This window comes from Phyllobates terribilis, unplaced genomic scaffold (assembly GCF_046119375.1).
Source record: "Phyllobates terribilis strain yellow unplaced genomic scaffold, ASM4611937v1 Scaffold_136__1_contigs__length_4911898, whole genome shotgun sequence".
Taxonomy (NCBI): domain Eukaryota; kingdom Metazoa; phylum Chordata; class Amphibia; order Anura; family Dendrobatidae; genus Phyllobates; species Phyllobates terribilis.
In genome coordinates, this window is record NW_027362896.1 from 2,086,206 (window position 1) to 2,662,921 (window position 576,716).

The 576,716-nt window shown below is 44.8% G+C and overlaps 9 protein-coding genes and 1 long non-coding RNA gene across 11 annotated transcripts in view; 5 read left to right on the forward strand and 5 right to left on the reverse strand.

The window, feature by feature from the left end:
* Window positions 1–389: 389 nt before the first annotated feature.
* On the forward strand, window positions 390–33,664 carry LOC141204961 (uncharacterized). The gene is made up of 8 exons (XM_073663997.1): window positions 390–537; window positions 853–998; window positions 24,771–24,920; window positions 25,050–25,229; window positions 25,312–25,435; window positions 25,519–25,616; window positions 25,815–25,905; window positions 28,902–33,664. The coding sequence occupies exons 1-8, from the start codon at window positions 405–407 to the stop codon at window positions 30,842–30,844; spliced, it is 2,865 nt and encodes a 954-aa protein (XP_073520098.1). The 5' UTR covers window positions 390–404; the 3' UTR covers window positions 30,845–33,664.
* A 54,006-nt stretch (window positions 33,665–87,670) lies between these two features.
* LOC141204965 (uncharacterized) lies at window positions 87,671–93,872 on the reverse strand. Of its 2 annotated transcripts, XM_073664002.1 has the most exons (6): window positions 93,727–93,872; window positions 93,418–93,597; window positions 93,213–93,336; window positions 93,032–93,129; window positions 92,750–92,840; window positions 87,671–90,218 (listed from the first exon to the last, which is right to left on the reverse strand). In XM_073664002.1, exons 1-6 carry the CDS (start codon window positions 93,802–93,804, stop codon window positions 88,363–88,365), a joined length of 2,427 nt encoding a protein of 808 aa, XP_073520103.1. In that variant the 5' UTR covers window positions 93,805–93,872; the 3' UTR covers window positions 87,671–88,362. The 2 variants fall into 2 exon arrangements, with proteins under 2 accessions (XP_073520103.1, XP_073520104.1); XM_073664003.1 differs by lacking the exon at window positions 93,727–93,872 and having other exon boundaries at window positions 87,671–90,221; window positions 93,418–93,676.
* A 77,543-nt stretch (window positions 93,873–171,415) lies between these two features.
* LOC141204966 (uncharacterized) lies at window positions 171,416–192,547 on the reverse strand. Its single transcript, XM_073664005.1, has 8 exons — window positions 192,443–192,547; window positions 188,222–188,507; window positions 186,327–186,475; window positions 186,018–186,197; window positions 185,811–185,934; window positions 185,630–185,727; window positions 185,350–185,440; window positions 171,416–174,349 (listed from the first exon to the last, which is right to left on the reverse strand). Exons 1-8 carry the CDS (start codon window positions 192,536–192,538, stop codon window positions 172,992–172,994), a joined length of 2,382 nt encoding a protein of 793 aa, XP_073520106.1. The 5' UTR covers window positions 192,539–192,547; the 3' UTR covers window positions 171,416–172,991.
* Window positions 192,548–224,722: 32,175 nt separating this feature from the next.
* Window positions 224,723–455,274, forward strand: LOC141204972 (uncharacterized). Its single transcript, XM_073664013.1, has 7 exons — window positions 224,723–224,783; window positions 442,454–442,603; window positions 442,733–442,912; window positions 442,990–443,113; window positions 443,197–443,294; window positions 443,441–443,531; window positions 452,822–455,274. Exons 2-7 carry the CDS (start codon window positions 442,511–442,513, stop codon window positions 454,264–454,266), a joined length of 2,031 nt encoding a protein of 676 aa, XP_073520114.1. The 5' UTR covers window positions 224,723–224,783; window positions 442,454–442,510; the 3' UTR covers window positions 454,267–455,274.
* LOC141204969 (uncharacterized) lies at window positions 233,184–266,050 on the forward strand. The gene is made up of 7 exons (XM_073664009.1): window positions 233,184–233,269; window positions 258,485–258,633; window positions 258,763–258,942; window positions 259,042–259,165; window positions 259,250–259,347; window positions 259,546–259,636; window positions 264,289–266,050. The coding sequence occupies exons 2-7, from the start codon at window positions 258,556–258,558 to the stop codon at window positions 265,812–265,814; spliced, it is 2,097 nt and encodes a 698-aa protein (XP_073520110.1). The 5' UTR covers window positions 233,184–233,269; window positions 258,485–258,555; the 3' UTR covers window positions 265,815–266,050.
* Window positions 311,685–336,994, reverse strand: LOC141204959 (uncharacterized). The gene is made up of 7 exons (XM_073663993.1): window positions 336,941–336,994; window positions 330,702–330,836; window positions 330,393–330,572; window positions 330,187–330,310; window positions 330,006–330,103; window positions 329,719–329,809; window positions 311,685–317,844 (listed from the first exon to the last, which is right to left on the reverse strand). The coding sequence occupies exons 2-7, from the start codon at window positions 330,777–330,779 to the stop codon at window positions 316,400–316,402; spliced, it is 2,016 nt and encodes a 671-aa protein (XP_073520094.1). The 5' UTR covers window positions 330,780–330,836; window positions 336,941–336,994; the 3' UTR covers window positions 311,685–316,399.
* Window positions 354,116–378,128, forward strand: LOC141204964 (uncharacterized). Its single transcript, XM_073664001.1, has 7 exons — window positions 354,116–354,174; window positions 359,278–359,427; window positions 359,557–359,736; window positions 359,820–359,943; window positions 360,027–360,124; window positions 360,323–360,413; window positions 370,934–378,128. Exons 2-7 carry the CDS (start codon window positions 359,335–359,337, stop codon window positions 372,955–372,957), a joined length of 2,610 nt encoding a protein of 869 aa, XP_073520102.1. The 5' UTR covers window positions 354,116–354,174; window positions 359,278–359,334; the 3' UTR covers window positions 372,958–378,128.
* Window positions 455,275–479,281: 24,007 nt separating the features above from the next.
* Window positions 479,282–528,183, reverse strand: LOC141204977 (uncharacterized). Its single transcript, XM_073664019.1, has 9 exons — window positions 528,112–528,183; window positions 517,925–518,341; window positions 517,759–517,829; window positions 517,012–517,161; window positions 516,778–516,882; window positions 516,571–516,694; window positions 516,390–516,487; window positions 516,102–516,192; window positions 479,282–483,035 (listed from the first exon to the last, which is right to left on the reverse strand). Exons 4-9 carry the CDS (start codon window positions 517,087–517,089, stop codon window positions 481,597–481,599), a joined length of 1,935 nt encoding a protein of 644 aa, XP_073520120.1. The 5' UTR covers window positions 517,090–517,161; window positions 517,759–517,829; window positions 517,925–518,341; window positions 528,112–528,183; the 3' UTR covers window positions 479,282–481,596.
* LOC141204999 (uncharacterized) lies at window positions 497,500–499,214 on the reverse strand. Its single transcript, XR_012275786.1, has 3 exons — window positions 499,069–499,214; window positions 498,881–498,949; window positions 497,500–497,576 (listed from the first exon to the last, which is right to left on the reverse strand). It is a non-coding gene; the product is annotated as an uncharacterized lncRNA (long non-coding RNA).
* Window positions 528,184–575,356: 47,173 nt separating the features above from the next.
* The window catches only part of LOC141204973 (uncharacterized), a 7,485-nt gene continuing 6,125 nt past the window's right edge, over window positions 575,357–576,716 (forward strand). Inside the window, exons 1-5 of the mRNA XM_073664014.1 lie at window positions 575,357–575,523; window positions 575,653–575,832; window positions 575,916–576,039; window positions 576,123–576,220; window positions 576,419–576,509. Coding sequence (XP_073520115.1) covers window positions 575,446–575,523; window positions 575,653–575,832; window positions 575,916–576,039; window positions 576,123–576,220; window positions 576,419–576,509 — 571 coding nt within the window. The 5' untranslated portion in view covers window positions 575,357–575,445. The remainder of the gene's footprint in view (window positions 575,524–575,652; window positions 575,833–575,915; window positions 576,040–576,122; window positions 576,221–576,418; window positions 576,510–576,716) is intronic.

The following is a 576,716-nucleotide window of genomic DNA, read 5'->3' on the forward strand; positions in this document are numbered from 1 at the left end:
CCTCTTCCGGCTTACTGGAGAGGTGAGAGATTCTGATGACGTCACATTACATCATTCTTATCTATGGGAATAACAGATGGACAGAACTGGAGAGGTGAGGACTCTGGAAATGTCTGGAGGGAGATTTATTAATGTGTCTCTCCATAACCAGGATTACACAGTAGTGAAGAAGACCTCTAGTGAGCGCTGTCAGGACCCTGTGTCTGAGGGATGGGGAAGACCCCTGAGCCCAATCACGGGGCCTCCACCTCATCCCCTGATACATGAGGACATCAATGACCAGAAGATCCTAGAACTCACCTACAAGATGATTGAGCTGCTGACTGGAGAGGTGACACTGCTGGGAATGCTGGGACATTATACAGTAACGCTATGGAGGGATCGGGGGATGACGGTATCATTGTATGTGTCAGGTTCCTATAAGGTGTCGGGATATCGCCGTCTATTTCTCCATGGAGGAGTGGGAGTATTTAAAAGGACAGAAAGATCTGTACAAGGACGTCATGATGGAGGTTCCCCAGCCCCTCACATCACCAGGTAATGGACAGGACTAAATACACACGGCCTATAATTATCTGTATGTAAAGAATGAATTTTTTTTATTATTGATTTAGTTTGAATGGGGCGAAAGGGGGATGTTGGAGAGTGAAAATTGCAAATAGACCATTTTATTGCCCAACAGTTGGCTCATGGTAGGAGATTTTCTATTAGGCTGTGAACTGTCATTGTCTTGGAGAATAATTTAATGTTTTTACATAACTTGCCATTTCTACAATCACGTTAAGTTGAAATGTTCAAAAATATAAAATTCAAGGATATTTTATTCAAAATATAATATTTTCTTCTTGGCAGATGACTGTACCAGGAGATCAGAGGGACAGCTGACATCTGCAATTTTTAAATCAGATGATCTTGAGATCCCACAGGATACAACTGAAGTGAATGCCATTACTCCAGATATACCATCAATCCTTCACAGCAAAGATCCTTTGAAACAGGTCCTGTCTTTTCATTCATTACTGACTAATAAGGAAAATCAAAGTCCCAAAATAAGCATTAAAAAACGAACTGCTCCTAAAGCAAAAAAATTGTTTGGACGTGTTCCATCCCAAGGTCCGACTGTGTCCAAGATTCCACTATATTAACCCAGTGTGCCATCAGCGAGATGTACCGTCCCTGCCCAGAAGCACTTGTCCACGTGTCCGTGGTTAGGTGGACTTTCCCAGTAACTACATTGTTGTGGGACACATGCTTGCGTAATGCTTGGACGGCACATGGGGAGAAATAGTGGCTGCTGGGGACCGAGTACCGAGGAACGGCTGCCTTCATCAGGTTGCAGAAAGCTTCCGTCTCCACGAGCCTAAAGGGCAACATTTCGAGCGCAAGCCGTCGCAAAATGTGTGAATTTAGTAGTGTGGCCTGTGAGACGTTGGCTGCGTATTTGCGCTTGCTTTCCAAGGACTGGGGTAGGGACAACTGAACACTACGCTGGGACAAGGACGTGGACATGCTTGCTGATGGTGCTAGTTGAGAGTGTGCAACGACCGGTGTAAGGCAGGAGGCATCTTCGCATGCGCCATGGACAGGGGATTGGCTTGCACGCACAACAGCGGAAGAAGCAGTGATGCCACCCGCAGACACTGTTCCTGGACCCTTGGGTTCGGGCCACTTAGTCAGGTGCTTTGCTGCCATCTGCCTGATCATGCTGGTGGTGGTCAGGCTGCTAGTTTTGCTACCCCTGCTGATGCTGGCCTGGCAGGTGGTGCAAATGGCCTTTTTGGGGTTATCGGCCGAGTCTTTAAAAAACAACCAGACTCGGGAAGACCCAACAGTTATACTGGCAACATCCGTCTTGTTGATGTTACGGGGAACGGTTGCCCGCCTTCTGTCTGCGGCCACCACACTGTTTCTTCCTGCCTGTTGTGGTGCTACGCCTCCCTCCCCCGTGTGCTGCTGTCCTCTCTCTGTATGTTCCCTTGCCAGGTTGGGTCAGTTACTATATCATCCACCACCTCGTCTTCCAATTCCGCACCCTGGTCCTCCTGCTGACTTTCTGACAATTGTGTCTCATCATCGTCCACCTCTTGTGACAGTTTCCCACCGTCGCCTTCTTGTGACCATGGCTGCTCAAATATTTGGGCATTGTTACATGCGATCTCCTCTTGCCCCGTTTCAAGTGGACCGGGCGAGAGGCCCGAATCTATAAATGGAATAGTGAACATCTCTTCAGACTGTCCAAGTGTGGGATCAGTTGTCTCCAGGCACTCGGAATGGTGGGAGGAAGGAGGATCAGGGTGAGGAATATACGGTCCAGACTCACGGTCACTGAGACTTGACCGTGTGGAAGACAGGGTGGTGGTGGCTAAGTGACTGGAAGCATGGAATCTGCTATCCAACCAATAACCTTTTCACACTGTTCTTTGTTCGATAGTGCTGTTCTGCGGTCCTCTATTAATTTGGACAGGAAGGTCGAGCGAGAAGATGTGGGTGTTGTGGCACAATTTCAGCTAGCCCACGGCCTCGGCCTTGTCCTCGTCTTTGTCCTCGTCCTCTGCATGCACCATCGTCACCATCACGTCCACTTTCCCGTCCCTTGCCACGCGCCTTGCCCATTTTAAATGGAGGACAATATTTTCCACGTTCAGTACAAATGGCTGGATTTGAACCGCAGTGATATGTGATACGTGTGACGGAAAACCACAGTTTTAAATAGCTGGCCTGTAGGTAACCATTTTTAATTAGTTACCTACTGGAGAGAGTAAGGAGAGCATTATAGAAGATGACCCCGGGGGATGATGTTGAGGCGTTCCTGACTGTTTTTGAGAGGGTGGCGGAATGGGAGAGATTGCCACTGGAGCAGTGGGCGGAGGTTTTGGCGCCATATTTGACCGAGGAGCCGCAGAAGGCTTATTATGATCTGACTTTACAAGACGCAAAGGAATACGCCAAATTGAAAACCGAGATATTGGTGCGCTCAGGAGTGACTGTCTGTCAAAGCGCAAAGGGTCCACCACTGGGCGTATGCTGGCGACAAACCTCCACGCTCACAGATGTTTGACTTGCTACATCTAGTCCAGATGTGGTTGCAGCCACAGTCTTCCTCTCCTGCCCAGATGGTTGAGCGTGTGGTGATGAACAGGTTCATCCATTCCCTACCCAGGCCGGTGCAGACCTGGGTTGCCCAGGGCAACCCTCGGAACACCGACGACCTTGTGGGTCTGGTAGAGAGGTACCAAATGGTCGAAAAATCCCTCCCTGTTCTGGAGTGCCCAAAAGGGGGTGGGTTTACTACGGAAGGGGTTCAGAGCCACAACTGGGGGGCGCCCCACTTCCACTGAAGGTGCCGCAAGGACTGTTAAGGATGTAATCTGTTGGCCGTGTCACAATCCAGGACACGTAGCCGCCCAGTGTCATACATCTGTTGAGTCAATGGACTGCAGCCTAGGCAGACAAGGTTCATATTATGCTTACCCAGCCTGCAGTGTGGACTGTCAACCCAGCGAGGGGCTGCAGGCGTGTGCCATTTCTGTTAATGGGGTGATGGTCCTGGGGTTGTTGGACTATGGGAGTCTGGATCCCTACCAAATCTGTGGGCGTCTGCTGCATACATGGGGACGCCAAGAACTACCCGGTGGCCAGAGTGACAGTTGGAACAGACTGTGGCGCCCAATCCCACGAGGTCGGGGTGGTCAAGGACCTGATACATCCCGTCATATTGGAGCGTGATTTTCTCTTGTTCTGGGACTTGTGGGGGAAGGGATCGAGACTGAGTTACGTGGACAAAAGCCAGGACCCGAGAGAAATACCCCGGTCGACATCGGAAGTGGATGAGTTCCCACTGTGTCTCCTTGCCGGCGACGAGGACCAGACTGTGACCAAGGTGGCCGACCTCTCTGAATTGGAGGTGCCCGGAGAGAACTTTGGGTCAGCTCAAGTTCGGGAAGTGACCTTGAAAGGGGCGTGAAACAATTTTACTGTTTGTAATGGTGTTGCTCAAGTGCCGGGGGCGGACACCAGGTACCCACACTTTCCAGTTCAGGGGGAGCTTTTATACTGGGTGACTAACTAAATGGTGAAGAGGTAGTGGAACAGCTGTTAGTTCCAGGGTCATACCGTCGGAGGGTATTAGACATGGCCAACTCACATATCCTGGCGGGACAGCAACAGTTGAGAAAACCCAGGAGAGAATAATGAGGAGGTTCTATTGGCCAGAATGTTACTGGGAAATCTTAAACTATTTGTAGGTCCTGCCCCACCTGCCAGATAACCGTGCCAACCTCCCTCTTCCGCAGTCCCTTAGTTCTACTACCTATGATAGAGGTCCCATTTGAGAGGATTGCCATGGACCTCGTGGGTCCCTTAGTTAAATTGGCCTAGGGCCACCAATATATCCTGGTGGTCATGGACTATGCGACCCGGTACCCCTAAGGAACTCATCCAGTAAAAGTATAGACCAAGAGCTGGTCCATATTTTTGCTCGGACAGGTCTGCCAAAAGAGATTTTGACAGACCTGCTCCGATTTCTACTTTTCTCCATCATATAAGTTCCTCAAGCCTCCACTGGCTTCTCTCCAGTTGAGCTCCTGTATGGACGGCATCCAGGAGGTCTCCTTGACATTGCCAAGGAAACCTGGGAGGCCGAGGTCACACCCCACCGGAGAATCATTGAACATGTAGTCCAGTTACAGGGGAGAATGGCGAAGATGATGCCCATCGGGAAGGAACATCTCCTTCAGGAGCAGGAAGCCCACGCGAGGGTCTTTAACTGGTCGGCAAGACTGAGACAGTTCCAGTCTCTGGATCGCGTTTTGGTTCTCATTCCCACCGTTGAAAGTAAGCTCCTGGCCAAGTGGCAAGGACCTTATGAGGTGGTGGAGAAACTCAGTGAAGTGAACTACAGAGTCCATCAGCCTGGCTGAAGAAAACCACACCAGGTGTACCATGTAAACCTGCTCAAGTCGTGGCGGCATTGGGAATCCGTTAGAACTCCTTGCCTGGGACCACTCCCGAAGGTCCGGTCGAAGATGTCACGATAGCGAAGACCCTTTTGCCAGCCCAGAAGCAAAGTGTCGAGAACTTCTCCAGCAGAATCGGGACCTGTTCTCTGACTTGCTGGGGTATACCCAGGTGGTAGAACATAATGTGTTAAATGAGCCGCATGTAATGGTGAACCTGAAGCCGTAAAGGATTCCTGAAGCACGCCAGGAGGTGATTTCGGCCAAGGTGAAGAGGATGTTAGACCTCGGAGTGATAGAGGAGTCAAAGTGGATGGTTGAGCCCCATCGTCCTTGTGCCAAAACCCAACGGAGAGTGGAGGTTTTGTGACGACTACCACCGGCTGAATGAGGTGTCCAAGTGTGATGCCCCACGTCGACGAGCTCATCGAGAGGCTGGGACCAGCGAGGTATATTACCACCCTCAACCAAACAAAGTGCTATTGGAAGATCCTTATGTCCCAGACGGCCAAGGAGAGGACAGCTTTCTCGACACCTCATGGGTGCTTTCAATACACTCGTATGCCGTTTGGACTACAGGGGGCCCCAGACACCTTCCAGAGGGCTATGGATCAGATCATAGCCCCACATAAGGAGTATGCCGCAGTCTACCTTGATGACACTGTAGTCTTTAGCCCAGACTGGGCTAGTCATTTACCTAAACTACAGGCCATTCTGGATGCTCTGAGGAAGGCGGGATTTACTAAAATCCGAGCAAATGTGCCATTGGAAAAGAGGAAGCCAAGTACTTGAGCTATGTCATCTAGAGAGGCGAAATAAACCCACAAGTCAATAAAGTGGAGGCAATCCAGACCTGTCAGCAACCGCTCTCCAAGAATCAAGTGAGATTGTTCCTGGGAATGGTGGGATATTACCGGCGGTTTATCCCAAGCTTTGCCATGATGGCCGCGCCACTTACATACCTCTTAAAAGGCACCAAATCAACCATGGTGAAGTGGACGGAGGAAACAGAGATCGCGTTTCAACAGTTGAAGCTAGCACTGTGTAAGCAGCCGGTCCTGGTCGCACCAGACTTTAAGAAAGAATTTGTGGCCCAGACAGACGCTTCAGAGGTTGGTCTAGGAGCCGTACTCTCTCAAGAGATAAATGGAGAAGAACATCCCATTCTCTATCTGAGCCAGAAGCTCTTGTCCTGCGAGAACAACTACGCAATAGTAGAAAAAGAGTGTTTAGCCATAAAATTGGCCTTAGATACACTGTGATATTACCTACTAGGCCAGAAGTTTAAATTAGTGTCAGACCATGCCCCTTTGAGATGGTTGAGGGAAAAGAGGGGTAAAAATGCTAGGGTAACTAGATGGTTCTTAGGTCTTCCAGACTTTAATTTTCATGTGGAGCATAGGCCTGGTAAGTTGCATGGGAACGATGATGCCCTGTCTAGAATTCCCTGTCTGGTGTCTGAAGGTGCCCAAACCCCCAGCTTTGGGCAGAGGGGGCGAACATGTGACACAGTCACTGGTGTTATATGCGAGGGGAGGTTGTCACTTCGGCTGCTAACCTGTGTGAACTGAAACCTGCAAACTTTCCTCCAGCATGTTATATGTTGGGGGTTAACTCCCCTAAAGGGTGTGGTTTTATGTGAATGGCAAAGAGGGTGAGAAGTCATTCACCCTACCTCCCCTCAGGGTGTTGCTGATCAAGCTTAAATGCTCAGTCACTATTTTTTTTTCTGTTGTTGAGTTTGGAGAGGCAAGGTCTCCAGACTGAAATGCCATAGCTCAGGAAGGAGCTAAAGGCTGGGCTACAACCTGTGTGGGCGAACCTGTCCTATCATTTATCTTTTGTTTTGTAGCTTTGCCAGTAAGGCTGTGTTTCTTTTGCTGGAGCTGTAGGGCTTTATGCCATACAATAAAGCCTGCAGAGAAAAATCTGTTCCCCAGTCTACTTCCGAAAGTGGCCGAGTGAATCGTCTTACCACAACTTATATCCATGTACTCTAGATTTGAGTTACTGCAAATTATGTCCTTTTCCTTGGCTAAAAATAATCCTCAAAATTTGTAAGAGGAGCATTTTTACTGCTCTGTATAATATGTAATATGACCTCTGCCAGGTTCTGTCCAATGGAACAGCGACACCAGCAGTTAGACCCTCAGCGAAAAGCAAATTATGCCTCTTTACAAAAAGAAAATCTGTCAAAAAAAAGTTTTTGCGCCAACTATGACCTGGACGACTAATCAGGCTGTATGGGCAACATGGTAAGCGAGTATCATGTTGTTTTTTAAAGGTTGCTCTGAAGACCTGAAATAAATTGTCGACAAAAGAGCGCAAGTATATGCCCGGCCACTAGAGGGCATTCCATATTATGACCCAGAGATATACCTGGGTGTAGTGCCGGCGTCCCTGCCCTCTGCTAGGCAGGGACGCTGCTCCTCTCACCGCTCTGCTCCGTGCCCGGCATCCTCCCCCCGCTCTGCTGTCAGCGCGCGCTCCGTCCCGGCGTCCTCCTCCTGCTCTGCTCTCAGCGCGCGCTCCTTCCCGGCCCCTGTGCTTAGGGCGCGCGCGCGCGCGCTCCCCTCCTCTTAAAGGGGCCGCGCGCGCCGCCCTAAAGAGTCCCCGGCCAATGGCCGGAGGACTTCATCATATATAGGCACCTCCTCCAAAATGGAGGTGCCCGAGCAATGTTGTTTGCACCTGTGTCTCACCTGTGCTTCAGCCCTCAGGTCCCGTTGCCAGTTACCTGCCAGTTACCTGCCAGTTTCCTGCCAGTTTCCTGCTAGTTACCTGCCTGATTCCTGCCTGAATACTTGTTACCTGCCTGCCTGCCTGAGGTCCGACGGTCTGCCTTACAACTCCGGTCAGTCTGTCTAAGGACCAACTTGTCCGCTCACCTGGGAGCGCACATCAGCTACCTGCCTGCTTGCCTGAGGTCCGACGGTCTGCCTTACAACTCCGGTCAGTCTGTCTATGGACCAGCTTGCCCGCTCACCTGGGAGCGCTTCTCCGCTACCTGCCTGCTTGCCAGTCCGGAGGCTCCGTTGTCACGTGCTGTGACCACCAGCTATCTCAGAGACTCTTGCCCGCTCACCTGGGAGCACACATCTACCATCTGCCTGCTAGCCTACCCGGAGGCTCTGCCATCACAGGTCGTACCTACCCCTTACCCAGAGACTGCCCTGATCACTTGCCGTAACTCCCTGTCCGTTCACCCAGAGACTGCCACCCGCTCCCTTACAAGGGCCGCCCCCTTGTATAGTAGCTCAGAGGTTCCGCCTCCCGGACCCGTTACAGTTTGCTCGGGCCATGGAACCCGGTGGCACCCAAGCTCCCTCGCTCTCGGACCTCTGTCTTGAACTGTCCCGTCAGAGGTCCCAACAGGAGGCCATCCTGGGTCACCTGCGGAATGTTAATACTCGCCTGAACACTCTGTCTGATCCACCAACAACCTCCGCCAGTGCCATATCTTGCAATCCGGCAGCTCCGCTGCCCACTAATACTATGGTATCCTACCCCGGACCCCGGCTCTCTGCACCTCCTCGCTTCGGAGGCGACCCCGTCCAGGCTCGGGGCTTCATAAATCAGTGCACCCTGCACTTTGAACTTTTGTCCCATCAGTTTAATTCCGACCGGGCCAAAATTGCCTTTATCATGTCCCATCTCACCGGGGAGGCCCTGGCCTGGCTAAATCCTCTATGGGAGAGAGGAGACCCCCTGGTGTCCAACTTGCCTGCTTTTCTCTCGGCTTTCCGGAAAGTCTTCGACGAACCCGGACGGAAGACCTCATCCGCATCCTCTCTGCTACGCCTCCGTCAGGAGGGTCTCACCGTGGGCCAATATGCCATACGGTTCCGCACCCTTGCCTCGGAGCTGGCCTGGGATAACGACGCTCTGGTATCCGTCTTCTGGGAGGGTCTGTCCGGTCGTATTAAAGATGAACTTGCTGGTCGGGACATTCCTACCTCTCTCGATGATCTAATAACCCTTGCCACCCGGATTGACCTACGGTTCCAAGAGCGTGCCAAAGAGGTCACCCGTGAGAGAAGGATTCCACGTTTAGCTCCTACTTTCCAGAAACCCGTCATTCCCTCCGTCTCTCCCCAGGTACACTCTCCTGAGCCTATGCAGGTCGACCAGACCAAGATGGTCAAAACCCGTCAGGACTCACGCCGTGCCGAGGGGAGCTGCTTCTACTGTGGCAGTAAGGAGCACCGGATCCGTGCCTGCCCGGAGAGGTCGGGAAACGCCTGTGTCTAGGTTCGCTCAGAGAGGTCCACCTAGACAAGAATAAATCCTCTCCATCCCTGCTGTTGTCTGTTTCGATCATCTACGGGGAGAACCGTTATTTCGAACTAGCCCAACTTGACTCTGGAGCAGCCGGGAACCTTATTTCACAGTCCCTGGTTGAGAAATACCGCATCCCCACCAAACCTCTGGCTGTACCCTTGTCTGTCGCTGCCGTGGATGGGGGCCTCTTACCTCGCCCCATTCAACTCATCACCGAATCCATTACCCTGCAGGTGGGAATGCTGCATTCTGAAAGTATCTCCTTTCATGTTCTGCCGGGACTCTCTCACGCCCTCTTGCTAGGTCTGCCCTGGCTCCAGAGACATGCACCCGTGCTAGACTGGCAAACCGGAGAGGTCCTTCGCTGGGGACAAGACTGTCATAAAACCTGCCTGGTTCCCGTCCATCCCGTCCGTCCTTCTCCTACCCCAGCTAATCTACCTGGACTTCCGATTCCTTATTGGTCTTATGCAGATGTCTTTAATAAAAAGGAGGCAGAGACATTACCACCACATAGACCATACGACTGTCCCATCGATCTGCTACCCGGTACTTCTCCTCCCCGTGGGCGTATCTATCCTTTATCCGCTGCTGAGACCCGGTCAATGTCCGAATATATTGAGGAGAATCTGGCCAGAGGATTCATCCGGAAATCTACCTCCCCGGCGGGAGCAGGCTTCTTTTTCGTCAAAAAGAAGGACGGCTCTCTCCGTCCCTGTATAGACTATAGAGGCCTAAACCTGATCACGGTGAAGAATAAGTACCCCCTTCCGCTCATTCCAGAATTATTTGATCGTCTGAGGGGGGCTAGGATCTTCACCAAACTGGACCTTCGTGGGGCGTACAACCTGGTTCGTATTCGTCAGGGGGATGAATGGAAGACGGCATTCAACACCCGGGACGGCCACTATGAATACCTGGTAATGCCCTTTGGTCTCTGTAACGCTCCTGCCGTCTTTCAAGAGTTGGTCAATGACATCTTCCGGGACCTTCTCTACTCCTGCGTAGTGGTGTACCTGGACGACATCTTGGTCTTCTCTCCGGATCTCCAGACTCACCGGAGGGACGTTCGTCAGGTCCTGCTCAGGCTAAGGCAGAACCATCTCTACGCTAAATTTGAGAAGTGCCTCTTTGAGCAGACCTCGCTTCCGTTTCTGGGCTACATTATCTCTCAGACCGGCCTACAAATGGATCCTGAGAAACTGTCTGCCATCGAGAAATGGCCCCGACCGGAGGGGTTGAAGGCCATTCAGCGATTCCTGGGCTTCGCCAACTACTACCGCCTCTTCATACCACACTTCTCTTCCCGGACGGCCCCAATTTCTGCGCTCACCCGTAAAGGTACTAATCCCAAAGAGTGGCCACCCGAAGCAGAGGAGGCCTTTCTTTCCCTTAAACAGGCCTTCTCTTCCGCCCCGGTGCTGCATCGCCCAGATGGCAACAAGCAGTTCTTCCTGGAAGTTGACGCCTCCTCCTCTGGAGCCGGAGCAGTACTTACTCAAAAATCATCTTCCGGGAGGATGGTAACTTGTGGCTTCTTCTCAAAACTCTTCTCCTCCTCAGAGCGCAATTATTCCATAGGAGACCGAGAGTTATTGGCCATCAAACTGGCATTGGAGGAGTGGCGTTACCTGCTCGAGGGGGCTCTTCACCCGGTAATAATTTACACTGACCACAAGAACTTGGCTTACCTCCAGCATGCCCAGAGACTTAACCCGCGCCAAGCCCGGTGGTCCTTGTTTTTTGCTCGTTTTGATTTTGTCCTTCATTTTCGCCCGGCTGACAAAAACGTCAAGGCGGACGCCTTGTCTCGATCCTTTCTGGTGTCTGATCTCGAGGAGGATCCGAAACACATCATCGATCCCGCCAGAGTAATGCAGGTGGCTCCCGTGAGTCTAAATCGTCTTCCTCCTGGTAAGACGTTCGTACCAGTACCTGATCGGGAGAAGATCCTACACTGGGGTCATTCGTCTAAACTAGCTGGCCACGCCGGTCAGAAAAAGACCCTCCAGCTTATTACCCGGCACTACTGGTGGCCTAACCTGCACAAGGATGTAATTGACTTTGTTTCTGCCTGTGTGTCCTGCGCCCGCAACAAAGTTCCGAGACACCTGCCGGCCGGCCGCCTCCTACCTCTGCCAGTACCTGCTGCCCCCTGGCAGCATATAGCGATGGACTTCATAACTGATCTGCCCGTCTCTGCCGGTTGTACGGTCATTTGGGTGGTCGCTGACCGCTTTTCCAAGATGGCTCACTTCATTCCACTGCCAGGTCTTCCGTCTGCACCCGAGCTGGCTAAAGACTTTATCCGCCACATCTTCCGTCTTCATGGCCTGCCCCGTCACATCGTGTCGGATCGAGGAGTACAGTTCACTTCCCGTTTCTGGAGAGCCACTTGTAAATTGCTGGACGTCACCCTGGACTTCTCCTCCGCTTACCACCCACAGTCTAATGGTCAAGTGGAGCGGATCAATCAGAACCTGACCAGTTACCTTCGGCACTTCGTTAATGCCCACCATTCTGACTGGGTGGATCTCCTGCCATGGGCCGAATTCTCGTACAACAATCACGAGAGCGAGTCTTCCTCCAAATCCCCGTTTTTTGTAGTCTACGGTCAGCATCCTCGGATCCCGTTTCCCGTCTCCACCTCGGTGGACAATCCGGCTGCGGAATCTCTTGTTAACAAATTTTCCTCCATATGGGAGAGTACCCGGTCCGCACTCCTTCTGTCATCCGAGCGTATGAAAAGACACGCTGACAAAAAACGTCTGGACCCTCCTCAATTCCGCCCTGGGGATAAAGTCTGGCTCTCGTCCAAATATGTCCGGCTCAAGATCCCTTCCTATAAGTTAGGGCCTCGGTTCATCGGCCCACTGGAGGTCATCAGTCAGATCAACCCGGTGGCCTATAAATTGAAACTCCCGGCCAACTTACGGATCCCTAACTCCTTCCATGTGTCTCTCCTCAAACCTGTGGTGCTTAACTCTTTTTCCAAGTCTACAGGTACGCCTCCTGCTCCGGTTTCTGCTGAGGACGAGTTTGAGGTAGAGAACATTCTTGCCACCAAAAGGGTAAGAGGAAAGACCTTTTTTCTGGTAGATTGGAAGGGGTTTGGTCCTGAGGAGAGAACGTGGGAGCCCCGGGAGAACATCCATGCCCCTCTCATCCTAGCTAAATTTCTGTCTGGCCTAAAAAAGGGGGGGCCTAAAGGGGGGGGTACTGTAGTGCCGGCGTCCCTGCCCTCTGCTAGGCAGGGACGCTGCTCCTCTCACCGCTCTGCTCCGTGCCCGGCATCCTCCCCCCGCTCTGCTGTCAGCGCGCGCTCCGTCCCGGCGTCCTCCTCCTGCTCTGCTCTCAGCGCGCGCTCCTTCCCGGCCCCTGTGCTTAGGGCGCGCGCGCGCGCGCTCCCCTCCTCTTAAAGGGGCCGCGCGCGCCGCCCTAAAGAGTCCCCGGCCAATGGCCGGAGGACTTCATCATATATAGGCACCTCCTCCAAAATGGAGGTGCCCGAGCAATGTTGTTTGCACCTGTGTCTCACCTGTGCTTCAGCCCTCAGGTCCCGTTGCCAGTTACCTGCCAGTTACCTGCCAGTTTCCTGCCAGTTTCCTGCTAGTTACCTGCCTGATTCCTGCCTGAATACTTGTTACCTGCCTGCCTGCCTGAGGTCCGACGGTCTGCCTTACAACTCCGGTCAGTCTGTCTAAGGACCAACTTGTCCGCTCACCTGGGAGCGCACATCAGCTACCTGCCTGCTTGCCTGAGGTCCGACGGTCTGCCTTACAACTCCGGTCAGTCTGTCTATGGACCAGCTTGCCCGCTCACCTGGGAGCGCTTCTCCGCTACCTGCCTGCTTGCCAGTCCGGAGGCTCCGTTGTCACGTGCTGTGACCACCAGCTATCTCAGAGACTCTTGCCCGCTCACCTGGGAGCACACATCTACCATCTGCCTGCTAGCCTACCCGGAGGCTCTGCCATCACAGGTCGTACCTACCCCTTACCCAGAGACTGCCCTGATCACTTGCCGTAACTCCCTGTCCGTTCACCCAGAGACTGCCACCCGCTCCCTTACAAGGGCCGCCCCCTTGTATAGTAGCTCAGAGGTTCCGCCTCCCGGACCCGTTACACTGGGTCAGAGAGTCGATGTCCACATGAGCCATCCAGATCTCCCTGAAGGGAGAGATATCCCCCCAATCTGAAAAGGTGAAATGACCACAGGAGGCTGCCTGCGGGGTTCCCAGCAAGATGTGAAACCATGCGGTGTCCCCAAATGGCAGTGGTGACAGAAGGCACCTGGGTCTTCTGTCTAAATAAATATTTTATACACTGCCGATTTTGCAAGTTTTCCCACCTACAAAGAATTGAGAGGTCTGCAATTTTTAGCGTAGGTACACTTCAACTGTGAGACAGAATCTAAAAAAAAAAAATCCAGAAAATCACATTATGATTTTTACATAGTTAATTTGCATTTTATTGCATGCAATACGGATTTAATACAATAGAAAAACAGAACTTAATATTTGGCACAGAAACCTTTGTTTGCAATTAGAGGTCAGACGTTTCCTGTAGTTCTTGACCAAGTTTGCACACACTGCAGCAGGGATTTTGGCCCCCTCCTCCATACAGATCTTCTCCAGATCTTTCAGGTTTCGGGGCTGTCGCTTGGTAACATGAAGTTTCAGCTCCCTCCAAAGATTTTCTATTGGATTCAGGTCTGGAGACTGGCTAGAACACTCCAGGACCTTGAAATGCGTACAGAGCCACTTCTTAGTTTCCTTAGCTGTGTGCTTCGACTCATTGTCATGCTGGAAGACCCAGCCACGACCCGTCATCAATTCTCTTACTGAGGGAAGGAAGTTGTTGGCCAAAATCTCTCGATATATGATCCTGTCCACCCTCCCTTCTATATGGTGCCGTCGTCCTGTACCCTTTGCAGAAAAAGCACCCTAAAAGTATGATGTTTCTCTCACCCTGCTTCACAGTTGGGTTGGTGTTCTTGGAGTTGTAGTCATCCTTCAACTTCCTCCAAACACTGCGAGTGTAGTTTATACCAAAAAGTTCTATTTTGGTCTCATCTGACCACCTGACCTCCCATGCCTCCTCTGATTCATGCAGATGGTCATTGACAAACTTCAAACTGGCCTGGACATGTGCTGGCGTGAGCAGGAGGACCTTGCGTGCCCTGCAGGGTTTTAATCTATGATGACATAGTGTGTTACTAACAGTAATGTTTGTGGTCCCAGCTCTATTCAGGTCAATGACCAGGTCCTCCCATGTAGTTATGAGATGATTCCTGACCTTTCTCAAAATCGTCCTTACCCCATGAGGCGAGATCTTGCATGGAGCCCCAGACCGAGGAAGATTGACAGCCATCTTGTGTTTATTCCATTTTCTAATAATTGTGCCAACAGTTGTTGCCTTCTCACTAGGCTGTTTGCCTATTGTCCAGTAGACCATCCCAGCCTTGGGCAGGTCTACAATTTTGTCCCTTAGCTCTTTGGTCTTGACCATGTTGGAGAGGTTGGAGTGTGATTGATTGCTTATGTAGACATTTGTCTTTTATACAGGTAACGAGTTCAAACAGGTGCAATTAATACAGGTAATGAGTGCAGAGCAGGAGGGCTTCTTAACCACTTTACAGCCTGGGACATATTAGTATGCACCAGGCTGTCACCCCCTGTTCAGCGCGGGCTCCGGCGCTGAGCCCGCACTGAACTGGGCACATGTCAGCTGATTCTTACACCCGTGGCTGTTAACTAGTTAAATGCCGCTGTCAATCTCTGACAGCGGCATTTAACATTGCCTCGCCGGAAGCGCTTCACTTACCCCGCCCATCGGTGACCCCATCACGTGATCGCGGGTCACCGATGCGTGGGCATGACAACCCTGGGTCTGCAGCAGACAGTGGTTGTCATGTGCTGATCGCTATGAGCGCCACCTAGTGGTCGGCGCTCATAGCACAGGACCATTTCTGCTACATGGAGGTGATCTGTTCATCACCTCTATGTAGCAGAGGCGATCAGACAGTTGCTGCTTCTAGTCTCCTATGGAGACTATAGACGCAAGCAAAAAGTGAAAAAAAATGTTTTTAAAAAAAATATAAAAGTTTAAATCACCCCCCTTTCGCCCCATTCAAAATAAAATAATTAAAAAAAAACCCACATACACATATTTGGTATCTCCGCGTTCAGAATCGCCCGATCTATCAATATAAAATAAGAATTAATCCGAACGGTAAACGGCGTAGCGAGAAAAAAAAATCTAAACGCCAGTATTATGTTTTTTGGTCTCCTCAACATTGCAATAAAATGCAATAATGGGCGATCAAAACATCAGATTTACTCCAAAATGGTATCAATAAAAGCTTCAGCTCAGCGCGCAAAAAGTAAGCCCTGACCCGGCCCCAGATCTCGAAAAATGGAGGCGTCTTGGAATATGGCGCCATTTTTTGAAAAAATTTTTTTAGCAAACTTTGGAATTTTTTTGCACCACTTAAATAAAAAAGAACCTATACATGTTTGGTGTCTACGAACTTGTAATGACCTGAAGAATAAGAATGGCCGGTCAGTTTTTGCATTCAGTGAACGTGGTAAAAAAAATTAAAAAAAAAAACCAAACATCTGTGGTATTGCACTTTTTTTGCAATGTCACCCCACTTGGAAATTTTTTCCTGTTTTCCCGTACACGATATGGTAAAACCAGTGATGTCGTTCAAAAGTACAACTCATACCACAAAAAATAAGCTCTCACACGACCATATTGACCAAACAATTAAAATGCTATACCTCTGGGAACAAGGAGAGCAAAAAAACGAAAATGGAAAATCCCAGGGTCCTTAAGGGGTTAAAGAAAAACTAACAGGTCTGTGAGAGTCCGAATTCTTGGTGGTTGGTAGGTGATCGGATACTTATTTCATGCAATAAAATGCAATTTAAAAATTATACAATGGGATTTTCTGGTTTTTATTTTTAGATTCTGTCTCTTACAGTTGAAGTGTAGCTATGATAAAAATTACAGACCTCTCCATTCTTTGTAGGTGGGAAAACTTGTAAAATCGGCAGTGTATCGAATACTTATTTTCCCCACGGTACAAGTGCTTCTTACTAAATTAAAATACCATCAAAAAGTCATTATCTCAGTAAATTAGAATACTTTATAACACCAGCTTGAAAAATGATTTTAAAATCCGAAATATTGGCCTCCTGAAATGTATGTTCAGTAAATGCCCTCAATACTTGGTCGGGCTCCTTTTGCATCAATTACTGCATCAATGCGGCGTGGCATGGAGGCGATCAGCCTGTGGCACTGCTGAGGTGTTATGGAAGCCCAGGTGGCTTTGATAGCAGCCTTCAGCTCGACAGCATTGTTGGGTCTGGTGTCTCATCTTCCTCTTGACAATACTCCATAGATTCTCTATGGGGTTAAGGTCAGGCAAGTTTGATGGCCAATCAAGCACAGTGATACTGTTGTGTGTAAACCAGGTATTGGTACTTTTGGCCGTGTGGACAGGGGCCAAGTCCTGCTGGAGAGTGAAATTTCCATCTCCAAAAAGCTTGTCAGCAGAGGGAAGCGTGAAGTGCTCTAAAATTTCCTGGTAGACGGCTGCGCTGACTTTGGTCTTGATAAAACACAGTGGACCTCCACCAGCAGATGACATGGCTCCCCAAACCATCACTGATTGTGGAAACTTCACACTAGTCCTCAAGCAGCTTGGATTGTGGCCTCTCCACTCTTCCTCCAGACTCGGGGACCTTGATTTCCAAATGAAATGCAAAATTTACTTTCATCTGAAAACAACACCTCGGACCACTGAGTAACAGTCCAGGTCTTTTTCTCCTTGGCCCAGGTAAGACGCTTCTGGCGTTGTCTATTGGAAATGAGTGTCTTGACACAAGGAATGCGACACTTGTAGCCCATGTCCTGGATACATCTGTATGTGGTGGCTCTTGAAGCAAAGACTCCAGCAGCAGTCCACTCCTTGTGAATCTCTCCCAAATTTTTGAATGGCCTTTTATCAACAATCCTTTCAAGGCTGCGGTTATCCCGGTCGCTTGTGCACCTTTTTAGACCACACTCTTTCCTTCAACTCAACTTTCCATTAATATGCTTGGATACAGCACTCTGTGAACAGCCAGCTTCTTTAGGAATGACCTGTTCTTTTGTGGCTTACCCTACTTGTGGAGTGTGTCAATGTCTGCCTTCTGGACATCTGTCACGTCAGCAGTCTTGCCCATGATTGTGGGGCCTAATGAAATAGACTAAGGGACCTTTTTAAACACTTAGGAAGCCTTTGCAGGTGTTTTTTGTTAATTATTTTAATTTACTGAGATAATGACTTTTGTGTTTTCGTTGGCTGTAATCCATAATCAGCAACATTAACAGAAATAAACACTTGAAATAGATCACTCCGTTTGTAATAACTCTATATAATATACAGTGGGTACGGAAAGTATTCAGACCCCTTTAAATTTTTCACTCTTTGTTTCATTGCAGCTATTTGGTAAATTCTAAAAAGTTCATTTTTTTTCTCATTAAAGTACACTCTGCACCCCATCTTGACTGAAAAAAAAAACAAATGTAGAATTTTTTGCAAATTTATTAAAAAAGAAAAACTGAAATATCACATGGTCATAAGTATTCAGACCCTTTGCTCAGTATTGAGTAGAAGCACTCTTTTAAGCTAGTACAGCCATGAGTCTTCTTGGGAATGATGCAACAAGTTTTTCACACCTGGATTTGGGGATCCTCTGCCATTCTTCCTTGCAGATCCTCTCCAGTTCCGTCAGGTTGGATGGTGAACATTGGTGGACAGCCATTTTCAGGTCTCTCCAGAGATGCTCAATTGGGTTTAGGTCAGGGCTCTGGCTGGGCCAGTCAAAATGTTCTTAGGCCACTCCTTTGTTATTTTAGCTGTGTGCTTAGGGTCATTGTCTTGTTGGAAGGTGAACCTTCGGCCAAGTCTGAGGTCCAGAGCACTCTGGAAGAGGTTTTCATCCAAGATATTTCTGTACTTGGCCGCATTCATGTTTCCTTCAATTGCAACCAGTCGTCCTGTCCCTGCAGCTGAAAAATATCCCCATAGCATGATGCTGCCACCACCATGTTTCATTGTTGGGATTGTATTGGGCAGGTGATGAGCAGTGTCTGGTTTTCTCCACACATACCGCTTAGAATTATCACCAAAAAGTTCTATCTTTGTCTTATCAGACCAGAGAATCTTATTTCTCATAGTCTGGGAGTCCTTCATATGTTTTTGAGCAAACTCTATAAGGGCTTTCATGTGTCTTGCACTGAGGAGAGGCTTCCATTGGGCCACTCTGCCATAAAGCCCTTACTGGTGGAGGGCTGCAGTGATAGTTAACTTTGTGGAACTTTCTCCCATCTCCCTACTGCATCTCTGGAGCTCAGCCACAGTGATCTTGGGGTTCTTCTTTACCTCTCTCACCAAGGCTCTTCTCCCACGATTGCTCAGTTTGGCTGGACGGCCAGGTCTAGGAAGACTTCTGGTGGTCCCAAACTTCTTCCATTTAAGGATTACAGAGGCCACTGTGCTCTTAGGAACCTTGAGTAATGCAGAAATTCTTTTGTAACCTTGGCCAGATCTGTGCCTTGTCACAATTCTGTCTCTGAGCTCCTTGGACAGTTCCTTTTGAGCTCATGATTCTCATTTGGTCTAACATGCACTGTTAGCTGTGGGGTCTTATATAGACAGGTGTGCGCCTTTCCAAATCAAGTCCTATCAGTTTAATTAAACACAGCTTGACTCCAGTGAAGGAGTAGAACCATCTGAAGGAGGATCACAAGGAAATGGACAGCATGTGGCTTAAATATGAGTGTCTGAGCAAAGGGTCTGAATAGTTATGACCATGTAATATTTCAGTTTTTCTTTTTTAATAAATTTGTAAAAATTTCTACATTTCTGTTTTTTTTCAGTCAAGATGGGGTGCAGAGTGTACTTTAATGAGAAAAAAAATGAAGTTTTAGAATTTACCAAATGGCTGCAATGAAACGAAGAGTGAAAAATTTAAAGGGGTCTAAATACTTTCCGTACCCACTGTATGAGTTTCACTTTTTGTATTGAAAAACTGAATTAAATTAACTTTTTGATGATATTCTAATTTAGTGAGAAGCACGTGTATATACCATGAGGCATATCTGGTCCTATTTAATGTATCCGTGTATTTTTATACATATATATCAGGGTTAACTAGGGCTTTCGAGGGACAGCCACCAGTAAGTGGAAGTATATACTTAACAAAAAAGTCTGAAACAACTGAAAATATATCTTATATTCTATGTTCTTCAAAGTAGCCCCTTTTGCTTTGATGACTGCTTTTGGCATTCTCTTGATGAGCTTCAAGAGGTAGTCACCGGAAATGGTCTTCCAACAATCTTGAAGGAGTTCCCAGAGATGCTTAGCACTTGTTCGCCCTTTTGCCTTCACTCTGCGGTCCATCTCACCCCAAACCATCTCGATTGGGTTCAGGTCTGGTGACTGTGGAGGCCAGGTCATCTGGCATAGCACCCCATCACTCTCCTTCTTGGTCAAATAGCCCTTACACAGCCTGGAGGTGTGTTTGGGGTCATTGTCCTGTTGAAAAATAAATGATGGTCCAACTAAACGCAAACCGGATGGAATAGCATGCTGCTGCAAGATGCTGTGGTAGCCATGCTGGTTCAGTATGCCTTCAATTTTGAATAAATCCCCAACAGTGTCACCAGCAAAGCACCATCACACCTCCTCCATGCTTCACAGTGGGAACCAGGCATGTAGAGTCCATCCGTTCACCTTTTCTGCATCTCACAAAGACACAGTGGTTGGAACCAAAGATCTCAAATTTGGACTCATCAGACCAAAGCACAGATTTCCACTGGTCTACTGTCCATTCCTTGTGTTCTTTAGCCCAAACAAGTCTCTTCTGCTTGTTGCCTGTCCTTAGCAGTGGTTTCCCAGCAGCTATTTTACCATCAAGGCCTGCTGCACAAAGTCTCCTCTTAGCAGTTGTTGAAGAGATGTGTCTGCTGCTAGAACTCTGTGTGGCATTGACCTGGTCTCTAATCTGAGCTGCTGTTAACCTGCGATTTCTGAGGCTGGTGACTCGGATAAACTTATCCTCAGAAGCAGAGGTGACTCTTGGTCTTCCTTTCCTGGGGCGGTCCTCATGTGAGCCAGTTTCTTTGAAGTGCTTGATGGTTTTTGCAACTGCATTTGGGGACACTTTCAAAGTTTGCCCAATTTTTCGCACTGACTGACCTTAATTTCTTAAAGTAATGATGGCCACTTGTTTTTCTTTACTTAGCTGCTTTTTTCTTGCTATAATACAAATTCTAACAGTCTATTCAGTAGGACTATCAGCTGTGTATCCACCAGACTTCTGCACAACACAACTGATGGTCCCAACCTCATTTATAAGGCAAGAAATCCCACTTATTAAACCTGACAGGGCTCACCTGTGAAGTGAAAACCATTTCCGGTGACTACCTCTTGAAGCTCATCAAGAGAATGCCAAGAGTGTGCAAAGCAGTCATCAAAGCAAAAGGTGGCTACTTTGAAGAACCTAGAATATAAGACATATTTTAAGTTGTTTCACACTTTTTTGTTAAGTATATAATTCCACATGTGTTAATTCATAGTTTTGATGCCTTCAGTGTGAATGTCCAATTTTTATGGTCATGAAAATACAGAAAAATCTTTAAATGAGTGTGGTTGTGTGTATGTGTGTGTGTGTGTGTGTATATATATATATATATATATATATATATATATATATATATATATATATATATATATATATATATATATATATATATATATATACTTTTTTTTTTCCTTTTCAGATTGATGGGCCCAATTACAGCTATTGCTGTGGAACCTGTGATTTCTACCTATGCCACTGTGTATAGGGTAATAAAGTGGTTAAGGACGTGACTTAACTGACATTGTGCAGTGAGTCTGTTTTCCTCATAGTGACTGATATTTCTTGTTGCAAAAACAATGATATTATTTTTCATGTTAAACCTTTCTTTAAACTTTTTGAAACAATTTTTATTAGTGCGATCATACAACATACAAGCCTCTGATTGTTCAGGTGATGCACTGTACTACTGTAGTGCCGTGTATTATCACTGCCTGTCAGTGTAATACTAACAGCCCCATACACATGATAAGTGTTGGCTGAACGGTCATTTGGCAGACGGTTATCTCTTCCGACTCCCCCATACACACAATTATTCCAGCTTTCCTGCGGTCTATATGAGAGTGCCACCTCCAGACTCTTCTAGCAGAGGATTATCTACAGGAATAACAAACAGATTAGCCTCTGAAATTCAGGATGCCAGATTCTTCTCTGCCCTGACATCATCTGTCGGGAGGCCCCCAAATACATTATCAAGTCGACCAAACCCCCGAAATCAGTGCTTTCATGCAACTTTAATCTAATTATTATCTATTATTATAGCACCATTTATTCCATGGCGCTTTGCATGTGAAAAGGGGTATACATAGCAAATACACTTAAAATAATCTTGAACAAAGCGAATCAGCGACTGGTACAGGAGGAGAGCGAACCCTGCCTGCGAGGGCTCACAATCTACAAGGGAGGGGTGGGGGTAGAGCTGGTCGTGCAGCGGTATGGTGGAGCGTTGGTTACTGCAGATTGTATGCTTGTCGGAAGAGGTGGGTCGTCAGGTTCCTTTTGAAGGTTTCCACGGTAGGCGAGAGTCTGATATGTTGGGGTAGAGAGTTCCATAGTAGGTGGGATGCACGGGAGAAATCATGTATATGATTGTGGGAGGAGGAGATAAGAGGGGAGTAGAGAAGGAGATCTTGTGAGGATCAGAGGTTTCGCACAGGTAAGTACCGGGAGACTAGGTCACAGATGTATGGGCAGTCATTAACTTTGATGGATAGGTCAGATGGGGCGTTGAGTGAGGTGGGGGAAAGATGATGAATTCAGTTTTTCCATGTTAAGCTTTAGAAATCTGGCGGAGAAGAAGGATGAAATAGCGGACAGACATTGTGGGATTCTGGTTAGTAAGGAGGAGGTATCGGGTCCAGAGAGGTAGATCTGTGTGTCATCAGCATAGAGGTGATACTGAAAGCTGTGAGACTCTATGAGCTGTCCCAGGCCAAAGGTGTAGATGGAGAAGAGCAGGGGTCCTAGAACTGAACCTTGGGGGACACCGACAGATAGAGGGTGAGATGAGGAGGTGGTGTGTGAGTGGGAGACGTTGAATGTCCTGTCTGTTAGGTATGAAGAGATCCAGGATAGGGCCAAGTCTGTGATGCCAAGAGAAGAGAGAGTCTATAGTAAGAGGTAATGGTCTTTTAACATCCCCATAATGTGTATGGGGATGTTAAAAGGTAATTTGTTGGATGTTTCCTCTGGCCTGGCCTAATAGACTTTCGTACATTGCAGGCCCAGACACCATTATTAGGCATTTAAGTATCAGAATAACTAGGCAGCCCCATAATATCAAGTATTTCGGGGAAATGGGGCATTCAGCCGAACTCTATCAAACCTTCTGAGATGCCATGTTTGCTTTTGACGGCAACAAGTGGTTAAACTGGCAGGGTTTTTCTTGTTGCAGCCGCACCTGTGCCATCCCTGCCGTGTCATCTATGTTCTGTGCCCAATTTCTCTTAAAACAAATGTTTAAAATTGTTTTAAAAATAAGAAAATGTGTCTTATGCTTTTTTTTCTTTTTGCAATTATTTTAGTGCCAGTTTTCTTTTGAAACATCTTAATTTCTTCTTTTTTTCTGGTGTTTTTCTTCTAAGGCCATAAATAAACCCTATAAAACAATGTAAATGGATACTTTGGGGTCAAATAATTTCTGCCTGTGGTGTTTGTGCAAACAAAAAAGCTTTTATAAAAGCCTCAAACTTCTTTGTGTGAATCAGACCTGAGCTCTAACTTGATAGAAGATTACAGTCTGGGGAAGACGGGAAACATTCATATAGACGACCGGTGGTGATGTAGTCAGTGACGGACTCTGGCCAAATATGTTTCTAGAACCAAAGTTAACCCCTTCGCAACCCTGGGATTTTCCATTTTTGCATTTTCCTTTTTTGCTCCCCTTGTTCCCAGAGCCATAGCGTTTTTACTTTTTGGTCAATATGGCTGTGTGAGGGCTTATTTTTTGTGGGACGAGTTGTACTTTTGAACGACATTACTGGTTTTACCATATCGTGTACGGGAAAACGGGAAAAAAATTGTGCAGTGAAATTGCAAATTGTGAAAAGTGCAATACCACAGATTTTTTTTTTTTGTTGTTTTTTTTTACCACGTTCACTGAATGCTAAAACGGACCGGCCATTCTTATTCTCCAGGTCATTACGAGTTCGTTGACATCAAACATATATAGGTTCTTTTTTATTTAAGTCGTGAAAAAAATTCCAAAGTTTGCTAAAAAAAAAAAAAAAAATGGTGCCATATTCTAAGACCTGTAGCATATCCATTTTTTGGGATCTGGGGCCGGGTGAGGGCTTATTTTTGCGTGCCGAGCTGAAGTTTTTATTGATACCATTTTGGGGTAGATCCGATGTTTTGATCGTCCGTTATTGCATTTTATTGCAATGTTGCGGCAACCAAAAAACTTAATTCTGGCGTTTTGAAATTTTTTCTCGTTATGCCGTTTACCGATCGGATTAATTCTTTTTTTATATTGATAGATCGGGTGATTGTGAACGTGGTGATACCAAATATGTGTATGTGTTTTTTTTTATTATTATTTTATTTTGAATGGGGCGAAAGGGGGGTGATTTAAACTCTATTTTTTTTTCTTTTTCACTTTTTGCTTCCTTCTATAGTCTCCATAGGAGACTAGAAGCAGCGCTTGTCTGATCGCCTCTGCTACACAGAGGTGATGAACAGATCACCTCTATGTAACAGAAATGGTCCTGTGCTATGAGCGCCGACCACTAAGTGGCGCTCATAGCGATCAGCATATGACAACCACTGGGGTCTGCTGCAGACCCAGGGTTGTCATGCCCACGCATCGGTGACCCGCGATCACGTGACGGGGTCACCGATGGGCGGGGTAAGTGATGTGCTTCCGGCGCGGTGATGTTAAATGCCGCTGTCAGAGATTGACAGCGGCATTTAACATGTTAACAGCCGCGGGTGGATCGCGATTCCACCCGCGGCTGTTGCAGGCACAGGTCAGCTGAACAGGGGGTGACAGCCTGGTGCATACTAATACGTCACAGGCTGTAAAGGGGTTAAAGATGTCGTCCTCATCATGAAGTAGTTATTTCTCAAGTCATGTGTAATGAATATCTCCTGCAGTATTGCTAATGCCGATTATAGTGGATACCAGTGTAATGGAAGACGAGTCTATGAGAAACGTGTTCAGCTACAGACTCCAAGGAAGAAACTGCTTGTTGTCTGTGGCCTAAAATATATAGGTTTTATTACTAGATGTAAAGCAGAAAACTAAATAATGTAAAATAATATATCTCCTCATTGTCTCCAGTAATTGTATTATTACACAGGATTTTTATGACGTTACATCTGCTCATCTTCTTCTCATTCAGATCTCTACAATATCGGATTCTCTCAGTGAAGATCTTCTGGATAAAAGAATTTTCCTGATTTACCCATCAACTATGGATATGGACAGAGACAAGATGGCGGAGAGGATATTCCACCTCACCCTAGAGATCCTCTTCCGGCTTACTGGAGAGGTGAGAGATTCTGATGACGTCACATTACATCATTCTTATCTATGGGAATAACAGATGGACAGAACTGGAGAGGTGAGGACTCTGGAAATGTCTGTAGTGAGATTTATTAACGTGTCTCTCCATAACCAGGATTACACAGTAGTGAAGAAGACCTCTAGTGAGCGCTGTCAGGACCCTGTGTCTGAGGGATGGGGAAGACCCCTGAGCCCAATCACGGGGCCGCCACCTCACCCCCTGATACATGAGGACATCAATGACCAGAAGATCCTAGAACTCACCTACAAGATGATTGAGCTGCTGACTGGAGAGGTGACACTGCTGGGAATGCTGGGACATTATACAGTAACGCTATGGAGGGATCGGGGGATGACGGTATCATTGTATGTGTCAGGTTCCTATAAGGTGTCAGGATGTCACCGTCTATTTCTCCATGGAGGAGTGGGAGTATTTAGAAGGACACAAAGATCTGTACAAGGACGTCATGATGGAGGTTCCCCAGCCCCTCACATCACCAGGTAATAGACAGGACTAAATACACACGGCCTATAATTATCTGTATGTAAAGAATGAATTCAGTCCCTGTATGTGTTTCCTCCAGATCTATCCAGTAAGAGGACAACACCAGAGAGATGTCCCCGTACTCTTCTTCCACAGGACTGTAAACAAGAAGATCCCAATGTTCCTCAGGATCATCAGGTAGATGGAGAGAAGGTGTCATGAGATCTCCCCTATGATGTGTAGATGCCTGTGAAGGTCTTGCGCTCAGTCTTGTTTTATCAATCAGTATTATATGGTTTATACTTGTGTAATGAGAACGGTGGAGATGGCAGGATTAGAGCTGATCATAGATGGGACTTCTCCATCTGTCTGTGACTTTTACAATATTTGTTTCAGGGTGAAGATCTGACCCTTATTAATACTACAGAGACATATGTGAGGGGTGAGGAGCGGTGTAAAGACGAGATTCCTACATATGACCACCCAGGTGAGTAGTAACCACTAAATGCAGAGAAGTCACCGATTATTCTCAGTCACCGGCTGTGGCTGCTTTATCGGTGGTGTAGTCCGGCCGTATCACAATCGTCTGTTCACCATTTTACCTCTGGACCACAACATTCTCTTCCACCCAAAAATTTTCAAATGACTTTTGGTATTGAAAGCCCTTTTCTATAGAACTTACAACCTGGAAGATCCACCTGCACTCTGGGATCAGAAGACACTGACCGTTACCCGCCCAGATCTGTAATTTACAAAGCCAAATGACAGCGTATGTAGAATGTGCTGACAAAAGTTAGAAAATCACTTGAAGAAAAATTATGATGGGCTTTTCAGAGAAAGTGAAGGGTAATGATGCTGTTGGCTTTCTAGAATCCTGATATCTTATAGGATGAATCTACCTTCTCTCCCTTCTGTGCTGCTGAATGTCCTCATATGGCCCCTACAAGACCAGGTCCAGTCTTTCCGTGAGGGCCAAGTGTGAATTTCTGTATAATAACAACAGAGTTTCCCTTTATCCTGAGTTTTCAATTTCTTTTAAATCCAACTAACTTCAAACAGGATCACGATTAACTATGCAAAAAACATTACACCTGTGCCATGATATATCTCTAAGCTAAATTTAAGACGCCTCAGCTCTGCACTATTATAAAAAGTTCTCTTTAAATGTCTAATATTTCTTCTTGAAACTCATCTGATAGAATATTGTCCCTTATGATAGTTTAGATTACCAAGTTCCACCGAGCCCTCTACTCTTTCCAGAGAGGTTTCACCACTAATTACTTATTTTTTACCGATGAAGACTAGTGATGAGCGAGCATATTCGCAAGTACTCAGTACTCGCCCGAGCATCTCAGTACTCGAGATGCTCAGAGCTCGCCGAGTACTTGCGAGATGCTCGGGCGGATGCTTGGGTCCCCTCCCTGCATGTTTGGTGCTCTTTAGAGCGCGAAACAACATGCAGGCATTGCCTGCCACTCACTGTAATGCCGCAGCCATGTTGGTTGTGGCATTACACTGATTAGCTGGCTGCACGGCGTCATCAGGTCTATATCAGACCTGGCGCCGCTGTGCTAGTCAGTCTACTCCGCAATCAGGCAGTGTAGGGAGAGGTGCTGCTAAGCTAGGGAGAGATTTGGTTGTGTATTAGGTAGTGTAGGGAGAAAAAAAGTACATTACACATATCCATCTTAACAAACAGTCCTTCTGAGGACTAATCCATCTGCAGAGATATCAGGCAGGCAGTGTATATAGCAGACTGCAGTGCTTATAGCACAAGAGGCTCCATTCCAGTTCTGACTTCTGCTGCTATTAGATATTTCTAGAAATAGACCCAGGTCTCAGGGGCCAGGAATAATTTTTTGGGGGGGATCTTAATCCATTTTTCTGCGCCGTTTGCTTGTTGGCACTGCAGAATACAGCCAAATCCTTTCCATATTACAGTGCTAAAAATCCAGCTATTTAAAACTGTGGTTTGTCTGTGACACGGATCACATATAATTGCGCTGAAAATACTGCCATTTTTGGCCTCCATTCAAATTTTTTTTCAGTGTGTCAGCAAAGTTTTTGACACCGGTTTGCTCTTCAAAATAGTTACCTACAGGCCAGGTATTTAAAACTGTGTTTTCTCTGTCACACGGATTACATATAACTTCGCTCCAAATTCAGCCATATGTAGTGAGCGTGGAAGATATTGTCCTCCATTTAAAATGGACAAGGCGCGTGGCAAGGGACGGGGAACTGGACGTAAGGGTGATGGTGCATGCAGAGGCCAAGGCCGTGGGCAAGCTGAAATTGTGCCACAACAAACACCCACATCTTGTTACCAGACCTTCCTGTCCCAATTCCTAGGGGACCGCAGCACACCACTATTGAACCCAGAGCAGTGTCAAAAGGTTGTTGGTTGGATAGCGGATAATGCTTCCAGTCACTTAGCCACCACCACCACGCTGTCTTCTACATGGTCAAGACTCAGTAGCCGTGAGTCTGGACCGCATATTCCTCACACTGATCCTCCTTCCTCCCACCATGCCGAGTGCCCGGAGACAACTGATCTCACATTTGGACACTCCGAAGAGCGGTTCACTTTTCCATTTATAGATTCGGGCCTCTCGCCCGGTCCACTTGAAGCGGGGCAAGTGGAGATTGCAGGTAGCGATGCCCAAATATTTGAAGTATTTTTGTTTTTGGTTATTTATCTTGCTTTATATACAAGTCATTACCCTGGAAAGGATGTTCCTTAACATATTTCCCAGGAAAATCCATTTTGTTTTTGTATGTTTTATTGTGAGTCTGTAAAAGTGGCTTAATACCTCTGACAACGTTGTTGACAGAAGTAACCTGGGAGTCAGAAATGCTTCCAGGGGTCTTCCCCATGCTGTTCCCATGTCATTTGAGCACTTTTCCCATCGATTTGAGCAATTCTTAGGCCCTCTTTTGACAGTCGGGGGAGCCGCCTGAAAAATGCTCGAGTTTCCCATAGACTTACATTGGACTCATCGCTCGAGTCGAGCATCCGAGTATTCCAATGTGCTCAACCCGAGCAACCGAGCATTTTAGTGCTTGCCCATCACTAATGAAGACTGTTGAGTTTGATCATTTCAGTAAATGTGTTATTGTCTATAGTCACAGTTTTTGACTGCCAGACGTAGTAGTAGTTCTAGTAGTAGTAGTTGTAGTTCTAGTAGTTCTAGTAGTAGTAGTAGTAGTAGTTCTAGTAGTAGTTCTATGTGTTTATTGTCCGTTTGGTGGTTCAATAAAGTATTGCCACACTGTTTACTCTCACCCTGCGTTCTCTGAGTAGTATTATGCCCGGGTCTTCACAGTTTCTTATTAGACAGTGAACTGTCATTGTCTTGGTGAATAATTCCATATTTTTACATAACTTGCTATTTTTTACAGCGAGTTTAAGTAGAAATGTTCAAAAAATATAAAATTCAAGGATATATTTTGTTCAAAAATAATAATTCGTTTTATTCTTGGCAGATGACTGTACCAGGAGATCAGAGGGACAGCTGGTATCTTCAATTTTTCAATCAGATGTTTTTGAGATCCCACAGGATACAATTGAAGTGAATGCCATTACTCCAGATATACCATCATCCCCTCACAGCAAAGATCTGTCATCTGGTCCTTTGAAACGGGTCCTATCTTCTGATTCATTACCAACTACTAAGGAAAATCAAAGTCACAAAAAAGGCATTAAAAATCAAATTGCTCGTAAAGCAAAGAAGCCATTTTCACATTCAGAACATGGGAATAATTTTCCCCTGGAAAAGTGTTTTCTTAAACATCAAAAAATTCATAAAGCAAAAAAAGGATTTTCTTGCTGCAAATGTGGGAAATGTTTTAAACAGATATCAGATCTAATTAGGCATGAGAGTATTCACACAGGTGAGAAGCCTTATTCATGTTCAGAATGTGGGAAGTGTTTTAGCCACAAATCAAATTTTGTTAAGCACCAAATAACTCACACAGGGCAGCAGCCTTTTTCCTGTTCAGAATGTGGGAAATGTTTTAGCCAGAAATCAAATCTTTTTAGGCATGAGAGTATTCACACAGGTGAGAAGCCTTATTCATGTTCAGAATGTGAAAAATGTTTTAGCCAGAAATCAGATTTTGTTAATCACCAGCGTACTCACACAGGGGAGAAGCCTTATTCATGTTCAGAATGTGGGAAATGTTTTAGCCAGAAATCAAATCTTGTTAGGCATGAGAGTATTCACACAGGTGAGAAGCCTTATTCATGTTCAGAATGTGGGAAACGTTTTAACGATAAAGCATATTTTGTTAAGCACCAGCAAACTCACACAGGGCAGAAGCCTTTTTCATGTTCAGAATGTGGGAAATGTTTTAACCGCAAATCAGATTTTGCTAAGCACCTGAGAACTCACACAGGGGAGAAGCCTTTTTTCTGTTCAGAATGTGGGAAATGTTTTAACGATAAATCATATTTTGTTAAGCACCAGCGAACTCACACAGGGCAGAAGCCTTTTTCATGTTCAGAATGTGGGAAATGTTTTTACGATAAATCATATTTTGTTAAGCACCAGCGAACTCACACAGGGCAGAAGCCTTTTCCATGTTCAGAATGTGAGAAATGTTTTTACGATCATTCAGGTCTTGTTAAGCACCAGCGAACTCACACAGGGGAGAAGCCTTTTTCGTGTTCAGAATGTGGAAAATGTTTTAACCAGAAATCAGATTTGGTTAAGCACCAGAGAACTCACACAGGGGAGAAGCCTTTTTCCTGTTCAGAATGTGGAAAATGTTTTAGCCAGAAATCAATTTTGTTTAAGCACCAGAGAACTCACACAGAGAAGCCCTTTTCCTGTTCAGAATGTGGAAAATGTTTTAGCCAGAAATCAGATTTGGTTAAGCACCAGAAAACTCACACAGAGGAGAAGCTTTTTTCCTGTTCAGAATGTGGAAAATGTTTTAGCCAGAAATCAGATTTGGTTAAGCACCAGAGAACTCACACAGGGGAGAAGCCTTTTTCCTGTTCAGAATGTGGGAAACGTTTTAACGATAAATCATATTTTCTTAGGCACCAGCGAACTCACACAGGGCAGCAGCCTTTTTCCTGTTCAGAATGTGGGAAATGTTTTAACGGTAAATCTGATTTTGTTAAGCATCAGCGAACTCACACAGGGGAGAAGCCTTATTCATGTTTAGAATGTGGGAAATGTTTTAGCCAGAAATCAAATTTTGTAATTCACCAGAGAACCCACACAGGAGAGAAGCCTTTTTTCTGTTCAGAATGTGGGAAATGTTTTAGCCACAAATCAGATTTGGTTAAGCACCATAGAACTCACACAGGGGTGAGGCCTTTTTCCTGTTCAGAATGTGGAAAATGTTTTTTGAAGAAATCATCTCTTTTTAATCACCAAAGAATTCACACAGGGGAGAAGCCTTTTTCATGTTCTTAAGGTGTGAAATGTTTTACACAGAAATCAACTCATAATAAACATCAGAGAAGTCACACAGGGGTGAAGCCCCTTTCATGTTCAGAATGTTGGAATTGTTTTAACTGAAAATTGTATCTTAAAGGAGTTGTCCATTACTAGGACAGTCTCTCGTCATTCCTCATGTTTGACCTCGTTAAAATAAAAACACTCATAATAACTTTCCATGTCAGCACCATTCTAGTAGTGTTGAGATTCGCATTCCCGGGGCTCATGTGAGGTCGTTAAATCACACAAGCCCTGCCTTCAATCAGCTTCACTGTCGCCGCTTTCGGATTTGTTGAACACCAACAGGAAGCCAGGGCTGCAGCTGCTCTCCGACTTCCTCTTAATGTTCAATTTGTTCGAAGGTGGGGACAGTTACACCAGCACTGATTGGGTGCAAGGCTCTCAACAACCTCACTTGAGCCTCGGAAATGCAAATGCTGACAGCGCTGGATTGGGAAGTTTGTGTAATTTGTTTTTATTTTAGCAGGATCAAACATTAGGAATGAGAATGGGTTGTGAAAGTAGTGGAGAACCCATTTAAACATCAAAAAATCCCACATAGAGATTAGTCATTATCATACCTAGAGTGTGAAAAGTGATTTTCTGGAAAATCCTATTTTGTTGACCATCCAAAACAACTCCGATGGGAGAGAAACTATATATGTTATTGACAAACTGTACAAAAACAGATAGCAGACAGTTGTATATTTAAAACTGACTGTATTTTTGGACTATAAGACACACACTTTTAGCAAGAAAATAATCTTGCTAATAAGTGAGTGCGTCTTGTAGACTGGAGTCAGATTCCTGTGACAGAGGAGAATAATATGACAGTGTCCTTCCTGATCACTGAAAGAACTGCTCTCTCTCCTGCAGCTCCACACTTTTCTAACTGATTGGTGCTGAGCAGGAAAGGAAGCCACCGGGACCTGCACAGAGGCTGCACGTTCTGTGTGAGCAGCTGAAGAACCTTCCACCCGAATAGCTCAAAGACCTTTCAGATCATGGAATCAATCACATGACCTTGAAGGAACTACAAAATGGGGTCATGTATATACAGTGTATGTGTATGCAAATGTGCATATTTAGTAAAGCTGTATATATATGTGTTCATACAGTGGCATGTAAAAGTTTGGGCACCCCTGGTCAAAATTACTGTCATTGAGAACAGTTAAGCGAGTTGAAGAGTAAATGATCTCTGAAATGCCTAAAGTTAAATATGACACATTTCCTTTGTATTTTAGACAAAAGAAAAAAAAAATATTGTCATTTTTTACATTTTAAAAATTACAAAAAGGAAAATGGGACGGTGCAAAAGTTTTTAGGCATCCTTTGAGATTTGTGTGCTTAGATAACTTTGACCAAGGTTTCAGACCTTAACCCCTTAACAACATATGACGTACTAATACGCGTCTGTGCCCTGGGACTTAAGAGCCAGACCCGTATTAGTACGTCATGGCGATCGCGCGCGCACACAGGCTGTTCGGGCGCGATCGCCGCCGGGTGTCAGCTGATTGTCACAGCTGACACCCGATACTATGTGCAGGGAGCGATCCTGCACCGCTCCCAGCACATTAACCCCCGCGATGCTGCAATCGAAGTCGATCGCAGCATTGCGGGGGCAAGGGGAGGTGATCGCAGATACTCACCTCCTCTTCCGGCCTCCAGCGCTGTCTGACGCGGCTTCCCGGGTGTTGCCATGATGAACCGATGTCGTCATGACAACATCCGGGTCACCAGACAAGCAGGAAGATTGTTTGGACATGCGCAGTGCATCTCCAAACAATCTTCTCCCTGTCCAGCGCTGACAGCCTGCATGGCACAGGGATGGTGCTGCATTCCTGTGCCATGCAGGCGATCAGAGAAAAAAAGTGAAAGTCCCATAGTGGGACAAAGTAATAAAGTATATAAACTTTCAGAAAGTGAAAAAAAAAAAAAAAAAAATTGCAAAAAAAATAAAAAATAATCCACCAAAAATAAAAATATAATGTACCCATCAATAAATATTATTATAAAAAAAAACAATAAAAGTACACATATTTGGTATCGCCGCGTCCGGAACAACCTGACCTACTAGTCCCACTAGTTAACCCCTTCAGTGAACACGGTAAATTTTTTTTTAAAAAAACGAAGCAAAAAACAATGCTTTATCACCATACCGCCAAACAAAAAATGGAATAACACGCGATCAAAAAGACAACTATAAATAAAAATAGTACTGCTGAAAACGTCATCTCGTCCCGCAAAAAACAAACCGACATACAGCTCCATCAGCCGAAAAATAAAAAAAGTTATAGCTCTCAGAATAAAGCTATGCTAAAAAATAATTTTTTCTATAAAAATGCTTTTATTATGTAAAAGTGCAAAACATAGAAAAACGATATAAATGTGGTACCGCTGTAAACGTACTGACCCGAAGAATAAAGCTGCCTTATCAATTTTACCACACGCAGAACAGAATTAAAAAAAAAAAAAAAAAAAAACAATTCCTGAATTGTTGGTTTTTGTTTATTCTGCCTCCCAAAAATCGGAATAGAAAGCGATCAAAAAATGTCATGTGCCTGAAAATGGCACCAATAACAATGTCAACTCATCCCGCAAAAAACGAGCCATCACATGACTGTCTGCCAAAATCAGGAATAATTATAGCTCTCAAAATATGGCGATGCAAAAACTAAATTTTACAAAAAATGCGTCTTTTAGTGTGTGACAGCTGTCGGTCATAAAAACCCCATAAGATTCTGGTATTGCTGTAATCACACCGACCCGAAGAATAAAGTCGTCTAATCACTTATACCGCACGAGGAACGGCGTCAAAAATAAACTCTCGGGTTAGGGTTGGGCTAGGGTTAGGGCTGGGTTTGGGGTTAGGGTTGTGATGGGGTTGGGATTTTTTTCAAAAGTAAGAAAAAAAAGATGACGATATGGCGACTAGTGTTGAGCGCAAGTGCTCGCTACTTGAGTTTGCATCGGGTGCTCTAGTATGCATTGAGTATCGTGGGTATTTGAGTGACATGCTCGAGTCTCCGCCCCATATGCTCTGAGGCCAAAAAAACTTTACGGGGATTGCCTGCCATGCACGAGCGATCCCCGCATGTTTTTTTTTGGGTGTCTAATAACCGTGAAACATGCGGAGCAGGGACTCTAGCATGTCACTCGAGCACACGCTGTACATGGTGCATACCTGAGTACCCGATGCAAACTCAAGTAGCGAGCACTTGCGCTCAAGACTAATGACAACTTATTCAATATGATGACCTAATGTTATCAAATTCTGTGTCGTACCTCTGGGTTCAAAATGTTCACTATACACCTTAATAAAATCCTTGAGGGGTATAGTTTCCAAAATGGGGTCACTTGTGGGGGAGCTGCACTGTTTAGGCACATCACGGGCTCTCCAAACGCGACACAAATTGATTCATAAAAATGAAAAAGTGTTTTTTTTTTTCACTTTTTCATTTTTACGAATCAATTTGTGAAGCACCTGGGGGTTCCAAGTGCTCACTATGCATCTAGATAGGTGCCTTAGGGGGTCTAGTTTCCAAAATGGGGTCACTTGTGGGGGAGCTCCAATGTTTGGGCACACAGGGGCTCTCCAAACGCAACATGGTGTCCGCTAACAATTTGAGCCGACAATTTGTTAGCGGATACCATGTTGCATTTGGAGAGTCCCTGTGTGCCCAAACGTTGGAGCTCCCCCACAAGTGACCCCATTTTGGAAACTAGAGCCCCCAAGGCACCTATCTAGATGCATAGTGAGCACTTGGAACCCCTAGGTGCTTCACAAATTGATTGGTAAAAATAAAAAAAAAAACACTTTTTCATTTTTGCGAATCAATTTGTGAAGCACCTAGGGGTTCCAAGTGCTCACTATGCATCTAGATAGGTGCCTTGGGGGGTCTAGTTTCAAAAATGGGGTCACTTGTGGGGGAGCTCCAATTTTTGGGAACACAGGGGCTCTCCAAATGCAACATGGTGTCCGCTAACAATTTGAGCCGACAATTTGTTAGCGGATACCATGTTGCATTTGGAGAGTCCCCGTGTGCCCAAACATTGGAGCCCCCCCACAAGTGACCCCATTTTGGAAACTAGACCCCCCAAGGCACCTATTTGTGGGGGAGCTCCAATGTTTGGGCACACAGGGGCTCTCCAAACGCAACATGGCGTCCGCTAATTATTCAAGCAAATTTTACAATCAAAAAGTCAAATGGCGCTCCTTCCCTTCTGAGCCCTGCTGTGCGCCCAAACAGTGTTTTTTCCCCACATATTGGGTATCTGCGTGCCCAGGGGAAATTGCACAACAAATTTTGGGGTCCATTTTTTCTTGTTACCCCTGTGAAAATAAAAAAAATTGGGTCTAAAGTAACATTTTTGTGAAAAAAGTTAAATGTTCATTTTTTTCTTCCACATTCCAAAAATTCCTGTGAAGCACTTGAAGGGTTAATAAAGTTCTTGAATGTGGTTTTGAGCAGCTTGAGGGGTGCAGTTTTTAGAATGGTGTCACTTTTGGGTATTTTCTGTCATAAAGACCTCTCAAAGTGACTTCAAATGTGATGTGGTCCCTAAAAAAATGGTTTTGTAAATTTTGTTGGAAAAATGAGAAATCGCTGGTCAACTTTTAACCCTTATAGCTCCCTAACAAAAAAAAAATTTGGGTTCCAAAATTGTGCTGATATAAAGTAGACATGTGGGAAATGTTATTTATTAACTCTTTTGTGTGACATATCTCTCTGATTTAAGGGCATAAAAATTCAAATTTTGAAAATTGCAAAATTTTCAAAATTTTCACCAAATTTCCATTTTTTTCACAAATAAACGCAAGTGATATTGAAGAAATTTTACCACAATCATGAAGTACAATATGTCACGAAAAAACAATCTCAGAATCTGGGGGATCCGTTGAAGCGTCCCAGAGTAATTACCTCATAAAGTGACAGTGGTCAGAATTGTAAAAATTTGCCTGGTCATTAACGTGCAAACCACCCTCGGGGGTCAATGGGTTAATTAGCCTTTTAGCGTTATGGTTTGCTCACCATCATTGTTCAGAAAGGCCATCTGATGCAAATTTCTCAGCTTTATAAAAACTCTGCCTCCTCTAACCTTGTGCCACAAAACAGCAGCCATGGATTCTTCTAAACCGCTGCCTAGCACTCTGAAAATGACACTGTGATACTTGGAAAAAGGGGTGCAACTAGGTGCTGACCATGCAGGGTGCCCAAAATTTAGCATCGGAGCATTTTTGTTTTTGTAATTTTTAAAGTGTAAAAAATGACAATATTTTTTTTTGCCTAAAATACAAAGGAAATGCGTCATCCTTAATTTGATTCTTTTTAGCTATTTCATCTTCAAATTGATTAACTGTCCTCACTAACAGTAATTTTGACCAGTGTGCCCAAACTTTTACATGCTACTGTATGTAGCAGAGTTGTATATGTGTGTGTATATGTAAATATGCATATGTAGCAAAGCTATGTGTGTATGTATATGTGCGTATGTAGCAGAGCTGTGTGTGTATCTAAATGTGCATATGTCGCAGAGCTTAGTTTGAATGCACTGTCCATGCAGCAGTTTTGTGTGTGTATATACAGTACAGACCAAAAGTTTGGACACACCTTCTCATTTAAAGATTTTTCTATATTTTCATGACTATGAAAATTGTACATTCACACTGAAGGCATCAAAACTATGAATTAACACATGTGGAATTATATACTTAACAAAAAAGTGTGAAACAACTGAAAATATGTCTTATATTCTAGGTTCTTCAAAGTAGCCACCTTTTGCTTTGATGACTGCTTTCCACAATCTTGGTATTCTTTTGATGAGCTTCAAGAGGTAGTCACCGGAAATGGTTTTCACTTCACAGGTGTGCCCTATCAGGTTTAATAAGTGGGATTTCTTGCCTTATAAATGGGTTTGGGACCATCAGTTGTGTTGTGCAGAAGTCTGGTGGATACACAGCTGATAGTCCTACTGAATAGACTGTTAGAATTTGTATTATGGCAAGAAAAAAGCAGCTAAGTAAAGAAAAACGAATGGCCATTATTACTTTAAGAAATGAAGGTCAGTCAGTCTGAAAAATTGGGAAAACTTTGAAAGTGTCCCCAAGTGCAGTTGCAAAAACCATCAAGCGCTACAAAGAAACTGGGTCACATGAGGACCGCCCCAGGAAAGGAAGACCAAGAGTCACCTCTGCTTCTGAGGATAAGTTTATCCAAGTCACCAGCCTCAGAAATCGCAGGTTAACAGCAGCTCAGATCAGAGACCAGGTCAATGCCACACAGAGTTCTAGCAACAGACACATCTCTTCAACAACTCTTAAGAGGAAATTTTGTGCAGCAGTCCTTCATGGTAAAATAGCTGCTAGGAAACCACTGCTAAGGACAGGCAACAAGCAAAAGAGACTTGTTTGGGCTTAAGAACACAAGGAATGGACATTAGACCAGTGGAAATCTGTGCTTTGGTCTGATGAGTCCAAATTTGAGATCATTGGTTCCAACTATCGTGTCTTTGTGCGATGCAGAAAAGATGAACGGATGGTCTCTACATGCCTGGTTCCCACCGTGAAGCATGGAGGAGGAGGTGTTGTGGTGTGGGGGTGCTTTGCTGGTGACACTGTTGGGGATTTATTCAAAATTGAAGGCATACTGAACCAGCATGGCTACCACAGCATCTTGCAGCGGCATGCTATTCCATCCGGTTTGCGTTTAGTTGGACCATCATTTATTTTTCAACAGGACAATGACCCCAAACACACCTCCAGGCTGTGTAAGGGCTATTTGACCAAGAAGGAGAGTGATGGGGGGCTACGCCAGATGACCTGGCCTCCACAGTCACCAGACCTGATCCCAATTGAGATGGTTTGGGGTGAGCTGGACCGCAGAGTGAAGGCAAAAGGGCCAACAAGTGCTAAGCATCTCTGGGAACTCCTTCAAGATTGTTGGAAGACCATTTCCGGTGACTACCTCTTGAAGCTCATCAAGAGAATGCCAAGAGTGTGCAAAGCAGTCATCAAAGCAAAAGGTGGCTACTTTGAAGAACCTAGAATATAAGACATATTTTCAGTGGTTTCACACTTTTTTGTTAAGTATATAATTCCACATGTGTTGATTCATAGTTTTGATGCCTTCAGTGTGAATGTACAATTTTCATTGTCATGAAAATACAGAAAAATCTTTAAATGACAAGGTGTGTCCAAACTTTTGGTCTGTACTGTATGTGTGCTATAAATATTCTTGCTATGAAGCTATATGTGAATAAAACACATGGTGCAGAGAAACACTAACAAAAGATTTATTACTTTGCTATTCTACAATACTTTATTGGAGTCACGAGAGTCATTGGGTGCTTTCATCCGCTGGCCTGGATTTCTTTTTGAAAGACTACACAGGCCGGAACTCATCCCACTGTACTCCTTCCCCATGGGCAGAACACTACTCAGACAACACAGGGTAGGGGTATCACTCTCCGATAAGACTTTATTGGGTCACCAACATTTAACAACATATATTACATAGTAATAGTGGAAGTGACAGTCTTTCCCTTTGACTGGCTTGCCGTGGATTTGAACCTCCATGACTTCGGGGCAACCAGGGCCAACTGCTACAACCAGCAGCACCCCTCTTTTGGCAGACACCCACAGAGAGGAGGTAGCGGCAAGCTTAGGAAACTGACCAAGCTAGGAGACCTAATTGTCCCAAACTGGGTCATCTAAACTAATTCATGAGGTCAGTATTGGGCAGTGGAGCAGTTTTGTAATCCACCAACTGGAAAGATGGTCCCCAGGCTGAAGTCCTGTAGAATCACACCGGTGACAGGAGTAAGCCCCTTTTTATAACCCTCAGACCCATTTCAGGGCATTGTCTTGTATGATTGTTGGGAGATAGTCATGGCTGTTCTCTCATTGTTCAATTGTTTAATTAGACTGCTTAATCATCCTCTCAAATGATGCAGACTAGTTCACCTCCGGGGACTGATACAATTTGTAATCAGCAGACCTTTCACAAATTAGCATACAAATAGGGGCATTGGACAGTCTCACATGAAACAATTGTGGTTCCAGGCAAAATGTGTTTGATCTGCGCTGCTGATGAAGATTCCAGGACGCAAATGTGTTCTTAATGAAATGTATAGGTTAAAAGTCAACGCGTTTCGAAGTCATACACATCTTCTTCCTCAGGACATAACCTAATAGGTACCATGTGTAACTTGAGCAGTTTTATATGCGGTCTTTTTGGAAAAAAAAAAACACCAAACAGGAGCACATGATGTGTCAATTTCATATGTGAGTCCATGAAAAAGAGGTTGGTTGAAGTATTAAAGACAGAAAAATATTGAATATATTAATTGCATTAAAACATAATATCATATATTAATAAAAATAACTGAAAAAGAAATGCTCATACCATTTGAGTAAAAAAAAAAAAAAAAAATTGTGTATGTGTGTATTCCTAAATGAGGTGCGAACTGGTGCTCAATTGATTTATTGGAGTATGAATGTGGTTTAACAGTGCTGTATGCCACCCAAGAGTTTGATGAGAATTGAGCTGCAAAATTAGTTCCTTATGAAAGGAAAAAAATGGGGGAATGATATCCCAATATATCCCAATGGTTTATAGTTAGTATCCAACAATATTTGCCACAATTCTATGTGATATTAGAAAATTAATTATTAAAAAAGAGAATATAATGTTAACCAGTAGGTGGGGAGAAATAATGAGTGTGTGCTTAGTGGTTTTCGAACGCGGTTTTTCTGGTGCTCCAAATAGAGCTCGTGATGATTACCAAAGGAGAGCTTCTAGTGTGGGAGCTGAATGGCATATCCGACAAAAGGAAACGTCAGATATGCCTGATGATTAGATGAGTGAGGGGGAGAAGGTGGACTCTAACGTAAGTTGATACACACCTCGGTTTAAATCAGATGAATAGTATAGGACAGAGGAACGTCGGCTGATCTTCCAAGCCGCACGAGAGGATTCCGGTCGACAAGCGCTCCGAGTCAGAGGCAAGTAGCAGTACAAAGAAGGTTGTCAGGTAAAACAGGATGGTGGATGTGAGAAAACAAGAAGAAATGAAGGGAAAATGAGTGAGCGGCGTCATATAATAAGATGCATTAAATGAAGGAGTATGGATCGAATGCTTACAATGTGTATTGGAAAGCATTTCATGTGTACTGAGCTGTTAGGAATAAATAGATTATTGTCACATCTTTGCGACAAACTATACTAAGTGAAGGGCTAAGAGCTAATCTTTAATCTATAATTAAAATATATCCAATGATACCAGAAAATTGTGTTGTATATGCAGCCAATCGAATATGAGCTTTTTGTATATATGAGTTGTGAAAAACGCGCTGAATATCTAAAAAATGAATGAATAACTGCTCATTGCAAAAACTATTTTAAAATGAAATAATTGATTAAACGAGATCAGCTGTCATTCGTTGATCCTGGAATATTATTAATCATGTTAAAATCTCGATGAATGAGTTCATAAATATAGATAAAAGAGGGGGAGGAGTTGATCAAAGGATTAATTAAAAACTTAAGTGGAAATAATTATTAAAAGAATATAATCTGTGATTTCAATGTAAAAAGTTAGAGATGTGCTAAGAAGTGAATCCAAAACTGAAAAATATAGAAATAATTGCGGTAGTTCATATGAATGTAAACCAATTAGAATATATAGGTAAAGGTTCCAAAAACAGTGTTTCCTACCTTTTGTTATCTTCTGCCACTAATGATCTGTGCCATGTGAAAATTCCTATGGATATATCCGCATGATGATCCTTTTGTTTGTTCCAAATGAACTGTCCTACAGAGCGTTGCACTATGCTCAATCAAGATCCTGGCAGAATGCCAAAAAAAAGTCTGTCCCGTTGTGACGGGTACTGGATTGTTTGTCCCAATCTTGAGTGCACTCGTGGAGTGTATGTGTCTACAATCCATGTGGTGGAGAAGGAGCTGAGCAATATGGATGCGGTGCCGGGAAGTCACCATATATCGTGCAGTGATTCCAACAGTCTGCCGCCTTTACAGGTAAGTGATATCCAGAAAATTAATTGTCTCTTTACTAATAGTCTATGTAAAATTTAGATTAAAATAATTTTTATTTAAATTATTTAAAAATAATGTCTAAGAATCTTGATCCCCTGTCCAATTAAAATAAACATAATCTATAAATCATTTCCATAGGACCAGATTCGCACCCAGCTCCCCCTGGGGCTGGAGTTTGAGCTCCTCCCACCACTTCACATACAGATTAGCAAAGCTTGGTGCGAATCTGGTCCCCATCGCAGTTCCCCCCCCGTCTGTAAGTAAAATTGTTCATCATACATACAGATGTGCTCAAAAGTTTACATACCCCGGCAGAATTTTTGCTTTTTTGGCCTTGTTTCAAAGTATATGAATGTTAACAAAAAAACTTTTCCAGGACGTCCCTCCTGACAGCACCATCAGGAGGTCGTCCTTCATATCCTTGATAGGGTCAGGAAACACACAAGAGGTTAAAAGGCCCCTCCCTCCACCCCTACTCCAGTGTTTTTTCCTGTACCTATCAGGGACGGGCACAGAAGAGGATTACGTATCGGGGGCAGGAGGATCGGGCCAGGGTCCTCACACTCCTCCCCATCCTCCTGCCAGGGTCCGGAGGCTGACACCCCACTAAAACCAGGGGTCCCTCAGCCTTTTTTCCGGTGGGAGTGGAACAGTCTCCCCCGCAAAGGGGGCTCTTGGTTCCGGCAGCTGCAGCCCTGCATACTCCAGCGGGCGCAAGATGGCGGAGACAGCACTTCCGGTTACAGAGGGAGCGATACGCGAACCTCTAGTAACCGGCGTGCGTTCCACAGTGGAACGCACTTCCTGAAAATTTGAAAAAAATTGTACCAAACTGAAAATTAAAGGAGAAACGCCTTTTTTTCTGAGGATTCAGATGGAAGACAGATGAGAAAGGTCTATTTAAGGGGGGATGGGACTAAGGTTATCAGTCAACCAGCACACCAGTAATGGCAGATCTAACCACTGGTCGTTCTGACACTCCGACTGAACCTCCAGTCCAAGTAAGTTTACTGGGTACTTCCCCTCTTCTCACCTCATTCCCATTTGTATACGGTAGTAAAAGTCTTGTGCTCCTTGTCATTTTAGGACAAGGAGACACCTAAAAAAGACTCGATGACATCAGCTCCTAAGAAAAGGAGATGCGCCATCTGTAACAAGAAACTACCGGACACATACGGGAAACAGTTATGCTCTACCTGTATTGCAAAAATTGTCAAAGAAGAACATTCCTCCTTCATGTCAGACTTAAGTGCCATAGTAAGAGAGGAGGTACAAAGTACTGTTACAGATTTAGTCACTCCACAGGCTCCTCAGGGTGCGCCCCGTCTCAAGAGGCCACGTCAGGAGCTGGAGTCCAGTTCTGGGGAAGAAGAGTTGTCAGATTTTTCTGCCCCCGATCAGGACAGGGAAGACTCTATCATTAACCCCCAGAAGAGAAGAAAAAATATCTCTTCTCCTGGGAAGATACCGATACACTGTTAACTGCAGTAAGAAACACTATGCAGATAGAAGACACTTACCAACCATCATCAGTGCAGGATGAGATGTTTGGGGGGTTGAGAACCCGCAGGAATAAGGTTTTTCCCGTGAATAATCACATTAAGGCAATGATCCTGAAAGAGTGGGAGGACGCAGCGAAGAAGCTAGTAATTCCCAGAAGCTTCAGAACTCGACTACCATTTGAAACCAGAAGATATAAAATTATGGGACGAAACCCCAAAAATTGATATCCCGATTGCCAGGTTAGCGAAAAACATCCATCCCGTTTGAGGATTCATCATCCCTAAAGGACGCAATGGATAGGAAGGCAGACAGCCTCCTTAAAAAGTGATGTAATTCCTCACTGGAGCAGATTTATGTGATGCTTGTATTTCTCGGATGAACTCAAAGATTTTTTATCTTGGACTCAATAAATTACTATGTTTTAACTTTATCCTACGCTGGAGATTTTCCTCTTTTGTCTTCATTGCACCGACCCGAGCCAGGGCGACTCCCTGCGAGGATCTCTGGGCAGAGGATTTGCAGACTCCATTCCGGTGAGGTGACTCTCCCTTTCTTTCCCTCCCTGTTTCCATGCATTTACATTTGGAGAGAGGTCAACAAGGCCTATGATGAAAGGAACACCATTCCTACTGTAAAGCATAGAGGTGGATAGCTGATGTTTTGCAGATGTGTGAACTACAAAGGCACAGGAAACTTGGTAAAAGTTGAAGGAAAGTTGAATGCAGCACATAATCAGCAAATACTGGAGGAAAATTTGCACTCATCAGCCAGGAAGCTGCGCATGGGACGTTCTTGGACTTTCCAACAGGACAATGATCCAAAACACAATACCAAGTCGACCTGTCATTGGCTACAGCAGAACAAAGTGAAGGTTCTGGAGTGGCCATCTCAGTCTCCTGACCTCAATATCATTGAGCCACTCTAGGGAGATCTCAAGTGTGTTGTTCATGCTAGACAGCTCAGGAATTTACAGGAACTGGAGGCTTTTTGCCAAGAAGAATGGGCAGCTTTACCATCTGAGAAAATAAAGAACCTCATTCACAACTACGACAAAAGACTTCAAGCTGTCATTGATGTTAGAGGGGGCAATACACAGTATTAAGAACTGGGGTTTGTGAACTTTTGATCAGGGTCATTTGGATGTTTTTGGTTGTCATTAAAATTTAAAAAGAGAAAACACAGTAATTTGACAATAAATGGCTTCACCCAACCAATAACCATGAGTGGAGAAAAAGTTTCATTCATATACTCTGAAACAAGGCCAAGAAAGCAAAAATTCTGTCGGGGTATGTAAACTTTTGAGCACAACTGTAAAATAATTATGAGACAAAACAAATCTGACAGCTTCTCTAATGAAATTAATTTGATTTTCAGGCACTATTAAATCTCCTATGCTCCTCTTTAAATATAACTCAACCGCTTTACATCCTTTTTCATTATCTATTACAGTATATTATGAAGATATATCCAGTGTGCCCATGATATAGTGGGGTTCCCACTGGATAGTTTTTGTCATTTGCAAAATATGTTTAGTATCTTTAATATGAGTGGGTAATGTAGGAACATATGATCAAGGTATTCTGACAAATTAGCGGTAAGGCAGTAGATGCCCGATATTATGGGTCTTCCCGGGGGATTATTTATATCCTGTTGGATCTTGGGCACATGATAAAACATTGCCAGAGCTGGATTTTGAATATTAATATATTTATATTCTTGAGTAGATAAAATATTCATATTTTTTCCTTTGTTGATTAAAATTTTGAGTTCTCTATAAAATCTCATAGTAGGATCCAACTCAAGTTTTTTGTAGGATAAAAAACTATCTAAGTTTTCCAGAGATGAAATTCCTTATAAAGACAAACCAAACATTTACAATAGGAAACAAAATAAAAAAGGAAGAAGATCATGGGAAAATTTATACAATACAATAGATGAAATCCATACTGATGCAGGGGAAGAATCCCTATTAGATATCACTATACACAGTACGGGTTCACAAAATTCCATTAACCATACAGGACAAGAAAAAGTAGTCATGGATCCCATAGATACTAATACAAAGAACAAGGAAAGGGAGCCTCGTCAAAAACAACAAAAAATGGAGCTATATCGGACCTCCCACGGACACCTATTCAAGCAGATCCAATAAACATACAAAATAGATTTGAAGCATTAACAAATCTCAATGTGGAAGATACACCATGGGAAACAATAGAAAAAAATAATTCCCCAATAGAAACACTGTCTAAAGGAACTACAAATAGAGAAAAAATACATTCTAAAAGGATTGCAGTAAACAAGAATTTATTTTCCAAACCCGCCCCCCCCAAAAAACAAAAGGGAATGTTGGCGGGGGGGGGGGATCTATCAAGAAAAAGATCGCTGAAAAAAAGAAAGAGGAACAAGTGAAAGGGAAAGTAATCGCTATGGGGCAAAAAAATTACAATCTGAGCAACCATGAAATAACCAGCACAGAATACAATTTATTACAGAGGGGTTTAAAATTTGCCCCTACCAATTACTTCAACAAATTTGATGCATTCATAGGCATAAAGAAATTTATGCGGAATCTAGTACTAAACAACTACTATTGGAAAAAAAGATAGTTAATTTATTACAAACAAAATAAATAATTATACTGAGAAGATCCATCTATACATACAGAACTAAAGTGCAAATCAACGTACAATCCGATACAGGAATACACCGAGGCCTTTCACACCTTTCAAACCTTGGTCATTAGATATATACACAAAACCAAGAGAAAAGAACAACATAATAATCTAACCAGGGAAGAAGAAAGGAATATAAAAGAATTACAGGAAAATAAAAATAAAGTAACACACCCACCCGATAAGGGCGGAGCAATTATTATTTTATATAAAGAAGAATATCACATGGAGTCGATGTGCGGTTTGTTAGCTAAGCATATTGGCTTCAGCACAGCCTGTTACCGCTTGGCCGAGGCAGTGCTGCAGTGCTTCCAGCTTGCAACTGGTGTTTTAATTTTGGAGACGGAGGCTGAAGAGGAGGAGGAGGTACAGGAGCTGTAAAATGTGGGGGCAACCCTGATTGACCCAGGACCCACAACCCTCGGCGACAGGAGGACGTGTTCTATCCCGGGGTCCGACTGAGTCCCGGTTTCCACAATATTAACCCAGTGTGCCGTCAGTGAGACGTACCGTCCCTGGCCACAAGCATTTGTCCACGTGTCCATGGTTTAATGGACCTTCCCAGTAACTGCATTGGTGAGAGCATAGCTAATGTTCTGGTACATGTGCTTGTGAGGGACGGCCGCCGCCATAAGGCTGTGGAAAACTTTCTCTTCCACAAACCTTAAAGGCAATATTTCCAGTGCAAGCAGTCGAGAAATGTGGCAGATTAGTACTGTGGACTGTGGGTGGTTGGCTGTGTATTTGCGCTTGCGTTCAAAGGACTGGGGTAGGGAAAACTGAATGCTGTGCTGGGACAAGGACGTGGTTGCTGATAATGATGGTTTCAAGTGTGCAACAACAGGTGCAGGGTGGGAGGCATCTTCACCTGCACCATGGAGAGGGGATTGGCGTGCACACACAACAGCAGGACAGGCAGTGGTGTCACCCACAGACACTGTTTCTGGACCCTTGTGTTGGGCCCAACTAGTCAGGTGCTTTACTGTCATGAGCCTGAGCATGCTGGTGGTGGTCAGGCTGGTAGTTTTGCTGGCATGGCAGATGTTGCAAATGGCCTTTTTGGGATTAACTGGACAGTCTTTAAAAAAAGAGCCAGATTCTGGAAGACCTAACAGTTGGACTGGCAACTTCCCTCATATTGGTGTTCTCGGGAACAGTTGCCCACCTTGTGTCTATGGCCACCTCACTGCTTGTTCCTGCCTGTTTGGTGCTATGGTTCCACCCCCCTCTGCACTGCTGTCCTTGCTATTCATATCACCTTGCCAGGTTGGGTCAGTGACTTCATCGTCCACCACCTCGTCATCCATGTACACACCCTGCGCCTCCTCCTGACTTGCTGGCAATTGTGTTTCATCATCATCCACCTCTTGGAACAGTAAATGCACTTTCCCACCATTGCCTTCATGTGACCGTGGCTTCTCAAATATTTGGGCATCGCTACACGAGATCTCCTCATGTCCTGCTTCAAGCGGGCAGGGAGAGAGGCCCGAATCTTTAAATGGAAAAGTTAAATGCTCTTCGGAGAGTCCAAGTGTGTGATCACTTGTCTCCGGGCACTCAGCATGGTGGGAGGAAGGAGGATCAGGGTGAGGAATATGTGGTCCAGACTCACAGTAACTGGGACTGGACCGTGTGGAAGACAGGATGGTGGTGGTGGTGGTGGCAAACTGACTGGAAGCATTATCTGTTATCCAACCAACAACCTTTTAACACTGGTTTGGCTTCAAGAGTAGTGTTCCCTGTAACCATACAAAGTGGGACAGGAAGTTAGGGCGACATGATGTGGGTGCATGTTGTGCTCCCTCAGCAGGCACAATTTCATTTTGCCCATGAACTCGGCCTCAACATGCACCATCACGTCCACTTCCCCGTCCCTTTTCCCGCACCTTGCCCATTTTAAATGGAGTATAATATTTTTCACGTTTACAAAAATGTGAGGGTTATTACCGCAGTAATATAGGATCACGTCTGATGACCATGGTTTTAGGCAGTGGTATTGGTCAGCGACCAAGTGTGAGTAGGATTGAACACACAACTGGCAGACTTTAAATGGAGTGTAATATTTGTCACGCTCCCAAAAATGTCAGGATTACTACTACAGTAATATAGGATCACGTCTGATGATGGACAGGTTTCTCTGCTTCCCCAATACAGCAATGCTATTAAAATCAGCCAAATCTGTCAGTATGCTGCTAACAAGCAAATGGAGCAGTAAAAATTGTGTATTATATTGCTTTTCGACAAAATAATGAGGATTGAGAGCAAAAAGATTATTAGCCCTGATATATAGGGCTATGGATATGAGTAGTAGCAGCAGAAAGAACGTGCAATGGACCCTCTTCTGTTGTATATGCTCTCCACAAACTCGGCCTGCCTAACTCCTGCTATCACCAGGATTAATGTGCATCACAATTATTCCTTAGAAGGACTGTTAGTGTAGATTTGTAATGCAGTTGAATACCTCCCTGTCAGGAAAATATTAATATCAGGAAAATGTTCTTCCATATCTGCCTGATACAGATGTTCACACCCCTCCCTTATTCCCCTTCTGCTCAGCTCAAAAACCCCAATTAGCACACGCCTGAGAAATAGCTAATGCAAAGAGGGCCAGCCAAGGAGTGTTATAACTTCGTTAGGAAGCAAGCATCTTGTCTCTGAAAGACGCAGGAGGTAATTAAAATGCTAGCTTGCACTAATTTGCGTGTACCCGTGAGGCTACTTCCCGAGCCTCAAAGGTAAATTTGTAGACTCACTGACTCCAATATGAAATATGAAATCTTGTGAGTTCCATAGGTCCGACAGTAACGGGACCCATAGGTGTAGTGACCAAATGAGCCCAGGAATGTATAGGTAGTTTTCCAGGCTGTAACCAAAATCAGGGAGCTGTAGCGCAAAAACACCAGAATGGCAGAATGCAGCTATGTGATGTGTGATATCTAAATAGAGATAAAATCATAAGAGAAAAAATGGCGTAGTTTGCAAGCTTCTGCGATCAACGAGCGGTGAGTTATCGCAGAAGTTAGCGTTTTTAATAAAAATGTACAGGCTGGAGACCGGCCCACATGATGTCACCACAAGGGGAGTGTGGCCAGATCTCCCCTTAGGCATAAGAGAATCTATGGAGAAGACAGGAGCACTCATTGCCAGGGGGGGATAAGAATTATAAGCAACGAGTCCTGTTCAATAACAGCATATTCAATTTGGGGAGCCCCTCCTCCACCTATATTGAATCGTCTCCACGATCGTATAGAGTAAGTTGTCTTCTTTATACCCTGTTTATTTTATGTATCTGCATATGTATTTTAATGTCTCCTTTGTAACATCCTTGTATATATTTTTCCTAAACACTGCCTCCCTTTTGGATTAAATATAAAATTTAATAGTTCTGTTTCTTTTGTTCTGTAATCGTTCCCTTCCCCGAAGCCATATACGCTACCAAAACGCAGGCGTCCGGCCAGGCTTGTATGATATTTCAAACTCGGCCGGTGGTGGCAGAGAGTATTAATAATTGGGCTATCATAAAGCTGACAGTGACCGTACGGAGGGCGTTAAACACGGATTCAAGGCTGTGGAACACAGGGTGTTGCGCCATACTCTCACTGGTAGCTTACCGATACCTACGTAGAGAGTAGTTTGGATCGCGTGCTCACAACTCCGGACAAAATACAGACAGCGTGACGGCACGGTGAGATATGGTGTCATCCCTCTGTGTGTGTGTGTGGGAATCCCTGACACCCTCTAAAACAACCACCAATTCTCTACCTCACTTAGCTGCAGCTCTCCCTACTCTGCCTGCTTGATCGGTAGATTGTGACGAGCATAGGGTCCCAGGTCTTATAATGATGCTATGCAGCCAGCCAATCACTGTAACTTGGCTTTGGCATTACAGTGACTGGCAGGCAATCCCCGCATGTTAATTTGTTGTCTAAACAGTGCCAAACATGCGGGGCGGGGACTCGAGCTCCCGCCCGAGCATTTTAAAAATCCTCACCGAGCATCTCAAGCACAGAGTTTCTCTGGCGAGTACCGAATAGTGGTGAGCATGCTCGTTCATCACTAACAGAGGCAAGATGGCGGAGAAGATATTAAACCTCTCTAGATGGAGGTTCCCCAGCCCCTCACATCACCACGTAATAGACAGGACTAAATACACACGGCCTATAATTACGTGTATGTAAAGAATGAATTCAGTCCCTGTATGTGTTTCCTCCAGATCTATCCAGTAAGAGGACAACAAAGAGATGTCCCCGTACTCTTCTTCCAGAGGAATGTAAACAAGAAGATCCCAATATTCCTCAGGATCATCAGATAGATGGATAGAAGGTGTCATGAGATCTCCCCTATGATGTATGGACAGCTATGAAGGTCTTGTGCTCAGTCTTGTTTTATCCACCAGTATTATGTGTGACGACACAGCTTATAATCTTAATCAGCCAAATGATTAGATTTGTTAAGCCAAAAGAAATACCCTATTTTTTGTTTTGTCTTATAAATGTATGAGTATTTCTGTAGCTGGTCAAGAAGGACAGACCAATATTTGTATAACCTTGAATGTTGTCTACTATTGGTCTGTGAACAATGATGTTTGTTACTAAGCTAATTGCATATTATACTAAGCCAGCTAAATGTTGATTTAAAGAGCCCCCTGCTATACCAACTATGTAAATTGATTAAATGCACAAACAATGAGACCTGAGCCCTGTGGAATAATATCATCCCTAACCCTTGACTTTTGGATATGTACTTAAAATGACATACGCTTCTGTAGCAGTCAGACTTGAAACAGAGAATTGAAAGAGACTTTACAAGGAGAATCCAAGTTCAGACTCTCTCAGACCATTAGCTTAGAGGCATGGCTTTAACCAAAGAGACACAGATTTGGATTCTACATGATTCCAGCCTAATGGTATATGGCCCTGACTCGAAAGATACAGATCTGCTCCACTGACAATCAGAGAGACTATGGATACATTTGGGAAGACCAGGTTAGCACGATGAAGTCACCTGGCCCCATGGAAATGTTGTTTGGGGTTTCCAGGTGGGACCCTCCAGTCGCCTGGAACCCATGAAGGCATTCGGAAAAGCCATATTGGGACCAGTCGGTCATCTGGCCCCATGGAAACTCTCTGAAAGGCCAGGGTGGGACCCTCGATGGACTGCTAGCTTAGTCATGCCAACCCATTGGTGACCCGCGATCATGTGATGGGGTGCCAATGGGCGAGGCCAATGACGTGCTTTCTGGAAGCATGAGTTAAATGCCGCTGTCAGGTATTTTACGGTACATGGCTCCATCCATTCTCCCATTGAAGCGGTGAAGTAGTCCTGTGTCCTTAGCAGAGAAACACCCCCAAAACATAATGTTTCCACCTCCATGCTGTATGATCAGCTGACATGTGCCTGGTTCAGTGTGGGCTCAGCGCCGGAGCCCGCGCTGAACCGGTGGAGATGGCCTGGGGAGTACTAATACGCCCCAGGCTTTAAAGGTGTTAAAAATGGGGGCCTTTATCAGACGGGGATATGCAGTAGAGATACTGGCCCTAGTTTCGGCTTAATGGTTACCCTACCTTGCCGCGGAGGTTGGCACCCTAAGGAAGGATGTGTGACCTTGATTGCCCCTGCAAAGAAGTAGCACCACTGTAAATTATTGAATAACAAAAGACAAGTAAACGTGACAAAAAAGTGAACCAAGAAAAGTTTTAGAACAGTAAAATAGAGATAGCTGTGTCCAAGACCCTAATCCTGTCCCATCGATAATTCAGGATGTAATTCACATGTACCTCATTACAAAAACAGTGAAAGATCTGGATGCTATTTAACAAAATTAGGGAAAAATAGTCTGACTTTTTTTCACATAGGGTAGCTCAAAAATATGGAGAATTGGGATACTGACCCTAACTTTGGCCTGATGGTTTCCCTGCCTTGCTGCGGAGGTTGGAACCCTACAAAATAATATGGTGCCCCGCTCCGTGTCTGCTCACCCTCAAGGGCCCTGTTAAACCCTGCAATCCACAAAGAAAGACCGTCGAGTTATTTCTTTGCATCTCTGCTCATCAGACACTGACCTTTGGACCTGAGGGCTGTGAGGTGCCGCTCTATGAGCGTAATGTTCCAGCCTGGCTGCAGCTTCTCCTCCTACATCACTCTGTCTCCAACTAAAGGACTCATGGGCGACATGTTGGATTTCTGATGAACCCACAGCATCCTCTCTGCCTTTCCTCCTGCTCCCCGTCATGTCTCCTCTGCAGCCCAGAAACAATCCCACAGCCTCCTGATCTCTTCAGACACTGGGTATGTGCATTTTCTCAGTCCAAATGCGCCTGATGATGGGTTAATTACGATGTGTACAGCGGGAGCTTTCTGGAATCACGTCCTCACCACATGCACGCTAGGCCAAGCCTCACTTGATTTTTCTCTTAGTTTGGAAAGCTTTCATCTGGTGGATTCCTCCCCAGCCACGAGGCAGCAGCAGCTGGTCATTTGAACCTTTACAGTGCTTGTGTCTGTACATGACCTCCCCGAATGAGCCAAACCTATCGTATAATCTATCTCCTATATTAGGGATTTACACTATTGTGCGCTTCTCCCGCCACAGTTGTTGTCTCTCCAAGTTCCCAGGATTGGCATTGCCTTACAAGCATATTAGATATTTTATTGTTAGGGAAATTATTGAATTTTGACAAGAGGAAGAAAACATTTCATGAGTCTCAAGTCCAGAACAATCCCCAGGAATAACTGACGCTGAAGTGGAATCAGAAAGAATTTTTGGAAATTATCCAACCTGGGTGAGTCATGATCTCCACTACTTGCTCTACTTTGACCCAACTTTTCTCTTGTCCCTGAGCCTTCTCTTCTGTTGGAGCTACAATCAACAAATGGTCAAAGTAGGCAATGAAGAGAATATCCTTTTCTCAGATGTGAGCTGCCACCTCTGCCATGATCTTGATGATGATCCAAGGGGTAGAGAAATTCTAAATGGTGGGTCCTGATACTGATGGTGAGATATTTTCCCTTGAATAATGTTACTGCCTCAAGGAATCTTTGATATTCTTGTAAGTTAGTTCTTGTTAATATGCATCGTTTATGTCTGATACCAACATGAAACAGTCCTGAAAAAGAAGGTGTACTGTGGATTTTAAATTTTTTTCCATTATTAATTTCTTACAAATCAGGAGGTGACTGTTTAGACTTTTGAGGTTTATGATACATTCTGAACTTCCCATTTTGCTTTTCGAAGAGAGACTCAATTTGTCTTTCCAAGGTAGCCGCATTATGACCTGGTAATTTAGACTCCAGAAATCTTTGCGAGGGCAGGGATTTGAGCTCCATCTTTAACCTGCCCCTTTGGCATTATTATGTTGTGCAGCAGCAACCTCTCCCCAAGAGTATTTACCTGCACTGGAGCTCTCGGAGAAGCGGACAGCTTTTGGAGAAGCATCTGACCACCCTTAAACAATCTTCCTCAATGTGATGAACACATCTAGAAATGAAGCATTTAGAGAACCACTCCCATTAAGGTTTATGTTCATTAAATGTACGTGCATGTACTGTAGTGTGAGTGTATCAATATACTCTCCTATCACTGCTCTCTGGTGTCCAATGCTGTTCTTCTGCTCTTCTGAATGATGTCACCGTTCTTCAGACTCTCTGGATTATGCTGCACTCTGCATAACCCAGAAGTTACTTCTACAGTATAAGTCTATGGGGAGTCAGAACAAGGATAAATAAACTTACATTGTAAAAGAGACTTCCGGCTCACACATTGAGTATAGCAAGAGCCGGAAAGTGTCAACAGTGGTGACGTCACTTAGGAGAGGAACAGAACGGCCCTGGACACCAAAGCAGTGGTAGGTCAGTATAGTAATACTTTCACACCAGGTGTGGAAAGATTTAGTGAAGCACAGAGGGAAAGGGAGCCCAGACTCTATGGAAAAGGGGAAGTGGAGACCCTGGTCTAGTGTCACCCTGTCTCAATTAACGTCCCTATATTGGCTCCTCACCAATCGCTGACGCGTGCCTCGTCCTGACTTTCCCTGGCATATGGTTAAGTCTACAGATGGAAGGAGATGAGCACTAGTCGATCTCCACTAAACTCTATAGACAACAAGGGTAGACAAACGGGGGAATTGCTTAGCTTTAGACGACTCCAAATGAGCACACGGCCTCAAGCTCTTGAGAGGACAACGCACTGCTCTTGCTAAAGACACAAGCAGTAATGAGTATAGCCAACACCTCCCTCTCAGACACACCAGGTATTTATATACCCAGGCCAGAGAGCTAATTAGCCAGAGGGAGGTAGCCGCTAGGTCCTAGACACAGCCTCTTATTTAAGATGATGTCTGTCATGCCAAACGTAGAGATCTCCTTCAACCACCTGCAGGTCGACTGTCACCTCTGATACACCCATGACAGTACGACGCACCTCTGACGCTGAAACCCACATCCTCTCCTCTGGACTATAGCCTTTCCAGTGCACCAAGTATTGTAGAGACGAGAATCTACAATCCTCAAAATCTGGAACTCCAGATTACCATCAACCATTACTGGGGGAGGTGGTAGAGGTGAGGACTCAAGAGGTTCTAAATACTTTTTGAGTAGGGACCTGTGGAACATATAGTGGACCTTAAGGGCCTAGGGAAGTTCAAGACAAAACGCTGCTGGGTTAATGACTGTGGTTATTTTATAGGGACCAATAAACCTAGGTCCCAGCTTCCAAGAAGGAACATTCAATCTTATATTCCTGGTAGACAACCACACAAGGTCATTCACATTCAGGTCCGGACCTGGCAAGCGTTTTCTGTCAGCCCTACGTTTATACCTGTCTCACATGATCTTTAAATTACTCAGAACACCCTGCCAAACCGAGGAGAGCGATGAAGCAAACCATTCATCCTCAGGAACTCCTGAAGCTTCACACCCACTAAAAGGTACCAAACTGTGGATGATAACCTATGCACCGAAAAACGGTGACCTGCCAGTGGATTCTTGCCGATGATTATTAATGACAAATTCTGCCAGCGGTAAGGAGGTTGCCCAATCCTCCTGATTTTCAGAGATGAAACACCCAAGGTAGGCCTCATGTTCTGATTAACACGCTCGGTCTGACCATACGACTGAGGGTGGAAGGCAGATGAAATGGACAGCTGCACTCCCAGTTGAGAATAGAATGCCTTCCAGAACTTGGAAACAAACTGGGTCCCCTGATCAGACACCACATTGGAGAGAACCCCGTGAAGCTTCACAATCTCATTTATGAACACCTGAGCCAGTGTCTTGGCATTTGGAAGTGCAGGTAATGCGACGAAGTGAACCATTTTACTGAATCTATCTACTACCACCAAATCCACCTTTTGCCTGCAGAAACCGGTAGATCAGTAATAAAATCCATGGACAAGTGTGTCCATGGCCTACTAGGGGTAGCAGAAGAAGAGTACCAGACGGACGGGTATGCGAAACCTTGGAACGAATGCAAATACTACGAGCAGTTACGTGTTCAATCACATCCCGATGCAACCCCGGCCACCAAAAATGACAAGAGAGGAGGGCCGCGGTTGCCTTACCACCTGGATGCGCAGCAAGCAGAGAGTTATCATGTTCCTTAATTACTTTGCGGCACAGATCAGGTGGTACAAATAACTTTCCTGAAGGGCAGGAGGCATGGGCGTCCCCCTGTGCCTCCAACACCTCACCCTCCAGTTCAGGATAAAGTGCCGAAATGACTACCCATTTCTGTAATATCGGGACAGGGTTCTCATGGTCACCACCAGGGAAGCTCCCGGACAAAGTATCAGCCTTGACATTTTTGACTCCTGGACAAAAAGTGACAACAAAATTAAACCTAGTAAAAAACAGGGACCATCTGGCTTGCCTAGGGTTGAGACGTTTAGCTGACTGGAGATATGACAGGTTCTTATGGTCAGTAATAATAGTAATAAGATGGACAGCCCCCTCCAACCAATGTTGCCAATTTGATCACCAAAAGTTCCCTATTCCCCACGTCATAGTTTCTCTCAGCCGAAGGCAATTTTGTAGAAAAGAAGGCGCATGGATGTCATTTACCAGGGACGAACCCTGAGACAACACAGCCCCAACCCCGACATCCGATGCATCAAGCTCCATAATAAAGGGTTGAGAAACATTGGGTTGGCTGAGTATAGGTGCAGTGGCAAAATGATTCTTTAAAGAAGAAAAAGCCTGGAGGGAAGCATCCGACCATTTGGAAAAATCAGACCCCTTCTCAGTCATGTCAGTAAGGGGTTTCACAATAATAGAGTAATTTTAGATGAATTTCTGGTAAAAATTAGTAAAGCCCAGAAAACGTTGTAGAGCCTTCAGGTTCTCGGGACACTCTCAGTCAAGGACTGCACAGATCTTCTCTGGATCCATCCGAAAACCCGAAGATGACAAGTACTCCAAAAACTGCACCTGCTGAACAGCAAAAAAGCATTTTTCTAGTTTGGCATAAAGTTTGTTATCCCTTAATTTCTGGAGTACCTGCTTAACATGCCTTCTATGAGTCTCAAAATCAGGTGAGTAAACCAAAATGATTGACCACTACAAACCTTCCCACCAAATGATGGAAAATATAATTTATGAAATGCTGGAATCAAATCAAAAGGCATAACCAGACTTGAAATGTCCTTCCAGGGTATTGAACGCTGTTTTCCATTCATCCCCTTCTCTGATTCTAACCAGGTTGCAGACTCCCCTTAAATCCAACTTGGAGAATATCTTAGCTCCCACAACCTGGCTGAACAAATCAGGAATCAGAGGAAGAGGGTAAGGATCACGGATGGTAATTTGATTTAATTCCTAGAAATCTAAACAGGGACGTAGACCGCCATCTTTTTTCTTTACAAAGAAGAACCCTGCCGCAATGGGCGAAGATGAGGGTCTGATATGTCCCTTCTCCAGGTTTTCCACATTGAAATCCTTCATGGCTTGTTTCTCAGGGCCAGAAAGATTATACAGTTTGTATTTCAGTAGTTTAGCTACGGGGGTCAGGTTAATAGGACAGTCATAAGCACAATGAAGAGGCAAATCTTGACACCCCCTCTCAGAAAAAAACGTCCTCAAAACCAGACAGAAAAGCAGGTAATATTTCCGTAGAGACAACAGCAAGGGAAATATCTAAACAGTTCTCATGGCAATAATCTCCCCATTTAATAATCTCCCTGGCTTGCCAATCCACCAGCGAATTATGTTTAACAAGCCAAAGTATACCCAAGATAATCGATGTGGGAAGATTGTCCAGGACATAGCACGGGATTATTTCACCATGAACTGACCCCACCCTCAGTTTTACATTATGTACAATCTGATTAAATGCTTTCTGTGCAAGTGGCGCAGAGTCGATGGCGAAAATGGAAATAGGTTTATCTAAAGTACAGCAAGCAAGAACATGAGTTTTCACAAACTCAGCATCCACCATGCTGACTCTGGCTCCACTGTCAACAAACACAGAATTTTTTTTGGTTTTGCTCTCTGGCACCACCTCTGCTGTCAGGACAAAGCGGGAACTGCAGTTTGGCCACATATGCACCCGATGTTTAACCAACTCCAGACTACCAAGAGTTAATCGAGTCTCATTTTGTTTAGGAATTGAAGGACAGGTCCCGACAAAATGTCCCTTTTTCCCACAAAAAAAAACATACGCCTTTTTTTTTTTTTTTGCGAATCTCCAGGGAGATGTATGATGTAGAGAAACCCCTTAACTGCATGGGTTCCTTCACCTCCCCCTGTACTGGTTCACCCCCAGACCGCTCCCCTGGCAGAGGTACACAGCCCCGACAAGAAGGCCCCGGAGAAGGTGGTCTCACCCGTCTATCCCGAAGTCGTTTATCAAGACGTATGGCCAAAGACATGGCAGCCTCCAAGGACTGAGGGGTTTCATATACTGCCAAGGCATCTTTCAACCTTTCAGTAAGCCCCTCACAAAATTGACTTCTAAGGGCTGAGTCATTCCATTTGGAATCCGTCGCCCATTTATGGAATTCCGAACTGTACGTTTCCACTGACCGTTTCCACTGACCGATTCCCCTGCTGAAGGCGACATAGCCTAGACTCAGCCAAGGCGACTCGGTCAGGGTCATCATAGATGAGGGCCAGAGCTCTGAAAAACCCATCCACTGACTGGAGACAAACCAAATCCTGCGGTAACGAAAACGCCCATGACTGAGGATCTCCCTGCAATAGAGAGATCACAATAGCTCCTCATTACCGGAGATGTAAGGATGAAGTTTGAAATACAATTTGCATGCCTCCTTAAATACAAAAAACCTGTCCCTACCTCCTGAAAACCTGTCTGGGAGGGCAACCTTGGGTTCAGGCTGGACAGGCCTACCTGCAGAGACCCCGTCCCACATTTTGGCGACCTGTAACCGCTGATGACGCTGCTGAACCTCACAGCGGAGCTCATTCACTTCCATGGACACACAGCGGAACTGCTCTGCGAGCTCTGCAATTGAACCCATACCAAGGGAGAAAGGGGAAAAAAAGTTCACGCCCAAAAACGCACAGAGAAATAAACAAACAAATTGTCAGTTGTTTTTTTTCCTTTTCAAAACGTGCTCGGCCGGCTATAGTGTCATGCCAGGTGTGGGAAGACTTAGTGCAACAAAGCGGGAAGAGGGAAAGGGAGCCCAGACTCTAGGGAAATGGGGAAGTGGAGACCTCCTAGTCTGGTCTAGTGTCACCCTGTCTCAACTACCATCCCTATATAGGCTCCTCGCCAATCGCCGACGAATGCCACGTCCTGACTTTTCCTGGTGTACGGCTAAGGTTAGGGATGGAAGGAGATGAGCACTATTCGATCTCCACTAAACTCTATAGACAACAAGGGTAGACAAACAGGGGAGAATTGCTTAGCGTTAGACGACTCCAAATGTGCACACGGCCTCAAGTTCTGGAGAGGACAACGCACTGCTCTTGCTAAAGCCACAAGCAGTAATGAATATAGCCGGCGACTCCCTCTCAGACACACCAGGTATTTATACACCCAGGCCAGAAAGCTAATTAGCCAGAAGGAGGTAGCCGCTAGGTCCTAGAGACAGCCTTTTATCTGAGAAGATGTCTGTAATGCCAAACATAGAGATCTCCTGCAACCAACTGCAGGGCGACTGTCTGTCACCTCTGACACACCAGTGACAAATACACTCACACTACATTACATGCACATACACACATTTAATGAATATAAAACTTAATGGCCGTGCTACTCTAATACAGGCGAAATGTGGACCCTCAAATCCACTTATAAAATGACTTGTTCTCCAAAGAAGAAAGATCGATGATGGATATTTGCTACTAAACCAAGAAACCTTCTAATGTCCTAAAAAATAAAAGGATATTCAAAAATATAATGCCGCTATATATTAGAAACAGCACACACTGAGTATAGCAACATATATAGATGATTTTAGAGAGATCCAATGGTCGATACAAACCTATGGAATAATGTATGTTAGCTATATGGACATGTAAATGGCAGACCATTCGGATGAGAACACAACTGACAGAGAGAATCATCGAATGTTGGGTCCAACAATCAAAAAGACAATTAATGGGAAGCATAAAAAACCTTTACAGGACAAATGGTGATAGTGGCACTACATGCACAAGAGTGTCCGCGCTAAAATATTGTAAATTATCGAACAAAGTGTCAGCAACAACATGTACGGTACTTGGAATATATCATACAGTGTTAGATGCATATCACCACGTACAAACAGTATATCTCAAAGATAAGTAATACATATAGTGTATATTAGTATGAATCAAAGTCTTATACAATGTTGTATGCAATCCCAAGAGACCAGAGATGTACTGTCACCGGATTGAGTCAATTATAAGTATATTACCTATGATAGTATCCAGGTGCCACCCTAATGTGCTGATGACAGTATCTAGTACCCTCACAGTGAAAGGGAAGGGGGAGCAGGAAAAGCTGTAAACCATTTGAAATATGCAGAAATTCACCATTGAATATAGGAGAAATGAGATCTGCATGGGATAAAGGAGTGGTTACATGGTATGATATATCAGAGGGCATATGAACAAAGGGGAGGCAAGAAGTATAAACAAATTACGTGAGCAGAGCGGTCCTACAAATAGATAGTGCAGCACAGCACCGACGCGCGATTTGGACAAGAGTCCTTCATCAGGAGTTAGCGTCCATTAAGAACCAGAAGGTTAAAAAGGATGGTGTGGCCAATCAGGAGGGACCAGGGAGGATGACACCGCCCGTGCTGCCAAAGCGAAACTGGAAGCTCCAGCCATGGACCGGAAGTGGCGGGTGCACAGCGTCATGTGACTGATGACACTAAAGAAATATTGATGGCCGATGTGGAGAGACCACACGTGGTGACGCATGCGCCGCCAGGGGGACCGGAAGTCGAGGGTGCCCGCGTCATGTGACCGGGGACAAATCATGTGACCCGGCTCACCAGACACATACAGGGGCCAGCAATCAACCAGAGCACAGGCAACGCATGCATATGTGACTGGTCATAACCCATGGGCAGTGTAGGGCATGCAGGCAAAAGGGGTGTGACCATGTATGGCATAAATAGAGGTGTATGTTGACGAATGACGGCATGGTTGGTAAATGTATAAGCAGAAAATTAGGAAGTGGGGAATGAAGTCTAAGCGACAGATGTACATAAAAAAGAGAGGAGGAAAAACGTGAATACTATAGATGTGAGAAATAAAATGAATAAATAAGATGGAATAAATGCAAATTATACGGACATGATATGGATTTATCAATATACTACGCATGTAGTCCCACAATGAAATACCCGTGTGTATATTTTAATAATTACATTAAAGGGAAGTGGATGCTAAGATAATAAAGTAGGATACGGTGAAAAGAAAAGTGTAATCAAGAAAGGGGAGAAGGACGCAGATAAGGAACCACGTCAGTGGATGTATCATGATCGAGAATACAGATAAGTAACTCATAAATGAGTGTATCATGATCAGTAAGGCAGAAATCAGTGAGTGCAAAATATTTGCTAAAAGATGTTTAGCAATGTACAGTACAGACCAAAAGTTTGGACACACCTTCTCATTTAAAGATTTTTCTGTATTTTCATGACTATGAAAATTGTACATTCACACTGAAGGCATCAAAACTATGAATTACCACATGTGGAATTATGTACTTAACAAAAAAGTGTGAAACAACTGAAAATATGTCTTATATTCTAGGTTCTTCAAAGTAGCCACCTTTTGCTTTGATGACTGCTTTGCACACTCTTGGCATTCTCTTGATGAGCCAACTACCAATTAAGTAAATCTGGTGATGTGCATCTCTGTAATGAGGAGGGGTGTTGACTAATGATATCAACACCCTATATAAGGTGTGCTTAATTATTAGGCAACTTCCTTTCCTTTGGCAAAATGGGTCAGAAGAGAGATTTGACGGGCTCTGAAAAGTCCAAAACTGTGAGATGTCTTGCAGAGGGATGCACCAGTTTTGAAATTTCCAAACTTTTGAAACGTGATCACCGAACAATCAAGCGTTTCATGGCAAATAGACAACAGGGTCGCAAGAAGCGTGTTGGCCAAAAAAGGCGCAAAATAACTGCCCATGAATTGAGGAAAATCAAGCTTGAAGCTGCCAAGATGCCATTCGCCACCAGTTTTTGCCATATTTCAGAGCTGCAACGTTACTGGAGTATCAAAAAGCACAAGGTGTGCGATATTCAGGGACATGGCCAAGGTAAGGAAGGCTGAAAAACGACCACCTTTGAACAAGAAACATAAGATAAAACGTCAAGAATGGGCCAAGAAATATCTTAAGACTGATTTTTCAAAGGTTTTATGGACTGATGAAATGAGTGACTCTTGATGGGCCAGATGGATGGGCCAGAGGCTGGATCTGTAAAGGGCAGAGTGCTCCACTCCGACGCCAGCAAGGTGGAGGTGGGGTACTGGTATGGGCTGGTATCATCAAAGATGAACTTGTGGGACCTTTTCTGGTTGAGGATGGAGTGAAGCTCAACTCCCAGACCTACTGCCAGTTTCTGGAAGACAACTCCTTCAAGCACTGGTACAGGAAGAAGTCGGTATCGTTCAAGAAAAACATGATTTTCATGCAGGACAATGGTCCATTACATGCATCGAACTACTCCACAGCGTGGCTGGCCAGTAAAGGTCTAAAATAAGAAAAAATAATGACATGGCCCCCTTATTCACCGGATCTGAATCCCACAGAGAACCTGTGGTCCATCATAAAATGTGAGATCTACAGGGAGGGAAAACAGTACACCTCTCGGAACAGTGTCTGGGAGGCTGTGGTGGCTGCTGCACGCAATGTTAATTGAAAACAGATCAAGCAACTGACAGAATCTATGGATGGAAGGCTGTTGAGTGTCATCATAAAGAAAGGTGGCCATATTGATGACTAATTTTTTTGTTTTTGCATGTCAGAAATGTTTATTTCTAATATTTGTGCACTGATATTGGTTTACCTGGTGAAAATTAACAAGTGAGATGGGATTATATTTGGTTTTTATTAAGTTGCCTAATAATTCTGCACAGTAATAGTTACCTGCACAAACAGATATCCTCCTAACATAGCCATAGGTTGATTGAGAAAATAGTTGTTGATCAATAATAAAAATAATCCTCTAAAATACAACTTGCCTAATAATTCTGCACACAGTGTATATACATTGATGGAGACTCAAATTTATGCTTTTCTCATATTGAACAAACTTTTTTTCCCCAATGGCCACTCTTGTTTGGCGCCAGTTTTTTTCCACATTTTTTACTTTTTGACTTGTATATATGTATGTCCACACCTTGTTATACCTGGTATAAACTATGCACTTGATAAAGTGAACAGGATATCCACGAAACGCGTCTGATTTTAGCTTCAATAAATGGACTCATAACTAAGCACTGGATATTGCATCCTTTTTTGGACCCGGAGGAGCGCGGATTTTCTGGCACTTTCTGGCATCCACCACATTTGGGAAGAAGTTGACATTTACTGTTAAAAGATAGATGGGTCTATAGGATGCCGGCAAGCTGGGGTCCTTGCCTTGTTTAGGTAACACCGTAAATATGGCTTCCTGCATGGATGTGGGCAATGATCCCCCTCCAAAACATGTATTATATACCTCCAATAACACTGGTAGTAATACTTCCTCATTAGTGATGAGCGAGCACTAAAATGCTCGGGTACTTGTTGCTCAAGTAGAGTAAATTGGAATGCTCGAGTGCTCGGTGTGAGTAACAAGCCCAATGTAAGTCTATGGGAAACTCAAGCATTTTTCAGGCATTTATGGGCCTAAAAATTGCCGAAATAGATGGGAACAGTGCTCAAATTACATGGGAACAGCATGGGGAAGACCACTGGAAGCATCTCGGACTCCCAGGTAACTGCTGTGAACAATGTTGTCAGAGTATTACGCCACTTTTACGGGCTCACAATAAAAGATACAAAAACGAAACCAAAATGGAATTTCCTGGGAAATATGTTAAGGAACATCCTTTCCAGGGTAATGACTTGTATATAAGACAAAATAAATAACCAAAAACAACAATACTCCTCAACACCTTGGGCTATGTTCACAAATAGCGTTTTTGCACTTTAGCATTGCTTTCAAAGGTGAAAAATACATTCACCAGTAAATGTCATTTTCACATTTTAATACGTTATCTGGCCATGTGGTATGTGAGACTTGATCAGACACATCCATACAGTGCTGAAAAGACATGGGAACAGCATGGGGAAGACCCCTGGAAGCATTTCTGACTCCCAGGTCACTGCTGTGAACAATGTTGTCAGAGTATTACGCCACTTTTACGGGCTCACAATAAAAGATACAAAAACAAAACCAAAATGGATTTTCCTGGGAAATATGTTAAGGAACATCCTTTCCAGGGTAATGACTTGTATATAAGGGAAAAAAAAATAACCAAAAACAAAAATACTCCTCCACACCTTGGGCTATGTTCACACGTAGCGTTTTTGCGTCCCATGCGCAGCTTCCGGGCTGCTGAGTGCAAATTTGCCTCCAGTATTTGCTGATAACGTTCTGCATTAATCTTTCCTTCAACTTTTACCAAATTTCCTGTGCCTTTGTAGCTCACACATCCCCAAAACATCAGCAATCCACCTCCGTGCTTTACAGTAGAAATGGTGTTCCTTTCATCATAGGCCTTGTTGATCTCTCTCCAAATGTAACATTTATGGTTGTGGCCAAAAAGTTCAGTTTTGGTCTCATCACTCCAAATTACCTTGTTCCAGACATTTTGAGGCTTGTCTTTGTGCTGTTTGGCGTATTGTAGGCGAGATACTTTGTGGCATTTGCGCAGTAATGGCTTTCTTCTGGCAACTCGACCATGCAGCCCATTTTTCTTCAACTGCCTCCTTATTGTGCATTTTGAAACAACCACATCACTAGTTTTCTGAGAGTCCTGAATTTCAGCTGATGTTATTTGTGGGTTTTTCTTTGAATCCCGAACAATTTTCCTGGAAGTTGTGGACGAAATTTTTGTTGGTCTACCTGACCGTGGTTTGGTTTTTACAGAGCCCCTGATTTTCCATTTGTTAATCACAGTTTGAACGCTGCTGACTGGCATTATCAATTCCTTGGATATCTTTTTGTATCTCTTTCCTGTGTTATATAGTTCAACTACCTTTTCCCGTAGGTCCGTTGACAATGCTTTTGCTTTCCCCATGACTCACAATCCAGAAACATCAGTGGCTGGATGAAACATGCAAGAGTCTGTCTGGATCCCAGAAACTCACTCAGCTTTAATGCACACACACTGATTACAAGCAAACAGGTCACAGGTGAGGATGTTACCTTTAGTAGCCATTCAAACCCATTTGTGTCAAATTCTGTGCATGTTATCAGGCCAAAATCACCAGGGTATGTGAACTTTTGATCAGGGTCATTTGGATGTTTTTGGTTGTCATTAAGATTTAATAAGAGAAAACACAGTAGTTTGACAATAAATGGCTTCACCCACCAATAACCATGAGTGGAGAAAAAGTTTTTCTTGTTATAATTCATATTCTCTGAAACAGAGCCAAGAAAGCAAAAATTCTGCCGGGGTATGTAAACTTTTGAGCACAACTGTATTTATTTAGCGAAAACTTAGCAACAATTAAAATAACTAAAACCTGTCTAAAAACTATTGCAAATTTATAGTTACAGAAACTGCACTATAAAAGTTGGTCCTCATTCAGTGACAACTGTTTTTTGCTTGTTTCTTGTACTTCTTCATCGGATCATCTCTTAAAATTATGCAGCAGTCTGCAAGCATTGATGGATTCCATTTAGGTTGATACTTTTCTCCATATCTGCAATATCTTGGTCACATCTCTCACCATCCTCGTCTCTCCTGACTCCGCAGTTTGTCGGAAGAAAAGTCTAGAATGTAAGAAATTAATCGTTAAGGACATGTTACAGCCAAGATCCTTATATGTTTTGAGGAGAAATAACACCAACTCTTCATAGTTACTGTATCTGTTCTTGAGTTTCCCAGAAAGTTAGTTATCGCAAATGCAAATGTAAACCATACAGCCTTTTCCTTACCCTGCAACAAACGAAGAAACTCCTCGTCTTGAAGAAGCTTATGAATCTGAGGTCCAATAAAGACTCCTCCTTTTATATTTCCTTTACTTAACCATGGAAAGTTATCAATGAGATGCTTGAATGCTTTCACATTTTTATCCATTGCCTTTACAAGCTCTTAATTAGGCCCAACTTCATAAGATTTTGTTACCACCATTGTCTAGGTGGGTTCTCAACTTCTGGATGCAGGACAGTTTACTCCCTTGCTGAAGTGAATGTGGGAAAGGCCAGTCCCTTTTATTGGGCAGCACGGTGACTCTAGTTTGCACTGCCACATAACAGCACTGGGGTCCTGTTTTCAAATCCCACCAAGGACAACATCTGCAAGGAGTTTATATGTTCTCCCCGTGTTTGTGTGGGTTTCCTCCCACCCTCGAAAATACATACTGATAGGGAATTCAGATTGTGAGCCCCAATGGGGACAACGATGATAATGTATGTATAGCGCTGTGGAATATGTTAGCGCTATATAAAAATAAAGATTATTATTATTATTGTAGCAATATTCTCTTGCACGACTATCCCACATAGAAAGCAGCAGTACTTTTGTGTATCCACCCTGGCAACCAAATAAGGTGGCAACAACCATAACGACATGTGTGAACAAGCAGATGTAGGAGCTCCGGCTGAGCATCTAGCTATTTATCCGATATAGGACCTGACGACCATCCTGAAAATCATCATACATCTACCAAATAACTTTCTGAGTGTGGTACTTTGCGCCAGGGGGAAAAAATGACCAGGAAAAGCCATAGAAAGACTGCGAGAGAAGCAGGCTCTCAGCTCCAAGATGACACAGTTGTCACACTGGAGACAGATTGAGCAGGGTAGACGAGGAGAAGGTAAGTGGTGGCCAGGTTGGAGCAATTTGCCTGCACAGAAACGCAGGTCTCAGCAGGTAACAGTGGCCTTCTTATAGCAGCTACCCCACACCTGTGCACGGGCTCCAGAGTGGAGGAGTTGGGTGAGCAGGAGATGGGAGAGGCAGCCGCGTTGAAGGGGATGAAAAGACCACAAAATTGCATGTGGCTCAATACTCACTGCCCCACGCCCTAATCTGCACCAATGGGACATACAGGTACCTGAGAAACCTACTTTAAAATATGTTTTCATTGCAGTGGTACATTGTAAATTCTCACTTTGCTCTGAATGTACATTTTGGTGGTCTTAAAGATGAGATAGCAGGTATACCACACAAACTGCAGAAAATAGAGCAGGGGCAGTGGAAGGCTAAGTCAGCACCATTGAGGACCAGATAGCCGATAAAAGCAATGAGAACAGGCTTGCAGCACAGCAAATATCAGCACTGCTGGAAGAAATAGATGATCTTGAAAATAGGTCAAGGCTCAATGATATACCACTTATTGGTGTGCCTAGAATAGATAGAAGGCTCCTTTCCTATTGAATTCTTTGAAAATTGGCTGAAATTAATTAGAAGGCTTGAAACCTTAACCCCCCCCCTATAAGCTGTAGAACGAGCTCATAGGGTGCCGACCCATCCTCTTCCTCCTGGGCTTCCACAAAGACCTGTGCTGGCTAAAGTTTTACACTACCGGGACAGAGATATTATCCTGCGATGGGCACCCAGATGTAACAATCAATGGGTCCAAAATATCGATCTTTCCAGATTATTCTTTAGAAGTGCAGAAACAAAGAACCAAATTCATAGATATCAAAAAAACATCTGAAAGATTTGCACATTCCATATTCAATTATTTTATTTAATAAACCTTTCTGAATTGACGTCTTCAATAAACCAACAGCCCGGGAAGTATCCACAAATTTCTCCAGATCCTGATATTCATCGGTTTTGACAAATCCATGGATCCACAGCAGCGGAACATCAAACTTAAAACGCCAAAGAAAAGAATACAGCACAATCTGATACAAATACTCTTAAATATTTGTTGGGTAAGACCCTATTTGCGCTACCTTTTCCCTAGGATCAAAAGTTCACATACCCCAGTTTTTAATACCGTATTTTGCCCCCTCTAACATCAATGACAGCTTGAAGTCTTTAGTGGTAGTTGTGGATGAGGCTCTTTATTTTCTCAGATGGTAAAGCTGCCCATTCTTCTTGGCAAAAAGTCTCCAGTTCCTGTAAATTCCTGGGCTGTCTAGTATGAAACTGCATGCTTGAGATCTCCCCATAGTGTCTCAATGATATTGAGGTCAGGACACTGAGATGGCCACTCCAGAACCTTCACTTTGTTCTGCTGTAGCCAATGACAGATTGACTTGGCCTGTGTTTTGGATCGTTGTCATGTTGGAATGTCCAAGTACGTCCCATGCGCAGCTTCTGGGCTGATGAGTGCAAATTTGCCCCCCGTATTTGCTGATAACTCGCTCAGTACGCGCCTGAGCATCACTGTGGTCGACGAGTATTTCCGGGTTGCTCAGGCGGGAACTCTGGTCCCCTCCCTCCATGTTTGGCGCTCTTTAAAGAGCCAATAAACATGCAGGGATTGCCTGTCACGCACTGTAATGCCGTAGGCATGTTGGTCGTGGGCATTACATTGTTTGGCTGGCCGCACAGCGTCATCAGGTCTATGATAATGTATGTAAAGCGCTGCGGAATATGTTAGCGCTATATAAAAATAAAGATTATTATTATTATATAAGACCTGGCATTGCTATGCTCATCACTGTCTACCCCGGAACGAGGCAGAGTAGGAAGAGTTGCTTTTGTGTGAGGGAGAGATTTGCTTGTTTATAGTTAGTAAAAGTTTTCCACAAGATATATATATATACACAGTTGTGCTCAAAAGTTTATATACCCCGGCCGAATTTTTCCTTTCTTGGCCTTGTTTCAGAGAATATGAAGGATAACAAAAAAACTTTTTCTTCACTCATGGTTATTGGTTGAGTGAAGCCATTTATTGTCAAACTACTGTGTTTTCTCTTTTTAAATCTTAATGACAACCAAAAACATCCAAATGACCCTGATCAAAAGTTCACATACCCTGGTGATTGTGGCCTGATAACATGCACAGAATTTGACACAAATGGGTTTGAATTGCTACTAAAGGTAACATCCTCCCCTGTGACCTGTGTGCTTGTAATCAGTGTGTTTCCATAAAAGCTGCGGAGTTTCTGGGATCTAGACAGACTCTTGCATCTTTCATCCAGCCACTGACGTTTCTTGATTGTGAGTCATGGGGAAAGCAAAAGAATTATCAACGGATCTACGGGAAAAGGTAGTTGAACTGTATAACACAGGAAAGGGATACAAAACAATATCCAAGGAATTGATGATGCCAGTCTGCAGTGTTCAAATTGTGATTAACAAATGGAAAATCAGGGGCTCTGTAAAAACCAAACCACAGTCAGGTAGACCAACAAAAAATTTGGCCACAATGCCAGCAAAATTGTTCGGGATGCAAATAAAAACCCACAAATAACATCAGCTGAAATTTAGGACTCTCTGAAAACTAGCGGTGTGGCTTTTGATGCACAATAAGGAGGCATTTGAAGAAAAATGGGTTGCATGGTCGAGTCGCCAGAAGAAAGCCATTACTGCACGAATGCCACAAAGAATCTCATCTACAGTACGCCAAACAGCACCGAGACCAGCCTCAAAACTTCTGGAACAAGGTAATTTGGAGTGATGAGACCAAAATTGAACTTTTTGGCCACAACCATAAATGTTACATTTGGAGAGAGGTCAACAAGGCCTATGATGAAAGGAACACCATTCCCACTGTAAAGCACGGAGGTGGATCACTGATGTTTTGGGGATGTGTGAGCTACAAAGGTGCAGGAAACTTGGTAAAAGGTGAAGGAAAGATGAATTCAGCACGTTATCAGCAAATACTGGAGGCAAATTTGCACTCATCAGCCCAGAAGCTGCGCATGGGAAGTACTTGGACGTTCCAACATGAGAACGATCTAAAACACAAGGCCAAGTCGACCTGTCATTGGCTACAGCAGAACAAAGTGAAGGTTCTGAAGTAGCCATCTCAGTCTCCTGACCTCAATATCATTGAGACACTCTGAGGAGATCTCAAGCGCGCAGTTCATGCTAAACAGCCCAGGAATTTACAGGAACTGGAGGCTTTTTGCCAAGAAGAATGGGCAGCTTTACCATCTGAAAAAATAGAGAACCTCATCCACAACTACCACAAAAGACTTCAAGCTGTCATTGATGTTAGAGGGGGCAATACATGGTATTAAGAACTGGGGTATGTGAACTTTTGATCAGGGTCATTTGGATGTTTTCGGTTGTCATTAAGATTTAAAAAGAGAAAACACAGTAGTTTGACAATAAATGGCTTCACCAAACCAATAACCATGAGTGGAGAAAAAGGTTTTTTGTTATCATTTATATTCTCTGAAACAAGGCCAAGAAAGGAAAAATTCTGCTGGGGTATGTAAACTTTTGAGCACAACTGTTTCTATCTGAACTAACAGTCCTTCTGAGGACTAATCCAGCTGCATATAATTAGTAGTGTTGAGCCACCCCCGTAGTGTTCGAGTTCGGTTCGGTTCGAACACCCGTGTGTTCGCCGAACTGTTCGTCGAACACCTTCGAACACCGTTAAAACCAATGGCAGGCAAACAAAAACACATAGAAACACATAGAAAACACCTTCAAAGGTGTCCAAAAGCTGACAAACTGCTCAGAAGACACAACTAACACATGGAAAAGTGACAAGTACATATAGTCATGCGAAAAGAAAAGAGGTGGAGGAGTAAAAGGAGGGGGAGACACAGATATAGGCATGTCATGCCCTTCTAAAATCCAAAAAGTGAGAAGCCGACACGTTCAGTCCGCTCCTGCCCGTGCCACCTCCGTGTCGCCGGGTTTGTGCCAGAGCCGCTGTGAACCCTGACGGCCAGCCCCCCTCTCCCAATACTGGTGCCTGTCCGCTGGTGGGTCGAGCGAGCCCCCCTGTGGTGGAGGCAGCTCTAAGCTTTTTAATTTAAATTGTCTCTCTAATTTGAATGAATACACTTTAAATCCATTTACAGTTATATGAAAAAGTTTGGGCACCCCTATTAATCTTAAGCTTAATGTTTTATAAAAATTGGTGTTTTTGCAACAGCTATTTCAGTTTGATCTATGTAATAACTGTTGGACACAGGAATGTTTCTGCCTTGAAATGAGGTTTATTGTACTAACAGAAAATGTGCAATCTGCCTTCAAACAACATTTGACAGGTGCATAAGTATGGGCACCTCACCAGAAAAGTGACATTAATATTTAGTAGATCCTCCTTTTGCAAAAATAACAGCCTCTAGTCGTTTCCTGTAGCTTTTAATGAGTTCCTGGATCCTGGATGAAGGTATTTTTGACCATTCCTCTTTACAAAACAATTCCAGTTCAGTTAAGTTTGATGGTCGCCGAGCATGGACAGCCCTCTTCAAATGATCCCACAGATGTTCAATGATATTCAGGTCTGGGGACTGGGATGGCCATTCCAGAACATTGTAATTGTTCCTCTGCATGAATGCCTGAGTAGATTTGGAGCGGTGTTTTGGATCATTGTCTTGCTGAAAGATCCATCCCCTGCGTAACTTCAACTTTATCACTGATCTTGAACATTATTGTCAAGAATCTGCTGATACTGTGTGGAATCCATGCGTCCTTCAACTTAAACAAGATTCCCGGTGCCAGCATTGGCCACACAGCCCCAAAGCATGATGGAACCTCCACCAAATTTTTCTGTGGGTAGCAAGTGTTTTTCTTGGAATGCTGTGGTTTTTTGCCGCCATGCATAACGCCTTTTTGCATGACCAAACAACTCAATCTTGGTTTCATCAGTCTGCAGGACCTTCTTCCACAAAGAAATTGGCTTCTCCAAATGTGCTTTTGCATACCTCGGCCGACTCTGTTTGTGGCGTGCTTGCAGAAACGGCTTCTTTCGCATCACTCTCCCATACAGCTTCTCCTTGTGCAAAGTGCGTTGTATAGTTGACCGATGCACAGTGACACCATCTGCAGCAAGTTGATGCTGCAGCTTTCTGGAGGTGGTCTGAGGATTGTCCTTGACTGATCTCACCATTCTTCTTCTCTGCCTTTCTGATGTTTTTCTTGGCCTGCCACTTCTGGCCTTAACAAGAACTGTCCCTGTGTTCTTCCATTTCCTTACTATGTTCCTCACAGTGGAAACTGACAGGTTTAATCTCTGAGACAGCTTTTTGTATCCATCCCCTGAACAACTATGTTGAATAATCATTGTTTTCAGATCATTTGACAGTTGTTTTGAGGAGCCCATGATGCCACTCTTCAGAGGAGATTCAAACAGGAGAACAACTTGCAAGTGGCCACTTTAAGTAGCTTTTCTCATGATTGCATACACCTGGCTATGAAGTTCAAAGCTCAATAAGGTTACAAAACCAAAAAAAGTGCTTTAGTAAGTCAGTAAAAAGTAGGTAGGAGTATTTAAAACAAGAAAATGATAAGGGTGCCCATACTTATGCACCTGACAAATTTTGTTTGAATCCAGATTGCACATTTTCTGTTAGTACAATAAACCTCATTTCAAGGCAGAAACATTACTGTGTCCAACAGTTATTACATGTATCAAACTGAAATAGCTGTTGCAAAAACACCAATTTTTATAAAACATTAAGCTTAAGATTAATAGGGGTGCCCAAACTTTTTCATATAACTGTACAAGGATCTATTGGAGGGCAAGTCTCATGCCAGCAGCCACGTAATTCCAGCTCCAGTAGCGTCCACTAAAGCTGCTGCAGTTAAAAAGCTTTTATAAGGATCGAGCTCGGCTGTCCACCGCAAGGCATCCTACTGCCAGTCCCAGCCCCTATGCCTTGGGGTGCCTCCTGATGCTCTTCACTGAGTATCCCGTGGTCCCGAAGCATTTCTTTTGAAAAAATTAAGTGTCCAAACTACAGGTGGTGTAGCTTGCTTAACAGCCGGGATAATCCGCTGACTAGCAGACACTGCTACTAGGCACAAAGTATTTCCTGGGCTAGATGAAGTTAAAAATTTGTAATTAGATACTCTCGTTGGATGCTGAGAAAGCATTCCATAGAGTCTCCTGGCACCCCATATATGATTCTCTTAAAAAGCTTGGGGTAGGGGTCTAGGGGACCCTTTTATAGCCAAAATCACGGCCCTGTATCGCAATACGTCACCTAGGCTGAAGATAAATGGAACTGTAGCACCCTGAGGGCTCGGTTGCTACAGAGGTATTGCACCTCACCCAGAGTTGTGATATCTCACTCTCAGGTAAGGATGGAGTGTGGATCAGGACCCGACACCTGCATGAATTACACCACATTGCCTTGGGGCAGGGCGACCAATATGCCCCTGAGATGGGCACGACAGTCCCTGTCCCTGGCTGGAGTGGGGGGAGGGAACACTGAGGAAGGGGAACCCTGTAGTGCAGGAGCAGGGAGGAAGCAGTTCCTGGGTGCATTGAGAAGGGAGTATAAAAGGTGGGCACCATCTTAGTTCAGTGCAGAGAAGTCTGAGCAGAAGTGGCAGGGAGCAGGGGCTCTGCATGAGCTCTGCTCCGGAGGCGGGCCTAGTAACAGAGGCCCAGGCCTGGAAGAGGGAGAAGGAAGGAAGAGGAGCGGAGAAGGCTCCAGGAACGAAGGGATCCCAGGGGTGCGGACGGGCGAGTCGCCACCACACGCCCGAATCCACCTGCATGGAGGGGTCAGGCCAAAGGGGGAGACCGGTCCCCGAAACTAGTGGAGGCAGGAAACGACCCTCAGCTAGAAACCGGAGGCTGTGACATTTTATGTGGCGCAGCCCCTCGCTACACCCGCTAGGAGGGCAGCACATAGGGTCAGGGAAACTGGCGCCAAGTTTACCAAGAGGAGGCCTGAGGCAGCCGGACAGAAGGGTTGGTAAGAAAGGCCAGACAAAGGACACACAAAGGGGGTCCTGTGAAGCGCTCCAAAATTATCTGGGAGTTGTCTGAGCCCCTCACCTGGTGAGCACAGTACGACGTGGGCAGCCGTTACCTGCAGACGTGGTCTGGATAATAAGAACTGTGAGTAAAGGCCCTGGACTGCATCACTGACTCCGTGTCGTTACTGCTGCTGCCCTGCACCATCACCCCCATCCTCCGCATACACTGCCCTGAGGCTATACTCCTCCCGTGGGGAGTTATGCTAAGCTCTGCTGCACCCACAACACCAGCCTCAGCGGTCTGCCCTGCAGCGGCGGTTCACTCTGACCGCAATCCATGGGTGGCGTAGTCGGACATTTAAACATCAAAACCACATAAATAGTTCCGCCACTGGTTTGACCACCCTGAGCCACGGAACCGGGTCGCCGCCACGAAGACTACAACCACCACATCCACCAAAAAGGGTCCGGCTCCGGGTGTCCCAAGGCCCAGGGGGTGCATCAGAACATTTTCATCATCTTTCACAATCACCAATGGGACAAGGCAGGGATGTCCTCTGTCCCCTCTCTTATACATCCTAGTGACGGAGCACCTGCTCTCATCAATTCGCCATAACCCAAATATTAGGTGGATTGAGGTGGGAGGCACCGAGTACAAGTGCTCTCTATTTGCTGATGATGTACTAGTATATATTACTCAATCACATATATCCATCCATGCTGTTATGGCTGAAATAGATCACTTTGTTACATGGTCAAATTTTAAAATCAATGCAGCGAAGTCTGAGGCCCTCGATGTCTCCCTTCCCAAATCCATATAGGATTCCATCCAGTCCAACTTTCCCTTTGCCTGGCCCTCACAGGGTATCAAATACTTAGGAATTCCTATTCATAGAGACCTCTCCCATCTATGTTATCTTAATTTTGGGCCCTTTATTGAACAACTCCATACAGACCACGGTTGGCAAGTTAGAACTGTAAGATTCACTACGTGAACCACTGGTGTTTTGTGGAAAAGCACATGTACACTGTGTTCCAAATTATTATGCAAAAAGTGTTTAGGAGTGATAAGGGAAGAATTTGTTTGTTTGTCAGTTAAACTCATTGATGGTGATGTGTGTCAGGGCTCTTTATATCACTGTAAGCAATTGCAGACACCTGTGCTAATTAATTTGGCAGGTGTGTCCAATGAAAGGCAAGACTACTTAAGAAGGCTGTCTCACATTATTAAGCAGCCTACATTTTCTGCCAAAATGGGAAAGAAAAAGGATGTGTCGGCTGCTGAGAAGCAACAAATTGTGGAGTGTTTAGGTCAAGGCATGACTACAATCAACATTGTGCGATGATCAGGATGAAGTGTCTTGGCAATCAAGAAGTATGTAGCTGATTCACAGTACACACGTGTGCGTGCTGATAAGGGCAAATTGAGGACTCTTTCCTACAGGCAATTACGTCAGGTTAAAAGAGCAGCGGCAAAAAAGCCTTGTCATAGCAGCAGACAAGTTTTTGAAGCTGCTGGTGCCTCCAACGTCCCCCGAACAACAAGATGCAGGGTCCTTCAGAGGTTTGCAGCTGTGCATATGCCATCCTGTCGACCTCCTCTATCCACTTCACACAAGCAGAAACGGCTCCAGTGGGCCAAACATTACATGAAGACTGATTTCAAAACTGTTTTGTTCACGGATGAGTGCCGTGCAGCGCTCAATAGTCCAGATGGATGGAGTGGAGCATGGCTGGTTGATGGACACCCCACGCAAACACAGCTACAGCGCCAACAAGGAGGAGGTGGAGTAATGTTTTGGGCTGGAATCATGGGGAGAGAGATTGTCGGCCCCTTTAGGATCCCTGAAGGCGCTAAAGATGAACTCCATAATGTATGTGGATTTTCTCAAACAGCACTTCCTGCCATGGTTCAAGAAGAAGAACCGTGTATTTCACAGCAAGATCATTTTTCTGCATGATAATGCACCATCTCATGCTGCACATAAAACATCTGCATCTCTGGCTGATATGGGCATAAAAGGGGACAAACTTATGGTGTGACCCCCATGCTCCCCTGACCTCTACCCCATTCAGAACCTCTGGAGCATCATCAAAAGGAGTGTCTATGATGGCGAGACGCAGTTCACATCTAAGCAACAGCTCTGGGAGGGTATTCTGTCCTCATGCAAAACAACTGAAGCAGAAACCATCCAAAACCTGACAAATTCAATGGACGAGAGAGTTCAGAAGCTCCTTTCGAACAAGGGGTCCTATGTGAAAATGTAACATCACCTAGAATAAAGTTTTGAGTTGAAAACTGTTTGATTGCAGTTTCTAATAACCTGCTAATGCTTATAATTTCAAAAATGACCATTTTTTTGGTCTTTATTAAAAGGAAAAGGTTGATCGAAAAGTTTGGGGGATCTAAGAGTGTGGCAACCCAGTAGTCATGATTACTTCGAATTCTGACAATATGAGGGTCATGTTGCAGGTAGTGCAGCAAGAAGGCACTTATGTGTCTTGCGCATCTCGGAGCCCCAAAATTATTTTCCGGGCTAGATGCAGCTACAAATTATTATTAATTTTAAATCTGGTGGAGCTTAGTATAGATGGGCTAATAGGATCAGTGCTGCACAATGCTACAAAGCCCAAATTATTTTCCAGTCAAGATACAGATAAACATGATTAGTAATTTGAAAGCTTAAAACGGTTGGTAGGGTGATTTTAACCAATCATCAAGCTTTTACTCTCCCCAGGATGACACAGGGGTAGAAAAGTCGTTTCGGATCCATGATTTGTTCATCTTTATGAACGCGAGTCTGTCTACATTATCAGTGGAGAGCCGCGTGCGCTTATCTGTCAGCACACCACCAGCAGCGCTGAACACACGTTCAGACAGAACGCTGGCTGCGGGGCATGACAAGATCTCCAAGGCGTAAGTGGCTGGCTCCGGCCATTTATCCAGATTGGAAGCCCAAAAAGAGCAAGGGTCCAGTGACACAGTCGTGGCTTCAATGTTTACTTGGAGATACTCCTGTACCATCGTCTCTAGGCGTTGACTATGTGTCAGACTTCTTGTCTCCTGTGGCCTTGCAAAGGATGGGCTAAAAAAGTGGCGAAATGATTCCGCAAAATTGATGTTACCAGCAGATACTGTGGTTCTGTTACGGTTTGAGTGCTGAACACTTGACGGTCCCACGGTTGGCAAGTTGGAACTGTGAGATTCACTACGTGCACCACTGGTATTTTGTGGAAAAGCACATGTAAGATTCTGCAACAGTCTCTGCTGATACTCCTGCATGCGTGCATCCCTTTCTATGGCAGGAATAATTTCTGCAAATTTACTTTTGTACCGGGGATCTAACAGTGTGGCAACCCAGTAGTCAGGATTATTTCTAATTCTCACAATTCGAGGGTCATGTTGCAGGTAGTGCAGCAAGAAGGCACTCATGTGTGTTGCGCATCCAGGAGCACCAAGTCCCTGTTGTGTTGGTGGCGAGGTAACAATCATGCTTCCTTCCTCTGTCCTCTCCCCCCAACCTCGCACAACAGAAATGTGATCAAGGTCTCCCTCATCTGATGAGTCTTCCATCAGTTCGTCCTCCACTTCTTCCTGGGCTCCTGCACCTTCCTCACTAGTTTGGCTGCTACCATGTGCCCTGGTTAAACCATCTCCCCCACCCTCACATGCCTGCCGCCTTGGTGCTGCCGACCGTCTGGACCTTGCAGATGTTAGCCCTTCCGCATACAACTCCTCCTCCTCTACTTCCTCCACCTCCTCTTGTGCCACCACCCGACTCCGAATTCTGTTTAACATGTGCTCCAGCATGTAAATCACCGGAATAGTCATGCTGATAATGGCATCGTCAGCACTAAACATCTTCGTCGCCATTTCAAAACTGTGCAGAAGGGTGCATAGGTCCCTGATCTGAGACCACTCCTCCAGCGTGATTTGCCCCACCTCCGGATCTCGTTGGCCCAGGCTATACATCAGAACGTATTGCACCAGGGCTTGTCGGTGCTGCCACAGTCGCTGCAACATGTGCAGAGTTGAATTCCACCGGGTAGGCACATCGCATTTTAGCCGGTGAAGTGGCAGGCCCAACGACTTCTGTAGAGATGTAAGTCGCTGAGCTGCGGGATGCGAACGGCGGAAGTGAGCACACAGCGACCGTGCCCTCTGCAGAAGGCCATCTAGTCTGGGATAGTGGGCTAAAAATTGCTGGACAACCAGGTTCAACACGTGAGCCATACAAGGCACGTGTGTGACATTGCCCCGGCGAAGGGCCGCACCCAGGTTTGCAGCATTGTCGCACACGGCCTTCCCTGGTTTCAGGTCCAGTGGAGACAACCATTCATGAAATTGGTTCTCCAGAGCTGACCACAACTCCTCAGCTGTGTGACTCACATTTCCCAGACATTTCAAAGTAAAAACCGCCTGATGACGTTGAGCCCTACTGCCAGCATAGTAAGGAGGTGTGCAGGATCCCTTCTGCGCAGTTAGAAAGCTTGTGGCATGACCAGACAGGCTTTGGGTGCAGGTGGAAGACCGAGAGGAGGTTGAGGAGGCAGAAGCAGTGGAGGAACTTTGACATAAAGAGGATTGACGCACAACTCGTGGGGACGGCAAGACTTGGACAGCAGCCCCTTGTCCTGCTGTCACCATAGTTACCCAGTGCCCAGTCAGCGACATGTAACGCCCCTGTCCATGCCTACTCGTCCAAGTGTCTGTGGTGAAATGCACCCTGTCACACACAGAGTTTCTCAAAGAAGCGGTGATGTTGTGTGCGACATGCTGGTGGAGAGCAGGCACACTTTTCTTTGAGAAGTAGTGCCGACTGGGCATCTGGTACTGGGGCACTGCGACGGACATAAGGTCTCGAAAATCCTCTGTGTCCACCAGGCGGAAAGGCAGCATTTCTGTAGCCAAGAGCTTGCAGATGGTGAAATTCAACCTCTTAGCTGTCTCATGGCTAGGAAGAAATGGTCTTTTACTTGTCCACATCTGAGGGACCGAGGGCTGGCTATTGTGCTTAGACGGGGTTGATAAGGGTGTCCCCGGCAAACTGCCGGTCTGTGAGGAAGATGCAGGCGGACATGTTAGGTTGCCTTGATCCAAAGGTGGTGCTATCGATGTCGGACAGCGCTCAACACCAGCTGGTGTTACCACCTCCAAAGAAAATGATGACCTGCCAATCACGCTGGCTGTTGCGGGTAAAGAGGTGGCAGGTCTGCGCCCCAAAACAGGTGTCACTGCTGTCCCCCCAGTCACAGAGGATGAAGAGGCCGCGGATGCACAAGATATGGCAGACGGTGGTTGGCCCGGCCGGCTAGGCCGCATTGTAGCACACTGAGCTTCCCACTGCAACTTATGCTTCATGTCCATGTGCCGGTTCATGCATGAAGTACTCAAACTATGTATTTTTTGGCCTCTACTTAGCTTTTGCTGACAAATGTTACAGATAACACGAGTTTTGTCATCGTTATCGATCTGAAAAAATGCCCAGGCTATGCAAGGCTTAGCACCCATGCGACCTGAAGAGCCACCACGACTTGTGGTGAGAGGCAGAGTTGTGTTTGAGGATGCAGTTGTTGACGTGCTTCCAGTACTACGTCTCTGTCCAGGAAGGCGCAACCTGACCTCGTCGTCACTAGCATCTTCCTCCACCTCCTCTGCTGACCTCATCTCTTGGCTGACTGTGGGTTGACAGTAAGTGGGATCTCCAACCTCATCATCATCACCCTGTGCGTTATCACACCCGTCGTCCTCAGAGCCAACCTGTTCCTGCCCTGACAAAAAACTAAAGTTGTCGCTCCAATCAGGTATTTGAGTCTCATCATCGTCTTCCTCATTGTCTCCACCAACAGGAGTTACAGTTTGGGAATGAGGGTCTACATTATGGTCAGAACCTTCTGCGTCTGGTCCTGGAACCGACTCATAAAGATTCTGGGAATCAGTGCAGATCATTTACTCGTCTGGATTCACAGAAGCGCTGGAGTCGACCTCTGATTCCCAGGCTATAGTATGAGTAAACAGCTCTGCAGACTCAACCATCTGTTCTACCTCATACTCAGACGGGCAGCTGGAGATCTGGGAGCTGTGAGGAAGCAAGTGCGATTGGGGTGACACCTTTGAGGACTGGAGTATTTGTGATGTTGAAGTTGATGTGGAGGAGAGCCCACTTAAAGGAGCACTTGATATCCGTTGAAGCACCTGCTGTTTTTGTGCCTCATCTGGAATTTGTAGCGATTGGCGTGGCCGTAAGAAAGGGATCTTATCACATTGTCCGCTAAAAGAAGTAGACATTTTAGTTTGGCTGGAAGATGGTCTTTCTTCTGCAGATGTTACTGTTGCTTTAACATCTACCCCACGGACACTACCTTTTTTCCCCTTCCCAACACGCCTATTCCCCTTTCCACCAGCAGCAGGCCTTTTTCCACTCATTTTGGTGGTTAACTAATTCACAACTCTGGAGTTGTTTGCACAAAAAAACAATGGATGGGAACCGAGCAGAGCTGAGTAGCCAAACTGTGGTATTAGGCCAAAACTATTGGCTGGGTTAGATGCAGAAAAAAATTATATTCAATTTGCAACCTGATGGAGGTCAGTATAGATGGACTAATAGAGAAAGTCCCACACACAGCTAGAAGCCCAAATATTTTTTCAGAGGTAGATGCAGAAAAAAAATATATTCAGTTTGCAACATGATGGAGGTCAGTATAGATGGACTAATAGAACAAGTCCCACACACAGCTAGAAGCCCAAATATTTTTTCAGAGGTAGATGTAGATAAAAATTATTTTTAATTTGCAACCTGATGGAGGTCAGTATAGATGGACTAATAGAGAAAGTCCCACACACTGCTAGAAGGCCAAATATTTTTTCAGAGCTAGATGCAGACAAAAAATTATTTTCAGTTTGCAACCTGATGGAGGTCAGTATAGATGGACTAATAGAACAAGTCCCACACACAGCTAGAAGCCCAAATATTTTTTCAGAGGTAGATGCAGAAAAAAATTCTATTCAGTTTGCAATCTGATGGAGGTCTGTATAGATGGATTAATAGAACAAGTCCCACACACAGCTAGAAGCCCAATATTTTTTCAGAGGTAGATGCAGAAAAAATATATATTCAGTTTGCAACCTAATGGAGGTCAGTATAGATGGACTAATAGAGAAAGTCCCACACACTGCTAGAAGGCCAAATATTTTTTCAGAGCTAGATGCAGACAAAAAAATATTTTTAATTTGCAACCTGATGGAGGTCAGTATAGATGGACTAATAGAACAAGTCCCACACACAGCTAGAAGCCCAAATATTTTTTCAGAGGTAGATGCAGATAAAAATTATTTTTAATTTGCAACCTGATGGAGGTCAGTATAGATGGACTAATAGAGAAAGTCCCACACACTGCTAGAAGGCCAAATATTTTTTCAGAGCTAGATGCAGACAAAAAATTATTTTCAGTTTGCAACCTGATGGAAGTCTGTATAGATGGATTAATAGAACAAGTCCCACACACAGCTAGAAGCCCAATATTTTTTCAGAGGTAGATGCAGAAAAAAAATATATTCAGTTTGCAACCTGATGGAGGTCAGTATAGATGGACTAATAGAGAAAGTCCCACACACTGCTAGAAAGCCAAATATTTTTTCAGAGCTAGATGCAGACAAAAAATTATTTTTAATTTGCAACCTGATGGAGGTCAGTATAGATGGACTAATAGAGAAAGTCCCACACACTGCTAGAAGGCCAAATATTTTTTCAGAGCTAGATGCAGACAAAAAATTATTTTCAGTTTGCAACCTGATGGAGGTCAGTATAGATGGACTAATAGAACAAGTCCCACACACAGCTAGAAGCCCAAATATTTTTTCAGAGGTAGATGCAGAAAAAAATTATATTCAGTTTGCAACCTGATGGAGGTCAGTATAGAAGGACTAATAGAACAAGTCCCACACACTGCTAGAAGGCCAATATTTTTTCAGAGCTAGATGCAGAAAAAAATTATATTCAATTTGCAACCTGATGGAGGTCAGTATAGATGGACTAATAGAATGATGCTATGCCCAAAAGATTTTACTTCACTAGGTGCAGTAAAAAAATTGGTATTCTATACACAGGTGGTATATCTTGCAACACAGATAGGCTACTCCACTGACTAACACACTCTGCAATAGGCCAAAAAGGATTAGCTTTGCTAGATTCAGCCAAATGCTGTGAAAAAAACTTGCACAGCACTGGCACAGACCTGCCTGGCAAAAACTGATAGGAACTGATGTAACCTAGTCCTGAAAAGGACTGCAATTACAATTAGTCTTTACTCCCACAATCTATCTATTTAAGAGCACAGACCTGCCTGATAAAAGTCGTAGGAAATGCTGTAACCTAGTCCTTAAAAGGACTGCAATCACAACTATTCCCTACTCCCAAGCTATCTGTAGATTTGTGCGAAAATTGGCTTGAAATTAACAAGGTATAGCGCACACAGCAACAGCGGTGCCGTCTAAAACGCAGCTGCAGCAGTGAGAAAATGGTGGCGACGGGGAAAATGGCTTGGTCTTATAGGGTAAGGACATGTGACATACACTGCCAATGACACATGCCCTTGCTTGTGTGAAAAAAGCACTTCGCTCCGTGTGTGCGCTGCTGATAGGCTGACAGATTGCACCTCCCCACTGTAAATGCGGGAAAGAGAAAAAAAAATGGAGATCTTCATTATTCCTGCAGAGATCCATCCCCTGCCCCTCCCCCCACCCCGCTGTACACTCAAACTGCGTATTAACATTAATTTTCATCATTACTGAGAAAAAATCCAGTTATGATTTTGGTGCACGAACAGTTATCGAACATAACCTCGAACAGCCGAATTTTTCTCAAATCGTTCGTGTTCGCCGAACGGCTCGAACACCGCCCAAAACAACTCGAATTTGAGATTGGCGAACAGTTCGAGTAGAACAACGCTCATCTCTAATAATCAGTGCTAGGCAGGAGTTGGGCAGGCAGTGTACGTGGCAGACTGAAGTTCATATAGCACAAAAGGGTTCATTGAATGTCTTGTCTGTTGCTGCTGTAATAATTTCAAATATCTGTAGACATAGACCCAGATATCAGGGGCCAGGAAAAAAATTTTTTTATCTTAATCCTGGTTATTTGCTTTAAAAGTAATCCAGAGTACACCATTTTTGTGCTCCATTTGTTGTTAGCACTAGAGAATACAGCCAGATCTGTTCCATATTTGAGCAATAAAAATCCAGAAATTTGAACTGAACGTGGAAAATATTGGCCTCCTTTTACATTCTGTTGCAGTGTGCCAGTCAAGCTATTCACACTAGGTGTTTGTAAAGAATAGTATCAGTGAATTACAGGCCTGCTATTTAAAACCATGGTTCTCTGTCAGATATATCACCTATAAGAGAGTGTTCTAAAATCAGCCATTTCTTCCATTTTCATTTTGTTGCAGTGTGTCGGTCAAGCTATTCACACTAGGTGTCTGTGAAGAATAGTATCAGTAAATTACTGGCCTGTTATTTACAACTGTGGTTCTCTGTCACATGTATCACATATAACTGTGTTCCAAAATCAGCCATTTCTAGTGAACGTGGAAAATATTGTCCTCCATTTAAAATGGGCAAGGTGAGTGGCAAGGGACGAGGAAGTGGACATGATGGTGATGGTGCATGCAGATGCCGAGGACGTGTCCGTGGACAAGCCTGACCTTCCTGTCCCAATTACTAGGGGACCGCAGCACAACACTATTGAACCCAGAGCAGTGTCAAAAGGTTGTTGGCAGGATAGCACCACCACCCTGTCTTCCACACGGTCAAGTGTCAGTAGCCGTGAATCTGGATCGCATATTCCTCACCCTGAACCTCCTTCCTCCCACCATGCCGAGTGCCCAGAGACAACTGATCCCACACTTGGACACTCAGAAGAGCTATTCACTTTTCCATTTGTAGATTCGGGCCTCTTGCCCGGCCAGCTTTAAGTGAGTCAAGAGGAGGAAGCGTGTAGCGGTGCAAAAATATTGTAGCAGCCACGGTCACACGATGGTTGGAAAAGTGCAATTACTATTGCAGGAGGTGAATGATGATGAGACGCAATTGCCAGAATGTCAGGAGGAGGACCAGGGTGTGGAAGTGGAAGAGAAGGTGGTAGATGATATAGTAACTGACCCAACCTGGCAGGGGGACATAGAGAGCGAGGACAGCAGCATACAGGGGGAGTGAGGCGTAGCACCACAACAGGCAGGAAGAAGCAGTGTGGTGGCCGCAAACCCAAAGGCGGGAAAGTGTTCCTCGTAACGCCAACACAACGGAAGTTGCTAGTACAACTGTTAGGTCTTCCAGAGTCTGGTTATTTTTTAAAGACTCTGCAGATAACCCCAAAAAGACCATTTGCACTACCTGCCAGGACACCATCAGCAGGGGTAGCAAAAGTAGCAGCCGGACCACCACCAGCATGATCAGACACATGTCAGCAAAGCATCCGACTAAGTGGGCCGAACCACAGGGTCTAGCAAGTGTCTGCGGGTGACACCACTGCTCCTTCCGCTGTTGTGCGCGCACACCAATCCCCTGTCCATGGTGAATGCCAAGATGCCTCCCGCCCTGCACCTGTCATTGCACACTCTCAACTAGCAAGCATGTCCACGTCCTTGTCCCAGCGCAGCATTCAGTTGTCCCTACCCCAGTCCTTAGAACGCAAGCGCAAATACGCAGCCAACGCCCCACAGGCCACACTACTAAATTCTCACATTTCGCGAATGCTTGCGCTCGAAATGTTGCCTTTTAGGCTCGTGGAGACGGAAGCTTTCTGCGACCTGATGGCGGCGGCCGTCCCTCGGTACGCGGTCCCCAGCCGCCACTATTTCTCCCGGTGTGCTGTCCCTACATTACACGAGCATTACCACAACATTAGCCGTGCCCTCAACAACGCAGTTACTGGGAAAGTCCACCTAACCACGGACACGTGCTTGTGGGCAGGACGGTACATCTCGCTGACGGCACACTGGGTTAATATAGTGGAAGCCGTGACCCAGTCGGACCTTGGGACGGAACACGTCCTCCTGACGCCAAGGACTGCGGGCCCTGGGTCAATCAGGGTTGCCCCCACATTCTACAAGTCCTGCACCTCCTCAGCCTCCATCTCCGAAATGACCACATCAGTCGCAAGCTGTAAGCACTGCAGCACTGCCTCAGCCAAGCGGCAACAGGTTGTACTGAAGCTAATATACTTAGGTGACAAACCACACAATGCTGAAGAGTTGTGGACAGCTCTGAAAGAGCAAGCAGATCTGTGGCTGACACCACTGACCTTACAGCCAGGAATGGTCGTGTGTGACAATGGCCAGAACCTGGTGGCGGCTCTGAGGCTAGCTCACACATGTACCATGCCTGGCCCATGTGCTTAACGTCATGGTTCAGCGGTTTCTCAAAACCTACCCGGATCTGCTTGTCAAAGTGCACCGCATGTGTGCCCATTTTAGAAAGTCAGCTACAGCTTCCGCCGCCCTTGCCGTGCTTCAGCAGCGTTTGCAGCTTCCGGCTGACCGACTGATCTGCGATGTCCCCATGCGTTGAAACTCTACATTGGAGATGTTGGGAAGGATTTGTGAGCAGAAGAGGGAAGTTGTTGACTATCAGCATCAACAAGGCTGTCGGTATTCAGGTCAGACTCCACACATAACACCTGAGAAGTGGGCATGGATGTCAGACATCTGTACCATCCTCCAAAACTTTGAGGACTCCACCAACATGGTGAGCCGCGATGACGCCATAATTAGCATCACCATCCCGCTTCTGTCTTCTGAAACGCTCTCTGCTCACAATTAAAGAGGATGCATTGCAGGCGGAGCACGATGAGATGGAGCAAGGAACCATACAGGGTGATTCCACAGAGCCCAGTCTCATCTCATCCCAACGTGGAATGGGTGACAATGAGGAGTAACAGGAGATAGTAGTACCGTCTATAGCGCAGGAAACTGTCATATCGTCTGTAAAGCGGGGATGGCCTGAGGACAGGGATGAGGAGGAGAGCATGGTCAGTCGTCCTATTGGTGATGACAAGGAAGTCTTGCCTCTTTGCAGTCTGGTACACATGGCTGAGTTTATGTTACTCTGCCTTTCCCGTGACCCTCGTGTTGTCTAAATTTTGGGTGACAGTCATTACTGGTTGGTGACACTTCTAGACCCACGCTACAAGGAAAACTTTCTGTCTCTTATTCCCACGCTGGACAGGGCTCATAAAATGGGGCAGTACCAGAATGCCCTTGTTGCGGAATTATTAAAAAAATTCCCATCTCAAAACACTGGCGGCAGAGGTCACGGTACCTTGGACAACCAAGGAGTACAGGCAAGAGAGACATAAATGCAATGCAGTAGAGGCAGGGGAACACTGTATAAGTTCTGGGACAGTTTTCTCAGACCCTCCCATCGCACAGGCCCTGAGGCGCGGGGTACCTTTACAAGGAGGGAAAAGTTTCGGAAGATGGTGAGGGAGTACCTTGCCGACCGTACAACGTCCTCCGTGATTCCTCTGTGCCTTATAATTATTGGGTATCCAAGCTGGACACGTCGAATGAACTGGCTCTCTACGCCTTGGAGGTCCTGGTGTGCCCTGCTGCTAGCGTTTTATCAGAGCGGGTTTTTAGTGCCGCCGGTGGAATTATAACTGATAGGCGCATCCGCCTGTCAACTGAAAATGCTGACAGGCTGACTCTTATAAAAATGAACAAGGGCTGGATTGGGCCAGACTTCTCAACACCTCCGAATGATAGCAGCGTAACAAACTCAAAAACAGTGTCTTTTTTTTGGGAGGTTTAATTCTATTCCCATGCACCTCTGTCTTCACACCCAGACATTGGGTATCTCTAGGTGTCTTTAAATTGTTAGTGGGGTTTTTGCCAAATTTTGGCAGCCGTTGGACTCACGGCATACCCTATAACTGTATAGCAGACCCTCTTCTTTCTACTGGGAACATGGCATTACTGTGGCCCAGCTCTATGTGTTTTTAAATTGTTGACCTTCCCTGAGACCCTCCTCTATGTCTCTTCAAAGGGGTATAGGGTTGCGTCAAAATTTTTGGTAGCCCTTTGCTGTCACTGCATATGCAATAACAGTATAGGAGAGCAACTTGTTAATAAAGCACAGCCAGCTGATGGCTCTCTAACAATAGCGAGGAACGGCTGCTGGCCCTTTAAGAATAGTAAGGGCTGCCGGATGGCCCTATAAAAATAGGCTTTGTGACTTTGAGTCCCTCCTTCATTGTCTTCACACCCAGACATTGGGTATACGCTTCCTGATTTTGTCTATTTGCTCTTGTGTTCCTCCTTCTCCTCATCCTCCACCGCCATATCTACATCTCTTGTAAGGGGCATTGGAGTTCCACCAAATTTTTGGCAGCCGTTGCATTCACTGCATAGGCAACCAGTATGGGAGACCCACTTCCTAATAATGGGGATATTGCTTTAATGAGGCCCTCCGACCTCTACGTCTCCTGCAAGGGGCATTGGAGTTCTTCCAAATTTTTCGCAGCTGTTGTACTCACTGCATACCCTATAACTGTATAGCAGACCCTCTTCTTTGTACTGGGAACATGCTGTTACTGTGGCCCAGCTCTATATTTCTTTAAATTGTTAGTGGGGTTTTTGCCAAATTTTGGCAGCCGTTGGACTCACTGTATACCCTGTAACTGGATAGCAGACCCACTCCTTTCTAATGGGAACATGCCGTTACTGTGGCCCTGCTCTGTGTGTTTTTAAATTGTTAGTGGGGTTTTTCTCAATTTTTCACAGCCTTTGCAGTCACAGCATGGACATTTTCACTATAGGAGACCCGCTCCTTTATAATGGGAACATTTTTTGTTACTGAGACCCTCCTTTATGTCTCTTCAAGGGGGTATGGTTGCGTCAAAATTTTTGGCAGCCCTTGCAGTCACTGCATACGCAATAACAGTATAGGAGACCCTCTTGTTAATAAAGCATAGCCAGCTGATGTCTCTCCAACAATAGCGAGGAACGGCTACTGGCCCTTTAATAATAGTAAGGGGCGCCTGATGGCTCTATAAAAATAGGCTTTGTGACTTTCAGAGTACCTCCTTCATAAATGAAACAGGATGTCTGATGATGTGTCACACACCACTTGGCCAGATAAGGTTGTAAAATTTTAAAATGACATTTCACGGTGAATGTATTTGTCACTGTTGATAGCAATACAAAAGTGCAAAAACGCATCAAAAACGCTACGTATGAACATAGCTCAAGGTGTGGAGGAGCATTTTTGCTTTTGGTTATTTATTTTGCCTTATGTACAATTTCCCAGGAAATTCCATTTTGGTTTCCTTTTTGTATGTTTCATTGTGAGTCCATAAAAGTAGCGTAATACTCGGACAACACTTCCAGGGGTCTTCCCCATTATGTTCCCATGACAATTGAGCACTGCTCCCATCGATTTTGGAATTTTTTAGGACCTCTGCAGATCGCCGGGAGGGGGGGGGGGGGTGTGTGGAGGGTGGTGCCGCCAGAAAAATGCTTGAGTTTCCCATAGACTTATATTGGGCTCGTTACTCGGACCGAGCACTCAAGCATTCCAATTTGCCCGACTCGAACAACGAGTACTCGAGCATTTTAGTGCTTACTCATCACTACTGATAACGTGCTGCATTCATCTTTCTTTCAACTTTTACTAAGTTTCCAGTGCCTTTGTAGCTCAAACATCAGCAATCCACCTACGTGTTTTACAGTAGGAATGGTGTTTCTTGTATCATAGGCCTGGTTGACCTCTCTCCAAATGTAAGGTTTATGGTTGTGGCCAAAATGTTGTTGGTCTACCTGACCGTGGTTTGGTTTTTACAGAGCCCCTGATTTTTCATTTGTTAATCACAGTTTCAACGCTGCTGACTGGCATTATCAATTCCTTGGGTATCTTTTTGTATCCCTTTCTTGTGTTATACAATTCAACTACCTTTTCCCGTAGATCCATTGACAATTCTTTTGCTTTCCCCATGACTCACAATCCAGAAACAGCAGTAGCTGGATAAAAGATGCAAGAGTCAGTATGGATCCCAGAAACTCATTCAACTTTTATGCACACACACTGATTACAAGCAAACAGGTCACAGGTGAGGATGTTACCTTTAGTAGCCATTCAAACCCATTTGTGTCAAATTCTGTGCATGTTATCAGGCCAAAATCACCAGGGTATGTGAACTTTTGATCAGGGTCATTTGGATGTTTTTGGTTGTCATTATGATTTAAAAAGAGAAAACACAGTAGTTTGACAATAAATGGCTTCACCCACCAATAACCATGAGTGGAGAAAGTAAAAATTTGGCCTGGGTATGTAAACTTTTGAGCACAACTCTATCAGAAAGTTGGCATAACAAAATATTCCGCATCTGTATATTTACAAAAATAATGTTTGAAAGTACTGAAACTTTTTATTGTTAATTATATGTAGCAGTAAAAGGAAAATTCATTGTACAGTTTGAATTCAGGAGGTCAAACTCATTAAGAAATGGCTCAGTTCATAATGAAACCTGATAGATTTAAATGTTATGTAAAACAGTGTTACGTGATCTGAAAGGTCCTTGAGCTAGTCGGGTGAAAGGTTCTTCAGCAGCTCAGTCAGGACGTGCAGCCTATTTACAGGTCCCGGTACCTTCCTCTCCTGCTCTGCACCAATCCGTTAGATAAGTGTGGGGCTGGAGGAGAGAGCAGTTCTCTCACTGATCAGGAAGCACACTGTCTCCTTGTTCTCAGTCATAGGAAGCTACTTCCAGTCTATTGGACACACTCCCTTAGTAGCAAGATTTTTTCTTGCTAAAAGTGTGTATTTTCAAGTAAAACATTTTCCACATTAAGGATATAAAAAATGCTTCTCCCCTGTGTGACTTCTCTGGTGTATAACAAGATTCCATTTCCGGTTAAAACATTTCCCACATTTTGAACAGGAAAAAGGCTTCTCCCCTGTGTGAGTTCTCTGGTGACTAAGAAGATTTGATTTCTTGTTAAAACATTTCCCACATTCTGAACAGGAAAAAGGCTTCTCCCCTGTGTGAGTCCTTTGATGTGTAACAAGAGATGATTTCTGGTTAAAACATTTCCCACATTTTGAACATGAAAAAAGCTCTCCTGTGTGAGTTCTCTGGTGACTAAGAAGATTTGATTTCGTATTAAAACATTTCCCACATTCTGAACAGGAAAAAGGCTTCTCCCCTGTGTGAGTCCTTTGATGTGTAACAAGAGATGATTTCTGGTTAAAACATTTCCCACATTTTGAACATGAAAAAAGCTCTCCTGTGTGAGTTCTCTGGTGACTAAGAAGATTTGATTTCGTATTAAAACATTTCCCACATTCTGAACAGGAAAAAGCCTTCTCCCCTGTATGAGTCCTTTCATGTGTAACAAGAGATGATTTCTTGTTAAAACATTTCCCACATTCTGAACAGGAAAAAGCCTTCTCCCCTGTGTGAGTCCTTTGATGTGTAACAAGAGATGATTTCTGGTTAAAACATTTCCCACATTCTGAACAGGAAAAAGCCTTCTCCCCTGTGTGAGTCCTTTGATGTGTAACAAGAGATGATTTCTGGTTAAAACATTTCCCACATTCTGAACATGAAAAAAGCTTCTCCCCTGTGTGAGTTCTCTGGTGACTAAGAAGATTTGATTTCTGGTTAAAACATTTCCCACATTCTGAACATGAAAAAGGCATCTTCCCTGTGTGGGTTCTTTGGTGTATAACAAGATTCCATTTCCGGTTAAAACATTTCCCACATTCTGAACAGGAAAAAGCCTTCTCCCCTGTGTGAGTCCTTTGATGTGTAACAAGAGATGATTTCTGGTTAAAACATTTCCCACATTCTGAACAGGAAAAAGCCTTCTCCCCTGTGTGAGTCCTTTCATGTGTAACAAGAGATGATTTCTGGTTAAAACATTTCCCACATTCTGAACAGGAAAAAGCCTTCTCCCCTGTGTGAGTCCTTTGATGTGTAACAAGAGATGATTTCTGGTTAAAACATTTCCCACATTCTGAACATGAAAAAAGCTTCTCCCCTGTGTGAGTTCTCTGGTGACTAAGAAGATTTGATTTCTGGTTAAAAAATTTCCCACATTCTGAACATGAAAAAGGCATCTTCCCTGTGTGAGTTCTTTGGTGTATAACAAGATTCCATTTCCGGTTAAAACATTTCCCACATTCTGAACAGGAAAAAGCCTTCTCCCCTGTGTGAGTTCTTTGATGTATAACAGCAGCTGATTTCTGGTTAAAACATTTCCCACATTCTGAACATGAAAAAGGCTTATCCCCTTTGTGAGTTCTCTGGTGACTAAGAAGACTTGATTTCTTGTTAAAACAGTTCATACATTTGGAACAAGAAAATCTATTCTTTGCTGTGTCAATTTCTTGATGTTTGAGAAAAAACTTTTTGACGGGAAAACTATTTCCATCTTCTGACTGTGAAAATGACTTTTTAGCTTTAGGAGCAGTTAGTTTTTTAATGCTTATTTTGTGACTTTGATTTTCCTTAGTAGTCGGTAATGAATCAGAAGACAGGATCTGTTTCAAAGGATCAGATGACACATCTTTGCTGTGAAGGGATGATGGTATATCTGGGGTAATGGAATTTCCTTCAATTGTATCCTGTGGGATCTCAAGTTCATCTGATTTTAAAATTGAAGATGTCGGCTGTCCTTCTGATCTCCTGGTACAGTCATCTGCTAAGTAAAAAAAAATATTATATTTGAATAAAATATTCTTGAAATTTATATTTTTGAACATTTCTATTTAAACTGTTGGTACAAATGGCAAGTTATGTAAAAATATTGAATTATTCACCAAGACAATGACAGTTCACAGTCTAATAGAAAACCTCATAGCATGAACTAGTAGAGCGTGGTGTTCAACTGTTTGTTCATTCTGCCTCCCAAATATGAAATATGCAAAAATGATACCAATAAAAATTTCTACTCATCTCACAAAAAATCAAGCTCCCACTCAGCTCCACCATCTGTCAATGGAAGAACAGAGGTTTCCACATCATTAGTGGCTCAAAGGCTCTTGAAAAGAAACATGGCTTCCATAAACTAATCCAGCAAAATCCGCTCTTCCAAAGTCAAATATGCTTCCTGCTTAACTCAAATGGAAAGCACCACACCCTACTAAAGCTCATGCATAATGCCAGAAGCTGCCAGATACAGCCTTGTTCTCTGCTGGTTAAGTCCTCTGTGTTCAGCTCCCGCATTGAGTTTTTTCTTCTTAGTTTCTTCTCGTGATCCCGGTCGGTTTACTGACTACTATTGGGTCTTCTGATTTTGTATTTTCTCTGCCCTCCTGGTTCTGATCCGGCCACCTGACTATTCTTCTTGTCATCTCACACCACAGAACAGCAGGCAACACTGTAGCCCAAACCTAGGGGTCTATTTGTGCAAGAACAGATCCATGTAGAGGGGTTAAAGGGTGATGGGCAAAACTTTGACTATAGATAATAACACACCTAATGAAAAGATCAAAAAAAAAAAAAGAGAGTAACTAGTGGTGAAATCTCTCTGGGGTAATTAGAGTATGTTTCTTGGTAGCTTCTGGCAATTTAAACTATAATAAGGGTCAATATTTTCTGTCAGATGAGTTTCAAAAAAAATTATACATTTAATGAGAACTTTTTATAATAGTGCAGAGCTGAGGTGTCTTAAATTTAGATCTCGGGCATTTGGAAGAGACAATGGAGACCTTTTTTTTTTTAAAGACTACAGGGGAGTTACAAACTCACATAAATGAGGCAGGCCGAACCCACCACAATCAAACTATCATAGAATGAACCTGTAAAAAACAAGACAGAATAAAAAAAACACGTTACATCCCCAACAAGAAGATATGTTTGGTAGGAGAACTCTAACACTAAATCCGAGTTGCACTTATTTATGGTGGACCATTGGAGCTACTATGAGTCCTGACCAGAAGAGTAGATAAAGTATTAGTGCTCCCCATTTCAGGATAGATTGTATCTGAATTCTTTAGGATAGATATAGTTTATGACGTGGAGTGAATCCATGAAATCAAGGCTCACATCATGCCAACATATCGCCGGCAGACATGAAGAAATGTATATTACAGCCATCAGCCACGCACAGCTTAGAGATATATCAAGGCACAGGTGTAATGTTTTTTGTATACTTTATCGCAATTCCATTTGAAGTTATTTGGTTTAAAAAGAAATTGAAAAGTCAGGATAAAGGGAAACTGCTGTTACTGTACAGAAATTCACACTTGGCCCTCACTGCACATTTAATGTTGTCAATCATAAAAGTGAGGTTTAGTCATAAAGACTGGACCTGGTCTTGTAGGGAGCATATGAGGACATTCAGCGGCACAGAAGGGAGAGACGGTAGATTCATCTAATAAGATATCAGGGTTATAGGAAGCCAACAGCGTCATTACCCTCCGCTTTCTCTCATAGGCTCATCATGATATTTGTCTACAAGTGATTTTATAACTTGTCAGCACTTTCTACAAACGCTGTTATTTGGATTGGTAGTTTACAGATCTGGGCAGGTAAGAGTCAGGATCTTCTAATTTCAGTTGGTAGGTGGATCTTCCAGGTTTTAAGTTCTATAGAAAAGGGGTTTCAATGTCCTAAGTGATTTGAAGTTATTTGGTTTAAAAAGAAATTGAAAAGTCAGGATAAAGGGAAACTGCTGTTACTGTACAGAAATTCACACTTGGCCCTCACTGCACATTTAATGTTGTCAATCATAAAAGTGAGGTTTAGTCATAAAGACTGGACCTGGTCTTGTAGGGAGCATATGAGGACATTCAGCGGCACAGAAGGGAGAGACGGTAGATTCATCTAATAAGATATCAGGGTTATAGGAAGCCAACAGCGTCATTACCCTCCGCTTTCTCTCATAGGCTCATCATGATATTTGTCTACAAGTGATTTTATAACTTGTCAGCACTTTCTACAAACGCTGTTATTTGGATTGGTAGTTTACAGATCTGGGCAGGTAAGAGTCAGGATCTTCTAATTTCAGTTGGTAGGTGGATCTTCCAGGTTTTAAGTTCTATAGAAAAGGGGTTTCAATGTCCTAAGTGATTTGAACAGTTTTTGGTGAAGGAGAATGTTTTGGTATAGATGTAAAATGGTGATCACACGATTGTGATACAGCTGGACTACATGACCGGTAAACCAGCCACAGCCGGTGACTGAGAAGAATCTGTGACTTCTCTGCATTTAGTGGTTACTACTCACCTGGGTAGTCATATGTAGGAATCTCCTCTTTACATCGCTCATCACCCTTCACATATGTCTCTGTAGTATTAATATGGGTCAGATCTTCACCCTGAAACAAATATTGTACAGACAGATGGAGAAGTCACATATATGATCAGCTCTAATCCTGCCATCTCGACCATTCTCATTACAAAAGTATGAACCATATAATACTGGTGGATGAAGCAAGACTGAGCACAAGACCTTCACAGCCGTCTACACATCATAGGGGAGATCTCATGACACCTTCTCTCCATCTACCTGATGATCCTGAGGAACATTGGGATCTTCTTGTTTACAGTCCTGTGGAAGAAGAGGACGGGGACATCTCTCTGGTGTTGTCCTCTTACTGGATAGATCTGGAGGAAACACATACAGGGACTGAATTCATTCTTCACATAAAGATAATTATAGGCCGTGTGTATTCAGTCCTGTCTATTACCTGGTGATGTGAGGGGCTGGGGAACCTCCATCATGATGTCCTTGTACAGATCTCTGTGTCCTTCTAAATATTCCCACTCCTCCATGGAGAAATAGACGCAAACATCCTGACACCTTAGAGGAAACTGACACATACAATGATAGAGTTATCCCCCCGATCCCTTCATAGCTTTACTATAAAATGTCCCAGTTCCTAACAGTGTCACCTCTCCAGTCAGCAACTCAATCATCTTGTAGGTGAGATCTAGGATCTTCTGGTCATTGATGTCCTCATGTATCAGGTGGTGAGGTGGAAGCTCCGTGATTGGGCTCAGGGTTTTTCCCCATCCCTCAGACAAAGGGTCCTGATAGCGCTCACTAGAGGTCTTCTTCACTACTGTGTAATCCTGGTTATGGAGAGACACATTCATAAATCTCACTCCAGACATTTCCAGCGTCCTCACCTCTCCAGTTCTGTCCATCTGTTATTCCCATAGATAAGAATGATGTAATGTGACGTCACCAGAATCTCTCACCTCTCCAGTAAGCCGGAAGAGGATCTCTAGGGTGAGGTGTAATATCCTCTCCGCCATCTTGTCTCTGTCCATATCCATCTTTGATGGGTAAATCAGGAAAATTCTCTTATATAGAAGATCTTCACTGAGAGGATCCGAAATTGTAGAGACCTGAATGAGAAAATGAGCGGATGTAACGTCATAAAAATCCTGTGTAATAATAAAATTACTGGAGATAATATGGGAAACATTTGAGGAAATTTATGTTTACAGTATCTAATTTTCTTCTTTACATCTACTAATAAAACCTATATATTTAAGGCCACAGACAACAAGCAGTTTCTTCCTCGGAATCTGCAGGTGAATACCTTTCTCATAGACTCATCTTCCTTATTGCTAATTCTCATCTCATTTACCGACACTGGAATCGGTATTATCAATACTGCAGGAGATATTCATTACACGTGACATGAGGAATAGCTACTTCATGATGAGGACGAAATCTTCATCTTCTACTACGGCTCTATAAACGTATTTGGCCAGAGTCCGTCACTGACTACATCACCACCGGCCGTCTAGGTTTACCGTCTTCACCGGACTGTCATCTTCTATCACGTTAGATCTCAGGTCTGATTCACACATAGACTTTGAGGCTTTTATAAAAGCTTGTTTGTAAGAACACAAAGACAGGAGCTATTTGATACCAAAGTCTCCATGGACAGTGTTTTGTGGGGCTTATTTCTGGCCTTAGGCTTTCCTATATTACAAGAAAAACTCCATAAAAAAGCAGATATTAAAATGTTTCAAAAGAAAATTGGCACCAGCAATTCTTGTAATAAGAAAAAAAACATGCAAAAAGCACAAGACACATTTTGTTAATTTCTTTTAAAACAAATGTTTAACATGTTAAAAAGTAACTCTTTTGGGCACCAGAACATAAATGTACACCACAGTGATGGCACAGGTATGACTGCTACACCAACCCTGGCAGTCTAACCACTTGCTGCTGTCAAAAGCAAACATGGCATCTAAGAAGGTTTGACAAGAGTTCGGCTCAATGCCCCTCCTCCCCCCAAGTACTCGATAGTGTGGGGCAGCCTAGTTACTACGATACTTAAATGGCCAATAATGGTGTTTGGGCCTGCAATGTACAAAAGTCTATTAGGCTGGGCCAGAGGCAACATCCAATAAGTTAGTTTTTAATGCTCCCCATACACATTAGACTAAAGTTGCATGAAAGCACTGATTTCAGGGGGTTTGGCCGACTATATAATGTATTTGGGGGCCTCCCGACAGATGATGTCAGGGCAGAGAAGGGTCTGGCATCCTGAATTTCAGAGGCTAATCCATTTATTTTTCCTGTAGATAATCCTCCGCTAGAGGAGTCTGGTGGTGACTCGCTCATACACATCACAGGAAAGCTGGAATATTTGTGTATGGGGGAGTTGGGAGAGACAGCCATCTGCCAAATGACTGTTCAGCCAACACTTATCTCATGTGTATGGGGCCGTTAGTATTACATGACAAGCAGTGATAATACACGGCACTACAGTAGTACAGTGCATCATCTGAGCAATCAGAGGCGTGTATGTTTTATGATCGCACTAAAGAGTTGTTTAACCCCTTAGTATTGGAGCAAATTTTGACCTTAATGACCAAGCCAAATTTTACAATTCTGACCAGTGTCACTTTATGAGGCAATATCTCTGGAACACTTCAACGGATCTTACTGTTTCGAAGATTGTTTTTAGCGACATATTGTACTTCACGATAGTGGTCAAATTTATTCGATATGACTTACATTTATTTGTGGAAAAAAAATGGAAATTTGGCGAAAATTTTGCAATTTTCAAACTTTGAATTCTTATGCCCTTAAATCAGAGAGAGTTATATCACGTGCTTCACAGGAACTGAAGCAACGTGGAAGGAAAAAATAACCATTTAACTTTTTTCACAAAAATTTTACTTCAGACCCAATTTTTTTTTAGTTTTACAAGGGTAACAATAGAAAATGGACCACAAAATGTGTTGTGCAATTTCTCCTCAGCATGCCGACATCCCATATGTGGGGGAAAACCACTGTTTAGGTGCACTGCAGGGCTTGGAAGGGAAGGAGCATTGTTTGAATTTTTGAAAGCAAAAATGGCTGGAAATAAGAGCGGACACCATGTTGCGTTTGGAGAGCCTTTGATGTGCCTAAATAGTGGAAACCTCCTCCCCCATAAGTGCCCCCATTTTGGAAACTACACCCCTCAAGGAATGTATCTAGATAACAGTACAGACCAAAAGTTTGGACACACCTTCTCATTTAAAGATTTTTCTGTATTTTCATGACTATGAAAATTGTAAATTCACACTGAAGGCATCAAAACTATGAATTAACACATGTGGAATTATATACTTAACAAAAAAGTGTGAAACAACTGAAAATATGTCTTACATTCTAGGTTCTTCAAAGTAGCCACCTTTTGCTTTGATGACTGCTTTGCACACTCTTGGCATTCTCTTGATGAGCTTCAAGAGGTAGTCACCGGAAATGGTCTTCCAACAATCTTGAAGGAGTTCCCAGAGATGCTTAGCACTTGTTGGCCCTTTTGCCTTCACTCTGCGGTCCAGCCCACCTCGATTGGGTTCAGGTCTGGTGACTGTGGAGGCCAGGTCATCTGGCGTAGCACCCCATGACTCTCCTTCTTGGTCAAATAGCCATTACACTGTTTTCTAGCAGCTATTTTACCATGAAGGCCTGCTGCGCAAAGTCTCCTCTTAACAGTTGTTGTAGAGATGTGTCTGCTGCTAGAACTCTGTGTGGCATTGACCTTGTCTGTAATCTGAGCTGCTGTTAACCTGCGATTTCTGAGGCTGGTGACTCGGATAAACTTATCCTCAGAAGCAGAGGTGACTCTCGGTCTTCCTTTCCTGGGGCGGTCCTCATGTGAGCCAGTTTCTTTGTAGCGCTTGATGGTTTTTGCAACTGCACTTGGGGACACTTTCAAAGCTTGCCCAATTTTTCGGACTGACTGACCTTCATTTCTTAAAGTAATGATGGCCACTCGTTTTTCTTTACTTAGAATTTGTATTATGGCAAGAAAAAAGCAGCTAACAGTCTATTCAGTAGGACTATCAGCGGTGTGTCCACCTGACTTCTGCACAACACAACTGATGATCCCAACCCCATTTATAAGGCAAGAAATCCCACTTATTAAACCAGACAGGGCACACCTGTGAAGTGAAAACCATTTCCGGTGACTACCTCTTGAAGCTCATCAAGAGAATGCCAAGAGTGTGCAAAGCAGTCATCAAAGCAAAAGGTGGCTACTTTGAAGAACCTAGAATATAAGACATATTTTCAGTTGTTTCACACTTTTTTGTTAAGTATATAATTCCACATGTGTTAATTCATAGTTTTGATGCCTTCAGTGTGAATGTACAATTTTCAAAGTCATGAAAATACAGAAAAATCTTTAAATGAGAAGGTGTGTCCAAACTTTTGGTCTGTACTGTATGTGGTGAACACACTAAACCCCCAGGTGCTTCATAGAAGTTTAGAAAGTAGAGCAGGTAAAATAAAAAAATATATTTTTTCTACAAAAATGTAATTGTAGTCCCAAATTTTTTGTTTTCACAAAGATAACAGGAGAAATTGAAGCCCAAAATTTGTTGTTCAATCTCCCCTGAGTACGCCGATACCCCCTATATATAGAGGAAAACTATTGTTTGGGAGCATGGCAGGGCTCAGAAAGGAAGGAGTGACGTTTTGGAACGCAGACTTTAATGGAATAGTCTGCGGGTGTCATTTCGCGTTTGGAGATCCCCTGATGTGCCTAAACAGTGGAAACGCCCAACAAGTAACCCCATTTTGGAAACTACAACCCTCAAAGATTTTATCCAGGGGTATAGTGAGCATTTTGAACCCACAGGTATTACACAGAAATTGATAACATTAGGTCGTCATATAGAAAATTTTAATTTTTCTCACGAAAATATTGTTTTAGCCCCAAATCTGTAATTTTCACGATGGATAATAGGTGAAAATGGATCCCATAATTTGTTATGTAATTTATTCCGAATGCGATGATACTGCATATGTGGTCAAAAACTTCAGTTTGTGCACATGTCAGGGCTAGGAAAGGAAAGAGTGCTATTTGTCTGGAATAAATTGTGAATGCCATGTAGCATTTGGAGAACCCCTGACATGCAAAAATAGCAGAAACCCCCTGACGTGACCCCATATTTGAAACTTCACTGCCTAAGGAATTCATCTAGGGGTGTAGTGAGTATTTTGAACTCATAGGTGCCTCACAGAATTTTATAACACTGAAACATGGAAATATGAAATTTTAGTGGTAAAAATGTAATTATTGTATTTGCTACAAATTTTCAGGTACTCAAGGATTAATAGGTGAAACTGGACCCCATAATTTATTGCACAATTACTTCTGAACGCGGTGATGCCCCATATGTCATCAGAAATTACTTTTAGGCCACACGTCAAGGCTGAGAAGGAAGGAGCGCTATTTGGCTTTTGGAGCACAAATTTTGCTAGAATACCATATTTTTCAGACTATAAGACGCACCGGACCATAAGACGCACCTAGGTTTTAGAGGAGGGAAATAAAAATAAAAAATTAAGCAAAAAATGTGGTCATGATGCACTGTTATGGGGGAGGGGGGGTCTGCTGCTGATACTGGTATTGGGGTAACGTCCCCCAATTCTGTTAAGTAGTCATCTTATAGCTAGATCTCACAGGCCCTGGGGTCATCACATGATCTCAATGTACCATGGTAACCATCGGGACCCGCAATTCTCATCACGGGGGTCCGATGGTTACAAAAGGGGTCTTGTGACCCCCTTGTAACAACTTAAATACTGCTGTCACGACTGAATATTTAAGGATTAAAACTGTCTTAGGCTGATACTACAGGGTGTCAGAAGCACATACAGCTGATATCAGCGGGAATTGCCACCTCCAGGCGGCAATATTCACTTATTCCCTATTGCAGTTTTAAAACGGCCCCTTAACGACAGTCATTTTAATGAATAACGACGGTCGTTAAGGGGATAAAAAAAAAGTTTAAACGTGAAAAAAATATCAGTTTTAGCAACAAGAAATATCCATCATTATAGGGAAAACAGACTGACTGCACAATGTTAGTTAAGTCACATCCATAACAACAACTTTATTATACTATTATATTATCCTATACACATCGACGTACATAGAAATCACAGGTTCCACAGCAATAGCTCCCAGGTTCTTCAGCTCCCAACCTCAAAAGGGGAAAATTTTTATAATAATAATAATAATAATGATAATAAAATAGAACACTTAAACAACAGAATATAATGCCAAGTAAATCAAACTTCTGAGAAATCAAACTGTCCCCTTAGGAAGCAACACTGATAGACAATCAATTTCACATGCTGTTGTGGAAATGGAATAGACAATAGATGGAAATTATTGGCAATTATCAAGACCCACTCAATAAAGGAGTGGTTCTGCAGGTGGGGACCACAGACCACATCTCAGTACCAATGCTTTCTGGCTGGCTGATGTTTTGGTCACTTTTGAATGTTGGTTGTGCTTTCACACTCGTGGTAGCAGGAGATGGACTCAACAAACTCCTGATGAGGTTGCGGATGGTCTCCTGTGGGATCTCCTCCCAGACCTGGACTAAAGCACCCGCCAACTCCTGGACAGTTGTGGATGGAGCGAGACATGATGTCTCAGATGTGCTCAATCGGATTCAGGTCTGGGGAACGGGCGGGCCAGTCCATAGCGTTAATGCCTTCATTTTGCAGGAACTGCTGACACACTCCAGCCACATGAGGTCTGGCATTGTCCTGCATCAGGAGGAACCCAGGGCCAACCGCACCAGCATATGGTCTCACAAGGGGTCTGAGGATCTCATCTCGGTACCTAATGGCAGTTAGGCTACCTCTGGCGAGCACATGGAGGGCTGTGAAGCCTTCCAACGAAATGCCACCCCACACCATTACTGATCCACTGCCAAACCGGTTATGCTGAAGGATGTTGCAGGTAGCAGATCACTCTCCACGACGTCTCCAGACTCTGTCACGTCTGTCACATGTGCTCAGTGGGAACCTGCTTTCATTTGTGAGGAGCACAGGGCGCCAGTGGCGACTTTGCCAATCCTGGTGTTCTGTGGCACATGCAAAGCATCCTGCACGGTGTTGGGCTGGCTGTGAGCACAACCCCCATCTGTGGACGTCGGGCCCTCATACCACCCTCATGGAGTTGGTTTCTAACCGTTTGTGCAGACACATGCACATTTGTGGCCAGCTGGAGGTCATTTTGCAGGGCTCTGGCAGTGCTCCTCCTGTTCCTCCTTGCACAAAGGAGGTAACAGTCCTGCTGCTGGGTTGTTGCCCTCCTATGGCTCCCTCCACATCTCCTGGTATCTGCTCCATGCTCTGGACACTGTGCTGACAGACACAGCTACCCTTCTTGCCACAGCTCGCACTGATGTGCCATCCTGGATGAACTACACTACCTGAGCAACTTCTGTGGGTTGTACTGTAGACACCGCCTCATGCTACTGTATCTCTAGGGGTGAGAGCAATGGCAAAATGAAAAAGTGACCAAAACAACAGCCAAAAAGGATGAGAACAGAGAAATGGTCTGTGGTCACCACCTGCAGAACCGCTCCTTTATAGGGGGTATGTTGCTAATTGCCTATCATTTCTACCAGTTGTCTGTTCCATTTGCACAACAGCAGGAGAAATTGATTCACAATCAGTGTTGCTTCATAACTGGACAGGTAGATTTCACAGAAGTGTTATTGACTTGAAGTTACATTGTGCTGTTAAAGTGTTCCCTTTATTTTTTTGAGCAGCGTATTATGGGAAGGCCCATCATCACTTGTGGGGATCATACGGGTTGAGATGAGTCGCTAAGGTCCCTCAGACCTACTCTCAGCTCCCAGTTGATTTGTGAGGACCTCACTGGCTGAGGTGTATCGGTAAAACTCCTCACTAGTAATGTGAAAGTCCATTCGATGAGGGCCACATACTCCTTTCTAAGTCACTGAATCTTCAGTTGTCCATAGGAGAACTTGTGTCCCAGTTTGGCAACACTGTGGCTTCCGCTCTAGTATAGACAATTGTTTGCTTATGATAAGGAATCCTTCCTTAACTTAATCTCCTTTAATTAGGCCTACTGTCCACTCAGGGAAAAGTTCTATACCATCTAAGTTGGCCTCCTGACCTGAGTTAAGGACCTTATCCGGCTCTTTGTCTCCACTATGCTCCCTGCCTGAAATCCAGATACACACTGCCATTATATCTTTGCTTTCCTTTAGAACATACTATTTGAGGTCTCCCTCCTGGCACACAACACCATATCAATTCAAGTCTGCAACCAGATGGACTGAATGTCTGTATTTCTCACTTACTTATCCCTATCTGACTCATCACCAGGATATTGTTCTCCTGTGTGCTCATACAGCTCAGAATGAGGGCTCCCACACAGTATGATGCCCCCACAATTACTGATATATATATATATAAAAAAAAAACAGAAGCAACAACACACATTACTCAACCAACCCCTTTCCTGAGTTGTGCAGCTCTGGTCTGTGAAGTGTGAGTACTGAGGCTCCCTACTACAGGTGTGATGTAGTGACGCCATTGTGCCGGCAGTGCACGGAGTCTCAGACTCACAGGCGAAGGATGAATGGTGGATCGGGGAGATTTCAACTCCCTGATTTACTATTCTATTCAATAGTATCCCCATCATTGGAATGTGGATATCACTGAAATTGTGATGATGGGCAAGGAGAGCTTGCTCGGTGCTGAGCCGTCTCAATTCATGGGCACCATAGCATGCCACTATGGATGATACGACCCTGCTAACTATTGTATGGTAAATATCTCATAGGTAATGGGTTCATTAGTATCTGCACCAAGAATGGGGCTCGGTGAGTATTTATTCATTAGCCATGGGGTAGTCGGTGGGGTGGATGGTACCATGTTGTGTGTGCAGGGGGCAATACTGTGGGAAAACCCCTCTAAAATGAAATCTTAAACCTTTTTTACATATATGCTTTGAAAACTGGACTAACAAGATTATTATATACATACATACATACATACAGAGGTTGGCACCTTAAGGGATGATAATGCGCCCCCGCTCACTGCTGGCTATACCTCAGAAGCCATAGTTAACTGTGATATATATCAAAAAATACACTGATACATTAAATAGAACCAGATATATCTCAAGGTATAAAAGAAAGGGTATGGACTCATCAGAGAATGTTTCAATAATCCGCCTCAATGTGTTTCCCCACCAGCTTCATCAGGAGGCTTGATACAGGGATGATAATTCATGATGTTCAGTATAGTGTGCCTAATAGCCAGGTGTCCATGTATAAATATCCCACTTCATCCAAAACCCCTCCCCAGACTAGGAGGCCCATTCCCATTCCTGGAGGTGAATGGTCACAGAATATATAGAATGGAGTCTGTCTACAATAATGTACTGCGCTTGAGCTACTTCTCATGAGCTAGAGGTCAGATAATGTCCATCCCCTAGTGTGCATGTCCGGAAGTGACGCGCTTTACACTGAAACGCAAGATAAACTGATTACCACTGCGCCAATCGTACCCGTGACTGCGCATGCCAGTAGTTACATGCTCCACACCGGAGAGCATAATGGCCTGTGTCCGGACCATCACCCTTGTCAGTGGATAAAATAACATACGGTTAGAGGGTTTGTGCTTGTCTGTGCGATACATCCGGTCAACTGATTACAGGGGCATAATGGGGGCATTACACTGTGTGGGGGGCATCATACATCCGGCATAAGGGGCATAATGGAGGCATTACACTGTGTGGGAGCATCATACATAGTGCATAAGGGGCATAATGGGGGCATTACACTGTGGGGGCATCATACATACTGCATAAGGTGCATAATGGGGGCATTACACTGTGGGGGCATCATACATCCTGCATAAGGGGCATAATGGGGGCATTACACTGTATGGGGGCATCATACATACTGCATAAGGGGCATAATGGGGGCATTACACTGTGGGGGAGCATCATACATAGTGCATAAGGGGCATAATGGGGGCATTACACTGTGGGGGAGCATCATACATAGTGCATAAGGGGCATAATGGGGGCATTACACTGTGGGGGCATCATACATACTGCATAAGGTGCATAATGGGGGCATTACACTGTGGGGGCATCATACATCCTGCATAAGGGGCATAATGGGGGCATTACACTGTATGGGGGCATCATACATACTGCATAAGGGGCATAATGGGGGCATTACACTGTGTGGGGCATCATACATCCTGCATAAGGGGCATAATGGGGGCATTACACTGTGTGGGGGGCATCATACATACTGCATAAGGGGCAAAATGGGAGCATTACACTGTGTGGGGGGCATCATACATACTGCATAAGGGGCAAAATGGGAGCATTACACTGTGTGGGGGGCATCATACATACTGCATAAGGGGCATAATGGGGGCATTACACTGTGTGGGGGCATCATACATCCTGCATAAGGGGCATAATGGGAGCATTACACTGTGTGGGGGCATCATAAATCCTGCATAAGGGGCATAATGGGGGCATTATACTGTGTGTGGGCATCATACATACTGCATAAGGGGCATAATGGGGGCATTACACTGTGTGGAGGCATCATACATACTGCATAAGGGCCATAATGGGGGCATTACACTGTGTGGGGGCTTCATACATACGGCATAAGGGACATAATGGGGGCATTACACTGTGGGGGGCATGGGGCATCATACATCCTGCATAAGGGGCATAATTGGGGCATTACACTGTGTGTGGGCATCATACATCCTGCATAAGGGGCATAATGGGGGCATTACACTGTGTGTGGGGATCATACATACTGCATAAGGGGCATAATGGGGGCATTACACTGTGTGGGGGCATCATACATCCTGCATAAGGGGCATAATGGGGGCATTACACTGTGTGTGGGCATCATACATACTGCATAAGTGGCATAATGGGGGCATTACACTGTGTGGGGGGCATCATACATACCGCATAAGGGGCATAATGGGGGCATTACACTGTGTGGGGCATCATACATCCTGCATAAGGGGCATAATGGGAGCATTACACTGTGTGGGGGCATCATACATCCTGCATAAGGGGCATAATGGGGGCATTACACTGTGTGTGGGCATCATACATACTGCATAAGTGGCATAATGGGGGCATTACACTGTGTGGGGGGCATCATACATACCGCATAAGGGGCATAATGGGGGCATTACACTGTGTGGAGGCATCATACATACTGCATAAGGGCCATAATGGGGGCATTACACTGTGTGGGGGCTTCATACATACGGCATAAGGGACATAATGGGGGCATTACACTGTGGGGGGCATGGGGCATCATACATCCTGCATAAGGGGCATAATGGGGGCATTACACTGTGTGGGGGCATCATACATACTGCATAAGGGGCATAATGGGGGCATTACACTGTGGGGCCAGTAAAGGGGTCCTGTACTATGAGAACAATACGTTTCCTCCCTTCCTGTCTCCATAGTTGGGTCGTATGTATCTATTACAGGAAACAGAACAAAAACCTTATGATTCTTATAAAGGGGCAACACAAGACCCCAAAAGAGCCTCCGTGCTGAAGGGGTTAATGCCCCCTGCGCCCAGTAATGGGGGTCTCCACATACCTCCACCTGCAGAGCCGCCACCACATATATGGCTGCTCTGTGCACACAGGAGCTGTGATGAGGTCACAGGAGGGGAGGAGTCAGGGGTCACATGATCAGGGGCCTCAGTGGATGCAGGACTCTGCTGTGCTGGTTGTCATGGTGCTGGATGAGCTGAAGTTTATGTGTGGGGTCAGGAGGGGTTTACAGTGTGGATGTAGCAGAGCCGCGTGTGTACGAGGCGTACGGAGCGGAGCCGCGCGTGTACGAGGTGTACGGAGCGGAGCCGTGTGTGTACGAGGTGTACGGAGCAGAGCCGCGTGTGTACGGAGCGGAGCCGCGTGTGTACGAGGCGTACGGAGCAGAGCCGCGTGTGTACGGAGCGGAGCCGCGTGTGTACGAGGTGTACGGAGCAGAGCCGCGTGTGTACGAGGTGTATGGAGCAGAGCCGCGTGTGTACGAGGTGTACGGAGCAGAGCCGTGTGTGTACGAGGTGTACGGAGCAGAGCCGTGTGTGTACGAGGTGTACGGAGCAGAGCCGTGTGTGTACGAGGTGTACGGAGCGGAGCCGCGTGTGTACGAGGTGTACGGAGCAGAGCCGCGTGTGTACGAGGTGTACGGAGCAGAGCCGTGTGTGTACGAGGTGTACGGAGCAGAGCCGTGTGTGTACGGAGCGGAGCCGCGTGTGTACGAGGTGTACGGAGCAGAGCCGCGTGTGTACGAGGCGTACGGAGCAGAGCCGCGTGTGTACGGAGCGGAGCCGCGTGTGTACGAGGTGTACGGAGCGGAGCCGCGTGTGTACGAGGTGTACGGAGCAGAGCCGTGTGTGTACGAGGTGTACGGAGCAGAGCCGTGTGTGTACGGAGCGGAGCCGCGTGTGTACGAGGTGTACGGAGCAGAGCCGCGTGTGTACGAGGCGTACGGAGCAGAGCCGCGTGTGTACGGAGCGGAGCCGCGTGTGTACGAGGTGTACGGAGCAGAGCCGTGTGTGTACGAGGTGTACGGAGCAGAGCCGTGTGTGTACGAGGTGTACGGAGCGGAGCCGCGTGTGTATGAGGTGTACGGAGCGGAGCCGCGTGTGTACGAGGTGTACAGAGCAGAGCCGCGTGTGTACGGAGCAGAGCCGTGTGTGTACCAGGTGTACGGAGCGGAGCCGCGTGTGTACCAGGTGTACGGAGCGGAGCCGCGTGTGTACGAGGTGTACGGAGCAGAGCCGTGTGTGTACCAAGTGTACGGAGCGGAGCCGCGTGTGTACGAGGTGTACGGAGCAGAGCCGTGTGTGTACCAGGTGTACGGAGCGGAGCCGCGTGTGTACGAGGTGTACGGACCGGAGCCGCGTGTGTACGAGGTGTACGGAGCGGAGCCGTCTGTGTACGAGGTGTACGGAGCAGAGCCGCGCGTGTACAAGGTGTGCGGAGCAGAGCCGCGTGTGTACGAGGTGTACGGAGCAGAGCCGCGTGTGTACGAGGTGTACGGAGCGGAGCCGCGTGTGTACGAGGTGTACGGAGCAGAGCCGTGTGTACGAGGTGTACGGAGCAGAGCCGTGTGTGTACGAGGCGTATGGAGCGGAGCCGCGCATGTACGAGGTGTACGGAGCAGAGCCGCGTGTGTACGAGGTGTACGGAACAGAGCCGCGTGTGTACGAGGTGTACGGAGCGGAGCCGCGTGTGTACGAGGTGTACGGAGCGGAGCCGTGTGTGTACGAGGTGTGCGGAGCCGCGTGTGTACGAGGTGTACGGAGCGGAGCCGCGTGTGTACGAGGTGTACGGAGCAGACCCGCGTGTGTACGAGGTGTACGGAACAGAGCCGCGTGTGTGCGAGGTGTACGGAGCGGAGCCGCGTGTGTACGAGGTGTACGGAGCGGAGCTGTGTGTGTACGAGGTGTGCGGAGCCGCGTGTGTACGAGGTGTACGGAGCGGAGCCGCGTGTGTACGAGGTGTACGGAGCGGAGCAGGGTGTGTACGAGGTGTACGGAGCGGAGCCGCGTGTGTACGAGGTGTACGGAGCGGAGCCGCGTGTGTACGAGGTGTACGGAGCGGAGCCGCGTGTGTACGAGGTGTACGGAGCGGAGCCGCGTGTGTACGAGGTGTACGGAGCGGAGCCGCGTGTGTACGAGGCGTATGGAGCGGAGCAGGGTGTGTACGAGGCGTACGGAGCGGAGCCGCGTGTGTACGAGGCGTACGGAGCGGAGCCGCGTGTGTACGAGGCGTACGGAGCGGAGCCGCGTGTGTACGAGGCGTACGGAACGGAGCCGCGTGTGTACGAGGCGTACGGAGCGGAGCCGCGTGTGTACGAGGCGTACGGAGCGGAGCCGCGTGTGTACGAGGCGTACGGAGCGGAGCCGCGTGTGTACGAGGCGTACGGAGCGGAGCCGCGTGTGTACGAGGCGTACGGAGCGGAGCCGCGTGTGTACGAGGCGTACGGAACGGAGCCGCGTGTGTACGAGGCGTACGGAGCGGAGCCGCGTGTGTACGAGGCGTACGGAGCGGAGCCGCGTGTGTACGAGGCGTACGGAACGGAGCCGCGTGTGTACGAGGCGTACGGAGCGGAGCCGCGTGTGTACGAGGTGTACGGAGCGGAGCCGCGTGTGTACGAGATGTACGGAGCGGAGCAGGGTGTGTACGAGGCGTACGGAGCGGAGCCGCGTGTGTACGAGGCGTACGGAACGGAGCCGCGTGTGTACGAGGCGTACGGAACGGAGCCGCGTGTGTACGAGGTGTACGGAGCGGAGCCGCGTGTGTACGGAGCAGAGCCGCGTGTGTACGAGGTGTACGGAGCAGAGCCGCGTGTGTACGAGGTGTACGGAGCGGAGCCGCGTGTGTACGAGGTGTACGGAGCGGAGCCGCGTGTGTACGAGGTGTACGGAGCGGAGCCGCGTGTGTACGAGGCGTACGGAGCGGAGCCGCGTGTGTACGAGGCGTACGGAGCGGAGCCGCGTGTGTACGAGGCGTACGGAACGGAGCCGCGTGTGTACGAGGCGTACGGAACGGAGCCGCGTGTGTACGAGGTGTACGGAGCGGAGCCGCGTGTGTACGAGGTGTACGGAACGGAGCCGCGTGTGTACGAGGTGTACGGAGCGGAGCCGCGTGTGTACGAGGTGTACGGAGCGGAGCCGCGTGTGTACGAGATGTACGGAGCGGAGCAGGGTGTGTACGAGGCGTACGGAGCGGAGCCACGTGTGTACGAGGCGTACGGAACGGAGCCGCGTGTGTACGAGGTGTACGGAGCGGAGCCGCGTGTGTACGGAGCAGAGCCGCGTGTGTACGAGGTGTACGGAGCAGAGCCGCGTGTGTACGAGGTGTACGGAGCGGAGCCGCGTGTGTACGAGGTGTACGGAGCGGAGCCGCGTGTGTACGAGGCGTACGGAGCGGAGCCGCGCGTGTACGAGGTGTACGGAGCGTAACCGCACGTGTACGGAGCGGAGCCGTGTGTGTACGAGGTGTACGGAGCGGAGTGGACATCTGGTCCAGGTCGATATCACGACTTCTCCAGCACAAACACATCTGACTTCTCACGTTTCCAGCCCCGTCCCCATCTATTCCCAACCGGCACTAACTCCTCATCCTGCTTTCACTCCAATGCGGAGCCCCTGCTGTGTCCCTATTACTGATCCTCTTAATGCCTCACATAATAATGCCACCACTGTGCCTCTTACAAAGTAAAATGCCTCCTTTGTGCCCTTAAATGGTAAAATTGTGCCCTAGAAAACACTAATGCCCTGTGCAAATGCCGTAGAAAACAGTGCACATATTTTGCCCCTAGAAAGTAATAATGCCTCCAGTGGACCCTTTTGACAGTCACAATACCCTGAGTGCCCCTATAACAATTATGCATCTTAGGTGCCGACGTAAAATTTAATAAGGTCCCGAGTCCCCCCATATATAGATCCCCTCTACACAGCATGATAACCCCCACAGCTCCCACATACACAGCATGTTGGGCCCATAGCTTCCTATACACAGCATGATGGGCCCCACAGTAGCCCCTGCACTGTATGATTCCCTCCAGTAGGCTCCCCACTGTATAATGGTCCTCAATAGTCCCCCCACACTGTATGGATGGCCTTCAGTATTCCCCTCACACTGTGTGGATGGCCCCCAATGTTCCCCCTACACTTTGTTGATGGCTCCAAGTAGTTCCCACACTTTATGGAAGGCCCTCAGTAGTCCAGTAGCCCCCTACACTGTATGGATCATCCCTAGTCTTCCTCCGCACACCGTGTGGATGGCCCCCAGTAGTTCCATTGCACCGTGTGGATGGCCCTCAGTAGTTCCATCGCACCGTGTGGATGGCCCCCAGTAGTTCCATCGCACCGTGTGGATGGCCCCCAGTAGTTCCCGGGCACCGTGTGGATGGCCCCCAGTAGTTCCCGGGCACCGTGTGGATGGCCCCCAGTAGTTCCTGGGCACCATGTGGATGGCCCCCAGTTGTTTCCTCGCACCGTGTGGATGGCCTCCAGTAGTTCCCTCGCACCGTGTGGATGGCCCTCAGTCGTTCCCTCTCACCGTGTGGATGGCCCCCAGTAGTTCCCTCGCACCGTGTGGATGGCCCCCAGTAGTTCCCTCGCACCGTGTGATTGGCCCCCAGTAGTTCCCTCACACCATGTGGATGGCCCTCAGTGGTTCCCTCGCACCGTGTGGATGGCCCACAGTAGTTCCCACTACTACCAACCACCACCAACAGTGCATGATTCAGGATTTCCTTAGTATTACACAGGTGATGATTTAATCCACTGCAGAAATGATGATTCCAACACCTTGTGCAATGCTAAGGAAATCCTGAGAACATGCCCTGATGGTGGCCCTTAAGGACTGGAGTTGTGCATCCCTGCTATGATAAGTTGTGTCAGAACCTCACTCGCTTTAATTGGTGAGACTGGGGAGTATCCACTACAAGACCACCTATTCTGTATAAAAAGATTACAACCCTCCAATGTATATCTCACACTCATGATAATTACCCAAATCTGGCATCACTAAGGTTTGGTTCAGGAGCTAGCACTCTTCTCCCTCCTCCTCCATTTTATTCGAGGTTCTCAGAGAGAGAATAGAGCTGCCTCCATTTTATCTGCACTCGATAATGTAGGAACATTTTACAGTGTGTGGGGGCATCATACATATTATATGGGAGGCACAGTGGGGGCATCATACATATTGCATGGGAGGCACAGTGGGGGCATCATACATATTGCATGGGAGGCACAGTGGGGGCATCATACATATTATATGTTAGGCACAGTGGGGGCATCATACATATTGCATGGAAGGCACAGTGGGGACATCATACATATTACACGGGAGGCACAGTGGGAGCATCATACATATTGCATGGGAGGCACAGTGGGGGCATCAAACGTATTGCACGGGAGGCACAGTGGGGGCATCAAAAGTATTGCATGGGAGGCACAGTGGGGGCATCATACGTATTACACGGGAGGCACAGTGGGGACATCAAACGTATTGCACGGGAGGCACAGTGGGGGCATCAAACGTATTGCACGGGAGGCACAGTGGGGGCATCATACGTATTACATGGGAAGCACAGTGGGGACATCATACGTATTACATGGGAGGCACAGTGGGGGCTTCATGCGTATTACACGGGAGGCACAGTGGAGGCATCATACATATTGCATGGGAGGCACAGTGGGGGCATGCATATTACAATGGAGGCACAGTATGAACATCATACATATTACATGGGAGGCACAGTGGGGGCATCATACATATTACATGGGAGGCACAGTGGGGGTATCACACTGTGAGGACCAAGAATGGAGCACCGTACTATGACAGAAATACGTGTTTCCATGATGTTGCCTTTCATAGTTGGGTCGTATATATCTATCAGAGGAAACAATACAAATAAAATTAGAATTCTTAGAAGGTGGTAACACAAAATTACCAAAACAGTCTCAGTGCTGAAGGGGTTAATGTGGCCTGCGCCGAATAATGGGGAATCTCCACATAACTCCTCCTGCAGAGCCAGTGGAGAAACTTCTCCTTAGTCAGTGACATTTCCAGCATTATTTGCTCCTCACTACTGGCACAATTACCCCTTTTCTACAGTTTTATGTGTGGAATGTAACTTGGGATTTTCTCTGCTTGGAGACAAATAGATGACACATGAGGTGATTATTACTAGTTACCGGACTATATGGCGGCTTTATATTTTTCAATGTCCTTTTATTTTTTAGGACATTAGAAGGTTTATTGGTTCAGTAACAAATATCCAACATCGATCTTTCTTCTTTGGAGACCAAGTCATTTTATAAGTGGATTTGAGGGGCCACATTTCTCCTGTATTAGAGAAGCACGGCCATTAAGTGTTATATTCAGTAAATGTGTGTATGTGCTTGTAATGTAGTGTGAGTGTATTACTATAATGACCTACCGCCACTCTCTCCGGTGTCCAGCACCGTTCTGTTCCTCTTCGCAGTGACATTGTAAGAGAATGTGAAGTCCTAATATTCTGAACAGCCATGTTAAACCTAGCAGCCATCTTGTTCAGAAGTTTGAGAACTGAGTTTTGCAGCTAATAAGATGCATGTCCTACACATGTCCTAGTCACAATGGAGCCATAAAATGATGTCGTGCCATTAGCAAGTATGGTTAGTATACACAAAGGTTAATAGCAGCAGCCGCAGGTCAATGTGAGAGTAAATAAGTGGTGTTGTAAGGTAGTAAATAATGTTATTGTAATTGTATAGAAATTAGGACATTATAGTTGTCAATATGTCATTTCTTAAGTAAGGACATGGAGATTTATGGATTTAATGGAGTTTGGTAAAAAAATACTTATGAGCATTGTCATGTTGCATTATCACATTGTTGTTCTCCAAAAAATATGACGTTGTGGTCATGGGAGATTTCAACTATCCAGACATTTGTTGGGAATCTCTCTCAAGTAAAACTAACAGGTCAAGCAAATTCTTATCCTCTACTGCTGACAACTTTATCTTCCAAAAGGTAGGGGAGAAAACAAGGGGATCTGCTACTTTGGATCTAATCCTTATAAACAGGGAGGAAATGGTGAGGAGGTAAAAGTGTCTGGGACGCTAGGAGACAGCGATCATGCTATTATAGAATTTTGGATAACTAGAGGAGGAAGACATGTGAAGACTCAAACTTCAAGGTTAGATTTCAGAAAGGCAGATTTTAAGCAACTCAGAAAGAGAATAGGAGGGATCCAATGGCTGTATGTCCTTAAGGACAAAAATGTCCAGGAAGGATGGGAAATTTTAAAAAATGAGATTCTCAAAGCACAATCGTTAACAATCCCGAAAAGTAGGAAGAATGGGAAGCATTTAAGGAAACCAGGATGGATGAACACAGAACTTAAACACATGCTAAAAAGAAAGAAAGAAATGTTTATCAAATGGAAAGAGGGAGGCATAGAAGATTATAATGCAGTCTGCAGAACCTGTAGGGCACGTATCAGGTTAGCTAAAGCTGACAATGAATTAAGGCTTGCAAGAGATGTCAAAAGCAATAAAAAATGATTTTGGGGGTATGTCAAAAGTAAAAGAAAAGTCAAAGATGCGATAGGATTTTTACAGGATGAAAATGGTGAAATGGTAAGAAAGGATGTTGAGAAGGCTGAACTTTTTAATTCCTATTTTGCATCTGTTTTCTCTCAGAAACAAAATGTAACATCAACTGATCTTCACTATCCTATTAAAGTAATAGAATAATCCAGGTTATCTGTAAACAGAAAGATTGTGAGGGAATATTTAGCTAACATAAATGAGTTCAAGTCTCCAGGTCCAGATGAATTACACCTCAGAGTACTGAAGGAGATCATAGTAGAAATTTTAGAACCACTCTCCATAATCTTTGAAAATTCTTGGAGAACAGGAGAAGTCCCAGAAGACAGGAGAAGAACAAATGTTCCTATCTTCAAAAAGGGGAAGAAGGTGGACCCAGGGAACTATAGGCCAGTGAGTCTGACTTCTATACCAGGAAAGATCTTTGAACAAATTATTAAACAACATGTATGTAAGTACCTGGATAAGAATGAAGTGATTAACCAAAGTCAGCATGGGTTTGTAACTAACAAGTCATGTCAGACTAACTTAATTTCCTTCTATGACAGAATCACTGACTGGGTGGATCAGGGAAATGCTGTAGATATTGTATATCTTGACTTCACCAAAGCATTTGACAAAGTATCTCACACCATCCTTATTGAAAAAATGACCAAGTATGGAATGGACAAGGCAACTGTTAGGTGGATTCATAACTGGCTTAGTGATCGGACTCAAAGAGTGGTCGTAAATGGCTTCACATCCAGTTGGATGAATGTCTCAAGTGGGGTACCACAGGGCTCTGTCCTGGGTCCTGTATTGCTCAACGTCTTTATCAATGATTTAGATGAAGGAATTGAGGGTAAACTGATTCAATTTTCTGATGACGCAAAGCTAGGAGGGATAGCTAATACTAGAGAAAAGAGAGAGCGGATTCAAAAAGACCTAAATAAACTGGAGCAGTGGGCAGCAACTAACAGAATGTTTTTTAACAGGGAAAAATGCAAAGTACTACAGCTGGTCAATAAAAATGAAAAAAGCATATACAGAATAGGAGGAATAGAGCTAAGCAACAGTACATGTGAAAAAGACTTAGGTATACTAATAGATCATAGACTGAACATGAGTCAACAGTGTGATGCAGCAGCAAAAAAGGCAAATACAATTCTGGGATGTATTAACAGAAGCATACAGTCTAGATCACGTGAAGTCATTATCGCACTTTACTCCTCTTTGGTCAGACCTCATCTGGAATACTGTGTCCAGTTTTGGGCACCACATTTTAAAAAAGACATCGACAAACTGGAGCAAGTTCAGAGAAGAGCATCCAGAATGGTGACCGGTCTGCAAACCATGTCCTATGAGGAATTGTTATTTGGGAATGTTTAGCTTGCAAAAAAGAAGACTGAGAGGAGACTTAATAGCTGTCTACAAATATCTCAAGGGCTGTCACATTGTAGAAGGATCATCTTTATTCTCATTTGCACAATGAAAGACTAGAAGCAATGGGATGAAACTGAATGGGAGGAGACACAGATTAGATATTAGAAAAAACTTTTTTAAAGTTAGGGTGATCAACGAGTGGAATAGGCTGCCACGAGAGGTGGTGAGTAGAGATGAGCGTTGTTCTACTCGAACTGTTCGCCAATCTCAAATTCGAGCTGTTTTGGGCGGTGTTCGAGCCGGTCGGCGAACACGAACAATTTGAGAAAAATTCGGCTGTTCGAGGTTATGTTCGATAACTGTTCGTGCACCAAAATCATAACTGGATTTTTTCTCAGTAATGATGAAAATTAATGTTAATACGCAGTTTGAGTGTACAGCGGGGCGGGGGGAGGGGCAGGGGATGGATCTCTGCAGGAACAATGAAGATCTCCATTTTTTTTTCTCTTTCCCGCATTTGCAGTGGGGAGGTGCAATCTGTCAGCCTATCAGCAGCGCACACACGGAGCGAAGTGCTTTTTTTCACACAAGCAAGGGCATGTGTGATTGGCAGTGTATGTCACATGTCCTTGCCCTATAAGACCAAGCCATTTTCCCCGTCGCCACCATTTTCTCACTGCTGCAGCTGCGTGTTAGACGGCACCGCTGTTGCTGTGTGCGCTATACCTTGTTAATTTCAAGCCAATTTTCGCACAAATATACAGATAGCTTGGGAGTAGGGAATAGTTGTGATTGCAGTCCTTTTAAGGACTAGGTTACAGCATTTCCTACGACTTTTATCAGGCAGGTCTGTGCTCTTAAATAGATAGATTGTGGGAGTAAAGACTAATTGTAATTGGAGTCCTTTTCAGGACTAGGTTACATCAGTTCCTATCAGTTTTTGCCAGGCAGGTCTGTGCCAGTGCTGTGCAAGTTTTTTTCACAGCATTTGGCTGAATCTAGCAAAGCTAATCCTTTTTGGCCTATTGCAGAGTGTGTTAGTCAGTGGAGTAGCCTATCTGTGTTGCAAGATATACCACCTGTGTATAGAATACCAATTTTTTTACTGCACCTAGTGAAGTAAAATCTTTTGGGCATAGCATCATTCTATTAGTCCATCTATTCTGACCTCCATCAGGTTGCAAACTGAATATAATTTTTTTCTGCATCTAGCTCTGAAAAAATATTTGGGCTTCTAGCGGTGTGTGGGACTTGGTCTATTAGTCCATCTATACTGACCTCCATCAGGTTGCAAATTAAAAATAATTTTTTTCTGCATCTAGCTCTGAAAAAATATTTGGGCTTCTAGCAGTGTGTGGGACTTGGTCTATTAGTCCATCTATACTGACCTCCATCAGGTTGCAAATTAAAAATAATTTTTTTCTTCATTTAGCTCTGAAAAAATATTTGGGCTTCTAGCAGTGTGTGGGACTTGTTCTATTAGTCCTTCTATACTGACGTCCAGCAGGTTGCAAATTGAATATAATTTTTTTCTGCATCTAGCTCTGAAAAAATATTTGGGCTTCTAGCGGTGTGTGGGACTTGGTCTATTAGTCCATCTATACTGACCTCCATCAGGTTGCAAATTAAAAATAATTTTTTTCTGCATCTAGCTCTGAAAAAATATTTGGGCTTCTAGCAGTGTGTGGGACTTGGTCTATTAGTCCATCTATACTGACCTCCATCAGGTTGCAAATTAAAAATAATTTTTTTCTTCATTTAGCTCTGAAAAAATATTTGGGCTTCTAGCAGTGTGTGGGACTTGTTCTATTAGTCCTTCTATACTGACGTCCAGCAGGTTGCAAATTGAATATAATTTTTTTCTGCATCTAGCTCTGAAAAAATATTTGGGCTTCTAGCAGTGTGTGGGACTTGGTCTATTAGTCCATCTATACTGACCTCCATCAGGTTGCAAATTAAAAATAATTTTTTTCTGCATCTAGCTCTGAAAAAATATTTGGGCTTCTAGCAGTGTGTGGGACTTGGTCTATTAGTCCATCTATACTGACCTCCATCAGGTTGCAAATTAAAAATAATTTTTTTCTGCATCTAGCTCTGAAAAAATATTTGGGCTTCTAGCAGTGTGTGGGACTTGGTCTATTAGTCCATCTATACTGACCTCCATCAGGTTGCAAATTGAATAAAAAAAATTTCTGCATCTAGCTCTGAAAAAATATTTGGGCTTCTAGCGGTGTGTGGGACTTGGTCTATTAGTCCATCTATACTGACCTCCATCAGGTTGCAAATTAAAAATAATTTTTTTCTGCATCTAGCTCTGAAAAAATATTTGGGCTTCTAGCAGTGTGTGGGACTTGGTCTATTAGTCCATCTATACTGACCTCCATCAGGTTGCAAATTAAAAATAATTTTTTTCTTCATTTAGCTCTGAAAAAATATTTGGGCTTCTAGCAGTGTGTGGGACTTGTTCTATTAGTCCTTCTATACTGACGTCCAGCAGGTTGCAAATTGAATATAATTTTTTTCTGCATCTAGCTCTGAAAAAATATTTGGGCTTCTAGCGGTGTGTGGGACTTGGTCTATTAGTCCATCTATACTGACCTCCATCAGGTTGCAAATTAAAAATAATTTTTTTCTGCATCTAGCTCTGAAAAAATATTTGGGCTTCTAGCAGTGTGTGGGACTTGGTCTATTAGTCCATCTATACTGACCTCCATCAGGTTGCAAATTAAAAATAATTTTTTTCTTCATTTAGCTCTGAAAAAATATTTGGGCTTCTAGCAGTGTGTGGGACTTGTTCTATTAGTCCTTCTATACTGACGTCCAGCAGGTTGCAAATTGAATATAATTTTTTTCTGCATCTAGCTCTGAAAAAATATTTGGGCTTCTAGCGGTGTGTGGGACTTGGTCTATTAGTCCATCTATACTGACCTCCATCAGGTTGCAAATTAAAAATAATTTTTTTCTGCATCTAGCTCTGAAAAAATATTTGGGCTTCTAGCAGTGTGTGGGACTTGGTCTATTAGTCCATCTATACTGACCTCCATCAGGTTGCAAATTAAAAATAATTTTTTTCTGCATCTAGCTCTGAAAAAATATTTGGGCTTCTAGCAGTGTGTGGGACTTGGTCTATTAGTCCATCTATACTGACCTCCATCAGGTTGCAAATTGAATAAAAAAATTTTCTGCATCTAGCTCTGAAAAAATATTTGGGCTTCTAGCGGTGTGTGGGACTTGGTCTATTAGTCCATCTATACTGACCTCCATCAGGTTGCAAATTAAAAATAATTTTTTTCTGCATCTAGCTCTGAAAAAATATTTGGGCTTCTAGCAGTGTGTGGGACTTGGTCTATTAGTCCATCTATACTGACCTCCATCAGGTTGCAAATTAAAAATAATTTTTTTCTTCATTTAGCTCTGAAAAAATATTTGGGCTTCTAGCAGTGTGTGGGACTTGTTCTATTAGTCCTTCTATACTGACGTCCAGCAGGTTGCAAATTGAATATAATTTTTTTCTGCATCTAGCTCTGAAAAAATATTTGGGCTTCTAGCGGTGTGTGGGACTTGGTCTATTAGTCCATCTATACTGACCTCCATCAGGTTGCAAATTAAAAATAATTTTTTTCTGCATCTAGCTCTGAAAAAATATTTGGGCTTCTAGCAGTGTGTGGGACTTGGTCTATTAGTCCATCTATACTGACCTCCATCAGGTTGCAAATTAAAAATAATTTTTTTCTGCATCTAGCTCTGAAAAAATATTTGGGCTTCTAGCAGTGTGTGGGACTTGGTCTATTAGTCCATCTATACTGTCCTCCATCAGGTTGCAAATTAAAAATAATTTTTTTCTGCATCTAGCTCTGAAAAAATATTTGGGCTTCTAGCAGTGTGTGGGACTTGGTCTATTAGTCCATCTATACTGACCTCCATCAGGTTGCAAATTGAATAAAAAAATTTTCTGCATCTAGCTCTGAAAAAATGTTTGGGCTTCTAGCGGTGTGTGGGACTTGGTCTATTAGTCCATCTATACTGACCTCCATCAGGTTGCAAATTAAAAATAATTTTTTTCTGCATCTAACCCAGCCAATAGTTTTGGCCTAATACCACAGTTTGGCCACTCAGCTCTGCTCGGTTACCATCCATTGTTTTTTTGTGCAAACAACTCCAGAGTTGTGAATTAGTTAACCACCAAAATGAGTGGAAAAAGGCCTGCTGCTGGTGGAAAGGGGAATAGGCGTGTTGGGAAGGGGAAAAAAGGTTGTGTCCGTGGGGTAGGTGCAGAAGAAAGACCATCTTCCAGCCAAACTAAAATGTCTACTTCTTTTAGCGGACAATGTGATAAGATCCCTTTCTTACGGCCACGCCAATCGCTACAAATTCCAGATGAGGCACAAAAACAGCAGGTGCTTCAACGGATATCAAGTGCTCCTTTAAGTGGGCTCTCCTCCACATCAACTTCAACATCACAAATACTCCAGTCCTCAAAGGTGTCACCCAAATCGCACTTGCTTCCTCACAGCTCCCAAATCTCCAACTGCCCGTCTGAGTATGAGGTAGAACAGATGGTTGAGTCTGCAGAGCTGTTTACTCATACTATAGCCTGGGAATCAGAGGTCGACTCCAGCGCTTCTGTGAATCCAGACGAGGAAATGATCTGCACTGATGCCCAGAATCTTTATGAGTCGGATCCAGGACCAGACGCAGAAGGTTCTGACCATAATGTAGACCCTCATTCCCAAACTGTAACTCCTGTTGGTGGAGACAATGAGGAAGACGATGATAAGACTCAAATACCTGATTGGAGCGACAACTTTAGTTTTTTGTCAGGGCAGGAACAGGTTGGCTCTGAGGACGACGGGTGTGATAACGCACAGGGTGATGATGATGAGGTCGGAGATCCCACTTACTGTCAACCCACAGTCAGCCAAGAGATGAGGTCAGCAGAGGAGGTGGAGGAAGATGCTAGTGACGACGAGGTCAGGTTGCGCCTTCCTGGACAGAGACGTAGTACTGGAAGCACGTCAACAACTGCATCCTCAAACACAACTCTGCCTCTCACCACAAGTCGTGGTGGCTCTTCAGGTCGCATGGGTGCTAAGCCTTGCATAGCCTGGGCATTTTTTCAGATCGATAAAGATGACCCAACTCGTGTTATCTGTAACATTTGTCAGCAAAAGCTAAGTAGAGGCCAAAAAATACATAGTTTGAGTACTTCATGCATGAACCGGCACATGGACATGAAGCATAAGTTGCAGTGGGAAGCTCAGTGTGCTACAATGCGGTCTAGCCGGCCGGGCCAACCACCGTCTGCCATATCTTGTGCATCCGCGGCCTCTTCATCCTCTGTGACTGGGGGGACAGCAGTCACACCTGTTTTGGGGTGCAGACCTGCCACCTCTTTACCCGCAACAGCCAGCGTGATTGGCAGGTCATCATTTTCTTTGGAGGTGGTAACACCAGCTGGTCTTGAGCGCTGTCCGACATCGATAACACCACCTTTGGATCAAGGCAACCTAACATGTCCGCCTGCATCTTCCTCACAGACCGGCAGTTTGCCGGGGACACCCTTATCAACCCCGTCTAAGCACAATAGCCAGCCCTCGGTCCCTCAGATGTGGACAAGTAAAAGACCATTTCCTCCTAGCCATGAGAAAGCTAAGAGGTTGAATTTCACCATCTGCAAGCTCTTGGCTACAGAAATGCTGCCTTTCCGCCTGGTGGACACAGAGGATTTTCGAGACCTTATGTCCGTCGCAGTGCCCCAGTACCAGATGCCCAGTCGGCACTACTTCTCAAAGAAAGGTGTGCCTGCGCTCCACCAGCATGTCGCACACAACATCACCGCTTCTTTGAGAAACTCTGTGTGTGACAGGGTGCATTTCACCACAGACACTTGGACGAGTAGGCATGGACAGGGGCGTTACATGTCGCTGACTGGGCACTGGGTAACTATGGTGACAGCAGGACAAGGGGCTGCTGTCCAAGTCTTGCCGTCCCCACGAGTTGTGCGTCAATCCTCTTTATGTCATTTTTCCTCCACTGCTTCTGCCTCCTCAACCTCCTCTCGGTCTTCCACCTGCACCCAAAGCCTGTCTGGTCATGCCACAAGCTTTCTAACTGCGCAGAAGGGATCCTGCACACCTCCTTACTATGCTGGCAGTAGGGCTCAACGTCATCAGGCGGTTTTTACATTGAAATGTCTGGGAAATGTGAGTCACACAGCTGAGGAGTTGTGGTCAGCTCTGGAGAACCAATTTCATGAATGGTTGTCTCCACTGGACCTGAAACCAGGGAAGGCCGTGTGCGACAATGCTGCAAACCTGGGTGCGGCCCTTCGCCGGGGCAATGTCACACACGTGCCTTGTATGGCTCACGTGTTGAACCTGGTTGTCCAGCAATTTTTAGCCCACTATCCCAGACTAGATGGCCTTCTGCAGAGGGCACGGTCGCTGTGTGCTCACTTCCGCCGTTCGCATCCCGCAGCTCAGCGACTTACATCTCTACAGAAGTCGTTGGGCCTGCCACTTCACCGGCTAAAATGCGATGTGCCTACCCGGTGGAATTCAACTCTGCACATGTTGCAGCGACTATGGCAGCACCGACAAGCCCTGGTGCAATACGTTCTGACGTATAGCCTGGGCCAACGAGATTCAGAGGTGGGGCAAATCACGCTGGAGGAGTGGTCTCAGATCAGGGACCTATGCACCCTTCTGCACAGTTTTGAAATGGCGACGAAGATGTTTAGTGCTGACGATGCCATTATCAGCATGACTATTCCGGTGATTTACATGCTGGAGCACATGTTAAACAGAATTCGGAGTCAGGTGGTGGCACAAGAGGAGGTGGAGGAAGTAGAGGAGGAGGAGTTGTATGCGGAAGGGCTAACATCTGCAAGGTCCAGACGGTCGGCAGCACCAAGGCGGCAGGCATGTGAGGGTGGGGGAGATGGTTTAACCAGGGCGCATGGTAGCAGCCAAACTAGTGAGGAAGGTGCAGGAGCCCAGGAAGAAGTGGAGGACGAACTGATGGAAGACTCATCAGATGAGGGAGACCTTGATCACATTTCTGTTGTGCGAGGTTGGGGGGAGAGGACAGAGGAAGGAAGCATGATTGTTACCTCGCCACCAACACAACAGGGACTTGGTGCTCCTGGATGCGCAACACACATGAGTGCCTTCTTGCTGCACTACCTGCAACATGACCCTCGAATTGTGAGAATTAGAAATAATCCTGACTACTGGGTTGCCACACTGTTAGATCCCCGGTACAAAAGTAAATTTGCAGAAATTATTCCTGCCATAGAAAGGGATGCACGCATGCAGGAGTATCAGCAGAGACTGTTGCAGAATCTTACATGTGCTTTTCCACAAAATACCAGTGGTGCACGTAGTGAATCTCACAGTTCCAACTTGCCAACCGTGGGACCGTCAAGTGTTCAGCACTCAAACCGTAACAGAACCACAGTATCTGCTGGTAACATCAATTTTGCGGAATCATTTCACCACTTTTTTAGCCCATCCTTTGCAAGGCCACAGGAGACAAGAAGTCTGACACATAGTCAACGCCTAGAGACGATGGTACAGGAGTATCTCCAAGTAAACATTGAAGCCACGACTGTGTCACTGGACCCTTGCTCTTTTTGGGCTTCCAATCTGGATAAATGGCCGGAGCTAGCCACTTACGCCTTGGAGATCTTGTCATGCCCCACAGCCAGCGTTCTGTCTGAACGTGTGTTCAGCGCTGCTGGTGGTGTGCTGACAGATAAGCGCACGCGGCTCTCCACTGATAATGTAGACAGACTCACGTTCATAAAGATGAACAAATCATGGATCCGAACCGACTTTTCTACCCCTGTGTCATCCTGGGGAGAGTAAAAGCTTGATGATTGGTTAAAATCACCCTACCAACCGTTTTAAGCTTTCAAATTACTAATCATGTTTATCTGTATCTTGACTGGAAAATAATTTGGGCTTTGTAGCAGTGTGCAGCACTGATCCTATTAGGCCATCTATAATAAGCTTCACCAGATTTAAAATTAAAAATAATTTTTAGCTGCATCTAGCCCGGAAAATAATTTTGGGGCTCCGAGATGCGCAAGACACATAAGTGCCTTCTTGCTGCACTACCTGCAGCATGACCCTCATATTGTCAGAATTCGAAGTAATCATGACTACTGGGTTGCCACACTCTTAGATCCCCCAAACTTTTCGATCAACCTTTTCATTTTAATAAAGACCAAAAAAATGGTCATTTTTGAAATTATAAGCATTAGCAGGTTGTTAGAAACTGAAATCAAACAGTTTTCAACTCAAAACTTTATTCTAGGTGATGTTACATTTTCACATAGGACCCCTTGTTCGAAAGGAGCTTCTGAACTCTCTCGTCCATTGAATTTGTCAGGTTTTGGATGGTTTCTGCTTCAATTGTTTTGCATGAGGACAGAATACCCTCCCAGAGCTGTTGCTTAGATGTGAACTGCCTCCCGCCATCATAGACACTCCTTTTAATGATGCTCCAAAGGTTCTGAATGGGGTAGAGGTCAGGGGAGCATGGGGGTCACACCATAAGTTTGTCCCCTTTTATGCCCATATCAGCCAGAGATGCAGATGTTTTATGTGCAGCATGAGATGGTGCATTATCATGCAGAAAAATGATCTTGCTGTGAAATACACGGTTCTTCTTGAACCATGGCAGGAAGTGCTGTTTGAGAAAATCCACATACATTATGGAGTTCATCTTTAGCGCCTTCAGGGATCCTAAAGGGGCCGACAATCTCTCTCCCCATGATTCCAGCCCAAAACATTACTCCACCTCCTCCTTGTTGGCGCTGTAGCCGTGTTTGCGTGTGGTGTCCATCAACCAGCCATCCTCCACTCCATTCATCTGGACCATCGAGCGCTGCACGGCACTCATCCGTGAACAAAACAGTTTTGAAATCAGTCTTCATGTAATGTTTGGCCCACTGGAGCCGTTTCTGCTTGTGTGAAGTGGATAGAGGAGGTCGACAGGATGGCGTATGCACAGCTGCAAACCTCTGAAGGACCCTGCATCTTGTTGTTCGGGGGACGTTGGAGGCACAAGCAGCTTCAAAAACTTGTCTGCTGCTATGACAAGGCTTTTTTGCCGCTGCTCTTTTAACCTGACGTAATTGCCTGTAGGAAAGAGTCCTCAATTTGCCCTTATCAGCACGCACACGTGTGTACTGTGAATCAGCTACATACTTCTTGATTGCCAAGACACTTCATCCTGATCATCGCACAATGTTGATTGTAGTCATGCCTTGACCTAAACACTCCACAATTTGTTGCTTCTCAGCAGCCGACACATCCTTTTTCTTTCCCATTTTGGCAGAAAATGTAGGCTGCTTAATAATGTGAGAGAGCCTTCTTAAGTAGTCTTGCCTTTCATTGGACACACCTGCCAAACTAATTAGCACAGGTGTCTGCAATTGCTTACAGTGATATAAAGAGCCCTGACACACATCACCATCAATGAGTTTAACTGACAAACAAACAAATTCTTCCCTTATCACTCCTAAACACTTTTTGCATAATAATTTGGAACGCGGTGTACATGTGCTTTTCCACAAAACACCAGTGGTTCACGTAGTGAATCTTACAGTTCTAACTTGCCAACCGTGGTCTGTATGGAATTGTTCAATAAAGGGCCCAAAATTAAGATAACATAGATGGGAGAGGTCTCTATGAATAGGAATTCCTAAGTATTTGATACCCTGTGAGGGCCAGGCAAAGGGAAAGTTGGACTGGATGGAATCCTATATGGAGTTAGGGAGGGAGACATCGAGGGCCTCAGACTTCGCTGCATTGATTTTAAAATTTTACCATGTAACAAAGTGATCTATTTCAGCCATAACAGCAGGGATGGATATATGTGATTGAGTGATATATACTAGGACATCATCAGCAAATAGAGAGCACTTGTACTCGGTGCCTCCCACCTCAATCCACCTAATATTGGGGTTATGGCGAATTGATGAGAGCAGGTGCTCCGTCACTAGGATGTATAAGAGAGGGGACAGAGGACATCCCTGCCTTGTCCCATTGGTGATTGTGAAAGGTGATGAAAATGTTCTGACGCACCCCCTGGGCCTTGGGACACCCGGAGCCGGACCCTTTTTGGTGGATGCTGGTGGTTGTAGTCTTCGTGGCGGCGATCCGGTTCCGTGGCTCAGGGCGGTCAAACCAGTGGCGGAACTATTTATGTGGTTTTGATGTTTAAATGTCCGACTACGCCACCCGTGGATTGCGGTCAGAGTGAACCGCCGCTACAGGGCAGACCGCTAAGGCTGGTGTTGTGGGTGCAGCAGAGCGTAGCATAACTCCCCACGGGAGGAGTATAGCCTCAGGGCAGTGTATGCGGAGGATGGGGGTGATGGTGCAGGGCAGCAGCAGTAACGACACGGAGTCAGTGATGCAGTTCAGGGCCTTTACTCACAGTTCTTATTATCCAGACCACGTCTGCAGGTAACGACTGCCCATGTCGTACTGTGCTCACCAGGTGAGGGGCTCAGACAACTCCCAGATAACTTTGGAGCGCTTCACAGGACCCCCTTTGTGTGTCCTTTGTCTGGCCTTTCTTACCAACACTTCTGTCCGGCTGCCTCGGGCCTCCTCTTGGTAAACTTGGCGCCAGTTTCCCTGACCCTATGTGGTGCCTTCCTAGCGGGTGGAGCAAGGGGCTGCGCCACATAAAATGTCAGAGCCTCCGGTTTCTAGCTGAGGGTCGTTTCCTGCCTCCACTAGTTCGGGGACCGGTCTCCCCCTTTGGCCTGACCCCTCCACGCAGGTGGATTCGGGCGTGCGGTGGCGACTCGCCCGTCCGCACCCCTGGGATCCCTTCATTCCTCGTTCCTGGAGCCTTCTCCGCTCCTCTTCCTTCCTTCTCCCTCTTGCAGGCCTGGGCCTCTGTTACTAGGCCCGCCTCCGGAGCAAAGCTCATGCAGAGCCCCTGCTCCCTGCCACTTCTGCTCAGACTTCTCTGCACTGAACTAAGATGGTGCCCACCTTTTATACTCCCTTCTCAATGCACCCAGGAACTGCTTCCTCCCTGCTCCTGCACTGCAGGGTTCCCCTTCCTCAGTGTTCCCTCCCCCCACTCCAGCCAGGGACAGGGACTGTCGTGCCCATCTCAGGGGCATATTGGTCGCCCTGCCCCACGGCAATGTGGTGTAATGCATGCAGGTGTCGGGTCCTGATCCACACTCCATCCTTATCTGAGAGTGAGATATCACACCTCTGGGTGAGGTGCAATACGTCTGTAGCAACCGAGCCCTCGGTGCTACAGTTCCATTTATCTTCAGCCTAGGTGACGTATTGTGATACAGGGCCGTGATTTTGGCTATAAAAGGGTCCCCTAGACCCCTACCCCAAGCTTTTTAAGAGAATCATATATGGCGTGCCAGGAGACTCTATGGAATGCTTTCTCAGCATCCAACGAGAGTATCTACTTACAAATTTTTAACTGCATCTAGCCCAGGAAATACTTTGTGCCTAGTAGCAGTGTCTGCTAGTCAGCGGATTATCCCGGCTGTTAAGCAAGCTACACCACCTGTAGTTTGGACACTTAATTTTTTCAAAGGAAATGCTTCGGGACCACGGGATACTTAGTGAAGAGCATCAGGAGGCACCCCAAGGCATAGGGGCTGGGACTGGCACTAGGATGCCTTGCGGTGGACAGCCGAGCTCGATCCTTATAAAAGCTTTTTAACTGCAGCAGCTTTAGTGGACGCTACTGGAGCTGGAATTACGCGGCTGCTGGCATGAGACTTGCCCTCCAATAGATCCTTGTAAATGGATTTAAAGTGTATTCATTCAAATTAGAGGGACAATTTAAATTAAAAAGCTTAGAGCTGCCTCCACCACAGGGGGGCTCTCTCGACCCACCAGCGGACAGGCACCAGTATTGGGAGAGGGGGGCTGGCCGTCAGGGTTCACCGCGGCTCTGGCACAAACCCGGCGACACGGAGGTGGCACGGGCAGGAGCGGACTGGCCGTCTCGGCTTCTCACTTTTTGGATTTTAGAAGGGCATGACATGCCTATATCTGTGTCTCCCCCTCCTTTTACTCCTCCACCTCTTTTCTTTTCGCATGACTATATGTACTTGTCACTTTTCCATGTGTTAGTTGTGTCTTCTGAGCAGTTTGTCAGCTTTTGGACACCTTTGAAGGTGTTTTCTATGTGTTTCTATGTGTTTTTGTTTGCCTGCCATTGGTTTTAACGGTGTTCGAAGGTGTTCGACGAACAGTTCGACGAACAGTTCGGCGAACACACGGGTGTTCGACGAACCGAACCGAACTCAAACACTACGGGGGTGGCTCAACACTAGTGGTGAGTTCCCCTTCAAGGGACATCTTCAAACAGAGGCTGGACAGATATCTGTCTGGGATGATTTAGTGAATCCTGCTTTGAGCAGGGGGTTGGACCAGATGACCCAGGAGGTCCATTCCAACTCTACCATTCTATGATTCTATTCTAAAATGCATGTTTTTCCCTGCAGTATGATGTTATCATGTATACGCCTTTTGCCGCAATATGTAGTTCCTTTTAAGCTATGCATAAAATGGCTCTGATACTGTTGTTTGGGGCCATTCTATCGCCAGTCTATAGGCAGTACATCGCCAAGGCCACACCAATGCCAGACCGAAGCCAGACCATTGCCAGATATCCCAATGCTGTTTTGCTTATCTAGACACCTGTGCGTGTCAAGTGTATTTTCCCTGCCTGTGTTCTGAACTGTTCTGCCGCGTACTTCTGAATAAACTTCATTCTCTGCTTTGAAGAATTATCTACTCTGTTTTCCAGGCTCTTTCAGCTCTTAGTAAGAACTTTCTTACAATTGGCGAGCCAGCCAGGAGGAGCGGCTCAGGAGAGCTGCCTCCAGAAGAACCAAAGGAGAGGATTGTAGATGAGGAGCTAGAGACTGGAAGGGTAGAAAAGGCGTGGCGCCGCGTGTAAATCGCTCAAAGTCAGCCAGCCGGATAGAAGACCTCTCGTGGAGCGCTTCAAGCCTGCCAGAATTTATAAGAAAACTACAAAAAGCGAAGGACTATAAAAATATATGTGCAACCAAGAAGAAACCTATACGTGAGATATCTACAAAGCCGTGAAGAAGACGTTGTGAGCCCGGTAGCAAAGAGGCTTTAAAAGGCGGAGGGAGACGCCTGGCAAGCGTAGCGAGAGAGGCTGGCCACACCTCTTTTGGTCGACTCAGACCGGCAAAGGGTCTTCCAGACAGAGAGGTGTGAGTATCTAACTTTTGCTTAAATTGCACTTGTTAATACCAGAACAGAGAAAACGCATCCTTATAGTCCTCCAGTATGGAGTGGTTACAGAAAGCAGGCTGATAAGCATACTGGCACACCCTAGCTGAAGGGGGTTAATGTTAAATCCACTTGGCTAAATTGTATGCAGTGGTTAACAAAAAAAAGCAGGGAACTAGATGAGAAAAGGGCGTTAGGGAAAGATAGTAGCCAAACAGTGGCTTTGTGTAAGAGAGTTATTGCTTTCTTCAGTCCATTGATAGATTTCCTGCAAGACAGCATGTTAATGTGATCACCCAGGGAGGGGCAGTGTTCTGAGAGAGAGTAGAAAAGCTGGATGAAACTCTAAAGGAATCAGAGATAGTAGGGAAAGATGGGTATGAATACTGGGCTTTACAAATAGTCATTGATGAGATGGGAGGGGTAGTAGAGATTGACAGGAATAAGATTGAGGACAGGAGACTAAGAATAGAAAAATGGATCAGAGAACATTTGGGGAAACAGAATGTGGTGATAAGACATCTTGAAAGCGTTGAGGAACAGTTTAGAAAAGAGTTTATGTAATTTTTATAGAAAATACCCTTAAAGGGGGCTTTCAAGTCAGGAGTCTTGCAGAATGCTGAATCTATTGATGATGTTGTAGAGACTTTGTTAACCGGTGATCTCCTTATCCTGCTGTGCATGATCCTAGGCAATATCAGCAGTATAGGGGTCTTCAAATGGTTAACCCTGTTTCTCAGGAGCCTTCTGCTCTTGCTTTCTCTCCAGCAGCCCCCAGCTGTCCAGCACGAAGATCAATGTTATTCAGGGAAGAGCCACCCCTCATCTCCATGCTTCTTTAATGAAGGAGCTGCGGGATCATGAGGACCGGTTTCTTACTGAAGATCTCTTTGGGGCGGAGGTGGGAGCTGAAGGATGGAAACTTTCTTAGATGGGGATGATGGATTTTTTGGGCTTCCCACCGCAGGTAACACCGACTGATAATGTGCTTCCCCTGTTCCCCTTGCCTTCCTTGTCCCCTTTTCCCTGGGCAAAGATGGAAGACCTTATGTCAAAGGGAGAATAGAGGGACTGACCTGGGAAGACATCCTCATCGATACAGGAGCCTCAGTTTCAGCAACAGGACACAAATTGCAGTCACCCCCTGGACTGCTTGAGACTACCACTTTGGTAGGATTTGAGAGATCCTGTATTCAAGCAATAAAAAGTCATTCAGGGAACCTGAAATTTCAGGATGCAGGGGGTTCGAAGAAAAGGGGTCTTCGATGCACTTTTTGGGTAAATCCACAATTATGGTCCACTATTCTGGGTACCAAGGTTTTGGGAGTTATGGGAATTGTTGTTGATTTATGTAACAAAGTTCTGTGGCGGAACAAATAAGCAAATATTTGTTCTATAATTGTACCTGTGGAGGAGGAGTTGGAGAGTCACAAATTACCCATTGCCAGTCTAGGTTTATGAACTTACTGATGAAAATGATGAAAATGTTGATAATGATGTTCTTAAAAATGAATTGAAACAAAGGTTCCCAGAATTATGGATCTCAAAGAAAACTGGTTATGTGTTAATGCAAACTCAAGTTAAAATTGATAATGAAGAGCTACCACCTGTCCAGCATCAGCACCAAATTCCTGAGGATGCAATGCCTTACATAAGGGTTGCGGTCAGTTAATTAGAAAAACAAGGTTTTGTTGTAAAAGGTAATTCTCCATGTAACAGTCCAATTTTACTATGTAAAAAAGGAAGATGGTAGCTTTCTAATGGTTGTAGACTTGAGATTTGTAAATAAGTACATTCCCTTAGCTGCTCAACTAGTTGCATCTGTCCCTGAAGTTATGTCACAGCTGAGGAGTGATAGTAAAGTGTTTTCTTGTTTAGACATTGCAAATGGCTTTTTCTCAGTACCCCTAACACCTGAATCTGCCCTCCGCTTTGCATTCAGCTTTAAGAATATGCAGTACATAGTTTGTAAAGCCGAATAAAGACTTGCGTCCATCAAGTTCGACCTGTAAGTTCTGTAATTGCTAAAGTTGATCCAGAGGAGGGCAAAAACCCCAAATGATTTAGCCAATCTTCACCTGAGGAAAAATTCCCTCCCGACTCTGAAACCAGCAGTCAGAATAAATCCCTGTATCAACCTACTATTTTATTCTATTTTTAAGTATATGCAGAAATCTGCCTGGTATCTAGAAAAGCATCCAGTCCCCGCTTGAACTGGTGTAGTGAATCCGACATTACCGTCTCCTCACTCAGTGAATTCCATATTCTCACTGCTCTTACCGTAAAGAACCCCTTCCTATGCTGGTGCTGAAACCTTTTCTCTTCCAGTCTTAGTGAATGCCCTCTTGTTACCGTAATATCCCTCCTTTTGAACAAATCCCGGGCAAGGTCTCTATACTGTCCCCTAACATATTTGTACACATTTATTATGTCCCCCCTCAACCTTCTCTTTTCCAGGCTGAATAGTCCTAGTTTTGCCAACCTCTCTGGGTATTGCAGTCCCTCCATTCCCTTTATTAATTTTGTTGCCCTCCTTTGTACCTTTTCAAGCTCATTTATATCCTTTCTATATATTGGGGCCCATAACTGAGCACAGTATTCCAAGTGTGGTCTGACCAGTGCTTTGTACAGTGGAAGAACAATGTTCTCATCCTTTGCAGCTATACCTCTTCTGATACATCCCATTACCCTGTTTGCCCTTACAGCAGCGGCCTGACTTTGGGCACTCCAATTTAGTTTGCTATCAATCAAGATGCCCAAGTCCTTCTCCATCTCTGAATTCCCCAATGATTTCCCATTCAGTGAGTACTGGTGACTTCCATTTTTCCTTCCCATATGTATGACCTTATATTTCTCCTCGTTAAACCTCATTTGCCATTTAATGCTCCACCTACCCAGCTTATCCAAATCCCTCTGTAGGTCTGCACTATCCTCTTTTGTATTAATTGTTTTACATAACTTTGTGTCATCTGCAAATATTGATATTTTACTATTTATCCCGTTGACTATGTCGTTAATAAAGATATTAAATAACATTGGGCCTAGTACAGACCCCTGTGGTACCCCACTAGTGATGCTTACCCAATCTGAGTATATTCCATTTATAACCACCCTCTGCCTTCTATCCTTTAGCCAGTTAGCTACCCACTTGCAGACATTTTCCCCCAGCCCCATCATTCTCATTTTGTATACCAACCTATTATGTGGCACGCTATCGAACGCTTTTGAGAAGTCGAGATACACGACATCCACTGGTTCCCCCTGATCTACTCGAGAGCTAACCTCCTCGTAGAAGTCAATCAGGTTTGTTTGGCAGGAGCGATTCCTCATGAATCCATGTTGGTTCGGGGTTAATAGATTATTAGCGTCAAGATGCTCCATGATTGCCTCATTAATAAAGCCTTCAAAAATTTTGCCCACAACGGACGTCAGACTCACCGGCCGATAGTTTCCGGCGTCACTTTTTACTCCCTTTTTGAATATTGCCACTACATTCGCCTGTCGCCAATCAAGTGGTACAGACCCAGTCTCAACAGAGTCCTTAAATATAAGATATAACGGTCTGTCTATCACATTACTTAGTTCCCTTAGTACCCGTGGGTGTATGCCATCAGGTCCTGGTGATTTGTTTATTTTAATGTTACTGAGGCGTTTCTGTACCCCAGCTTGGGTTAGATTTGTCATACTTAGTGGAGGATTAAGCTTGTCACTTCTCATTTCGCCTGTTAGTTCTTTTTCCTTTGTGAAAGTTGACGAAAAAAATTTATTTAATAGATTAGCTTTATCCTCATCTTTCTCTATGGTTTTGCCTTCATCACTTTTTATCGGTCCAATATTATTCGATTTAATCCTTTTACTATTTATATACGTAAAGAACAGTTTGGGATTTGATCTACTTTCCCTAGCAATACGTCTCTCTGTTTCCTCCTTTGCTATTTTTATTTGTTTTTTGCAGGTTCTCGTTTTTTCCTTGTAACACATTAGTGCCTCCTTGCTGTTTTCCTGTTTTAATCTCTTGAATGCCTCTTTTTTGCTATTTAACGCCCCTTTTACGTTCTTATTCAACCATATTGGTTTCCTCTTATTTCTGGCCCTTTTATTCCCATACGGTATATACCTCTCGCACTGAGTATTCAGAATTATTTTGAAGGTTTCCCATTTACTATTCGTATTTCCTTGATTAAGAACTTTGTCCCAGTCTATAAGTTGAAGGTTTTCTTTCAGCTGATCAAACTTCGCCCTCCTAAAGTTTAATGTTTTAGTTGTTCCCTTATTGATAACCCTACTGAAGGGCATTTTGAAATTGATAATATTATGATCACTATTACCTAGGTGCCCCCCTATCTGTACCTCAGTTATTCTATCAGGCCTATTAGTCAATATTAAGTCCAACACGGCCTTCCCTCTCGTTGGTTCCTGCACTAGTTGGGAGAGATAATTATCCTTGTTCAGTACTTGTTCATGCGGTTGCCCATAGGATTCCACAGTTCCCCTGTGTATTTCCATCAGGCATTGGCTCAGGTCTTAGAACCCCTTGGTTACGGAGACAAAGTCTTATAATATGTTCATAATTTGTTAATTCAAACTGTTGATGAATATGAACACAAAGAGACCCTTGAAACTTGACGCGGGACTCAAAATGAGCCTGACAACGTACAATTGATGAAGTCAGAGGTTAAATTTTTTGGTGTGTCAATTTCAGCAGAAGATAAAACAAAACAATGCCTGACAGGGTTAATGCTATTGAACCTGTTCCCATACCAACTAATATTATTGAGCTTACTGTAGCCCTGCCAGGCAGAGACGTCGTCCCACTCACCTCCTCGCTCCCCGCTCTGCGCTCACCAGCGCTACTCTTCCTGCTGCCAGCGCACGCAGCTCCCCGGGCACTGTGCTTAGGGCGCGCACGCGCGCCCTCCCTCTTAAAGGGTCCGCGCGCGCCGTCCTAAGGAGTCCCCGGCCAATAGCCTAGGGTCCTCCCATATATAAGGCACCTCCTCCAAAATGGAGGTGCCTGAGCAAAAGTTGTTGCACAGTGTTTCTGACCTCTGCTTCAGCCCTCAGGTCCCGCTGCTAGCCTGACTACCAGTCTTTCCAGCCAGCCCGCTCACCTGGGAGCACTTGCCTGTTGCCTGCCTGTTACCTGCCGTGCCTGCAAGTCCGCTCACCTGGGAGCACTTGCCTGTTGCCTGCCTGTTACCTGCCGTGCCTGCCAGCTCGCTTACCTGGGAGCACTTGCCTGTGACCTGCCTGTTACCTGCTTGTTACCTGCCGTGCCTTCCCCGAGGCTCCTGCCATCACTTGCCTTGACCACCTAGAGACTCCTGCCGTCACTTGCCGTGACCACCTGCCAGCCCACCTAGAGACTCCTGCCGTTACTTGCCGTGACTACCTAGAGACTCCTGTCGTTACTTGCCGTGTCTACCTGATAGCCTACCTGGAGGCTTCTGCTCGCCAGCCTGCCTGCTGTGCCTACCTGCTATTCCGGTCAGTCCCTGCCATCTGTACTGTGGGAGTCACCTGCTCCCTTACAAGGTCAACCCAAGAGTAGCACCTGGTCCCTCGGCTCAGTCCCTCCCTGTCACGGAGTCGTTAGCCCCCGTACGACCAGGGTCGGTCCGGGTTGATGCTTAGTTACGTCCCTCTGGGTCCCTCCTTGCACCGTAACACAGAGGTTCCACCCCCCAGACCCGTAACACTTACAAAATTTGGGAGTCTTATTAATTTTTCCAGAGAATTTGACTTTCCTCATCTGGCTAAACCATTGTATGATTTCTTAAAAGAAGTTGATAACGATCACGCCCCTGTCATTGTAGAGGGAGAAGCCTTACAGGCTTTTGAAGGTATGAAGTAAGCCCTTATGGCAGCCACTGCGTTAGTCAGCCCTGAGCCTTTCCAGCCCTTTTACATTCAAGCCCACACCGGTGATATATCTATTTCCTCAGTGCTTTTACAAAAATGGCCCAAAGATAGTCCGGAAGTGTCCAGTCAGTTGTATGCCCTGGGTTACTCAAGGTTGCTGACCCCTGTGGAGAAAGGTTTTAATCCGTGCATGAAGCACTTACTGGGCGTGCACTGGACGATGAATCAAGTAAAACACATAGTGGGATTTGCTCCGTAAATTCTACAAACCCACATGTTACTCTAAAAACTCTGTTGAAAGGAAAATCCTGGGGGGTAAATTCACAGAGAATGGCTCAATGGATCATTGACTTTGAGACCAGAGACTTACAAGTTGAAGTGGGTGAAAAATATCATTTAGCCCAGATGATGCAGTACGCAGGAAAATGTCACGATTGTCAAGTTGAACAGGCTAATGTCACTCCCTCCCCCTTCCGAGCAGACTATCAGGAGGGCATCCCTTGTGGCTATATTGACGAAGCTCGATACTGGTATAATGCTGTGGATGCTATGCCACAAGTTATGCTGTATGGTTTCCTGATAAACAGTTGTTGCTGTAGTGCAGACTCCCAGGTCACTTTTCTGCCCAGAGAGCTGAATTAGAAGCAGCCCTACAAGTTATTATAGCGTTCACCGAACCTATGAACATTTTCAGTGATAGTGCCTATGTTGTTTTCTCCCTCACCTTGTATTTAAATGTTACAGCCCTGAAGAGGATGGTTGATTAACAGAGCAAGCCCTTACAACATGAAGATTCTCAGACAAATTGTGTAGCAGGGAAAGAATTCCCAAATTTATGGTCCTTTTGTAAAATCAAAGGTCACCAAAAACTAACTCATGACCCCCACATCCTTGGCAATGCATATGTAGATCACGCAGCCAAGGAAGCCACCCTTACAGGGGAGGAAAAATACCCTCATTAAGTGATCTCTGCTGTTACTAAGAAGCCTCAAGAGCCCCCGCTTGTTTTTTCTCCTTGTCAGGACCTTATAAAAGCACAGGAGAAGGATGGAGACTCATCCTTGTTTAACCACTTCGCGCCAGAGCCTGTTTTTGCCTTCGTGACCGGGCCAATTTTTTCAATTCTGACCACTGTCACTTTATGAGGTAATTACTCTGGAACGCTTCAAAAGATCCCCCTGATTCTGAGACTGTTTTTTCGTGACATATTGTACTTCATGATAGTGGTAAAATTTCTTCGATATCACTTGCGTTTATTTGTGAAAAAATCTGAAATTTGGTGAAAATTTTGAAAATTTCGCAATTTTCAAACTTTGAATTTTCATGCCCTTTAATCAGAGAGATATGTCACAAAAAATAGTTAATAAATAACATTTCCCACATGTCTACTTCACATCAGCACAATTTTGGAACCAAAATTTTTTTTTGTTAGGAAGCTATAAGGGTTAAAAGTTGACCAGCGATTTCTCATTTTTACAACAAAATTTACAAAAACATTTTTTTAGGGACCACATCTTATTTGAAGTGACTTTGAGGAGCCTTTATGACAGAAAATACCCAAAAGTGATACCATTCTAAAAACTGCACCCCTCAAGGTGCTCAAAACCACATTCAAGAAGTTTATTAACCCTTCAGGTGCTTCACAGGAATTTTTGGAATGTGGAAGAAAACAATGAACATTTAACTTTTTTTCACAAAACTGCTACTTTAACCTCAAATTTTTAATTTTCACAAGGGCAGCCAGAAAAAATGGACCCCAAAATGTATTGTGCAATTCCTCCTGAGCACGCTGATACCCCATATGTGGTGCAAAACCACTGTTTGGGCGCACGGCATGGCTCGGAAGGTAAGGAGCGCCATTTGACTTTTGGAATGGAAATTTGACTGGAATGGATAGCGGACGCCATGTTGCATTTGGAGAGCCCCTGAGGTGCCTAAACAGAGGAAACCCACAACAAGTGACCGAATTTTACAATCTACTCCTCTGTATAAATTAATCTAGTGGTGGGAAAATAAGTAGATAGGTAAATGGTCACTAAACCAATAGATGAATTCCCACAGAGGTGTCATTTCCATAATGGGGTCACTTCAGGGGGGATTATGCTGTTCTGGTACTTTTCAGAGTACCAGAGCTAAAGAATCCCCCCTGAAGTGACCCCATTTTGGAAATGACACCCCTCTGGGAATTCATCTATGGGTTTAGTGACCATTTTATCTCAATGGATGATTTCCAGAAACAAGCACGCAATGGAAGGTTTAGATTCTGGAGAACCCCCCCTGGAAATTAAGTGAGCTCTACTCGAATGTGTCATTCACTAAATGAACCAAATGTTTGAATGACAAATTGGGATACATTTTTACAGTTTAAAAACGTGGTTCTGTGTGGAAGATTTTAAAGCAGTCAGTGACGCATAAGGCTGGCAATGATGGGCATTGTGGGCAATAGTAGTGGGTATCACGCCTCATTCCTCTCTTAGTACATACACGACATCTTTTCTGGGGGTTCCTTCTTGTTTCCGTTGCTGGAATAAGTGCAATAAAATGTCGCTCAGTGAGTCTTTTCACATCCTCAGATTCTAATGGATGAGCGGGGCTAACACTTTGAAAGACAAGATTTTCAATGACCTTTTCTTGATAATCAAGAAAAGGATCTGAATTTCCTGCTTTTTTGTACAACACAAAAGAATTGTATGTGGCCACCTGAAACAAATAAATAACCAACTTTTTATACCAGGTATAGGACTTTCTTGATACCTGGTATGGCTGTAGAACCTGGTCTGCAAGGTCCACACCCCCCATGTGTTTGTTGTAGTCAATGACTGACACAGGTTTTTGCTTTGGAGTGGTGGATCCTAGATCTACAGTGGCCCTTGTGGCATCTGTGTGGATCGGGCTGAGGACAAAAATATCCCTCTTATCCCTATATTACAGGGCAAGCAGCTCTCCGTTGCGTACAGCCCCTGACTGCCCCTTTTGAAACTTTTGGTTGACCAATGGTTGTGGAAACCCCTGACGGTTTTTACGGATGGTCCCACAAGCCCCGATGTTGTGTTCAACCAGACTTTTAAATAGGGGTATACTGGTGTAATAATTGTCCACGTACAGATTGTAGCCTTTTTGAAAAAATGGACTTATCAGCTCCCAAACAATTTTTCCAGATGTCCCCAGATAAGTAGGGCATCCTGGTGGGTTTAGTTGGCTATCTTTCCCCTCATATATGCGAAAAGTGGATGTGTATCCGGTTGAACTTTCGCACATTTTATAGATCTTTATTCCAAACCTTGCCCTTTTAGATGGGATAAATTGCTTGAGGTGCAGTCTTCCTTTGAATTTTACAAGGGACTCATCTATAGAAATATTTTGTGTTGGGGTGTAGAGGCTTAAGAATTTTTCTGACAAATTTTCAATGATGGGTCTAATTTTATATAACCTGTCATGTTCTGGGGCATTTCTGGGCAGGCATTGACTATTGTTGTTAAAATGCCAAAACCGCATGAGCATTTCATAACGGGTCCTAGTCAGAACGACTGAAAACATAGGGGTGGCTTGAACAGGGTGGTTGGACCAGTAGGATCGAATGCTCGGTTTTTTAACAAGCCCCATGGCAAATGTAAGTCCTAAAAATTTTTTTATTTCTGGGACATTAGTTGGTGTCCATAAATTTGCCCTAGCATAGTAACATCGGGGATTCTGGCTTATGAATTGGGATGCGTATAAATTTGTTTGCACGACAATATGCTCTAGCAAGCTGTCTGTAAAAAACAAATAAAAAAAATGAATTGGTCCAAAATCTTCCACCTCCACATTTATACCAGGAGTGGCGTTGAAATCAGGGCTGAATGGAGCAGCCGAATCCGAAGCCTCCCATCTGGGAAATGCTAGATCATGTGGCAAAGCCCCTTGTACACTGGCGTGCGCCAATTCACTAGTAGCAAGGACAGCGCTTGTACTGGGCAGTGTTCCCTGATTTGGAGACATTTCTCCAGTAGCGCTATTTGCCCCTATTGCTGTACTGGTCCTTGGGCTTGAGGATGGACCAGAATCACTGCTCATTTCTGAGCTCTCAGTGTCGCCGCTACTAAAGCCCTCAAAATCCATATCTCCATCTGAGATTGCACTGTCATCTGTGTCAGAACATAGCAGGGCATACACCTCTTCTGCGGTATAAGTCTGACGGGCCATTTTATTTTTATATTTTTTGACTGGAGTGACTGGACTGGACTGGACTGACCGGACTGGACTGACCGGACTGGACTGACCGGACTGATCTGACAGGACTGACTGACCTGACATGACTGACTGATCTGACAGGACTGACTGATCTGACTGATCTGACAGGACTGACTGGACTGATCTGACAGGACTGACTGACTGACAGGACTGACTGATCTGACAGGACTGACTGATCTGACAGGACTGACAGATCTGACAGGACTGACTGACTGGACTGATCTGACAGGACTGACTGACTGGACTGATCTGACAGGACTGACTGACTGACAGGACTGACTGACAGGACTGACTGATCTGACAGGACTGACTGACTGACAGAACTGACTGACTGACAGATCTGACAGGACTGACAGATGTGACAGGACTGACTGACTGACAGATCTGACAGGACTGACTGACTGATCTGACAGGACTGACTGACTGATCTGACAGGACTGACTAACCCTAACTCTTACTTTCTTTTTTATTTCATTTTTTTCACTTTTACTGTGGCAAGGCTGACAGCTCTTGTCACAGTGTTTCTCCTCTGCTCTCTCACTGAGATCGGAGGAGAAACAGTGTATTTATCAGGCAGATCGCCCGGGAAAGTTTGTTGCTAAAACAAACTTCCCTAGTGATCTCTCTTATTGGCTGGTGTGACGCTGACATCATCGAGACCTGAGCCAATCAGGTCTCGATGATGTCAGAGGTCACAGCACCGGGATCCCAGCCGCTGGCAGGTATGTGGGGGGTCCCGATCGCCGACCACCGGCTGTCACTATCTTTTAAATGCCGCGATCGCTATGGATCGCGGCATCTAGAAGATAGGAACAGGTTAACATCATGGGGACCTGATCCAATCAGGTCCCCATGATGCCACATGTCAGAGCTATCGCTCTGAACCGGTACCGCAGCGCTAGCAGGACCCTGGGGGTCCTGAGTGCTGCGGGACCACCCACCGTTTTTAAACATCGGCGCTGCACAGAGCCCAGGCAGCGCCGACGTTTATGTACAGTGGGCGGTCCTGAACCGGTTAATTCCCTCGAGTCTCTGTCTATGGAAAAAGGGGAGTCTCTGTAGTACAAAAGGGTTAATAACAAGCTTGTGCCTTACATTCCCACTTGATAGCTTTGTGTCATGCGATACATGATGGATGCCTTATTTGTTTACAGAATAATCCCAAAGGAAAAGGCAAGCCCCATCTCCAGAGAAAACAAGTAGCGGAGGGTCCATGGCAGTCCATTCAGATTGATTTTATTGGTCCCTTCCCTTCAGCAAAGGGAGGTTTTAAATATGCCGTTGTGTTAGTCTACGTCTTTTCTAAATGGGTAGAGGCACTCCCAGCCACAAACAATACTGCTGTAACATCCCTGGTGGCGTGCTTGCATAGTGCACCACCTCCCACTATGCAAGACCGCAATCTTACCTGTCAGTCCAGCCTGCAAACCTTGCTCCAGTTCATGCTGTGTGCATGTCTCTTGTCTGATTGCTTAGGGCGGCGTCCCGGTTACTTCCTGATTCTTATAGCTGCTGTGGGCGCACTCCTAATGCGTCCCCAGCCTATTGCTGTGAGTCACTGGATATTTAAACCCCCTCCACCCAGAAGGAGGTGCCTGAGCAACACTAACTTTCAGTGTCCTCCTTGCCTCTGAGTTGCCAGGTCTTGCCTTGTATCTTGTCTGTTTCTGCCACCCTGGGGGCTGCATACCCAGGCCTGTTATCTTGTCTGTTTCCGCCACTCTGGGGGCTGTATACCCAGGACTGTTATCTTTGACTTCTAGTCTGTTTCCGTGACTCTGGGGGCTGTATACCCAGGCTTGTTCTTGTATCTCGTTGCAGTAGCAGTTCCTGTCTGAACTGTATCCTAGCCTGTTACCTGTTTGTCTCTATGTCCGTACCTTCCCTTTTCCTGCAGTATCTGAACCTGACCCTAACTCCAACTCGTTGTCTCTGTACTTCTGTTTTTGAGTTTTGTGTCCACTCGCTACTTCATAGTAAGTACCTTGTGTGTATCTGGTTCTGCTTGTCCCTCTTCCCATCCTCCGTATCTACCTCCTGTGTTCTAGCCATCTTCCTGCATTTTCCAGTCTGTTCCATGTGAACAGAGCCCTGTCCTCTCTGCCTGCACCTTCAGCCCTGCTCTGCTCTGCCTTGTCCACCGCACCTGCGGTTTCGCTCCGCTCTGCTTGCTCACCGCGTCAGTGGTTTCCCTCTGCTCTGTCTTGCCCACCGCTCCAGCGGTTCCTCTCTGCTCTGCCTTGTCCACCGCACCTGCGGTTTCGCTCCGCTCTGCTTGCTCACCGCGTCAGCGGTTTCCCTCTGCTCTGTCTTGCTCACCGCACCAGCGGTTCCTTTCGGCTCTGCCTTGTTCACTGCTCCAGCGGTTTCGCTCTGCTCTGCCTTGTCCACCGCACCTGCGGTTTCGCTCTGCTCTGCTTGCTCACTGCACCGGCGGTTCCTCTCTGCTCTGTCTTGTCCACCGCTCCCGCGGTTTCGCTTTGCTCTGCTTGTCTACCGCATCTGCGGCTCTGTTCCTGTCTCCCAGTCTGTACTAGACCCTATCCAGCCTACGCTCCAACCTGCTAGTACCTCCCTGTCTGCTCCCCAGCAGTGCTTGCCAGTATCTCCCTGTCTGCACTCCAGCCGTGCTTGCCAGTGCCCACCTGTGTACATACCAGCCGTGCTTGCCAGTACCCACCTGTCTGCATACCAGCCGTGCTTACCACTATCCACCTGTCTGCATACCAGCCGTGCCTGCCAATACCCACCTGTTTGTATGCCAGTCTAACCTGTCTGTTCCTGCATTTCCAGGTGTGGGTCAACAGCTGTGACCGGGGTCTGACCTGGAGTAGCACCTGGTCCCTCTGCTCGGTTCCTCCTTGGTTCACGGAGTCGACTGAGCCGCGGTGCGACCTTAGTCGGATCGGGTTGATACTTAGTTACGCCCCTCCAGGCACTCCTCGGTTCATGGTACAGTGGGATCACTAATCACGCTCACTCCAGTCAGTCCGGGCGCGAGCGTAACAGTTTGCTCAAGGCCTTGGTTCCCGTTGAGCCCCACGGCCTTTCGCTCTCAGAGACATTTTGAATCCTTGTCTGGCGAATACGTGCACCAAGAAATTTTTTTTTCTCAAGCTATGGCCCAGGTGATTTATGCACCAGCCCAAATGGATCTATCAGCACTCGCTCCTGCGGATCCACCACGGTACTATGGGGATCCAAAACAAAGCCGTGCATTTGTGGAGCAATGCATGCTGCATTTCAAGTTCTATGCTCACCATTTTCCTACCGATCGGGTTAAAGTGGCATTTATGATGTCCTACCTAGCAGGTGACGCCTTGAAATGGATCGCCCCCCTATGGGAAGCATGGGATCCTATCGTCTTTGACCTGCAGGCCTTCCTGGTGGCCTTTCTAATGGACTTCGATTACCCTAATCCTGAAGCCTCTGCTAAAGCTTACCTTCACAATATCCCGGAGCAGCCCTGATGGGTAATGTGTGTAGGTAGCCTACCAGTCCTCCAGCCCGAAGAGACTGCTGCCCACCCAGAATCCACACAGGATGACAAAGCTCCACAGAATACTTCTCTTCCCAACCTCAAGAGGCAGTCCAGACGTGCAAGGCGTAGAGGTAAACCGTCACGCCAGGTTCTGTCCTCCCAAAGACCTCCTGTTTCCCAGCCTGTAGAGGCAACTTTCCACACAGAATCCATGAAGGATGACTATGTTCTTCAGGCAAAGCAGAAGCCAGAACTCAGTCACAAAATTGGATTGCGGTCCCGCTGCGGTGGTTTGGGACCCCCTGACGGTCTTTGTCCAGCGAAGGTTGGAGAATCCCAAGACATTAGGCCTGTAGGAGAGGCTGCCCTTGGCGTTCGTGTTTCCTCTCCACAGATGACCATGACTGTCTCCGTGGCAAGTGAAGGCCTCGGATTAACCGGAAGTTTCGGGCTTAAAGCCTTGAAGAGTCGGTGTCTGATTCCTGTCCGACAACTCCAGAAGCCGGTTTGGGCATTGTCAGCAGAAGGACGAGCCCTACTCAGAAACAGCCAAAATATGTCTATACAAATTAAGCTCCAGATTGGAGCATTACACATGAAGAAGTTCACATTCCAGGTGCTGACTGGCTTACCCACAGGTCGTCCAGAGCCGAGAGATCTAGTGCCCGCTCAGGTCTGGAGATCCTGCATGGTGTATCCTGGGGGACTGCTAAGGTACAAGGGGTGTCCTGTCCCCATATCTTCAGGACAGTCAGCAGTTTCTTCTTCTTCTTCACCAGATCTGCTAGTCGCTAACTCGCTGTGGGCTTAAGTTTCCAAAGGAAGAGAAGCGGAGGCGATGTCCCCACACAGTCTCGACGATTGTACGAATGATCTGACTTCAGATACCGTCCCGCCTCGCAGACATGTCATCTCTGAAACCAGATTGAAGATGGTCCCAAAGCAAGGGCCCTCCGATAGGTCTGGTCTTACGTCCATCAAGGCGGTGTTTACCCCCGAGTCTCTGCACCCCTTCAACCAGGCAGAGGACCTCCAGTTGTTTCCTGAATCCTCCGGGGTGCTACCTGATATCAAATGGAGAGAGACTTTCCTACACCCTGTACCTGGTACTTCGCCCACTTCATCTAGTAAGCTTGGCAAAGTGTACTTCAAAGCAGTGATTACGCCCGAGTCTCTGCACCCCTCCAACCAGGCGGAGGACCTCCAGTTGTCTCCTGAATTTCCCGGGGTGCTACCTGATAAACGGAGAGAGACTTTCCTACACCTAGTACCTGGCACGCCGCCCACTTCATCCAGTAAGCTTGGCAAAGTGTACGTCAAGGCGGTGATTACTCCCGAGTCTGTGCCCCTCTCAAACCAGGCGGAGGACCTCCAGTTGTCTCCTGAATCCACCAGGGTGTTACCTGATAACAAATGGAGAGAGACTTTCCTGTGTGCTGTTCCTGGTACTTCACCCACTTCATCTGTTGCTGAGGATGGCTTGATAGGAGGAAGCATCCTAGTCACCAAGATGATGAGATCAGTTTCGTTTCCTCTAATGGACAGAAGAGGTAATTGGCCTCCAAATACTCTGCAGAAGACCCTTGCAGGCTTGAAGAAGAGGGGGCGTAAAAGAGGGGGTACTGTAACATCCCTGGCGGCGTGCTTGCATAGTGCACCACCTCCCACTATGCAAGACCGCAATCTTACCTGTCAGTCCAGCCTGCAAACCTTGCTCCAGCCGTGCTTGCCAGTGCCCACCTGTCTGCATACCAGCCGTGCTTGCCAGTACCCACCTGTCTGCATACCAGCCGTGCTTACCAGTATCCACCTGTCTGCATACCAGCCGTGCCTGCCAATACCCACCTGTCTGTATGCCAGTCTAACCTGCCTGTTCCTGCATTCCCTGGTGTGGGTCAACAGCTGTGACCGGGGTCTGACCTGGAGTAGCACCTGGTCCCTCTGCTCAGTTCCTCCTTGGTTCACGGAGTCGACTGAGCTGCCATGCGACCTTGGTCGGATCGGGTTGATACTTAGTTACGCCCCTCCAGGCACTTCTCGGTTCATGGTACAGTGGGATCACTAATCACGCTCACGCCAGTCAGTCCGGGCGCGAGCGTAACAACTGCCCTGACTACAGCTAGACTTTTGTGGAAAAATGTCTTCTCACATTGGGGTTTCCCTAAAATAACTGAAAGTGTAATTGGCCCCACAGTTTTAGGAGTGAGCAAGGTAGCAAACCAAGGAACAAAGGTGTTAAAATTCCTTCCTCAAAAAGCCCTCCCTTGACCCATCCTCTCTGACTAGCTACCGCCCCATATCACTTATCCCTTACACCTCAAAACTACTAGAACAACACATCCATTCTCAACTGTCACCCCACCTCTCCTCCTGCTCCCTCTTTGACCACCTCCAATCCGGCTTCCGACGACCAACGACCTACTAACTGCCAAATCCAAGCGACACTACTCTGTCCTCCTCCTGGACCTGTCATCTGCCTTTGACACAGTGGACCATTCCCTCTTACTACAGACTCTCTCTTCTCTTGGCATCAAAGACTTGGCCGTATCTTGGATCTCTTCATATTTAACAGACTGGACATTCAGTGTCTCCCACTCACACACCACCTCCTCATCTCGCCCCCTATCTGTCGGTTTTCCCCAAGGTTCAGTCCTAGGACCTCTGCTCTTTTCCATCTACACCTTAGCCCTGGGACAGCTCATAGACCCGATATCTCCTCCCTACTAGTGTTGAGCGAATTTGTTTGGCATTTCAAATTCGGGTATGTGCTCAGGGTTCTGGCTTGTTTACAGCAAAAAAATCTGCTCTGCCCATTAACATCCCTGATTTGCCACACCATCATGCATATGTTATATGCGTGACAGCGTGGCAAATTAGGGATGTTCACGGGCAGAGCCAATTTTTTGGCGCAAACAGGCCGGAACCCGGAACACGAACCCGAATTTGAAATGCCGAACAAATTTGCTCAACATTACTCCCTACTAACCAAAATCCCACAATGTCTGTCCGCTATCTCATCCTTCTTCTCTGACAGATTTCTAAAACTTAACATGGATAAAACAGAACTCATCATCTTTCCACCGTCTCACTCAACCTCCCCAACTGACTTATCCATCAAAGTCAATGGCTGCCCACTCTCCCGAGTCCCGCAAGCCCGCTGCCTCGGGGTAACTCTGGACTTTAACCTCTCTTTTAAACCACATATCCAAGCCCTTTCCACTTCTTGCCGACTCAAACTCAAAAATATCTCCCGGATCCGCACATTCCTAGGCCACGAATCTGCAAAAAGTGCATGCCCTCATCATCTCCCGCGTTGACTACTGCAACCTCTTGCTCTGTGGCCTCCCTTCTACCACTCTCGCTCCCCTCCAATCTATCCTAAACTATGCTGCCTGAGTAATCCACCTGTCCCCCCGCTATTCCCCGGCGTCTCCTCTCTGTCAATCCCTTCACTGGCTCCCCATTGCCCAGACACTCAAGTTCAAAACCCTAACCATGACATATAAAGCCATCCACAACATGTCTCCTCCATACATCTGTGACCTAGTCTCCCGGTACTTACCTACACGCAACCTCCGATCCTCACATGATCTCCTTCTCTACTCCCCTCTCATCTCCTCTTCCCACAATCGTATACAAGATTTCTCCCATGCATCCCCTCTACTCTGGAACTCTATACCCCAACACATCAGACTCTCGTCTACTGTGGAAACCTTCAAAAGGAACTTGAAGACCCACCTCTTCCAACAAGCCTACAACCTGCAGTAACCCTTGCTCCACCATTCGCTGCACAACCAGCTCTACCCTTACCTACTGTATCCTCACCCATCCCCCGTAGATTGTGAGCCCTCACGGGCAGGGTCCTCGCTCCTCCTGTACCAGCTGCCGACTTGCATTGTCCAAAATTTATTGTAATTGTTTGTGCTATGTATATCCTTTTCACATGTAAAGCGCCATGGAATGAATGGTGCTATAATAATAAATAATAATAATAGTGGCACTCACTGGTCCTGTAAAATCCAATGTATTTATTTAACACAATATTAAAACTGGTTGCAGAGAAGGACAGAGCACATGGAAAGGATGATGCCCATTTTGCGCTAGCCTGCGCTTCAACGGGTTCTGGATATTAAATGTTTCCTGTTACGGATCTGGGTGGTGGAACCCCTGTGCTGCGGTGGAAGGAGGGACTAGAGGGGCGTGACTAAGTATCTACTCGGCCTGACCAGGGTCGCACGGCGGCTCAGTCGACTCCGTGAACCAGGGAGGGACCAAGCAGAGGGACCAGGTGCCACTCTGGGACCGACCTTCTATGAGAGCAGGTAACTCCCACGGGTCAGAAGGCAGGAACTGACCGGTACAGGGGAAGAGCACAGCAGGCAGGCTGACGGGTGGTCCAGGTAGTCAGGCAGGCTGATTCGGCTGAAAGCCAGACAGGTGCTCCGGGTAGGCAAGCTGGCGGGCACAACAGATAACAGGCAGGTGCTTCCAGGTAAGCAGGCAGGTGGGCACAGCAGGTAACAGGCAGGTGCTTCCAGGTAAATAGGGTGGCAGGTAACAGGCAGGTGCTTCCAGGTAAGCAGGCTGGCAGGCATGGCAGGTAACAGGCAGGTGTTTCCAGATAAGCTGGCAGTCAGAGTCCATAGACAGACTGGCGGACTGGACTGAAGGCAGACTGTCGGGCTGGAAAGTAGTCAGATTGGCGGACTGGACTGATGATCAGACTGGCGGAAAAGTCTGACTTGCAGAGGACCTGAGGGCTGAAGTAAAGTAAGTATAACAGAGCAACAACCTGGCACGGGCACCTCCATATTGGAGGAGGTGCCTTTTATAGAGAAAGTCCTCCGGCCATTGGCCGGGGACTTTTTAGGACGGCGTGCGTGGCCCCTTTAAGAGGGAGGGAGCGCGCGAGCGCCCTAAGCACAGTGCTGAGGAAGCTGCGCGCACCAGCAGCAGCAGCAGGAAGGCCGGAAGACGCCGGAGCAGGACCGCGGCGGTAAAGGGGACGGCGTCTCTGCCTGACAGGGGGCAGAGATGCCGACCCTACAGTACCCCCCCTTTACGCCCCCTTTTTTTTAGGCCAGCAAGAAATTCTTTAAGAAGAAGAGGAGCATGGATGTTCTCCCTGGGTTCCCAATACCTCTCCTCTGAGCCAAACCCCTTCCAATCCACCAGAAAAAACGTTTTTCCTCTTACCCTTTTGGTGGCCAAAATGTTCTCTACCTCATAGATGTCCTCAGCGGAGACTGGAGCTGGAGTGGTACCTGGATCGTCAGAAAAATAATTAAGAACAACTGGTTTGAGGAGAGATACATGGAAGGAGTTGGGAATCCGTAAGGTGGCCGGGAATTTTAGCTTGTAAGCCACGGGATTGATTTGCTTGAGGACCTCAAATGGGCCGATGAACCGCGGACCCAACTTATATGATGGTATTTTGAGCCAAACATGTTTGGAGGAGAGCCAGACCCTGTGTCCCGGATGGAATTGAGGCGGATCCAAACTCTCTTATCGGCATGTCTCTTCATCCGCTCAGAGGACCGAAGAAGTGCGGATCTAGTGTCTTCCCAAATAGTAGAAAATTCGCTGACCAGAGACTCCGCGGCAGGATTGTCCACAGAAGCGGAGACGGGAAATGGAATCCGGGGGTGTTAACCATAGACCACAAAGAACGGAGATTTGAAAGAAGACTCACTCTCATGGTTGTTATAGGAGAACAACCCATGGTAGGAGCTAAACCCAATCATTATGGTGAGCATTGACGAAATGCCGGAGAAAGCTGGTAAGGACCTGGTTGATACGTTCCACTTGACCATTGGACTGAGGATGATAAGCAGAGGAGAAATCCAGGGTGACATCCAGCAGTTTACAAGTAGCTCTCCAGAAGCGCAAAGTAAACTGGACCCCACGATCAGACACGATGTGGAGGGGAAGGCCGTGGAGACGAAAGATGTGATGGATGGAAGTCCTTAGCCTGCACAGATGCGGAAGGGAGACCAGGCAGAGGGATGAAGTGGGCCATCTTAGAAAAGCAGTCAGCGACCACCCAAATGACAGTACAACCGTCAGAAACAGGGAGATCCATAATAAAGTCCATAGCAATGTGTTGCCACGGAGCGGAAGGTACGGGTAGAGGAAGGAGACGACCGGCGGGAAGATGCCTGAGAACTTTATTACGGGCACAGGAGGAACAAGCCGTGACGAAATCCGCAATGTCCTTGCGCAGAGAAGGCCACCAGTAATGCCGGGCGATGAGCAGGAAGGTCTTCTTCTGGCCTGCATGGCCGGCTACTTTGGACGAATGACCCCAGTGAAGAACTTTCTTACGTACCGGAACAGCTACAAAAGTCTTACTGGGTGGAAGACGAGACAGGTCAAACGGGGCTACAGTCATTATACTGGAGGGGTCGATGATATACAGAGGCTTCTGACTCGCCCCCTGGGCCGTGGGGCACGTGGAACCGGGCAATAGGGAGACGCTGGGAGTAGTAGTGGCGGCCCGGTCCCGTGGCTCAGAGTGGTCAGACCAGTGGCAGTCCCTTAGATAATGTCCGAATACGCCACCCGTGGATTGCGGTTATTAGGAACCGCCGCTGCAAGGCAGTCCGCTGGGGCTGATGATGTATGCAGCTGGGATGGTGTGACTCCCCACGGGAAGAGTGCAGCCCCAGGGCAGTGTAGTGGATGGTGGGAGTGATGGTAGTGAGAGTCCCAGTGCTGATAGTGCTGGAGGCGCGAAGGAGCAAGCGGACAACAAGTTACAGTCCAGGGTCTTTACTCACAGTTCATTTGTTCCGGGTCTCTTCTGTCAGCAGTGACCGCCCGAGCCGTGCTGCGTCCACCAGGTGAGGGGCTCGGTCAACTCCCAGGCAGTTCAGAAGTATGGCTCAGGACCCCCTTTTGTCCTTTCTCTGGCCTGCCTCACCAGTGACCCACTTTTGTCCAGCTGCCGCGGACTTGTGCGGTTAAACGTGGGCCCCGTCCTCCGCTGTCCTATATGGTGCCTTCCTAGCAGGTTTGATGAGGTGTCGCACCAATAAATGATCACGACGTCCGGTCTTTGGCTGAGGGTAGTTTCTCCTCCACCAACTTGGGATCCGGCACCCTTAATCTGCCTGACCCTTCACCCTGTATTCTCGTGGGTTCTTAGGGTCCCTTCCACCTTCTTGTTCCTGAGCCCTTCTGTTTCTCTCTCTCTTCCTTTCTTGTTCCTTCTCCTCCTGTTCCCACTTCTCCTCATTCCTCGGCCTCTTCTCTAGGCCCACTTCTCCTTCTCCTCTCAGGCTCCGGCCTCTTCTCTAGGCCTGCCTCTGGAGCAGCACTCAGCCTGAGCTGCTGCTCCCTGTCAGCTCTCCTTACAGACTGAACTTCTTCTTCCAGAACTAAGATGGTGCCCACCTTTTATACCTCCCTCTGACCATGAGCCCAGGTGACCAGCAACCAATGAGCTCCTTCCTACGCTCAGGAACCAACCCCTATCTGCCCCTACAGCACTGGGTGTTCCACCCCCCTCCCCACTCCAGTCAGGGACATAGTCGGTCGTGCCTGCACTTCTGTCTAGTGGGAGCACCGTTGAGCTGTCCCTCGGAAATGGGGTGTGTGTGCTGTATGCAGCTAACTGAGCCCTGGTCCACACTCCATCCTTACCCGGGAGTGGAATATCACACCTCTGGTCTGAGGTGCAATACCCCTGTAGCGGCCGAACCCTCGGGGCGCTACACTTCTCCTCTAACGTTCTTGTCCGCAGGGCAGTAATGTAGATGAAAGCAGAATCGGGCAAACAACAGAGACCACCGGGCCTGTCGCGGATTGAGTCTCTGGGCGTTTTGTAAATAGGCCAGGTTTTTGTGATCAGTGTAGATGATTACTGGGTGCAGAGCCCCTTCCAGCAGGTAGCGCCACTCCTCCAGCGCCAATTTGATGGCAAGCAGCTCATGATCTCCTATGGAGTAGTTTCGCTCGGATGAGGAGAAAAGCTTGGAGAAGAAGCTGCATGTTACCATTCTCCCGGACGGGGATTTCTGGGTGAGCACCGCTCCGGCTCCGGAGGAGGAAGCATCTACCTCCAGGAAGAACTGCTTGTTGCAATCTGGACAGTGCAGCACAGGGGCAGAGGAGAAAGCTTGTTTAAGGGAGATGAAGGCCTCCTCCGCTTCGGAAGTCCATTCCTTGGGATTTGCTCCCTTACGGGTGAGCGCGGAGATGGGAGCGGTCCGGGAGGAGAAATGAGGGATGAAGAGGCGGTAATAATTTGCGAAGCCCAGGAATCGCTGAATCGCCTTCAACCCCTCCGGCCGGGGCCATTTTAAGACGGCATAAACCTTCTCGGGGTCCATCCGAAGACCAGTCTCAGAGATAATATATCCCAGGAACGGAAGGGAAGTCTGCTCAAAGAGACACTTCTCAAATTTTGCGTAGAGACGATTCTGCCGGAGCCTTAGCAGAACCTGATGAACATTCCTCCGGTATATGGGCAGATCCAGAGAGAAGACCAAGATATCGTCCAGGTACACCACTACGCAAGAATACAAGAGATCACTGAAGATGTCGCTAACCAGCTCCTGGAAGATGGCTGGGGCGTTACAGAGACCAAAGGGCATCATACGGTATTCATAGTGACTGTCCCGCGTGTTGAATGCCGTCTTCCACTCGTCTCCCTGGCGGATCCGGACCAAATTGTACGTCCCCACGAAGATCAAGCTTGGTGAAGACCCTCGCGCCTTTAAGGTGGTCGAACAGCTTCGAGATTAGAGGCAGGGGGTACTTATTCTTGATGGTAATCTAGTTAAGCCCCCTGTAGTCGATACACGGCCATAGCAAGCCATCTTTCTTTTTAACGAAGAAGAATCCTGCTCCAGCAGGGGAAGTAGATTTCTGAATGAATCCCCTAGCCAGATTCTCCTCAATATACTCAGACATAGCCCAGGTGTCAGCCAGTGACAAGGGGTAGATACGCCCGCGGGGAGGAGAAGCATCGGGTACCAGGTCGATGGGGCAATCATATGGCCTATGAGGTGGTAGTGTCCACACTTCCTTCTTGTCGAAGACGTCCGCATAGGACCAGTAGGGTGCTGGCAGACCGAGTAGATTAGCTGGAGAAGACGGGGGTCGAGCTGGACGAACCAGAGCCAGGCAGGTCTCAAGGCAATCCTGCCCCCAACGGAGCACCTCACCAGATCACCAATTCATGACGTGTTCATGTCTCTGTAGCCAGGGTAGACCAAGCAAGAGGGAGTGAGAGAAACCGGACAGCACATGAAAGGAGATCCTCTCCGAGTGCAGCATTCCCACCTGAAGGGTTACAGGTTCTGTGACGAGCAGGATAGTTATCGGAAGGAGTCTCCCATCCACGGAAGCGACTGCCAATGGTTCGGCCAGACGTTTGGTAGGAATCTGATACTGCTCCACAAGGGCCTGAGAAATGAGATTCCCAGCGGCTCCGGAATCCAGGTGGGCGGTCTCAAAGAAACGGGTCTCACCACTGGAAATAGAAACAGATAGAGTCAAGGATGGAGAGGATTTACTCTTGCCTAGGACGACCTCTCCGAGCAGTCCTAGACACTGGAGTTTCCCGGCTTCACTTGGCAGGAACGGATCAGATGCTCCTTACTGCCACAGTAGAAGCAACTCCCTTTGGCTCGGCGTGTCTCCTGGCGATACCTGACCATCTTGGTTTGCATGGGTTCAGGTTAGCGTGCCCGGGGAATTGCTGGTTGGGAGGCAGGTTTCTGGAATACAGGAGCGAGACGAGGAAATCTTCTCTCCCGGGTAGTCTCCTTAACTCGTTCCATGAAACGCATGTCAATCCGGGTAGCTAGTGACACCAGGTCGTCCAGGGTGGAAGGAATGTCACGACCGGCTAGCTCATCCTTGGTTCGTCCGGAAAGACCCTCCCAGAAGGTGGATACCAGGGCCTAGTTGTTCCAGGCAAGCTCAGATGTGAGGGTACGGAACGGTATGGCATACTGACCCACGGTGAGACTCCCTTGGCGGAGACGGAGCAGTGAGGAGGCAGTAGAAGTCTTCCGTCCGGGCTCATCAAAGACCTTCCGGAAGGCAGTGAGGAAAGCCAGAAGATCGGACACCAGGGGATCCCCTCTCTCCCATAGGGGGTTTAGCCATGCCAATGCTTCCCCGGTGAGGTGAGACATGATGAACTCCACCTTGGCCCGGTCGAAGGGAAACTGATGTGCCAGGAGTTCAAAGTGCAGCGTGCACTGGTTTAGAAAACCCCGACATTAGACGGGGTCATCACCAAAACGTGGAGGCGCAGAGAGCCGGGGTCTAGAGCTGGATGCCATGGCACCAGTAGGCTGAGGTGCCACCTGAGCGGGTGCCGCTCGGCTCAAGACGGACACAGGTGGGATGGACAGCGTGTCCAGGCGGGAGTTGACAGACCGCAGGTAGTTCAGGATAGTTTCCTGTTGGGATCTCTGACGAGAAACCTCCTGATACAGGTCAGAAAGCGAAGGAGCCTGGGAGGCACCTGGTTCCTGTGCAAACTGTTATGGATCCGGGTGGTGGAACCTCTGTGCTGCGGTGCAAGGAGGGACCAAAGGGGCGTGACTAAGTATCTGTTAGAACCCTCCTGTTAGTTTTTTCTATTTTGCTGGTCACATGACTTTTTGCCTATATAATCCATCTCTGCCCTCCTGGCCTTGCTGGACTTCAGTGTTTCATTTACTCTTAAGCTATCCAGGTGCCTTGTACCTTACTCTGTAGTTTGCTTGGTCTTTTGACCACTAGTATTTCTGTTTGTTTGTTTGTCTTTGCTCTGCTACAATTTCTGCTAGAAGGTGTCCAACTATATCCCAGTCCTTAGTTCTTGTAGGGACCCCTCCCTTATATCTATAGGTCTGCGTTCAGACTAGCCGAGGACTTAGGCGGGTCTGTTCACAAGGAACAGGTCCCCCGCTGCATCGTAGGGAATCAGCTTAGTCCTATTGTAGGGACAGTTTTCCTATCTTTCCTTAGTGTTTGTAGCAGTTCATAACAGTAAGTTCTGCCTAAAAATAAAACACTCTAAGGAAAGAAATCCTGATTTCAGCATGGTGTCAGTTCAGGAGTTGGCTCAACGCCTAAAGGGACTGTCTTTGGAGGTAGCCGAGCTCCAGCAACACGTGAGTAGCTGTCCTGGAGCGCATTTTGTCGAACCGAAGGTAGGACTGCCAGATTTTTTTTATGGTAAACGGCAAGATTTTTTTTCCTTTAAAAATGCTTGTTTATTATATTTTCGTTTAAGACCCAGATCCTCGGGGAATGAATCACAGCGCATTGGGTTTATAATGTCACTTTTGCGCAAAGAACAACAGGGATGGGCCTTTTCTCTACAACCTAATGATCCGTGTTTTAGATCTGTTGAAGATTTTTTTTCTGCTATGGGGTTGTTGTATGATGATCCTGATCGAGTCTCATCTGCTGAAACTGAATTAAGACGTTTGAAGCAGGGATCAGGTGATGTGGAAAATTATTGTACATACTTCAGAAGATGGTCGGCTGAAGTGGAATGGAATGACTCAGCATTAAAATGTTTGTTTTTGATGGTCTAGGTGAAAGGGTTAAGGATCTGCTGATTGCCTTCCCAAAACCTGGAACCTTGCAGGAGGCAATGCAATTAGCCATACGTGTGGACAGGAGACTGCGTGCTAGGAGTAATGAAGAGAAATTTACTGCTATGGCAGCTACTAGTTTTCAGAGGGTCTGTTCGGAGGGTGGAGAACCGATGGAGATTGGGGCGATGTCACCCCACTCTCAGGAAAAAGACCGCAGGTTTGCTAAAGGATTGTGTTTTTATTGCGGTAAATCTGACCACTTTATTAAGAACTGTGTGCTTTGTTTGAACAAAGAAAAAAAAAAAGAGGTCAGTTACGCCTGCATAGCTTGTTTAAACTCAAAAGGAGTATTTCTTTCTGGATGCACCTCATTCCAGGAGGAGTTGATTGAATTTCGGGTATTTGTGGATTGTGGTTCTACACTCAATGTGATTGATGAGGGTTTTTTGGAAAAATTTAAATTAGAATCCAAACTCATCTCCTATTTCTGTGGTTGCTGTTGATGGCTCTCCCTTGAAAGGTATTACTCACAAGGTTTTTGAATTTCCCCTCACCATTAATGGTATCCACCAAGAGAATTTGGATTTGGCGGTATTAAATAATTTGCCTGCTCCAGTGGTTTTGGGGTTACCTTGGTTAAAATTGCACAATCCTGTACTGGACTGGTCTACCAATGAAATTAAGTCTTGGAGTCCTAAGTGTTATGATAAATGTTGCAACGGTCGCATTGCTGCTGTGGAAAGAGGGGAATTACCTGTACCTATTCAGGATTTTTGGAAGGTTTTTTCTGAGGAGGAGTCGCAAGTTTTGCCTCCTCATAGGGACTATGATTGTACTATTGAGTTTGTCCTTGGAGCAACTCTTCCCAAGAGTCGCTTATTTAATCTTACTATCCCTGAGAGAAAGGCCTTGGAGGAATACATACAGACAAGCTTGTCCGCGGGTCACATTAGACCTTCTAAGTCACCTGTGGCTGTTGGATTCTTTTTTGTAAAAAAAAGGACGGCGGTTTACGTCCATGTCTGGACTTTCGCGAAATTAATAAAATTACAGTACGCAATTCCTACCCACTGCCATTAATTCCTGACTTGTTCAACCAGTTAGTGGGGGCCAAGTGGTTCTCTAAGATTGATCTCCGGGGGGCATACAATTTGTTATGTATGAAGGAAGGTGATGAGTGGAAAACTGCTTTTAACACTCCAGTGGGTCATTTTGAGAATCTGGTTATGTCCTTTGGTCTTACCAACGCACCAGCGTTTTTTCAGAACCTTATTAATGACATCCTAAGACCGTTGATCGCTAAGAATGTGGTGGTGTATTTGGATGACATTTTGATTTTTGCGCCGGATCTGGAGTCTCATTGGCAGAGCGTACGTGAGGTATTGCAGTTGTTAAGCGACAATTCACTTTTTGCTAAGCTGGAGAAATGTGAGTTCGCTGTGCAGAGAATTAGTTTTTTGGGCTACATTATCTCCAGCGAGGGCTTTGAGATGGACCCTGTGAAGGTTCAGGCGGTTCAGGAATGGCCTAGGCCTATTGGTTTGAAACCAATACAAAGATTTTTGGGTTTCGCCAATTATTACAGAAAATTCATTAAGAATTTTTCTATAATTGTTAAGCCGCTGACCGATCTCACCAGGAAAGGTGCGAATACGGTCCAGTGGACTACTGAGGCCATTGAAGGTTTTGTGTATCTCAAGGAGAGGTTCAGTTCTGCCCCCATCCTTATGCAGCCAGATGAGACCAAGCCTTTTTTGGTCGAGGTTGATGCTTCTTCGGTGGGGGTCGGTGCTGTTTTGTCTCAGGAAAACAAGGATGGAGTACATCCCTGTGCTTGTTTTTCAAAAAAATTTTCTGAGACCGAACTTAATTACGATGTCGGTAATCGGGAATTGCTGGCGATTAAACTCGCATTTGAACATTGACATCATCTCTTGGAAGGTGCTAAATTTCCCATTCAGGTTTTTACTGATCATAAGAATCTGATCTATCTTGATGCTGCCAAGCGCTTGAATGCCCGTCAAGCTAGGTGGGCACTTTTTTTTTCGCGGTTTAATTTTTCTGTTACTTACATCCCGGGTACCAAGAATGTAAAAGCTGATGCTTTATCTCGCAGTTTTTCTCCCATGGTTGGTACCGAGGAGGAGGAGAGCATTTTACAGGAAGGTGTTGTGATAGCAGCATTGGACTCCATTTTGGAAGATGGGATTCTGAAAGCCCAGGAGGATGTCCCATCTAACACTCCCCATGGGAGGTTGTTTGTGCCTAGGAACTTTAGGAGACATTTGTTTGTGGAGTGTCATGAGTCTCGGTTGGCAGGTCATCCAGGAATTTCGGAGACTAAGAGACTTGTAGGTCGCAGTTTTTGGTGGCCTGGGTGGCAGAAGGAAGTCATTAAGTGGGTGCGTTAATGTACTGTGTGTGCTAGATCTAAGTCTTCACATGCTCCTGCTGCGGGGTTGCTTTGCCCTCTGGAGGTTCCTAGTGCTCCTTGGACGCATCTTGCTATGGATTTTATTACTGACCTTCCTGCCTCTGAGGGTTTCACTGTTATCTGGGTGGTCGTGGACCGTTTTAGCAAGATGTGTCACTTGGTTCCCTTCATCAAACTGTCCTGCGCCAAGACACTCGCTAAGGCTTTTGTTAAAGAAATTGTCAGGCTCCATGGCGTTCCCACCAACATTGTTTCCGATAGGGGACCTCACTTCGTGGCTCGTTTTTGGCGTGCCTTTTGTGACAGGTTGGGAGTCCATTTGTCATTTTCATCTGGTTATCATCCTGAGTCTAATGGACAGACAGAAAGAAAGAACCAGGTTGTTGAACAGTTTTTGCGTTATTTTGTGGCTAACAATCAAGAGGGGTGGCCTGAGTTTCTGCCACTGGCTGAATTTGCTCTTAACAACCATACATCCTCTTCTGCTGAGTGTTCTCCTTTTTTTTGTTGTACTGGGAGACATCCGTCGTTTGGGTCATTCTCCAAATTGGTATCGGCTGTGCCGGAGGAGGAGAATTTTTCCGGTGATTTGGAGAGAGTTTGGACTGATGAACGTCGTAACCTTCAAGAGGCTAACAAAAAATCCAAGAGGTACTTTGACAGGAAACGTCAAGAGGTTTTGTTTACTGTTGGTGACATGGTTTGGTTGTCCTCTAGGAATCTGCGGTTGAGGATTCCTTCTAAGAAATAGGGCCCAAAGTTTGTGGGTCCGTTTAAGGTGCTTCAGGTAGTTAACCAATCTGCTGTTAGGTTGGAGGTTCCTACCTCCTGGAAGATTAATCCGGTGTTTCATGTTTCCTTATTGAAAAAAGCTGATGTTTCTGATAGGGACGCCACTGTCTCTGTTCCTCCGGTGGAGGAAGACGGTGAATATGAAATTTCTCGCATTCTTAATTCTAGATGGCATAGAGGGAGATTGCAGTATCTCGTCGCTTGGAAAGGTTTCGGTCCCAAGGATAACTCCTGGGTAAGGGCGGATGATGTCTCTGCTCCTAGACTTGTCGGAGCATTTCACAGGAGGTTTCCTGATAGACCTGGGCCTGGAGGATCCGGAGGATCCTCATAGAAGAGGGGGTACTGTTAGAACCCTCCTGTTAGCTTTTTCTATTTTGCTGGTCACATGACTTTTTGCCTATATAATCCAGCTTCGCCCTCCTGGCCTTGCTGGACTTCAGTGTTTCATTTACTCTTAAGATAGCCAGGTGCCTTGTACCTTACTCTGTAGTTTGCTTGGTCTTTTGACCACTAGTATTTCTGTTTGTTTGTTTGTCTTAACTCTGCTACAATTTCTGCTAGGAGGTGTCCAACTATATCCCAGTCCTTAGTTCTTGTAGGGACCCCTCCCTTATATCTATAGGTCTGCGTTCAGACTAGCCGAGGACTTAGGCGGGTATGTTCACAAGGAACAGGTACCCCGCTGCATCGTAGGGAATCAGCTTAGTCCTATTGTAGGGATAGTTTTCCTATCTTTCCTTAGTGTTTGTAGCAGTTCATAACAGTATCTACTCGGCCTGACCAGGGTCGCACAGCGGCTCAGTCGACTCCGTGAACCAGGGAGGGACCGAGCAGAGGGACCAGGTGCCACTCTGGGACCGACCTTGTATGAGAGCAGGTGACTCCCACAGGTCTGAAGGCAGGAACTGACCGGTACATCGGAAGAGCACGGCAGGCAGGCTGACGGGTGGTCCAGGTAGTCAGGCAGGCTGATTCGGCTGATAGCCAGACAGGTGCTCCGGGTAGGCAAGCTGGCGGGCACAACAGATAACAGGCAGGTGCTTCCAGGTAAGCAGGCAGGTGGGCAGGGCAGGTAAAGGCAGGCAAGCGGGCACGGCAGGTAACAGGCAGGTGCTTCCAGGTAAGCAGGCTGGCAGGCACGGCAGGTAACAGGTAGGTGCTTCCAGGTAAGCAGGCTGGCAGGCACGGCAGGTAACAGGCAGGTGCTTCCAGGTAAGCTGGTGGGCAGAGTCCATAGACAGACTGGCGGACTGGACTGAAGGCAGACTGGCGGGCTGGAAAGTAGTCAGTCTGGCGGACTGGACTGAAGATCAGACTGGCGGACAAGTCTGACTTGCAGAGGACCTGAGGGCTGAAGCTAAGTAAGTATAACAGAGCAACAACCTTGCACGGGCACCTCCATATTGGAGGAGTTGCCTTTTATAGAGAAAGTCCTCCGGCCATTGGCCGGGGACTTTTTAGGACGGCGCTCGTGGCCCCTTTAAGAGGGAGGGAGCGCGCGAGTGCCCTAAGCACACTGCCGAAGAAGCTGCGCGCTCCAGCAGCAGGAAGGCCGGAAGACGCCAGAGCAGGACCGCGGTGGTAAGGGGGACGGCGTCTCTGCCTGGCAGGGGACAGAGACGCAGACGCTACATTTCCCAAGGACCCATTGAAGCGCAGACTAGCACGAAACGGCAGTCATCCTTTCCATGCGCTCTGTTCCTCTCCGCAGACAGGTTTAATATTTTGTTAAATGAAGACATTGGATTTTACAGGACCGGTGAGTGCCACTTTTTTCACATTTATGTACTTATTTATGTGAGAAACCGGTACCATCAGGCTTGATTGCTGAAGTCCAGTATTTGAATGGATATAAGAACACCAAGGTAGTTGGTGCAAGCAATTTTTTCCTCTTCCAGTACGAACATTAATGAAACAGTTTACAGTGCACATATAGACACACAACACTCCTACGTGGACAGTGCACACACACTCAGCTCTGCTACATGTACACATTTAAACATACACACACACAGCTGTGCTACATGCGCACATTTCCATACACACAGTTCATATTTAAGGGTGCTGTATATGGGATTATGACATGCTGAGAGACGGATGCCATGAATTTTTGAAACCACAAGTGATCCTACACTTCCCAAAAAGGTTACTTCTAAAAAGCCTCCTGATGAACATTGAACAGGAATGGGGAAACGTGTTGGGGTCACATTACAATGGTAGCTATGTGGGGTTTCTATATATACAGTGGTGGCCAAAAGTATTGGCACCCCTGCAATTCTGTCAGATAATATTCAGTTTCTTCCTGAAAATGATTGCAATCACAAATTCTTTGGTATTATTATCTTCATTTAATTTGTCTTCAATGAAAAAACACAAAAAGAATTGTCCTAAAGCCAAATTGGATATTATTCCACACCAAACCTAAAAAAGGGGGTGGACAAAAGTATTGGCACTGTTTGAAAAATCATGTGATGCTTCTAATTCGTGTAATTAACAGCACCTGTAACTTACCTGTGGCACCTAACAGGTGTTGGCAATAACTAAATCACACTTGCAGCCAGTTAACATGGATTAACCGCTTTGCGACGCCCCACTGTATATAAACGTCGGCGCTGCCTGGGCTCTGTGCAGCGCCGACGTTTACAAACGGTGGGTGGTCCCGCAGCGCTCAGGACCCCCAGGGTCCTGCAAGTGCTGCGGTACCGGTTCAGAGCGATAGCTCCGACATGTGGCATCATGGGGACCTGATTGGATCAGGTCCCCATGATGTTAACCTGTTCCTATCTTCTAGATGCCGCGATCCATAGCGATCGCGGCATTTAAAAGATAGTGACAGCCGGTGGTCGGCGATCGGGACCCCCCACATACCTTAGTAGTGGCGGGGATCCCGGTGCTGTGACCTCTGACATCATCGAGACCTGATTGGCTCAGGTCTCGATGTCAGCGTCACACCAGCCAATCAGAGAGATCACTAGGGAAGTTTGTTTTAGCAACTAACTTTCCCGGGCGATCTGGCTGATAAATACACTGTTTCTCCTCCGATCTCAGTGAGAGAGCAGAGGAGAAACAGTGTGACAAGAGCTGTCAGCCTTTCCACAGAAAAAGTGAAAAAAATAAAATAAAAAAGAAAGTAAGAGTTAGGGTTAGTCAGTCCTGTCAGATCAGTCAGATCTGTCAGATCAGTCAGTCAGTCCTGTCAGATCAGTCAGTCAGTCCTGTCAGATCAGTCAGTCCTGTCAGATCAGTCAGTCAGTCCTGTCAGTCCTGTCAGATCAGTCAGTCAGTCCTGTCAGATCAGTCAGTCCTGTCAGTCAGTCCTGTCAGTCAGTCCTGTCAGATCAGTCCAGTCAGATCAGTCCAGTCAGTACTGTCAGTCAGTCCTGTCAGATCAGTCCAGTCAGTCCTGTCAGATCAGTCAGTCAGTCCTGTCAGATCAGTCAGTCCTGTCAGTCAGTCCTGTCAGTCAGTCCTGTCAGTCAGTCAGTCCTGTCAGATCAGTCCAGTCAGATCAGTCCAGTCAGTCCTGTCAGATCAGTCCAGTCCGGTCAGTCCAGTCCGGTCAGTCCAGTCCGGTCAGTCCAGTCCGGTCAGTCCAGTCCAGTCCGGTCAGTCCAGTCCAGTCCCGTCCGTTCAATCCGGCCAAAAAATATAAAAATAAAATGGCCCGTCAGACTTATACCACAGAAGAGGTGTATGCCCTGCTATGTTCTGACACTGATGACAGTGCAATCTCAGATGGAGATATGGATTTTGAGGGCTTTAGTAGCGGCGACACTGAGAGCTCAGAAATGAGCAGTGATTCTGGTTCATCCTCAAGCCCAAGGACCAGTACAGCAATAGGGGCAAATAGCGCTACTGGAGAAACGTCTCCAAATCAGGGAACACTGCCCAGTACAAGCGCTGTCCGTGCTACCAGTGAATTGGCGCACGCCAGTATACAAGGGCAGGGCCGGCGTCAGCACCCGGCGCACCCGGGCAAGTGCCGGGGCCCTGAGCAGGCAGAAGGGCCCACTGGCAGTCGCGCACCCCGCTGGGCTATGGGCAGAGGAGAGCGGTGTCAGCGCCCGCCCTTCTTCCCCGCTTGCTCAGGGCCCCGGCAGCGGGATACTTACCTCTCCCCGTGCCTCCGCAGATCCGCTGTCTTCCTGCTCTGCGCTCCCTGTGACGTCTCAGGTCAGAGGGCGCGGTGACGTCTTTTCACCGCGCCGTCCCCCTGAGCCGTCACAGGGAGCGCAGAGCGGGAAGACACCGACAACGCTGGAGTCCGGACCCGAGCAGCTGCAGCAGGTGAGGAGGAGGGAGGAATTTGATTTTTTTTTTTAATGTATGGAGGCATGGGGCATTATGTGGGGGGGGGGGGTTGTGACAGCCTGCATGGGGCATTATGGAGAGAGGGGGTGACAGCCTGCATGGGGCATTATGGAGAGAGGGGGTGACAGCCTGCATGGGGCATTATGGAGAGAGGGGGTGACAGCCTGCATGGGGCATTATGGAGAGAGGGGGTGACAGCCTGCATGGGGCATTATGGAGAGAGGGGGTGACAGCTTGCATGGGGCATTATAAAGTGAGGGGGGGTGACAGCCTGCATGGGGCATTATAAAGAGAGGGGGGGTGACATCCTGCATGGGGCATTATAAAGAGAGGGGGGGATGACATCCTGCATGGGGCATTATAGAGAGAGGGGGTGACAGCCTGCATGGGGCATTATAAGGGGGGGAACAGCCTGCATGGGGCATTATAAGGGGGGGGACAGCCTGCATAGTGCATTATGTGGGGGGAACAGCCTGCATGGAGCATTATAAGTGGGGGGACAGCCTGTATGGAGCATTATGTGGCGGGTAACAGCCTGCATGCAGCATTATATGGGGACCAGTATCCTGTATGGAGCCTTATATGGGGGCCAGTATTCCGTATGGAGCCTTATATGGGGGCCAGTATTCCGTATGGAGCCTTATATGGAGGCCAGTATTCCGTATGGAGCCTTATATGGGGGCCAGTATTCCGTATGGGGCCTTATATGGGGGCCAGTATTCTGTGTGGAGCGATTCGCCCGTTTCTGAGCTTTTGTAGAATTTACAATAGATATCGCTCATGTAATGTAAGAAGTGAAATCTTTGCATTGTACTAATATATATATATATATATATATATATATATATATATATATATATATATATATATATATATATATATATTTATTTCTCTGCGGTATCTGTGCATCATGAATCGTGGTATGTATTAAAGGGGCCCACTGAGACTCTTTCGCCCGGGGCCCAGAAAAACCTGGAGCCGGCCCTGTACAAGGGGCTTTGCCACATGATCTAGCATTTCCCAGATGGGAGGCTTCGGATTCGGCTGCTCCATTCAGCCCTGATTTCAACGCCACTCCTGGTATAAATGTGGAGGTGGAAGATTTTGGACCAATTCATTTTTTTAATTTGTTTTTTACAGACAGCTTGCTAGAGAATATTGTCATGCAAACAAATTTATACGCATCCCAATTCATAAGCCAGAATCTCCGATCTTACTATGCTAGCGCAAATTTATGGACACCAACTAATGTCCCGGAAATAAAAAAATTTTTAGGACTTACATTTGCCATGGGGCTTGTTAAAAAACCGAGCATTCGATCCTACTGGTCCAACCACCCTGTTCAAGCCACCCCTATGTTTTCAGTTGTTCTTACTAGGACCCGTTATGAAATGCTCATGCGGTTTTGGCATTTTAACGACAATAGTCAATGCCTGCCCAGAAATGCCCCAGAACATGACAGGTTATATAAAATTAGACCCATCATTGAAAATTTGTCAGAAAAATTCTTAAGGCTCTACACCCCAACACAAAATATTTCTATAGATGAGTCCCTTGTAAAATTCAAAGAAAGACTGCACCTCAAGCAATTTATCCCATCTAAAAGGGCAAGGTTTGGAATAAAGATCTATAAAATGTGCGAAAGTTGAACCGGATACACATCCGCTTTCTGCATATATGAGGGGAAAGATAGCCAGCAAAACCCACCAGGATGCCCTACTTATCTGGGGACATCTGGAAAAATTGTTTGGGAGCTGATAAGTCCATTTTTTCAAAAAGGCTACAATCTGTACGTGGACAATTATTACACCAGTATACCCCTATTTAAAAGTCTGGTTGAACACAACATCGGGGCTTGTGGGACCATCCGTAAAAACCGTCAGGGGTTTCCACAACCATTGGTCAACCAAAAGTTTCAAAAGGGGCAGTCAGGGGCTGTACGCAACGGAGAGCTGCTTGCCCTGAAATATAGGGATAAGAGGGATATTTTTGTCCTCAGGTCGATCCACACAGATGCCACAAGGGCCACTGTAGAACTAGGATCCACCACTCCGAAGCAAAAACCTGTGTCAGTCATTGACTACAACAAACACATGGGGGGTCTGGACCTTGCAGACCAGGTTCTACAGCCATACCAGGTATCAAGAAAGTCCTATACCTGGTATAAAAAGTTGGTTATTTATTTGTTTCAGGTGGCCACCTACAATTCTTTTGTGTTGTACAAAAAAGCAGGAAATTCAGATCCTTTTCTTGACTATCAAGAAAAGGTAATTGAAAATCTTGTCTTTCAAAGTGTTAGCCCCGCTCATCCATTAGAATCTGAGGATGTGAAAAGACTCACTGAGCGACATTTTATTGCACTTATTCCAGCAATGGAAACAAGAAGGAACCCCCAGAAAAGATGTCGTGTATGTACTAAGAGAGGAATGAGGCGTGATACCCGCTACTATTGCCCACAATGCCCATCATTGCCAGCCTTATGCGTCACTGACTGCTTTAAAATCTTCCACACAGAACCACGTTTTTAAACTGTAAAAATGTATCCCAATTTGTCATTCAAACATTTGGTTCATTTAGTGAATGACACATTCGAGTAGAGCTCACTTAATTTCCAGGGGTGTGTGTGTGTGGGCGGGGGGGGTTTCTCCAGAATCTAAACCTTCCATTGCGTGCTTGTTTCTGGAAATCATCTCCATTGAGTTAAAATGGTCACTAAACCCATAGATGAATTCCCAGAGGGGTGTCATTTCCAAAATGGGGTCACTTCAGGGGGGATTCTTTAATTCTGGTACTTAGCGCCTCTGAAAAGTGCCAAAACAGCAGAATCCCCCCTGAAGTGACCCCATTTTGGAAATGACACCTCTCTGGGAGTTCATCTATGGGTTTAGAGACCATTTACCTATCTACTCATTTTCCCACCACTAGATTAATTTATACAGAGGAGTAGATTGTAAAATTCGGTCACTTGTTGGGGGTTTCCTCTGTTTAGGCACCCCAGGGGCTCTCCAAATGCAACATGGCATCCGCTATCGATCCCAGCCAAATTTCCATTCCAAAAGTCAAATGGCGCTCCTTACCTTCCGAGCCATGCCGTGCGCCCAAACAGTGGCTTTGCACCACATATGGGGTATCAGCGTGCTCAGGAGAAATTGCACAACACATTTTGGGGTCCATTTTTTCTGGCTGCCCTTGTAAAAGTTAAAAATTTGAGGCTAAAGTAGCAGTTTTGTGTTAAAAATGTGTTTTTTTATTTTCACACTTCAACATTATAAAATTCTGTGAAGCCCCTGGGGGTTCAATGTGCTCACCACACATCTAGATAAGTTCCTTGAGGGGTCTAGTTTCCAAAATGGGGTCACTTGTTGGGAGTTTCCTCTGTTTAGGCACCTCAGGGGCTCTCCAAATGCAACATGGCATCCGCTATCGATTCAAGTGAAATTTCCATTCCAAAAGTCAAATGGCGCTCCTTACCTTCCGAGCCATGCCGTGCGCCCAAACAGTGGCTTTGCACCACATATGGGGTATCAGCGTGCTCAGGAGAAATTGCACAACACATTTTGGGGTCCATTTTTTCTGGCTGCCCTTGTGAAAATTAAAAATTTGAGGTTAAAGTAGCAGTTTTGTGAAAAAAAGTTAAATGTTCATTGTTTTCTTCCACATTCCAAAAATTCCTGTGAAGCACCTGAAGGGTTAATAAACTTCTTGAATGTGGTTTTGAGCACCTTGAAGGGTGCAGTTTTTAGAATGGTATCACTTTTGGGTATTTTCTGTCAAAGGCCCCTCAAAGTCACTTCAAATAAGACGTGGTCCCTAAAAAAATGTTTTTGTAAATTTTGTTGTAAAAATTAGAAATCGCTGGTCAACTTTTAACCCTTATAGCTCCCTAACAAAAAAAAATTTGGGTTCCAAAATTGTGCTGATGTGAAGTAGACATGTGGGAAATGTTATTTATTAACTATTTTGTGTGATATATCGCTCTGATTTAAGGGCATGAAAATTCAAAGTTTGAAAATTTCAAAATTTTCGCCAAATTTCCAATTTTTTCACAAATAAACGCAAGTGATATCGAAGAAATTTTACCACTATCATGAAGTACAATATGTCACGAAAAAACAATCTCAGAATCAGGGGAATCCGTTAAAGCGTTCCAGAGTAATTACCTCATAAAGTGACAGTGGTCAGAATTGAAAAAATTGGCCCGGTCACGAAGGCAAAAACAGGCTCTGGTGCGAAGTGGTTAAAGTTGACTCAACCTCTGTCCCGTGTCCTTGTGTGTACCACATTGAGCATGGAGAAAAGAAAGAAGACCAAAGAACTGTCTGAGGACTTGAGAAACCAAATTGTGAGGAAGCATGAGCAATCTCAAGGCTACAAGTCCATCTCCAAAGACCTGAATGTTCCTGTGTCTTCCGTGCGCAGTGTCATCAAGAAGTGTAAAGCCCATGGCACTGTGGCTAACCTCCCTAGATGTGGATGGAAACGAAAAATTGACGAGAGATTTCAACGCAAGATTGTGCGGGTGGTGGATAAAGAACCTCGACTAACATCCAAACAAGTTCAAGCTGCCCTCAGAATCCTCCTGGATGGAGAAAGAAGAATGTTGTGAAGAAAAAACGGAGAGTGGTGGTCATGGGGGATTCCCTGTTAAGAGGAACAGAGGCCGCTATCTGCAGACCAGACATAACCTCAAGAGAAATGTGCTGTCTTCCAGGAGCAAAAATTAAAGATGTGTCTGACAGGATATCAAGACTCTTCAGACCTACAGATCACTACCCATTCCTGCTAATACATGTGGGGACAAATGACACCGCAAGAAAGGACCTGGAAACCATCTGCAGTGACTTTGAAGACTTAGGCAAGAAAGTGAAAGAATTGGGAGCGCAGGTGGTCTTCTCATCCATCCTCCCAGTGGATGGCCATGGAACAATGAGGTGGAATAAGATTCTACAGGTGAACAACTGGCTACGTCGATGGTGCCGTCAACAAGGATTTGGATTTCTGGATCACGGAATGAATTACCTATACGATGGACTACTTGCTAGAGATGGGGTGCACCTTACGAAGACTGGAAAACATGTATTTGGAAGTCGCCTTGCTACACTCATCAGAAGAGCTTTAAACTAGAACAATGTGGGAAGGGAAGCAAAAGGCCAGAAAAAGCCATACAGCTGACAAATACTATTGAGATCTCTGCTACTGGAAGTGGAAAAGAAGAACAAAGACAAAAAAATCTAAATAATAAAAATATGGGAGGAAGAGAAACCAATCACAAACTAAAATGTTTTTATACAAATGCACAAAGCATGGGCAACAAACAAGGAGAATTGGAACTACTAATGCAGGAAAAGGAATATGATGTCATTGGAATCACTGAAACTTGGTGGGACGATACACATGATTGGAATAAAAGGCTAAAAGGATACAACTTATTTGCAAGAAACAGACTTGATAAACGAGGAGGAGGTGTTGCATTGTATGCTAGAAAAGCGTATATCTGCACAGAGATTGAAGCTTCAGAGACTGGGAGTTCTGTGGAAACTGTTTGGGTAAGAATACAAGGAGAGAACAACGGAAAGGACACCATTGTAGGCATTTACTACAGGCCACCTGGGCAAGCTGAAGATATGGATGAACTCTTTATGTATCAAATGACCAAGTTCTCCAAAAAATATGACGTAGTGGTCATGGGAGATTTCAACTATCCAGACATTTGTTGGGAATCTCTCTCAAGTAAAACTAACAGGTCAAGCAAATTCTTATCCTCTCTTGCTGACAACTTTATCTTCCAAAAGGTAGGGGAGAAAACAAGGGGATCTGCTACTTTGGATCTAATTCTTATAAACAGGGAGGAAATGGTTGAGGAGGTAAAGGTGGCTGGGACCCTAGGAGGCAGCGATCATGCTATTATAGAATTTTGGATAACTAGAGGAGGAAGACATGTGAAGACTCAAACTTCAAGGTTAGATTTTAGAAAGGCAGATTTTAAGAGACTCAGAAAGAGAATAGGAGGGATCCAATGGCTGGATGTCCTTAAGGACAAAAATGTCCAGGAAGGATGGGAAATTTTTAAAAATGAGATTCTCAAAGCACAATCGTTAACAATCCCGAAAAGTAGGAAGAATGGGAAGCATTTAAGGAAACCAGGATGGATGAACACAGAACTTAAACACATGCTAAAAAGAAAGAAAGGTTTATTAAATGGAAAGAGGGAGGCATATCTAAAGAAGATTATAATGCAGTCTGCAAATCCTGCAGGGCACGTATCAGGTTAGCTAAAGCTGACAATGAATTAAGGCTTGCAAGAGATGTCAAAAGCAATAAAAAAGGATTTTGGGGGTATGTCAAAAGTAAAAGAAAAGTCAAAGATGCTATAGGATTTTTACAGGATGAAAATGGAGAAATGGTAAGAGAGGATGTTGAGAAGGCCGAACTTTTTAATTCCTATTTTGCATCTGTTTTCTCTCAGAAAGAAAATGTAACATCAACTGATCTTCACTGTCCTTTTAAAGGAATAGAGGAATCCAAGTTATCAGTAAACAGAAAGATTGTGAGGGAATATTTAGCTAACATAAATGAGTTCAAGTCTCCAGGTCCAGATGAATTACACCCCAGAGTACTGAAGGAGATTGTAGAAGAAATTTTAGAACCACTCTCCATAATCTTTGAAAATTCTTGGAGAACAGGAGAAGTCCCAGAAGACTGGAGAAGAGCAAATGTTGTTCCTATCTTCAAAAAGGGGAAGAAGGTGGACCCAGGGAACTATAGGCCGGTGAGTCTGACTTCTATACCAGGAAAGATCTTTGAACAAATTATTAAACAACATGTATGTAAGTACATGGATAAGAATGAAGTGATTAACCAGAGTCAGCATGGGTTTGTAACTAACAAGTCATGTCAGACTAACTTAATTTCCTTCTATGACAGAATCACTGACTGGGTGGATCAGGGAAATGCTGTAGATATAGTATATCTTGACTTCAGCAAAGCATTTGACAAAGTATCTCACATCATCCTTATTGAAAAAATGACCAAGTATGCAATGGACCAGGCAACTGTTAGGTGGATTCATAACTGGCTTAGTGATCGGACTCAAAGGGTGGTTGTAAATGGCTTCACATCCAGCTGGATGAATGTCTCAAGTGGGGTACCACAGGGCTCCGTCCTGGGACCTGTATTGTTCAACATCTTTATCAATGATTTAGATGAAGGAATTGAGGGTAAACTGATTAAATTTGCTGATGACACAAAGCTAGGAGGGATAGCTAATACTAGAGAAGAGAGAGAGAGGATTCAAAAAGACCTAAATAAACTGGAGCAGTGGGCAGCAACCAACAGAATGGTTTTTAACAGGGAAAAATGCAAAGTACTACATCTGGGCAATAAAAATGAAAAAAGCATATACAGAATGGGAGGAATAGAGCTAAGCAACAGTACATGTGAAAAAGACTTAGGTATACTAATAGATCATAGACTGAACATGAGTCAACAGTGTGATGCAGCAGCAAAAAAGGCAAATACAATTCTGGGATATATTAACAGAAGCATACAGTCTAGATCACGTGAAGTCATTATCGGTCTTTACTCCTCTTTGGTCAGACCTCATCTGGAATACTGTGTACAGTTTTGGGCACCACATTTTAAAAAAGACATAGACAAACTGGAGCAAGTTCAGAGAAGAGCGACCAGAATGGTGACTGGTCTGCAAACCATGTCCTATGAGGAACGGTTGCAGGATTTGGGAATGTTTAGCTTGCAAAAAAGAAGACTGAGAGGAGACTTAATAGCTGTCTACAAATATGTCAAGGGCTGTCACATTGTAGAAGGATCATCTTTATTCTCATTTGCACAAGGAAAGACTAGAAGCAATGGGATGAAACTAAATGGGAGGAGACACAGATTAGATATTAGAAAAAACTTTTTGACAGTTAGGGTGATTAATGAGTGGAACAGGCTGCCACGAGAGGTGGTGAGTTCCCCTTCAATGGACGTCTTCAAACAGAGGCTGGACAGACATCTGTCTGAGATGATCTAGTGAATCCTGCTTTGAGCAGGGGGTTGGACCAGATGACCCAGGAGGTCCCTTCCAACTCTACCATTCTATGATTCTATGATTCTATGGTACAACAGTGTCAACCCGTACTATCCGTTGGCGTCTGAATGAAAAGGAACTATATGGTAGGATACCCAGGAAGACCCCACTTCTTACCCCGAAACATAAAAAAGCCAGGCTGGAGTTTGCCAAAACTTACCTGAGAAAGCCTAAAACGTTTTGGAAGAATGTTCTCTGGTCAGATGAGACAAAAGTAGAGCTTTTTGGGAAAAAGCATCAACATAGAGTGTACAGGGAAAAAAAAGAGGCATTCAAAGAAAAGAACACGGTCCCTACAGTGCCTCTGGCACTGGACTGCTTGACCGTGTGCATGGCATTATGAAGTCTGAAGACTACCAACAAATTTTGCAGCATAATGTAGGGCCCAGTGTGAGAAAGCTTGGTCTCCCTCAGAGGTCATGGGTCTTCCAGCAGGACAATGACCCAAAACACACTTTCAAAAGCACTATAAAATGGTTTGAGAGAAAGCACTGGAGACTTCTAAGGTGGCCAGCAATGAGTCCAGACCTGAATCCCATAGAACACCTGTGGAGAGATCTCAAAATGGCCGTTTGGAGAAGGCACCCTTCAAATATCAGGGACCTGGAGCAGTTTGCCAAAGAAGAAGGGTCTACAATTCCTGCAGAGCATTGTAAGAAACTCATTGATGGTTACCGGAAGCGGTTGTTCGCAGTTATTTTGGCTAAAGGTTGTGCAACCAAGTATTAGGCTGAGGGTGCCAATACTTTTGTCTGGCCCATTTTTGGAGTTTTGTGTAAAATGATCAATGATTTGATTTTTGCTTCATTCTCTTTTGCGTTTTTTCCTTGCAAGCAATTAAATGAAGATAATAATACCAAAGAATTTGTGATTGCAATCATTTTCAGGAAGAAACTGAGTATTATCTGACAGAATTGCAGGGGTGCCAATACTTTTGGCCACCACTGTATATAGTTCTGTGACAAGCTAGGATCTACTACAGTTTGAATGGACTCACTATTTACAACATGTAGAGGTATTCATGCATGGTCATTTTATTTGTCTGTGACAACACTGTAGCACTATTGGCACCTTATAAGAGGCATGGACTCTTTATTATTTAGTCTCATGAATATTTGAATTAATGTATTTTTGGACTATAAGACGCACCGGACCATAAGACGCACCTAGGTTTTAGAGGAGGAAAGTAGAAAAAAAATTAAGCAGAAAATGTGGTCATGATGCACTGTTATGGTGGAGGGGGTCTGCTGCTGACATTGGTATTGGGATAATGTTCTCCAATTCCGTTAATATCCTCCTTCCTGGTATACGTGGCCCTCATCCTCATCCTGGTATACATGGTCCTCATCCTCATCCTGGTATACATGGCCCTCATTCCCATCCTAGTATACATGGCCCTCATCTCCATCCTGGTAGGCATGGCACCCCTTGATCCCCCATCCTGGCATGCATGGCACCCCTTGATCCCCCATCCTGGTATGCATGGCACCCCTTGATCCTCCATCCTGACATGTATGGCACCCCTTGATCCCCCCTCCTGATATGCATGGCACCCCTTGATTCCCCCATCCTGGTATGCATGGCACCCCTTGATCTTGGTATGCTTGGCACCCCTTTTTTGCCCACAAAACAAAGAATCATACTCCCCTCCTCTCTCCTCCAGCGCTGCGTCCCGCTCTGCCGCCGACACTCTCACTGTGCATGGCAGGGTGTGCATGGCGTCCCTGCCATGCGCCCTCACACAATGAAGTGCTGTGCCGGAATATTCACTGCTCCCCACGCCGAGACTGTGTGCGTGGGGAGCAGTAACCACTCAGTCTCTTCAATAGCGCGGCCCCTGCTGCGCTCGGCGGTCAGTGTGCACGCTATTTAAGACCATGAATATTCCCTACAACCCATGGGAGTGGGTTGTAGTGAATATTCATGAGCTTTAATAGCGGGCACACAGTCCGCCGGCTGCAGCAGGAGCTGTGCTATTGAAGAGACTGAATGGTACTGCTCCCCACGCACACACAGTCCTGGCATGGGGAGCAGGGAATATTCATTTTCTTTAGCAGCAGGCACAGCGTAGGGTGGGCGGCTGCTACCTCCTGTGCCCCGCTCTTCCCCCACTGCCGCTCACCCCCAGACCCTCCACCAGTCACAGAACATATGTTCGGACTATAAGACGCACCTCCCACTTTCCTCCAAAATTTTGGAGGAAATAAGTGCCATCTTATAGTTCGAAAAATATGGTATACCTCTGCAGATATTGAAGGAACCTCTTAATGTAGTATAAGCCATATTGTTGGTTCACGCATTGTGACTTTACTTATGGATACATATAATCCAGCAGAGACCAAAAGACTTATTATGAAGATATCAACTAGATATAGCAAATAAGTACATAAAATATAACTTTTATTAATGAAAAGTCTAAAAAGAAATTTATAACATGATGCCCATATGGTATATCATAAGTAAAAAGATATAAATATCTACGATATAGCTGGACAGAATATCAGGCCCTATTAGGTCCAGCATAAGTAAGAATAATGAAGGTATTCAAGCTATGAAGTCCAAAAAGAGAACCCCACAGATACGCAAAAAACAAGGTATATCTCACCAAATGCCCATATAGCAATATAGACGGTGATTATACCTATATCTGTGTATACCCATAGACAAAACCAGCCATTATTAAATGGTAAATAAGTATACAATCAAATAGAGCTATGAGGGGCCTTCTATTATCATCCAGGCACTCAATCCTCATAAAACATGGAAACATCTCACCCGGGGTCTTTTTATATATATCTGCTCCCCCTTTACATTCCAGGTGATGAGTTAATCCATGGAACATCCCAAGCCGAGGTATACCTCACCAAATACCCATATAGCAATATATACGGTGATCATACCTATATCTGCATATACCCATAGACATAACAAGCCATTATTAAATGGTAGGTATGTATACAGAAATAGAACTATGAGGAGCCTTCTATTACCATCCAGGCATTTAAATCCTCATAGAACATGGAAACATCTCACCCGGGGTCTTTTTATGTCTGCTCCCCCTTTACATTATAGGTGATCAGTTTGTCCACGGAACATCCCGACGCGTTTCAATCCTTCATCAGGGGTATATAGTTCCTCTTCATTAAGGGTATATCATTCCTCATTCCTGCATTGGTTCCTTAATCATATCCTAATGCCTCAAGGGTTGAGGCATTAGGATATGATTAAGGAACCAATGCAGGAATGAGGAATGATATACCCTTAATGAAGAGGAACTATATACCCCTGATGAAGGATTGAAACGCGTCGGGATGTTCCGTGGACAAACTGATCACCTATAATGTAAAGGGGGAGCAGACATAAAAAGACCCCGGGTGAGATGTTTCCATGTTCTATGAGGATTTAAATGCCTGGATGGTAATAGAAGGCTCCTCATAGTTCTATTTCTGTATACATACCTACCATTTAATAATGGCTTGTTATGTCTATGGGTATATGCAGATATAGGTATGATCACCGTATATATTGCTATATGGGTATTTGGTGAGGTATACCTCGGCTTGGGATGTTCCATGGATTAACTCATCACCTGGAATGTAAAGGGGGAGCAGATATATATAAAAAGACCCCGGGTGAGATGTTTCCATGTTTTATGAGGATTGAGTGCCTGGATGATAATAGAAGGCCCCTCATAGCTCTATTTGATTGTATACTTATTTACCATTTAATAATGGCTGGTTTTGTCTATGGGTATACACAGATATAGGTATAATCACCGTCTATATTGCTATATGGGCATTTGGTGAGATATACCTTGTTTTTTGCGTATCTGTGGGGTTCTCTTTTTGGACTTCATAGCTTGAATACCTTCATTATTCTTACTTATGCTGGACCTAATAGGGCCTGATATTCTGTCCAGCTATATCGTAGATATTTATATCTTTTTACTTATGATATACCTTACTTATGGATACCTTGGCTGATAACTATTTGCCAAAACTACGTTTGGTTTAATTTTTTCCTCCTGTGAGTGGTTGTAGTACCTAGGATCATCTAGGGATAATTAGGATGAAACAGAAATTACGCTCTTTTAGGGTGTAAACCTCAGTGGCAAGGAAGGGTAAATAATGAGGGATAATTAATAGGGAAAGGATTGAGGCTCCATCCCCACCTCCCCTACCACCTGCCTTTAACTCCTGATTTAATTTATATGGCCTAGGAATTAAATACATTTTTTTCATTTCTATAATGCTAATTTGTAAAATTTGATTGGGAACATATGTAATAGTTCCTTTTTAATAAGGTATAAATGAATTATATACATTTTAATGGAGATTTTTATTTGTGAGACATATTTACATACATAGAGCTCTACTACATATGCACATTTACATACACACAGCTCTGCTACATATGCACATTTACATAAATACACAGCTCTGCTACATATGATAATGTCTGTAAAGTGCTGCGGAATATGTTAGCACTATACAAGAATAAAGATTATTATTATCATATGCAAATTTGCATACACAAACACTGTGTACACATTTCCCCTTTTTGCAGTTCCTTCCAGGTCATGTGAATGATTACATGATGGGAAAGGTCCTTGAGCTAGTCAGGTGGAAGGTTTTTCAGCTGCTCACTCAGGACGTGCAGCCTCTGTACAGGTCCTGATACCTTCCTCTCCTGCTCTGCACCAATCAGTTAGATACGTGTGGAGCTGGAGGAAAGAGAGCAGTTCTCTCAGTGACCATGAAGGACACTGTCTCAGCATTCTTCTCTGTCACAGGATGCTGCCTCCAGTTTATAAGACACACTTATTAACAAGATATGTTCATGCTAAAAATATGTCTTATAGTCCAAGAAATATGATAAGTTCTAAAGTGATTTCCCTTTCTCATTTAATAATACACCTGTTTGTTATATCTCTTTGTACAATGTGTCAATAACACATATAGTTTCTCTAAGTCTGAGTTATTTTTGATGGTCAACAAAATAATATTTTCCAGTAATTCATTTTTCACACTCTAGGTATGACAATGGCTTCTCTGTGTGGGATTTTTTACTTTTAAAGGGTTTTCCACTACATGGACAACCCCTTCTCAATCCTCATGCTTGGTCCTGTTAAAATAAAAGCACTGATACAAACCTCCCATGGAGGCGTCGTTCAAGCGGTGTTGGCACTTGCGTTCCCGGGACTCATGTGAGGTTGTTAAGTCACGTGAGCTCTTCGGCCAATTAGTGCTGGCGTGACTGTCCCCATCTTCGGACAAATTGAACATCAAGATGAAGTCAGAGAGCAGCCGCAGCCCTGGCTTGCTGTTGATGTTTAATGCATCCGATGGCAGCGATAGTGAAGCCGTCGCTGATTGGGCACAGTACTCATGTGATGTAACAACCTCACATGAGCCCCGGGAATGCGATTGCCGACACTGCTGGAATGGTGAGTATGAGTGTTTTTATTTTAATGCGGCCAAATATGAGGAATGACAAGGGATTGCCCTTAATAGTGGACAACCCCTTTAAGAAAATACAATTTTCGATTAAAACATTTCCAACATTCTGAACATGAAAAAGGCTTCTCCCTTGTGTGCCTTCTCTGATGTTTACTAATAGTTGATTTCTGTGTAAAACATTTCCCACATTAAAAACATGAAAAAGGCTTCTCCCCTGTGTGAACTCTTTGGTGATTAAGAAGAGATGATTTCTTCACAAAATATTTCCCACATTCTGAGCATAAAAAAGGTGTCTCCCCTGTGTGGGTTCTCTGGTGCATAACTAAACCTGATTTATGGTTAAAACATTTCCCACATTCTGAACATGAAAAAGGCTTCTCCCCTGTGTGGATTCTCTGGTGGCTATCAAGATTCGATTTCTGGTTAAAAGATTTCCCACATTCTGAACATGAAAAAGGCTTCTCCCCTGTGTGGGTTCTCTGGTGCTTAATCAAATCTGATTTATGGTTAAAACATTTCCCACATTCTGAACATGAAAAAGGCTTCTCCCCTGTGTGGATTCTCTGGTGGCTATCAAGACATGATTTCCGATTAAAATATTTCCCACATTCTGAACATGAAAAAGGCTTCTCCCCTGTGTGAGCTCTTTGGTGACTAAGAAGGATTGATTTATTCCCAAAACATTTCCCACATTTTGAACATGAAAAAGGCTTCTCTCCTGTGTGAGCTCTTTGGTGACTAAGAAGATATGATTTATTCCCAAAACATTTCCCACATTCTGAACAGGAAAAAGGCTTCTCCCCTGTGTGACTTCTCTGGTGTATAACAAGATTCCATTTCTGGATAAAATATTTCCCACATTCTGAACAGGAAAAAGGCTTCTCCCCTGTGTGACTTCTCTGGTGTATAACAAGATTCCATTTCTGTTTAAAATATTTCCCACATTCTGAACAAGAAAAATGCTTCTCCCCTGTGTGGGTTCTCTGGTGCTTAACCAAATCAGATTTCTGGATAAAACATTTCTGACATTCAGAACAGCAAAAAGGCTTCTCCCCTGTGTGAGTTCTCTGGTGCTTAACCAAATTTGATTTCTGTGTAAAACATTTCTCACATTCTGAACAGGAGTATGGCTTCTCACCTGTGTGACTTCTCTGGTGTCTAGCAAGATGTGATTTCTGGTTAAAATATTTCCCACACTTGGAACAAGAAAATCTTTTCTCCACTGTGTGAATTTTTTGATGTTTAAGAAAAGACTTTTCAGAGTGAAAATTATTTCCATATTCTGAATGTGAAAATGGCTTCTTTGCTTTAGGAGCAATTCGTTTTTTAATTCTTATTTTTTTACTTTCATTTTCCTTAGCAGTCGGTAATGAATAAGAAGTTGAGACCGGTTTCAAAGCATCAGATGACAGATCTTTGCTGTGAAGGGATGATGGTATGTCTGGAGTAATGGCATTCACTTTAGTTGTAGCTTGTGGGATACCGAGTTCATTTGATTTAAAAATTGAAGATTTCAGCTGTTCCTCTGATCTCCTGGTACAGTCATCTGCCAAGAATAAAACCAATAATTTTTGAATAAAATATCCTTGATTTTTATATTGTTCAACATTTCTACTTAAATTGTCTGTAAAAATGGCAAGTTATGTAAAAATATAGAATTATTCACTAAGACAATGACAGTTCACAGTCTAAAAGAAAACCTCATAGGATGAATCAGTGGAGCGTGGTGTTCAACTGTTTGTTCATTCTGCTTCCCAAATATGGAATAAAAAGCCACCAAACAATGTTATATAGGTGAAAATTATAGCAATAACAACTTCTACTGATCTCTCAAAAAAACAAGTCCCCACTCAGGTCCATCATCTGTCAATGGAAAAACAGAGGTTTCCACATTATTAGTGACTCAAAGGCTCTTAAAAAGCAACATGGCTTCCATAAACCAATCCAGCAATATCTGCTCTCCCAAAGTCAAATCTCCCCCTCACTTCTGAGCCTTGCAGTGTGCTCAGATCACATTTAGCATCCATGTATTTGACATTACTATAGTGAGAAGAACCCACTTAATTTACGGTGTGTGTCTCCTGGAGCACAATCTGGACACTATGTGTTGGGTAATAAAATACTATTTTGCAATTTTCACTCTCCAACATCCACTACGTGCTAGTTTCTAGAAAGTGCATGTGGAGTCAGAATAGTCACTACTCCTAGGGGATTTCTAATGCTCTGGTTTTCTGCCATTTTGTCAAATTAGGGCTTCTTCAAAAGGGGTGTCCCATCTCCTTTGTGTCCTGCTCCTGAGACATCTGCTTCTGTAACCAGGCAATGTCTTATTCATTCTGCAGGTGGTGCTAGTAATGGAGGTGTCGGAGCAAGAAGCTCTAGGTGGCTCAGCCACTAAGATTAGGGTGCCTGGGACCTATAGCACCATCCAGTCTGGCAATATGGGTGTGTGCGCTAGCTTGAGTAATCAGCTTCCTGCTTTAGCCAAGGAGATGGTCTATTCTCATCAGATCTATATCCACAGGTGTACACCACCAAAAATAATCATGTTAGATAGGGGGAAGGGGAAGTAGGAGAAGTGTGGATATATAGAAAAATTTAAAATTCATAACCTTTATTAATTAAATCTTTAAAATTCAAAATATCTAATGCATCTATAGATGGATATAAGGTAACCATCTATTAGAGTATAAAGATGGTACCCACTAATAAGTCTGGCTAGATGCAGTGTAGGGCAAATTAGGGACACCTCTGTCCAGTCCCTCTAATATAGGACCGAGGTTATATGTAAATGATATCCCCATATATTGGAATAGCCTCAATGCTAATATCAGGTGGAGCAGTTATACAAATCCAATGAATAGGAAAATGAATTGTTATCTTGGCAAATTATTTCACTGTCATGTATAAATCTGCCTTGGGACACAACTGTACACCCCCTGATTATCCCATAAAAATGAGATGACATTAGTCTAGCGGTTTGTAATATAATGGTAGTGATAGATGTCAGCTATAATCACTAACTCTGCCCAATACCGCAGTAGTCCATAATAAAGTGCACTGTGTGTGTATTAGTGCTTGTAATAACTGAGCCGGCACCACTTGAAATCTTTGGCAGGAGGAAAACCTCACTGCCAAGCGATCATAAATCTTATGACACTGAGGAGCAGCCCGCTGTGCCGAACAACTCCTCACATGTCAGGTACTAATGATCACACTAATGTTCAGCGTGCCTGGCTGAACAGCTAATCACTGGGGTGAGGGGCAGTCTATTGTCCCCTGTCTCACTCCCCGCACATGTGCTCAGCGTCCCGGCTTCAAACAGCTGATCGCTGCAGTGAGGAGCGATACACTGTCTCCTTGCTCTCTCACTGCACACGTGCGTCGCGTGCCGGCTACAACAGCTGATCGCTGCAGACCTGGACTTTATGTTGTCCGCTGCAGCTTGGAGTACTGATGCGGTTCTCCCTTGTCAGAGTACCGCAATTGTGTGCATATTCCTAGGGCTTAATCTCATTTCCCCCTACACTGTCAAATAGCTCAGATATAATCCCTGACGCGCGTTTCGCCGGTATACCGGCTTTTTCTAAGGGTGGAGTCGGCCTCCAACTCCGGATCTTTATACCCTCTAACTTGATTGACAGGAGGATCGACCAACCAGATTATGTTAATCAAAAGAGAAAGATTTCTTTTCTCTAAATTACAAATAGCTCTTATATGTGTGAATCATACTACTTGAGCAATATTAAAACAAACAGATTATCCATTTGCATAGCCCACATCATGGTTTATAAATATAACATGACAAAGGAAGCAAAGGTGACTCAAGAAAAACATTTTCATATACCTATACTCATATTTTACAACTGATTGATCTTTCAGTGTTCAGATATATTTGAATTAATACCTCTAAATAGGTTTTCAGAGAGATAAAGGGAGAGAGAATTGATATAAAGGAAGGGATAGAGGAGAAAAGAAAAGAGAGAAGGAGAGGGAAAAAAGAGGAATCATAGAATCATAGAATCATAGAATGTAGAGTTGGAAGGGACCTCCTGGGTCATCTGGTCCAACCCCCTGCTCAAAGCAGGATTCACTAAATCATCTCAAACAGATGTCTGTCCAGCCTCTGTTTGAAGACGTCCATTGAAGGGGAACTCACCACCTCTCGTGGCAGCCTGTTCCACTCATTGATCACCCTCACTGTCAAAATTAGGAAATTATTCTTCACTTAAATCTCATCACGAAATGTTTTTATTATTATTTGGATTTTAATTTTTAGCCACAAATAGCCCCATTATCATATATTCCCAATCATATTAATACGTACAGGGGCCATGGTATATCCGTCTCATATGCCCACAGGATAGGGAATGGCAATTACAAAAAACATCCGAAATTGAAGCTCTCATTCAGTCCATGTGGATTCACAGAGTTACATCTAAAAATCCATTCGCTCTCTCTCTCTTCAGAAGCATGGAATCCAGATCTCCTCCTCTGTTATCCAATTTTATTTGACAGATTGCCCAACCCTTCAAGTCCTTCCATTGTGATTGATGTTTAATCTTAAAATGTCTAGCAATCGGTGTTGGGGTAAATATTTTTCCCTGCTCCTGACTCCTTCTCTCATCCCTATCATAGTTAACAATACTTTGAATGTGTTCCCTTATACGGGTTCTCAGATCCCTTATTGTTTTCCCAACATATTTAAGCTCACATGTGCATTCAAGGCAGTAAACTACCCCACTAGTGGTACAATTAATATGTTGGTGGATTATACATTTTTTCCCAAAGGCGTCCATAAACGATTTTCTAGGAACTAAAATCCGACATGCCTTGCACATTTTGCATGGGAAAAAAACGGGATCTCTTGTTCTTGTAGACACATTGTCCTTCCTAAAGTGACTAGGTACTAAAAAGCTTGAAACTGGAGTATTTTTTCTATATCCAGAGGAAGCTCGTGATGTTACACAATTCCTAAGGTCCACATCTGATCGAATAATATCCCAATGTTTGTTCAGAATATCCAGCATCGTTTGCCATTCCTCGTGAAATTCTGTTATGAATCTCACGACATTGTTGTCATCTCTATTCTTCTTCTTAGGGACCAAAAGCTCTCTTCTCTCAACCCTTAGGGCATAGTTATATGTCTTTTTAATCATTCTCCCTGAGTAACTTCTCTCCAAGAGTCTGAGTTTAAGTTCTCGAGCCCGTTCTTTAAAAAGCTCAAAAGTCGAACAATTCCGTCGTAAACGTAAAAATTCTCCTTTTGGAATTCCTCTAATAGTACTGGTTGAGTGAGCACTTTTGGCATCTAGGATGCTATTGGTGGAAGTCTCTTTCCTGTGCAGGTCAGTTTGTACCGAGTTATTTTCGTCTCTTTGTATCATTATATCCAGGAAGGGGATCATTTGCCTATGGAAAGCCAGTGTAAGTTTTAGGTTGAAGGAGTTATTATTCAATATATTTATAAATTCATGTAGTTTGTCTTCTGTACCCCTCCACAATATCAACACGTCATCAATGTAACGTTTCCAGGTTACAATGCAATCCACGTATGTTGACATATTTTCAGCAAAGACTATTTCCTCCTCCCACCATCCTAAGTATAGATTAGCAAATGTTGGTGCTACGGCCGCACCCATCGCGGTACCCCGCGTTTGGAGGTAGATGCGGCCATCAAAGAGAAAGAAATTACGCTTCAAAATAAATTTCAAAAGATGAAGAACAAATTTTTTCCGTATAGGATTATATTCTTGGTCCTTTTTAAGAAAAAAGTCCACCGCTTTACAACCCATCTCCTGATCTATGCTCGTATAGAGACTCTCTACATCACAGGTAACAAATATTTCATGTTCCTCCATTTGGTAGCCCTCTAGTTCCTGTAAGATCTGCATAGTGTCTCTGGTATAGGAGGGAAGATCATATACATATCCCCTTAATTCTTGATCAAGCCATTGATTTGCTTTTTCTGTCAGATTTCCTATACCAGAGACAATAGGTCTACCTGGGGGGTTTTCAAGGTTCTTGTGAACCTTAGGGAGCATATAGAATGTTGCCACTCTAGGATTCTTAACTAAAAGAAAATCCTTCTCGTGTTTCAAAATTTCTCCACTATCCCAACCCTGTTGTATGATATGTCTATACTCATCCAAGAATTGCTCTGTGGGATCACTCCAAAGAGGTCTGTAACATTGTTTATTCATCAGTTGTTTTTTGGCTTCCAGGATATATTTGTCCTTTGGCCAGATAACAATGTTACCACCTTTGTCGCTGGATTTAAAGACAACATCATCCCAACTTTTCAATTCATCAATGCTCTTTCTGTATTCCAAATCAATTGGGGAACTAACCGTTCTTTCAGGTAAGGCCAGTATGTCTCGAGAAACTAGATCTACAAAAACCTGTACGGTAGGGCATGTTTGTAGAGAGGGCATATTAGTGGATTTCGGTTTCATGATCTTTTTCTCCCATTTACATCCTTCCCGATTGCATGTCAAACCAATTGCTTCTTGAGGATTATCAGTATCCAACTCCTCTAAGATTTCTAATGCTCGTCACTCTTGACTGGATAAGTCAGAAGGATCTGTATCTTCTTGTGTTTCAGTAATATCATGGTATTTTTGTGCAAAGATCTTTTTATAAATTAATTTTCGTCCAAAGAGATGTAGATCTTTAATAATATTAAATTTATTGAGACGTGTTGGCAGACAGAAATTGAGTCCTTTTTTGAGGATATCCATCTGTGCATCTGTGATCACATGCTCAGAAAGATTGAAAATCCTCAGGCAATTACCATTATTTCGCTCTATTGTTTTCTCCTGCTCCTGTTTTTCGTTGAACCTCTGAAGCCCCACCATCCCCGATCGCGTAAAAAAGGCATATCGGAATTATAGTTGCCTATCGGTTCAGTTCTACCACTCCTATCAGGAGCTTGTTCTGTATCAGAGTCTGAAACATTGCTACTTTCTACATCTGTCCCCGAAAAATCTCTCCCCGAAAAATCTCTCCTAAAATCGTCTGCTTTCCTAGTCCCAGATTTTACTAATCTCTGCGATTGTTTTCTACCCCAGATATAAACCTGTCCCTTATTAAAGTCAGATTTATCCCTCAGATACTTTCTTCTTTTCCGTGTCTTGATCTTGGCCTCTACTTTATCAACATATACCATGGTCTGTTTAAAGCCCTCCTCAAAATCTGATTTTCCTTCCATTTTATCCATTATAGGAGTAATCTCCTCAAGTTCCCTCTCCAATTTTTCTATGATATGTATTTCATCTTCGATGAGAATTCTCATTAAATTACGCAAACATTCCGTTAGACAGGCCTCCTATCTTTCTTTCAAGTCTGGTTTAGTCAGATCATACGAAAGAAAAATAGGAACACGTAAGCCCCTGGAACTTAAACCCTGTTCTAAATATTGTTCAAGGCTTAATTTAGTCCAGGTAGCTTGCACATGTTTAATTTGCATGTCTCTAAATCTCCTCAAGACATCATCAATCTCAATATGTGCTGTAGAAGATTCTCCTTTACTATAAGGTTCTTCATTGAATAAAGCTTTAACATCATCTTTTTGTCTTGTAAACCTCGTACGCAGCTGATGCGTTATCTTAGATGTAGCCATAATATAATCTCAATGGTCCAACAGTCATAAATAGGGCAATATATTTATTTATAAATCATACCCCAAAATATTGTCTGGAGATATAGACAGAAATGTATCCTATACAACCAAGAGAAAAAACTGAGCTTTTTGTCAAAGATAAAAAGGTATAAATTTTATTGACACAGAATATGAGACAACACAAAACATATAATAAAAAGACATGTGCAAGGGGGCTAGGAACGGTAGCAGCGAATACTGACAGTACTAGGGGGGGGATGGGGATAGCAGAGGGATACATACCGACAAAATCATGTATCAATAGATATAGCTTGCATCCATAAAGTACATAAATCCCCAGACCCCTAACTGTGGCAATAGGGCTCCACAGAGTAGAGCCCTACGAATGGACTATAGATTAAGGCAGTATCCAGATTAAATAAATCACTAGTAAATATGTCAGCCATAAAAGTCCAGTTAGCGATGGAGAAAATAGAACCCCCCATTGGGGCATATAGAAAAAAACACCGCAGTAGAGGAGGATAGCAGATAAACAGTGCTTACCCTAGGTCAGTAATCCAATAGATAGAAGGGAAAGCCCTCTTCCCGACGCGCGTTACGCGTGTATACTGATCGGCTTTCTCAAGGGCAAATGTAGGGCAAATTAGGGACACCTCTGTCCAGTCCCTCTAATATAGGACCGAGGTTATATGTAAATGATATCCCCATATATTGGAATAGTCTCAATGCTAATATCAGGTGGAGCAGTTATACAAATCCAATGAATAGGAAAATTAATTGTTATCTTGGCAAATTATTTCACTGACATTGAGGCTATTCCAATATATGGGGATATCATTTACATATAACCTCGGTCCTATATTAGAGGGACTGGACAGAGGTGTCCCTAATTTGCCCTACACTGCATCTAGCCAGACTTATTAGTGGGTACCATCTTTATACTCTAATAGATGGTTACCTTATATGCATCTATAGATGCATTAGATATTTTGTATTTTAAAGATTTAATTAATAAAGGTTATGAATTTTAAATTTTTCTATATATCCACACTTCTCCTACTTCCCCTTCCCCCTATCTAACATAAAGCTCAGAGCATATTGCTGGAAGCTGCCAGATACAGCCTTGTTCTCCTCTGGTTCAGTCCTTTGTGCTCAGCTCCCGGCTTGTGTATTTGTTTCCTGTTGTGATCCCGGCCCGTTTACTGACTACTCGTGTCTTCGGATTTTGTATTTTCTCTGCCCTCCTGGTTCTGACTCGGCTACCCGACTATTCTTCTTGCCAAGTCACACCACAGAATAGCAGGTAACACCGTGGCCCAAGCTTAGTGGTCTCTGTGTAAGTCCTTGTTCATCACCCTTTAATGTTTAAAGGGTGATAAACAAGAAAATTCCTGAGATCTGGAAATCGGGGTGGATAGTGCCAAGCCTGTTCGTAGGAGCCATGTTTTGAGCTGCCAGGTGACCACGAAAAGTGCCCCAATACATTGTGTCTGTAAATTATTCCAGCAAGATCTGCATTCAAATAGCTAAATCCTTCCTTTCTTAACCTGCCATGTGCCCAGACAGAAGTGTACAATTGTATATAGGGTATTGTCAGATTCAAGAGAAGTTTTAAAATAATTTGTAAAAGTCCATTTTCTTCCTATTATCCTTTGTAAAGAATTCCAAAGTTATCACCACATAAAGTGACACACGTCAGATGTGAAAATTGAGGCCTAATTTGGAACACAAAACTGGCTGCAGGAAGGGGTTAAATCAGAGTATTTTGGGCATTAACTACTGTAGTCAAAAATTGTGGCATTTGTTTTTTATATCTTAAGAAAGGCGCCGATCCGGCGCAGAAACAAGTTGGTATTAATAAAAACAGTCTTGGAATCCCAAGCCTCTTCATTCCTGCAGCGCAGCCTGCCTACACGTGCCAGCTTCCATTTTTTGCCTAGTCAAAAATTGTGAGCGTAGACAATAACACATCTACTAAAATGACCAAACTCAACAGTCTTCATCAATAAAAGATGAGTAACTAGTGGTGAAACCTCTCTGGGGTAATTAGAGTATGGGGCTCGGTGGCTCTTGGCAATCTAAACTATCGAAAGGGATAATATTTTCTATCAGATAAGTTTCATGAAGAAATATTAGACATTCAAGGAGAACTTTTTATAATAGTGAAGAGCTGAGGTGTCTTAAATTTAGATCTAAGGCATTTGTAAGAGGCAATGGAGACCTTTTTTAAAGACTACCAGGGAGTTACAGTCTCACATAAGTGAGGCCGGCCGATCCCATCACAATCAAACTATTACACAGAATGAACCTGTAAAAAATAGACATAAACTAAAAAAAAAAATTTACATCCCCAACAACAACGTATGTATGAAGGGAGAACTCCAACACTAAACCGAAGGTGCACTCATTTACGGTGGACCATTGGAGCTACTATGAGTCCTGACCAGAAGAGTAGAGAAAGAATTAGTGCTCTCCATTTTAGGAGAGATTGTGCAGTAATCTGAATTCATTAGGACCGACAACATAATAGAACTTATGAAGAGGAGTGAATCCATGAAACCAGGACTCGAGCCATGCCAACACATCTTCTGCAGGCGCGAATAAATGTACACTGCTCAACAAAAATAAAGGGAACACTTAAACAACAGAATATAACTCCAAGTGAATCAAACTTCTGTGAAATCAAACTGTCCACTTAGGAGGCAACACAGATTGACAATCAATTTCACATGCTGTTGTGCAAATGGAATAGACAATAGATGGAAATTATTGGCAATTATCAAGACACCCTCAATAAAGGAGTGGTTCACACTCGTGGTAGCATGAGATGAACTCCACAACCCACAGAAGTTGCTTAGGTAGTTCAGTTCATCCAGGATGGCACATCAATGCGAGCTGTGGCAAGAAGGTTTGCTGTGTCTGTGAGTGCAGTGTCCAGAGTCTGGAGGCGCTACCAGGAGACAGGTCAGTACACCAGGAGAAGTGGAGGGGGCCATAGGAGGGCAACAACCCAGCAGCAGGACCGCTACCTCTGCCTTTGTGCAAGTAGGAACAGGAGGAGCACTGCTAGAGCCATGCAAAATGACCTCCAGCAGGCCACAAATGGTCATGTGTTTGCACAAACGGTTAGAAACCGACTCCACGAGGGTGGTATGAGGGCCCGACGTCCACAGATGGGGAATGTGCTCACAGCTCAACACCGTGCAGGACACTTGGCATTTGCCACAGAACACCAGGATTGGCAAAGTCGCCACTGGCGCCCTGTGCTCTTCACAGATGAAAGCAGGTTCACACTGAGCACATGTGACAGACGTGACAGAGTCTGGAGACGCCGTGGAGAGCGATCTGATGCCTGCAACATCCTTCAGCATGACCGGTTTGGCAGTAGGTCAGTAATGGTGTGGGGTGGTATTTCTTTGGAGTGTGCTCGCCACAGGTAGCCTGACTGCCATTAGGTACCGAGATGAGATCCTCAGACACCTTGTGAGACCATATGCTGGTGCGGTTGGCTCTGGGTTCCTCCTAATGCAGGACAATGCCAGACCTCATGTGGCTGGAGTGTTTCAGTAATTCCTGCAAGATGAAGGCATTGAAGCTATGGACTGGCCGCCCATTCCCCAGACCTGAATCTGATTGAACACATCTGGGACATCATGTCTAGCTCCATCCACCAACGTCACATTGCACCACAGACTGTCCAGGAGTTGGCGGATGCTTTGGTCCAGGTCTGGGAGGAGATCCCATAGGAGACCATCCGCAACCTCATCAGGAGCATGCCCAGGCATTGTAGGGAGGTCATACAGGCACGTGGAGGCCACACACAATACTCAACCTCATCAGGAGCATGCCCAGGCATTGTTGGGAGGTCATACAGGCACGTGGAGGCCCCACACAATACTCAGCCTCATCAGGAGCATGCCCAGGCGTTGTAGGGAGGTCATACAGGCACGTGGAGGCCACACACAATACTGAGCCTCATTTTGACTTATTTTAAGGACATTACATCAAAGTTGGATCAGCCTGTAGTGTGTTTTTCCACTTTAATTTTGGGGGTGACTCCAAATCCAGGCCTCCATTGGTTAATAAATTTGATTTCCATTGATGATTTTTGTGTGATTTTGTTGTCAGCACATTCAGCTTTGTACAGAACAAAGTATTCAATGAGAATATTTCATTCATTCAGATCTAGGATGTGTTATTTGAGTGTTCCCTTTATTTCTTTGAGCAGTGTATATTACAACCGTCAGCCACGCTCAACTAGAGATATATCATGGCACAGGTGTAATGTAAATTGCATAATTTATCAAATTTCTGTTTGAAGTTAGTTGATTTTAAAAGAAATTGAAAATTTAAGATAAAGGGAAACTCTGCTGTTATTGTACAGAAATTCACACTTGGCCTCACTGCACATTTAATGTTGCCAATCACAAAAAGTGAAATTTGGCCAGAAAGACTGGACCTGGTCTTGTAGGGACCATATGAGCACATTCAGCAGAACAGAAGGGAGAGAAGGTAGATTCATCCAATAAGATATCAGGGTTCTAGGAAACCAACATCATCATTACCCTCCGCTTTCTCTTACAGGTCCATCATAATATTTTTCTTCAAGTGATTTTCTCACTTGTCAGCACATTCTAGGTACGCTGTCATTTGGTTTTGCAGTGTACAGATCTGGGCAGGTAATGGTCAGCGTCTTCTAATCCCAGGGGGTAGGTGGATCCTCCAGGTTGTAAGTTCTAGAGAAAATGGCTTTTAATGCCCAAAGTCATTTGAACAGTTTTTGGTGGAGGAGAATGTTGTGGTCTAGAGGCAAAATGGTGATCACATGATTCTAATACAGCCGGACTTCAGGAACCGATAAAGCAGACACAGACAGTGACTGAGAAGACTATGTGACTTCTCTGCATTTAGTGGTTGCTACTTACTTTGGTGGTTATCTGTAGGAATCTCCTCTTTACACCACTCATCACCCCTCACATATGTCTCTGTAGTATTAATATGGGTCAGATCTTCACCCTGAAAAAATATTGTAAAAGACACAGAGAAGTCACATTTATGATCAGCTCTAATCCTGCCATCTCCACCGTTCTCATTACACAAGTATAAAACATATAATACTGGTGGATAAAACAAGACTGAGCACAAGACCTTCACAGCCGTCTACACATCATAGGGGAGATCTCATGATACCTTCTCTCCATCTACCTGATGATCCTGAGGAACATTGGGATCTTCTTGTTTACAGTCTTGTGGAAGAAGAGAATGGGGACATCTCTCTGGTGTTGTCCTCTTACTGGATAGATCTGGAGGAAACACATACAGGGACTGAATTCATTCTTCACATACAGATAATTATAGGCCGTGTGTATTTAGTCCTGTCTATTACCTGGTGATGTGAGGGGCTGGGGAACCTCCATCATGACGTCCTTGTACAGATCTTTGTGTCCTTCTAAATATTCCCACTCCTCCATGGAGAAATAGACAGCGACATCCTGAAACCTTATAGGAACCTGACACAGACAATGAAACTGTCACACCCCCAATACCTTCATAGAGTTAATGTATCATGTCCCAGAATTCCCAGCAGTGTCACCTCTCCAGTCAGCAGCTCAATCATCTTGTAGGTGAGTTCTAGGATCTTCTGGTCATTGATGTCCTCATGTATCAGGGGGTGAGGTGGAGGCCCTGTGATTGGGCTCAGGGGTCTTCTCCATCCCTCAGACACAGGGTCCTGACAGCGCCCACTAGAGCGCTTCTTCACTACTGTGTAATCCTGGTTATGGAGAGACACATTAATAAATCTCACTCCAGACATTTCCAGAGTCCTCACCTCTCCAGTTCTGTCCATCTGTTATTCCCATAGATAAGAATGATGTAATGTGACGTCATCAGAATCTCTCACCTCTCCAGTAAGCCGGAAGAGGATCTCTAGGGTGAGGTGTAATATCCTCTCCGCCATCTTGTCTCTGTCATTATCCATCTTTGATGGGTAAATCAGGAAAATTCTCTTATATAGAAGATCTTCACTGAGGGATCTGATATTGTAGAGATCTGAATGAGAATATGAGCCGATGGAACATCCTAAAAATCCTGAGTAATAATACAATTACTGGAGACAATAAGGGAAACATATGAGGGGATTTATTATTTTACAGTCTTTAGTTTTCTTCTTTACATCTACTAATAAAACCTATATATTTTAGGCCACAGACAACAAGCAGTTTCTTCCTTGGAGTCTGCAGCTGAAGACGTTCCTCATAGACTCATCTTCCATAAAGCGAATTCTCTAATCATTTATTGACACTGGAATCGGCATTAGCAATACCGCAGGAGATATTCATTACACGTGATATGAGAAATAACTACTTCATGAGGAGGACGACATCTTCATCTTCTACTATGGCTCGGGAACATATTTGGTCAGAGTCAGTCACTGACTACATCACCCCCGGCGTCTATATAAATGTTTCCCGTCTTCCTCAGACTTTAATCTTCTATCACATGACATCTCAGGTCTGATTCACACACAGAAGTTTGAGGCATTTATAAAAGCTAATTTGTTTGCACAAATACCGAGGACAGAAATTATTTGATAGTAAAGTCTCCTTGTACAGTGTTTTATGGGGTTTATTTCTGGCCTTCAGTTTTCCTATATTACAAGAAAAGACACCAGAAAAAAGGCAGATATTAAAATGTTTCAACAGAAAATTGGCACCAACAATTCTTGTAAAAAAAAAAAAAAAAAACATGAAACATACATTTTTTTTTTTTTTTAAATTAACTCTTTTGGGTACCAGAACATAGATGTACACTGCAGGGATGGCACAGACACGGCTGCAACAAAAACCCTGGCAGTTTAACCACTTACTGCTGTCAAAAGAAAACATGGCATCTCAGAAGGTTGACAGAGTTCGGCTTAATGTCCTTTCTCCTTAAGTACTCGATAGTATGGGGCTGCCTAGTTACTACAATATTTAAATGCCTAATAATGGTGTCTGGGCCTGTAATGTACGAAAGTCTATTAGGTCGGGCACTGATTTCGGGGGATTTAGTTGACTATATAATGTATTTGGGGGCCTGAATTTCACAAGCTAATCCGTTTGTTCTTCCTGTAGATAATCCTCCACTAGAGGAGTCTGGTGGCGACTCTCTCATACAGACCACAAGAAAGCTGGAATATTTGTGTGTATGGGGGAGTTGGGAGAGATAGCCATCTGCCAAATGACCGTTCGGCCAATATCTATCGTGTATGGGGCCGTTAGTATTACACTGACAGTCAGGGATAATACAGTAGTACAGTGCATCACCTGAGCAATCAGAGGCTTGTATGTTGTATGATCGCACTAATAAGAGTTGGTTAACAAAGGTTTAACGTGAATAAAAATATCAGTTTTGGCAACAAGAAACATCCGTCACTATTGGCACAACAGACTCACTACACAATGTTAAGTCACGTCCACAACAACTTTATTATACTCTATTATCCTATACACGGTGACGTAGATCGAAATCACAAGTCCTACAACAACATCTTTAATTAGGCCCCACCATCCTTAAAAGGAGTGATATACTATATATATATATATATATACACATACACACACACAGTACCGACCAAAAGTTTGGACACACCTTCTCATTTAAAGATTTTTCTGTCTTTTCATGACTATGAAAATTGTACATTCACACTGAAGGCATCAAAACTATGAATTACCACATGTGGAATTATATACTTAACAAAAAAGTGTGAAACAACTGAAAATATGTCTTATATTCTAGGTTCTTCAAAGTAGCCACCTTTTGCTTTGATGACTGCTTTGCACACTCTTGGCATTCTCTTGATGAGTTTCAAGAGGTAGTCACCGGAAATGGTCTTCCAACAATCTTGAAGGAGTTCCCAGAGATACTTAGCACTTGTTGGCCCTTTTGTCTTCACTCTGCGGTCCAGCTCACGCCAAACCATCTCGATTGGGTTCAGGTCTGGTGACTGTGGAGGCCAGGTCATCTGGCGTAGCACCCCATCACTCTCCTTCTTGGTCAAATAGCCCTTACACAGCCTGGAGGTGAGTTTGGGGTCATTGTCCTGTTGAAAAATAAATGATGGTCCAACTAAACGCAAACCGGATGGAAAAGCATGCCGCTGCAAGATGCTGTGGTAGCCATGCTGGTTCAGTATGCCTTCAATTTTGAATAAATCCCCAACAGTGTCACCAGCTAAGCACCCCCACACCATCACACCTCCTCCTCCATGCTTCACGGTGGAAACCAGGCATGTAGAGTCCATCCGTTCACCTTTTCTGCATCGCACAATGAAACGGTGGTTGGAACCAAAGATCTCAAATTTGGACTCATCAGACCAAAGCACAGATTTCCACTGGTCTAATGTCCATTCATTTAAGAGATGCTGTTGCTAATTATGGCAACATGGCGGATATTGGGTGTAAGGTTATTTTACTGGCTACATTTACAGTAAGTCCCAGACATATGCTCGGGACGTCATGACATATGTTCAGATATATGGCCGTCCAGATTTGTTTATTACAGTTATGTGTAATCCAACTTGGCCAGAGATAAGGGAAGAGCTTCTGAGTGGTCAGGGTCCCTCTGATCGACATGATTTAACAGTAAGGGTGTTTAAATAAAAACTGATCAAGGTCATGAAAGTAATTACAAAGTGTCATATTTTTGGTTAAATTCGATGTTGGATGTATTCAACTGAGTGACAAAAAAAAGAGGTCTTCCGAATGCACACATACCGATATGGTTAAAGGACAAGATACACCCTGATCAAATTGATGGTGTTATTTCGGATGAACCTCCAAACACAGAAGAGGACCCGGTAATTTGAAATGATTTAGAAAAATATGATCCACAAGCTATGTGGGCCACTTAATCCAAGATCGCCATGCACGAAGGAAGGACAATGCACTGAAAAGTATCCTCACAACTTGTTTGAAGAAACACAGACAGTAGATGATGGTTACCCTCCTTACAGAAGAAGGAAACCTGGACAGGGAGAATATACGGCAACAATCAGATGTAAAAGGGTTAATCAGTACACAGATATTGAAATAGATCTGATGGGTTGTACCTTACACTTCACTACTTTGAAAAATATTTGAAGAGCGCATGAATGTAGAATATTGTAATTCTGTGACATCAAATACATTAACGAGGGCAGGGATATGGCAGTTTTTCAACTACACAATCAAAAATGTGCATCTGATGAGATTATACTCTGTCAGATGGGGAGGTGTATAAGTAGTAACAAATCCGTGTGGCGATTACTAAATTTTCCCATCCATAAAAGACATCTGACTGTAGTTCATCTCAGCGTCCATCTTGAAAACAAATTTATTTCACTGCCAAAAATGCAGAGGAAAGAGCGGCTCCACCACCTAATACAACATTAACAGCTTTCTTTCTCCTGTGTCAAGCAGATCCATTGGCCAGGACTTCACAGGCTGAATGCCTGTTAAAATGTTATCTATGGAGACATATTCAGAAGCTACTCCGACTACTAATATACGGGTTCACTTGAAGGGAAATACTACTGCGGACAAATTTACACACCACCTACTATGCCTCGGAAACGACAGGTTCCCTACAGATTCCACTACCGGCTTAATTTCCTTCCCGGAAAACTTTTGCAAAATGGCGTCCTCATTACTGGAGATTATTAACCAAGTTTTCCCTGATATGTGTCACAATTTTAACAACTATCAGTGGCTTTGTGAACACGTAATCCTAGGCCATAAAACCTATAGTGTCAGCTCCATAAATCTACAAATACAGAAGAGACGGCCCGGTCCAGAGACCACATACATGTCCATTGATTCAGTCATGGATGGTGAACAATGTACCCATTGGAGTTCCTGAATTGTGTGGAGCCTCCTGGATGTCACTTCATAGACTCACTATAAAAATAGGCGCTCCGATAATGTTGCTTAGGAATCTTGACCCACCAAAATAGTGTAAGGCTGTGTGCCCACTATGCGTTTTTTAAGCGTTTCCGCAGCGGCAATTACGCTGCAGAAACGCTTAAAAAAACACTTGGTAGAAGGTCTGCTATGTTCCCCAATGATAATCCGCATGTGCTGTGCACATGATGTGGAAATTTCCGCTGCGGATTATCATTGCGGAAAAATCCACAGCACTACCAATTATTTTACGTAATCGCAGCGTTTTCGCCGCCATTGACTTGCATTGAATCGCTTATTATCCGCATGACTACATGTTCACATGCGGATATTCAATGTGAGGATGGTACCCGGGTTTGGAGAAGAGGAGACTCTCCTCCAGACCCGGGTACCATAGTACCTGTTAAAAAAAAGAATTAAAATTAAAAAAATACATTATACTTGCCTTCTGATGGCCCACGGTCTTTTCTCTGCTGCGTCCGGTCTCTTGTACGGCTCGCGATGGTCTAAAAGGACCTGCCATGACGTAATTTAGTCATGTGATGGGTCACGTGACCGCTGACGTCGGCGGTCGCGTAACCTGTCACATGACTAAATGACGTCATGGAAGGTCCTTTCACACCACCGTGAGCCGTACAAGAGACTGCACGCCAGACCGGACGCAGCGGAGAAAAGACTGGGGGCCATCAGAAGGTAAGTATAATGTTTTGCGTTTTTTTTACCATTTTTAATCTTTTTTTCAACTATTAACTTGGTCACACGATATAAATCCATGCCTGTTGCATGGATTTATATAGTGTGACCAAGTTGACAAGCACTTTCCAAGTGATGCTAAAATCACTTGGAAAGAACTTGACAACCCACATGCGGAAATGCATGTGAAAAACGCTTCACATCTGCATGTCCCTGGCAGGAAAAACGCATGTACAATCCGCATGCGTTTTTTTTCTGCCAGGGAGATGCAGAAACGCTCAGGAAAAATCCGGAGCATTTCTGCATCGTGGGCACTTAGCCTAACGGCACAAGAGTGTGTGTTCGAGTCTCATACCAAACGTTATTGAAGCCGCTCTTCTTATGGGAAACTCTAAGGGGGAAAATATTTCCATTACGCGTATCCCCTTGCTACCAAGCGACATGCCCTTCCATTATAAGCATCTGTAGTTTCCAATCCGGCTTGGATTTGCTCTGACTATAAACAAAGCACAAGGCCAATCACTTAAAGTAGTCGCCATTAATTTAAAGAGTCCACGTTTTTCACATGGTCAGCTCTATGTTGCTTGTTCTAGGCGGGGGGGGGGGAGGGAGGTGGGATAACCCAATTTTTTTTATCATATATGCACCTGAAGGTAAACCGAAAAACGCTTTACCAGAAAGCGATACAATAAATGGCTGTGTATTCGTAAATCAGTCTAAGGCCCCGGCCCCACTATCAGTATTCGGTCAGTATTGTTTCTCAGGAGTGGGAGCCAAAACCAGGAGTGAGTGATAAATGCAGAATTGGTGACTTGTTTCTATTAGACCGTTTCTCTGTTTGTTCCTCATCTGGTTTTGGCTCCCACTCCTGAGAAAAAATACTGACCGAATTACCGTGGCCTTACTGGTCTGTCCGTTACCCAGTGATCGGTTACACTGGGGGGAGTGGGTGAAGGGTTGCACTATGCTGCCCCCTCTTAATATTTTCCATGAAGTCCCCATGAAACGCTGCTTGTGCCGACAGCTGATGGATCTCGCGGCACAGATCTGATAGGATCATCTGGATTGTTCCATAGGACTTACAGGAGGAACCGGTCCAGAAAGCAGAAGATCCAGCAAAGTATCGGCCATATAATGCTGCAAATCCCCCGAATATCATCACTACTATCTACATTACTGTGCTGGAGCTAGGAGAGGAATAATGGCGTTGTGTGAGGACTTCTCTGGGCTTCTGTCCTTTCATCCTTTAGTCGTCTAATGGTTCTAATGTGGACGGGAACCAGCTAAGCCGCATTCTGTCCACAGATGTTACCTCACTGTTCACACCACACAGAGACCCCAAAAGAGTCTCCGTGCTGAAGGGGTTAATGCCCCCTGCGCCCAGTAATGGGGGGTCTCCACATACCTCCACCAGCAGAGCCGCCACCACATATATGGTAGAGACTAAATCCAAGTTGGGCACCTCACTGCAATAAAGGACCTCTCCTGACGTCATGCCCATGTGACCATGCAATTTGATGATGTCACTGGAAGGGGCGGGGCCTCATTACCCATTGCAAACCAAATACTAGAAGGCGCGTTCTGCTGCTGCTGAGGCTGTGGTGATTACACCGAGGAGCTGAGGGTTTTTGGAGGTGCAGATAAGTGGATGTTCATGTATGGGGGCTGAACAGGGAGATCTTGTAGGTGTGGGGAAGAAGGGGGCAATGTTACTTGTATGACGATGCTGAAGTTGATTTCTTATTCAGCAATTTCTTTTTTTCTGTTTTTTACAAGTTTAATTACAAAAATAAAAAATTACAATTATAAAATACAATGTAGTGATGTGTCCTGATGTGAATACTCTTAAAAGCGGCTAAAAAAGTCATAAAACTGGCACAAAAATGGGCATCAAAGTGGGCACTGAAGGGCGTTATTGAAAGGGTTAAATGACTTTGGGCTACTGATTTGACACTGCAAACACACAGATCAGGGTGCCCCACATCCAACTCAAGTCACTCCATCCTGGCCCAAATGGGTTCTGGGCATCACAACGGGCATCAAAGTGGGCAGACGGTCGATTTTGATAAGCAAAATAAGTAACTGGTGTTTTTCAGGTGTTAAGTTACTTTGGGCCACTGATCTCACACCAGCATTTCATACACAGTGATGGCCCGCATAAAATTTAGGTCACTCCAGACTGGCACAAATGGGTTCTGGGCATCAGAACGGGCATCAACGTGGGCAAATAGCCACTTTTCACAGATTTGCATAAGTAACTGGTGTTTATCATGGGTTAAATGACTTTGGGCCACTGATTTCACACCACCATTACATACATACATATATGCATACATGCATAAAAAACAGGTCACTCCAGACTGGCCCAAATGGGTCCTGGGTAGGCATGAGCGGACATTTCAATGTTCGACTTGGAAAAGTTCGCCGAACAAATTGATATGCGCCGAACATTTCCAAATCCCATAGGAGTCAATGGGGGGACCAAAAAAATGCATACACAACACCTAGAAACGGGACCAAAAGATGCCAAAACACATCAAATTAGGTGTAGACACCAGGGAAGTGTCATCAATTGACCAAGAGTACAAGTACTATAATTATTATTACTGTGACTGCAACATTTATTCAGTTGCGCTTTACATGTCAAAAGGGGTCACCGACTGGTACAACAGAAGAGAGGACCCTGCCTTCGAGGGCTCTTTGTCATGGACATGGTTTGTAGAACCACTGTTCCACGGACCCCGGAGAGCCTGGAGGGGGGTGACTAAGCGAGCACCGGACTGTTCACTAGAGCCTCTGATGGTGAGGTTAGACTTGGCTCCCAATAAACACCAGGTGCCACTCCAAGACAGACCAACGAACGTGCAGCAGCTGGACCAAGTAGGACATACTAGATGGTGCAGCAGGCAGAGTCTGTATCAGGAGTGCAGCCGGCAGAGTCTGTATCAGGAGTGCAGCCGGCAGAGTCTGTATCAGGAGTGCAGCAGGCAGAGTCTGTATCAGGAGTGCAGCAAGCAGAGTCTGTACCAGGAGCGCAGCATGCAGAGTCTGTATCAGGAGTGCAGCAGGCAGAGTCTGTATCAGGAGTGCAGCAGGCAGAGTCTGTATCAGGAGTGCAGCAGGCAGAGTCTGTATCAGGAGTGCAGCAGGCAGAGTCTGTATCAGGAGTGCAGCAGGCAGGGTCTGTATCAGGAGTGCAGCAGGCAGGGTCTGTATCAGGAGTGCAGCAGGCAGGGTCTGTATCAGGAGTGCAGCAGGCAGGGTCTGTATCAGGAGTGCAGCAGGCAGGGTCTGTATCAGGAGTGCAGCAGGCAGGGTCTGTATCAGGAGTGCAGCAGGCAGAGTCTGTATCAGGAGTGCAGCAGGCAGAGTCTGTATCAGGGGTGCAGCAGGCAGAGTCTGTATCAGGAGCGCAGCAGGCAGAGTCTGTACCAGGAGTTCAGCAGGCAGAGGCTGTATCAGGAGTGCAGCAACGACTGGTATGCAACCTTACACAACTTAGACTGCAGAACAGGAAGGTTCTCCTACAGCCAACCCAATAGATGGATGGAGACCCAATCAGGATTCCCCACATTTAAAAAAATTAGTGGCAAATGCCAACAAAGTGTAATCAATTTCACTACTGTAGAAATTGTGTAAATGAGACCCACATCTCTTCCAGTACAGCCAACCCAGGAGATGGAGACCTAACCAGGAGTGTTAACATTGCCCTAAATGAAGGCCTAACACCACCGAAGTGGCATAAATGTCATCAGACTACAAGTAGTTTAACGCAGACCCATACCTGTCCAGCTACAGCCAACCCAGGAGATGCAGACTCAATCGGAAGTATTTACATTTAAAAAAATAGGGCCTAAGACCACAATTTCCGTGGCCAACAGATTGGAGATGGCGGACTTCAACCTCTTAGTTTTGTCACGTGTAGGATGAAACAATCTTTTATGTGACCACAACAGCAGGATTGAGGGCTGGCTGCAGTGCTGAGAGAGGGCAGAGTACGGTGAAATGGACAAACCAATAGATCATGAGTGAGGTGCAGGCGGATATGTTACGGTGGATTGAGAAACGTGTGGTGTGCTCAGAGAAACAAACACAGCAGGCATGTCCACTTCAAATACAGCTGGTTCTGTCAGACACCTGCGTGACACAACTTGGCACGGTAACAGAGGAGGAGGAAGAAGCAGCAGAGGTGTTTGATGGGGCGACTGATGGTTGTTTATTGAAAATCAATTTAGAGTTTATCATGTTTGTGAACCCATTTGGGGAGAATAATATCTGCACCAAATGCTCCATTTCACTACAGTAAAACTATAGAATGCATGGAGACCAAAACCTCTTCCACTATAGTCAATCCAATGGATGGAGACCCATTCAGTATTCCCCACAGTTCCAAAAATTAGCAGCAGACGCCAGCAGAGTGTAATCAATTTCACTACAGTAGAAATAGTTTAAATGAGACCTACATCGCTTCCAGTACAGACAACCCAAGAGATGGAGACCTAACCAGGAGTGTTCATATTGCCATAAATGAGGGCCTAACAAACACCACCAAAGTGACATCAATTTCACTAGAGTATAAGTATTGCAAAGGAGGCCAAAACCAGTTCCTCTACAGCCAACCCAATAGATGGAGACCCAATCAGGATTCTCCACATTTGAAAAAATTAGTGGCAGACACTAGCAATGTCTAATCAATTTCACTACAGTAGAAATAGTGTAAATAAGACCCACACCTCTTCCAGTACAGCCAACCCAGGAGATGGAGACGTAATCAGGAGTGTTCACATTGCCATAAATGAGGGCCTGACACCACCGAAGTGGCATCAATGTCATTAGACTACAAGTAGTTTAACGCAGACCCATACCTGTCCCACTACAGCAAACCCAATGGATGGAAACTGTAACGGGTCTGGGAGGCGGAACCTCTGAGCAACTTATACAAGGGGGCGGTCCTTGTAAGGAAGCGGGTGGCGACCAGGGAAAACAGGCAGGTAGTCACAGGAGGTGACCGGGACAGTCTCTGGGTAAACGGGCAGGAGGTCACGGCAAGTGACCGGGACAGTCTCTGGGAAAACGGGCAGGAGGCCACAGCAAGTGACCGGGGCAGTCTCTGGGTGAACGGGCAGGAGGTCACGGCAAGTGACCGGGACAGTCTCTGGGTAAACGGGCAGGAGGTCACGGCAAGTGACCGGGACAGTCTCTGGGTAAAGGGTAGGTACGACCTGTGATGGCTGAGCCTCCAGGTAGGCTAGCAGGCAGATGGCAGAAGTGTGCTCCAAGATGAGCAGGCGAGAGTCTCTGGACTGGCAGGTGGTCACAGCACATGACGGCGGAGCCTCCAGGTAGGCTAGCAGATGAGCGCTCCCAGGTGAGCGGGCAAGAGTCTCTGGACTGGCAGGTGATCACAGCACGTGACGGCGGAGCCTCCAGGTAGGCTAGCAGACAGGTAGCAGGTGAGCGCTCCCAGGTGAGCGAGCAAGAGTCTCTGGACTGGCAGGTGGTCACAGCTCGTGACGGCAGAGCCTCCAGGTAGGCTAACAGGCAGGTAGCAGATGAGCGCTCCCAGGTGAGCGGGCAAGCTGGTCCATAGACAGACTGACTGGTGTCGGAAGGCAGACCGTCAGACCTCAGGCTAGCAAGCAGGTAAGCGGATAACAGGCAGGAATCAGATAGCAAACTGGCAGGAAACTGGCAGGTAACTGGCAGGTAACTGGCAGGTAACTGGCAGGTAACTGGCAGGTAACTGGCAGGTAACTGGCAGGTAACTGGCAGGTAACTGGCAGGTAACTGGCAGGTAACTGGCAGGTAACTGGCAGGTAACTGGCAGGTAACTGGCAGGTAACTGGCAGGTAACTGGCAGGTAACTGGCAGGTAACTGGCAGGTAACTGGCAGGTAACTGGTAACGGGACCTGAGGGCTGAAGCAGAGTAGTGAACAGTGCAACAACATTGCTCGGGCACCTCCATTTTGGAGGAGGTGCCTTATACATGTGAAGTCCTCCGGCCATTGGCCGGGGACTCCTTAGGCCGGCGCGCGCGGCCCCTTTAAGAGGGAGGGAGAGCGCGCGCGCCCTAAGCACCGTGGCCGGGAAGGAGCGCGCGCTGCCAGCAGAGCGGGAGGAAGACGCCGGGCACGGAGCGGAGAGGTGAGGGGAACAGCGTCCCTGCCTAGCAGGAGGCAGGGACGCCGACGCTACAGTACCCCCCCTTTCAGCCCCCCCTTTTTTAGGCCAGACAGAAATTTAGCAAGGATGAGAGGGGCATGGATGTTCTCCCGGGGCTCCCACGTTCTCTCCTCAGGACCAAACCCCTTCCAATCTACTAGAAAAAAGGTCTTTCCTCTTACCCTTTTGGTGGCCAGAATGTTCTCTACCTCAAACTCGTTTTCAGCGGAAACCGGAGCCGGAGGCGTACCTGTAGACTTGGAAAAAGAGTTAAGTACCACGGGTTTGAGGAGAGATACATGGAAGGAGTTAGGGATCCGCAAGTTGGCCGGGAGTTTCAATTTATAGGCCACTGGGTTGATCTGACTGATGACCTCCAGAGGGCCGATGAACCGAGGCCCTAACTTATAGGAAGGAATCTTGAGCCGGACATACTTGGACGAGAGCCAGACTTTATCCCCAGGATGGAATTGAGGAGGATCCAGACGTTTTTTGTCAGCGTGCCTTTTCATACGCTCGGACGACTGAAGGAGTGCGGACTGGGTACTCTCCCACATGGAGGAAAATTTGTTAACAAGAGATTCCGCAGCCGGATTATCCACCGAGGTGGAGACGGGAAATGGGATCCGAGGATGCTGACCGAAGACTACAAAAAACAGGGATTTGGAGGAAGATTCGCTCTCGTGATTGTTGTAAGAGAACTCGGCCCATGGTAGGAGATCCACCCAGTCAGAATGGTGGTAACTGGTCAGGATCTGATTGATCCGCTCCACTTGACCATTAGACTGAGGGTGGTAAGTGGAGGAGAAGTCCAGGGTGACGCCCAGCAGTTTACAAGTGGCTCTCCAGAAGCGTGAGGTGAACTGTACCCCACGATCCGACACGATGTGGAGGGGCAGGCCATGAAGGCGGAAGATGTGGTGGATAAAGTCTTTAGCCAGCTTGGGTGCAGACGGGAGGCCTGGCAGGGGAGCAAAATGAGCCATCTTGGAAAAGCGGTCAGCGACCACCCAAATGACCGTACAACCGGCAGAGACGGGGAGATCGGTTATGAAGTCCATAGCTATATGCTGCCAGGGGGCAGCAGGTACTGGCAGAGGAAGGAGGCGACCGGCTGGCAGGTGTCTCGGAACCTTGTTGCGGGCGCAGGACATACAGGCAGAGACAAAGTCTATTACGTCCTTGTGCAGGGTAGGCCACCAGTAGTGCAGGGTAATAAGCTGGAGGGTCTTTTTCTGACCGGCGTGGCCAGCTAGTTTAGACGAGTGACCCCAGTGTAGGATCTTCTCCCGATCAGGTACCGATACGAACGTCTTACCGGGAGGGAGACGATTTAGACTCACGGGAGCCACCTGCATTACTCTGGCGGGATCGATGATATGTTTAGGTTCTTCCTCGAGATCAGACACCAGAAAGGATCGGGACAAGGCGTCCGCTTTGATGTTTTTGTCAGCCGGGCGAAAGTGAAGAACAAAATCAAAGCGAGCAAAAAACAAGGACCACCGGGCTTGGCGCGGGTTAAGTCTCTGGGCATGCTGGAGGCAAGCCAAGTTCTTGTGGTCAGTGTAAATTATTACCGGGTGAAGAGCCCCCTCGAGCAGGTAACGCCACTCCTCCAATGCCAGCTTGATGGCCAATAACTTTCGGTCTCCTATGGAATAGTTGCGCTCAGAAGAGGAGAAGAGTTTGGAGAAGAAGCCACAAGTTACCATTCTCCCGGAAGATGATTTTTGGGTAAGTACCGCTCCGGCTCCAGAGGAGGAGGCGTCAACTTCCAGGAAGAACTGCTTGTTGCCGTCCGGGCGATGCAGCACCGGGGCGGAAGAGAAGGCCTGTTTTAAGGAAAGAAAGGCCTCCTCTGCTTCGGGCGGTCACTCTCTGGGATTAGTGCCCTTACGGGTGAGCGCGGAAATTGGGTCAGTCCGGGAAGAGAAGTGCGGTATGAAGAGACGGTAGTAGTTGGCGAAGCCCAGGAACCGCTGAATAGCCTTCAACCCCTCCGGTCGAGGCCACTTCTCGATGGCAGACAGTTTCTCAGGACCCATTCGTAGGCCGGTCTGAGAAATTATGTAGCCCAAAAACGGAAGCGAGGTCTGCTCAAAGAGGCACTTCTCATATTTGGCGAAGAGGTGGTTCTGCCTGAGCCTGAGCAGGACCTGACGAACATCCCTCCGGTGAGTCTGGAGATCCGGAGAGAAGACCAAGATGTCGTCCAGGTACACCACTACGCAGGAGTAGAGAAGGTCCCGGAAGATGTCATTGACCAACTCTTGAAAGACGGCGGGAGCATTACAAAGACCAAAGGGCATTACCAGATATTCATAGTGGCCGTCTTCCACTCATCCGCCTGACAGATACGTACAACCTCTTCCACTCATCCCCCTGACGGATACGGACCAGGTTGTACGCCCCACGGAGGTCCAGTTTGGTGAAGATTCTAGCCCCCCTCAGACGATCAAATAATTCCGGAATGAGCGGAAGGGGGTACTTATTCTTCACCGTGATCTGGTTAAGGCCTCTATAGTCTATACAGGGACGGAGAGAGCCGTCCTTCTTTTTAACGAAAAAGAAGCCTGCTCCCGCCGGGGGGGTAGATTTCCGGATAAATCCCCGGGCCAGATTCTCCTCAATATATTCGGACATAGACCGGGTCTCAGCAGCGGACAACGGGTAAATACGCCCACGGGGAGGAGTAGTACCGGGTAACAGGTCGATAGGACAGTCGTATGGCCTATGAGGGGGTAATGTCTCTGCCTCCTTTTTATTAAAGACATCAGCATATGACCAATAAGGAATCGGAAGTCCAGGTAGATTAGTTGGGGTAGGAGAAGGACGGACGGGATGAACGGGAACCAAACAAGTCTTATGGCAGTCCTGTCCCCAGCGAAGGACTGCTCCGGTCTGCCAGTCCAGCACGGGTGCATGTTTCTGGAGCCAAGGTAGGCCTAATAAGAGGGCGTGAGAGAGTCCAGGCAGAACATGAAAGGAGATGCTCTCAGAATGCAGCATTCCCACCTGCAGAGTAATGGATTCGGTGATGAGTTGGATGGGACGTGGTAAGAGGCCCCCATCCACGGCAGCGACAGATAAGAGTACAGCCAGAGGTTTGGTGGGAATGCGGTATTTTTCTACCAGGGACAGTGAAATAAGATTCCCGGCTGCTCCAGAGTCAAGTTGGGCTAGTTCGAAATAACGGTTCTCCCCGTAGATGATTGAGACTGACAGCAGCAGAGATGGAGAGGGTTTATTCTTGTCTAGGACGACCTCTCTGAGCGATCCTAGACACAGGCGTTTCCCGACCTCTCCGGGCAGGTACGGATCCGGTGCTCCTTACTGCCACAGTAGAAGCAGCTCCCCTCGGCACGGCGTAAGTCTTGACGGGTTTTGACCATCTTGGTCTGGTCGACCTGCATAGGCTCAGGAGAGTGTGCCTGGGGAGTAACGGAGGGAGTGACGGGTCTCTGGAAGGTAGGAGCTAGACGTGGAAACCTCCTCTCACGGGTGACCTCTTTGGCGCGCTCCTGGAACCGTAGGTCAATCCGGGTGGCAAGAGTTATTAAGTCGTCGAGAGTGGTAGGAACGTCCCGACCGGCGAGTTCATCTTTAATACGACCGGACAGACCCTTCCTGAAGACAGACACCAGAGCGTCGTTTCCCAGGCCAGCTACGAGGCAAGGGTACGGAACCGTATGGCATATTGGACCACGGTAAGACTTCCCTGACGGAGGCGTTGCAGAGACGAAGCGGATGAGGTCTTCCGTCCGGGTTCATCGAAGACTTTCCGGAAAGCCGTGAGAAAGGCTGACAAGTCGGCCACCAGGGGGTCGCCTCTCTCCCATAGAGGATTTAGCCAAGCCAGAGCCTCCCCCGTGAGGTGGGACATGATAAAGGCCACTTTGGACCGGTCGGAGATAAACTGGTGGGACAAGAGTTCAAAGTGCAGGGTGCACTGGTTTATGAAGCCCCGAGCTTGGGCGGAGTCACCTCCGAAGCGAGGAGGTGCGGAAAGCCGGGGTCCAGGACAGGATACCATGGTGTTGGTAGGCAGCGGCGCTGCCGGGTTGTGAATCATGACACTAGCGGTGGTTGCTGGTGGAGCAGTCAGTGTGTCCAGGCGGGAGTTGACGATCCGCAGGTGACTCAGGATGGACTCCTGTTGGGACAGTTCATGACATAGGTCTGAGAGCGAGGGAGCTTGGGTGCCACCGGGTTCCATGGCCCGAGCAAACTGTAACGGGTCTGGGAGGCGGAACCTCTGAGCAACTTATACAAGGGGGCGGTCCTTGTAAGGAAGCAGGTGGCGACCAGGGAAAACAGGCAGGTAGTCACAGGAGGTGACCGGGACAGTCTCTGGGTAAAGGGGCAGGAGGTCACGGCAAGTGACCGGGACAGTCTCTGGGAAAATGGGCAGGAGGTCACAGCAAGTGACCGGGGCAGTCTCTGGGTGAACGGGCAGGAGGTCACGGCAAGTGACCGGGACAGTATCTGGGTAAACGGGCAGGAGGTCACGGCAAGTGACCGGGACAGTATCTGGGTAAACGGGCAGGAGGTCACGGCAAGTGACCGGGACAGTCTCTAGGTAAAGGGTAGGTACGACCTGTGACGGCTGAGCCTCCAGGTAGGCTAGCAGGCAGATGGCAGAAGTGTGCTCCCAGATGAGCAGGCGAGAGTCTCTGGACTGGCAGGTGGTCACAGCACGTGACGGCACAGCCTCCAGGTAGGCTAGCAGATGAGCGCTCCCAGGTGAGCGGGCAAGAGTCTCTGGACTGGCAGGTGCTCACAGCACGTGACGGCGGAGCCTCCAGGTAGGCTAGCAGACAGGTAGCAGGTGAGCGCTCCCAGGTGAGCGGGCAAGAGTCTCTGGACTGGCAGGTGGTCACAGCACGTGACGGCAGAGCCTCCAGGTAGGCTAACAGGCAGGTAGCAGATGAGCGCTCCCAGGTGAGCGGGCAAGCTGGTCCATAGACAGACTGACTGGTGTCGGAAGGCAGACCGTCAGACCTCAGGCTAGCAAGCAGGTAAGCGGATAACAGGCAGGAATCAGATAGCAAACTGGCAGGAAACTGGCAAGTAACTGGCAGGTAACTGGAAACGGGACCTGAGGGCTGAAGCAGAGTAGTGAACAGTGCAACAACATTGCTCGGGCACCTCCATTTTGGAGGAGGTGCCTTATATATGGTGAAGTCCTCCGGCCATTGGCCGGGGACTCCTTAGGCCGGCGCACGCGGCCCCTTTAAGAGGGAGGGAGCGCGCGCGCGCCCTAAGCACCGTGGCCGGGAAGGAGCGCGCGCTGCCAGCAGAGCGGGAGGAAGACGCCGGGCACGGAGCGGAGAGGTGAGGGGAACAGCGTCCCTGCCTAGCAGGAGGCAGGGATGCCGACGCTACAGAAACGCAATTAGAATTCTCCACATTTCCCAAAATTAGGGCCAAAAACCTGCAGCAGCAGCAAGAGCAGCCACAGAAGCCATATCACAGACTGCAATTTCAAGAGATCAATGCAGCACACTCAAAACGACAACATTGCCTACTCTGTACAGTGTGCAATTGGGGTGCAAAAGTCCTTGGAGATCCATGACTTGTTGATCTTTTTTTTTCAAATTTCTTTATTTAGGAACGAAACATAAAACATAGCAAGTATATAGATAAAACCATACACTAAACATATTTTTGGCAGAGTAATACAGTAGAATACAAAAGTATCATAGAACAGTAAAAAAATAATAATACATATATATATAATATAATAAACATCTGTAAAGTAATCAAGAATCCACATTGTGATTTTAGTTTTGTCCAAATTTTTCATATTAATACAGGAAGGAGAAGAAGAGCAGAGAGAAAAGAAGAACTTCAGGTAAAAAAGGAAGGGACTTAAAGAGAAAAGTAGATGGGGGGAGGGGATTGGGAAGGCGAGTGGGGAGAAGAAAAAAAAAGATCAAAAAATCCCACCCCAGTCTAGACAACCGTTTGAACAAAAATCCCCCAATGGCAATCAAGTTTGAGAGTCGAGCTGCACAAGGCTTCCATATTCATTAGATTGCTTAAATTCCATCCAATAGAACCACGTTTTGTAGAAGACCTCATATCTATTGTAGAGAGAAGCCATCAAATCCTCTATGTACATTAAATCATTGACCTTAGAAATCCAGAGGGACGGGCTAGGTGGATTAACTTTCTTCCATAACAACGGAATACAAGCTCTGGCAGCCTTCACCAAAAATCTTAATAGGGAACGTTTGTAGGAGGAAACAGAAGTCTCACCGAGCTATAGAAGGAATAGTTCAGGACCCATTTCAGATGAAATGCCTGTAATCGACCTGATAATGCTTTTCACTTTAGTCCAGAATGGTTGTAAAACCGGACAGGACCAAAAGATATTAAGGAAATCTCTCTCGCCTGATCCACATCTCCAACACTTAAGGTCAATAGAGGGGAACATTTTGTTCAACTTATCCGGGACCCTGTACCACCTTCAAAGGAGTTTGAAATTCGCTTCCTGAAGCTGAGAACTTATGGAAAATGTATGCGTTAAGGACAGCACCTTTTCCCTTTGCTCCATGGAGAGAGTGATACCCAAGTCCTCTTCTCATTGTGTTAAAATTCTGGGAGGAATTGCGTTAGTTAGCATTGAGTGTACGGAGAAAAGTGCATGACGAATCACCCCCTTACCCATGCAAAGATTTTCAAACGCGGAAGGGGTTCGTGTACATTGAGCGTAATTTGGAAGGGAGCAAACAAAGTGACGCAGTTGGAGAGAACGCCATGTGCCCAGTGGTAAGGGATCAGTAATAGCTTGAAGTGCCTCTAAAGAAGGCCAATCATTATCTACGCCAATCTGCAAAGCCCTAAACCTTCCCTGAGAAATCTAAAGTCTAAAAACAGGATCTGACAAACCAGTGGAGAAGTCCGGAGAGCTGATAATAGGTGATAAAGGAGATGGAATGGGAAGGAGAAGTTTGCGTATCTCTGATATGGAGCAGCAGTAGAGTGTAGCACTAAAGCCCCCGTCATACTAAGCGAGATCGCTAGCGAGATCGCTGCTGAGTCACAAGTTTTGTGACGCAACAGCGACCTCAGTAGCGATCTCGCTACGTTTGACACTTAGCAGCAACCAGGCCCCTGCTGTGAGATCGCTGGTCGTGTCGGAATAGTCTGGACATTTCTTTGATCGTTGAGGCCCCGCTGGGTAGCATGCATAGGTGTGTTTGACACCTTACCAATGACCTTGTTGACGACTCAAGACACAGAAACACATAGGCGTGCATTGTTATACAGGTCGCTATGGGTCGCCGCATCGTTGCTGCGCCGTTGGGAAGATCTGACTGTTTGACATCTCACCAGCGACCACATAGCGACGCAGCAACGATCCCTGACAGGTCGTATCGTTGTCGGAATCGCTGTAGCGTCGCTTAGTGTGACGGGGCCTTAATTGTGGGATGAGATTTCAGTGAAGATTGTGGAAAGAAGGGTACCCAGGGGAGAGCAGCTAAAGTGGCCTCTGAAAAGCTTTGCTCTATTTGTACCCATGGCTTCACCGAGGCATGCCTACACCAATCTATAACTCTAGACATATGAGCAGATAAATAGTACACTTTTACATCCGGAAGGCCCAAGCCTCCCCGACTTTTTTGTCTACATAGAAGGGATCACTGAAGTCTAACGGGTTTGTTAGCCCATATGAAACCTATTTGCAAGGACACAATAGATTTAAAAAAGGAGTTAGGGATTTTAATGGGAAGAGTTTGAAAGAGATATAATATGGGAGGAGAATTTCACATCTGCCGAACAAAGTAAAGTAAAGTTTAGACCATTTTGAACAATTAACTTTAATGTTCTGGAGCAATGGTAAGAAATTAAGTTTGAAGATGGAATTCATATCAGCAGAGAGGAGAATGCCGAAATACTTCAGGGACTGAGATGACCAACGAAATTTGATTGAATTCTGTAATGAGGAAAGTAATTTCAAAAGGGAGATTTATATTCAAAAGCCTCTGACTTAGTTAAGTTGATCTTAAAATTAGACAAAAATGCATATTTTTTAAATTCCATCATCAAGTTAGGAAGAGATACAATCAGGTTAGTTATGAAGAATCACAGGTCATCCGCATAGGCTGCAATTTTGTAAGAGATATTTTGAATCTTTAGACCCATAATATCTGGGTTAGACCGGATACACCAAAGGAAGTGAGGATAAAGATTAGGGGGCTGAAGGGAGATCTGCAACTCTATAGATTTCAACACCTCCTACATGAACAACCAGTTGACCCGGTCAAAGGCCTTTTCGGCATCTGTGGATAAGAGCATCAAAGGGGTGCCATCCAATTTGGCCCTATAAAAAAGATTCAAGGCCTTGGTGGTGTTGTCCCTTGCTTCTCTTTTGGGCATAAAGCCCGCGTGGTCAGGGTGAATAATGTCTCAGAATTAGGAAACATAATGTCTCCGGTTTCACCTCAATGTACACTGTTCATGTGTCTCGCTAATGGGGTGTCACGGTCATGGTATATATTGCCCACATGCTCCCCCACTCTCCTCCTAGACTATCTCATGGTCTTGCCTATATAATCTAGGGGGCAGGTGCATGTAGCCATAAATAAAAGAACGTGGAGGAACTTGAGAAAGATTTACATGGTCTCATCCAATTACATGTACAACTTTCTCCACATCTAAAGAAACCACAGACTCTTCTATCTAGCCAAGTCCCCTAGGAAGCAGGTTTTTTATAGACTCTATGCACTAAAAGGTCCCTAATTGACCCACACTTTCTGAAAGTTATTGTGGGAGACAATCCCACAGCACCCTCAGATCTGGGTCAGCCCCAAGCATACCCCAGTGTTTTCTGAGGATATTAAAGATACGGTCGCTCTGATTGTCATAAATTCCTATTACTCGTGTTATCCCATCTTTTTCTTGATCTCTTGGTTAGGTATGGAGGAGTGTCTGTCTTTCCCGTTTTTCTGCAATTGATTGTGTGGAATACAAAATGTACTGTAGGTACTCTTCTTCCCCGAATCTGGTGTTCATGTCTATTGCCTGTATATTAAAATCTGTGACACTTGAACAGTTCCTTCTCAACAGTAAAAATTGGCCTTTGGGTGTTCCTTTTTTAGGGGGATGGGGTGGTGGCTATTCCATTTCAATAGTTTATTAGTGCTTAAATGTTTATAGTAGATGAATGTCCCAAGGGTCCCATCCCGTTCTTTCTTGATTAGTACATCCAGGAAAGGCAACTGATTATAACTAAACTCCGCTGTAGATCTCAGACCCACTGTATTGATGTTGAGTTCCCTGACAAATTAAAAAAATTGTTCACTCGTCCCTGACCAGATGATAAAAATGTTGTCTATATATCTATACCATACCCCAATATGTGGACGCCACCACTTATGATCATCTCTGAATATTGTGGATTCCTCCCACCAGCCCAGGAATAGATTAGCATATGAGGGGGCACAGGGTCTCCCCATCGTAGTACCCCTGAGCTGGTGGAAGTACTTCCTGTCAAAAAGAAAGAAGTTTTGAGTAAGAGTGAATTTTAGAAGATCCTCCATGAAGTCATTATGTCTGCTACACTCTATTGATCTCGATTTCAAGAAATGTCTTACCCCTCTGATACCATCATCATGTTGCTGCACAAAGCCTCGATATCTAGCAATGCCTGCTCCCCTACATGCATGTGACGCGCCCCCTGGGACATATTCCTTTTTGAGGGGAATACCCGGCACCGGATCAGATGGGGGGTTGTAGTCTCCGAGCGGCTGTGACCCGGTCCCGTGCCCAGGGCGTCAAGCTCAGTGTTATGTGGCAGCTTTACAGATGTTACTAAAGTTCTTTTGTGTCGACTACGCCACCCGTTGTGATGCGGTCACGGTGGCCGCCGCTGCTGCAGGGTCCGCTGAGGCTGATGGTGGGTGCGCAGCTTGGTGAGATAACCCCCAACGGGAGGGGTATAGCCTCAGAGGGGACAGGCGCAGAGGATGGGGGTTGTGGTGGTGCGATGCAGCCGGCAATGAAGACAGACTCGGGTTGTGCAGTTAAGGGTGTTTACTTACTGCTGATGTTGTACTGGTCACTCCAGCTGCTAGTGACCACCCGAGCCGTGCTGCGTCCACCAGGTCCTGGATCCGGCCAACCCCCAAACAAGTCCAGAGCGTGGCCCTGAGCTCTCCCTCTGTCCTTTCTTCAGCCGTCCCCACCAGTGATTCACCTAGGTCCAGCTCCCTCGGGCCTTCTTTTGGGACACCCTTGGCCCTGGGTTCCCTGACCCTTCATGTGGTGTGCCTTCGGGGTGAATGTGGTGGGTGACCGTGACAGACACTGCCCACGGTCTCCGGTCTCTGGCTGGGGAATGTCTTTGCCCCCACCAGCTTGGGTTCCGGTACCCTCTTGCTGACTCCTCACCCGGTGCTCTAATTTGGGTTCTTGGGTCCCTTCAGTCTTCCCCCTCTGGGTCTTTCTCTGCTCCACTCTCTCTCTCTCCAGGGCTGCTGTTTCCTTCTCTCTCCTCTCCAACTGACTTGTTCTCAGCGTCTGACCCTGATCTAAGTTGGTGCCCTCCTTATATATCCCTCTATGTGTGAGCTCAGGTGACCAGCACCCAATGAGCTCCTATCACTACCCAGACTGCTCCCCCTATCTGCCCCTACACTACATGGGATGTACCACCCCCCTCCCACTCCAGCCAGGAACAGGCTCGGTTGTACCTGCACATTTCTAAGTGGGAGTACCGTCGGCCTGCTCCTCTGGAATGGGATGTATGTAGTGCATGCAGTCTATCTGAGCTCAGTTCCACACTCCTTCCTTACCCGGGAGTGGAATATCACACCTCTGGATTGAGGTGCAATACCCCTGCAGCAGCCGAATCCTCAGGGTGCTACACATGTATACATGCTCGAGGGTATACATGAAAGGGGAGCAGGCAAAGGGAAAAACATTTTCCAGAGGGATTATTGCAACTGTAAAACCTCAGGACTTATTCCAACTGCAGGACCTCAGGCGGTATTGTGGGAACATTATACTGCGTGGAGGCATTATACATACTGCATAAGGTGCATAATGGGGAAATTACACTGTGTGGGGGCATCATACATACTGCATAAGGTGCATAATGGGGAAATTGCACTGTGTGGGGGCATCATACATCCTGCATAAGGAGCATAATGGGGGCATTACACTGTGTGGGGGCATCATATATACTGCATAAGGGGCATAATGGGGGCATTACACTGTGTGGGGGCATTATACATACTGCATAAGAGGCATAATGGGAGCATTACACTGTGTGGGGGCATCACACATCCTGTATAAGGGGCATAGTGGGGGCATTACACTGTGTGGGGGCATTATACATACTGCATAAGAGGCATAATGGGAGCATTACACTGTGTGGGGGCATCACACATCCTGTATAAGGGGCATAGTGGGGGCATTACACTGTGTGGGGGCATTATACATACTGCATAAGAGGCATAATGGGAGCATTACACTGTGTGGGGGCATCACACATCCTGTATAAGGGGCATTACACTGCATGGGGGCATCATATATACTGCATAAGGGGCATAATGGGGGCATTACACTGTGTGGGGGCATCATACATACTGCATAAGGGGCATAGTGGGGGCATTACACTGCATGGGGGCATCATACATATTGCATAAGGGTCAAAACCTACAAAAAAACAAAAAATATATCACATACCCTACCATCAACTTTGCTTTACATTTATATATAATGATGGTAGGGTATGTGATATATTTTTTGTAGGTTTTGTATCTTTTTGCTAGTGTGAACATGCTCTTATTTCTTGCATGTGTACCATCTTAGACCTCAGTTCACATTGCTTGGTTATACTGCATAAGGGGCATAATGGTGGCAATACAGTGTGGGGGCATCATACATACTGCATAAGGGGCATAATGGGGGCATTACACTGTGGGGGGATCATACATACTGCATAAGGGGCATAATGGGGGCATTACACTGTGTGGGGGCATCATACATCCTGCATAAGGGGTATAATGGGGGCATTACACATACTGCATAAGGGGCATAATGGGGGCATTACACTGTATGGGGCATCATACATACTGCATAAGGGGCATAATGGGGGCATTACACTGTGGGGGCATCATACATACTGCATAAGGGGCATAATGGGGGATTACACTGTGTGTGGGCATCATACATCCTGCATAAGGGGCATAATGGGGGAATTACACTGTGTGGGGGCATCATACATCCTGCATAAGGGGCATAATGGGGGAATTACACTGTGTGGGGGCATCATACATACTGCATAAGGGGCATAATGGGGGCATTACACTGTGTGGGGGCATCATACATCCTGCATAAGGGGCATAATGGGGGAATTACACTGTGTGGGGGCATCATACATACTGCATAAGGGGCATAATGGGGGCATTACACTGTGTGGGGGCATCATACATCCTGCATAAGGGGCATAATGGGGGAATTACACTGTGTGGGGGCATCATACATACTGCATAAGGGGCATAATGGGGGCATTACACTGTGTGGGGGCATCATACATCCTGCATAAGGGGCATAATGGGGGAATTACACTGTGTGGGGGCATCATACATCCTGCATAAGGGGCATAATGGGGGAATTACACTGTGTGGGGGCATCATACATACTGCATAAGGGGCATAATGGGGACATTACACTGTGTGGGGGCATCATACATCTTGCATAAGGGGCATAATGGGGGAATTACACTGTGTGGGGGCATCATACATACTGCATAAGGGGCATAATGGGGGCATTACACTGTGTGGGGGCATCATACATCCTGCATAAGGGGCATAATGGGGGCATTACACTGTGGGGGCATCATACATACTGCATAAGGGGCATAATGGGGGCATTACACTGTGGGGCATCATACATCCTGCATAAGGGGCATAATGGGGGCATTACACTGTGGGGCCAGTAAAGGGGTCCTGTACTATGAGAACAATACGTTTCCTGCCTTCCTGTCTCCATAGTTGGGTCGTATGTATCTATTACAGGAGACAGAACAAAAACCTTATGATTCTTATAAAGGGGCAACACAAGACCCCAAAAGAGTCTCCGTGCTGAAGGGGTTAATGCCCTCTGCGCCCAGTAATGGGGGTCTCCACATACCTCCACCTGCAGAGCCGCCACCACACACCTCCACCTGCAGAGCCGCCACCACATATATGGCTGCTCTGTGCACACAGGACCTGTGATGAGGTCACAGGAGGGGAGGAGTCAGGGGTCACATGATCAGGGGCCTCAGTGGATGCCGGACTCTGCTGTGCTGGTTGTCATGGTGCTGGATGAGCTGAAGTTTATGTGTGGGGTCAGGAGGGGTTTACAGTGTGGATGTAGCAGAGCCGTGTGTGTACGAGGTGTACGGAGCAGAGCCGCGTGTGTACGAGGTGTACGGAGCGGAGCTGCGTGTGTATGGAGCCCTGTGTGTACGCTGTATACAGCTGTATACTCCCCAGGTTCGGTCGGAGACACCGCGGCTTTTTGTCAGACACTGGACACTCGGTAAAACTGCGCTCGGACGTCTCTTGTTTCTCGCAGAGATATTGATAACATAAGATGGAGTCATACGAACCCTCCTACAAAACCTGATAACAAAGTCATTACTTCAGGACTGGATGAGAAAGGGATTTATTCTACAAGAAACGCTGGGGCCACAAATGAGAGAATTCGGGCCCCCAGCGTGTTAGTGTTGAGGAGAGCCATAGGCTCAAATACTTCATTAACCTCAAGACATAGGAGATTGAGAGAAAAGACCCAGAAAGTGTATTATTTCACCTTACATAAGCTTGTTTAGATCAAAAGATGGCTGCCATTTCCTGTTTCATCACACCATGCTCTGTTCTGGGAGGAAGCTGCGTTCTATAGGACACATCACATGGATCACGCCCCCTGATGACCTCATAGACCAACCCACCCTGATGACCTCATGGACTACACCACCTGATGACCTCATGGATTACACCCCCTGATGACCTCATGGATTACACCCCTGATGACCTCATGGACCACGCCCCATGGACTAACCAATCAATACATCTGGTTATTTACATTCTGGGGCTAACCGAGCCCATATACAGAGTTTATATAAATCTATGTTGGAGTTGAATAAAGGACACTTGGAGCTGTGCCCTAGCTGATCAAGGAGAGCTTACATCCGACTGTGTGTGTGTCTGATGTTATTCTTTCTTGCATGCACTTGATCATATCCATTAGGCCAGGAGCAGGCAACTAGTGAACATACCAAAGTGTTCACCCTAACATTTTTGGCGCCCAACGTGGGGCCAGCAGAGGAACAAGCCCTACACCCTGAGGATCGGCGAGTGGAACGGCAGGACGCACTGAATACCCCAAGCCAGGAGACTGATCACCTCCATAACCAAACACGGTAAGTCTGCTGATTTTTATAATCTGTAGTCGTTTCCTGTGTTCCTCTGGGTATCTTGTGCAGATTGCCTGACTGTGTCTGGTTTTCGAGTTATCTGTAAGACGGCAGAAGGGTCTCTCCGCTGCTGGCCATTTAACTGTGGAAGAACCGTCACGTGCTCAGTTGCCTGCTGCCTGTTATGTGTCATGTTGAGGGGAGATTGACTGATATTTAAAGGGAGCAAGTGGGTTTTTGAGCAGTGTCTGGAGAAGTAAAGGATATTGTCTGTGGTACAGTTCACGTTTGTCGCCTGTGATATGATTTTCAGTTCTGGTGGAGAAAGTAGGGGTACTTAGCCTGGAGTGAGTGACTCGGAGTGGCCTAGAGTGAGTGACTCGGCCTGGTATCGGCACGGAGCCTGGAGTGAGTGACTCGGCCCGGAGCCTAGTAAATTGAGTTTTTGCACGTAGCCTAGAGTGAGTGACTCGGTATGGGGCCTGGTAATTGGATTAATACGAGGTGTTTAATTTTTTTATACGGAAATCAGACAGGGACCACGTAGCAGGACGGAGACAGAAAGTGTGTGCTGCAGACTCAGTTTTCCTTTAGAATCTCAGGTTTGAGTCATTCTCCCCCGTCTTATTGTTTGTTTTGTGTTTATCTTGGTCTATATAGAGAAAGATGGAGAAATTAATGCAGTTTTGTCATATTGGCACTAAGCCAAATTCAGATGGCAAGTTGGACCCGTGTGCATTAGTCGCGACTCGTGAAGTGAAAAGTCATGTTAAACAATGTAAAAAGCATGTGAAGTTGTGTGGAATGCCAGAAGGGGGGAGGTTACAGCCCCTGGAGTGGAAGACTGTCTTAAATGAGAGAAAAGGTACTCTAGAAGATTATGGATTGTTGTCTACTGCTAGGGCATGGGAAAGAGTCTCTGAAAGTTTGTATAGAGAAAATTGGGTAGAAGAGGAAAGGAAAAAGAAGGACAGAGTTTTGAGTTATGTGTATTACAAAAATGTATTCTGTGAGCGGCCACCACCGTATAATGGTGGTGATGGTGGCACATTGCCATGTGCTGCTTCTGGCGGCAGCCATTTTGTGGATGGCACATGTGCTCCTTCTGGCGGCAGCCATTTTGTGGATGGCACATGTGCTCCTTCTGGCGGCAGCCATTTTGTGGATGGCACATGTGCTCCTTCTGGCGGCAGCCATTTTGTGGATGGAAAATGTGCTCCTTCTGGTGGCAGCCATTTTGTGGATGGCAAAAGTGCTCTTTCTGGCGGTGACCATTTTGTGGATGGCACATGTGCTGCCTCCGGTGGCGGCCATCTTGGAACATTGCCCCAGATTATACAAACTGAGCCATATCATCATGTAACTGACATAGATCTGGCTAAATCGAGTGAGGCACATTCCAGGAATATACACACGACTTTCGGTGGTGAACATACTAGGCCAATGCTACACACCACAAGAAAAGATCATTTTTACCCAGTAATGACCACTAATGGCCAGTACTATACTCCTTCGGGAAGTGAACAGGCTTTACCCATGTTCCCTGTCACAACGGTGTCCAGTGGGCCACCGACCCTTTCACCTAACACTCCCATCATGAGCCCAGCTATTCTCCCACCTGGATCATCCCCAGCACCGACCCTTTCCACTGTCACTTCCACTGGCAACTCAGTCGCACGTCCACACGAGTTAGTTCAAGCAGTGACCTCTCCTCGCAACACTTCCGCTACAACAGCTAGCCTTAGGAAGTGATACTCTTGTAAATTATATCATTGCCCTTACTAAAGAATTGTCAGTAACACATGCACGAGTTTTGTCATTGATTCCAGATCCAGATTTCAGTGATGGTACTCACACTTTCTAACCTGGTGAATACATGCTGGTAAAGAAGTTCACCAGAAAGACATCCCTGGAGTTGAGATTTGAGGGTCCCTATCAAGTGCTCCTGACCACTCCTACTTCAGTCAAACTTGAAGGAAGACCGACGTGGATACACGCTTCCCACTGTAAGAAGTTCATGCCTCCATCAGAACCTTCTACATAATGTTGCATATCCTTTACTTTGTGTGTTGTGCCATTCTATACTCATTTGTAGGAGCACAACAGGTCGCAATCACCCAAGCAAGGGGGGTGATCACGTTCTGCTATAACACCACAACACACGTTGCTGCTTTCAAATTTGATTATTGTGATGTAGTACAGTGTGATACTCAATGGGTTTCCTCACCCTCCGCAATGAGTCAACCGGCACAGCTGAGATCAGTGCAACAATATATATGTGTTACGGGAGATGGATGGGGACAAACTTGTAGTTCATGGAGGGGGGTAGGGTGGAACACTGGTGAAGATTGGGGGTATAGACCAAACACAGCCTTAAATAAACAAGATCCACAGGGTAAATCCCTACTCACTAGGATGACACTTTCTCATACAAAAGTTCTTAAGCCTTGTGATACCATCAGGCAATGTAATCCTTTAGTCCTCAACCTGGAGAACCCTCAACCTAGGGCACCTATCTGCTGGGTACACATGTATATGGTGTGTGTGCCAGTTGTGCCCAGCTGGGTATGTTCAAATTAGCGGACATAAAAGAAATGTCAACGAAAGATAATAATACACACTCAAACTCCATAATGTTCCATATCCAAAAATGTAACAAAATGATAGCCGTTGCAAATCCCACATTTGAAGATATTCTTGCCGTTGAAACGGGGTACACTGAGACCACCTTATGGTTGAAGTGGATGAAATATACAGCTAATCAATATAATAAATCCAATTGCTTTGTCTGTGCAGGAGCGAGACCCCACTTGGGATCTGTCCCTCTAGACCTACCCCCAGATGTGGAAAAATGTTTTCTGAGTCTGTTCACTAACAAATCCCTTGACGGAATGAATTGCAAAAACTGGAAAAAGAAGTACCCCATAGTCACAGAAACACCTAACCCGGGTCAAGGCATTACCATATACCCGGGAAAATACACCTGTTATACCAGTACTGAAGGGAGCACATTTTTGGGTAATTTCACAAAGGGCTATTGCAGCAGATATAGTAATGCAACCAGAGGAGATCTGATCAACCAAACCCAGTCTATTTCTGATGTTTTCTGGATATGTGGAGACATGAAGATCAGAACTCATTTAGAAGGAGAATGGATAGGAGAATGTACACTAGCCAAAGCCATAATGCCCTTCTACATAGCAGCAGAAGGTAGGGAAGCCCTAACTTCAGAAGATCTCCACAGGACAAAAAGGGAAACCATTTTGGAACCCAAAGGCAGTTTCGACCCCCACATTTATACTGATGCTATAGGGGTTCCAAGGGGGGTACCGGATGAATTTAAAGCCAGAGATCAAGTCAAAGCAGGTTTCGAATCATTTATCTTACCCCTAGTGACCAGTGGCGTACCGCCAATGGCGGCAGACCACGCCACTGCTATGGGGCCCGTGGCCGGAGGGGGCCCCAAGCAGCGTGGGAACGAGGAGGATAGGTGAGTAGGAGGTTGCGGCGGCAGAGGAGCGGGTTGCGGCAGTGGAGCAGCGGGGCACACGCTGTAGCCGCTGCTGCAGCTATCACGTGTGCCCGCTGCTAAAGAGACATGAATATTCCCTCTTCTCCACTCCCATGGGCGTGGAGAAGACGGAATATTCATTCTCTTTAGCAGCGGGCACGGAGGAGCGCTGAGCCCCGGCTCCTGCTGTCAGTGGCCGCCGCTAAAGAGAAAGCATATTCACGCTTCTCCACGCCCATAGTCCCGGTGTGGAGAGGAGTGAATGTGCCGGCTGTTATGATCTGCTACAAGCACTAAGGAGAGAAAGGAAATCTGTCCCTACAATAGAACTAAGCTAGATCCCTACGATGTAACGGGGAACCTGATCCTGCGATCAGACCCGCTAAAGTCCTCGGCTAGTCTGTACGAAGACCTATAGAAGCAAGGGAGGGATCCCTACATGAACTAGGGACTGGGATAAAGTTGGACACCTCCTAGCAGAAATTGTAGCAGTAAAAGACAAACACACAACATAGAACATAAAGGTCCGAAGACCAAGCTAAACTGACAGAGAAAGGTAACTAAGCACCAGGCTAACTTAAGAGTAGAAATACAATGAAGTCCAGCAAGGCCAGGAGGGCGAAGCAGGACTAAATAGGCAAAAAAGGTCATGTGACCAGCAAGATAGAAGAAACCTAACAGGAGAGTTCTAACAGTACCCCCTCTTCTAAGAGGATCCTCCGGATCCCCTAGGCCCAGGCTTATCAGGAAACCTCTTGTGAAACGCTCTGACAAGTCTGGAAGCAGAAACATCATCCGCCCTCACCCATGAGTTATCCTCGGGTCCGAAACCCTTCCAAGCGGCGAGATACTGCAAACTCCCTCTATAACGTCTAGAATTTAGGATGTGGGAAATTTCGTATTCCTCGTCCTCCACCACCGGAGGAACAGTGGCAGAGGCGTCTCCATCCGACAAAAAAGCTCTTTTCAACAGAGAAACATGAAACACCGGATTAATCTTCCAGGAGGTAGGAACCTCCAACCTAACAGCAGATTGGTTAACTACTAAAGGGCCCTACAAACTTGGGACCCAATTTTTTAGAAGGAATCCTCAACCGCAGATTCTTAGAGGACAACCAAACCATGTCACCAATAGCAAACAAAACCTCTTGCCGTTTCCTATCAAAGTACCTCTTAGATTTTTTGTTAGCCTCCGGAAGATTACCACGCACATCCGTCCAAACTCTCTCCAAATCACCGGAAAAACTCTCCTCCTCAGGCACAGCCGATACCAATTTGGAGAATGACCCAAAAGACGGATGTCTCCCAGAACAACAAAAAAAAGGCGAACAACCAGCAGAAGAGGATGTATGGTTGTTAAGAGCAAACTCAGCAAGTGGCAGAAACTCAGACCACCCCTCCTGATTGTCTGCCACAAAACAACGCAAGAACTGCTCAACATCCTGATTCTTCCTTTCTGTCTGGCCATTAGACTCAGGATGATATCCGGATGAAAACGACAAATGAACTCCCAACCTGTCACAAAAAGCACGTCAAAAACGAGCCACGAACTGAGGTCCCCTATCCGAAACAATGTCAGTAAGAACGCCATATAGTCTGACAATTTCCTTGACAAAGGCCTTAGCGAGTGTCTTAGCGCAGGGCAGTTTGATGAAAGGAACCAAGTGACACATCTTGCTAAAACGGTCCACGACCACCCAGATGACTGTGAAACCCTCAGAGGAGGGAAGGTCAGTAATAAAGTCCATAGCCAGATGTGTCCAAGGTGCACTAGGAACCTCCAGAGGGCAAAGCAACCCCGCTGCAGGAGTATGAGAAGACTTAGATCTAGCACACACCGTACATTGACGCACCCACTTAATGACTTCCTTCTGCCATCCATGCCACCAAAAACTGCAACCCACAAGTCTCTTGGTCTCAGAAATTCCTGGATGACCTGCCAACCGAGACTCATGACACTCAACAAACAAATCTCTCCTAAAGGTCCTAGGCACAAACAACCTCCCATGGGGAGTGTTAGATGGGGCATTCTCCTGTGCTTTAAGAATCTCATCTTCCAAAACGGAGTCCAATGCAGCAATCACAACACCTTCTTGTAAAATGCTCCCTTCCTCCTCAGCACCGACCATGGGAGAAAAGCTGCGAGACAAAGCATCAGCTTTAACATTCTTGGTACCCGGGATGTAAGTAACGGAAAAATTAAACCGCGAGAAAAAAAGTGCCCACCTAGCCTGACGGGCATTCAAGCGCTTGGCAGCATCAAGATAGATCAGATTTTTATGATCAGTGAAAACCTGAATGGGAAATTCAGCACCTTCCAAGAGATGACGCCAGTGTTCAAATGCGAGTTTAATAGCCAGCAATTCCCGATTACCAATATCGTAATTAAGTTCAGTCTCAGAAAATTTTTTGTAAAAAAAGCACAGGGATGTACTCCATCCTTGTTTTTCTGAGACAACACCTCACCGACCCCCACCGAAGAAGCATCAACCTCAACCAAAAACGGCTTAGTCACATCAGGCTGCATAAGGATGGGAGCAGAGCTGAACCTCTCCTTTAGAAACACAAAAGCTTCAATGGCCTCAGTAGTCCACTGAACCGCATTAGCACCTTTCCTGGTGAGATCGGTCAGTGGTTTGACAATAATAGAAAATTTTTTTATGAATTTTCTGTAATAATTGGCGAAACCCAAAAACCTCTGTATCGATTTCAAACCAATAGGCCTAGGCCATTCCTGAACCGCCTGAACCTTCACAGGGTCCATCTCAAAGCCCTCGCTGGAGATAATGTAGCCCAAAAACTAATTCTCTGTACAGTGAACTCACATTTCTCCAGCTTAGCAAAAAGCGAATTGTCAATTAATAACTATAATACCTCACGTACGCTCCGCCAATGAGACTCCAGATCCGGTGAATAAATCAAAATGTCATCCAAATACACAACCACATTTTTGCCGATCAAAGGTCTAAGGATATCATTAATAAGATTCTGAAAAAATGCAGGAGCATTGGTAAGACCAAAAGGCATAACCAGATTCTCAAAATGACCCACAGGAGTGTTAAAAGCAGTCTTCCATTCATCACCCTCCTTCATGCGCAACAAATTGTATGCCCCCCGGAGATCAATTTTAGAGAACCACTTGGCCCCCACTAACTGGTTAAACAAATCAGGAATCAATGGCAGTGGGTAAGGATTGCGTACAGTAATTTTATTAATCTCACGAAAATCCAGACAAGGACGTAAACCGCCATCCTTTTTTTTAACAAAAAAAAATCCAACAGCCACAGGAGACTTGGAAGGCCTAATGTGACCGGCGGCCAAGCTTGTCTGTATGTATTCCTCCAAAGCCTTTCTCTCAGGAATAGTAAGATTAAATAAACGCCTTTTAGGAAGAGTCGCTCCAGGGACAAATTCAATGGTACAATCATAGTCTCTATGGGGAGGCAAAATTTATGACTCCTCCTCAGAAAAAACTCTCCAAAAATCCTGAATAGGTACAGGTAATTCCCCTTTATCCACCGCAGCAATACGTCCGTTACAACACTTGTCATAACACTTAGGGCTCCAGGACTTAATTTCATTGGTAGACCAATCCAGTACAGGATTTGCAATTTTAACCAGGGTAACCCCAAAATTACTGGAGAAGGCAAATTATTTAATACCACCAAATCCAAATTTTCTTGGTGAATACCATTAATAGTGAGGGGAAATTCACAGACCTTGTGAGTAACACTCTTCAAGGGGGAGCCATCAACAGAAACCACAGCAATAGGGGATGATAAAGGTTTGGGTTTTAATTTAAGTTTTTCCAAGAATCCCCCATCAATCACATTCAGAGTAGAACCACAATCCACAAATATCCGAAATTCAATTAATTCTTCCTGAGCAGCAGTAGTAGCAGAAAGAAATACCCCCTTAGAATTTAAACAGGCAATACGGGCATAACTGACCTTTTTTTTTTTTTGTTCATACGCAGCACACAGTTCCTAATAAAATGGTCAGATTTTCCGCAATAAAAGCACAAACCTTCAGAAGATCTGCGGTCTTTTTCCTGAGAGCGGGGTGCCATCGCCCCAATCTCCATCGGCTCTCCAGTGTCAGTACAGACCCTCTCAAGACTCGGAGCTGACATAGCAGAGGATTTACTCTCATTAACCCTTGCACGCAGTCTCCTGTCCACCCGTATAGCTAATTGCATTGCCTCCTGCAAGTTTCCAGGTGTGGGATAAGCAATCAGCAAATCCTTAACCCTTTCACCTAGCCCCGCAAGAAACAAACTTTTCAAAGCAGAATCGTTCCACCCCACCTGGGCAGACCACCGACGGAAGTGAGAACAATATTTTTCCACATTACCTGATCCCTGCCTCAAACGTCTCAATTCAGTTTCAGCTGATGAGACACGATCAGGATCATCATACAACAAACCCAAAGCAGAGAAAAAACTATCCACTGATCTAAAGCATGGATCACTAGGTTAGAGAGAAAAGGCCCATCCCTGAGGTTCTTTGCGCAAAAGTGACATTATGAACCCTATGCGCTGTGATTCATCACCAGAGAATCTGGGTCTCAAACGAAAATACAACAAACAAGCATTTTTAAAGGAAAAAAATTCTTCTTGATCACCAAAAAATAAATCAGGCAAACGTACCTTTGGCTCCACAAAATGTGCTCCAGAACAGCTACTCACGTGTTGTTGGAGCTCGGCCACCTCCAGAGAGAGTCCCTGCAGGCGTTGAGCCAAATCCTGAACCGACACCATGATGGAAACTGGAAGTCTTTCCTTAGAGATATTTTTGGGCTGGACTTACTGTTATGATCTGCTACAAGCACTAAGGAAAGAAAGGAAATCTGTCCCTACAATAGAACTAAGCTAGATCCCTACGATGTAACGGGGAACCTGATCCTGCAATCAGACCCGCTAAAGTCCTCGGCTAGTCTGTACGAAGACCTATAGAAGCAAGGGAGGGATCCCTACATGAACTAGGGACTGGGATAAAATTGGACACCTCCTAGCAGAAATTGTAGCAGTAAAAGACAAACACACAACATAGAACATAAAGGTCCGAAGACCAAGCTAAACTGACAGAGAAAGGTAACTAAGCACCAGGCTAACTTAAGAGTAGAAATACAATGAAGTCCAGCAAGGCCAGGAGGGCGGAGCAGGACTAAATAGGCAAAAAAGGTCATGTGACCAGCAAGATAGAAGAAACCTAACAGGAGAGTTCTAACACCGGCAGCAGCTGCAGCAGCTCACCTTGGCTTCTGAGAGCGTGCGCAGCTCAGATGCCGACATGAGCTGCTGCTGACAGGACTCAGTGCTGGAGTAGAGGTGAGGAAGGAAGGTGAGTATAAGTGTTTATTGTTTTATGTGTGCAGTGATTGGGGGTATGAGGAAGCCACACATACCAGGATACTTGGATTGAGGAGGACACACATACCAGGAATGGGGGATTGAGGAGGCCACACATACCAGGAATGGGGGATTGAGGAGGCCACACATACCAGGAATGGAGGATTGAGGAGGCCACACTTACCAGGATTTGGGGATTGAGGAGGCCACACATACCAGGGATTAGGGGATTGAGGAGGCCACACATACCAGGGATTAGGGAATTGAGGAGGCCACACATACCAGGATACTTGGATCGAGGAGGCCACACATACCAGGAATGGGGGATTGAGAAGGCCACACATACCAGGAATGGGGGATTGAGGAGGCCACACATACCAGGATTTGGGGATTGAGGAGGCCACACATACCAGGATTTGGGGATTGAGGAGGCCACACATACTAGGATTTGGGGATTGAGGAGGCCACACATACCAGGATTGGGGGTTGAGGAGGCCACACATACCAGGAATGGGGGATTGAGGAGGCCACACATACCAGGATTGGGGGGGTTGAGGAGGCCACACATACCAGGATTTGGGGATTGAGGAGGCCACACATACCAGGATTTGGGGATTGAAAAGGCCACACATACCAGGATTGGGGGGTTGAGGAGGCCACACATACCAGGATTTGGGGATTGAGGAGGCCACACATACTAGGATTGGGGGGTTGAGTAGGCCACACATACCAGGATTGAGGGGTTGAGGAGGCCACACATACCAGAATTGGGGGATTGAGGAGGCCACACATACCAGGGATTGTGGGATTGAGGGGGCCACACATACCAGGGATTGTGGGATTGAGGGGGCCACACATACCAGGGATTGTGGGATTGAGGGGGCCACACATACCAGGGATTGTGGGATTGAGGGGGCCACACATACCAGGGATTGTGGGATTGAGGGGGCCACACATACCAGGGATTGAGGGGGCCACACATACCAGGGATTGTGGGATTGAGGGGGCCGCACATAGGAGGATGGGTAAATTTACCAGTAGCTGCTGCATTTCCCACCCTAGGCTTATACTCAAGTCAATAGGTTTTCCCATTTTTATGTGGTAAAATTAGGGGCCTCGGCTTATATTCGGGTCGGCTTATTTAAAATATACGGTATTTTAAAATCAGTGAGTACGTGGTGCCCATAATACTGCAGGACTGTGACGTGCATTATACTATATGGGGGCTGCATTTTACCCTATGGGGTGTGTAATATACTGTATGGAGGACTATGGGGAGTGCATTATATTCTATGGAGGACCATGGGAAGTTCATTATACTATATGGAGGATTATGGGGGGCGCATTATACTATATGGAGGTTTATGGGGGGAGCATTATACTATATGGAGGATTATGGGGGAGCATTATACTATATGGAAGATTATTGGTGGTGCATTATACTATATGGAAGGCTATGTGGGGCCATTATAATATTTTGAGGGCTATGTGGGGGGCCATTATACTGTATGAAAGCAATTATACAATGTGAATGTTTGTGTGGGGTCATTATACTGTTTGGAGGACTGTGTGGGGGCCATTATACTGTTTGGAGGGCTGTGTGGGGCCATGAGAGTGTATGGAGGGCTCTGTGGGGTTCACAGTTGGGGGATTATACTGTGTTAGGGTCACCATACTTTGCCGTGGGAGTTGAAGTGGGGTACAATAGGGTCATTATACTGTGCATATGGAGGAATGCACCATAGGGGTATCATACTGTTTGGGGGGCACTTTTGTTGGCATCATACTTTATGGGGGCAATGAAGGAGGAATCTACGACTTCAGAAGGAGGTAAATTACTATGTAAAGGCTGGAAAGTTATGAGATCTGCTCTTCTGTGACACAGACAAATATTTATTTTTTTGGAGGGGGGGGGGCCCAATTAGAGCTTCTGCTATGGGGCACCATGACTTCTATGTACACCCCTGCTAGTGACCATAAATAAAAGTGTAGACTGGATCAATTACATCTATTATAATCAACAGAGATTTGTAAATTACACTAGAGAAGCTCTTCAAGGTTTAGCAGACCAACTAGGCCCTACATCGATAATGGCGTTTCAAAACAGAATGGCCCTTGACATGATATTAGCAGAAAAAGGAGGTGTTTGCAAAATGATGAAATCTGCATGTTGTACCTATATTCCAGATAATACAGGTCCCACCGGGAAGGTTACAGTAGCCATAAAAAAAGCTGAATTCTCTACAAAAAGAATTAAAAAGGAATTCAGGTGTAGAAGATACTTGGGACCAATATTTTTCGTGGATGAATGGATGGCAGAGGTGGCTAGCTCAGATAGACGTTGTTATCCTTGTCGTCTAAATTATTGCAGCTATTATTGTTTGTGTTCTTCCTTGTGTAAGGAAGATGATCGAGAAAGGAGTAGAAACATCAGTGCCCACTTTCCTAGCTCAAGAGGTTAGTTATTATGCAGATATAGAAAAGCTAGGCCCCCTTCAGTCTTTTACAGCCCCCAACTAGGCAGTCAGAGTAGGTGTATGCGAGTTTGTGTTTATTGTGTTAATTTCCTTTGGATATACAGTACAGACCAAAAGTTTGGACACACCTTCTCATTTAAAGATTTTTCTGTATTTTCATGACTATGAAAATTGTACATTCACACTGAAGGCATCAAAACTATGAATTAACATATGTGGAATTATATGCTTAACAAAAAAGTGTGAAACAACTGAAAATATGTCTTATATTCTAGGTTCTTCAAAGTAGCCACCTTTTGCTTTGATGACTGCTTTGCACACTCTTGGCATTCTCTTGATGAGCTTCAAGAGGTAGTCACCGGAAATGGTCTTCCAACAATCTTGAAGGAGTTCCCAGAGATGCTTAGCACTTGTTGGCCCCTTAGCCTTCACTCTGCGGTCCAGCTCACCCCAAACCATCTCGATTGGGTTCAGGTCTGGTGACTGTGGAGGCCAGGTCATCTCGCCCTGATGACCTCATGGACTATGCCCCCTGATGACCTCATGCATCACGCCCCTTGATGACCACATGGACCACGCCCCATGGACTAACCTATCAATACATCTGGTTACTCACATTCTGGGGCTAACCGAGCCCATATACAGAGTTTATATAAATCTATGTTGGAGTTGAATAAAGGACACTTGGAGCTGTGCCCTAGCTGATCAAGGAGAGCTTACATCCGACATTGTGTGTGTCTGATGTTATTCTTTCTTGCATGCACTTGATCATATCCATTAGGCCAGGAGCAGGCAACTAGTGAACATACCAAACTGTTCACCCTAACATTAGAACCAGACGGGGTCTTTGTCCCTGGAGCTTCTCTGCTTGGTATAATGAGACTCTGATCTTGTTCTTATAAAGAGGGTTGGAGTAAAATAGAAGCTGCCTGAATATGAGGACCTTGTCTGATCTCTGTGTCCTTGTGTACAGAGCTATGGAGATGGCGCTATTCTCTGTATAATAGATGTGATGTCGCTGGAGCCCTAACATTCCTGCACAGGGGTTTCTGTAGAGATAATCTTACCCCAGCATTATGGATTGGGAGAAGGGAAAAAGGGATTGGGGACATTTTACTGTAATTTCCATAAAAAAAATAATAAGAAAATTAACTAAAGGGGAAATCCGGGACACGCGGCTCCGCTCCGTACACCTCGCACACACGCGGCTCTTCTCCGTACACCTCGCACACACGCGGCTCTTCTCCGTACGCCTCGTACACACACGGCTCTGCTCCGTACGCCTCGTACACACGCGGCTCTGCTCCGTACGCCTCGTACACGCGGCTCCGTTACGTACACCTCGCACACACGCGGCTCCACTACGTACACTTTGTACACGTGGCTCAGCTCCATACACCTCGTACACGCGCGGCTCCGCTCCGTACACCTCGTACACACGCGGCTCTGCTCCGTACACCTCGTACACACGCGGCTCCGCTCCGTACACCTCGTACACGCGCGGCTCCGCTCCGTACACCTCGTACACACGCGGCTCCGCTCCGTACACCTCGTACACACGCGGCTCCGCTCCGTACACCTCGTACACACGCGGCTCCGCTCCGTACACCTCGTACACACGCGGCTCTGCTACATCCACACTGTAAACCCCTCCTGACCCCACACATAAACTTCAGCTCATCCAGCACCATGACAACCAGCACAGCAGAGTCCTGCATCCACTGAGGCCCCTGATCATGTGACCCCTGACTCCTCCCCTCCTGTGACCTCATCACAGGTCCTGTGTGCACAGAGCAGCCATATATGTGGTGGCGGCTCTGCAGGTGGAGGTATGTGGAGACCCCATTACTGGGGCAGGGGGCATTAACCCCTTCAGCACGGAGACTCTTTTGGGGGTCTTGTGTTGCCCCTTTATAAGAATCATAAGGTTTTTGTTCTGTTTCCTGTAATAGATACATACGACCCAACTATGGAGACAGGAAGGGAGGAAACGTATTGTTCTCATAGTACAGGACCCCTTTACTGCCCCACAGTGTAATGCCCCCATTATGCCCCTTATGCAGGATGTATGATGCCCCCCCACAGTGTAATGCCCCCATTATGCTCCTTATGCAGAATGTATGATGCCCCCACACAGTGTAATGCCCCCATTATGCCCCTTATGCAGTATGTATGATGTCACCACACAGTGTAATGCCCCCATTATGCCCCTTATGCAGGATGTATGATGCCCCCACACAGTGTAATGCCCCCATTATGCCCCTTATGCAGTATATATGAAACCCCACACTGTGTAATGCCCCCATTATGCCCCTTATGCAGTATGTATGATGCCCCCACACAGTGTAATGCCCCCATTATGCCCCTTATGCAGTATATATGATACCCCACACAGTGTAATGCCCCCATTATGCCCCTTATGCAGTATGTATGATGCCCCCACACAGTGTAATGCCCCCATGATGCCTCCACACAGTGTAATGCCCCCATTATGCCCCTTATGCAGGATGTATGATGCCCCCCACAGTGTAATGCCCCCATTATGCCCCTTATGCAGTATGTATGATGCCCCCACACAGTGTAATGCCCCCATTATGCCCCTTATGCAGTATGTATGATGCCCCCACACAGTGTATTGCCCCATTATACCCCTTATGCAGTATATATGATGCCCCCACACAGTGTAATGCCCCCATTATGCCACTTATACAGTATGATGCCCCCACACAGGGTAATGCCCCGTTATACCCCTTATGCAGTATATATGATGCCCCCACAGTACCGCCTGAGGTCCTGCAGTTGGAATAAGTCCTGAGGTTTTACAGTTGCAATAAACCCTCTGGAAAATGTTTTTCCTTTTGCCTGCTCCCCTACATGTATACCCTTGAGCATGTATACATGCATGTAGGGGAGCAGGCATTGCTAGATATCGAGGCTTTGTGCAGCAACATGATGATGGTATCAGAGGGGTAAGACATTTCTTGAAATCGAGATCAATAGAGTGTAGCAGACATAATGACTTCATGGAGGATCTTCTAAAATTCACTCTTACTCAAAACTTCTTTCTTTTTGACAGGAAGTACTTCCACCAGCTCAGGGGTACTACGATGGGGAGACCCTGTGCCCCCTCATATGCTAATCTATTCCTGGGCTGGTGGGAGGAATCCACAATATTCAGAGATGATCATAAGTGGTGGCGTCCACATATTGGGGTATGGTATAGATATATAGACAACATTTTTATCATCTGGTCAGGGACGAGTGAACAATTTTTTTAATTTGTCAGGGAACTCAACATCAATACAGTGGGTCTGAGATTTACAGCGGAGTTTAGTTATAACCAGTTGCCTTTCCTGGATGTAACAATCAAGAAAGAACTGGATGGGACCCTAGGGACACTCATCTACTATAAACATTCAAGCACTAATAAACTTTTGAAGTGGGATAGCCACCACCCCATCCCCCTAAAAAAGGAATACCCAAAGGCCAATTTTTACGGTTGAGAAGGAACTGAACTAATGTCACAGATTTTAATATACAGGCAATAGACATGAACACCAGATTCGGGGAAGAAGAGTACCTACAGTACATTTTGTATTCCACACAATCAATTTCAGAAAAACGGGAAAGTCAGACACTCCTCCATACCTAACCAAGAGATCAAGAAAAAGATGGGATAACACGAGTAATAGGAATTTATGACAATCAGAGTGACCGTATCTTTAATATCCTCAGAAAACACTGGGGTATGCTTGGAGCTGACCCAGATCTGAGGGTGCTGTGGGATCGTCTTCCACAATAAGTTTCAGAGAGTTTCGGTCAATTAGGGACCGTTTAGTGCATAGAGTCTATAAAAAAAACTCAAGGGGACTTGGCTAGATAGAAGAGTCTGTGGTTTCTTTAGATGTGGAGAAAGTTGTACATGTAATTGGATGAGACCATGTAAATCTTTCTCAAGTTCCTCCACGGACTTTTATTTATGGCCACATGCACCTGCCCCCTAGATTATATGGGCAAGACGAAGGGAGCGAGGGGGAGCATTTGGGCAATATATACCATGACCGTGACACCCCATTAGCGAGACACATGAACAGTGTACATTGAGGTGAAATTGGAGACATTATGTCTCCTTATTCAGAGACATTATTCACCCTGACCAGGCGGGCTTTATGCCCAAAAGAGAAGCAAAGAAAAACACCACCAAGGCCTTGAATCTTATTAATAGGGCCAAATTGGATGGCACCTCTTTGATGCTCTTATCCACAGATGCCAAAAAGGCCTTTGACCGGGTCAACTGGGTGTTCATGTAGGAGGTGTTGAAATCTATCGGGTTGCAGATCTCCCTTCAGCCTCCTAATCTTTATCCTGACTTCCTTTGGTGTATCTGGTCTAACCCAGATATTATGGGTCTAAAGATTCAAAATATCTCTTACAAAATTGCAGCCTATGCAGATGACCTGTGATTCTTCATAACTAACCTGATTGTATCTCTCTCTAGCTTGATGTTGGAATTTAAAAAATATGCATTTTTGTCTAATTTTAAGATCAACTTAACTAAGTCAGAGGCTTTTGAATATAAATCTCCCTTTGAAATTAGTTTCCTCATTACAGAATTCAATCAAATTTCGTTGGTCATCTCAGTCCCTGAAGTATTTCGGCATTCTCCTCTCTGCTGATATGAAATCCATATTCAAACTTAATTTCTTACCATTGCTCCAGAACACTAAAGTTAATTGTTCAAAATGGTCTAAACTTTACTTTACTTTGTTTGGCAGAAATTCCAAAATGAATATCCTCCCTCTCATATTATATCTCTTTCAAACTCTTCTCATTAAAATCCCTAGCTCCTTTTTTAAATCTATCGTGTCCTTGCAAATAGGTTCCACATGGACTAACAAACCCGCTAGACTCCAGCGATCCCTTCTATGTAGACCAAAAAGTCGGGGAGGCTTGGGCCTTCCGGATGTAAAAACATACTATTTATCTGGTCATATGTCTAGAGTTATAGATTGGTGTAGGCATGCCTCGGCGAAGCCATGGGTACAAATAGAACAAAGCTTTTCAGAGGCCACTCTAGCTGCTCTCCCCTGGGTACCCTTCTTTTCCCAATCTTCACTGAAATCTCATCCCACAATTAGTGCTACACTCTGCTGCTCCAGACCAGAGATACGCAAACTTCTCCTTCCCATTCCATCTCCTTTATCGCCTACTATCGGCTCTCCGGACTTCTCCACTGGTTTGTCAGATCCTGTTTTTAGACTTTGGATTTCTCAGGAAAGGTTTAGGGCTTTCCAGATTGGCGTAGATAATGATTGGCCTTCTTTAGAGGCACTTCAAGCGATTACTGATCCCTTAGCACTGGGCACATGGCGTTCTCTCCAACTGCGTCACTTTGTTCGCTCCCTTCCAAATTACATTCAATATACACGAACCCCTTCCGCGTTTGAAAATCTTTGCATGGGTAAGGGGGTGATTCATAATGCACTTTCCTCCGTACACTCAATGCTAACTAACGCAATGGATCAGCCTCCTCCCAGATTTTTAACACAATGGGAAGAGGACTTGGGTATCACTCTCTCCATGGAACAAAGGGAAAAGGTGCTGTCCTTAACGCATAAATCTTCCATAAGTTCTCTGCTTCAGGAAGCGAATTTCAAACTCCTTTGGAGGTGGTACAGGGTCCCGGATAAGTTGAACAAAATGTTCCCCTCTATTGACCCTAAGTGTTGGAGATGTGGATCAGGCGAGAGAGATTTCCTTCATATCTTTTGGTCCTGTCCGGTTTTACAACCGTTCTGGACTAAAGTGAAAAGCATTATAAGGTCAATTACAGGCATTTCATCTGAAATGGGTCCTGGACTATTCCTTCTACAGCTTGGTGAGACTTCTGTTTCCTCCTACAAACGTTCCCTATTGAGATTTTTGGTGAAGGCTGCCAGAGCTTGTATTCCGTTGTTATGGAAGAAAGTTAATCCACCTAGCCCGTCCCTCTGGATTTCTCAGGTCAATGATTTAATGTACATTGAGGATTTGACTGCTTCTCTCTACAATAGATATGAGGTCTTCTACAAAACGTGGTTCTATTGGATGGAATTTAAGCAATCTAATGAATATGGAAGCCTTGTGCAGCTCAACTCTCAGCCTTGATTGCCATTGGGGGATTTTTGTTCAAACGGTTGTCTAGACTGGGGTGGGATTTTTTCCTCTTTTTTTTTTTTCTTCTCCCCACTCCCCTTACCATTTCCCCTCCCCCCATTTACTTTTCTCTTTAAGTCCTTTCCTTTTTTACCTGAAGTTCTTCTTTTCTTTCTGCTCTTCTTCTCCTTCCTGTCTTAATATGAAAAATTTGGACAAAACTAAAGTCACAATGTGGATTCTTGATTACTTTACAGATGTTTATTATATTATATATATATATGTATTATTTTTTTTTTACTGTTCTATGATACTTTTGTATTCTCCTGCATTACTCTGCCAAAAATATGTTTAGTGTATGGCTTTATCTATATACTTGCTATGTTTTATGTTTCGTTCCTAAATAAAGAAATTTGAAAAAAAAAGATCAACAAGTCATGGATCTCCAAGGACTTTTGCACCCCAATTGCAGACTGTACAGAGTAGGCGATGTTGTCTTTTTGAGTGTGCTGCATTGATCTCTTGAAATTGCAGTCTGTGATATAGCTTCTGTGCCTGCTCTTGCTGCTGCTGCAAGTTTTAGGCCCTAATTTTGGGAAATGTGGAGAATTCTGATTGTGTTTCTATCCATTGGGTTTGCTGTAGTGGGACAGGTTTGGGTCTGCGTTAAACTACTTGTAGTCTGATGACATTGATGCCACTTCGGTGGTGTCAGGCCCTCATTTATGGCAATGTGAACACTCCTGGTTAGGTCTCCATCTCCTGGACTGTCTGTACTGGAAGAGGTGTGGTTCTTATTTACACTATTTGTACTGTAGTGAAATTGATGCCACTTTGTTGGCGTCTGCCACTAATTTTTTAAATGTGGGGAATCCTGATTGGGTCTCCATCTATTGGGTTGGCTGTAGTGGAACTGGTTTAGGCCTCCTTTGCAATACTTATACTCTGGTGAAATTGATGCCACTTTGGTGGTGTTAGGCCCTTATTTAGGGCAATGTGAACACTCCTGGTTAGGTCTCCATCTCCTGGGTTGGCTGTACTGGAACAGATGTGGGTCTTATTTACACTATTTCTAAAGTTGTGAAATTGATTACACTTTGCTGACATCTGCCACTAATTTTTTTAAATGTGGGGAATCCTAATTGGGTCTCCATCTATTGGGTTGGCTGTAGGGGAACCTTCCTGTTCTGCAGTCTAAGTTGTGTAAGGCTGCATACCAGTCCTTGCTGCACTCCTGATACAGCCTCTGCCTGCTGCACTCCTGATACAGACTCTGCCTGCTGCACTCCTGATACAGACTCTGCCTGCTGCGCTCCTGATACAGACTCTGTCTGCTGCACTCCTGATACAGACTCTGCCTGCTGCACTCCTGATACAGACTTTGCCAGCTGCACTCCTGATACAGCCTCTGCCTGCTGCACTCCTGATACAGACTCTGCCAGCTGCACTCCTGATACAGCCTCTGCCTGCTGCACTCCTGATACAGACTCTGTCTGCTGCACTCCTGATACAGACTCTGCCTGCTGCACTCCTGATACAGACTTTGCCTGCTGCACTCCTGATACAGACTCTGCCAGCTGCACTCCTGATACAGCCTCTGCCTGCTGCACTCCTGATACAGACTCTGCCTGCTGCACTCCTGATTCAGACTCTGCCTGCTGCACTCCTGATTCAGACTCTGCCTGCTGCACTCCTGATTCAGACTCTGCCTGCTGCACTCCTGATACAGACTCTGCCTGCTGCACTCCTGATACAGACTCTGCCTGCTGCACTCCTGATACAGCCTCTGCCTGCTGCACTCCTGATACAGCCTCTGCCTGCTGCACTCCTGATACAGCCTCTGCCTGCTGCACTCCTGATACAGCCTCTGCCTGCTGCACTCCTGATTCAGACTCTGCCTGCTGCACTCCTGATTCAGACTCTGCCTGCTGCACTCCTGATTCAGACTCTGCCTGCTGCACTCCTGATACAGACTCTGCCTGCTGCACTCCTGATACAGACTCTGCCTGCTGCACTCCTGATACAGCCTCTGCCTGCTGCACTCCTGATACAGCCTCTGCCTGCTGCACTCCTGATACAGCCTCTGCCTGCTGCACTCCTGATTCAGACTCTGCCTGCTGCACTCCTGATACAGACTCTGCCTGCTGCACTCCTGATACAGCCTCTGCCTGCTGCACTCCTGATACAGCCTCTGCCTGCTGCACTCCTGATTCAGACTCTGCCTGCTGCACTCCTGATACAGCCTCTGCCTGCTGCACTCCTGATTCAGACTCTGCCTGCTGCACTCCTGATTCAGACTCTGCCTGCTGCACTTCTGATACAGACTCTGCCTGCTGCACTCCTGATACAGACTCTGCCTGCTGCACTCCTGATACAGACTCTGCCTGCTGCACTCCTGATACAGACTCTGCCTGCTGCACTCCTGATTCAGACTCTGCCTGCTGCACTCCTGATTCAGACTCTGCCTGCTGCACTCCTGATTCAGACTCTGCCTGCTGCACTCCTGATACAGACTCTGCCTGCTGCACCATCTAGTCTGTCCTACTGGGTCCAGCTGCTGCACGTTTGTTGGTCTGTCTTGGAGTGGCACCTGCTGTTCATCGGGAGCCAAGTCTAACCTCACCATCAGAGGCTCTAGTAAACAGTCCGCTGCTTGCTTAGTCACCCCCCTCCAGGCTCTCCGGGGTCCGTGGAACAGTGGTTCCACAAACCATGTCCGTGACAAAGCGCCCTCGCAGGCAGGGTCCTCTCTCCTGTTGTACCAGTCGGTGACCCCTTTTGACATGTAAAGCGCAACTGAATAAATGTTGCTGTCACAGTAATAATAATTATAGTACTTATACTCTGGGTCAATTGATGGCACTTCCCTGGTGTCTACACCTAATTTGATGTGTTTTGGCTTCTTTTGGTCCCGTTTCTAGGTGTTGTATATGCATTTTTTGGTCCCCCCATTGACTCCTATGGGATTCGGAAATGTTCGGCGAATATCAATTTGTTCGGCGAACTTTTCCAAATCGAACATTGAAATGTCCTCTCATGCCTACCCAGGACCCATTTGGGCCAGTCTGGAGTGACCTGTTTTTTATGCATGTATGCATATATGTATGTATGTAATGGTGGTGTGAAATCAGTGGCCCAAAGTTATTTAACCCATGAAAAACACCAGTTACTTATTCAAATCTGTGAAAAGTGGCTATTTGCCCACGTTGATGCCCAGAACCCATTTGGGCCAGCCTGGAGTGACCTGAATTTGATGCGGGCCATCACTATGTATGAAATGCTGGTGTGAGATCAGTGGCCCAAAGTCATTTAACCCATGAAAAACACCAGTTACTTATGCATATTTGTGAAAAGTGGCTATTTGCCCACGTTGATGCCCGTTCTGATGCCCAGAACCCATTTGTGCCAGTCTGGAGTGACCTAAATTTTATGCGGGCCATCGCTGTGTATGAAATGCTGGTGTGAGATCAGTGGCCCAAAGTAACTTAACACCTGAAAAACACCAGTTACTTATTTTGCTCATCAAAATCGACTGTCTGCCCACTTTGATGCCCGTTGTGATGCCCAGAACCCATTTGGGCCAGGACGGAGTGACTTGAGTTAGTTGTGGGGCACCCTGATCTGTGTTTTTGCAGTGTCAGATCAGTAGCCCAAAGTCATTTAACCCTTTCAATAATGCCCTTCAGTGCCCACTTTGATGCCCATTTTTGTGCAAACTTTATGACTTTTGTAGCCGCTTTTAAGAGTATTCACATCAGGACACATCACTACATTGTATTTTATTATTGTAATTTTTTATTTTTGTAATTAAACTTGTAAAAAACAGAAAAAAAATTGCTGAATAAGAAATCAACTTCAGCATGGTCATACAAGTAACATTGCCCCCTTCTTCCCCACACCTACAAGATCTCCCTGTTCAGCCCCCATACAGGAACATCCACTTATCTACGCCTCCAAAACCCCTCAGCTCCTCGGTGTAATCACCACAGCCTCAGCAGCAGCAGAACGCGCCTTCCAGTGTCAGGTTTGCGATGGAGAATGAGACCCCGCCCCTTCCAGTGACATCATCAAATTGCATGGTCACATGGGCATGACGTCAGGAGAGGTCCTTTATTGCAGTGAGGTGCCCGACTTGGATTTAGTCTCTGCCATATATGTGGTGGCGGCTCTGCAGGTGGAGGTATGTGGAGATCCCCATTACTGGGTGCAGGGGGCATTAACCCCTTCAGCACGGAGACTCTTTTGTGGTCTCTGTGTGGTGTGAACAGTGAGGTAACATCTGTGGACAGAATGCGGCTTACTGGTTCCCGTCCACATTAGATCCATTCAGACGACTGCAGGATGAAGGACAGAAGCCCAGAGAAGTCCTCACACAACGCCATTATTCCTCTCCTAGCTCCAGCACAGTAATGTAGATAGTAGTGATGATATTCGGGGGATTTGCAGCATTATATGGCCGATACTTTGCTGGATCTTCTGCTTTCTAGACCGGTTCCTCCTGTAAGTCCTATGGAACAATCCAGATGATCCTGTCAGATCTGTGACGCGAGATCCATCAGCTGTCGGCACAGGCAACGTTTCATGGGGACTTCATGGAAAATATTAAGAGGGGGCAGCATAGTGCAACCCTTCACCCACTCCCCCCAGTGTAACCGATCACTGGGTAACGGACAGAGGAGTAAGGCCACGGTAATTCGTTCAGTATTTTTTCCCAGGAGTGGGAGCCAAAACCAGGTGAGGAACAAACAGAGAAAAGGTATAATAGAAACAAGTCACCAATTCTGCATTTATCACCCACTCCTGGTTTTGGCTCCCACTCCTGAGAAAAAATACTGGCCAAATACTGATAGTGGGGCCGCGGCCTTAGACTGATTTACTAATGCACAGCCATCTATTGTATCGCTTTCTGGTAAAGCGTTTTTCGGTTTACCTTCATGTGCATATATGAGAAGATTTTTTGAGTTATTCCCCCCCACTCCCCCCTCCCGCCCAGAACAAGCAACATAGAGCTGACCATGTTGCCATAATTAGGAACAGCATCTCTTAAATGAATGTTTTCATCCTCTCAAAGTTTTTGTTGGTTCAGTCGTATGTACAGAGGACGCTCGCTTTCCACCTTAGCATACATATCTACTATAAATTGATGAAAAAGTTGCCTACATGGTAAAATGTGGTTTGAACCTTGTCTGATCATCATATGGTAGGTGTAGAAGTCCATAGCTGATATTTTTTTATTGGTTGGCCTAGTAGTGCTGGAATTGGTCTGCATTAGTGTTGAGCCACCCCCGTAGTGTTCGAGTTCGGTTCGGTTCGTCGAACACCCGTGTGTTCGCCGAACTGTTCGTCGAACTGTTCGTCGAACACCTTCGAACACCGTTAAAACCAATGGCAGGCAAACAAAAACACATAGAAACACATAGAAAACACCTTCAAAGGTGTCCAAAAGCTGACAAACTGCTCAGAAGACACAACTAACACATGGAAAAGTGACAAGTACATATAGTCATGCGAAAAGAAAAGAGGTGGAGGAGTAAAAGGAGGGGGAGACACAGATATAGGCATGTCATGCCCTTCTAAAATCCAAAAAGTGAGAAGCCGACACGGCCAGTCCGTTCCTGCCTGTGCCACCTCTGTGTCGCCGGGTTTGTGCCAGAGTCGCGGTGGACCCTGACGGCCAGCCCCCCTATCCCAATACTGGTGCCTGTCCGCCGGTGGGTCGAGGCCCCCCACGGTGGGGGGGGGAGTAACATCTGCAGAAGAAAGACCATCTTCCAGCCAAACTAAGATGTCGACTTCTTTTCGTGGACAATGTGATACGATCCCATTCTTACGGACACGCCCATCGCTACAAATTCTAGATGAGGCACAAAAACAGCAGGTGCTTCAACGGATATCAAGTGCTCCTTCAAGTGGGCTCTCCATCACCTCAATTTCAACATCACAAATACTCCAGTCCTCAGAGGTGTCACCCCAATCGCACTTGCTTCCTCACAGCTCCCAAGTCTCCAGCTGCCCGTCTGAGTATGGGGTAACACAGATGGCTGAGTCTACCCAGCTGTTTACTCATACTATAGCCTGGGAAACGGAGGTCTGCTCCAGAGCTTCTGTTAATCCAGATGAGGAAATGATCTGATCCGATGCCCAGAATCTTTATAAGTTGGATCCAGGACCAGATGAAGAAGGTTCTGAGCATAATGTAGACCCTTGTTCCCAAACTGTAACTCCTGTTGGTGGAGACAATGATGAAGACGATGATGAGACTCAAATACCTGATTGGAGCGACAACTTGACTTTTCGGTCAGGGCAGGAAGAGGTTGGCTCTGAGGGCGACGGGTGTGATAACACACAGGGTGATGATGACGAGGTTGGAGATCCCACTTACTGTCAACCCACAGTCAGACAGTCGATGAGGTCAGCAGAGGAGGTGGAGGAGGATGTGACTAGCCCTGGGGATGGGGATGACTCGGTACCCGGGCATTTGCCTGGCCTTGGGGATGTCGCGGTGGTCGGCTCCCTGGCCGGTACCCTGGGGTCTCTCTTTAAAAGGGTGGATAATTGTTAATTTTATAAGAGTTCATGACGCCACCTGTGGTATCTGGTGACAAGCACCAGCGCTGCAGCAGTCCACTGAGGCCGGTGATAAGGCAGCTCGATGGTATAGCTCCCCACAGGTGGAGCTAGGTCTCAGGGCAGCGTATGCAGGGGGAATGCAGGACAGGCGAGACCCAGCTGGGTCAGAGCAAGAACGGGAACGGACACGGTAGTCACTTCAGTACCTTTTACTGGTGGAAATTCAGGCACATCCCGGAGCACTGTAGGGTGAAGGGTGCATATCAGGATCCTCCCCAATGAGCGGGTGTAGGGCCTCCTGTTTCTTGCCTCTGCGTAGTAAGTTTCTGACCTGCCTGGAGCTAGGCCTAACTTTGTCTCTGTCCTGCGCTGGCTGACCTTGTGGTAGGGCCTTCTCTTGGAGTTCACGCTCCCAGTATGCGGGGCCTAAGCGTCTCCTGGCTCTGTTACATATCAGCACCTTAGCGATCCTGGGACTTGTAGTTCTCCAGGGATTCCGGTTATGCCTTACTGGGTCATAGAGATACCGGTAAGCTCGGATCCTGTGTCCGGTAAATGCTTCGGGGTGAGCTGGTTAAGCTCCTCTGCCCCTTATGTACTAACTCGCCACTCGCCTTCGGCCTACTCGGGCCCTCACTAGGCTATACACACTAACGGCAGCTTGCCGCGCTTCACTGATCTTACGGCACCGGCACACCTTAAGCTCTATCTGGGCTCCCTGAATCTAGCAAGCAGGAGCCTCGTGCTCCACTGCTGAACTATTAACTGCGTTCTCTAGACTAGACTGAGCTCCACTGCAGACTGACCTCTCTTAGGCTTCTCTACTGCAGGAACTCTTCAGAGGAACTGAACTGCCTAGCTCCACCTTCCCTATTTATATCCCTAACGGGCTCCCTCTGCTGGTCTGAGGTGGAAGGTGGAGATGTGTGAATGTTTATGGGGGCCTCTTGTGGAGGATTCCATCAATGCACTCTTGTAGGATCTGTGATACCAAGCGCAGCGGGGCATCACAGATGCTATTGACGACGAGGTTAGGTTGCGCCTTCCTGAACAGAGACAGAGTACTGGAAGCACGTCAACAACTGCATCCTCAACCACAACTCTGCCTCTGACCACAAGTCGTAGTGGCTCTTCGGGTCACATGGGCTCTAAGCCTTGCATAGCCTGGGCATTTATTCAGATCGATAAGGATGACCCAACTCGTGTTATCTGTAATATTTGTCAGCAAAAGCTAAGTAGAGGCCAAAAAATACATAGTTTGAGTACTTCATGCATGTACCGTCACATGGATATGAAGCATAAGTTGCAGTGGGAAGCTCACTGTGCTACAATGCGGCCTAGCCGGCTGGGCCAACCACCGTCTGCCCCATCTTGTGCATCCGCAGCCTCTTCATCCTCTGTGACTGGGGGGACAGCAGTCACACATGTTTTTGGACGCAGACCTGCCACCTCTTTACCCGCAACAGCCAGTGTGATTGGCAGGTCGTCAGTTCATTGGGAAGTGGAAACACCTGCTAGTGTTGAGCGCTCTCCGACATCGAGAGCACCACCTTTGGATCAAGGCAACCTAACATGTCCGCCTGCATCTTCCTCACAGACCGGCAGTTGCCGGGGACACCCTACTCAACACCGTCTAAGCACAACAGCCAGCCCTCGGTCCCTCAGATGTGGAAAAGTAAAAGACCATTTCCTCCTAGCCATGAGAAAGCTAAGAGGTTGAATTTCACCATCTGCAAGCTGTTGGCTACAGAAATGCTGCCTTTCCACCTGGAGGACACAGAGGATTTTCAAGACCTTATGTCCGTCACAGTGCCCCAGTACCAGATGCCCAGTCGGCACTACTTCTCAAAGAAAGGTGTGCCTGCGCTCCACTAGCATGTCGCACACAACATCACCGCTTCTTTGAGAAACTCTGTGTGTGACAGGGTGCACTTCACCACAGACACTTGGACGAGAAGGCATGGACAGGGGCGTTACATGTCGCTGACTGGGCACTGGGTAACTATGGTGACAGCAGGACAAGGGGCTGCTGTCCAAGTCTTACCGTCCCCACGAGTTGTGTGTTAATCCTCTTTATCTCGAACTTCCTCCACTGCTTCTGCCTCCTCAACCTCCTCTCGGTCCTCCACCTGCACCCAAAGCCTGTCTGGTAATGCCACCTGCTTTCTAACTGCGCAGAAGGAATCCTGCACACCTCCTTACTATGCTGGCAGCAGGGCTCAACGCATCAGTGTTTACTTTGAAATGTCTGGGAAATGTGAGTCACACAGCTGAGGAGTTTTGGTCAGCTCTGGAGACCCAGTTTCATGAAAGGTTGTCTCCACTGGACCTGCAACCAGGGAAGGCCATGTGCGACAATGCTGCAAACCTGGGTGCGGCACTTCACCGGGGCAATGTCACACACGTGCCTTGTATGGCTCACGTGTTGAACCTGGTTGTCCAGCAATTTTTAGCCCACTATCCCGGACTAGATGGCCTTCTGCAGAGTGCTCAGTCGCTGTGTGCTCACTTCCGCCGTTCGCATCCCGCAGTTCAACGACTTACATCTCTACAGAAGTCGTTGGGCCTGCCAGTTCACCGGCTGAAATGCGATGTGCCGACACAGTGGAATTCAACTCTGCACATGTTGCAGCGACTGTGGCAGCACCGACAAGCCCTGGTGCAATACGTTCTGACGTATAGCCTGGGCCAACGAGATCCAGAGGTGGGGCAAATCACGCTGGAGGAGTGGTCTCAGATCAGGGACCTATGCACCCTTCTGCACAGTCTTGAAATGGCGACGAAGATGTTTAGTGCTGACGATGCCATTATCAGCATGACTATTACGGTGATTTACATGCTGGAGCACATGTTAAACAGAATTCGGAGTCAGGTGGTGGGACAAGAGGAGGTGGAGGAAGTAGAGGAGGAGTCGTATGCGGAAGGGATAACATCTCCAAGGTCCAGACGGTTGGCAGCACCAAGGCGGCAGGCATGGGAGGGTGGGGGAGAGGGATTAACCAGGGCGCATGGTAGCAGCCAAACTGTTGAGGAAGGTGCAGGAGCCGAGGAAGAAGTGGAGGACGAACTGGCAATGGGCATGGAAGACTCATCAGATGAGGGAGACCTTGATCACATTTCTGTTGTGCGAGGTTGGAGGGAGAGGGCAGAGGAAGGAAGCATGATTCTTACCTCGCTACCAACACAACAAGGACTTGGTCCTTCTGGATGTGCAAGACACATGAGTGCCTTCTTGCTGCACTACCTGCAACATGACCCCCGGATTGTCAGAATTCGAAGTAATCCCGACTACTGGGTTGCCACACTCTTAGATCCCCGGTACAAAAGTATATTTGCCGAAATAATTCCTGCCATAAAAAGGTATTGACGAATGCAGGAGTATCTGTTGCAGAATCTTACATGTGCTTTTCCACAAAACACCAGTGGTGCACGTAGTGAATCTCACAGTTCTAACTTGCCAACGGTGGGACTGTCGAGTCTTCATCACTCAAACAGTAACAGTAACACAGTATCTGCTGGTAACAGCAATTTTGTGGAATCGTTTCACCACTTTTTTAGACCATCCTTTGCAAGGCCACAGGAGACAAGAAGTCTGACACATAGTCAATGCCTAGAGAGGATGGTACAGGAGAATCTCCAAGTGAACATCGAAGCCATGACTGTGTCACTGGACCCTTGCTCATTTTGGTATTCCAATCTTGAAAAATCGCCGGAGCTCGCCACTCACGCCTTGGAGATCTTGTCATGCCATGCAGCCAGCGTTCTCTCTGAACGTGTGTTCAGCGCTGCTGGTGGTGTGCTGACAGATAAGCGCACGCGGCTGTCCACTGAGAATGTAGACAGACTCACGTTCATAAAGATGATCAAATCATGGATTCGCAAGGACATTTCTACCCCTGTGTCATCCTTGGGAGACTAAAAGCTTGGGGATTTGGTAAAATCACCTCACCAACCGTTTTAAGCAACAGTGGGGCAATTGATGCCACTTAACCCTAGAACGCATGACCATAAAAATCTACACTTTCACATACCTGGGGCCCTTTAGGCCCGTGTGCAAATAACATGGAATAACTCAAACTCAAATGACAAACAACTATATACATGAAGAATACCTAGAGTTTCAAAATTCTAACTAAAGCAATCTTGCAGAAAATAGAAAACAATTAACTGGGCGGGCCTGCAAGGCCACAGTGTAGCGCTGGCGTCCCTGCCCTCTGCTAGGCAGGGACGCTGCTCCCCTCACCGCTCTGCTCCGTGCCCGGCGTCCTCTCCCCGCTCTGCTGTCAGCGCGCGCTCCTTCCCGGCGTCCTCCTCCCGCTCTGCTCTCAGCGCGCGCTCCTTCCCGGCCCCTGTGCTTAGGGCGCGCGCGCGCGCGCTCCCCTCCTCTTAAAGGGGCCGCGCGCGCCGTCCTAAGGAGTCCCCGGCCAATGGCCGGAGGACTTCATCATATATAAGGCACCTCCTCCAAAATGGAGGTGCCCGAGCAATGTTGTTTGCACCTGTGTCTCACCTGTGCTTCAGCCCTCAGGTCCCGTTGCCAGTTACCTGCCAGTTTCCTGCCAGTTTCCTGCTAGTTACCTGCCTGATTCCTGCCTGAATACTTGTTACCTGTCTGCCAGCCTGAGGTCCGACGGTCTGCCTTACTACTCCTGTCAGTCTGTCTAAAGGACCAGCCTGCCCGCTCACCTGGGAGCGCATATCAGCTACCTGCCTGCTTGCCTGAGGTCCGACGGTCTGCCTTACTACTCCGGTCAGTCTGTCTATGGACCAGCTTGCCCGCTCACCTGGGAGCGCTTCTCCGTTATCTGCCTGCTTGCCAGCCCGGAGGCTCCGTTGTCACGTGCTGTGACCACCAGCTATCTCAGAGACTCTTGCCCGCTCACCTGGGAGCGCATCTCCGTTACCTGCCTGCTTGCCAGCCCGGAGGTCCCGTTGTCACGTGCGGTGACCACCAGCTATTCCAGAGACTCTTGCCCGCTCACCTGGGAGCGCTTCTCCGTTACCTACCTGCCTGCCAGCCCGGAGGTTCCGCCGTCACGTGCCGTGACCACCTGCTATTCCAGAGACTCTCGCTTGCTCACCTGGGAGCACACATCTACCATCTGCCTGCTAGCCTACCCGGAGGCTCTGCCATCACAGGTCGTACCTACCCCTTACCCAGAGACTGCCCTGATCACTTGCCGTAACTCCCTGTCCGTTCACCCAGAGACTGCCACCCGCTCCCTTACAAGGGCCGCCCCCTTGTATAGTAGCTCAGAGGTTCCGCCTCCCGGACCCGTTACAGTTTGCTCGGGCCACAGAACCCGGTGGCACCCAAGCTCCCTCGCTCTCGGACCTCTGTCTTGAACTGTCCCGTCAGAGGTCCCAACAGGAGGCCATCCTGGGTCACCTGCGGAATGTTAATACTCGCCTGAACACTCTGTCTGATCCACCAACAACCTCCGCCAGTGCCATATCTTGCAATCCGGCAGCTCCGCTGCCCACTAATACTATGGTATCCTACCCCGGACCCCGGCTTTCTGCACCTCCTCGCTTCGGAGGCGACCCCGTCCAGGCTCGGGGCTTCATAAATCAGTGCACCCTGCACTTTGAACTTTTGTCCCATCAGTTTAATTCCGACCGGGCCAAAATTGCCTTTATCATGTCCCATCTCACCGGGGAGGCCCTGGCCTGGCTAAATCCTCTATGGGAGAGAGGAGACCCCCTGGTGTCCAACTTGCCTGCTTTTCTCTCGGCTTTCCGGAAAGTCTTCGACGAACCCGGACGGAAGACCTCATCCGCATCCTCTCTGCTACGCCTCCGTCAGGAGGGTCTCACCGTGGGCCAATATGCCATACGGTTCCGCACCCTTGCCTCGGAGCTGGCCTGGGATAACGACGCTCTGGTATCCGTCTTCTGGGAGGGTCTGTCCGGTCGTATTAAAGATGAACTTGCTGGTCGGGACATTCCTACCTCTCTCGATGATCTAATAACCCTTGCCACCCGGATTGACCTACGGTTCCAGGAGCGTGCCAAAGAGGTCACCCGTGAGAGAAGGATTCCACGTTTAGCTCCTACTTTCCAGAAACCCGTCATTCCCTCCATCTCTCCCCAGGTACACTCTCCTGAGCCTATGCAGGTCGACCAGACCAAGATGGTCAAAACCCGTCAGGACTCACGCCGTGCCGAGGGGAGCTGCTTCTACTGTGGCAGTAAGGAGCACCGGATCCGTGCCTGCCCGGAGAGGTCGGGAAACGCCTGTGTCTAGGTTCGCTCAGAGAGGTCCACCTAGACAAGAATAAATCCTCTCCATCCCTGCTGTTGTCAGTTTCGATCATCTACGGGGAGAACCGTTATTTCGAACTAGCCCAACTTGACTCTGGAGCAGCCGGGAACCTTATTTCACAGTCCCTGGTTGAGAAATACCGCATCCCCACCAAACCTCTGGCTGTACCCTTGTCTGTCGCTGCCGTGGATGGGGGCCTCTTACCTCGCCCCATTCAACTCATCACCGAATCCATTACCCTGCAGGTGGGAATGCTGCATTCTGAAAGTATCTCCTTTCATGTTCTGCCTGGACTCTCTCACGCCCTCTTGCTAGGTCTGCCCTGGCTCCAGAGACATGCACCCGTGCTAGACTGGCAAACCGGAGAGGTCCTTCGCTGGGGACAAGACTGTCATAAAACCTGCCTGGTTCCCGTCCATCCCGTCCGTCCCTCTCCTACCCCAGCTAATCTACCTGGACTTCCGATTCCTTATTGGTCTTATGCAGATGTCTTTAATAAAAAGGAGGCAGAGACATTACCACCACATAGACCATACGACTGTCCCATCGATCTGCTACCCGGTACTACTCCTCCCCGTGGGCGTATCTATCCTTTATCCGCTGCTGAGACCCGGTCAATGTCCGAATATATTGAGGAGAATCTGGCCAGAGGATTCATCCGGAAATCTACCTCCCCGGCGGGAGCAGGCTTCTTTTTCGTCAAAAAGAAGGACGGCTCTCTCCGTCCCTGTATAGACTATAGAGGCCTAAACCTGATCACGGTGAAGAATAAGTACCCCCTCCCGCTCATTCCAGAATTATTTGATCGCCTGAGGGGGGCTAGGATCTTCACCAAACTGGACCTTCGTGGGGCGTACAACCTGGTTCGTATTCGTCAGGGGGATGAATGGAAGACGGCATTCAACACCCGGGACGGCCACTATGAATACCTGGTAATGCCCTTTGGTCTCTGTAACGCTCCTGCCGTCTTTCAAGAGTTGGTCAATGACATCTTCCGGGACCTTCTCTACTCCTGCGTAGTGGTGTACCTGGACGACATCTTGGTCTTCTCTCCGGATCTCCAGACTCACCGGAGGGACGTTCGTCAGGTCCTGCTCAGGCTAAGGCAGAACCATCTCTACGCTAAATTTGAGAAGTGCCTCTTTGAGCAGACCTCGCTTCCGTTTCTGGGCTACATTATCTCTCAGACCGGCCTACAAATGGATCCTGAGAAACTGTCTGCCATCGAGAAATGGCCCCGACCGGAGGGGTTGAAGGCCATTCAGCGATTCCTGGGCTTCGCCAACTACTACCGCCTCTTCATACCACACTTCTCTTCCCGGACGGCTCCAATTTCTGCGCTCACCCGTAAAGGTACTAATCCCAAAGAGTGGCCACCCGAAGCAGAGGAGGCCTTTCTTTCCCTTAAACAGGCCTTCTCTTCCGCCCCGGTGCTGCATCGCCCAGATGGCAACAAACAGTTCTTCCTGGAAGTTGACGCCTCCTCCTCTGGAGCCGGAGCGGTACTTACTCAAAAATCATCTTCCGGGAGGATGGTAACTTGTGGCTTCTTCTCTAAACTCTTCTCCTCCTCTGAGCGCAACTATTCCATAGGAGACCGAGAGTTATTGGCCATCAAACTGGCATTGGAGGAGTGGCGTTACCTGCTCGAGGGGGCTCTTCACCCGGTAATAATTTACACTGACCACAAGAACTTGGCTTACCTCCAGCATGCCCAGAGACTTAACCCGCGCCAAGCCCGGTGGTCCTTGTTTTTTGCTCGTTTTGATTTTGTCCTTCATTTTCGCCCGGCTGACAAAAACGTCAAGGCGGACGCCTTGTCTCGGTCCTTTCTGGTGTCTGATCTCGAGGAGGATCCGAAACATATCATCGATCCCGCCAGAGTAATGCAGGTGGCTCCCGTGAGTCTAAATCGTCTTCCTCCTGGTAAGACGTTCGTACCAGAACCTGATCGGGAGAAGATCCTACACTGGGGTCATTCTTCTAAACTAGCTGGCCACGCCGGTCAGAAAAAGACCCTCCAGCTTATTACCCGGCACTACTGGTGGCCTAACCTGCACAAGGATGTAATAGACTTTGTTTCTGCCTGTGTGTCCTGCGCCCGCAACAAAGTTCCGAGACACCTGCCGGCCGGCCGCCTCCTACCTCTGCCAGTACCTGCTGCCCCCTGGCAGCATATAGCGATGGACTTCATTACTGATCTACCCGTCTCTGCCGGTTGTACGGTCATTTGGGTGGTCGCTGACCGCTTCTCCAAGATGGCTCACTTCATTCCACTGCCAGGTCTTCCGTCTGCACCCGAGCTGGCTAAAGACTTTATCCGCCACATCTTCCGTCTTCATGGCCTGCCCCGTCACATCGTGTCGGATCGTGGGGTACAGTTCACTTCCCGTTTCTGGAGAGCCACTTGTAAATTGCTGGACGTCACCCTGGACTTCTCCTCCGCTTACCACCCACAGTCTAATGGTCAAGTGGAGCGGATCAATCAGAACCTGACCAGTTACCTTCGGCACTTCGTTAATGCCCACCATTCTGACTGGGTGGATCTCCTGCCATGGGCCGAATTCTCGTACAACAATCACGAGAGCGAGTCTTCCTCCAAATCCCCGTTTTTTGTAGTCTACGGTCAGCATCCTCGGATCCCGTTTCCCGTCTCCACCTCGGCGGACAATCCGGCTGCGGAATCTCTTGTTAACAAATTTTCCTCCATATGGGAGAGTACCCGGTCCGCACTCCTTCGGTCATCCGAGCGTATGAAAAGACACGCTGACAAAAAACGTCTGGACCCTCCTCAATTCCGCCCTGGGGATAAAGTCTGGCTCTCGTCCAAATATGTCCGGCTCAAGATCCCTTCCTATAAGTTAGGGCCTCGGTTCATCGGCCCACTGGAGGTCATCAGTCAGATCAACCCGGTGGCCTATAAATTGAAACTCCCGGCCAACTTACGGATCCCTAACTCCTTCCATGTGTCTCTCCTCAAACCTGTGGTGCTTAACTCTTTTTCCAAGTCTACAGGTACGCCTCCTGCTCCGGTTTCTGCTGAGGACGAGTTTGAGGTAGAGAACATTCTTGCCACCAAAAGGGTAAGAGGAAAGACCTTTTTTCTGGTAGATTGGAAGGGGTTTGGTCCTGAGGAGAGAACGTGGGAGCCCCGGGAGAACATCCATGCCCCTCTCATCCTAGCTAAATTTCTGTCTGGCCTAAAAAAGGGGGGGCCTAAAGGGGGGGGTACTGTAGCGCTGGCGTCCCTGCCCTCTGCTAGGCAGGGACGCTGCTCCCCTCACCGCTCTGCTCCGTGCCCGGCGTCCTCTCCCCGCTCTGCTGTCAGCGCGCGCTCCTTCCCGGCGTCCTCCTCCCGCTCTGCTCTCAGCGCGCGCTCCTTCCCGGCCCCTGTGCTTAGGGCGCGCGCGCTCCCCTCCTCTTAAAGGGGCCGCGCGCGCCGTCCTAAGGAGTCCCCGGCCAATGGCCGGAGGACTTCATCATATATAAGGCACCTCCTCCAAAATGGAGGTGCCCGAGCAATGTTGTTTGCACCTGTGTCTCACCTGTGCTTCAGCCCTCAGGTCCCGTTGCCAGTTACCTGCCAGTTTCCTGCCAGTTTCCTGCTAGTTACCTGCCTGATTCCTGCCTGAATACTTGTTACCTGTCTGCCAGCCTGAGGTCCGACGGTCTGCCTTACTACTCCTGTCAGTCTGTCTAAAGGACCAGCCTGCCCGCTCACCTGGGAGCGCATATCAGCTACCTGCCTGCTTGCCTGAGGTCCGACGGTCTGCCTTACTACTCCGGTCAGTCTGTCTATGGACCAGCTTGCCCGCTCACCTGGGAGCGCTTCTCCGTTATCTGCCTGCTTGCCAGCCCGGAGGCTCCGTTGTCACGTGCTGTGACCACCAGCTATCTCAGAGACTCTTGCCCGCTCACCTGGGAGCGCATCTCCGTTACCTGCCTGCTTGCCAGCCCGGAGGTCCCGTTGTCACGTGCGGTGACCACCAGCTATTCCAGAGACTCTTGCCCGCTCACCTGGGAGCGCTTCTCCGTTACCTACCTGCCTGCCAGCCCGGAGGTTCCGCCGTCACGTGCCGTGACCACCTGCTATTCCAGAGACTCTCGCTTGCTCACCTGGGAGCACACATCTACCATCTGCCTGCTAGCCTACCCGGAGGCTCTGCCATCACAGGTCGTACCTACCCCTTACCCAGAGACTGCCCTGATCACTTGCCGTAACTCCCTGTCCGTTCACCCAGAGACTGCCACCCGCTCCCTTACAAGGGCCGCCCCCTTGTATAGTAGCTCAGAGGTTCCGCCTCCCGGACCCGTTACACACAGGTATGCGTTCTAGGGTTAAGTGGTGTCTGTGCCACAATTTTGGGAGTCCCCTTGCTGTGTCTTACGTGACGTTGGCATCGTCAATTCCAGGTGGGTTGGGTCGCACCCCCCCTTTTAACTGTAAGAAACTACATACACTATGGCTTGGGGTAACACAGATGGTTGAGTCTGAAGAGCTGTTTACTCAGAGGTCTGCTCCAAATCTTCAGTGTCTGCTAGTCAGCGTAGAATTTTTAACTGCATCTAGCCTAGGCAATACTTTGGGCGTAGTAGCCCAGCTGTGAAGCAAGCTGCACCGCCTGTGTATCTAATAAGAATTTTTAAATTAATCTAGCCTAGGCAGACTGTGGGGACCCCCAACCAAACCCAGATGCTCAGCCCCCCTACCGCCCCCCTTTCATGGACAACCCAATAATGTAACTCTTACAACTGGATGGGTGAGGATCGGTCACAGCTTTATTAACTCTTTATACTCATTCCATTAGAAAGGCATTTTATTTCTAAAATAATTCAGCTTGTTGCAGTATGCCCTGGGTCCCCACTCCGGCAAGTTGGCCAACAAGTGTAACTCTCCAACATGTCCTTTCTATTTCCAGGCCACGGAGGATCCAGCGTACTCGTATGCAGGACTCTGACCCCCACCCATCACTCTTAACGCTTGTTCCACTCCGTCCTGGAGTCCTGACAGGAATATGTCCAGTCCAATATCTATTAAGTGAACACCGTCGGGCCGTATGAGGCCTGCTTTATCTCCTTCCAGTTGTCGGTGTCGTATCACTACACCGCCTCTGTCTCTTCTAAATTTTGCCATCCGAATATTTATTACCCGCCTTGTCCATTCGATGGCCGTGATGTCTCGCGCACCTTGCCATACCGCTATCGGCACAATCTCTGACCATACTATAGCTAATTTTGTGAAAAATTCTCTGAAGCGCTCAGTGTCTAGTTTCATTATTGCCATTAGTTATGCGCTCTTGTGATGACCTAGGTTGTTTCCCCCGGCCTGTATAACTAAGATGACCGGACCTCTTGCCTCTCTCCCTACCTTGATTACCTCCATTAGTACCTGTGGCCATAGCAGGCCTCTAATACCTCTCCAGTTGAAATATGTGTTATGAAACTCTAATTTCCTCCTGCCTGGGCGGACTTTCGCCCTTTTTTGTGCCCAATATATATACGAGTGGCCTATCACTCACACTGTTGGCTTAGCGTCACCTGTAAAAGAAACAAACCATGTTAGGATAACAAGTCCGGTCTTATGTATCTCGCCAAACACGTGGATCGCCATCTCCCTATCCTCTGAACTTCCGTTTCTGACAGTCCTGCTCTTGCTGCTTCCGTGGCCGCACCTATGCGGAATGAGTGTGTCCCGTAATCTTTGGGGTGGTTCCCTGCCGATGTTATGCATTTATTAAATATAGCTTGGAACAGGTATCTTGATAATGGCGTTCCATCAATGTGTGATACGAAGAAATTACTTTGTGATCTGATGGTTAGATATGTTTTTACTATTGTTACCCGACTCAGTGTACCGTTTGTGGGTTGTAGAAGTACCCAAGTACCCCTGCCCGCTGGAACCGTTTTCGATTGGTGTCTGCGTAAACGTATTGCATTATTGGCTATGACTACTTCCTGGTGTAATAAGCGTCCACTGGTGGTAATTTTGGATTGAGGGACTAATTCGCTTATACATAGCGCCCCGAAGAAGGCGATCACAAATGCAGTAGACATTAGTGTTGCTTCAAATTGTGAGTGTCATGTTAATGGTGTTAGGGATAAGATGTGAGAAATCAGTTTTAGTGACACGGGACGGGACGTCTACATTCCTGACTTGGCTGACCCCTTTTCCACCCTTTTATGGATTGTCTGATGATGAATCTTTGTCACATCTCCCCAATTCAGTAGTTGGAAGTGAAATGCTACTCCGGTCAGACACCGCTGCGCTGACGCCCCTGATATGCCCCTCATCATTAGCTGGTGGAGAAATTCTATGGTGATTTGTGATCTGGCTTGTTCACATTGGTCAACCCGTCTGCCTGCTACTAGTCGTGTCCACTCTTCCCATGCCTTACCGTATGCTTGCCACGTTGACGGGGCAACTGACGCTCTGATTAATGGCATCAACTATTCGCCACTAGATCCCATAGGGAGGGTGGGCAACTGTTGCCCGATGGGTGGGCGTTGTGGAAGAGCTCTGTGAAAATCTGCCAATTGAATTGTTATAAAGCGTTAGCAACAGCTTTATACCCCTCAGCATAGTGGCTAGCGCGGACCCATACATTGTGTTTTAGGCACAGGAATACTAGCCTGCGTAGTAGGCCTAGCACTGGGAGAGACGATGATGCCATCTTATTAATGCAGTGCGCTAGGCTGGTGTTTTGTGTTATGAAGCGTATATTTTTGTTAGCCAGGCGCGCGCCCCATATTTCTATTGCTACCACTATTGGGAAAAATTATTTTCAGGGCTAGATGCAGCTAAAAATTATTATTAATTTCAAAGCTGGTGGAGCTTGGTATAGATGGCCTAATACAATGAGTCCCACACACTGCTAGAAGCCCAAATATTTTTTCAGAGGTAGATGCAGATAAAAATTATTTTTAATTTGCAACCTGATGGAGGTCAGTATAGATGGACTAATAGAGAAAGTCCCACACACTGCTAGAAGGCCAAATATTTTTTCAGAGCTAGATGCAGATAAAAATTATATTCAATTTGCAACCTGATGGAGGTCAGTATAGATGGACTAATAGAGAAAGTCCCACACACTGCTAGAAGGCCAAATATTTTTTCAGAGCTAGATGCAGATAAAAATTATATTCAATTTGCAACCTGATGGAGGTCAGTATAGATGGACTAATAGAACAAGTCCCACACACAGCTAGAAGCCCAAATATTTTTTCAGAGGTACTGTAGATGCAGATAAAAATTATTTTTAATTTGCAACCTGATGGAGGTCAGTATAGATGGACTAATACAACAAGTCCCACACACAGCTAGAAGCCCAATATTTTTTCAGAGCTAGATGCAGACAAAAAATTATTTTGAATTTGCAACCTGATGGAGGTCAGTATAGATGGACTAACAGAGAAAGTCCCACACACTGCTAGAAGGCCCAATATTTTTTCAGAGGTAGATGCAGAAAAAAATATATTCAGTTTGCAACCTGATGGAGGTCAGTATAGATGGACTAATACAACAAGTCCCACACACAGCTAGAAGCCCAATATTTTTTCAGAGGTAGATGCAGAAAAAAATATATTCAGTTTGCAACCTGATGGAGGTCTGTATAGATGGACTAATACAACAAGTCCCACACACAGCTAGAAGCCCAATATTTTTTCAGAGGTAGATGCAGAAAAAAATATATTCAGTTTGCAACCTGATGGAGGTCTGTATAGATGGATTAATAGAACAAGTCCCACACACAGCTAGAAGCCCAATATTTTTTCAGAGCTAGATGCAGACAAAAAATTATTTTGAATTTGCAACCTGATGGAGGTCAGTATAGATGGACTAATAGAGAAAGTCCCACACACTGCTAGAAGGCCACATATTTTTTCAGAGGTAGATGCAGAAAAAAATATATTCAGTTTGCAACCTGATGGAGGTCTGTATAGATGGATTAATAGAACAAGTCCCACACACAGCTAGAAGCCCAATATTTTTTCAGAGGTAGATGCAGAAAAAAATATATTCAGTTTGCAACCTGATGGAGGTCAGTATAGATGGACTAATACAACAAGTCCCACACACAGCTAGAAGCCCAATATTTTTTCAGAGGTAGATGCAGAAAAAAATATATTCAGTTTGCAACCTGATGGAGGTCTGTATAGATGGATTAATAGAACAAGTCCCACACACAGCTAGAAGCCCAATATTTTTTCAGAGGTAGATGCAGATAAAAATTATTTTTAATTTGCAACCTGATGGAGGTCAGTATAGATGGACTAATAGAGAAAGTCCCACACACTGCTAGAAGGCCAAATATTTTTTCAGAGCTAGATGCAGATAAAAATTATATTCAATTTGCAACCTGATGGAGGTCAGTATAGATGGACTAATAGAACAAGTCCCACACACAGCTAGAAGCCCAAATATTTTTTCAGAGGTACTGTAGATGCAGATAAAAATTATTTTTAATTTGCAACCTGATGGAGGTCAGTATAGATGGACTAATAGAGAAAGTCCCACACACTGCTAGAAGGCCCAATATTTTTTCAGAGGTAGATGCAGAAAAAAATATATTCAGTTTGCAACCTGATGGAGGTCAGTATAGATGGACTAATACAACAAGTCCCACACACAGCTAGAAGCCCAATATTTTTTCAGAGGTAGATGCAGAAAAAAATATATTCAGTTTGCAACCTGATGGAGGTCTGTATAGATGGATTAATAGAACAAGTCCCACACACAGCTAGAAGCCCAATATTTTTTCAGAGGTAGATGCAGACAAAAAATTATTTTGAATTTGCAACCTGATGGAGGTCAGTATAGATGGACTAACAGAGAAAGTCCCACACACTGCTAGAAGGCCAAATATTTTTTCAGAGCTAGATGCAGATAAAAATTATATTCAATTTGCAACCTGATGGAGGTCAGTATAGATGGACTAATAGAGAAAGTCCCACACACTGCTAGAAGGCCAAATATTTTTTCAGAGCTAGATGCAGATAAAAATTATATTCAATTTGCAACCTGATGGAGGTCAGTATAGATGGACTAATAGAACAAGTCCCACACACAGCTAGAAGCCCAAATATTTTTTCAGAGGTACTGTAGATGCAGATAAAAATTATTTTTAATTTGCAACCTGATGGAGGTCAGTATAGATGGACTAATACAACAAGTCCCACACACAGCTAGAAGCCCAATATTTTTTCAGAGCTAGATGCAGACAAAAAATTATTTTGAATTTGCAACCTGATGGAGGTCAGTATAGATGGACTAACAGAGAAAGTCCCACACACTGCTAGAAGGCCCAATATTTTTTCAGAGGTAGATGCAGAAAAAAATATATTCAGTTTGCAACCTGATGGAGGTCAGTATAGATGGACTAATACAACAAGTCCCACACACAGCTAGAAGCCCAATATTTTTTCAGAGGTAGATGCAGAAAAAAATATATTCAGTTTGCAACCTGATGGAGGTCTGTATAGATGGACTAATACAACAAGTCCCACACACAGCTAGAAGCCCAATATTTTTTCAGAGGTAGATGCAGAAAAAAATATATTCAGTTTGCAACCTGATGGAGGTCTGTATAGATGGATTAATAGAACAAGTCCCACACACAGCTAGAAGCCCAATATTTTTTCAGAGCTAGATGCAGACAAAAAATTATTTTGAATTTGCAACCTGATGGAGGTCAGTATAGATGGACTAATAGAGAAAGTCCCACACACTGCTAGAAGGCCACATATTTTTTCAGAGGTAGATGCAGAAAAAAATATATTCAGTTTGCAACCTGATGGAGGTCTGTATAGATGGATTAATAGAACAAGTCCCACACACAGCTAGAAGCCCAATATTTTTTCAGAGGTAGATGCAGAAAAAAATATATTCAGTTTGCAACCTGATGGAGGTCAGTATAGATGGACTAATACAACAAGTCCCACACACAGCTAGAAGCCCAATATTTTTTCAGAGGTAGATGCAGAAAAAAATATATTCAGTTTGCAACCTGATGGAGGTCTGTATAGATGGATTAATAGAACAAGTCCCACACACAGCTAGAAGCCCAAATATTTTTTCAGAGGTAGATGCAGATAAAAATTATTTTTAATTTGCAACCTGATGGAGGTCAGTATAGATGGACTAATAGAGAAAGTCCCACACACTGCTAGAAGGCCAAATATTTTTTCAGAGCTAGATGCAGATAAAAATTACATTCAATTTGCAACCTGATGGAGGTCAGTATAGATGGACTAATAGAACAAGTCCCACACACAGCTAGAAGCCCAAATATTTTTTCAGAGGTACTGTAGATGCAGATAAAAATTATTTTTAATTTGCAACCTGATGGAGGTCAGTATAGATGGACTAATAGAGAAAGTCCCACACACTGCTAGAAGGCCCAATATTTTTTCAGAGGTAGATGCAGAAAAAAATATATTCAGTTTGCAACCTGATGGAGGTCAGTATAGATGGACTAATACAACAAGTCCCACACACAGCTAGAAGCCCAATATTTTTTCAGAGGTAGATGCAGAAAAAAATATATTCAGTTTGCAACCTGATGGAGGTCTGTATAGATGGATTAATAGAACAAGTCCCACACACAGCTAGAAGCCCAATATTTTTTCAGAGGTAGATGCAGAAAAAAATATATTCAGTTTGCAACCTGATGGAGGTCTGTATAGATGGATTAATAGAACAAGTCCCACACACAGCTAGAAGCCCAATATTTTTTCAGAGGTAGATGCAGAAAAAAATGTATTCAGTTTGTAACCTGATGGAGGTCTGTATAGATGGATTAATAGAACAAGTCCCACACACAGCTAGAAGCCCAATATTTTTTCAGAGCTAGATGCAGAAAAAAATATATTCAGTTTGCAACCTGATGGAGGTCAGTATAGATGGACTAATACAACAAGTCCCACACACAGCTAGAAGCCCAATATTTTTTCAGAGCTAGATGCAGACAAAAAATTATTTTGAATTTGCAACCTGATGGAGGTCAGTATAGATGGACTAATAGAGAAAGTCCCACACACTGCTAGAAGGCCACATATTTTTTCAGAGGTAGATGCAGAAAAAAATATATTCAGTTTGCAACCTGATGGAGGTCAGTATAGATGGATTAATAGAACAAGTCCCACACACAGCTTGAAGCCCAATATTTTTTCAGAGGTAGATGCAGAAAAAAATATATTCAGTTTGCAACCTGATGGAGGTCAGTATAGATGGACTAATAGAGAAAGTCCCACACACTGCTAGAAGGCCACATATTTTTTCAGAGGTAGATGCAGAAAAAAATATATTCAGTTTGCAACCTGATGGAGGTCTGTATAGATGGATTAATAGAACAAGTCCCACACACAGCTAGAAGCCCAATATTTTTTCAGCGGTAGATGCAGAAAAAAATATATTCAGTTTGCAACCTGATGGAGGTCAGTATAGATGGACTAATACAACAAGTCCCACACACAGCTAGAAGCCCAATATTTTTTCAGAGGTAGATGCAGAAAAAAATATATTCAGTTTGCAACCTGATGGAGGTCTGTATAGATGGATTAATAGAACAAGTCCCACACACAGCTAGAAGCCCAAATATTTTTTCAGAGGTAGATGCAGATAAAAATTATTTTGAATTTGCAACCTGATGGAGGTCAGTATAGATGGACTAATAGAGAAAGTCCCACACACAGCTAGAAGGCCAAATATTTTTTCAGAGCTAGATGCAGATAAAAATTATATTCAATTTGCAACCTGATGGAGGTCTGTATAGATGGACTAATAGAACAAGTCCAACACACAGCTAGAAGCCCAAATATTTTTTCAGAGGTACTGTAGATGCAGATAAAAATTATTTTTAATTTGCAACCTGATGGAGGTCAGTATAGATGGACTAATACAACAAGTCCCACACACAGCTAGAAGCCCAATATTTTTTCAGAGGTAGATGCAGAAAAAAATATATTCAGTTTGCAACCTGATGGAGGTCTGTATAGATGGAGTAATAGAACAAGTCCCACACACAGCTAGAAGCCCAATATTTTTTCAGAGGTAGATGCAGAAAAAAATATATTCAGTTTGCAACCTGATGGAGGTCAGTATAGATGGACTAATACAACAAGTCCCACACACAGCTAGAAGCCAATATTTTTTCAGAGCTAGATGCAGAAAAAAATTATATTCAATTTGCAACCTGATGGAGGTCAGTATAGATGGACTAATAGAATGATGCTATGCCCAAAAGATTTTACTTCACTAGGTGCAGTAAAAAAATTGGTATTCTATACACAGGTGGTATATCTTGCAACACAGATAGGCTACTCCACTGACTAACACACTCTGCAATAGGCCAAAAAGGATTAGCTTTCCTAGATTCAGCCAAATGCTGTGAAAAAAACTTGCACAGCACTGGCACAGACCTGCCTGGCAAAAACTGATAGGAACTGATGTAACCTAGTCCTGAAAAGGACTCCAATTACAATTAGTCTTTACTCCCACAACCTATCTATTTAAGAGCACAGACCTGCCTGATAAAAGTCATAGGAAATGCTGTAACCTAGTCCTTAAAAGGACTGCAATCACAACTATTCCCTACTCCCAAGCTATCTGTAGATTTGTGCGAAAATTGGCTTGAAATTAACAAGGTATAGCGCACACAGCAACAGCGGTGCCGTCTAACACGCAGCTGCAGCAGTGAGAAAATGGTGGCGACGGGGAAAATGGCTGGGTCTTATAGGGCAAGGACATGTGACATACACTGCCAATGACACATGCCCTTGCTTGTGTGAAAAAAAGCACTTCGCTCCGTGTGTGCGCTGCTGATAGGCTGACATATTGCACCTCCCCACTGTAAATGCGGGAAAGAGAAAAAAAAAATGGAGATCTTCATTGTTCCTGCAGAGATCCATCCCCTGCCCCTCCCCCCACCCCGCTGTACACTCAAACTGCGTATTAACATTAATTTTCGTCATTACTGAGAAAAAATCCAGTTATGATTTTGGTGCACGAACAGTTATCGAACATAACCTCGAACAGCCGAATTTTTCTCAAATTGTTCGTGTTCGCCGATCGGCTCGAACACCGCCCAAAACAGCTCGAATTTAAGATTGGCGAACAGTTCGAGTAGAACAACGCTCATCTCTAGTCTGCATTTAGATTAAAGCGATAGCCATCTTGGCCATTCTAAAATATTATAGGATATTGCAGAGCATCATATTCACGGTTGGGACCCAGTCCTTTGTCAGCCCTTATTCACACAGAGGTCAACTTTGACACATGGTAAGGTTTTTAATGTTAGACAGTGTAGGACTGTCCCGAACGGGTTCACCTTGTCGATGGTGGGATAGCTTATATACTATTTTTGATCAAAAACAGTGTTGCTAAGAACCCTATTTTATTTAAATTTGTCTGTACAGACCAAAAGTTTGGATACACCTTCTCATTTAAAGATTTTTTCTGTATTTTCATGACTATGAAAATTGTACATTCACACTGAAGGCATCAAAACTATGAATTAACACATGTGGAATTATATACTTAACAAAAAAGTGTGAAACAACTGAAAATATGTCTTATATTCTAGGTTCTTCAAAGTAGCCACCTTTTGCTTTGATGACTGCTTTGCACACTCTAGGCATTCTCTTGATGAGCTTCAAGAGGTAGTCAACGGAAATGTTTTTCACTTCACAGGTGTGCCCTGTCAGGTTTAATAAGTGGGATTTCTTGCCTTATAAATGGGGTTGGGACCATCAGTTGTGTTGTGCAGAAGTCTAGTGGATACACAGCTGATAGTCCTACTGAATAGACTGTTAGCTGCTTTTTTCTTGCCATAATACAAATTCTAAGTAAAGAAAAAGGAGTGGCCATCATTACTTTAAGAAATGAAGGTCAGTCAGTCCGAAAAATTGGGAAAACTTTGAATGTGTCCCCAAGTGCAGTTGCAAAAACCATCAAGCGCTACAAAGAAACTGGCTCACATGAGGACCGCCCCAGGAAAGGAAGACCAAGAGTCACTTCTGCTTCTGAGGATAAGTTTATCCGAGTCACCAGCCTCAGAAATCGCAGGTTAACAGCAGCTCAGATTAGAGACCAGGTCAATGCCACACAGAGTTCTAGCAGCAGACACATCTCTACAACAACTGTTAAGAGGAGACTTTGTGCAGCAGGTCTTCATAGTAAAAATAGCTGCTAGGAAACCACTGCTAAGGACAGGCAACAAGCAGAAGAGACTTGTTTGGGCTAAAGAACACAAGGAATGGACATTAGACCAGTGGAAATCTGTGCTTTGGTCTGATGAGTCCAAATTTGAGATCTTTGGTTCCAACCACCGTGTCTTTGTGCGACGCAGAAAAGGTGAACAGATGGACTCTACATGCCTGGTTCCCACCGTGAAGCATGGAGGAGGATGTGTGATGGTGTGGGAGTGCTTTGCTGGTGACACTGTTGGTGATTTATTCAAAATTGAAGGCATACTGTACCAGCATGACTACCACAGCATCTTGCAGCGGCATGCTTTTCCATCCGGTTTGCGCTTAGTTGGACCATCATTTTTCAACAGGACAATGACCCCAAACACACCTCCAGGCTGTGTAAGGGCTATTTGACCAAGAAGGAGAGTGATGGGGTGCTACGCCAGATGACCTGGCCTCCACAGTCACCAGACCTGAACCCAATCGAGATGGTTTGGGGTGAGCTGGACCGCAGAGTGAAGACAAAAGGGCCAACAAGTGCTAAGCATCTCTGGGAACTCCTTCAAGATTGTTGGAAGACCATTTCCGGTGATTACCTCTTGAAGCTCATCAAGAGAATGCCAAGAGTGTGCAAAGCAGTCATCAAAGCAAAAGGTGGCTACTTTGAAGAACCTAGAATATAAGACATATTTTCAGTTGTTTCACACTTTTTTGTAAAATATATAATTCCACATGCGTTAATTCATAGTTTTGATGCCTTCAGTGTGAATGTACAATTTTCATAGTCATGAAAAGACAGAAAAATCTTTAAATGAGAAGGTGTGTCCAAACTTTTGGTTTGTACTATATATATATATATATATAATCACTCCTTTTAAGGATGGTGGGGCCCAATTAGAGATGTTGCTGTAGGACCTGTGATTTCGATCTACGTCACCGTGTATAGGATAATAGAGTATAATAAAGTTGTTGTGGACGTGACTTAACATTGTGTAGTGAGTCTGTTTTGCCAATAGTGACGGATATTTCTTGTTGCCAAAACTGATATTTTTATTCACGTTAAACCTTTGTTAACCAACTCTTATTAGTGCGATCATACAACATACAAGCCTCTGATTGCTCAGGTGATGCACTGTACTACTGTATTATCCCTGACTGTCAGTATAATACTAACGGCCCTATACACATGATAGATATTGGCCGAACGGTCATTTGGCAGATGGTTATCTCTCCCAACTCCCCCATACACACAAATATTCCAGCTTTCCTGTGGTCTATATGAGAGAGTCGCCACAAGACTCCTCTAGTGGAGGATTATCTACAGGAAGAACAAACGGATTAGCATCTGAAATTCAGGCCCCCAAATACATTATATAGTCAACCAAATCCCCCAAAATCAGTGCCCGACCTAATAGACTTTCGTACATTACAGGCCCAGAAACCATTATTAGGCATTTAAATATTGTAGTAACTAGGCAGCCCCATACTATCGAGTACTTGGGGGAGGAGGGGCATTGAGCCGAACTCTGTCAAACCTTCTGAGATGCCATGTTTGCTTTTGACAGCAGTAAGTGGTTAAACTGCCAGGGTTTTTGTTGCAGCCACATCTGTGTCATCCCTGCAGTGTACATCTATGTTTTGATGCCCAAAACAGTTAATTTAAAAAAAAAATCGTTTATGGTTTGTTTGTTTTTTGCAAGTATTGTTGGTGCCAATTTTCAGTTGAAACATTTTAATATCTGCCTTTTTTCTGGTGTCTTTTCTTGTAATATAGGAAAACTGAAGGCCAGAAATAAACCCCATGAAACACTGTACAAGGAGACTTTGCTATCAAATAATTTCTGTCCTCGGTATTTGTGCAAACAAATTAGCTTTTATAAATGCCTCAAACTTCTGTGTGTTAATTAAACCTGAGATGTCATGTGATAGAAGATTAAAGTCTGAGGAAGACGGGAAACATTTATATAGACGCCGGGGGTGATGTAGTCAGTGATTGACTCTGACCAAATATGTTCCCGAGCCATAGTAGAAGATGAAGATGTCGTCCTCTTCATCAAGTAGTTATTTCTCATGTCACGTGTAATGAATATCTCCTGCAGTATTGCCAATGCTGATTCCAGTGTCAATAAATGATTAGAGAATTCGCTTTATGGAAGATGAGTCTATGAGAAACGTCTTCAGCTGCAGACTCCGAGGAAGAACCTGCTTGTTGTCTGTGGCCTAAAATATATAGGTTTTATTAGTAGATGTAAAGAAGAAAACTAAATACTGTAAAATAATAAATCTCCTCATATATTTCCCCTTATTGTCTCCAGTAATTGTATTATTACACAGGATTTTTATAATGTTACATCTGTTCATATTCTCATTCAGATCTCTACAATATCAGATCCCTCAGTGAAGATCTTCTATATAAGAGAATTTTCCTGATTTACCCATCCAAGATGGATATGGACAGAGACAAGATGGCAGAGAGGATATTCCACCTCACCCTAGAGATCCTCTTCCGGCTTACTGGAGAGGTGAGAGATTCTGATGACTTCACATTACATCATTCTTATCTATGGGAATAACAGATGGACAGAACTGGGGAGGTGAGGACTCTGGAAATGTCTGGAGGGAGATTTATTAATGTGTCTCTCCATAACCAGGATTACACAGTAGTGAAGAAGACCTCTAGTGAGCGCTGTCAGGACCCTGTGTCTGAGGGATGGGGAAGACCCCTGAGCCTAATCACGGGGCCTCCACCTCACCCCCTGATACATGAGGACATCAATAACCAGAAGATCCTAGAACTCACCTACAAGATGATTGAGCTGCTGACTGGAGAGGTGACATTGCTGGGAATTCTGGGACATGATACAGTAATGCTATGAAGGTTCTGGGGGATTTCGGTATTGGGGGTGTAACAGTTTCATTGTATGTGTCAGGTTCCTATAAGGTGTCAGGATGTCGCTGTCTATTTCTCCATGGAGGAGTGGGAATATTTAGAAGGACACAAAGATCTGTACAAGGACGTCATGATGGAGGTTCCCCAGCCCCTCACATCACCAGGTAATAGACAGGACTAAATACACACGGCCTATAATTATCTGTATGTATAGAATGAATTCAGTCCCCTGTATGTGTTTCCTCCAGATCTATCCAGTAAGAGGACAACACCAGAGAGATGTCCCCATCCTCTTCTTCCACAAGACTGTAAACAAGAAGACCCCAATGTTCCTCAGGATCATCAGGTAGATGGAGAGAAGGTGTCATGAGATCTCCCCTATGATGTGTAGACGGCTGTGAAGGTCTTGTGTTCAGTCTTGTTTTATCCACCAGTATTATATGTTTTATACTTGTGTAATGATAACGGTGGAGATGGCAGGATTAGAGCTGATCATAGATGTGACTTCTCCACCTGTCTGTGACTTTTACAATATTTGTTTCAGAGTGAAGATCTGACCCATATTAATACTACAGAGACATATGTGAGGGGTGATGAGTGGTGTAAAGAGGAGATTCCTACAGATAACCACCAAAGTGAGTAGTAACCACTAAATGCAGAGAAGTCACATAGTCTTCTCAGTCACTGTCTGTGTCTGCTTTATCGGTGGTGAAGTCCGGCCGTATTACAAACATGTGATCACCATTTTGCCTCTAGACCACAACATTCTGCTCCACCAAAAACTGTTCAAATGACTTTGGGCATTAAAAGCCATTTTCTCTAGAACTTACAACCTGGAGGATACACCTTCCAACTGAAATTAGAAGACGCTGACCCTTACCTGTCCAGATCTGTAAACTGCAAAGCCAAATGACAGCGTACGTAGAATGTGCTGACAAGTTAGAAAATCACTTGAAGAAAAATATTATGATGGGCCTGTAAGCGGAGGGTAATGATGGTGTTGGCTTCCTAGATCCCTGATATCTTATTGGATGAATCTACCTTCTCTCTCTTCTGTGCTGCTGAATGTGCTCATATGGTCCCTACAAGACCAGGTCCAGTCTTTCTGGCCAAACTTCACTTTTTGTAATTGACAACATTAAATGTGCAGTGAGGCCAAGTGTGAATTTCTGTACAATAACAACAGAGTTTCCCTTTATCTTAAATTTTCAATTTCTTTTAAAATCAACTAACTTCAAACAGAAATTTGATAAATTATGCAATTTACATTACATCTGTGCCATGATATATCTCTAAGTTGAGCGTGGTTGATGGTTGTAATATACACTGCTCAAAGAAATAAAGGGAACACTCAAATAACACCTCCTAGATCTGAATGAATGAAATATTCTCATTGAATACTTTGTTCTGTACAAAGTTGAATGTGCTGACAACAAAATCACACAAAAATCATCAATGGAAATCATATTTATTAACCAATGGAGGCCTGGATTTGGAGTCACCCCCAAAATTAAAGTGGAAAAACACTACAGGCTGATCCAACTTTGATGTAATGTCCTTAAACAAGTCATGAGGCTCAGTATTGTGTGTGGCCTCCACGTGCCTGTATGACCTCCCTACAATGCCTGGGCATGCTCCTGATGAGCTTGCGGATGGTCTCCTGTGGGATCTCCTCCAAGACCTGGACCAAAGAATCCGCCAACTCCTGGACAGTCTGTGGTACAACGTGACGTTGGTGGATGGAGCGAGACATGATGTCCCAGATGTGCTCAATCGGATTCAGGTCTGGGGAACGGGCGGGTCAGTCCATAGCTTCAATGCCTTCGTCTTGCAGGAACTGCTGACACACTCCAGCCACATGAGGTCTGGCATTGTCCTGCATTAGGAGGAACCCAGGGCCAACCGCTCCAGCATATGGTCTCACAAGGGGTCTGAGGATCTCATCTCGGTACCTAATGGCAGTCAGGCTACCTCTGGCGAGCACACTCCAAAAAATGCCACCCCACACCATTACTCACCCACTGCCAAACCGGTCATGCTGAAGGATGTCGCTCTCCACGGCGTCTCCAGACTCTGTCACGTCTGTCACATGTGCTCAGTGTGAACCTGCTTTCATCTGTGAAGAGCACAGGGCGCCAGTGGTGACTTTGCCAATCCTGGTGTTCTGTGGCAAATGCCAAGCGTCCTGCACGGTGTTGAGCTATGAGCACAACCCCCATCTGTGGACGTCGGGCGCTCATACCACCCTCACGGAGTCGGTTTCTAACCGTTTGTGCAAACACATGCACATTGTGGCCTGCTGGAGGTCATTTTGCATGGCTCTGGCAGTGCTCCTCCTGTTCCTCCTTGCACAAAGGCGGAGGTAGCGGTCCTGCTGCTGGGTTGTTGGCCCTCTCCACGTCTCCTGGTGTACTGACCTATCTTCTGGTAGTGCCTCCAGCCACTGGACACTACGCTGACAGACACTGCAAACCTTCTTGCCACAGCTCGCATTGATGTGCCATCCTGGATGAACTGAACTACCTGAGCAACTTCTGTGGGTTGTAGAGTCCGTCTCATGCTACCACAAGTGTGAAAGCACGATCAACATTCAGAAGTGACCAAAACATCAGCCAGAAAGCATTGGTACTGAGATGTGGTCTGTGCTCCCCACCTGCAGAACCACTCCTTTATTGAGGGTGTCTTGATAATTGCCAATAATTTCCATCTATTGTCTATTCCATTTGCACAACAGCATGTGAGATTGATTGTCAATCAGTGTTGCTTCCTAAGTGGACAGTTTGATTTCACAGAAGTTTGATTTACTTGGAGTTATATTCTGTTGTTTAAGTGTTCCCTTTATTTTTTTGAGCAGTGTACATTTATTCACGCCTGCAGGAGATGTGTTGGCATGGCTCGAGTCCTGGTTTCATGGATTCACTCCGCTTCATAAATTCCATTATGTTTTCGGTCCTAATGAATTCAGATTACTGCACAATCCCTCCTGAAATGGGGAGCACTAATTCTTTCTCTACTCTTCTGGTCAGGACTTATAGTAGCTCCAATGGTCCACCATAAATGAATGCACCTCCGGTTTAGTGTTGAAGTTTTCCCTTCATACTTACGTTGTTGTTGGGGATGTAAATTTTTTTTTTATTTTATGTCTATTTTTTACAGGTTCATTCTGTGCAATAGTTTGATTGTGGTGGAATCGGCCGGCCTCACTTATGTGAGACTGTAACTCCCTGGTAGTCTTTAAAAAAAGGTCTCCATTGCCTCTTCCAAATGCCTTAGATCTAAATTTAAGATATCTCAGCTCTTCACTATTATAAAAAGTTCTCCTTGAATGTCTAATATTTCTTCTTGAACCTCATCTGATAGATAATATTATCCCTTACGATAGTTTAGATTGCCAAGAGCCACCGAGCCCCATACTCTAATTACCCCAGAGAGGTTTCACCACTAGTTACTCATCTTTTATTGATGGAGACTGTTCAGTTTGGTCATTTTAGTAGATGTGTTATTGTCTACGTTCACAATTTTTGACTAGGCAAAAAATGGAAGCTGGCACGTTTAGGCGGAACGGTGCCTTTCTCAAGGTATAAAAACCAAATGCCACAATTTTTGACTACAGTAGTTAATGCCCAAAATACTCTGATTTAACCACTTCCCGCACACAGTTTTGTGTTCCTAATTAGGTCTCAATTTTCATATCTGACGTGTGCCACTTTATGTGGTGATAACTTTGGAATTCTTCACAAAGGATAATAGGAAACAAATGGACTTTTACAAATTATTTTTCAACTTCTCTTGAATCCGACAATACCCTATATACAATTGTACACTTCTGTCTGGGCACATAGCAGGTTAAGAAAGGAAGGATTTAGCTATTTGAATGCAGATCTTGCTGGAATAATTTGCAGACACAATGTATTGGGGCACTGTTCGTGGTCACCTGGCAGCTCAAAAGATGGCTCCTACGAACAGGCTTGGCACTATATACCCCGTTTTCCAGATCTCAGGAATTTTCTTGTTCATCACCCTTTAAACATTAAAGGGTGATGAACAAGGACTTACACAGAGACCCCTAAGCTTGTGCCACGGTGTTACCTGCTATTCTGTGGTGTGACTTGGCAAGAAGAATAGTCAGGTAGCCGAGTCAGAACCAGGAGGGCAGAGAAAATACAAAATCAGAAGACACGAGTAGTCAGTAAGTGGGCCGGGGTCACAACAGGAAACAAATACACAAGCCGGGAGCTGAGCACAGAGGACTGAACCAGAGGAGAACAAGGCTGTATCTGGCAGCTTCCGGCATTATGCTTCCAGCTTTAGTAGGGTGTGGTGCTTTCCAGCTGGCTAAAGCAGGAAGCTGATTACTCAAGCTGGACAGCACACACACCCATGCTGCCAGACTGGATGGTACTATAGGTCCCAGGCACCCTAATCTTAGTGGCTGTGCAGAGCCTGGGCCGCTTAGAGCTTCTTGCTCCGACACCTCCATTACTAGCACCACCTGCAGAATGAATAAGACAGCGCCTGGTGACAGAAGCAGATGTCTCAGGAGCAGGACACAAAGGAGATGGGACACCCCTTTTGAAGAAGCCCTAATATGACAAAATGGCAGAAAACCAGAGCAGTAGAAATCCCCTAGGAGTAGTGACTATTTTGACTCCACAGGCACTTTCTAGAAATTAGCACGTAGTGGATGTTGGAGAGTGAAAATTGCAAAATAGTATTTTATTACCCAACACATAGTGCCCAGATTGTGCTTCAGGAGACACACACCGTAAATGAAGTGGGATCTTCTCACTATAGTAATGTCAAATACATGGATGCTAAATGTGGTTTGGGTACACTGCAAGGCTCAGAAGTGAGGGGGAGATTTGACTTTGGGAGAGTGGATATTGGTGGATTGGTTTATGGAAGCCATGTTGCTTTTTAAGAGCCTTTTAGTCACTAATAATGTGGAAACCTCTGTTTTTCCATTGACAGATGATGGACCTGAGTGGGGACTTGTTTTTGGTGAGATCAGTAGAAGTTGTTATTGCTATAATTTTCACCTACATAACATTGTTTGGTGGCTTTTTATTCCGTATTTGGGAAGCAGAATGAATAAACAGTTGGACACCACGCTCTACTGGTTCATCCTATGAGGTTTTCTATTAGACTGTGAACTGTCATTGTCTTTGTGAATAATTCTATAATTTTACATAACTGGCCATTTTTACAGACAGTTTAAGTAGAAATGTTGAACAATATAAAATTCAAGGATATTTTATTCAAAAATAATTGGTTTTATTCTTGGCAGATGACTGTACCAGGAGATCAGAGGGACAGCTGACATCTTCCATTTTTAAATCAAATGATCTCGATATCCCACAGGATACAACTAAAGTGAATGCCATTACTCCAGATATACCATCATCCCTTCACAGCAAAGATCTGTCATCTGATGCTTTGAAACAGGTCCTGTCTTCTGATTCATTACCGACTGCTAAGGAAAATGAAAGTAAAAAAATAAGAATTAAAAAACAAATTGCTCCTAAAGCAAAGAAACCATTTTCACATTCAGAATCTGGAAATAATTTTCACTTCGAAAAGCCTTTTCTTAAACATAAAAAAATTCACACAGTGGAGAAAAGATTTTCTTGTTCCAAGTGTGGGAAATATTTTAACCAGAAATCAGATCTTGCTAGACACCAGAGAAGTCACACAGGTGAGAAGCCATACTCCTGTTCAGAATGTGAGAAATGTTTTACACAAAAATCGAATTTGGTTAAGCACCAGAAAACTCACACAGGGGAGAAGCCTTTTTGCTGTTCAGAATGTGGGAAATGTTTTAACCAGAAATCAGATTTGGTTAAGCACCAGAGAACCCACACAGGGGAGAAGCAATTTTCCTGTTCAGAATGTGGGAAATATTTTATGCAGAAATGGAATCTTGTTATACACCAGAGAAGTCACACAGGGGAGAAGCCTTTTTCCTGTTCAGAATGTGGGAAATATTTTTTCCAGAAATGGGATCTTGTTATACACCAGAGAAGTCACACAGGGGAGAAGCCTTTTTCCTGTTCAGAATGTGGGAAATGTTTTAACTATAAATCATATTTTGTTAACCACCAGAGAACCCACACAGGGGAGAAGCCTTTTTCATGTTTAGAATGTGGGAAATGTTTTGGGAAAAAATCATATCTTCTTAGTCACCAAAGAGCTCACACAGGAGAGAAGCCTTTTTCATGTTCAAAATGTGGAAAATGTTTTGGGAAAAAATCAATTCTTCTTGGTCACCAGAGAACTCACACAGGGGAGAAGCCTTTTTCATGTTCAGAATGTGGGAAATGTTTTGGGAATAAATCAGATTTGGTTAAGCACCAGAGAACGCACACAGGGGAGAAGCCTTTTTCATGTTCAGAATGTGGGAAATATTTTAACCACAAATCATATCTTTATAGCCACAAGAGAATCCACACAGGGGAGAAGCCTTTTTCATGTTCAGAATGTGGGAAATCTTTTATCCAGAAATCAGATTTGATTAAGCACCAGAGAACCCACACAGGGGAGAAGCCTTTTTCATGTTCAGAATGTGGGAAATCTTTTAACCAGAAATCGCATCTTGATAGCCACCAGAGAATCCACACAGGGGAAAAGCCTTTTTCATGTTCAGAATGTGGGAAATGTTTTAACCATAAATCAAGTTTAGTTATGCACCAGAGAACCCACACAGGGGAGACCCCTTTTTCATGCTCAGAATGTGGGAAATATTTTGTGAAGAAATCATCTCTTCTTAGTCACCAAAGAGTTCACACAGGGGAGAAGTCTTTTTCATGTTTTTAATGGGGGAAATGTTTTACACGGAAATCAACTATTAAAAAACATCATAGAAGGCACACAAGGGAGAAGCCTTTTTCATGTTCAGAATGTTGAAATGTTTTAATCGAAAATTGTACTTTCTTAAAGGGGTTGTCCACGATTAGGGCAATTCCTTGTCATTCCTCATATTTGGCTTGTTAAAATAAAAACACTCATTCACCATTCCAGGGGTGTCGGCAATCACATTCCCGGGGCTCATGTGAGGTTGTTACATCACATGAGTCCTGTGCCCAATCAGCGACGGCTTCAGTATCCCCGCCTTCGGATGCATTGAACATCAACAGGAAGCCAGGGCTGCTCTCTGACTTCTTCTTGATGTTCAATTTGTCTGAAGATGGGGACAATCACGCCAGCACTAATTGGCTGAAGAGCTCACGTGACGTAACAACCTCACATATAAGCCTCGGGAGCGCAAGTGCTGACACCGCTTGAATGACGCCTCCATGGGAGGTTTGTATCAGTGCTTTTATTTTAACAGGACCAAGCATGAGGATTGAGAAGGGGTTGTCCATGTAGTGGACAACCCTTTAAAAGTAAAAAATCCCACACAGAGAAGCCATTGTCATACCTAGAGTGTGAAAAATGAATTACTGGAAAATTGTATTTTGTTGACCATCAAAAATAACTCAGACTTAGATAAACTATATGTGGTATTGACACATTGTACAAAGAGATATAACAGACAGTTGTATTATTAATAAGCCTCCTTACCTTGACGTGCCAGAGCTGGTGTGTCACTCTCCATAAGGAGAAACACTACCCCTTAGACCTCAGTCCAGAGCCTCTCACCTAGCCAAATCAGTACTCATACTTTGCACTGACAAGGGCCAACAGCCCGAAACACCGTGTCTGCAAATTGAGATTCTGATTTGGCTTTTATCCTAAGTCATATTGCACGACTCGTTAAAGGATTGATTGTGACTTGTAGGATTGCTACTTCCAATAGGTGGCGCTATAGAGTACAAGTCCTCTCTTTCTCTGAAGAGGCAATTTGCATATTATTAAATGAGAAAGGGAAATCACGTTAGAACGTATCATATTTCTTGGCCTATAATACATTTTTATCATGAAAATATCTTAATAAGTAAGTGTGTCTTATAAACTGGAGGCAGCATCCCGTGACAGAGGAGAATGCTGAGACAGTGCCCTTCCTGATCACTGAGAGTACTGCTCTCTCTCCTCCAGCCCCACCTGTATATAACTGATTTGTGCAGAGCAGGAGGGGAAGGTACCAGGACCTGTACAGAGGCTGCACGTCCTGAGTGAGCAGCTAAAAAACCTTCCACCTGACTAGCTCAAGGACCTTTCTGATCATGTAATCATTCACATGACCTGGAAGGAACTGCAAAATGAGGAAATGTGTACACAGTGTTTTTGTATGCAAATTTGCATATAATAATAATAATCTTTATTCTTATATAGTGCTAACATATTCCACAGCACTTTACAGACATTATCATATGTAGCAGAGCTGTGTATGTATGTAAATGTGCATATGTAGTAGAGCTGTGTGTATGTAAATTTGTCTCCCGAAGAAAAATCTCCATTAAAATGTATATACTTTATTTATACCTTATTAAAAAGGAACTACTACATATGTTCCCGATCAGATTTTACAAATTGGCACTATAGAAATGAAAAAAATGTATTTAATTCCTAGGCCATATAAATTAAATCAGGGGTTAAAGGCATGTAGGCGAGGTGGGGATGGAGCCTCAATCCTTTCCCTATTAATTATCCCTCATTATTTACCCTTCCTTGCCGCTGAGGTTTACACCCTAAAAGAGCGCAAGTTGTGGCACCCCCACTTTCTGTCGTATCACGCTAATTATCCCTTGATGATCCTAGGTACTACAACCACTCACAGGAGGAAAAAATTAAACCAAACGTAGTTTTGGCAAATAGTTATCAGCCAAGATATCCATAAATACACATTAAGAGGCTCCTTCAATATTTGCAGAGGTATACCGTATTTTTCGGACTATAAGACACACTTTTTTCCTCTAAAATTTTGGAGGAAAGTGGGTGGTGCGTCTTAAAGTCCGAACATATGTTCTGTGGCTGGTGGGGGGGCTGGGGGTGAGCGACAGCGGAGGAAGAGCGGGGCACAGGAGGTAGCAGCCGCCTGCTGCAGCCTACACTGTGCCTGCTGCTAAAGAAAATGAATATTCCCTGCTCCCCACGCCCATAGGCGTGGGGAGCAGGGAATATTCATTCTCCTTAATAGCGTGCCCACTGTAACCACAGCTCGGCTCCTGCTGCAGCTGGCGGTCTGTGTGCCCACTATTAAAGCTCATGAATATTCGCTACAACCCACTCCCATGGGTTGTAGTGAATATTCATGATCTTTATAGCGTGCACACTGACCGCTGAGCGCAGCAGGAGCAGCACTGTGGCTGCAGTGTGCACGCTGTGTGAGGGTGCATGGCAGGGACGCCATGCAAACCCTGCTATGCGCGGCTCACAGTGAGTGTCGGCAACAGAGTGGGACGCAGCACTGAAGGAGAAAGGAGGTGAGTATGATTCTTTTTTTTTTTTTTTTTTGTGAGCAGCGTGATGGGGGCTCAAGGGGTGCCATGCATACCAGGATTAAGGGGTGCCATGCATACCAGGATGGGGGAATCAAGGGGTGCCATACATACCAGGATGGGGGATCAAGAGGTGCCATACATACCAGGATGGGAGATCAATGGGTGCCATGCATACCAGGATGGGGGAACAAGGGGTGCCATGCATACCAGGTTGGGGGAATCAAGGGGTGCCATGCATACCAGGATCAAGGTGTGCCTTGCATACCAGGAAGAGGGGTGCCATGCATACAAGGATGGGTGATCAAGGGGTGCCATGCATACCAGGATGGGGGATCAAGGTGTGCCATGCATGCCAGGATGGGGGATCAAGGGGTGCCATGCATACCAGGATAGGGATGAGGGCCATGTATACCAGGATGGGGATGAGGGCCACGTATACCAGGAAGGAGGGGCCATAATACCAGGATGGAGGATATTAACAGAATTGGGGGACATTATCCCAATACCAGAGTCAGCAGCAGACCCCCTCCCCCATAAAAGTGCATCATGACCACATTTTTTTGCTTACATTTTTTTTCTATTTTCCTCCTCTAAAACCTAGGTGCGTCTTATGGTCCCGTGTGTCTTATTGTCCGAAAAATACGGTAATTCAAATGTGAAGACATGAGACTAAATAATAATGTCCATGCCTCTAAAAAGATGCCAATAGTGCTACAGTGTTGTCACAGGCAAATAAAATGACCATGCATGAAATTCACACATAGCTTATATTACATATAAAGCTCCTTCTATGTTTACAGAGGTAGAATTCAAATGTTCATGAAACAAATTGATACATTTTCCTTGCCTCTAATAAGGTGCCAATAGTGCTACAATGTTGTCACAGACAAAATACCTCTACATGTTGTAAATAGCGAGTCCATTCAAAATGTGGTAGATCCCAGCTTGTCATAGAACTATATATATAGAAACCCTTCATAGCTACCATTGTAATGTGACCCCAACAAGTTTCCCCATTCCTGTTCAATGTTCATCAGGAGGCTTTTTAGACGTAACCTTTTTTGGAAGTGTAGGATCACTTGTGGTTTCAAAAATTCATGTCATTCGTCTCTCAGCATGTCATAATCCCATGTACAGCACCCTTAAATATGAGCTGTGTGTATGGAAATGTGCGCATGTAGAACAGCTGTGTGTGTGTATGTATAAATCTGTACATGTAGCAGAGCTGAGTGTGTGTGCACTGTCCACGTAGAAGTGTTGTGTGTCTATATGTGCACTGTAAACTGTTCATTAATGTTCGTACTGGAAGAGGAAAAAATTGCTTGCACCAACTACCTTGGTGTTCTTATATCCAATCGAATGCTGGACTTCAGCAATCAAGCCTGATGGTACCGGTTGCTCACATAAATAAGTACATAAATGTGAAAAAAAGTGGCACTCATCGGTCCTGTAAAATCCAATGTCTTTATTTAACAAAATATTAAAACTGGAACAGAGCACATGGAAAGGATGACTGCTGTTTTGTGCTAGTCTGTGCTTCAACGGGTCCTTGGGAAACATTTAATTTCCAGAACCCGTTGAAGCGCAGGCTAGCGCAAAATGGGCTTCATCCTTTCCATGTGCTTTGTCCCTCTCAGCAGCCAGTTATAATGTTTTGTTAAATAAATACATTGGATTTTACAGGACCAGTGAGTGCCACTATTATTATTATTTATTATTATAGCGCCATTCAGTCCATGGCACTTTACATGTGAAAGGGATATACATAGCACAAACAATTACAATAAATTTTGAACAATACAAGTCGGCGGCTGGTACAGGAGATAAGAGGGGAGTAGAGAAGGAGATCTTGTGAGGATCGGAGGTTGCGTGTAGGTAAGTACCTGGAGACCAGGTCACAGATATATGGAGGAGACACGTTGTGGATGGCTTTATATGCCATGATTAGGGTTTTGAACTTGAGTGTCTGGGCAATGGGGAGCCAGTGAAGGGATTGACAGAGAGGAGAGACCGGGGGATAGCAGGGGACAGGTGGATTACTCAGACAGCATAGTTTAGGATAGATTGGAGGAGAGCGAGAGTGGTAGAAGGGAGGCCACAGAGCAAGAGGTTGCAGTAGTTGAGGCGGGAGATGATGAAGGCGTGCACTAGTGTGATTGAGGAATGTGCGGATCCAGGAGATATTTTTGAGTTGGATTCGGCAGGGAGTGGAAAGGGCTTGGATATGTGGTTTAAAGGAGATGTTAGAGTCCAGGGTTACCCGGAGGCAGCGGGCTTGCAGGACTGGGGAGAGTGGGCAGCCATTGACTTTGATGGATAGGTCAGTTGGGGAGGTTGAGTGAGACGGTGGAAAGATGATGAGTTCTGTTTTATCCATGTTAAGTTTTAGAAATCCGTCAGAGAAGAAGGATGAGATAGCGGACTGATATTGTGGGATTTTGGTTAGTAGGGAGTTGTGTTGAGCAAATTTGTTCGGCATTTCAAATTCGGGTTCGTGTTTGGGGTTCCGGCCTGTTTGCGCAAAAAAAAATCGGCTCCGTCCATGAACATCGCTGATTTGCCATGCTGTCACGCAGATAACATCTGCATGACAGCGTAGCAAATCAGGGATGTTCATGGGCGGAGCCGATTTTTTGGCGCAAACAAGCTGGAACCTCGAGCACAAACCCGAATTTGAAATCCCAAACAAATTCGCTCAACATTAGTAGGGAGAAGATATCGGGTCCAGAGAGGTAGATCTGTTTGTCATCAGCATAGAGGTGATACTGAAAGCTATGGGACTCTATGAGCTGTCCCAGGCCGAAGGTGTAGATGGAAAAGAGCAGAGGTCCTAGGATTGAACCTTGGGAACACCGTCAGATAGGGGGCGAGATGAGGAGGTGATGTGTGAGTGAGAGACACTTAATGTCCTGTCTGTTAAGTATGAGGAGATCCAAGATAGGGCTAAGTCTTTGATGCCAAGAGAAGAGAGAGTCTGTAGTAAGAGGGAATGGTCCACTGTGTCAAAGGCAGATGACAGGTCCAGGAGGAGGAGGACAGAGTAGTGTCGCTTGGATTTGGCAGTTAGTAGGTCGTTGGTGACTTTAGTCAGGGCAGTTTCAGTGGAGTGGTGCGGTGGGAAGCCAGATTGGAGGCGGTCAAAGAGGAAGCAGGAGGAGAGGTGGAGGACAGTTGAGAATGGACGTGTTGTTCCAGTAGTTTTGAGGCGTAAGGAAGCAGTGATATGGGGCGAGAGCTAGTCAGAGATGATGGGTCAAGGGAGGGCTTTTTGAGGATGGGTGTGATTGATACATGTTTGAAGCGTGAGGGAAGACACCAGTTGTTAGTGACAGGTTGAAAAGGTGGGTTAGGGTTGGGATGAAGACTATGGTGAGGTTAGGGATGAGGTGGAACGAGATTGGGTCAAGTTCACAGGTGGTGAGGTGTGATTTGGAGAGTAAAGAGGAGAGTTGATTGTCTGTAATGGTGGAGAAGCTGGTTTTGGAGGAGGATGGTTGAGTAGGTGTGAGGAGGGGCTGTGGGGACTTTAAGCAACAGCTTTGTCTGATGTTATCAATCTTCTGTTTGAAGAATAAGGCAAAGTCTTTAGCTGAGATGAGAGGAGAGGGAGGAGGCGCTGGGGGACAGAGGAGAGAATTGAAAGTTTTGAATAACTGTTTAGGGTTGTGTGACGGAGGATATGAGCGATGAGAAGCATGTTTGTTTTGCTGCAGTAAGTGTGAACTTGAAGGTAGTGAGGGACTGTTTGAATGCGATGAAGTGCTCATTGAGAGTGGGACCCTTTCCATTTCCGCTCAGCAACCCTGGAGGCCCTTCGCAGTTCTTTAGTCAGGTTGGCGTGCCAAGGTTGCCGGTTGAGTGGGCGAGCTGTTGTATGTGTGAGGGGGGCGACTGAATTGAGAGCTGCAGCTGTTGTGGTGTGTGGTAGGACGACTCGCTCGGCCACTTCCGGAAGTAGACTCAGGAACCTGGGTTTTCTTTGCAGGCTTTATTAAACAGCATAAAGCTCTGCACTCCAGCAAAATAACTACAGTCTTAATTGGCAAAACAACAAAACAAAAGATAAACTGTGGCACAGTCCATATATGTGTGCGCGGTTCACCCACACAGGTTATGTCCAGCCTTCAGCTCCCTACTGAGCTATGGCTGTCCGGTCTGGAGACCCCGCTTCTCCAAACACAACAACAGAAAAAAAAATGATGACATTTAAACCTTGCTCAGCCACACCCTGAGGTGGAGGTATGGGGAATGACTTCCCTCCCATCTCTACGTCATTCCCATAAAACCACACCCTTTAAGTGAATTAACCCTTCAGCATATAACATGCTGACAAAAAGTTTATTGGTTTCAGCTCACACAGGCTAGCAACCTGTGACATATACCTCCCCTCATAAATCATACTAGTGACTCTGTCACAGGTGTTATATAAAGTGGCAGCAGCATTTGCATCATGTAATGAACTTATGCCTGTGAGAGGGAGAAGGGATTCAGAAAGTGAGTGTAGGTCAAGGTATTTGAGATTTCTGCGAGGGTGTCCAAATTTGTGGAGTGGGGCTTGTGCACCTGGAGAGGAGAGGGAAGAGAATGTGAGTAGGTTGTGGTCAGAAAGAGGGTGAGGTGAGCAGAGAGGTTAGATAGGGAACAGAGGCAGGTGAAGATGAGGTCCAGTGTGTGGTCATCTTTGTGAGTGGGGGCTGAAGACCATTGAGCAAGGCCGAAGGAGTAAGTGAGGGATAGAAGCTTGGAGACAGATGGGTGGGATGTGTTAATGGGGATGTCAAAGTCACCCATAATGATAGTGGGGATGTCTGCGAAAAGGAAATGAAGCAGCCAAGTGGTGAAGTGGTCAAAGAAGATAGTGGCTGGTCCTGGGGGGCGGTAAACGACGGCCAGTTGGAGGGGGAGTAGATGCGCACACAGTGCACTTCAAAGTAGGGGAGAGTAATGGAGGGTGGCAGTGGGAAATGGGTGAAGGAGCAGTTGCCTGACAGGAGAAAACCTACTCCTCCACTATGCTTGCCATTGGAGCGAGGGGTGCGAGAAAGATGGAATCCACCATACAAAAGTGCTGCTGGGGAGGCCGTGTCAGAGGGGGTGAGCCAGGTTTCGGTGCCGAGGAAGGAGTTTATTAGTAATGGAAAGATCATGGATGTAGGAAAGTTTGTTGCACATGGAGCGAGCGTTCCATAGAGCTCCTGTTAATGGGGCTGGGGAGGCGGTGGCTGGGCGGATGGTTATAAGGTTAGAAAAGTTGCGAGAGTTTGTGGCAGATCGTGGATAGGAGGTGGAAGTGACTGTGGGGATGTGGTGAGGAGGACCAGGATTTGGAGAGATATCGCTAGCAGACAGAAGGAGCAGGGAAAGTGTTAGCAGGTGGGAGCAGGAGAGGGCATGAGGTGGCTGTCTGTGTTTGGAGACACAGGAGTGAATATTGAGGAATAGTTCCGAGGAGGAGGTGAGATGAATGGGGAGAATGGAGGGAGAAATGAAGAGTTCCTTTCTAGGTGTAGGGATTAAGGGGGTTAGTAGAACGTGAAAGACTATAGGGGAGAGAGTGAACACAAATAGAAACATTGTTTTCTTTGCCTGGGTATCCAGTTCCCTTCAGGTTCAATTCAGGAATAATTCAAATGCCACACTTGTAGATCCACACAATTTTTTCCTCTTTTTTTTCCTCAATAATGTTCGTGCTGTGAATCTATATGTAAATAAAACACATGGTTCAGAGAAAGACTAACAAAAGATGTAGTACATCGCTATTCTACACTAGTGTATTCAAATTTGTAATTTTCATCCTGTGTAGACACGATGGTCAGTGGGTGATCTTGTCCACTGGCCTGGGTCGCATCCCACTGAACACTCGTACTCTTTCTCCGTGGGCAGAACACTACTCACACAACATAGGGTGAGGGTAGCACACTCCAGTAAGACTTCATTGGGTCACCAACAGTTAACAGCATATATTACATTCCATGCAAGGACACAAGATTGTCACTGTCATGGAGCCTCACCCTTTCGCTGGCTCGTCAAGAATTAGAACCTCCGCGTATTTGGGGCATCCAGGGCCAACTACCCCAACCAACAGCACCCTGCTTTTGGCGGGCAACTACAGAGAGGAGGTAGTGGCTAGCTTAGGAAGCTGACCGAGAACAGCAAAGTATGTGGCTATGTGACCATATTGTCCCAACCTGGGTTATCCAAATGCATTAGTGGGCTCATTGTTGGGCAGTGGAGCCGTTCTGTAATACACCAGCTGGAGCCTTGATCCCTATGCTGAAGTCCCGTGGAATCACACCGGTGATAGGAGCAGTCGTCTTTTTATAACCCTCAACTCCCATTTCAGGGCATTGTCACACAGGATTAAGGGTAGATAGACATGGCTGTTCTATCATTGTTCGATTATTCAATTAGACTGCCCAATTATCCTCCAGATTTTGCAGACTAGTACACTGCAGGAGGCTGAGCAGACAGTCTACAAATTGGGATACAAAAAGGGGTGCCAGGCAGTCTTGTATGAAACAATGGCTCATGTCCCTTGACTTACTGAACAAAGGAATAGTACGTCTGGCATAATTAAGAATAGTTCAACGCCCCCCACACTAGTGGCTATATTTTCCTGTGACGCTGATTCATCACACATCCCTCCAGTTTACACCATCAAGGAAGATTTAATTAGAAAACAATATTTTTCCTTTTTTCTTCTGTCTAAGCCTTGGATGTGGCTTATGGTTAGGTGTGTTTTATAGTTTGAAAAATACAGTATACTAGAATTAAAAATATATGCAGTTAGTAATGTCTTTATTCCAAAAAGCAATAAAAAGCTATATTCAATGTGCAGTCAATAGTTCTCATTGTTATACAGCAAGTGAAATAAGTATTGAACACTTCATCAATTTTCTAAGTAACTATATTTCTAAAGATGTAATTGACATGAAATTCTCACCAGAATGCCACACAAAAAACATCTCATGAAGGGTAAAACCAGTGAGCTGTCTCAAGACCTTTGCAACCTCATTGTTGCAAAATATACTGATGGCATTGATTACAGAACAATTTCTAAACTACTGAAGGTTCCAGTGAGTACTGTTGTAGCAATAATCCGGTAGTTGAAAGAACATAATTTCACCATAAACTGGCCACAACTAGGTTTCAGACAGAGGAGTGAAAAGAATTATCCAAAAATTCCAATGGCTGGGAGACACTATTTAAGTCACCTTCACCTGCAGGTAGGTGCCTGTGCAATGTTATCAGTCTGTTTCCGAACATGCTTGCTAGTTCTCAGGTCCCCAGTGCTTGTTTCTCAGTATACCTGTCCTGTATATCCATACATGCCTGCGATGCCTGTGTTACAGTTATATCTTCCAACTCAACTGCCTGCCTGTGTATCAACCGTGCATGTCCACACTTGCCTGTCTGAGTACCAGCCGTGCTTTCCAGCGCCAGTCTGCCTGTATACCAGCCATGCCCGCCAGCACCTGCCTGCCTGTATTCCAGCAGTGCCCACCAGCACCTGCCTGCCAGTATATCAGCTGTGTTAATATTAAGCAAGCTGCTATCATTTTGCAATGGCATATGGTGTGTATAATCATAATCATGATATGTAGAATCTGCATGGGATGTACAATTGAATTTGGCATATGGGTCTAATGATATCGACTATTTATATTATTGTGTAGTTTTTGAATATTTGAAAAATAAATTTATTGACTATTGTTATTTATGTATTATTATGTACTATTATGTATTATGTATTATTAGTTTTTACCCTATATATCATGTACACCATCTCTATGAACAGCTTGCCCTATTTCTTTGTGTTTTTAATAGTGTTTTAAAGGGGTTTTATGGGAATTTATCTGTAGTTGGTATAATTTGTGTAATAATTCTTTCATTAATACAATTTTGCTGATTATACTTCATAAAATTATGAGTTTATGAACTATTGTTTGCCTGATGGTAATTAATATTAAAATTGCTTTTGTGAGTACGCTCAGGATTTAAATAATTGATTATATAATATGGGTCAGAATGTCCTGTTTATGATATTAACAGTATATCAGCTGTGCCCGCCAGCACCTGCCTGCCTGTGTGTCAGCCATGTCAGTCACTATACCTGCCATGCTTGCCTGTGCTTGCCAAGTCTACCCATTCTTGGCAGTTAGAGCCTCCTGTCCCTTGGGGGTCAGCTGCCGTGCATCCAAGGTCAGTCCTGTTGTAGCACCTGGTTCCGCCTCCCCTTGGATCGCGGTATCGTCAGCTGCCCTGCATTTGAGGTTAGACTTGGTGTGGCACCTAGTCACGCCCCTCCAGGCTCTCCTCCAGCCATGGCACAGTGGTTTCACCACCGATCCTAACAGTTTGCACTGGCCATGGGATCTGCTGGCTCTCGGGCTTCCTCCATCACTGACCTGTACCAGGAGGTCTCCCGCCAGAAAGATCAATAGAATAAAATCTGATTCTACCTGCGGACAGTAAACACCTAACTAGATATGCTGACAACTCTGTCCGCATCCGCAACTACCCAAGCTGCAACAACTTCAGATGTGACATCAGTCTGCCAGCTTTGTACCTGGCCCCTGACCCTGTCTGTCAGCTCCTCCACGTTATGGCAGTGACCTTGCTCTATGTCTGGGATTCATTAATCAGTGCATGCTACACTTCGAACTCTTGTCTCATGAGTTCCTTTCAGGTCAGTCCTGGTGTAGCACCTGGTTACGCTCTCCTCTGTTCACGGTGCTGTCAGCTGCCATGCATCTATGGTCAGACTTAGTCTATGTCGGGGGTTCATTAATCAGTGCACGCTACACTTCAAACTCTTGATTCATCAGTTCATTTCAGATGGGGCCAAAGTGGCCTTCATCATGTTCCAACTCACTGGAGTGGCTGAACCCCCTATGAGATAGAGGGGATCCTCTCGTGTCGAACCTTCAGTCCTTTCTAGAAGCCTTCCATAAGGTCTTCGATGAGCCAGGCCATGCTTCCTCAGCAGCATCTTCTCTCCTCAGACTGCGCTAGGGAAATCTCACAGTGGGCCATTAGGATGTGCGTTTTCATAGCCTGTTGTCTGAACTCTCCTGCAATAATGAGGCTCTGGTAGCCACTTTCTGAGCGAATCAAGGACAGGTTGGCCGGTCGCAATATACCCACCTCACTGGATGACCTGGTGTCTCTGGCAACACGGTATCAGGAGCATTCCAAAGAGGTGACCCGAGAGAGAAGACCTGTACGCCTGGCTCCTACCTTTCTAAGACTAGTCATGCAGCAAGCATCAGCTCCAGCACCTTCTCCAGAGTCCATGCAAGTTGACCAAACATCGTCAGGAGGTCCGTTGTGTTGAAGGAAGGTCCTGAGCATGTAATACGTTCCTGCCCAGAGAGACCGGGAAACTCCATAGCCTGCGGTTTGTTGAAGAGGTCACCCTGGGAGAGAATAGTTCCTCTCCATTGCAGACTCTGTCAGTGTCTATGTCCGTGTCCTGTGGTGGCATCTGTTTTGTCGAGTCGGCCTACCTGGAATCCGGATCTACAGGTAATCTCATTCAACAGGCCGTTGTGGAGTGGTATCAAATCCTGATCCAACGTCTTTAGGATCCGTTGGTGCTTTCTTTAGTGGATGGAAAACCTCTTTCTGAATCCTGTTCATGACCAAGCCTACGGAACTTCGAGTAGGAATGCTACACTCACAGAAGATTAATCTTTATGTGCTGCCAGGTCTGTCTCACCATCTGCTTCTAGGTCTGCCATAGCTGCGAAAACATGAGCCTGTCTTGGATTGGAAATCTGGAGAAGTACTCCGTTGGGGACAGGAGTGCCACGAGAGATGTCTAGTTCCCATTCATCCTACTCAACCTCCGGCTTCTCCATCTAATTTACCTGGCTTGCCTGCTGTATATTGGACGTATGTTGACATCTTTGATAAAAGGAAGACTCCAACTCATAGGCTGTATGACTGCCCTATTGACCGGCTACCAGGTACATCCCCTCCATGAGGCCGAACCTATCCATGTCCGAGTATATTAAAGAGAACCTTGGGGCAGCACGGTGGCTTAGTGGTTAGCTCTGCCAAACTCCTGACTGGGGACGAATTCTCATACAACAACCTTGTTAGTGAATCCTCTGCCAAATCTCAGTTTTTTTGTGGTCTATGGTCAACATCATAATATTCTGTTCCCTGTTTCCACTACCTCCCATATTCCTGCTGCCAAATCTCGTCAAGGGTTTTTCTAAAAACTGGGAGTACAGCAAGTCCACCTTATTGAATTCCTCTGAATGCATGAAAAGACATGCAGACAAGAGACGTCTGGATCCGCCCCTGTTTTGCCCTGGGGAAAAGGTCTGGCTATCGTCTAAGTATGTCTGTATCAAGGTACCCTTCTATAAACTGGACCCTCACTTCATCAGTCCGTTTGAGGTTCTAAAACAGATTTACCCAGTAGCCTACAAGCTCAGACTCCCGGCCTCTTTACAGATCCCCAATTCTTTTCATGTGTCTCTCCTCAAGCCTGTGGTTCTCAGTCCTTTTTTCAAAGATTTTGGTGCCACTCCTGCTCCAGTCAGCACTGGAAAGGTTTTCAAGGTAGAGAACATTCTGGTCACCAAGAGGGTAAGAGGAAAAACTTTTTTTCTTGTGGATTGGAAGAGGTTTGGTCCTGAGGAGACCTTCTGGAGAGATTCCTTGCAGGCTTGAAAAAGAGGGTGCGTAAAGGGGGGGGGTTCTGTAGTACCAGCGTCCTTGCACGCTGGCCCATTACCCCAGCAGGGAAGCCGACTTACTCACCACCATGGCTCCCGTCCCGTGCTCCCTCTTCCTTCCTCATTGGTTGTAGCTCGGGATACACAGATCCTTATGCACTGTGCTTAGAGTGCGCACACTCCTTTCTTAAAGGGGCCGCACGTGCGTCATCCTAAAATGTCCTCAGCCAATGGCTGGGAGACACTATTTAAGGCACCTCCACCTGCATGGAGGTGCCTGTGCAACGTTGTTAGTCTGTTTCCAAAAACGGTTGCTAGTTCTTAGGTCCCCAGTGCTCTTATCTCAGTGATACGTGATGCACTCATTTATCAAGGTATCTACTTATGAATTTTCAGAGATGCGAGCCACCGCTCAGTTGATTTATTGTTATATGATGCGATCCGAGATCTGAGTTACGAGCGACGTAATTATCCTGCCGTGTAAGCATCTCTGTCTTTGCTGTTGCGCTTTTGACCTTTTCTTGTGAATCATTTTCCTGGGGTAGACTCTATTTCTAGCACTCCTTCCGGCATGCATTTGACATGGGGCTGTTGTACATAGGATAATGGTTATTTTTTTGTAGTGTATGTTATTTCACATGTGCAGCAAGGTACACTATTATGTGCACTCTCTGACTCTGGAGTGTTGGCTTTAGGATTCAAAATTTGCTATATTTATATGTGAAGATGATTAAGTGAAGTTAAACTGTACTTATTTTTATTTATTTTTATTACACATAATAGTTTTTCATACTGTACATTACTGTATTTGTTATTAATAAAGTTAATTTTTGTTAATTAAAAATGCCTAACAAAAAAAATTGGGGTGTTTTTTTGGAGGACTCGAACAGATTAATAGCATTTCAATTCATTTTAATAGGGAAATTTAATTTGATATGAGTAAATTGAGTTAAGAGCTCGGTCACAAAACTAATTAAACTCGTCATAAGACAAGGTTTTACTGTACACCTGTCCTGTATACAGGACAGGTATACCAGGGTTGGACTGGGACTTAAATTCAGCCCTGGCATTTGAGAGCACACAGGCCAATTTGCTATGAAGTGAATGTGATATATGTTCGTCTATTTTTGTGGATCGCTCGAGATATATATCACATTTACAGAATGCAAACTGCTGTGGAGCCAGAATAACACGATGTGAAATTTAAAGGGAACCTGTCAGGTCAGATAACTATTTACTTGCAGATGAAGGGTTAATTTTCAGGTTAATTGCATTATGAAGGTGCCCTGCCGCTGTACTAAAAAGTGTGGCACCTGGGACAAAATACATTTTATCTCTCCCAGGAGCCACTGGCTTTCAGTCATACAGGCGTGTCCAGAATAATTACAGTCACTGCACACTGCAGTGAGAGCAGCAGATGTAAGCATGCCCTGGCACTATGACTGACAGTCGGCTGCACACTGATGCACAGCTGGCTGTCAGTCAAGGTAAGATTGCAGCAAACAGGGACCAGGCCCACCCACAAAAGTGACTTCACTATCAGGGGCAGGGCTGGTCTCTACTCTCCCAGTTTCCTGCTTACAATGCGCTATTACAGTGCTCTCTCTTTCCGGCACATCACTTCTCATTAGAGCTGGCAAGGTTGTGCACTGTCACTGTGCTCTGAGAAAAATATTGCATAGTGACAAGGGAAGTCCTACTGAGCATACATCGGAATTGACAAATGACACATGCTCAGTAGAGCAGGGACTAGCCCAGCCCCTGAAATGTATGTCACTGATGATGCCATTGGCAGACACAAACAGAAAAGGGCCCCTGTGCAAGAGCAGTATATGGGCCCTTTGCAGTCCAATAGCTCATCATAATGCACAATTCCACCTGTTTTGGAGGTGGAAATGGGCCCCCAGACCTCTTAGGCTACTGTGCGGCACTACAGGTTACATCAATGATATGTCCACCCCCTAAATGACACTTCGTTTCAGGGTGCAGAGGCTGTGAACTGACTGCAGCCTCTGCCTCCTGATGACAACTCGTTTGAGTATCCCAGCATGCAATGGGGATTTTCAAACAAAACATCATCAAAGAGGAAATAGATAAAAAAAAATATCTAAAGCAGTTAGATTAGAGAGGCAATAATAAGGGGTTTTTTAATTAAAGTATACTAGAAATGCTATTCAATTATAAAAAAAATAGTAATTTAGGATGAAAATCATTATTAGCTTCATTGACTGCACCAAAATATACCATTAAAGGGAACATGTCAGCTGCCCTAACTCCCTAAACCGCCATCATGACTGTATTAGCCCCTTTTTGTTGCTTACTGATTGATGATAAATGTAAAATTAAAGGGGTTGTCCACTACTTGGACAATCCCTTCTAAATCACTATTGCTCTATTCCTCCCAGTAAAAAATATAACACTTTTACTCACCTCCGGTGCCGATGACGTTCCAGGTGATCCCTGTAGCAATTCAGCAGCTTCTTCCTCCCTTCCTTTGGACGTAACTTGCATCCAAAGAAGGTGAGAAACCAGACCCAGCTCTCACTTTCTCTGCATGTCTGGATGTGTCCAAAAGCAAGAAAGAGAGGAGAGTCTTCAATTTAGACCCCTTTAAGCTGACTGGCAGCAATGGCGTCATGCCCTCCTTCCTCCTTTATTTACTGAATGCGGCTAGGAAGAATCAGAGGTCAGATCACCACTGAATTAAATCCCTGCACAGTGTAGAATCTTTATAGAACAATTGAGGCATCAGGGGGAAGGTTTGCCCTTCCCTGGGAAGAAGGAGAGGCCCACAGCTGACACCAACCCCTCTAGCATTTGCCAGAATTGCCAGATGGCCAGTCCTGTCCTGATATCCATGCCTGCTGTGCCAGCCAGTGTATCATTCGTGCCTGTCCGCACTTGCCTGCCTGTATACCAGCTGTGATTGCCAGCACCTGCCTGCTTGTATACCAGCTGTGCCCACAGCACCTTCCTGCCTGTATACCAGCCGTGCCTGGCTGCCAGTATATCAGCCGTGCCTGCCAGCACCTGCCTGCCTGTTTGTCAGTTGTCCCAGTCACTATACCTGCCGTGCTTGCCTGTACTTGCCAGTCCACGCATTCCTGGCCGATCTAGCCTCCTGTCGATTTGGGGTCAGCTGCTGTGCATCCGAGGTCAGTCATGGTGTACACATGGTTCCGCATCCTTGGATCATGGCATCATTAGCTGCCGTGCATCCGAGGCCAGGCTTGGTGTGGCACCTAGTTACCCTCCTCCAGGTTCTCCTCAGGCCATGGCACAATGGTTCCAGTTCATAACAATAGTCTTGTTAGATGAGACCAAAATAGAACTCTTTGGATGCCATAATACACACCATGTTTGGAGATCGAAAGGCACTGCATATCACTCCACCATATCAAAAGTGAAGTTTGGAGGTGGGAACATCATGTTGTGGGGCTGTTTTTCAACGTATGGCACTGGCAAACTTCATGTAATTGAGGGAAGGATGAATGGACAAATGTACCTAGACATTCTTGATAAAAACCTGCTGCCATCTACCAAGATGATGAAGATAAAATGAGGGTTTACATTTCGACAAGACAGTGATTCCAAACACACAACCTAAGAAACTCTCATTAGGTTTCAGATTAAAAAAAAATAAAGCTGCTAGAATAACTCAGCCGATTACCTGACATGAACTGAAGAGAACATTTATGGAAAGAACTAAAGCTCAGAGTTCATAAAAGGAGCCCACGGGATCTTTAGGATTTGAAGAGGGTTTGTGTGGAAGAATGTGACAAAATAACACCTGAGCAATGCATGCAAGTTATGGCATTATTATAGCTGTTTACCAAAACATATTCAAGATACAATTATATAATCAATCTGGGCTTAAAGTGTTGAGTCTCAGCTTAAGGCCACAGCCCCACTATCAGTATTTGGTCAGTATTTTTTCCCAGGAGTGGGAGCCAAAACCAGGAGTGGGTGATCAAAGCAGAATTGGTGACTTGTTTCTATTATACTTTTTCTCTGATTGTTCCTCACCTGGTTTTGGCTCCCACTCCCGAGAGAAAATACTGACCGATTACTGACCAAATACTGATAGTGGGGCCATGGCCTTAATTTGAGGGTATTCACATCCTATATGAAGTAAAGGTTTAGCAATTACAGCTTTTTAGTGTGGATCTGACTTTTTCAAGAGACCAAAAGTAACTGGACAATTATCTTAAAACCTCCTTCATTGGCTATATGTGCTCTTCCCTCATTAATCTACTATCAATTAAGCAGGTAAATGGTCTGGAGCTGGCCAATTCAACAATTTGGTACATTATGAAAAAAAAGTGTACTGGTGAGTTTGGGAACACAAAAAGGCATTGACGTCTGTAGAACAGGCAAGAAAGCTTGTAAAAGGACTTCAACATGACGTTTCAAGGATGGAGCGAGACTGCCATCTACTGGCCAGATACAGTTAAGCGGAACCAAAATATGCAAGGGAAGTTGCAGGGAGAACAGGTTCAGACGCTGGACCCGATCAGGTGACTTCCAGGAAGGAGTTCCAGGAGATAAGAGGCCAGCGCGCCAAACGTGAGGGGTCTTTGGCACCAAGCAGCAGAAAGGAGCAGACGTGCTCCCTGCGTCTTGAGAAACCCCGCGTGACAGGCCAAATCCAGAGGTCTGAGAGGTGCTCCAGCCGGTCACCGGTAAAAGAGCTCCGGATCCCTCACAGTTGTGACCCAAGTGCTGTGCCTGCTGAGGATACTAGGAACATGATCGCGGTGCTGAGTGAGTTTGCGGAACCTGACGTCGCCCGCCGACAGACGAGGCCTGGACCCCCCTACCCAAGGCTCAAGAGACTGCCTCCAACGGCCAAGCAGAGAGGAGTTGAGAGACGGTTGCCCCAGGAAAGTCACGCCAGCGGAAGCAGAGCAGCTGCATACGTGAGTAGGGCCATCACTTCCACTGTTCACCCACGGTACCGGGGACAATTGGGTTTATGTACTCAGGTTGGGAGGGGAACGGTTGGGGCTAAAGTAGCACAACGTGATCTAATTGAATTTATCCGGAAGAGACTCACGGCCTAGCGGGAATAACCGGTGACCCCCGCTAGGGCCAAATGCACAGTTAAAGAACTTGTGTGGTGTCTCCCATGATTGAGGGCATCACCCTACTTAAGAGACTGAGCTTTACTTTAAGAGACTGTGCCTTACTTTAAGAGACTGCGCCTTATTTTAAGAGACTGCGCCTTACTTTGAGAAATTTCGTATTTTGCTGATATTTCAAACCACTGTTCATTACCCTTGTTTCAGTATACCTGTTGTATAAAACTGTTTACAAACATCTCTGACTGTTCTCGCCTTGTGTCTCTGTGCGTTGCATTCCGGCACCTGCATTACACGTCCACGGAAGAAAACAGTGGTAGATGATCGCAGAATCCTTTCCATGGTGAAGAAAAGCCCCTTCACAATATCAACCTAAGTGAAGAACACTTTCCAGGAAGTAGGTTTTTCAGCGTTTATGTCCACCATAAAAGAGAAAACTTCATGAGAGCAAATCAGAGGGTTCACCACAAGGTGGAAACCATTAATCAGACTTAAAAATACAAAGGCCAGATTAGACTTTGCAAAAAACATCTAAAGAAGGCAGAGAAACCCCCTGAGCCTTAAGCAGAGGGGGCATGACTTTGGGAGGGGTGGACCTTTAATGCCAGCAGCTTTGTTTGTAGAGCTGTCTAGATTTTAAAGGAGTGATTCTGCTCTAGGAGGAAGGATCACAGTAGGCGGGGGGTGGGGGGCGGGGGCTTATTTCCCTGTGGGCTTATTGTAAGGAGGGTGGGGCTGACGGGGGAGGGAGGTAATTCTTTCTTCTCTCTGTGTGATATCTCTTTCTCTCTGTGGAGGAGATGGAGGATGGACAGGAGCAGTATCAGGAGAGTATAATACTGGGGCTATCAGATGATATTATACATTTCACATTTTGGGTATTCGCATAACACTGGGGGTTATTATCACCTCTCATTACAGATGATATGACCACATTCACCTCAGACACCATGTATTAGTGTAGTATCAGCTCCTACACCATATATCTGATCAATATTACCTCAGAAATTCATGTAGCCGCCATTTTCCTCATGTGACTGCTGCAACTTGCCTCGGATGCTGCTCCTGTGTGACCTCCTTGCAGACATGGCTGATATAGCAAATATTACTCATCACGGATTACACACTGCTGTCATCTATACACGGATTATACACTGCTGTCATCTATATACTGATTGTACACTGCTACCTTCTAGGAAAGTCGAGCGATGGCCATCACAGTGTAATAGTACAGGACAGATCATGGACACATACAGTGTCTGCCATTACAATGCTCTCTATAGTGGAGCTGGACAGACACATTTACTAGAGACTGGTGAGAGGGGGTCGGGGGGATGGTATGTAAGAGGAGATGCTACACACAATGTCAGTGACGCGCCCCTGGGCCTACTTGGTGTAGCGTTGCGCACGCGGGGACTACCCGGAGCCGGACCTGTTGGGGGTAGTAGTCTCGTGGCGGTGACCCGGTCCGTGCCCAGGGAGTCAAACTGTGTGGCTGAGTATTAGCAGTAGATGTTGGACGACTACGCCACCCGTTGAATGCAGCTATGGAGCTGCCGCTGCAGGGCAGACCGCTGAGGCCGGTGGTACGATTGTGCAGCGTAGATGGTATAACCCCCAACGGGAGGGGTATGGCCTCAGGGCAGCCGACGTGGATGATGGGGGTAGCAGGAACCACTCAGAGACGATGCGGTGTAGTTCAGGGTCTTTACTGGTGATCAAGATAGACCCTCCCGGAGTACTGGCTAGCGATCGGGGCCTGGTCAGTCTTTGAGCAGATGGGATTTCCCCTGGCCAGGCGGAGTTGTAGGCCTCCCCAACTAATTGTACTCTTCTGGCTACCTTGCTAGAGGCGGGTAAAAGTAGCCCACGTCCCTGAGTGTACCGTGTGGTGCTCACCCGTATGGCCGGTGACTCGGGGCCTTCTGGTAGCTTCCGCTCCACGACGGCGGTGCTGGTCCCACGCGTGTGACCGTGCCTTCGGGTTTCTTGGCCAGAGGACCTGAAATCCCCTGCCGGTCGGTTTCTGCTGCTGGGTAAGGATTCGTCCCCACAGCCTCGGACTCCGGGTCCGGTGATAATTCTTCAATCAGGGCGAGCTCTACAGCTGCCAGCCCCTGATTCCTTGTAGCACTGCTCCCACTGAGCTCCTGATCTTTCTTTCCTATAGCTGCTCCTCTCCAGACCAGACTATGTCTCTGTCTGGGACTCCTCTTCTCCTCTTCTTAACTTCCTAACCCTGCCTCAGCCCCAGTTTTATATAGGGGAAGTTCTTCCCCTCCCAGGACTGGGCAGGAGGTGTGGCATGCATAGGATTCCTGACCAAGAGACCTCCCACCTGCTCTCAGACGTAATATTGCTATTACTGTGGAAACCAGACCCCTGGGGTGCCACATCCGCTCAAGGTATACTCATCCTGCTGTGGGCTGTTTTAGCCCCCTTCCCCACCTTCAAATGTATGGAGTCTGGTCACTGGTATGTGACCTGGTGTGATACTGATAATGCTGTAGGGGTAATCTGTTATATACTAATCATGTTGTGTGTACGGATCCTGTGTATGAAGGTTATCATTCCTCATTATATATGGGTAATCTACCAGTGCAGTATTCTTATCTATACAGATCCAGTATATCCAGTGTATTATCCCCAGTATATACACTGCTCAAAAAAATAAAGGGAACACTCAAATAACACATCCTAGATCTGAATGAATGAAACATTGTCATTGAATACTTTGTTCTGTACAAAGCTGAAGGTGCCGACAACAAAATCACACAAAAATTATCAATGGAAATCACATTTATTAACCAATGGAGGCCTGGATTTGGAGTCACCCCCAAAATTAAAGTGGAAAAACACACTACAGGCTGATCCAACTTTGATGTAATGTCCTTAAAACAAGTCAAAATGAGGCTCAGTATTGTGTGTGGCCTCCACGTGCCTGTATGACCTCCCTACAACGCCTGGGCATGCTCCTGATGAGGCTGAGTAGTGTGTGTGGCCTCCACGTGCCTGTATGACCTCCCTACAACGCCTGGGCATGCTCCTGATGAGGCTGAGTATTGTGTGTGGCCCCAACGTGCCTGTATGACCTCCCTACAACGCCTGGGCATGCTCCTGATGAGGTTGTGGATGGTCTCCTGTGGGATCTCCTCCCAGACCTGGACTAAAGCATCTGCCAACTCCTGGACAGTCTGTGGTGCGTTGGTGGATGGAGCGAGACATGATGTCCCAGATGTGCTCAATTGGATTCTGGTCTGGGGAATGGGCGGGCCAGTCCATAGCTTCAATGCCTTCATCTTGCAGGAACTGCTAACACACTCCAGCCACATGAGGTCTGGCATTGTCCTGCATTAGGATGAACCCAGGGCCAACCGCACCAGCATATGGTCTCACAAGGGGTCTGAGGATCTCATCCCGGTACCTAATGGCAGTCAGGCTACCTTTGGCGAGCACATGGAGGGCTGCGCGGCCCTCCAAAGAAATGCCACCCCACACCATTACTGACCCACTGCCAAACCGGTCATGCTGAAGGATGTTGCAGGCAGCAGATCGTTCTCCACGGCATCATCAGACTCTGTCACGTCTGTCACATGTGCTCAGTGTGAACCTGCTTTCATCTGTGAAGAGCACAGGGCGCCAGTGGCGACTTTGCCAATCCTGGTGTTCTATGGCAAATGCCAAGCATCCTGCACAGTGTTGGGCTGTGAGCACAACCCCCATCTGTGGACGTCGGGCCCTCATACCACCCTCATGGAGTCAGTTTCTAACCGTTTGTGCAGACACATGCACATTTGTGGCCTGCTTGAGGTCATTTTACAGGGCTCTGGCAGTGCTCCTCCTTTTCCTCATTGCACAAAGGCGGAGGTAACATTCCTGCTGCTGAGTTGTTGCCCTCCTACGGCCCCCTCCACGTCTCCTGGTGTACTGGACTGTCTCCTGGTAGCGCCTCCAGCCTCTGGACACTACGCTGACAGACACAGCAAACCTTCTTGCCACAGCTTGCATTGATGTGCCATCCTGGATGAGCTGCACTAACTGAGCAACTTGTGTGGGTTGTAGAGTCCGTCTCATGCTACCACGAGTGTGAGAGCACAACCAACATTCAAAAGTGACCAAAACATCAGCCAGAAAGCATTGGTACTGAGATGTGGTCTGTGGTCCCCACCTGCAGAACCACTCCTTTATTGAGGGTGTCTTGATTAGAGATGAGCGTTGTTCTACTCGAACTGTTCGCCAATCTCAAATTCGAGCTGTTTTGGGCGGTGTTCGAGCCGTTCGGCGAACACGAACAATTTGAGAAAAATTCGGCTGTTCGAGGTTATGTTCGATAACTGTTCGTGCACCAAAATCATAACTGGATTTTTTCTCAGTAATGATGAAAATTAATGTTAATACGCAGTTTGAGTGTACAGTGGGGTGGGGGGAGGGGCAGGGGATGGATCTCTGCAGCAACAATGAAGATCTCCATTTTTTTTTTCTCTTTCCCGCATTTACAGTGGGGAGGTGCAATCTGTCAGCCTATCAGCAGCGCACACACGGAGCGAAGTGCTTTTTTTCACACAAGCAAGGGCATGTGTCATTGGCAGTGTATGTCACATGTCCTTGCCCTATAAGACCAAGCCATTTTCCCCGTCGCCACCATTTTCTCACTGCTGCAGCTGCATGTTAGACGGCACCGCTGTTGCTGTGTGCGCTATACCTTGTTAATTTCAAGCCAATTTTCGCACAAATCTACAGATAGCTTGGAAGTAGGGAATAGTTGTGATTGCAGTCCTTTTAAGGACTAGGTTACAGCATTTCCTACGACTTTTATCAGGCAGGTCTGTGCTCTTAAATAGATAGATTGTGGGAGTAAAGACTAATTGTAATTGGAGTCCTTTTCAGGACTAGGTTACATCAGTTCCTATCAGTTTTTGCCAGGCAGGTCTGTGCCAGTGCTGTGCAAGTTTTTTTCACAGCATTTGGCTGAATCTAGCAAAGCTAATCCTTTTTGGCCTATTGCAGAGTGTGTTAGTCAGTGGAGTAGCCTATCTGTGTTGCAAGATATACCACCTGTGTATAGAATACCAATTTTTTAACTGCTCCTAGTGAAGTAAAATCTTTTGGGCATAGCATCATTCTATTAGTCCATCTATACTGACCTCCATCAGGTTGCAAATTGAATATAATTTTTTTCTGCATCTAGCTCTGAAAAAATATTGGGCTTCTAGCTGTGTGTGGGACTTGTTGTATTAGTCCATCTATACTGACCTCCATCAGGTTGCAAACTGAATATATTTTTTTCTGCATCTACCTCTGAAAACATATTGGGCTTCTAGCTGTGTGTGGGACTTGTTCTATTAATCCATCTATACAGACCTCCATCAGGTTGCAAACTGAATATATTTTTTTCTGCATCTACCTCTGAAAAAATATTGGGCTTCTAGCTGTGTGTGGGACTTGTTGTATTAGTCCATCTATACTGACCTCCATCACGTTGCAAATTGAATATAATTTTTTTCTGCATCTAGCTCTGAAAAAATATTGGGCTTCTAGCTGTGTGTGGGACTTGTTGTATTAGTCCATCTATACTGACCTCCATCAGGTTGCAAACTGAATATATTTTTTTCTGCATCTACCTCTGAAAACATATTGGGCTTCTAGCTGTGTGTGGGACTTGTTCTATTAATCCATCTATACAGACCTCCATCAGGTTGCAAACTGAATATATTTTTTTCTGCATCTACCTCTGAAAAAATATTGGGCTTCTAGCTGTGTGTGGGACTTGTTGTATTAGTCCATCTATACTGACCTCCATCAGGTTGCAAACTGAATATATTTTTTTCTGCATCTACCTCTGAAAAAATATTGGGCTTCTAGCTGTGTGTGGGACTTGTTCTATTAATCCATCTATACAGACCTCCGTCAGGTTGCAAACTGAATATATTTTTTTCTGCATCTACCTCTGAAAAAATATTGGGCTTCTAGCTGTGTGTGGGACTTGTTGTATTAGTCCATCTATACTGACCTCCATCAGGTTGCAAACTGAATATATTTTTTTCTGCATCTACCTCTGAAAAAATATTGGGCTTCTAGCTGTGTGTGGGACTTGTTCTATTAATCCATCTATACAGACCTCCATCAGCTGCAAACTGAATATATTTTTTTCTGCATCTACCTCTGAAAAAATATTGGGCTTCTAGCTGTGTGTGGGACTTGTTGTATTAGTCCATCTATACTGACCTCCATCAGGTTGCAAACTGAATATATTTTTTTCTGCATCTACCTCTGAAAAAATATTGGGCTTCTAGCTGTGTGTGGGACTTGTTCTATTAATCCATCTATACAGACCTCCATCAGGTTGCAAACTGAATATATTTTTTTCTGCATCTACCTCTGAAAAAATATTGGGCTTCTAGCTGTGTGTGGGACTTGTTGTATTAGTCCATCTATACTGACCTCCATCAGGTTGCAAACTGAATATATTTTTTTCTGCATCTACCTCTGAAAAAATATTGGGCTTCTAGCTGTGTGTGGGACTTGTTCTATTAATCCATCTATACAGACCTCCATCAGGTTGCAAACTGAATATATTTTTTTCTGCATCTACCTCTGAAAAAATATTGGGCTTCTAGCTGTGTGTGGGACTTGTTGTATTAGTCCATCTATACTGACCTCCATCAGGTTGCAAACTGAATATATTTTTTTCTGCATCTACCTCTGAAAAAATATTGAGCTTCTAGCTGTGTGTGGGACTTGTTCTATTAATCCATCTATACAGACCTCCATCAGGTTGCAAACTGAATATATTTTTTTCTGCATCTAGCTCTGAAAAAATATTTGCCTTCTAGCAGTGTGTGGGACTTTCTCTATTAGTCCATCTATACTGCCCTCCATCAGGTTGCAAATTGAATATAATTTTTTTCTGCATCTAACCCAGCCTATAGTTTTGGCCTAATACCACAGTTTGGCCACTCAGCTCTGCTCGGTTCGCATCCATTGTTTTTTTGTGCAAACAACTCCAGAGTTGTGAATTAGTTAACCACCAAAATGAGTGGAAAAAGGCCTGCTGCTGGTGGAAAGGGGAATAGGCGTGTTGGGAAGGGGAAAAAAGGTTGTGTCCGTGGGGTAGGTGTTAAAGCAACAGTAACATCTGCAGAAGAAAGACCATCTTCCAGCCAAACTAAAATGTCTACTTCTTTTAGCGGACAATGTGATAAGATCCCTTTCTTACGGCCACGCCAATCGCTACAAATTCCAGATGAGGCACAAAAACAGCAGGTGCTTCAACGGATATCAAGTGCTCCTTTAAGTGGGCTCTCCTCCACATCAACTTCAACCTCACAAATACTCCAGTCCTCAAAGGTGTCACCCCAATCGCACTTGCTTCCTCCCAGCTCCCAAATCTCCAGCTGCCCGTCTGAGTATGAGGTAGAACAGATGGTTGAGTCTGCAGAGCTGTTTACTCATACTATAGCCTGGGAATCAGAGGTCGACTCCAGCGCTTCTGTGAATCCAGACGAGGAAATGATCTGCACTGATGCCCAGAATCTTTATGAGTCGGATCCAGGACCAGACGCAGAAGGTTCTGACCATAATGTAGACCCTCATTCCCAAACTGTAACTCCTGTTGGTGGAGACAATGAGGAAGACGATGATAAGACTCAAATACCTGATTGGAGCGACAACTTTAGTTTTTTGTCAGGGCAGGAACAGGTTGGCTCTGAGGACGACGGGTGTGATAACGCACAGGGTGATGATGATGAGGTTGGAGATCCCACTTACTGTCAACCCACAGTCAGCCAAGAGATGAGGTCAGCAGAGGAGGTGGAGGAAGATGCTAGTGACGACGAGGTCAGGTTGCGCCTTCCTGGACAGAGACGTAGTACTGGAAGCACGTCAACAACTGCATCCTCAAACACAACTCTGCCTCTCACCACAAGTCGTGGTGGCTCTTCAGGTCGCATGGGTGCTAAGCCTTGCATAGCCTGGGCATTTTTTCAGATCGATAAAGATGACCCAACTCGTGTTATCTGTAACATTTGTCAGCAAAAGCTAAGTAGAGGCCAAAAAATACATAGTTTGAGTACTTCATGCATGAACCGGCACATGGACATGAAGCATAAGTTGCAGTGGGAAGCTCAGTGTGCTACAATGCAGCCTAGCCGGCCGGGCCAACCACCGTCTGCCATATCTTGTGCATCCGCGGCCTCTTCATCCTCTGTGACTGGGGGGACAGCAGTCACACCTGTTTTGGAGCGCAGACCTGCCACCTCTTTACCCGCAACAGCCAGCGTGATTGGCAGGTCATCATTTTCTTTGGAGGTGGTAACACCAGCTGGTGTTGAGCGCTGTCCGACATCGATAGCACCACCTTTGGATCAAGGCAACCTAACATGTCCGCCTGCATCTTCCTCACAGACCGGCAGTTTGCCGGGGACACCCTTATCAACCCCGTCTAAGCACAATAGCCAGCCCTCGGTCCCTCAGATGTGGACAAGTAAAAGACCATTTCCTCCTAGCCATGAGAAAGCTAAGAGGTTGAATTTCACCATCTGCAAGTTCTTGGCTACAGAAATGCTGCCTTTCCGCCTGGTGGACACAGAGGATTTTCGAGACCTTATGTCCGTCGCAGTGCCCCAGTACCAGATGCCCAGTCGGCACTACTTCTCAAAGAAAGGTGTGCCTGCGCTCCACCAGCATGTCGCACACAACATCACCGCTTCTTTGAGAAACTCTGTGTGTAACAGGGTGCATTTCACCACAGACACTTGGACGAGTAGGCATGGACAGGGGCGTTACATGTCGCTGACTGGGCACTGGGTAACTATGGTGACAGCAGGACAAGGGGCTGCTGTCCAAGTCTTGCCGTCCCCACGAGTTGTGCGTCAATCCTCTTTATGTCAAAGTTCCTCCACTGCTTCTGCCTCCTCAACCTCCTCTCGGTCTTCCACCTGCATCCAAAGCCTGTCTGGTCATGCCACAAGCTTTCTAACTGCGCAGAAGGGATCCTGCACACCTCCTTACTATGCTGGCAGTAGGGCTCAACGTCATCAGGCGGTTTTTACATTGAAATGTCTGGGAAATGTGAGTCACACAGCTGAGGAGTTGTGGTCAGCTCTGGAGAACCAATTTCATGAATGGTTGTCTCCACTGGACCTGAAACCAGGGAAGGCCGTGTGCGACAATGCTGCAAACCTGGGTGCGGCCCTTCACCGGGGCAATGTCACACACGTGCCTTGTATGGCTCACGTGTTGAACCTGGTTGTCCAGCAATTTTTAGCCCACTATCCCAGACTAGATGGCCTTCTGCAGAGGGCACGGTCGCTGTGTGCTCACTTTCGCCGTTCGCATCCCGCAGCTCAGCGACTTACATCTCTACAGAAGTCGTTGGGCCTGCCACTTCACCGGCTAAAATGCGATGTGCCTACCCGGTGGAATTCAACTCTGCACATGTTGCAGCGACTGTGGCAGCACCGACAAGCCCTGGTGCAATACGTTCTGACGTATAGCCTGGGCCAACGAGATCCAGAGGTGGGGCAAATCACGCTGGAGGAGTGGTCTCAGATCAGGGACCTATGCACCCTTCTGCACAGTTTTGAAATGGCGACGAAGATGTTTAGCGCTGACGATGCCATTATCAGCATGACTATTCCGGTGATTTACATGCTGGAGCACATGTTAAACAGAATTCGGAGTCAGGTGGTGGCACAAGAGGAGGTGGAGGAAGTAGAGGAGGAGGAGTTGTATGCGGAAGGGCTAACATCTGCAAGGTCCAGACGGTCGGCAGCACCAAGGCGGCAGGCATGTGAGGGTGGGGGAGATGGTTTTACCAGGGCGCATGGTAGCAGCCAAACTAGTGAGGAAGGTGCAGGAGCCCAGGAAGAAGTGGAGGACGAACTGATGGAAGACTCATCAGATGAGGGAGACCTTGATCACATTTCTGTTGTGCGAGGTTGGGGGGAGAGGAAAGAGGAAGGAAGCATGATTGTTACCTCGCCACCAACACAACAGGGACTTGGTGCTCCTGGATGCGCAACACACATGAGTGCCTTCTTGCTGCACTACCTGCAACATGACCCTCGAATTGTGAGAATTAGAAATAATCCTGACTACTGGGTTGCCACACTGTTAGATCCCCGGTACAAAAGTAAATTTGCAGAAATTATTCCTGCCATAGAAAGGGATGCACACATGCAGGAGTATCAGCAGAGACTGTTGCAGAATCTTACATGTGCTTTTCCACAAAATACCAGTGGTGCACGTAGTGAATCTCACAGTTCCAACTTGCCAACCGTGGGACCGTCAAGTGTTCAGCACTCAAACCGTAACAGAACCACAGTATCTGCTGGTAACATCAATTTTGCGGAATCATTTCACCACTTTTTTAGCCCATCCTTTGCAAGGCCACAGGAGACAAGAAGTCTGACACATAGTCAACGCCTAGGGACGATGGTACAGGAGTATCTCAGAGTAAACATTGAAGCCACGACTGTGTCACTGGACCCTTGCTCTTTTTGGGCTTCCAATCTGGATAAATGGCCGGAGCCAGCCACTTACGCCTTGGAGATCTTGTCATGCCCCGCAGCCAGCGTTCTGTCTGAACGTGTGTTCAGCGCTGCTGGTGGTGTGCTGACAGATAAGCGCACGCGGCTCTCCACTGATAATGTAGACAGACTCACGTTCATAAAGATGAACAAATCATGGATCCGAAACGACTTTTCTACCCCTGTGTCATCCTGGGGAGAGTAAAAGCTTGATGATTGGTTAAAATCACCCTACCAACCGTTTTAAGCTTTCAAATTACTAATCATGTTTATCTGTATCTTGGCTGGAAAATAATTTGGGCTTTGTAGCAGTGTGCAGCACTGATTCTATTAGGCCATCTATAATAAGCTCCACCAGATTTAAAATTACTAATCATGTTTATCTGTATCTTGACTGGAAAATAATTTGGGCTTTGTAGCAGTGTGCAGCACTGATCCTATTAGGCCATCTATACTAAAGCTTCACCAGATTTAAAATTAATAATAATTTTTAGCTGCATCTAGCCCGGAAAATAATTTTGGGGCTCCGAGATGCGCAAGACACATAAGTGCCTTCTTGCTGCACTACCTGCAGCATGACCCTCATATTGTCAGAATTCGAAGTAATCATGACTACTGGGTTGCCACACTCTTAGATCCCCCAAACTTTTCGATCAACCTTTTCATTTTAATAAAGACCAAAAAAATGGTCATTTTTGAAATTATAAGCATTAGCAGGTTGTTAGAAACTGAAATCAAACAGTTTTCAACTCAAAACTTTATTCTAGGTGATGTTACATTTTCACATAGGACCCCTTGTTCGAAAGAAGCTTCTGAACTCTCTCGTCCATTGAATTTGTCAGGTTTTGGATGGTTTCTGCTTCAATTGTTTTGCATGAGGACAGAATACCCTCCCAGAGCTGTTGCTTAGATGTGAACTGCCTCCCGCCATCATAGACACTCCTTTTAATGATGCTCCAAAGGTTCTGAATGGGGTAGAGGTCAGGGAAGCATGGGGGTCACACCATAAGTTTGTCCCCTTTTATGCCCATATCAGCCAGAGATGCAGATGTTTTATGTGCAGCATGAGATGGTGCATTATCATGCAGAAAAATGATCTTGCTGTGAAATACACGGTTCTTCTTCTTGAACCATGGCAGGAAGTGCTGTTTGAGAAAATCCACATACATTATGGAGTTCATCTTTAGCGCCTTCAGGGATCCTAAAGGGGCCGACAATCACTCTCCCCATGATTCCAGCCCAAAACATTACTCCACCTCCTCCTTGTTGGCGCTGTAGCTGTGTTTGCGTGGGGTGTCCATCAACCAGCCATCCTCCACTCCATCCATCTGGACCATCGAGCGCTGCACGGCACTCATCCGTGAACAAAACAGTTTTGAAATCAGTCTTCATGTAATGTTTGGCCCACTGGAGCCGTTTCTGCTTGTGTGAAGTGGATAGAGGAGGTCGACAGGATGGCGTATGCACTGCTGCAAACCTCTGAAGGACCCTGCATCTTGTTGTTCGGGGGACGTTGGAGGCACAAGCAGCTTCAAAAACTTGTCTGCTGCTATGACAAGGCTTTTTTGCCGCTGCTCTTTCAACCTGACGTAATTGCCTGTAGGAAAGAGTCCTCAATTTGCCCTTATCAGCACGCACACGTGTGTACTGTGAATCAGCTACATACTTCTTGATTGCCAAGACACTTCATCCTGATCATCGCACAATGTTGATTGTAGTCATGCCTTGACCTAAACACTCCACAATTTGTTGCTTCTCAGCAGCCGACACATCCTTTTTCTTTCCCATTTTGGCAGAAAATGTAGGCTGCTTAATAATGTGAGACAGCCTTCTTAAGTAGTCTTGCCTTTCATTGGACACACCTGCCAAACTAATTAGCACAGGTGTCTGCAATTGCTTACAGTGATATAAAGAGCCCTGACACACATCACCATCAATGAGTTTAACTGACAAACAAACAAATTCTTCCCTTATCACTCCTAAACACTTTTTGCATAATAATTTGGAACACAGTGTACATGTGCTTTTCCACAAAACACCAGTGGTTCACGTAGTGAATCTTACAGTTCTAACTTGCCAACCGTGGTCTGTATGGAGTTGTTCAATAAAGGGCCCAAAATTAAGATAACATAGATGGGAGAGGTCTCTATGAATAGGAATTCCTAAGTATTTGATACCCTGTGAGGGCCAGGCAAAGGGAAAGTTGGACTGGATGGAATCCTATATGGATTTGGGGAGGGAGACATCGAGGGCCTCAGACTTCGCTGCATTGATTTTAAAATTTGACCATGTAACAAAGTGATCTATTTCAGCCATAACAGCATGGATGGATATATGTGATTGAGTGATATATACTAGGACATCATCAGCAAATAGAGAGCACTTGTACTCGGTGCCTCCCACCTCAATCCACCTAATATTGGGGTTATGGCGAATTGATGAGAGCAGGTGCTCCGTCACTAGGATGTATAAGAGAGGGGACAGAGAACATCCCTGCCTTGTCCCATTGGTGATTGTGAAAGTTGATGAAAATGTTCTGACGCGCCCCCTGGGCCTTGGGACACCCGGAGCCGGACCCTTTTTGGTGGATGCTGGTGGTTGTAGTCTCCGTGGCGGCAACCCGGTTCCGTGGCTCAGGGCGGTCAAACCAGTGGCGGAACTATTTATGTGGTTTTGATGTTTAAATGTCCGACTACGCCACCCGTGGATTGCGGTCAAAGTGAACCGCCGCTCCAGGGCAGACCGCTGAGGCTGGTGTTGTGGGTGCAGCAGAGCGTAGCATAACTCCCCACGGGAGGAGTATAGCCTCAGGGCAGTGTATGCGGAGGATGGGGGTGATGGTGCAGGGCAGCAGCAGTAATGACACGGAGTCAGTGATGCAGTCCAGGGCCTTTACTCACAGTTCTTATTATCCAGACCACGTCTGCAGGTAACGGCTGCCCACGTCGTACTGTGCTCACCAGGTGAGGGGCTCAGACAACTCCCAGATAACTTTGGAGTGCTTCACAGGACCCCCTTTGTGTGTCCTTTGTCTGGCCTTTCTTACCAACCCTTCTGTCCGGCTGCCTCGGGCCTCCTCTTGGTAAACTTGGCGCCAGTTTCCCTGACCCTATGTGGTGCCTTCCTAGTGGGTGTAGCGAGGGGCTGCGCCACATAAAATGTCACAGCCTCCTGTTTCTAGCTGAGGGTCGTTTCCTGCCTCCACTAGTTTCGGGGACCGGTCTCCCCCTTTGGCCTGACCCCTCCACGCAGGTGGATTCGGGCGTGCGGTGGCGACTCGCCCGTCCGCACCCCTGAGATCCCTTCGTTCCTCGTTCCTGGAGCCTTCTCCGCTCCTCTTCCTTCCTTCTCCCTCTTCCAGGCCTGGGCCTCTGTTACTAGGCCCGCTTCCGGAGCAGAGCTCATGCAGAGCCCCTGCTCCCTGCCACTTCTGCTCAGACTTCTCTGCACTGAACTAAGATGGTGCCCACCTTTTATACTCCCTTCTCAATGCACCCAGGAACTGCTTCCTCCCTGCTCCTGCACTACAGGGTTCCCCTTCCTCAGTGTTCCCTCCCCCCACTCCAGCCAGGGACAGGGACTGTCGTGCCCATCTCAGGGGCATATTGGTCGCCCTGCCCCACGGCAATGTGGTGTAATGCATGCAGGTGTCGGGTCCTGATCCACACTCCATCCTTACCTGAGAGTGAGATATCACACCTCTGGGTGAGGTGCAATACCTCTGTAGCAACCGAGCCCTCAGGGTGCTACAGTTCCATTTATCTTCAGCCTAGGTGACGTATTGCGATACAGGGCCGTGATTTTGGCTATAAAAGGGTCCCCTAGACCCCTACCCCAAGCTTTTTAAGAGAATCATATATGGCGTGCCAGGAGACTCTATGGAATGCTTTCTCAGCATCCAACGAGAGTATCTAATTACAAATTTTTAACTGCATCTAGCCCAGGAAATACTTTGTGCCTAGTAGCAGTGTCTGCTAGTCAGCGGATTATCCCGGCTGTTAAGCAAGCTACACCACCTGTAGTTTGGACACTTCATTTTTTCAAAGGAAATGCTTCGGGACCACGGGATACTCAGTGAAGAGCATCAGGAGGCACCCCAAGGCATAGGGGCTCGGACTGGCAGTAGGATGCCTTGCGGTGGACAGCCGAGCTCGATCCTTATAAAAGCTTTTTAACTGCAGCACCTTTAGTGGACGCTACTGGAGCTGGAATTATGCGGCTGCTGGCATGAGACTTGCCCTCCAATAGATCCTTGTAAATGGATTTAAAGTGTATTTATTCAAATTAGAGAGACAATTTAAATTAAAAAGCTTAGAGCTGCCTCCACCACAGGGGGGCTCGCTCGACCCACCAGCGGACAGGCACCAGTATTGGGAGAGGGGGGCTGGCCGTCAGGGTTCACCGCGGCTCTGGCACAAACCCGGCGACACGGAGGTGGCACGGGCAGGAGCGGACTGAACGTGTCGGCTTCTCACTTTTTGGATTTTAGAAGGGCATGACATGCCTATATCTGTGTCTCCCCCTCCTTTTACTCCTCCACCTCTTTTCTTTTCGCATGACTATATGTACTTGTCACTTTTCCATATGTTAGTTGTGTCTTCTGAGCAGTTTGTCAGCTTTTGGACACCTTTGAAGGTGTTTTCTATGTGTTTCTATGTGTTTTTGTTTGCCTGCCATTGGTTTTAACGGTGTTCGAAGGTGTTCAACGAACAGTTCGGCGAACACACGGGTGTTCGACGAACCGAACCGAACTCGAACACTACGGGGGTGGCTCAACACTAGTCTTGATAATTGCCAATAATTTCCATCTATTGTCTATTCCATTTGCACAACAGCCTGTGAAATTGATTGTCAATCAGTGTTGCTTCCTAAGTGGACAGTTTGATTTCACAGAAGTTTGATTTACTTGGAGTTATATTCTGTTGTTTAAGTGTTCCCTTTATTTTTTTGAGCAGTGTATGTATTTTCTCACTATATATGTATGATCTGGGTACTCTGACTATATACTCCATCCCTAATCTGTATACTTATGTTTACAGATGCAGTATTCTCAATATATACTTTATGGGTAAATATGGGTCCAGGTGCCATCCCTGTGTGGTATGCTTATGTATACAGAACCAGTATATCAAGGGTATATATACTCTCACTATATGCTATTATTGTAATATGGGTCTATGCTTCATCCCTGTTCAGTATACTTATGTATACAGAGCCAGTATATCACTATACTATATACAGAGCCAGTATATCCCAGTATATCAAGGGTATTCTCAGTATACTATACTGTATGTACACTGTATACTGTATGTGTAATATGGGTACAGGCTCCAACCCTGTGTGGTATACGTATCATGTAGGCAGAGCCAGTATATCAAGGGTATTCACACTATATACTGTGTGTGTAATATGTGTACAGGTGCCATCCCTGTGTGGCATATGTATCATGTATACAGATACTGTGAATCCAGTTTGTCACTCCTCACTATATAGTTTGCATGTTTATGTGACCTCCATCTATGCTATATACGGATCATGTTGTACAGTGGTGGCCAAAAGTATTGGCACCCCTGCAATTCTGTCAGATAATACTCAGTTTCTACCTGAAAATGATTGCAATCACAAATTCTTTGGTATTATTCTCTTCATTTAATTTGTCTTCAATGAAAAAGCACAAAAAGAATTGTCCTAAAGCCAAATTGGATATAATTTCACACCAAACCTAAAAAAGGGGGTGGACAAAAGTATTGGCACCCTTTGAAAAATCATGTGATGCTTGTCTAATTCATGTAATTAACAGCACCTGTAACTTACCTGTGGCACCTAACAGGTGTTGGCAATAACTAAATCACACTTGCAGCCAGTTAACATGGATTAAAGTTGACTCAACCTCTGTCCTGTGTCCTTGTGTGTACCACATTGAGCATGGAGAAAAGAAAGAAGACCAAAGAACTGTCTGAGGACTTGAGAAACCAAATTGTGAGGAAGCATGAGCAATCTCAAGGCTATAAGTCCATCTCCAAAGACCTGAATGTTCCTGTGTCTTCCGTGCGCAGTGTCATCAAGAAGTTTAAAGCCCATGGCACTGTGGCTAGCCTCCCTAGATGTGGACGGAAAAGAGAAATTGACGAGAGATTTCAACGCAAGATTGTGCGTGTATATATATATACAGGGCTGCCACCAGGAATTTCAGGGCCCCATACTGGCAAAATTTTCGGGCCCCCTTGAGACTCCGCCCAAGCTCCACATCCACCTCAGCTCCGCCTCCACATCTCAAAACTTCCAAAATCCCACCCCTCACTCTTGGAAAAAGTCTATTTCTGCACCACGTCCTCACCAGTCACATTAACAGTTCCCATCGAACACCAGATCACATACATAGCCAGCAGCTTTTGTTTTGGCCAAAAGATTTTTGAAGCCACCACCACAACAAGGTAGGCTCTTCTGGCTGGGTCCTTCTCTACTCTAACCTATTAAACATTTGTTAAAATATCCACTACTCTTTTTAGGTATATTTGTATTTATTTTTCTTTAAGAGAATGTGTCACGTACATTTTTTAAAATGACCAATACTACCACATACAAGGAACAAATACTGCCACACCATGACTAGACCACATATTACCACCACATAGTAACCAAATAATAGGACATACAAGGAACAAATACCTCCACACCATGACCAGACCACATATTACCGCAACATAGTAACCAAAGGAGGGAAAAAAGAAAATAATCACACAGGTGGAGTATAAAAGCAGGGGGGAGAAAAATGTAACAATCAAATCATGGGGACTCATACATACAGTACATAATTACATATATCCTTACTGATTCACTGCTACCAACATGATTTCAGACCAGCCATGTAGGGCTAATAAAGTGTCAAAATTCATTGCTGGTAAATATAAGAATAAATATAGAATATATGATGTTAAAAAATACAATAGCAAAATCACGACAGCTATAAAAGTACAACCGAGATGGAAAGTTAATATGGTTCAAATCTGCAACCAAGAGCAAATAAAGTGACAGTGCACACAAGATTCATAAATACCTGATATATTAAGATCATATGAAAGCTCGGACATGGCAGAAAACATAATACAAAGCAACATGTGTCGCCATGAAAAAACTAGCAGCAGGTTGGAAGTGAAGGGAAGTACATACCGTAGCGGTAGAGGAATGCCCCCATGGACGTCTCCAGCCGGGGGGGGGGGGGGGGCATTTCTCTACTATGGAGGTCTCCAGCCGGGGGGGCATTTCTCTACCACTACGGTATGTACTTCTCTTCACTTCCAAGCTGCTGCTAGTTTTTTCATGGCGACATACGTTGCTTTGTATTATGTTCTCTGCCATATCTGAGCTAGGCATGAGTGAATATTTCAATGTTCGGTTCAAAACAGTTTGCCGAACAAATTGATATTCGCCGAATTTATTTGCCAAATGTTTGTCGCACATTTCTGTATCCCATAGGAGTCAATGGGGGACCAAAAAAATGCATACACAACACCTAGAAACGGAACCAAAAGCTGCCAAAACACATCAAATTAGGTGTAGACACCAGGGAAGTGCCATCAATTGACCCAGAGTACAAGTACTATAATTATTATTACTGTGACAGCGACATTTATTCAGTTGCGCTTTACATGTCAAAAGGGGTCACCGACTGGTACAACAGGAGAGAGGACCCTGCCTGCGAGGTCGCACTGTCACGGACGTGGTTTGTGGAACCACAGTGCCACGGACCCCGGAGAGCCTGGAGGGGCGTGACTAAGCGAGCGCCAGACTGTTCACTAGAGCATCTGATGGTGAGGTTAGACTTGGCTCCCGATGAACGCCAGGTGCCACTCCAAGACAGACCAACGGAAATGCAGCAGCTGGACCCAATAGGACAGACTAGATGGTGCAGCAGGCAGAGTCTGTATCAGCAGTGCAGCAGGCAGAGTCTGTATCAGGAGTGCAGCAGGCAGAGTCTGTATCAGGAGTGCAGCAGGCAGAGTCTGTATCAGGAGTGCAGCAGGCAGAGTTTGTATCAGGAGTGCAGCAGGCAGGGTCTGTATCAGGAGTGCAGCAGGCAGAGTCTGTATCAGGAGTGCAGCAGGCAGAGTCTGTATCAGGAGTGCAGCAGGCAGAGTCTGTATCAGGAATGCAGCAGGCAGAGTCTGTATCAGGAGTGCAGCAGGCAGAGTCTGTATCAGGAGTGCAGCAGGCAGAGTCTGTATCAGGAGTGCAGCAGGCAGAGTCTGTATCAGGAGTGCAGCAGGCAGAGTCTGTATCAGGAGTGCAGCAGGCAGAGTCTGTATCAGGAGTGCAGCAGGCAGAGTCTGTATCAGGAGTGCAGCAGGCAGAGTCTGTATCAGGAGTGCAGCAAGGACTGGTACGCGACCTTACACAACTTAGACTGCAGAACAGGAAGGTTCCACTACAGCCAACCCAATAGATGGAGACCCAATCAGGATTCCTCACATTTAAAAAAAATTAGTGGCAGATGCCAGCAAAGTGGCATCAATTTCACTACTGTAGAAATAGTGTAAATAAGACCCACGCCTTTTCCAGTACAGACAACCCAGGAGATGGAGACCTAATCAGGAGTGTTCACATTGCCCTAAATGAGGGCCTAACACCACCGAAGTGGCATCAATGTCATCAGACTACAAGTAGTTTAACGCAGACCCATACCTGTCCCACTACAGCCAATCCAGGAGATGCAGACTCAATCGGAAGTGTTTACATTTAAAAAAAATAGGGCCTAAGACCAACATTTCCGTGGCCAACAGATTGGAGATGGTGGAGTTCAACCTCTTAGCTTTGTCATGTGTAGGATGAAACAATCTTTTACGTGACCACAACAGCAGGATTGAGGGCTGGCAGCAGTGCTGAGAAAGGGCAGAGTACGGTGAAACGGACAAACCGATAGACCGTGAGTGAGGTGCGGGTGGAGATGTTACAGTGGATTGAGAAGCGTGTGGTGTGCTCAGAGAAACACAGCAGGCATGGCTGCTTCACTTACAGCTGACGGGTTGTCACTCAGCCTAACTGCAGCAGGTATACAGCTGGTTCTGTCAGACACCTGCGTGACACAACTTGGCACGGTAACAAAGGAGGAGGAAGAAGCAGCGGAGGTGTTTGATGGGGCGGCTGATGGTTGTTTATTGAAAATCAATTTAGAGTTGATCACGTTTGCGTACCCGTTTGGGGAGAATAATATCTGCACCAAATGCTCAATTTCACTACAGGATAACTATAGAAATGCATGGAGACCAAAACCTCTTCCACTACAGTCAACCCAATGGATGGAGACCCATTTAGGATTCCCCACATTTCCAAAAATTAGCGGCAGACGCCAGCAAAGTGTAATCAATTTCACTACAGTAGAAATAGTGTAAATGAGACCCACATCTGTTCCAGTACAGACAACCCAAGAGATGGAGACTTAACCAGGAGTGTTCACATTGCCCTAAATGAGGGCCTAAGAAACACCACCGAAGTGGCATCAATGTCATCAGACTACAAGCAGTTTAATGCAGACCCAAACATGTCCCACTACAGCCAACCCAGTGGATGAAGACACAATCAGAATTCTCCACATTTCCCAAAATTAGGGCCTAAAACCTGCAGCAGCAGCAAGAGCAGGCTCAGAAGCCATATCACAAACAGTTGCAAATCATGCACACGGGAGCGATTCAACCATATCACCGAGCAGCTGTAAATACTCGGAGCTCAGCCCGAGCATACTTGGCGAAAGGGTTAACAGAACATACTCACTCATCACTAGTCAAGACACTACGAGCAGCGCTGAAGACAGGTTCAGAGAGAACGCTGGCTGCCAGGCATAATAAAACCTCTAAAACGTGAGAGGCGAGCTCAGGCCATTCATCCATTTTTGAACACCAAAATGTAAAAGGGTCAAAATCCTCCCTGATGGTATTCATATTAAGCTTTAGATACTCCTCCACCATCCTCTCCAGTCCTTCACCACGTGTCAGACTTGTACTGGTGCAAAAAATGTGTGAAAGGATTCTGTCAGAATCTCATTACTTGCACAAGAACACCAAAAATGTGCCGCACCGGGTACACAGGCCAGGAATTATCTACACTATCTGACTACCACACAAGCGCCCATCTATCTAGCTAATGTCTCCCATTACACAGGAGAACACTGAGCTGCGTCTGTCTCCAGCAGTGACATGGATATAATGGCGCTGAGGGAACATGGCCGCTTTTTATATTGAGAGGACATGTGATTTCTGCAGCCAATTGCAGAAGCCCTTATGTCTGGACAGTGTAGATGCTTCCTGCGCTATGATTGGCTGGCTGCGTTTTCCTCAGTTAAAGTTACCACCCACAGGAAAAAAGAAAAAAAAAGTGCGCCGCTGATCTGATCTGTTCTAAGCTCTCCACAGCCCCCACACTCACCTGGCACATATCACGGCCCATCATACACTTGCACTATGCTAACAAAACTGTTCAAAACGCCGTGGTTGCCCTGTATTCGCGGTCCCACTCAAATTCTTAAACTTTTCAGATTTTAAGAAAATTTTCTTGCCTTTGTGATCATGAATCCGAATGTGCCATATTCGTGCCGAATTTGAAACTTTCGAACATTCGCCGAACAAATTCGCTCAACACTAGTGACGACCACAGTTTTAGGCTGTGGCCTTTTAGTATAGTATTGTTCAGCGACCAAGTGTGAATAAGTTCAACAACGCACAGCTGGCTAACTTTAAATCGAGTCTATTTCGTATGCTCCACAAAATGTCTGTATTATTATGGCAGTAATATGGGATCAGGTGTGACGACCACGGTTTTAGGCTGGGGCCTTTCAGTATAGTATTGTTCAACCACCAAGTGTGAATAAGTTCAACAACACACAGCTGGCTGACTTTAAATCGAGTATATTTGGCATGCTTGACAAAATGTCTATTATTACGGCAGTAATATGGGATCAGGTGTGATGATGGAAAATTGTCTCTGCTTTACAATACAGCAATATGAATAAAATAAAAAAAATGCCTGTATTCTGCTAACAAGCATATGGAGCAGCAAAATGGTGTACTGTATTGCTTTTTAAGCTACTAATCAGGATTAAGATAAAAAAAAAAAATTAGCCCTGGCCCCTGATATCTGGGGTCATGTTTACAGATATCTGTAACAGCAGGAGCAGACAGAACATGCAATGGGCCCTATTGTGCTGTATACAGTGTCATACTTTACATGGAACTTTCTCACACTAACTTTTTCTCACAAGAACATTTTGTCAGACACCTTGCTCCTGTTATCTAACTAGTCTAGGCCCGGACTGACCTTGTAAATCGTGCTTCGAACTAACGATGATAATATGACCATATATGTGTTTCCGTAACAATTGCACTAACATTGGCTCAAGCCTGTAGTACTGTAGTATGGCTGAAGGGGATTGGCTATTGATTTACTCAAAACAATATAAAATGCTAAGCAAAATAAACGGGATCAGAGATTCTTTTGAATCCTCCCATACAGATCACTGTCTCCGTCTGGTTCCCTGTTGGATTGCGCAATCAACATAATAATTTGACACTCACTTAGTCAACCGTGAAGGGCCATTGCCCTCCCTCAACAGCCTCACAGATGTGTTATGTATAAAGTCCCTGTATGTAGCAATGTGTGGGTAATTTGTTTTAGCTTTATTAGACACGGCAACAGCAGACTCAGGAAAATTACTGGTAAATAGTGACGTTTGCTTATCTCAGCACAATTCAGATGCAGTTGAAGTTCAGGCTTTCAGCTTTCATTCGAGGGTATCCACATTAAAATTGGATGAAGGGTTTAGGAGTTTCAGCTCCTTAACATGTGCCACCCTGTTTTTAAAGGGACCAAAAGTAATTGGACAGATTAAATAATTGTAAATAAAATGTTCATTTCTAGTACTTGGTTGAAAGCCCTTTGTTGGCAATGACTGCCTGAAGTCTTGAACTCATGGACATCACCAGACGCTGTGTTTCCTCCTTTTTGATGCTCTGCCAGGCCTTCACTGCGGTGGTTTTCAGTTGCTGTTTGTGGGCCTTTCTGTCTGAAGTTTAGTCTTTAACAAGTGAAATGCATGCTCAATTGGGTTGAGATCAGGTGACTGACTTGGCCATTCAAGAATATTCCACTTCTTTGCTTTAATAAACTCCTGGGTTGCTTTGACTTTATGTTTTGGGTCATTGTCCATCTGTAGTATGAAACGACGAGCAATCAGTTTGGCTGCATATGGCTGGATCTGAGCACACAGTATGGCTCTGAATACATCAGAATTCATTCAGCTGCTTCTGTCCTGTGTCACATCATCAATAAACACTAGTGACCCAGTGACACTGGCAGCCATGCATGCCCACGCCATCACACTGCCTCCGCTGTGTTTTACAGATGATGTGGTATGCTTTGGATCATGAGCTGTACCGCGCCTTCGCCATACTTTTCTCTTTCCATCATTCTGGTAGAGGTTGATCTTGGTTTCATCTGTGCAAAGAATGTTTTTCCAGAACTGTGCTGGCTTTTTTAGATGTTTTTTTAGCAAAGTCCAGTCTAGCCTTTTCATTCTTGATGCTTATGAGTGGCTTGCACCATGCAGTGAACCCTCTGTATTTACTTTCATGCAGTCTTCTCTTTACGGTAGATTTGGATATTGATATGTTCACTTGGTTGGCTGTTGTGAAGGGGTTTCTCTTCACCATGGAGATTATTCTGCGATTATCCACCACTGTTGTCTTCCGTGGGCGCCCAGGTCTTTTTGCATTGATGAGTTCACCAGTGCTTTCTTTCTTTCTCAGGATGTACTAAACTGTAGATTTTGCCACGCCTAATGTTGTAGCAATTTCTCGGATGTTTTTTTTTCTGTTTTTGCAGCTTAAGGATGGCTTGTTTCACCCGCATGGAGAGCTCCTTTGACTGCATGTTTACTTCACAGCAAAACCTTGCAAATGCAAGCACCACACCTCAGATCAACTCCAGGCCTTTTATCTGCTTAATTGAGAATGACATAACGAAGGGATTGCCCAAAACTGTCCATGAAATAGCCTTGGACTCAATTGTCCAATTACTTTTGGTCCCTTTAAAAACAGGGTGGCACATGTTAAGGAGCTGAAACTCCTAAACCCTTCATCCAATTTTAATGTGGATACCCTCAAATGAAAGCTGAAAGTCTGAACTTCAACTGCATCTGAATTGTTTTGTTTAAAATTCAAAGTGGTAATGTCTAGAACCAAAATTAGAAAAATGTTGTCTCTGTCCAATTATATATGGACCTAACTGTATATGCTAGTACTGAGGAATATTAATTTGCTCTAAAAAGAGCTGTTTTGTATATTATGGTACTGGATATGAAACCCTGCCTCTCTCTGTACTCCCATATTCTGTTCCTACATTAAACACAATGCACAATGTACAAAAAGAGTGGAGTGACAGAGCCCCAAAAAGAGTCAGGTCAACATCATAATTATTCCAGATAAAAAATCTGTTTTATTGTGTATTAAAAATATAAAAAAGGAGGTCCCACGAACACTCCTAAATAGAGCACAACCAATAAAATAGTTGGTCATAGGTGAAAACTACACAAAGGACAGAGACAACCATGTGAGTCCACATATATGGGTTCATGAAAAGAAGTGACAATATTATCAATCCAAGTAACAATAAATCGAGTTACCAAGTAATTGGACAACGTAACTTACAAGCACAGTATACAATCATGCATATGTGTTATCCTGGCATCATAACAGTAAAGGTGCCCATAAGACATGTGTAACCTTCTATGATGTCCAGAAATATACTGACATTGCCTGGGAAGAGAAATTGACAATGACATAAAGATGAGTCATAAAATACCCATAGTGCTGTATAGACCGGTGTCTCGCTGGGGCCCCGACGCGCATTTCGCGTGAGGCTCTTCGGGGGGCGTTGTGCACAGCGTTGTGCCAGGATAACACATACGCTTGATTGAATACTGTGCTTGTAAGTTACGTTAAACAACCAAAATATCCAGATCAATATATACTAAACGTCTGGACAAAGAAGAGATACCAGCTGCATATAAAAGGTAATTAATTTATCTACCCATACCTTATCCACAACTCAACTAACACTCTTAGAGAAGGGCCCTACCTATTCTCCCGTTCATCACCTTGACCCGTTCACGGCGGTGAAAGATACACATCTATTTGCAAGGAAACTCATTTACAAAAAATTACATTACAAAACAGCGTTACATGACCTATTTCCTACCAGAGAAGAAAGGGAAGCATTGGAAACCCTGGAATCTCTGGAGGCAGAAAGTAATTCAGAGGTTAGTGACTTTCCCCGTAATCTATGTAACAAATCTAAGAAATTTCCAGCCCTCAGCCTATGGCCTGCCATTGAGGTATTCACTAAGTTGGTCACTTTGGACATTGAGAATCTTTCCCAATGTATGCCTTGGAAATCTAACCTAAGTAAAATGGAAAAAATGGCGCTAAAATATTTACAAAAATTGAAAGATGTTATTTTTAAACCTGCGGACAAAGGGGGAAACCTCGTTGTCTGGCCAGTCAGCCTTTACAAAAAGCAAGCATATAAACTTCTGAATACCCCCCATTGTTATAAAAAACTTTCTAATAACCCCTATCCTCTTTCCAGGATGAATTGGTGTCTATTAGTGATGAGCGAGCATGCTCGCCACTGCTCGGTGCTCGCCCGAGCATCTCAGTACTCGAGATGCTCGGAGCTCGCCGAGTACTTTCGAGATGCTCTGGCGGGAGCTCGGGTCCCTGTCCTACATGTTTGGCGCTATTTAGAGCACCAATCATTCAGGGATTGTCTGCCACTCACTGTAATGTCACAGCCATGGTGGTTGCGGCATTACAGTGATTGCCCAAATTGATGGGAACAGTGCTCACAGTGAAACATGAAAAGCCGGCAATTCATCAGTGGCGTACACCGGTACCCGACAATTTAGAACAGAAAGAATAGAGCATCACACATAGATTAGATAGATAAAAACATGTCAGTCACATATATAATAAGTACAGTGACAGAGTTGGTTACTGTACTTGTCATTTAGTATTAAAATAAAGGATTTATTTAAAAAAAAAATTGGCGTGGGGTTCCCCGTAATTTTAGTCTCTAGCGGAGGTTAAGCAGACGGCTGGGGCAGATGTTTGAAGCCTGGGAAGGGGGTAATACCCACGGAGCTTCCCAGGCTACTAATATCAGCCCCCAGCTGAATACCTAGCCTTTACTAGCTATTAAAATGGGAGACCCAAAAAAAATGACGTGGGGTCCCCCCTATTTTAATAGCTAGCAAAGGCTAGGCAGACACTTGGGGGCTGATATTAATAGCCCAGGAAGGGTGCCATGAATATTGGCCCCCTCTCAGGCTAGAAACACCAGCCCTCAGCCGCCCCAGAAATGGCGCATCCACAGGATGCGCCAATTCTGGCACTTAGCCTCGCTCTTCCCACTGCCCTGTAGTGGTGGCAGTGGGGTAATAGGGCTGGGGTTGATGTCAGCTTATAATGCCAGCTGACACCAAGCCCAGGTTAGTAATGGAGAGGCGTCTATAAGACACCCCCATTACTAACCCCATAGTGTAAGTGAAATGTAAAATAAGGACACCCACACCCAGAATAAAATCCTTTAATTGAAATAAAGACACAATACTTTAATGTTCTAAATTAAACCATACTTACCATCACGCCCATTCCAGCTGAAGCCAACGATCTCCTGCAATAAAAGTAAAATAATAAAGCAACCTCATCCTTACCTTTCTATGGTTCCCAGAACAGCTTCAGCTCTGCTACATTGAAATGAAAGGCTGGATTGAAGCAGAACGCTGCCATCCAGCTTGCCATGCCGCAGACACTGAAAATCTCCTCAGTGAAGCTCCTCAGTGTCTGGTTGTGACGGCATCCAGATGAGCCGAGTCCAATGACCTTAGCTCACCTCATACACGTCGCTAACAGCGTGGGAGAATTCTCCTGCACTTGCAGAGCCGGCAAATGACGTCACCGCACGCGCAGGAGAATTTTCCCACGCTGTCAGTGACGTGCATGAGGTGAGCTGAGTTCATTGGACATGAACTCGGCTCATCTTTATGCTGTCACAGCCAGACACTGAGGAGCTTCACTGAGAAGCTTCTCACTGTCTGCGGCATGGCAAGCTGGATGGCAGCGTTCAGCTGTGGTCCAGCCTGTCATGTCAATGTAGCAGAGCTGAAGCTGTCCTGGGAACCATGGAAAGGTAAGGATGAGGTTGGTTTATTATTTTACTTTTATTGCAGGAGATCGTTGGCTTCAGCTGGAATGGGCGTGATGGTAAGTATGGTTTAATTTAGAACATTAAAGTATTGTGTCTTTATTTCAATTAAAGGATTTTATTCACGGTGTGGGTGTCTTTATTTTACATTTCACTTTCACTATGGAGTTAGTAATGGGGGTGTCTTATAGACGCCTCTCCATTACTAACCTGGGCTTGATGTCAGCTGGCATTATAAGCGGACATCAACCCCAGCCCTATTACCCCACTGCCACCACTACAGGGCAGTGGGAAGAGCGAGGCTAAGTGCCAGAATTGGCGCATCCTATGGATGCGCCATTTCTGAGGCGGCTGAGGGCTGGTGTTTCTAGCCTGGGAGGGGGCCAATATTCATGGCACCCTTCCTGTGCTACTAATATCAGCCCCCAGCTGTCTGCCTAGCCTTTGCTATTAAAATAGGGGGGATCCCAAGTCATTTTTTTTGGATCCCCCATTTTAATAGCTAGTAAAGGCTAGGTATTCAGCTGGGGGTTGATATTAGTAGCCTGGGAAGCTCTGTGGGTAACCTCCGCTAGAGACTAAAATTACAGGGAACCCCTAGCCAATTTTTTTTTTAATAAATCCTTTATTTTAATACTAAATGACAAGTACAGTAACCAACACTGTCACTGTACCTATTATATACGTGACTGACATGTTTCTATCTATATAATCTATGTGTGATGCTCTATTCTTTCTGTTCTATATTGTCGGGTACCGGTGTATGCCGCTGCTGAATTGCCGGCCGGCTTTTTTAAAGAGACAGGTGCATGAAAATCGGAGGGCACTAGTGTGTTCCAAGTGCCCTGCTATGTTTTTCAAGCACCCTCCTATATACCCTGCCTGCCTGTCTGCCTATATATACTGCCTGCCTGATGTTTAATTGAGCACTGTTCCCATCGATTTGGGCAATTATTGACCTTCGCAGACTGCCTGGGGGGACCGCTAGAAAAATGCTCCGGTCTCCCATAGACTTACATTGGGCTCGTTGCTCGGGTCGAGCACCCGAGTATTCCAATGTGCTCGACCCGAGCTTCGAGCACCTGAGCATTTTAGTGCTCGCTCATCACTAGTTTCTATCCTCGAAGAGGCATTCAAACAGGGTGTGATACCAAAAGAACTGTTGGATATGGTGCGCAAACTACAGCCCCATTTGGCCACCTTTTACTTAATTCCAAAACATCACAAAAATCCGATTGATCCGCCAAGTAGGCCAATTGTTGCCGGTAACGGCAGTTTGTGTGAAATTATATCTAGTGTAATTGATCACTACTTGAAGCCCTTGGTCTCTGGCCTGCCCTCCTACAAGATACCACGGCCGCCCTACAAAGACTGGATCACCTCTGCCTCGGTGACCATATAGTCATGGTCACTGCAGACATAGAGACACTTTATACGTCCATCAAACATGAAGATGGTATTAGGGTGGTTTCGTGGTATCTGAAGTCAAGTGGTCTCAAGCTGTCTCTGGCCGAGCTGCTCGTGGTCCTCCTGGAATTTGTCCTTCGACATGTGTTTATTTTAAAAAAGAACATCTACTTACAACAACAGGGCTCCGATATGGGGGCCTCCTGTGCCCCCTCCTACGCCAACCTTTTCTTGGGTTCGTGGGAGCGGGATATATTCCAGGTGGATACCACCTGTTGAGATGGACACCGTCCAGGGAAGGATGAGATACATTGATGATATATGGTTTGTGCGGGAGGCTACGGCCAGAGATTTGGAGAGGCTTATGACCAAGCTGAATGATAACAATTTGAATATTCGGCTAACATATAAATCGGGAAGAAGTCTGGACTTCTCGGATTTAAAAATCGGGTATCTGAGAATGGTATAACTACTGACATATTTAGGAAACCAACTGCGACAAACTACTTGTTACACGCAGAATTGGCACACCCACCCTCCACCATAAGAGGAATTCCAATAGGTCAGTTCCTTAGGGCCAAGAGGATATGCTCTAATGAGAAAACATTTGAGGAACAAGCGACAGAACTGGCAAATCGGTTTGAAGAGGGGATATAGCCGTAGGTCAATGAGACGGAGTTACAGGATAGCAGCATGAACCCCAAGAGATCAATAAATTTATGGCAATAAAAAAAAACATCAACAAATCGGAGGAGGTCCGATTTATTTCGGTATATAACAATCGGTGGCCTGAAGTGAGATCAATTTTACAGAAGCACTGGCAAGTTCTATTAACAGATTCTATCCTCCGTCAAATCCTCCCCCCAGCACCCTCAATGGTGGCGAAGCGAAGTCCAAACTTAAAAGATCTGTTGGTTCACAGTCACTATGATCTGGAGAGATGTAGAGATAAACAGGAAAGATATTAATGTTTTTTTCACGTGCGGGCTTTGTAAGGCGTGTGGTTATTAGAAGAAAGCAAAGAAGTTTGATAATTTTGGTGGCTCCAAAACATTTGAAATAAGGGCACATTTAAATTGTACCTCGAAGGGCGTAATTTATTATGCCCAATGTCCTTGTAAAAAGATATATGTCAGACTTACTACTAAAGAATTAAAAATTTGAGTAAGAGAGTATGTTAGGGACATTATCAAAGCCAAAGTGGTGGAAGACCCTAGCACTCTCAAAACTTTACCACGCCATTTTTTACATCACCATCAATGCAGCCCAAGAGAATTCTGCATCATAGATATTGATCAAGTCACCATGGGAGCAAGAGGAGGAGACCTGGGGAGGATTTTATCACAATTGGAGAGTAAGTGGATCTATCGACTGGGTACCCTAGCACCGGCAGGACTTAATGAAAGCTTTGGGTTCAGTTCCTTCCTATAATTGAGGCTAATGAGTAGATGGGGTTTCTTTTAATATCTTATGGTTTTATTGTATATGTATTGGTGCTTGTTTTTAATTGTTTTTATTCATCCTTAGGAAAGCTTTTGCCTGGGTTGATGGGTCGTGCGGGATGTCCGTTTCCAGTGGCTGGGGGACCAGCTCAACTGTACGAGCAAGGCAGTTGCGCGTCTATCCTCGCGGATGACCCTATACGTGTAGGATAGAAGACAACAGTGACAATATAGTCGTCTATGTGAATTATTGTATCACTATGTTAGATGTGGTTCTTAAATGTATAGGGGTTATTTTACACTATTATATACAGTGGGTACAGAAAGTATTCAGACCCCTTTAAATTTTTCACTCTTTGTTTCATTGCAGCCATTTGGTAAATTCTAAAAAGTTCATTTTTTTCTCATTAAAGTCCACTCTGCACCCCATCTTGACTGAAAAAAACAGAAATGTAGAAATTTTTGCAAATTTATTAAAAAAGAAAAACTGAAATATCACAGACTGCAGTTTACCGGTATTCATTGGCCTGTTTTACATCATGACATAGCTATCTATTATCTGTATGACCATCATAGTCACTGAAGCACTGGCACCTTAAACTTTGGCATTTTAGGCTGTATTTTTTCATTAGGATAGTCTCTTCAGTATTGATTTAAATTAAGTTATGTTACCATCATGTGTATGATTCATGTCACTTAGTAACAAATACATTGTATGAATATGTATATGGCATTATATTAATTAATTTCTTGTTTACTAGTGACGTTCAATTTTTTGGCCTTTTTAGGGGGGTTAATTTTCCCTCCCAGCTCATGTATGTGTCACTCCCTTATAGAGGTTGTTGCCCTGTCTTGTTAATTGGTTTTATCAATTTGATGAAATATAATATACACCTTTTATATGCAGCTGGTATCTCTTCTTCGTCCAGACGTTTAGTATATATTGATCTGGATATTTTGGTTTTTTATTCATGTTGAAGTGTCCAGCAATGGATTAACATAGGACATTTAATGTAATTAATTGTAAGTTTCGTTGTCCATTTACTTGGTAACTGGAATAATTGATACTTTGATTGATAATATTGTCACTTCCTTTCATGTACCCATATTTGTGGAGTCACATGGTTATCTCTCTGACCTTTGTGTAGCTTTCACCCATGACCTACTATTTTATTGGTTGTCCTCTATTTAGGAGTGTCTGTGGGACCTCCTTTTTTTACTTTTGATACACAATCAAACTGATTTTTTATCTGGACTCATTATGATGGTGACCTGACTCTTTTTGGGGCTCAGTCACTCCACTCTTTTTGTAGGTTGTACTTTATGGGAGCGCCCACATATGAACTATGGTTTATCTATTCCGCCATGTTCTTCGGTTTATATGCTTCTGACTATACACAATGCAACCTAGCAGAGATCTGCAGCATGTACTTGCAATGCTAATACCCTGCCGCCCTTTTCCTCTCCCTCGTATTAAATCTCACTCTGCGCTATCTCAACCTAACAGAGAACTAATCTTCATTCTAAATAGGTCTTAAAAGACTCTCCCTATACGCTGCTTTCACTCTCCCTACGCTCACACTACGTTGATGTAATATGCGCAAGATGGCACCGGCAGGGCTTAAATATCCCCCTACGATGCTGTAAGGACAGCCAATCACAGTAATGCCACAACAAAGATGGCAACGACATTACTGTGATTGGCAAGCAAGCCCAGCATGTTCATTGGCTACACATAAAGCGCCAAACATACTGGGCGGGTCACTCGAATATACCGAGGTGAATAGCGAATTACTCGCCGAATAGCCTGAATTGTGTACTATTCGTGCGAGTAACAAATAGTGCGGAATGTATTCACTCATCACTAGTAAAAAGACATAAATCCATGCGACACATTCATTCCTGCTCTGAGTGTCAAAGGTTGTCATAACTTTGTCTCTCTGAGATGTGAAGTTACCTTTTAATACAAGTAATTTCATGTCCATGATGCTGTGATCAGGGATAAAAAATGTTTGGCCACAGATAGATCTAATCTTTTTTTCTTTTATTTTGTGGCGATGAGAATTCATCCTTGTTCTAAGTTTTTGCCCCATCTTCCCTACATACAGACCCCCCCAGTTAGACATTTTGTACATATAATTAAGTACACTACATTAGATGTTATGCAGCTGAAATTACCTGGGATCTTGTAATTCTGATGAATTGGGAATCTTTATCTTGTCCGTGGTCATTATATATGGACAGGTTTTACATTTACAGTTGGTGAGGATGAATTTTGTAAGTTTCACCACAAAGGTGAAACTATCCTTCCGGTCAGTTTGCTTTCCCTCCCAGTACCTTTTCATTCTAACAGTGTTAGGTTTCTGGGAGATTATACTTGTTCCTTTTATTTTTGGTTCTCCTTAGCTTGCCTACTTTGCCCTATATGAATGTGTTTTAGGTTCTCACTCAGGGTTTTCGTATTTTACTTCATACTTTCCTTTCCCCTGGTTAACAGTGTGTTGTGGACTCCCCTCTGGTTCTTCAGGAGGTATGAGAAACTCCTCAATGGCCTATTAGAGTTAGGTCCATGGCATTTTTAGTTGTGCAGCTAGGGCCTTTCTAGTCTGTACAGAGACTAGTTGGGTGTAGTTGCGGCATTCTCCTTTGTGTGGGTTCTCCGGTGGCTATCAAGATGCGCTTTCTGGTTAAAACATTTCCCACATTTTGAACATGAAAATGGCTTTTTCCCTGTGTGAGTTCTCTGATGTTTGATAAGCGTTGATTGCTCTGTAAAACAGTTCCCACATTCTGAACATGAAAAATGCTTCTCGCCTGTGTGAGTTCTCTGATGTTTGATAAGATTTGATTTCTTTGAAAAACATTTCCCACATTCTGAACATGAAAATGGCTTCTCCCCTGTGTGAGTTCTCTGATGTTCGATAAGCGTTGATTGCTCTGTAAAACAGTTCCCACATTCTGAACATGAAAAATGCTTCTCCCCTGTGTGAGTTCTCTGATGTTTGATAAGACTTGACTTCTGTACAAAACATTTCCTACATTCTGAACATGAAAATGGCTTCTCCCCTGAGTGAGTTCTCTGATGTTCGATAAGATTTGATTTCTTTGCAAAACATTTTCCACATTCTGAACATGAAAATGGCTTCTCCCCTGTGTGAGTTCTCTGATGTTCGATAAGCGTTGATTGCTCTGTAAAACAGTTCCGACATTCTGAACATGAAAAATACTTCTCACCTGTGTGAGTTCTCTGATGTTTGATAAGATTTGATTTCTGTACAAAACATTTCTCACATTCTGAGCATGAAAATGGCTTCAACCCTGTGTGAGTTCTCTGATGTGCAATAAGATTTGATTTCTCTGTAAAGCAGTTTCCACATTCGGAACATGAAAATGGCTTCTCCCCTGTGTGAGTTCTCTGATGGGTGATAAGATTTGAATGATTTGCAAAATATTTCCCACATTCTGAACATGAAAATGGCTTCTCCCCTGTGTGAGTTCTCTGATGTGCAATAAGATTTGATTTCGCTGTAAAGCAGTTCCCACATTCTGAACATGAAAATGGCTTCTCCCCTGTGTGAGTTCTCTGATGTCTGATAAAATTTGATTTCTTTGTAAAACATTTCCCACATTCTGAGCAGGAAAATGGCTTCTCACCTGTGTGAGTTCTCTGGTGCCTAACAAGATAAGATTTCTGATTAAAACATCTCCCACACCTGGAACAAGAAAATCTATTCTTCGCTTTGTGAATTGTTTCATGTTTAAGAAAAGACTTTTTGAGGGGAAAACTATTTCTATATTCTGACTGTGAAAATGGCTTCTTTGCTTTAGGAGCAATTTGTTTTTTAATGCTTATTTTCTGACTCTGATTTTCCTTAGTAGTCGGTAATGAATCAGAAGACAGGACCTGTTTCAAAGGATCAGATGACAGATCTTTGCTGTGAAGTGATGATGGTAAATCTGGAGTAATGGCATTCACTTCAATTGTATCCTGTGAGATCTGAAAATTATCTGATTTGAAAATTGAAGATGTCAGGTGTTCCTCTGATCTCCTGGTACAGATATCTGCAAATAATAAAACCAATTATTATTTTTTAATAAAAAATCCTTGTAATTATATATTTAACATTTCTACTTAAAACTGTCCGTAAAAATGGGAAGTTATGCAAAAAAATTGAATTATTCACCAAGACAATGACAGTTCACAGTCTAATAGAAAAACCTCATCGCATGAACCAGAAGAGTGTGTTTTCAATTGTTTGTTCATTCTGCTTCCCACATATGGAATAAAAAGCCACCAAACAATGTTATGTAGGTGAAAATAATACCAAGAAAAACTTCTACTCACAACAAAACAAGTCCCCACTCCGGTCCATCATCTGTCAATGGAAAAACAGAGGTTTCCACATTATTAGTGGCTCAAAGGCTCTTGAAAAGCAATATGGCTTCCATAAACCAATCCAGCAATATCTGATCTCCCAAAGTCAAATCTCCCCCTTGTTCTGAGCCTTGCAGTGCGCCCAAACCGCATTTAGCATCCATGTATTTGGCATTACTATAGTGAGAAGAACCCACTTAATTTACGATGTGTCTCCTGGAGCACAATCTGGGCACTATGTGTTGGGTTATAAAACGACAAATGTGCAATTTTCACTCTCCATCATCCACTGCGTGCTAATTTCAGGAAAGTGGCTTTGGAGTCAAAATAGTCACTACTCCTATAGATTAATTCACTGAGGAATATAATTTCCAAAATGGAGCCACTTTATGGTGATTTCTACTGCTCTTGTTTAATGCCATTTTGTCATATAAGGGCTTCTGCAAATGGTGTGTCCCATCTCCTCTGGGATCTCCTACTGCGACATCTGCTTCTGTCACCAGGAGCCACCTTTTTCCTTGGGAGCCCCATGACAGCACCATACGAGAGAGTAGGATCCACCCCTATTACTAGACAGGAAGCCCTGATCACAAAATAAAAAGGCAACTCCCACTTCCTCCTTCAATGTGGTTTCATGTCCCCAAGGATGTAGATGCCTGGAGCACCAGTGAATCATGGAACACCATGCTGTGTTCTATAGAAACCTCTAGTGAGTGGCAATGAGCAGGGGCCCAGTTGGGCTCTGAAATGCTAACATCAGTCTGGAAGAATCTACATTTAATGATTCCGTATCTACCTATATTTGTTTGGCCTAGGCCTCATGGCCTGTGTATTGAGCCTCATGGTTAGGGCTCATGGCTTGCGTATTGAGCCTCCCGGCTAGGCCTAATGGCTAGCGTATTGAGCCTCACGGCTAGGTCTCATGGCTTGCGTATTGAGCCTCACGGCTAGGCCTCATGGCTTGCATATTGAGCCTCACGGCTAGGCCTCATGGCTTGCGTATTGAGCCTCACGGCTAGGCCTCATGACTTGCGTATTGAGCCTCACGGCTAGGCCTCATGGCTTGCGTATTGAGCCTCACGGCTAGGCCTCATGGCTTGCGTATTGAGCCTCACGGCTAGGCCTCATGGCTTGCGTATTGAGTCTCACGGCTAGGCCTCATGGCTTGCGTATTGAGCCTCACGGCTAGGCCTCATGGCTTGCGTATTGAGCCTCACGGCTAGGCCTCATGGCTTGCGTATTGAGCCTCACGGCTAGGCCTCATGGCTTGCGTATTGAGCCTCACAGCTAGGCCTCATGGCTTGCGTATAGAGCCTCGCGGCTAGGCCTCATGGCTTGCGTATTGAGCCTCACGGCTAGGCCTCATGGCTTGTGTATTGAGCCTCACGGCTAGGCCTCATGGCTTGCGTATTGAGCCTCACGGCTAGGCCTCATGGCTTGCGTATTGAGCCTCAAGGATAGGCCTCATGGCTTGCGTATTGAGCCTCACGGCTAGGCCTCATGGCTTGCGTATTGAGCCTCACAGCTAGGCCTCATGGCTTGCGTATTGAGCCTCACGGCTAGGCCTCATGGCTTGCGTATTGAGCCTCACGGCTAGGCCTCATGGCTTGCGTATTGAGCCTCACAGATAGGCCTCATTGCTTGCGTATTGAGCCTCATGTCTTGTGTAATGAGCCTCATGGCTTGTGTATTGAGCCTCATGGCTAGACCTCATGGCTTGTGTAATGAGCCTCACAGCTAGGCCTCATGGCTTGTGTAATGAGCCTCATGGCTTGTGTATTGAGCCTCATGGCTTGTGTATTGAGCCTCACAGCTAGGCCTCATGGCTTGCGTATTGAGCTTCACGGCTAGGCCTTGTGGCTTGCTTATTGAGCCTCGTGGCTAGGCCTCATGCCAATTCAGGTGTGGGTTTATATCTAATGTTGGCCTGTCTGAAGGTTTTTTCAGACAGCTTCATAGTTGGGAAAAACCTGCCACGTTAGGTCTAGAATTTTCCTCAGCTGTCTGCCTCACGGGGGGGGTGCCCGGCTAGCCAGGCAACTTGGGGCTCGTAGATGACTTTCACTAAGGTTTCAAAGCTTCACTACCCTTTACTAGCAATATTACTGATATTGGTAAGGAAGGTTTCTGGACGATGCCCTCGGTCTGGGGTGATTCTATTAAATACAGTCCAAAGGATAGCTGCTGAGTAACAGGTCCAGTCAATCCCTCATACTTGGATAGCATATTGAACTAGTCTGTGTTTAACATCTATGTCTCAGTGGCCTTCTTGGTAAAGGTGTGAATGGGGAAACTAAAAGAATAATACCAATTTAAGTCCAGTTGATCTTCACAATCTAAGATCAATAGTAACATAACATAGGTTGAATAAAGACCTAGGTCCACCAAGTTCAACCCTTTCCTATTTTAGGTGCTGGAATCGCCTTTCTTTCACCCTTAATGAGTGCCCCTGCCCCCCCCCCCCCGCGCTAAGCTTAAAAGAAACCACTATAAGTCCACTTAAAACTCCTACCTGGAGTCTTCGAATGACCTTTTGGACGCTAAGTGATTAAACTCTCTATACCCGATATCCCCGATAGGAAATGGTAGGAGGAGCTGCGAGTTGTACTCACCAGTGGGGGGCTGAAAATACAACATTTGCCCCAATCTACCCTCCTGGTTTAGAGTGATAAGAAACTTGATCGTGCCAAGAGGGCGGCACTATACCGGTCTGACTTCTTAAGGGATGTAAGAGTTGGTTGATAGACCACCAATTGCTTCAATCTACCCTACTGGTATGAAATGGTAAGATGAAGTTGATTGTGCCAAGTAAGGCAGCACTATACTGGTCGGCCTTCCTAAGGAAAGTGCAAGCTGGACTCACTTGTATCGATGGTTGATAAACCAAAAATTGCCTCAATCTACCCTCCTGATTCGGAATGGTAAGATAAACTTGATTGTATTGAGTCGGGCAGCACTACCTGTCTGCCCTACTAAGGGAGGTACGAGTTGGACTCGCCGTTATGGGACTGACGAACCAGTAAATATCCCAGTCCATCCTCCTAATCGAGTTGCCCGACAGACGATTATACCGGATCTGGTAAAATCATTTCAAGACCAGTGTATCCTCCCAGTTAGAAGTGCAGATGGAGTAATTGGAAATTAAGTCAATGGAGCCATATTACACTATGTATTCTTGGGATTAAAGTCATAAACTGGTAGACTCAACTAAGTGGCGAGTTGGTTAAATATCCAGTAAGTGCGTTTTTGGAGTGATAAGACGGCAACTCTGCAATAAACCTATAAAAGGAGGAATCAGTGGATGAGTTAAAATGTCCCCGTATCCGTGAGACTCCTGTGGTGAAGGAGAAGCATCTTTACTAGTTAAGACGAATGCCTTCACACTGAGGTAAGACTGTTCTGATTATTACTCAAGCACAGGATGATACGTACTTAAGGTACATGTTTAACGGGAAGGGATGCTACTACCTTAGCTTAAGACCATCTTGAGTTTTGATCAATACCATAAGAGATCTAGATCTCTTTCTGAATGAGTTGCTTCGGAATCAGAGGACATGGTTAGCACTTGGTTTACTTAGTTTCTGTGCTTGAAAACTAAACTATTTTGCATTTGAACTATTTTCATCTAACAATCTCCATGGTTGGATTATAAAGTTGCAGAATTTATGCTATTATAGGAGAATAGCGTAAATACGATCATTCCTGAATAAACGGTGGATTGTGACTTTTCTTTTGAATTAGCTCAGATCTGTGTCTTACCCTTTCTAGTTGTATAGCTCTTGGTACTTGGCTAGATTGTGGTAGCTAGAAACTCCCCAGGATGGAAATCTCGAACTATACGTTTCCGTTCGGCTTAAATACATTTCTTGGGGTGACTTAACGTTACAACCTAAGGGATATAAAGTAATAAATATTTCTGCTGGTTTTGAAACCCCCATTTTGGCAATCTCGAATGCTCTATCTACTCTTGGTAGCATAGAGTTGGGTAGTTTTGAACGATTATGTGATCGTTGACCCTAAAAAAGGTTCTTACAGCCCAGATCCTGGCCTTAAGTGGGGCCTTCAATTGAAAATGCCAACAATATTAAGGTAGAAACCCTAGTCAAAGCCTGGTTAAGGTTACCAGGTTCCCTGAATCGATTAACTTCTGCTTCTATTACACCCCGAGTCTTAGTACCAGTTCTTATACACTTCAGTTGTTGGTTAGTTGATTTAATGAGAACAGAATATCTAATCAAATCTGTGAAAGATATTCAACCATGTATATAAGTGAAGTCTCTAAATATAGACCATTCTCTGAGAGATAAAGAGGAAAGAGTGTTGTAAAAATCCTTTTTACTCTTGTTGGCGCTTTTGGTTTAAGCTCCAAATCGATAGACATTATGTTGATTGTGAATTTTTTAGATATCATTCAATCTTGAAGCACTATCTGTTAAACTAGGATATTCTGGGTATCTTTCTTCAGGTGTAAGATCCTACAGGGGTGCTCCCTCCCTATTGAAGGACTCCGTTGCTATCGTCTCTCGTATGGTGCTGGCATGGGGGGAAGGGAAAAACGATAATTACTTACCGGTAATTTGATTTTCCTGAAACCCATGACAGCACCCTAATTTTCCCTCCATCTGGCTTTTGGTTGATGGTTCTTAGTCTTCTCTTCTCACAATGAAGAATGTGCTTGAGTGAATGTATAAATAAAAATTATGATGAATTGGGTGACTCTTACTTGACTCCTGGAAACCACATTGAAGGAGGAAGAGGGGAGTTGCTTTTTTATTTTGTGCTCAGGGCTTCCTGTCCAGTAATAGGAGCGGATCCTACTCTCTCATATGGTGCTGTCATGGGTTTCAGGAAAATCAAATTACTGGTAAGTAATTATCGTTTATTCATTCTGCAGGCAGTGCTGGTGATGGAAGAGACGTTGGAAGAAGAAGCCCTGGGCGGCGCTGGCTCTGTCCAGCCACTAATAGCCCCAGCCCCCTGAGGAAGCCAGACATGGCGAAACTTGTTGGGGTGGCTATGTATATATTTTCGGTAGCGCTAGGGAACCTGTGTATGTCCTAGTAAATAATGTGATCAACTAATCTATGAACTGCAGACATAGAGGAAAACTATAATAAATATAATGAGCTCATGATATCAGATGTATTCTAATACTATACAGTTTCTAGAGACTTAATATCATAATAAGGGCACAGACAAACTAGTGTAGTTTTAATTTACTTTTTACCAAATTTTAGTAAAGCAGTAATAAAAGATGTTTTTTTATACACCCCTCAACCAGGTTTTTTTTTACCCTCTCGGTAATTTGTCAATACGCATATGACAGAAAATACCCAAAAGTGACACCATTCTAAAAACTGCACCCCTCAAGGTGCTCAAAACCACATTCAAGAAGTTTAGTAACCCTCCAGGTGTTTCACAGGAATTAATGGAATGTGGAAGGAAATTTTTAGGCTTCCTCCAAAATTTGTTGTGCATTTTCTCTTGGGCATGCTGATACCCCATGTGGGGGAAAACAACTGTTTGGGCGCATGGCAGGGCTCAGAAGAAAAGGATCGCCATTTGACTTTTAACATGTAAAATTTTCTGGAATAATTAGCGGATGCCATGTCGCGATTGGAGAGCCCCTGATGTGCCTAAACAGTGGAAACACCCCACAAGTGACACCATTTTGGAACCTAGACCCCTCAAGGATCTTATCTAGAAGTATGGTGAGCACCTTGAACCCCCATGTTCTTCACAGAAGTTTATAATGTTGAGCCGTGAAAATACAGAAAATCTAATTTTTCCCACAAAAATGTTTTTTTGCCAGAATTTTGCTTCTTCACAAGGGTAAGAAGAAAAATTGCACCACACAATTTCTTGTGCAATTTCTCCTGAGTACGCAGATACCCCATGTGTGGGAGAAACTACTGTTTGGGCGTACGACACGGCTCAGAAAGGAAGGAATGATGTTTCTTTGATGGAATGGTCTGCGGGTGTCATGTTGTGTTTGGAGAGCCCCTGATGTGCCTGAACAGAGGAAAACCTCCACAAGTGAACCCATTTTGGAAACTAGGTCCCTTAAGGAATTTATCTACCATATTATTTGGACTATAAAATGCATTTTTTAACAAGAAAAACTCTTGTTAAAAAGTGTGGGCGTATTATAGTCTGGAGGCAGCTTCCTGTGATGGAGGAGAAAGCCGATACCGCATCCTCCCCAATCACAGAAAGAGCTGTTGTCTATTCTTCTGCTCTGCACTGATCTATGTGACCGGTGAAGAGCAGGAGAGGAAGCTTACAGACAGAACAGAGGCTGCAGGAGCTAAGCAGCTGAAGGACCTTCTGCAACAGGAATTCCAAGACCTTTCAGGTCTGCGAGTGTCATGTCGCATTTGGAGAGCCCCTGATTTGCCTAAACAAGTGACCTCTTTTTGGAAACCTGACCCCTCAGGGAACTTATCTAGAAGTGTGGTGAGTACCTTGAAACCACAGGTGCTTCACAGAATTTTACAACGTTGATCTGTGAAAATTAAAAATATATTTTTCCCACAAAAATGTTGTTTTAGCCAGATTTTGTTTCATTTTCACAAGGATAGGATAAAATGGACCCCAAAATTTGTTGTGTGATTTCTCCTGAGTATGCTGATACCCCATATGTGGACGAAAACTACTTTTGAGGTACAGTGCAAAGCTCAGAAGGGAAAAAGTGCCATATTGGAGTTCAGATTTTGCTGGACTGGCTTGAGGGTGCAATATCACATTGGCAGAGCCCCTGAGGTGCAAGAACAATAGAACCTCCCCCATAAGAGACCATATTTTACAAATTAAACCTTTCAATGAATTCATCTAGGGGTGCAGTGATCATATTAACACCACAGGGGGGTCACTGAACTTTATACTATTGGGCAGTGAAGAAAAAATAATAACATTTTTCCCACTAAAATTTTGTTTTAGCCCTAGATTTTACATTTTCACACTGGGAAATGGATAAAAATGGCACCAAAATTAATCTCACAATTTATGCTCAAATTGGAAATACCCCATATGTGGCTGTACAGTACTGCTTAGTCACACAGCGAGACTCGGGAAGGACGGAACACTATTTGCCTCCTAGAGCGCAGGACTCCATATACAAAGCCCCTTAATGCTAGAAGAGCAGAATCCCCCCTCAAGTGACCCCATTTTGGAAAATATACTCCTTTGGGAATTTATCTACAGGTGTAGAGTAGATTTTCACTCCATGGTTTTTTTTCCAGAAACAAGCAGCAGTGGATGTTGCTGAGTGAAAATTGCAAACTACCTTTGTAGTGCCTAGTACGTTGTAGTGATCAGTAAGTTGTAGTGCCTGTACATTGTGCCTAGCTCATGCTTCTGGAGACATGCACCCGTTAATTAGGCCGACTTTCATCGCTACAGAAATGCCAAATATATGGACGCTAACTGTGGTTTGGGCACACTGTGGTGCTGAGAAGGGATGGGAGCATTTGCATTTCGGAGAGCAGAATTTGATAAATTTCTTTTGGGGAGCGAGAAGCCATTTTCACTATTCCAGAGCCTCTGTGCTACAAGAAAAGTAGTTAGTCCCTCATTATAAACTTTTGACAGTGAGACAACGTCTAACTAGTAGGAGACGCCCTCTAGTGGACGTGCTCATTATTAATGAATATAGGTGATACCATGGAAAAGATAATATAGTTTCTCTCACCGGTGACAAATTAATAAATTAGAACCAGTGATGAGCGAGTATGTTCTGTTAACCCTTACAGCGAGCATGCTTGGGCGAGCACCGAGTATCTTCAGCGTGCTCGGTGTTATGTTTAAATCACTCCTGTGTGCATGATTTGCAACTGTTTGACAGCTTTAATACATGTGAGAAATGCCTGCTTCTTAAGCATTCCTCACATGTATTAAAGCTGTCAAACAGTCGCAAATCATGCACACAGGAGTGAATCAAACATAACTCCGAGCACGCTGAAAATACTAGGTGCTCGCCCGAGCATGCTCGTAAATCTCGAGTAACGAGCATGCTCGCTCATTACTAATTAGAACATGTCAGTAAGAAGATAGATAGCACTCATCTTGAGACCCGTAGAACTATTCCAGCAAGATCTGCATTCAAATAGCTAAGTGGCGTGCCTTCCCTTCTTAACCTGCCATGTGCCCAGATAGTAGTGTACAGCTGTATATTGTGTATTGTCGGATTTGGCTGTGTAATGCGTTCCAACAGCAGGAAGACTGTGTACTGAGTGGGTGGAGTGCGTTACAGAACAGGGGAGTTTGCGTTCCACTGTGGGATGAGGGATGGACGCCGTGCAGGACTATAGGACAAAAGAATAATAAGCCTGGAAATGTGACAGGAGGTGAACAGGTGTAAGTAGAGCAGCCTGTGGGCCGTGGAGGATGATGATCAGTGATTAAAATAAGGAGAAGCCGTTCTGCAACATAAAGAATACAAAATAAATACCATGATAATGAAAGAAAATTAATCTCCGTTAAATGACATGCAAATACTGTATCTCAAAACACATATAAGCAGGGTCGGACTGGGGTGCCTAGGGCCCACCAGGGGAACTGACTCTAGGGGCCCACACTACAGCCCACCATAAACTGTTTTATTACTTGTTATGCTTTTCTATAATGCACTATAGTTACATGATTGGCCGCGCGGTGGAGCACCATGCGGCAGGACTTGGTTCGAACAGTCATTCCGTACTGCCAGAGTCCCTTTAATGGTAACTTGTCACCTTGAAAAACGCTATTTATCTGCAGATATAGGGGTAATCTGCAGGTAAATAGGGTTTAAAGCCTGGTTAGACGGCTTATTGGAAAAGCATTGGCTAGACGGAGAAAATTACATTTTATTCTCCCTGTCGCCACTCGCTTCCTGTCATAGGATCGGTGCAAGGAGGGAGACTTTATAGTCACCGCGAACTACAAAGTGAGGGTGCTGCAATAACGTCCGGCACCTTGATTGTGACACTTCCATGGAGCCCAACCTCAGGCTGAGCTTCATTGAATGACTAACATGGCAGCAGCACCTGGCAACCAGTGCTGAGCGAGCGTGGTCGGATAAGGTGTGATCCCAGCATTAGATGTAAGAATCTACTACTACTCTTGCTACAACATTTTGTTACATTAGGCCATAACATATCTCAACTCAAGTTCCAGGTCATTCACCAGGTGCTTTCCCCTAGACGCGGAGGTGACCGTGCACGCCTACTGAAGATAAGGGAGGCCTTTTAGATCCATGAACTTCAAACCCTTACCCCCAGGGGGCTCAATAGGGATTATGTTTAATTGTCATTCCTGTGATAATTTTAGAGAGAGCTGCATAAGTTGTACCACATTGTTGTCAGCCTTGAGTTTTTCACTGTTGGGAGTGTACATATATGTGTTTTGAGATACAGTATTTGCATGTCATTTTAGAGAGATTAATTTTCTTTCATTATCATGGTATTTATTTTGTATTCTTTATGTTGCAGAACGGCTTCTCCTTATTTTAATCACTGATCATCATCCTCCACGGCCCACAGGCTGATCCACTTACACCTGTTCACCTCCTGTCATATTTCCAGGCTTATTATTCTTTTGTCCTATAGTCCTGCACGGCGTCCATCCCTCATCACACAGTAAAACGCAAACTCCCCTGTTCTGTAACGCACTCCACCCATTCAGAACACAATCTTCCTGCTGTTGGAACGCAGGACGCAGCCTCTGACATGCACATCCTGCACCGTGGAACGCACGTTCGCCCTCAGTTTCTCCAGTCACACCTCCTATGCCTTCAGGCAATTGATAGCAGCGCTTGACAAGGCGTCACTTCCGATGACGTCACTGCTATCCAGACACCGCCTCCTAACGCTTCAGTCCACTTCCAGGAACGTTACACCGGCGGTTCACCCTGATTGGTCTCCTGGGACATTAGTTCCCGCCACATATACTAGGCTTTCTCCTCCCTTAACATGGCGACCTTAGGAACCAGCGGCGGATACCATGTTCCACGCCTGTCATACTTCCTGCTCTCACTACTGGGTATGTTTCTACATATATCTGCTGGTACCGATTGGATAATTCCCTATGAGGCTGGTGTTCTTATGGCTGTTTGTCTCCCTAGATCCTGTCTTCCCACTGTGTCCTTCCTGCTTTCACCTTTAACTATATTCCTAGCAGTCTGGTAGGACTTATTATACAACCATTATGTGCTCTCTATTGCAATGATTTTGATTTTCAGATGATTATGAATTTCAGAAATACCTTATGACAGTTTGTTTCTAGTACCGTATTTTTCGGACTATAAGACGCACTTTTTTCCTCCAAAATTTTGGAGGAAAGTGGGGGGTGCGTCTTATAGTCCGATATACATAAAATACTGTGGCTGTGGGTGGTGGGGGATGTGGGGGAAGCGACAGTGGCGGAGTAGCGGTGCACAGGAGGCAGCAGCCGCCTGCTGCAGCCTACACTGTGCCCACTACTAAAGAAAATTAATATTCACTGCTCCCCACGCCCATGGTAGTGAATATTAATTTTCCTTAATAACCGGCACACTCTGCCTGCAGCGCAGCTCCTGGTAAGTATGGCACCCTGTATGTATGCCCCACCTCATCCCGGTATGCATGGCCCCCCTCATCCCTGTATGTATGGTCCCCCTCATCCCGGTATGTATGGTCCCCCTCATCCCGGTATGTATGGTCCCCCTCATCCCGGTATGTATGGTCCCCCTCATCCCGGTATGTATGGTCCCCCTCATCCCGGTATGCATGGCCCCCTTCATCCCTGTATGTATGGCCCCCCTCATCCCTGTATGCATGGCCCCCTTCATTCCTGCATGTATGGCCCCCCTCATTCCTGTATGTATGGCCCCCTTCATCCCTGTATGTATGGCCCCCTTCATCCCTGTATGCATAGCCCCCCTTATCCTTGTATGCATGGCCCCCTTCATCCCTGTATATATGGCCCCCTCATCCAGGTATGCTTGGCATCCCCTGATCCCCTTCAAGCTGCACAGAAAAAAAATAAACTTTCATACTCACCTTCTCTCTCCTCCAGTGCTGTGTCCAGCTCTGTGCCGGAATAGTCACTGCTCCTCACGCTGGGACTCTGTGCGTGGGGAGCAGTGAGCATTCATTCTCCCTAATAGCGCGCACACTGTAGCCGCAGCGCGGCTCCTGCTGCGCTCGGCTGTCAGCGTCCCCGCTATTAAAGGCCATGAATATTCACCACCACTTAACAGGGCTTCATGACCACATTTTTTGCTTACATTTTTTTTTCTATTTTCCTCCTCTAAAACCTAGGTGAGTCTTATAGTCCGAAAAATAAGGTACTTTTTATGCTTTTGTCTGATATATGTAGTTTTTAATTTTTTTGTCTTTATGCTGCAGTACACACTGATGAAGGTCTTGAGGACCAAAACAATTGTACCTGTGTTGGACTGCAATTAAATACATTACAATTATGCCTGTTTGAGTGCCAAGTTTCATTTGCTATTTGAATGGACCCTACTTGTTCACCTATTCCAGCAGTGCTATATTATCTGAGAAGAATCTGTGACTTCTCTGCATTTAGTGGTTACTACTCACCTGGACGGTTATCTGTAGGAATCTCCTCTTTACACCGCTCATCACCCCTTACATATGTCTCTGTAGTATTAATATGGGACAGATCTTCACCCTGAAACAAATATTGTAGAAGTCACAAACAGATGAGAAGTCCCATCTATGATCAGCTCTAATCCTGCCATCTCCACCGTTCTCATTACACAAATATAAAACATATAATACTGGTGGATAAAACAAGACTGAGCACAAGACCTTCACAGCCGTCTACACATCATAGGGAGATCTCATTACACCTTCTCTCCATCTACCTGATGATTCTGAAGAACATTGGGATCTTCTTGTTTACAGTCCTGTGGAAGAAGAGGACGGGGACATCTCTCTGGTGTTGTTCTCTTACTGGATAGATCTGGAGGAAACACATACAGGGACTGAATTCATTCTTTACATACAGATAATTATAGGCCGTGTGTATTTAGTCCTGTCTATTACCTGGTGATGTGAGGGGCTGGGGAACCTCCATCATGACGTCCTTGTACAGATCTTTGTGTCCTTCTAAATACTCCCACTCCTCCATGGAGAAATAGACGGCGACATCCTGACACCTTATAGGAACCTGACACATACAACGATACAATCATCCCCCAATCCCTTCATAGTGTTACTGTATAATGTCCCAGCATTCTCAGCAGTGTCACCTCTCCTGTCAGCAGCTCAATCATCTTGTTGGTGAGTTCTAGGATCTTCTGGTCATTGATGTCCTCATGTATCAGGGGGTGAGGTGGAGGCCCCGTGATTGGGCTCAGTGGTCTTCCCCATCCCTCAGACACAGGGGCCTGGCAGCACTCACTAGAGGTCTTCTTCACTACTGTGTAATCCTGGTTATGGAGAGACACATTAATAAATCTCCCTCCAGACATCTCCAGAGTCCTCACCTCTCCAGTTCTGTCCATCTGTTATTCCCATAGATAAGAATGATGTAATGTGACGTCATCAGAATCTCTCACCTCTCCAGTAAGCCGGAAGAGGATCTCTAGGGTGAGGTGTAATATCCTCTCCACCATCTTGTCTCTGTCCATATCCATGTTTAATGGATGAATCAGAAAAATTTTCTTATTTAAAGGATCCGATATTGTAGAGACCTGAATGAGAAGATGATGAGCCGATGTAAATTCATAAAAATCCTGTGTAATAATACAATTACTGGAGATAATAAGGGGAAACATAGGAGATTTACTATTTTATACTATTTAGTTTTCTTCTTTACATCTAGTAATAAAACCTATATATTTTAGGCCACAGACAACAAGCAGTTTCTTCCTTTGAGTCTGCAGCTGAATACGTTTCTCATAGACTTATTGCTAAGTCTTGTCTTATTTACGGACACTGGAATCGGCATTAGCAAAACTGCAGGAGATATTAATAACACGTGACATGAGGAATAACTACTTCATGATGAGGACGAAATCTTCATCTTCTACGGCTCTAGAAACATATTTGGCCAGAGTCCTGTCACCCACTAGATCACCACCGGCCGTCTATATGAATGTTTCCAGACTGTAATCTTCTATCCCGTTAGATCTCAGGTCTGATTCACACACAGAAGTTTGAGACATTTATAAAAGCTTGTTTGTAAGACCACCAACACAAGAGGTATTTGATGCCAAATTCTCCATATACAATGTATTTTTTTTCTCTGGATATGATAGGAGTTTTTTAGCATTTTCATGTACCGTATTGGCGTGTAAGACGACTTTTTAATCCCTGAAAATCTTCTCAAAAGTCAGGAGTAGTCTTATACGCCGGGTGTCATCTTATAGGGCGTATACCCTTATACTCCGAAAGCTGTGGGAGGAGGGGGTATATATATATATGATGTGTGGGGTGTGGGGGGAGCGGGGCACAGGAGGCTGCAGCCTACACTGTCCCCGCTGCTAAAGAAAATGAATATTCAGTGCTCCCCATGCTCATGGAGCATGGGGAGCACTGAATATTCATGCTCCTTAATAGTGGTACACAGTGTAGCCACGCTGCGGCTCCTGCTGCTGCCGGAATTGCCTGTGCCAGCTGTTAAAGGACATGAATATTCAACCTCTCTCTACGCCCATGGGTGTGGGGAGGGGGTGAATATTCATGCCCTTTAATGAGCGGGCCAGGAGATAGCCGGCAGCAGCAGGTGCCGCAGCGCGGCTCTGCTGTGTGCCGGCTATGAAGGAGAGTGAAGTCACTGCTCCCCGCGCACACAGTCCTGGCATGGGGAGCAGTGACTTCCGGCAGCTGATCTCTCCTTGTGAGCCGCGAATGGCAGTGACATCATGCTCGGCTCACATGGAGAGATCAGTGCAGGCAGACAGGATGCAGCTCTGGAGGAGAGAGAAGAAAGGTGAGTAGGAGTGTTTATTTTTTTTTATGTGCAGCATGATGGGGATTAGGGGGACCATGCATACCGGGACAGGGATGAGGGGTGCCTTGCATACCGGGACAGGGATGAGGGGTGCCTTGCATACCGGGACAGGGATGAGGGGTGCCTTGCATACCGGGACAGGGATGAGGGGTGCCTTGCATACCGGGACAGGGATGAGGGGTGCCTTGCATACCGGGACAGGGATGAGGGGTGCCTTGCATACCGGGACAGGGTTGAGGGGTGCCTTGCATACCGGGACAGGGATGAGGGGTGCCTTGCATACCGGGACAGGGATGAGGGGTGCCTTGCATACCGGGACAGGGATGAGGGGTGCCTTGCATACCGGGACAGGGATGAGGGGTGCCTTGCATACCGGGACAGGGATGAGGGGTGCCTTGCATACCGGGACAGGGATGAGGGGTGCCTTGCATACCGGGACAGGGATGAGGGGTGCTTTGCATACCGGGACAGGGATGAGGGGTGCCTTGCATTCCGGGACAGGGATGAGGGGTGCCTTGCATACCGGGACAGGGATGAGGGGTGCCTTGCATACCGGGACAGGGATGAGGGGTGCCATGCATACCGGGATGGACGGGTTCCAGGCATACCAGGATGGAGGGATGCACGTATAAAAGGAAGGGGGGGGCATATATACCAGGATGGGGGATATTGTCAGAATTGGGGGACATTACCCCTATACTAGTGTCAGCAGAAGACCCCCTCCCCCTTAAAAGTACATCGTGAACATATTTTTTGCTTACATTTTTTTCTATTTTCCTCCTCTAAAACCTAAGTGAGTCTTATGGTCCGGTGCGTCTTATAGTCCGAAAAATAAGGTATTTATGGTAATTTATAAAAAGAAAAAAAGAGAGGGGTCGCTCACTGGTCTATTCGGGTGCTCTGAAGAAAAGAGTAATCTCAATTGCAAAAAGAACTTCGGCACTCCATACATGAATATATAAGAAATATTGTATCTAGACTAATGTCACTTTGAAAAATGAAGGTTATGCCACTCTTGGCCAAATTATGCGCAAAAAAACTTCATTTTTCAAAGTGATATTAGTCTAGATACAATATTTCTTATATTTTCATGTATGGAGTGCCGAAGTTCTTTTTGCAATTGAGATTACTCTTTTCTTCAGAGCACCCGAATAGACCAGTGAGCGACCCCTCTCTTTTTTTCTATTGATCATTTTTGGGATCCCGCTCCTGGAGCATTGCAGCAGGTACGTGTTCACACTATTAGAAGTTTGACAGCCTTTTTTCTGACCATGTGTCCCTCCCATTCAGTCACAGGTGGTTTTAACTAGCTCTACCAGCCCATACATTGTAGGTTAAAAGCCCAAGCAGAGACATATTGTCCATACAGGCTTACAGCCCAAGAGTGGCATATCCAGTGGTAGCGTAGCGTAGTTTCCCATCATACGAAGGTGACCTTGTCGTGGTTGATGGGCACACATAAATTGGCCAAATTATGCGCAAAAAACCTTCATTTTTCAAAGTGACATTAGTCTAGATACAATATTTCTTATATATTCATGTATGGAGTGCCGAAGTTCTTTTTGCAATTACGGTAATTTATAAGCCCTCCCTGTCTCCAAGACTATCAGGGCAGTAGCACATCCCTCTGGACCGCCCTTGTATCCTATTACTGGTACCTCCTTCTCCGCCTCTCTGATCTTGCTCCTGAGGACTGCAGTGACGAGGTGAGGGGGCGCCTCACCGGGAAAGTTTAAGTGAAGCAAGCTGCAGGCATCCCCCTCACCTTGTCACTGTAGTCCTCAGGAGCAAGATCAGAGAGGCAGAGAAGGAGGTACCAGTAATGATACAAGGGCCAGAGGGATGCGCTACCGCTCTGATAGTCTTGGAGACAGGGAGGGCTGGGCAGGCAGGGAGAGCTGACCAATCCAAGCAGGATATGTATACAACTACCAGCCAATCGTCGGTAAGGTTCATCACTTTAAAATTACCATATTGAAATCAAATAGATTTTTTTTTTTATTTTTACCGTATTTGCGTTAGAAGAGGGGTAGTCTTATACGGCGAGTATATCCCAAACTCTATATTTTAACTGGAAAAGTTGGGGGTCGTCTTATACTCCGGCAAATACGGTAGGTTTCCATATATTACATGAAAAACACCCCCAAAAAATACAATTGGGGATGGAGGTAGTGTGCGGACATTATACAGTGTGTGGGTGGATGGCGGTACTAGAGGGAACAGTATACTGTGTGTGGGGACCATGAAAGGGGCACTGTACTATGGGAGCAATACATGATTCCTTCACAAAATCACTATAAATATAACATTTTTAAAGCAACCCCATAATTTGTGAATCTTCAGGGTAAATCGCTTTCTAACCATTTGATTAGAGCTGATACTATTAAGCTAAAGTGTCTAAACAGACTTTCTTTCAAATCCATAAAGGGGCACTTTTACGTGTTTGTCATTCCAGAACTGTGTGAGGATTATTAGAGGTGATAGTTTTCCCACCAATTAGAAGGGACACCTGTGGATATTGGTGGTTTTTACTGGCTATATTTCTGGTGTGAATTACTCGGTAAAGTGCCCTTGTGTTAAAGGGGTTGTCCACTACTTTATATGATCCCTCAATGTATTCCCCCAGGGCCCATAAGTGTTTCTCTAAATACTCTGTGGTGCCTTTTCTGCCTGTGAGCGGCGCTATCACTGGCCGCTCACAGGCATCACGTGACCTCCCGGTTCAGCCGGCTCTGACATCTGATGTCACGTCATGTTCCAGCTGCAGCAGGGGGTACTCACTTCTGAGTTCCACGGTGGATGCTGGGCTGTGGGTGGGGTTACCCTGCGCATCACACCCGGTATCCACCGCGCACTCTCCCTCTCCTCATTCACTGGGAAAGCACGCGGTGGATCCTGGGTGTGATGCACGGGGTAACCCCGCCCACAGCCCAGCATCCACTGCGGGGAGCGCGTCACTGATGTCACGCCTCACTTGACGTGACATCAGTGACGGGTCACGTGATGCCGCTGAGCGGCCAGCGATAGCGCCGCTCAGAGGCAGAAAAGGCACAGCAAGGTATTTTCAAAAACATTTCTGGGCCCCGGGGGGGGGATACGTTGGGGGGGTTCATATAAAGTAGTGAACAACTTCTTTAAAGTGGACATTGGACAAACACCACGATCAATTACAATCAGACTGAAGGAACATCGCTCCTCTATTCGGCTCTAATGAGTCTAGGATGAAATCCACTGCGGCCGCTGCAAAAAAAAGAATGAAGAAGAGAAGAAGTTTGGTGAGACCACCGTGGCCAGACATTTCTCAGAGTTGGTGATAAAAGTTCTGAACTCCGACTGTCGGTGTTAGAAGAGACGACCGCAGCGGATTCACAATCACAACGCAGTAAACTTCTACAGAGACGTGTTCTGGATTTACTCCCTGGAATCACTTTCTCCCAAAGTGTTAAATGACGTCTGTAACTTCAATGTCTTTCTATGAAGCTTCTTCTCTGAACTTTATTCCTCTGTTGTCTGTCGGGGAGTTGTTTTCTAAAAAAATATTTTTGTGTGTTTTTTTTTCTTTTAGTTTACTGGGTTTGTAATGGGGGTGTCTGATAGACGCTTCTCCAATACTAACTGTTAGGATTGATAACAGTTGACAATACACAGCTGACGTAAACCCAAAAAATATTACCCTGGTTGCCAACATACCAGGGCAATTGGGAAGAGGCAGGCAAAGTGCCAAAATTTGTCGCATCAAATTGGATTTTCCAATTCTGGGGCTGCTGCGGACTGGTATTTTTAGGCTGGAAGGGGCCAATATCCATGGACCTTCCCAGCTGGATAATATCAGCCCCAAGCTGTTTTCTTTACCTTAGCTGGTTATCAAAAATAGGGAGGGGGACTCCACATCATTTTTTTAAATTCATTATTTATTTAATAGGTTTAAAAAAGGTGAAATACATCCTTTACTGCCAGATGGAAGGAACTAAAGGGTGCAACTTTATAATATTTAGGGGGAGGGAGAGGACATTAATCTAAGCACTCCCTCCTATAACAACTCTCCTTGAACTACCATACTTTCTGAGGACAGTGGGCCGAGCATCGCATTGCGGGGTCTTCTGTAAGACCCAAGAACTAGTGATCAGCGAATGGTCTTTAGATAAGGGGTTAACCGAGCACGCCCGAGCATAACTGAGTGTCATCGGAGTGCTCGTATATCATGTTCGAGTCCCTGTGTCTGCATGATTTGCGGATGTTAGACAGCCTCAACACATGCAGGGATTGCCTGTTTGTTAGGGAATCCTCACATGTTGAAGCTGTTTAACAGCCGCAAATCATGCAAACGCAGGGATGCGAACATGATATACGAGCGCTCCTATGATACTCAGTTATGCTCGAGCGTGCTCGGTTAACCCTTTATCGGAGCACGTTCCCTCATCACTACCGATAACAAGATGCGGCCGGCCAATCGCAGTAATGCCAGTAGAAAACATGGCTACAGCACTACAGTGTATGGCAGGCAATGCCCGAATGTACATTGTCTGAATAACAGACACAAGACATACGGGGCGCGGTCTAGAACTCCCCCGATACTTGATCCAGTAATGGAGAGAAATCACCAGTATCTACATTACTGTGCTGGAACTAGGAGAGGAATAATGGCGTTGTGTGAGGACTTCTCTGGGCTTCGGTCCTTCATCCTGCAGTCGTCTGAATGTATCTAATGTGGACGGGAACCAGATAAGCCGCATTCTGTCCACAGCTGTTACCTCACTGTTCACACCACACAGAGACCCCAAAAGAGTCTCGGTGCTGAAGTGGTTAATGCCCCCTGCGCCCAGTAATGGAGTCTCCACATACCTCCACCTGCAGAGCCGCCACCACATATATGGCAGTTCTGTGCGCACAGGACCTGTGATGAGGTCACAGGAGGGGAGGAGTCAGGGGTCACATGATCAGGGGCCTCAGTGGATGCAGGACTCTGCTGTGCTGGTTGTCATGGTGCTGGATGAGCTGAAGTTTATGTGTGGGGTCAGGAGGGGTTTACAGTGTGGATGTAGCAGAGCCGCGTGTGTACGAGGTGTACGGAGCAGAGCCGCGTGTGTACGAGGTGTACGGAGCAGAGCCGCGTGTGTACGAGGTGTACGGAGCGGAGCCGCGCGTGTACGAGGTGTACGGAGCAGAGCCGCGTGTGTACGAGGTGTACGGAGCAGAGCCGCGTGTGTACGAGGTGTACGGAGCAGAGCCGCGTGTGTACGGAGCAGAGCCGCGTGTGTACGAGGTGTACAGAGCAGAGCCGCGTGTGTACGAGGTGTACAGAGCAGAGCCGCGTGTGTACGAGGTGTACAGAGCAGAGCCGCGTGTGTACGAGGTGTACGGAGCGGAGCCGCGTGTGTACAAGGTGTACGGAGTGGAGCCGCGTGTGTACGAGGTGTACGGAGCAGAGCCGAGTGTGTACGAGGTGTACGGAGCAGAGCCGCGTGTGTACGAGGTGTACGGAGCAGAGCCGCGTGTGTACGAGGTGTACGGAGCAGAGCCGCGCGTGTACGAGGTGTACGGAGCAGAGACGCGCGTGTACGTGGTGTACGGAGCGGAGCCGTGTGTGTACGAGGTGTACGGAGCAGAGCCGTGTGTACGAGGTGTACGGAGCGGAGCCGTGTGTGTACGAGGTGTACGGAGCAGAGCCGTGTGTACGAGGTGTACGGAGCGGAGCCGTGTGTGTATGAGGTGTACGGAGCGGAGCCGTGTGTGTATGAGGTGTACACAGCGGAGCCATGTGTGTATGGAGCCGCGTGTGTACGGAGCCGGGTATGTACGCTGTATACAGCTCTATACTCCCAGGTTCGGACGGAGACACCGCGGCTCTTTATCAGACTGTAGAAGAACTGACTCTGGACACTCGGTAAAACTGCGCTCGGACGTCTCTTGTTTCTCGCACAGATATTGATAACATAAGATGGAGTCAGACGAACCCTCCTACAAAACCTGATAACAAAGTCATTACTACAGGACTGGATGAGAAAGGGATTTATTCTACAAGAAACGCTGTGGCCACAAATGAGAGAATCCGGGCCCCGTGGCTGGATAGTCCGGGCCCCCAGCGTGTTAGGACCAGACGGGGTCTTTGTCCCTGGAGCTTCTCTGCTCGGTATAATGAGACTCTGATCTTGTTCTTATAAAGAGGGTTGGAGTAAAATAGAAGCTGCCTGAATATGAGGACCTTGTCTGAGCTCTATGTCCTTGTGTACAGAGCTATGGAGATAGCGCTATTCTCTGTATAATAGATGTGATGTCGCTGGAGCCCTAATATTTATGTACAGGGGTCTCTGTAGTACAGTGTCCATTTTAGGATATGATCAGATATCAAAAATCAGAATGATGTCAGTTTGAGGTTAAATACCATGACTGACAAGTGATCCTGACAAGTGATTCTGAAAAGTGATTTTGACAAGTGACTTTTACAACTGTAATAATAATGAAACTCATTGGGACTTATGCACAGACTGCAAGCAAGCCAAATTCAAATGATGTTTGATTTTGATGTGTGAGTCTGATGTGTGACTTTCTTCAAACTTCAGAATGAGAATCACAATGACTTTTAGTCACCCTGAGTATTTTCATGGTGAATCTCATAAGACAAGAAAAGCAGCTAGTTCCTATCACTTTCCTGGATAGCTCAATGGTAAGGCATCAGCCTCTGAAACTAAAGTGTCATTGTTCAAATCCCATTAGGAATATTATTATTTTTAAATTATGCCTGTTTAGCACACAAACTACAGGGGTGTTTTACTTTTAATATCTGACATTTTGATTGTCATCCTGACGTGTTAAGAGTTTCAGACAAGCTGTCTATTTGCATGGTAAATTACATAGCCAAACTAAATTGGGAGGCACTAATTTACTACATATCTATTTCCAAGTGACTGAACATTTACATAATTTCTTAAAGGGGTCTAATGATAACATTTCTTTATTGTCAATTTTTCTTTCCATCCACCCGAGAACTGGCTGCAAACTCCCAATTTACTTTTGCTATGTAATTATTATTATATATCACTACCTAAATAATCAAATAATGAACCTACAGTGTAATGGTAAGGCATATGTGTCACATAGTTTTGGTTTGAAAGGATAATAATAATAGTTATAGTAATAATAATAATACATTATTAGTAATAATAATAAAAAGTTGAGTGTCCCTACTGGGACTTGAACCACCCAAAAGCATATTTTTCCCAGTCAACACACTTACCAGTGAGCTATACACTTATTAAAGAGAATTAAGCATTGTACTTGGGTATGTTATTTCAAGTGTAATCAGGACTTTCACACAGTCATTGTCCAAACCAAATTCAAATGATGTATGAGTTTGATGAATGAGTTTGATACCTGACTTTCATCACACATCAAAATCAGAAGGACTTCCAGACACCATGAATATTTGCATAGTAAATATCATAAACCAAGAAAAAACATCTGGCAGCATCATTTGAGCTTATGGCAGAATGGTAACTCTCTAGCCTCACAGAGTGGGCGTTCTGAGTTTACATTGCAGGTGCAGAAAAAATAAACTATTGCTTTTTAAATGATGCTGGCGAGCACACAAACTTCAGTGATGCTTGGCTTTGATATCTGACTTTTCTCACACATCAGAATAAGAATCACAATTACTTTTAGACCCCCTGAGTATTATCATGGTTAATCTCATAAGCCAAGAAAAACCTGTAGGGACACTGAACTTTTTATTATTAATTATTATTATTACTACTATTATTATTATTACTATTATTATTATCCTTTCAAACCAAAACTATGTGACACAGATTCCTTACCATTAAACTATAGGTTCATTATTTGATTATTTAGGTAGTGATATATAATAATAATTACATAGCAAAAGTAAATTGGGAGTTTGCAGACAGTTCTTGGGTGGATGGAAAGAAAAATTGACAATAAACAAATTTTATCATTAGACCCCTTTAAGAAATTATGCAAATGAACAGTCACTTGGAAATAGATATGTAGTAAATTAGTGCCTCCCAATTTACTTTGGCTATGTAATTTACCATGCAAATAGCGTGTCTGAAACTCTTAACACGTCAGGATAACAATCAAAATGTCAGATATTAAAAGTAAAACACCCCTGTAGTTTGTGTGCTAAACAGGCATAATTAAAAAAAAAATAATAATCTTTCTATAGGAAACTGTGACGCGGTGGCTTCAGAAGCTGATGCCTTACCATTGAGCTATCCAGTCAAGTGATAGTAGCTAGAAGCTTTTTTGTCTTATGAGATCAACCATGAAAATACTCCGGGTGACTAAAAGTCATTGTGATTCTGATGTTTGAAGAAAGTCACACATCAGACTCACACATCAAAATCAAACATCATTTGAATTTGGCTTGCTTGCAGTCTGTTCATAAGTCCCAATGAGTTTCAATCAGGTTTGCACTGAAAATCATATAACCAAATATAACTCTTAGGTTATTTTAACTGAGTTAATAGCTCAGTGCTTAGTGCGCTGGTTTTTAGAAACAGAATTTTGGGTTCAAGCCCCATCAGCGAACCGTGTCACTTTTTTTTTTTTTTTTTTTTTATTATTATTATTATAGTTGTAAAAGTCACTTAAAGTCACTTGTCAGAAACACCTCTCAGACAGGGTATTTAGCCTCAAACTGACATCATTCTGATGTTTGATTTTGATATCTGATCATGTCCTTAAATGGACACTGTACTTGTGTGTGATGTCGCTCCTCTCTTCCCTTTCTGGGTGTTTGTAACAGGATAAGAGAGGATGAAATTTAGGATCACAGTGTGGAGCCATTTTGTTGGTGACTGCCAGTGATACTGACGAGTACAGTGTCACCGAGGACTGCCGGCAGCCCCACTTCTGTTAGTGCTGCTCTCTGTGTCATAAGCTGGGGTTAGATACTGTTGTGGTAGCCCTTCCAAGAATTTGGATTGAGATAATTATCTCCAAATCTGCCATTTTTGGTTCAAATTAAATAAATAAATACGATGCATCGGAGAAATAAAATAACATACAGCCAGTGTCTGAGTGTATAATTCTTGTCTGCCCTCAGAACCCAGGCAACAAGTACTTTATTACACCCCCAGAAGAAAGCGGATGGCTAACATTATCTAAGAAAGAAAGTATTTTAATTGGAAATAACAGTCCTTGAAAGCAGCTCTGTCCAATTTACTATACTTTTAAAAACAAAGAAGGAAAGCTTAACACGAAGACAGCTCTATATTTCATACAATGCCGTGTTATTGCTTTTATGAGTAACACTTATAAGACTAATATTAAAATATTAAATTATCAAAAATATATAGGTAGATTTAATTGTTTAAAATAATAATCAAAGTAAAGTATAAATATTTACCATAACAATACACGGAGTGTTACACACACTGGGATTATTCACAGCATATGATACACTACACATATCTAGATATAGGGCTCAGTGTAGTGTATCACATGATGGGATTAGATACACCAGTCCGGGGCATATCGCACACGATGACGGGATTAGATACACCGGTCCGGGGCATATCTCACACGACGACGAGATTAAATACACCGGTCTGAGGAGTATTGCACATTTTGTTGGTGACCGCCAGCGATACTGACAAGTACAGTGTCACTGAGGACAGCCGGCAGAGCTGATCCTGATAGATGGTGCTGCTTGCTGTATCATAAACTGGGGTTAGATATGTGGAATGTATCACATGCGCAATTAGATACGCTTAGAGTAACACATGCTGCTATTAGATACAGGACTAAGTGTAGTGTATCACATTATGGGATTAGATATTGAGCTCAGCAGAGTGTATCATACAGGATGGGATTAGATACACAGTTTCTAATGTATGGAGCAGGGTCACACATTACACCACTGCTCCCATAGAAGTGGACGGAGAGGGGTCACACCTTACACCACTGCTCCCATCGATGTGGACGGAGAGGGGTCACACATTGCACCACTGCTCCCATAGAAGTGGACGGAGCGGGGTCACACATGACACCACTGCTCCCATAGAAGTGGACGGAGCGGGGGTCACACATGACACCACTGCTCAAATAGAAGTGGACGGAGCGGGGTCACACATGACACCACTGCTCCCATAGAAGTGGACTGAGCGGGGTCACACATGACACCACTGCTCCCATAGAAGTGGACTCAGTGGGGTCACACATGACACCACTGCTCCCATAGAAGTGGATGGAGTGGAGTCACACATGACATCACTGCTCAAATAGAAGTGGACCGAGCGGGGTCACACATGACACCACTGCTCCCATAGAAGTGGACGGAGCGGGGGTCACACATGACACCACTGCTCAAATAGAAGTGGACGGAGCGGGGTCACACATGACACCACTGCTCCCATAGAAGTGGACTGAGCGGGGTCACACATGACACCACTGCTCCCATAGAAGTGGACTCAGTGGGGTCACACATGACACCACTGCTCCCATAGAAGTGGATGGAGTGGAGTCACACATGACATCACTGCTCAAATAGAAGTGGACCGAGCGGGGTCACACATGACACCACTGCTCCCATAGAAGTGGACTGAGCGGGGTCACACCTTACACCACTGCTCCCATAGAAGTGGACTGAGCGGGGTCACTTTTATGGGGGGAGGAGAGTTTTTGCTAAAAAAAACAAACAAAAACCTGTTGTCCAAGTATCAGGAATTCCACATATTCACAAGGATCAAATGGAATCTACAGGACGGTGAGGAGTGTGTCTCCCAGCATACAACCACGTGGAGGTCTGCGGAACACAGAAAAGCCACAAAGGACCATCCATTGACGGTTGAATCAATCCAGGAGGGGAAAAGCCATTCCATAAGTGAGAAATGGATTTGTTCATAGTCATACAGATGCACAATTATGGTCTATTAGTATAGCCAATGTGAAGCAGAGAATCTTAGTATTGATAAAAGGTTTCTCTCTGTAAAAAAGTTAGAGAAAACTTCAAAATGTGATGCATATGGTCCGTGTGTACAATAATTTAGTCTTCGAAAAAACAGGTGGACACACAAGAGACCAGTCATACTGAGACACAAGACGCTGACGGGGATTACTTTGATTGTCCAAATTGTTTGATTTTGGCAGAACATATTGAACAATTGGAGGATCAAATTGATACTCGGACAGAGTTATTGTCCAAATTACACCAAGACATAAAAAAGGTTTCTGTTCGTACAAGATCCAATAGTAAAAGTGAAGATAATACCTCCACATCATTCGTACCAGACACACAAAGTCCAGATGTTTCAGGAGAAGCTTTACAGGGAAATGAATTACTAAAGAAAAAATTACATGACAGAGTAGCACGAATCAATCTTAAAATACACGACCAATTAATGAAAATTGTAAAAGACATTCCAAAGTACAATGAGAAGATGGATGATTTTGATAATGCCGACATTTTTGAATCTAATAAAGATAAATTCAATTTTAATGATGAACAGAAAAACAAGACATTTAGAGTTTGGTTACCCTCACATATGGCAAAAAGATTTCAGACCACACCCAGACTAAATGAGGATAATGAGCTGACACATACTACAAAAGAAGACAGACTTAGACAATTGCTATTATTTACCACAGGAGACATGCCCTCTCTTGACATTTTGCATCAATTGAGTGCGAGTGTCCATGATGACCCGTTTGCTTTTTTGGTCAAATTTGAACAGGTCTATAGAATGGTGATGCCTATTGTGGGGCCTAATGAGGAACCAACATCGATGATCAAATTTTATGTAACAAAATTCAAGTATCTAGATCCTGTTTCAGTGCAATTGGCTAGTGCTCTGACATCATTGCAGGAGGCAACAACTTTTATCGACACAATTAGGAGATCCATAAAACGGAATCAGGTCACGGCAAAAATAGCTGTAGCTGATGAGGAAAAAGATAGACAACTGACATCAGAGAAAACTCAACCAAAACCTAAACCCACATTAACATCCAGGAATAGAGATTACACTGAACATAGAGGTAAAAATATCACACAAAGGAACAATATTCATTGTTATTTTTGTGGTATACCTGGACACTTAAAGTGGCAATGCAGAAAATTTTTGAGAGCAGAATCAGAGGCAGGTACATCGAGAAAAGGTAAGCTTGGAAGGAAAAATGGACTCATACCAGAATCATCCATCAAACCTTCTGCCCATCCATTCAATTCTCCCACATCCCCTCACACTGACAATACTCAAACACAGTCACAATAAGCTCCATTAATCAGACAGAGCAGAGAGATGACAGTGAAGAAGTCAAATTCCTGGGACAGTGCTTGTAAAAGAGACACTGGTCTGCTTCCATCTCCTCCATCTTTCTGACTAGCAAAGAATGCTCCCACACCCAATCCATTGGAATTTGTGACTCAAGTTACATTGGATGACTGTGGAAGACCGTTTCTCAGGGTGATTTTGGCAGAACAAAGTGCTGTGTTTCTCATTGATACAGGGGCACAATTAAGTGTTACTAACCTTGATTTGATGGTAAAACCAGAATCTCCAAGTTGTAATGTTATCGGATTCAGCGGAAAAGGAAAAACAAAAGCAAAGCTCGTTCCCAATGTTATGTTGGAAATACCAGGTTCTTTTAAAACAGAAATTGACATTTGGTATTGTCATGATTCTGAGAATATACTTGGCACAGATTTTATGCAGAAATTTGGATGGGTAATTGATCTAGGGAATCAAGTGATCTGGAAAGATTCTAATGGACATAAACCTGTAGTCATTGACCCTAGTGAATATAGCCATGTTGGAAGTATTTGCTTGAATGATGTTTTGTGTCATCAGATCGTTTATGGCCTGAAACTGGCGGTGATGAAGTACTGACTGAAATTGTACAATGTTTTCCTTCTCTTTGGGCTCAGTTCAGGAATGAGGTGGGTACAATGAAGGATTTTGTTGTGAATGTAGAAGGACGTGATCCTCCTCCACAGCGTCAGTATAAATTGCCTCCAGATTCAATTGGTTCTATGTATAAGATCATACAGGAATTGCTAGCTCAAGGTGTCATACCTAAGGCTAACTCTGTAAGTAGCAATCCTTTCTGGTGTGTATTGAAATCTGATGGTAGATATCGAATGATATTGGATTTGGGGATGTTTAATAAACATACTCCCAATGTTGCTCCCATTGTTGCAGATACTCATGACATGATGGCAAGGCTAAATGCAAAGGCAAAATATTTCTCTGTACTAGACATCAGTAATGTTTTTTTCAGTATACCTCTTGAAAGGAGCTGTCATTACAGATTTGCATTCACTTTCTTGGATGAGCAATATCTGTTTTGCAGGTTACCTCTAGGAGCACATTTGTCACCTAGTGCTTTTCATCAGATGTTGGTAAAGGTATTATCCAGATTTTCTAGGCCTGATTGCATACTGCAATATGTGGTGATATTCTGTTGTCTACTTAGGATAAGGAGTCACATGCTTCTCTTTTGACAGAATTGTTTGAACTGTTGTATGATGCAGGGTTGAAATTTAACACTAAAAAGGTCAAATTGATGCAGACCGAGGTCAGGTTTCTGGGAGTGTTGTTGAGTCCAGGAGAAAGACAGCCATTACAGGAAAGAATAGAGGCAATCGCTTCTCTCCCAATCCCAACCACACACAAGGCATTGCGACACTTTTTGGGTCTTGTAAACTATTCTAGGGATTTCATTGAGGATTTTGCTGATAAGGCCAGGCCTTTTGTACGAACTTTTGAAAGGTGAAAATAATGATTACTTTGGTCATTGGGATGTTGAAAAACAAACCTCATTTGAACAATTGAAAATGAATTTACAGAATGCACCTGCTTTGTCCACAGTAGATCCTTCAGCTCCATTTGCTCTACAAGTTCACACATCAGAGACAGCGGTGCCTGCTGTTCTGTTACAATTGTAGGGAGAAGAGTGGAGAATTTTGGGCTATTTTTCTAAGCTTCTCTCATCTGTAGAACGAGGTTTTGAAATTTGTGCAAGACACTTGGTAGGTGTCTACTTTGCAGTCAAAGCAACTGAACACATTGTTGGTTTCAACCAAATCATTCTGCAAACTCCTCATTCTACACTAAAGCTTCTCTTTGAGAAAAATATCCCAGGTATCCCACATCAGAGATTTGCCCATTGGTTACTGTCATTGTCTTCCAATCAAATTGAGGTAGATTATAAGGCCAAATATGTTCTTCCTCAGTTGATGCAATATGAAGGGCAAACTCATGATTGTCTCCATTCTTTTCAGGATCCGATTCCATCACTTTTCAGACGGTAGGCCGAGGTAACAGATGAAGCAGTCTTTGTAGATGGTTCCAGATTCTATTCAGATGGGCACTATTATACAGGATATGCCATTTTTTATCCCACAAGAAGACAGGTGGTAAAACAAAAGTTACTGAGTCATTTTCAGTTCAGAGGGTAGAGCTAGAAGCAGTGAAAATGGTGCTACAGCTGAATGAGGCTGACGATCAGTGTCCCATTGTAATCTACAGTGATAGCTCCTATGTTGTGAGATCATTGACAGATTACCTGTCAGTTTTGGAAAAAAGAGGCTGTAGATTCTTCTAACAAGACTCTTGTACATAGTGACACACTGAAAACAATTTTTGAGATAGCTTCAAAAACCCCTAACGGTTTTGCAATTGTCAAAGTTCATGCCCATAAAAAGTCTGATGATGATGATCTGTTGGAAATGCAACTGCAGATACGTTAGCCAAAGAGGCAGCCCTGATAGAAGTGTTTGAGCCTGAACCTCTCGAGGTTTCAGCAGTTCAAAGAACAGACACGCATATCCCTTCTTTTGCGGAAGAACAAGAAAAAGATACAAGTCTTGTTGCTTCCCGGGTTTTGTGTCATGACCTAAATGGGGACTTGCGTCCTGTTGTACCAAAACATCTACAGGATGAGTTCACGAGATATAATCATGACAGCTTGGGTCATTTGGGCCAACAGAAATTGTTAGGCATTCTCAGAGAGATTTTACTGGGAAAAGATGGAAGAGACTGTATGAAATATTGTTCAATCATGCCTCATTTGTGCCCAAATTAATCCAAGACAAAAAGGACAGAAATCGCCACTACTGCGAACCGCACCTGCAGATGGTCCATGGTCTACGTTACAAATAGACTATATTGGTTCATTACCATCAGGTAAAAATGGTCTCAGGTATGCATTGGTTGTAGTAGATGTTTTTTCTAAATGGGTTGAAATTTTACCTGTCAGGAAAGATGATGCTTTGTCTATAGCTAGAGCATTAGTTAATCGTGTCTTTTGTACTTGGGGGATCCCAAGAAAGATTACCTCTGATCGAGGAAGTCACTTCACAGGAAGAATCATGCGAGCAGTTTGTACTATTCTAGGGGTACAATAGTTTCATGTACCTTACCATCCACAGTCTGCTGGTATTGTGGAAAGGATGAATAGGACAATAAAATCCAGAATTGCCAAAATGTTATTGGACAAAGGTAATACTTGGGTGGATGCCTTTTGTACTGTTGAGTGTTAGAGGAACAACTTCCTCCACAACTCCATTTACTCCTTTTGAACTATTGACAGGAAGGAAAATGCCATTGATTTTCCCACATGAACCATTTTTGTCCACACCTCAAAAAGATGCTGTTCCAAGGTCCAAATGGTTGCAATTGTTGCAGGAAAACTTGAAAACCTTTCTTCCACATGAATGCAGAGGATGGAGCCACCATATGAATCCAAATTCAAAAAAGGGGCTCTAGTCATGATTAAATCTCTCAGGAAGAGTGGACCTTGGGAAAGTAACTGGGAGGGTCCCTTTGAAATAATCGACACCATGGGACAAGTTATGATCCTAGTGCAACCAGCATCCAACATGGTTAAAAATATCCGCAGACAACAAAAATTGTGGGTACACGTTGATCAATGCAAATTGTATATTGCAAAATAATGATACTGCATTTCTTTTAGGAAGAAATGGATTCCAATAAGAGCTGGAATACGGAATACCATGTCCTTGATGGAAGGGATTCAACACCAATCCTTCAAGAAAAGAAAAGGTTTCCCAGGAAAAGCTACTATCTGATGGGAACCACATTTCTGCTACTTTGTACTATTTCAATTCTGATCTACACAGAAGACATTTTATATCATGGAACAAATACTAGTGAAGTGAATGGACATATCAAAGGAACTTTACATTCACGGAAACCAAGAGGATCAAGTATACAAAATCTAATAGATGAAGATAAGCCAGACGATTCAGTAGATATTACTGGGAACATTTGCATGGGTTATGATGTAAAATGCTGAATTGAGCTACACTTCATACACGACACTTAATATTACATGCCGCCATAGGATCTAAGTCTAAATTTACACAATTACAAGGAGATTAGATACATTATTAGATACATTATGTATCACATGGCATGACAGGCATATGGGAATGTAATCCTACAGATGTGTTATACTGGAATATAGAGATAAGAGGTGAAGAGAAAGCTGTGTGGTCGGGTGATATTCCTAATGATATGCTTGCAAAAGGGAAAGTTAGAACATCCGAAACAGAGATTATGTTAAAGACACAACTTTTGGGGAAATTTTTTATCCTTCATTACTTTCTATTACAGAAGGAGATGAAGATTGGGTAAAAACATGGAACTTCCAGCTAACCAGAGAATCAGTACAAGTATCTGTAGTTTTTACAGTAACAAATACTATCGCTCCAGAAGTAAGGGTTGCACCACAAGCAGTACATAGTCAAGAAAATATGTCGTCTCTTTTATTGAAATGCAACACAAGGTTAGAGTTACCTCCCGAGTCTTTGTTAACATAGACCAGAAACAAAATATTTTTGGGAAGTTTTTCAAATGGTCCAACAAATGTTATACACAGAAGTCAATACGGGAATGTGAGATGGTTGCATAAGAATTTTGATTTTTCTCTAGATAATCCATCTCCTAAGGATTCGGGACTTTACCAATGTTGTGTTTTAAGTAAAAATAATTACAAACAATGTAAAGATGTAAATGTTTGGTCAGCAGTAGATAATGTATGTACACAGACAAGGTTTCAACCATCTACTCCTTTCCAAATCAATCAATTCCAATCTAAACCTCTATTAAGGGATGGAGTGTTGATGACTATGGTCTGGACTTTTAACATGTCCAGTTGGAAAATCTTATCCAGATATCCCCAGTGTCAATCACATCTCATTAACATGGAAATGGGAATAGAACAATGGTTTGGGAGAAGAACGTCAACACAGGTTAGAAGTAAGAGGGGGATATTAGAAGGTATTTTGGGGGGATTAGGAACAGTGGGAAGTTTAATTAACACTATGGACATCCGACATACATACACTTAAATCAGATTTAGAAAATATTGGGTATATTGGAGGCAAAGGAGTAAAAAATTTGAAAAGTTTGCATCAACTCCTTGAGAAGATGGTTTTGAACACTGCTGCTGTGTTGGGATCTTCGGTGTCACATCTACAAGATGCTACTTTAGCTCTAATAGAAAGTGAACAGGAATCCCAAGTGGCCAGAGCATGTCTAGAAATTCAGATTGAATACTCCACCAATCTGAAAATGATTGCACAGGCATTGCAAAGTAGAATTACACCTTTAGGAATAATGTGAAATTTGCCTACAGAATATAATTTTGCGTTAAATCACACAGATTTGTGGGTAAATAAGTGGTTAGGATGTGAACAGAACATTTGTATAGGAACACTAATCCCAATATCGGGAAGAGAAGAAACCATGGTTCCTATTACTGTTCTGGGCATTCCTGTTAGTAATACACAATTACTATATTATCTATTACAGTACACAGATTTTGCATTTGATGGTACCAACACTGGACAATTAGACATTTCTTCATACTTACATTTTGTTTCTAAGGTAATGTGTCTACCTGGACAGGATAAAGTCATTTATAACTTGTGTTTCCATAATCATACCTCATGTCATGCCAGAGTTGAGAATGTGCACACGATACATGACTTGGTGACTCCAATAAGCTCAAACAAAATTTGTTTCCAAGTTATGTCAGAAAAAGAAGTTGTTTCTGTATTCTTCTCATCTTGTGTACATGCTGAAAATCTGACCATAGTTTTCACACTTCCCTCCGTACAATATAAACCTATCTCCAAGAAGGAAGTATTAATATTACGTCAATAGGGACAAGAAATCTGAAAATCCTTCCTATACAGTTCAGTTTGTCACAAATACACTGCTCAAAAAAATAAAGGGAACACTTAAACAACAGAATATAACTCCAAGTAAATCAAACTTCTGTGAAATCAAACTGTCCACTTAGGAAGCAACACTGATTGACAATCAATTTCACATGCTGTTGTGCAAATGGAATAGACAATAGATGAAAATTATGGGCAATTATCAAGACACCCTCAATAAAGGAGTGGTTCTGCAGGTGGGGACCACAGACCACATCTCAGTACCAATGCTTTCTGGCTGATGTTTTGGTCATTTTTGAATGTTGGTTGTGCTTTCACACTCGTGATAGCACGAGACGGACTCTACAATCCACAGAAGTTGCTCAGGTAGTGCAGCTCATCCAGGATGGCACATCAATGCGAGCTGTGGCAAGAAGGTTTGCTCTGTCTGTCAGCTTAGTGTCCAGAGGCTGGAGGCACTACCAGGAGACAGGCCTGTACACCAGGAGATGTGGAAGGGGCCGTAGGAGGGCAACAACCCAGCAGCAGGACTGCTACCTCCGCCTTTGTGCAAGGAGGAACAGGAGGAGCACTGCCAGAACCCTGCAAAATGACCTCCAGCAGGCCACAAATGTGCATGTGTCTGCAAAAACGGTTAGAAACCGACTCCATGAGGGTGGTATGAGGGCCCGATGTCCACAGATGGGTGTTGCACTCACAGCCTAACACCGTGCAGGACGCTTGGCATTTGCCACAGAACACAACACCAGGATTAGCAAAGTATCAACTGGCGCCCTGTGCTCTTCACAGATGAAAGCAGGTTCACACTGAGCACATGTGACAGACGTGACAGAGTCTGGAGACGCTGTAGAGAGTGATCTGCTGCTTGCAACATCCTTCAGCATGACCGGTTTGGCAGTGGGTCAGTAATGCTGTGGGATGGCATTTCTTTGGAAGGACTTACAGCCCTCCATATGCTCGCCAGAGGTAGCCTGACTGCCATTAGGTACCGAGATGAGATCCTCAGACCCCTTGTGAGACCATATGCTGGTGCGGTTGGCCCTGGGTTCCTCCTAATGCAGGACAATGCCAGACCTCATGTGGCTGGAGGGTTTCAGCAGTTCCTGCAAGATGAAGGCATTGAAGCTATGGACTGGCCCGCCCGTTCCCCACACCTGAATCCAATTGAGCACATCTGGGACATCATGTCTCTCTCCATCCACCAATGTCACGTTGCACCACAGACTGTCCAGGAGTTGGCGGATGCTTTAGTCCAGATCTGGGAGGAGATCCCACAGGAGACCATCCGCAACCTCATCAGGAGCATGCCCACGTGTTGTAGAGAGGTCATACAGGCACGTGGAGGCCACACAGAATACTGAGCCTCATTTTGACTTGTTTTAAGGTCGTTACATCAAAGTTGGATCAGCCTGTAGTGTGTTTTACTACTTTAATTTTGGGGGTGACTCCAAATCCAGGCCTCCATTGGTTAATAAATATGATTTCCATTGATGATTTTTGTGTGATTTTGTTGTCAGCACCTTCAACTTTGTACAGAACAAAGTATTCAATGAGAATATTTCATTCATTCAGATCTAGGATGTGTTATTTGAGTGTTCCCTTTATTTTTTTGAGCAGTGTATATAATTTCCCTTGGGATATGTGGACAAATGAGATAAAGACAAAGGTTTGTTAAATTTGTTAACAAAACAACTAAAAGAAGCTGAAATTGTATTCCGACATGAACAAGGCCATTTAAATGATATTGAACATGAATGGACAAGTATGTCAGGCTCATCTTGGTGGAAAAATCTAGGAAGATCAGTAACTAGTTGGTCACAGTCTTCAGCAAAAATGGCTGCAGGAAGCGTATTAACAAATCCAATCATAATCATATTTATTTTGATCTTGCTGTGCATTTTTTATCAGATTTTTGTGTGTAAAATTAAGAAAATATATTAAAAGATAAAGACAGAAATGAAAAAGGAAGATGGTCTTTATTTTTAATTTAGAAGTTTTTGGGAACTCAGATGACGTTCAATACAGGAGTTGATACAAGGTTTTCAGAATAAAGAATGAATGTGATACGAATGGTGAGAGAATGAGTTTAGGATTGATTATGATATTTCTTAAATCATAATCAGGGGGGACTGTAAAATATTAATCTCTAATGATAAAATAAATACATAATAAGAAACTTTGAAGCTCTGGTTCGAACCATATTCAGTTTTAAACATTTTTAGAGCGAGACTGAGGGGTTATTTTGAAGATCTTGGCAGAGACACCTGTTCTGTATGTCAAACCTATAGGGCTCTTGTCAATATGGGTTATTTGGAGATAACTAATGATCCTTAAAGGTCACTAGCCATATGTTTAAAATATACCAACATAAAGTAATTGTGCACGTAGCCAAAAGGCATATTCCATGAGTTACTAGTTTTGTTCTAACATGGTAGAAGTTACTAATATACCTGAAAGCCGCCATATTGGGTTATGAAACTGTAAAAATAATCTCCAATGTACGTCTATGAGGCGAGATGGTATATAAGGAGAGCCAGACATGAATGGGCAGCTGTCTCATACCTTGAGAATCTCCACCACGGACCATCTCATGCTGTATACTTAAGAACTTATGAATGTTGTTTTCTCTCTTATAACCTGATACTTCTTTCTGTGCTATCAACTATTTTTTTCCTTATTTTGTAACCACTTTTGAATAAACCTTAAACAAGCTTTTGTTTTATCCACACAATTCAATATTGCTTTCCTTCCAATCCTCACTGTACTCTTACTCCAATGTAAGCGTTATATTTGTAACAGTGATGGAAAAGTATCATAGTCTTTAGTAAGTGGGCAGCTCCTCACACATCGTACACACGCGGCTCCGCTCCGTACACACGGCTCCGCTCCATACACCTCAAACACATGGCTCCGCACACCTCGTACATGCGCGCCTCCGCTCCGCACACCTCGTACAAGCGCGCCTCCACTCCGTACACGTGCGCCTCCGCTCCGTACACCTCGTACACACGCGGCTCAGCTCCGTACACCTCGTACACACGCGGCTCCGCTCCGTACACCTCGTACACACGCGGCTCTGCTCCGTACACCTCGTACACACGCGGCTCAGCTCCGTACACCTCGTACACACGCGGCTCTGCTCCGTACACCTCCTACACACGCGACTCTGCTCCGTACACCTCCTACACACGCGACTCTGCTCCGTACACCTTGCACACACACGGCTCTGCTCCGTACACCTCCTACACACGCGGCTCTGCTCCGTACACCTCGTACACACACGGCTCTGCTCCGTACACCTCGTACACACGCGGCTCTGCTCCGTACACCTCGTACACACGCGGCTCTGCTCCGTACACCTCGTACACACGCGGCTCTGCTCCGTACACCTCGTACACACGCGGCTCTGCTCCGTACACCTCGTACACACGCGGCTCTGCTCCGTACACCTCGTACACGCGCGGCTCCGCTCCGTACACCTCGTACACACACGGCTCCGCTCCGTACACCTCGTACACACGGCTCTGCTCCGTACACCTCGTACACACGCGGCTCTGCTCCGTACACCTCGTACACACACGGCTCTGCTCCGTACACCTCGTACACACGCGGCTCTGCTCCGTACACCTCGTACACACGCGGCTCTGCTCCGTACACCTCGTACACACGCGGCTCTGCTCCGTACACCTCATACACACGCGGCTCTGCTACATCCACACTGTAAACCCCTCCTGACCCCACACATAAACTTCAGCTCATCCAGCACCATGACAACCAGCACAGCAGAGTCCTGCATCCACTGAAGCCCCTGATCATGTGACCCCTGACTCCTCCCCTCCTGTGACCTCATCACAGGTCCTGTGCGCACAGAGCAGCCATATATGTGGTGGCAGCTCTGCAGGTGGAGGTATGTGGAGACCCCATTACTGGGCGCAGGGGGCATTAACCCCTTCAGCACGGAGACTCTTTTTGGGTCTTGTGTTGCCCCTTTATAAGAATCATAAGGTTTTTGTTCTGTTTCCTGTAATAGATACATATGACCCAACTATGGAGACAAGAAGGGAGGAAACATATTGTTCTCATAGTACAGGGCCCCTTTACTGGCCCCACAGTGTAATGCCCCCATTATGCCCCTTATGCAGGATGTATGATGCCCCCACAAGTGTAATGCCCCCATTATGCCCCTTATGCAGGATGTATGATGCCCCCACAAGTGTAATGCCCCCATTATGCTACTTATACAGTATGTATGATGCCCCCACACAGTGTAATGTCCCCATTATGCCCCTTATGCAGTATGTATGGTGCCCCACACAGTGTAATGCCCCCATTATGCCCCTTATGCAGTGTGTATGATGCCCCACACAGTGTAATGCCCCCATTATGCCCCACACAGTGTAATGCCCCCATTATGCCCCTTATGCAATGTGTATGATGCCCCCCACAGTATAATGTTCCCCCAGTACCACCTGAGGTTTTACATGTGGAATAATCCCTCTGGAGTTGGTTTTCCCTTTTCCTGCTCCCCTCCATGTATACCCTCGAGCATGTATACAGGCATGTAGGGGAGCTGGCCTTACTAGATATCGAGGCTTTGTACAGTAATATACCGCATGAGGATGGTATCAGAGGAGCAAGACGTTTCTTGAAATCGAGATCAATAGAGTGTAGCAGACATAATGACTTCATGGAGGATCTTCTAAAATTCACTCTTACTCATAACTTCTTTCTTTTTGACAGGAAGTACTTCCACCAGCTCAGGGGTACTGCGATGGGGAGCCTCTGTGCCCCCTCGTATGCTAATCTATTCCTGTGCTGGTGGGAGGAAACCACAATATTCAGGGATGATCATAAGTGGTGGCATCCATATATTGGGGTATGGTATAGATATATTCACAAAATTTTTCTAATCTGGTCAGGGACGAGTGAAAAGTTTATTGAATTTGTTAGGGAACTCAACGTCAATAGAGTGGGCCTGAGATTTATATCAGAATTCAACTATTACCAGTTGCCTTTCCTGAATGTACCAATCAAGAAAGTACGGGATAAGACCATAGGGACACTCATCTATCAAAAACCTGCAAGCACTAATAAACTATTGAAGTGGGATAGTCACCACCCCATTCTCCTTAAAAAAAAGCAATATCCAAGGGCCAATTTTTACGGTTGAGAAGAGACTGCTCTAATGTCACAGATTTTAATATACAGGCAATAGACATGAACACCAGATTCATGAAAAAAGGGTACCAACAGTACATTTTGGATTCCGTACCATTGTTTGCAGAAAATCGGGAGAGACAGACATTCCTCTATAGCTAACCAAGAGAGCAAGAAAAAGATGGGATAACACGAGTAATAGGAACTTAAAAGAATCAGAGTGACCATATCTTTAATATCCTCAGAAAACCCTGGCCGACCTGGACCTGAGGGTGCTGTGGGATCTACTCCCACAATAAGTTTCAGAAAGGGTTGGTCAATTAGGGACTGTTTAGTGCATATTTTCGATAAAAACCTGCACCCAAGTGGACTTGGCTGGATAGAAGAACCCCGAGAAAGTTGTATATGTAATTGGATGAGACCATGTAAATATTTCTCGAGTTCCTCTACAGGTAAAATCTTTTTCCAGAGGGATTATTCCAACTGTAAAACCTCAGGACTTTTATATGTGGCCACATGCACCTGTCCCCTAGATTATGTATGCACGACCAAGAGTTAGTATAGGAGGAAGGTGGGGGGCATTTGGGCAAAATACACCATGGTTGGGACACCCCATTAGTGAGACACATGAACAGTGCACATTGAGGTGAAACAAGAGACATCTCCTTTTGCATCATTGAGATGGTTAAACCCAATGTGAGAGGAGGTGATCTCAATACATGTATAGTCAAAAAGGAAAGTGAGTGGATTTCCAGACTGGATTCACTAGCCCCTAAGGGACTGAATGAACAAATTTCCTATGCCTGTTTTGTATGAATACAGCCCCATTCTGGATTACATTTTTGGATTTTATACTCTACCCATTGCTACTCAGTTCCCTGTGAATATGGTTCACATATTGTTTTACTTCATCAAGAGATCTGAGCTTCTATATCAGAATTATTTCTTATCAGTTATATCCCACTTATACTATTAAGTAACTAACAAGTGTGGTGTTCCTTGTGTATGTCTAATTATGTAATGGGGGTTAAATTTGACCATTTAGGAATTTACTGTGGGCCACCATCCCATATTTTCTGTAGTGATAAAGTAGATCTACATGCCTATTACATGATGGGAGGATGTGGAATACCTGTTTTTAGTCTCCCATGACGCTGATCTCAGAGATAGGATTTTTCTGTTGGTGGAATGCAATCCAATATCATATGTGCTCCGGTGTGGAGTGCAGACATCTGGGCATGCGCAATCGTGGACAATGATCCTAGATGCACTCCGGTGTGGAATGATAACTACGGCCATGCGCAGTCACAGGTATGAGTGGAGCGGCCGCAATCAGTTTATCTGGCATTTCAGTGTAAAGCACGTCACTTCCCAACATGCACACTAGGGGATGGACATTATCGGTCCTCTAGCTCATGAGAAGTAGCGTAGGTGCAGTACATTATTGTAGACAGACTCCATTCTGTATATCCTGTGACAATTCACCTCTAGGAATGGGAATGGGCCTCCTAGTCTGGGAGGGGTTTTGGATGAATTGGGCTATTTAAACATGGACACCTGGCTATTAGGCACACTATGCTGAACATCATGAATTATCATCCCAGTATCAAGCCTCCTGATGAACCTGTTGGGGGAAATGCGTTGAGGTGGATTATTGAAACATTTTCTGCGTACCATACCCTTTTCTTTATACATATAGTAGGGGTTTTACTCACTTGGATGCGACGGGAGGAAAATATGAGGCATGTTCCTTTAAAAGTTCATGTGGGTTTATTGCTTCATAAACCCAGAAGCCAAACAGAAAAGCAAATAGCCTTTAGATCAGGCAAACAAAGTAAATGTCCTTAGCAGGTCTCTGCTCAGCCAGGCCTGTGTGCCACACAAGCTGGGGTAGCTTCTAGTATCCTGGCTTGGTCTGAAGACAAACATACACAGGAGGCCTTCTCCCTCCAAACACACAGACCATGTGCCAAACAACAACCTTCATTTTATAGGCTGTTAACCACACCCAGAGGTGAGGTATGTGGGTAGCTGGACCCGCCCATTCTCTCCTAGCTACCCGTAACCCGACTCCTAGGTGCACTGAACAATCCTCTTAGTGCTTATGTGCCCTAGAGAAACACTCCGGGTTACATCACAGAGACCAGCCATTTCTGTGACACATGCCTCCCATCGACTATGCGACCACTAGCCACCTTACAATACCTTGATATGTATCTGGTTTTATGACTACCCCACAGCTGATTAAAGGGAATCTGTCACCCCCTGGGACTTATCTGACCTCTACTATGGGCATACAGGTGATAGCAATGTGAATCTATACATCTATGCCTCATATTAGAGGTCTGTTTGCTGTGACATGGCTCTTAATTCAGTGAAGATTCCAATGCTTGCTGGCCGGGGGACGGGAAGAAATCCTCGCCTACTGTGTTAATTAAAATATTTCCCACCTCCCCTGCACGTCACAGTGCCCTGTGACGTGCAGTCACCATGTCCAGATCCCACGACTGCGCGCTTTTTACGGTAGTGACGAACTTGTACTGTGTACTAAGCAGTTATAGTACTGAAGGGATCTTGTGCCCAGGCGCCGGGAAGTCACCATGACTCGCCAGTGCCTGTGCACAAGATCCCTGCAGCACTATGATTGCCTAGTACACAGTACCACTGTGCCTTCCGCAAGAAGTGAAGTGCGCGGGACCTGGACATGGTGACTACACGTCACAGGGCATTTCTTCCCGGCCCGCAAGCATCGGAATCTTCACTGAATAAAAAGCCTTTTCACAGCAAACAGACCTCTAATATGGGCCATACAGGTAAGTATAGATTCACATTTCTATCACCTGTATGCCCATATTAGAGGTCAGATAAGTCCCAGTGAGTGACAGATTCCCTTTAATCAGCCGTGGGGTAGTCGTTTAAGTGGATTCCCTTTAATAAATACTCACTTAGCCCCATTCTTGGTGCAGGTACTAATGAATCCAGGACCTATGAGATTTTTACCAAATGATAGTTGGATAGTTAGGGGGTGTATCATCCATAGCGTCGGCCCATACGGCCACTATGGTGCCCGTGAAAAAACACAGATTTTGAGCTTGGTTTAAATTGATATCCATGCAGCACATAGACGCATGTTTACTATGGCCATAAATCAGAAAAAAACTATAAAGAAAAATTATCATAAACCCTACTGTAAATAAATAAATAAATAAAAAGCAAAAGTGCATTTAAATAAATTAGGGTTCTTATCAACACTGTTTTTGATCAAAAATAGCATGAAAGCTATCCCACCATAGCAAGGTGCACCCATTCGAGATAGTCCTACTCTGTATAATATTAAAAACCTTACCATGTGTGAAAGCCTCAAACTTCTGTGTGTGAATCAGACATGAGATCTAACGTGATAGAACATTACAGTCCGGGGAAGACGGAAAACATTCATATAGACGACCGGTGGAGATGTAGTCAGTAAAGCACTCTAGCCAAATATCTTTCTACAGCCGTAGTAGAAGATGAAGATGTCGTCCTATTCATGAAGTAATTATTTCTCATGTCACGTGTAATGAATATCTCCTGCAGTATTGCTAATGCCGACTGCAGTGTCGGTAAATGAGATGAGAATTAGCATTATGGAAGATGAGTCTTTGAGAAACGAGTTCAGCTACAGACTCCAAGGAATAAACTGCTTGTTGTCTGTGGCCTAAAATATATAGGTTTTATTACTAGATGTAAAGAAGAAAACTAAATACTGTAAAATGATATATCTCCTCATATGTTTTCCCTTATTATCTCCAGTAATTGTGTAATTACACAGTATTTTTATGATGTTACATTGGCTTATCATCTTCTCATTCAGGTCCCTACAATATCGGATGCTCTCAGTGAAGATCTTCTATTTAAGAGAATTTTCCTTATGGACCCATCAAAGATGGGTATGGACAGAGACAAGATGGCGGAGAGGATATTGTGCCTCACCCTAGAGATCCTCTTCCGACTTACTGGAGAGGTGAGAGATTCTGATGACGTCACATTACCTCATTCTTATCTATGGGAGTTACAGATGGACAGAACTTGAGAGGTGAGGACTCTGGAAATGTCTGTAGTGAGATTTAATAATTTGTCTCTCCATAACCAGCATTACACAATAGTGAAGAAGACCTCTAGTGGGCGCTGTCAGGCCCCTGTGTCTGAGGGATGGGGAAGACCACAGAGCCCAATCACCGGGGCTCCATCTCACCCCCTGATACATGAGGACATCAATGACCAGAAGATCCTAGAACTCACCTACAAGATGATTGAGCTGCTGAATGGAGAGGTGACACAGCTGGGAATGCTGGGACATTATACAGTAACGCTATGAAGGGATCGGGGGGATGACGGTATCATTGTATGTGTCAGGTTCCTATAAGATGTCAGGATGTCGCTGTCTATTTCTCCATGGAGGAGTGGGAGTATTTAGAAGGACACAAAGATTTGTACAAAGACATCATGATGGAGGTTCCCCAGCCCCTCACATCTCCACGTAAGAGACAGGACTAAATACACACGACCTATAATTATCTGTATGTAAAGAATTAATTCAGTCCCTGTATGTGTTTCCTCCAGATCTATCCAGTAAGAGGACAACACCAGACAGATGTCCCCGTCCTCTTCTTCAACATGCCTGTAAACAAGAAGATCCCAATGTTCCTCAGGATCATCAGGTAGATGGAGAGAAGGTGTCATGAGATCTCCCCTATGATGTGTAGATGGCTGTGAAGGTCTTGTGTTCAGTCTTGGTTTATCCACCAGTATTATATGTTTTATACTTGTGTAATGAGAACGGTGGAGATGGCAGGATTAGAGCTGATCATAGATGGGACTTCTCCATCTGTCTGTGACTTTTACAATATTTGTTTCAGGGTGAAGATCAGACCCATATTAATACTACAGAGACATATGTATGGGGTGATGAGTGGTGTAAGGAGGAGATTCCTACATATGACTACCCAGGTGAGTAGTAACCACTAGTAACGAGCGAGTGTATTTGTTAATATTCGCTTTTCACACTGATAGTACGGTATTCGGGTTACTCGTTATTCTGCGAGTATTTGTGTACTCGCCTCGCTATATTCGGATGTCCCGCCCTGCAGTTTTGGCGCCTTCTCTGCTGCCACTAAACATGCTGGGCTTCTTAACCAATCACAGTAATGCCGCAGACATCTTGGTTGTGGCATTACTGTGATTGGCTGGCTGCCCAGCGTCATGGGGTCCATTTAAGCCCTACCGCCGCCATTTTGTGCACATTGCATCTGGAGCCTATGTTGTAATAGCCTATGGTAAGATCGCTGAGCTGCTAGGGAGAGTGTTTAGGCCTCTTGATAAAACAAAAGCCCTTTTAAGGGCTGCCTGCAGTGTATACTAGTTTTGTGTTTAAAGGAGCCGCTCACTAGCTCCATAATACCATCAAAAAATAGCTCTTTTCAGAGCTGAAGGCACACAACAAAATCAGAGAACAGGGAGGGAGAGATTGTGTATTAGGTAGGGAGTGTATTAGCTAGTGTTCTTTCAGTGTCCATCTTAAAACAGCTCTTGTCAGAGGCAAAGCAATATTTTTCCAGCACACACAGAACTAGCATTTTGTGCTGCCTTTTTTTTTTAGCACCGGTCTATTTTCCCTGCTGTTTTAGGGGTCAGAGCCTGGCTTCTGCAGTCCACATTAGTCCACTTAAAAAGGTGTTTTGTGCCCTACGCAAAGCAGTAGTCCAAACATTTCCTACTGCCTGCTACAAAAGAAGCATGCACCAGCCCATTTTAACCACTATTTTGGGGTGTCAGCCTGCCTTCTGTCCATATTAGTCCACTTAAAAAAGCATTTTGTGCCCTACACAAAGCAGTAGTCCAAACTTTTCCTACCGCCTGCTATAAAGCACGCACCAGGCCATTTTAACCACTATTTTGGAAGCCACCATCCCAAGGGCCACCAATCACAAATAGTAGTTAGGCTGGAGTAGGAATACTGTCCTGGTTTGTCCACTGCACATTCTGCATAGGGTTTGTAAAAATTAGCCCTATGGGCTGAATCATGGTTGACGCAGGAAGCCGTCATCCCAAGGGCCTCCAATCACAAATAGTAGTTAGGCTGGAGTAGGAATACTGTCCTGGTTTGTCCACTGCACAATCTGCATAGAGTTTGTAAAAATTAGCCCTATGGGCTGAGTCATGGTTGACGAAGGAAGGAAACGGGTTCTTATGGGAAGGGGTTGACGTTAACAGCAGTAGCATGAATCTGCATTTTTGGTAAATTTAGGTTGGCTTGCTCTCATCTGGAGGGATTACAAACTGTGGAGATATCCAGTCCTTTTTGAATTTAATCAGAGTAAGTCTGTCTGCATTCTCCGTGGTGAGGCGTGTGCGCCTATCAGTGATGATTGCCCCAGCGGCACTGAAAACACGCTCAGACACCACACTAGCAGCCGGGCAGGCCAGCACCTCCAAGGCATATAAGGAGAGGTCGGCCAAGTGTTTAGCTTAGACACCCAATAATTAAAGGGAACTGAAGTGTCAGAAAGGACGCACGGATGGTCACTTAAGTACCCCTTGACCATGTTCTGCAACTTATTCCTCTTTGGCATTGTTACAGGCACAGATAGCCTTTACTGTTGTGCTGGTCTATATAAATAAAAATTATTATTATTATTATTATTACTGTTGGATAAAATGTGTATCACGCGAGGGTCTTGCCACAGATACTTATACATGAACTGTGCCATGTGGGTCAAGCTGCAAAAAGGCAAATGTTCTGTGTCCCCAACAGTAGAAACAGTACCCACCCTCTCCTCACGCTGACTCGCCTCCTCCTCCTCCACCACCTCCTCCTCTCCAGCCCATCCAGGCTGGGCAGACATGAAGCTTGGGTTGGGTGTCCCCTCTGTAGCATTACCCCTCGGTAGCACAGAAAAACAAGTCCTCTCCCTCCTCATCCTCCCCCTCTTCACCAAATGTTGCCTCAGAATATTGGCTGGGCTGGGTAGTATCACCCATTGGGAAATCTGGCTCCATATCAACATTCTGGGCACTTAAAGCTTTCTCTTTGAGATTATGCAGTGATTGTTTCAAGAGACACAGTAGCGGGATGGTTACGCTGATAATAGCCTGATCGCTGCTCACAAGGCTGGTGCAGTACTCAAAGTTCTCAACAACCTCACAAATGTCAGCGATCCACACCCACTCAACAGATGTTATGTGTCGTGGCTGACTCTCAGTCTGACCTGTATACTGAAGCTGGTATTCAGCTACTGCCCTCTGCTGTTCACTAATCCTCGCAAACCTAAGATAGGTGGAGTTCCACCGCGTGGGCAGGCCGCAAATGAGTCGGTGACTTGGCAAATTCAACCGCTTATGCAGCACTGTAAAAGCAGCAAAAGCAGTAGAGGAATGGCGGAAATGGGCGCTAATATGGCTCACCTTCTCAAGTAGGTACAGGAAGTCACGGAAAGTTTTCAGAAATTTCTGAACAACTATGTCCAGCACGTGAGCCATGCATGGCACGTGTACCAGCTTGCCGATCTTTAAAGCCGCCACCAGGTTACGCCCATTATCGCAGACGACCGGAGGCCACTGATTGGTCTGTTGTTTTACAGCTTGTCGCAGCTCTGTTGCAGTGTGTGCTTTCTGACCTAAACAGATCAGCTTCAGCAGAGCGTCTTGCCACTTTGCCGATGCACTACTGCACAGGTCCCAGCTTGGCAGTGATGGGGAGAATAATTCAGCAGAGGATTAGGAGCAGGAGAAGGGGAGAGAGGAAGTGGAATTTGAATAGGTGGAGACCCTGACAGAAGTTGGAACCGCTATTCTTAGCGTGGGTGGGATGTGTGATGTTCCAGTTTGCGCCTTTGTCCCACCCTCCACCAGGTTCCCCCAGTGTGGCATGACAGAAATGTATCATCCCTGTACACAACAATTTGTCCAGGTGTCTGTTATTAGGTGGACCTTCCCGGTTACGGTGTTGGTGAGAGCATGGTTCAGATTGTTTAACACGTGCTTGTGTAACGCAGGGACGACACATCGGGCAAAATAGTGGCGGCTGGGAACACTGTATCGTGGGGCAGCCACAGCCAAGAGATCATGGAAGACTGTGTTCCCACAAGCCCAACATCTCCATAGCTAGCAATTTGGCAATGTGCGAGTTTAGTATTTGTACCTGTGGGTGCGTGGCTGGGCATTTACGCATTCTTTCCAAGCTCTCAGGCACGGACAATTGGACACTTTGCTGGAACAAGGAAGTGGATGTGGTTGATGTTTGTTGCGTGTGAGCAACTGCAGCTTGTGGGCAGGAGGTATGAGCGCCTGCTTCTTGAACAGCAGATTCTGAAGGACATAGCCCAGGCGACATGGCATAAGTTTCCACGGAACCCAAAAGCACTACAGATACTGGCTGGTGATCAGCTTATGCAACCTTTGTCTATCCCTCATCCCCTCAAGATGACTGGACCATCATTGTAAATAAGTCCCTGTCCTTTGTGTCACCCCCCACCTCATTGTACATCGTAAGCTCTTATGAGCAGGGTCATCATTATTTTTCCTTTAATTATTATATTATCTTTAGCTATGTTACTTATGACTGTTGAATATGAACCTCTGAATTGTAAAGCGCTGCGGAATAGGTTGTTGCTATATAAATAAAGAGTATTATTATTATTGGTTTGACCCGCAGGCGCAGATTTGGTACCTTGGTGTTCCGTCCACCTACTCGGCTGCTTGGCTGCCATGTGGTTTCTCATACTCTTTGTGCTCAGGTTGCCTTTGCCCTGGCCTCTGCTCAACTTGGTATTGCAGATGTTACAGACAACAATGTTTTTCTCTGAAGGACTTTTAGAAAAAAAAATTCCACACAGCAGCTGAACGCCCTCTTGCCCTGACTTGGCGCACAGCGGGGGTGCTCTTGGGAACAGTTGACCCAGTTTTTACTCACTCTGGGCAAACCACGACCCCTTGGTGCCTGTGTTGGTCCATCTTCCTCTGTGTTGCTGCCAACGGTCCAGGTCGGATCAGTGGACTCATCATCGACCACCTCGTCTTCTATCTCATCCTCCTTCCCAGTTGATATTGTAGGCTGACCTGATGGCAACTGTGTCTCATCATCATCAGCCTCCGCCTCTGGAGACAGTAAATGACGTTCCTCCAAGTGGCTTTCTTCTGGTTGTAGGTCCTAAAATACTTGAGCATCAACGCACGCCGCCACCTCTTGTCCCTCTTCAATGCTGCATGGTGATAGGCCAGAGCCAACCAAAGGATACGTACCAAACAGATCCTCGGAGTGGCCAAGCTTGGGGTCATATGTCTCCTGTGACTGATAATGGTGGGAGGAAGGAGAACCAGCTTCAGGATTGGAAGGGCCAGCCTTCTGTTTCCACAGTAGACTGTGTGGTCGTGGAAGTTTTGGTGCTGCTTGACAAATGCGTAGAGGCCTTGTCTGCTATCCAAGACAGAATCTGCTCTCGCTCTTGTGGCTTCCACACATGTTTACGTTCCAGACCGGGAACTTTTTCCAGGAACATTGTGGATGCATCAAGCTTCTTCTGACCTGACACAGACTGAGTGGCTTCTCGCGCACCACTGACAACACCACGTCCACGTCCCTTAACAACAGGCTTTTTTGGCATTTTGGGTTTTGTTGACAGATTTTCAGATGTTGATGGCACAAGCCAAGCTAGCTGTCAAAGGCACAGCCAAAATAATGAGTCAACCGGGACACAGCCAATAGGGCTAATTTTTACAAATCCTATGTACATTGTGCCGTGGACAAACCAGGACAGTATTCCTACTCCAACCTAACTACTATTTGTGATTGGAGGCCCTTGGGATGGTGGCTTCCTGCGTCAACCATGACTTAGCCAATAGGCCTAATTTTCACAAACCATATGCACATTGTGCAGTGGACAAATCTGGAATGTACAGTAGTCCTTCCAAACTAATATTTGTCATTGGAGGCCCTTCTCACAGGTTGTGTCACATTGTGAGATAGGGGATACATATTCAATAGAAATTTACACTGATTGTTGATGACCGACTGATGGCCCTCTGAAAACTTAAATTGAGGATCACAACTACTACAATACTCCATCGTAGGTAATGTTTGTCAAGGGAGGCCCTTGTCATGCAATCTTCCTGCACCTATGACACAGCCCCCAGCCCCAGGAGTAATTTTTGGAAATACGATGCACATTCTACTGGACCAAGTAGTACAGTATCAATAAGTCTTCTCCTGCTATATAATCTGGGGAATATTGACAATCAAAATCTCTAAGCCAATCTCTAAGAAGCTTCACCAACCCATCCTGGAGGGGGGGCACCATAAATACTTTGTCCAGTGACTTGCACAAGTGATATATTTGAGCTTGTCATCGAGTTGACTAGTGCAGTTTTATTTTTACGGTTCACTGAGTTCAGCCATACCTGAGGGTCGTAGTCCGCACTCACTGCTACCTTCTAGTACTCCATGTATCTTGGCCATTTTCTCTGTAGTCTCTGCCCTTAAATTAGTTAAATAATAATGAGGGCCCTACAGTATGAATAAGTGAGGGCACTCTCAAGTGTACACAAGAGGCAACTCCAAAATTTCTAGAGGAGGGCACTTCAAAATGTTTGTTACAGGGCCACACAAGGGCTCTCACAAAACTCAGCTTTCCTGCTTTCTGCAGGCGATCTGAACATTTGAATTTAGGGCCCGAGTCTCACATGGTGGTGGAGGAGGAGGGTCAAGCCCAATGCTGCAATGAGCATATTGTAAACTGCTATGGAATGTGTATTCCACTATCTGATTGTCAATGATGGAGGGACCGCCCAAATGTCTAAGTAATAGCTGTCCCTCCAAAACGCATGTTACAGAGCCACCTGAGGCCTCTCAGGTCAAATTTCTACATACATACTGATACTTTCTAGCTGTGCTTGTAAAGTGCTGGGGAATAGCGCACTAAAGATGATGTATGACAGACGGACCTACAAAATGTATAAGTCAGGGCCCTCCCAATTATAAAAGGCGAAAAAAAAAGCCACAACAGTATGTGTGAACAAACGCTAAAAGGGGTATTTTTTGGTTTCTCTGATTTATTTAGCCTTATTTAGGTTAAGTTTGGTAGTTGTTCTTGTGTGTCTGTAAAAGTGGTGTAACACTGCGACAAACTTATCCCCAGAAACCATATGTGAGTCAGAAATGCATTCAGGCACATTCAGGCTCTTCCCATTCTGTTTCATCACTTTCCCATCCATTTCACTTTCCCATCATCTTCTCCTCAGGCCCCTTTGTAGGGTCCAGCAGAAAATTATTCGCATTTCCCATTGACTTACATTGTACTCGCTATTCTGAACGAATACGCAATTATTACAAAGTACTATATATATAGCGAGTATAGCGATTACGAATATTACGGTACTCGCTCATCACTAGTAAACACTAAATGCAGAGAAGTCACAGATTCTTCTTAGTCACCGGCTGTGGCTGCTTTATCGGTGGTGTAGTCCGGCTGTATCACAATCGTGTGATCACCATTTTGCCTCTAGACCACAACATTCTCCTCCACCCAAAACTGTTCAGATGATTTTGGGCACTGAAAGCCCTTTTCTATAGAACTTACAACCTGGAGGATCCACCTCCCCCCTGGGATTAGAAGATGCTGACCGTTACCTGATGACAAGTTAGAAAATCACTTGAAGTAAAATATTATGATGGATCTGTAAGAGAAAGCGGAGGGTAATGATGTTGTTGGCTTCCTAGATCCCTGATATCTTATTGGATGAATCTACCTTCTCTCCCTTCTGTGCTGATGAATGTGCTCATATGGTCCCTACAAGACCAGGTCCAGTCTTTCTGGCCAAACTTCACTTTTATGATCGACAACATTAAATGTGCGGTGAGGCCAAGTGTGAATTTCTGTACAATAACAGCAGAGTTTCCCTTTATCCTGACTTTTCAATTTTTTTTAAAACTAACTTCAAACAGGATTGTGACAAACTAAACAAAAAAACATTACACCTGTGCCATGATATATCTCTAAGCTAAATTTAAGACACCTCAGCTCTGCATTATTATAAAAAGTTCTCTTTGAGTGTCTAATATTTCTTCTTGAAACTCATCTGACAGAAAATAATGTCCCTTACAAGAGTTTAGATTCTCAAGAGCCACCGAGCCCCATACTCCAATTACCAGAGAGAGGTTTCACCGCTAGTTACTCACTACTTACTGATGGAAACTGTTGAGTTTGATCATTTCAGTAGATGTGTTATTGTCTATAGTCACAGTTTTGACTACAGTAGTTAGTGCCCAAAATACTCTGATTTAACCCCTTCCTGCAGCCAGTTTTGTGTTCCTATCTGGGCCCATTTTTCAAATCTGACATGTGTCACTTTATCTGGTGATAACTTTGGAATTCTTCACAAAGAATAATAGGAAACAAATGGACCTTACAAATTATTTTCCAACTTCTCTTGAATCCGACAATCCCCTATATACGGTTACACACTACTGTCTGGGCACATGGCAGGTTAAGAAGGGAAGGAGCGACATTTAGCTATTTGAATATAGATCTTGCTCGAATAGTTTGCAGACACAATATATTGGGGACACTGTTCATGGTCACCTGGCAGCGCAAAAGATGGCTACCACAAACAGGCTTGGCGTCATCTACTCCATTTTCCAGATCTCAGGGTTTGCCTTGCTCATCACCCTTTAACCCCTCTACATGGATTTGGACTTAGACAGAGACCCCTAGGCTTGGGCCACAGTGTTTCCTGCTGTTCTATTGAGTGAAATGGCAAGAAGAATAGTCACTTAACCGGGTCACAACATGGAGGTCAATGAAAATAGAAAATCACACAAGAGTAGTCAGTAAATGGGCCGAGGTCACAACAGGAAGCAAATACACAAGCCGAGAGCTGAGCACAGAGGACTGAACCAGAGGAGAACAAGGCTGCATCTGGCAGCTTCTGGTAATATGCACAAAAAGCAAAGCCACACTAAGAAGAATTAAAATTCCCCCAATATTCAGGAAGAAACACAGCAAAAAAGGGCAGCAATGTTTACCTGCCCAGATGTTCAGAACTAAATGCACTACCAGGGTGCAGTATACCCACATACAGATGGCGGCTACACGGGTGCAAAATACTGATGAGACAATCATTCACAACCAACCTACAATCACTCACAACCTACCATTTCATGGAGGGGTGACTGCTTAGTATTTGAATTACTCACAAAAAGGTTTGTAAAGGGTGCTGTTCACACTTGGGTAGTGCACAGTATCGGCTTACAGCCTATTAGTTACGCCCATACTATTAGATTAGGCGGGCTGCCCGGTACTATCCATATATTATATATATGCATTTTTGCACTTTTTTATCCCCGGGTGCAGCCAGGCCCATCAGTGCGGGCATTGTAAACTGTGTCTGTTCCCATGGAGTGCACTTGGATAGTACCGGGCAGCCCACCTAATCTAATAGTATGGCCGTAACTAATAGGCTGTAAGTCGGATACTGTGCACTATCCAAGTGTGAACAGCTCCATATACAAGCCTTTTTGTGTGCAATTCAAATACTACGCAGTCACCCACTCCATGAAATGGTAGGTTGTGAGTGATTGTCTCATCAGTATTCTGCACCTGTGTAGCCGCCATCTTTATGTGGGTTTGCTGCATCCTGGTAGTGTATTTAGTTCTGAAGATCTGGGCAGGTAAACTCTGCTGCCCTATTTTGCTGTGTTTTAGCTTTTGGCAATATGCTTTGAGCTTTAGTAGGGTGCGGTGCTTTCCAATTGGCTGAAGCAGGGAGCAGATTACTCCAGGTGGACAGCACACACCCATACTGCCAGACTGGATGGTACTACTGGTCCCAGGCACTCTAATCTTACTGGCTGCGCAGAGCCTGCGCCGCCCAGAGCTTCTGGTTCTGACGTCTCTTCCATCACCAGCGCCACCTGCAGGATGAATAAGGCGGCTCCTGGTGAGAGAAGCAGACGTCGCAGGAGCAGATCCCAGAGGAGATGGGACCCACCATTTACAGAAGCCCTAATGTGGCCAAATTGCAAAAACCAGAGCAGTAGAAATCCCCATAAAGTGACTTCATTTTGGAAATTATAACCCTCAGTGATATAATCTATAGGAGTAGTGACTATTTTGATTCCACAGGCACTTTCTGGAAATTAGCATGCAGTGGATGTTGGAGAGTGAAAATTAGGGTGAAATTTGACTTTGGGGGAGTGGATATTGCTGGATTGGTTTATAGAAGCCATGTTGCTTTTCAAAAGCCTTTGAGCCACTAATAATGTGGAAACCTCTGGTTTTCCATTGACAGATGATGGACCTGAGTGGGGACTTGTTTTTTGTGAGATGAGTAGAAGTTTTTATTGATATTATTTTCACCTACATAACATTGTTTGGTGGCTTTTTATTCCACATTTGGGAGGCAGAATTAACAGTTGAACACTACGATCCACTGGTTCATCCTATGAGGTTTTCTATTAGACTGTGAACTGTTATTATCTTGGTGAATAATGACGGCTAACATAGGGCAAAATAAAAAAAATCACAGAAAAAGATACAGCCTTACCAACACCAAATCATATAACAAATGCACTAGCAGGATGCCGCAGACCCCATGATAAAGGTGGGGGCAGTGCAGGTGCAAAATACTGGTGGAGCAACCACTCACAAACCGACCAATTCATGGAGGGGGTGGTTGCCTAGTATTAAAGATGCACACAGATGAAGCTTGTATAGGACGCCAGTCACACAGGTAGGTGTGATGCCCAGTGTCTGGCTTAGGATAGTGATGATGCCCATACTATTAGATCAGGAGGGCTGCCCAGCACTATATAAGTGCACCCCACATGGACAGACACCCCAGTACACCCAACCAACACTAAAATGCTAATGCATTTGTTATCTGATTTGGTGTTGGTAAGACTGATTTTTTTCTGTGATGTTTTCTTGGTATAATGATACTTTTACATAAAGTGCATTTTTACGGAGAGTTTAATTAGAAATATTCAACAATATAAATTTTAAGGATATGTTATTCATAAATAATTGGTTTTATTCTTGGCAGATGTAAATTGCCTCTTCAGAGAAAAAGAGGACTTGAACTCTATAGCGCCACCTATTGGAAGCAGAAATCCTTCTAGTCACAATCAACCCTTTAACGAGTCGTGCAATATGACTTAGGATAAAAGCCAAATCAGAATCTCAATTTGCAGACGCGGAGTTTCGGGCTGTTGGCCCTCGTCAGTGCAAAGTATGAGAACTGATTTGGCTGGTGAGAGGCTCTGGACTGAGGTCTAAGGGGTAACCTTTCTCCTTGTAGTGAGTAACTAGTGATGTTGCCCATACTATTAGATCAGGAGGGCTGCCTAGCACTATATAAGTGCACCCCACATAGACAGACACTCCAGTACACCCAAGAAACACTAAAATGCTAATGCATTTGTTATCTGATTTGTTGTTAGTAAGGCTGATTTTTTTTCTTGGTTTTCTTCTTGGCAGATGACTGTACCAGGAGATCAGAGGAACAGCTGACATCTTCAATTTTTAAATCAGATGATCTTGAGATCACACAGGATACAATTGAAGTGAATGCCATTACTCCAGATTTACCATCATCCCTTCACAGCAAAGATCAATCATCTGATACTTTGAAACAGGTCCTGTCTTCTGATTCATTACCGAACACTAAGGAAAATCAAAGTCACGAAATAAGCATTAAAAAACAAACTGCTCCTAAAGCTAAGAAGCCATTTTTCTGTTCAGAATATGGAAATAGTTTTTCCCTTGAAAAGTCTTTTTTTAAACATCAAAACATTCACACAGCAGAGAATATATTTTTTTGTTTCAAGTGTGGGAAATGTTTTAACCAGAAATCAAATCTTGTTAATCATCAGAGAAGTCACAAGCAGAAGAAGCCATTTTCTTGTTCAGAATGTGGAAAATATTTTACAGATAATTCAAGTTTAATTAGACATCAGAGAACTCACACAGGGGAGAAGCCTTTTTCATGCTCAGAATGTGGGAAATGTTTTAAACAGAAAGTGCATCTTGATAACCATCAGACAACTCACAGAGGAGAGAAGTCTTTTTCCTGTTCAAAATGTGGAAAATGTTTTAGCCAGAAATCAGATTTGGTTAAGCACAAGAGAACTCACACAGAGGAGAAGTTTTTTTCCTGTTCAGAATGTGGGAAATGTTTTAGCCGGAAAACAGATTTGGTTATACACCAGAGAATTCACACAGGGGAGAAGCCTTTTTCCTGTTCAGAATGTGAGAAATGTTTTGGCCAGAAATCAGATTTGGTTAATCACCGGAGAACTCACACAGGGGAGAAGCCTTTTTTCTGTTCAGAATGTGGAAAATGTTTTGGCCAGAAATCAGATTTGGTTAGGCACCAGAGAAATCACACAGGGGAGAAGCCTTTTTCCTGTTCAGAATGTGGGAAATGTTTTAAACAGAAAGTGCATCTTGATAACCATCAGACAATTCACACAGGAGAGAAGCTATTTTCTTGTTCAGATTGTGGAAAATATTTCACACTGAAGTCAAGTTTTATCAGACATTATATAACTCACACAGGGCAGAAGCCTTTTTCCTGTTCAGAATGTGGAAAATGTTTTGGCTGGAAATCAGATTTGGTTAATCACTGGAGAACTCACACAGGGGAGAAGCCTTTTTTCTGTTCAGAATGTGGAAAATGTTTTGGCCAGAAATCAGATTTGGTTAGGCACCAGAGAACTCACACAGGTGAGAACCCTTTTTCCTGTTCAGAATGTGGGAAATGTTTTAAACAGAAAGTGCATCTTGATAACCATCAGACAATTCACACAGGAGAGAAGCCATTTTCTTGTTCAGATTGTGGAAAATATTTCACATTGAAGTCAAGTTTTATCAGACATTATATAACTCACACAGGGGAGAAGCCTTTTTCCTGTTCAGAATGTGGGAAATGTTTTTTCCAGAAAGCGCATCTTGATAGACATCAGAGAACTCATACAGGGGAGAAGCCTTTTTCCTGTTCAGAATGTGAGAAATGTTTTAACCAGAAATCAGATTTGGTTGATCACCAGAGAACTCATACAGGGGAGAAGCCTTTTTTCTGTTCAGAATGTGGAAAATGTTTTAGCCGGAAATCAGATTTGGTTAATCACCAGAGAACTCACACGGGGGAGAAACCTTTTTCCTGTTCAGAATGTGGAAAATGTTTTAGCCGGAAATCAGTTTTGGTTGAGCACAAGAGAACTCACACAGGGGAGAAGCCTTTTTCCTGTTCAGAATGTGAGAAATATTTTAACCAGAAATCAGATTTGGTTGAGCACCAGAGAACTCACACAGGGGAGAAGCCTTTTTGCTGTTCAGAATGTGGAAAATGTTTTAGCTGGAAATCAGATTTGGTTATACACCAGAGAACTCATACAGGGGAGAAGCCTTTTTCCTGTTCAGAATGGGGAAAATGTTTTAGCCAGAAATCAGGTTTTGTTACGCACAACAGAACTCACACAGGGGAAAAGCCTTTTTGCTGATCAGAATGTGGGAAATGTTTTAGCCGGAAATCAGATTTGGTTAAGCACCAGAGAACTCACACAGGGGAGAAGCCTTTTTCCTCTTCTGAATGTGAGAAATGTTTTACACGGAAATCAAGTCTTAACAAACTTCAGAGAAGTCACACAGGGGAGAAGCCTTTTTCATTTTTAACTGAAAATTGTATCTTCTTATAGGGGTTGTCCACTATTAGGACAACTATTTCTCATTCCTCATGTTTGGCCTTGATAAAATAAAAACACTCATACACAGCTCCCGTTCTGGCGCTGTTCCATTGGTGTCACAACACGCGTTCCCGGGGCTCACATAAGGTTGTTACATCACACAATCCTGCTCCCAATCAATGCCGCCTTTGGACGTATTGAACATCAACAGGAGGGACATGGCATGGACATAGCACTGAGAGAACGCACACACTGAGAGCACTCTCTTCAGACCGTGTTCCTGGGGGAATTATAAACAGCCTCAAACATGACTTCCGATATGGGAAAGAAAGAAGAGATCCGAGGTTAGTCTGAGGTTCTCCACCTCCGTCAGCATGTCTGACATGCAGTGTTTCTTATTGAAAGTCTTATCTTCCTGCTCCGGAGCCATTACTGCCTCATCTCAGCTTGGAAAAGGAAGCAGTCTTAACCCTCATGATGCTAGACAGCTCAGGTCTGTAAGTCCTGCACCAGTTTCTCTCAATATGTAGGCCTCACAAGAAAACAGCTCCACAAATCTCCCTCTACTCTCACCGAAGCCCCCATGCTGAGCAGTGCTTGCTTCACAGGGAAATTTACTCCCCACCCTGAGCCAAAGGGGATTCTGATATGGGGAACGCTATAATTGATTTTTTATTTCATATTTTGCGTCTATCCCTACTAAACAATAGATGGAGCAATATATACAAACGCTGGAGACCACATAAAAAACTGAAATACATTCCCTCACTTCTAGCCTATCACAGCTTACTGACAAGGTACAGAGATTAGAGGATAATGTCGTACAAGTTAGAGGCCATCATAATGCTCAGAAACTAACACTGGATCTTCACAACCAGTAAATAAACCATCTGTTTAATATGGTTGATGATCAAGAAAATCACAATAATATCTGGATAAGGGGTATATCTGAAAGCATCAATGCACAAGTGATTATGCCAACACTGCAATCATTATTCATAATATCCTTGGTGACCCTATTGATAAGGCTGAAGACTGACAGGGCGCACCGTACATTAGACAATCATGGCCCAGATCCTGAGCGTCCAAGGGACATTATCTGTCACATACATTTTTGTCCTGGTGATTTCAATGAACAAAGCATACAATTGCTCACAGATCTATCCTGAATGACACTTGCTAAAAGAAGGGTATTGAAACCACTACTTGATGCTGTATGGGAAAATGGCCTGCTGTACTCCTGTGGTACCTTTCCAGCTGCAAGTACGAAAAAATTGAGCATTGTATACTTTTAAAGATCCAAGCGACATGAGACCATTCTGTGATGTCCTGGATATTACCAGAAGTATTATTATTATTTATTATTATTGCGCCATGGCGCTTTACATGTGAAAAAGGGGTACACATACAAGAACAATTACAATAATCTTGAACAAAACGTGACGGAATCCATATATCTGACAGGCCCCCTGCTCCACCATTGTCACAGAGCGTTCCTGCACATCTTAGAAGGCGTTCAGTTGATAAGGATTCCCCAGACGGGAATGGAACCTGCCAGTCAAAAGAGCTCCTGAATTTAATCTTGTCTCCCTGATGAGAGACAGTTTGCAGATGCTTACTTATTTCTTTAAGCATATAATTAGATATATCTAAATAGAGTTTTAGGTGCCACTCTTCCACTATACAGAATGTTTCAGTTCATATATTAGACCGGCATATAAGTTGATGTCACATTATTTTACTGTAATATCAGGCTGTATTACTTTGCTTGCTATATATTCCATGGTTCCCCCTAATAGGAACCCTAGGACTGAAGGTTTGACTTGCGCTTCTAACGACAACCCCCAGTTTGGGACTTGCATTGGGATCTGCTTGTTTCGCAATTTCCTACTTTTTTTGATTTATTCATAATCTATACTTCTTAGACACTGAGAGGTAGACGTTACTATCTACCGTCTATACTTCCTCTTTGCTCTTAAATCTTTCTCTCCTTCCCTCCTCCTTTTTTCATATAATAAGGCACAACTCAAAACTTGTTCATTGAATGTCAGGGGACTTAATGGGGTTGTCCACTACTTTGACATTGAAGTCTTATCCATAGGATAGGGCATCAATGTACTGTATGATCGGCCGGGGTCCCGAACCCCCGCGGACCAGCTGTTATCGGTGCCGGCGGCAGCAGCTGCCGGCGGGAAGTCCTTACCTGCGGTGCTTGGCCGTCAAGTTGTAGTGGCCGCCACTTGTAACTGCACATCCGCCTCCCATTCAATTGAATGGAAGGCGAATGTGCAGTACCCTGCGGCGGCCACTACAGATCTACTACTTTCTATTCCAGACATAGATCGAGATCTTAACAAACACATACCTCCCCTCCATGTCAGACCGTGTTTCTACAATAGTATGCGGCAGTGATCACTGTCAGTTGACTTTGGCAAACTTCTATCTCCGTAATTGTGACCTAATTAAGACATGCCGTCAATTCTTAAACAAACTAAAACATTTTGTGGAGGACCTTACCATCATTGGAGGTGACTTTAATATTTTCTTGGATCCTTCTTTAGATGCATCCCTGGGCCAGAGTCAGGAATCTAAATCACTCAAAAGCTTTTCTAAACATGCTCTGGTCTTTCCAACTGGTCGATGTATGGAGGATACTACATCCAGAAGTAAAGGATTATTCGTATTATTCTCCTTTACATAATACATATAGCCGTAGAGACTTTTCATTAATTAGCCATCACTTGCTTACATGGCAACCTACATCTCAGATAGGAACTGCTGTATGGTCAGATCATGCTCCTGTATATTGTAATCTGACTATACCTGACTCCACCAAGGCTTCAGCTGTCGGAACTCAAATGCTAATCTGCTGAAAGACTCACTCTGTGTCTCAGACCTTCTTGAGACTATAGAGTCCTTCAAATATATGAGCATGATGAAACTGCCTTACCATTTCAATTGGAAGCACTCACATGCGTCCTCAGAGGGATACTAATAAACATGGATCCAGGTTAAAAAGAGAGAGCAACTAAAGTCTCCCATTTGCTTGAGCGGATTGATCGCCTTAACAAACAACATAAACGATCTGCTTCCCTCCAGGTATATGCAGACCTGCTTAACTCTAGAAAGGAGTTAAGATGGTTTCATGGATGGGGTACTTGCAAATATTATGTAATTTCAGGGCACCTACTTATGGAAGGAACCAAGTGGAAGCTTCCATTCTCGGTACTAGATTTAGGGCCTCCTCAAGAAAATCACTTAAAATGTCCTACACTAAAGTTAATATTAAAGGTGTGGGATAGGGGTAAAAATATTCTGGGAATTGGAAAATACACAAACTGTTCTACTTTATGGCCCAACTATAACTTACCAGAGCTACAGAAACTAAAAGATGTTAGTGAGTGGGAGGATAGGGGTATATGCATCATGGGTATGTCAGAAGTGACAGACAGTCGCCCTGTAGTTGGTTGCAGAAGATCTCTTCATTTGGCATTACAGACACCTTCTTAGATGTCTCACTCTAGGACCCAGTGGCTACCTCCCTCTAGCTAATTGACACCCAGGCTGGGTGTTTAAATACTGACTATTTCTAGAGGGAGGGGCCACTGATATTCACATGACCCCTTGTGAAGGCTTGGAGCTGGTGCAGTCTGCTTGCTTCCTCCTGGAGCTGAGAGGACGTGTTGCAATCTCTCTGAAGTCGACTCAAACTAAGCTAATTCCCCCGTGTCTGTCTCTCCTTGCTGTCTTTAGTGTTTAGTGGGAACTGACTAGCGCTCATTCCCCCCTTCCCTATACAGGGCCAAGAGCTAGGGAAATACAGATTTTAGGCTCGCGATTGGTGAAAAACCAATATAGGGATGTCAGTGGAGACAGGGTGATATCAGATCAGCCTAGGAGGTCTCCACTCCCCCCTTTCCCTAGAGTCTGGGCTCCCTTTGCCCCTTCCCTTTGTGTTGCACTAAGTCTTTCCCACACCTTGCGTGACAATATGTTTGGTATCACAACTCTTGAGGGATGGATTTTTCAAGAGTTTTGAACAAATAAAGGCAGATTTTAACCTTCCACATAGGAAGTTTTATCAATATCTGCAAACATGTCATGCATATAGCACACAACTTAGGATAAACGTCATACTGATTTATAGATATCACCCAATAGATACCATTTCTACAGCAGTAGATACAAAATGTCTAATATCCCTTATTTATAGGCAGTTACTGGCCCTACGTTTGGATAAATATCCTTTGAAAACTAAGACAAAAACGGAGCAGGATGTAGGTCCCGTTTCTGAGGAGCAATGGAGGGAAACTTTGATTTGACACTGAAACTTTCATTGTCAGAGTAACAAAGATTGTCCCAAATTCTTCTCATTCATAGGGTATATAGATCCCCAAGTATTTTTTTTAAATTTGAATACAAACGGATGACACATGCCCTAGATGTGGTCAAAATGACGCCCACCTGATGCATATGATGTGGGAATATTGGTGACTACTGGAAGGGGGTGATCGCTCTTGTACTATCTGTATCTGGGATACAACTTCAGTTTGAACCTAAAATCTGTATCCTAGGACTCCTGGGAGAGGACGTAGACCGAGACTCCTATATGGAAATAGGTGGCTCAAGAATATTATTCCAAGCCAGAAAGTTGTTGGCACTACATTGGATAGACAATTCTCCCCCAACGATAACAGAACTGTAATCCAGGATAAATAACACTCTATGCTTGGAAAGGGGAGCTTATATTAAAAGGAACGCTCTCAAGAAATCCATACACAAATGGGAGCAATGGTTAATTACCCCAGGTATTGCTTCAGAAAACCTCAGAAATACTATAGTCCATTTCCTTACAGTAAGAGTTTTTATCCTTATATCCAAAGTGTCAGCAAATAATCATAGTCTCAGTCCACACAATTGTCCCTTCTTAGATATATTCTTTTTCTTTTGATGTCTCAATAGGGAAAAAAATAAGCCGTCAGGAAGTATTCAGATATTTATGTACAAATGTAAAATTACTATTCCAAAACATTGTACTATAGAGCGATATTGGGATTTATATCATTGTAAACCGGTTCTTGTATTGTTTAATTGGTTTTTCTTTCTTTTTATTGTTTTTCTCACAATGTTTGTATGACAAAAACAAAATGTTGGTAATTCTTTGTTTTGCTCAATAAACACGATCTGGTTGGAAAAAGAAAGGAGCGAAGGTCTTTAATAGATCAAACGTATACAAAATATCAAGATCACATGTGAAGGTACTCGTAGGAATTCGCAGGTAAATGTGGTTGCTCATTGACAAGGAGGTTACATCCACACGTGTAAAGGACATACGTATCCAAAATAAAAGGGGCCCCCGGGCAAGAAACTCATAACCCCACTGACATAGCGGAAGCATTTCATTGCTGTTATAGCTCACTATATAATATTCATGGAAAATACCATCACATGCCACCTAATATTCTTGAAACAAAAATTGACAAATATATTATGGACACTGCCGTTCCTTCCTTACAGACCCCTGAGCAGGAGATACTAGACAAAGCTTTCACTGAACAACAGATAGGAGAGGCCAATAAATCATTCCCTATCGGGAAGAGCCCTGGACCAGATGGATTCAATAATAGATTTTATGAGATATTTGCACCTCAGTTATTACCATTTTTAGCCAAAGTGCTCAATAATATTTCAGAAGACTCCCCTTTACCCTCCAATCACTTGAGGCTCATATAATGGTTTTATCAAAGTCTGGAAAAGGCACATGATTAAACCCTCCCTTCCCCTTCCCTCTCCTCCTCCCCCCTGTTCCCCTCCCTTATCCATTCCTCCCACTTTCTGGTGGTGGAAGATATAAAGTTGGATAAGTATATTTTTATTATGCACCTGATGAAGGCTGTAAGCAGCCGAAACGCGTTGTGTAAACCAGTGTTTTAATAATATTTTATTTTTAAATGAATGCTCATTGAGGAAATCAAAAGAGACACCGTCCTTGATTCAGTCGTGACAACAGAAGACTGTGCTGATCCTGGTCTCCATTTCTGATTCTTCCACTGTGGGAAACTCCTAACCAGGCCAATTTTTACAATTCTGACCAGTGTCACTTTATGAGGTAATAACTCTGGAACGCTTCAATAGTTTTTTCATGACATTTTGTACTTCATGATAGATAAAAAATTTATTCGATATGACTTTCGTTTCTTTGTGAAAAAATCGTAAATTTGTCAAAAATTTGGCAAATTTAGCAAATTTCAAAATTTGAATTTTCATGCCCTTAAATCAGAGAGATATGTCACTCAACATAGTTAATAAATAACATTTCCCACATGTCTACTTTACATCAGCACAATTTTGGAACCAATATATTTTTTTTATTAGGGAGCTATAAGGGTTAAAAGTTCACCAGCGATTTCACATTTTACAACAAAATTTACAAACCATTTTTTTTAGGGACCCATATCAAAATGAAGTGACTTTGGGGGGCCTTTATGACAGAAAATACCCAAAAGTGACACCATTCTAAAAATTGCACCTTTCAAGGTGCTCAAAACCACATTCAAGATGTTTATTAACCCTTCCGGTGCTTCACAGGAATTTTTGGAATGTGGAAGAAAACAATGAACATTTAACTTTTTTTCACAAAAATGTTACTTTAGACCCATTTTTTTTATTTTTGCAAGGATAACAGGAAAAAATGGACCCCAAAATTTGTTGTGCAATTTCTCCTGAGTAAGTCGATACCCCATACGTGGGAGAAAACCACTGTTAGGGTATGTGCCCACGTTGCGGATTACAAGCGTTTAGGCTGCGGAATTTCGGCAGCGTAAACGCTTGTGAAACGCTTGGTAACCCGCACCCCATGGTCCCCAATGAGAAGCCGTAATTTCAATGCCCATGCTGCGGATTTTTCCGCAGCGCTTTTGATGCGCTCAAAAATCCGCGGTATGTCCATTAATTTTGCGTTTACACATGCGGAATTGCCTTGTCAATGCAATAAAAAACGCAAGGCAATTCCGCATGTCCCAAACGCATCATAAACGTGTGTAAAACGCTTGTCAAATTACGCAAGCGTTTTTCTGGGGAAGGACATGCAGAAATGAAGCAGAAATTTTCTGCTTCATTTCTGCAACGTGGGCACATAGCCTTAGGGCGCACGGGAGGGAAGGAGCACCATTTGACTTTTTGAATGTAAAATTTGCTTGAATAATTAGTGGACACCATGTCTTGTTTGAAGAGCCCCTGATGTGCCTAAACAGTGGAAATCCCCCACAAGTGACCCCAGTTTGGAAACTAGACCCCTTAAGGATTTTATCAAGGGGTATAGTGAACATTTTGAATCCAGAGGTACAACACAGAATTTGATAACATTAGGTCATCATATTGAATAAGTTGTCATTAGTCTTGAGCGCAAGTGCTCGCTACTTGAGAGAGAGAATTGCAGTGTTCATATGTCCACCATATTAAATCAACTCCTATAAATATGACATAAGAACCATGGTATGATAAAATATAACATTTATTATCAAAATCAGATAAAATCACATAAAATGTCTTTAGAAGGAAGAGAACCACAAGAGAAGAAAGGTCAGGCTAGGGAGTATATGTAGATGAGCGTAGTTATTATTTACAGGAATGCCACACAAATGCTGTCACTTAATGAGTACTCTGCATTAAGATTTTGCAGTACAGAATAAATAAATAATTTCATAAATAAATAAATAATGAGGTATGTAGAGAGAGAATGTAAAGTGCTTAGTGCATGATACCCTGCTCCACGCTACCCTGGATGTGACCAATGATATGAAATGTAATATTGTGGACATCAACAGTGATGTCACTGACAATCACACAGAATTATATGCCAGAAGTCATCAGAGCAGGTGACATACATGATTAATACTGTTTGGCATGCATGACAACAGATGAAAAGGATATCCTCGTCAAAGCCAGTGGCGAAACGCACGTTGGATCCGGTCAGCACTCAGGAGGTTAGTAATACCTATCATTATTTTACATTATTTGCCACCTTTTCATCTGTTATCATGCACTAGGCACTTTACATTCTCTCTCTACATACCTCATTATCTATTTATTTATGAAATTATTTATTTATTCTGTACTGCAAAATCTTAATGCAGAGTACTCATTAAGTGACCGCATTTGTGTGGCATTCCTGTAAATAATAACTACGCTCATCTACATATACTCCCTAGCCTGACCTTTCTTCTCTTGTGGTTCTCTTCCTTCTAAAGACATTTTATGTGATTTTATCTGATTCTGATAATAAATGTTATATTTTATGACACCATAGTTCTTATGTCGTATTTATAGAAGTTGATTGCTCGCTACTTGAGTTTGCATCGGGTACTCAGGTATGCACCAAGTATCGCGGGTGCTCGACTGACATGCTCGAGTCCCCAACCCCACGTTTCATGGTTGTTAGACACCCAAATAAAACATGCGGGGATTTTTGGGTGTCTAACAACCGTGAAGCATGCGGGGCAGAGACTCGAGCATGTCACTCAACCACCCGCTATACTCGGTGCATACCCGAGCACCCGATACAAACTCAAGTGGCGAGCACTTGCGCTCAACACTAGTCGCCATATCGTCATTTTTTTTTTATTTATGTTTGAAAAAATCCTAACCCCAACCCTAATACAACCCTAACCGTAACATTAACTCTAACCATAACCCTAACCCTAGCACAACCCTAACCCTAGCACAATCCTAACCCTAGCGTTTATTTTTACACCGTTCCTCGTGCAGTATAAGTGAGTAGACGACTTTATTCTTCGTGTCGGTGCGATTATAACGATACCAGATTCGGGTTTTTTATGTTTGGCAGCAGTCACACACTAAAAGACGCTTTTTTTTGCAAAGACTTTTTATTGGTACCATTTTCGGGCAAATTACATTTTTTGATCGCTTTCTATTCCGATTTTTGGGAGGCAGAATAAACAAAAACCAACAATTCAGGAATTGTTTTTTTTTTTTTCTTTATGCTGTTCCACGTGTGGTAAAATTAATAAGGCAGCGTTATTCTTTGGGTCAGTACGTTTACAGCGATACTACATTTACATTTTTTTTTTTATGTTTTGGCACTCAAAGGCTATATGCATACGAAGCGTTTTTACTGCGTTTCCGCTGATTTTTTTCCGCCGCAGAAACGCTATGAAAAAGCTTGTTAATAGGTCTGCCAGGTATAGCAATGGTAATCCGGACGTGCTGTGCACATGATGCGGAAATGTCCACTCCATTACCATTACCATTGTAGTAAAAACCGCAGCATGACCATTGTTCGGGCATTTCCACCATAAATTCGCGCCCATTGACTTGCATTTAACCGCAGTAAACCCACAGGTATAATATCTACACTTGCGAATTTGCTGTGCTTCAATTAAAGCCAATGGGCGCAAATTTGCGCTGTAAACACGATGCGGGTGGTACCCGGGTCGGGAGAGGAGGACTACAACTCCTCTCATCCGACCGTCGCTCCCGCTGATAACAGCGAGAGCAGCGTGGCTGGGAGGAGAAGTAGTCTGCTCTGCCCATCCCGCATGCCCACGGTAAAAAAAAAAGTAACAATTAAAAAAAAAACCTTATACTCACCTGTCCAGCGGTCCCCGGCAGCGATCCGATGCTCCTGGCGGCCAGCGTTACACTGCGGGAACGCGCTCGCTCCCAGCAGTGTACTGAGCTGCCAGAACCTGCGGTGACGTTAGCGATCAGCTGATGCTCACGTGACCTCCCCGTGGGAACATTCTCAAGAATGCTCCCACGGTGGTAAGTTCACCGGGGCTGATCAGCTGATCTTCAGCTGATCAACCCCAGTGACCTCCTGCAGCTACATGTATACTGCCAAGAGTGATTTTACACTCCTGTCAGTATACACTTATGTCTTCCAAAGCAGTGACATCAGTGATTGCTGATGTCACTGCTGTAGAAGTGACCCGGATCGCCATGGGACAATCGTTGGCGGTACGCGGACTGCGTCGTTGACGATGGAAAGGTGAGGGATATGGTTGTTTGTTTTGCCTTTTTTTTAAGAAGAGCGATGGCTTCGCGGACAGAGGGTAATAAAAAAAATTGTAGAACCGTGTGTTTTTTATTTCATTAAAATACTTTATTCTGGTTATGTCTTTTATTGAAAAAGCTGCAACCATTTTATTATGTAGTTAGTAATGGGGGCGTCTTATAGATGCCCTCCATTACTAACCTGGGCTTCCCGTCAGCCATCAATACAAGGCTGACGTGTACCCCAACCCCATTACCCCACTCGCCACCGCTACAGGGCAGTGGGAAGAGTGGAGGCTAAGCTCCAGATTTGGCGCATCTTATGGATGCGCCATTTCTGGGACTGCAGACGGGTGATATTAATAACCGCGGAGGGGGCTAGTATTCATGGCCCCTTCCCTGGCTATTAATATCAGCCCACAGCTGTCTGTCTAGCCTTCGCTGGTTAGATTTTATAGGGGGACCCCACGTCAATTTTTTTTCTGGAGTCCCCCTGTAATCTAGCCAGTAAAGGCTAAACAAACAGTTGTGGGCTGATATTAATAGCAAGGGAACATTGTTGGCTAATGGCCCCTTCCCCGGCTACTAATATCAGCCTCCAGCAGTCGGCTTTCCCTCTGCTGGTAATAAAAATTACGCCGGAGCCCACGCCATTTTTTTTAAATTTTAGGCTCTGTGCACACGATCCAGATATAGCTGCGCTTTGGATGCATGCTTTTGCTGCATCCAAAGAGTTACATGTTGCATTCTATTGAACGCAGGTAGATCCGCATGTGTTCACTGAACCATGCAGATTTACCGCATTCTATACATTCTAGTGGTCAAATTTCTGTTGCGGAGACTAGCGACTCAGCAAGAGAATTTGACATGCTGCGGTCCTGAAAAAACGTGCCGCATGTCAGTGTCCACGGATGATCAGCAGCCTCTGATGCACGCATAATGGACATGGGATTTCTAGAGATCCCATCCACTATGCTGTAACATCTGGACGCTGTGGGTTTCGCGCTGTATAAAGACACAGCTTCTCCTAATCGTGGCCACATACCCAAAATCACCCGCAACCTGTCAGTTTCTGTAGCAGAAAGGCTAGTCTCCACTGCAGATTTTGACTGAAGTGTCATTATATGCGGTGGATTCACATGTACCGACATCAAAAGTGCGGCATTAGAACACCGTGTTTTGGGCGCAACGAAAATGTGCTCCGTCCAAAGCTCTGCTGGGTGCTCTGATCGAGGGACGTAGCTGCTAAGGAACCAGCTGTGAGCAGCCGCATAAATTATATGAATAGAAATGCTAATGAAGATTGGGTGAATAGGATTAGCTGACACCTAGCTCTTTTCATGACCAAACCTAATTAAAGTAAAGGAAAGAGTTAAATAAACACACAGACACAGAGTAAACACTTTATTTGCAATACAACTGACACATTCTTTAATCATTAAATTAACCAATATACTCACCCCAGTTCTGAAGGTAATCCAAGGGTTTAAGCAAATTACTTTATTTAGCTCCATAAAGCATTCACTGATGTACAAAAACGCTTAAAAAAATACGTCAAAAACACACAGAAATTCCGCATGCATTTTTGCTGCCAAGGAGATGCGGAAACGCACCGGAAATTTCTGCTTCAAATCCTGATCGTGCGCACATAGCCTTACACAATAAAAACTATTTTATATAAAAAATATTTTTTTTTGCACAGCTTTATTCTGAGAGCTATAACTTTTTTATTTTTCGGCTGATGGAGCTGTATGTCAGCTTGTTTTTGCGGGACAAGATGACTTTTTCAGTGGTAGCATTTTTATTTACATTCGTCTTTCTGATTGCGTTTTATTCCATTTTTCGTTTGGCGGTATGATGATAAAACATAGTTTTTTGCTTCTTTTTTTGTTTACAATGTTCACTAAGGGGGTTAACTAGTGGGACAGTTTTATAGGTCAGGTCGTTCTGGACGTGGCGATACCAAATATGTGTACTTTTTCTTTTTCATAATAATATTAATTTATGAGTACAGTATATTTTTATTTTTTTTTTATTATTTTTTTTATCATTTTTTATATATATTTTTACAATTTTTTTTTTCACTTTGACACTTTTTTGCACTTTTACACTTTGTACCACTATGGGACTTTCATTTTTTGCAGGCTGATCGCTTGCATAGCATAGGGATGCAGCTGCATCCCCTATGCTATGCAGGCTGTCAGCGCTGCTGACACAAGTTAGATAGATTGTGCACAGTGCACAATCTATCAAACTTTCTAGTGCCTGGTTAACGGATGTCGTCATGACAACATTGGGTCACCATGGCAACGATTGGACCCCGTGCTCAAAGCACAGGGTCTGAGATCCAAGGTAAGAGGGGCGCTATTATCTCTGTCTGTCCCAGAAATGCTGCAATGGACTTTTATCACAGCATTTCGGGGATTAATGTGCTGGGAGCGGTGCAGGACTGAGTGTCAGCTGTCAAAATCAGCTGACACCTGGCGGCAATCTCGCTCGCACAGCCTTTATGAGGGTGCGATAGCCAAGGCGTAATAATATGTACCTGGTTGTTAAGTCCCAAAGTGCAGGTACGTATTATTACGCCCTACGTCAGAAAGGGGTTAGTCACTCAGGTAGGTCCTTGTACTAAACTTCTATCTTGCATACACAAAGCAACACAAAGGGACTCCAGCAATGACCCTCTACCCTTTACTGGGGTTGGGAGAAGGAATTGGGTAGTCAAATTTCATAGGCGGATTGGCAAAAACATTCATACTCTGACACAAATTATGTATTGCCATGCTCAGAAGAAAAACTATAAGATTCTATCTACATGGTACCGTTGTCCCACTATGCTACATAGGATGTTCCTCTCTGTGTCAGACTTTGCAGGCGGTGTGGTGGTGCAGCCGGGTCTATGTTACATATATGGTGGGAATGACCATTATCGTCGGATTCTGTGGACTACGTCGGACCTGAATGCGTTTTTCTCGGTTTTAATAAATTAGTGAACCAGGAACAGTGTTGGGGAGTGTTTATTCAAATTAAATATTGTTTAGTCTGTTTTTTATTTTTGATTACTGAGTCAGTAATGGGGTTGCCCGATAGACACCTCTCCATTACTATCACCAGGGTTTGATGCCAGCTGTGATTTTTGACAAATCACAGCTGACATCAACCCCAAGATACTTTATACTGATTGTCAACGCATCAGTGCAACTTATGTGATGCTCCACTTCTGGGGCGGCTGTGGACTGGTATTTTTAGGCTGGGGAGGGTCCAATAACCAGGGTCCTTTCCAACCAGATATCAGCTCTCAGCTGTCTGCTTCACCTTTGCGGGTTACAAAAAATAGTGGGACCCCATGTTGTTTGCTTTAATTATTTATTAGGTTAAACAAGGCTAAACTCCCTTTAGTTTCACATAAAGGCTCTAAAGCAGAGGTCTCAAACACGCGGCCCCCACAAGTCTCACCCTAGCAGAGAGGAGGAGTGCGCTGCTCCATAGTGGCTGTGGCCCTGCGTGATGACATCCCTTTTGCGCTGTGTGATGACATCCCTCTGGCGCAGCGTGATGACCTCACACCAGCGCACAGAGAGCGGAGGCGTGACTTTTCCCCCCATTGCTGGATTTTGCAGGTGACATACGCTGTGGCTGTGCGTGTACAGCAAGATGATAGCGCCGGCTCACATGCAGAGCGGACACCATCATCCGCTGAGGTAAGCTGTACATCACAGCTGACAACCTACTTTAATGGCCACGATTGGTATTAACACCGATCGCGGCCATTTAACCCCTTAGATACCGCTATCAATTGTGACAGCGGCATCTAGATGGCTATTTCAGGGGAGGGGCTTACTCTTAAGCCTATGGTAACCTGAGGCCAAGTAATGGCTTTGGGTTAGCCATCTTTGGGGCCTGGAATATGCAGGGTCCTACATGTGAACTGTCAATATAAGACAGACAGACCTAATATTCTGCAGTACAGAAGTATTGCAGGATATTAGATCAGTGACTGTAAATTAAAAGTTAAAGCTACGTAAAAAAAAAATCTAAATAAAGTATGAAATAAAAGTATTCTGCTACTAAACTTGAAAGTGAAAAAAAAGTACACATGTGTGGTATCTCCCCATATGAAATGATCCAAACTATAAATCTGTACCATATCCCTGAGTTACTGTGCTTTCACATTACGCTCAATGTCCAAGTCGGGGCATACGTCCGGACCCCCCCACAAAACGGGACATATGTGCCTATGGGACCATATACTGTAATGGTGCCGACAGAGCGAACGTGCGTTCTGCTGGCTTCATTTTCGGAAGTGTACACATACTGGAAGCGCACATTCAGATGCAGTCTATTATGTCTGAGTGTCCGCATCCTGTAGGCGTGCACTCCCGAAAATTATGCAGAGCACACGTTTGCTCTGCCAGCATCCTTACAGTCTATGGCCCTGTAGGCACATATATCCGTATCCCGTTTTCTTGTAGGGTTCGAACGTATGCCCCAACGGGGACATTGAACAAAAGCGTTTTTTGCCCATAGCAATAAGAAAGTGGGAAAACACTGATTTTGCAGCTTTTTTGGTGAATAAAACTGACTTTATTAAACGTACTGTAGATTCCTATAATCTCCACCAAAAAAAGCCACAAAACCTGTTTTTTAGGCCGGTTTCGCATATATTTCCGTTACCGGAGATATCCGTGTCCGTGAGCGTTTTACATGTTGCATCCGTGTGCGACCCATGTGCTGCATCAGGATCACACATACCGGCACCAGGGAATCAGCGTACAGTTAGCGCTGTTCCCAAGCGCCGGATGCTGAACGCGGCCCTCATCATGATTCCTTGCCTGCGCTGCAATCAGCACCAGCAGGGACAAGGATGAGGGTAGTGGTAGTGTCTGCTCCCGCTGTGTCCCTGTGTAAAACTAAGCATAAGATAATAAAATCCATATACTCATCTCTCCTAGGTGTCCCCCGCAGTAATCCTCTGACGCCGAGGAGAATGAGTGGCTCCGGAGCTGAGCTCAGGAGACGTGTCCTGTCACTCACTGAGCGCAGCTCCGAAGCCGCTCATTCTCCCCGTGGAGCGCACTGACACATGGTCTGTGGAAACACATTGAGATGTGCACAGACCAATTCATTCATCGTGCATCGATGTCTCCAGCACATGTGGAAACTGTCACCACTCGTACTGGAGATACTGACATGTGAAAGCACCCTTATAAGCAAGAGCAAATTTTGGTTGCAGAGAAAACACTGCAAAAATGTGTGATCATAGCCTTATGATGAATAAAAAATAATAAACGCACCAAAAATGTATCTTTTCCATCATACTGTCAGAAAATAGAATAAAAAATGATCAAAAAGCCATATACCAAAAATGGTATAGCTGAAAACGTCAGATAAAGGAATAATCTGCAGGTAAATAGTGTTACGACGTTTCCTGGCAGCTTTACTAAAAGTTTAGCTACTGGGAAACTGAACTATATTTCTTTCAAGAGCCATCGGCTTTCAGTCATGCAAGGAGTTGCTTAAGCCTGTTTACTACACTATGAGTAGTTGCTGTAAGCACGCTCCAGCACTTGGATTGCCAGCTCAGTGTGCAGCGCATCTGTGCGGAGAAAATCAAAAGGTCTGGGGCGTGCTTACAGTATAGTGAGCAGTGCTGTGAGCCATGAATGTAACTTCTATGACTGAAAGCCCATAGCTCCCGGGAGGAAATAAGTTAATTCTTTCCTGGTAGCTGCACTTACAGTAACACGGCCATGTAGCATTGTAAAGATATTTACCTGCAGATTAACCCTATATCTCCAGGTAAATAGTGTTTTCTGACATTACAGGTTCTCTTTAATATTGACATGTAAGGCATTGCTATGGTGAGAAACTACATAAAGAGATTCTGCAGGACTTAAAGGGATTGTCCATTGCTTTTATATTGATGGGCTATCCTTTATAATGGCTGCAAATGGGTAATGCAAATCTACGCCTATTCAATAAGAGTGGATATGAAGTGCCCAGCCGTGCCCACTATGCAGTTGATGGAGCTGTGTAGTTCCCTCCGCAAGTGAGCACATACCACGGGCACCGGGAACTGCTGATCAGTGGGGGGAGCTGGATGTTGCATCCCACCGATCAGATATCCATCACCTGTCCTAATGATAGGCCATCAAAATAAAATTGTCTGACAACCCCTTTAATGATTAAATGGCCACTTCGTTGAATAAACCGGTGATCTGAGATCAGTGGGGTGCGGGCACCCGGCCCATCCCTTTATCAGCTGAAAACTGCTCTGGCAGTGAACTAAGCAATGTATGGGCAGAACACAGCAGCCTCATATATCGCTGAGGCCCCTTTCACATTGTGTTCTTCCCCATGTTCGTTGGTCCCGTCGGGGCTTATGTCCGAACCAATGTAACATGGGATTTGGACGTATGTGCCGACGAGGATCATAGAATATATAATGGTGCTGACAGAGTCAACGTGTGCTCTGTCGTGCATCATTTTCGGGCGTATACACCTACTGGATGCAGTCTACTATGTCTGAGTGTCTGCCTCAAGTAGGCGATGCACGACAGAGCGCATGTTCACTCGGCCAGCACCATTATAGTCCATACTCTGCATACACCCGCAGACTATGATGCATTTCTATGGGAGCAGGACGGAGTTGCTAACAGACATATTTTTCAATACACAGAGCACCTGTTTAACATCATAAATGGCATCGTCATCAAAAAAGCGCAAGATTGCTGATGAAAAACGAATATTTCAGGAAAAGTGGGAAAACTTATATTTTGTCACAGAGGTCGGAGAGAGAGCCCGGAGTCTGATTTGTCTTCATTTGTCGCAGCTTAAGGACTACAATGTGCGTGGACATTACATGACGCAGCATGGAGGACAGCATGGAGCAATGTCTGGCAAACCGAGAGGAAAAGCTTCAGCAGATGAAAGCGTCTCTTCAAAAACAGCAAAACTTCTTCCCAAGTATTAACAGGTGAAGTGAAGCTTCTGGAAAAGCGAGTTTTGTACTCAGTAACATGAGAGCAAATCATTCACCACCATTTACTGAGGGTAACAGATACTCCATACTGTGCTGTGTTCATTCGTGGGGTTGATGAAAACCTAAACATAACCGAGGAATTATTGGATTTATTACCAATGAAAGGCACAACGACCGGTCGGGACATTTTTAAAGAGCTTGAAGGTTGTATTAACCCAGCAGGACCGCCATGGGATAAACTGGTGTCTGTGGTAGCGGATGGTGCACCAGCAATGTGTCCTGAAAACATTGGTGTTGTGGGATTATTGAAAGCAAAACGAAGCCAGCGTTCATTGTCAGGTCCTTTCAGTGCTATACACTGCATTCTGCATCAGGGGGCGCTGTGCGGAAAAAGTGTACAAATGAAAGAAGTTATGGACTTTGTGCTTAAGACTGGTAACTTTATAGGGGCAAGAGGTCTTAACCATAGGCCGTTCACTTCATTCCTGTCTGATCTGGACAGTGAATATGGAGACTTGCTGTAGCATACCGAGGTCAGATGGTTGAGTCGGTGAAGAGGGTTGGAAAGATTTTTTGCTTTGAGACAGGAGATAGATTTTTATGGCGCTGAAAGATAAAGACGCTTTCCAACTTTCCTTCCCAGCTTTTCTATCTGACTTGGCGTTTCTAACAGATGTCACAGAACACCTCAACGCACTCAACCTGAAGCTCCAGGGCCCAAAGCAGATGATTACAATGATGATTGCTGGTATAAAAGCAATCAGATGTAGCTGTCTGTGGCCCAGCGGCTGCAGTCTGGCAATTTGGCTCCTTTCTCAGCTATGCAGTCGCTGGTACGAGCTGAACCAGAACACTTGAAATACTCTTCCAATATAATTTCTCAGTTACTACAAGAGTTTGATAGACGTTTTCATGGGTTTCAGGATCTTGAAGCTGAATTTACACTCTTTGCCACTCCGTTTGCGGTAGACATTGCTTGTGTTTCAGAAGATCTGCAGATGGAGATTGTGGACTTGCAATGCGACGCTGTTCTTAAACAGAAGTATATGGACATTGCTGTTCCAGATCTCTATAGGTTTGTCGCACGAGAAAAATTTCCAAATCTTCTTAAAGCCGCTGCCAGGATCATGGCCATGTTCGGAAGTACATACGTACAGTACAGACGAAAAGTTTGGACACACCTTCTCATTTAAAGATTTCTCTGTATTTTCATGACTTTGAAAATTGTACATTCACACTGAAGGCATCAAAACTATGAATTAACACATGTGGAATTATATACTTAACAAAAAAGTGTGAAACAACTGAAAATATGTCTTATATTCTAGGTTCTTCAAAGTAGCCACCTTTTGCTTTGATGACTGCTTTGCACACTCTTGGCATTCTCTTGATGAGCTTCAAGTGGTAGTCACCGGAAATGGTCTTCCAACAATCTTGAAGGAGTTCCCAGAGATGCTTAGCACTTGTTGGCCCTTTTGCCTTCACGCTGTGGTCCAGCTCACCCCAAACCATCTCAATTGGGTTCAGGTCTGGTGACTGTGGAGGCCAGGTCATCTGGCGTAGCACCCCATCACTCTCCTTCTTGGTCAAATAGCCCTTACACAGCCTGGAGGTGTGTTTGGAGTCATTGTCCTGTTGAAAAATAAATGATGGTCCAACTAAACGCAAACTGCATGGAATAGCATGCCGCTGCAAGATGCTGTCGTAGCCATGCTGGTTCAGTATGCCTTCAATTTTGAATAAATCCCCAACAGTCTCACCAGCAAAGCACCCCCACACCATCACACCTCCTCCTCCATGCTTCACGGTGGGAACCAAGCATGTAGAGTCCATCCGTTCACCTTTTCTGAGTCGCACAAAGACACGGTGGTTGGAACCAAAGATCTCAAATTTGGACTCATCAGACCAAAGCACAGATTTCTACTGGTCTAATGTCCATTCCTTGTGTACTTTAGCCCAAACAAGTCTCTTCTGCTTGTTGCCTGTCCTTAGCAGTGGGTTCCTATCAGCTATTTTACCATGAAGGCCTACTGCACAAAGTCTGCTCTTAACAGTTGTTGTAGAGATGTGTCTGCTGCTAGAACTCTGTGTGGCATTGACCTGGTCTCTAATCTGAGCTGCTGTTAACCTGCGATTTCTGAGGCTGGTGACTCGGATAAACTTATCCTCAGAAGCAGAGGTAACTCTTGGTCTTCCTTTCCTGGGGCAGTCCTCATGTGAGCCAGTTTCTTTGTAGCGCTTGATGGTTTTAGCAACTGCACTCGGGGACACTTTCAAAGTTTTCCCAATTTTTCGGACTGTCTGATCTTCATTTCTTAAAGTAATGATGGCCACTCGTTTTTCTTTACTTAGCTGCTATTTTCTTGCCATAATACAAATTCTAACAGTTTATTCAGTAGGACTATCAGCTGTGTATCCACCAGACTTCTGCACAACACAACTGATGGTCCCAACCCCATTTATAAGGCAAGAAATCCCACTTATTAAACCTGACAGGGCACACCTGTGAAGTGAAAACCATTTCCGGTGACTACCTCTTGAAGCTCATCAAGAGAATGCCAAGAGTGTGCAAAGCAGTCATCAAAGCAAAAGGTGGCTACTTAGAAGAACCTAGAATATAAGACATATTTTCAGTTGTTTCACACTTTTTTGTTAAGTATATAATTCCACATGTGTTAATTCATAGTTTTGATGCCTTCAGTGTGAATGTACAATTTTCATAGTCATGAAAATATAGAAAAATCTTTAAATGAGAAGGTGTGTCCAAAGTTTTGGTCTGTACTGTATACGAACAGTTTTTCTCTTCAATGAAGCTTAACAAATCAGCATTATGGTCAAGACTTACAGATGAACATCTTCGTGCAACATTGCGATTGGCCGACACTCATGATTTCAAGCCCAATCTTGACATTCTCGTATCTGGCAAATGCTGCCAACTGAGCAGCCAGATTGAATTCTGCGACACTTGAAGTGGAAAACTGGATTGTTAAAATAAGCATGTGGAGTAAGCCTGCAAATTTCCGTTAAGTTTAAACCTAGCAGTATTATAGTAACGTAATGGAGAATTGTTATAGTAGTTCAAATAGATAATTGTTTAACAATAATTTTGTACTGTATTAAATTTGAAAGGAATGCGGCCCGCCAGCTTACAATTTTTTTTAAGTGCGGCCCATTTACTCTATCGAGTTTGAGACCCATGTACTAGTGGAAGTCACGAGTGCAAGGGTTCATGGGCGCCAGTAGTGGAAGACATAGTGCGCGAAACCGAAGAACAAGTAAGCAGACCTGCTGATCAGCACTGCAGTGCTGAGGCCGAGTTATGGCGAAATAGGGAGCGACAGTGCGCCTCACCAGTCCTGGAGTATATTAGAGAGGAAGGATACTGTGTGGAAAATGCTTCATACTGTAAAGGAAACCTCCAGAACACTTTGTGCCCCCCGATATCCCTTGTATTCCGGGACGTTGCTAGGGTCCTAAAAGATCAGGGACCAAAGCCCCAAAGTAGGTGTTTCCCCATACAACCTCCCCGCCACTTAAAAGAGGACCTATAGATATATAATTACAGTACACCATTGTTGCTAACTTAAAATACACAACTGAAAGACAAATATTCCCAAAATTACTTCTACACAATGCAATAATAATCCCGCTACACAATGCCCTCTACCATCAACACTACACAGTGAGTACATAGTATTATGATATGACCATTGCCTCTACATAAAAAACACACTGTACAAAGACCATCTGACTTCTCACATTCCCAGCACCGTCCCCATCTATTCCCACCCTGCACAACCTCCCCATGCTGCCTGCTCTTCCGATGTGGAATAGGAACCTCAATACTTCAAAAATTATGTCATTACTATGATTACCCTCCACCAATTAATGCTACAAAGACTGTGTGCCAGATAGAGGGGACCTATAAAAATAATAGCGTCCCATAGAAAGTAGTAAAGACCCCACTGTGCTGCCTAGCAAGTAATAATGCCAGATATGCTCTTATGAAAGTTTCAATATCTGAAGTGTTCCCTCCAAGCAACAAATACCGTTGAGTATCCCCTTTAAGTAATAATGCCCCCTTAAATTCACAATCAAACTACACCCAACTACAAAGTTCTTCTTCAAGTCTATGGACGATGATTTCTGGGAGGTGAAAGAAGAAATTTCTGATGATGCACCCATTTAAAAGAAATAATGTCCTGAGTGCCCCCATAGCACCCTGTATATTGTATGATAGTCCCACAGCTCACTACACACTGTATGATGGTCCCCACAGCTCCCTATGCACCGTATGATGGTCCCCACAGATCCCTATACACTGCATGATGGTCCCCACAGCTCCCTAGACACTGTATGATGGTCCCCACAGCTCCCTACGCACTGTATGATGGTACCCACAGATCCCTATACACTGTATGATGAACCCATTTAAAATAAATAATGTCCTTAGTGCCCCCATAGCACCCTGTATATTATATGATAGTCCAACAGCTCACTACACACTGTATGATGGTCCCCACAGCTCCCTACGCACTGTATGATGGTACCCACAGATCCCTATACACTGTATGATGCACCCATTTAAAATAAATAATGTCCTTAGTGCCCCCATAGCACCCTGTATATTATATGATAGTCCAACAGCTCACTACACACTGTATGATGGTCCCCACAGCTCCCTATGCACTGTATGATGGTCCCTACAGCTCCCTACGCACTGTATGATGGTCCCCACAGCTCCGTATGCACTGCATAATGGTCCCCACAGCTCCGTATGCACTGCATAATGGTCCCCACAGCTCCCTATGCCCTGTATGATGGTACCCACAGTTCCATATGCACTGTATCATGGTCCCCACAGCTCCCTATACCCTGTATGATGGTCCCCACAGCTCCGTATGCACTGCATAATGGTCCCCACAGCTCCCTATGCCCTGTATGATGGTACCCACAGTTCCATATGCACTGTATCATGGTCCCCACAGCTCCCTACGCTCTGTATGATGGTCCCCACAGCTCCCTATGCACTGTATGATGGTCCCCACAGCTCCCTATGCACTGTATGATGGTACCCACAGCTCCATATGCACTGGTATCATGGTCCCCACAGCGCCCTACGCTCTGTATGATGGTCCCCACAGCTCCCTATACACTGTATGATGGTCCCCACAGCTCCCTAGACACTGTATGATGGTCCCCACAGCTCCTTAGACACTGTACGATGGTCCCCACAGCTCCCTAGACACTGTATGATGATCCCCACAGCTCCCCCATGCACTGTATGATGGTCCCCACAGCTCCCTATGCATTGCATAATGGTCCCCACAGCTCTCTATGCTCTGTATGAGGGTCCCCACAGCTCCCTATGCTCTGTATGATGGAACCCACAGCTCCCTATGCACTGTATGATGGTCCCCACAGCTATCTAAGCTCTGTATTATGGAACCCACAGCTCCCTATGCACTGTATGATGGTCCCCACAGCTATCTATGCTCTGTATGATGGTCCCCACAGCTCACTATGCACTGTATGATGGTCTCCACAGCTCCTTGCTCCTTAGATACTGTATGATGGTCCTCATACTTCCCTATACACTGTATGATGGTCCCCACAGCTCCCTACACACTGTATGATGGTCCCCACAGCTCCTTAGATACTGTATGAGTGTCCCCACAGCTCCCTAGACACTGTATGATGGTCCCCACAGCTCCCTATGCTCTGTATGATGGTCCCCACAGCTCCCTATGCTCTGTATGATGGTCCCCACAGTGCCCTATGCACTGTATGATGGTCTTCACAGCTCCCTATGCATTGTATGATGGTCTCCACAGCTCCCTATGCATTGTATGATTGTCCTCATAGCTCTCTACGCACTGTATGATGGTCCCCGCAGCTCCTCATGCACTGAATGATGGTCCCCATGGCTCCTTATACACTGTATGATGGTCCCCATGGCTCCTTATGTACTGTATGATGGTCCCCGCAGCTCCCTACGCTCGGTATGATGGTCCCCACATCTCCCTATGCGCTGTATGATGGTCCCCACAGCTCCTCAGGCACTGTATGATGGTTTCCACAGCTCCCTATGCATTTTCTGATGGTCCCCACAGCTCTCTATGCATTGTATGATGGTCCCTGCAGCTCCTTATGCACTGTATGATGGTCCTCACGGCTCCTTATACACTGTATGATGGTCCCCACGGCTCCTTATACACTGTATGATGGTCCCCACGGCTCCTTATACACTGTATGATGGTCCCCACGGCTCCTTAAGTACTGTATGATACTCCCCACAGCTCCCTACGCTCTGTATGATGGTCCCTACAACTCCCTATGCACTGCATAATGGTCCCCACAGCTCCAAATGCACTGCATAATGGTTCCCACAGCTGCCTACGCACTGCATAATGGTCCCCACAGCTCCCTATGCACTGCATAATGGTCCCCACAGCTCCCTATGCACTGCATAATGGTCCCCACAGCTCCCTATGCACTGCATAATGGTCCCCACAGCTCCCTTTGCCCTGTATAAAGGTCCCCACATCTCCCTATGCACTGCATAATGGTCCCCACGCTCCCTATGCACTGCATAATGGTCCCCAAAGCTCCCTATGCACTGTATGATGGTCTCCACAGCTCCCTATGCATTGTCTGATGGTCCCCACAGCTCCCTATGCACTGTATGATGGTCTCTATAACTCCTTATAACTGGCATGATTGTCCCTACAACTACCTATATCCTGTATAATGGCCCTCACAGCCCCATATATACAGTACTGTATGATGGCCCCCGCAGCCCAATATATACTGTATGATGGCCCCCACACCCACTTGTACACTATATTATGGCCCCTACAGCTCCCTTTATACTGTATGATGGCCCCACGGCCCCTTATAAACTGTATTCTGGCACCCACTCCCCATTTTATATAATATGATGGCCCCACTGCCCCTTATATATAGCATGATGACTCTCATAGCCCCTTATAGTATGATGACACCCACACCCCTTATATATACAGGTGCATCTCACTAAATTAGAATATCATTAAAAAGTTTATTTATTTTAGTTCTTCAATGGTGAAAATGAAACTCATATATTCTATAAAGCCATTACAATCAAAGTGATCTATTTCAAGTGTTTATTTCTGTTAATGTTGATGATTATGGCCAGGGGCGCACATAGAAATCATGAGACCCCATAGCAGAAGCTCTAATTGGACCCCCCCACCAAAAAAATAAAGAAATATTTGTCTGTGTCACAGAAGAGCCGATCTCACAACTTTCCAGCCTTTACTTCGTTTTTCTAATTTTCCTCCTACTGAAGTCCTAGATCCCTCTTTCATTGCCCCCATGAAGTATGATGCCAATAAAAGTGCCCCCCAAACACAGTATGATACCCCATGGTGCATTCCTCCACATTAGCCTCTACATGAACAGTATAATGACCTTATTGTACCCCACTTCAACTCCCAAGGCAAAGTATGGTGACCCTAACACAGTATGATTCCCCCAACTGTGACTCCCACACAGCCCTCCATACAGTATAATGGGCCTACATACAGTATAATGGCCCACACTAGCCCTCCAAACAGTATGATGGACCCCACACAAACCTTCACACCGTATAATTGCTTTCATACAGTATAACGGCCCCCCACATAGCCCTCAAAATATCATAATGACCCCACATAGACTTCCATATAGTATAATATGCCACCCATAATCCTCCATATAGTATAATGCACCCTCCAAAATCCTCCATATAGTATAATGCACCCCCCATAATCCTCCATATAGTATAATGAACTTCACATGGTCCTCGATAGAATATAATGCACTCCCCATAGTCCTCCATACAGTATATTTCACACCCCAAAGGGTAAAATGCAGCCCTCATATAGTATAATGAACTACACAGTCCTGCAGTATTATGGGCACCACATACTCACTGATTTTAAAATACCATATGTTTTAAATAAGACGAGCCGAGTATAAGCCGAGGCCCCTAATTTTACCACAAAAAAACTGGGAAAAAGTATTGAGTTGAGTATAAGCCTAGGGTAGGAAATGCAGCAGCTACTGGAAAATGTCACCATCCTGGTATGTATGGCTCCATCATCACCAATCCTGGTATGTATGGCACCCTTCATCCCTCAATCCTGGTACATATGGTACCCCTCATCCCCCAATCCTGTTATGTGTGGCCCCCTCATCCCCCAATCCTGGTATGTATGGCTCCCTCATCACCAATCCTGGTGTGTATGGCACCCCTCATCCCCCAATCCTGGTACATATGGCACCCCTCATTCCTGAAAACCCCTTTAATCTGACTTTATAGAAAAAGTCTATATCCGGCTACTGTCCTCCCCTCATGAATCACAAAATATGCCAAGTGTGAACAACTTTTGTCCCCAAATGAGGACTTGCAGGCGATCAGTTGATAGTCGGGGATCTGGCAGTGAACACACTCAGCGGATTTTAAAAACATTTTTCAAGCTGATGTTATAAAGTATTTTAATTTACTGAGATAATGACTTTTGTGATTTCATTGGCTATAAGCCATAATGAGTGGCGTACCGCCAATGATGGCAGGCCACACCACTGCTATGGGGCCCGTGAGCCTCGGGGGAGCGAGGAGGATAGGTGAGTATTGGGGGGTGGGAGGTTGCGGCGGCGGAGGAGCGGGCACACGCAGTAGCGGCTGCTGTAGCTACCACGTGTGCCCGCTGCTAAAGGGACATGAATATTACCTCTTCTCCACTTCCATGGGCGTGGAGAAGAGGGAATATTCATTCTCTTTAGTAGCGGGCACGGAGGAGCGCTGAGCCGTGGCTCCTGCTTACAGTGCCTGCTACTAAAGAGAATGCATATTCACGCTTGCCAATGCTCATAGTCCCGGCGTGGAGAGGAGTGAATATGCCAACAGGTGAATGGCTCAGCGCTCCTCCGTGCCCGCTACTAAAGAGAATGAATATTCCCTCTTCTCCACGCCCATGGAAGTGGAGAAGAGGTAATATTCATGTCCCTTTAGCAGCGGGCACACGTAGTAGCTACAGCAGCCGCTACTGAGTGTGCCCGCTCCTCCGCCGTCGGAACCTCCCACCCCCCAATACTCACCTATCCTCCTCGCTCCCCCGAGGCTCACGGGCCCCATAGCAGTGGTGTGGCCTGCCATCATTGGCGGTACGCCACTCATTATGGCTTATAGCCAATGAAATCACAAAAGTCATTATCTCAGTAAATTAAAATACTTCATAACATCAGCTTGAAAAATGTTTTTAAAATCCGAAATGTTGGCCTACTGAAATGTATGTTCAGTAAATGCACTCAATACTTGGTCAGGGCTCCTTTTGCATCAATTACTGCATCAATGCGGCGTGGCATGGAGGCGATCAGCCTGTGACCCTGCTGAGGTGTTATGGAAGCCCAGGTGGCTTTGATAGCAGCCTTCAGCTTGTCTGCTTTGTTGGTTTGGTGTCTCTTATCTTCCTCTTGACAATACCCCATAGATTCTCTATAATAGATTCTCTATGGGGTTAAGGTCATGTGAGTTTGCTGACCAATCAAGCAGAGTGATACTGTTGTGTAAACCAGGTATTGGTACTTTTGGCAGTGTGGACAGGTGCCAAGTCCTGCTGGAGAATGAAATTTCCATCTACAAAAAGCTTGTCGGCAGAGGGAAGCATGAAGTGCTGTAAAATTTCCTGGTAGACAGCTGCGCTGACTTTGGTGTTGATAAAACACAGTGGACCTACACCAGCAGATGACATGGCTCCCCAAACCATCAGTGATTGTGGAAACTTCACCCTAGACCTCAAGCAGCTTGGATTGTGGCCTCTCCACTCTTCCTCCAGACTCTGGGACCTTGATTTCCAAAGGAAAATTGGAACTCTGGGACCTTGTGGATGGTGTCAGTGACTGCCTTCTTGGCATTTGTCAAGTCAGCAGTTTTCCCCATGATTGTGGAGCCTACTGAAACAGACTATGGGACATTTTTAAACACTTAGGAAGCCGTTGCAGGTGTTTTATATTAATTATTCTAATTTACTGAGATAATGACTTTTGTGTTTTCATTGGCTGTAAGCCATAATCGTCAACATTAACAGAAATAAACACTTGAAATAGATCTCTCTGTCTGTAATGACTCTATATAATATAGGAGTTTCACTTTTTGTATTGAAGAACTCAAATAAATTAACTTTTTGATGATATTCTAATTTAGTGAGATGCACCTGCATATGATGACTGTTGCCCCCAGTGGAATATGTGCGGTGTCTATTTTGGGATATTTTAGTATACCCATGATGATACTATAGACAGCCATTATACCTGGAATGGCCCCTTCCTTGCGTGCCTTGCTTTTTTTCGCTTACATGTCTAACAATCACATATGTGTTGTGTCCCTTCCCCCATCATCCTATTTTTCTATTGCTGAATAAATATGATAGATTTTATACTCCCTGGACTCCTTTGATGGTCTTTTACCCTGCGGGGTTTTCTTTCATATATGGACTCACTGTGTGGTGGTGATGGTAGAGGACATTGTGTAGCAGGATCATTTTAGCCTTGTATAGTAGTAATTTTGGGAATATTGGTCTTTGTATAGTGTATTTTAGATTAGTAACAGTGGTATACTGTAATTATATATGTATAAATCCTCTTTTAAGTGACAGGGAGGTTATATGGGGAAACATGTACTTTGGGGCTGGGGTCCCTGATCTCTTAGGACCCCAGCAACGCTCCTGCACTGGGGAAAAGCAGGGTCTGGAGGCCACTTTAATATCATCATTTTATGGATATGACGCCAAAGAAACTAATGAAGTGCTTTGCAAAGTGCCATAATTAAAAAAATAAAATGGCGCAATTTTACAAGACCCGTAGCGTCTCCATTTTTCGGGATCTGGGGCCGGGTTTATTTTTTGCACACCGAGCTGAAGTTTTTATTGATACCATTTTGGGGTAGATCCGATGTTTTGATCACCCGTTATTGCATTTTATTGCAATGTTGCGGCGACCAAAAAACATAATTCTGGCGTTTAGAATTTTTTTCTCGTTACGCCGTTTACCGATCGGATTAATTCTTTTTTATATTGATAGATCGGGCGATTCTGAGCACGGCAATAGCAAATATGTGTATGTGGGTGGTATTCTTAGAATTTTATTTTGAATGGGACGAAAGGGGGTGATTTAAACTTTTATATATTTTTATTTTTTTTTAATATTTTCAAAAACATTTTTTTTTTACACTTTTTGCTTGCTTCTATAGTCTCATTAGGAGACTAGAAGCAGCAACTGTCCAATCACCTCTGCTACATAGAGGTGATGAGCAGATCAGCTCTATGTAGCAGAAATGCTCCTGTGCTATGAGCGCCGACCACTAGGTGGCGCTCATAGCGTCAGTACATGACAATCACTGGGGTCTGCTGCAGACCCAGAGTTGTCATGCCCACCCATCAGTGACCCGCGATTACGTCACGGGGTCACCGATGGGCGGGGTAAGTGATGCGCTTCCGGCGCAGCGCTGTTAAATGCCGCTGTCAGAGATTGACAGCGGCATTTAACATGTTAACAGCCGCGGGTGGATTGCGATTCCACCCGCGGCTGTTGGGGGCACATGTCAGCTGTATAAATCAGCCGACATGTGCCCGGTTCAGTGGGGGCTCAGCGCCGGAGCCCTCACTGAACCGGGGGTGATAGCCTAGTGCGTACTATTACGCCCCATGCTTTAAAGGGGTTAAATGGAGTATAATATTTGACAGTTCCCAAAAATTTCAGGATGTTTACAGCAGTAATATGGGATCACGTCTGATGACCACGGTTTTAGGCACTGGCCTTGTAGTGTGGTATTGGTCTGCGACCAAGTGTGAATAGGTTCAAGAAAACACAGCTGGCAGACTTTAAATGGAGAGTAGTATTTGGCACGCTCCACAAAATGTCACGGTTATTAGGTAAGGTGTGTATAGGAAAATGTTATTTAAGGAAATAAAATGTACATTTTATTGGGGATTCCACCGCAGTCAGTGATTTTAGTCCAGTGTTTTCCTGTAACTCACATAGCAGTAGAAGACAAAGACAGAAACACAATACACAAATCCCCTGCAGTAAAATAAACCGCAATAGTGCATGAAAATAACAAAGGGGACTTAGTTAACAGAATTGTGATCAAAATAATGTGAAAGCCATCTCACCTCGTCACGGCGACCTTTATGGGACAGTCCTAACTCTAATATTTAACACCTTACCGTTTGTCAAGTGGACACAGAGACATGGGGCGCAAGATGCTTTCTGTGAGCTGGAAAGCTTATTCATCTTGCGCCCCATGTCTCCGTGTCCACTGTTTTGGTTCAGTCTCTCTTCCCTTATCCACATGTACGTCACTTGACAAACGGTAACGTTTTAAATATTAGAGTTAGGACTGTCCCATAAGGGTCGCCGTGACGAGGCGGGATGGCTTTCGCATTATTTCAATCAAAATTATGTTAACTAAGTACGCTTTATTATTTTCATGCACTATTGCGATTTATTTATTTACTGCAGGGTGTTTGTGTATTGTATTTCTGTCTTCGTTTTTTTTCTGGCTAGTGGCCACGTGTGAACATGCTCTTACATGCTGCATGCACGACAATTCAAATTCCAGTTCAGGTCTCGAGTGTTTTTCATATAGCAGTAGATTATATGGATTAAAATAAAGGTTCATTTAAATAGCTGTCATGAATTATAACATGGGGCTATGGGATATTTGCAGTCTGTGACTTTTTTGTTTAGTAATTTATTTCCTGAAGTGTAAACTTGATACATAAAACAGCAGTGTCCGTTATGATGACATCACAAAGCACATGACAGCACCGAGAACATGACATCATAGTCCTCACATGACATCATAACTGCTACAGAATGTACAAAGTTCTATTCCTGAGCCATCTTGTGTCACAGCTTGAAGAGGACCAGTCCAGGTAAGTAGCTCATCACTGAACGCTGGGGATCGGGTCACATCGGAAAGGGAGGAGGACTGGCTGCACAGCATTGTGTCACAGCACAAACAGCAGAGTAGGATCAGGATGAGATCTGCAGTGTGTGCTGTATGGACTGTGTCCTCATCCCCATGATATTTCCAGATGATTATTAGCTGCATTGTTTTCTTTCTTCCTGACCTTCCTCAAGGCTGTTCTGAGATCTGTGGAGTAACTATCATACGTCTGGCAATTATCAAGTGAGTAGACTTTTTGGGATTCAGCAAGAAGGTAGGTGTGCGTGCATGTGACTGTGTGTGTAGGCACAGCATTGAAGGTTTGTGTGACCCCAGATCTAAAGGGAAGTGTGTCTGTGACCCCAGCACTAAAAGGATGTGTGTCTGTGACCCACCAATAAAGGCATGTGTGTCTGTGACCCCACCAATAAAGGCATGTGTGTCTGTGACCCCAGCACTAAAAGGATGTGTGTCTGTGATCCCACCAATAAAGGGATGTGTGTCTCTGACCCCACCAATAAAGGGATGTGTGCCTATGACCCCACCAATAAAGGGGTGGCTGTGTGATGGTTTGTGTGTCCCTGCACTAATGGGGTGTGTGTTTGTGTCCTCAACACTGCAGCACTGAAGGGGTGTGTGCACGTGTGTTTGGCACATGTGTACATGTCCCTGAAATGCAGCACTGAAGGGATGTGTGTGTGGCCCCAGCACTGAAGGTGTGTGACTGTGTCTGTTTGTGTGACCTCAGCACCAAAGGGATGTGTGTCTGTGACCCCAGCAATAAAGATGTGTGTCTCTATGGCCCCATCAATAACGGGGAGGCTGTGTGATGGTTTGCGTGTCCCTGCACTAATGGGGTGTGTGCTTGTTTCCTCAACACTGCAGCACTGAAGGGGTGTGTGCACGTGTGTTTGGCACACGTGTACATCTCCCCTGAAATGCAGCACTGAAGGGCTGTGTGTGTGGCTCCAGCACTGAAGGTGTGTGTCTGTGTCTGTTTGTGTGACCTCAGCACCAAAGGGATGTGTGTCTGTGACCCCAGCAATGAAGGGCAGTGTCTCTATGGCCCCATTAATAAAGGGGTGGCTGTGTGATGGTTTGTGTATCCCTGCACTAATGGGGTGTGTGTTTGTGTCCTCAACACTGCAGCACTGAAGGGGAGTGTGCACGTGTGTTTGGCACACATGTACATGTCTCCAGAAATGTAGCACTGAAGGGCTGTGTGTGTGGCCCCAGCACTGAAGGTCAGTGTCTGTGTCTGTTTGTGTGACCTCAGCACCAAAGGGATGTGTGTCTGTGACCCCAGAAATGAAGGGGTGTCTCTGTGACCCCATCAATAAAGGGGTGCATGTGTGATGGTTTGTGTGTCCCTGCACTAATGGGGTGTGTGCTTGTTTTCTCAACACCGCAGCACTAAAGGGGTGTGTGCACGTGTGTTTGGCACATGTGTACATGTCCCTGAAATGCAGCACTGAAGGGATGTGTGTGTGGCCCCAGCACTGAAGGTGTGTGACTGTGTCTGTTTGTGTGACCTCAGCACCAAAGGGATGTGTGTCTGTGACCCCAGCAATAAAGATGTGTGTCTCTATGGCCCCATCAATAACGGGGAGGCTGTGTGATGGTTTGCGTGTCCCTGCACTAATGGGGTGTGTGCTTGTTTCCTCAACACTGCAGCACTGAAGGGGTGTGTGCACGTGTGTTTGGCACACGTGTATATTTCCCCTGAAATGCAGCACTGAAGCGCTGTGTGGGTGGCCCCAGCACTGAAGGTGTGTGTCTGTTTGTGTGACCTCAGCACCAAAGGGATGTGTGTCTGTGACCCCAGCAATGAAGGGGTTGTGTCTCTATGGCCCCATCAATAAAGGGGTGGCTGTGTGATGGTTTGTGTGTCCCTGCACTAATGGGGTGTGTGTTTGTGTCCTCAACACTGCAGCACTGAAGGGGTGTGTGCACGTGTGTTTGGCACACGTGTACATTTCCCCTGAAATGCAGCACTGAAGGGCTGTGTATGTGGCCCCAGCACTGAAGGTGTGTGTCTGTGTCTGTTTGTGTGACCTCAGCACCAAAGAGATGTGTGTCTGTGACCCCAGCAATAAAGATGTGTTTCTCTATGGCCCCATCAATAACGGGGAGGCTGTGTGATGGTTTGCGTGTCCCTGCACTAATGGGGCGTGTGGTTGTTTCCTCAACACTGCAACACTGAAGGGGTGTGTGCACGTGTGTTTTGCACACGTGTACATCTCCCCTGAAATGCAGCACTGAAGGGCTGTGTGTGTGGCTCCAGCACTGAAGGTGTGTGTCTGTTTGTGTGACCTCAGCACCAAAGGGATGTGTGTCTGTGACCCCAGCAATGAAGGGCTGTGTCTCTATGGCCCCATTAATAAAGGGGTGGCTGTGTAATGGTTTGTGTGTCTCTGCACTAATGGGGTGTGTGTTTGTGTCCTCAACACTGCAGCACTGAAGGGGAGTGTGCACGTGTGTTTGGCACACATGTACATGTCTCCAGAAATGTAGCACTGAAGGGCTGTGTGTGTGGCCCCAGCACTGAAGGTGTGTGTCTGTGTCTGTTTGTGTGACCTCAGCACCAAAGGGATGTGTGTCTGTGACCCCAGAAATGAAGGGGTGTCTCTGTGACCCCATCAATAAAGGGGTGCATGTGTGATGGTTTGTGTGTCCCTGCACTAATGGGGTGTGTGTTTGTGTCCTCAACACTGCAACACTGAAGGGGTGTGTGCACGTGTGTTTGGCACACGTGTACATCTCCCCTGAAATGCAGCACTGAAGGGCTGTGTGTGTGGCTCCAGCACTGAAGGTGTGTGTCTGTGTCTGCTTGTGTGACCTCAGCACCAAACGGATGTGTGTCTGTGACCCCAGCAATGAAGGGCTGTGTCTCTATGGCCCCATTAATAAAGGGGTGGCTGTGTGTTGGTTTGTGTGTCCCTGCACTAATGGGGTGTGTGTTTGTGTCCTCAACACTGCAGCACTGAAGGGGAGTGTGCACGTGTGTTTGGCACACATGTACATGTCTCCAGAAATGTAGCACTGAAGGGCTGTGTGTGTGGCCCCAGCACTGAAGGTGTGTGTCTGTGTCTGTTTGTGTGACCTCAGCACCAAAGGGATGTGTGTCTGTGACCCCAGAAATGAAGGGGTGTCTCTGTGACTCCATCAATAAAGGGGTGCATGTGTGATGGTTTGTGTGTCCCTGCACTAATGGGGTGCGTGTTTGTGTCCTCAACACTGCAGCACTGAAGGGGTGTGTGCACGTGTGTTTGGCACACGTGTACATTTCCCCTGAAATGCAGCACTGAAGGGCTGTGTATGTGGCCCCAGCACTGAAGGTGTGTGTCTGTGTCTGTTTTTGTGACCTCAGCACCAAAGGGATGTGTGTCTGTGACCCCAGCAATAAAGATGTGTGTCTCTATGGCCCCATCAATAACAGGGAGGCTGTGTGATGGTTTGCGTGTCCCTGCACTAATGAGGTGTGTGCTTGTTTCCTCAACACCGCAGCACTAAAAGGGTGTGTGCACGTGTGTTTGGCACACGTGTACATATCCCCTGAAATGCAGCACTGAAGGACTGTGTGTGTGGCCCCAGCACTGAAGGTGTGTGTCTGTTTGTGTGACCTCAGCACCAAAGGGATGTGTGTCTGTGACCCCAGCAATGAAGGGGTTGTGTCTCTATGGCCCCATCAGTAAAGGGGTGGCTGTGTGATGGTTTGTGTGTCCCTGCACTAATGGGGTGTGTGTTTGTGTCCTCAACACTGCAGCACTGAAGGGGTGTGTGCACGTGTGTTTGGCACACATGTACATGTCTCCAGAAATGCAGCACTTAAGGGCTGTGTGTGTGGCCCCAGCACTGAAAGTGTGTGTCTGTGTCTGTTTGTGTGACCTCAGCACCAAAGGGATGTGTGTCTGTGACCCCAGCAATAAAGATGTGTGTCTCTATGGCCCCATCAATAACGGGGTGGCTGTGTGATGGTTTGTGTGTCCCTGCACTAATGGGGTGTGTGCTTGTTTCCTCATCACTGCAACACTGAAGGGGTGTGTGCACGTGTGTTTGGCAAACGTGTACATGTTCCCTGAAATGCAGCACTGAAGGGCTGTGTGTGTGGCCCCAGCACTGAAGGTGTGTGTCTGTGTCTGTTTGTGTGACTTCAACACCAAAGGGATGTGTGTCTGTGACCCCAGCAATGAAGGGCTGTGTCTCTATGGCCCCATTAATAAAGGGGTGGCTGTGTGATGGTTTGTGTGTCCCTGCACTAATGGGGTGTGTGTTTGTGTCCTCCACACTGCAGCACTGAAAGGGAGTGTGCACGTGTGTTTGGCACACATGTACATGTCTCGAGAAACGTAGCACTGAAGGGCTGTGTGTGTGGCCCCAGCACTGAAGGTGTGTGTCTGTTTGTGTGACCTCAGCACCAAAGGGATGTGTGTCTGTGACCCCAGCAATAAAGATGTGTGTCTCTATGGCCCCATCAATAACGGGGAGGCTGTGTGATGGTTTGCGTGTCCCTGCACTAATGAGGTGTGTGCTTGTTTCCTCAACACCGCAGCACTAAAGGGGTGTGTGCACGTGTGTTTGGCACACGTGTACATATCCCCTGAAATGCAGCACTGAAGGACTGTGTGGGTGGCCCCAGCACTGAAGGTGTGTGTCTGTTTGTGTGACCTCAGCACCAAAGGGATGTGTGTCTGTGACCCCAGCAATGCAGGGGTTGTGTCTCTATGGCCCCATCAATAAAGGGGTGGCTGTGTGATGGTTTGTGTGTCCCTGCACTAATGGGGTGTGTGTTTGTGTCCTCAGCACTGCAGCACTGAAGGGGTGTGTGCACGTGTGTTTGGCACACATGTACATGTCTCCAGAAATGCAGCACTTAAGGGCTGTGTGTGTGGCCCCAGCACGGAAAGTGTGTGTCTGTGTCTGTTTGTGTGACCTCAGCACCAAAGGGATGTGTATCTATGACCCCAGCAATAAAGATGTGTGTCTCTATGGCCCCATCAATAACGGGGAGGCTGTGTGATGGTTTGTGTGTCCCTGCACTAATGGGGTGTGTGCTTGATTCCTCAACACCGCAGCACTAAAGGGGTGTGTGCACGTGTGTTTGGCACACGTGTACATGTCCCTGAAATGCAGCACTGAAGGGCTGTGTGTGTGGCCCCAGCACTGAAGGTGTGTGTCTGAGTCTGTTTGTGTGACCTCAGCACCAAAGGGATGTGTGTCTGTGACCCCAGAAATGAAGGGGTGTCTCTGTGACCCCATCAATAAAGGGGTGGATGTGTGATGGTTTGTGTGTCCCTGCACTAATGGGGTGTGTGTTTGTGTCCTCAACACTGCAGCACTGAAGGGGTGTGTGCACGTGTGTTTGGCACACGTGTACAAGTCCCCTGAAATGCAGCACTGAAGGGCTGTGTGTGTGGCCCCAGCAGTGAAGGTGTGTGTCTGTGTCTGTTTGTGTGACCTCAGCACCAAAGGGATGTGTGTCTGTGACCCCAGAAATGAAGGGGTGTCTCTGTGACCCCATCAATAAAGGGGTGGATGTGTGATGGTTTGTGTGTCCCTGCACTAATGGGGTGTGTGTTTGTGTCCTCAACACTGCAGCACTGAAGGGGTGTGTGCACGTGTGTTTGGCACACGTGTACATGTCCCCTGAAATGCAGCACTGAATGGCTGTTTATGTGGCCCCAGCACTGAAGGTGTGTGTCTGTGTCTGTTTGTGTGACCTCAGCACCAAAGGGATGTGTGTCTGTGACCCCAGCAATAAAGATGTGTGTCTCTATGGCCCCATCAATAACGGGGTGGCTGTGTGATGGTTTGTGTGTCCCTGCACTAATGGGGTGTGTGCTTGTTTCCTCATCACTGCAACACTGAAGGGGTGTGTGCACGTGTGTTTGGCACACGTGTACATGTTTCCTGAAATGTAGCACTGAAGGGCTGTGTGTGTGGCCCCAGCACTGAAGGTGTGTGTCTGTGTCTGTTTGTGTGACCTCAGCACCAAAGGGATGTGTGTCTGTGACCCCAGCAATGAAGGGCTGTGTCTCTATGGCCCCATTAATAAAGGGGTGGCTGTGTGATGGTTTGTGTGTCCCTGCACTAATGGGGTGTGTGTTTGTGTCCTCAACACTGCAGCACTGAAGGGGAGTGTGCACGTGTGTTTGGCACACATGTACATGTCTCCAGAAATGTAGCACTGAAGGGCTGTGTGTGTGGCCCCAGCACTAAAGGTGTGTGTTTGTGTCTGTTTGTGTGACCTCAGCACCAAAGGGATGTGTGTCTGTGACCCCAGAAATGAAGGGGTGTCTCTGTGACCCCATTAATAAAGGGGTGGCTGTGTGATGGTTTGTGTGTCCCTGCACTAATGGGGTGTGTGTTTGTGTCCTCAACACTGCAGCACTGAAGGGGTGTGTGCACGTGTGTTTGGCACACGTGTACATGTTCCCTGAAATGCAGCACTGAAGGGCTGTGCATGTGGCCCCAGCACTGAAGGTGTGTGTCTGTGTCTGTTTGTGTGACCTCAGCACCAAAGGGATGTGTGTCTGTGACCCCAGCAATAAAGATGTGTGTCTCTATAGCCCCATCAATAACGGGGAGGCTGTGTGATGGTTTGCGTGTCCCTGCACTAATGGGGTGTGTGTTTGTGTCCTCAACACTGCAGCACTGAAGGGTTGTGTGCATGTGTGTTTGGCACACATGTACATGTCTCCAGAAATGCGGCACTTAAGGGCTGTGTGTGTGGCCCCAGAAACTGAAAGTGTGTGTCTGTGTCTGTTTGTGTGACCTCAGCACCAAAGGGATGTGTGTCTGTGACCCCAGCAATAAAGATGTGTGTCTCTATGGCCCCATCAATAACGGGGTGGCTGTGCGATGGTTTGTGTGTCCCTGCACTAATGGGGTGCGTGCTTGTTTCCTCATCACTGCATGTTCCCTGAAATGCAGCACTGAAGGGCTGTGTGTGTGGCCCCAGCACTGAAGGTGTGTGTCTGTGTCTGTTTGTGTGACCTCAACACCAAAGGGATGTGTGTCTGTGACCCCAGCATTGAAGGGGTGTGTATCTGTGACCCCTTCAATAAAGGGGTGGCTGTGTGATGGTTTGTGTGTCCCTGGACTAACGGTCTGTGTGTTTGTGTACTGAGCACTGCAGCACTGAAGGGGTGTGTGCACGTGTGTTTATTGTATGTGTATAGAGGTGAGTGTGTATTTCTGTCTGTGTGTTTGTGTGTGTATGTATGTGTGTGTTGAGGTGAGTGTGTATGTGTGTGAATGTTCATGTATGTATTAAAGGTAACCCATCACTTCATTTCAGGCCCCTAAACCACCACCATTGTGAAATACCACTGTGTAATGAGTTTATAAAGATGCCCCTGTATAAATCATTCATTTCTGCATTGTGTAGACAATGAGCTTATAATGAACCAACAGTTTATACAAGGACATATTTATTATTCTGTTGGTGCCTTGGTGGTGATTTCATTCCCAGTCCCCTTAAAGGGTTATTTGGGACTTAAGAATTGATGACCTATCTGTAAGATAGCTGATCAGTATGAGATCGGAGGGTCTGACACCTGGCACCCTCACGATTAGCTGAAATCTGCTCCGGCAGGTGCCAGACACATGATAAGCATACTTGATAGGACGCAGCTTCTGGCCTATAGGACGCACACAATACTGAGCAAGATTTTTTGTTGTTAAAAAGTGCGTCATATAGTCTAGAAAATACAGTTAATGACGGTCACTCTTTAACTAAGAAATGCATCTAACTTATGAAGGACTCCGTCATAATTCTGCTCCCCGCATTTCTTGCAGGCTCACACGCCGAGTCTGCATCTTTCTCGGCAGATGATGGCTGTGTTATTCAGCAATCATATGCCTCTAACAGTCGCAGGTTGAGCGGAGCTCTGCCCACGACAGTTAGCCTATTAAATCTTGCTATCAGTGTGTGACAGCGGCATTTAATGTGCGCCAGCAGGGGGTGCACCATTCCATCTCTTCATTGGCGCACCCGTGACTTGATCACTGAAGATCCCTGTGTCTGTCATCACTGGATTCCTGTGACAGCCAGCCTGTTGCTAGTGTTCATAGGAGACCGTGATTTCTGCTATATATAGCAATGCTGTATATAGCACAAGCAATCAGATGATCGCAGGTTCAAGCCCCCTAAAGAGACGAACAAATACAGTGAAAAGTAAAAAAAAATGAAAAAAGTATAAAAGTTCAAATCATCCCAGTTTTCCCCCCATTAAAAATTAAGAAATATAAAACATTTAAAAAATACACATATTTGGTATCGCTGCGTTTGTAAAAGTCAGATCCATCAAAATATAAAATAAATTAATCCATTTAGTAAACGGCGAAACTAGAACATTACATAAAATGCCAGAATTACAGATTTTCAGTCGTTGCAACAAGAAAAAATATATAATAACAGACAATGAAAACATTGTATATACCCCAAAATGATATCAATATAACCATCAACCAAGCAATGTGAACTGAGGTCTAAGATGGTACACATGCAAGAAATAGGAGCATGTTCACACTAGCAAAAAGAAGCAAAACCTAGAAAAGACAAAAAATATCTCAACATTGTATATACCCCAAAATGATATCAATATAACCATCAGTTTGTGGTGCAAAAAACTAGCCCTCACGCAGCCCCATTCCCGAAACATGAAAACGCCGCGGCTTTCGGATCTCGGAAAGTGGCGACACAAGCAAATTATTTTTCATCACTTAAATATAAATCCTATAAATCGTCACTTACGTAGAACAGATGAAGCTTTACTACCTCCTGCTCCAGCACTTCACCGCTGCCGCTGATCTTTACTCACTGGCTTCAAGGGTGACATCATGACTGCAGCTCTGCAGCCAATCACTTGGCTCAGTGGCCACGCTGACAGAGCATCTAAGCTCAGTGATTGGCTGCAGCAATGATGTGTGCTGAAGCTGAGCCATCACCCCTGCAGCCAGTCACAATAGAGCACAGGAAGCGCTGAAGATCCAGATCTGGAGCAGCAGGAGAAAGTAAAGCTCTGTGTGTTTTCTCTACCACTGGGAACCTCCTATATATTACATAAAAACATTCCTGAAAACCCCTTTAATCTGACTTTATAGAAAAAGTCTATATCAGCTACTGTCCTCCCCTCATGAATCACAAAATATGCCAAGTGTGAACAACTCCTGTCCCCAAATGAGGACTTGCAGGGGATCAGTTGATAGTCGGGGGTCTGGCAGTGACACCCTCAGCAATCAGCTGTGTTTTGCTGGACGTAGCGGCCTCTCCAGGACACATGTGGTATTACATGGTGCTCTTTCAGAATAATATGTAATATGTAATACATGATATCTTGAAGTCTTCCAGAAGAAGATATTGGCAGACAGGTAATGACTTATTACCTACCAGCCATTGTCTCCTTTATCACTCGCTAGTTCTTATACACATTTGGATGATGTCACATCTTCGTTGGAAGCCGTATTAGGAACCTCCATCGCAGATTTTATCATACAGGACGAGTTCTCAGCCATCAGCTATTTGGCCATTGTTCACATGACGTAAGCCTATGTTATACACAGCAATATGCAGCAGGATACACCAGATCCAGGGAAATATCCGATCGCCAGAAATGGGGTCAGGAAGGAATTTTTTTCCCCCCTGAATCAGAATTCTTTTGGGGGGTTTCTTTGCCTTCTTCTGGATCTTTGGGTCCCAATGACTCTCAGGTGGTCCCCAATGACCGCAGCTCGTTTTGTGGTCTCCACCGGGGCCAATCTGAGAGTGACTGTGACCATAGTTTAATTTCTTAAAGGACCAGTAATATTTTCATTACAATGTTGCTTATTGCTATTTCAATAAAAAAATTAATTATATATATATATTGTTTTGTGTGTTTTTTTTTCCTGGATTTCACCTTACACAGTGAGAATGATAAGAGTAATCACAGAATATGGGGGCTCCATACACAGAGAGAACTCTGGTACCAAATTCCATGAGAATTGTTCTGGGGTTCAGTCTGTGATGGAGCAGTAACATTGTATCCAGGACGTCGTACACACCATGCTACAGAAAGAAGACTGAAGAACGGGACGCAGCCGCAGAATACAGGAGACACAGGGTCTTGTGTAACAGTAAAAAACAGAAAAGATGTTCAACAAGTGGCCGGGGGGCTCCAGAACCAAACCAGGAGGGAGGCCTCAGTCATCAGTGGCCAATATTCCCATGAAGTGGCCACATTTACCAACCGTTCTGCAGCCACTCGTTTACCTTTCTCCAACACCTCCGTCGCTCCTTGCAGTTATTAGGCCACCACTGAAATGCTTTTCTGACTACACACAGACACGTCCATAGAAACCGTGCATGCCGCCATCACCGTCCACAACCAGAGTCCTGGTCCAGACCAGTGGCCTTTCCAATTCAAGTCTACTTGGGTTTAAACAAGGGTCCTGTCTCTAAGAGAACCATGTGCTTGCCACTTGGAACAGCAGTAATACAGTAACACCAGGTTAATATTCTTCGGGCACAGAGATGCACAGACAGTGAACCCTCTTAAAAAGAAGAATTGGACTGACATTCCCTAAGCAATAAGTACCCACACAATTGGAGGGACAGATTGCTAGCCCTTGCTGCACCATGGTGTATGCCCAGTGGTGGCCACTCTTAGTCTAAGTTGGCTCTTCAGATTGCATGGTGATAAAGAACCTGAGAGTCATATACCTTCAAGAAAAAGATCTCATAATGACACGTTGCCTTGAATTGTGAAGAACACAATAATGTTTTCCATACAATTCTATTGTGTTCTATTCAGGATATATTAAAAAAAAGTCTGGTCCTTAGAAGTTATAAAATGAGGTCAATACAACCTCAGGTGAACAACAACACATCACAAATGACACCAGGTCACCGAATATTTACCAAAAAATAGACTTAAATGCAGAAACAGGGTGTGAAAAATTACAGGGGTTGTCCAATGAAAACAAGCTCCAATCTACAGGAACCCTCATCCCCTTTAGATTGGAACGGTGGTCCGCATGCTAAAATGCTGCTCCATTCATTCTATATGAGGCGGCCATGAAGTGCGCCCGACTTTTTTGGACCGATGAGACAGAGTGGCCTTACAGAGAAGGGTCCTTGGATTGGACGCCGAGTTACGGACCCCAAAGCAGCACTGAATATGATGTACTAGTGGGAGTCACGAGTGCAAGGGTTCAAGGGCGCCAGTAGTGGAAGACATAGTGCGCGAAACCGAAGAACAAGTAAGCAGACCTGCTGATCAGCACTGCAGTGCTGAGGCCGAGTTATGGCGAAATAGGGAGCGACAGTGCGCCTCACCAGTCCTGGAGTATATTACAGAGGAAGGATACTGTGTGGAAAATGCTTCATACTGTAAAGGAAACCTCCAGAACACTTTGTGCCCCCCGATATCCCTTGTATGCCGGGACGTTGCTAGGGTCCTAAAAGATCAGGGGCCAAAGCCCCAAAGTAAGTGTTTCCCCATACAACCTCCCCGCCACTTAAAAGAGGACCTATACATATATAATTACAGTACACCAATGTTACTAAACTAAAATACACAACTGAAAGACCAATATTCCCAAAATTACTTCTATACAAGGCAATAATAATCCCGCTACACAATGCCCTCTACCATCAACACTACACAGTGAGTACATAGTATTATATGACCATTGCCTCTACATAAAAAAACACACTGTAAAAAGACCATCTGACTTCTCACATTTCCAGCACCGTCCCCATCTACTCCCACCCTGCACAACCTCCCCATGCTGCCTGCTCTTCCCACGTGGAATAGGAACCACAATACTTCAAAAATTATGTCATTACTATGATTACCCTCCACCAATTAATGCTACAAAGACTGTGTGCCAGATAGAGGGGACCTATAAAATAATAGCGTCCCATAGAAAGTAGTAAAGACCCCACTGTGCTGCCTAGCAAGTAATAATGCCAGATATGCTCTTATGAAAGTTTCAATATCTGAAGTGTTCCCTCCAAGCAACAAATACCGTTGAGTATCCCCTTTAAGTAATAATGCCCCCTTAAAGCCACAATCAAACTACACCCAACTACAAAGTTCTTCTTCAAGTCTATGGACGATAATTTCGGGGTGGTGAAAGAAGAAATTTCTGATGATGCACCCATTTAAAACAAATAATGTCCTGAGTGCCCCCATAGCACCCTGTATATTGTATGATAGTCCCACAGCTCACTACACACTGTATGATGGTCCCCACAGCTCCCTATGCATTGTATGATGGTCCCCACAGATCCCTATACACTGTATGATGGTCCCCACAGCTCCCTATGCACTGTATGATGGTCCACACAGATTCATATACACTGTATGATGGTCCCCACAGCTCCCTAGACATTGTATGATGGTCCCCACAGCTCTCTATGCACTGTATGATGATCCACATAGCTGCCTATGCACTGTATGATGGTCCCCACAGCTCCCTATGCACTGTATGATGGTCCACACAGATTCCTATACACTGTATGATGGTCCCCACAGCTCCCTAGACACTGTATGATGGTCCCCACAGCTGCCTATGCACTGTATGATGGTCCCCACAGCTTCCTATTCACTGTATGATGGTACCCACAGCTCCATATGCACTGGTATCATGGTCCCCACAGCTCCCTATGCTCTGTATGATGGTCCCCACAGCTCCCTATACACTGTATGATGGTCCCCACAGCTCCCTACACACTGTATGATGGTCCCCACAGCTCCTTAGATACTGTACGATGGTCCCCACAGCTCCCTAAACACTGTATGATGGTCCCCACAGCTTCCTACACACTGTATGATTGTCCCCACAGCTCCTTAGATACTGTATGAGGGGCCCCACAGCTCCCTAGACACTATATGATGATCCCCACAGCTCCCCCATGCACTGTATGATGGTCCCCACAGCTTCCTATGCATTGCATAATGGTCCCTACAGCTCTCTATCCTCTGTATGATGGTCCCCACAGCTCCCTATGCACTGTATGATGGAACCCACAGCTCCCTATGCACAGTATGCTGGTCCCCACAGCTATCTACGCTCTGCATGATGGAACCCACAGCTCCCTATGCACTGTATGATGGTGCCCACAGCTATCTACGCTCTGTATGATGGTCCCCACAGCTCACTATGCACTGTATGATGGTCCCCACAGCTCCTTAGATACTGTATGATGGTCCTCATACTTCCCTATACACTGTATGATGGCCCCCACAGCTCCCTACACACTGTATGATGGTCCCCACAGCTGCTTAGATACTGTATGAGGGTCCCCACAGCTCCCTAGACACTGTATGATGGTCCCCACAGCTCCCTATGCTCTGTATGATGGTCCCCACAGCTCCCTATGCTCTGTATGCTGGTCCCCACAGCTCCCTACGCTCTGTATGATGGTCCCCACAGTGCCCTATGCACTGTATGATGGTCTTCACAGCTCCCTATACATTGTATGATGGTCTCCACAGCTCCCTATGCATTGTATGATGGTCCTCATAGCTCTCTACGCACTGTATGATGGTCCCCGCAGCTCCTTATGCACTGAATGATGGTCCCCACGGCTCCTTATACACTGTATGATGGTCCCCACAGCTCCTTATGTACTGTATGATGGTCCCCGCAGCTCCCTACGCTCGGTATGATGGTCCCCACAGCTCCCTATGCACTGCATAATGGTCCCCACAGCTCGCTATGCCCTGCATGATGGTCCCCACATATCCCTATGCACTGTATGATGGTCCCCACAGCTCCTTAGGCACTGTATGATGGATGATGGTCTCCACAGCTCCCTATGCATTGTCTGATGGTCCCCACAGCTGTATACGCACTGTATGATGGTCCCTGCAGCTCCTTATGCACTGTATGATGGTCCCCACGGCTCCTTATACACTGTATGATTGTCCCCACGGCTCCTTGTACACTGTATGATGGTCCCCACAGCTCCCTATGCACTGCATAATGGTCCCCACAGCTCCCTATGCACTGTATGATGGTCCCCACATCTCCCTATGCACTGTATGATGGTCCCCACAGCTCCTTAGGCACTGTATGATGGTCCTCACATCTCCCTATGCACTGTATGATGGTCTCTACAACTCCTTATAACTGGCATGATGGTCCCTACAACTCCCTTTATACTGTATGATGGCCCCCACACCCACTTGTACACTATATTATGGCCCCTACAGCTCCCTTTATACTGTATAATGGCCCCACGGCCCCTTATAAACTGTATTCTGGCACCCACTCCCCATTTTATATAATATGATGGCCCCACTGCCCCTTATATATAGCATGATGACTCCCATAGCCCCTTATAGTATGATGGCACCCACACCCCTTATATATACAGGTGCATCTCACTAAATTACAATATCATCAAAAAGTTTATTTATTTTAATTCTTCAATGCTGAAAATGAAACTCATATATAGAGTCATTACAATCAAAGTGATCTATTTCAAGTGTTTATTTCTGTTAATGTTGATGATTATGGCCAGGGGCGCACATAGAAATCATGAGCCCCCATAGCAGAAGCTCTAATTGGACCCCCCCACCAAAAAAATAAATAAATATTTGTCTGTGTCACAGAAGAGCCGATCTCACAACTTTCCAGCCTTTACTTCGCTTTTCTAATGTTCCTCCTACTGAAGTCCTAGATCCCTCTTTCATTGCCCCCATGAAGTATGATGCCAATAAAAGTGCCCACCAAACACAGTATGATACCCCCATGGTGCATTCCTCCACATTAGCCTCTACATGAACAGTATAATGACCTCATTGTACCCCACTTCAACTCCCAAGGCAAAGTATGGTGACCCTAACACAGTATGATTCCCCCAACTGTGACTCCCACACAGCCCTCCATACAGTATAATGGGCCTACATACAGTATAATGGCCCACACTAGCCCTCCAAACAGTATAATGGCCCCACACAGCCCTCCAAACAGTATGATGGACCCCACACAAACCTTCACACCGTATAATTGCTTTCATACAGTATAACGGCCCCCCACATAGCCCTCAAAATATCATAATCGCCCCACATAGACTTCCATATAGTATAATATGCCACCCATAGTCCTCCATATAGTATAATGCACCCTCAAAAATCCTCCATATAGTATAATGCACCCCCCATAATCCTCCATATAGTATAATGCACCCCCCATAATCCTCCATATAGTATAATGAACTTCCCATGGTCCTCGATAGAATGTAATGCACTCCCCATAGTCCTCCATACAGTATATTTCACACCCCAAAGGGTAAAATGCAGCCCCCATATAGTATAATGCACCACACAGTCCAGCAGTATTATGGGCACCACGTACTCACTGATTTTAAAATACCGTATGTTTTAAATAAGACGACCCGAGTATAAGCCGAGTCCCCTAATTTTACCACAAAAAAACTGGGAAAACGTATTGAGTTGAGTATAAGCCTAGGGTGGGAAATGCAGCAGCTACTGGAAAATTTCACCATTCTGGTATGTATGGCTCCCTCATCACCAATCCTGGTATGTATGCCACCCCTCATCCACCAATCCTGGTACATATGGCACCCCTCATCCCCCAATCCTGGTATGCATGACCCCCCCCCTCATCCCCCAATCCTGGTATGCATGGCCACCCCTCATCCACCAATCCTGGTATGTATGGTACCCCTCATCCCCCAATCCTGGCATGCATGGCCCCCCTCATCCCACAATCCTGGTATGCATGGTCTCCTCATCCCCCAATCCTAATATTTATGGCCTCTTCATTCCCCAATCCTGGTATGCATGGCCTCTTCATCCCCCATTCCTGGTATATATGGCCACCCTCCTCCCCAATCCTGTTATGCATGGCACCCCTCATCCCCCAATCCTGGTATGCGTTCCCCCCCTCATCACCCAATCCAGGTATGCGTGGCCCCTTCATCCCCCAATCTTGGTATGCGTAGCCCCCTCATGCCCCAATCCTGGTATGTGTGGCCTCCTCATCCCCCAATCCTGGTATGTATGGCCTCCTCATCCCCCAATCTTGGTATCTGTGGCCTCCTCATCCCCCAATCTTGGCATGTGTGGCCTCCTCATCCCCCAATCCTGGTATCTGTGGCATCCTCAAACCCCAATCTTGGTATGTGTGGCCTCCTCATCCCCCAATCCTGGTATGTGTGGCCTCCTCATCCCCCAATCCTGGTATGTGTGGCCTCCTCATCCCCCAATCCTGGTATGTGTGGCCTCCTCATCCCCCAATCCTGGTATGTGTGGCCTCCTCATCCCCCAATCCTGGTATGTGTGGCCTCCTCATCCCCCAATCCTGGTATGTGTGGCCTTCTCATCCCCCAATCCTGGTATGTGTGGCCTCCTCATCCCCCAATCCTGGTATGTGTGGCCCCCTCATCCCCCAATCCTGGTATGTGTGGCCCCCTCAACCCCCAATCCTGGTATGCATGGCCCCCTCATCCCCCAATCCTGGTATGTGGGGCCTCCTCACCCCCCAATCCTGGTATGTGTGGCCCCATCAGTGCACACTGTCTGTCATCACTGTATTCCTGTGACAGCCAGCCTGTTGCTAGTGTTCATAGGAGACCGTGATTTCTGCTATATATAGCAATGCTGTATATAGCACAAGCAATCAGATGATTGCAGGTTCAAGCCCCCTAAAGAGACTAACAAATACAGTGAAAAGTAAAAAAAAAAATTAAAAAAGTATAAAAGTTCAAATCATCCCAGTTTTCACACCATTAAAAATTAAGAAATATAAAACATTTAAAAAATACACATATTTGGTATCGCTGCGTTTGTAAAAGTTAGATCCATCAAAATATAAAAATAAATTAATCAATTTAGTAAACGGCGTAAAATAAAATGCCAGAATTACAGATTTTCATTTGTTGCAACAAGAAAAAAATATATAATAACAGACAATCAAAACATTGTATATACCCCAAAATGATATCAATATAACCATCAGTTTGTGGTGCAAAAAACTAGCCCTCACGCAGCCCCATTCCCGAAACATGAAAACGCCACGGCTTTCGGTTCTCGGAAAGTGGCGACACAAGCAAATTATTTTTATTATTTTTTTTACAAATTTCTGAATTTTTTTCATCACTTAAATATAAATCCTATAAATCGTCACTTAAGTAGAAGAGATGAAGCTTTATTACCTCCTGCTCCAGTTCCAGCACTTCACCGCTGCCGCTGATCTTTAGTCACTGGCTTCAAGGGAGACATCATGACTGCAGCTCTGCAGCCAATCACTTGGCTCAGTGGGCCATGCTGACAGGGCTTCTAAGCTCAGTGATTGGCTGCAGCAATGATGTGTGCTGAAGTTGAGCCATCACCCCTGCAGCCAGTCACAATAGAGCACAGGCAGCGCTGAAGATCCAGAGCTGGAGCAGCAGGAGAAAGTAAAGCTCTGTGTGTTTTCTCTACCACTGGGAACCTCCTATATATTACATAAAAACATTCCTGAAAACCCCTTTAATCTGACTTTATAGAAAAAGTCTATATCCGGCTACTGTCCTCCCCTCATGAATCACAAAATATGCCAAGTGTGAACAACTCCTGTCCCCAAATGAGGACTTGCAGGCGATCAGTTGATAGTCGGGGGTCTGGCAGTGAACACCCTCAGCAATCAGCTGTGTTTTGCTGGATGTAGTGGCCTCTCCAGGACACGTGGTATTACATGGTGCTCTTTCAGAATAATATGTAATATGTAATACATGATATCTTGAAGTCTTCCAGAAGAAGATATTGGCAGACAGGTAATGACTTATTACCTACCAGCCATTGTCTCCTTTATCACTCGCTAGTTCTTATACACATTTGGATGATGTCACATCTTCGTTGGAAGCCGTATTAGGAACCTCCATCGCAGATTTTATCATACAGGACCAGTTCTCAGCCAACAGCTATTTGGCCATTGTTCACATGACGTAAGCCTATGTTATATACAGCAATATGCAGCAGGATACACGAGATCAAGGGAAATATCCGATCGCCAGAAATGGGGTCAAGAATGGTATGTGTGGCCTTCTCATCCCCCAATCCTGGTATGCATAGCCCCCTCATCCCCCAATCCTGGTATGTGTAGCCCCATCATCTCCCAATCCTGTAAAGTGCTGCGGAATATGTTGGCGCTATATAAATAAAAATTATTATTATTATTATCCTGGTATGCATGGCCACCTCATGCCCCAATCCTGGTATGTGTGGCCTCCTCACCCCCCTCCTCACCCCCCAATCCTGGTATGTGTGGCCCCCTCATCTCCCAATCTTGGTATGCATGGCCCCCTCATCCCTCAATCCTGGTATGTATGGCCTCCTCACCCCCCAATCCTGGTATGTGTGGCCCCATCACTGCGCACACAAAAAATAAACACTTATACTCACCTTCCTTCCTCACCTCTGCTCCAGAGCTGCTGTGTTCTGTCTGCCAGCAGCTCATGTTGGTATCTGAGCAGCGTGCGCTCTCAGTTGCTGAGGTGAGCTGCTGCCGGCATATTCACTCCTCTCCACGCCGTGACTATGAGCGTTGACAAGCGTCAATATGCATTCTCTTTAGTAGCGGGCACTGTAAGCAGGAGCCATGGCTCAGCGCTCCTCCGTGCCCGCTACTAAAGAGAATGAATATTCCCTCTTCTCCACGCCCATGGAAGTGGAGAAGAGGGAATATTCATGTCCCTTTAGCAAGCAGGCACACGTGGTAGCTACAGCAGCCGCTACTGCATGTGCCCGCTCCTCCGCCGCCGCAACCTCCCACCCCCCAATACTCACCTATCCTCCTCGCTCCCCTGAGGCTCACGGGCCCCATAGCAGTGGTGTGGCCTGCCACTATTGGCGGTACGCCACTGATTATGGCTTACAGCCAATGAAATCACAAAAGTCATTATCACAGTAAATTAAAATACTTTATAACATAAGCTTGAAAAATGTTTTTAAAATCCGAAATGTTGTCCTACTGAAATGTATGTTCAGTAAATGCCCTCAGTACTTGGTCAGGGCTCCTTTTGCATCAATTACTGCATCAATGCGGCGTGGCATGGAGGCGATCAGCCTGTGGCACTGCTGAGGTGTTATGGAAGCCCAGGTGGCTTTGATAGCAGCCTTCAGCTCGTCTGCTTTGTTGGGTTTGGTGTCTCTTATCTTCCACTTGACAATACCCCATAGATTCTCTATAATAGATTCTCTATGGGGTTAAGGTCATGTGAGTTTGCTGCCAATCAAGCACAGTTATACTGTTGTCTTTAAACCAGGTATTGGTACTTTTGGCAGTGTGGACAGGAGCCAAGTCCTGCTGGAGAATGAAATTTCCATCTCCAAAAAGCTTGTCGGCAGAGGGAAGCATGAAGTGCTGTAAAATGTCCTGGTAGACGGCTGCGCTGACTTTGGTGTTGATAAAACACAGTGGACCTACACCAGCTGATGACATGGCTCCCCAAACCATCACTGATTGTGGAGATTTCACACTAGACCTCCAGCAGCTTGGATTGTGGCCTCTCCACTCTTCCTCCAGACTCTGGGACCTTGATTTCCAAAGGAAAATTGGAACTCTGGGACCTTGTGGATGGTGTCAATGACTGCCTTCTTGGCATTTGTCAAGTTATCAGTCTTCCCCATGATTGTGGAGCCTACTGAAACAGACTATGGGACATTTTTAAACACTTAGGAAGCCGTTGCAGGTGTTTTTTGTTAATTATTCTAATTTACTGTGATAATGACTTTTGTGTTTTCATTGGCTGTAAGCCATAATCGTCAACATTAACAGAAATAAACACTTGAAATAGATCTCTCTGTTTGTAATGACTCTATATAATATATGAGTTTCACTTTTTGTATTGAAGAACTCAAATAAATTAACTTTTTGAGGATATTCTAATTTAGTGAGATTCACCTGCATATGATGACTGTTGCCCCCAGTGGAATATATGCGGTGTCTATTTTGGGATATTTTAGTATACCCATGATGATACTATAGACAGCCATTATACCTGGAATGGCCTCTTCCTTGCGTGCCTTGCTTTTTTTTTCGCTTACATGTCTAACAATCACATATGTGTTGTGTCCCTTCCCCCATCATCCTATTTTTCTATTGCTGAATAAATATGATAGATTTTATACTCCCTGGACTCCTTTGATGGTCTTTTACCCTGCGGGGTTTTCTTTCATATATGGACTCACTGTGTGGTGGGGATGGTAGTGGACATTGTGTAGCAGGATCATTTTGGCCTTGTATAGTAGTAATTTTGGGAATATTGGTCTTTGTATAGTGTATTTTAGATTAGCAGCAGTGGTATACTGTAATTATATATGTATAAATACTCTTTTAAGTGGCAGGGAGGTTATATGGGGAAACATGTACTTCGGGGCTGGGGTCCCTGATCTCTTAGGACCCCAGCAACGCTCCTGCACTGGGGAAAAGCAGGGTCTGGAGGACACTTTAATATGATCATTTTACGGATATGACGCCAAAGAAACTAATGAAGTGCTTTGCAAAGTGCCATAATTTTCACAATTCTGAAAAAAAATTGTAAGTTTAGTTCCACTATAAGTGATGTTAATTCTGTTATGAGAGCTAACCTTCTGAGACAATTTATCACTGCGGTGTGTGAATTGTCACATTAAGCTTTGCTGCATCTATACATAGTGACGCTCAGGATCAAAATGCTGCAGGTCCCATCTCTTCTACAGAACAATCCCATGGAAATAAAGCTGATCATTTTATCAGATGGAATCATTAGAACTTACCTGGTTGGATCCTTTGTTTCTGGTGGTTTCTTTCCCAGGTCGTCATTAAGGCCCTTTACAATAAGCTCCAAAAACTCATCGGACTTTCTGAATCTTTCAAGCATTTTCTCCATCACAGAAAGGAGGCGCTTATCCTGGCAGAAGAGGATCAGAGATATATTGTTCTACATCTTCCAGATGTTTGGATTTATTTACAGACTAATGATTAATCTCACATGAAGAATCATAATATTATAAGAGATCACAATTTTGGGGTAAAATTATCAATTTAAAAAAAATATATATAGCAATTATATTATTCTCACAAGACCAATTTTTTGTTTTTTTCCTCCCCTTTTTCAATAACATAGACGGAGGGCTTGTGTTTTGTGGGACTAGTTGTTGTTTGGAATGACAACATTCAATTTACCACATAAAGTAATGAAAAATGGGGAAAAAATCAAAGTAAGGTTATTATGTTTGTTTGTTTGTTTTTTTAAGAACATTTAAAAAAAAAAGTGGTTTGTGAGACCATTTTCATCTTGCGAAGACCTAATTTTATAAAATGATCCCATTGATGGAGTTGTCGGCTTCTTCTTGTGGAGAGATCAGTAGTTACAAGTTTCTGATTGCATTTTTGGGAGGGAAGTAGAGTGACCCAAAAACCACAACCACAACCATAACCATGGCACTTTACTGTCCTTTACAGCATTGACCCGACGTGTAATAGATTTATATATAATGAAAGATTGTACTTATGTCAATGCAGCAGAAACAAATATTGTTTTACGCTTTTTCTTTTTTATAGTTGGCCAGAAAACCGCAGAACCTTAAGCAGAAAATGACATGAATGAGAACATCTGCCCGGCTTGTACCGGATCCGGGGGTGTTAGGTACAAGGCGAAGTCCCCAGAATAAGGATTTGCTTCATTTTGGTGCAGAGTTTCTAGTAGTTTCTGGTTACTACTGTTACAGGCAGATGCCGTCTGCATAATACAGCCAGCACCGCCTCAACCCCCTCCATGCATGTGGACCCCGGCACAAACACTCAGGTCCATCCTTTTATGCTAAGACATTAATAATTCTACAATTATCACACACAACTTATATACAGAAACCTCCCAACCGTCCCCGATCCAATGGGACTGTCCGGCTGTCGCTGGAGGTCGGGGCCATGTCCTGACGAGCTGTGTTCTGTCAGGACAGTCCGTGTAGTACAAGAAAGTCTCATGCCGAGCTGCTGTGATCGCTCCTGGAGAGGGGCAGCATCCGCTCCGTACGCCTCATACACGCCCGGCTCCGCTCCGTACACCTTGCACACGCCCGGCTCCGCTCCGCACGCTTCGTACACACGCGGCTCTGCTCCGTACACCTCGTACACATGGCTCTGCTCCGTACACCTCGTACACACGCGGCTCTGCTACATCCACACTGTAAACCCCTCCTGACCCCACACATAAACTTCAGCTCATCCAGCACCATGACAACCAGCACAGCAGAGTCCTGCATCCACTGAGGCCCCTGATCATGTGACCCCTGACTCCTCCCCTCCTGTGACCTCATCACAGCTCCTGTGCGCACAGAGCAGCCATATATGTGGTGGCGGCTCTGCAGGTGGAGGTATGTGGAGATTCCCCATTACTGGGCGCAGGGGGCATTAACCCCTTCAGCACCGAGACTCTTTTGGGGTCTTGTGTTGCCCCTTTATAAGAATCATAAGGTTTTGTTCTGTTTCCTGTAATAGATACATACGACCCAACTATGGAGACAGGAAGGGAGGAAACGTATTGTTCTCATAGTACAGGACCCCTTTACTGGCCCCACAGTGTAATGCCCCCATTATGCCCCTTATGCAGGATGTATGATGCCCCACACAGTGTAATGCCCCCATTATGCCCCTTATACAGGATGTATGATGCCCCCCACACAGTGTAATGCCCCCATTATGCCCCTTATGCAGGATGTATGATGCCCCCATTATGCCCCTTATGCAGTATGTATGATGCCCCCACAGTGTAATGCCCCCATTATGCCCCTTATGCAGTATGTATGATGCCCCCATTATGCCCCTTATGCAGTATGTATGATGCCCCCATTATGCCCCTTATGCAGTATGTATGATGCCCCCACAGTGTAATACCCCCATTATGCCCCTTATGCAGTATGTATCTTGCCCCCCACAGTGTAATGCCCCCATTATGCCCCTTATGCAGTATGTATGATGCCCCCACACAGTGTAATGCCCCCTTTATGCCCCTTATGTAGTATGTATGATGCCCCCACACAGTGTAATGCCCCCTTTATGCCCCTTATGTAGTATGTATGATGCCCCCACACAGTGTAATGCCCCCATTATGCCCCTTATGCAGTATGTATGATGCCCCCGCACAGTGTAAGCCCCCATTATCCCCTTATACAGTATGTATCATCCTCCCGCACAGTGTAATGCCCCTTATGCAGTATGTATGATGCCCCCACACAGTGTAATGCCCCCATTATGCCCCTTATGCAGTATTTATGATGCCCCCACACAGTGTAATGCCCCCATTATGCTCCTTTTGCAATATGTATGATGCCCCCCACACAGAGTAATGTTCCTACACTACCACCATCCCCCCACACACAGTACAATGTTCCCAAAGTATCGCCTGAGGTCCTGCAGTTGGAATAAGTCCTGAAGTTTTAAGTTGGAATACTCCCTCCAGACAATGGTTTTCCCTTTGCCTGCTCCCCTACATGTATACCCTCGAGCATGTATACATGCATGTAGGGGAGCAGGCCTTACTTGATATCGAGGCTTTGTACAGTAATATACCGCATATGGATGGTATCAGAGGAGTAAGACGTTTATTGAAATCGAGATCAATAGAGTGTAGCAGACATAATGACTTCATGGAGGATCTTCTAAAATTCACTCTTACTCATAACTTCTTTATTTTTGACAGAAAGTACTTCCACCAGCTCAGGGGTACTGTGATGGGGAGCCCCTGTACCCCCTCATCTGCTAACCTATTCCTGGGCTAGTGGGAGGAAACCACAATATTGTGGGATGATCATAAGTGGTGGCAGCCATATATTGGGGCATGGGATAGATATATTGACAACATTTTTATCATCTGTTCAAGGACAAGTGAACAATTTATTGAATTTGTCAGGGAACTCAATATCCATAGATACAGTTTAATTGTTACCAGTTGCCTTTCCTGGATGTACCAATCAAGAATGTATGGGATGGGAGCCGGCGCTGTGGAGTCGGTAAGCCAAACCTTCGACTCCTACTCCTAAATTTCCATGACACCGACTCCCTCATACATGGCTTATTTTAAGTGCTAAATTTACAGTAGGACACATTTTTCTCAGCTAAAAGTTTAGACCAGGGGTCTCAAACACGTGGCCCGTGGGCCGCATGCGGCCCCTGCAGCTGCTTCATGCGGCCCGCAGGCACATAGACCCCTTGATGATCGCGGCCCGGTCCAGGAGCCGCCGACATCAGCGGTGTAGTGCAATGTATTGCCGTGCAGAGACGGGCTCTCTGCACAGCAATATCAATGGCAGCCGCCGGCCTATCGGAGGCCAGCAGCTGATATCTGCGTCCCAGCGCAGCAGTTTATGAGCTGGACCTGAGGGTGCTGTGGGATCTACTCCCACAATAACTTTCAGAAAGGGTTGGTCAATTAGGGACTGTTTAGTGCATAGTTTCTATAAAAACCTGCACCCAAGGGGACATGGCTGGATGGAAGAATCTGTGGTTTCTTTAGATGTGTAGAAAGTTGTACATGTAATTGGATGAGACCATGAAAATCTTTCTCGAGTTCCTCTACAGGTGAAACCTTTTTCCAGAGGGATTATTCCAACTGTAAAACCTCAAGACTTGTATGTGTGGCCACATCACCTGCCTCCTAGATTATATATGCACGACCAAGAGGCTGTCTAGGACGATTGTGGGGGGGGCATTTGGGCGAAATTACGCCATGGTCGGGACACCCCATTAGTGAGACACATGAACAGTGCACATTGAGGTGAAACAAGCGACATCTCCTTTTGCATCATTGAGGTGGTTAAACCCAATGTGAGAGGGGGTGATCTCAATTGATGTATCCTCAAAAAGGAAAGCGAGTGGATTTCCAGACTGGATTCACTAGCCCCTACGGGACTCAATGAGCAGATTTCCTATGCCTGTTTTGTATGAATACAGCCCAATCTGGATTACATTTTTGGATTTTATACTCTACCCATTTCTACTCAGTTCCCTGTGAATGAGGTTCACATATTGTTTTACTTCATCAAGATATCTGAGCTTCTATATCAGAATTATTTCTTATCAGTTATATCCCACTTATACTATTTAGTAACTAACAAGTGTGGTGTTCCTTGTGTATCTCTAATTATGCAATAGTGGTTAAATTTGACAATTTAGGAATATACTGTGGGCCATCATCCCATATCTTATGAAGTGATAAAGTAGATCTACATGCCTATTGCATGATGGGAGGATGTGCAATACTTGTTTTTAGTCTCCCATGACGCTGATCTCAGAGAGAGGATTTTTCTGTTGGTGGAATGCAATCCAAAACCATTATACGCTCCGGCGTGGAACGCAGACATCTGGGCATTTGCATTTGTGGACAATGATCCTAGATGTGCTCTGTCGTGGAATGATAACTATGGGCACGCGCAGTCACAGGTACGAGTGGCGCGGAGGCAATCAGTTTATCTGGCGTTTCAGCGAAAAGCGCGTCACTTCTGGACATGCACACTAGGGGATGGACATTATCGAACTTCTTGCTCATGAGGAGTAGCGTAGGCGCAGTACAGTATAACCTGTGACAATTCACCTCTAGGAATGGGAATGGGTCTCCTAGTCTGGGGTTTTGGATGAAGTGGGATATTTAAACATGGACACCTGGCTATTAGGCACACTATGCTGAACATCATGAATTATCATCCCTGTATCAAGCCTCCTAATGAACCTGTTGGGGAAACGCTTTGAGGCGGATTATAGAAACATTCTCTGAGTTCCATACCCTTTCCTTTATACATATTGTAGGGGTTTTACTCACTTGGGCACAACGGGAGGAAAACAGGAGGCCTGTTCCTTTAAAAGTTCATGTGAGTTTATTGCTACATAAACCCAGAAGCCAAACAGAAAAGCAAATAGCCTTTAGATCAGGCAGACAAAGTAAATGTCTTTAGCAGGTCTCTGCTCAGCCAGGCTTGTGTGGCACACAAGCTGGGGTAGCGTCCAGTGTCCTGGCTTGGTCTGAAGACAAACATACACAGGAGGCTGTCTACCTCCAAACACACAGACCATGTGCCAAACAACAGCCTTCATTTTATAGGCTGTTAACCACACCCAGAGGTGAGGTATGTGGGTAGCAGGACCTGCCCATTCTCTCCCAGCCACCCGTAACCCGGCTCCCAGGTGCACCAAACAATCATCTTAGTGCTGTGTGCCTTAGAGAAACACTCCGGGTTACATCACAGAGACCAGCCATCTCTGTGACACATACCTCCCATCTACTACTCTACCATTAGCCACCTTACATATCTACCCCCTCTGCCTAATGCCGTGGGGCTTGGCACCTTCTACTGCCAGACAGGGGATTCTCGAGAGGGCATGGGCAGTACCATGTAGCTTCCATGCTCTATGTTCTACATGGAAGTAGAAGTCCTGTAGGGCTAAAAACCAGAGGTTGACCCCTCATCCATCCGATTGGGGCATAGTCGGATACTAATCTAAATTTTCGACCTAACAGATAGTACCGTAAAGTGTCCACTGCCGACTTTATGGCCAAGCATTCCTTCTCTATAACCGAATTATTTTTCTCGCAGCAGGACAGCTTTTTACTCAGGTAGAGGACAGGGTACTCCACCCCATGTATCTCCTGGGAAAGGACTGCTCTGAAGCATCTGTCTGGAGTATAAACTCTTTCTTGAAGTCCGGGGCAACCAGCACCGGTTGCCTACACAGAGCCAGTTTCATCTCTTGAAAGCCCGTCTCCTCCTCTGCAGTCCACTTGGCTATGGCTGATTTTGTCCCTTTAAGGAGGTCAGTCAGGGGTGCGGCCTTCATGGTGAAGTTTGGGATGAATTTCCTGTAGTATCCCACGATTCCCAGGAAGGCTCTGACTTGCTTTTTTCGACAGTGGTCTATGTCAATTTTGGATTGCTTCTACTTTAGTAATTTGGGGTTTTATCTTGCCTCTACGCACTACATATCCAAGGTGCTTGGCTTCTTCTTTCTCCATGCCACATTTCTTCTGGTTTATTGAAAACCCCACCTTCCTCAGAGCATCAAACACAGTCTGGAATTTTTCCAGATGACTCTCCCTGTCTGGACTGAAGATAATAATATCGTCCAGGTATGTTGCGCCATATTTCTTATGGGATGCAAGGATGCGATCCATGGCTCTCTGGAAGGTTGCAGGGGCCCTCTGCAGTCCCAACGGCATCCGGACATACTGGAAGCATCCGTCAAGCGTAGAAAACACAGTCTTCTCTTTTGCTACCTGTGCCTTAGGGATCTGCCAATATTGGTCTGGTAGCGCACCCATCCTTGGTGCCCCTGTGTTTCCCTTCTAATATTGTTCTTCTACCAGCTGGAGTTACATTATCGCCATCTGGATATTTTTTTAAAAAAAATCTAAATAAAAGACATTTGTTTTTACCATTGGAGTCTGTGGAGCTGGATCATCGTTTTTTCTATTACCTGTCTACTGAGTGCAAGCAGCAGCTCTGATTACGGAGACACCCAGCTGGTTCATGGAGGTGAGCTGTTTTTTTTTATTTTCCCTTTCCATCTGCCAATATCCCTTTGTCAGATCCAAGGTGGTTATGTGCCTTGCTGGCCCAAGCCTCTCGATCAGGTGATCGACGCGTGGCATGGGATATGCGTCAAATTTGGAGACCTCCGATAGTCGTTTCAGAATCTCCACTCACCATCAGGATTTGGGACCAAGACGATCGGGCTCTTCAATGACACCGAGCTTCAGCATACAAGCTACCTCTTTGTAGATCAACTCTCGTCGGGCCTCAGGTATCTGATAGGGCTTAAAGTTTACCCGCACATGAGGCTCCGTCAGAAACTCGTGTTCTAAGACACTTGTGCATCCTGGCAATTCCGAGAACAGATCCCTTTTCTTCTGCATCAACCCCCGACACTGCTGTTTCTGGGCCTTCGTTAGCTTTTCCGCAATTGCGACTCTTCCAACGTCACCTTCTGGCTTGCCCAGCAAGCAAGGAGCTTTCACAGCCTCTCTGTCTTGCCACGGCTTGATGAGGTTGACGTGATATATCTGGTACGCATTACGTCGTCCCGATTGATGAACCTTGTAGTTCACTTCACCCACTTTTTCCACCACCTCATACAGCCCTTACCACTTGGCCAAGAACTTACTTTCCACTGTAGGAATTAGCACGAGGACTCAGCCTCCCGGATTGAATTGCCTCACTCTGACTAACTGGTTGTAGACTCTGGCATGAGCTTCTTGTGCCTGCAGGAGATGTTCTTTTACAATGGGCATCACCTTCGCAATCCTCTCCTGCATCAGAGCAACGTGCTCAATGACGCTCATGTGGGGCGTGACCTCGGCTTCCCAGGTTTCCTTTGTGACATCCAGGAGACTCCGCGAATGTCGGCCATACAGGAGTTCAAATGGCGAGAACCCCGTAGAGGGGCTAGCCTGAGAACTCTACCTAGAAAAGAAAGAAACAAAATGAGATAAGAAGAATGATAATTATGGACTTCCTGTGGCCTTATATTAATATATCAAATTAATAATATATAGTGACAATTATTGATGTAATCATACTGTATGTGGTTTTTTTTTGTGGGTTTGGACAATTTATTATTGTGGTGCATTTTTGGGAAAAGAATAGTTTTCTTTCTAATTTTATATTGTGCACCTTGGAAATTATTATGTTTCACGTACTATACACAATTGCAGTGTATTAGTTATTATCTTAAGCTATTTATTCACTCCTTTAAAATATGAGACACACAATATATATCAAAATTATTGTGTGCCCCATTATACACATTTTCACACCATATATGCTTACTATGATATTTTATATTTTTTTCATGAATCTTTTCACATTAAATTTTCACATATTTCCAACACATTCCTTGCACTCTTACATCAATTTTACTATATAAAACATATACCCATTAGATATCTCTTAAATCAAGAAGTTTATACTTATCAAGTATCAGAAGCATTCCCTAATGGATGATTGGGGTTCAACTAATTATTATATAGAAAACGCAAAAGAATGTAATGAAGGCGAGTATCTATATGCCTAAATGTATTTACGATCTCCGTTACATTGACACGCCCCTTCCAAGCTCCGCTACTCCTATATGGAGATTCCCAACAGAGAGTGCGCATGCGCACGTGAACGGGCCCGTCGGACTTCCGGTCCTGCACAAGAGACACTTCATGCGTTCCACCGCATGCGTGTCAGCCGCAGTGACTCCGGAAGTCCTTTTTGTTTACGGGGCACCTACGTAACTAACGCATGCGCCATAATCACTCTGGTCTATCAGATTAATTACATACAGCTGGTGGGAGGAATACATAAACGGTACACTGTGCACACAAACTAACGCCCCCCATTGAAGAAGCCCAAGGCGAAACGGCGGCGTCAGGGTAGACCGCAATCTCATCTCCACAGGCTGGATACTGAAATATTTAAGTACTCTCCTTAGGACCTTGCTGCTGTTAACTGTGAATCCTGAATGAATCTGTCCCTATATGCACAGTTCCCTGTTTAGGGTATTAAATCAATTGTTGCTGGCTTTATTTCCCTATCTTTCAGTCATTACTTTGTCTGAAAGATATAATGTAAAACATAACAAAAATTCACTTATTTATATACTCACAAGTATATTTATATTTATACATCTTTCAATACAGAGAGGAAAATACCTTTTTGCACTTTGTCTCTGGATTTTTTTGAATAAAGGGGTTCAACTTTTTCAGCACCTTATTATTAGGGAAAGGGTGCAATAAAAACGGAATAGAATTTCTTGATACATCAGAGGAGGTAGCTTACTGTAATAATATAAGCCTCTAATGGAGATTTCATTTTGTGAATTTTGAAGGTACCTGTTTTTTACAAAAAAATTCTTTTAATTATTGAAATAAAAATGATTTAATTTTAACAAATAATTGTACTCATATCTTCCTTAAATCGGGCTCATGTAGCTTGAGTTTGTTTGTGGATAAGGTCAAATATTTGGTAGCGAGGTGGTTTGTTCCGGTGATACGAACCCGCTGTTCCCCGATAGTCATTGTCACCCCCAAGCGCGCGAGAATGTCAGTTTTTAGCTTGCCATACTCTTTGGCATCCTGCAAAGCTAAATCATAGTACACCTTTTGGGCGTACTATGCAAAGCTAAATAGGACGTACTATGCAAAGCTAAATAGGGCGTCCTGCAAAGCTAAATCTTAGTACGCCTACTAGACGTACTTCTGGGGCTCTCCTGTCAAGTATTGCGCCAGTACCTCTGTCCACTGCTCTTGCGAAAATTCCTCCCTCTCGGCGACCCTTTCAAACACCGTCAGGAAGGCCTCAACGTCAACCTCCGGGGTTATTTTCTGCAAAGCCCGTCATACCGCCTTCCGGACATGGGAGTTATCAGTCGGACCTGGGGTTGGAGCGCTCATCCTGCCCTGGATGGCGGTTGCCAGAAGCTGCTGGATCTGCTGTAACAACAGCCTGTTGGCAATGCTTGCTGGCTTGCGACAGACTTCACCCAGGGCATGCAGTCCATCCTGTAGCAGTCACACGTCTCTGCTGGGAACACTGCTCGCGCGTCTAACACCAATTGTAGAGGTTTTACTCACTTGGGTGCGACGGAAGGAAAACAGGAAGCATGTTCCTTTAAAAGTTCTTGTGGGTTTATTGCTTCATAAACCCAGAAGCCAAACAGAAAAGCAAATAGCTCAAGCAAACAAAGTAAATGTCTTTAGCAGGTCTCTGCTCAGCCAGGCTTGTGTGGCATGCAAGTTGGGGTAGCGTCCAGTGTCCTGGCTTGGTCTGAAGACAAACATACACAAGAGGTCTTCTCCCTCCAAACACACAGACCATGTGCCAAACAACAGCCTCCATTTTATAGGCTGTTAACCACACCCAGAGGTGAGGTACGTGGGTAGCTGGACCCGCCCATTCTCTCCTAGCTACCCGTAACCCGGCTCCCAGGTGCACCAAACGATCCTCTTAGTGCTTATGTGCCCTAGAGAAACACTCCAGGTTACATCACACAGACCAGCCATCTCTGTGACACATACCTCCCATCGACTACGCGACCATTAGCCACCTTACAATACCTTGATACATATCTGGTTTCATGATTACCCCACGGCTGATGAAAGGGAATCTGTCACCCGCTGGGACTTATCTGACCTCTAATATGGGCATACAGGTGATAGAAATGTGAATCTATACATACCTGAATGCCTCATATTAGAGGTCTGTTTGCTGAGAAATGGCTTTTTATTCAGTGAAGATTCTGATGCTTGCTGGCCGTGGGGAGTGGATTCCCTTTAATAAATACTCACTTAGCCCCATTCTTCATGCAGATACTAATAAATCCAGGACCTATGAGATTTTTACCATATGATAGTTGGATAGTTAGGGGTGTATCATCCATAGCAGCAGCCCACAGGGCCACTATGGTGCCCGTGAGAAAACACAGAATTTGAGCTTGGTTTAAGTTGGTATCCATGCCGCACATAAATGCATGTTTACTATGGCCATAAATCAGAAAAAAACTATAAGAAGAAAAATGATCATAAACCCTGCTGTAAATAAATAAAAACCAAAAGTGCTTTTAACCCCTTTACCCCCGAGGGTGGTTTGCACATTAATGAGCAGGCCAATTTTTATAATTCTGACCACCGTCACTTTATGAGGTAATTACTCTGGAACGCTTCAACGGATCCCCCTGATTCTGAGATTATTTTTTCGTGACATATTGTACTTCATGATTGTGGTAAAATTTCTTTGATATCACTTGCGTTTATTTGTGGAAAAATCGGAAATTTGGTGAAAATTTTGAAAATTTGTCAATGTAATTTTTATGCCCTTAAATCAAAGAGATGTCACGCAAAATAGTTAATAAATAACATTTCCCACATGTCTACTTTACATCAGCACAATTTTGGAACAAACATTTTTTTTTTAGTAGGGAGCTATAAGGGTTAAAAGTTGACCAGCGATTTCTCATTTTAACAACAAAATTTACAAAACCATTTTTTTTAGAGACCACATCACATTTGACGTGACTTTGAGGGGCCTTTATGACAGAAAATACCCAAAAGTGACACCATTCTAAAAACTGCACTCCTCAAGGTGCTCAAAACCACATTCAAGAAGTTTATTAACCCTTCAGGTGCTTCACAGGAATTTTTGGAATGTGGAAGAAAAAAATTAACATTTAACTTTTTTCACAAAAATGTTACTTTAGACCCAATTTTTTTTATTTTCGCAGGGGTAACTGGAAAAAATGGACCCCAAAATTTTTGTGCAATTTCCCCTGAGCACGCAGATACCCCATATCTGAGGAAAAAACACTGTTTGGGCGCACAGCAGGGTTTGGAAGGGAAGGAGCGCCATTTGACTCTTTGTAAAATTTGCTTGAATAATTAGCGGACACCATGTTGCGTTTGGGGAGCCCCTGATGTGCCTAAACAGTGGAAACCCCCCACAAGTGACACCATTTTGGAAACTAGACCCCTTAGGGAACTTATCTAGATGCGTGGTGTGCACCTTGAACCCCCAGGTGCTTCACAGAAGTTTATAACATTGAGCCGTAAAAATAAAATTTTCACATTTTTCCAACAAAAATGTTTTTCAGCCTCCAATTTTGCATTTTCATAGGGGTAACAGGAGAAATTGCACCATGCATTTTGTTGTGCAATTTCTCCTGAGTAAGCCGATACCCCATATGTGGGGGAAAACCGCTGTTTGGACGCACGGCAGGGTTCAGAAGGGAAGGAGCACCATTTGACTTTTTGAATGTAAAATTTGCTTGAATAATTAGCGCTTGTGCCTCTGATGTGCCTAAACAGTGGAAACCCCCCACAAGTGACACCATTTTGGAAACTAGACCCCTTAGGGTACTTATCTAGATGTGTGGTGAGCATCCTGAACCCCCAGGTGCTTCACAGAAGTTTATAACATTGAACCGTAACAATGAAATTTTCACATTTTTTCAACAAAAATGTTTTTCAGCCCCCAATTTTGCATTTTCACAAGGGTAACAGGTTGCGTTTGGGGAGTCCCTGATGTGCCTAAATAGTGGAAACCACCCCACCCTCCCCCCAGTGACTCCATTTTGGAAGCTACACCCCTCCAGGATTTTATCAAGGGGTATAGTGAACATTTTGAACCCAGAGGTACGACACAGAATTTGATAACATTAGGTCATCATATTGAATAAGTTGTCATTAGTCTTGAGTGCAAGTGCTCGCTATTTGAGTTTGCATCAGGTACTAGGGTATGCACCAAGTATCGCGGGTGCTCAAGTGACATGCTTGAGTCCCTGCCCCGCATGTTTTTTTATTAGACACCCAAAAAAAAAAAACATGCTGGGATCGCTCGTGCATGGCAGGCAATCCCCATAAGGTTTTTTTGGCTGTATAACAGCTGCAAAACATTTGAGGAGGAGACTCGAGCATGTCACTCGAGCACCTGCCATACTCTGTGCATACCCAAGCACCCGATGCAAACTCAAGTAGCGAGTACTTGCACTCACTAGTCGCCATATCGTCGTCATTTTCTTTTTCTTTACTTCTGAAAAAATCCCAACCCCAACCCAAACTTTAGCCCAAACCTAACCCTAACCCTAACCTTAGCCTAACCCTAGCCTAACCCTAATCCCAATCCCTAGCACAACCCTAACCATAGCACAACCCTAACCCTAAAGTTTATTTTTTACGCCGTTCCTCGTGTGGTATAAGTGATTAGAAGACGTTATTCTTCGGGTCGGTGCAATTACAGCGATACCAGAATCTTATCGGGTTTTTATGATTGACAGCTGTCACACGCTAAAAGACACATTTTTTTGCAAAGACTAGTTTTTGCATCGCCATATTTTGAGAGCTATAATTTTTCCAGATTTCGGCCGACAGTCATGTGATGGTTTGTTTTTTTACGGGACAAGTTGATGTTTTTATCGGTATCATTTTCGGGCAAATGACATTTTTTGATCGCTTTCTATTCCGATTTTTGGGAGTCAGGATAAACAAAAGCCAACAATTCAGGAATTGTTTTTTTTGTTTTTTTATATGCCTTTCTGCGTGTGGTAAAATTGATAAGGCAGCTTTATTCTTTGGGTCAGTACGTTTACAGTGGTACCGCATTTTTTTTTTATATATATATATATATATATATATATATATTGGCGCTTTTACACAATAAAAACTATTTTATAGAAAAAATAATTGTTTTTGCATCGCTTTATTCTGAGAACTATAACTTTTTTATTTCTCTGTTGTTGGAGCTGTATTGCGGCTTGTTTTTTGCGGGACAAGATGACGTTTTCAGCTGTACCATTTTTATTTACGTTCGTCTTTTTGATCGCATTTTATTCCATTTTTTGTTTGGCGGTGTGATGATAAAACATCATTTTATGTTTCGTTTTTTTTTTACCGTGTTCACTAAAGCGGTTAAGTAGTGGGACAGTTTTATAGGTCAAGTTGTTCCGGACGTGGTGATACCAAATATGTGTACTTTTATTGGTTTATTTTTTTTTTCATAAGATTATTTATTTATGGGTACAATATATAATATAATATTTTTACAATTTTTATTTTTTTTTTTCACTTTCTGACATTTTTATTACTTGTTCACATTGTCCCACTATGGCACTTTCACTTTTTGCAGCCTGATCGTCTGCATGGCATAGAGAGCAGCAGCTCCCTATGCCATGCAGCCTGTCAGCGCTGCACAGGGAGAAAGTTACTTTGGTCGTGCACTGCACATGACCAAAACAACTTCATGCCTCCTGGTGACCCGGATGTTGTCATGATGACGTCGGGTCACCATGGCAACATCCGGGACTGGATTTGGACGCCGGCAGAGAAAGTAAGTATCGCGCTTACCTCCTCTTGCCACCGGAATGCTGCAATCGATTTCAATCGCAGCATTTCGGGGGTTAATGTGTCGGGAGCGGTGCGGGACCGCTCCTTGCACATAACACCGGGTGTCAGCTGTGACAATCAGTTGACACACGGCGGCGATCTCGCCCGCACCGCTTGTGTGCGGACGAAATCGCCAGGCCGTATTAATGCGTATCAGGCCCATAAGGCCCAGGGCACAGATACGTACTAATATGCCCTGGGTCAGAAAGGGGTTAAATAAAATAGGGTTCTTAGCAACACTGTTTTTGATCAAAAATAGCATGAAAGCTATCCCACCATGGCAAGATGAACCCATTCGGGATAGTCCTACTCTGTATAATATTAACTCCTTTAAAGCCCATGACGTACTAATACGCGTCTGTGCCCTGGGACTTAAGAGCCTGACCCGTATTAGTACGTCATCGCGATCGCGCGCGCACACAGGCTGTGCGGGCGCGATCTCCGCTGGGTGTCAGCTGATTGTGACAGCTGACACCCGGTACTATGTGCAGGGAGCGGTCCCACACCGCTCCCGGCACATTAAACCCCGCAATGCTGCGATCGAAGTCGATCGCAGCATTGCTGTGGCTAAGGGGAGGTGATCGCAATACTCACCTCATCTTCCGGCCTCCAGCGCTGTCTGCCACGGCTTCCCGGGTGTTGCCATGACGACCCTATGTCGTCATGACAACATCCGGGTCACCAGACAGCAGGAAGATTTTTTGGTCATGCGCAGTGCATGACCAAACAATCTTCTCACTGTGCAGCACTGACTGCCTGCATGGCACAGGGATGGTTCTCCATCCCTATGCTATGCAGGCGATCAGAATAAAAAAAGTGAAAGTCCCAGAGTGGGACAAAGTAAAAAAACTCTCAGAAAGTGAAAAAAAAAAAAAATTGTAAAAATATAAAAAATAATCCACCAAAAATAAAAATATAATGTACCAATCAATAAATATTATGAAAAAAAAACACCAAACAATAAAAGTACACATATTTGGTATCGCCGCGTCCGTAACGACCTGACCTATAAAACTGTCCCACTAGTTAACCCCTTCAGTGAACACGGTAAAAAAAAAAAAAACGAAGCAAAAAGCAATGCTTTATCATCATACCGCCAAACAAAAAATGGAATAACACGCGATCAAAAAGACGAATATAAATAAAAATGTTACAGCTGAAAACGTCATCTTGTCCCGCAAAAAACAAGCCGCCATATAGCTCCAAATCAAAAAGTTATAGCTCTCAGAATGAAGCGATGCAAAAAAATATTTTTTTCTATAAAATAGCTTTTGTTGTGTAAAAGCGCCAAAACATAGAAAAACGATATAAATGTGGTACCGCTGTAAACGTACTGACCCAAAGAATAAAGCTACCTTATCAATTTTACCACACGCGGAGTAGAATAAATTTTTTTAAAAAAAAAACAATAATTCCTAAATTGTTGGTTTTTGTTTATTCTGCCTCCCAAAAGCTGGAATAGAAAGCGATCAAAAAATGTCACGTGCCTGAAAATGGCACCAATAAAAACGTCAACTCATCCCGCAAAAAAGAAGCCGTCACATGACTCTGTCGGCCAAAATATGGAAAAATTATAGCTCTCAAAATATGGCGATGCAAAAACTAGATTTTACAAAATATGTGTCTTTTAGTGTGTGACAGCTGTCAATCATAAAAACCTGATATCATTCTGGTTTCTCTGTAGCCGCACCGACCCGAAGAATAAGGTCGTCTAATCATTTATACCGCACTAGGAATGGCGTAAAAAATAAACGCTGGGGTTGGGGTTAGGGTTGTGCTAATGTTAGGGTTGGGGTTAGGGTTGTTGTTATTTTCAAAAGTAAAAAAAAAAAAACGATGACGATCTGGCAACTAGTGTTGAACGCAAGTGCTCGCTACTTGAGTTTGCATCGGGTGCTCGGGTATGCATTGAGTATCGCGGGTGCTCGAGTCTCCGCCCCATATGCTTCGCTGCCAAAAAAACCTCGCGAGGATTGCCTGCCATTCACGAGCGATCCCCGCATGTTTTTTTGGGGGTGTCTAATAACCGTGAAACATGCGGGCGGGGTCTCGAGAATTTCGCTTGAGCATCCGTGATACATGGTGCATACCTGAATACCCAATGCAAACTCAAGTAGCGAGCACTTGCGCTCAAGACTAATGACAACTTATTCAATATGATGACCTAATGTCATCAAATTCTGTGTCGTACCTCTGTGTTCAAAATGTTCACTATACCCCTTGATAAAATCCTTGAGGGGTGTAGTTTCCAAAATGGGGTCACTTGTGCGGGTTTCAACTATTTAGGCACATCAGGGGCTCACCAAACGCGACATGGCGTCCGCTCTCGATTCCAGCCGATTTTGCGTTCAAAAAGTCACACAGTGCTCCTTCCCTTCTGAACTCTGCCGTGCTCCCAAACACTGTATTTTCCCCACATATGGGGTATTTGCGTACTCAGGAGAAATTGCACAAAAGTTTTTGGGGTCCATTTTCTCCTCTAACCCTTGTGAAAATAAAAAATTTGGGGCTAAAACATCATTTTTGTGGAAAAAGTTAGATTTTTTATTTTCACGGCTCCATGTTATAAACTTCTGTAAGGGACGTGGGGGTTCAAGATGCTCACCACACATCTAGATAAGTTCCCTAAGGGGTCTAGTTTCCAAAATGGTGTCACTTGTGGGGGGTTTCCACTGTTTAGGCACATCAGGGGCTCCCCAAATGCAACATGGCGTCCGCTAATTATTCAAGCAAATTTTACATTCAAAAAGTCAAATGGCGCTCCTTCCCTTCCGAACCCTGCCGTGCGCCAAAACAGTGGTTTTCCCCCACATATGGGGTATCTGCTTACTCAGGAGAAATTGCACAACAAAATGCATGGTGCAATTTCTCCTGTTACCCTTATGAAAATGCAAAAGTGGGGGCTGAAAAACATTTTTGTTGGAAAAATGTGAAAATTTTATTTTTACGGCTCAATGTTATAAACTTCTGTGAAGCACCTGGGGGTTTAAGGTGCTCACCACACATCTAGATAAGTTCCCTGAGGGATCTAGTTTCCAAAATGGTGTCACTTGTGGGGGGTTTCTACTGTTTAGGCACATCAGGGGCTCCACAAATGCAACATGGCGTCCGCTAATTATTCAAGCAAATTTTATATTCAAAAAGTCAAATGGCGCTCCTTCCCTTCCGAACCCTGCCATGCGCCCAAATAGTGGTTTTCCCGCACATATGGGGTATCTACTTACTCAGGAGAAATTGCACAACAAATTTTGGGGTCCATTTTTTCCTGTTAACCCTGCGAAAAAAAAAATTGGGTCTAAAATAACATTTTTGTGAAAAAAGTTAAATGTTAATTTTTTTCTTTCACATTCCAAAAATTCCTGTGAAGCACCTGAAGGGTTAATAAAGTTCTTGAATGTGGTTTTGAGCACCTTGAGGGGTGCAGTTTTTTAGAATGGTGTCACTTTTGTGTATTTTCTGTCATAAAGACCCCTCAAAGTGACTTTAAATATGATGTGGTCCCTAAAAAAATGGTTTTGTAAATTTTGTTGGAAAAATGAGAAATCGCTGGTCAACTTTTAACCCTTATAGCTCCCCAATAAAAAAAAATGTTGGTTCCACAATTGTGCTGATGTAAAGTAGACATGTGGGAAATGTTATTTATTAACTATTTTGTGTGACATATCTCTCTGATTTAAGGGCATGGAAATTCAAATTTTGAAAATTGCAAAATTTTCTAAATTTTCTCCAAATTTCCATTTTTTTCACAAATAAACGCAAGTGATATCGAAGAAATTTTACCACAATCATGAAGTACAATATGTCACGAAAAAACATTCTCTGAATCTGGGGGATCCGTTGAAGTGTTCCAGAGTAATTACCTCATAAAGTGACAGTGGTCAGAATTGTAAAAATTGGCCTGGTTATTTACGTGCAAACCACCTTGGGTTGTAAAGGGGTTAAAAACCTTACCGTGTATCAAAGCCTCAAACTTCTGTGTATGAATCAGACATGAGATCTAATGTGATAGAAGATTACAGTCCGGGGAAGACTGGAAACATTCATATAGACGGCCGTTGGAGATGTAGTCAGTGAGAAATCTGGCTAAATATGTTTCTAGAGCCGTAGTAGAAGATGAAGATGTCGTCCTCCTCATGAAGTTGTTATTTCTTATGATACGTGTAATGAATATCTCCTGCAGTATTGCTAATGCCGATTGCAGTGTTTGTAAATGAGACGAGAATTAGCTTTATGGAAGATGAGTTTATGAGAAACGTGTTCAGCTACAGACTCCGAGGAAGAAACTGCTTGGTGTCTGTGGCCTAAAATATATAGATTTTATTACTAGATGTAAAGCAGAAAACTAAATACTGTAAAATAATAAATCTCCTCCTATGTTTCCCTTATTATTCCCAGTAATTGTATTATTACACAGGATCTTTATGATGTTATATAGGCTCATCATCTTCTCATTCAGGTCTCTACAATATCAGATCCTCTCAGTGAAGATCTTCTATTTAAGAGAATTTTCCTTATGGACCCATCAAAGATGGATATGGATAGAGACAAGATGGCGGAGAGGATATTCCACCTCACCCTAGAGATCCTCTTCCGGCTTACTGGAGAGGTGAGAGATTCTGATGAGATCACATTACATCATTCTTATCTATGGGAATAACAGATGGACAGAACTGGAGAGGTGAGGACTCTGTAAATGTCTGTAGTGAGATTTATTTATATGTATTTCCATAACCAGGATTACATATTAGTGAAGAAGACCTCTAGTGAGCACTGTCAGGACCCTGTGTCTGAGGGATGGGGAAGAACCCTGAGCCCAATCACAGGGCCTCCATCTCACCTCTTCATACATGAGGACATCAATGACCAGAAGATCGTAGAACTCACCTACAAAATGATTGAGCTGCTGACTGGAGAGGTGACGCTGCTGGGAATGCTGGGACATTATACAGTATGAAGGGATCGGGGGGGTGACAGTATCATTGTATGTGTCAGGTTCCTATAAGATGTCAGGATGTCACTGTCTATTTCTCCATGGAGGAGTGGGAGTATTTAGAAGGACACAAAGATTTGTACCAAGACGTCATGATGGAGGTTCCCCAGCCCCTCACATCACCAGGTAATAGACAGGACTAAACACACACGGCCTATAATTATCTGTATGTAAAGAATGAATTCAGTCCCTGTATGTGTTTCCCCCAGATCTATCCAGTAAGAGAACAACACCAGAGAGATGTCCCTATCCTCTTCTTCCACTGGACTGTAAACCAGAAGATCCCAATGTTCCTCAGGATCATCAGGTAGATGGAGAGAAGGTGTCATGAGATCTCCCCTATAATGTATAAATGACTGTGAAGGTCTTGTGTGAGAACTGTGGAGATGGATTAGAGCTGATCATAGATGTGACTTCTCAATCTGTCTGTGACTTTTACAATATTTGTTTCAGGGTGAAGATCTGCCCCATATTAATACTACAGAGACATATGTGAGGGGTGATGAGCGGTGTAAAGAAGAGATTCCTACATATGACTACCGAGGTGAGTAGTAATAGCCACTAAGTGCTGAGAAGTGACAGATTCTTCTCTGTCACCGGCTGTGGCTGCTTTATCGGTGATGTAGTCCGGCTGTATCAGTCGTGTGATCACCATTTTACCGCTAGACCACAACATTCTCCTCCATCCGAAAATGTTCAAATTACTTTGTGGATTGACAGAAATATGAAACTGGGCTTCGAGAAACAGGTAGACACCATGAAATCTACTTTGGAAGCTTTTGGTCTTAAATTGGAGGAAAATACTAAAAGACTTGAAACGGTGGAGGGAAGGGTAGAGTCTGTCTCTTCTGATAATCTAGAAATTAAATCTGAGCTTAAAAGACTCAGACTAAAAGTTGCGGATTTGGAGGATAGAAGTAGAAGAAATAACTTGAAGATTAGAGGCATATCTGAGGACGTTTCTCCCTCAGATATTTCGGCTTTTGTCAAAGACTTATTTCACAAGACAATCCCATCCCTTTCTGAGCAGGATCTTATCATTGATAGGGCCCATCGCTTATTTCGTCCGACCTCCATCTCCTCGGATCTTCCTAGGGATGTAATAGCTAGGTTACATTTTTTCTCGACCAAAGAGAGAATCTTGAACTATATTAGGGAAAACAGGACTTTTCCAGAGCCTTTCTCGCACCTAAAAATCTTCTCAGATTTTTCCAAAGAAACCATGGATACGAGAAGGTCATACAAATTGACCACAGATAGACTGAGGGATATGAATATCCCGTATAGGTGGGGCTTTCCAGTAAAGTTGCTGATTTTCTTTAACGGGAAAACATTTACTCTTACAGATCCTGATGAAGGCCCTAAATTTTTTGATTTTATAAAAGACATTCCCTACAAAGTTACAAAGGCACCCCACCGCTGAAATGAGAAACACTACTCCCTCGGGAGCCCTCTTTAAAAATAAACTCATTCTATCACCTCACCTAACATGCTATAATAAATTTATCATTCTTCTTTACATTTAGCCTTCATGGTTTGTCCACATTATTTTTCCCCCCAATCTGAGGGAGAACCTTTACGGTGAAGGTTCCCTCAGGAGATTTTTTGATTCGTTTTTTCTTTTTTCTTTGAATACTTGGTTATTGTTATTACTATCTTTGAATTAATATTAGAGATATTGTATTCCAGCTTTGATTGTCGGTTGATTTTTATTTTTTGGGAATTTGTTGGACCAACTGACCCCTCTCCCTTTGGTTTACTTTGATTACCAATTTACCTATGCCTATCAAGATCATCACCTATAATGTAAGAGGCCTAAACAGTCCCAATAAGAGATTCTCCCTTTGGAAGGAATTGGGTCATCTTGGTGCTGATGTTGCGTGTCTTCAGGAGACCAGGTTTGCCGAGGGGAAACACCCTACCTTCACCCACAAACGCTACCCTCATATATTTGAATCCACTAGCGACCGGAAAAAAGCCGGTGTAGCTACAGTGATCAGAGATTCTGTCCCATTTGAGTTTTTAGATCAGCATAAAGATGTCAATGGAAGGTTCCATATATTGCTCTGTAAACTGAATAATCATGAGTGCACTGTTGTTAACTTATACGCCCCAAATAAAAAGCAAATACCCTTTTTGAACAAGGTTTTTAGAAAAGTTAAAGAGGTTAGGAGAGGCGAATTGATTTTTTTAGGAGACTTCAACATGGTCCCGGACGGGCATATGGACTCTTCCTCCCCCAGCCGTCACCTATACCCGACGTTAAATAATTGGCTTTATAAAAATGAACTATTTGATACATTTAGATGTCTGCAAACTACCTCCAAAGAATTCTCCCACTTTTCGGATGCGCACCAAACGGCCTCTAGAATTGACTTAATAATAACTGATGTCTTTTCTTTACCCAAATTTTCTAACGTATCTATAGGCCTTAGGTCTTTATCAGATCATGCCCCTACGTCATGTGAAATTCATATTGGTCCTCTTATTAAAAATAGATTTCTTTGGAAATGGAGATCTTCACTTATTCATAACCCCAAGAACAAAAAAATTATTGAAAAAGCTATTTCTGATTATTTTAGGGAAAACGATACCCCAGATTTATCTAATCCCTTCTCCAGCTGGTGCGCTCACAAGGCTGTCCTTCGGGGTGTACTAATGCAGATATCCTCATCTGAAAAAAAAGAAAAAAGAACAAAAATTAATTCTCTTCAAAAACTGATTAGGGAAAAAGAACTAGAACAAATAAATCTTCCTTCCCCTTCCCCAATAATTCAAAAAGAGCTCTCAAATTTAAGGGTAGAGCTAAAATCAGAAATTTCTTCCTCCTATGATGCGATTATTCGGAAATCAAAATTTAATTACTATGCGGCTCTAAATAAACCTACCCGCTTTATGGCTCGCCTAGTTAAATGTAAAAGAGCGATTAATAGAATAGATAAAATAAAAAACAATAGTGGAATAACGTTTTGCCACCCTAAAGATATAGTGAACCAGTTTGCAGACTTTTACAAAAAACTCTACAACATCAAAACTGACCCTCTAATTCCCCATCCTCACCCAGATGCAATCAACAAATTTTTATCCTCCATTAACCTACCGAAATTGAGCCCTCTGGATCACGAGTCATTGAATAAGCCTTTTTCTAACCTTGAAATTATTAACACAATAAAGCAACTTAAAGATTTCAAGGCTCCGGGTCCAGATGGGTTCATCAATGAGTATTATAAAACTTTTTGTGACCTACTTTCTTCCCCTCTCACAAAAATTTTCAATCATGCTTCCTCAATAAGCTCCTTCCCCTCAGAAATGCTGGAAGCCACCATTACCCTAATACCCAAGTCTAAGGATGAGAGAGATAATGTTAAAAATTATAGGCCCATTTCGCTAATTAACACTGATATTAAGATATATTCGAAAATTCTGGCCAATCGTTTATCGACTATTCTCCCATCTCTCATCAACGACGATCAGATTGGCTTCGTTGGTGGGAGGCAAGCAACTGATGGCTCTAGAAGACTTCTGAATATTATTAAAGTGATAAATACGGCGAAACTCCCAACTTCATTGCTTGCTTTAGACGCTGAAAAAGCTTTCGACAGGTTAAATTGGCTATACCTTAAACTCACCCTTATTAAATTCGGTTTTGATAACAAATTTCTCTCTTCAATTATGGCCCTCTATTCTAACCCCCAAGCAAAAATTTATGTTAACAATTATCTCTCAAACCCAATCCCTATCACAAATGGTACTAGACAGGGTTGCCCACTTTCCCCCCTTCTCTTTGTCTTGGCTATGGAGCCTTTGGCACAGAGGATTAGAGAAAACACTGACATTAGGGGGATTTCTACCCCATCTCGAGAATTTAAAATTGGCCTCTTTGCAGATGATGTTATGCTTTCCTTGCTGGACCCAGTAAATTCGGTTGCGGAAGTTTCGAAGGTTCTAGAACTATTCTCTCAGATTTCTTATTTTAAGATCAATAATGAGAAGTCTAAACTTTTAAACATTAATCTGGACCGCCAGACGAGAGAGGTTTTACACTCGAGATTTTCCTTCGGTTTGGCTAAACGCAATCTGACTTATTTGGGGATCAGTATTGGTAAAACTATTAACTCAACAATTTCTGACAACCTGGTTCTGATTGAGGATATCGTCCGCGGAGATTTGATGGATTTTTTGAAAAGAGACTTGTCATGGTGGGGTAGAGTCCTCTCTATTAAGATGTTTGTTCTACCCAAAATCTTGTATTTTTTCCGCAACTTACCTTTGACTATTTCTCACATCTTTATTCAAAAAATTCAAAATCAGATTAATTCCTATGTCTGGGATAATAAACGTGCGAGGATATCTGCAGATATATTGTACAAGAATAAATGTAACGGAGGTCTGAGCCACCCTAATATTTCCGCTTACTATTTGGCAAACCTCATCAAACAGAGCAGTAATTGGTTTAATTCTGACAGTCCCCCAGCTTGGATGACTCTGGAGACCTTTTTAAATAATGGCTCTTCTCCCCGTGAATTGTTACTTAGGCATCTCTTTAAACAGTGCACTCATGATTCTTCCCATCCTATTTTCCAGGCGATTATTGACGCCTGGAAAAAAATCGCCAAAAGAAAGAAAAAGAGTCCCCTAAGAGATTCTGATATGGATAAGTTTTCTTTTGTCAAAAATTTTCCATTTGGTTTTGTTGCTGATCTGTATAACTCTTCCATTCCAGATCAGTGGGACAATAAAGGGTTAAGGAAAATTGGAGACTTTTATGAAGCTTCTGCCTTTATTCCTTTCCAAATTCTTAAAAAAAGATTCAACTTACCTTCTTCTGATTTCTTTTTATACTCTCATTTAAAGAGCATTATTCTGGAATTTACTTCTGGTAAACTTATTGTTTCTGAAACCTCGGTGAACCTGTTAAGCAACCCATCCCACAAAATTTTTTGGAGCCTGAGACACATATATAACAGCTTCAATAATGATCTTTCCTTCCAAAAACACCTCTACATGATACGTTGGGAAAAAGACCTAAAACTCAACTTCCAATCCGATCAATGGGAGAGTGCTGTTCTTTTTTCTCAAGCCTCTAATATATCTATGCCCTTACAAGAGGCCTACTTCAAAATTCTAACCAGATGGTATTACACTCCAATCAGGCTCCACCATATAAAGCCCAGCAACTCTCCCCTTTGTTGGAGGGAGTGCGGCCTTAGGGGAGATCTTTTACATCTCTTTTGGAGCTGCCCTAAAATCCGGAATCTATGGGCTCAGATCTCTTCTTTGGTAGATGATCTTTTAGGCAGACCTTTAGTATTGACCCCTCAAATGGCTTTACTATCCTTGGATCTCGAATCATATAAGTCGTTTGAAAGATCCTTGGTGATTCACTTATTCTCAGTATGTAAGAACGCATTGGCTTTTTATTGGAGAAAGTCACATGTCCCCACTTTGGAGGACTTAGTTGATAAGATGAATCTCCATAGAATATTTGAACTCAGATTTGCCCTTATCAACAATAACTTACTTAAATTCTCTAGGAAGTGGGATATTTGGCTCACTAAGTTCCCTCAACCCTCTCATAATGCTGGAACATCTTAATGTGTGTCATGCTTAGCTCATTAATATGTTTAATTTTTGCTAATGTTAGTAATGTGTGTTTATATTGTTCAAGTTTATGTACTATCGTATATACTATTTGACGAACAAATTTCTCCCATCTTTCCTGCTTATCCATTCCCGTTTGTACCCTTTCCCTTTCCCCTTCCCTCAGAATTTATCCCTTATTACGAATATTCTTTTGTCACTATTTTTATGCTACGATTGTTATTCCCCTGTTAAATTGTTTATTAAAAATAAAAAAATATGGTAAAACAAATTACTTTGTGAATTGGGAAAGCCATTTTCTAGAGAACTTACAACCTGAAGGATCCACCTACCCCCTGGGATTAGATGACCCTGACCGTTACCTTCCCAGATCTGTAAAATGCAAAGCCAAATGACCGCGTACGTAGAATGTGCTGACAAGTGAGAAAATCACTTGAAGAAAAATTATAATGGGCCTCTGAGAGAAAGCGAAGGGTGATGATGCTGTTGGCTTCCTAGATCCGTGATATCTTATTGGATGAATCTACCTTCTCTCCCTTCTGTGTTGCTGAATGTGCTCATATGGTCCCTACAAGACCAGGTCCAGTCTTTCTGGCCAAATGTCACTTTTATGATCAACAACATTAAATGTGCAGTGAGGGGCAAGTGTGAATTTCTGTACAATAACAGCAGAGTTTCCCTTTATCCTGAATTTTAAATATTTTTTAAAACCAACTAACTTCAAACAGGATCATGATAAACTATACAAAAAAAAATTACACCTGTACCATGATATATCTCTAAGCTGTGCGTGGCTGATGGCTGTAATATACATTTATTCCCGCCTGCAGGAGATGTGTTGGCATGGCTCGACCCCTGGTTTCATGGATTCACTCCACGTCATAAATTCCATTATGTTTTCAATCCTAAGGAATTCAGATTACTGCACAATCTCTCCTGAAATGGGGGCACTAATACTTTCTCTACTCTTCTGGTCAGGACTCATAGTAGCTCCAATGGTCCACCATAAATGAGTGCAACTCCCATTTAGTCTTGATGCTCTCCTCTCATACATAAGTTCTTATTGCAGATGTAGCATATTTTTTTTTATTCTGTCTATTTGTTTTGTGGGATTATCCTGCCTCACTTATGTGAGTCTGCAACTCCCTGGTAGTCTTTAAAAGAAGGTCTCCATTGTCTCTTCCAAATGCCCGAGGTCTAACTTTACAGGCTGTTCTGTGGTGTTAGATGGGAAGAAGAATAGTCAGGTAGTTGGGTCAGAACCAGGAGGGCAGAGAAAATACAAAATCAGAAGACACAAAAGTAGTCAGTAAACGGGCCGAGATCACAACAGGAGACAAATACACAAGCCGGGAGCTGAGCACAGAGGACTGAACCAGAGGAGAACAAGGCTGTATCTGGCAGCTTCCGGCAATATGCTTCCAGCTTTAGTAGGGTGTGGTGCTTTCCCAATGGCTGAATCAGAGAGCAGACTACTTCAGATGGACAGCACACAACCCATACTGCCAGACTGGATCGTACTACAGGTCCCAGGCACCCTGACCAGAGTCTGTACCGCCCACAGCTTCTGGTTCCGACATCTCCTCCATTACCATCGCCGCCTGCTGAATGAATAAGGTGGCTCCTGGTGAGAGAAGCAGACGTTGCAGGAGCTGATCCCAGGGGAGATGGGACACACCATTTGCAGAAGCCTTAATATGACAAAATGTCAGAAAACCAGAGCAGTAGAAATCCCCATAAGGGGACTCCATTTTGGAAATTGTAACCCTCAGTGAATTAATCTATAGGAGCAGTGACTACTTTGACTCCACATTCTCTTACTGTAAATTAGCACACAGTGGATGTTGGAGAGTGAAAATAGCACATTTGCCATTTTATTGCCCAACACATAGTGCCCAGATTGTGCTCCAGGAGACACACAGCGTAAATTAAGTGGGATTTCCTCACTATACAACCCCTGGCAAAAATTATGGAATCACCGTGCTCGGAGGATGTTCATTCAGTTGTTTAATGTTTTTTGAAAAAAAGCCGATCAGACATGGCACAAAACTAAAGAAACACTAAAAGAAATCAAGATTAAAAATGTGGTACTCAGTAAGGGTAATTTTTTTCAGACCAAGCAGAGGGAAAAAATTATGGGATCACTCAATTCTGAGGAAAAAATTCTGGAATCATGAAAAACAAACACACAAAAAAGCACTCCAATACATCACTAGTATTTTGTTGCACCACCTCTGGCTTTAATAACAGCTTGCAGTCTCTGAGGCATGGACTTAATGAGTGACAAACAGTACTCTTTATCAATCTGGCTCCAACTTTCTCTGATTGCTGTTGCCAGATCAGCTTTGCAGGTTGGAGCCTTGTCATGGACCATTTTCTTCAACTTCCACCAAAGATTTTCAATTGGATTGAGATCCGGACTATTTGCAGGCCATGACATTGACCTTATGTGTCTTCTTTCAAGGAATGTTTTCACAGTTTTTGCTCTATGGCAGAATGCATTATCATCTTGCAAAATGATGTCATCATCCCCAAACATCCTTTCAATTGATGAGATAAGAAAACTGTCCAAAATATCAATGTAAACTTGGGCATTTATTGAAGCTGTAATGACAGCCATCTCCCCAGTGCCTTTACCTGACATGCAGCCCCATATCATCAATGACAAACAACAACCTTGCACAGGCACCTCCATTTTGGAGGAGGTGCCTTATATAGGGGAAGTCCTCCGGCCATTGGCCGGGGACTCTTTAGGACTGCGCGCGAGGCCCCTTTAAGAGGGATGGAGCGTGCGCGCCCTAAGCACAGTGCTCAGGAAGCTGCGCGCACCAGCAGCAGCAGGGGAGCAGGAGGACGCCGGATCGGGACCGCGGCGGTAAGGGGGTGCTACAATCACCTTGCCCAATGCAGATTCGTGATTCATCACTGAATATGACTGTCATCCAGTCATCTACAGTCCACGATTGCTTTTCCTTACCCCATTGTAACCTTGGTTTTTTCTGTTTAGGTGTTAATGATGGCTTATGTTTAGCTTTTCTGTATGTAAATCCCATTTCCTTTAGGCAGTTTCTTACAGTTCGGTCACAGACATTGACTCCAGTTTCCTCCCATTCGTTCCTCATTTGTTTTGTTGTGCATTTCCTGTTTTGGAGACATATTGCTCTAAGTTTCCGGTCTTGACTCTTTGATGTCTTCCTTGGTCTACCAGTATGTTTGCCTTAACAACCTTCCCATGTTGTTTGTATTTGGTCCAGATTTTAGACACAGCTGACTGTGAGCAACCAACATCTTTTGCAACATTGCGTGATGATTTAACTTCTTTTAAGAGTTTGATAATCCTCTCCTTTATTTTAATTGACATCTCTCGTGTTGGAGCCATGATTCATGTCAGTCCACTTGGTGCAACAGCTCTCCAAGGTGTGATCACTCCTTTTTAGATGCAAACTAACGAGCAGATCTAATTTGATGCGGGTGTTAGGTTTGGAAATGAAAATTGACAGTGTGATTCCATAATTTTTTCCTCAGAATTGAGTGATTCCATAAATTTTTCCCTCTGCTTGGTCTGAAAAAAATTACCCTTACTGAGTACCACATTTTTTATCTTGATTTCTTTTAGTGTTTCTTAAAGCCCTAAAGTTGCCATTTGAAATGACTTTAGTTTTGTGCCATGTCTGTGATCTGCTTTTTTTCAACAACATTAAACAACTGAATGAACGTCCTCCGAGCCCGGTGATTCCATAATTTTTGCCAGGGCTTGTAGTAATGCCAAATACATGGATGCTAAATGTGGTTTGGGCACACTGCAAGGCTCAGAAGTGAGAGGGAGATTTGACTTTGGGAGGGTGGATATTACTGTATTAGTTTATGGAAGCCATGTTGCTTTTCAAGAGCCTTTGAGCCACTAATAATGTGGAAACCTCTGTTTTTCCACTGACAGATGATGGACTTGAGTGGGGGCTTGTTTTTTTGTGAGATGAGTAGAAGTTTTTATTGATATTATTTTCCCCTACATAACATTGTTTGGTGACTTTTTATTCCATATTTTGGAGGCAGAATGAACAAACAGTTGAACACCACGCTCTACTGGTTCATCCTATGAGGTTTTATTATACTGTGACCTGTCATTGTCTTGGTGAATAGTTCAGTTTTTTACAGACAGTCTAAGTAGAAATGCTCAAAAATATAAAACTCAAGGATATTTTATTCAAAAGTAATAATTGGTTTTATTCTTAGCAGATGACTGTACCAGGAAGTCAGAGGGACAGCTGACATCTTCAATTTTTAAATCAGATGATCTTGAGATCCCACAGGATACAATTGAAATGAATGCCATTACTGCAGATATACCATCATCCCTTCACAGCAAAGATCTGTCATCTGATCCTTTGAAACAGGTCCTGTCTTCTGATTCATTACCGACTACTAAGGAAAATCAAAGTCACAAAATAAGCATTAAAAAGCGAACTGCTCCTAAAGCAAAGAAGCCATTATCACATTCAGAATATGGAAATAGTTTTCCCATTGAAAAATCTTTTCTTAAAGATCAAAAAATCCACACACAAGAGAATAGATTTTCTTTTTCCAAGTGTAGGAAAAGTCTTAACCAGAAATCAGATCTTGTTAGTCACCAGAGAACTCATACAGTGGAGAAGCCATTTTCATGTTCAGAATGTGGGAAATGTTTTAACCGGAAAGCGCATCTTGATAGCCACCAGAGAACCCACACAGGGGAGAAGCCTTTTTCCTGTTCAGAATGTGGGAAATGTTTTAACCGGAAAGCGCATCTCGATAGCCACCAGAGAACCCACACAGGGGAGAAGCCTTTTTCTTGTTCAGAATGTGGGAAATGTTTTAACCGGAAATCAGTTTTTGTTAGTCACCAGAGAACCCACACAGGGGAGAAGCCTTTTTCCTGTTCAGAATGTGGGAAACGTTTTAAACAGAAATCAGATCTTGCTATTCACCAGAGAACGCACACAGGGGAGAAGCCTTTTTCTTGTTCAGAATGTGGGAAATGTTTTAACCGGAAATCAGTTTTTGTTAGTCACCAGAGAACCCACACAGGGGAGAAGCCTTTTTCCTGTTCAGAATGTGGGAAACGTTTTAAACAGAAATCAGATCTTGCTATTCACCAGAGAACGCACACAGGGGAGAAGCCTTTTTCTTGTTCAGAATGTGGGAAATGTTTTAACCGGAAATCAGTTTTTGTTAGTCACCAGAGAACCCACACAGGGGAGAAGCCTTTTTCTTGTTCAGAATGTGGTAAATATTTTAACCATAAATGGAATCTTATGATACACCAAAGAACTCACACAGGGGAGAAGCCTTTTTCCTGTTCAGAATGTGGGAAATATTTTAACCATAAATGGAATCTTATGATACACCAAAGAACTCACACAGGGGAGAAGCCGTATTCATGTTCAGAATGTGGGAAATGTTTTAACCAGAAATCAGATTTGGTTGCGCACCAGAGAAACCACACAGGGGAGAAGCCTTTTTCCTGTTCAGAATGTGGGAAGTATTTTAACCATAAATGGAATCTTATGATGCACCAAAGAACTCACACAGGGGAGAAGCCTTTTTCCTGTTCAGAATGTGGAAAATGTTTTGTGAAGAGATCCTCTCTTCTTAGTCACCAGAGCAGTCACGCAGGAGAGAAGCCTTTTTCATGTTCTTAATGTGGGAAATGTTTTACACTATAATCAACTCTTAATAAACATCAGCTTAATAAACATCAGAGTGTCACGATTCCTCCGCTCAGAGTGTCTTGGACGCTGTGACTGATACCTCAGTCGTTCATTCTGGTGCGGGGTGTGCTCAGCTGTCGGTGCTTTGATGGACAGCTCAGCTGTCCAATCTGAGTCTGAGAGGTGCTGAGCTTCTTTCAGGTGTTCACTGTTCCAGGTGATTACCCAATTACTTAGCTGAGCTCTCTTTCTCAGACCTCTGCCAGACTTACCATCTGCTCAGTGGTTTGTCTTGTATTTCAATGCTCTGATTGTTTATCCTTTGCTGTCTGACCTTGGACGTAGTTCTGACAATTTCTTTGTCTAGCCTATTTGCTCTGATCCGCTATCTTCCTGGTATTCTGACCTCAGATCATGACTTGACTTCACCTTTGTCTTTTCACTTTAGTTTTCTATGTGCTTTCTTGGTATTTGACCTCAGAATGTTTGACTACCCTGCCTCACTGCCTGTCTATGAGTGACATTACGTCTGGCCGATACTTTTTTTCCCACCAATGGATCCAGTTCGTACACTCTGTGATCACTTGGAAAATTTAACCCAGATGGTCCAGGATCTGGCCCAAACCAGTAGTATGTGGAAAGGAAAGAAAAGTTGAAAATCCGTGCTGCTAGTAGATAACAGTAAATCCAGTTCCACACTAGAATAATATGCTTTTTTTTATTGTCTAAGCGTTTTGAAGAAGCATACTAGCGACTCATGACAAATAAACATATGCCAAGTGACAGAACGCAGCCATATACAGTATATACACTGGTGAATTTGAAAAAATGTGTAGCCAAAAAAGAACACATGATATGTGAAAGTTCATCTTGGGCAGTTTAACATTGTAAATAATTTAAGAAGAAATTATAAAACATTTCAAAATATATAATTACATATTGTTTATAAGATGAATGAAATTGAGAAAATAATAATAAAATGCACGTTTGTGGTGATAAGTTTCATCCAAAAATAAATATAGCATGATGTAAAAATATCAGTAAGTAAGTCGGGCTAGAAGTCACAGAATCAAAGTATCAAAATTGGTGTGAGTGATGTGATGTTGGCGTGCCACGGAGAAGAGTGAATGAACCAGAGGATTAAAAAAGAAGGGGGGTTGGGATGTATAGAGCCTATTGATGGGTGAGCATTAAAATGCTCGGGTGCTCATTGCTCGGATCGAGCAAATCAATCGACCCAAGCAATGAGCCCAATATAAGTCAATGGGAAACTCGAGTATTTTTAGGCGGTCCCCCCCCTCCCCCAGAGGTCTGGAGGGGGCCTAAAAATTGGCCAAATTGATGGGAACAGTGCTCAAATGATATGGGAACAGCATGGGCAAGACCCCTGGAAGCATCTCTGACTCCCAGGCCACTGCTGTGAACAATGTCAGAGTATTACGCCACTTTTACAGACTCACAATAAAACATACAAAAATGAATCCAAAATTGATTTTACTGGAAAAAATGTTAAGGAACATTCTTTCTAGGGTAATGACTTGTATATAAGGCAAAATAAATAACCAAAACCAAAAATGCTCCTCGACACCTTGGGTTATGTTTATACGTACTGTTTTTGATGCGTTTTTCACTTTTGCATTGCCTTCAACGGTGAAAAATATATTCACCGGTAAATGTCATTTTAACATTTTATTACCTTATCTGGTCATGTGGTGTGTGAGACATGATCAGACACATCCTGTTTCATTTATGAAGGAGGAACTGTGAAAGTCACAAAGCCTATTTTTACAAGGCCATCAGCCGGCCTTTACTATTGTTAGAGGGCCAGCAGTCGTCCCTCACTATTGTTAGAGGGCCATCAGCCGGCTATGCTTTGTTGTTCCCATTATTAAGGAGTGGGTCTGCTATAGTTGTAATGCCCATGCAGTGTCTGCAAGGGCTGCCAAAAAATTGGACGCACTCCCAATACCCCTTTAAAGAGACGTAGAGGAGGTCCTCATTAAAAAAATTGTTCCTATGGGCATCATAAACAACACTCTTAAGAAAAATTATGTGGGTGTTGCATCACGTTCACCCTGGTGATATGGTGGTGGAGAAGGAGGAGTACAACATAAAATGGACAAAATCAGGAAGCGAATACCCATGTCTGGGTGTGAAGAGGTGCATGGGAGTAGACCCCCCAAAAAAACACTGGATTTGACTTTATGTTCCACTGCTATCATCCGGTGGTGTTGAGAAGTCTGGCCCAATCCAGCTTTTGTTCATTTTTATAAGAGTTAGCCTGTCAGCATTTTCAGTTGACAAACTGATGCGCCTATCAGTTATAATGCCCCCGGCGGCACTAAAAACCCTCTCTGACAAAACGCTAGCGGCAGGGCAGGCCAGGAACTCCAAGGCGTAGAGAGCCAGTTCATGCCACGTGTCCAGCTTGGATACCCAATATTAATAAGGCACAGAGGAATCACGGAGGAGGCTGGTATGGTCGGCAAGGTACTCCTTCAGCATCTTCCAAAAATGTTCCCTCCTTTGTCAGAGTACTCCGCGCATCAGGACCTGAGCGCTGGGAGGGTCTGAGAAAACTGTCCCACACCTTTGACAGTGTTCCCCTGCCTCTGCTGGATTGGATTTGTGTCTCTCCTGTACTCCTTGGTTGTCCAACTAACTGTGACCTCTGCCCCCAGCGTTTTCAGATAGGAATTTTTTAAATAATTCTTCAACAAGGGCCTTCTGGTACTGCAACATTTTATTACACCTCTCCGCCACAGGAAGGAGAGTTAGCAAGTTCTTCTTCTAGCGTGGGTCTTGAAGTGTGGCCAACCTGTAATTACTGCCATCCAAAATGCATACAACACAAAGGGTCACGGGAAAGGCAGCGGAACATAAACTCAGCCATGTGTGCCAGACTGCCAACAGGCAAGACTTCCCTGTCCTGACCAAAAGGACAACTGTCCATGCTCTCCTCCTCCTGGTCCTCCTCCTCGTTCTCCCTCTCCTCAGGCCATCCACGCTGAACAGACTATATGAATGTTGTGTGGGTATTACCATCTGTAGCGCAGGAAAGCAGCTCCTGTTCCTCCTCCTTTTCCTCCTCATTATCACCCAATCCGCATTGAGATGAGATGAGGCTGGGCTGTGTGGCATCACCCTGCACAGTTCCTTGCTCCATCTCATCATGCTCCTCCTGCAATGCCTATCCATTCCCCTTCCCTGGCTATTAATATCGGCCCACAGCTGTCTGTTTAGCTTTTACTGGTTAGATTTTATAGGGGGAGCCTACGTCAATTTTTTTCTGGGGGTCCCTTGGAAACTATGTATCTATTATCCATTTATCTATCAATCTATTATCTATCTAGCAGTCTATCTTTCTAGTAGTCTATATGTCTATCTATCATCTATATATCTATTACTTATCTATCTCTCTATATAACTATCCATCTACCGATAGACTGATAGATAATCGATAGATAGATATATGGATAGATGATAGATATATGGATAGATGATAGATATATGGATAGATAGATAGATATATGGATAGATAGATAAACACAGATACATAGATAATAAATAGATATATGGATAAATAGATAGAATGATAGATAATTAGATAGGTCAATAGATATATGGATAGATCATAGATAAATAATAGAATGATAGATAATAAATAGATACATAGATAATAGATTAGATAGGTCGATAGCTAATACATAAATAAATATATACATGGACAGATAGATATATGGATAGATAAATAGATTAATAGATATATAGATAGATAGATATATGGATAGATAATAAATCGATAGATACAGATATAGATAAATGGATAGATAGATATAAGAATAGGTAGATAGATAAATATATATATATATAAGGATAGCTAGATAGATAGCCCCAACACAGTGTAATGCTCCCATTATATCACTTATGTAGTATGTATGATGTCCCCCACAGTGTAATGCCCCCATTATGCCCCTTATGCAGGATGTATGATGCCCCCACACAGTGTAATGCCTCCATTATGCCCCTTATGCAGGATGTATGATGCCCCCACACAGTGTAATGCCCATTATGCCCCTTATGCAGGATGTATGATGCCCCCCACAGTGTAATGCCTCCATTATGCCTCTTGTGCAGTATGTATGATGCCCCCCACAGTGTAATGCCCCCATTATGCCCCTTATGCAGGATGTATGATGCCCCCCACAGTGTAATGCCCCCATTATGCCCCTTATGCAGTATGTATGATGCCCCCCACACGGTGTAATGCCCCCATTATGCCCCTTATGCAGTATGTATGATGCCCCCACACAGTGTAATGTTCCCACAGTACTGCCTGAGGTTGGAATAATCCCTCTGGAAAATGGTTTTACCTTTGCCTGCTCCCCTACATGTATACCTTTGAGCATGTATATATTCATGTAGGGGAACAGGCCTTACTAGATATTGAGGCTTTGTACAGTAATATACCGCATGAGGATGGTATCAGAGGAGTAAGACATTTCTTGAAATCGAGATCAGTAGACTGTAGCAGACATAATGACTTCATGGAGGATCTTCTAAAATTCACTCTTACTCATAACTTCTTTCTTTTTGACAAGAAGTACTTCCACTAGCTCAGGGGTACTGCGATGGGGAGCCCCTGTACCCCCTCGTATGCTAACCTATTCCTGGGCTGGTGGGAGGAAACCACAATATTCAGGGATGATCATAAGTGGTGGCATCCATATATTGGGGTATGGTATAGATATATTGACAACATTGTTATCATCTGGTCAGAGACGAGTGAACAATTTCTTGAATTTGTCAGGGAACTCAACATCAATAGAGTGGGCCTTAGATTTACATCGGAGTTTAATTATTAACAGTTGCCTTTCCTGGATGTACCAATCAAGAAAGATACCCAGGGGCCAATTTTTAAGATTGAGAAGGAACTTTTCTAATGTCATAGATTTTAATATACAGGCAATAGACATGAACACCAGATTCAAGGAAGAAGGGTACGCACAGTACATTTTGGATTCCGCACGATCATTTGTAGAAAAACGGGAGAGACAGACACTCCTCCATACCTAACCAAGAGAGCAAGAAAAAGATGGGATAAAACAAGTAATAGGAACTTAAGGCAATCAGAGTGACTGTATCGTTAATATCCTCAAAAAGCACCTGAATATACTTGTGGCCGACCCGGACCAGAGAGGGCTGTGGAATCTACTCCCACAATAACTTTCAGAAAGAGTCGGTCAATTAGGGACCATTTAATGCATAATTTCTATAAAAAACTTGCACCCAAGGGGGCTTGGCTAGGTAGAAGAATGTTTCTCGAGTTAGTCCTCTGGTAAAACCTTTTTCCAGAGGGATTATCCCAACTGTAAAACATCAGGATTTGTATATATGGCCACCTGCACCTGTCCCCTAGATTATGTAGGCAAGACCAAGAGACAGTCTAGGAAGAGGGTGCGGGGAGCATTTGGACGATATAGGCCATGGTCAAGACCAGGGCTCGACAAACCCAGGCGCCTGGTCGCCAGTGGCGCCTAGAAAATGTTGTCTGGCGCCTAGCCCACACACCCGCCCACCCACTCACTGTCGGGGCCCGGGCCGCTTCCTCTGCACCTGTTCAGGGACGCAGGCGCTGCTTGATTGCCGGCACTCCCCCCAGACATGGCCGCGCGCTGTCCGGCTGTGTCTGCTAGTAATGACGCGGCAGGGTCGACGGCACTGCACCTTTAATTGTGCTTGTGTGTCGCTCCTGCCGCGTCATTACTAGCAGACACAGCCGCACAGCGCGCGGCCATGTCTGGGGGGAGTGCCGGCAATCAAACACCGTCGGAGCGGAGGTCCTGCACAGATGGGCGGGAGGGGCCCGGACCCGACCGCAAGTGGGCCCCTCTGATGTTCCAGGGCCATGAAGTCTGTGACACGCCGGGGGCCCTGCACTGCCCCATACCCGAGGAGCTGCTGGACAGGACACTGGACCGGGGACAGGTGAGTGAGGCTTCCCCAATCCCCATATTAAAAATATTAGTAATGGGTCTGTGTGAGTGCATGTATGTGAATGTCAGTGTATATGACTGTATATATATTTGTCTGTTTTATCTATGTGTATGTCTGCGTACCGTGTGTGCGTGCGCATATGTCTGCGTACCGTGTGTGCGCACGCATATGTCTGCGTACCATGTGTGCGTGCATATGTCTGCGTACCGTGTGCGCGCGCGCATATGTCTGCGTACCGTGTGCGCGCGCGCATATGTCTGCGTACCGTGTGTGCGCGCGCATATGTCTGCGTACCGTGTGTGCGTGCATATGTCTGCGTACCGTGTGTGCGCGCGCATATGTCTGCGTACCGTGTGTGCGCGCGCATATGTCTGCGTACCGTGTGTGCGTGCATATGTCTGCGTACCGTGTGTGCGCACGCATATGTCTGCGTATGTGAAGGATGAGGGGGCAGGCTGGACCATGTGTAATAAATAAATAAATATATATATATATATATTTATTTATTTCTCCGCCGTATCTGTGCATCATGAATCGTGTATGTGTTAAAAGGGCCCACTGAGACTCTTTCGCCCGGGGCCCAGAAAAACCTGGAGCCGGCCCTGGGGGGAAGGATCGCTGTGGCCGGGGGGCCGCTACCTGTGTAAGTACATACAAAGGCCGTGCTCCCCGGGGAGACGCCGTGTGTGAGGGGGTCTATATGTACAGTTTGTCAACAAAAAAATTCTGGCTCCTAAATTTTTTGGCTGGCTCCTAGATTCTGAACAACTTTGTCGACCCCTGGTCAAGACACCCCATTAGCAAGACTCATGAACAGTGTACATCGAGGTGAAACCGGAGACATCCCCTTTTGTATTATTGAGGTAGTTAAATCCAATGTGAGAGGAGGTGATCATAATAGATGTATCCTCAAAAAGGAAAGTGAGTGAATACAGCCCCATTCTGGATTACATTTTTGGATTTTATACTCTACCCATTGCTACTCAGTTCCCTGTGAACGCACACATCCGGGCATGCGCAATCACTGACAATTACCCTAGGTGCACTCCGATGTGGAGCGCATAACTACTGATATGCGCAGTTATGGGTACGAGTGGCATGGCGGCAATCACTTTATCTGGCGTTTCAGCCTAAAGCGCGTCACTTCCGCACATGCACACTAGGGGATGGACATTATCAGACCTCTAGTTCATGAGAAGTAGCGCAGGCTCAGTACATTATTGTAGACAGACTCCATTCTATATGTCCTAGGACAATTCACCTCTAGGAATGGGAATGGGTCTCCTAGTCTGTGGAGGGGTTTTGGATGAAGTGGGATATTTAAACATGGACACCTGGCTATTAGGCACACTATGCTGAACATTATGAATTATCATCCCTGTATCAAGACTCCTGATGAACCTGCTGGGGAAACACATTGAGGCGGACTATTGAAACATTCTCTGATGAGTACCAAACCCTTTCCTTTATAGATTAAGACATACCTGGTCCAATTTAATGTATCAGTGTGTGTGTGTGGGTACGGAAAGTATTCAGACCCCTTTAAATTTTTCACTCTTTGTTTCATTGCAGCCATTTGGTAAATTCTAAAAAGTTCATTTTTTTCTCATTAAAGTACACTCTGCACCCCATCTTGACTGAAAATAAACAGAAATGTAGAAATTTTTGCACCTATGAGATATTTTCCACATGATAACTAGATAGGCAGGGGCGTATTATCCATACTGGATACTGGCAGCCCACACAAGTGCTCATGATTTGAGAGGGCTCATGCAGCTCGGCACCGGTTACCCTCTTATTCCCTATCATCACAACTCACAAATCACAACCTCAGACTCCTGATACCCTTTCAAATTTATTTTTTATTTTTTTTACTCATTTATATAGCGCCATTAATTCCACAGTGCTTCACAGACCAACCTCAACAATGTTTTGAGGACCAGGTGTCCCTTCAAATTTTTTTAAACGAGAAGAATGGAAAGAATCTGATTTTCCAGCCAATAGCAAGTTGCAATTTAACTGTCACAGGATTTAAAATGTTAATAATTTTATTAGGACCTACATATTTAGGTGCTACCTTTCTAGATGTGACCTTTAAGCGCAGATTTTTTGAGGACAACCACACAAAATCCCCCCACCTCAAAGACTTCCTATGTCTGCGATTAGCATCTCTTTTGTCCCAGTCACTAGGTATCAAAGATCCCTTTCGACCTCCCATCAGACCTTAATTCATTGGGGAAAAAATCTCACCTCTGGCATGGAGGATTGTAATGCTGAAAAATTCCCAAACATTGGATGAAAACTACTGCAGCTAAAAAGGCAAGGTCCCGGTAGCCTTAGAAGAATGCTTATTTAGAGGAAACTCGGTAACGGGCAGAAATTCCGCCCAGGCTTTCTGTTTAGAGGAGACAAAACATCCCTAATACTGCTCTATTTACTGGTTCATCTCTCAGTTTGACCATCAGTTTCAGGATGATAGACTGAGAGAAAAGACAGCTTGATGCCCAATCTGGAATAAAACCTATGCCAAAAACTAGCCAGAAATTGAACCCCTCAACCAGAAATTATGTTTTTGGGAGCACCATAAACTTTAATGATATGAGAAACGAATAAAGTTCCTAAGCTCCTAGCAGTTGCATGTTTTGAAGTGGGACGAAAGGAACTATTTTGCTAAAATGGTCCACCCCCCACATGACAGTATTACCACCGGAGTTAAGCAAATCATTGACACAGTCCATGGACAAGTGGGTCCAGGGCTGCAACGGAACATCATTAGGGAAGAGATAACCCACTGAGCTTGATGAGAGGCTTTAGCCCTGGCACAGACTTTGCATTTACAGACACACTTTTCCCAAATCAGGTTAATTTTTATTAAATATTTTCAGTTTACATTAACAAAACAACATTGATAGATGTAGCAACATAGATGGACACCGAAAATAAAATTTAATAAAATTTGCCAATTACAAACACTAACATGTTTTGATAATAAAAAGTTGTACCTCAAAATCAATTTCCATTATTATTATTTATTTATATAACGCCATTGATTCCATGGTGCTGTACATGAGAAGGGGTTACATACCAAATACAGATATCACTTACAGTAAACTAACTAAAAATGATAGACTGGTACAGAGGGAAGAGGACCCTGCCCTTGCGGGCTTACATTCTACAGGATGGTGGAGGAGTCAGTAGGTTGGGGGGTTGCAGTAGCTCCAGTGTTGTTGAGGAAGCAGCGGGGTCATGGCAGGCTATAAGCTTGTTTGATGAGATGGGTTTTCAGGTTTTGTCTAAAGGGTCCAGATGTGGAGGCTAATTGGACGTGTTGAGGCACAGAATTACAGAGGATGGGGAATATTCGGGAGAAGTCTTGAAGGCGATTACGCTATATATTTTAAATTACCACCCCTACCTTTTGTCATATCACAAAAATTCTATCCAACTCACTGGGGGGGATATGAGAGGCAGGAGTGGGAAGTCATCTCGTTCCATGATACCAAAGTGCCATATAACTAATGTGAACTAGACTATGAGGAGTAAGAACTGGTCCAACCCACTATCCTGTAGTATACCTGGTGAGGGAAGACCCGTCACATTCACCAATTGTTTCCAAATATTATAGAACCTATGTGATGCATGTCTTTTCAGATATACACCCCTCTCCAACTGTATTATATTATTTATTTCCTTTTTTTTTTTAAATCAAATGTTTTTTGATTTTTATAAAGATTTACACAAAGAAGAAAATAAAAAAAAAGGAAAAAAACAACAACAATCAGACAAACATTGGAGAAACACAGTTTTCCACCCCACAACCTTAAGAAGCATAACGCATGAGTTATTTATATATCCCGACTCTGCAAAACCAGCATAATTAGATGAACAAATATTTGAACATAGTAACAGTAGTCAATCCAATTACATATAACTTGTGGGAGTACTAATAACATTTTAATTAATTTTCAAAGAAGTTTAATTTGAGGCATCATATAAACGTAACTCAAAACAAGACGAGGCGAAATCTGCTCAGTTCCCTAGATGTCAAAGCAGAGCCATCAATCCATAGACCCCATATCTTGTCAAATTTAGAGATAGCATTTCTTTTTAGGTATATGCCTTTTTCCAAATTTACTAGCCAGTTAACTTCATGAATAAATTCTGATATCACAGGTTCCTGATCGGCTATCCATTTTTGGGCTATCAATTTTCTTGCCATATATAACATACGTGCCGCCACAGTTTTGCCGTACTCATCAATAGTCAGATCTTCAACATATCCCAGTATACATACTAATGGTGAAAGCTCTACATCAATTGAATAAACCCTGTTAATCATTGCTACAACACTCTTCCAAAAGGACACCAAGTTAGGACAGTTCCACATCATATGAAGCATATCTGCTATGTTAGTTTTACATCTAGATTGCAAAAAAGAACTTCGGCACTCCATACATGAATACATAAGAAATATTGTATCTAGACTGATGTCACTTTACAAAATGAAGGTTTTTTGAGCATAATTTGGCCAATTCATGTGTGCCCATCAACCACGACAAGGTAACCTTCGTATGATGGGTAACTACGCTACCACTGGATATGCCACTCTTGGGCTGTAAGCCTGTATGGACAATATGTCTCTGTTTGGGCTTTAACCTTCAATGTATGGGTTGGTAGAGCTAGTTAAAACCACCTGTGAATGAATAGAAGGAATTAGTGGGAGGGACGCATGGTCAGATAAAAGGCTGTCAAACTTCTAATAGTGTGAACACGTACCTGCTGCAATGTCCCAGGACCGGGATCCCAAAAATGATTAATAGAAAAGAGAGGGGTCGCTCACTGGTCTATTCGGGTGCTCTGAAGAAAAAAGTAATCTAAATTGCAAAAAAGAACTTTGGCACTCCATACATGAATACATAAGAAATATTGTATCTAGACTGATGTCACTTTACAAAATGAAGTTTTTTTGAGCATAATTTGGCCAATTCATGTGTGCCCATGAACCACGACAAGGTAACCTTCGTATGATGGGTAACTACGCTACGCTACCACTGGATATGCCACTCTTGGGCTGTAAGCCTGTATGGACAATATGTCTCTGCTTGGGCTTTAAACCTACAATGTATGAGCTGGTAGAGCTAGTTAGAACCACCTGTGACTGAATGGGAGGGACACATGGTCAGAAAAAAGGCTGTCAAACTTCTAATAGTGTGAACACGTACCTGCTGCAATGTCCCAGGAGTGGGATCCCAAAACTGATTAATAGAAAAAAGAGGGGTCGCTCACTGGTCTATTCAGGTGCTCTGAAGAAAAAAGTTTTGCATCTAGGACAGTGGGGACTTGAACGAAATCCTATGTTAAATAAGAATTGAGGTTTCCTGTATACCTGGTGTATCACATATAGCGCTCTGGCAAAAATTTTCAGTTTCTCTGATTTTTCTCTTTATAGGTATATTTTTGAGTAAAATGTACATTGTTATTTTAGTCTATAAACTACTGACAACTTGTCTCCGAAATTCAAACCTAAACATTTTGTATTTATTTGCAGCAAATGATAAAGCGTCAAAATACTAAAAAAGAAACACAGTGCTTTCAGACCTCAAATTACACATGTTTTAACTCAGGAACAGTTCAGAAATCCATATTTGGTGGACTAAGGTTATGTGCCCACAATGCTGAAATGCTCCGGATTTTTCCTGAGCGTTTCTGCATCTCCCTGGCAGAAAAAACACATGCGAATTGTGCATGCGAATTGTGCATGCGGATTGTGCATGCGGATTTTACATGCGTTTTTCCTGCCAGGGACAAGCGGATGTGAAGCTTTCTTCACATGTATTTCCGCATGAAGGTTGACAAGCGCTTTCCAAATGATTTTAGCATCACTTGGAAAGTGCTTGACAACTTCACACTATATAAATCCATGCAAACAGCATGGATTTATATACTGTGACCGTAAAGAATGTTTAAAAATAAAAAAATAAATCTATACTTACCTTCTGATGGCCCCCGGAGTCTTGCTTCGGTCCGTTCTCCCTTGCCGGCAGCTCGCGGTACACTGCACTGAAGGACCTGCCGTCACATGACTATGACGTCAGCGCAGGTCCTTCAGTCCATCGCGATCTGCCGGCATGGGAGGACGAGCGCACCGCGGGCCATCAGAAGGTAAGTACAATATGTATTTTTTATTTTATTCTTTTTTTCACAGGTTCTATGGTACCCGGGTCCGGAGGAGAGTCTCCTCTCTTCTACACCTGGGTGCCATCCGCACATTGGAACGCGTGGAATGCGCATCTACATATACAGTGATGCTTATTCCATGCGTTTCAATGCAAGTCTATGGCGGTGAAAACGCAGCACTTCCGCAAAATAATTGGTAGTGCTGCGTTTTTTTCCGCAATGATAACCCGCAGTGGAAATTTCCACAGCATGTGCACAGCACATGCGGATTATCATTGGGGAACATGGCAGGCCTTCTACCATGCGTTTTTTAAGCATTTCTGCAACGTTTTTGCCGCTGCGGAAACGCTTAAAAAACACATCGTGGGCGCACAGCCTAACCATGATTTTTAATCACAGCTTTCATGCGTCTTGCCATGCTTTCCAGCAGTCTTTCCATGCTTTCCAACAGAAAACTGTTCAGTGGTCTCTTAATTTTTGCCAGAGCTGTATATGGGATAGTCTATGGGATTCACTTAAAGACAGTTGTGGAACTCTTTCCAGTATATCTGACCAGTGATTTTCCTCTATGGGTCCCATTACACTCTCCCATTTCTCTTTTGATCGCATCAGCTGGTTTGTCAACATAATGTGTAAGAGAATGTTATAAAGTAATGAGATCAGTCCACGAGAACTGTGTAGATTAGTTATTCTCTGTATTATTGAGTTTCGGGGTACCCCTCCTTCCAAAACAATGCTTTCCGCCCAATATGCGTGCCTAAATTGTAAGTATTTATAGAATTCAGATGGAGGTAACCCATATTCACTTTGCAGCTGTGAGAATTCCTTAATCACATCACCTGTCAGTACCTTATTAAGTCTGTTTAAACCCTTGTCGCTCCAGGAGCCAAATCCCACCAGTTGGTATAGATTTGGAAGCCATAGAGTTTTCCATAATGAAGTAAATTGTGAAACACCTTCTATTCCTTGTAATTTTTTCACTGTCCCCCAAAATTTGTGACATAACAGCATAGTCGGTATTTTGCCTCCAAGTGTCCCAAACTCATGTGCCTCCAATACCTCATAGAGTTTATCGGATTGGAAATAATGCTGTAGCAACATACGCTGAGCTCCCCCTCCCCCAGGGTCGTCCTATCCCCGAATATGTTGAAGCTGAGATGCCACATAATATACCCATGGGTTAGGAACTGCAAGCCCTCCCATTGTTTTGTTTCTTTGCAATGTTTCCAGTTTAATTCTCGGAGTCTGTTTGCCCCATATTAATTTTCTAAACTCCTGACTGACTTTAAAGAAAAACCTCCGATTTATCCATATTGGGGAGTTGTGTGGAACATACAGCAATTGTGGCATCCAGATCATTTTGACCAGGTTAGCACGGCCCACCACCGACAACGGTAACTTATACCATGTGCCTAGTTTACCTCTAAATTTAATTAAGACTGGATCAAGTTTCAACTTCTCATAATCATTTATTTTTGCCGATATATTGATGCTAAATATTTAAACTCCGATACCACTTGTAAACCCTAATTAATGTAGTGGGAAGCATTCTCATCTATAATATCCAATGGAAGTATAACTGATTTGCTCCAGTTTATCTTCAGACCAGAGTATTTTCCAAATGTTTCTATCGTTTCCATTGCTATAGAAACTGCGTATAATACGACCTTCTCTTCACTATTCCCTCTATGAAACCCAACTATTCCTGGATGCTCCCTGATAACCGATGCCAGGGGTTCAATGGCCAATGCAAAGAGCAGGGGGGACAACGGGCACCCCTGGCACTTACCTCTACTCAGTCCAAAAGCCAGGAAGAGGTGTCCATTTACCCGTATTCTAGCCATCGGCCTACTATATAGCAATTTAACCCATGAAATAAAACTAGGTCCTATACCAAACTTTTCCAACACGGCCCATAAATATTCCCATTCAACAGAATCACATGCCTTAGCGGTGTCCAGAGAACATACTGCCCCGTCCCCATCACCATCCACCAGCAATTGGAGATTAAGAAACAATCTCTGGATATTAACCGCTGTGGATCTAGCAGGCATGAAGCCTGACTGGTCAGTATGAATAACTGTAGAAATTACTGTATTCAATCTAGACGCCAGAACCTTCGCAATAATTGTAACATCAGTTGACAATAAAGATATGAGTCTATATGAGTCAGGGATTAAAGGGACCTGGTTTAGGTATGACTTCTATCACCGCCTCTTGCATTGAATGGGGTAGGGTTCCCCCCCTCACCGCTTCATCGAAGGTAGCCAGTAAGTGGGGAAGTAGAATATTTCCAAATTTTTTATATATTTCTGTGGGAAGCCCATCTAGTCCTGGCGATTTGTTATTAGCTATAGAGGCTACTGCCATTTGTAACTCCTCCAGCGGTAGTGGTCTAGTTAAAAAATCTTGATCTTTACTGCTGAATGTCGGTAGTTTGATTTCCCTCAAGTAGGATGAGATTTGTTCTTTATTAAATTGCAGTTTGGATGTATATAGATCTTTATAAAATTCTAGCAGGTTGTTTGAGATCTGGTCAGTCTGGTTTACTACCGCTCCTTCCCTGTCCTTCAAAGCACCAATAAAAGAACTCCCCATCTGGGCTCTTGCCATCATGGCCAGTAAGTGTCCTGCCTTCTCCCCCTCCTTGAAGAAGTGTGTCTGGGCAAACATGCGTTTATTTTTAGCTTTTTCCTTGATATGTGTGGTGTACACTTCTTGTGCCTCTCCCCACTCCATCAGGTCCTCTTTTACACCGGTTAGTACAAATTTCTCTTCTGTAGATCTAACTCTATCCCTTAAACCTCCCCGAACTGTTTTGTCTTAGTTTTGGATCTGTTAATGGCCTGTATTAAGACTCCTCGTAAGCACGCTTTCATGGCATCCCATAATGTGTTTTGCGACACTTGTTTGTCCTTTTCCTTAAAATAATGTTCTAAGGTCGATGTGATCAGCGTAATATCTATAATTTGAAGCCGATATAGTCAGAGAATCCAGCGGCCGGGGTGAAAAACAAAGAGTAGTCAGCAAGGGTGAATGATCTGATAGCGCTCTGGGTAAATATTCCACTGTTCTTACCAAGGGGGAAATATGTTCTGTGCCCAATACCATATCAATACGCGACAAATGTTTTATGTGTCTTAGAATATCAGGAAAATTGTCTAGTGTTAGGATATTTGAGACTCCATATGTCCACTAATGATAGGTCTGATAGTATTTCTCCAAACATAGTTATGGGGCAGTTTTTGTAGCAGGGTCTGATTAATATCTATCCCAAAAGGGATGAACAACATTATTGAAATCTCCCATGTAAAGGACTGGGACTCCTGGTATCTTATTCATTAGTGGACCATTATTTTTCAAAGTAATGTTGTTATATGGAGGAGGAACATAGACTGCCACAAGTAGAATTTATTTTGTAAATATTTTACAGTGGATGCCCACAAATCTGCCTTCTCCATCTATCTTGGAATCAATTAATTCAAAAAGGATAGTCCTATGTACTAGGATGCTAACCCCCCCCTAGAATATGTGGAGAAGGTAGAGTGGAAGCTGTGGCCAATCCATGAATATTTCATGCCCACATCAGTTTTTTCCAAAGTGCGTTTCCTGCAGACACACCACTGCAGGCAGGTGATCCCGGATATGTTCCATGACCGCCGCTCTCTTTAAGGAGTCCCCCAGACCTCTGACATTCCATGAGAGGAATTTTACTTTATCAGCCATGATATCTAGTTATATATGGATTGAAAAATACAGGTGACTTGTGCGGTATCCCTCCTTTCTCTTCCCTTTTATAACCCTCTTTACAGTATTTCCACTTAGTCGGCTTGACCGCTAGTATTTGCAGAACCAGATAATAAGTTATAGAAACAAAACCCCACAAACACATTTAAACAAACATTAATCCATCCATTCAATCATGATGAAGAAAGTCACCAGTCCATCCTGTAGCCGTATATAAGGCAAGCGAACAATCAACTTAAAACTAAAAGGGTCAAACACTTCCTGGGGGCCTGCAATATTCGGATATAGCTCAGGATAGTTGTGTCCACTGGGCCGTGGGTTAGGCAGCAAAGGATATGACCCCAACAGTGAATCGGGAAACTCCGATGGCATGTATCTTTAATTATCCAGGTTCAAAGTTACTGATTTTGACGGATCCTCTGCTCATTCAGATCAATTCAACGGAGTGCGTCTTTCGGATGTTCAAAAAAGAAAGTCTCTCCCAGAGCCGCCACTCTAAGTTTCGCAGGATAAATAATGGAGTATGAGGTTTGCAGACTGCGCAGCCTTCGTTTTACATCAAGAAACTGCGCCCTACGTTTTAAAACTTCAGTGGAGCAATCGGGAAAAAGGGAAATTCTTTGACCGTTAATAGAGAGATGTCCCCTTTATCATGGGCAGCCTTAAGGATAGCATCTCTGTCTATGTAGTTCAGCAGCTTTATTAATACTGGACGTGGAGGAGCTCCCGGTGGCAGTGGCTGGATTGGCACCCTGTGCGCCCTTTCTACAGCAAAGAGGGCAGACAGGCAATCAGTCCCAAACAAAGAACGTAACCATGTCTCAAAGTACTCGGATTATTGATGTTTTTTCAGGGACATCAATCTCTCTTATATTATTTTGCCTGAATCTGTTCTCCAAATCATCTGTTTTAGCTAATAGGGCCATAATCTGTTCGTCATGTCCCTGATTATCTGAGGCTGTTTATCCTCCAGATCACTGATTCTGCCCTCTGCTGCTGTAGTGCGGTCATTAACCTTTTGTATCCCTTGCCTCATGTAAGAAAGTTCTTCTTTAATCTCTCCCATCTGTCTGTTAAGTGAGGCTAAAGCAGGTCCATACTGTGTTACAGCTATAAACACATCCTTTATCGTGGGCTCATTAATGTGCTGATTTGTATTATGGTGGGAAGGAGTGATTTCTGGCTGAGGCTGTGGGGCACTGGAACTTTCAGAGTCATTTTCATCAGTGTCATTAATTGTTTCTCTGTGCTCTCAGAGAAATTCAGACACCTCAATGATTTGTGTCTGTGCCTCATTGACAGTGCTGGCTCCTGTGTCTGGAAATGTAGCAAATCCAGCCAGCCTCAGGGCTGAGCCTGCAGCCACTGACTTCCCTGTTCTTCTACCTGTTGCAAAGGAGCCTGCGTCATCTTGGATGCCTCCATTCCCTCCTGCTGCTGCTCCCCGTCGTCTCGCCGCCGCTATTCCAGCCATGATCGCTCCTCCTATGCACACCGGTAAGTGCTAGGATGTGTATAGAAGGGGTAATACCGCTTTTTATGAAGTTAGGGGCCCAGTGGATCCTCCGGCAATCTGCTTATTCCAGCAGCTCTTCTAACACACTTCCATTCACATGTATGGCCAGGCCACGCCTCCAAGGTTGGTTTATTATTTTACCTTTATTACAGGTGACATTGGATTCGGGACTAGGTGTAAGCTGAGTTTATGGTGTTTTTTATTTTTATTTTTTTTTTGCAGGGGAGAACATCAGGGACAAGGTGTAGGCGAGTGTAATGTGTTTATTTGAATATATTTTTTTTATTAATTTTAACATTTTTTTTTTACTTTCAGCCCAGGCCCTGGTGGATGAGAGGCTACTGCTCCCATCCAGCGGCGCCTGGGCTTGCTATTTCCTATGGCAGTTGACGTCACTGCATTCTGGGTCTTCTATCCTTGGATTACGATATCGGAGAGAATGAGACACAGGACAGGATGTATGTGTCAACAAGCTCTAACTTTATTTCAAAGCATAGGGTTTATATGCACCCTGGAGGCAGGAAAAGGATTTACCATATATGGTTCGATTATACAATTTAACTATGCAAGCAAAAAAAAAAAAACTAGTTTCTGTTCTCTTATGCCTTGAAACATTTAATTAGGCGTATCTTACTAGGAAGGACACGTCCTCTTCTAGCAAGGACACGTTATTGATACAAGGAAGGAACATTCAGCTGTTGTTGTTTTGACCTAAAGTAACTGTCAGACTTATATAGCATAGATGGGGTCTTTGAACTTGAGGGACCTCATCTTCTGCTATAACATTCCATCCTTTTGTTCCTTCATTTATCAATATGAATCTCTATATTTTCTTTTAGTACAACACTGAATACACATTAGAAAAAGCTTAAAAACCAAATAAACCGCAAGACACATTAGCAAAACCTGAAAAATAGCTTGTACTATACCAGCCAACCACCCACCGATACCTTTAAACCAATTTGCGGGATTTAGAAAGGAAAAGGTGTTTGCCCACCAGGAATCCTGATTCTTGAGGTTGGCCTCATCATAAAGCTTCCTTAATTTTACAACGTCTTCCAACTTATGCTTCAGCGTCAGTACACTAGAATTGTCTATGTAATGGCAGCATGCGAGCCCTATTATCTGGCACATCCCTCCTTGTGCTGCTGTTAAATAATCTAGTACAAGGGTATGTTGGTTCGTGACAATAATCAATTGATTCTGTACTGCAAGAGATCCGTTAACTACTTCTAAAATATCCCAAATCTGATCATCAAGATAGTCCGTAGCTTCTACTAATTTATCCCACATTTGTGTCAACATAGGGTATATAAACAATGCACTGAAAATTTTGTTTACCCCTCCCATTTGAACTATATGGGGTCTCCCACTTGGTCTTTCTTTATTGTCTGCTGATCGCTTATGCAGTGTATGTTTTGGGATAGACAAAGGATCTAGCTGGTCTGGAGTAACAATAAAAGTTGCGGGTGTCAATCTGGCTAACGTACAAGTTCCTGTTACTCCTACTGGGAGCCACTTGAAAGCCTTGTCTCCACATACCCAATACATGGATGAGGGGAGATTCCATAATGCTGAATGTTGCAGTATTAGATGGTGAACTAAATCAACAAACTTAGAAACATTTGACATCATATACCACCCAGGCCCTTGACCTATAGGGGAACAATAGCCAGCATCAGGATTGCCACACGTAGGTGCACCTTTCTGATAAGTTGAGCTTTCGTTACACTGTAGATTGCCAGGTACATTGGCACAGGTATCATTTGTCCCGTTTTTAATCCTTGTTCAGGTATTTTCCCTAGATCAGTAATTTTTGTTTTGTTACGAGGTACCCACTCCCCTCCTTTAAAAGCTAAATACAACCTGGGAATTATTTGACCCGTCAGGTTCCCTTGCCACCACGGAAATTTTGTCCATCCTACTACGGGAATCCCAACAGTGGTATTCCACAGTCTGTGTGGCATTATTGGCCCAAGTATCTGAACAGTTCACCCAAAAGTTTATCTCTTCCCATGAGACTGGGACAGCGAGAAAGGGTATGCTTGTGGACGTCACAGGGGCATGTGTACATATCCAACAATTAGCAATGGCCTGGTTTTGCTCCTTCAGTCCATCGATTAGAGCAAGATGGTGCTTAATGAATCTATTGTCGTCTCCATCTGTGGTGCTCAACCTAGTCCATGCACCTGTGGTTGTGAGTATGCAGGTAAGTATAAACAATGTCATCATTCTTTGTCCGCTGGTTCTCCTAGTATGTTTTTGCAATGGGATGCGTGGATCCAGGTCTCTTTTCCCTCTAGCTTAACGGCTGTATTTGTGGTCAGCAGAACTTGAAAGGGTCCATCAAACCGTGGATCTAGGCTTTTCCTCACGTGTCTTTTTATAACCACCCAGTCTCCAGGTTGCAGCGTATGGCTGCTAGAGTCTTGATCTGGATCTGGAAGAGAACTGAAGACATTATCATGTATTTGCTTAATCTTTTTGTGTAAAGCCCTCACGTAGGAACTTAGCACATGGTTGTTCATTTCTAATGCTTGCGGAAAGAAACACCCTAGGCTGGGTACGTTGCCAAACAATATCTCATATGGAGAGAGTCCAGTCTTTTTATTGGGCGTATATCTTACTGAAAACAGAGCAAGCGGTAAACAATCCGGCAATGGTTTTCCTGTCTCAGCCATGGCTTTCTGAATTTTTAATTTCAAAGTCCCATTCAGTCTTTCCACTTTACCACTACTTTGCGGGTGATATGGGGTGTGGAATGCTTGTTGAATTCCTAGAGCTGACATGACTTCATTCATTATTTCACCTGTGAAGTGTGTACCTCTGTCACTCTCAATTACCTCTGGTACCCCATACCTGCAGACCACCTCCGCAAGCAGTTTCTTTGTGGTTGCCGCAGCCGTGGCTTTGGCAATCGGGAAAGCCTCTGGCCATCCTGAGAACAAATCAATACAGACCAACACATATTCCCATGATCCTGACTTTGGCAACTGAATATAATCAATTTGCAGTCTCTGGAATGGATAGAGGGGCCGGGGGGGGGGGGGGGTGTTTGGGTGGTGTTTTAACTACTCTACCCTGATTATGTGTAGCACATATCATGCACCCTTGTGTCAGGCTTTCTATACAGGTGGAGAATCCTGGTGCCACCCAATGTTTCTGCATCACACTCATCACAGCCGTTTTAGATTGGTGTGTCGGCCCATTTAGTATCTGGGCAGCCGCTGGGTACAGTGCCCTTGGAAGGCATCGTCGTGTCCCTTTCCCCCATACCCCATTTGCTTCATTCAGGCATGCACCTTCCTTTAACCACTTATCAACCTCCTCCTTTTGAGCCTGAGCCTGCATTTGGGATAAGATGTCCTCCGACACAAAGGGGTTTTTAGGGGCACTTAACTGACGTACTGTTGGCCCTTGTTGCGGCTTACAAGCTGCTGTTTTTTGCTGCTGCATCTGCCATCGCGTTTCCTCTACTCACCTGGTCGGTGCGTCTGGTATGTGCTCTTACCTTTATGACAGCTACCTTTTTGGGTGGTTGTAGTGCATCAATTAACTGCTGGACTGCATCAGCATTCTTAATGGGGTGTCCTGCTGCCGTCAGGAAACCTCTTGACTTCCATATGGGACCAAAATCATTCGCTATACCGAATGCGTACCTAGAATCCGTGTAAATGTTAACAATACTACCTTCTGCTAGTTTACAGGCCTCGGTTAGGGCCCTAAGTTCGACCTCTTGAGCCGATTGGTGTGGGAGCATTGGTTCTGCCTTGATTACTGCATTGAGGGAGACAACTGCATATCCAGTATGGAAAGTACCTGAATCGTCCTGATGACGGGATCCATCTACAAAAAATTCAAAATCTGCATTTTCTAATTCATGTTCAAATACAGTAGGTAAACCTGCCGTTTCTTGTGCCATCATTTGAACAGGGGAATTCTCTTAGTGACAGGGAGCAGGATAGACGGGGAATTGAAGGGGGTGGCAATGACATGATGTAAAAAATCAGTGTCAGTGTATGGCCAATCACCTTGCGTAATTACTGAATTGTCGGCCCCCGTATCTACTTGGAAATCGATTTCATGTCCCCCTGCACTATACAACTGGGAGTTGGGGGTAAGGAGATGAGGGGGTTCATGTGCAAGCTACCCTCATCCTATGGGGGCGTTGTTTGGTTGGCTGAAGGACCCGTACTCTAAGCATCTGGATACGGGTTGGTCCTACAGTCCTTTCTAAAATGTCCTGGCTTTTTACATCCGTAACATAGTCTCTGTCCTCCTCCTGCAGTCCGTCCTTTGCCTCTGTTGTTTCTAGGGGTAGTCTCTACTATGTGTACTCTGGCAGCTCTCTTTGCCTGCGCTATGTCATGCTGTGCCCCCTGGGCTATTCTAGCCAAATCCTCTGCTTTCACTGATCTCCAGTCTGGTCTACTTGCTTTTACCTTCTCTGCAATCCCCTTCTTTAGTCCATTCATGAAAGCACTTGCTAATACCCTCTCACTAGTCTTATTTTCGGGAATGAATCCCATTTCTGACCAAGTTCTCTTTAGTGCCCAAAAGTAATCTTTGGGGTCTTCTTCCTTACCTTGAACCCGGTCTTCTAGTGTAACCTGCCTCTCTGCCTGCCTTTCTTTGCATGCCTTTACCAACGCTGCTGCGAATAGGACTCCAGATGCTGCATCATTAGATTCTGCTTCTACGGGTCCGGTCCTATTGGCATACTGTTTTTTTGTCTCATCTATCAACCTATCATAGCGGGCTTCATCTGCCAATTTTCCCTTAATTACCCCCTGTAGATCCAACCTAGTTGCATTGTACGTATTCTGTATAGTTCTTATCATTAAGGCAAAACCCATAGGGGACTGGGACGGATCTGGCAGCTGGGAGATCAACGCCAACTGCTCTGAAGGACTCCATCGTCTATACATTAACATTGTGCGAGCTTCCTGACCTGGAACAACTGCGTCCCCCCCCCCGCTGCTGCTGCTCCCGGTGCTCCTGGCACAACTACCGTCCTCATTGGGAATAGACTAGCTGGGTGGGGTCTCGGTCCTCCACATGCCACACAGATGTCTACTGTCAAGGGGTTCTGCTGTCCACATCTGGGGCAAACCCAGCAGTTAGGTTCCTGGGAATTCTGATACTGGGGTGGGGGTGACGTCGGGAGCGGACAGGGAGGAAAATCTGTCATTCCGGTTTTTGTCAGTCTGTAACATCCGTCTCCTAATTTTTCAATTTTCCTTCAAAATGAGCGCATGCATTCATCCATACATCCACTGTCTTCAGCAGACCCTTATCTTTCAGCCATCCATGATAGGAGTTAAAGAAGGATTTCCATTTCTCTCCATTCATCTCTCCATTTTCATTCATTCCCGCTTTACACAATATTTTGTCAATACCAATCGGTGCCTGTTTCCCTTCTCTGCGTACCACTAAGTCTTTGGCTGTAATGCCTTCTTTGGCATTTTGTTTCCCCATTCTTTTGGTTCTCCTCACATAGAGTAGACTCCTCAGTCACTTAAGACAATGGGCCACAAAGGTTTCTGGATCACACCACTATTAGCCTTCCAGGACTTATACGCCAGCCAGAAAAACAGACCAAAAACACCGATCCCGAGACACACCCACAACACAATCATCGGATCCATACTTTCATTCTTAAGTTTTTCCAAAGGATAGAAGGCAGGACTGACAATTTATCTGAGGGGATTCTACTGGTTCAAAGGGACCTGAGCCAGACAACAATCTGTGAATTAACTGGGAGCCGACCGCTCGGGGGTGAGGGAGTCTCTTCTATGTAGTGATATAATTTAGGTAGAATATAACAGTTATTCTTACCTCAGCGCTGTATATATCACCAACAGAGAGCTTCACTCGTCCCACGTCTCGGACCGGTCGAGCACCCCTGGGTAGATTAACTCAAGGTCCCTGTTTGGGCGCCAGCTGACGTCACTGCATTCTGGGTCTTCTATCCTTGGATTACGATATCGGAGAGAATGAGACACAGGACAGGATGTATGTGTCAACAAGCTCTAACTTTATTTCAAAGCATAGGGTTTATATGCACCCTGGAGGCAGGAAAAGGATTTACCATATATAGTTCGATTATACAATTTAACTATGCAAGCAAAAAAAGAAAACTAGTTTCTGTTCTCTTATGCCTTGAAACATTTAATTAGGCGTATCTTACTAGGAAGGACACGTCATCTTCTAGCAAGGACACGTTATTGATACAAGGAAGGAACATTCAGCTGTTGTTGTTTTGACCTAAAGTAACTGTCAGACTTATATAGCATAGATGGGGTCTTTGAACTTGAGGGGCCTCATCTTCTGCTATAACACAGTAGGCGCCGGCTGATGGTTGTAGCAGTCCCATCAGCTGGCGCCTGTGACCCGCGGTAAGATTTTTACCTCGGGTCACTATCACAGCTGTAGGATCATGCTGACATCTGTCAGCATGATCCCACAGTGCTCTGACCGCTATTAGCGCTGATCAGAGCCTGTGTTTCCTGCGCTGTCATGCAGATGACAGTGCAGGTAACCAGGTATGTTCGGCTCCCCCATTAAAATGAATGGAGTCTGTGTTCGGGTTCGGGTACTGTTCTAGTACCCGAACTTTTAATAAACTGTTCGGCTCATTTAGCCGAACCCGAACAGTCACTAGCTCGCTCACTACTAGTTATATGTAATAATGAGAAATGACACAGGGAATAAGTATTTAACTCACATACTGAAGTTTATTTAATACTTCACACAAAAGCCTGTGTTGGCGATGACCGCTTCCAGATGCCTCCTGTATGGAGAAACTAGTCACATGCATTGCTCAGATGTTATTTTGGCCCATTATTCCACACTAACACTGTTAAAATCCTGAAGGTCCCGTGGGGCATCTTCATCATCCTGGTAGATGGCAGAAAATTGGCCCTGAATGCCCTAAAGTCGCTGTAATTCTAATCCCCAGTGAGCCAATGGGATTGTAATATATGCTATTAACTGTTGTTGACCCAATAAAGTCTTATTGGAGTGTGGTCCCCTACTCTGCATTGTCGGAGTAGTGTTATACCCACGGGAAAGGAATACGGCAATCCAGGGCCGGCGTCCGCGGGCAGGTGCCGGGGCCCTGGACCATCAGGGGGGCCCACTCGTTATCGGTGCCTGGGCCGCTTTTCCGGCATCTGTGCAGGGCTGCCAGTGCAGTTCAAGCCCTGCTCTGCTATATGCAGCAGCACTGTGCGGTCAGTGTGGTGCTGCTCCACCAATCAGGCCCAGTGCTGTCACTTTCCAGACATGGCCGCGCGCTGTGCGGCTGTGTCTGGTAGTAATGACACGCAGGGGCGACACTGCACCTTTAATTGCACTTGTGTGTCGCACCTGCCACATCATTACTACCAGATACAGCCGCACAGCGCGCGGCCATGTCTGGAAAGTGACAGCACTGGGCCTGATTGGTGGAGCAGCAGCACACTGACCGCACACTGCTGCTGCATGTAGCAGAGCAGGGCTTGAACAGCACTGGCGGCCCTGCACAGATGCCGGGGAAGCAGCCCAGGCCCAGACGGCGAGTGGGCCCCCCTGATGGTCCAGTGCCATGTGACACGCCTGAGGCCCTGCACTGCCACATGACTGAGGAGCTGGACGGGACACAGGCCAGTGGGCAGGTGAGCGAGGCTTCCCCAATCCCCATATAAAAAAATATTTCTTATGTGTGTGTACATGTATGATGTGAATGTCTGTGTATGTATATTTATATCTGTTTTATATGTTTTTAAGAATGTGTTCAAATATGTATGTGTGTGTATCTGTGCGTGTCTGCTTATTGTGTGCATATATCTGTGTACCATGTTCATGTGTGTATGTGTGTGCATGCCTGCGTACCGTGTGCATGTGCATGTCTGTGCACTGTGTGTGCGTGTCTGCGTATTGTGTGTGTGCGTGTCTGCGTATTGTGTGTGCGTGTGTCTGCGTATTGTGTGTGCGTGTGTCTGCGTATTGTGTGTTTGCGTGTGTGTCTGCGCATTGTGTGCGTGTGTCTGCGTATTGTGTGTGTCTGCGTATTGTATGCGAGTGTGTCTGCGAATTGTGTGTGTGCGCGCGCGTGTCTGCGTGTCAGCGTACTGTGTGTGTGTGCGCGTGCATGTCTGCATATGCGAAGAATGAGGTGGCAGGCTGGGCCCTGTGTTGTATACCTATATTTCTCCGCCGTATCTGTGCATCATGAATCGTGGTATGTGCTAAAGGGGCCCACTGAGACTCTTTCGCCCGGGGCCCACAAAAACCTGGAGCCGGCCCTGCGGCAATAAATAGGATGAGCTCTGCCTCTGTGATCTTTCTAACACTGCTGCATAGACAGTGCATGCACACTCCACTCTGCTACATACGCACATTTACATACACACGCACAGTTCTGCTACATTCGCACATTTACATACACACACAGCTCTGCTAAATACGCACATTTACATACACACACAGCTCTGCTACATATGCATATTTATATACACACAGCTCTGATTTACATAGACACAATACGTACGTACAATTTGTCAATAACATATATAGTTTCCCCTCGAGTTATTTTTGATGGTCAACAAAATACGATTTTCCAATAATTCATTTCTCACACTCTAGGTATGATAATGGCTTCTCTCTGTGTGGGAGATCTTTAAAAGGGGTTGTCTACTACTTGGACATCCTCTTCTCATTCCTCATGTTTAGTCCTGTTAAAATAAAAACAATTATACAAACCTCACATGCCTGTGCCTTTCTAGCGGTGTCAGCACTTGCGTGTCCGGGGGGACGTTGTTATACGTCATGTAAGCCCTGAGCCCACTCAGCCCTGGAGTCACTATCCCCACCTTTGGACACATTGAACAATAAGAGGAAGTCAGAAAGCAGCTGTAGCCCTGGCTTCCTGTTGATGTTCAATACGTCCGAAGACAGGGACAGTGAAGCTGGCACTGATTGGACACAGGGCTCGTGTGATGTAACAACCTCACATGAGCCCCAGGAACACGAGTGCAGACACGGCTGGAACGGCGACGGCACAAAGGGTGAGTATGAATGTTTTTATTTTAATGAGGCCAAACATGAGGAATGACAAGTGGTCGCCCAAATAGTGGACAACCCCATTAGGAAGATACATGTTTCAGTTAAAACTTTTCAAACATTCTGAACATGAAAAAGGCTTCTCCCCTGTGTGACTTCTCTGATGTTTATTAAAGTGATTGTCCGGTACTTTTTTAAGTTGCCCAATGTATTCAGCATGTGGGCATAAGTATCTCTGTAAATACCTTGTGTTGCAGATAATGCCTGTGAGCGGCGCTATCATTGGCTGCTCACAGGCATCACGTGAACCTCAACTGCAGCCGGCACTGACATCCGCTGACGTCACGGCTACAGCCGAGGGTCTCTCTTCCGCATTCCATCGGTGGCTGCTGGATTGTGGGCAGGGTTATTCCCCAGCGTCACACCCGGCATCAAACGTGCGCTCTCCCTCTCCCCATTCATTGGGAAAGCACGCTGTGGATGCTGGATGTGACGCGGGAATAACCCCGCCCACAACCCAGAAGCCACCGCGGGGACCCCAGCGCTGAGTCACGCCTCACTTGTTGTGACGTCAGTGCGGGGTCACGTGAGGCCTGTGAGCGGCCACCGATAGCGCCGCTAACAGGCATTTTTCAGCAACACAAGGTATTTACAAATATACTTATGCCCACATGCTGAATACATTGGGCAATTTAAAAAAAGTACCGGACAACTTCTTTAAGAGTTGATTTACCTGTAAAACATTTCCCACATTAAGAACATGAAAAAGGCTTCTCCCCTTTGTGAATTCTCTGGTGCTAAATCAAATCTGATTTCTTGTTAAAACCTTTTCCACATTCTCAACAGGAAAAAGGCCTCTCTTCTGTGTGGGTTCTCTGGTGGCGATCCAGATTCGCTTTCCGGTTAAAACATTTTCCACATTGTGAACAGGAAAAAGGTTTCTCTCCTGTGTGGGTTCTCTGGTGGCAATCAAGATGCGCCTTCCAGTTAAAACATTTCCCACATTCTGAACATGAAAAAGGCTTCTCCCCTGTGTGAATTTTCTGGTGCTTAACAAAATATGATTTCTGGTTAAAACATTTCCCACATTCTAAACATGAAAAAGGCTTCTCCCCTGTGTGGGTTCTCTGGTGCTTAACCAAATCTGACTTCTGGTTAAAACATTTCCCACATTCTAAACATGAATAAGGCTTCACCCCTGTGTGGGTTCTCTGGTGCTTAACCAAATCTGACTTCTGGTTAAAACATTTCCCACATTCTAAACATGAATAAGGCTTCACCCCTGTGTGGGTTCTCTGGTGCTTAACCAAATCTGACTTCTGGTTAAAACATTTCCCACATTCTAAACATGAATAAGGCTTCACCCCTGTGTGGGTTCTCTGGTGGTTATCAAGATGTGTTTTCTGGATAAAACATTTCCCACATTCTGAACATAAAAAAGGCTTCTCCCCTGTGTGAGTTTTCTGGTGCTTAACCAAATCTGACTTCTGGTTAAAACATTTCCCACATTCTGAACATGAAAAAGGCTTCTCCCCTGTGTGATTCCTTTGGTGCGTAACCAAATCTGACTTCTGGTTATAACATTTCTCACATTCTAAACATGAAAAAGGCTTCTCCCCTGTGTGGGTTCTCTGGTGCTTAACAAAATATGATTTCTGGTTAAAACATTTCCCACATTCTGAACATGAAAAAGGCTTCTCCCCTGTGTGGGTTCTCTGGTGGTTATCAAGATGAACTTTCTGGATAAAACATTTCCCACATTCTGAACATGAAAAAGGCTTCTCCCCTGTGTGAGTTTTCTGGTGCTTAACCAAATCTGATTTCTGGTTAAAACATTTCCCACATTCTGAACATGAAAAAGGCTTCTCTCCTGTGTGAGTTCTCTGGTGCTTAAGAAAAACTGATTTCTGGTTAAAACATTTCCCACACTTGGAACAAGAAAATCCGTTCTCCGCTGTGTGATTTTTTTGATGTTTAAAAAAAGACTTTTCGAGTGGAAAACAATCTCCAAATTCTGAACGTGAACATGCCTTCTTTGCTTTAGGAGCAGTTTGTTTTTTAATGCTTATTATATGACTTTGATTTTCCTTAGTGGTCGGTAATGAATTAGAAGACAGGACGTGTTTCAAAGGATTAGATGACTGATCTTTGTTGTGAAGGGATGATGGTATATCTGGAGTAATGGCATTCACTTCAATCGTATCCTGTGGGATCTCAAGGTCATCTGATTTTAAAATTGAAGATGTCAGCTGTCCCTTTGATCTCCTGGTACAGTCATCTGCCAAGATTAAAACCAATTTTAACATTTCTACTTAAACGGTCAGTAAAAATGGCAAGTTAAGTAAAAAAAATAATTATTCACCAAGACAATGACAGTTCACAGTCTAATAGAAAACCTCATAGCATGAAGCAGTAGACCATGGTGTTCAACTGTTTGTTCATTCTTCCTCCCAAATATGAAATAAAAAGTCACCAATGTTATGTAGGCGAAAATAATATCAATAAAAACGTTTACTCATCTCAACAAAAAACAAGTCCCCACTCAGGTCCATCATCTGTCAGTGGAAAAACAGAGGTTTCCACATTATTAGTGGCTCAAAGGCTCTGGAAAAGTAACATGGCTTCCATAAACCAATCCAGCAATATCCGCTCTCCCAAAGTCAGATCCCCCCCCCCCCCACTTCTGAGCCTTGCAGTGCGCCCAAACCACATTTAGCATCCATGTATTTGACATTACTATAGTGAGAGGAACCCACTTAACTTATGGTGTGTGTCTCATGGAGCATAATCTGGGCACTATGTGTTGGGTAAAAAATGGTATATTTGCAATTTTCACACTTCAACATCGTCTGCGTGCTAATTTGTGGAAAGTGACTGTGGAGTCAAAATAGTAACTACTCTCATAGATTAATTCACTGAGGGTTATAATTTCCATAATGTAGTCAGTTTATGGGGATTTCTATTGCTCTGATTTTCTGCCATTTTGTCATATTAGGGCTTATGTAAATGGTGTGTCCCATCTCCTCTGGGATCTGCTCCTGTGACGTCTGCTTCTGTCACCAGGCGGCGAGGGTAATGGAGGAGACGTTAGAACCAGAAGTTCTGGGCGGCACAGGCTCTGTCCAGCCACTAAGATTAGGGTGTCTGGGACCTGTGGTACCATCAAGTCTGGCAGTATGGGTGTGTGTGCTGTCCAGCTGGAGTAATCTGCTCCCTGCTTCAGCCAACTGGAAAGCACCGGACCCTACTAAAGCTGGAAGCATATTGCCGGAAGCTGCCAGATACAGCCTTGTTCTCCTCTGGTTTAGTCCTCTGTGCTCAGCTCCCGGCTTGTGTATTTGTTTCTGTTGTGACCCCGGCCTGTTTAATGACTACTCCTGTGTCTTCTGATTTTGTATGTTCTCTGCCCTCCTGGTTCTGACCCGGCTACCTGACTATTTTTCTTGCCATCTCACTCCACAGAACAGCAGGTAACACCATGGCCCAAGCCTAGGGGGTCTCTGTGTCCAGATCCATGTAGAGGGGTTAAAGGGTGATGAGTAAGAGAATCCCTGGGATCTGGAAAATGGAGTAGATAGCGCCAAGCCTGTTCATGTGACCATCTTTTTAGATGCCAGGTGACCATGAACAGTGCCTCGAATACATTGTGTCCACAAACTATTCCAGCAAAATCCGCATTCAAATAGCTAAGTGGTACTCCTTCCCTTCTTAACCTGCCATGTGATCAGACAGTAGTGTACAACTGTATATAGGGTATTATTAAATAAATAAATAGAATGGTGGCTCTAATGGGTATGCCCTATGCCTTCTGCAAGAAAGGCCAACTACCACAGTTGTCTGAGAATTTCCAATGTTAAAAATAAGTGAACTTGCTCTGGTACGTAGGGTATGACAAAAAGTAATAACAATGAGGATATTAAAAAATTACCAAACTTATTAAATAGGTAAGTTACAAAAAGTTTAAAATAATTATTCTATTTTAAAAGGTGACTGGGAAGCTTAAAAACGGTGGAAGGAGGAAGGTTAATAAAAGTAGGGACCATGGAGATTAGTCCTGGATAAGGTGAAATACAAGCTTCCTGGAAGGTCTGTGGATGATCACGTCAGAGGGTCCCCCCTATGGAAAAAGGAGGGGATTGGCTTAATGACAGATTTTAGAGGTTACCTTCATGGATCATTAGGATAGAAAATGACCTGATTGGATGTATAAAGGGTTGGGTAGGTCTGGTCAGGTGTGGGTTATCCAGATTCAGGTAAACTGTAGAGAAACAAGAGTCGGTTTGTGCTTCAAATGCGAGAGATCCTAGTTACCTAGGGGAGGTTCATGTACCTGTAGTGGTTGATTGTAGTTGGAAGATTTTGATGCAGAGAAGGGGACGACTTCCAATTGTATAGGGTGAAGGCGATAACCTGTATTGAGTGACAAAGAGAGCAGGGAAAAATGATTAGTAGGAAATGGCAGTAATTTGAGGAGCGAAGTCACTCCCTTCTCTGCATCAAAATCTTCCAACTACAATCCTTATAATCCATGAAGGTAACCTCTAAAATCTGCCATTAAGCCAATCCCCTCCTTTTTCCATAGGGGGGACCCTTCGACGTGGTCATCCACAGACCTTCCAGGAAGCTCGTATTGCACCTTAACCAGGACTAATCTCCAGTGTCCCTACTCCTATTAACCTTCCTCCTTCCACCGTTTTTAACCGGTTCCCGACCGCCCACTGTAGATAAACGTCGGCGCTTGCTGGGCTCTGTGCAGCGCCGACGTTTAAAAACGGTGGGTGGTCTCGCAGTGCTCAGGACCCCCAGCGTCCTGCAAGCACTGCGATTCCGGTGCAGAGCGTTAGATCTGACAGGGAACATCATCGGGACCTGATTAGATCAGGTCCCAGTGATGTTAACCCTTTGCTGTCTTCTATATGCTGCGATCTATAGTGATCGCGGCATATAGGAGATAGCAGGAGGAGAGGGGGTCGTCTTACTTACCTCCGAAGACCTCCGTTTCTGTCACGGGTGTGTCGCCACGAAGATCGTCACGATTACACAGCCTGACTTCTCGCAGCTGACTTTTTGGTGCTTTGTGTTTTTCGGCAGTGAGGGAGTTAATTCTCTCTCTCTCTGTGCTAGACGAGGTCCAGCCTCGCCAACTGCAATCAATGCTGCTGTAGTGAGACTCCTTCAAATGCCTGCTGGTCTGTTAGGGAAGTGTCGGTGAAAGCATTTCATGCAGACTAACAGAGCGGATTTTTGGAGTTTCAGAGATAAGTGTATTTGGAGTGTTTTTTCCCTTCCTCGCTTTATCATTTATCTCCTTTCCCGTTGGTGTTCCCTCTGTTGTAGTGGTGTAGTTTTTGTATGCAAGGTGGTTTTGGTTTTTCCCTTGTACTGTCTCGTTCGTCTAAGTACTGTGTGTGGGCATATTATTACTTGTCCCCTTTTGTTGTGATCGGGGTCCTTCTCAGGACTAGATTACTTAGGTGCAGGGATCCTCAGGAGGTAGGGGTTACGCTGGCGGCCTGGACCTCTGTACCTTTAACAGTACCTCCAGGTTGAGGGATTAGTCAGGGCCCCAGGTTAGGGTCAGCTTAGGCCCCCTACCTCCAGTATACAGAGACAGCGTGACATTTTCACCGACCACTTAGTTTTTCTCCAGCTACCATGGATCCAGTAGCCGGTCTAGCTCGGCAGTTGCAGAGTTTGTCCATGGAGCTGGCGGACGTTAGGTCCAAGGTTTTGTATCCTCAGGAACAAGCCGGACCAGAACCTAAAGTAGCTCTCCCTGACAGGTTCACTGGGGGACTGGACAAGTTTTTTGTTTTCCGGGAGGCATGCAAGTTGTACTTTCGGCTGCGGCCTCGGTCATCGGGGAGTGAAGAACAAAGGGTGGGAATTGTCATCTCGCTCCTACAAGGGGACCCACAATCTTGGGCGTTCTCTCTTCCCCCGGGCTCCCCGGCTCTCCAGTCAGTGGATAGGTTTTTCGCTGCTCTGGTGTCACGGGTGTGTCGCCACGAAGATCGTCACGATTACACAGCCTGACTTCTCGCAGCTGACTTTTTGATGCTTGGTGTTTTCGGCAGTGAGGGAGTTAATTCTCTCTCTCTCTGTGCTAGACTAGGTCCAGCCTCGCCCAGCTGCAATCAATGTTGCTGTAATGAGACTCCTTCATATGCCTGCTGGTCTGTTTGGGAAGTGTCGGTGAAAGCATTTCACACAGACTTACAGAGCGGATCGTTGTATTTGGAGTTTCTGAGATAAGTGTATTTGGAGTGTTTTTTCCCTTCCTCGCTTTATCATTTATCTCCTTTCCCGTTGGTGTTCCCTCTGTTGTAGTTGTGTAGTTTTTGTATGCAAGGTGGTTTTGGTTTTTCCCTTGTACTGTCTCGTTCGTCTAAGTACTGTGTGTGGGCATATTATTACTTGTCCTCTTTTGTTGTGATCGGGGTCCTTCTCAGGACTAGATTACTTAGGTGCAGGGATCCTCAGGAGGTAGGGGTTACGCTGGCGGCCTGGACCTCTGTACCTTTAACAGTACCTCCAGGTTGAGGGATTAGTCAGGGCCCCAGCTTAGGGTCAGCTTAGGCTCCCTACCTCCAGTATACAGAGACAGCGTGACATCTGGGACTCGTATATGATGACCCAGATCGGAGCTCCCTTGCTGAGTCTAAGTTACGTAGGATCCAGCAGGGAGATCGTCCGGCGGAGGAATTCTGTTCGGAGTTCCGTAGGTGGGCCACGGACACCCAGTGGAATGACCCGGCTCTTAGGAGCCAGTTTTGTCAAGGTTTATCCGACAAATTACAGGATGTGTTGGCACAGTATGACTCTCCCGCGTCACTGGAAGCCGCTATGGCCCTTGCTATTCGCGTTGACAGACGGCTTCGGGAGAGGTGCGGGATAACTCTACCCCCTGTGATGACTCCACCTCCTACAAGGTCCCCTCATATGGTGGTTCCCCTGGTCAGTCCAGAGGAGCCTATGCAATTAGGAGGGACATCATTTCGGAGGAGGGGACCGGTGGTGCGCCATAAGACAGGAAGGTGTTTCTTCTGCGGGAGAAAGGGACATTTTATTGGGGGGTGTCCATCCCGTCCCTTGCAGAGTGAAGAGTCGTCGGAAAACTGTTGATCCCAGGTTGTGTGGTGGACGGCAATCTGGGAGTAGGTATTTCGTCCCTAGGTTCGTCTCAGTTTCTCGTACCGGCGGAGGTGGTGGTGGGTACGAGAACTGAGAGGATATCTGTTCTTCTGGATAGTGGGGCCGGGGCTAATCTGGTTGATGCTCGGTTTGCCCGGGTTCAAGGTATGCGATTGAGTGAGTTGGCTAAACCCATCCCCATATTCTCGATCGATGCCAAGCCTCTCGGTCAGGGAAGTTTTTTGCAAGCTGTGCATGACGTAAAACTTCAAGTGGGGGCGATACATAAAGAACTGTTGTCTTGCTACGTGTTGGAGGGTCTTCCCACTCCTATAGTGTTGGGCCTTCCTTGGTTAACTAAGCATAACCCGGTTATTAATTGGCAAACCAGAGAGATAAGCCAATGGAGTAAATTCTGTAATAAAAACTGCATGAACACGGTCATCGGTGCGGTTACTCCTTGGGTCTTACCTCCATTTCTGGCGGACTTTGAGGATGTATTCTCGGAGAAAGGGTGTCAGGAACTACTTCCTCATCGCGAGTATGACTGTTCTGTAAAACTGCTCCCTGAGGCCAAGTTACCTAAAGCTAGGTTGTATAACCTTTCTGGTCCTGAGAGGCAGGCCATGAAGGATTATATTTCAGAAAGTCTGGCTAAGGGGCATATTAGACCTTCATCTTCACCGGTGGCTGCGGGGTTCTTCTTTGTTAAGAAGAAAGATGGAGGCCTACGCCCTTGCCTGGATTTCCGTGAACTTAATCGGATTACGGTCCGAGATCCGTATCCGCTCCCACTTATTCCCGATCTCTTTAATCAGATCGTGGGCGCCAAATGGTTCTCTAAGTTGGATCTCAGGGGGGCGTACAATCTGATTAGGATGAAGGAGGGGGATGAGTGGAAGACGGCGTTTAACACTCCGGAGGGGCATTATGAGAACCTTGTCATGCCATTCGGTCTGACTAATGCCCCGGCGGTGTTCCAACACTTTGTTAATGACATTTTTCGCCGCCTGGTGGGACAGTTTGTTGTCATATATCTGGATGATATCTTAATTTACTCGCCGGATCTGGTGTCTCATCAGGAGCACGTTAGGCAGGTGTTACAGATCTTGCGGGATAATAAACTGTATGCCAAATGGGAAAAGTGTGTGTTCGCCGTACAGGAACTCCAGTTTTTAGGCTTCCTGGTTTCAGCGTCCGGTTTTCGTATGGACCCTGGGAAAGTGCGGGCAGTTCTTGAGTGGGATCGGCCAGAGAATCTTAAGGCACTACAACGTTTCCTGGGGTTTGCTAATTATTACCGGAAGTTCATTCGTAATTTCTCGTCCATGGTTAAGCCTCTCACAGACATGACTAAAAAGGGGACGGATTTTTCTAGGTGGTCTGACAAGGCTTGTCAAGCATTCTCCTCCTTGAAAAAATGTTTTGCCTCGGCACCCATACTCATTCAACCTGATGCGTCACAGCCATTCATTGTAGAGGTAGACGCTTCCGAGGTAGGGGTGGGAGCAGTATTGTCACAAGGTTCGTCCCCTGGTAAGTGGCATCCGTGCGCCTTTTTCTCTAAAAAATTGTCGTCCGCTGAGAGGAATTACGATGTCGGCAATAGGGAACTCTTGGCCATTAAGTTAGCTTTTGAGGAGTGGCGCCATTTTTTGGAGGGGGCAGTCCATCCGGTCACCGTCATCACCGATCACAAGAACCTGCTATATCTGGAGTCCGCGAAACGTCTGAATCCCAGACAAGCTAGGTGGTCATTGTTTTTTACCAGGTTTAATTTTGTCGTTGCATATCGTCCTGGGTCAAAAAATGTAAAGGCGGATGCCTTATCTCGTAGTTTCCCTGGGGCCGGGAATACGGACGACCCGATTCCTATCCTTCAGGAGGGGGTGGTGGTTTCGGCAGTATGCTCTGAGCTGGAGGAGGAGGTATTGGAGGCTCAGGGGGACGCCCCTGTTGGACCTCCGGGGAGACTGTTTGTTCCAGATCAGTTGCGACAAAAGGTGATCGAGGCACACCATAACTCAGTTTTTGCAGGACACCCGGGGAGTAGAACAACTGTGGATCTCCTCTCGCGTCGGTTTTGGTGGCCTAACTTACATAAGGAGGTGGTAACTTTTGTCGCGTCCTGTGGGGTTTGTGCGCGCTCTAAGACCTCACATACCCGTCCGTCTGGGGCCCTCTTACCTTTGAAGATCCCGGAGCGTCCTTGGACTCATCTGTCTATAGACTTTATTACGGACCTCCCTCCGTCTTCGGGTAAAACGGTCATACTCGTTGTAGTGGACAGGTTCAGCAAGATGGCACATTTTATCGCTCTTCCGGCTCTCCCTAATGCTAAAACTCTTGCGCAGGTGTTCATTGGGGAGATTGTGAGGCTTCACGGGGTACCCTCCGAGGTGGTGTCTGATCGGGGGTCTCAGTTTGTGTCCAAGTTCTGGAAGGCGTTTTGTGCACGGCGGGGGATGCATTTGTCGTTCTCATCGACTTTTCATCCTCAGACCAATGGTCAGACGGAACGTATGAACCAGAGCTTGGAGACATATCTCCGGTGTTTTGTGTCAGAGAACCAGGAGGACTGGGCTTCTTTCTTACCTCTGGCAGAGTTTGCTCTTAATAATAGGCGGAGCGAGTCCACTGGTAAGTCCCCGTTTTTTGGGGCATATGGTTTTCACCCCCAGTTTTGTACTTTCAGTAGGGGGGGCTCTTCGGGGGTTCCTGAGGAGGAACGATTTTCCTCATCACTCGCTTCAGTATGGAGAGGGGTGCTGAAGAATCTGAATACTATGGGGAACCGATACAAACGTATGGCTGATAGGAGGAGAGTGTCTGGTCCGGACCTAAGTGTGAACGATCGGGTATGGTTGTCTACCAGGAATATAAAACTTAAGGTTCCCTCCTGGAAACTGGGTCCCAGGTTCATCGGCCGTACAGAATCAGTTCTATTATTAATCCGGTGGCATTCCGTCTTGACCTCCCCCCTACGTTTAAAATTCACAACGTGTTCCACAGATCGTTGCTTAAGAGGTATGTGGCGCCGGTGGTACCGTCACCTTTACCTCCCCCTCCAGTGGTGGTCAAGGGTAACTTGGAGTTCCAGGTATCGATGGTCATCGATTCACGCTTTAATCGCCGGTCCCTTCAGTACCTGGTTCATTGGAAAGGGTATGGTCCTGAGGAGAGGATGTGGGTTCCTGCGTCGGATATTAACGCAGACCGATTAGTTCGGGCCTTCCACACGACTCAGCCGGATAAACCTGGCCCTGAGGGTCCGGAGGCCCCTCGTAGAAGGGGGGGTACTGTCACGGGTGTGTCGCCACGAAGATCGTCACGATTACACAGCCTGACTTCTCGCAGCTGACTTTTTTGTGCTTTGTGTTTTTCGGCAGTGAGGGAGTTAATTCTCTCTCTCTGTGCTAGACGAGGTCCAGCCTCGCCCAGCTGCAATCAATGCTGCTGTAGTGAGACTCCTTCAAATGCCTGCTGGTCTGTTAGGGAAGTGTCGGTGAAAGCATTTCATGCAGACTAACAGAGCGGATCGTGGTATTTGGAGTTTCAGAGATAAGTGTATTTGGAGTGTTTTTTCCCTTCCTCGCTTTATCATTTATCTCCTTTCCCGTTGGTGTTCCCTCTGTTGTAGTTGTGTAGTTTTTGTATGCAAGGTGGTTTTGGTTTTTCCCTTGTACTGTCTCGTTCGTCTAAGTACTGTGTGTGGGCATATCATTACTTGTCCCCTTTTGTTGTGATCGGGGTCCTTCTCAGGACTAGATTACTTAGGTGCAGGGATCCTCAGGAGGTAGGGGTTACGCTGGCGGCCTGGACCTCTGTACCTTTAACAGTACCTCCAGGTTGAGGGATTAGTCAGGGCCCCAGCTTAGGGTCAGCTTAGGCCCCCTACCTCCAGTATACAGAGACAGCGTGACAGTTTCGTTTGAGGACTTGGGGTTGCTATGGCAGCTGGAGGTCACATGACCGCCTCCAGCTCTGCTATATATGGTGTCCTTCCTGTCTGGCTTCAGCCTGTATGTAGCTGATGCTAGACAGGAGACTGACTGAAACAGTCAGTGAAGATCTCATGTAATGTAATATATGTCTATTACATTACATGAGATCAGTGATCAGAAAAATAAAAATTAATGTCCCATACAGGGACTAAGTAAAAATGTAAAAAAAAGTAAAAAAAAAGTTTTTAAACTATTAAAAAAAAAAATCACAAAATAAATAAAAATAAATAAATAAAATATTAAACCAATAAATCCGTATATTATTACAAAACCAAAAAAAGTACACATATTTGGTATCGCCACGTCCGAAACAACCCGAGCTATAAAACTGTCACACTAATTAACTCCTTCTGTGCACACCGTAATAAAAATAAATAAAAAACGGAGCAAAAAAAATATGCTTTTTCATCATATCGCCAAACAAAGTGGAAAAAAATGCGATCAAAAAGCAGAATAGAAATAAAAATGGTACCACTGAAAACTTCATCTTGTTCCGCAAAAAAAAGCCGCCATACAGCTCCATCAGCCGAAAAATAAAAAAGTTATAGCGCTCAGAATAAAGCAATGCAAAAAAAATATTTTTTTTTCTATAAAATTGTTTTATTGTGTAAAAGCGCCAAAACATAAAAAAAATACAGTAAGTGTAGTATCGCTGTAAACGTACTGACCCGAAGAATAACGCTGCCTGATCACTTTTACCACACGCAGAACCGCATAAAAAAAACTCAAAAAACAATTCCTGAAGTGTTTGTTTTTGTTAACTTTACCTCCCAAAAAACGGAATAGAAAGCGATCAAAAAATGTCACGTACCCAAAAATGGTTCCAATAAAAATGTCAACTCGTCCCGCAAAAAACAAGCCGTCACATGACTCTATCGGCCGAAATATGGAAAAATTATAGCTCTCAAAATATGGTGATGCAAAAACTAGATTTTGCAAAAAAAGCGTATTTTAGTGTGTGACAGCTGTCAGTCATAAAAACCCGATATAAATCTGGTATCTCTGTAATCGCACCGACCCGAAGAATAAAGTAATCTAATCAGTTATATCACACTAGGAACGGCATAAAAAATAAATAAAACAAATATTATTCACCTGCTACTGATTTGTTTATTATGTCTCCCAAAGATCCCAGTAAGGCTCTGCTCACATTTATCCTGTGCTCTGCGCTGAGCACTTACACCAGAGTTTCCGTGTAAATCTCTGAAATACGTGATTCAGCCAGAACCCATGATGGAAGATTCCCTGTAATGAGGCAGATATAGGCCACTGTGGACGCCGTCTAGCCTGGGATCCCACGGTGTCATTTGTTTTAGGCGTGCATAAAAGTGCGGTTGGCCACAGTTTTGTGCACTTCTGAAAAAAAGGACACCACTAAACAGAGGCCAGACGGAGTCCAGAGTAACTCTGCTGCCTCATTATAGTGAATGGATCCTGCAGGGGTTTCATCTGAATTACATCACTTGGAAATTTAGATGGAAACCCCGATGTAAGTGCTCAGCCTAGAGCGCCGGATAAATGTTATGTAAAATGTTCCCAATAAAAGCTTCAACTCAGTCCTCAAAAAAATCAAGTCCCCACTCAGGTCCGTCATCTGTTAAAAATATAAGGGACTTCCAAGTTACTGGTAACAGAAAGGCTCTGGAAAAGCTAAATGGCCCTTGCCCCCCAAAAGAAATTCAGAAAACTTTGTGCTCCCAAATCCAAATGCCTATTCTACAATAATTTGTTCTCCAATTGTCAAATAGCGCTCCTTCCCCCTCAAATCTCACCGTATGGCTAAGTGGTACGATACAGCCACATATGGGGTATTGACACTTTTAGAAGAAATTGTGTGACACATTTCGGCACCATTTTTACCCATTGCCCTGTGTGAAAATGTAAAATTTGAGGGTAAAACATTTTTTTGTGGTAAAAATATAATTATGCTTTTTTCACTGCCCAATGGTATAAATTTAAAAATTAAAAAATGCTCACTACTTCCCTAGATGAATTCCTTGAGAGGTGTAGTTTACAAAATGGGGTCACTTGTGGGGGTTTCTGCTGTTTTGGCATGTCAGCGACTCTTCAAATGTGACATGGTGTCTGCTGCCTATCCCAGCCAACATAGCGCTTCTTTCTCTTCCGAACCCTGCCGTACACCAAAGCAGTGGTTTTCCCCCACATATGGGGTATCGGCGTACTCAGGAGAAATTGTACAACAAATTTCATGGTGCAATTTATCCTGTTACCCTTATGATAATCCAAAATTAGGGAATGGAAAACATTTTTTGAGGGAAAAATGTGAAAATTTTATTTTTACGGCTCAATATTATAAACTTCTGTGAAGCAGCTGGGGGTGCAAGGTGCTCACCACACATCTAGATAAGTTCCCTAAGGGGTCTAGTTTCCAAAATGGTGGCACTTGTGGGGGGTTTCCACTGTTTAGGCACATTAGGGGCTCCCCAAATGTGACATGGCGTCCGCTAATTATTCAAACAAATTTTACATTCAAAAAGTCAAATGGCGCTCCTTCCCTTTCAAACCCTGCCATGTGCCCAAACAGTAATTTGCCTCCACATATGGGGTATCAGCGTGTTCAGGAGAAATTGCATAACAAATTTCATGGTGCAATTTATCCTATTACCCTTATGATAATGCAAAATTAAGGGATGAAAAACGGTTTTGTGGGAAAAATGGGAAAATTTTATTTTTACAGCTCAATATTATAAACTTCTGTGAAGCACCTTGGGGTTCAAGGTGCTCACCACACATCTAGATAAGTTCCCTAAGGGGTCTAGTTTCCAAAATGGTGTCACTTGTGGGGGGTTTCCACTGTTTAGGCACATCAGGAGCTCTCCAAACGCAACATAGCGTCTGCTAATTATTCAGACAAATTTTACATTCAAAAAGTCTAATGGCGCTCCTTCCCTTCCGAACCCTGCCGTGCGCCCAAACAGTGGTTTTCCCTCACATATGGGGTATCGGCACGCTCAAGAGAAATTGCAAAAAAAAACTTGGGGTCCATTTTTTCATGTTACCCCTGTGAAAATAAAAAAATTGGGTCTAAAGTAACATTTTTGTGAAAAAAGTTAAATGTTAATTTTTTTCTTCCACATTCCAAAATTTCCTGTGAAGCACCTGAAGGGTTAATAAAGTTTTTGAATGTGGTTTTGAGCACCTTGAGGGTGCAGTTTTTAGAATGGTGTCACTTTTGGGTATTTTCTGTCATAAAGACCCCTCAAAGTGACTTCAAATATGATGTGGTCCCTAAAAAAATGTTTTTGTAAATTTTGTTGGAAAACTGAGAAATCGCTGGTCAACTTTTAACCCTTATAGCTCCCTAACAAAAAAAAATTTTGGTTCCAAAATTGTGCTGATGTAAAGTAGACATGTGGGAAATGTTATTTATTAACTATTTTGTGTGACATATCTCTCTGATTTAAGGGCATGAAAATTCAAAGTTTGACAATTGCAAAATTTTCAAAATTTTTGCCAAATTTCTGATTTTTTCACAAATAAACACAAGTTATATCGAAGAAATTTTACCACTATCATGAAGTACAATATGTCACAAAAAAACAATCTCAGAATCAGGGGAATACGTTGAAGCGTTCCAGAGTAATTACTTCATAAACTGGCAGTGGTCAGAATTGAAAAAATTGGCCCGGTCACGAAGGCAAAAACAGGCTCTGGCGCGAAGTGGTTAAGCTTCCCAGTCACCTTTTAAAATAGAATAATAATTTTTAACTTTTTGTAACTTACGTATTAAATATTGGTCATTTTTTAATATCCTCATATATAGGGTATTGTCAGACTCAAGAAAAGTTGGAAAATAATTTGTAAGGTCCATTTGTTTCCTATCATCCTTTGTGAAGAATTCCAAAGTTATCACCACATAAAGTGACACACGTCAGATTTGAAAATGGGGCCTCATCAGGAACACATAACTGGCTGCGGGAAGGGGTTAAATCAGAGGATTTTGGGCACTAACTACTGTAGAGAAAAACTGTGAGTATAGACAATAACACATCTACTGAAATGATCAAACTCAACAGTCTCCATCAGAGAAAAAGGAGTAACTAGTGGTGAAACCTCTCTGGGGTAATTAGAGTATGGGGCTCGGTGGCTCCAGACAATCTAAACTATCGTAAGGGACAATATTTTCTATCAGATGAGTTTCAAGAAGAAATATTAGACATTTAAAGAGAACTTTTATAATAGTGCAGAGCTGAGGTGTCTTAAATTTAGACCTTGGGCATTTGGAAGAGGTAATGGGGACCTTTTTTTAAAAATACTACCAGGGAGTTACAGAGTCACATAAGTGAGGCCGGCCAATCCCACCACAATCAAACTATCATACAGAATGAACTTGTAAAATAAAGAAAAAGACATAGAATTAAATTTTTTTACATCCCTAACGTTCGTATGAGGGGAGAGCTCCAACACTAAACTGGAGTTACACTCATTTATGATGGACCATTGGAGCTACTACGAGTCCTGACCAGGAGAGTAGAGAAAGTATTAGCACCCCCATTTCAGGAGAGATTGTGCAGTAATCTGAATTCTTTGGGATCTAAAACATAATGGAATTTATGACGTGGAGTGAATCCATGAAACCAGGGCTCGAGCCAACACATCTCCTGCAGGCGGGAATAAATGTATATTACAGCCATCAGCCACGCACAGCTTAGAGATATATCATGGCACAGGAGTAATGTTTTCTGTATAGTTTATCACAATCCTATTTGAAGTTAGTTGGTTTTAAAAGAAATAGAAAACTCAGGATAAAGGGAAACTCTGCTGTTATTGTACAGAAATTCACACTTGGCCCTCACTGCACATTTAATGTTGTAGATCATAAAAGTGAAGTTTGGCCAGAAAGACTGGACCTGGTCTTGTAGGGACCATATGAGGACATTCAGCAGCACAGAAGGAAGAGAAGGTAGATTCATCCAATAAGATATCAGGGTTCTAGGAAGCCAACAGCATCATTACCCTCCGCTTTCTCTTACAGGCCCATCATAATATTTTTCTGCAAGTTATTTTCTAACTTATATATGTATATATGCGCTGGTTTGAGTGAAAAAAAGGAATTGACTAGAAGTTTATAGAATATAAAAATATAATTTATTTAGATAATGGTAAAAGTGCTGATTAAAATACTGGATACTATCGTAAAACTAGAGTAGAGGGGTGCTTCTCTGTTCACGTTCGTTATGGGCGGCACGGTGGCTCATTGGTTAGCACTGCAGCTTTGCAGCGCTGGGGTCCTAGGTTCAAATCCCACCAAGGACAACATCTGCAAGGAGTTTGTATGTTCTCCCTGTGTTTGCGTGGGTTTCCTCCGGGTTCTCCGGTTTCCTCCCACACTCCAAAGACATACTGATAGGGAATTTAGATTGTGAGCCCCGATGGGGACAGCGATGATAATGTATGTAAAGCGCTGCGGGATATGTTAGCGCTATATAAAAATAAAGATTATTATTATTAGGCCTTTGTTTATGGGAGTGTGTGGAAAGACTGAAGGTTCCTATAAGGGAATTCAAGATAATGGAGAGTTAGTGAATTGGAGAGAGCTGTGAGTATTAATCAGATACACAGTTGGGCAGGAGGTACCTGGTAACTCTTGTTGCCGATCTGGATTTGCTTGATGAAGGTATATATGGAAAGTGGTTTTTCTTGTTATTCCAATGGGATTACTAAAAAGAGATGCAGTTAATGGATATTTAAGGTAATTGCTTACTATATGTAATGCACACGCCCGGACTGACTGGCGTGTGCGTGTTTAGTGGTTCCACTGTGCCATGAACAGGAGAGTGCCTGGAGGGGCGTAACTAAGTATCTGCCCGATCCGACCAAGGTCGCACGACGGCATACGACGCCAGTGCACCAGGGAGGAACCGAGCAGAGAGACCAGGGTCTACTCCAGGTCAGACTCCGGACACGGCTGTTGACCCACACCGGGGAATACAGGAACAAGCAGGCTGGGTAGGGTCCAGTACAGACTGGGAGGCAAAATTCAGAGCCGCAGATGCGGTCAACAAACAGAGTAAAGCGAAACCGCAGGTGCGGTAGACAAGGCTGAGCAGAGCGAAACCGCATACGCGGTAGACAAGGCTGAGCAGAGCGAAACTGCAGACGCGGTGGACAGGGCTGAGCAGAGCGAAACCGCAGACGCGGTGGACAGGGCTGAGCAGAGCGAAACCGCAGACGCGGTGGACAGGGCTGAGCAAAGCGAAACCACAGACGCGGTGGACAGGGCTGAGCAAAGCAAAACTGCAGACGCGGTGGACAGGGCTCTGTTCACACGGAACAGACTGGAAGGGAAAGGCAGAACCAGATACCCACAGGGTACTTGCAGAGAAGTAGCGAGTGGACCACAAACTCACAAACGGAAGTACAGTGACAACGAACAGGAGTAGGTACGAGTTCAGACTCTGCAGGAAAAGGAAAGGTACGGACATAGAGAAAAACAGGAGACAGGGTAGAAGAGTATTCAGACAAGAACAGACACAGTAGCAAGATACAGGAGCGGGTCTAGGTATGCAGCCCCTAGAAGGCGGGAAGAACAGGCTAGGAGCGTGTTCAGACAGGTCTGGAAATACAGCCTCCAGGAAAGGCAGGCAAGCAAACACAGAAAGGGACCTGGCACGTTCAGAGTGAAAGAGCACACTGAATGAAACACAATGCTCAGGCAGGGTTTCTTGGGAGGAGCTGGGTTAAATACCAGGTGACAGACAGCAATAGGCTGAGGACGCATCAGGGGTGTGTCTGCAGCAGGTACAAGAAACAGGAAGTGATCGGGCGCCGCCCTTAAGCTGCAGAAGCAGGGGCAAGCAGACAGCATGGAGGGAAGCCAGGCTAGCAGACTGGACTGAAGATCAAGTGCGCGCTCTTGCACAGTGGGAGATGGACCACTATGCAAGGACGCCGCCAGGTATGTTACACTATAGACTGCCGGATGTAAAAGCAGTGGAGAGAGAAAGGTTTAATTCTTAGTTACCTGGTGACCTAATTGGTCCAGACGATCCAATGTGAAAGTTAGTACAGGCTTACTACTTGTAATGGAAACCTGTGTATAGCAATCAGGAAATTACCGAATTAGATAAAGGGTGGGCAGCGTTATAGGTTGGATTATAAGGGCCTCCTGTGATACAGTGATGATGAGCTTGTGGGTTAATAGTAACTTACTTCCTGTGTTTGGGGAGGGGGTATCAATGGGCTCCACGGCCACTTGTACCGTCTGCTGCAACCAGGGTTCGTAGTCAAGATGGTCTGGTCAGTAGTTACAGGCGTTGATTATACTCTGCTGAGCAGCTGTACTGAATTGCTGATGCAGTATTCAGTGAACCTGTGAGAGACAGGGGGGATCCGTGAGGTACCGTGCTGCTTTAAGGTGCCTTAGGGCAAGTACTGCGCGTGGTATAGTGTCAGGACACTCACCGTGGATTTAGAGGTACGTGGTGTCTGCGCAGCTAGGTATGCGTCTAGTAGCTGCCAGCATCAGTAGGTGGTATGATAGTGATGGCTTTGGTGTACCGTGCTGCCAGAAGGTCACCCTGAGTTATTTGCTGTCTGGGGGTCATGCTAGACCCTCACCGGTACTCCAGGGGTAGGTGCGGTTTTTAGCTTGAACACTTGGCTGCCAGCGTTGCTAGAACTATATGGCGGTGTTACATTAGTTTCCAGTTTGCAGCGCTTGAAGACCTGCATGATCACGTGTATCACATGGTCGGAGCTCATAAGGAGGCCACAGAGGACCAATTTTCCTATGCATTTCGGAAATCTCTCGGTTTTCTTTGTCAGGGATGGTCCTTGCAGAGTCTGTGGGCTTTTTATACACATGTTGATGAACTGGATACAGGTGTCTGCTGTCAATCAACCAGTTTCATGATTGGGTTCAGTTAAAAGCGAACAACTCTATTCACTGTTAAGGCCTTTTAGTCTCAGAGTGTCCAATTGGAATATCCATTGGCTTTCTGCCCTGGACATCTGCTTAATAAAGTTGCCCTTTTGCCAATACTTCTGTACCTCTTGAATACCCATTACTTTGATGTTTGCATGGAACCGCCATGTTTTTCAATAAAATGCTTAGATAACGGGTGGCCCTCAAATTTATTTTTAGTGTTCCTTAAATGCTCGCCTATCTGCATGGTAAAAAGCTGAGTGTACTAAAAAAGGAGGGAGTCCTAGAGATAAAGGGATTTTTTACTGATGGAGCAACCATAATCGCCAGATTTCTGGCTTTCCTAAAGATGAATCTTGGTGCTTGGGGTATAACGTCACCTATAATCTTATCATCCTGTAACTTGTTCCCAAAAGAAAACAATACCACCTCAGGAAATAAATTGAAGATAGATGTATGGTTTTCAGTTAAGTCATTACTCTCTAAAACCAAATTAAGTCATTTTGCTTAATAAAGGATTAAACTACGCCCCGTCTGATAAGTTCGATAAATTTGAGACCTTCATAGGCAAACAATTTATGAGGCAACTAGCCATTAAGAAGCATTTTCTAAAAAATACATCTACTGCCTATCAAACCCTCCTCTGATTCCCTTACCAATAACTATAAACACACGGATCTAAAAAACAAATCAAACTTTCACCCCTTGAACCAGTATTCCACATCAATGGAAACTTTCCAGAAAAATTTTAAAGATGACATTTGGTGAGTTAGTAAAAAAAGTGTTCAAACTTCAAAAACAACCTCACTCGAAAAGAGTGTCTAGCAATCAAACAACTGCAAAGCAACAATAATATAATTATACGGCCGGCGGATAAGGGAGGGAGAATTGTGATACTTGATCACCATCAATATCACAATGAATCATTAAGACTCCTAAGTGACAAACAAACGTATGAACGCGTGACCAGTGGCCCTACTCTACTTTACACAAAAGAAAGAAAGGCTTTGATCAATCTAGGACTCAAAACATGAATGTGAGTATATTTACACCCTACACCCTAGAACGGCCATATTCTATCACTTACTAAAGATCCATAAATCCTTAGACAACCCTCCAGGAAGACCCATAATCTCTGGCATTCATAGCCTGACCTCAAACCTTTCCAATTATGTCAAAAAGCACCTGCATAATATAGTCCCACTCCATCACACCTTAAGGATACAACACATGCCCTAAGGTAGCTGAATGAGGTCCAATGGCAGAGCCATTACATTCTTGGCACTATTGACATCTCCAGTCTATACACTTTTATTCAACACCAAAAGGGGTGTCAAGCAGTAACTCACTTCTTAAACAAATATAGCAGAATGCCCCCGGACCAAATCAACTACATACAGGAGAGTATGTTGTTTATTTTAAATCATAATTCCTTTTGATATGAGGATAACTACTATACCCAGTGATGGGGGACCACCATGGGGACGAGGTTCACACCTAGTTACGCCAATCTCTACGTGGAGATGTGGGAATTCACCACAATATACCCTCATGGAACACTAAGTGTGAACCTGGTCCTCTGGCGGAGGTTTATTGATCATGTCCTTTTCATTTGGTCAGGCGACCAATCCTCCCTTTCTGAATTTATAGCAGGTATCAACACAAATGACTTCTTTTTGAATTTTTCCTCCCCCACTAGCTCAGAACAAATTATCTTCTTAGATTTAACTATCTGCATCAAAGAAGGTAAAATTGAGACTAGCACATTCTTCAAACTGACTGATACAAACAGCTTTATTTCCAGAGCCAACTGTCATTTACCCAGCTGGCTTCTAAATGTACCGCAGAGCCAATATATGTGACTGCACTGCAACTGCTCAAATCCTCAAGACTTTGAAAATGAGGCCAATCTTCTAACTTATAAATTTCTAGAAAAAGGCTAGGACCATCAACACATCATTTCCACTCGTGAGCAAGTGAATACATGCCACGTTCCACACTTCTTGTAGGTAATAAAAATAAAAACACCCATGATCAGGAGACGTCTAAGTCCATAAATATCTCCCCTATCATAACTTCCTTTAATTGAAATATACATATTATGAAGAAAATTGTAAAATGCCACTGGAACAAGTTACAGGATGATAAGATTATAGGTGACCTTATACCCCAGGCTCCAAGATTCATCTTTAGGAAAGCCAGTAATCTGGGGATTATGGTTGCTCCATCTGTAAAAAAAAAATCCCTTTATCTCCAGGACTCCCTCCTTTTTCAATACACCCGGCTTTTTCCCATGCAGAAAATGCATGGTTTGCAAAACACTAGGCAGCAGGAAACAAATAACTGTGACTAATGGAACCAACACTATTAAATGGAATACACTATTAAAGACCACATAATCTGTTGCACTAATAGCGTAATATATGGTCTACAGTGTCATGCAACAAGCTGTATATAGGGAGCACCATTCGCCAGCTGAATACCAGGATAGGTGAGCATTTAAGGAATACTAAAAATAAATTTGAGGGCCACCCGTTATCTAAGCATTTTATTAAAAACATGGGGACTCCACGCAAACATCAAAGTAATGGGTATTCAAGTGGTACAGAAATATTAGCGCAAAGGCAACTTTATTAAGCAGATGTCCAGGGCAGAAAGCCACTGGATATTTGTGACATGCAGAAGTAGTGCTGTTGCCTCCAAAGCATCCAGCAATTGTTACAAACAACACAAGCACAAGCGACAGGAAGTGTTGTGCTTCAGAAGCATCCAGCAACTAAAGGGGTTAAAGGAGACAGGGACTGTTTTAGCAGAGCCCCAGTGGGATTGTGGGGAACTTGTTATTGTAGTCTCGCTGAAGCCAAATAGAAAGGTGGTGTGTTATCAGGACCTGACAGAAGGCAACTGAACAGGATTCAGATCAGGAGAGAAACTAAACACAGGTCAGATAAACTCCCTGAACTAACAGTGCAGAGTATTATCAGGCAGGAAGATAAGGACTGTCACAAGGATCATCTCTCTCATCAAACCCCCCCCCCCCCTCCATCTCCATGCAGGATAAAGAATGCAGTATACTATTGTGTCCTTGTAAATGAAAAGCCTGTGGTTGTGTATGCATAGAAGTGTGCTGCTAACAGATCTAATCTATGCTGAATTATGCTACTGAAGAGACTGTAATACTGTGCCTTGTGAACAAACTACTGTATAGTTACTGGAACCGGTTGCTCAAACTCAGACTGTACTGTAATGAAGATTATTGCTGTAATATCCTTGAATTGTACTGGCCGTGCTTCAGATTATATTCCACTGTTAAACTGTTGAAAAAGACTCTTGTCAGATGTGTCTGGTCAGTAATTGAATCTATCGTGTGCCTGAGTGAAGCTGCAGCCTAAGATCGCCCTGAGTAATGGTTCCCTTGGATTCCAAAGAATTCATGAAACCCGTCTCGCCCTATCTGAACCTAGCGGCGTGCGTGTAAGATATTTCAATTGGACACTGAGGCCAAAAGGCCTTAACAGTGAAATAGAGTTGCTCGCCTTTAATTGAACCCAGTCATGAAACTGATTGATTGACAGCAGACACCTGTATCCAATTCATCAAAATGTGTATAAAAAGCTCACAGACTCTGCAAAGACCATCCCTGACGAAGGAAAGAGATTTCCGAAACGTGTAGGAAAATTGGTCCTCTGAGGCCTCCGTACAGACTCTGACAACATCACACACGTGATCACGCAGGTCCTTAAGCACTGCAGCGCTGAGCGCCAAATTTCCCAAGTGGATGCAGCACCTAGTCACCGGTCATGACTAGACGCTTCCAAGTGCCGCCTACTACACCGCCATATAGTTCTAGCAGCGCCGGCAGCCAAGTGTTCAAGCTACCAATCGCTCCTACCCCTGGAGCACTGGTGAGTGTCTAGCATGACCCCCAGACAGCAAATAACTCAGGGCGAGCTTTTGGCAGCACGGTACACCAAAGCTACCACTATCATACCACCTACTGACCTCAGCAGCTACGAGATGCATACCTAGCTGCGCAGACACCACGTACCTCTAAATCCACGGTAAGTGTCCTGACACTATACCACGCGCAGTACTTGCCCTAAGGCACCTTAAAGCTGCACGATATCCTCACGGATCCCCTGTCTCTCACAGGTTCACTGAATACTGCATCAGCAATTCAATATAGCTGCTCAGCAGAGTATAATCAATGCCTGTAACTACTGACCAGACCATCTTGACTACGAACCCTGGTTGCAGCAGACGATACAAGTGGCCGTGGAGCCCATTGATACCCCTCCCCAAACACAGGAAGTAAGTTACTATTAACCCACAAGCTCATCATCGCTGTATCACAGGAGGCCCTTATAATCCAACCTATAACGCTGCCCACCCTTTATCTAATTCGGTAATTTCCTGATTGTTATACATAGGTTTCCATCACAAGTAGTAAGCCTGTACTAACTTTCACATTGGATCGTCTGGACCAATTAGGTCACCAGGTAACTAAGAATTAAACCTTTCTCTCCCCACTGCTTTTACATCCGGCAGTCTATAGTAAGCAATTACCTTATATATCCATCTCTTTTTAGTAATCCCATTGGAATAACAAGAAAAAACATTTTCCATATATACCTTCATCAAGCAAATCCAGATCGGCAACAAGAGTTACCAGGTACCTCCTGCCAAACTGTGTATCTGATTAATACTCACAGCTCTCTCCATTTCACTAACTCTCCATTTTCTTGAATTCCCTTATAGCAGTGATGGCGAACCTTTTAGAGACCGAGTGCACAAACTGCAAACCAAAACCCACTTATTTATCGCCAAGTGCCAACATGGCAATTTAACCTGAATACTGAGGTTTTAGCTTAGAAAAAACAATGCCTACAGAGAGCAGATGGGGGCAGCATAGAGCAGCCACAGACAGGAGCAGCGGTATGAGACTGCAGATATAAAGAATATGCTCACCCCCATCCTAGTATATGTGCCCCATCCTAGTATACTCCCCATCCTTGTATATGTGTCCCCATGCTGGAATACTCCCCATCCTTGTATACATGCCCCCATCCTGATATATTCCCCAATTCTTGTATATGTGCCCTCATCCTGGTACACTCCCCATCCTTGTATATGTGTCCCCATCCTGGTATACTCCCCATCCTTGTATACGTGCCCCCATCCTGATATATTGACCATCCTGGTATATTCACCATTCTTGTATATGTGCCCCCATCCTGGTATATTCCCCATTCCTGTATATGTGCCCCCATCCTGGTATAAACCCCATTCCTGTATATGTGCCCCCATCCTGGTATAAACCCCATTCCTGTATATGTGCCCCCATCCTGGTATATACCCCATTCCTGTATTTGTGCCCCCATCCTGGTATATTCCCCATTTTTGTATATGTGCCCCCATCCTGGTATATTCCCCATCCTTGTATATGTGTCCTCATCCTGGTATACTTCCCATCCTTATATACGTGCCCCCATCCAGATATATTCCCCAATCCAAGTATATGTGCCCCCATCCTGTTATATTCCCGATTCTTGTATATGTGCCCCATCCTGGTATATTCCCCATCTTGGTATATTTCCCATTCTTGTATATGTGCCCCCATCCTGGTATAGTCACCATTCTTGTATATGTGCCCCCCAGGCTGGTATATTCCCCATCCTGGTATACTCCCCATCCTTGTATATGTGCCCCCATCCTGATATATTCCCCAATCCTTGTATATGTGTCCCCATCCTGATAGATTACCCAATCCTTGTATATGTGCCCCCATCCTGATATATTCCCCATTCCTGTATATGTGCCCCCATCCTGTAATAATCCCCATCCTGGTATATTCCCCATTCTTGTATATGTGCCCCCATCCTGGTATACTCCCCATTCTTGTATATGTGTCCCCATCCTGGTATATTCCCCATCCTTGTATATGTGTCCCCATCCTGGTATACTCCCCATCCTTGTACACATGCCCCCATCCTGATATATTACCCAATCCTTGTATATGTGCCCCCATCCTGATATATTCCCCAATCCTTGTATATGTGCCCCCATCCTGATATATTACCCAATCCTTGTATATGTGCCCCCATCCTGATATATTCCCCAATCCTTGTATATGTGCCCCCATCCTGTTATATTCCCCATCCTGGTATATTCCCCATTCTTGTATATGTGCCCCCATCCTGGTATATTCCCCATCTTGGTATATTCCCCATTCTTGTATATGTGCCCCCATCCTGGTATATTCACCATTCTTGTATATGTGCCCCGAACCTGGTATATTCCCCATTCTTGTATATGTGCCCCCATCCGGGTATATTCCCCATCCTGGTATATTTCCCATTCTTGTATATGTGCCCCCATCCTGGTATATTCGCCATTCTTGCATTGTAAAGGACATATTGATATTCATGCTATAGCAACTCCATTTTGTCTGCTTGTTTCAAAATCATGTTATTATCACTCCTTGCATAACATACATTCTTTCCATCTTTTCTCATGCTTTACATGGAACTTTCTCACACTAACTTTTTATCAAGAGAACATTTTGACACCTGCTTCTGTTATCTAACTAGTCTAGGCCAGGATTGACCGTGTAAATTTCCAGCGTGCTTCTAACTAACGATGATAATATGACCATATATGTGTTTCCGTAATAATTGCACTAACATTGGCTCAAGCCTGTAGTACTGTAGTATGGCTGTAGGTGATTGGACATTAATAAACTCAAAACAATATAAAATGCTAAGCAAAATAAACGGGATCAGAGATTCTTTGAATCCTCCCATACAGAGCACTGCCTCCGTTTGGTTTTCTGTGGATTGCAATCAACATAATAATTTGACACTCACTTGGTCAACCGTGAAGGGTTATTGCCCTCCCTTAACAGTATATGTGCCCCCATCCTGGTATACTCCCCATCTTGGTATACTCCCCATTCCTGTATATGTGCCCCCATTCTGGTATATTCCCCATTCCTCTATATGTGCCTCCGTCCTGGTATATTTCCCATTCTTGTATATGTTCCCTCATCCTGGTATAGTCGCCATTCTTGTATATGTGCCCCCATCCTGGTATACTCCCCATCCTGGTATATTCCCCATTCTTGTATATATGTCCCCATCCTGGTATACTCCCCATCCTTGTATACGTGCCCCCATCATGATATATTTCCCATCCTGGTATATTCCCCATTCCTGTAAATGTGCCCCCATCCTGGTATATACCCCATTCCTGTATATGTGCCCCCATCCTGTTATATTCCCCATCCTGGTATATTCTCCTTTCTTGTATATGTGCCCCCATCTTGGTATACTCCCCATCCTGGTATATTCCCCATTCTTGTTTATGTGCCTCCATCCTTGTATACTCCCCATCCTGGTATATGTGCCCCCATTCTGGTATATTCCCCATTTTTGTATATGTGTCTTCATCCTGGTATACTCCCCATCCTTATATACATGCCCCCATCCTGATATATTGCCCAATCCTTGTATATGTGCCCCCATCCTGTTATATTCCCCATCCTGTTATATTCCCCATTCTTGTATATGTGCCCCCATCTTGGTATATTCCCCCTTCCTGTATATGTGCCCCCATCCTGGTATATTCCTCATCCTGGCATATTTCCCATTCTTGTATATGTGCCCCCATCCTGGTATATTCACCATTCTTGTATATGTGCCACCATCCTGGTATATTCGCCATTCTTGTATATGTGCCCCCATCCTGGTATATTCCCCATTCCTGTATATGTGCCCCCATCCTGGTATCTTCCCCATTCTTGTATATGTGCCCCCATCCTGGTATATTCCCCATCTTGGTATATTCCCCCTTCCTGTATATGTGCCCCCATCCTGGTATATTCCCCATCCTGGCATATTTCCCATTCTTGTATATGTGCCCCCATCCTGGTATATTTCCCATTCTTGTATATGTGCCCCCATCCTGGTATATTCACCATTCTTGTATATGTGCCACCATCCTGGTAAATTCGCCATTCTTGTATATGTGCCACCATCCTGGTATATTCCCCATTCTTGTATATGTGCCCCCATCCTGGTATATTCCCCATTCCTGTATATGTGCCCCCATCCTGGTATATTCCCCATTTTTGTATATGTGCCCCCATCCTGGTATCTTCCCCATTCTTGTATATGTGCCCCTATCCTGGTATATTCCCCATTCCTCATTCTTGTATATGTGCCCCCATCCTGTTATATTCCCCATCCTGGTATATGTGCCCCCATTCTGGTATATTCCCCATCCTGGTATATTCCCCATTCTTGTATATGTGCCCCCATCTTGTTATATTCCCCATCCTGGTATATTCCCCATTCTTGTATATGTGCCCCCATGCTGGTATATTCCCCATTCTTGTATATGTGCCCCCATGCTGGTATATTCCCCATTCTTGTATATGTGTCCCCATCCTGCTGGCACCCCTCACCTTCTGAAACCGGCAGCTGACCAGCGTCCAAGCGACAGGGGTACATGACGACGTCACTGCTATGCGCTCAGTCGCATGTACGCAAACGTCAGCTGCAGGATGTATTGCAGCACACAGGCCTGGTAACTTCGTGCGCTGCAATACACTTCAGCTAGATGTGCGTCCTAGAACTTACATCTAGCTGAAGTAGGGGCCGGCGTCGGCGAGCTACTCACCCTCCGGGCCCGATCCTGGAGCGCTAGTGCTGAGGCGATGGCGCGCGTGCCCTTAGGGAGGGCTCTGCGTACCTCCTCTGGCACACGTGCCATAGGTTCGCCAGCACTGCCCTATAGGAACCGTCAGTCTTTCCACACACTCCCATAAACAAAGGCCTGACCGAACGTGAACAGAGAAGCACCCATGTACTCTATTTTTACAATAGATTCCAGTATTTTAATCAGCACTTTTACCATCTAAATAAATGTATATTCTATAAACTCCTAGTCTATTCCTTTTAATTCATTAAAACCAGTGCAGATATACAGTGAAGAAAATAATTATTTGATCCCTTGCTCTTTTTGTAAGTTTGCCCACTGACAAAGACATGAACAGTCTATAATTTTAAGGGTAGGTTAATTTTATCATTGAGAGATAGAATATCCAAAAACAAATCAAGAAAATCACATTGTATAAATTAGATAAATTTATTTGCATTGAGAAATAAGTATTTGATCCCTCTGGCAAACAACACTTAATACTTGGTGGCAAAACCCTTGTTGGCAAGCACAGCAGTCAGATGCTTTTTGTAGTTGATGATGAGGTTTGCGCACATGTCAGGAGGGATTTTGGTCCACTCCTCTTTGCAGATCATCTCTAAATCATTCAGATTTTGAGGCGGTCACTTGGCAACTCGGAGCTTCAACTCCCTCCATAAGTTTTCTATGGGATTAAGGTCTGGAGACTGGCTAGGCCACTCCATGACCTTAATGTGCTTCTTTTTGAGCCACTCCTTTGTTGCCTTGGCTCTATGTTTTGGGTCATTGTCTTGCTGGAAGACCCAGCCACGACCCATTTTTAATGTCCTGGTGGAGGGAAGGAGGTTGTCAGTCAGAATTTTACGGTACTTGGCTCCATCCATTCTCCCATTGATGCGGTGATGTAGTTCTGTGCCCTTAGCAGAGAAACACCCCCAAAACATAATGTTTCAACCTCCATGCTTGACAGTGGGGATGGTGTTCTTTGGGTCACAGGCAGCATTTCTCTTCCACCAAACACGGTGAGTTGAGTTAATGCCAAAGAGCTCAATTTTTGTCTCATCTGACCACAGCACCTTCTCCCAATAACTCACAAAAGCAACTAGGTGTTCATTGGCAAACTTCAGAAGGGCCTGCACATGTGCCTTCTTGAGCAGGGGGATCTTGTGGGCACTGTAGGATTTTAAACCTTTAAGGTGTAATGTGTTACCAATGGTTTTCTTGGTGACTGTGGTCCCAGCTGCTTGAGATCATTAACAAGTTCCCCCCATGTAGTTTTAGGCTAATCTCTCACCTTCCTCATGATCAAGGATACCCCACGAGGTGAGATTTTGCATGGTGCCCCACATCGATGTCGACTGACAGTCATTTTGTATTTCTTCCATTTTCTTACTATTGCATCAACAGTTGTCTCCTTCTCACCCAGCGTCTTACTTATGGTTTTGTAGCCCATTCCAGCTTTGTGCAGGTCTATGATCTTGTCCCTGACATCCTTAGACAGCTCTTTGGTCTTGCCCATGTTATAGAGGTTAGAGTCTGACTGATTAATTGAGTCTGTAGACAGGAGTCTTTTATACAGGTGGCTATGTAAGACACCTGTCTTTAATGCAAGTAACGAGTTGATTAGAAGCGTCTAACTGGTCTGTAGGAACCAGAACTCATAATGGTTTGTAGGGGATCATATACTTATTTCTCACTGAAAATGCAAATACATTTATCTAATTTATACAATGTGATTTTCTTGACTTTTTTTGGATATTCTATTTCTCAATGTTAAAATTTACCTACCCTTAAAATTATAGACTGTTCATGTCTTTGTCAGTGTGCAAACTTGTCAGCATATTCTACGTATGCTGTCTTTTGGCTTTGTCATTTACAGATCTGGGCAGGTAACGGTCAGTGTCTTCTAATTCCAGGGGGTAGATGGATCTTCCAGGCTCTTATTTCTGTAGAAAAGGGCTTTCGATGCCCAAAGTCATTTGAATAGTTTTTGGAGAAGGAGAATGTTGTGGTCTCGAGGCAAAATGGTGATCACACAATTGTGATACGGCCAGACTACACCATCGAAAAAGCAACCACAGCCGGCCTGCTTGGTCTGTGCAACTTGTAATCCAGGAAAAACAGGGAAGACTCCACCAAAACATCTGGCAAAACCACTATACCCATTTCAGAGAATCCAAGTTGACCATATTCAGATGCCCAAAGTAGGGAAATATGAATATGTTCTGGTAATAGTGGATATGTTTTCAGGTTGGCCTGAGGCCTACCCAATCACTAACATGACAGCCCGCACCACAGCTAAGAAACTGATGACAGAGGTTGTGTGTAGGTTTGGGGTACCAGAAGTAGTAGAAAGTGACCAGGGACCAGCATTCACGGCCCAACTCTACAGGGATCTGTGGAGTATGGTAGGAACTAGCTTAAGTCTTCATACGCCTTACAATCCCAAAAGTAGTGGAAAGGTTGAGAGACTGAATGGTACTTTAAAGTCCAAATTGTTGAAGATTAATCAGGAGACAAATTCCCTGGCCAGACGGTCTTCCCATTGCCCTGTACTCAATCAGAAACTCCCCGACAGGCCAACACAAACTGATTCCCTATGAGATTTTGTTTGGAGGAGCCCCAAGGTTGGGAGGGTAGTTCCCCCAAGATACCATTGTTAACTATGTAATACAATTGTCCAAAGAACTTGCAATAACACATGCTGCAGTTTTCTATCCCAGATCCTGACAGTGACGAGCATACTCACTCAATCAAACCTGGAGACTGGGTGGTCATTAAGAAGCACGTCCAGAAGTCCTCCCAGATACGAGGGCCCATTCCAAGTGATCTTGGTGACACCTACAACAGTCAAAGTCGAAGGGAAGGCCACTTGGATCCACGCTTCACATTGCAAGAAGACCCCAGCACCAGCACAGCCATGAGACTGTATATCCTTTACTGCATTGTTTTTGTGAGTGCTCAGAATCCCGAGTCTCAGGTAGCAATTACTCAGAAGAAGGGGGCGTATGTAAGATGTTCGGGTACTCTTGTTGTACCTATATTCTAGATAATGCTGGCCCTACAGGCAAAGTAACAATTGCTCTAAAGAAACGTACTAGTTTATCAGAAGAATTTAAAGAAAATTCAGGGATCAAGGATCCATGGGACCAGTATTTCTCATGGATGAGTGGCTGGCAGAAATGGTTAGTGCAGGTGGGGATGGCAATTCTTGTAATAATGATTATACTAGCGATGATGGCATGTTGTGTTGTTCTTTGTATACGGAAATTAATATAAAAACTGTGGATCCTATAATGGTAATGACTGATGAGGAAACGAATAACTGGACAGAAGAATCTTTGACAACAATCCAGATTAAACAGTCAAGTCTTAAGTAATAAGTCTAAAGGCCCCGTCGCGCAGTAGCGATTTCGCTGGCAATCTTGTTATGTGTGAAGGGGCCTTAACACTTGATTGTGGCGCCTGTATAGTTCCCTTGTTTGTCGTGGTTTGTGTGTTGGTGTCCATCCGGCAGTGTAGCGGACAGGCTTGTCTGGGGAATCCGGCCTCGGCTGGCTCCTCCCACTAGGGGCGGAGAAGTACGTCGGCGGGTCTGTGTGTCTGCACTTCGGCTGGAGCGTTCACCCACTGCCAAAGGAGAAGGGAGCGGTGAAAGCAGTATTCATTTACTTATATCTAGAATTTATATTATTAAATGTAACCTCTAGATTCTTTTGTGTGAAATTTTTGCTATGTATTTCTACAAGTGCTAAGCAGAGAGGGGGTCTGATGAAGGGTTTCAAAAATGTTTTTAGGGGGGACAGTTAAAGATAAGATTCTAAAATCAACTAAAAAAACATTATATGAAACTCTGATGTATACGAAATATCTATACTTATATTCTGTTATATGTTATGAATCTTGTTTTGCATATTGTTATATTGGATATCATTTAGTCATATATACCCTCACTTTAATATATATTATGAAAACCTTGATATATATATTAGATATCTACACTCGTGTATATATATATATATAAATATCCTGAAAGGATTAGTTGGAACTGGTTATAGAAGTGGACTTTCAAATTGTTTACAAGAAGGAGACGAGACAAAGGATTCAACATGACACCTCCCAAGAGAATATCCTGAGGAATGAGGAGAATATCTGGGGAGGAAACACTTAACCCCATAGGACAACATAATGAGACTTATCTATACCATGGGCCAGAGACCACTGTGATTGCTTAATTGCCTCAGGGCGACGCCCTATTGGGACCTTCCTTTATACTGAACATATATAGGTTATGCTGGAATAATAAACACATCTTTCCTGCGCCATCTCTCTTCAAGAGAAGTTCAGTATCTGACTCTGTTTGTCCGATATCAAAGCTTCACGTATACACTTGAATAAGTTCATTTGGCAAGGGATAAGCAAAGGGTTGGGGTCCTTTGAACCTCACTTCCACAGAAGCATATTGCCGGAAGCTGCCAGACACAGCCTTGTTCTCCTCTGGTTCAGTCCTCTGTGCTCAGCTCCCGGCTTGTGTATTTGTTTCCTGTTGTGACCCCGGCCCATTTACTGACTACTCTTGTGTCTTCTGAGTTTGTATTTTCTCTATCCTTTTGGTTCTGACCCGGCTACCTGACTATACTTCTTCCCATCTCACTCCACAGAACAGCAGGTAACTCCGTGGCCCAAGCCTAGGGGTCTCTGTGTTAGTCCGGATCCATGTAGAGGGGTTAAAGGATGATGAGCAAAGTAATTTGTGTTTATGACGTAAATTTATGAAGTAATTTATGTCCTCCCTCTGTCTAAAACTGAACTACTCATATTTCCTCCCTCCACTAACCTATCTATGCCCGAAATTGCCATTTCTGTTTGTGGCTCAACCATTACTCCCCAGCAACATGCCCGCTGTCTTGGGGTCATTTTTGACTCAGATCTTTCCTTCACTTCTCACATCAAATCACTCGCTCGCTCGTGTCTTCTACACCTCAAAAACATCTCAAGAATCAGGACTTTTCTCACCTTTGACTCGGCAAAAACTCTTACTGTAGCGCTTATTCATTCTCGTCTGGACTACTGCAACTCTCTACTTATCGGGCTCCCTCTTACTAAACTCGCCCCTCTCCAATCCGTCCTTAACGCAGCAGCCAGGATCATATTCCTCGCCAACCGCTACACCGATGCCTCTTCCCTGTGCCAGTCATTGCATTGGTTACCCATCCAATATAGAGTTCAATTTAAACTTACCACGCTTACCCACAAAGTGCTCCATGCTTCAGTACCCCCCTACATCTCCTCCCTTGTCTCAGTCTACCACCCTACACGTGGCCTCCGTTCTGCCAGTGACTTAAAACTAAAATCCTCCATAATCCGAACTTCCCACTCCCGTCTCCAAGATTTCTTGCGTGCTGCGCCAATTCTTTGGAATGCACTACCCAGGACAGTTCGATTAATTCCCAATACCCACAGTTTCAAGTGGACCCTAAAAACCCATTTCTTTAGAGTGGCGTATCACCTCTACACACTATCTGTCCATCCCAGTTGTCCGTCCCAGTTTTCCCCCATATTAAAATCTTGTTCAAGTTCAGGTTCATACCAACCATGCACATAATAGCCTCGGTCAGGACTGTACACATACTGGCAGGCGACCAGTCCATGTATTATTATTTATCCTATTTAGTATATCAAGGCTGCATTATACAATATATGTACATTCTACCTTTTGTGTCTCCCCCATTTCCTCATAGACTGTAAGCTTGCGAGCAGGGCCCTCACTCCTTTCGATATGAGATATGCTTATTCTGTATTGTCTGTATAAATCCCCCCTAAAATTTGTAAAGTGCTGCGGAATATGTTGGCGCTATAAAAATAAAAACTATTATTATTATTATTATTATTAATTTGTGAAATCTGTAAACGGGTTAGATAAGGCAAGCCTGTTCGTGGTGGCCATCTTTTGAGCTTCCAGGTGACCATGAACAGCGCCTCCAATACATTGTCTGCAAACTATTCCAGCAAGATCTGCATTCCTAATAGCTAAATGTAGCTCCTTCACTTCTTAACCTGCCATGTGCCCAGACAGTAGGGTACAACCATATATAGGGCATTGTCAGATTCAAAAGAAGTTGGAAAATAATTTGTAAGGTCCATTTGTTTCCTATTATCCTTTGTGAAGAATTTCAAAGTTATCACCACGTAAAGTGATTTGAAAAATGGGGCCTGTTTAGAAACACAAAACTGGCTGCAGGAAGAGGTTAAATCAGAGGATTACAAAGTCAAAAACAGTGAGTATAGACAATAAAAAATCTATTGAAATGATCAAACTCAACAGTCTCCATCAGAGAAAAATGAGTAACTACTGGAGAAACCTCTCTGGGGTAATTGGAGTATGGGGCTCGGTGGCTCTTGGGAATCTAAACTATCGTAAGGGACAATATTTTCTGTCAGATGAGTTTCAAGAAGAAATATTAGACATTTAAAGTGAACTTTTTTATAATACTGCAGAGCTCAGGTGTCTTAAATTTAGATCTCGGGCATTTGGAAGAGGTAATGGAGATCTTTCTGAAAGACTACCAGGGAGTTACAGAGTCACATAAGTGAGGAAGGCCGATCCCACCACAATGAAACTATCAGAGAGAGTGAACTTGTAAAAAAAGAAAGAATATAAAAACATGTAACATCCCCAACAACAACGTATGTATGAGGGGAGAAATCCAACACTAAACTGGAGTTGCACTCATTTATGGTGGACCATTGGAGCAACTATGAGTCCTGACCAGGAGAGTAGAGAAAGTATTAGTGCCCCCATTTCAGGAGAGATTGTGCAGTAATCTGAATTTCTTAGGATGAAAACATAATGGAATTTATGACGTGGAGTGAATCCATGAAACCAGGGCTCAAGCCAACACATCTCCTGCAGGCGTGAATAAATGTATATTACAGCCATCAGCCACGCACAGCTTAGAGATATATCATGGCGCAGGTGTAATGTTTTCTGTATAGTTTATCACTATCCTTTTTTAAATTAGTTGGTTTTAAAAGAAATTGAAAAGTCAGGATAAAGGGAAACTCTGCTGTTATTGTACAGAAATTCACACTTGGCCCTCACTGCACATTTAATGTTATTGATCAAAAAAGTGATGTTTGGCCAGAAAGACTGGACCTGGTCTTGTAGGGACCATATGAGGACATTCAGCAGCACAGAAGGGAGAGAAGGTGGATTCATACAATAAGATATCAGGGTTCTAGGAAGCCAACAGCATCATTACCCTCCGCTTTCTCTTACAGGCCCATCATAATATTTTTCTTCAAGTGATTTTCTCACTTGTCAGCACATTCTACCTATGCTGTCATTTGGCTTTGTAGTTCACAGATCTGGGCAGGTAACGGTCAGTGTCTCCTAATCCCAGGGGGTAGGTGAATCCTCCAGGTTGTAAGTTCTACAGAAAAGGTCTTTTACAATTACACAAAGTAATGTGAACATTTTTGGATGGACTAAAATGTTGTGATCTAGAGGTAAAATGGTGATCACACGATTGTGATACGGGTGGACTACACCACTGATAAAGCAGCCACAGCCGGTGACCGAGAAGATTCTGTTACTCTGCATTTAGTGGTTCCTACTCACCTGGGTGGTCATATGTAGGAATCTCCTCTTTACACCGCTCATCACCCCTCACATATGTCTCTGCAGTATTAATATGGGTCAGATCTTCACCCTGAAACAAATATTGTAAAAGTCACAGACAGATGATAAGTCACATCTATGATCAGCTCTAATCCAGCCATCTCCACCATCCTCATTACACAAGTATAAAACATATAATACTGGTGGATAAAACAAGACTGAGCACAAGACCTTCACAGCCGTCTACACATCATAGGGGAGATCTCATGACACCTTCTCTCCATCTACCTGATGATCCTGAGGAACATTGGGATCTTCTTGTTTACAGTCCTGTGGAAGAAGAGGACGGGGACATCTCTCTGGTGTTTTCCTCTTACTGGATAGATCTGGAGGAAACACATACAAGGACTGAATTCATTCTTTACATACAGATAATTATAGGCCGTGTGTATTTAGTCCTGTCTATTACCTGGGGATGTGAGGGACTGGGGAACCTCCATCATGACGTCCTTGTACAGATCTTTGTGTCCTTCTAAATACTCCCACTCCTCCATGGAGAAATAGACAGCAACATCCTGACACCTTATAGGAACCTGACACATACAATGATACCGTTATCTCCCCGATCCCTTAATAGTGTTACTGTATAAAGTCCCAGTATTCCCAGCAGTGTCACCTCTCCAGTCAGCAGCTCAATCATCTTGTAGGTGAGTTCTAGGATCTTCTGGTCATTGATGTCCTCATGTATCAGGGGGTGATGTGGAGGCCCCGTGATTAATCTCTGGTTATGGAGAGACACATTAATAAATCTCCCTCCAGACATTTCCAGAGTCCTCACCTCTCCAGTTCTGTCCATCTGTTATTCCCATAGATAAGAATGATGTAATGTGACGTCATCAGAATCTCTCACCTCTCCAGTAATACGGAAGAGGATCTCTAGGGTGAGGTGTAATATCCTCTCCACCATCTTGTCTCTGTCCATATCCATCCTTGATGGGTAAATCAGGACAATTCCCTTATATAGAAGATCTTCACTGAGAGGATCCGATATTGTAGAGACCTGAATGAGGAAAAGATAAGTTGAGGGAACATCAGAAATATCCTGTGTAATAATACATCTATTGGAGATAATAAGGGAAACATTTGAGGAGATATATTATTTTACAGTGTTTAGTTTTCTTCTTTACATCTAGTAATAAAACCTATATATTTTAGGCCACAGACAACAAGCAGTTTCTTCCTCGGAGTCTGCAGCTGAATATGTTTCTCATAGACTCACCTTCCATAACGCTAATTCTCGTCTAATTTTCTGACACTGGAAATAACCTTGGCACTCAATGGTTCTTATAGAAATTTTTTTTTTTTAATGCAGTCCAAAAACAAAAGTAAACGTTTCGGTCGATCTGACCTTAATCAAGAACTATTGGAAATAGCACAAAGAACAAAACAATAAATAAAATAATAATAATAAATAATAAAATAAAAAAGCATATACAAATGGATCATAGCACAATAACATGATAATATCTCTTGTTTAACCTGAACAATAAACATGCTGTCAAACAGTGCATAATATTTTGTAAAAACCCATTAATGCGGATACAACATCATAGTATAGAGCAAGTATATATACAAATTGAAGAGAGGTGACACCTACTAGACTGCTGGATGGTGTTCAAAGGTAGGGATTCAAAAGTGTGGAGATATGGTGACACTGGTTGCTTGGGTCTGCAGAAAAGAGCAGAGAGTGGCAGACTCAGAGTTAACAGCTGAGAGGGACTGTGGAGGCAGAGATACCCAGAATAGAGCTGGACGTAGCATACCTGTGACCCCAAGTTCCTGGTTATAAAGCGGTGCTGCACGTAGTGGCTTAGAGGAACGCGGTGTCCACCGCTAGTTCCTGGTGCTGTGCGCGTTGTTAGGGGCAGGATGGTGTCTAAAGGCGGGGGGCAGGAATACTGAGGGCTGAGGGCGGCTGACCAATTCCGCAGTGCTGTGTAGTGTGAACTCCGGAAGTGCACGTATGACGTCACCGGAAGTGACGCGCTCCTCGCAAGAAGCTGTGCGTTCCACCCGCCGGTGTAAATGCGTTCCAGTGAGCAGGAAGTTTGAGTGCCAGGGAGAGAGAACGTGCGTTCCACCAGTATAGAGCATAAGACCTAATGGACATAAGCCAGAGCCTTTGTTGGAGTGGATAAGGATCCAGGAGAGGGGACAAGAGTGTGCCAGAGAGGAATAATCTGCAATAAAGGAGACAATATATGAGTAGGATATGGAGATCAAAACATGTATATTATTGACCTATTCAAATTGAAGACCACATTTCCAAACATAAAATACATTTCAACATAGGATCACATAAGATCCCTGGGTGACAAGTTTCTCTATACCAATTGTTCAATGAGAACCAAATTCCAAACATAAAAAAACCTTATATAAAGGCCAGTAGGTCATAGTCCCTATTAAGGCCTTTCGGCTCTAGGGACTGTAATTCATGAATCCAGAAGGCTTCTCTACGTTTGAGAAGGCTCACTTGGTCGCACCCTCTGACGTGGTGTCAAAACTTGTTCCAATACCTGGTACTTGAATTAAGAAATACTATGTCCTGCCGTGATAAAGTGTTGGGGAATGGGTAACATTAGGTTTTTGCACAGAATTGTGGACTTGTGCTTTGAAATCCTATCCCTTATGGGCTGTGTCGTCTCCCCCACATAGATTGAGCCGCATGGTCATTTAATAAGATATACCACATATGAACTGTCACATGTAAAGTACCCTTTGATGTTGTATATCTTGCCAGTTTGTGAGTGATGAACAATGCTACCCCTGAGGACATTGTTGTATTGACGACATTGGAGACCTAGGAATGTGCCCATTTTGGGATTCTGCAATAACCGTTCTGCGGGACCTTTGTGCGCTGCGCCCAAATCGGCACGTACCAGAGAGTTTCTAATATTGGTTGCTCTCTTAAAACACGGTAGGAAGGGTTGTTGGGATGCAGGGATCGTGGGATAACCGGTTTGTAATATGTTCCTGTGTTTCCTAATGGTTTTATGTAAGATGTAGGTGAAGGGGTGGAACTTGTGAACGAAGGGGATTCTGTCCTTAGTGTTTGGATGATCAGTTCTGGAATTACAACATTTTTCTATAAGAACCATTGAGTGCCGAGGTTATTCGCAGTTACAGTACAGGTTTGGACCCAACTGGAGCACCTCTGTCCGGTAGTGCAGCGATTATTATCTTATACTGGCACTGACATTAGCAATTCTGCAGGAGATATTTATTTCACGTGACACGAGAAATAACTACTTTATGATGAGGCAACATCTTCTACTACGGCTATAAAACCATATTTGGCCACAGTCCATCACTGACTACATCTCCACCGGCCGTCTATATGAATGTTTCCCGTCTTCCCAAGACTGTAATCTTCTATCACGTTAGATCTTATGTCTGATTCACACACAGAAGTTTGAGGATTTCATAAAAGCTGTTTTGTTTGCACAAACACCGCAGACAGAAATGATTTGATACTAAAGTCTACATGCACAGTGTATTATGGGGTTTATTTCTGGCCTTAGGCTTTCCTATATTACAAGAAAACCCCCAGAAAAAAGCAGATATTAAAATGTTTCAAGAGACAATTGGCACCAACATATCTTGTAAAAAGAAAAAAACATGCAAAAATTAGAAGACACATTTTGTCCTCTTTTAACACGTTAAACATTTGTTATTGGTTTTATATGAACTCTTTTGGGCACCAGAACATAGATGTACATCACAGGGATGGCACAGGTGCGGCTGCAATAAAATCCCTGGCAGTTTAACCACTTGCTCCAGCAAAAAGCAAACATGGCATCTAAGAAGTCGTGAGAGTTTGGCTGAATGCCTCTCCTCCTCCCCCAAGTACTCGATAGTATGGGGCTGCCTAGTTCCTACAATACTGAAATGCCTAGTGATGGTGTCTGGGCCTGCAATGTACGAAAGTATATTAGGACGGGCCAGAGGCAGCGTTCCAAAAGTTACCTTGTAACGACCCCATAAACATTTGAATACAGTTGCATGGAAGCACTGATTTTGGGGGTTTTGGTTGACTATATAATGTATTAGGAGGCCTCCCTACAGTCAGTCATACAGACCACAGGAAAGCTGGAATATTTGTGTGTATGGGGGAGTCGGGAGAGATAGCCGTCTGTCAAATGACCACTCAGCCAACACTTTTCTCATGTGTATGGGGACGTTACTATTGCTCAGTTACTGATAGTACACGGCACTACAGTAGTACAGTGCATCACCGAAGCGATCAGAGGCTTCTGTGTTGTATGATCGCACTAATGAGTGTAGTTAAAAAAAGTTTTAAAGTGAAAATATCACAGTTTTAGCAAAAATAAATATTCATCACTATAGGGAAAACAGGAATACAATTGGAAAATGGAGAGGGAGGTCAGCTCACTGTTTATTCAATGTACATTATCTGAAGATCACCTCATGGAGCCGCCCTGGTCAGGGACATTTCAAGGTTCAAGTAGAGAAAGGAGGAGAGATGGATTCTCCAGCATTCTCTATATTGTTAAAACCTCACATTTATTGTGAATTCATAAAAACTGTTGTGATGGCATACCACCAAGTGCCCACATACCAAACCAATGCTTATTCCTGATTTACAACATGTGAGTCTCTGTGATACTTTTATATCCTTCCCTTTCCTGGGTGTCCATTGATTACTGAGCACAACAATTTAACCCTGTATTGTATGGAAGAAAAAGATAATACACAAATACAACTCATGCATGAGACATTCAATAAAATCACTGGAAATCAAAGACAAATACAATTAATTGTACTGTAATATTAATCCTGTCTGATCTCCATTCCTTGTGGGGATCAAGTGTGTAAATTAAATATCCAATATGACTTTCTATTTAAGATTTTTCTTTTCATATCTCCACCTCTTAATGGTTTATAAACCTTTTATATTCCTAATATCTGAAGGGTCTGATATCCCTTGTATGTTTTTGTGAAAAGCGTCTTGAAATGAAACCACAGACAGATTTAATGCTGTGGGATTGATTGCGTCAGATAAATGTCTTCTAATACATGTTTATAGCGGATCTGACGTCCATCCCACATATTGCAGGTAACTCTCTATACACTCTATTAAATAGATGACCCCTATAGTGTTACAATTGATGAAATTGTGTATTGATAATTGCTGTCCCGTTAGGTTTTCTTCAAATGTGTCGGTTTTATTAACATAGTTGCATCCTTTACAGGGTGTATGTCCACATGTTAAAAAAAACCCTTATAGAATAACCAAGTCACCAAATACCGGCCCATTAAGACACACTTTGTCACTCTTGTATTCCCTACTGATTGAATCCCTGGACTAGCCTAAAACACGCTTCCAATGTCAATGGGAGAGAGATCTGAGTTGCACCTTAACGAGGGATCAGTGGAAGCAAATCTTCACCTTGACACACAAATCATCAATCAGCTCGCGATTTCAGGAGGCCAGCTATAAACTGCTTTCTCGGTGGTATAGGGTCCCAACTCGCCTACACTCTATACTCCCAGATGCTAGTCCCATGTGTTGGAGATGTGGGGAGGAGGAGGGTGACCTATTACATATTTTATGGGCCTGTAAACTCTTTTCTCCTTTCTGGGGAAAGTACTACTAGTGATCAGTAAATTCAGTGATCTTATTTCAGACCTTGACCCAGCTTTCATCCTTCTCCATCACAGCAACATCCCTTTAAACACATATAAAAACTCGATACTGAGACACGTGATCACGTCTGCTAGAGCATGTATTCCCTTGCTATGGAAAAGTAACACTATGGTTCTCCAAAATAAATGAGATTATGTTAACGGAGAAGCTCACCTACATGATCAATAGCTCCCATGATAAATGTTATAAAACATGGTTCTACTGGAGTTTAAATCTTCCGCTGATTATCTTGACCTCATAGGGGAAAGCTAAGTCTATACTTCAGGAGCCTCTCTGACGTTACCCTAACCCTCTTACCCATACATCCCTTCCCCCACTTCCCTTTGTCTTTGTGTGTATTTGTGTTTTTAGTTTTAACTACTCGTTTTTGCTTTTATAACCCTTATTTGTTAATCCACATGAATATGTAATGACTTAATGTTTAAGTCTGAGTCACCACGCTGGTATATCCTAAAACACATTGAACCAATGTTCTACCAGCGACTCTTCTTTGGATTGTGTTTACTTATTTCATTTTCACGTGTTTTGGAAATACTGGTTATTGTTATGGTTATGTAGTCGTGTTTGACCTACTACTTGTTGCACAACTAGTACCCGGTGTTTGTATTTGTATTTCCTTTTCAAAACTTAATAAAGATAAATTTGTAAAATGATAATCAAGTCACATTGCGTTTGATATTTGTTTCTTGGAAAAAAACTCGGTGAAAGTTTTCCGCCCAGTGTAGAAGACTTTTTGGATACAAAACTCAAACAAAATATGCAAAAGAATTTACAAAGTCTGGAGGATGGATCTCAGACATCGAAAAAACTAAGTTTGAAAGAGATATCAAAGACAACGAGTCAAATTCAATTTACACATGGAAATGAAACAAACCAAGAGCTACTGTTATGAAATACAAGTCACACAATAAATTCAAAGGAAATAGAGGAGAGCGGAGGTCAGCTTCACAAATCCTAATGTGTCCATGGGTTCCTCTAATTATAATTCTCTGAGGACTTATCTGATGCATCAGTGGGATCAACTAAAGACAGATGGAACAAAAATAAATTCTCAAGTATTCCCCACAATTCAGCAGAAAACAACAGAGACAGGCAGGCAGAAAGCACAAACGTGCCCGGACATGTGCGTTCCATGCCGGAGTGCATCACAGTATCCTATCTGCGACTGCGCATGTCCGGAAGCATGCGTTCCACGCCGGAGCGCATATGGTATTGGATTGCAAAGATCAACATAGAAAAATCCTATCTCTGAGATCAGCATCATGGGAGACTAAAAACAAGTATTGCACATCCTCCCATCATGCAATAGGCGTGTAGATCTACTTTATCACTACATAAAATATGGGATGGTGGCCCACAGTAAATTCCTAAATGGTCAAATTTGACCCCTATTGCAGAGATACACATGGATCATCACACTTCTTAATTATGAAATAGTAGATGTAGGATATAACTGATCAGAAATAATTCTGATATAGAAGCTCAGATATCTCGATGAAGTAAAACAATATGTGAACCCCATTCACAGGGAATCAAGTAGCAATGGGTAGAGTATAAAATCCAAAAGTGTAATCCAGAATGGGGCTGTATTCACACAAAAAGTCCCTTAGGGGCTCGTGAATCCAGTCTAAAAATCCACTCACTTTCTTTTTTGAGGATACATCTATTGTGATCACCTCCTCTCACATTGGGTTTAACCACCTCAATGATACAAAAGATGTCTCCGGTTTCACCTCGATGTACACTGTTCATGTGTCTCGCTAATGGGGTGTCCCGACCATGGCATATATCACAAAAATTCCCCACACACACACACTCCTCCTAGACACCATCTCGGTCTTGCCTACATTATCTAGGGGGCAGGTGCATGTGGCCATATATACAAGTCCTGAGGTTATACAGTTGGAATAATCCCACTGGAAAAAGATTTTGATCGTGGAGGAACTCGAGAAAGATTTACATGCTCTCATCCAATTACATGTACAACTTTCTCCACATCTAAAGAAACCGCAGACTCTTCTATCCAGCCAAGTCCCCTTCGGTGCAGGTTTTTTGTAGAAACTATGCACTAAATGGTCCCTAATGGACTGACCGTTTCTGAAAGTTATTGTGGGAGTAGATCCCACAGGTCCCTCAGGGCCGGGTCAGCCACAAGTATATCCCAGTGTTTTCTGAGGATATTAAAGATACAGTCACTCTGATTGTCATAAGTTCCTATTACTTGTGTTGTCCAATCTTTTTCTTGGTCTCTTGGTTAGGTATGGAGGAGTGTCTGTTTCTCCCATTTTTCTGCAAACGATGATGCGGAATCCAAAATGTACCAGGAGTACCCTATTTCCCTGAATCTGGTGTATATTAAAATCTGTGACATTATGGCAGTACCTTCTCAACCATAAAAAATTGGCCCCTGGGTATTCCTCTTTTTATGGGGATGAGGTGGTTGATATCCCACTTCAATAGTATAATACTGCTTGAAGGTTTATGGTAGTTGAGAGTCCCTAGGGTTCCATCCCAATCTTTCTTGATTAGTACATCCAGGAAAGGGAACTGGCAATAATTAAATTCAGATGTAAATCTAAGGCCCACTCTATTGATGTTGAGTTCCCTGACCAATTCAAGAAATTGTTCACTCGTCTCTGACCAGATGATAACAATGTTGTCAATATATCTATACCATACCCCAATATATGGATGCCACCACTTATGATCATCCCTGAATATTGTGGATTCCTCCCACCAGTCCAGGAAGAGGTTAGCATACGAGGGGGCACAGAAGTTATGAGTAAGAGTGAATTTTAGAAGATCCTCCATGAAGTCATTATGTCTGCTACACTCTATTGATCTCAATTTCAAGAAATGTCTTACTCCTTTGATACCATCCTCATGCGGTATATTACTATACAAAGCCTCAATATCTATGTAAAGGAAAAAACATTTTCCAAAGGGATTATTCCAACTGTAAAACCTCAGGCGGTACTGTGGGAACATTATACTGTGGGGGGGCATCATACATACTGCATAAGGGGCATAATGGGGGCATTATACTGTGTGGGGGCATCATACATCCTGCATAAGGGGCATAATGGGGGCATTACACTGTGTGGGGGCATCATACATCCTGCATAAGGAGCATAATGGGGGCATTACACTGTGTGGGGGCATCATACATCCTGCATAAGGGACATAATAGGGGCATTACACTGTGGGGGGCATCATACATCCTGCATAAGGGGCATAATGGGGGCATTACACTGTGTGGGGGCATCATACATCCTGCATAAGGGGCATAATGGGGGCATTACACTGTGGGGGGCATCATACATCCTGCATAAGGGGTATAATGGGAGCATTACACTGTGTGGGGGCATAATACATACTGCATAAGGGGCATAATGGGGGCTTTATACTGTGTGAGGGCATCATACATCCTGCATAAGGGGCATAATGGGGCATTACACTGTGTGGGGGGCATCATACATCCTGCATAAGGGGCATAATGGGGGCATTATACTGTGTGGAGGGCATCATACATCCTGCATAAGGGGTATAATGGAGGCATTACACTGTGTGGGGGGCATCATACATACTGCATAAGGGGCATAATGGGGGCATTATACTGTGTGGGGGCATCATACATCCTGCATAAGGGGCATAATGGGGGCATCACACATCCTGCATAAGGGGCATTACACTGTGTGTGGGCATCATATATCCTGCATAAGGGTCATAATGGGGGCATTACACTGTGTGGGGGCAACATACATACTGCATGAGTGGCATAATGGTTTTCATTACACTGTGTGGGGGGCATCATACATACTACATAAGGGGCATAATGGGGGCATTACACTGTGTGGGGGCATCATACATCCTGCACGAGGGGCATAACAGGGGCATTACACTATGGGGGGCATCATACATACTGCATGAGGGGTATAATGGGGGCATTATACTGTGTGGGGGCATCATACATACTGCATAAGGGGCATAATGGGGGCATTACACTGTGGGGGCATCATACATCCTGCATAAGGGCCATGACACTGTGTGGGGGCATCATTCATCCTGCATAAGGGGCATAATGGGGAATTACACTGTGTGGGGGCATCATACACACTGCATAAAGGGCATAATGGGGCATTACACTGTGCGGGGGCATCATACATACTGTATAAGGGGCATAATGGGGGCATCACACTGTGTGGGGGCATCATACATATTGTATAAGGGGCATAATGGGGGCATTACACTGTGTGGGGGCATCATACATCCTGCATAAGGGGCATAATGGGGTCATTACACTATGGGGGGCTTTATACATACTGCATGAGGGGTATAATGGGGGCATTATACTGTGTGGGGGCATCATACATACTGCATAAGGGGCATAATGGGGGCATTACACTGTGGGGGCATCATACATTCTGCATAAGGGGCATGACACTGTGTGGGGGCATCATACATCCTGCATAAGGGACATAATGGGGGCATTACACTGTGTGGGGGCATCATACATCCTGCATAAGGGGCATAATGGGGGCATTACACTGTGGGGGGCATCATACATGCTGCATAAGGGGCATTACACTGTGTGGGGGCATCATACATCCTGCATAAGGGGCATAATGGGGGCATTACACTGTGTGGAGGCATCATACATCCTGCATAAGGGGTATAATGGAGGCATTACACTGTGTGGGGGGCATCATACATACTGCATAAGGGGCATAATGGGGGCATTATACTGTGTGGAGGGCATCATACATCCTGCATAAGGGGTATAATGGAGGCATTACACTGTGTGGGGGGCATCATACATACTGCATAAGGGGCATAATGGGGGCATTATACTGTGTGGGGGCATCATACATCCTGCATAAGGGGCATAATGGGGGCATCACACATCCTGCATAAGGGGCATTACACTGTGTGTGGGCATCATATATCCTGCATAAGGGTCATAATGGGGGCATTACACTGTGTGGGGGCAACATACATACTGCATGAGTGGCATAATGGTTTTCATTACACTGTGTGGGGGGCATCATACATACTACATAAGGGGCATAATGGGGGCATTACACTGTGTGGGGGCATCATACATCCTGCACGAGGGGCATAACAGGGGCATTACACTATGGGGGGCATCATACATACTGCATGAGGGGTATAATGGGGGCATTATACTGTGTGGGGGCATCATACATACTGCATAAGGGGCATAATGGGGGCATTACACTGTGGGGGCATCATACATCCTGCATAAGGGCCATGACACTGTGTGGGGGCATCATTCATCCTGCATAAGGGGCATAATGGGGAATTACACTGTGTGGGGGCATCATACACACTGCATAAAGGGCATAATGGGGCATTACACTGTGCGGGGGCATCATACATACTGTATAAGGGGCATAATGGGGGCATCACACTGTGTGGGGGCATCATACATATTGTATAAGGGGCATAATGGGGGCATTACACTGTGTGGGGGCATCATACATCCTGCATAAGGGGCATAATGGGGTCATTACACTATGGGGGGCTTTATACATACTGCATGAGGGGTATAATGGGGGCATTATACTGTGTGGGGGCATCATACATACTGCATAAGGGGCATAATGGGGGCATTACACTGTGGGGGCATCATACATTCTGCATAAGGGGCATGACACTGTGTGGGGGCATCATACATCCTGCATAAGGGACATAATGGGGGCATTACACTGTGTGGGGGCATCATACATCCTGCATAAGGGGCATAATGGGGGCATTACACTGTGGGGGGCATCATACATGCTGCATAAGGGGCATTACACTGTGTGGGGGCATCATACATCCTGCATAAGGGGCATAATGGGGGCATTACACTGTGTGGAGGCATCATACATCCTGCATAAGGGGCATAATGGGGGCATTACACTGTGTGGGGGCATCATACATCCTGCATAAGGGGCATAATGGGGGCATTACACTGTGGGGGCATCATACATCCTGCATAAGGGGCATAATGGGGGCATTACACTGTGGGGGGCATCATACATCCTGCATAAGGGGCATAATGGGGGCATTACACTGTGGGGCAGTAAAGGGGTCCTGTACTATGAGAACAATACGTTTCCCTCCTTCCTGTCTCCATAGTTGGGTCGTATGTATCTAGTACAGGAAACAGCACAAAAACCTTATGATTCTTATAAAGGGGCAACACAAGACCCCAAAAGAGTCTCCGTGCTGAAGGGGTTAATGCCCCCTGCGCCCAGTAATGGGGTCTCCACATACCTCCACCTGCAGAGCCGCCACCACATATATGGCTGCTCTGTGCGCACAGGAGCTGTGATGAGGTCACAGGAGGGGAGGAGTCAGAGGTCACATGATCAGGGGCCTCAGTGGATGCAGGACTCTGCTGTGCTGGTTGTCATGGTGCTGGATGAGCTGAAGTTTATGTGTGGGGTCAGGAGGGGTTTACAGGGGGGATGTAGCAGAGCCGCGTGTGTACGAGGTGTACGGAGCGGAGCCGCGTGTGTACGAGGTGTACGGAGCCGAGCCGCGTGTGTACGAGGTGTACGGAGCGGAGCCGCGTGTGTACGAGGCGTACGGAGCAGAGCCGCGCGTGTACGAGGTGTACGGAGCGGAGCCGCGTGTGTACGAGGTGTACGGAGCAGAGCCGCGTGTGTACGAGGTGTACGGAGCAGAGTCGCGTGTGTACGAGGTGTACGGAGCAGAGCCGCGTGTGTACGAGGTGTACGGAGCGGAGCCGCATGTGTACGAGGTGTACGGAGCAGAGTCGCGTGTGTACGAGGTGTACGGAGCAGAGCCGCGTGTGTACGAGGTGTACGGAGCAGAGTCGCGTGTGTACGAGGTGTACGGAGCAGAGCCGCGTGTGTACGAGGTGTACGGAGCGGAGCCGCGTGTGTACGAGGTGTACGGAGCGGAGCCGCGTGTGTACGAGGTGTACGGAGCGGAGCCGCTTGTGTACGAGGTGTACGGAGCGGAGCCGCTTGTGTACGAGGTGTACGGAGCAGAGCCGCGTGTGTACGAGGTGTACGGAGCAGAGCCGCGTGTGTACGAGGTGTACGGAGCAGAGCCGTGTGTGTACGAGGTGTACGGAGCGGGGCTGCGCGTGTACGAGGCGTATGGAGCAGAACCGCGCGTGTACGAGGTGTACGGAGCGGAGCCGCGTGTGTACGAGGTGTACGGAGCGGAGCCGCGTGTGTACGAGGTGTACGGAGCGGAGCCGCGTGTGTACGAGGTGTACGGAGCGGAGCCGCGTGTGTACGAGATGTACGGAGCGGAGCCGCGTGTGTACGAGGTGTACGGAGCGGAGCCGCGTGTGTACGAGGTGTACGGAGCGGAGCCGCGTGTGTACGAGGTGTACGGAGCGGAGCCGCGTGTGTACGAGGTGTACGGAGCGGAGCCGCGTGTGTACGAGGTGTACGGAGCGGAGCCGCGTGTGTACGAGGTGTACGGAGCAGAGCCGCGTGTGTACGAGGTGTACGGAGCAGAGCCGCGTGTGTACGAGGTGTACGGAGCAGAGCCGCGTGTGTACGAGGTGTACGGAGCTGAGCCGCGCGTGTACGAGGTGTACGGAGCAGAGCCATGTGTGTACGAGGCGTACGGAGCGGAGCTGCGTGTGTACGAGGCGTACGGAGCGGAGCTGCGTGTGTACGAGGCGTACGGAGCGGAGCTGGGCATGTACGAGGCGTGCAGAGCGGATGCTGCCCCTCTCCAGGAGCGATCACAGCAGCTCGGCATGAGACGTTCTTGTACTACACTGACTGTCCTGACAGAACACAGCTCGTCAGGACATGACCCCGACCTCCAGCGACAGCCGTACAGTCTCATTGGATCGGGGACGGTTGGGAGGTTTCTGTATATAAGTTGTGTGTGATAATTGTAGAATTATTAAAGTCTTAGCATAAAAGGATGTGCCTGAGTGTTTGTGCCGGGGTCCACATGCATGGAGGGGTTGAGGCGGTGCTGGCTGTATTATGCAGACGGCATCTGCCTGTAACAGTAGTAACCAGAAACTTATAGAAACTCTGCACCAAAATGAAGCAAATCCTTATTCTGGGACCTTCGCCTTGTACGTAACACCCCCGGATCCGGTACAAGCCGGGCAGATGTTCTCATTCATGTCATTTTCTGCTTAAGGTTCTGCGGTTTTCTGGCCAACTATAAAAAAGAAAAAGCGTAAAACAATATTTGTTTCTGCTGCATTGACATAAGTGCAATCTTTCATTACATATAAATCTATTACACGTCGGGACAATGCTGTAAAGGACAGTAAAGTGCCAGGGTTGTGGTTGTGGTTTTTGGGTCTCTCTACTTCCCTCCCAAAAATGCAATCAGAAACTTGTAACTACTGATCTCTCCACAAGAAAAAGCCGACAACTCCATCAATGGGATCATTTTATAAAATTAGGTCTTCGCAAGATGAAAATGGTCTCACAAACCACATTTTTTTTAAAATGTTCATAAAAAACCCAAACAAACAAAAATAATAACCTTACTTTGATTTTTTCCCCATTTTTCAATACTTTATGTGCTAAATTGAATGTTCTCATTCCAGACAACAACTAGTCCCACAAAACACAAGCCCTCCGTCTATGTGAATGAAAAAACAAAGTTATATTTTTTGGGAAAAAGTGGAGGAAAAAAACAAAAAATTGGTCTTGTCAGAATAATGTAATTGCTATATATATATATATATATATTTTAAATTGAATAATTTTACCCCAAAATTGTGATCTGTTATAATATTATCATTTTTGATGCGAGATTAATCATTAGTCTGTAGATAAATCCAAACATCTGGAAGATGTAGAACAATATATCTGTGATTCTCTTCTGCCAGGATAAGCGCCTCCTTTCTGTCCTTTCTGTGATGTAGAAAACGCTTGAAAGATTCAGAAAGTCCGATGAGTTTTTGGAGCTTATTGTAAAGGGTCTTAATGACGACCTGGGAAAGAAACCACCAGAAACAAAGGATCCAACCAGGTAAGTTCTAATGATCCCGTCTGATAAAATGATCGGCTTTATTTCCATGGGATTGTTCTGTAGAAGAGATGGGACCTGCAGCGTTTTCATCCTGAACTTCACTATGTATAGATGTAGCAAAGCTTAATGTGACAATTCACACAGCGCATTGATAAATTGTCTCAGAAGGTTAGCTCTCATAACAGAATTAAGATTACGTATAGTGTAATTTTTTTAAATTATGGCACTTTACAAAGCACTTCATTAGTTTCTTTGGCGTCATATCCATAAAATTATCACATTAAAGTGGCCTCCAGACCCTGCTTTTCCCCAGTGCAGGAGCGTTGCTGGGGTCCTAAGAGATCAGGGACCCCAGCCCCAAAGTACATGTTTCCCCATATAACCTCCCTGCCACTTAAAAGAGGATTTATACATATATAATTACAGTATACCACTGTTACTAATCTAAAATACACTATACAAAGTCCAATATTCCCAAAATTACTACTATACAAGGCCAAAATGATCCTGCTACACAATGTCCTCTACCATCACCACCACACAGTGAGTCCATATATGAAAGAAAACCCCACAGGGTAAAAGACCATCAAAGGAGTCCAGGGGGTATAAAATCTATCATATTTATTCAGCAATAGAAGAATAGGATGATGGGGGAAGGGACACAACACATATGTGATTGTTAGACATGTAAGCGAAAAAGAGCAAGGCATGCAAGTAAGGGGCCATTCCAGGTATAATTGCCGTCTATAGTATCATCATGGGTGTACTAAAATATCCCAAAATAGACACCGCATATATTCCACTGGGGGCAACAGTCATCATATGCAGGTGCATCTCACTAAATTAGAATATCATCAAAAAGTTAATTTATTTGAGTTCTTCAATACAAAAAGTGAAACTCCTATATTATATAGAGTCATTACACACAGAGAGATCTATTTCAAGTGTTTATTTCTGTTAATGTTGATGATTATGGCTTACAGCCAATGAAAACACTAAAGTCATTTTCTCAGTAAATTAGAATAATTAACAAAAAACACCTGCAACGGCTTCCTAAGTGTTTAAAAATGTCCCGTAGTCTGTTTCAGTAGGCTCCACAATCATGGGGAAGACTGCTAACTTGACAAATGCCAAGAAGGCAGTCAGTGACACCATCCACAAGGTCCCAGAGTTCCAATTTTCCTTTAGAAATCAAGGTCCCAGAGTCTGGAGGAAGAGTGGAGAGGCCACAATCCAAGCTGCTGGAGGTCTAGTGTGAAGTTTCCACAATCAGTGATGGTTTGGGGAGCCATGTCATCTGCTGGTGGAGGTCCACTGTGTTTTATTAAGACCAAAGTCAGCGCAGCTGTCTACCAGGAAATTTTACAGCACTTCATGCTTCCCTCTGCCAACAAGCTTTTTGGAGATGGAAATTTCATTCTCCAGCCGGACTTGGCACCTGTCCACACTGCCAAAAGTACTAATACCTGGTTTACACACAACAGTATCACTGTGCTTGATTGACAGCAAACTCACATGACCTTAACCCCATAGAGAATCTATTATAGAGAATCTATGGGGTATTGTCAAGAGGAAGATAAGAGACACCAAACCCAACAAAGCAGACGAGCTGAAGGCTGCTATCAAAGTCACCTGGGCTTCCATAACACCTCAGCAGTGCCACAGGCTGGTCGCCTCCATGCCACGCCACATTGATACAGTAATTGATGCAAAAGGAGCCCCGCTATAATATATGAGTTTCACTTTTTGTATTGAAGAACTGCAAGGAGGATAGGTGAGTATTGGGGGGGTGGGAGGTTGCGGCGGCGGTGGAGCGGGCACACGCAGTAGCGGCTGCTGTAGCTACCACGTGTGCCCGCTGCTAAAGAGACATGAATATTCCCTCTTCTCCATTTCCATGGGCGTGGAGAAGAGGGAATATTCATTCTCTTTAGTAGCAGGCACGGAGGAGCGCTGAGCCATGGCTCCTGCTTACAGTGCCCGCTACTAAAGAGAATGCATATTCACGCTTGTCAACGCTCATAGTCCCGGCGTGGAGAGGAGTGAATATGCCGGCAGCAGCAGCTCTCCTCGACAACTGAGAGCGCGCGCTGCTCAGATACCAACATGAGCTGCTGGCTGACAGAACACAGGAGCTCTGGAGCAGAGGTGAGGAAGGAAGGTGAGTATAAGTGTTTATTTTTTGTGTGTGCAGTGATGGGGCCACACATACCAGGATTGGGGGGTGAGGAGACCATACATACCAGGATTGGGGGAAGAGGGGGCCATGCATACCAGGATTGGGGGATGAGGGGGCCACACATACCAGGATTGGGGGGTGAGGAGGCCATACATACCAGGATTGAGGGATGAGGGGGCCATGCATACAAGGATTGGGGGGTGAGGAGGCCATACATACCAGGATTGGGGGATGAGGGGGCCATGCATACCAGGATTGGTGATGAGGGAGCCATACATACCAGGATGGTGAAATTTCCAGTAGCTGCTGCATTTCCCACCCTAGGCTTATACTCAACTCAATACGTTTTCCCAGTTTTTTTGTGGTAAAATTAGGGGCCTCGGCTTATACTCGGGTCGTCTTATATAAAACATACGGTATTTTACAATCAGTGAGTACGTGGTGCCCATAATACTGCAGGACTGTGTGGTGCATTATACTATATGGGGGCTGCATTTTACCCTTTGGGGTGTGAAATATACTGTATGGAGGACTATGGGGAGTGCATTATATTCTATCGAGGACCATGGGAAGTTCATTATAATATATGGAGGATTATGGGGGGTGCATTATACTATATGGAGGATTTTGGAGGGTGCATTATACTGTATGGAGGATTTTGGAGGGTGCATTATACTATATGGAGGATTATGGGTGGCATATTATACTATATGGAAGTCTATGTGGGGCCATTATGATATTTTGAGGGCTATGTGGGGGGCCATTACACTGTATGAAAGCAATTATACGGTGTGAAGGTGTGTGTGGGGTCCATCATACTGTTTGGAGGGCTGTGTGGGGACATTATACTGTTTGGAGGGCTAGTGTGGGCCATTATACTGTATGTAGGCCCATTATACTGTATGGGGGGCTGTGTGGGAGTCACAGTTGGAGGAATCATACTGTGTTAGGGTCACCATACTTTGCCTTGGGAGTTGAAGTGGAGTACAATAAGGTTATTATACTGTTCATGTAGAGGCTAATGAGGAGGAATGCACCATGGGGGTATCATACTGTGTTTGGGGGGCACTTTTATTGGCATCATACTTCATGGGGGCAATGAAAGAGGGATCTAGGACTTCAGTAGGAGGAACATTAGAAAAGCGAAGTAAAGGCTGGAAAGTTGTGAGATCGGCTCTTCTGTGACAGACAAATATTCATTTATTTTTTTGGTGGGGGGGTCCAATTAGAGCTTCTGCTATGGGGCCTCATGATTTCTATGTGCGCCCCTGGCCATAATCATCAACATTAACAGAAATAAACACTTGAAATCGATCACTTTGATTGTAATGACTTTATGTAATATATGAGTTTCATTTTCAGCATTGAAGAACTAAAATAAATAAACTTTTGATGATATTCTAATTTAGTGAGATGCACCTGTATATATAAGGGGTGTGGGTGCCATCATACTATAAGGGGCTATGGGAGTCATCATGCTATATATAAGGGGCAGTGGGGCCATCATATTATATAAAATGGGGAGTGTGTGCCAGAATACAGTTTATAAGGGGCTGTGGGGCCATCATACAGTATAAAGGGAGCTGTAGGGGCCATAATATAGTGTACAAGTGGGTGTGGGGGCCATCATACAGTATATATTGGGCTGCGGGGGCTATCATACAGTACTGTATATATGGGGCTGTGAGGGCCATTATACAGGATATAAGGAGTTGTAGAGACCATCAGACAATGCACAGGGAGCTGTGGAGACCATCATCCAGTGCATAGGGAGCTGTGAGGACGATTATGCAGGGCATAGGGAGCTGTGGGGACCATTATGCTGTGCATAGGGGGCTGTGGGGACCATTATGCTGTGCATAGGGAGCTGTGGGGACCATTATGCTGTGCATAGGGAGCTGTGGGGACCATTATGCACGGCATAGGGAGCTGTGGGGACCATCATACAGTGTCTAGGGAGCTGTGGGGACCATCATACAGGGCATAGGGAGCTGTGGGGATCATTATGCAGTGCATAGGGAGCTGTGGGGACCATTATGCAGTGCATAGGGAGCTGTGGAGACCATCATACAATGCATAGGGAGATGTGGAGACCATCATACAGTGCATAGGGAGCTGTGGGGACCATTATGCAGGGCATAGGGAGCTGTGGGGACCATCAGACAATGCATACGGAGCCGTGGAGACCATCATACAGGGCATAGGGAGCTGTGGGGACCATTATGCAGTGCGTAGGGAGCTGTGGGGACCATTATGCAGTGCATAGGGAGCTGTGGGGACAATTATGCAGTTCATAGGGAGTTGTGGGGACCATCATACAGTGCATAGGAAGATGTGGGGACCATCATACAGGGCATAGGGAGATGTGGGGACCATCATACAGGGCATAGGGAGCTGTGGGGACCATTATGCAGTGCACAGGGAGCTGTGAAGACCATCATACAGTGCATAGGGCACTGTGGGAACCATCATACAGAGCGTAGGGAGCTGTGGGGACCATCATACAGAGCATAGAGAGCTGTGGGGACCATCATACAGAGCTTAGGGAGCTGTGGGGACCATCATACAGAGCATAGGGCACTGTGGGAACCATCATACAGAGCGTAGGGAGCTGTGGGGACCATCATACAGAGCATAGGGAACTGTGGGGACCATCATACAGTGTCTAGGGAGCTGTGGGGACCCTCATACAGTATCTATGGAGCTGTGGGGACAATCATACAGTGTGTAGGGAGCTGTGGGGATCATCATACAGTGTCTAGGGAGCTGTGGGGACCATCTTACAGTATCTAAGGAGCTGTGGGGACCATCATACAGTGTCTAGGGAGCTGTGGGTACTATCATACAGTGCGTAGGAAGCTGTGGGGACCATCATACAGGGCACAGGGAGCTGTGGGAACCATCATGCAGTGCACAGGGAGCTGTGGGAACCATTATGCAGTGCATAGGGAGCTGTGGGGACCATCATACAGTGCCTAGGGAGCTGTGGGGACCATTATGCAGTGTATAGGGATCTGTGGGGACCATCATACAGTGCATAGGGAGCTGTGGGGACAATCATACAGTGTGTTGTGAGCTGTGGGACTATCATACAATATACAGGGTGCTTTGGGGGAACTCAGGACATTATTTCTTTTAAATGGGTGCATCATCAGAAATTTCTTCTTTCACCACCCCGAAATCATCATCCATAGACTTGAAGAAGAACTTTGTAGTTGGGTGTAGTTTGATTGTGGCTTTAAGGGGGCATTATTACTTAAAGCGGATACTCAACGGTATTTGTTGCTTGGAGGGAACACTTCAGATATTGAAACTTTCATAAGAGCATATCTGGCATTATTACTTGCTAGGTAGCACAGTGGGGTCTTTACTACTTTCTATGGGACGCTATTATTTTTATAGGTCCCCTCTATCTGGCACACAGTCTTTGTAGCATTAATTGGTGGAGGGTAATCATAGTAATGACATAATTTTTGAAGTATTGAGGTTCCTATTCCACGTCGTAAGAGCAGGCAGCATGGGGAGGTTGTGCAGGGTGGGAATAGATGGGGACGGTGCTGGAAATGTGAGAAGTCAGATGGTCTTTGTACAGTGTGTTTTTTATGTAGAGGCAATGGTCATATCATAATACTATGTACTCACTGTGTAGTGTTGATGATAGAGGGCATTGTGTAGCGGGATTATTATTGCCTTGTATAGAAGTAATTTTGGGAATATTGGTCTTTCAGTTGTGTATTTTAGGTTAGCAACAATGGTATACTGTAATTATATATGTATAGGACCTCTTTTAAGTGGCGGGGAGGTTGTATGGGGAAACACCTACTTTGGGGCTTTGGCCCCTGATCTTTTAGGACCCTAGCAACGTCCCGGCATACAAGGGATATCGGGGGGCACAAAGTGTTCTGGAGGTTTCCTTTACAGTATGAAGCATTTTCCACACAGTATCCTTCCTCTGTAATATACTCCAGGACTGGTGAGGCGCACTGTCGCTCCCTATTTCACCATAACTCGGCCTCAGCACTGCAGTGCTGATCAGCAGGTCTGCTTACTTGTTCTTCGGTTTCGCGCACTATGTCTTCCACTACTGGCACCCTTGAGCCCTTGCACTCGTGACTCCCACTAGTACATCATATTCAGTGCTGCTTTGGGGTCCGTAACTCAGCGTCCAATCCAAGGAACCTTCTCTGTAAGGCCACTCTGTCTCATCGGTCAAAAAAAGTCGGGCGCACTTCATGGCCGCCTCATATAGAATGAATGGAGCAGCATTTTAGCATGCGGACCACCGTTCCAATCTAAAGGGGATGAAGGCTCCTGTAGATTGGAGCTTGTTTTCATTGGACAACCCCTTTAATTTTTCACACCCTGTTTCTGCATTTAAGTCTATTTTTTGGTAAATATTCGATGACCTGGTGTCATTTGTGATGTGTTGTTCTTCACCTGAGGTTGTATTGACCTCATTTTATAACTTCTAAGGACCAGACTTTTTTTTAATATATCCTGAATATAACACAATAGAATTGTATGGAAAACATTATTGTGTTCTTCACAATTCAAGGCAACGTGTCCTTAGGAGATCTTTTTCTTGAAGGTATATGGCCCTCAGGTTCTTTATCACCATGCAATCTGAAGAGCCAACTTAGACTAAGAGTGGCCACCACTGGGCGTACACCATGATGCAGCAAGGGCTAGCAATCTGTCCCTCCAATTGTGTGGGTACTTATTGCTTAGGGAATGTCAGTCCAATTCTTCTTTTTAAGAGGATTCACTGTCTGTGCATCTCTGTGCCCAAAGAATATTAACCTGGTGTTACTGTATTACTGCTGTTCCAAGTGGCAAGCACATGGTTCTCTTAGAGACAGGACCCTTGTTTAAACCCAAGTAGACTTGAATTGGAAAGGCCACTGGTCTGGACCAGGACTCTGGTTGTGGACGGTGATGGCGGCATGCACGGTGTCTATGTACGTGTCTGTGTGTAGTCAGAAAAGAATTTCAGTGGTGGCCTAATAACTGCAAGGAGCGACGGAGGTGTTGGAGAAAGGTAAACGAGTGGCTGCAGAACGGTTGGTAAATGTGGCCACTTCATGGGAATATTGGCCACTGATGACTGAGGCCTCCCTCCTGGTTTGGTCCTGGAGCCCCCCGGCCACTTGTTGAACATCTTTCCTGTTTTTTACTGTTACACAAGACCCTGTGTCTCCTGTATTCTGCGGCTGCGTCCCGTTCTTCAGTCTTCTTTCTGTAGCATGGTGTGTACGACGTCCTGGATACAATGTTACTGCTCCATCACAGACTGAACCCCAGAACAATTGTCATGGAATTTGTTACCAGAGTTCTCTCTGTGTATGGAGCCCCCATATTTTGTGATTACTCTTATCATTCTCACTGTGTAAGGTGAAATCCAGGAAAAAACCACACACAACACAATATATATATATAATTAATTTTTTTATTGAAATAGCAATAAGCAACATTGTAATGAAAATATTACTGGTCCTTTTAGAAATTAAACTATGGTCACAGTCACTCTCAGATTGGCCCCGGTGGAGACCACAAAACGAGCTGCGGTCATTGCGGACCACCTGAGAGTCATTGGGACCCAAAGATCCAGAAGAAGGCAAAGAAACCCCCCCAAAAGAATTCTGATTCAGGGGGGAAAAAAATTCCTTCCTGACCCCATTTCTGGCGATCGGATATTTCCCTGGATCTCTTGTATCCTGCTGCATATTGCTGTATATAACATAGGCTTACGTCATGTGAACAATGGCCAAATAGCTGTTGGCTGAGAACTCGTCCTGTATGATAAAATCTGCGATGGAGGTTCCTAATACGGCTTCCAACGAAGATGTGACATCATCCAAATGTGTATAAGAACTAGCGAGTGATAAAGAGACAATGGCTGGTAGGTAATAAGTCATTACCTGTCTGCCAATATCTTCTTCTGGAAGACTTCAAGATATCATGTATTACATATTACATATTATTCTGAAAGAGCACCATGTAATACCACATGTGTCCTGGAGAGGCCGCTACGTCCAGCAAAACACAGCTGATTGCTGAGGGTGTTCACTGCCAGACCCCCGACTATCAACTGATCGCCTGCAAGTCCTCATTTGGGGACAGGAGCTGTTCACACTTGGCATATTTTGTGATTCATGAGGGGAGGACAGTAGCCGGATATAGACCTTTTCTATAAAGTCAGATTAAAGGGGTTTTCAGGAATGTTTTTATGTAATATATAGGAGGTTCCCAGTGGTAGAGAAAACACACAGAGCTTTACTTTCTCCTGCTGCTCCAGCTCTGGATCTTCAGCGCTTCCTGTGCTCTATTGTGACAGGCTGCAGGGGTGATGGCTCAACTTCAGCACACATCATTGCTGCAGCCAATCACTGAGCTTAGAAGCTCTGTCAGCATGGCCCACTGAGCCAAGTGATTGGCTGCAGAGCTGCAGTCATGATGTCACCCTTGAAGCCAGTGACTAAAGATCAGCGGCAGCGGTGAAGTGCTGGAGCTGGAGCAGGAGGTAGTAAAGCTTCATCTGTTCTACTTAAGTGACGATTTATAGGATTTATATTTAAGTGATGAAAAAAAATTCAGAAATTTGTAAAAAAAAATAATAAAAATAATTTGCTTGTGTCGCCACTTTCCGAGATTCGAAAGCCGCTGCGTTTCATGTTTCGGGAATGGGGCGGCGTGAGGGCTAGTTTTTTGCACCACAAACTGATGGTTATATTGATATCATTTTGGGGTATATACAATGTTTTGATTGTCTGTTATTATATATTTTTTCTTGTTGCAACGACTGAAAATCTGTAATTCTGGCATTTTATGTAATGTTCTAGTTACGCCGTTTACTAAATGGATTAATTTATTTTATATTTTGATGGATCTGACTTTTACAGACGCAGCGATACCAAATATGTGTATTTTTTAAATGTTTTATATTTCTTAATTTTTATTGGGGGGAAAACTGGGATGATTTGAACTTTTATACTTTTTTTATTTTTTTTTTACTTTTCACTGTATTTGTTCGTCTCTTTAGGGGGCTTGAACCTGCGATCATCTGATTGCTTGTGCTATATACAGCATTGCTATACATAACAGAGATCACGGTCTCCTATGAACACTAGCAACAGGCTGGCTGTCACAGGAATCCAGTGATGACAGACACAGGGATCTTCAGTGATCAAGTCACAGGTGCGCCAATGAAGAGATGGAATGATGGCTCAGGAATAGAACTTTGTACATTCTGTAGCAGTTATGATGTCATGTGAGGTCTATGATGTCATGTTCTCGGTGCTGTCATGTGCTTTATGATGTCATCATAACGGACACTACTGTTTTATGTATCAAGTTTACACTTCAGGAAATAAATTACTAAACAAAAAAGAGTTAGGACTGTCCCATGAGGGTCGCCGTGATGATGCGGGATGGCTTTCACATTATTTTGATCACAATTCTGTTAACTAAGTCCCCTTTGTTATTTTCATTCAGTATTGCGGTTTATTTACTGCAGGGGATTTGTGTATTGTGTTTCTGTCTTTGTCTTCTACTGCTATGTGAGTTACAGGAAAACACTGGACTAAAATCACTGACTTCGGTGGAATCCCCAATAAAATGTACATTTTATTTCCTTAAATAACATTTTCCTATACACACCTTACCTAATAATCGTGACATTTTGTGGAGCGTGCCAAATACTACCCTCCATTTAAAGTCTGCCAGCTATGTTTTGTTGAACCTATTCACACTTGGTCACAGACCAATACCACACTACAAGGCCAATGCCTAAAACCGTGGTCATCAAACGTGATCCCTTATCACTGCCGTAAAAATCCTAAAATTTTTGGGAGCTGTCAAATATTATACTCCATTTAACCCCTTTAAAGCATGGGGCGTAATAGTATGCACTAGGCTATCACCCCCGGTTCAGTGAAGGCTCCGGCGCTGAGCCTGGACTGAATCAGGCACATGTCAGCTGATTTATGCAGCTGACATGTGCCCCCAACAGCCGCGGGTGGAATCGCAATCCACCCGCGGCTGTTAACATGTTAGATTCCGCTGTCAATCTCTGACAGCGGCATTTAACAGCGCCGCGCCGGATGCGCGTCACTTACCCCGCCCATCGGTGACCCCGTCACGTAATCGCGGGTCACTAATGGGTGGGCATGACAACCCTGGGTCTGCAGCAGACCCCAGTGATTGTCGTGTACTGATGCTATGAGCGCCACCTAGTGGTCGGTGCTCATAGCACAGGAGCATTTCTGCTACATAGAGCGGATCTGCTTATCACCTCTATGTAGCAGAGGTGATTGGACAGTTGCTGCTTCTAGCCTCCTAATGAGACTATAGAAGCAAGCAGAAAGTGTAAAAAAAAAAAATGTTTTTAAAAATATAAAAAAAAATTAAAAATATATAAAAGTTTAAATCACCCCCCTTTCGCCCCATTCAAAATAAAATTCTAAAAATACCACCTACATACACATAGTTTGTATCGCCGTGTTCAGAATCGCCCGATCTATCAATATAAAAAAATAATTAATCCAATCGGTAAACGGCGTAACGAGAAAAAAGTTCTAACGCCAGAATTACGTTTTTTGGTCGCCGCAACATTGCAATAAAATGCAATAACGGGTGATCAAAACATCAGATCTACCCCAAAATGGTATCAATAAAAACTTCAGCTCAGCATGCAAAAAATAAACCCGGCCCCAGATCCCAAAAAATGGAGACGCTACGGGTCTTGTAAAATGGCGCCATTTTATTTTTTTAATTATGGCACTTTGCAAAGCACTTCATTAGTTTCTTTGGCGTCATATCCATAAAATGATCATATTAAAGTGGCCTCCAGACCCTGCTTTTCCCCAGTGCAGGAGCGTTGCTGGGGTCCTAAGAGATCAGGGACCCCAGCCCCAAAGTACATGTTTCCCCATATAACCTCCCTGCCACTTAAAAGAGGATTTATACATATATAATTACAGTATACCACTGTTACTAATCTAAAATACACTATACAAAGTCCAATATTCCCAAAATTACTACTACACAAGGCCAAAATAATCCTGCTACACAATGTCCTCTACCATCACCACCACACAGTGAGTCCATATATGAAAGAAAACCCCGCAGGGTAAAAGACCATCAAAGGAGTCCAGGGAGTATAAAATCTATCATATTTATTCAGCAATAGAAAAATAGGATGATGGGGGAAGGGACACAACACATATGTGATTGTTAGACATGTAAGCGAAAAAAAAGCAAGGCACGCAAGGAAGGGGCCATTCCAGGTATAATGGCTGTCTATAGTATCATCATGGGTATACTAAAATATCCCAAAATAGACACCGCATATATTCCACTGGGGGCAACAGTCATCATCATCAAAAAGTTAATTTATTTCAGTTCTTCAATACAAAAAGTGAAACTCCTATATTATATAGAGTCATTACAGAGAGAGAGATCTATTTTAAGTGTTTTTCTGTTAATGTTGACGATTATGGCTTACAGCCAATGAAAACACTAAAGTCATTATCTCAGTAAATTAGAATAATTAACAAAAAACACCTGCAACGGCTTCCTAAGTGTTTAAAAATGTCCCATAGTCTGTTTCAGTAGGCTCCACAATCATGGGGAAGACTGCTGACTTGACAAATGCCAAGAAGGCAGTCATTGACACCATCCACAAGGTCCCAGAGTTCCAATTTTCCTTTGGAAATCAAGGTCCCAGAGTCTGGAGGAAGAGTGGAGAGGCCACAATCCAAGCTGCTGGAGGTCTAGTGTGAAGTTTCCACAATCAGTGATGGTTTGGGGAGCCATGTCATCTGCTGGTGTAGGTCCACTGTGTTTTATCAACACCAAAGTCAGCGTAGCCGTCTACCAGGAAATTTTAGAGCACTTCATGCTTCCCTCTGCCGACAAGCTTTTTGGAGATGGAAATTTCATTCTCCAGCAGGACTTGGTGTTAGAACTCTCCTGTTAGGTTTTTTCTATCTTGCTGGTCACATGACCTTTTTTGCCTATTTAATCCTGCTCCGCCCTTTTGGTCTTGCTGGACTTCATTGTAATTTCTACTCTTGAGCTAGCTTGGTGCTCTGTTACCTTTCTCAGTCAGTTTTGCTAGGTCTTCAGACCTCTATGTTCTATGTTGTTTGTTTGTCTTTTTACTGCTACAATTTCTGCTAGGAGGTGTCCATCTTTCTCCCAGTCCCTAGTTCTTGTAGGGATCCTATCCTCACATCTATAGGTCTTCGTTCAGACTAGCCGAGGACTTTAGCGGGTCTGATCGCAGGATCAGGTTCCCCGTTACATCGTAGGGATCCAGCTTAGTTCTATTGTAGGGACAGATCTCCTGTCTTTCCTTAGTGCTTGTAGCAGATCATAACAGTAAGTCCAGGCCAAAAATTTCTCTAAGGAAAGACCTCCAGTTTCCATCATGGTGTCGGTTCAGGATTTGGCTCAACGCTTGCAGGGACTCTCTCTGGAGGTGGCTGAGCTCCAACAACACGTGAGTAGCTGTTCTGGAGCGCATTTTGTAGAGCCAAAGGCACGATTGCCTGATTTATTTTTTGGTGAACAACAAGATTTTTTTTCCTTTAAAAATGCTTGTTTATTGTATTTTCGTTTAAGACCCAGATCCTCTGGTGATGTATCACAGCGCATAGGGTTCATAATGTCACTTTTGCGCAAAGAACCTCAGGGATGGGCCTTTTCTCTCCAACCTAGTGATCCGTGCTTTAGATCAGTGGATAGTTTTTTTTCTGCTTTGGGGTTGTTGTATGATGATCCTGATCGTGTCTCATCTGCTGAGTCTGAATTAAGACGTTTGAGGCAGGGATCAGGTAATGTGGAAAATTATTGTACTCACTTCCGTCGGTGGTCTGCTCAGGTGGGGTGGAACGATTCAGCTTTGAAAAGTTTGTTTCTTGCGGGGCTAGGTGAAAGGGTTAAGGATCTGCTGATTGCTTATCCTTCACCTGGAAACTTGCAGGAGGCAATGCAATTAGCTATACGGGTGGACAGGAGACTGCGTGCAAGGGTTAATGAGAGTAAATCCTCTGCCATGTCAGCTCCGAGTCTTGAGAGGGTCTGTACTGACATTGGAGAGCCGATGGAGATTGGGGCGACGTCACCCCGCTCTCAGGAAAAAGACTGCAGATTTTCTGAAGGTTTGTGCTTTTATTGCGGTGGATCTGACCATTTCATTAAGAACTGTGTGCTTCGTATGAACAAAGAAAAAAAAAAAAAGGTCAGTTACGCCCGTATAGCCTGTTTAAATACTAAGGGTGTATTTCTTTCTGCTACTACTGCTGCTCAGGAAGAATTAATTTAATTTCGGGTATTTGTGGATTGTGGTTCTACTCTGAATGTGATTGATGGGGGATTCTTGGAAAAACTTAAATGAAAACCCAAACCTTTGTCATCCCCTATTGCCGTGGTTTCTGTCGATGGCTCTCCCTTGAAATGTGTTACTCACAAGGTTTATGAATTTCCCCTCACTATTAATGGTATTCACCAAGAAAATTTGGATTTGGTGGTATTAAATAATTTGCCTTCTCCTGTAGTTTTGGGGTTACCCTGGTTAAAATTGCACAATCCTGTACTGGATTGGTCTACCAATGAAATTAAGTCCTGGAGCCCTAAGTGTTATGACAAGTGTTGTAACGGGCGCATTGCTGCTGTGGATAAAGGGGAATTACCTATACCTATTCAGGATTTTTGGAAAGTTTTTTCTGAGGAGGTGTCGCAAATTTTGCCTCCCCATAGAGACTATGATTGTACCATTGAATTTGTCCCTGGAGCGACTCTTCCTAAAAGTCGTTTATTTAATCTTACTATCCCTAAGAGAAAGGCTTTGGAGGAATACATACAGACGAGCTTGGCCGCCGGTCATATCAGACCCTCTAAGTCACCTGTGGCTGTTGGATTTTTTTTTGTTAAAAAAAAGGACTGCGGTTTACGTCCTTGTCTGGACTTTCACGAGATTAATAAAATTACTGTACGCAATCCCTACCCACTGCCATTGATTCCTGATTTGTTTAACCAGTTAGTGGGGGCCAAGTGGTTCTCTAAAATTGATCTCCGGGGGGCATACAATTTGTTGCGCATGAAGGAGGGTGATGAATGGAAGACTGCTTTTAACACTCCTGTGGGTCATTTTGAGAATCTGGTTATGCCTTTTGGTCTTACCAATGCACCAGCATTTTTTCAGAATCTTATTAATGACATCCTTAGACCTTTGATCGGCAAAAATGTGGTTGTGTATTTGTATGACATTTTGATTTATTCGCCGGATCTGGAGTCTCATTGGCGGAGCGTACGTGAGGTATTACAGTTATTAATTGACAACTCGCTTTTTGCTAAGCTAGAGAAATGTGAGTTCGCTGTACAGAGAATTAGTTTTTTGGGCTACATTATCTCCAGCGAGGGCTTTGAGATGGACCCGGTGAAAGTTCAAGCTGTGCAGGAATGGCCTAGGCCTATTGGTTTGAAATCGATACAGAGGTTTTTGGGTTTTGCCAATTTTTACAGAAAATTCATTAAAAATTTTTCTATTATTGTTAAACCACTGACCGATCTCACCAGGAAAGGTGCTAATGCGGTTCAGTGGACTACTGAGGCCATTGAAGCTTTTGTGTTTCTAAAGGAGAGGTTCACCTCTGCCCCCATCCTTATGCAGCCTGATGTGACTAAGCCGTTTTTGGTTGAAGTTGATGCTTCTTCTGTGGGGGTCGGTGCAGTGTTGTCTCAGGAAAACAAGGATGGAGTACATCCCTGTGCCTTTTTTTCAAAATTTTTTTCTGAGATTGAACTTAATTACGATATTGGTAATCGGGAACTGCTGGCTATTAAACTCGCATTAGAACACTGGCGTCATCTCTTGGAAGGTGCTGAATTTCCCATTCAGGTTTTCACTGATCATAAAAATCTGATCTATCTTGATGCTGCCAAGCGCTTGAATGCCCGTCAGGCTAGATGGGCACTTTTTTTTTCGCGGTTTAATTTTTCCGTTACTTACATCCCGGGTACCAAGAATGTTAAAGCTGATGCTTTGTCTCGCAGCTTTTCTCCCATGGTCGGTGCTGAGGAGGAGGAGAGCATTTTACAAGAAGGTGTTATGATTGCTGCATTGGACTCCGTTTTGGAAGATGAGATTCTGAAAGCACAGGAGAATGCCCCATCTAACACTCCCCATGGGAGGTTGTTTGTGCCTAGGACCTTTAGGAGAGATTTGTTTGTTGAGTGTCATGAGTCTCGGTTGGCAGGTCATCCAGGAATTTCTGAGACCAAGAGACTTGTGGGTCGCAGTTTTTGGTGGCCTGGATGGCAGAAGGAAGTCATTAAGTGGGTGCATCAATGTACTGTGTGTGCTAGATCTAAGTCTTCACATACTCCTGCTGCGGGGTTGCTTTGCCCTCTGGAGGTTCCTAGTGCACCTTGGACACATCTGGTTATGGACTTTATTACTGACCTTCCCCCCTCTGAGGGTTTCACGGTCATCTGGGTGGTCGTGGACCGTTTTAGCAAGATGTGTCACTTGGTTCCCTTAATCAAACTGCCCTGCGCTAAGACACTCGCTAAGGCCTTTGTCAAGGAAATTGTCAGACTCCATGGTGTTCCTACTGACATTGTTTCTGATAGGGGACCTCAGTTCGTGGCTCGTTTTCGGTGTGCCTTTTGTGACAGGTTGGGAGTTCATTTGTCATTTTCATCGGGATATCATCCTGAGTCTAATGGCCAGACAGAAAGGAAGAACCAGGATGTTGAGCAGTTCTTGTGTTGTTTTGTGGCAGACAATCAAGAGGGGTGGTCTGAGTTTCTGCCGCTTGCTGAATTTGCTCTTAACAATCATACATCCTCTTCTGCTGGGTGTTCGCCTTTTTTTTGTTGTTCTGGGAGACATCCGTCTTTTGGGTCATTCTCCAAATTGGTATCGGCTGTGCCTGAGGAGGAGAGTTTTTCCGGTGATTTGGAGAGAGTTTGGACGGATGTGCGTGGTAATCTTCAGGAGGCTAACAAAAAATCTAAGAGGTACTTTGACAGGAAAAGTCAAGAGGTTTTGTTTACGGTTGGTGACATGGTTTGGTTGTCCTCTAAGAATCTGCGGTTGAGGATTCCTTCTAAAAAATTGGGTCCCAAGTTTGTAGGGCCCTTTAAGGTGCTTCAGGTAGTTAACCAATCTGCTGTTAGGTTGGAAGATTAATCCGGTGTTTCATGTTTCTCTATTGAAAAAAGCTGATGTATCAGATAGAGACGCCACTGCCACTGTTCCTCCGGTGGTGGAGGACGGGGAATATGAAATTTCCCGCATCCTTAATTCTAGACGGTATAGAGGGAGTTTGCAGTATCTCGTCGCTTGGAAGGGTTTCGGTCCCGAGGTTAACTCATGGGTGAGGGCGGATGATGTTTCTGCTTCCAGACTTGTCAGAGCGTTTCACAAGAGGTTTTCTGATAAGCCTGGGCCTAGGGGATCCGGAGGATCCTCATAGAAGAGGGGGTACTGTTAGAACTCTCCTGTTAGGTTTTTTCTATTTTGCTGGTCACATGACCTTTTTTGCCTATTTAATCCTGCTCCGCCCTTCTGGCCATTTTGGACTTCATTGTAATTTCTACTCTTAAGCTAGCCAGGTGCTTTGTTACCTTTCTCAGTCAGTTTAGCTAGGTCTTTGGACCTCTATGTTCTATGTTGTTTGTTTGTCTTTTTGCTGCTACAATTTCTGCTAGGAGGTGTCCATCTTTCTCCCAGTCCCTAGTTTTTGTAGGGATCCCTCCCTCACATCTATAGGTCTTCGTTCAGACTAGCCGAGGACTTTAGCGGGTCTGATCGCAGGATCAGGTTCCCCGTTACATCGTAGGGATCTAGCTTAGTTCTATTGTAGGGACAGATCTCCTGTCTTTCCTTAGTGCTTGTAGCAGATCATAACAGTAATGACTTATTACCTACCAGCCATTGTCTCCTTTATCACTCGCTAGTTCTTATACACATTTGGATGATTTCAGATCTTCGTTGGAAGCCGTATTAGGAACCTCCATCGCAGATTTTATATTTTAGGATGAGTTCTCAGCCAACAGCTATTTGGCCATTGTTCACATAACGTAAGCCTATGTTATATACAGCAATATGCAGCAGGATACACGAGATCCAGGGAAATATCCAATCGCCAGAAATGGGGTCAGGAATGGTATGTGTGGCCTTCTCATCCCCCAATCCTGGTATGCATGGCCCCCTCATCCCCCAATCCTGGTATGTGTGGTCCCATCACTGCACACACAAAAAATAAACACTTATACTCACCTTCCTTCCTCACCTCTGCTCCAGAGCTGCTGTGTTCTGTCTGCCAGCAGCTCATGTTGGTATCTGAGCAGCGCGCGCTCTCAGTTACCGAGGTGAGCTGCTCCCGGCATATTCACTCCTCTCCACGCCGGGACTATGAGTGTTGACAAGCGTGAAAATGCATTCTCTTTAGTAGTGGGCACTGTAAGCAGGAGCCACGGCTCAGCGCTCCTCCGTCCCCACTACTAAAGAGACTGAATATTCTCTCTTCTCCACGCCCATGGAAGTGGAGAAGAGGGAATATTCATGTCCCTTTAGCAGCGGGCACACGTGGTAGCTACAGCAGCCGCTACTGTGTGTGCCCGCTCCTCAGCCGCCGCAACCTTCCACCCCCCCAATACTCACCTATCCTTCTCACTCCCCCGAGGCTCACAGGCCCCATAGCAGTGGTGTGGCCTTCCACCATTGGTGGTGCGCCACTGATTATGGCTTACAGCCAATGAAATCACAAAAGTCATTATCTCAGTAAATTAAAATACTTTATAACATCAGCTTGAAAAATGTTTTTAAAATCCGAAATGTATGTTCAGTAAATGCACTCAATACTTGGTCGGGGCCCCTTTTGCATCAATCACTGCATCAATGCGGCGTGGCATGGAGGCGATCAGCCTGTGGCACTGCTGAGGTGTTATGGAAGCCCAGGTGGCTTTGATAGCAGCCTTCAGCTCGTCTGCTTTGTTGGGTTTGGTGTCTCTTATCTTCCTCTTGACAGTACCCCATAGATTCTCTATTATAGATTCTCTATGGGGTTAAGGTCATGTGAGTTTGCTGACCAATTAAGCAGAGTGATACTGTTGTTTTTAAGCCAGGTATTGGTACTTTTGGCAGTGTGGACAGGTGCCAAGTCCTGCTGGAGAATGAAATTTCCATCTCCAAAAAGCTTGTCAGCAGAGGGAAGCATGAAGTGCTGTAAAATTTCCTGGTAGGCGGCTGCGCTGACTTTGGTCTTGATAAAACACAGTGGACCTACACCAGCAGATGACATGGCTCCCCAAACCATCACTGATTGTGGAAACTTCACACTAGACCTCAAGCAGCTTGGATTGTGGCCTCTCCACTCTTCCTCCAGACTCTGGGACCTTGATTTCCAAAGGAAAATTGGAACTCTGGGACCTTGTGGAGTGTGTCAATGACTGCCTTCTTGGCATTTGTCAAGTCAGCCGTCTTCCCCATGATAGTGGAGCCTACTGAAACTGACTATGGGACATTTGAAAACACTTAGGAAGCCGTTGCAGGTGTTTTTTGTTAATTATTCTAATTTACTGAATTAATAACTTTTGTGTTTTCATTGGCTGTAAGCCATAATCGTCAAAATTAACAGAAATAAACACTTGAAATAGATCACTCTGTTTGTAATGACTCTATATAATATAGGAGTTTCACTTTTTGTATTGAAGAACTGAAATAAATTAACTTTTTGATGATATTCTAATTTAGTGAGATGCACCTGTATATGATGACTGTTGCCCCCAGTGGAATATATGCGGTGTCTATTTTGGGATATTTTAGTATACCCATGATGATACTATAGACAGCCATTATACCTGGAATGGCCCCTTCCTTGCGTGCCTTGCTTTTTTTTCGCTTACATGTCTAACAATCACATATGTGTTGTGTCCCTTCCCCCATCATCCTATTTTTCTATTGCTGAATAAATATGATAGATTTTATACTCCCTGGACTCCTTTGATCGTCTTTTACCCTGCGGGGTTTTCTCTCATACAGTACAGACCAAAAGTTTGGACACACCTTCTCATTTAAAGCTTTTTCTGTATTTTCATGACTATGAAAATTGTACATTCACACTGAAGCCATCAAAACTATGAATTAACACATGTGGAATTATATACTTAAAAAAAAAGTGTGAAACAACTGAAAATATGTCTTATATTCTAGGTTCTTCAAAGTAGCCACCTTTTGCTTTGATGACTGCTTTGAACACTCTTGGCATTCTCTTGATGAGCTTCAAGAGGTACTCACCGGAAATGGTCTTCCAACAATCTTGAAGGAGTTCCCAGAGATGCTTAGCACTTGTTGGCCCTTTTGCCTTCACTCTGCAGTCCAGCTCACCCCAAACCATCTCGACTGGGTTCAGGTCTGGTGACTGTGGAGGCCAGGTCATCTGGCGTAGCACCCCAACACTCTCCCTCTTGGTCAAATAGCCCTTACATAGCCTGGAGGTGTGTTTGGGGTCATTGTCCTGTTGAAAAATAAATGATGGTCCAACTAAACGCAAACCGGATGGAATAGCATGCCGCTGCAAGATGCTGTGGTAGCCATGCTGGTTCAGTATGCCTTCAATTTTGAATAAATCCCCAACAGTGTCACCAGAAAAGCACCCCCACACCTCCTCCTCCATGCTTCACGGTGGGAACCAGGCATGTAGAGTCCATCCGTTCACCTTTTCTGCGTCGCACAAAGACACGGTAGTTGGAACCAAAGATCTCAAATTTGGACTCATCAGACCAAAGCACGGATTTCCACTGGTCTAATGTCCATTCCTTGGGTTCTTTAGTCTCTTCTGCTTGTTGCCTGTTCTTAGCAGTGGTTTCCTAGCAGCTATTTTAACATGAAGAGGGTTTTAAATGTTTTTATGGGTACAATGAAGATTTTTATAGAAGATATTATCACTTTCCTGTTTGCTGTGATTTAATAAAAGTATTGATCAAATATGAATGAATATGATTATTTTATATAATATATGTTTGAAATTAATGAAGGAGATACATTAATGGATATTGATTTTTGGGGGTAACTCCTTATAATATAATTAATGGACCTATATATCCATATTTTTCTAATTAATTTTACCATGAAGGCCTGCTGCACAAAGTCTCCTCTTAACAGTTGTTGAAGAGATGTGTCTGCTGCTAGAACTCTGTGTGGCATTGTCCTGGTCTCTAATCTGAGCTGCTGTTAACCTGCGATTTCTGAGGCTGGTGACTCGGATAAACTTATCCTCAGAAGCAGAGGTGACTCTTGGTCTTCCTTTCCTGGGGCGGTCCTCATGTGAGCCAGTTTCTTTGAAGCGCTTGATGGTTTTTGCAACTGCACTTGGGGACACTTTTAAAGTTTTCCCAATTTTTCGCACTGACTGACATTCATTTCTTAAAGTAATGATGGCCACTCGTTTTTCTTTACTTAGCTGCTTTTTTCTTGCCATAATACAAATTCTAACAGTCTATTCAGTAGGACTATCAGCTGTGTATCCACCTGACTTCTGCACAACACAACTGATGGTCCCAACCCCATTTATAAGGCAAGAAATCCCACTTATTAAACCTGACAGGGCACACCTGTGAAGTGAAAACCATTTCCGGTGACTACCTCTTGAAGCTCATCAAGAGAATGCCAAGAGTGTGCAAAGCAGTCATCAAAGCAAAAGGTGGCTACTTTGAAGAACCTAGAATATAAGACATATTTTCAGTTGTTTCACACTTTTTTGTTAAGTATATAATTCCACATGTGTTAATTCATAGTTTTAATGCCTTCAGTGTGAATGTACAATTTTCATAGTCATGAAAATACAGAGAAATCTTTAAATGAGAAGGTGTGTCCAAACTTTTGGCCTGTACTGTATATGGACTCGCTGTGTGGTGGTGATGGTAGAGGACATTGTGTAGCAGTAGCATTTTGGCCTTGTATAGTAGTAATTTTGGGAATTGTATAGTGTATTTTAGATTAGTAACAGTGGTATACTGTAATTATATATGTATAAATCCTCTTTAAGTGGCAGGGAGGTTATATGGGGAAACATGTACTTTGGGGCTGGGGTCCCTGATCTCTTAGGACCCCAGCAACGCTCCTGCACTGGGGAAAAGCAGGGTCTGGAGGCCACTTTAATATCATCATTTTATGGATATGACGCCAAAGAAACTAATGAAGTGCTTTGCAAAGTGCCAGAATTTTCACAATTCTGAAAATAAATTGTAAGTTTAGTTCCACTATAAGTGATGTTAATTCTCTTATGAGAGCTAACCTTCTGAGACAATTTACCACTGCGGTGTGTGAATTGTCACATTAAGCTTTGCTACATCTATACATAGTGAAGTTCAGGATCAAAATGCTGCAGGTCCCATCTCTTCTACAGAACAATCCCATGGGAATAAAGCTGATCATTTTATCAGATGGGATCATTAGAACTTACCTGGTTGGATCCTTTGTTTCTGGTGGTTTCTTTCCCATGTCGTCATTAAGGCCCTTTACAATAAGCTCCAAAAACTCATCGGACTTTCTGAATCTTTCAAGCGTTTTCTCAATCACAGAAAGGACAGAAAGGAGGCGCTTATCCTGGCAGAAGAGAATCACAGATATATTGTTCTACATCTTCCAGATGTTTGGATTTATCTACAGACTAATGATTAATCTCACAAGAAGAATGAAAATATTATAAGAGATCACAATTTTTGGGTAAAATTATTCAATTTAAAAAAAATATATATATATAGCAATTACATTATTCTGACAAGACCAATTTTTTGTTTTTTTCCTCCCCTTTTACCCCAAAAAATATAACTTTGTTTTTTCATTCACATAGACGGAGGGCTTGTGTTTTGTGGGACTAGTTGTTCTTTGGAATGACAACATTCAATTTAGCACATAAAGTATTGAAAAATGGGGAAAAAAATCAAAGTAAGGTTATTATTTTTGTTTGTTTGTTTTTTTTTATGAACATTTAAAAAAAAAATGTGGTTTGTGAGACCATTTTCATCTTGCGAAGACCTAATTTTATAAAATGATTCCATTGATGGAGTTGTCGGCTTTTTCTTGGGGAGAGATCAGTAGTTACAAGTTTCTGATTGCATTTTTGGGAGGGAAGTAGAGAGACCCAAAAACCACAACCACAACCATGGCACTTTACTGTCCTTTACAGCATTGACCCGACGTGTAATAGATTTATATGTTATGAAAGATTGTACTTATGTCAATGCAGCAGAAACAAATATTGTTTTACGCTTTTCTTTTTTATAGTTGGCCAGAAAACCGCAGAACCTTAAGCAGAAAATGACATGAATGAGAACATCTGCCCGACTTGTACCGGATCCGGGGGTGTTACGTACAAGGCGAAGGTCCCAGAATAAGGATTTGCTTCATTTTGGTGCAGAGTTTCTAGTAGTTTCTGGTTACTACTGTTACAGGCAGATGCCGTCTGCATAATACAGCCAGCACCGCCTCAACCCCTCCATGCATGTGGACCCCAAACACTCAGGCACATCCTTTTATGCTAAGACATTAATAATTCTACAATTATCACACACAACTTATATACAGAAACCCCCCAACCGTCCCCGATCCAATGGGACTGTCCGGCTGTCGCTGGAGGTCGGGGCTATGTCCTGACGAGCTGTGTTCTGTCAGGACAGTCTGTGTAGTACAAGAATGTCTCATGCCGAGCTGCTGTGATCGCTCCTGGAGAGGGGCAGCATCCGCTCCGCACGCCTCGTACACACCCGGCTCCGCAAGCCTCGTACACACCCGGCTCTGCTCCGCACGCCTCGTACACGCCCAGCTCTGTTCCGTACACCTCGTACACGCCCAGCTCTGCTCCGTACACCTCGTACACCCCCGGCTCCGCTCCGCACGCCTCGTACACGCCCAGCTCCGCTCCGCACGCCTCGTACACGCCCAGCTCTGTTCCGTACACCTCGTACACGCCCAGCTCTGCTCCGTACACCTCGTACACCCCCGGCTCCGCTCCGCACGCCTCGTACACACACAGCTCCGCTCCGCACGCCTCGTACACGCCCAGCTCTGCTCCGTACACCTCGTACACCCCCGGCTCCGCTCCGCACGCCTCGTACACACACAGCTCCGCTCCGCACGCCTCGTACACGCCCAGCTCTGCTCCGTACACCTCGTACACCCCCGGCTCCGCTCCGCACGCCTCGTACACACACAGCTCCGCTCCGCATGCCTCGTACACGTGCGGCTCCGCACGCCTCGTACACGTGCGGCTCTGCTCCGTACGCCTCGTACACGCGCGGCTCTGCTCCGTACGCCTCGTACACGCGCGGCTCTGCTCCGTACGCCTCGTACACGCGCGGCTCTGCTCCGTATGCCTCGTACACGCGCGGCTCTGCTCCGTACGCCTCGTAAACACGCGGCTCCGCTCCGTACGCCTCGTACACACGCGGCTCCGCTCCGTACACCTCGTACACGCGCGACTCCGCTCCGTACGCCTCGTACACACACGGCTCCGCTCCGCACGCCTCGTACACATGCGGCTCTGCTCCGTACACCTCGTACACACGCGGCTCTGCTCCGTACACCTCGTACACACACGGCTCTGCTCCGTACACCTCGTACACACGCGGCTCCGCTCCGTACACCTCGTACACACGCGGCTCTGCTACATCCACACTGTAAACCCCTCCTGACCCCACACATAAACTTCAGCTCATCCAGCACCATGACAACCAGCACAGCAGAGTCCTGCATCCACTGAGGCCCCTGATCATGTGACCCCTGACTCCTCCCCTCCTGTGACCTCATCACAGCTCCTGTGCGCACAGAGCAGCCATATATGTGGTGGCGGCTCTGCAGGTGGCGGTATGTGGAGACCCCCATTACTGGGCGCAGGGGGCATTAACCCCTTCAGCACGGAGACTCTTTTGGGGTCTTGTGTTGCCCCTTTATAAGAATCATAAGGTTTTTGTTCTGTTTCCTGTAATAGATACATACGACCCAACTATGGAGACAGGAAGGGAGGAAACGTATTGTTCTCATAGTACAGGACCCCTTTACTGCCCCACAGTGTAATGCCCCCATTATGCCCCTTATGCAGTATGTATGATGCCCCACACAGTGTAATGCCCCCATTATGCCCCTTATGCAGGATGTATGATGCCCCCACACAGTGTAATGCCCCCATTATGCCCCTTATGCAGGATGTATGATGCCTCCACACAGTGTAATGCCCCCATTATGCCCCTTATGCAGTATGTATGATGCCCCCCACACAGTGTAATGCCCCCATTATGCCCCTTATGCAGGATGTATGATGCCCCCGACAGTGTAATGCCCCCATTATGCCCCTTATGCAGGATGTATGATGCCCCCGACAGTGTAATGCCCCCATTATGCCCCTTATGCAGGATGTATGATGCCCCCACACAGTGTAATGCCCCCATTATGCCCCTTATGCAGGATGTATGATGCCCCCCACACAGTGTAATGCCCCCATTATGCCCCTTATGCAGGATGTATGATGCCCCCGACAGTGTAATGCCCCCATTATGCCCCTTATGCAGGATGTATGATGCCCCCACACAGTGTAATGCCCCCATTATGCCCCTTATGCAGGATGTATGATGCCCCCACACAGTGTAATGCCCCCATTATGCCCCTTATGCAGGATGTATGATGCCCCTGACAGTGTAATGCCCCCATTATGCCCCTTATTCAGGATGTATGATGCCCCCACACAGTGTAATGCCCCCATTATGCCCCTTATGCAGGATGTATGATGCCCCCATTATGCCCCTTATGCAGGGTGTATGATGCCCCCACACAGTGTAATGCCCCCATTATGCCCCTTATGCAGGATGTATGATGCCCCCACACAGTGTAATGCCCCCATTATGCCCCTTATGCAGGATGTATGATGCCCCCACACAGTGTAATGCCCCCATTATGCTCCTTATGCAGTATGTATGATGCCCCCCACACAGTGTAATGCCTCCATTATGCCCCTTATGCAGGATGTATGATGCCCCCACACAGTGTAATGCCCCCATTATGCCCCTTATGCAGGATGTATGATGCCCCCACTCAGTGTAATGCCCCCATTATGCTCCTTATGCAGGATGTATGATGCCCCCACACAGTGTAATGCCCCCATTATGCCCCTTATGCAGGATGTATGATGCCCCCACACAGTGCAATGCCCCCATTATGCCCCTTATGCAGTATGTATGATGCCCCCACAGTGTAATGCCCCCATTATGGCCATTATACAGTATGTATGATGCCCCTCACACAGTGTAATGCCCCATTATGCCCCTTATGCAGTATGTATGATGCCCCCACAGTGTAATGCCCCCATTATGTCCCTTATGCAGGATGTATGATGCCCCTCACACAGTGTAATGCCCCCATTATGTCACTTATGCAGGATGTATGATGCCTCCACACAGTGTAATGCCCCCATTATGCTCTTTTTGCAATATGTTTGATGCCCCCCACACAGAGTAATGTTCCTACACTACCACCTTCCCCCCCACACACAGTATAATGTTCCCATAGTATCGCTTGAGGTCCTGCAGTTGGAATAAGCCCCGAGGTTTTACAGTTGAAATAATCCCTCTGGAGTTTTCCCTCTGCCTGCTCCCCTACATGTATACCCTCGAGCATGTATACTTGCATGTAGGGGAGCAGGCCTTACTAGATATCGAGGCTTTGTACAGTAATATACTGCATGAGGATGATATCAGAGGAGCATGAGATTTACCAATTATTCTTATGGTAGCATGAGACGGACTTTACAACCCACAGAGGTTGATCAGGTAGTGCAGCTCATCTAGGATGGCACATCAATGCGAGCTGTGGTAAGAAGGTTTGCTGTGTCTGTTAGCGTAGTGTCCAGTGGCTGGAGGCACTACCAGAAGACAGGCCAGTACACCAGGAGACGTGGAGGGGGCCGTATGAGGACAACAACCCAGGAGCAGGACCGCTACCTCCGCCTTTGTGCAAGGAGGAGCACTGCCAGAGGGCCCGACGTCCACAGATGGTGGTTGTGCTCACAGCCCAACACCGTGCAGGACGCTTGGCATTTACCACAGAACACCAGAATTAGCAAAGTCGCTACTGGCGCCCTGTGCTCTTCACAGATAAAAGCAGTTTCACACTGAGCACATGTGACAGACAAGTCTGGAGATGCCGTGGAGAGCGATCTGCAGCCTGCAACATCCTTCAGCATGACCGGTTTGGCAGTGGGTCAGTAATGGTGTGGGGTGGCATTTCTTTGGAGGGCTGCACAGCCCTTCATATGCTCGCCAGAGGTAGCCTGACTGCCATTAGGTACCAAGATGAGATCTCAGTCCCCTTGTGAGACCATATGCTGGTGTGGTTGGCCCTGCGTTCCTCTTAATGCAGGACAATGCCAGACCCCATGTGGCTGGAGTGTGTCAGCAGTTCCTGCAAGATGAAGGCATTGAAGCTATGGACTGGCCCTCCTGTTCCCTAGACCTGAATCCGATTGAGCTCATCTGGGACATCATGTCTCGCTCCATCCATTGCACCACTGACTGTCCAGGAGTTGGCGGATGCTTTAGTCCAGGTCTGGGAGGAGATCGCACAGGAGACCATCCGCAACCTCATCAGAAGCATGCCCAGGCGTTGTAGGGAGGTCATACAGGCACGTGGAGGCGACACACAATACTGAGCCTCATTTTGACTTGTTTTAAGGACATTACATCAAAGTTGGATCAGCCTATAGTGTGTTTTTCCACTTTAATTTTTGGGGTGACTCCAAATCCAGGCCTCCATTGGTTAATAAATTTGATTTCCATTGATGATTTTTATGTGACTTTGTCGTCAGCACATTCAACTTTGTACAGAACGAAGTATTCAATGAGAATATTTCATTCATTCAGATCTAGGATGTGTTATTTGAGTGTTCCCTTTATTTTTTTGAGCAGTGTGTGTATATATATTTATTATAAATACGCACACATATACTGCTCAAAAAATAAAGGGATTCAGGTCTGGGGAACGGGCGGGCCAGTCCATAGCTTCAATGCCTTCATCTTGCAGGAACTGCTGACACACTCCAGTCACATGAGGTCTGGCATTGTCCTGCATTAGGAGGAACCCAGGCCCAACCGCACCAGCATATGGTCTCACAAGGGGTCTGAGGATCTCATCTCGGTACCTAATGGCAGTCAGGCTACCTCTGGCGAGCACATGGAGGGCTGTGCGGCCCTCCAAAGAAATGCCACCCATACCATTACTGACCCACTGCCAAACAAGTCATGCTGAAGGATGTTGCAGGCAGCAGATCGCTCTCCACGGCGTCTCCAGACTCTGTCACATGTGCTCAGTGTGAACCTGCTTTCATCTGTGAAGAGCACAGGGCGCCAGTGGCGACTTTGCCAATCCTGGTGTTCTGTGGCAAATGTCAAGCATCCTGCACGGTGTTGGGCTGTGAGCACAACCCCCATCTTTGGACGTCGGCCCCTCATACCACCCTCATGGAGTCGGTTTCTAACCGTTTGTGCAGACACATGCACATTTGTGGCCTGCTGGAGGTCATTTTGCAGGGCTCTGGCAGTGCTCCTCCTGTTTCTCCTTGCACACAGGAGGAGGTAACAGTCCTGCTGCTGGGTTGTTGCCCTCCTATGGCTCCATCCACATCTCCTGGTATCTGCTCCATGCTCTGGACACTGTGGTGACTGACACAGCTACACTTCTTGCCACAGCTCGCACTGATGTGCCATCCTGGATGAACTGCACTACCTGAGCAACTTCTGTGGGTTGTACTGTAGACACCGCCTCATGCTACTGTACCTCTAGGGGTGAGAGCAATGGCAAAATGAAAAAGTGACCAAAACATCAGCCAAAAAGGATGAGAACAGAGAGATGGTCTGTGGTCACCAGCTGCAGAACCGCTCCTTTATAGGGGTATCTTGCTAATTGCCGATCATTTCTACCAGTTGTCTGTACCATTTGCACAACAGCAGGAGAAATTGATTCACAATCAGTTTTGCTTCATAACTGGACAGGTAGATTGCACAGAAGTGTTATTGACTTGGAGTTACATTGTGATGTTTAAGTGTTCCCTTTATTTTTTGAGCAGCGTGTGTGTATATATATAATATATTTACATATTTTTATTGATCATATATATTGTGCAAGACAAATTTGTTTTGCATCAAGTTGGAGATGACTACGGAATTGCACCCAATTCCACAAATTATATACTATTATCCAAATGATCAAAGGTTCATTATTATGCCATCAAGTTTAGTTGATTTGATAATCAGAATTATACTATATCAAATAATAAAGGAGATTATTTATGAAAAATTCTAAAGTGACTAGTGCATCAAATAGATAACAATTGATCATATCATATACTGTGTATAAAAATAATAAATAAACGATACAACAAGGATACCACCTATAAAGTACTCTTGTGCCATATTTCGATATGAAATTTATATAAGATTGATAGATTATTAATTACTAGAGATGAGCAAATGTTTTGATGTTCCGGTTCGGCAAATAAACCTGTAACATCAAAAAAATGCAAGCACCACACCTAAAATCAACTCCAGGCCTTTTATCTGCTTAATTGAGAATGAGATAACGAAGGGATTGCCCACACCTGTCCAAGAAATAGCCTTGGAGTCAATTGTCCAATTACTTTTGGTCCCTTTAAAAACAGGGTGTCACATGTTAAGGAGCTGAAACTCCTAAACCCTTCATCCAATTTTACTGTGGATACCCTCAAATGAAAGCTGAAAGTCTGAACTTCAACTGCATCTGAATTGTTTAGTTTAAAATTCATTGTGGTAATGTCTAGAACCAAAATTAGAAAAATGTCTCTGTCCAAATATATATGGACCTAACTGTATATGTTCTGCTCTGCGTTTTTTCTATTTTCTTACAGTACACACCACGTACAATTTACTGCACGCTTTGCATTCAATTATATATACAACATGATTACTGTTGCAATATTTATGCAGCTGTGGAGACATTTTTTGAGACCTGAACTAAATTACTCATGCCACAGCCATTTTGACCACATTTAAAAAATTTTTTGCAATTTAGCCATGCATGTCTTTGTCTCACAGTATTAGATCTCTTTGGGGATAAAATGTCTCCCCAAGATGATTGTCTCTTTGCCACAATTGAACACCCTGACTTCAGAATCTCAGATCTGACACTGTCATCATGCAATATGGGCAAATATTTATTTATTATTTTTTTTAATCTTATTAAATTGTAGACTAAATGTTAAAGCTAATGCTGGTTTCATTATCTTTTTTTCATCAGTTTCACTCTCAGAGACATCAATTAGTTTTTCAATCACAAGCAAGAATAGAAGGAAAGGCAGCACTCACCCAGTCTTCTTTAAAACGTTCCTTTATTTTTGTGCGCGGAGGTTTGGACCCGTTGAAGCGCCGGAAGGCAGCGAAACGGCCGTTGTCCCTTTTTTCCCCCGCACACCCTTCGGGGTCTCAGTCCAATGCTGCACGCTGAATTGCTCCACACACAAAAATAAAGGAACGTTTTAAAGAAGACTGGGTGAGTGCTGCCTTTCCTTCTATTCTTGCTTGTGAGTGAAATATTTCTTGGATGTGCACCACCGTTTAAGTCTTGAAGCACATAGTCTGAATTATGCCCTGGTGATTGATCTTCTGAATAAACAGTGTGGTGGCAGAATGTTTCTCTTGCATTTGAATCAATTAGTTTTTCTCTGTCTCTTGTAGCTACGATCCTTGAAGCTCTGTCCAGAGTCCAGGGTGGGTAACCTCTCCTAATTAGTTTATCCCGACAAGTAGTGATTTCACTTTCTAGTTGTCAGCTTTACTGCAGTTACGCTTTATCCTGGTATACTCTCCCGCTGGGATGGCTTTTATGGTGTGACTGCGGTCGACTGCTTGCAGCATGCAGTATCGTATTTCCTGAGCGGGGTTTAGAAAATGATGAAGTAGCTATACTTCCATTTCCCCCCTCCAGTCTGAGGTCCAAGAATGGAATTACAGTGGGGTGAGTATTGTATGTGAATGACAAATTAAAATCATTAAGATACTGTACAAATTCCGGTATGGCAGATATATTGCCCCTCCATATGAAGATCAAATCATCGATGTATCTGACATAACAGAGCAGACAATTCACATAAGGATTCGCAGAAGTATACAAACATTTATGCTCCCAGAAGGACATTATTAAGTTTGCGAGCGACGGGGAGTATTTAGCTCCCATGGAGACCCCCTTGCACTGAAGGAAAAAAACCTGCTTGTACATAAAAAAAATATTAGTTATTAAAAATTGCACCTACAAGACAATATATTCACATAGATCAGAAGAATAAGCGCTGAATTTAAATATATGATACTTTAGTGTTTGGATAACAATATTATAGGGAATGCAAGTATACAATGACACTACATCGCAGCTAAGCCACGTGTAGTAAGGCTGCCATTCCATTTTAGATACCTGATTTAAGACATCCCTGGAGTCCTTTAAAAATCTTGCAGTTCTTTGAACTAATGGCTGCAGCAAATTATCCTTCCAATCCCCTATTAATTCAGTAACTGAGTTTATACCCGATACTATGAGTCTCATCGGGGGAGGAATTATATTTTTTTGTATGTTTGGCAGACCATATAAACCTGGCAACATTGGTTGCTCCACAATTAAATAATCCCTTTCTTTTTCAGTTATAACCTCTAGGGCAAAACCCTCTTGAATAATAGAATGGGTATCTATAACTAGCTTTTGTAATGCACACGCCCGGACTGACTGGCATGTGCGTGTATATGTAGTGATTCCACTGGACCGTACCGGAGAGTGCCAGGAGGGGCGTAACTAAGTATCTGCCAGATCCGACCAAGGTCGCACGACGGCATACGACGCCAGTGCACCAGGGAGGAACCGAGCTGAGGGACCCGGGTCTACTCCAGGTCAGACTCCGGACACGGCGGTTGGCCCACACCGGGGAATACAGGAACTGGAATGTTAGGCTGGCACACAGACTGGGGGAATAGGCGGACACGGCTGGTAAGCACGACTGGTATGCAGGCAGGGAGGTACTGGCAGGTACAACAGGTTGGTGCACAGAGTGGATAGGACCCAGTACAGACTGGGACTTCCGGAACAGAACCGCAGATGCGGTAGACAAACACAGCAGGGTGAGACCGCCCGGAGCGGCGGGCAAGAGCAGAGCAAGACGAGACCGCCAGGAGCGGAGAGTAAAGGGTCAGAGCAGAGCGAGACTGCCGGAGCGGCGAGCAAAGGGTCAGAGCAGAGCGAGACTGCCGAAGCGGCGAGCAAAGGGTCAGCAGAGCGAGACTGCCGGAGCGGCGAGCAAAGGGTCAGCAGAGCGAGACTGCCGGAGCGGCGAGCAAAGGGTCAGCAGAGCGAGACTGCCGGAGCGGCGAGCAAAGGGTCAGCAGAGCGAGACTGCCGGAGCGGCGAGCAAAGGGTCAGCAGAGCGAGACTGCCGGAGCGGCGAGCAAAGGGTCAGCAGAGCGAGACTGCCGGAGCGGCGAGCAAAGGGTCAGCAGAGCGAGACGGCCGGAGCGGCGAGCAAAGGGTGAGCAGAGCGAGACTGCCGAAGCGGCGAGCAAAGGGTCAGCAGAGCGAGACTGCCGGAGCGGCGAGCAAAGGGTCAGCAGAGCGAGACTGCCGGAGCGGCGAGCAAAGGGTCAGCAGAGCGAGACTGCCGAAGCGGCGAGCAAAGGGTCAGGGCAGAGCGAGACTGCCGGAGCGGCGAGCAAAGGGTCAGGGCAGAGCGAGACTGCCGGAGCGGCGAGCAAAGGGTCAGGGCAGAGCGAGACTGCCGGAGCGGCGAGCAAAGGGTCAGGGCAGAGCGAGACTGCCGGAGCGGCGAGCAAAGGGTCAGGGCAGAGCGAGACTGCCGGAGCGGCGAGCAAAGGGTCAGGGCAGAGCGAGACTGCCGGAGCGGCGAGCAAAGGGTCAGGGCAGAGCGAGACTGCCGGAGCGGCGAGCAAAGGGTCAGGGCAGAGCGAGACTGCCGGGGAGACAGTCTGGACTGGAAATCAAATGCGCGCTCTTGCACAGTGGGAGATATACCACTATGCAAGGACGCCGCCAGGTATGTTACAGCTTTGATGTGGGATTATCTAGGACTTTTTTATATGTTGTTTTATCTGACAGCATTTGTAAATCATACATCTCTGCTTCCATTAACCGCTTCCGACCTCCCACTTGTAAGGCGGCGGTGTTCACACCGTGCAGTAACTGAGGCAGTGACCCAAGCAAGTCCAACATAAGCAGCTTTTATTCAGCACTCACGGGTAAAACAGAAAGTCCTCTGGTTTTCAGCCGGGTTAACATAAGTCCATAACAACGGTTGCCGTGGGCAACGGCTGCGCCGGGCTGCTCAGAGCCTGACTGGTGCAGAGCCTACCCAGGCGTAGGTTCAGCTACACACAGGCCCGCTAAGCCTTCCTGCTATGTCCCTAGCGGGTCCGAACACTGAACAACACTAATCCTTAATGCAGGGTTTTTAAAGGACCTGAGGCAAGAGCCACTGGAAAACCCGGGTTGGAGGGAGGAATCCGCCCCACTGCCTTCCTGTAGTCTCCTCCAAGAAATGAAGGCCCCGGGTTTTACTAATCTGCCTTAGCCAGATAGCCTGACCAGGTCAATGCTCACCTTCATGCCTGCATTGCAGCCGCAGGTGTGTCTGTGGCTGCAATGCACTTCAATGGGTTTAATAGGTCTCTGTACACATTCTGGGGGATATATACCGTCCCTTGTATACGATCCCCGTCACTGCCTCACACACTGTACATAAACGTCGGTGCTGGCTGGGCTCTGTGCAGCGCCCACGTTTATGAACAATCGGCGGCCTCGCAGCGCTCAGGAACCCCAGGGTCCTGCAAGTGCTGCGGTTGCGGTGCAGAGCAACAGCTCTGACAGGTAACATCATCGGAACCTGATTGGATCAGGTCCCAATGATGCTAACCCTTTGCTATCTTCTATGCCGCGATCCATAGCGATTGCGGCATTTAGGAGATGGTGAGAGGAGAGGGGGTCGTCCACTCACCTTTCCGATGGCCCCCGTGATAGGACCTGGCGTTGTCATGGCAGCAAGAGGTAATATGATGACTTCCTGGTCTGCCATGCACGGTGTCCTGCTAGAATCAGCCAGCAGCTGAGTCTAGCAGGAGATCTGACAGTGTAAAACTGTCTGCTCTCATGCAATGCAATACATGTCTATTGCATTGCGTAAGACTAGTGATCAGAAAAATAAAAATTGAAGTTCCATACAGGGACTAAGTAAAAATGTAAAAAAAAAAAAAGTATAAAAAAATGTTTTCAAACTGTTAAAAAAAAATATATATATATATATATATATATATATATCTCACAAAATAAAATTAAATAAATACGGTAAATAAACCAACAAATCAATATATTTATGCAAAAACAAAAAAAGTACATATGTTTGGTATCGCCGCATCCGGAACAACCCTATAAAACTGTTACACTAATTAACCCCTTCTGTAAACACCATAAAAAACGGAGCAAAAAGCTATGCTTTTACATGATACTGCCAAACAAAAAGTGGAATAAAATACAATCAAAAAGCTAAATGGAAATAAAAATGTTACCGCTAAAAACGTCATCTTGTCCTGCAAAAAAAAAGCCGCCATGCAGCTCCATCAGCTGAAAGATAAAAAAGTTGTAGCTCTTTTGTAATTCTTTTGTCTATAAAATAGTTTTTATTGTGTAAAAGCGCCAAAACATAAAAAAACTTTGTGTGGTATCGCTGTAAACATGCTGACCCGAAGAATAACGCTGCCTTATCAATTTTTACACTTGCGGAACGGTATTAAAAAAAACCTCAAAAAACAAATCCTGAATTGCTGTTTTTTGTTCATTGTACCTCCCAAAAAACAGAATAGAAAACGATCAAAAAATGTCACATGCCCAAAAATGGTTCCAATAATAACGTCAACTGGACCCGCAAAAAACAAGCCCTCACATGACTCTGTCGGCCAAAATCTGGAAAAATCATAGCTCTCAAAATATGGCAATGCAAAAACTAGATTTTGCAAAACAAAGCGTCTTTTAGTGTATGACAGCTGTCAATCATAAATACCCTATATAAATCTGGTATCACTGTAATAGCAACGACCCGAAGAATATAGTTGTCTAATTTTTTTCACTTATACCGCATGAGGAACGGCGTAAAAAATAAATAAAAACAATTTTTCACCTGCTGCTAATTTGTTCATTCTGCTTCCCAAAACAATGCAGTATGGCGCGTCTCCCGTTTATTCTGTGCTAAGCGCTTACACCGGGGTTTCCGTGTAAATCTCTGAAATACATGATTCAGACGGAACACCCGACGGAAGATTCCCTGTAATGAGGCTGATGGAGGCACCGTGTAGCCTATCATCCCACAGTGTCAGGTTTTTTTTAGACATGTGTAAAAGTGTGATTGGCCACAATTTTGTGCACCTCTGAAAAAAAGGACACCGCTAAACAGAGCCAAGACTGAGTCCTGAGTAACTCTGCTGCCTCACTATAGTGAATGGTTCCCTCGGGGGTTTCATCTGAATTACATCACTTGGAGATTTAGATGGAAACCCCGATGTAAGTGCCCAGCGTAGAGAGCCGGATAAACGTTATGTAAAATGTTCCCAATAAAAGCTTCAACTCAATCCACAAAAAAAGCAAGTCCCCACTCAGGTCTGTCATCTAGCGAAAATATAAGGGACTTTCAAGTTACTGGTAGCACAAAGGCTGTGGAAAAGCAAAATGGCCCTTGCCCCCCAAAAGAAATTCAGCAAATCCTGTGCTCCCAAGTCCAAATGCTCCCCTCCCTTCTGAGCCCCACAATGTGCCTAAACTATATTTGGGGTCCACATGTCTGGCATTCCTGTAGCGATGAGAGCCCGCCTAATTTACAGGTGCATGTCTACAGAAGCATGAGCTGGGCACAACGTACTGGTCTCTACAACGTACTAGTCACTACAACGGCAGTTTGAAATTTTCACTCAGCAACATCCACTGCTGCATGTTTCTGGAAAACACGCATGAAGTGAAAATTGTCACTACACCTGTATGTAAATTTCCAAAGGGGTATAATTTCCAAAATGGGGTCACTTGAGGGGGGATTCTGCTCTTCTAGCACTTAGGGGCTCTGTATAGAGTCCTCAAACTATTCTACAATAATTTGTTCTCCAGGAGTCAAATAGCGCTCCCTCCCTCCTGAGTCTTGCCGTATGGCTAGGCGGTACTGTACAGCCACATATGGGGTATTGCCACGTTTAGAAGAAATTGTGTGACACATTTTGGCACCATTTTTACCCATTCCCCTCTGTGAAAATGTAAAATCTGAGGCTAAAACTATTTTTTTGTGGTAAAAATGTAATTATTTTTTCCTCACTGCCAAATGGTATAAATTTCTGTCACATGTGATGTAAATATGATCACTGCACCCCTAGATGAATTCATGAATTCATTGAGAGGTGTCGTTTGTAAAATGGAGTAATTTATGGGGGGGTTTCTTCTGTTCTGGGACCTCAGGGGCTCTCCCAGTGGGTCATATCACCTGCAAACCACAACAGTAAAATCTGCACTGTAACATGGCGCTCCTTCCCTTATGAGCTTTGCATTGTGCCTGCAAAGTAGTTTTCGACCACTTATGGGGTATTAATGTACTTAAGAGAAGCTGTTTAACATTTTCTCTTATTACCCCTTTTGAAAACTGCAAACTTGGGGTCAAAGCAACACTTGAATGGAAAAAATAGTAATATTTCATTTACTCAGCCCAATGTTATACAAGTTTGTGTATCGCCTGAGTTTTAAAAAATACTCCCTACTCCCGTAGATGAATTTCTTGAGAGGTGTAGTTTACAAAATGGTGTCACTTGTGGGGGTTTCTGCTGTTTTGGTATGTCAGCGACTCTTCAAATGTGACATGGTGTCTGCAACCTCTTCCAAGCCCTGCCGTGCGCTAAAGCAGTAGTTTTCCTCCCCATATGGGGTATCGGCTTACTCAGGAGGAATTGCACAACAAACTGCATGGTGCAATTACTCCTGTTACCCTTATGAAAATGTAAAATTGGGGGCTGAAAAACATTTTTGTGGGAAAAATGTGAAAGTTTTATTTTTACGGCTTAATGTTATAAACTTCTGTGAAGCACCTGGGGGTTTAAGGTGCTCACCACACATCTAGATAAGTTCCCTGAGTGGTCTGGTTTCCAAAATGGTGTAACTTGTGGGGGGTTTCCACTGTTTAAGCACATCAGAGGCTCCCCAAACACGAGATGGCGTCCACTAGTTATTTAAGCAAATTTTACATTCAAAAAGTCAAATGGTGCTCCTTCCCTTCCGAGCCCTGCCGTGGACCCCTACAGTAGTTTTCCCTCACATATGGTGTATCAGCGTGCTCAGGAGAAACTGCACAACACATTTTGTAGTTCATTTTTTCCTGTTACCCTTGCGAAAAAAAAAAAAAATTTGATCTAAAGTAACATTTTTGTGAAAAAAAAGTTAAATGTTCATTGTTTACTTCCATATTCCAAAAATTCCTGCGAATCACCTGAAGGGTTAATAAACTTATGGAATGTGGTTTTGAGCCCCTTGAGGGGTGCAGTTTTTAGAATGGTGTCACTTTGGATTATTTTCTGTCATAAAGGCCCCTCAAAGTCACTTCAAATAAAATGTGGTCCCTAAAATTTGGTTTTGAAAATTTTGTTGGATAAATGAGAAATCAATGGTCAACTTTTAACCCCTATAACTTCCTAGCGAAAAAAATTTGGTTCCAAAATTGTGCTCATGTAAAGTAGACATGTTAGAAATGTTATTAACTATTTTGTCACATATCTTTCTGATTTAAGGGCATAAAAATTCAAAGTTTGAAAATTGCAACATTTTCAAAATTTTTGCCATGCCAAATTTCCGATTTTTTTCACAAAGTAACGCAAGTCATATCGAATAAATTTTACCACAATCATGACATACAATATGTCACGAAAAAAACAGTCTCAGAATCAGTGGGATCCGCTGAAGCATTCCAGAGTAATTACCTCATAAAGTGACAGTGGTCAGATTGACCAAAAATTGGCCTGATCACGAAGGCGTTGGTGTTAAAGGGTTAATACTACTACTCCTCCCTTGTCTGACATTCTTATGACAAGATCTTTCATACATTTTAATTCTTGAAGGGCAATCCGTTCTTTATTGGTCACATTTCACTTGACAGTCCCCATATTCGGAAATGAGTGCAGCACCTTTTACATTTGCTGCACAACATCCTGAAAAATATCCATTGAATCAGATCTGGACTGAATAGGATAAAATCCTAAAAATTTGACTTTGGTTTTCTTTGGATATGGGTCACACTATGACTAAGAACATCTGAGTTCGAAACATGTTATTGTGACTCGTAAGTCCCATTGTCTTGTTTTAACTTTTTCACAATAAATGGAGTTTTAACTTTTATCACATTACCTGGATTTCGTGCTGGATTTTTCGCCCTTCTGTGGAGTGGGTACGGAAAGTATTCAGACCCCTTTAAATTTTTCACTCTTTGTTTCATTGCAGCCATTTGGTAAATTCTAAAAAGTTCAGTTTTTTCTCATTAAAGTACACTCTGCACCCCATCTTGACTGAAAAAAAACAGAAATGTAGACATTTTTGAAAATGTATTAAAAATGAAAAACTGAAATATCACATGGTCATGAGTATTCAGACCCTTTGCTCAGACACTCATATTTAAGTCACATGCTGTCAATTTCCTTGTGATCCTCCTTGAGATGGTTCTACTCCTTCATTGGATTCCAGCTGTGATTAATTAAACTGATAGGACTTGATTCAGAAAAGCACACACCTGTCTATATAAGACCTCACAGCTCACAGTGCATGTCAGACCAAATGAGAATCATGAGCTCAAAAGGAACTGCCCAAGCAGCTCAGAGGCAGAATTGTGGCAAGGCACAGATCTGGCCAAGGTTACAAAAGAATTTCTGCTTTACTCAGAAATTTCACAAAGAGTGAAAAGAATAAAGGGGTCTGAATACTTACCTTGACTTCTCCAAAGTGTTTGATACCGTGCCACACAAAAGGTTGGTATATAAAATGAGAATGCTTTGTCTGGGGGATAATGTGTGCAAGTGGGTAAATAGCTGGCTGAGTGATAGAAAGCAGAGGGTGGTTATCAATGGAGTAAGCTCAGGGTATGTCAGGGTTACTAGCGGGGTGCCTCGAGGGTATGTCTTGGGCCCTATATTATTTAATATATTTATTAATGATCTGGTGGAAGGGTTGCATAGTAAAATAGCAATATTTGCAGATGATACTAAACTTTGTAAAGTAGTTAATACAGATGAGGATAGGGCACAGCTACAGGAGGATTTAGATAAATTGGGGAGTTGGGCCAAAAAATGGCAAATGGGGTTCAATGCCGATAAATGTAACGTCATGCACATGGGAAAGAACAACAGCAGTCACCCATACATATTAAATGGGAAACCGTTGGGGAAATCTGACATGGAGAAGGACCTGGGCGTCTTGGTTAACAGCAAATTAAATTGGAGTGCCCAGTGTCAGGCAGCAGCTGCGAAGGCAAATAGAGTCATGGCATGCATCAGAAGAGGAATAGGTGCATATGATGAGAACATTGTTCTTCCTCTGTATAAAGCGCTGGTAAGGCCGCTCTTAGAATATTGTGCACAGTTCTGGGCTCCGGTGCTCAGGAAAGACATATTGGAGCTAGAGAGGGTACAAAGGAGGGCGACTAAGGTAATAAAGGGAATGGAGGGACTAGAATACCCAGAGAGGTTGTCAAAATTAGGCCTATTTACGTTGGAAAAGAGAAGGATTAGGGGAGACCTCATAAACATGTATAAATACATCAGGGGGCAGTACAGAGATATCTCCCATGACCTGTTTATACCAAGGATGGTGACAAAGACGAGGTGGCACACTATGCATCTGGAGGAAAGGAGGTTCCTGCACCAGCATAGAAGGGGATTCTTTACGGTCAGAGCCGTGGTGATGTCCAACTCACTTAATGAGTTCAAGAGAGGCCTGGACGCCTTTCTTGAGAACAATAAAATTACATCTTATGCTTAGTTAATTAATCCAGGGATTTAATCTGACTGCCAGATTGGAGTCGGGAAGTGAATTTTTCCTCAATGATGTAAATTGGCCTATACCGCATGGGCTTTTTTTTGCCTTCCCCTGGATCAACGCTGTGGAATAGCTGCAGTGCACAAGAAATAGGCTGAACTGGATGGCCTTATAAACTGTTACTATGTTCCATACCCACTGTGTGTGTGTGTATGTGTGTATATATATGTATATATATATATATATATATGTATATATATATATATATATATATAAAAAAAGTATTTAGTCAGCCACCAATTGTGCAAGTTCTCCCACTTAAAAATATGAGAGAGACCTGTATTTGACATCATAGGTAGACCTCAACTATGAGCGACAAAATGAGAAAACAAATCCTGAAAATCACATTGTCTGATTTGGAAATAAATTTTTTTTTCAAATTTTGGTGGAAAATAAGTATTCGGTCAATTACAAACAAGCAAGATTTCTGGCTCTCACAGACCTGTAACTTCTTTAAGAGGCTCCTCTGTCCTCCACTCATACCTGTAGTACTGGCACCTGTTTGAACTTGTTATCAGTATAAAAGACACCTGTCCACAACCTCAAACAGTCACACTCCAAACTCCACTGTGGTGAAGACCAAAGACCTGTCGAAGGACTCCAGAAACAAAATTGTAGCCTCGCACCAGGCTGGGAAGACTGAATCTGCAATAGGCAAGCAGCTTGGTGTGAAGAAATCAACTGTGGGAGCAATAATTAGAAAATAGAAGACCTACAAGACCACTGATAATCTCCCTCAATCTGGGGCTCCACACGAGATCTCACCCCGTAGGTCAAAATGATCTCAAGAACGGTGAACAAAAATCCCAGAACCACACGGGGGGACCTAGTGAATGACCTGCAGAGAACTGGGACCAACGTTACACAGGCTACCTTCAGTAACACACTACACCACCAGGGACTCAGATTCTGCAGTGCCAGACATGTCCCCCTGCTTAAGCCATTACATGTCCAGACTCTTCTGAAGTTTGCTAGAGAGCATTTGGATGATCCAAAAGAGTATTGGGAGAATGGTCAGATGAAACCAAAGTAGCACTGTTTGGTAGAAGCACAATTCATCGTGTTTGGAGGGGAAAGAATGCTGAGATGCATCCAAAGAACACCATACCTACTGTGAAGCATGGGGGTGGCAACATCATGCTTTGGGGCTGTTTATCTGCCAAGGGACCAGGACGACTGATCCGTGTAGATGAAAGAATGAATGGGGCCATGTATCGTGAAATTTCGAATGCAAACCTCCTTCCATCAACAAGGTCATTGGAGATGAAACGTGGCTGGGTCTTTCAGCATGACAATGATCCCAAGCACACCGCCAGGGCAACGAAGGAGTGGCTTTGCAAGAAACATTTCATGGTCCTGGACTGGCCTAGCCAGTCTTCAGATCTAAACACTATAGAAAACCTTTGGAGGGAGTTGAAAGTCCATGTTGCCCAGCGACAGCCCCAAAACATCACTGCTCTAGAGGAGATGTGCATGGAGGAATGGGCCAACATACCAGCAACAGTGTGTGCCAACCTTGTGAAGACTTACAGAAAACGTTTGACCTCTGTCATTGCCAAGAAAGGATATATAACAAAGTATTGAGTACTTATTTTCCACCAAAATATGAAAAAAAATTCTTTCCAAATCAGACAATGTGATTTTCAGGATTTGTTGTCAAATTTTGTCTCTCATAGTTGAGGTCGACCTATGATGTCAATTACAGGCCTCTCTCATCTTTTTAAGTTTGAGAACTTGCACAATTGCTGGCTGACAAAATACTTTTTTTCCCCACTGTATAATCTGTATAATATAGTGTGTGTGTGTGTGTGTGTATATATTTGCTAATTATACGTTCTATAGGGCTTCTGAGGGACACAATTGTCGTTCCTTAGGGTGCCAACCTCCTCTTCTAGGCAGCATCAGCTTAGTTTAGGTACGGGATTGGGTAAGGTAGTGACTGTATCAATCATTCATTGTTTACATCTGTTTATATACAGTACATCCACAACAAGCCATTGAGCTTGTAATTTTGGTAGTGTTAACCCCTTCATGACTGGGCCATTTTCCATTATTGCATTTTCGTTTTCTGCTCCCTTTCTTCCTACAGCCATAACTTTTTTCTTTTTTGGTAAAAAAACAAAGCCACAATAAGAAGAATTAAAATTCCCCCACAATTGAAGAAAAAAAGAAAAAAAAATTTAATTCTTCTTATTGTGGCTTTGTTTTTTATGTTTAGAGTAGGGACTCATAAGCATGAGGACCCTTGACGCGGGTTACGAGCTTGAGTATTTTGCCCAAAATATCGGCCAATACGTCATATATTATATATGCATTTTTGCACTTTTTTATTCCACTTTTTTATTATTAATGCAGAAGAAGCATTCATAAAGTGTTGTGCCTGCTATCTGATGTATATACTTCTCATCAAGTTCTTGTTAAGTGTGGAAAAGTTTGCCTTTGGACTTTTCCCTCATTAATCTCCATACCATCTGGTCCGTGCCTGCCAAGTACAGCAGCGGCATGCGGTCTGCAGAGTCGGGAGATATGACTCCACCAGATATACAGTATATATTTATAGATACAGTACCCACCAAAAGTTTGGACACACCTTGTCATTTAAAGATTTTTCTGTATTTTCGTGACTTTGAAAATTGTACATTCACACTGAAGGCATCAAAACTATGAATTAACACATGTGGAATTATATACTTAACACAAAAGTGTGAAACAACTGAAAATATGTCTTATATTCTAGGTTCTTCAAAGTAGCCACCTTTTGCTTTGATGACTGCTTTGCACACTCTTGACATTCTCTTGATGTACAGTTGAAACCAGAAGTTTACATACACTATATAAAGACACATATGCATGTTTCTCTCAATATCTGACATGAAATCAGAATAAACCTTTCCAGTTTTAGGTCAAATAGGATTACCATAATTTACCATAATTTTTAATATTTGCCAGATGAGAGAGAATGTTTTAAGGCATTTTTATTACTTACTGCAAAGTTAAAACATTACATACATTTCATTAGTATTTGGTACCATTGCCCTTAAACTTGTCTTGTGCTTTTTGCATGTTTTTACTATTTCTGCTCTTATCTGGTGTCTTTCTTGTAACATAGGAAAGCCTAAGGCCAGAAGTAAGCACCATAAAACAATGTACATGAAGACTTTGGTATCAAATAATTTCTGTCCACGGTGTTTGTGTAAACAAAAAAGCTTTTATAAAAGCCTCAAACTTCTGTGTGTGAATCAGACATGAGATCTAATATGATACAAGATTACAGTCCGGGGAAGAAGGGAAACATTCATATAGACGACCGGTGGAGATGTAGTCAGTGACGGATTCTGGCCCAATATGTTTCTAGAGCCATAGTAGAAAATGAAGATGCCGTCCTGATCATGAAGTAGTTATTTCTCATGTCATGTGTAATGAATATCTCCTGTAGTATTACTAATGCCGATTCCAGTGTCCGTAAATGAGACGACAATTAGCATTATGGAAGATGAGTCTATGAGAAACGTGTTCAGCTGCAGACTCTGAGGAAGAAACTGCTTGTTGTCTGTGGCCTAAAATACACTGCTCAAAAAAATAAAGGGAACACTTAAACAACAGAATATAACTTCAAGTAAATCAAACTTCTGTGAAATCAAACTGTCCACTTAGGAAGCAACACTGATTGACAATCAATTTCACATGCTGTTGTGCAAATGGAATAGACAATAGATGGAAATTATTGGCAATTATCAAGACACCCTCAATAAAGGAGTGGTTCTGCAGATGGGAACCACAGACCACATCTCAGCACCAATGCTTTCTGGCTGATGTTTTGGTCACTTTTGAATGTTGGTTGTGCTTTCATACTCGTGGTAGCATGAGACGGACTCTACAACCCACAGAAGTTGCTCAGGTAGTGCAGCTCATCCAGGATGGCACATCAATGCGAGCTGTGGCAAGAAGGTTTGCTGTGTCTGTCAACGTAGTGTCCAGAGGCTGGAGGCACTACCAGGAGACAGGCCAGTACACAAGGAGACGTGGAGGGGGCCGTATGAGGACAACAACCCAGCAGCAGGACCGCTACCTCCGCCTTTGTGCAAGGAGGAACAGGAGAAGCACTGCCAGAGCCCTGCAAAATGACCTCTAGCAGGCCACAAATGTGCAAGTGTCTGCACAATCCATAAGAAACCGACTCCATGAGGGTGGTATGAGAGCCCGACGTCCCAACACCGTGCAGAACGCTTGGCATTTGCCACAGAACACCAGGATTGGCAAAGTCGCCACTGGTGCCCTGTGCGCTTCACAGATGCAAGCAGGTTCACACTGAGCACATGTGAGAGATGTAACAGAGTCTGGAGATGCCGTGGAGAGCGATCTGCTGCCTGCAACATCCTTCAGCATGACCTATGGCAGTGGGTCAGTAATGGTGTGGTGTGGCATTTCTTTGGAGGCCCACACAGCTCTCCATGTAGCCAGACTGCCATTAGGTACCAAGGTGAGATCCTCAGACCCCTTGCGAGACCATATGCTGGTGCGGTTGGCCCTGGGTTCCTCCTAATGCAGGACAATGCCAGACCTCATGTGGCTGGAGTGTGTCAGCAGTTCCTGGAAGATGAAGGCATCCTGTCTCGCTCCATCCACCAAGGTCACGTTGCACCACAGACTGTCCAGAAGTTGGCGGATGCTTTAGTCCAGGTCTGAGAGGAGATCCCACAGGAGATCATCCGCAACCTCATCCGGAGCATGCCCAGGCATTGTAGGGAGATCATACAGGCACGTGGCCACACACAATACTGAACCTCATTTTGACTTGTTTTAAGGACATTACATCAAAGTTGGATTAGCCTGTAGTGTGTTTTTCCACTTTCATTTTGGTGGTGACTCCAAATCCAGGCCTCCATTGGTTAATAAATTTGATTTCCGTTGATGATTTTTGTGTGATTTTGTTGTCAGCACATTCAGCTTTGTACAGAACAAAGTATTCAATGAGAATATTTAATTCATTCAGATCTAGGATGTGTTGTTTGAGTGTTCCCTTTATTTTTTTGAGCAGTGTATATAGGTTTTATTTCTAGATGTAAAGAAGAAAACTAAATACTGTAAAATTATAAATCTCCTCATGTTTTCCCTGATTATCTCTAGTAATTGTATTATTACACAGGATTTTTATGATGTTACATCGGCTCATCGTCTTCTCGTTCAGGTCTCTACAATATCGGATCCTCTCAGTAAAGATCTTCTATACAAGTGAATTTTCCTGATTTATCCATAAAAGATGGAAATGGACAGAGACAAGATGGCGGAGAGGATATTCCACCTCACCCTAGAGATCCTCTTCCGGGTTACTGGAGAGGTGAGAGATTCTGATGACGTCACATTGCATCATTCTTATCTATGGGAATAACAGATGGACAGAACTGGAGAGGTGAGGACTCTGGAAATGTCTGTAGTGAGGTTTATGAATGTGTCTCTCCATAACCAGGATTACACAGTAGTGAAGAAGACCTCTAGTGGGCGCTGTCAGGACCCTGTGTCTGAGGGATGGGGAAGACCCCTGAGCCCAATCACGGGGCCTCCATCTCACCCCTTCATACATGAGGACATCAATGACCAGAAAATCCTAGAACTCACTTACAAGATGATTGAGCTGCTGACTGGAGAGGTGACACTGCTGGGAATGCTGGGACATTATACAGTAACGCTATGAAGGGATCGGGGGGATGACGGTATCATTGTATATGTCAGGTTCCTATAAGGTATCAGGATGTCGCCGTCTATTTCTCCATGGAGGAGTGGGAGTATTTAGAAGGACACAAAGATCTGTACAAGGACGTCATGATGAATGTTCCCCAGCCCCTCACATCACCAGGTAATAGACAGGACTGAATACACACGGCCTATAATTATCTGTATGTAAAGAATGAATTCAGTCCCTATATGTGTTTCCTCCAGTTTTATCCAGTAAGAGGACAACACCAGAGAGATGTCCCCGTCCTCTTCTTCCACAGGACTGTAAACAAGAAGATCCCAATGTTCCTCAGGATCATCAGGTAGATGGAGAGAAGGTGTCATGAGATCTCCCCTATGATGTGTAGATGGCTGTGAAGGTCTTGTGCTCAGTCTTGTTTTATCCACCAGTATTATATGTTTTATACTTGTGTAATGAGAACGGTGGAGATGGCAGGATTAGAGCTGATCATAGATGGGACTTCTCCATCTGTCTGTGACTTTTACAATATTTGTTTCAGGTTGAAGATCTGACCCATATTAATACTACAGAGACATATGTGAGGGGTGATGAGTGGTGTAAAGAGATGATTCCTACAGATGACCTCCCAGGTGAGTAGTAACCACTAAATGCAGAGAAGTTACAGATTCTTATAAGTCACCGGCTGTGGCTGCTTTATCGGTTGTGTAGTCCGGCTGTATCACAACCGTGTGATCACCATTTTACCTCTAGACTACAACATTCTCCTCCACCAAAAACTGTTCAAATGATTTTGGCCATTGAAAGCCCTTTTCTATAGAACTTATAACTTGGAGGAT

Bases quoted from the DNA above. Each gene is read 5' to 3' on its own strand.
- LOC141204969 (XM_073664009.1), top strand. From the start codon at position 258,556: ATGGATATGGACAGAGACAAGATGGCAGAGAGGATATTCCACCTCACC. The intron at 258,943-259,041 runs GTGACATTGCTG...TGTATGTGTCAG, and splicing joins TTGAGCTGCTGACTGGAGAG to GTTCCTATAAGGTGTCAGGA. The intron at 259,166-259,249 runs GTAATAGACAGG...TGTTTCCTCCAG, and splicing joins CCAGCCCCTCACATCACCAG to ATCTATCCAGTAAGAGGACA.
- LOC141204972 (XM_073664013.1), top strand. From the start codon at position 442,511: ATGGACCCATCAAAGATGGATATGGATAGAGACAAGATGGCGGAGAGG. The intron at 442,604-442,732 runs GTGAGAGATTCT...TTCCATAACCAG, and splicing joins TCTTCCGGCTTACTGGAGAG to GATTACATATTAGTGAAGAA. The intron at 443,532-452,821 runs GTGAGTAGTAAT...TTTTATTCTTAG, and splicing joins TCCTACATATGACTACCGAG to CAGATGACTGTACCAGGAAG.
- LOC141204964 (XM_073664001.1), top strand. From the start codon at position 359,335: ATGGACCCATCAAAGATGGGTATGGACAGAGACAAGATGGCGGAGAGG. The intron at 359,737-359,819 runs GTGACACAGCTG...TGTATGTGTCAG, and splicing joins TTGAGCTGCTGAATGGAGAG to GTTCCTATAAGATGTCAGGA. The intron at 360,414-370,933 runs GTGAGTAGTAAC...TCTTCTTGGCAG, and splicing joins TCCTACATATGACTACCCAG to ATGACTGTACCAGGAGATCA.
- LOC141204966 (XM_073664005.1), bottom strand. From the start codon at position 192,538: ATGGGCATGACGTCAGGAGAGGTCCTTTATTGCAGTGAGGTGCCCAAC. The intron at 186,198-186,326 runs GTGAGAGATTCT...CTCCATAACCAG, and splicing joins TCTTCCGGCTTACTGGAGAG to GATTACACAGTAGTGAAGAA. The intron at 174,350-185,349 runs GTAAGTAGCAAC...TATTCTTGGCAG, and splicing joins TCCTACAGATAACCACCAAA to ATGACTGTACCAGGAGATCA.
- LOC141204977 (XM_073664019.1), bottom strand. From the start codon at position 517,089: ATGGATATGGACAGAGACAAGATGGTGGAGAGGATATTACACCTCACC. The intron at 516,883-517,011 runs GTGAGAGATTCT...CTCCATAACCAG, and splicing joins TCTTCCGTATTACTGGAGAG to AGATTAATCACGGGGCCTCC. The intron at 516,488-516,570 runs GTAATAGACAGG...TGTTTCCTCCAG, and splicing joins CCAGTCCCTCACATCCCCAG to ATCTATCCAGTAAGAGGAAA.
- LOC141204965 (XM_073664002.1), bottom strand. From the start codon at position 93,804: ATGGATATGGACAGAGACAAGATGGCGGAGAGGATATTACACCTCACC. The intron at 93,130-93,212 runs GTAATAGACAGG...TGTTTCCTCCAG, and splicing joins CCAGCCCCTCACATCACCAG to ATCTATCCAGTAAGAGGACA. The intron at 90,219-92,749 runs GTGAGTAGTAAC...TTTACTTAGCAG, and splicing joins TCCTACATATGACTACCCAG to ATGACTGTACCAGGAGATCA.
- LOC141204959 (XM_073663993.1), bottom strand. From the start codon at position 330,779: ATGGATATGGACAGAGACAAGATGGTGGAGAGGATATTACACCTCACC. The intron at 330,573-330,701 runs GTGAGAGATTCT...CTCCATAACCAG, and splicing joins TCTTCCGGCTTACTGGAGAG to GATTACACAGTAGTGAAGAA. The intron at 329,810-330,005 runs GTAGATGGAGAG...TATTTGTTTCAG, and splicing joins ATGTTCTTCAGAATCATCAG to GGTGAAGATCTGTCCCATAT.
- LOC141204961 (XM_073663997.1), top strand. From the start codon at position 405: ATGTGTCAGGTTCCTATAAGGTGTCGGGATATCGCCGTCTATTTCTCC. The intron at 24,921-25,049 runs GTGAGAGATTCT...CTCCATAACCAG, and splicing joins TCTTCCGGCTTACTGGAGAG to GATTACACAGTAGTGAAGAA. The intron at 25,906-28,901 runs GTGAGTAGTAAC...TATTCTTGGCAG, and splicing joins TCCTACATATGACCACCCAG to ATGACTGTACCAGGAGATCA.